Source organism: Symphalangus syndactylus, chromosome 15 (assembly GCF_028878055.3).
Source record: "Symphalangus syndactylus isolate Jambi chromosome 15, NHGRI_mSymSyn1-v2.1_pri, whole genome shotgun sequence".
NCBI lineage: Eukaryota > Metazoa > Chordata > Mammalia > Primates > Hylobatidae > Symphalangus > Symphalangus syndactylus.
In genome coordinates this window covers 68,968,856-69,454,832 of record NC_072437.2, presented here as the reverse complement: position 1 = coordinate 69,454,832, position 485,977 = coordinate 68,968,856, and the positions used below count along the sequence as shown (strand labels likewise).

The following is a 485,977-nucleotide window of genomic DNA, read 5'->3' as shown; positions in this document are numbered from 1 at the left end:
AGGTCAGAAATTCAAGACCAGCCTAGGCAGCATAGCAAGACCCCATCTCTACAAAAAGTACACCCCAAAATTAGCTGGGTGTGGTGGCACATGCCTGTAGTGTCAATTAATTGGGAGGCTGAGGCAGGACTATCCCTTGAGCCCAGGAGTTTGAGGCCGCAGTGAGGTATGATCTCACCACCACACTCCAGCCTGGGAGACAGATTGAGACCATCTCTAAAACAACAACAACAGGCCAGGTGCAGTGGCTCACACCTGTAATCCCAGCAATTTGGGAGGCCGAGGTGGGTGGAACACCTGAGGTCAGGAGTTCGAGACCAGACTGGGCAACCTGGTGAAATCCCATCTCTACTAAAAATATAAAAAATTAGCAGGGCATGGTGGCAGGTGCCTATAATCCCAGCTACTCGGGAGGCTGAGGCAGAATTGCTTGCACCCAGGAGGCGGAGGTTGCCGTGAGCTGAGATCACATCATTGCACTCCAGTCTGGGCAACAAGAGCAAAACTTTGTCTCAAAAAATTAAAAAAAAAGCACATAAAAAATAAAGCAACAACAAAAAAACAATGAGACACAAAACTGAAATATTTTAAGTTTCATTTTATTATTGCTTGTTAGTTGATTAAAGTAATTCTGCTTCCACTTACTTTATTTTTAAAGACAGTAATTGCTACACTGAATAAAACCTTAATGAAGTTTCATTATAAGTATCTATTATCATTTGATTATTTTCTACATAGAAGCATGCAAAAAGTTTAAAATTCAGTTTCATTTGACTTAGCCTTGACTGTAATGGAGGACTCTATGAAGAGGGGACACAGTGTTTACAGGCTGGAGTCCCAGCAACTGCTTGGTGGCAGAGTCCCAGTCTTTCCCCAGTTCAAGCCGTGGGCAGATAGATGGGTACTGTCCTTCAGTTCTTCTTACCCATTCACATGCTTTCTTTATTGCCTCAAAAGCCCAGGGAATATTCCTAGATTTAAAAAAAAATGTTTCAGATTTTGGAATATAACATGTGAAATGTAATGTGGTACTAAACCTATCACATTATATCAGACAAAACTTACACCCATCACATTATATCTGCCAAAAATTAAGATATTTAATAAAAGCAGTTTTCTTTGACATCTTATAGAAGTTCTTCTAGCCGTCTGACCTTGAGCTTATACACTGCATTGTCAAATGTCCTGTGCCCACCACTTCCTGGCTTCCACGTGCCTCCAGGCATCCCTGCTGCCTACAGGACAGCTCAAGTTCCAGCCTCTCTACAGTTGTTTATGGTTGTCCCCTTTCCACGCTTCTCAATCTAAATCCTATCCATTCTTCACGCACAAACCCAAGTACTATTTCACAAACGAGGCTTCTGTTTCTCTCTCCTTCCCACTGTACCAACTTGATTAGGTACATTCAGAATATCTGAGAGTCCCCCATGAAACTGGCATATGTTCAGCTGTGTCACATAAACCAGGAACAACTTGGTAGAATAAGCATATCGAGTCAAGTCTGTGTCCACTAAATGGTGTCAAATATTTGAGACTGTTGAATATTCAAGTCTATTCAACACTCAGAAAAATTCTGAGATTGTTCATTAATATTAATTAGCTACTTCCTCATTTGTTCTGTCATCTGCTAGAACTTCTTAGTGAACAAGTAGCAACATACACCAAAGTTCTTCAGAAAATTCTATGGGGAAACTTAGTATTTTGAAAATTCTCTCCCTGTTCCTGATTTTTCCCTGTGAACTGGGAAAGGGCCGTCAGTATAGCATGGTGGTAAAGAGCTGGGTTTGAGTCCTGACTGCAATCACATGATATTGGCCATGTGATACTGTGTGGCTTTCATTCAACACTGGGAATCTCAGTTTCCTCAATTATGAGAATAACATGAGTTCCTATGGGTTTGTGGTGGAAATCAACAAAGCTTATAAATTTAACGTGCTAACTAGTCCCTGGTGCACAGTAGGCACTCAATAAATGTTCACTGAATGTCACGATAGAATGAACATACTAAATAAGAAGCATGCCCAAAGTGGTTAAAAGGCCAATGTTTCCTGGTAAATGTTCATCTACTGATAGTTATTAACTGCTGAAAACAACAAAACTGGCTTTGAATATTTTCACTGATTGAGCTGGCCTCCTTTAGTCCAGTGGCCTCTAGACTTTTTGGTTCACATTTCACTAGTAAGAAAATCTTGTGCCTACACCCCCATGTAATGTGCTCCTGCATCAATGTTACATACATCCTGAAATAGAAAATACAGAACAAAGTTTCAAATATGCAATAAACAGGAAATAAAAAATATTTAATTTTTTTTTTTTAGGTGGAGTCTCACTGTGTCGCCAGGCTGGAGTGCACTGGCACGATCTCGGTTCACTGCAACCTCTGACTCCTTGGTTCAAGCGATTCTCCTGCCTCAGCTTCCTGTGTAGCTGGGATTACAGGCACGTGCCACCACGCCCAGCTAATTTTTGTATTTTTAGTAGAGACAGGGTTTCACCATATTGGCCAGGATGGTCTCAATCTCTTGACCTCGTGACCTGCCTGCCTCAACCTCCCAAAGTGCTGGGATTACAGCTGTGAGTCACCGTGCCCGGCCTAAAACCGTTTGTCTTATGTACTAAAGTGTCAACAAACCATTTTGCTAGCACAGTAGCAGTAACGTAGTCAGAGCAATATGCTGGAATATACTTGATCGATTTTGAAAATCTTTACTTTGTGATATTACAGTTCAAAAGCAGGTTCAAAGTTTATACTTGTTTTAACAGCTATAATATTAATAATTGGCAATGATCTAAATAGAATAAATGCCTCTTTGGATGTGCCTATTAAGTCAAATACTAATTTTTTAGTCCCATCTCCTAGCTGTTCAAAGTGTTTTTTCTTTGATATTTATTTAATTAATCCTCTTGGCAAGTGACACTGGTTTATTTTAAAATAAAATACAAAAAATAAGCTAGTGCAGTGGCTCACTCCTGTAATCCCAGAACTTTGACAGGCCAATGCAGGCAGATCACTTGAGGCCAGAGTTTGAGACCAGCCTGGCTAACATGGCGAAACCTCATCTCTACTACAAATATAAAAATTAGCTGGGCATGTTGGTGCACATCTGTAATCCCAGCTACTCAGGAGGCTGAGGCATGAGAATTGTTTGAACCTGGGAGGTGGAGGTTGCAGAGAGCCGACATCGTGCCACTGCACGCCAGCCTGGGTGACAGAACAAGACCTGGCCTCAAAAACTAAATAAATAGAAACAAAAAAAAAGGAAAACTCCCAAAATAGAAAAAAAAATAAATTCTCATCTTTCTTGGCAAACTAATGAGAAGGTATTGCTTTTTAAAAAATGGAAGTATAAATTATATATAGTAAATAATGATTTTCCTTTTTTTTCAGACAGGGTCTCACTTTGTTGCCCAGGCTGGAGTGCAGTGGCACCATCACAACTCACTGCAGCCTCGGCCTCCTGGGCTCAAGCAATCCCCCCAGTCTCAGCTTCCTGAATAGTCACACACTACCACACTTGGGTAATTTTTAATTTTTTGTAGAGACAGGGTCTTGCTATGTGGTCAAGGCTGGTCTTGAACTCCTGGATACAATCCTCCTGCCTTGGCCTCCCAAAGTGCTGGGATGACAGGTGTGAGCCACTGTGCCCAGCAATGCCTGGGTAATTACAAAAAGTTTTTCATAGAGATGGCAGTCTCATTGGTTACCCAGGCTGGTCTTAAACTCCCGGGCTTGATCTTGGTGGGCTCAAGTGATCCTCCCGTCTCAGCCTCCTGAAGTGCTTGGATTATAGGCATGAGCCAATTTGCCTAGCCCAGAACTTCCTGAACACCTGTTTTGTGTTTGAGAACTTTTTCTTAATCATGATGCTTAAAAAATAGTTATCAATATTTCTTTAATATCACAAAATATCCAGGTAGTGTTTAATTTTCCCTGTCTCATTTTTTAAAATGCAGTGGGTTTTGTTCATATCAGGATCTAAACAAGATCTACCCTTGCTTTTGGTTGACATGTCTCTAAAGGTTTATTTACAGGTTCTGCTCCTCAACCTTTTTTTTTCTGTTGCCATTTATTTTTCTCTTGCCATTTATTTCCCCACGTTCCAGACTTTGCTGACTGTGTTTGCATGGTGTCAAGTAACATGTTCTTCTATTCTCTGATCTAATTCAAGTTTAGAAATCAAGGGGTTTCGTTTAACTTCTTTGATTTTACACATATTAGTTTCTAACAATATTAATATCTATCTTCCAAAATAACAAATCAAAAGTATTAACACCATGACTACTCCCAGTGAGATTTCTTTGTAATATTTTTTAATCCTTAGGTACTATCCCACTAGGGAGATACAGTCAAATTATGTACTTTTTTTTTTTTTTTTTTTGAGACAGAGTCTCACTCTGTCACCCAGGCTGGAGTGCAGTGGCACGATCTCGACTCACTGCAAGCTCCGCCTCCCGGGTTCATGCCATTCTCCTGCCTCAGCCTCTCCCGAGTAGCTGGGACTACAGGCACCCACCATCACGCCCGGCTAATTTTTTTTTTTTTTTGTATTTTTTTAGTAGAGACGGGGTTTCACCATGTTAGCCAAGATGGTCTCGATCTCCTGACCTCGTGATCCGCCCGCCCCGGCCTCCCAAAGTGTTGGGATTACAGGCGTGAGCCACCCCGCCCGGCCAGTACTATGTTTTAAAGTCACCTTAAATTAATTCCCAGGATGGGCACAGTGGTTCATGTCTGTAATCCCAGCACTTCAGGAGGCTGAGGCAGGAGGATTGCTTGAGGTCAGGAGTTCCAGACCAGCCTGGGTAACATGGCAAAGCCCTATCTTTACAAAAAATACAAAAATTAGCAGGGTGTGGTGGTGCACACCTGTAGTCCCAGTTACTCAGGAGGCTGAGGTGGGAGGATGGCTTGAGCCCAGGAGGCGGAGGTTGCAGTGAGCTGAGATTGCACCACTGCACTCCAGCCTGGGCGATAGAGCCAGACTTTGTCTCAATAAATAAATAAATAAATATCAATCTTATCCATTATTATGTAAAATATTTACACAGTTCCAAAGTCAAAACTGCAAAACAAAGCACACTAGGAGAAACCTAGCTTCTATCCTTGTCCCCTCTATCAAATCCCTGTAGCAATAATATTTTTATTAGTTTGATTAGTTTTCCCCTTATCTTGCCTTTAAAAGAACATAAGCCAATTACATGTGTGTGTATAGGTGTATGCGTGTGTGTGTGTGTGTGTGTGTGTGTGTGTATAAATGTCTCAGAGGGATCCTACTCTGGTCTTGACCCTCTCGCCATGGGGTGGGGGGTCTGTAGGGACTAGAGAATATGCCCACCCCAGAGCCCATATCTTCCTTTTTAGACCCTGCAACTCCAGCGTCCCTGATCACATGGCCCTGAGTCCACTTCCAGGGTCTTCCCTGGGTCTGTCATCCTGAGTTTGAACAGTGCTGCCATCTCACTGGTGCTGCAAGGTGGCTGGGGTGAGGGGGCACTGGCATGGGGTCTGGACGGCATTTTGATGGGTGGGGTGGGGTATTCATGTGTGCAGGCAAGTCCTCTTAGGGTGCTAGGGGTCAGCCAAGGGCTGAATTTAAACCTGGCCTTCCAGGTGGTTATGAAGTTGTATTTGCCAAGGGAGGAGATTAGAACACATTTAATCTAAAAGTTTGCTAGTTTGATTTATAACTTTTAAATACTTGTTATAAACTATAAAGTTGTAAACTTTAAATACTTGTATTGTATTCTTGTCCCAGGCCCTGCCATTGTTGGGAACAGGGCTGGGCCCAACAGTCACACTGTGGGTCTTCCGGAGGCACCCAGGATCAGCACACTGCAGTGAAGAGTACACATCCAGAGCCAGAAGCACCAGGCTCCAGAGGGAGCTGCACTGAAACTCTTTGAGCCCGTTTCCTGTGCAGCCCAAGACACAAATACCACATCAGCCCTGCTCACCACAGGAGACTGTGGGCAAGCTGTCACCTGCAAACAAATTATCTTCCTACATACTTATAAAGTAGTCTACACCTGTAAGATAATTCCCTATAGCTTGTTTGTAAGGTTTATTAAATAGTTGAAAATATAAATAAGTTGCATAATACTATAGTTAAAGCCACCTGGAAATAGAAGGGTCATCCATTTTCATCAGTGATTTGAACACTATTCCCTCTTTTTCCAACCTGGTGCGAATAAACTGTAGTACCAGCATTGTGGCAATTAGGTCCAGGAGACGTTCTCTTCCTTTTACACCTAAAAGGAAAAAAACTCCGTTAAGTCTGTTGGAAACTCTGCATCTCAAACTGTGCCTGTTTATAAAATTCTCATTAAAGAATTACAATATGCCATCCTGGCTAACACGATGAAACTCCATCTCTGCTAAAAAAAAAAAAAAAAAAAAAATTAGGCGGGCGTGGTGGTGGGCACCTATAGTCCCAGCTACTTGGGAGGCTAAGGCAGGAGAATGGCGTGAACCTGGGAGGTGGCACTTGCAGTGAGCCAAGATCGCTCCACTGCACTCCAGCCTGGGCGACAAAGTGAGACTCTGTCTCAAAAAAAAAAAAAAAAAAAAATTATAATACGGTTAAATCGCAGTACATGAGCAGATCGTGAAACTCTCTAATACTTTTCAAGGTCCTTAAATGGCTTGCTATTTAAATAAAAAATGAGGACGGTTGGACCCGTGTGCCTATGATATTATCCTGATGGTTGTCAGGAAACTGAACTGTATCCAGAGTGCCCCTTACTTGCCATCTTCAATAACCAAAGAGCCATGAATTTCATTGAAAGAAATCCAGTTTTTAGGCTCCTGTTACAAATAGCTTAGAAGAGTAAACCTAAATATTCAACAGATAAACAACAGATATGACCAGTTACACTGGTGTATCAAATTATTTCTAGTGGTTAGTACCTATAGGTATCCAAGATATTTTACTATATTATGAAATATCAAAATTGAAAAACGAATGTTTACATGTGTTGACCTCAGAATTAACAACCTATTTTCATTTTAAAAATGCAAGCTTCATTTTTTTTTTTTTTTTTTTTTTTTTTTGGAGAGACAGGGGCTCACTCTGTCATGCTGGAGTGCTGTGGGTGTGATCAGAGCTCACTGTAGCCCCCAACTTCTGGACTCAAGTGAGCCTCCTACTTTGGCCTCCCAAAGTGTTGAGATTATAGGCATGAGCCATGACACACAGCCAAAAAATGGTTTTAGGGAAGAAAAGAAAAACCCAAATCTTTGTCTCATAATTAAGAATATACAATTGGGGGGTGGAGCCAAGATGGCCAAATAGGAACAGCTCCAGTCTACAGCCCCCAGCGTAAGCGACGCAGAAGATGGGTGATTCTGCATTTCTATCTGAGGTACCGGGTTCATCTCACTAGGGAGTGCCAGACAGTGGGCGCAGGACATGGGGTGAAGCGCACCGTGCGCGAGCTGAAGCAGGGCGAGGCATTGCCTCACTCAGGAAGCACAAGGGGTCAGGGAGTTCCCTTGCCTAGTCAAAGAAGGGGGTGACAGACGGCACCTGGAAAATCGGGTCACTCCCACCCTAATACTGCGCTTTTCTGACGGGCTTAAAAAACGGCACACCAGGAGATTATATCCGGCATCTGGCTCAGAGAGTCCTACGCCCATGGAGTCTCGCTGATTGCTAGCACAGCAGTCTGAGATTAAACTGCAAGGTGGCAGCGAGGCTGGGGGAGGGGCGCCCACCATGGCCCAGGCTTGATTAGGTAAACAAAGCAGCCAGGAAGCTCGAACTGGGTGGAGCCCACCACAGCTCAAGGAGGCCTGCCTGCCTCTGTAGGCTCCACCTCTAGGGGCAGGGCACAGACAAACAAAAAGACAGCAGTAACCTCTGCAGACTTAAATGTCCCTGTCTGACAGCTTTGAAGAGAGTAGTGGTTCTCCCAGCACGCAGCTGGAGATCTGAGAACAGGCAGACTAGACTGCCTCAAGTGGGTCCCTGACCCCCGAGCAGCCTAACTGGGAGGCACCCCCCAGTAGGGACAGACTGACACCTCACACGGCCGGGTACTCCTCTGAGACAAAACACCCAGAGGAACGATCAGGCAGCAGCATTCGTGGTTCACAAAAATCCGCTGTTCTGCAGCCACTGCTGCTGACACCCAGGCAAACAGGGTCTGGAGTGGACCTCTAGCAAACTCCAATAGACCTGCAACTGAGGGTCCTGTCTGTTAGAAGGAAAACTAACAAACAGAAAGGACATCCACACCAAAACCCATCTGTACATCACCATCATCAAAGACCAAAAGTAGACAAAACCACAAAGATGAGGAAAAAAACAGAGCAGAAAAACTGGAAATTCTAAAAAGCAGAGCGCCTCTCCTCCTCCAAAGGAACGCAGTTCCTCACCAGTAACAGAACAAAGCTGGACAGAGAATGACTTTGACGAGCTGAGAGAAGAAGGCTTCAGACGATCAAACTACTCCGAGCTACAGGAGGAAATTCAAGCCAAAGGCAAAAAAGTTAAAAACTCTGAAAAAGAATTAGACGAATGTATAACTAGAATAACCAATACAGAGAAGTGCTTAAAGGAGCTGATGGAGCTGAAAGCCAAGGCTTGAGAACTATGTGAAGAATGCAGAAGCCTCAGGAGCTGATGCGATCAACTGGAAGAAAGGGTATCAGCGATGGAAGACGAAATGAATGAAATGAAGCGAGAAGGGAAGTCTAGAGAAAAAAGAATAAAAAGAAATGAACAAAGCCTCCAAGAAATATGGGACTATGTGAAAAGACCAAATCTACGTCTGATTGGTGTACCTGAAAGTGACAGGGAGAATGGAGCCAAGTTGGAAAACACGCTGCAGGATATTATCCAGGAGAACTTCCCCAATCTAGCAAGGCAGGCCAACATTCAGATTCAGGAAATATAGAGAATGCCACAAAGATACTCCTCGAGAAGAGCAACTCCAAGACACATAATTGTCAGATTCACCAAAGTTGAAATGAAGGAAAAAATGTTAAGAGAAGCCAGAGAGAAAGGTCGGGTTACCCACAAAGGGAAGCCCATCAGACTAACAGCTAATCTCTTGGCAGAAACTCTACAAGCCAGGAGAGAGTGGGGGCCAATATTCAACACTCTTAAAGAAAAGAATTTTCTACCCAGAATTTCATATCCAGCCAAACTAAGCTTCAGAAGTGAAGGAGAAATAAAATACTTTATAGACAAGTAAATGCTGAGAGATTTTGTCACCACCAGGCCTGCCCTAAAAGAGCTCCTGAAGGAAGCACTAAACATGGAAAGGAAAAACTGGTACCAGCCACTGCAAAATCATGCCAAATTGTAAAGACCATCAAGGCTAGGAAGAAACTGCATCAACTAACGAGCAAAATAACCAGCTAACATCATAAGGACAGGACCAAATTCACACGTAACAATATTAACTTTAAATGTAAATGGACTAAATGCTCCAATTAAAAGACACAGACTAGCAAATTGGATAAAGAGTCAAGACCCATCAGTGTGCTGTATTCAGGAAACACATCTCACGTGCAGAGACACACATAGGCTCAAAATAAAAGGATGGAGGAAGATCTACCAAGCAAACGGAAAACAAAAAAAGGCAGGGGTTGCAATCCTAGTCTCTGATAAAACAGACTTTAAACCAACAAAGATCAGAAGAGACAAAGAAGGCCATTACATAATGGTAAAGGGATCAATTCAACAAGAAGAGCTAACTATCCTAAATATATATGCACCCAATACAGGAGCACCCAGATTCACAAAGCAAGTCCTGAGTGACCTACAAAGAGACTTAGACTCTCACACAATAGTAATGGGAGACTTTAACACACCACTGTCAACATTAGACAGATCAACGAGACAGAAAGTTAACAAGGATACCCAGGAATTGAACTCAGCTCTGCACCAAGCAGACCTAATAGACATCTACAGAACTCTCCACCCCAAATCAACAGAATATACTTTTTTTTTCAGCACCACACCACACCTATTCCAAAATTGACCACATAGTTGGAAGTAAAGCTCTCCTCAGCAAATGTAAAAGAACAGAAATTATAACAAACTGTCTCTCAGACCACAGTGCAATCAAACTAGAACTCAGGATTAAGAAACTCACTCAAAACCGCTCAACTACATGGAAACTGAACAACCTGCTCCTGAATGACTACTGAGTACATAACGAAATGAAGGCGGAAATAAAGATGTTCTTTGAAACCAACAAGAACAAAGACACAACATACCAGAATCTCTGGGGCACATTCAAAGCAGTATGTAGAGGGAAATTTATAGCACTAAATGCCCACAAGAGACAGCAGGAAAGATCCAAAATTGACACCCTAACATCACAATTAAAAGAACTAGAAAAGCAAGAGCAAATACATTCAAAAGCTAGCAGAAGGCAAGAAATAACTAAAATCAGAGCAGAACTGAAGGAAATAGAGACACAAAAAACCCTTCAAAAAATTAATGAATCCAGGAGCTGGTGTTTTGAAATGATCAACAAAATTGATAGACCGCTAGCAAGACTAATAAAGAAGAAAAGAGAGAAGAATCAAATAGATGCAATAAAAAATGATAAAGGGGATATCACCACCGATCCCACAGAAATACAAACTACCATCAGAGAATACTACAAACACCTCTATGCAAATAAACTAGAAAATCTAGAAGAAATGGATAAATTCCTCAACATATACACTCTCCCAAGACTAAACCAGGAAGAAGTTGAATCTCTGAATAGACCAATAACAGCCTCTGAAATTACAGCAATAATCAATAGCTTACCAACCAAAGAGAGTCCAGGACCTGATGGATTCACAGCCGAATTCTACCAGAGGTACAAGGAGGAACTGGTACCATTCCTTCTGAAACTATTCCAATCAACAGAAAAAGAGGGAATCCTCCCTAACTCATTTTATGAGGCCAGCATCATCCTGATACCAAAGCCGGGCAGAGACACAACCGAAAAAGAGAATTTTAGACCAATATCCTTGATGAACATTGATGCAAAAATCCTCAGTAAAATACTGGCAAACCGAATCCAGTAGCACATCAGAAAACTTATCCACCATGATCAAGTGGGCTTCATCCCTGGGATGCAAGGCTGGTTCAACATATGCAAATCAATAAATGTAATCCAGCATACAAACAGAACCAAAGACAAAAACCACATGATTATCTCAATAGATGCAGAAAAGACCTTTGACAAAATTCAACAACCTTCATGCTAAAAACTCTCAATAAATTAGGTATTGATGGGACGTATCTCAAAATAATAAGAGCTATCTATGACAAACCCACAGCCAATATCATACTGAATGGGCAAAAACTGGAATCATTCCCTTTGAAAACTGGCACAAGACAGGGATGCCCTCTCTCACTACTCCTATTCAACATAGTGTTGGAAGTTCTGGCCAGGGCAATTAGGCAGGAGAAAGAAATAAAGGGTATTCAATTAGGAAAAGAGGAAGTCAAATTGTCCCTGTTTGCAGATGACATGATTGTATATCTAGAAAACCCCATTGTCTCAGCCCAAAATCTCCTTAAGCTGATAAGCAACTTCAGCAGAGTCTCAGGATACAAAATCAATGTACAAAAATCACAAGCATTCTTATACACCAATCACAGACAAACAGAGAGCCAAATCATGAGTGAACTCCCATTCACAACTGCTTCAAAGAGAATAAAATACCTAGGAATCCAACTTACAAGGGATGTGAAGGACCTCTTCAAGGAGAACTACAAACCACTGCTCAATGAAATAAAAGAGGATACAAACAAATGGAAGAACATTCCATGCTCATGGGTTGGAAGAATCAATATCGTGAAAATGGCCATACTGCCCAAGGTAATTTATAGATTCAATGCCATCCCCATCAAGCTACCAATGACTTTCTTCACAGAATTGGAAAAATCTACTTTGAAGTTCATATGGAACCAGAAAAGAGCCCGCACTGCCAAGTCAATCCTAACCCAAAAGAACAAAGCTGGAGGCATCATGCTACCTGACTTCAAACTATACTACAAGGCTACAGTAACCAAAACAGTATGGTACTGGTACCAATACAGAGATACAGATCAATGGAACAGAACAGAGCCCTCAGAAATAACGCCACATATCTAGAACTATCTGATCTTTGACAAACCTGACAAAAACAAGAAATGGGGAAAGGATTCCCTATTTAATAAATGGTGCTGGGAAAACTGGCTAGCCATATGTAGAAAGCTGAAACTGGATCCCTTCCTTACACCTTATACAAAAATTAATTCAAGATGGATTAAAGACTTACATGTTAGACCTAAAACCATAAAAACCCTAGAAGAAAACCTAGGCATTACCATTCAGGACATAGGCATGGGCATGGACTTCATGTCTAAAACACCAAAAGCAATGGCAACAAAAGCCAAAATTGATGAATGAGATCTAATTAAACTAAAGAGCTTCTGCAGAGCAAAAGAAACTACCATCAGAGTGAACAGGCAACCTACAAAATGGGAGAAAATTTTTGCAACCTACTCTTCTGACAAAGGGCTAATATCCAGAATCTACAATGAACTCAAACAAATTTACAAGAAAAAAACAATCCCATCAAAAAGTGGGCAAAGGACATGAACAGACACTTCTCAAAAGAAGACATTTATGCAGCCAAAAAACACATGCAAAAATGCTCATCATCACTGGCCATCAGAGAAATGCAAATCAAAACCACAATGAGATACCATCTCACACCAGTTAGAATGGCGATCATTAAAAAGTCAGGAAACAACAGGTGCTGGAGAGGATGTGGAGAAACAGGAACACTTTTACACTGTTGGTGGGACTGTAAACTAGTTCAACCACTGTGGAAGTCACTGTGGCGATTCCTCAGGGATCTAGAACTAGAAATACCATTTGATCCAGCCACCCCATTACTGGGTATATACCCAAAGGACTATAAATCATGCTGCTATAAAGACACATGCACACGTATGTTTATTGCGGCACTATTCACAATAGCAAAGACTTGGAACCAACCCAAATGTCCGACAACGATAGACTGGATTAAGAAAATGTGGCACATATACACCATGGAATACTATGCAGCCATAAAAAATGATGAGTTCATGTCCTTTGTAGGGACATGGATGAAACTGGAAATCATCATTCTCAGTAAACTATCACAAGGACAAAAAACCAAACACCGCATGTTCTCACTCATAGGTGGGAATTGAACAATGAGAACACATGGAGACGGGAAGGGGAACATCACACTCCGGGGACAGTTATGGGTTGGGGGCAGGGGGGAGGGATAGTATTAGGAGATACACCTAATGCTAAATGACGAGTTAATGGGTGCAGCCCACCAACATGGCACATGTATACATATGTAACAAACCTGCACGTTGTGCACATGTACCCTAAAACTTAAAGTACAATAAAAAAAAGAAAAAAAGAGAATATACAATTACCTTTTTTGAGTAAAGACAAAAGGACTTGGCATAGTATGCACACATCTGCATATACACCATTAATTTTATATCGTTGAGGTAGCCAAAACTGCTCATAAGTGGGCTTTTATTAAATAATATAATGTTCTTAATAGACGAAAAAGGAATTGAATACATTTTTAAAAACAAAATAAGAAAACCAATCCATTGTCCCACAAAAGAAAATCAATGGAGACAAAAGCAGTTTAATTTGCTGGATTCTTTTGTGGCTTATTTTTTGAGTATTATTTGCAAAATGTTAGACTAATTTTTAAGCAATATTAATAATAAGCAACATACAACTCCAAGAATAATATAATAAATAATAAACTGATGAAATGCCTAATGTGCATCAGCATCATTTAAAAAACAAATTCAGCCAGGCGCGGTGGCTCACGCTTGTAATCCCAGCACTTTGGGAGGCCAAGGCGGGCGGATCACGAGGTCCGGAGATCGAGACCACGGTGAAACCCCGTCTCTACTAAAAAAATACAAAAAAAATTAGCCGGGCGTGGTGGCGGGCGCCTATAGTCCCAGCTATTCGGAGAGGCTGAGGCAGGAGAACGGCGTGAACCCGGGAGGCGGAGCTTGCAGTGAGCCGAGATCGTGCCACTGCACTCCAGCCTGGGCGACAGAGCGAGACTCCGTCTCAAGAAAAAAAAAAAAAAAAAAAAAAAAAAACACAAATTCAGAAGGAGAGGGGATGATAGAAATGAAGAAGAGGATAAAAGACAAAGTTGGTTACAGAGATATAAAAACAAGTCAGAGAAAAAAGCTTGAGACTCTACGTAGAGGAAGAAAGGCAGAAAAGCACACGCTTACAGAAAAATAACACGGATAATAAGGAGCAATACAGTGAAACACAGGAAAAGCCCATGGAAAAGGTACATTCGTGAAATCCCATCCCCTTGCATCTGTGACTCCAGTTTTCCTCTTGTTTCTCAGGCCGCTCCTTCTCAGCGTCTTTGCTGTTTCTTGTCCAGTCTGAACACTAAACCCCGCTGTGCGGCAGGCTGGTCCTAGCACCTGCTCTGCTCAGACCACCTTCTTTCTTTGGGTGACCTCATCCAGAACCAGGCTTTAAATACTACTGACATTGAGAATTTTCCCAGTCTTTTCCAATTCTGACCTCTTCCCTGAGCTCCAGCCTCACATGACAATATATTTATCTTGAATTTTTATCTCACTTTGTCACCTGGGCTGGAGTGCAGTGGCACAATCACGGCTTACTGCAGCCTCAACATCCCAGGGCTCAGGTGATCCTCCCACCTCAGCCTCCTAAATAGCTGGGACCACAGGTACACGCCACCATGCCTGGCTAACTTTTGTAGAGATGGGGTTTCACCATGTTGGCCAGGCTGGTCTCGAAATCCTGAGCTCAAATGATCTGCCCCCTTTGGCCTCCCAAAGTGCAGGCATTACAGGTGTGAGCCACCATGCCCGGCTTATCTTTGGTTTTCAACAGTTTGACTCTGGCCTATCTAAATGTGGTCATTTTTGTATTTATCGTGTTTGGAGTTCTGCTGGGTTTCTTGGATCTGGAAGGTGCTGTCTTTGATCAATTTTACAAAAATGTTCAAATATTTTTCTGTCTACCCTTTCACCTTCTGAAACCCTAGTTACACAAATGTTAAACCTTTTGATATCATTCCACAGTCTTGGCTCCTCTGTTCTTTTTTCATTCATTTTTTCCTTTCTATATTTCAGTTTAGATAAGTTTATTGAGTGCATTGTCAATTGAATTAAATGATTTTTTTTCTGTTCTGTCCATTCTGTTGTTAAGCTCATTCAATGACCTTTTCATTGCAGATACTATATTTTCCAGTTCTAGGATTTTCATTTGGTTCTTCTTTATAGTTTCCATCTATTTGCTGAGATTCTGCCATTTATTCATCCATTCCATCCTTTTCTGGTAAATCGATCCTTCACTGTATTTTTAATAGCAGCTTTAAAGTCTGTATCTGCTAATTCTAACATCTGGGTCATCTGTGGGTCAGCATTTATAGCCCATTTTCCCCTTGATCACAATCACATTGTCCTGCTTCTTCATATGTTATTAAATTTTCATTCCATACTGAACATTAAAATGACACCTTGTAGAGACTCTCAGCTATGCTATCCTACTCTAAAGAGTGTTCAGTTTTGTTCTGGTGGGTCCTGTGTAGGCTTTGTTTTAGGCTTTATTAGGATGGGTCTATTTTGGTTTATCCCTTTGTCCTGGGGTATAGTCCTTGATCATGAGATATGATCCTTACGACCCTTTCATGGTTTCAATGGAAGGATATTCATAAAGTCTCTCTAATTTGGTGCCACTTGAACTCTAAACTCTGGCCAGTACTAGGCAGCAGCTGAAATCTCTGCTTAGCTCTGTAGCTTCCCAGCTGTTGCTTTTTTCTGGATTCCTTGAGGTTGCACCTGTGTATGTATAGGTTAGGAGACAGCCAAGGATCTGAGCGGTATTTGGATGCAGATTTCAGAACTCCCTGCTCTATGGTTCCCTCCTTTATAGGATTTTATTACTTAACTTCCAGCCACTTTGGCAACCTTAAACTCCAACCCCACGTCCTTATCCCGTTAAGACTTTCTGTTTTAGTTCAAACCTCCCACTGTGTCTCATGAGCTGAGAAGTGCCTCTAGATGACAAGCTGGAAACATGTGGAGCCCACCTAGTTGGCTTGCTTTCTTTCAAAGATCATGTTCACTCTAGTTTCTGCCTGTTTTTGATTATTCTCCTGGCCTTCAAAGAATGGTTTTAAATATTTTATTCAAAGTTAATAACTGTTATTGGCAGGAGAGTTAGTTAGATAGAGGCTCTTCTATTATTCCAGGAATAAGCACTCACTCCTCACGTAAATTGTCATCACCCCTTTTTGGCCTAGCGCAGGTCAAACAGGCTATGCATTTGCCCACCCACCCAGCCTGGAATATGAAAATTCTGGCATTTTAGAGGTAATGGTGGGGCAGCAAGATGCTGCTGCTCTATCTATCCATGAATATTGGCTAGTTGTTTAATAATGTGTATTTTATTTAAAAAAAAAAATCTCCAGGCTGAGTATGGTGGCTCATGCCTGTAATCCCAACACTTTGGGAGGCCAAGGTGGGCAGATTGCTTGAGCTCACAAGTTCAAGACCACACTGGACAACATGGCAAAACCCCATCTCTACCAAAAAATACAAAAATTAGTCAGGCATGGTGGTGGGTGTCTGTAGTCCCAGCTACTCAGGAGGCTTAGGTGGGAGGATCCCTTGAGCCTGGGAGGTGGAAGCTGCAGTCAGCCGAGATAGTACCACTGCACTCCAGCCTGGGCAATGGAGCCAGACCTTGTCTCAAAACAAACAAACAGCTCCTGTCCTAGGGCTAGCATTTGACCTTCAAACCACTTGCTGGGTCAAGGATGCTCAGGACTTCCTCACCTATCCCCTTGTTGTCATGATAGGAAACAGATCCAGAGGTTGAACGACTGCCTCTGGCAGAGGCTGGCTAGATGCTCATCAGAGCTGTTTTCTCCTCCTGGACACGCAGCTTAACAGTACATTTCTCAGGCCTTCATACATGGATGGGGCTATGTGACTAGTGTTCTTCCTCTTGTCTAGCAGGGGGATGATGCCAGGGTAATCTTTGTTCTTCTCTCTTACCAGGATAATTTTAAAGACATATATTGAAGATGGTGGAGCCATAATATGGAAGGAGTCAAGGTCTCTAAATGACCATGTAAGTGGAACTTTCTTCTTGACCGATATTTGACTGTGATATGGACAAAAAAGTAATCTTTGATTACCATGTTAAGCTTCTGAGATTTTTTTTTTTACAGCAGTTGGTGCTATTTATGCTAATAAATTTGCTCAGATAATACCCTAATTAGTGGCAAAAATATGACTAGAAACCCATCTCCCATTTCCTTTGATGGTTAAATATAATTCTATTCAAATATAACTTTCATAATTATTACATTAATACACTAGCTTACAAAACAGTTTATAACAATTAGGAGCATGCTTATTAATGAATGAAAACAATGACTTAATAAATGGAAACACAGTGACTTACCTAGAGATTGAATGCCTTTTTGTTTAAGAAAGCTGTGCAAACCATTTGTATTAAGATTTAATATAAGTCCCAGTTCTGGTGTAAGTTTCCAGAAGCCATCCTACAAAATTAAGGAAACAAATATAAGTTATGTTACTCACATTTGATCACGTAAGAAGTTATGTAGTGGGGGAAGGAAAGGGGCAAGGGTTGAAAAACGTATGTTCACTACTTGGGCAACAAGATAATTAGAAGCCCAAACCTCAGCACCACACAGTATGCCCATGTAATAAACCTGTACATGTACCTCTGCATCTAAAATAAAATTTTAACAAGTTAAATGAAAAAAAGTTATGTGATAAATGTTTCCATTTATTTCAGTTAAGTAAGGCATTTCTAATATTTTTATTACTGTAAAATAAAGTTCTTCATATATTAGTGACATAGTATTGCTTGGAACCTCATAAATGCTATGAACACTATATACCTGGTGGCATTTATAAAAAGTGTGGAAAGAGGCTCATGTGTAGAGATTTTTTAATTTTTATTTTAGTAGAGACGGGGTTTCACCATGTCAGCCAGAGTGGTCTCGATCTCCTGACCTCATGATCCGCCCGCCTCGGCCTCCCAAAGTGCTGGGATTACAGGCGTGAGCCACCATACCCGGCTGAGATTTTTTTAAACGGTACTTTTTTCCTCCTAGCAATGCTTTATTTCATTTTTTATTGATACATAATACTTGTATGTATTTTGACATACACATGATATTTTGATACATGCATAGAATGTAAATAATCAGGTCAGGGTATTTAGGATCTCCATCAGCTTGAACATTTATCATGTCTTTGTATTGGCAGCATTTCAAATAGTTTCTTCTAGCTATTTTGACATACACAATGTATTGTTAACTATAATCACCCTACTGGGTTGTCAACTGGCAATGAGCATTGAACCAGTATTTCTCAAACTTTTAAAGTATATGTCATGCATGATTCCCTCTTTAAAAAAACCCTACTTTATTGAAATATGATTGACATACAAAAAGTCACCAATATTTAATGTATACAACTTGATGTGTTTGGAGATAAATATACACCCATGAAACCATCAAACCATCACTTATCAGTGCCATGAACTTAGCCACCACTTCCAGAACTTTTCTTCCACCTCTTTTGTTTTGTTTTGTTCCCTTTTGTGGAAAGAGTACTTAACATAAAATAGACCTCTTAGCAAATGCTTAAGTATACCATATCGGATTGTCAATCATAGGCCCTGTATTGTACAGTAGATCTCCAGCATGATTCCTTTGGTTTAACATAAAAATGTACCCTGATGTAGTCTGAAACATGAAAATGACAGTTTTTTCTAAGCATAAAATTGTTATATTAAACATGCACTTTAAAATTACCTTCCCTGCACCCCGCCAGCATCTGCCTGCCCCATCACATGCATAAGTGAGTGTGCTAAGCCTGAGCTTGGGGATATTAACTTCAAAGGAGACAGAATCCAGACCCTAGGGAAACCAACACAGGGAGCAGAAAGCAGGGTGTGGCCCTAGGCAGGTGCACAGGTTGAAGAATCTATGGCAATACCTTGAAAAATGACAGCAGTGATAATAATGTACCAATCCATACAGAACTGGTACCAGGTGCCGTTCTTTGATATGTTTAGCCACTTCCTGTGGAGTACTATTGTTGGGAAAAAGCTGAGTGTTGGGAGGGAAACTGAGGCAGGGCTTGCATAATGTCCTCTGGAATGTGTCTAGACTTGCTGGCTCCTTGCTTCTAAAGCCTTCCTAGGCTCCTGTTCCCATTATCTCAAGTAGCAGAATATGTTCCATATAAATGCTAAACCATCACAGCTGTAAATCATGTGCTTAATGCAACGTGTCCTTTTGACCTCCACATTCTCACCATCTGTTTCTTTGTTAGATTACCAATAAATACCGTGGGCTCCCAGAGTTCGGGGCCTTCGCAGCCTCCACGATAGTGATGGCACACTGGTGTCCCACCTTTCTCTCTCAAACTGTCTTTTTCTCAATCCTTTGACTCCACTGGACTTTGTCACCCCCCACAACCTGGTGTTGGGTCTGATCACCCCAACAATGATCACACCCACACTGCAGATGAGAACATGGAGGCACAGAAAGGTGAAGCAATTTGTCTAAAGTCTCACAGCTAACAAGCAGCAGAGCCAGGAGTGGCCGTGGGATCCACACTCTTGACCATCTGCAGTATGCTCCTGGCAGGCTTTTGCGTGCACTGTCTCAAGTAGGGAAACTGGGCAGCTGTGATTATCCTGTTTAAACCCAAAACCCACTCTGTGAAGTGGACACTATCATTATCTCCACTATATGGATGAGGAAACTGAGGCTCAGACAGGTTACCTGACTTCCCCAATCACAAAGTGGGCTGGGACTCAAACTTACTTTTATGCTACGTCAAGGCCTTTCCATTTCACTAAACTGCTTTACAAGTAATCACAGATGCAGGACTGGGTCTTAGTACCAGTGCAGAGGCCAAATCTATGGGGTGTTTATCAGCTTAACAAATGGAGTGATAAGCTCTAACACAATATACATGTTGAATAATATCTGTATTCCCATGACCTATGTTAGAGTATATGTACAAGTGCTTGTGCTCTACTTCACAGTGGGAAATTTATGTGGATTACAATCCATTAGTTCTAGAATCTAGGAAATTAAGATCTCGCCCCATCATCTGTTCGAGGATGTTCATTTTCATGTGAGGAATAGTAACATTCACCAGCATGAGGTTCTGGTCTAATGTTTGTAGAGAAACACCAGCCAGCATCAAGCACACTGTTTCGTTCAGCTGTCTGTTTTGTTTTGTAGCAAGAGTTCCTCAATGAAGGAAGCAGTATGATTTACACCCCAGTGCACAACCCCTTCCTTCACTACAGACTGACGATAGACAGTCCCTTGACCAGCTGCTTCGAGGAGCCCCGTTCTAAACTATGAAGCCAGCTAACCACAGATTTAAGGAGAAATAAGACACATACCTCTGTCTGTAGACTGAAGAGTTCTGTCCAAGGCACAGCATCCTGCCAGTGCTGTGTGCACACTATTTCATCCTCCTCTATTACTTCCAGAAAGCACGGGATACTGTCATCTTTTGTATCACATTTCATTTGTAAAAAGCAGCTGTCTCGAAGTACTTCTGATAGCTCATCACTTTCTGTTTCAGAACAACTTTGAAAACCAAAGTCAGGACATTGACTTCCTTCGAGACTGCCTACTGATTCTTCTAGAAGACAGAGATCTACTGGGGTAGTCCAGGACCGACTGTAAAGAGGCTCAGGTAAGGCAGAGGCTATTGGCAGCCCAAGGTTGGCAGTCAAAGAGGCTGTGGAAGGTTGAAAATGAAAAGGAGAGGAAGCAGAGGGATGATAAGACCCAAAACCTCTGATGGGATCAGGGTCTGTAGGAAGAGAGAAATGAAGCTGGGGAGAATCTAGCTCAGGGAAGGTGCCAGCAGAAGGCCTGGTCGTACGGCCTCCAGGAGGTTGCAGTGGAGCAGACCGTGCAGAGCTTAATGAGCTCCCCGAAAAAACACCACCACAAAAGGGTGGAAAAGGTAGGTTCTGGGGAGGTCCTGTGGGATAAGACGCCGACTGTGGGATCCAGTCAGCACAACTGCCAGGCGCAGGGCCTTGGCTGAATTGAGATGCATCAAACTGTCTGGGAGGAGCAGCTGAACCAAAACTAGCTATCTGACCATATGAGGCAAAAGGCAAGGAAGCAGGACTGTGAGCGCGGGCAGTCGGGGGAAGACAGGAACCAGCGGCCGGAGGCAAAATAGGAAAAAAGCTAGAAGTAGATGTTTTCTGTGGACTGACTTTCTTAAACAGTGGTTCAGTTGCTGTTGGTTTACATGACTCTGTCCAACTTAAATCCAATAGCTTTTCCACACCTCCACGTTCCAAATTTGATGTGAAAGCTGGTAGTACACCTAAGCCATCCTCTTCAAAATCTTCAGAAACTTCTGGCTGAAATAATTTCTTTTTTCTTTTAGCCCTAAGTTTTGGTTTGGATGAATGTAATTCTTGCCACTCAGAGGATGCTAAAAGAGGCTGCCCAGAAGACAGAATTATTAACGTAAGGGGAAAACACAGAATAAAAAGAACAATCAAGCAAACATTCTTCCTAGCACTTGACTTCCCACCCATCAGGCAGTTGCTCATCCACAATCAGGATCATCAATGTGAGCTGGGATGTTGAAAATAACACCAGTGCTGGTCGCGGCGGCTCACGCCTGTAATCTCAGCACTTTGGGAGGCCAAGGAGGAAGGATCGCCTGAGGCTAGGAGTTTGAGAACAGCTTAGGCGACATACCGAGGCTCCATCTTTACAAAAAATAAAAAATTAGCCAGGTGTAGTGGCTCATGACTGTAGTCCCAGCCACTTGGGAGGCTGAGGCAGGAGGAGTGCTTGAGCCTGAGAGGCTGAGGCAGCTATGAGAACAGATTTGCACTACTGCTCTCTAGCCTGCGTGAGAGGGCAATATTCTGTCTCAAAAAAAAGAAAAGAAAAGAACACCACCAGAGACATTCAAGATCATTTCAGTACAAGGCCCTCACTTTCTAGACATGGAAGCTGAGACCTGGAGAGAATATCAGCAATCAATATACTGAAAGACCTTCTCTCTTAGTTCTTAGAATTGCGGAATTTTAAACACCCCTCATTTTACACATGAGGGAACTGAGGAGCACAGAAGTGACTTGCCCAAGATTTTACAATGAGCAGTATCACAGTGTGTACTTAGGCCTAAAATAAGACAGTCACTTGAAGTAAATTATTGCAGTTTTTATACTATTTTACGGCAATATTAAGAAAATGAGACCAAAATGGAAAAACAGTCTCAAAAGCCTTATTTATTTTTACTTATTCATTTTTTGAGACAGGGTCTTGCTCTGTTGCCTGGGGCTGGAGTGCAATGGCACAATCACAACTCACTATAGCCTCGAACTCCTGGGCTCAAGCGATCCTCTCGCCTCAGCCTCCCCAGTAGCTGGGACTATGAGCATGTGACACCACACCCAGCTAATTTTTAAATTATTCTTTTGTAGAGATATGATCTCATTATGTTGACCAGACTGCTTTGAACTCCTGGACTCAAGTGATCCTCTCGGCTTGGCCCCTCAAAGTGCTAGGATTACAGGTTTGAGACACTGTGTCCAGCCAAAAGCTTTAAAGTAATTAAATGAGCATATAATTATACTAGAATATGAACAATATGTATGTAAAACAAATTTTGAGGGATGCTATATTACTATTATTGTTTCAATCTAAATGTAAAGAGTGTTCCTTAAAAAGTTGCATGTATAAAATCCAGTTTTATATGGATGACAAGTCCTTGATATTTTTGAAATAATTAGCCTGTAATTTTACCTGTGAATATGAATGATTTAAAAAAGGAGTAGTCCTTTCCCAACTCAGTCAAATTTCAAGTATACACCTGAATAATTAATATTATAGAACATATGAAAAGACATATTTTAAAATAATGCTAACCAGAGGTTAAATTTTTAAAAATTCGAGAAGCAAACTGGAAAAGACCAACAGTGATGAACTAGAACTATCAGATATTAAAGTCTCTTATAAAATTACAATAATTATAGTAGACCAATCAATGGAACAGAGTAGGTAAGTCCAGCAATAGCTCCTAAAACTGAGAATTACTAGATTATGAAGGTGGCATTTCAAGTCAGTAAGAGGAAAAGGAGGAGCCGTCTGGAAAAGAATAAAGTAGGTTCCATATCTCTTATCCGAAGCCAGGATAAATTTCCATCAGATGAAAAATTAAATGTAAACATGAAAACATAAAACTATTTAAAAAATAAAGGGAAAAATTTTAAAAGTATAATCTCTGACTAGGAAAGGTATTTCTAAGCATGATGAAAAGCAAAACAACACTAAACAAAAAGAAGAAACACAAAGATTAAAAATTTGACTGCATTAAAAAATCTGCATGACCAAAAGATAATAAGCAACATCAAAATAACACGTGGAATACCGGGAAACAAATTTTCATAACTTGTATCACGAAGGGCTAATTTCCTAACATAAAAAATTTACCTAAGATAAATAAGAAAATGACTAAAATCTCAATAAAAAAGAAAAGACATGAACAGATAACACACAGGAAGTGATACATAGGGCTGTAAGAATATAAAACATGCTCCTCTTCATTCATAAACAAAAACTTAAATGTCACCAATACATTTTTCACCTGTAAGATCTGCAAAGATCAAAAATTGATTAAGTCAGGTATTGTGGAGCATCCCAGCTACTCAGGAGGATGAGGTAAGAGGATCACTGGAGGCCAGGAGTTCAAAGCTGTAGTGCTCTGTGATAGAGCCTGTGAATAGTCACAGCACCCCAGTCTGGGTGATAGAGTGAGACTCCATCTCAAAAAAAAAAAAAAAAAAAAGAATCATACTGAGAAATATGGGTTATTTTTGTTTATTTTATAAAATTGCTTCTTGGATAGTATTTTTGTATTTTTTAGTAGAGACAAGGTTTCACCATGTTGGCCAGGCTGGTCTTGAACTCCTGACCTCGGGTGATCCACCCACCTTGGCCTCCCAAAGTGTGGGGATTACAGGTATGAGCCACCGTGCCTGGCCTCATTATGATTCTTCTATTTGCCAAAATCACTCACTTGCTTCCTCTTTCCCTTCAAGTTCACAATTGCTTATTTTGCTTAACCGCACACCCACACCTTGATCATCTAAGGTGTGGCCCCCAACCTTTATGGCAGCAGGGACTGGTTTCATGGAAGGCAATTTTTCCATGGACAGGGATGGGGCAGATGGTTTTGGGATGAAAGTATTCCACATGTTCCATATGCACAGTTCACAACAGGGTTCGGGCTCCCATGAGAATCTACTGCTGCTGCTGTGACAGGAGGCGGAGCTCGGACGGTAATGCTCGCTCACCGCCCCACACCTCCTGCTGTGCAGCCTGGTTCCTAACAGGCCAGGGACTGGAGGTTGGGGACCCCTGATTTAAGGAACAGCGTAGGCTCTGGACCCTCAGCTTCAGTGCCCTCAATTTCTTGCTAAGAGTTATAGCATTGAATTTTACAAATGATTTACTTTAAAAACTTGGATTAGGAGGTATGTTTTAAAAATCTCTGCCTCTCGTTTGTTCTCAATGTGCTTTCATGAGCGGGAGGGAACGAAGTGGATTTGGGGTTGGTGCGGAAGACACTGCTCCTAAGCCCAGGGGTAGCTGCGGGAGGGCGCGAGCACCCAGCACTGAGCGCTGTCCTTCCTGAGCGCGTCCCAGCAGAAAAGGCGTTGCGCTCCCTGGAGGGTCTCATTTCACAATGAAGATGTATCAAATAAGGAAATGCCCCAAGCTCCAGCGAGTCGGGAAGGACCAAACAGACCCAGATGTCCGGAGCTCTATTGTGGCTGGCTTCTGTTACTGAATTCAGTGGAATGACTCCATGCGGAATGCTGCAGGTGCCACATTTTGGTAAAACAGATACCAAGGGAGAGTAACAGAGGCTTGACATTTTTGCTAAATTAGATGGTCCGTTCAAACAAATTATTGCAGCTAACATAAATATAAACTTTCAAGTCATCAAGCTAATGGATAATATTTTTCATCTGATATGTTTGGATCTGGAAGTATTAAGATCCAATGTATTTGCAAATTTAGTATGAAATAATTTATCACCACACTGTATTAAAACGTAAATTAATTTGGAACCAATTTTGAAAATAACTTCAAAAATTTCTATAAACAGGCCAGACATGGTGGCTCACTCCTGTAATCCCAGCTACTTGGGAGTCTGAGGTAGGAGGATCTCTAGAGCCCAGGAGGTCGAGGCTGCAGTGAACTATGATGGTGCCACTGCACTCCAGCCTGGGCAACAGAGTGAGACCCTGTCTCAAAAAAAAAAAAAATCTAAAAACAACACATGTGCACTATGAGAAAATTAGAAAATACAAGTAGACACAAGTAGACAGACACAAAGAAGCAAGGAAGAAAATAAAAGCCACACAGAATGTCTTATCTGATCTATGGCATATATCCCTCCAGACCTTTTCTGTGAACAAAGTACTTACGTATGTGGCAGAGTGTAGGGGCGTATCTCTTATTTTTATTAATTTAATTTTTATTGTGAGAAAAATGTATATAACAACGTTTGCTATGTGAGTCATTTTTAGAGGTTAGTGGCACGAAGTACATTCACACTGTTGCGCAACCATGACCATCTCCGTTTTCAGAGCTTCTTCTGGGTGTGCACTTTTGAAGCACATATAAGATAAGTATATATTTTCCAGGGCCCATTTTAACAGTAAGTCTCAAGGACAAACAGCTGATTCTTCATTGTACATCAGATTTTCTTTTCTTCCAAAACAATGCACTGCAAGGGCCCCTTGTTCAGTCACAGAGAGGCCACAGGTCACAGCCCCTCAGCTTGGCCCCTCGCTTTCCTTCAAGCAGCCCTGAGTCCCATTCTCTGGCTGACCTGGAAGTCCGGACCAGCGTGGGAGCCCACGATGTTGCCAACATCTGCCCTGCCTGTGGGTGAGCCTGCAGGGCCACCTGAGCCTGGCTGAATGCACCTCCTACTCCTCCTGACTCCCCAAACTCTTTGTTTGTGTTTGCTTAAAGTATTATTTTTCTTTCATGGGCAATCCATGCCCATGGTTCAAAATTCAAAATATACAAAACGGTGCACTGTAAGAAAGTAAGGCTGGGGACGGTAGCTCACGCCTTAAATCCCAGCACTTTGGGAGGCCGAGGCGGGTGAATCAGGAGTTTGAGACTAGCCTGGCCAACATGGTGAAACCCCGTCTCTACTAAAAATACAAAAATTAGCTGAGTGTGGTGGCGCGTACCTGTAATCTCAGCAACTCAGGAAACTGAGGCATGAGAATTGCTTGAACCCAGGAGGTGGAGGTTGCAGTGAATCGAGATCATGCCACTGCACTCAACCCTGGGCGACAGAGCGAGACTCTACCTCAAAAAAAAAAAGAAAAAAAAATTAAAATTAAAAAAAAAAAAAAAAAGAAAGCAAGTATCCCTCCTAACCCAAGGCCACTTGTCAGCTTTCTGCCCCATCTGTCTGGGCAACAGTGCCCGTTTCAGACACCTTTGCCAATTAATAACTACAGCTAATATTTATCAAATATCCAGGAGCTAGACATGTTGGAATGGTCTTAGAACTCTTCACAACCACCTAAGGTGGATTTTACTGCTCTCCCCACTAGGGCATTAGGACTGGAGCACTGGGAAGGCCAAGTCCCACAGAGTGAAGTGCAGGCTGGGGTTCAGACCTGAGCAGTCGGCCACAGCACCTGTGATCTTAACCACTGTATTTACTGACTTTCAATCATCTACCTTTTGTGATCTTTGCCAACCTGACAGAGTTAAAAAATAAAAAGGAATCTCATTGCAGTTTACATTTTAACTTCTTTTAGCAACAAGATTGCACATATTTCATATATTATTTTCTAATTTATGATCAAATCCTCGCTCTGTCACCCAGGCTGGAGGGTAGGGGTGCCATTTTGGCTCACTGCAACCTCTGCCTCCTGGGTGCAAGCATCCTCCTGCCACAGCCTCTTGAGTAGCTGGGATTACAGGCAAGCACCACCATGGCCGGCTAACTTTTGTACTTTTTTGTAGCGACAGGGTTTCACCATGTTGCCCAGGCTGGTCTTGAACTTGTGGGCTAAAGCCATCTGCTGCCTCAGCCTCCCAAAGTGCTGGAATTACAAGTATGAGCCACTGCGCCCACCCTAAAAAACTTTTTGTAGAGATGAGGTCTCGCTTTGTGGCCCAGGCTGGTCTCAAACTCCTGGCTGAAGTGATTTTTCCCACCTTAGCTTCCCAAAGTGCTGGGATTACAGGCGTGAACCACAGTGCCCGATCATATTTTAAATTTTTAAATTTTGGAAATTTTAGTTTTTTAACCTAGAGACCTAAGAGGGTTGTCAGCACTGTGTTGTTCCTTTGCTTTTGAATTTTTCTTCCAATTTTTATTTAAGCCACATTTTTCCATTTCTATTATGTTTCTGGTTATAAGGGCCACGGTATAAAGCACTATAAACTTTAAGAAATATTGGTGGTGAATTTAGATTATTAGACAGCACTTCTATTGATAATTTCATGACAAACCTATTATACTACCTAAATGACTTTAGCTTCCTGGATGACAATCTATTTGCCCATGACAGAAGCACAGCCACAGGTGTTCTCTTTTTGTACTATACAGCTCCATTCATACATTGTGAAGTCTCTGTAATGCAACATGATGTAATTCAACATTTTATAAATGCATGAATATTTTCCATCATCAGGGATACAACAACTTCTTGTACAGGTAAGAAGGGAGCTATTTTACCAAAGGGTTCCCTTCATCTTCATGAAAAAACGAAAGCTCAATATCAACTTATTTGGTAATCAGCATTTACCTGGTTCCTGACGGCTTCTTGGGGCTCCCCCTGCCAGCTCATGTAGGGCAGGAAGTCTACATCTTCTTTGGCAATAAGGTCAGAAACTTTTGGAATATTAGGAAAAGGCGACTCATTCTCATCCTATATTGAATCACAAATAGATTAAATCAAACAGATATTATCCAATTAAATGATGATTACACATTCTAAAGCCTGTGGGTGTTGGTTTGGGATACGCTGGTGTGTGGGACTGGAGTGTGTGCCGTGGGCCACAAGCGTGAGGGAAAGTGGGCAGGTGGAGTGACTTTCCTCTTTACGGAGCACTGACACGTGCTGGCCACTGTGCTGGGCATGTTACGTGAATTTTCCCCTTAAACTTATGAAGGGGAAGGGGCTCTGAGGGAACCCAGGCCTTTTCTGTTTTTTGAGGGTCTTGGATTAATAAAAGACAATAAATGCCAAAACTGTAACAAAGTTACAGTGTATCCGAAAAATACGCATTAGCTAATTATTAATAATTATAACATTAAAATGATAACATACTCAACTCATTTAGAAAGATCACCCTAAGTCCCAACACCGAAGCCCCCCATGAATGGGAGGCTGGGACTCGTGGGGCCTGCTGGCCTGTCTGCATCCCACGCTTCACAGGCCCAGGGCGTGCGTATCGTCATGAACCATCAAAGCAAGGGTGACTTTCTTAACGTGGAAATAGAAATAAAATAATTTAACCTCTAACAATAATACATACCCTTTTCTCAACTGCCACAAAGCTTGTAAATTGTGTTATGAGAGAGTTTTCTTTACTGAGTTTAATAATCAGAGATTTCAAGGTTTGTTTCTTCATCTAGGATAGAATAAAACATAAGTTATGTCCTGTTTTGTTTATTTCTATTTAGCTATGTCAGTAAAGCATTTTAAGATTCGTATTTCTGACTAAATATTGAATTGCAGGTCCCATCTAAATCGGTGGCTCAATGTTCCCTTTAAAATGAGATGAACTGATTTAGCCATAGAAAATGTCGCTCTTCGTTATGCAGCTCCCTCTAGTTCACAGAGAGCTCTCCCGGGCAGTGGGCTTCCTCATTCTTTCCGTCTGTGGCTCCCAATTTAAAGCTGAGGAATTGGAAAGACGGAATGACTTGTTCAGGATAAAAGGGCCTTAAACAAAACATCACACAGAGGCTGCCAACCCAAGGGCATCTGAGGAGAACAGGGAGACCACCAGGTGACCATCTGTCACTAGCACTGACTGTGGGGTCTCCAGGGCCTGTCACGCTGGCACCTTCTTGTGGGGATGGCATTGAGGACTAACGCTCACAGCCTTGTTGAAGATCTTGTCCCTGAGAGAACAGCTGGGCAGTCCCGGTGGCCTGGCTGAGAGGACCCTCTGCTGATGCCCTGGTCTGCACAGCACGGGGGGAGTTAGTTGGGCTTTGGCAGGTCACTCAGCATTTTGCACTCAGGCCTCTCATCAGTAAGATGGGAATACTAACGCTACCACACGAGAGATCTGAGGTGACGTCCACTACAGGCACTCACCAAGTGTTCTCTGAGCCCTTGGGCTTTTTCTGATAAGTAAAACATTACAGAATTTTCTGGAAACCACCGACATCCACTCTTTTGTTAATTCATTCAACAAACATTTACCGCATACCCCACATCCCAGGCACAGTGTCACGGATACAGTGATGAATGCCCTGACACCACAGTCTCCTTCTCCACGCAGCTGACCTCACTTTCCATTTCCACAGATACATCAATGTAAAGAATGCTCAAGAAGAATGTCTAATCATTTTTACAATGAAAAGAACAAACCTCATGACTGGTTTCATTTTCGTGAAGAATGCCATCTTCGTAATCTCTGATTAGAGCTCGGGCTGCCAGCTTGTGGATCATCTGTGTTTAAGCAGCAAAGGAAAAAAATATTCACATGGCTTCTAATAAAAGACTTCCAAAGAACATCATTTTAAAAATGGAGGTATAATCTGCATACAGTAAAATTGCACTCCTCTTAAATATACAGTTTGATGAGTCTTAAGGGATGTATACAGTTGTGTGACCACTGTTGAAGACACAGAACATTCTCTTTACCCTGAAAAGTTCGTCTGTGCCCCTGTGTAGCTTCCTCAAGCCCTGGCAGCTCCTCATCTGCTTTCTGTCCCTAGAGTTTTGCTTTTTCTATGAAAGGCCATTTTGCCAATTTATTTTATTTAAAAAATTCAAAACTTCTTTTCTACCACAGGAAGAGCCACCTTGGTGCTGGGATGCCCGTCCATGAACATGGTCTGCACTCTGCAGGGTGAGGACTCTGTGCACCACCAGGTGCTTCCTCTCTAACAACTGAGAGATGGCACTTTCCTTCATTCCAACTCTTGTAATTTTGTCATTGATAAGGCTGCTTCTCACAGAGGAAGTACAACTTGCTGTGACTTTATGGAAAATGACCTCTTCCCAGGTAAAATTATTTTACCTTCTTTCCCCCTTAGCTCTAATTTTTAAAAATATACCTTTAATTTATTCTCCCTTATCATCATTACTCACAAAGGTCTAATTTTTAAAGCAATATAGAGCTTAAGTTCTATACATAAATCACTGACAACTAATAAGTCAATGATACCGATTTAGTGCTGAAAAGTAAGCTGTATGCTTTTGAGAAAAAAACCCAGCAATGTCTGGGAAATGATTTATCTGGTTATACTAATACTCCTTTGAATAAAAAAAATACATAAATAGCATATATAGGCTAGGAACTTTCAAGGCTAAACTATAGCAGATTCAGTACCAGTGCAAATATTACAAACTTCTTGGTAATAATTTGTGATATTGTGATATGCGAAAAGCTAAAATAGGCCACCCCAAAAGAGACTTCTTTGGCATATTTTGAGATGCTATTCAGAGGGACAGCAGACACAGGAGTAGCTCTGAAAAGCAGTCCTTTTGTAGGGAATATTTGCATCTGCAGAGGAATCTTATGTCAGTGAAGCAAACAGCAGATGCAAACAGGCTTTCTCTGAGACCCCCTTATCTGCCTTATCCAGATTTAGGAAAGATGAACTCCCAGGAAGAGGAGGCTAAAGTCTGATACTTTAAAGGGATGATAGAGACACTGTTACCAGAGGTGCTTCTATTCTCTCTGAGAGCTGCTGCCTGCCAGACTTCATCTGCATCACAAGAAAGCTTTGATCACCATGTGTTTCCTCCCCTCACCCTCCCACAACCTGTCCCCACCTCCCCCAAGGAGCCCCACAATCCTACCCGCCTCTGTACAGTATGAAACTTCACTCATCTGGCCCTTCTTTGAGTCTCATTTGGCTTCTGCACATATAACGACATCTGCATGTCTTTTCCCCTGTTAATCTATTGTTGGATTATTTTATAGACCAAACATGGAAACTTCAGAGGGAAAATCTGAACTTCCCTACAGACATAAGAAATATATGTATTTGTTATTCCTAACAGGACCCTTCAACCACACCTGAGTTTATGTTAATGAGGTGACTTTTAGAAAGTCCCTAGAATGAGGGCTGGTTGCTGGGGAACCAACCGCATGATTAGAGGGCTGGAACCTCAGCCCCACTCCCCAACCTCCAGAGAGGCGAGAGCTAATCACCAATGGCCAATGATTTAATCAACCAGGACTTTGTAATGAAACCTGCATTAAAAACCCCACCTAAAGGGGTTCAGGGAGCTTCTGGGTCAGCACTCATGTGCTAGGAGAATGGTGCACCCCAACTGTGTTAGAAACTCCTGTGCTTGGGACTATTCTGGGCCTCACCCTATATACCTCTTCATCTGGCTGTTCATTCATATCCTTTATAATATTCTTTGCAATAAATCAGTAATACTAAGGTAAACTTTTCCTGAGTTCTGTGAGCTGTTACAGCAAATTAATGAACCTGAGAAAGGATTGTGGGAACACTGACTTGGAGCTGACCAGAAGTGTGGGTAACCTGGGGACCTGCTACTTGCTACTTGTGTCTGGAGTTGGAACCAGTCTTGTGGGACTGAGCCCTCACCCTGTGAGGTCTGTGCCAACCCCAGGCGGCTAGTGTCAGAATTGAATTAAATTGTAGGACATGCAACTGGTGTCAGAGAACTGGTTGGGAAAAACATATATCTGGAAGCCAGAAATGGTGTGAGTATTTGGGAAACAGGAATTTTTTCTTTCATAATTCATTTGCTTTTAATCAAAAAAGGAAATAAACCCACATCCTCAACATACGATATGATCTACTCTTAGTCCAGTATTATTATAACTAGTATTTCTAAATAGCATCAGTAGGCCAGTGGCATGTAACTTTTATTGAATCGTGAACATCTTTGAGAACCTCTCCAGCAAAATTTCCATGCATAAAAGCCACACTTAATTGCAGTCATTGCCACCCACTGATGCCCATATAGACACACCCAGACCAAACTACCCCGATGAAGAAGTGCTGCGTTAGAAACTGAAGGAAAGTATACTCATTTGTACATATAGCTCATCTCCATATTGTGTAATGAAATTTCAACACAGGAAAACAACAAAGGAAGTACAGACAGCAGGGGTATCCATTCTTTTGGCTTCCCTGGGCCACAGTGGAAGAGGAAGAACTGTCTTGTGTGACACATAAAATACACTAACACGGCCGGGCGCGGTGGCTCACGCTTGTAATCCCAGCACTTTGGGAGGCCGAGGCGGGCGGATCACGAGGTCAGGAGATCGAGACCACGGTGCAACCCCGTCTCTACTAAAAATACAAAAAAAAAATTAGCCGGGCGTCGTGGCGGGCGCCTGTAGTCCCAGCTACTCAGAGAGGCTGAGGCAGGAGAATGGCGTGAACCCAGGAGGCGGAGCTTGCAGTGAGCCGAGATCGCGCCACTGCACTCCAGCCTGGGCGACAGAGCGAGACTCCGTCTCAAAAAAAAAAAAAAAAAAAAAATACACTAACACTAAAGATAGCTGATGAGCTGAAAACAAAAACTAGCAAAAAAATTTCATAACGTTTTAAGAAAGTTTACGAATTTGTGTTGGGCCGCATTCAAAGCTGCCCTGGGCTGTGGGTTGGACAAGCTTGCCATAGAGCATTATATATGGAAATATAAAATCCTAACTTTCAAACAACGGGTCGATAGTTTAGGTTTTGGATCTTACAGTTCCAGTTGTCTTCTGAAGCTCAGTAGTCGACACCATTGTACAAAATTCTTTCTCTTGAACTAGTGCACACAGGGTTGCCTGAAATGGGAAAAAAAACAAATTCCTCATTAGCCTTTCTACTCTGCAGTGTCTTGGTTTAACAGAAATTCTTTTGGTGATTTCCTCTCCCCTCTCAATAAAAACTAGAAGCCTCCCCAAAGCCCTGGCTAACCACCAGCTGTGTTCCCAGAAGAAGAAAATCTGCTGGTGAGAAGGGGAGGGAAGAAGACAGAAAAAAAATTAGCAAAATATATTGGTCTTCCCATAGAATAACAAACTCCTCGCCTTCTTACCTGTGTGCAGTGAGGAATGAATCCATAGACAAGGAGTCGATCATTGCGAAACAAGGACGGCACCTGGGCTGGGGCCTGCAGGGCCTCGGGCGCATCTGGATTGAGTTGCTGCCATTTGACTGAGACAGAGTGGCAACTCGGAGAACATAGCCTGGTCATTTGGTCTTCTATCTATTTATAAAAGAGGAATTATTTCTCTTTCAATGCTCCATCCAGAAAATAGTTACTTCACATTTAAAATAAAGTATACATTCTATCCTTTGGGAATTTTATAACTCTTCGGTATTTTCTCTCCTTCCTGCTATAGGGTACTTTCCCGAAAATAGTTTAAACAGAATTTTATTTTATTTTATTTATTTTATCTTGAGATGGAGTCTTGCTCTGTCGCCCAGGCGGGAGTGCAGTGGCACAATCTTGGCTCACTGCAACCTCCCCCTCCCAGGTTCAAGTGATTTTCCTGCCTCAGCCTCCCAAGTAGCTGGGACTATAGGCGTGTGCCATCACACCCAGCTAATTTTTGTATTTTTAATAGAGATGGGGTTTCACCATGTTGCCCAGGCTGGTCTCGAACTCCTGACCTCAGGTGATCCATCTGCCTCAGCCTCCCAAAGTGCTGGGGTTATAGGCATGAGCCACCACACCCAGCTAGAATTTTAAATAATAGCATGATCACATCCTTTACATTTACAAAGCATCCTGAAATTATTCCTTTAGCTAATTACTAATATGCAACCTTGGTATGAGTAGATTCCAGTACTTGAATAGATATTTCTCCAAAGAAGATACACAAAAGCCAGCAAGTGTATGCAAAGATGCTTGATGTCACTAGTCATTAGGGAAGTGCAAATCAGAACCACAGTGAGATCCCATTTCACACCCAGTGGGATGGCTGTTATTAAAAAACAAGTGGTGGCTGGGCAGAGCGGCTCATGCCTGTAATCTCAGCACTTTGGGAGGCCAAGGCAGGCAGATTGCTTGAGCTTGGGATTCGAGACCAGCCTGGGCCCATGGCGAAACCCTGTCTCTACAAAAAATACAAAAAATTAGCTGGGTGTGGTGCTGTGGGCCTGTAGTCCCACCTACTTGGGGGGTGAGGGAGGAAGATGGCTTGAGACCAGGATGTCAGGGCTGCAGTGAGCCAAGCTTGCACAACTGAATTCCAGCCTGGGCAAAAAAGTGATACCCTGTCTCAAAAAACACCAACAACAAACAAAAACCAACCAAACGAATAAAACACAATAAGAAAAAAAGTGGTGGCATACACCTGTAGTCCCAGTTACTCTGGAGGCTGAGGTGGGAGGATCGCTTGGGCTCAGAAAGTCAAGGCTGCGGTGAGCTATGATTGCACCACTGCACTCCAGCCTAGATGACCGAGCAACACTGTGTCTCAAAAACCAAAACAAACCAAAGAAAAGCTGATTGATTTCAATCAGTATGGAAAAAAAAAGAATGATGAGTGTTGGTGAGGATGTGGAAAAACTGGAATCCTGGTGCACTGGTGGTGGGAATGTAAAATGATGCAGCTGCTATGGAAGACAGCATGGCAATTCCCCAAAAAATTAAACATAGAACAAGCATATGATCCAGCAATCCCACGCTGCGCATATATCCAGAATTGAAAGCAGACTCAAACAGACACTTGTATACCAATGCTCATGGCAGCATTATTCACAATAGCTGAAGGACAGAAACAACCCAAGTGTCTACCAATAGATGAATGGATAAGCAAAATGTGGTCTATCCATGCAATGGAATATTATTCAGCTTTAAAAAGAAGGGAAATTCTGACACATGCTTCAACATATTGATGTTAAAAACATCATGCTAAGTGAAATAAGCCAGACATAAAAGGACAATGTCCTATGACTCCACTTATATGAGATACTCAGAAAAGGCAAAGTCATAGAGACAGAAAGTAGAGTCATGGTTAGCAGGTGCTGGGTGTAGGAGGGAATGTGGAGTTACTGTTTAATGAGTAGGTAGTTTCTGTTTGGGCTGATGACATAGTTTGAAGATGGTGATGGTTGCACAGCATTGTGAATGTAGCTAATACCACTAAATTGTACACCTAAAATTGGTTAAAATGGCCGGTTGCGGTGGCTCATGCCTGTAATCCCAGCACTTTGGGAGGCCAAGGTGGGCAGATCACGAGGTCAGGAGATCAAGACCATCCTGGCTAACACAGTGAAACCCCATCTCTACTAAAAATACAAAAAATTAGCCAGGCATGGTGGCTGGCGCCTGTAGTCCCAGCTAGTTGGGAGGCTGAGGCAGAAGAATGGCATGAACCCGGGAGGCAGAGCTTGCAGTGAGCCGAGATGGTGCCACTGCACTCCAGCCTGGGCGACAGAGCAAGACTCAAAAAAAAAAAAAAAAAGTTAAAATGCTAAATTTTATCATAATAAGGAAAATTAATTTCAGCAAAACATATTTAATAATTCACTTTAAAAAAAATCAGTCCATGATTTTTAAGGCAGAAATCAAACTATAAGCTGGGAGAATGACCTGATGAAGAACTCGTGTTCCCGCTGGTGCAGTCCTGAGGCAGGGCTCACACCTGCAGCAGTGCTTGCCTCTTTACGGCTCCCCTCTCATTCAAGGAAACACAGATGTTCCTATTTCTTAGTCTCGGAAGAATATGAGATTTCCAAACGTAAATATAAAACCAGATGTTTAAAAAACATACCTGTTTTCTCCAACTATGCTTGGATTTTGCATTAAAATATTCAAATACTCCGGCACCACACTGGGACAAAATCCTTAAGATGTGACGATTTGCTGTAGAACTGATCACATTTCACATGTTTTAATTTTGAAGACATTAGAAATATTTTTGAAGTACATGTTAACAGTGTTGAGAAAGCTCACAACTCAACAGGGGAGACATGACGTGGGGAAGAATGTACTCGTGTGTAGCTGAGGTTAAACAGAGAAAGTGATAATAGAAGGAAACATCTGAAAGTTTGGCTAATGTAAGCTCCCATCTATCAGAGGACTGACTTATCCTTCAAATAGAAAAAAGTTGAAATTCTTGACTTTCAATTCACTGAGGGAGGGAGTAGATGACTCTAAAAACAACCCTATAAGGTATCAGAATGCTGACAAAGATACCAACTTAATTTCCATAAATAACAATATTACCTGAATCTGATCCCAAAGGCCTAGAGCTGGCAAAGAGTGAATAAAATCTACCTCTTAAAATCTGGTACACATCAACACAGCAAAAGGCATAAAGAAGCAACTCTCACTCTAGCAAAGAGCATCTCTGACATTTAAATGACAAGTGCCCTATTACTTTTCTCTCTACAATAATTCTACAACTATCAAGAACTCCTTGCTTAGAGGAATTCCTCCTGAAATATTAAAGATCAATTATTTTTCAGAAAAAGAGCTTATGAAAATAATTTCCAAGATGTTTTTCAACCTATGGATAAAGACTGGATTTGTCTTTACCATCCCTATTAATTGGTGATGATCATAACACGGGTTATTACTAATATGGGTTATTGGTAGTTACAGCTTCCGTCTGTTAGTGAGGCAGGCTGGAATCTTCCTGTGCTCCTTCAGGGTGGCTCTCAGAGGACCAGGACTCACACCAGGGAGGAGGCCTGATGGTCTCTACCCCTGGGAAGCTCACTTTACTAGAGTTTGTAACTGCAAACACATGCTTGGAAGATGAGGGAGAAACACTTAGAAAGATCCCAAAAACTCGACAGAAAAGCAGAATGGATCCCAACCCCTCCAGTCATGGGTGGTGCTAACTGGCACAGTCTCCTCTTGGAGCAGGCTCCCCTAATACACACCCAGACTCCCCATCACATGCCTTACATTTTTCAATTTTTTTTTTTATTTTTAAAGATGGGGTCTTGCTCAGTCACTCAGGCTGGAGTGCAATCGCCCCACCATGGCTCACTACAGCCTTGACCTCCTGGGCTGAAGCGATCCTCCTCCTTTGGCCTCCCAAAGTGCTGGGACCACAGGAGCGAGCCACTGCACCTGACCTCATCACACTCCCTTGATTTCCTCCTTGACACATGGGAAAATCCCATCTCCCAGCCCCAGGGTGGGGGCCCGATGTTCGTCCCAGAATAGGCCCTCACTGAGGAAGGCATGAATAAGTGCCAGAACCTCTGCCCTGTGGTGTCTGAGCCCTGACCTGGGAGCAGGGGGCAAGGAGGGGCTGCTGAGACCAGGAGACGGTGCACGGGCTGCCCTGAGTGCAGCTGTGAGCTCAGCAGGTGAAGTCCCATCAGGAACAACAACTGGCGGAGCTGCTCAGGCTGGGTGTATTTCCTCATTGGCCTGTGATGCTGGGCTAGGCCTTAGATTACAGAGAACAGAGCCAGGAGCTGTGACTGTGGAGGATAGAGAAGAAAGCCCTCAAGTGACAAGTGCCCTATTACTTTTCTCTCTACAATAATTCTACAACTAGGTGGCTTGGGTATAGCAGCTAGGGGCGTTGGAGGCCACAGAGGGGCACTGGGGGCCATGGAGGGGCATCGGGGCCACAGAGGGGCAGTGGGGGTGCTGGCTCCTGGAGCTCAGGGCGAGTCCAGGTCAAGGCTCAGGGGCAAGGACAGCACAGAGGCCCCCATTCTGCCCCATGAAGAAGCTGAGGATCTGCTCCGTGCACTGCCTCAGAATAGAGACAGCTGGTGACCACTTGCTGAGGTGGTGGCCACAGGTAGGAGTCCAGGGGCCACAGAGGCAGGCAGGATGGGCAAGTCCTATGCAGACACCGAGTGGCCCCCTCTGTTCGATGTTTTCCTTACACATACACCACACACCTTAGTGCCATCCAAAAGAGCTAACTTTCACTGGGGAGGGGCAATTCCAACAATGTAGGGTGTGAGCCTCCCGTGGAAAGCTTCTGTGCACACCACAGGGTTTGAAAATGCAAGTGCTCATAATGGCCAGAAAAGAGATGCGAAGGAGCAAAGCAGCCTGGTGGGGTCTGCCTGGAGGCCACATGCCCCAAGCACAGCCGGGGAGGAGCAAAGCAGCCTGGTGGGGTCTGCCTGGAGGCCACATGCCCCAAGCACAGCCGCCGGGGAGGAGCAAAGCAGCCTGGTGGGGCCTGCCTGGAGGCCACATGCCCCAAGCACAGCCGGGGAGGAGCAAAGCAGCCTGGTGGGGTCTGCCTGGAGGCCACATCCCCAGCAGGAGCCCAGCACAGCCAGGGAGGAGGTTTACCCAGGCCGCTGGGGACAAGGTGGAGATTTGGATTCTTATGCTAAATAATAACATCTAACATTGATTTGGTGCTTTTTGATTCAGTTCTGTTCTAAGTGCTTTCTATGTATGAGCTCATTTATTCCTCAGCAACCCTAGGATGTAGGTATTTTCATTATCATCTTGGTTTTACAGATGAGAGGTTAAGGAACTTGCCTAAGGTCACGGCTAAGCTAATGAGTGGCCAACCCAGGTTCTGAGACTCAGGCAGTCTGGCTGGGAGCCCAGAGCCCCATCCCTCTATGCTGTAAGGCTTCTGTATTCTAGTGTCAACTTCCAAGCTTGCAAAAGTCCTGTGCAGGGCAACAAGAAGACCTCCCCGTGGGTCTGGACTGTGTGACCAGCTCTCTGAGACTCACCCGATACCGCAGGCGAATAACCTGGTGTGGGGGTGGCTCCTCTTCACGAGCTGTAATGTCAGGCTCTCATCCTGGAGGTGCCCATCAGACACCAGGAGAATGTTCCGTGACCCTCGAGCAGGGTACAATAAGCTAAGATATCGGAGTGTTTTCCAGAAGTCTGTGTTTCCCATGGTAGGTGTGGCCGACTGGAGGAAATGAAGTGAAAGATTACGTTCTTGTTGGTCACAGTCACCATTTGCTGTCATCACTGACACATCTAAGCACAGTGTAGAGATATAGTGACACCGAAAATATTTTCTTTCCCTAATTATACATTTGTGAAACAACTAAACTTATGTCCTTTTAGTTTATTTCATGTCACACAGTAACTATAATATTATCACCTCATGCTTATTTGATTTTTTACAGTTTCCAGAGGACTATGACATCTACAGGAAGAAATGTCCCATGCAATCAGCCCCGGATTTGCCAGCCTGGCCGAGGCAGCTGGTCAGTCTCAGCTTGCTCAATTTTATTATTTTATTTCTTTTTTTTTTTTTCTTTGAGATGGAGTCTCGCTCCGTTGCCCAGGCTGGAGTGCAGTGGCACAATCTCGGCTCACTGCAACTTCTACCTCCTGGATTCAAGCAATTCTCCTGCCTCAGCCTCCCAAGTGGCTGGGATTACAGGTGTCCATCACCACACCTGGCTAATTTTTTGTATTTTAAGTACAGATGGGGTTTCACCGTGTTGGCCAGGTTGGTCTTGAATTCCTGACCTCAGGTAATCCACCCGTCCTGGCCTCCCAAAGTGCTGAGATTTACAGGTGTGAGCCACCACACCCAGCATTTCTTTTTTCTTTCTTTCTTTTTTTTTTTTTTTTAAAAAAAAAACCTCAACCCTTTTAGATGAAGCTGGCTGCATTTTAAGAGAAAAAAAACAAAGGACAGAAGAAAACTTCTCAAAGCTGTTAATGCTAGTTGCATTGGGGTGGTGGGACATGGGTGATTTTTTTCTTTCTATTCTTTTTAATTTCCAATTTTTCCTTAATGAGCTCATTATCATTTTAATTAATGAAATAAAGAGCCCACCAATATACAAAAACCCAGGACTAGGGGTGCTCTGATGGTGGCCTGAGGGGCCTAAGCCCTGGAGGTCCCCTTAAAGCGTGGTAGGAAAAGACCCAAGAGATACAGGAAGCCTCTTGCACTCACCATGATGAACTCTGCTGCCGCGGTATTGCTTGTGATATGCTTAGGATACGAAAATAACTCCTTGTAACCTGTGTAATAAGATCAGCATGAGGTGCTGCTTCCACACGTTCACTTGCTTGACCACTAACAAACAATAATGTTACCTCATAAACCACAGCTGTTGTAAAGGACGTTATATATTTATGTGTGTACCTTCCTTTTTAGAAAACTGTTTGATAATTTTAACATACAAAAGATTGACCACAGGCCAAGCACAGTGGCTCATGCCTGTAATCCCAGCACTTCGGGAGGCTGAGGTGGGTGGACCACCTGAGGTCAGGAGTTCAAGACTAGCTCTGGTCAACAGGGTGAAACGCTGTCTCTGCTAAAAATACAAAAATTAGCTGGGTATGGTGGTGGGCACTGTAATTTCAGCCACGGCGGAGGCTAAGGCCGGGAGGCAGAGGTTGCAGTGGGCTGAGATCACACCACCGCACTCCAGCCTGGGCAACAAAGCGAGACTCTGTCTCCAAAAAAAAAAAATTAACTATACTATTTTTCTAAATAATACATCATAGAGCATTCAAACTGTGGCCTTTTACTACGCAAAATGTTGAATCAAATTCCATGTGCACATGCAGATCGCTTGTGCAAAGGTGCAGGGCATTGCAATGGCCTGAGCAGCTTGGCCCCCGGAAGGCCACAGTCTCTGCTCATGCCCTTTGCACTCCCCATGCTTATCCGACCTCTGCCCCAGCAGCAGCAGATTGTACCTCTGGGGAAAAGGGGCTGGGCCTTCTGCTGGATGGCACAGAGGATGAGAATCAAAAGGACAGGACTGTCCCCTCACTCCACTCTACACACCTCTCATCCCTGAGGTGCTGCCTTCTGGTGGCTGAGACGTCCCTGGGCCCCACCTGGAGGGTGGTACTACCTCCCTTCTAGCAGTGCTGGCCGGACGCTTCCTGAGACCATTCCGTATAGATTTTCTATGACTGTGCTGATGGCAAATGTTTTGTCCTTAGACTTGGGACCTCCTACTCAACAGACTAAGGGTTTTGCATTTGGTTCAGTTGCTAATGACAACAGTAGCATTTATATCTCACTTACTATGGAACAGGCAAGTTTAAAAATCCTTTACATACATTAGCTCAATCCTCCTCACAGCAACACTGAGTTAGGGACAATTATCCTCAGATCGCAGATGAGGAAATGGAGGCACCAGAAGTTCAAGTAGTGCACCCAAGGTGACACACAGAGCCTGTGAGTGGTACGGCTGGAATCGGGACCTAGGGGATCCAGCTCCAGAGCTCTCGTTCTTCAGTTTCATACTAGGCTGACCCTCACCGCACAAGCGGGGTCGGATACCCACAGTTGTCAGCTCTACAGAACATGATTCATCTGTGGGGGAAGCACACGCAGGACCAGGGTCAAAGCGCACTCACCTGTGCCGAACTGGATAACGTTTACTTTCTGCTTCTCACCCACCAAGGACAGCGCATGCAAGGCGATTTGCTTGGCTTGCAAGAATGTCACACCCTCCATGGAACTGGAGCAGTCAAGACAAATAATCACTTCGCTCTCATTGGCTAGGTCAGGGAGGTCGACATCGAGATCGGGTTGAAAGACAAGCATACAAGCCTGAAAGGAGAAAGAAGCTGCTGGACTGGAGCTTCTTGTCACTTCAACCGGAAAAGGTCTACTTAGAAAACTCCAAAACTTTCTAGTGAGGTAAACTAATGCTATAAAAACAGAAAGAATAAGATGCAATTAACAACAAGATGGCCTACTAGGAGTTCCAGTCAAAAGTAGAATGTTAGAACTGGGAGTTTCCAACTTCTGACATAAACTTCTGAGAGGTCAAGAATTAATATCTGAAAAATCGTATAGCATCAACATTATAGAATATATATATATAATCACACACACTATTCTAAGAGGAATATACATGCCATTGTGATTACTAAACTATACACACATACCTTTTGTTCTATTAATTAACCAATATTTAACTACTATCACGTAAGTTTCCTTTTTGTTTTTTTTTTGAGACAGGGTCTCCCTCTGTTGTCCAGGCTGGTGTGCAGTGGCACGATCACAGCTCAGTTTAACCTCAACCTCCTGGACTCAAGTGATCGCCCTGTCTTAGCCTCCTGAGAAGCTGAAACCACAGGTATGTATGACCACACCTGGCTAATTTTTTTTCTTAATTTTTTATAGAGACGAGGTCTCACTATGTTTCCCAGGCTGGTTTCAAACTCCTGAGCTCAAGCAATCCACCTGCCTTGGCCTCTCAAAGTGCTGAGATTACAGGTGTGAGCCACCACACCCAGCCTAAGTTTCTATTTTTATTTTAACTTAAGAAGAGACTCTTTGTCACAGCCACACAAAATGGTCTTATTACCAACCACAAATAACTGCTTATTTGTTTTTCCAGTATCAGTATTTTAAAAGTGTAACAAGTATAGAGAATACCCAATGTAATGTCTGATGGCACATGTTCTTTTGGTGGAGTTAAAGGTAAAAATGCCAATTTCTACAGGCAAATCATCCACATAAGGGTTTTGGATGAAACGTCAGAAGTTTGGCATGCTTGATATCATCAATATTTTTAGTTGCAGAATCTTGGGATGTGAGAGTTCGTTTTGTAATGCTAGTTTTTCAGGACAATCAATAATTTGCAAGTTTAACCAGCTTATTCTGAAACATGTTTTCAATAGCGTCTCCTATGTCTAAGTAAGAAGGAGTATACCTCGCTTTCTTTTTCTGGATGTTTTTCAACCCACATTCTTGGGAGATAGGCAGCAGACAAACCGATGTGGAGGGAAAATCCACTGCTGTCTAAGGAGCTGCCTTCCATGGTGCTAATGACAGCTTTGCAGTCTGTGCGCTGCGAAACAAAACACCATGACAACAAGGTGAGTAATGGAGTAACACCATATTAGCAGTCTGCACTTACCTGTCATGGAGCAAACCCTTGCATAGCTTACATAACTCTATTAAGAATCAACAAAGTCGTGGTAAATTCCAAAATAATGAAATGTAGGCCAGGTGCAGTGGCTCACGCATGTAATCTCAGCACTTTGGGACGCTGAGGTGGGTGGAGTTTGAGGCCAGCCTGGCCAACATGGTGAAACCTGTCTCTACTAAAAATACAAAAAATTAGCTGGGCGTAATGGTGGGCATCTGTATTCCCAGCTACTCAGGAGGCTGAGGCAGGAGAATCGCTTGAACCCAGGAGGTAGAGGTTGCAGTGAGCCAAGATCGCGCCACTGCACTCCAGCCTGGGTAACAACAGGGTAACTCTGTCTCAAAACAAAAACAAAACAAACAAAACGAAAAAACCAAAATAGCCGGGCGCGGTGGCTCACGCTTGTAATCCCAGCACTTTGGGAGTCCGAGGCGGGCGGATCACGAGGTCAGGAGATCGAGACCACGGTGAAACCCCGTCTCTACTAAAAATACAAAAAATTAGCCGGGCGTGGTGGCGGGCGCCTGTAGTCCCAGCTACTCGGAGAGGCTGAGGCAGGAGAATGGCGTGAACCTGGGAGGCGGAGCTTGCAGTGAGCCGAGATCGCGCCACTGCACTCCAGCCTGGGCGACAGAGCGAGACTCCGTCTCAAAAAAAAAAAAAAAAGAAAAAACCAAAATAACAAAATGTAGGTTTTAGAAGACCATGAGCATATTAGTCACCCTTCTGCAATCCTAAGGTTGATTCACACGGTCAAATTTAGGTAAGTGTGAGACAGTCTCAAACCCTGGATCCAAAGATTACAGATCAGGCCGGGCACAGTGGCTCACGCCTGTAATCCCAGCACTATGGGAGGCCGAGGCAGGTGGATCACGAGGTCAGGAGATCGAGACCACGGTGAAACCCCGTCTCTACTAAAAACACACAAAAAATTAGCTGGGTGTGGTGGTGGGCACCTGTAGTCCCAGCTACTAGGGAGGCTGAGGCCAGAGAGTGGCGTGAACCCGGGAGGCGGTGCTTGCAGTGAGCCGAGATCACACCACTGCACTCCAGCCTGGGTGACAGAGCAAGACTCTGTCTTACAAAAAAAGAAAAAAAAAAAAAGATTATAGATCTGCCCATTCAGTTAGACTTATCTGGGTATAGCAGACGGCACATCAGATAATTAAAACCGAGAAGACTAAAATAGAAAATTCAACAGAAATCTTAGAATTATACCTTATTTGTATATTATATTTTCATGAATATAAAAAAGCTATTGAAAATGTAAATAAGCTTAACAACAAAGGCAAAGGCATGTGCTAGAGTGTAACATGACCACAAAGTCCCTCCACTCCTGTCTGCGTGCCCCTTTGCAATGTGACTTTTGAAGTTCCTTCTGCCTCGAGGCAGCAGCTATATTTCCACCCTTGAAACTGGAGTTGGCCATAGGACTTGCTGTGGCCAACGATATGCTGTCAGATGAGATACAAGCAGGGGCGTGAAAAGTGTCCATGCAACGGGGCTGGCACTCTCTTGTTGCTACTGAGGACCCCTCCACCATTATGTAGTGGCTCACGCCTGTAATCCCAGCACTTTGGGAGGCCAAGGTGGGCGGATCACCTGAGGTCAGGAGTTCAAGATCAGCCTGGCCAACATGGGAAACCCCGTCTCTACTAAAAATAGAAAATGTAGCTGGGCGTGGTGGCAGGCACCTGTAGTTCCAGCTACTCAGGAGGCTGAGGCATGATAATTGCTTGAACCCAGGAGGCGGAGTTTGCAGTGGGCCAAGATTCCACCACTGCACTCCAACCTGGGCGACAGAGTGAGACTCTGTCTTAAAAAAAAAAAAAGAAAAAAAAAGAAAAAAAGAAAGGCACTGCAGAAACATACGAGAGAGGAACATTTTTTTTAATACAACAAAATTTCTCAGAACTAAAGACCACCAGTTACATACAATGAATGAAAATCATACTATTATGAAATTTCAGAATACCAGAGATAAAGAGAAGGTCTGAAATTCCTGCAGAATTCTAAAAAGGAAAATAGGCTGGGTGTGGTGGCTCATGCCTGTAATTCTAGCACTTTGGGAAGCCGAAGCAAAGAAGATCCCTTGAGCCCAGGAGTTTGAGAAAAGCCTGGGCAACATGGTGAGACCCTGCCTCTACAATTTTTTTTTTTTTTTTTTTTTTGAGACAGAGTCTCGCTCTGACGCCTAGGCTGGAGTGCAGTGGCACAATCTTAGCTCACTGCAAGCTCCACCTCCTGGGTTCATGCCATTCTCCTGCCTCAGCTTCCCAAGTAGCTGGGACCATAGGTGCCCACCACCACACCTGGCTATTTTTTTGTATTTTTAGTAGAGACGAGGTTTCACCACGTTAGCCAGGATGGTCTCCATCTCCTGACCTCGTGATTCACCCACCTCAGCCTCCCAAAGTGCTGGGATTACAGGCATGAGCCACCGCACCCAGCCAATTTTTTTTTTTTTTTTAATTAGCCAGGTGTGCTGGCACAGGCCTGTAGCCCTAGCTACTCAGGAGCCTGAAGCAGGAGGATTGTTTGAGCCAAGGAGGTCAAGGATAAAGTGAGCCATGACTGCACCACTGTACTCTAGTCTGGGTGACAGAGCAAGACCCTGTCTCAAAAAATAAAACAAAAAAAACTCATCATAATATTATACATTTCTTGGCTCAGTGGTAAACATCATTTACATGATAATCACTGACTATTGTGAATCAGGTCTTTTGGAATGAAGGGGAAAGGAAAAGTAGGGAGTTAGGTGGGTGGAGGAGGCAAGAGCTACACATCCAACTTCCAAAACAGGAAGTCAAAAGATAATTTCTGAAACAGGTGAATCAAGAAAAAGCATTAAAAATTAATATTTAAAAATTGGAGGCAAAATCAAAGAAACAGCTCAAATAGTCCAAGTGATTCACTGTCTCTGGAAACTGGTCTGGGGAGAATCAGGGGCAGAAGTACTGCTTCTTGTCAGAAGTTTTGTCAGCATTATTTCATTTTTCAACCATGTGTGCATACATTGCTTTGATAAGATAAAAGTAGTGTTAAAATAACAGCTCTTAAGAAATCAAAGATGTACTAACCTTTTGTTTCAGTTCATGTGTATCACTGAAAATGAATTCAATCACATACGGCATCTCAATAGACATGCTCAAAGAGAAGCTAGCAAAAATGAAGAGAAAGTTGTCTTAGTCTACGATCTTAAATTTCTATCTGAAATTATTTCAAACAATTCTAAGTGGAAATTTAAACCAGAAAACCAATATCCATTGAATTGACAGGTTTTATATTTTAGGTACTAACCTTTGCTTTGCTCCTATTTCTTTTATACAAATCTTCTCTACTGTATCCTGTTAAAAGAAAAATACATTTGTATAACTAAGCATATATTAAGTTTCACAATGAGACTCTAAGCTGAACGTAATCTTGGCAAGGCCACAACTGTCAGCAAGACAGCTGGTTTCACTTTCAAGCAGTGAAGTGAAACACAGAAAGTTTGCTCATGGAATGACACGAACTTCTAAAATACAACTCACCATTTTGACAGAGATTTTAAAACTCTACGTATGTCTGTGTGTATACACACACACACACATACACACATTTTATACATGTGCTGTACATACAAAGTAGGAAGTTTGGAGGGATATACCAAAGCATTAACCATTAACTCTGGGCAATGGGATAAAGGATGGTTTTAATTTTCTTATTTTGGCTTATTTGTATTCTCTATGCTTATCTAGTTCTTCATGATGAACATGCACTACAGATATAACATTTTTTGAGTGATTAAGCAGAATAAAAATATGCTTATTGATCATATCTGTATCTTTTATTCTTTTCATTTTATACACATAATGTACCTAAATGCATAAATGTCAGTAAAATTAACTTTATGCCTTAAAGATTATTCTACATGTTTTTCTCCCCAGGCATAAATTCCTCCACAACCCTCCACCACTCCCCCTCCACTGCCGCCAAAATGCTTCTTCAAATCTTATGCGTACAAACCTGAAGGTTTTCATTCAAAGCCTTGTCCTGTTGCCAGGGTGCTACGGTGGCGGGCATGAAAAAGACACCAACAGTGCCCAGGATGCTGAGTTCTGTGATGTAGGTAATTTTTATAAGAACCTTAGCCTTAGGGGGTAAGTTTCCAACACTTACAGTAAAAACATCCTGAAACAGAAACATATGACTTAGCTTCCAACTTGAAAGCATACCCATTATATGCCAGCTAACTCCACGTACTTCTTAAGCAACTTGAATGACAAGCTGCCAAATTCTTCCTCAGAAAACAGTAATAAAACCTAAAAGACACATTGGTGGGGCTAATGGGGAATCCTGGAGCCATTCACCAGTGTTGGGAACAGGGTGATGTTTGTGGCAGGCAGACGGAGAGGGCCCCCCCTGGCAGCGGAACTGGGAAGAGGCACTCATGGACTCTGCCCCAGGGGGCTCTCCCCCAGGGGGCTCTCACGTGTGAGCTCCCTGCACAAGTGGGCTCTGCTGCACGGGTGGGCTCTGCTGCACGGGTGGGCTCTGCTGCATGGGCGGGCCCTGCTGCACGGGCAGGCTCTGCTGCATGGGTGGGCTCTGCTGCACAGATGGCCTCCACAAAGCCCTTTCTTGAAGACGCTCCCTGACCTCCGCGGCACCCAACACCACTTTTGCCAGCAGCTGTAGAACCAGGGCAGTTTTTTCTAAGCTTGGCCCTTGCTTAATTATTTTACCCTGTGGTAATTTCTCATGTTATTTTTATTTTTATTTATTTATTTTTTAGAGATAGGATCTTGCTCCGTCATCCAGGCTGGAGGGCAGTGGTGCAGTCATAGCTTAATGTAGCCTTGAAACCCCAGGTCTAAGCCATCCTCCTAAGTAGATGGGACTACAGGCATGCAACCGCCATGCCTGGCTGATTTTTAAATATTTTTGTACAGATGGGGTTGCCCAGGCTGGTCTCAAACTCCAGGCCTCAAGTGACCCTTCCACCTTCTGCTCCCAAAGTGCTGGGATTACAGGTGTGAGCTACCACACCCAGCCTATCATGTTATTTTTTAATAAAAAGTCTTTAGCTTTCTTCTAAAGGGATGTTGATAATCGCTATATAAGGTGGCAACCCCATGACTAACTAGGGCAGAAAAAATAGGCTAGATACATTTTTTTCTGATAACTACACAGAGATCCTCTCAACATCCCCAACTATGTTCACCATTCCAGTTGACCACCCTATCATGAAAATTTTGTATATTTAGATTAGGACTAATTTAGGCTTAAAGGTTAAATTATTACTTTTGACATCAAAGACATCCATTTACAGGATGGAAACAGATAATAAAGAGGTGATTATTAAATACTTAATAGTGCTAGCCCTTAAAAGAAATATATGTATAAACACCTGGGGTTCATTTGAGAGACTGCCACTTAATAGAGTGGGATTGCAGTTCTGTTTCCGGGTAGGATATAGGTGGATGCAGAAAATGTCACTTCTGTTATAACACACCAGGGAATCTACAAAATCATAACTTGTTTTGAACTCATCAACCAAGCGAACTGAATTCCAAAGAGGGGACAGATGGGACACAGGATCTGTGTGAACTCCTCCCGGCTGAGAGTGGGTAAGCTTACTGGTTTAGAATAATTGGGAGCTCCTGACCCAAGGGGAGTTTGCATTCTCTCGCAGTTGTTTCCCCACATCCCCAGAGCCTTCCACTGGACCCACTGGAAAGGCTGAGCAGGGCAGGAGACCAAGGGGAGCACCTCTCAGTGGAGCAGGTGTGTGGGAGATGCTGGGGCCACTTCCCTGGATCCTTTCCCCACATGAAGCAAAATCCTCCAGCTGCTGGGGGAAGGGCAGCAAACTCTCACTTCCAGAGCTGCAGGGAAGGGGCAGAAGTAAACCAGGGATCAGAAGCCTCCCTTACTAGCCCCGTGCCCAGGTAAAGCTCCACTGCTTTAGAGAGAAACAGCCACCTCCCCATGGGGCAGGGGATGACACCCTCCTAGGCCCACGATCCTGCACTAGTACAAAGCAGGGGTTGCTACAACTGGAGGAAAGGCAGGAAGCCGTCTCCCAAACAACTCTTAACAGACACAAGGCAGAATTTGGCTGCCACTAAGATAGGACAATGAACAGAAGTGCTAATTAGTTCCCACCCTAAGGCCCAGGACTGCAGGCCCTGCCTAAGACTGAGGCTGAACAGGAAGAACGCCCCTGCCCCACCAGGAGCCTAGTACAGCACATCAAGCAACAGCAGCCTAGCACTGGGGGAGGGGAAGAGTTGCTGTAATCACCTCTGTCAGACAGTGTGCAGGGTCTGCTGAAAGCTGGGGGCAGAGAATGAACCTCAGTGAGAATTGTTCCGGATCCAGAACCCAAGAGGCACAGGTAGTGGCAGTCCACCACTGGAGGAGTTTGAGACCGAGAGTAATGATAACAACAGCAGAACTCAAACTCAACTCTTCAACCCCTACACTAACCTGAAAGAACATGAGTTGCCACTTTTGGGCATAAATGCCATTTATTTCAGTCTCTCTTCTTCTTTTACACACAATGTCCAACATTCAATCACAAATTCCAAAATATACAGATTTTTAAAAAGCAAGGAAAAAATGACCTAATGTCAAGATAAAGCAATTAACAGGCAGATTCAGAGATGACCATGACACTGCAACAGACAGGACTATGATTAATATATGAAAAGACACACAGAAAAGGTGAGGAATACATATGAATAGATGGAACCTTTCATTAGAGAGACTGAATTATATTTTAAGTGTCAAAAATGCTAGAAACAAACACATTATCGAAGTTGAAGAATTTGACAAGCCTATCAGCTGACTGACAATAGCTTAGAAAAGAATGAATGAACTTGAAGCTAGGTCAATAGAAATTATCCAAAATAAAATGCAACAAGAAATAAAAGTGAAAACATAGAGCTCCAAAAGCCGTGGTGCAATATCAAATATGGTCTAACGCATATGTATTGAAGCCTCAGAAGGAGAAAGAGACAGAGAGAATGAGGGAGAAGAAATATTTCAATAGATAAAGGTCAAGACTGTCCCAAAATGAATGTGAGACAAACCAAACTCAGAGAACTTCAAGCAAAATAAGCAATAAATTTAAAAAATAACGCAAACACATCGTAGTCAAACCACTGAAAACCAAAGATAAAGAGAATCTTGAAGATAGCTTGACAAAAAAAGACACCTTCACATATAGAAGAACACCACAAGAATTAGAGCTGACTTCTGGTCAGAAACCATGTAAGCCAGAAGACAATGAAGTAACATATTTAAAATGCTGAAAGGAAAACAAATAAACTGTCACCTAGAATCCCATACTCAGCAAAAAATATCTTTCAAAAATGAAGGTGAAAGATTTTGTTAGATAAAAGAGGAATGCACTCCTTGCTAGCACCCTTGTGCTAGAAAAAGAAAATAAAGAAAACTCTTCAAGCAGAAGGAAGATTTCTTGTATCTATAGAAAGAAATGAAGAGCACCAGAAACGGTAAAAATGAGAATAAATGTAGAGACATTTCCCCTTATTTTCAATTGCTTTAAAATGTAGTTGATCATCACATAAACAGAACTAAAGACAAAAGCCACATGATTATCTCAATAGACACAGAAAAGGCCTTTGATATAATTCAACATCCCTTTATGTTAAAAATTCTCAGTAAACTAGTTATTGATGGAACATACTTCAAAATAGTAAGAACCATTAATGACAAACCCACATCCAATATCATACTGAATGGGCAAAAGCTGGAAGCATTCCCCTTGAAAACCAGCACAAGACAAGGATGCCTTCTCTCACCACTCCTATTCAATACAATATTGGAAGTTCTGGCCAGGGCAATCAGGCAAGATAAAGAAATAAAGTTATTCAAATAGGAAGAGAGGAAGTCAAACTACCTCTGTTTGCAGATGACAAGATCCTATATCTAGAAAACCCCATCATCTCAGCCCAAAAGCCTCTTGAGCAGATAAGCAACTTCAGCAAAATCTCAGGATACAAAATCAATGTGCAAAAGTCACAAGCATTCGTATACACCAACAAAAGACAAGCAGAGAGCCAAATCATGAATGAACTCCCATTCACAATTGCTACAAAGAGAACAAAATACATAGGAATACAGCTAACAAGGGAAGTGAAGGACCTCTTCAAGGAGAACTATAAACCACTGCTCAAGGAAATCAGAGAGGACACGAACAAATGGAAAAACATTCCATGCTCATGGATAGGAAGAATCAATATCGTGAAAATGCCCATACTGCCCAAAGTAATGTATAGCTTCAATGCTACTCCCATTAAACTACCATTGACATTCTTCACAGAATTAGAAAAAACTAGGTTAAAATTCATATGGAACCAAAAAAGAGCCTGTATAGTCAAGACAATCCTAAGCAAAAAGAACAAAGCTGGAGGCATCACACTACCAGACTTCACACTATACTACAAGGCTACAGTAATCAAAACAGCATGGTACTGGCACAAAAATAGACACATAGACCAATGGAACAGAATAGAGATCTCAGAAATAAGACCACACATCTACAACTGTCTGATCTTCAACAAATCTGGCAAAAACAAGCAATGGGGAAAAGATTCCCTATTTAATGAACGGTGCTGGGAAAACTGACTAGCCACATGCAGAAAATTAAAACTGGACCCCTTCCTTAAACTTACACAAAAAATTACTCGATACAGATTAAAGACTTAAATATAAAACCAAAAACTATAAAAACTCTAGAAGAAAATCTAGGCCATACCATTCAGGACATAGGCAGGGTCAAAGATTTTATGAGGAAAATATCAAAAGCAATTGCAGCAAAAGCAAAAATTGACAAATGGGATCTAATTAAACTAAAGAGCTTCTGCACAGCAAAAGAAACTATCAGCACAGCAAACAGACAACCTAGAGAATGAGAGAAAATTTTTGCAATCTATCCATCTAATGAAGGTCTAATATACAGAATCTACAAGGAACTTAAACAAATTTACAAGAAAAAGACAACCCATTAAAAAGTGGGCAAAGGACATGAACAGACACTTCTCAAAAGAAGACATTCATGTGGCAAAAAAATATGAAAAAAAGCTAAACATCACTGATCATTAGAGAAATGCAAATCAAAACCATGATGAGATAACATCTCATGCCAGTCAGAATGGCGATGGTTAAAAAATCAAGAAACAACAGATGCTGGTGAGGCTGTGGAGAAATAGGAATGCTTTTACTCTGTTGGTGGGAATGTAAATTAGTTCAACCATTGTGGAAGACAGTGTGGTCTTCCCCAAAGACCTAGAACAGAAATACCATTTGACCCACCAATCCCATTACTGGGTATATACCCAAAGGAATATAAATCATTCCATTATAAAGATACATGCATGTGTATGTTCGTTGCAGCACTATTCACAATAGCAAAGACATGGAATCAATCCAAATGCCCATCAATGATAGACTGGATAAAGAAAATGTGGTACATATGTACCATGGGATACCATGCAGCCATAAAAAGGAATGAGACCATGTCCTTTGCAGGGACATGAATGAAGCTGGAAGCCATTACCCTCACAAACTAACACAAGAACAGAAAACTAAACACAGGATGTTCTTACTTATAAGTGGGAGCTGAACAATGAGAACACATGGACACAGGGAGGGGAACAACACACACCGGGGCCTGTAGGGGAGGCAGGGGGAGGGACAGCACCAGGATAAATAGCTAATGCATGTGTAGCTTAATACCTAGATGATGGGTTGAAAGGTGCAGCAAACCACCATGGCACACATTTACCTATGTAACAAACCTGCATGTCCTGCACATGTATCCCAGAACTTTTTAAAAAAAAGATAGTTGAATATGTAACAACACATTGTAGAATTTATAATATATGAAGAAATAAAACACACGACAACAATATCACAAAGGATACGGGTAAAAAGAAACGAACGTATACTGGTTGTAATGTAATGTATTCTGGTTGTAAGGTTCTTATATATGAAGTAGTATAATATTGTAGGCTGTATGTGGTAAGTTAAAGACGTATCTAGTAGTAAACCCTAAAGCAGTGCTGACCAATGTAACTTTCTATGATGATAAAAATGCTCTACATATGCACTAAGTAATAAGATAGCCACTGGCCACATAAAACATTTTATTTTATATTTAAATGTAAATATACACATGTAATTAGTGGCTACTATATTTAACACATATTTAACATGTGGTTTTAGAGCAACAATCAAAACTTAATTTTTTTATTTTTTGAGACAGGGTCTCACTTTGTTGCCTAGGCGGTGCAGTGGTGCCATTATGGCTCATTGCAGCCTCCACCTCTCGGGCTCAAGTGATCCTCCCACCTCAGCCCCTCAAGTAGCTGGGACTACAGGCATGCATCACCACACCCAGCTAATTTTTGTATTTTTTGTAGATTTGGGGTTTCACCATGTTGCCCAAGCTGGTCTTGAACTCCTGGGCTCAGGTGATCCTTCTATCTCAGCCTCCCAAAGTGTTGGGATTACAGGCATGAGCTACCACACTCGGCCAACAATCAAAACTTTTTAAGAGAGAGAGAATTGGCCGGGCACGGTGGCTCACGTCTGTAATCCCAGCACTCTGGGAGGCAGAGGCAGGAGAATCACTTGAGGTTAGGGGTTTGAGACCAGCCTGGCCAACATGGTGAAACCCCACCTCTACTAAAAATACAAAAATTAGCTGGGTGTGGTGGTATGTGCCTTTAGTCCCAGCTACTTGGGAGGCTGGGGCAGGAGAATCACTCAAACCGGGAGGCAGAGGTTGCAGTGAGCCAAAATCACGCCACTGCACTCCAGCCTGGGCGAGAGTGAGACTCTGTCTCAAAAAAAAAAAAAAAAAAAAAAAAAAAGATAGAATTAATAAGCCAGTAATGGAGATACAATGGAATCATTTAAAAAACAATACAAGAGAAAGCAGGAAAAGAGAGGGAAAGGAACAAAGAACAAATGGTACAAATAGAAAACAACTAGCAAGATGGTAGACATAAATCCAACCAGCTCAGTAATTGTAATAAATAAAAATGAACTAAACAATACAAAGTTCAGAAACTCTCAGATTGGATAAAGCAGCAAAATTCAACAGGATGCTATCTAAGTAGTATAGGGTTATGGTGACAAATAAGTCAGTCTAGATGTTTTGAAAAGGAGAAAACCATCAAATGGTCACATAAGTTGAAGTCTTGGAAACATTGCCATTTCATCTGGCAACGAGGAGGAAGTAAGTCGTCCTAGCTGGGCACCGTCTTCATCTTTGGTTTCGGCACCACAATTTTCTCTTTATTGTACTATTAACTATCCTTTTCTGTTACTTCCACACTTAAATACTGGGGATTACGAGCTAGACCTCTATCCTTACAAACAGTATATTAAGAGTTATAAGACAAATATGTCCAGGTTGCCATGGGAAAATGAAGCCATGGGTCTTTCCTGGGGGCAGGCAGGAAAAGCTTAGATGGAGGGACTCCTAAGCTAAGATTTGTTTGTTTGTCTGTTTAGAGACAGGATCTTGTTCTGTTGCCCAGGTTGGTGTATAGTGGTATTATCACAGCTCACTGCAGCCTCGAACTCCTGGGCTCAAGTGATCCTCCCGCCTTGGCCTCCAAAAGTGCTGGGATTACAGGTATGAGCCACTGCACCTGGCATATATGGTATTTATATAACAACACATGAATCCCATATATTATGATATGAGAACATTATAGTCACAAGATGTCAAATACATTCTGTGAGACCTGAAGGCTTGGGTTAGCAGTAGTTCTGATCAGACTTTACCCCTAGGTAATACCTTTTGCGAAGGCTGTTTTCTTGTGGACCATATTCCTAGGGAAATACGTAGGTATTTAGCAGGAAACATTTACCAACTCACGTAGGAGGATAACCCGATAATATTAAGTGGCAGCCTCTCAAATGAACCCCAGACTTCTATACATACAGTTTGGCCATACATAGAGCCAGCATTGTTAACTGTTCAATAATCACTTCTTCATTGCCTATTCCCATCCTGCAGGTGGATATCTTAGATGTCAAGAGCAGTAATTTACCCCTTAGATCTATATTCATCTTGAATGTGCCCCTAGCCCCAGCAAACATTAAATTTTCAAAATATCATGGTCATGTGTCACCCTCAGAGGTGATACTCAAACATATGGCCCCATCTGCAAAAATAACTAAAATACCTGCACTAGAGTTAGATGCTGACTACACGCAATCTAGCACCTGCCAGAGGCCTCGTGAAAACACCTGGTATTTAAGGAAAGTAGTCCAGTGGACCTGCCAGCTGTTCCCCCTTCCACACTGTCCACATCACGTCCCTGCTAAAGCTAATCACCTAAAAGCACAGGAGCTGGCCCAAGCAGAACCTGGCAGAGATGCCTCCCTGCTTTATCATTGGACCATCTGCTAGGTGAGCTTACTTCAGGAAAACTGTAAATATATCACTTTTTTTTTTTTTTTTTTTTTTTTGAGATGGAGTTTCGCTCTTGTCGCCCAGGCTGGATGCAATGGCACAATTTTGGCTCACTGCAACCTCTGCCCCCCGGGTTCAAGTGATTCTCCTGCTGCAGCCTCTCCAGTAGCTGGGATTACAGGTGCCTGCCACCATGCCCAGCTAATTTTTGTACTTTTAGTAAGAGGGGGTTTCACCATGTTGGCCAGGCTGGTCTCAAATTCCTGACCTCAGGTGATCTGCCCACCTCAGCCTCCTGAAGTGCTAGGATTATAGGCATGAGCCATTGCGCCCGGCCAATATATCACACTCTTATCAGAAGATGAAAGTTATATACCTCAAATGTTATCTTTTTGTCTGTCATTCCTTCTGGGAAACTCAGTTCCCAATGACAGGCCTAGCTCTTCTTGTTTCTCTGGAACTATTGACGCTGTTTCCTCCTTTGTTAAGTCAAATGGGTCTGACTGGCATGGCTTCCCCTTACTTAGAGCAAGTGGAACTCTGGGGCCTACAACAGTGTAAATTATCTTAGCCTCTAGCATGAAATTCGCATTTCATATCTTGTTCTAACTCTCTTTCCCTCTCCTGTATGCACGCGGCATGCACACCAAACCATACTGGAGCATCCTGACTCATCAGGTAAGCGCCATGGCCCTGGGTCACAGCTTCTCGGTACTCTCGCTGGGCTTCTTCCTTCTCTTTAATCTGGAAAAGATGAGTTTTAAATCATTCCTTATATGAAGAGTGACTTCAGGCTTTAATGAAGAAAACATCAATGTTTATTAAAACCCAGGCAAAAACTAAAAACTGAGTCTAAGATGAATGGAAACTTAAATAAAGTGATCATCAAAATGTACTTATGTGATAAGAACTTGAACCAGAAAAGGCCAACTAAAGAGAAGTCTCTTTCAGTTGGGATCAAAATATTTCAGAATTAATAGTGAAAAAAATTTTTTTGGTTGGGAGTTTATGTGGAACAAAACATAATAATTACTTTAAATTTGAGAAATTGTAGTTTATAATTTTAACTGTGGACTAATCCCTACAATAAACAATTAATCAACTGTTGTTTCTTTTCTTTTTTATTTTTTTAGAAAGTTACAATAGCTTTCATTTCAGCTCGAACTCCTGACCTCAAGTGATCCACCTGCCTCAGCTTCCCCAAGTGCTGGGATTACAGGCATGAGCCACTGCACCCGGCCCTCTTAAACTTTTCATACTGAAATCACTCTTACAGTGCCAAGGCGAAGAATATGCAAGACACTGAAGATGAAGACTGGACAGATGGGGGTAGAAACCCTTCATCAGGGAGGGATGCTTCAGGGAGGCTCACTGCACAAGAACTGATTCTTCAAAGAATATTCTCGTTTTATGATAAGGCTGCTACTCAACCTTGTAGCCATGGGGACTCCAAAAACAAAGGTTCTGGGAAATGGAAGCTGACTTTGAAAGCAGAGAGCGGGCACGATGCATCTTCTCGCCTTACCTCTCCAACTATGTGCTTCCCATTGATGAAGGCTTCGAAGCCACACACAGCGGCCTTGTCATCCAAAGGAAAGATATATTTTGCCTCAATGGGCACATGACTTTTATTTGTGTATGTCTGAAAAACAATGACCTGAAGAAGAAAAAAAAATCCATACAATTGATGAGACCACATGGACTACATCTGCAGGAACAAGGACGAATGAAAATGATTTTGCATATTTATTTGAATTTCCTTGAATTTGTATCACATCCCTCAAATTCCCAACCCTGGCTTCGCTTCTGCAATGGAGAGCCTGTGTCATGTGATAAAATGCACCAGTCCCATGGTTAGGTGGTTCATACATGTCCAACTGGAATAGAAGCCACCTGAAGTCTGTCTTACCAACACTGACTTAGCAGAGGCAATATAGCTCTTGTTAAGACGGCTGGAAAATCGCCCCTTTCGTTTTGTGGGCTTTGATGCCTCCTCAATGCCATATTGGCTGGAAACGATTCCAGAATAGTCCCTCTATCCTATCAGCTCTTAGGACTTGCCATTTCCTCTTGGGGACCTCTCTGTGGCTTTCTCCCTCTCTACACAGCCGTTATCTGGCTCCTCATCTCTGTGTGCCTTGGTTCTTCCAGAATCAAGTCTTCTCCACTCCTCTCTTTTGTCTCTATTATCTAATTAATCTTTCCAACAGACTGTTTTCATCACTCCTTCACTCAGGAAAAGGCGGGAGGCTTTAAATATTTGAAAATTAAGAAAAAACTCCTCAGACATATAATAAACAGTAAGATTTTAAGCATGTGACAATAATAAGGCAAAAATATTTAATGATCTGTAATCAATAATCCAGGGAAGAGACCAAAATGAAAAACTAAAAAAAAAAAAATCTAACTTATTTGAAAATATTGTCCACACCTGAATTTGCTGCAAGCTTGGCTGCCCCTATGGTGTGTAGCGTGCCAGGCAAAATTTTTCAAGGAGTCCTTGTTAATATAAGCAATTTGAGTCTCCCCAAATCAGCAGGTCAGCACCGTCCTGGAGACAGAATCTCTTGCCATCCTGCAAATGAATACCTCGCTGGCCAGTGGGTAGGATTCCTGGAATCCCGGTCTGGCCAGCCACCCAAGAGGAGGCAAAGGTGCGTCCTAGAGTTTCTCAGCGATCTGGGCTACGCTGCCTGCAATGAATGGTTAGTGTGTGCCTGGCGGGGAGACACCAGGACTGGGGCCCACCTAGCACTGACTGGGAAGACGTCAGACACTATCCCCTTGACTGTGCATGGAACTCCTTCTCATCCTCTCTAGGATTTCCCCAGTTTTACCAAACCCTCAAAAGCACGTATGCTTGCCCTGAGTTTGATGATCAGGATCACTATCTAATTGTACTCGGTGTAGACTAATGTTTCTTCCTACTCAGTAGCCTTCCTGCCTGTTCTAGTTAGCAGGCCCGCCTTTGCTTGGGAGTCCCCAGACATCAGGCCTGTGTCAGCTGCACTCTCTTTGCATATCACACTGTGTGGCTGGGCACTCACAAAGGTCAATAATTTCAGACTATAATAAAGTATTTTTACCAGGCCTTAGAAAAGAAACTAATATAATGTAACAAATTTTGACATCTTAATTTTCTTCCATTAGATAAAACCATGATGTAACTAAGCTTAACATCATTAATTTATTCCAAGAAGGGTCAAAATGTATGAGCCATGCACATGTAAGAATCCACACCCCAGCCTCTGCTTGGATACTCAAGCTTGGTCTATGGTCTGGCTGTTTCATCATAAAATGAGTGAGAAATTCACTGTTAAATTGAAAGTTATTTTGGGGCAAACTTTCCCAGGGAACAGTCCTCTTCGGGTGTGAAATATCAAATGGTACAAGTCATCTAATCCCAAGTAAGGCATGTAGGATACACACCTCTCTCTGTAACCTTGTCATAATTTGTTTTGCACATAAAAACAATGCCCTAAGTCCTTTATATTTATTAGATCTAATAGCCACAACACTGATGGGCAGATATTATTTCCATTTTACACATGAGGAAAACGAGGCAAAGAAGTTAAGTAACTTTCCCAAACTCACAGCACTAGAAAGAATAAGCAAGAATTCAAAGCTAAGCCTTACAAACTCCAGATCCTTTGCTTTGTATGATCTACCATGCTGCACTATGGTGTACTGGTTAAGAATCTGGACACTGGAATCAGAATGATCTGAGTTCAAATTTGGGCTTTATCATATTGTTTGTCCCTGGGCCTCAGCTTCTTCTTCCAAACAATGGGCATAATTATAGCACTTGACTCATGGAGTCTGAGAGAATTAAGTACTGCATGTGGAAAACTTGGCTGAGGGCCTGACTCTTAGGAAGTGGTAACCATTATGTTTACAGATCCTAAGTGGTGCCAAAGGGATTGGCGGAAACAGAACATGTCCCATGAGCCCACAGCTGGGTCTTTTCAAAGTCTATGATGTTGCTCTGAGCTGCCTTGAGGATGTGCGTATGGGTCAGAGTGGGCCCAAGGGTGGAGGTCAGCTATATCCAAACTGCTCTTCTCACCCCACACCCCATATCCCCAGTTTAAGGTGATCACTGAAATGGAACTAATTTCCCTCTACAGGGATCAGAACATCATGGCACTGTACTTGAACATTCTTAATCTCCTAAAAGGCCTTTATGGTTGTTCAATGCAATCTTTAGTGTCAGAAGCTGATGATGAGGCCAAATCTTAGCAAACCAATTCAATTTTAGAACACTGAAAACTTTCCAAGCTCTACCACTGCATCTGGCCACCTGGCACCCCTGAAACGCTGCCTTCCATCCTGTGACTATGGATGATGAACCTGCTGCAAGCTCCTGGCTGTGGCCCCAGCACCCGCATTAGATAACCCTCCTGCGATGCTTGTCTTTCGCTTTGACCAGTTCTTACTCACTTGGTATTTCATGCTCTTTCTGAGCTTCAGTGCAGATAATTTAATAAGGTGGGGTTTGTTCCTTCTCTTTCAACACTCTGGGTTTTTTTGTTTTTGTTTTGAGACAGGGTCTTGCTCTATCACCCAGGTTGGAGTGCAGTGGTGCGATCTCGGCTCATTGTAACCTCTGCCTCCTCCAACCTGCCCTCCTGTGACTTTGCCCATTCTAGTAATGGCAAGCCATCCTCCCATCTCAACCTTCCAAGTAGACGGGACTACAGGTGTACGCCACTGCGCTCAGCCAATTTTTGTAGAGATGGAGTTTCTCCATGTTCCCCAGGCTGGTCTGGAACTCCTGAGCTGAAGCAATCCTCCTGCCTCGGCCTCCCTCCCAACGTCCTGGGATTATAGGCATGAACCACTGCACCGTGCCACCACCCTGGTATTTATGATAGCAAAATGTGTATATGTTAGTAGCTAACAAAGATTTGGGAGAACAGTAGAATTCATCTCTCTCTGGGAAGAAAGTGCTTTGAGCACTGCCTGGCACAACATAAGGGCAATATACATGTTTGTTACAAAGAAATGTTAAATAAATAAGGGCATAATAAAGTTCTAAATTGAGTCTTTGGAGATATTTTGATAAACGTAAAATTCAGAACGGTTTACCAGGAAAGTCTTTTCAACAATATTTCCTATTTATGCAATAAAACATAGAGAAGGGTGTAGAGAAGGAAGCAGTTCCAGCAATTCCCCTCTCCTAGGTAGCCAGGTTTCCCTCCTGCACTGACTCCCACACGTGCTGTTGTTTCTTGCGTCTTAAAAGGAGAAAGAAAATACTCAACCCCACTTCTCTTCAGCTGATGTCTCATCTTTTCTCCTCTGTCTCCCAATTCTTCCTCCCATTCCCTCTTGAACTCACTCTGATCAGCCTTTCACCCCCACCACACCATCAAAAGGCAAAGGTCACCAACAATCTCATTGCTAAATGCAATGGTCAGGGCTGGGTTGTTATTCATGAGACCCACCAGCAGCCTTTCCTCCCCTCCCTGTTCAGCTGCCCTCGTGTGTCTCCACAGCTGCTCCCTCCTGGTCTCTGTGGCTGACTCAGCCTCCTCCCCTACGTCTCCATGTTGGCCTCTGTGCTCTACTGATTCTCTGGATGTTTAATCTGGGCTCATGACTTTAAACACTATGTGAATGCTGCTGACTCTCCACTTATAAGTCCAGCTTGAGTCTCCTCTCTGGTCCTATGTAGTCACAAGACCTACTTGGCCAAAGATAAACTCCTGATGCCCCCGCAACCTGCCCTCCTGTGACTTTGCCCATTCTAGTAAGTGCAAACATGATCCTTCTAGTTATTCAGGGCAAACACTCTGCTGTCATCCTGGGCTGCTGTCTTTCTCTCGTGTCCCGTCCCCCTCAGCAAATCTGATTGGCTCTGCCCTCAGGCCTTGGCAGACTTCATCACTTCCTACACCCAGACTGCGAACATTCTTCTCCACATCACCAGGTCCCGTAACTGAATTCTGTCAATCGTCTCCTCTATGTGATGTGATGTTGGGCCCGCTGTGTCCCCTTCAGGACTGAGACTGCTAGGAGTGTCACCTGTGGGGTGCCTCCCCAGGAACTGTCCTCGGCCAAAGACAAACTGCCTTAGCCAAGGTTCTGACCCCTCCCCGGAGCAGCCCACATCCCAGGACTGGCCCCAGTGGGGCTACAAAGCCCGACCCCTTGCCTTGATTCAGACCTTCTCTCAAGGACCACTCTGGCCCAGAGCTTCTCCCAAGATCATCTGAGGACTCTGTTGTCTCCTCGGCCACGTCCTGCCTCCCTCACTCCCTCACAAGTGTGGCTCCCACAGGCACAGTCCCACAGGCTTCCTGAAAACAAATTCCATCCAGAGTCTGCTTTCCAGGGAACTTGACCTAACATTTCTCCCATTGGTCCTCTTCCTACTGTTCCCAACATGGTGGCCACAGTGAGCCTATTAAAACAGGTCTGTTCAGGTCATTCCTCTGCCAAACATCTAGAAGCTTCCATTTCACTCAGAGTCAAAGACAGCATGACCTGTGTGCTGATGTGAGAGCCCCTCACCTCTCTGACTCAGTCCCCGTGCACTCTCCCCTTTCCACCCCACTGTAGTCACAGTGCATCTCCTTGGCACGCCTGGGCCAGATCAGCCTCCTTCCTACCTCTGAGCCTTGGCATGTGATGTTCCCACTGCCTGGAATAAGCATCCCCCTATGTCCACATAGTTTAGCCCCCACTTCCTTCAGGTCTGTATGCAGATGTCACCTTCTCAGGGAGGCCTCTGTGGCCATTCTGTTTACAGGTTCAAAGCCCCTGTCTTTCACAGCTCCTATCTGTGAAAGCAGCTCCTCCTGCTTTCATTTTTCTCTTTGGCACCTGTCACCATCTAACATGTTATGTGTTTCACTCTTTCATCATGTTTATTGCCTATTCCCCAACACAGTGTGTGCTCCACAAGGGCAGAGCTTTTGTATTGTGCACTGCTGGATGCCCAGAGCCTAGCTAGTCCCTGGCATGGAGTGCTCAGTGAATCTCTTTCGAATAAATGAATTTTAGAAATCTATCTATTCCCTTCAGTTCATACAACTGCAATCAAATTCTCATGTATGGTTTACATCCATGTCGTTTAAGTGTCATAAAGCCACAGACAACATACCTGGGCTACAGTGTCTATGATTCTCCCCTTGATGTGGACATCCTCCAGAGGAACCAAGTTCCCAGAGGCATCCTGGAGGCCGGCTTTGCTGCTGCTGGAAGTTTTAGCATCTGGTAACTGGTAATCTAAACGTTAAAAATGTTACCATTAGCTTTCAAAACCATCCCCGTCTATTTTTGTTATCTTGATCTTTATTCCTTCTCCATGCCTTCATGCATTTTATTTTAGGGAAAATGGACAAATAGCATTTTATGATTTTCAATAGCCAATTCTGAAAAGCAAGTGAACCCACATGAGAAAAATGGGAGGTGCCTTCTGCCTTTTTTTTTTGAGACAGCGTGTCACTCTGTCACCCAAGTGGGAGTGCAGTTGCACAATCTCTGCTCACAGTAGACTCTTCCTCTCTGGCTCAGGTGATCCTCCCGTCTCAGCCTCCCGAGTAGCTGGGACTATAGGCATGCACCACGATGCCCAGCTAATTTTCTGGAATTTTTTTGTAGAGATGAGGTTTAGCCATGTTGCCCAGGCTGGTCTTGAACTCCTGGACTCAAGGGATCTACCTGCCTTGACCTCCCAAAGTGCTGGGACTATGGGCGTGAGCCACCACACCTGGCCTGCCTTTTTTTTTTTTTTTTTTAAAGACCCTTCTGCTTAATTTTTTTTTCTTCTTTTCTTTTTTTTTTCCTTTGGTAGAGATGGGAGTCTCACTATGTTGCCCAGGCTGGTTTTGAACTCCTGTGCTCAAGTAATCCTCCTGCCTCAGCCTCTAGAGTAGCTGGGACTACAGGCATGTGCTCTTTTGCCTTTTTAATGTAGAGACTGTGGGGTGTCCTCTTGAAAACATAGCATTATTTGACATACTTGACATTACTTAAACATACACACAAATACACAGAGGTCTTCAGACTGTCTCAAGTGTGGCTGAAGCCTGAATCCAGGTGTCTGCATTCCCTGACTTGTAGTGTGGAAAGGCTCGGTCACTATTATTTATGGTGCCACACAAGCATTTTGGGATGGCATGAAACAACGTAGATTTTCCATCCAAGGAAGACTGAATCAACTCCTACGGCAGCATATTGAAAAATGTACACATCCTATTCTAAGTGGTACAAACATACAGATAAGGTTAGGAAATACAAATACATATTGTCTTGCCAGATATTTCACTTAATGACTCCCAGAGAAAAAATTGGAGTCACCTCTGAACACACATGAACTCATGTGTTTCTGACAAAAAATAATTTGAGCATGGTCAAAAATGTTAATGTGTTCTTACAGTCCTACTAATTAATACTGTAATTGTTTGGCCTCATGATACTCTGAGAAGTGAATATCCTCTTGTATGCTCGCCCTACTACGGCTAACACATGCACCACACATGACAATTTACTCAGTGCCTTCAATTTCCCCTTCAGCCCTTACAGCAATTCTGTCATGCGGGTACTGCTCTCATTCCCATCGGAGAGAAGGTGGAGCGCAAAAGGTCATGCAGTTTCAAGACTGCAAGGTGGCAGGGCGACACTCAAACCCCCGGCTTCCAGGCTCTACAGCGGCTCTGCTGTCTATTCTACCCACCCCATTACACTTTCTGCACCATGACATCTTAACAAGGTTCCACAGGTTTTAGCCTTGGCTATTCCTGAAGGGAATAAGCTCAACTTCAGCGTGTTAATGAAGTCACATGGAATTTCTCAATCATCCTGGTTGTTATGTATGCAAGATAAAAAAGGAAATGAGGCTGGCCATGGTGGCTCATATCTGTAATCCCAGCACTTTGGGATACCAAGGCAGGAGGATCGCTTAAGGCCAGGAATTTCAGGCCAGCCTAGGCAACATAGTGAGAACTTGTCTCTAAAAAAAAAAAAAAAAAAAGTCACAGATGGTAGTCCTAGCTACTTGGGAGGTTGAGTCAGGAGGATCATTTGAACCCAGGAATTTGAGGCTGCAGTGCACTTTGATCACACACTGTACTCCAGCCTGGGGGACACAGTGAGACCTTGTCTCAAAAAAAAAAAAAGGAATATATATATATTTTAAAATTAAGTGCTTTATTTTGATACTAGGCAGAGGGGTTTGACTGATGTTAACACTAAGAGAAATTTGTGGGAAACAATTTTGAGATTGAAAGGAAATGAAATACTTATGGATGGGGTCATAGATATAAAAATGCAAATATACATTCCATTGAAAATATAACATTTGAGGTCTATAATAACATAAAACAGCATTCAAGAAAATTGTCCTACCTTCAACCTTTGAAAAATTTGAAAACTCAGGTCTGTATTCCTCTAATTCAGTATGATCACTAGGATGAAAGTCCTTTATTTGATCTCCAGGCATAGAAAATTTAATAATATATTTCATTTTAACCTGATTGGTTTTATAGACAACAAATTCATCATCCTAGAGCAAATAGAAATCAGTAGGTGATTAACAATAGTAGCAACAAAAAACCTGTATTGGCAGATGTTTTCATAAAAGCATGTTTGCTAATTTAGAAAATGTTGAATTCACGCAGTAAAGACATAACAATTATTTAAACTTAAGTATATTTAATGAAAATAGGAGCAAAAAACTAAGGCCCTTCTTTGAGCATTCAAGACTCTCTTTGCTTGTTCCTTGATATAAAAATACCTCAAAGTCTGTGGTGACAGAAGCTGTTTGTGAAACTCCATGCACGCTGTCATAGCCTGGTGGTGCTTCAGTTAAGGAAAAGTCCTTCTGGTGTAAGTCCATACACTTTCCGAGGGCTACATCACAAATAAGCAGGAGTCTGGTGCCATCTGTCTCTCCCGGGTGTGAGTACTTGATACTTGTACTACATGCAAAAGGAAATAAACACATATTTATAGCTTAGAGTGACTTGTCAATAACATATTATTGAAAAGACTTTCCTGGTAAACTGTTCCAAATTTTCCTATTATTGAAATATCTCCAAAGACTCAATTTAGAACTTTATTATGTACTTATTTATTTAATATTTCTTCTTTTTTTTAGACAGAATTTTGCTCTGTTACTCAGGCTAGAGTGCAGTGGCACAATCATAGCTTATTGCAGTCTCCAACTCCTGGGCTCAACTGATCCTCCTGCCTCAGCCTCCTGAGTAGCTGGGACTATAGATGGGCACCACACCTAGCTAACTTTTAAAATTTTCTGCAAAGATGGGGTCTCACTATGTTTCCCAGGCTTGTCTCGAACTCCTGGGCTCAAGTGATCCCCCCTCCTCAGCCTCCCAAAGTGCTGGGTTTACAGGCATGAGCAACCATGTCTGGCCTATTTCGCATTTCTATGTGACAAATATGTATATTGCCCTTATGTTGTGCTAGGCAGTGCTCAAAGCACTTTGTTTCCAGAGGGAAATGAATTCTACTGTTCTCCTAAATCTTTGTTAGCTACTAAAATATACACATTTTACTATCATAAATACTAGGGTGGTAAAGAGAAGGAAAAATCACCACCTTATTAACTAGGAAAAAGTAGATTTAATTCTCTGCACTGAAGTTCAGAAAGGAATAAGAACTGTGGGTACCAAGTGAGTAAGAACCGGTCAAAGGGAAAGACAAGCTCTCACAAAGCCTCCTGAATGGAAAAACAAACATTTCAAATGACATCCAAATGAGAAATGTTGTTTTATCTTTCTTTGGGAATCAGCAGCTTTAATAAGGCAACTCTTGCTATTAGGAGCACAGACTAGGACACACCTTTGGACACAACATTTTGGAGACGCATCTCTATTTTTTAAAGATTAAGTTCAAAATGCAGAAGTATGGCCACACGACCCTTCTTTGTTTCACCCACTGGAAAAAAAAAAATTAGTTCCCCCATTCCTTCTATAACCCTCTCCCCTTTGGAGGGCTCTTTTCCTGCAACTTACAAGCATGCTTCCTTCCTTCTCATGAAACCCCACTCTGGACTTCTCCCTAGAGCTCTCTCTATTCCTTCCTATCTCACCACGTTCTGGGAGAAGGGGCCAGTGACCGTCTCTTCTGGCTCATTTACTCCTTAATCCACTGCTATTTGGCTCAATTCACATCTAAAAATTTTTACTTTGATATAGCGTGCATAGGAAAAAACATTTATGATATACATATTTAAAGAATAAGAAGATAAATATCCATATAGCTACCACTTAGGTTAAGAACTAGAACATCCCTAAAACTTCTATGCTGCCCCGTAGCTCACCTTCTCTCCCACCCAGAGGTAATTTGATCACTGTCTTGATTTTTTGTATATTATTTTCTCTTTTTTTCCCTTGTGCAATTTATTCCATAAGGAGCCACAGAGGGGACCCTGGGTAGGTTGGGAGAGGTTTTACTGTGTCCCCTTTTTTATAAGTTTTGTCTTTTGTGATTTTTTTTTTTTTTTTTTTGAGACAGGGTCTTGCACTCTTTCACCCAAGCTGGAGTGCAGTGGTGCAATCATAGCTCTCTGTAGACTCAACCTCCTGGCCTCAAGCAATCCTCCCACCTCAGTCTCCTGAGGCTGGGACTACAGGTGTGCACCACTGTGCCCGGCTAATTTTTAAAAACATTTTGTAGCTATAGGGTCTCACTATGTTGCCCAGGCTGGTCTTCAACTCTTGGCCTCAAGCAATTTTTCCACCTTGGCCTCCCAAAGGGTTAGGATTACTGGCTTGAGCCACTGTGCCTGGCCTATTTTCTTTCATAGTATTAATGCACAGATATATGTCCCTCAACAATGTAATGTATACTTTTGCTTGTTTTTGAGCCTTGCACATACAGGCATACCTCGTTTTAGTGCACTGTAGAGATACTCTTTTTTTTTTAACAAATTGAAGGTTTGCGGCAACTCCGTGTTGAGCAGGTCTAGGTCTACTGGTGCCATTTTTTTTTTTTTTTTTTAACAGCATGTGCTTCCTTTATGTCTCTGTGTCTCGTTTTGGTAATTCTCACAATGTTTCAGACTTTTTCATTTTTACTATAGCTGTGATGGCGATGTGTGATCAATGATCTGTGGTGTCACTATTGCAATTGTTTTAGGCTGCAACAAACTGTGCTCATACAAGGTGGCGAGCTTGGTAAATGTTTTGTGTGTTCTGACTACTCCACTGACCAGTGGTTCCCTCATCTCTCTCCTTTTTCTCTGGCCTCCCTATTCCCTGAGATACAACAATATTGAAATTAGGCCAACTAATAATAACCCTACAGTGGCCTCTATGTGTTCAAGTGAAAGAAAGGGTTGTACATCTTTCACTTTAAATCAAAAGCTAGAAATGATTAAGCTTGGTGGGAAGGCATGTTGAAAACCAAGACAGGCTGAAAGCTAGGCCTCTTGTGGCAAACAGTTATCCAAGTGGTGAATGTACAGAAACAATTCTTAAAGGAAATTAAAAGTGCTGCTCCAGTGAACATACGAATGATAAGAAAGCAAAACAGTCTTATTGCTGATATGAAGAAAATGTTAATGGTCTGGATAGAAGATCAAACCAGCCACAGCATTCTCTTAAGCCAAAGCCTAATCCAGAGCAAGGCCCCAACTCTGTTCAATTCTGTGAAGGCTCAGAGAGGTGAGGAAACTGCAGAAGGAAGGCTTGAAGCTAGCAGAGGTTGGCTGAGGTTTAAGGAAAGAAGCCATCTCTATAATATAACAATGGAAGGTGAACCAGCCAGTACTGATGTAGAAGCTGCAGCAAGTTCTACAGAAGATCTAGCTAAGATCATTGATGCAGGTGGCTTCACTAAACAACAGATTTCCATGTAGACAAAACAACCTTCTATTGGAAGAAAATGCCATCTAGGACTTCCACAGCTGGAGAGGAGTCAATGACTGGCTTCAAAGCTTCAGATGACAGGCTGACTCTTGTCAGGGGCTAATGCAGCTGGTGACTATAAGCTGAAGCCAGTGCTCACTTACCATTCCAAAAATCCTAGGGCCCTTAAGAATTGTGCCAAATCTACTTTCTGTGCTCTATAAATAGAACAACAAAACCTGGATGACAGCACATCTGTTTACAGAATGGCTTACTGAATTTTAAGCCCAATGTATAGATCTACTGCTCAACAACAAAGTTTCTTTTCAAAATATGACTGCTCACTGGCAAAGTGCCTAGTCATCCAAGAGCTCTGATGGAGAGGTACAAGGAATTTGTTGTTTTCATGCCTGCTAACACAACTTCCATCCTGCAGCCATGGATCAAGGAGTAATTTCAGGTTTCAAGTCTTTTTTTTTTTTTTTTAATTCTTGAAAATATTTATTTTACTCTGCCTTCTCTCAATCAATAAACTCCTTACGCAGTTATTAGAGGAGGAAATATTCACGCCAATTATATCTTGCTCTTCAGTGATTTTCTTGGGCTGGATGGATTTATTCCTGTATTTTATAAGTTATTCCATCACCCACTCATGCTCTGCTTCAACCAGTAATAAAGAAAACATTAAAAATCCTATCAAGTTCTGACACTGTAAAAGACAGCCATGACTTTGCCTTTGGGTAAGGCACATATTTCTTCAGTCTTTCCCATCAGCCATGGGACAGTGAAAACAATAAGTGGTTGAAAAGATTCACTTAACTTATCGGAGGGGAACCTTTTCTTTTCTTTTTTTTTTTTTTTTTTTATTATACTTTAGGGTTTTAGGGTACATGTGCACAATGTGCAGGTTTGTTACATATGTATCCATGTGCCATGTTGATTTCCTGCACCCATTAACTCGTCATTTAGCATTAGGTGCATCTCCCAATGCTGTCCCTCCCCCCTCCCCCCACCCCACAACAGTCCCCGGAGCGTGATGTTCCCCTTCCTGTGTCCATGAGTTCTCATTGTTCAATTCCCACCTATGAGTGAGAACATGCGGTGTTTGGTTTTTTGTCCTTGCGATAGTTTACTGAGAATGTTTTCCAGTTTCATCCATGTCCCTACAAAGGACACGAACTCATCATTTTTTATGGCTGCATAGTATTCCATGGTGTATATGTGCCACATTTTCTTAATCCAGTCTATCGTTGTTGGACATTTGGGTTGGTTCCAACTCTTTGCTATTGTGAATAGTGCCGCAATAAACATACGTGTGCATGTGTCTTTATAGCAGCATGATTTATAGTCCTTTGGGTATATACCCAGTAATGGGATGGCTGGGTCAAATGGTATTTCTAGTTCTAGATCCCTGAGGAATCGCCACACTGACTTCCACAGTGGTTGAACTAGTTTACAGTCCCACCAACAGTGTAAAAGTGTTCCTATTTCTCCACATCCTCTCCAGCACCTGTTGTTTCCTGATTTTTTAATGATGGCCATTCTAACTGGTGTGAGATGGTATCTCACTGTGGTTTTGATTTGCATTTCTCTGATGGCCAGTGATGAGGAGCATTTCTTCATGTGTTTTTTGGCTGCATAAATGTCAGGCAGGAGAAGGAAATAAAGGGTATTCAATTAGGAAAAGAGGAAGTCAAATTGTCCCTGTTTGCAGATGACATGATTGTATATCTAGAAAACCCCATTGTCTCAGCCCAAAATCTCCTTAAGCTGATTAGCAACTTCAGCAAAGTCTCAGGATACAAAATTAATGTACAAAAATCACAAGCATTCTTGTACACCAATAACAGACAAACAGAGAGCCAAATCATGAGTGAACTCCCATTCACAATTGCTTCAAAGAGAATAAAATACCTAGGAATCCAACTTACAAGGGATGTGAAGGACCTCTTCAAGGAGAACTACAAACCACTGCTCAATGAAATCAAAGAGGATACAAACAAATGGAAGAACATTCCATGCTCATGGGTTGGAAGAATCAATATCGTGAAAATGGCCATACTGCCCAAGGTAATTTATAGATTCAATGCCATCCCCATCAAGCTACCAATGACTTTCTTCACAGAATTGGAAAAAACTACTTTAAAGTTCATATGGAACCAAAAAAGAGCCCGCGTCGCCAAGTCAATCCTAAGCCAAAAGAACAAAGCTGGAGGCATCACGCTACCTGACTTTAAACTATACTACAAGGCTACAGTAACCAAAACAGCATGGTACTGGTACCACAACAGAGACATAGATCAATGGAACAGAACAGAGCCCTCAGAAATGATGCCGCATAGCTACAACTATCTGATCTTTGACAAACCTGACAAAAACAAGCAATGGGGAAAGGATTCCCTATTTAATAAATGGTGCTGGGAAAACTGGCTAGCCATATGTAGAAAGCTGCAACTGGATCCCTTCCTTACACCTTATACAAAAATTAATTCAAGATGGATTAAAGACTTATATGTTAGACCTAAAACCATTAAAATCCTACAAGAAAACCTAGGCAATACCATTCAGGACATAGGCGTGGGCAAGGACTTCATGTCTAAAACACCAAAAGCAATGGCAACAAAAGCCAAAATCGACAAATGGGATCTCATTAAACTAAAGAGCTTCTGCACAGCAAAAGAAACTATCATCAGAGTGAACAGGCAACCTACACAATGGGAGAAAATTTTTGCAACCTACTCATCTGACAAAGGGCTAATATCCAGAATCTACAATGAACTCAAACAAATTTACAAGAAAAAAACAAACAACCCCATCAAAAAGTGGGCAGAGGACATGAACAGACACTTCTCAAAAGGTTTCAAGTCTTTTTAAGAAATACATTTTGGGCTGGGCGTGGTGGCTCACGCCTATAATCCCAGCACTTTGGGAGGCCAAGGCAGGCAGATCACCTGAGGTCAGGAGTTCGAGACCAGCCTGCCCAATATGATGAAACCCCATCTCTACTAAAAATACAAAAATTAGCCAGGCGTGGTGACATGCACCTGTAATCCCAGCTACTCAGGAGGCTGAGACAGAAGAATCGCTTGAACCCAGGAGGCGGAGGTTGCAGTGAGCCAAGATCACACCATTGCACTCCAGCCTGGGCAATAAGAGCAAACTCCATCTCAAAAAAAAAAGAAAGAAAGAAAGAAATACATTTTGGCCAGGTATGCCTGTAATCCCAGGAGTCTGAGGTGGGATGATCACTTGAGTCCAGCAGTTTGAGGTTCCAGGGAGCTATGGCTTCGGTTGCATCTTACTGTACTCTCACCTGGGCAATAATAGAGCAAGACCCCAACTCTAAAAAAGAAAAAAATACATTTTGTAAGGCTATAGCTGCCATAGACAGTGATTCCTCTGATGGATCTGGACAAAGTAAATTGAAAACCTTCTGGAAAGGATTCGCTATCCTCCTTGTCCTTAAGAGCATTTGATGAATAATGGGAGGAGGTCAGCATATCAGTATTAACAGGGGTTTGGAAGAAGTTTAACTATCTTGGGTGACTTTGAGGGGTTCAAACTTCAGTGGAGAAAGTCACTGTAGATGTGGCAGAAGCAGCAGGAGAACTAGAATTAGAATTGGAGCCTGAAAATGGGACCGAATTGCTGCAATCTCATGATCGAACTTGAATGAATGAGGAGTTGCTTCTTATGAATGAGTGAAGAAAGTGGTTTCTTGAGATAGAATCCATTCCTGGTGACGATGTTGTGAACATTGTTGAACTGACAACAAAGGATTTTGAATATCACATAAACTTAGTGGATAAAGCAGCAGCAGTGTTTGAGATAACTGACTCCAATTTTCAAGGAAGTTCTACTGCAGGTAAATGCTATCAAATAGCATCTCATACTACAGATAAATCTTTCATGAAAGGAAGAGTCAGTCGCTGAGGCAAACTTCATTGTTGTCTTATTTTAAGAAATTGCCACAGCCACCTCAACTTTCAGCAACCACCACCCTCATCACTCAGCAACCATAGACATTGACACAAGACCTTCCACCAGCAAAAAGACAATGGCTCACTGAAGGCTTAGATGATCGTTAGGAGTTTTAGTAATGAAGTATGTTAAAATTAAGGTATGTACATTTTTTTTAAACACAATGCTATTGCACACTTTAATAGACTAGAGTGTAACCTTTTATACTCATTGGGAAACCAAAAATGTCTATGACTCACTTTATTGCAGTATTTGCTATATTGCAGTAGTGTGGAACCAAACCCTCAATACCTCCAAGGTATGCCTGTATATAGAATCATCTAATAACTTTTGATCCACTAAGGTCCTAAGGCTCATCCATTTGACATGTGTAGCCACAGTCCACTTGTTTAAACTGAAAGAAAGGACTTCATGTAGGACTCCACCAAAATGTACGGATCCATTCCACTGTCAATAGACATCTGCATGATTTCCAGTGTTCTGTTATTACAGAGCTCTTTTTTTTTCTTTTCTTTTTTTTTTTTTTCTTAAGAGATTGGGTCTTGCTTTGTCTCCCAAGCTGGATGTAGTGGTTCAGTCATACCTCACTGTGGCCTTGGACTGCTGGGCTCAAGCAATCCTCCTGCCTCAGCCTCCTGAGTAGCTTGGATTACAGGTGTGTGACACAATGCCTGGCTAATTTTAAAAAGCTTTTTTTTGAGATGGGGTCTTGCTATGTTGCCCAGGCTAATCTCAAACTCCCGGACTCGAGCAATCTTTCTGCCTCAAACTCCTGAGTAGCTGGGACTACAGGTGTGTGCCACTGCACTCAGCTCATTTTTTGAGACAGAGTCTTGCTCTGTCACCCAGGCTGGAGTGCAGTGGTGTGATCTCAGCTCACTGCAATCTCTGCCTCCTGGGTTCAAGCGATTCTCCTGCCTCACCCTCTTTAGTAGCTGGGACTACAGGTGCACACGACCACGCACAGCTGATTTTTGTATTTTTATTAGAGATGGGGTTTCACCACATTGGCCAGGCTGGTCTCGAACTCCTGGCCTCAAGTGATCTACCTGCCTTGGCCTCCCAAAATGCTGGGATTACAGGCATGAGCCACTGCACCTGGCCCCAGCTAGTTTTCTTTGCTATTAGGTTTCTATTCAAGTCTTTTGCACATCTGCTTATAGGGCTGCTTATCTTTTCCTTATTGATTTGTAGGAACTCTTTAAATATCTTGGATCATTATCCTTTGTCCTGGGCCTGAACTCAGTCTCCATCCTTTAATTAGCTCTGCAACCTTAGACAAGTTCCCTGACCTCCCTGAGTCGGTTTCCTTGCATTAAATGATGTCACAATACCAATTATGAGGTTGGCAGATGATGTACATGGGGTTCTTCTCACTGTGTTGCCCACGCTGGACTGCAGTGACATAATCATAGCTCACTCCAGCCTTGAGTTCCTGGACTCAAGTGATCCTCCTGCCTCAGCCTCCCCAGTAGCTAGAACTATAAGTTCTATTAGCGCCACCATGCACAGCTAATTTTTGAATTTTTTTGTAGAGATAGGGTCTCGCTATGTTGCATAGGCTGGTTTTAAACTCCTGGGCTCAAGTGATCCTCCCACCCTGGCCTCCCAGAGAGCTGGGACTACAGGCACAAGCCACCATGTCTGGCATAAGGGCAGATTTAAACATTATCAAGGATGCTGAAGATGAAATAGTATTCCAGGCATATTGAGGTCATATACAATAGGTAAATCTGTGTTTTGGTTGAGAAACTCCCTCACCAAGGAAAGACAGAAGAAAACACACAGCAAGTACTCAGTAACGATTCTGTGATTAAGGATCGAACATACCTGAGCGAATCACTGAAATAAATCCCACTTCCAAGGTTTCCAACATCTGTTCTTTGCACACCACGATCTTCCACTACCTTCGGTAAAAGCAACCCTCTGAAAAGAGAAGGGCAGGATAAGGTGTAAGCCCAACGCTAACTGCATCTCTCCCTCGCTCAGAATTTTGGCAGGTTCCTACTGAACTTCTGGCATTCAGAGAACTCTGCAATCAGGGTGAAGCCATGGTTGTTTCTGGAAACACAAGAGAAATTTCTGCCTTTTATTATATAAACATCTATTGTTTGAATTTCACATTAGGAGATTGAATGAATTTTGTAAAATAGCTTTTGGGTTTTGGTCCTACTTAGAAAGCTCATCCCTACTTAAAGATTATTTTAAGAAGATTCTCCCATTTTTCATTTAGTATACTTTTATGGTTTGATTTTAAATATTTAAATATTTGCTCTGTCTGGAGTTAAAGTATGAGAAATAGGGTAAGGGTCCAACTTTGTATTTTTTCCTTGTGGTTACCCATTTATTTCTATAGATAGTATTGAAGAACTTGTCTTTCTTCCACAGAGATAAGATCTACTTGCATCATATCCTAAATCTTCTGTGTTTTTGAGTTCATTTGTGTTTAATATTAATGTCATCCTCATTATGCTTCTTTTCCAGAATTATTCTGGTATTTCAAAATTTAAAAAAATATATGTGCTGTAGAATCAGCTTTTCACTTCTTTAAAAAAATCTTATTGGTAATTTTACCATGATTGCACTAAATCTCTAGACTAATCCAAGAAAAACTGGCATCCTTCTGATTCATGCAAGTTGTCTTTTGGGTCCCTCAGTAGCAGTTTAATGTTTTTTTTTTTTTTTTCCCCAGGTGGATCTTATATGTTTCTTTTTAAGTTTATTCTGGGTAATTAATGGATCTACATTTAATAATATTTTCTCCTGCTCCTGTGACTTCAGTTTCAGCCCTAATATTAAGTAGTAATTCAAAGCAAACAGAATCTTAGAGTTATGTTTCAAATAAACAACCCATGTTGTCTGGTGCACACTCTAATTTCTGGACTCTTCTCTTTAAATATTGGGCTCTCCCTAGATTAGATACACGTGGAAGAGTCATGAATATAGAATCACTTTTCTTCATACGATACAGTCTTTAAGAAGCAATTCATACCTATGTACTACATTTTAAAAATAATAAATACATAATTTTTCAAAATAGAGATGAGGTCTTGCTAGGTTTTCCAGGCTGGTCTTGAACCCCTGGCCTCAAGTGATCCTTTTGCCTCAGACTTCCAAAGTGCTAGGATTACAGGTGTGACCCACCATGCCCAGTCATAAATATGTAATTTAAATTACACACTTAATTATAAACTGTGTAATTTTCTCCAGAATGCAGTAAGCTAGTTGATTTTAACTGAAAAGACCCACACAATATAGAAAAAAGTAGGAAAAAAAGAAGTAAAACACTTCACATTTGTGAGGCTGAAATTTTTGAAAAATAAAGATGGCTACTCTTACCGACACAAGATTCCCACGATGTTTCGTACAGGAGAACCATGCAACAAGGGCCTCACATTGCCAAGTTTGCTCAAAAACTCCGTGGTTTCATTCACTCTGCCAACTCTAAATATCTGCAAGACATCCACTGGGCTCTTACTGTAAGAATTAGAAGAAAAGCCTTTAGATTACATAATTGGAAACAAAACAAGAAGTCATTATAGCAGAAGAAATCCCAAAAGAATCCAAATGTCCATTATCAGGAAACTGCTTCAATGAGTCACAGCACAGCACATCTTGGAAGTATTATGTAGGTATTAAAAAAATCAAATTATTTAACAAAAATAAGGATATGCAGTAAAGTATACAGGAAAATATAAAATTTAAAAGTAGATTACAAAACTTTATACATAGTATCCCAATTTTGTCAAATAAACAATAATATATGGAATATATAATTCTTGCTCTGGGCAACAGAGCAAGACCATGTCTCTCAACAGCAACAAAAAAGAATGCAACTTCTGGCTGGGCGCAGTGGCTCAGGCCTGTAATCCCAGCACTTTGGGAGGCCAAGGCCGTTGGATCACTTGAGCTCAGAAGTTTGAGACCAGCCTGGGCAACGTGGTGAAACTCCGTCTCTCCTAAAAATACAAAAATTAGCTGGGTGTGGTGGCGCACACCTGTAGTCTCAGCTACTCAGGAGGCTGAGGCAGGAGAATCACTTGAACCCAGGGTGGGGGGGGTTGGTGTAGAGGTTGCAATGAGCTGAGATCACGCCACTGCACTCCAGCCTGTGTGACAGAATGAGACTCTGTTTCAAAGAAAAGAAAGTTATCGGCCGGGCACAGTGGCTCCCCCTGTAACCCCAGCACTTTGGGAGGCTGTGGTGGGTGGATCATGAGGTCAGGAGATCGAGACCATCCTGGCCAACATGGTGAAACCCCGTCCCTACTAAAAATACAAAAATTAGCGGGGCATGGTGGTGCACACCTGTAGTCCCAGCTACTCAGGAGGCTGAGGCAGGAGAATCACTTGAAACCGGGAGGCAGAGGTTGCAGTGAGCCAAGATCATGCCATTGCACTCCAGCCTGGCGACAGAGCAAGACTCTGTCAAAAAGAAAAAAAATTTATCAAATACATTATTTTTAAGTGCTGTTTAGGAAACCAAAAAGGTTTGGAGAGAGGGTTGTCAAGAAAGTACTCTCTTGGGAGGTGACATTTATTGGAATGTGGCACCACAAAATGTGTATTTTAAGACCTCACTGGTTGTGATGGGTTGGATGGGGCAGGAGTGGAGGAGAACACCTGGAAGGACGTTGTAGATGGGATAACACGATCTGGATTAAAGATGGCAGCAGAGTGAATGGAAGTAGCCAACGGATGAAGGACACTTTGAAGGCAGAATTGACAGAACATGGGTATGTGGGGATGAGGGACAGAGAGACCCCATACTGGCTCTGAGTGGGTAGCTAAGAAGGGGCAGTTGTTGGGGGAAGACGGGTTATGGCTGAGGGTGGCTGTGGTGGGAGGAAGGGCACATCTTCCCCACCCCATGTCCAGTGGCCTCAGGTCAGTACCTTGACATTAGCTATGGTGGGAGTATCTGCTTCCCAGAACTCAGCAAATATTCCAGACCAGGACTTTGCCTTCACAGAGCTGGCTTACCAGCACACCCCCGGGTGAGCAGCACCGGGGTGATTCAGGCTGGGTTATATTCTACACCCAAATGTCAACAGTGGTTATATTATATCTGGGTTGTCTCTGGGTGGTGATATTTTGAGTGATTTTTAATTTTCTTCATATTTTTAGATATTTTCTAAGCTTTTAGCAAAGAACATGAGTTTTATAACTAGAAAAAAGTAATATAAAGAAATCATGATTAGTGAAATGAAGAAAATCTAACTTTTCACAGCAGCAGGATCTTTCCCTAGGAAGAAGCCCACTTTAGCTGTGCGACTGCTTTTGTACACAGCGGGTGGAGTGGCTCGCCAAGGGCTTGCTCAGGTAGCCCTCGAGGGCTGAACTGCAGCTGCCACTCCTGGGGCTTGACGTGGCTCTTCCTGTCTTCCTGGAGAAAGCTTATTGCCGTCCCGATTCTACCTTCCATGTCACTGGACTCTTACTTAGTATAGATCTCAGCGGACACCTAGGGGAGGATCAAAAGTCAAACCAAAAGAATTTGATTACATATAAAAACAAAATCTGGAGAAGGCCTGTGGGAATGAATGTTTTTGAGACAGAGTCCTGTTCTGTCTCCCAGGCTGGAGTGCAGTGGTGCAATCCTGGCTCACTGCAACCTCCACCTCCCGGGTTCAAGTGATTCTTGTGCCTCAGCCCCTGGAGTAACTGGGACCACAAACGTGTACCACCATGCCCGGCTAATTTTTGTATTTTTAGTCAAGACAGGGTTTCACCATGTTGCCCAGGCTGGTCTCAAACTCCTGACCTCAAGTGATCTGCCCACCTCGGCCTCCCAAAGTGCTGGAATTACAGGCATGAGTCACCACGCCCGGCCCAGACTTTTTAAAAATTAAAGTGAAATTCCAAAAAGATAAAATTAACCATTAAGTGTACAATTTGGTAGTATTTAGTACAGAACATTCAAAGTGTCATGTAATCACCACCTCTAGTTCCAAAATTTTTATTTGCCCAAAAGAAAACCCTGTACCTTTTGGCTGTCGGTCCCCAACCCTCCCTCTCATGGCACTACGCAATTTGCTGTCTCCATGGATTTATCTATTCTAGATATTTCATATAAACAGAATCGTATAATATGTGGCTTCTTTCACTCAGCATAATATTTTTGAGGTTCACCCATTTGTAGTATGTGTCAGTACTTCATTTCTTTTGCATGGCTGAATATTCTATTACACATACTTATCACGTTTTATCTACTTCCCTGTTGATGAACATTTGGGTTATTTAACCACCTTTTGGCTGTTGTGAATAGTGTTGCTATGAATGTTCATGTACAAGTACCTATTTGAGTACTTGCTTTCAAGTCCTTTGAGTATAGAACTAGGAGTGGAATTGCTGGGTCTTATCATAATCATATGTTTAATTTGTTGAGGAATCATCTAACGGAGGCTGCATCATTTTTCCCTCCCATCAGCAATGTGTGAGGTTTTCAGTCTCTCTATATCCTCACTAATGCTTCTAATTTTCCATTAAAAAGAAATCATATGGCTGGGCGTGGTGGCTCACGCCTATAATCCCAACACTTTGGGAGGCCGAGGCTGGCGGATCACAAGGTCAGGAGATCGAGACCATCCTGGCTAAAGCAGTGAAACCCCGTCTCTACTAAAAATACAAAAATTAGCCAGGCATGGCTGTGTGTGCCTGTAGTCCCAGCTGCTGGGGAGGCTGAGGCAGGAGAATGGCGTGAACCCAGGAGGCGGAGCTTGCAGTGAGCCGAGATTGTGCCACGGCACTCCAGCCTGGGCGACAGAGCGAGACTCCGTCTGAAAAAAAAAAAAAAAGAAATCATAGCCATCTTAGTAGATGTGAAGTGGTTTTGGGAATGGATTTTGAGAATGATCAAGGAAAGTAGAACATAATTTTAGATGGGTCTGAGTCAGGCCATAAGGTAAGAGTGGCTGGGTGTGGTTTTAGTGGGGCTCTGGAAAACCAGCTCTCCAAACGACAGCAGCAATGCCCCCGCACAGCCCTGATTTGCAGCATTTGCTGATTTCCATGGCGCAAATCCTCCCTGTGTCCAATTTCAAGCTACCAATGGTTTAACAACCAGCTCACCAAATCTCTTAAATGTTGACAACTGGCTCTCATAAGCTGGTATGTGTGGCTACAACTCACCACCATTCGTTCTAAGGGCTGTGCCAAGCTGACGAAGAGAAACTGCTGCAATGGAATGAACCACCAGGTCAAAAGAGTCAGTCCCATGCTCGAGAACAAGCATGCAATGGCGTTTCCGAACCGAGAAGCTGGGCACAGACTCAGCCACGGTGACCCTCAGGGGTGCTGACACCCAGCAAGGGCTCATCTGAGCAGGTGGTCCATCATGTTTGTTGTTACTGGAGCATGCCCCTCAGCGCAGGACCCTGGGTATGCACAGTGAATGAGGGCGCAAGTGTAACTGGTATTTAGGAACGCGTTTTCCAGGTTTTCAGGGGCAGTTTTTCATGCCACAGAGAGGCCACGTTAGAAGACACCATACCCATATTCCTGCACGTTTAAATCTTAGTTTAAGTGGCTTTTTCTCTGTAATAACCTACAAAATACAAACTCAAACACGTTTTGATTTAAAATTTTTAAATTTAACCCTTAACAAGATTAGGTAACCTTGAAATCAGAGTAGAATATAGAGGGTGTTTTCAAGCACAGAATACTGCCCCAGGCACCATTATGAACAGAGAAGAAAGTAATTTGTCATCACACCACCGCTACTGTGGCTTGTTGCTGAAGATTAAATTATCTAGGTAATTACTGTAATCAGCTCTTTAATGGAGTCTCAAAGAGCATTATATTATAACAGATCCTGAGATATTTCCTTTATGCCTACCTGTGATGATTCTGCAAAACCTCTTTTCTAACCCTGAGAAATTCTTCAGTATTCTGTTCAACATGCTCAATTTTGCATCTCAAAGCTCGGTATTTGGCCAGGGATGGTGGGTTGGGTTTGGACAAATTAGTTTCACAGACATTAACCATGTCTCTTATTAGCTGTAGGTGGAAATAATACACAGATGTCAGAATCACCACATATCAAAATTAGTATTTATATTACATTAACACTTTCCCAAAAAGATGGGAAAAGTCCATTTTCCCCCAAAGCTTGCTTTACTTTATTTTTGAGACGGGTCTTGCTCTCACCCACGCTGGAGTGTAGTGGCATGACCATAGCTCATTGCAGCCTCAACCTCCTGAGTTCAAGAGATCTTCCTACCTTAGCTTCCAGAATTGTATTTGAATGGGCACTATACATTCCCTCTTAGCAACACTGATGATTGACATTTTTTTTGTTTTTTGATGGAGTTTTGCTCCTGTTGACCAGGCTGGAGTGCAGTGGTGTGATCTTGACTCACTGCAACCTCTGCCTCCTGGGTTCAAGCAATTCTCCTGCCTCAGCCTCCTGAGTAACTGGGATTACAGGTGCATGCCACCATGCCCAGCTAATTTTTTGTATTTTTAATAGAGATGGGGTTTCACCATGTTGGCCAGGCTGGTCTCGAACTCCTGACTGGTGATCCATCTGCCTTGGCCTCCCAAAGTGCTGGGCTTATAGGCATGAGCCACCACACCCAACTGACAGATTCTTTATGTTTGATGTTAGGTAAACCATAGAATTTTAAATTTGGAAGGGTCTTGTATTTTCTCATTGACCAGTTCTTTCCTTATTTTGGATTACTGATTTCCTCTGGGAATCTGTTGAAAGCGATTATTTCCCAAACATGCAAAATTTCACATCTATAAACTCCTCTGAAGTCTAGGACACGAATCTCTGATCTTGGCCGAATCCCTGCATGCACAGATGAGGCAACGCGGACCAAGAGAGTGACTTCAGCCTTGTCTAAGGCAGGGTTGGCTGCTGTGGCTGCCTTCCTCTACTCACTGAGCCTGCTTCTCTCCTGGCAGCTCAGAGGAGATGCCCCATTTCTGAGCAGCCACAGTGGCTCCAATCTCCTCATCAGTGACTGGTTTTGAGATTGTGCACACGACTTCATTCTGACCAGGGAAAATATGAGTCTGCCAGGGGCTTCCTCTACGTGACACAAAAAGATCTATTACAGATGGGATGCTATGAACTACTGCAGCCATCTGCAGATCACAAGGAAGCCAGGCTGAGAGCAGAGCCATCACTCTACAGAAGTACAGATGGATGGAAGGAGGCTGGGACCCTGATGATAACACTGACACACTGAGTCTCAGGGTGACCTGGGCCAGCAGGCAGCCCACAGCTGGACTTCTTATTGTCTGAGATCGTAAATGTCCTCATTGTTTAAGTCACAGTTCCAGTTTCCCATTTCTTCTGCAGAGAAGATCCGAACTCATTCCAGGGTCTGAAAAGCTATTTTACAAGACAGCAATTTTAAACCTATTTCTGCATTTATGTCACTGTGCCAACATATTCACATTTGAAAATATGGTTTAACTTTCATAAGGATCCAGGGCTTTCTAAAATGGTTCAACAATTTATTTTCTAGCACAACTCTGGAGACAATTTCATGGTTCAGTGTTACCTTATTCATCAGATTTCTAAAGACCCCCACCCTCAACATATTTTATAATAAATTGAATTCTATATTTCAGAGGTTTACCTGGCAGAGGTCTGCTTTCTTAGCCAGCAGTCCCAGGTTCACTTCTTTGGGCATTGTGCCTTTGTGAGGTATCAGTCTGTAAAACTCTGTCATCATCTTTTGCAATTGCTCTGCTGTTTCTCCATTTTTCAGTGCTGCCTTTACTAGAAGGAGAATCCCCTCTGCCTTGCTCACCTTTCAACAGATCATATATGCTTATTAAAATGAAATCTCAATACAGAAATTAAGGAGCATGCACAAAACTATATATAAGTAATTGTTGGACATATCAAGACTATCCATTTTCTACTGGACAGCCATCACAAAGCAAATGCTGATCTTTATTGGAGACCTATCTCAGTTGTAGCAAAGATGCCAGGAGGATTGTTGCAAAACTGGGCTCAGTTTTACTAGAGGAAAGAACCAGAGTCTTATATTTCTATACGTATGTGGACACATCTAGATATATATACACAGAAACACTAATGCGACTGTGATAGACTTGCTTTTTCACATGAAAAATTTAGAAAGCTGTCAGAATCAGACCAGGGATAAAAACCTTCTGAATGTGTTTCTAATTACATAAGTACTTCATGGGCTTTATCCCAGTTAGCCATTTTGTCCTTGAGATAAATTAGTTTAATTCCACAGAGGAAAACTGACCATATTATTTCAGTACAACAATGCAGTTGCACAAGTTGTACCACTGGGGATATCTTCTTTTGTCTGCTCTTTTCACTGCAATTATGCTTAATCAAGAAGGGAAGAACATTTTCTGGTGGTCTGGAGGCATGCCTGCCTTTCCTGAGACAGTCAGAAGGTGTGAGACTGTGGAGTCACTAGGAAATGGGTTGGGGTCAGGGCATCTGACTGGGGACCAAGACCACCCATATCCCTCAAGCTTCCTGCAAACCTCTTGGCACAGAGGATCAGGCCTCCTAATTGGCCAGCACCAGAAGCCTGCCTCCGATCAGCTCTTGAGGCTGACATTTTACAGACAGAGATGTCTAGTTTTCTCAGAAGCTTTTCTCCTTAGTGCTGTTAGTGGTCCCTTTCTTCAGGGTACAAGGAAAGAACATTTAGGAATGAATTCCAGAGCAGTCAGGCCAACATGCAAACACACGTGTTATTGCTGAAGCCAATCAGCCAGGAGGCAGATTTCTCACATTCTGTTTCAGCGACACACCGACTTACATCATTGAGGCTAATCCTTTTCACTGGCTTGAGAAGCGTGTGTTCCAGGTGACCCAGGGCCTCTGCCCAAATCATCTCTACTAAATCGCTCACCTCTTGGCTCAGAGTGCTTGAATTCATGACTTCCTCCAAAAGCAACTGCAACAATGAAATAGAAATGCCACCAAAAAGTCATCATGTGTGAGTTTGTGTAAAACTTACATGGGCCAACGAACAGCGGTGTGAGGAGAAATAATGAATTAGAGCCCAGGAGAGTCATCCCCAGCCAGGTAACTAAATCCTCTATCTACTGGATCCTCCCTGTCTTCCTCCTTTCTCTCTTCTCTGATTCCCTCCTACCCCCTTTTCTTCCTGTTCTTTTTTTTCCTTCACCCTGTAAGCTCTAGGCCTGTCAGCGGTAGTCAACACACGAAGTCAGGGTTAAGGACCCTTGACTCACGGCCTAGGCTGTAAAGAGATCTCCCAAAAGCTGGGAGGGTCTGCTGCTGAAATAAGCAATAAATCTCCTGGCTTGTCCTAAAACACATTCCCCACTCAACTTCCATGCCTTTCTATGAGTTCAGCTTTCCTTTTCTGAACTCCTCCTCTTCCCTCCTGACATTTATTTATTTACTTGAGAGAGGGTCTTGCTGTATCGCCCAGCTTGGGGTGCAATGGCATGATCATAGCTCACTGTAACCTTGAACTGCTGGATTCAAGCGGTCCTCCTGCCTCAGCCTCATGAGTAGCTAAGACTACAGGCACACCACCATTCCTGGCTAATGTTTTTCAGTTTATGTAGAAATGGGTCTATGTTGCCAAGGCTGGTCTTGAACTCCTGGCCTCAAGTGATCCTCCTGCCTTGGCCTCTCAAACTGCTGGGATACAGGCATGAGCCACCAAACCTGGCCCAGTTTTTTATTTGTAATAGAGAAAACATTTCTATTAAAAATATTCAATCAACAACAAAAAAATTATAAATCAATCTCACTGCTTGCAATTGTTCAGATGCTAATTGGGTTGCTTCAGGTGTGAAATGTTCTCTGAGTAGAAATCCTTGTTTCTTCAGTTCTTCAATGTAATTTTCATAGTATTCACTTGCATCTTCAGAGGTTTTCTTTATAGCAAACTGTCTTCTAGTCTGTGAATTATGGTGTACAGCAAAAGTACAGTCATTATTTACATATCTAGCTTTATTGAACATAAATAAAGCATTAGGTCCTTGACATGAAGAAGCTTAGAAATTAGTTTTTTTTCAAAGAATTACTTAAATTTTAAATTCTTTTTCTTTCCTTTTCCTTTTTTTTTTTTTTTTTTTTTTTTTTTTTGAGACAGGGTCTTGCTCTGTCGCCCAGACTGCAGCGCAGTAGCACAATCTCGACTCAGTGCAACCTCCACCTCCTGGGTTCAAGCGATTCTTCTGCCTCAGCCTCCTGAGTAGCTGGGACCACAGGCATGCACCACCACATCTCGCTGATTTTTCTTGTATTTTTTTGGTAGAGATGGGGTTTCAACCATGTTGGCTTGAATAACTCCTGACCTTAGGCAATCCACCCACCTTGGCCTCCCAAAGGGCTAGGATTACAGGCATAAGCCACCATGCCTGGCCTGAATTACCAAAATTTTAAACTCTTAATAGCCTAAAACCTAGAGGTAAAGGGGAAAAAGCTTGCGAACGCACAGCAGACAGAAAAGATCATTTGTTTCACTGGAGAGTCACTCAAACCTTCCTTCCAAGTCTACAGACTCCTTACAAATCATCCTAATTAGCTTGGAAATCTGGCTTTCCAGCTTTTTGGAAACGAGAAAAAAAAATCAGGGGAGGGGAAGAAAAGAAAAATACTTCAGAAAGGAAGAACTGTTAGAGACGGGCACCCAGCAAAAATGAAATCACAGCCAGTAGACAGGCAGGAAGGTTATCAGGTCATGCACGTGTTAAAGGCTCCAGCTCCTCCCTCATCCCAAACTGCCTATGGAGGCGGCACTTTCTGCTCTTCTGGGAAACTCCTGCCCCTGTAGTGGGCAGTGATCCTAACATTAACCCCAGGAGAATCTGGGAGAACTTGCCCCAGCTCAAAGCCCTGGTGTCCTTGTAGGTGTTGGCTGAGCCCCTGGTTTAGGGGTGTGGACCCCTGGGAAGCCACACTACTCAGGATACCCATAAGCCACCCTCCCCGATAGTGGGGCCGCAGGACACCTCTGAAACTTGGAAAATAGAAGTGCCTGTTGAAGTCACTCCATTTAAGAAGGTAGAGTTTAACATAATTTTGGAAGATTCCCATCAAAATGGTTTCATCAAGCAGAAGGGCAGGCTGGAAAATTCTCTTCAGCAGAACAGCAGACTAAGGCTCACTGCTATCAAGGTGGACAGGCTTCTCTGCTCAGCAAACCAGGCTCACCCAGGGGGTGCTATACACAGACTTGGGCTTGCTAAGGGAGGAAGGCACCCTGAGGGATGTCCTGGCCTATACGATGCTACAGTTATCTTTCTCAATGAAGAAAACAATAACACATTCTATCATGTTTTTCAACTTCGTTTTTACTTACTTCTTACCCAAACAACTAAATCCTCCACAAAATACACTATACGTTTCAGGGTACAAGGGTAACAAAACCCCTTCTCCTTCTTAGACATATTTGACCATGGATTCGCTTTCTAGCTCTGTTCCCATGGAAATCTGATAAAGATGGCATGTCAGCTGTAATAGTAGGCAAAATTGCTTATGTAATTGTGGCCTCTCATTGATAAATTGCATTGAGACTGGGGGTTCAATGGTGGGAAACCCAAGCTTCGGGCTTGTCAGAGAGCAGTGACTCATATAATTGGGTATGTCCCTTGAGGGCATCTGGAACCTGAGACAATGTTACAGGAGCTATGGGCTCTTGTGGGGTAGGGCTTCCAAGCCAAGTGGATCTCACATCCACCTGATGTGAGTCTCTTTCTCTTGTACCTGAGCTGACACTCAAAGTGGGAACAAAGGGAAAAGCTCCTGGAGCCTGTGTGGGCCTCTGTGAGGGTCACTCTCACAGAAAAATGACTGTTTCCTGGCCCAAGATAGAGCTGTAGGCAGGATGCAGTGGCCTGTAATCCCAGCACTTTGGGAGGCCAAGGTAGGCGGATCATGAGGTCAGGAGTTCGAGACCAGCCTGGCCAACACGGTGAAACCCTGTCTCTACTAACAACACAAAAATTAGCCAGGCGTGGTGGCAAATGCCTGTAATCCCAGCTACTCAGGAGGCTGAGGCACAAGAATCGCTTGAACCTGGGAGGCAGAGGTTGCAGTGAGCCAAGATCGCACCACTGCACTCCAGCATGGACAACAGAGTGAGACTCTGTCTCGGGGAAAAAGAAAAAAAAAAAGATAGATCTGTAACTCTGAATCTCTACTTGAGAAGGCATCCTGGTGGGTGATGCAGCATTTTATTTGAACTTCAGGCATTAATTCTAAATTTATTTTTGTTTCATGATTGTTTTAGATTGGAACTGTGCTCTTGACCTGATACTGACCTAGGGCAAAGGTATGGCCTCTGCAAAGCCTCCTTTGTTGTTCCCAGGGCTCTGTGACCTTGAGCTGTCAACCCCATATATATATTCAGGATTGGAAATGTCACAGTGGATTGTAATGATGAGTGTTATTTCTTTCTAGACAGTGATCTCTGATGCCAGGGTGTGAAGCTATTTTTATCTTTGAGTGTCAGCCCTAGTCGATTGCTTGGTACACAGCAGGTGTTTAATGAAGTGTATCAGTGGAATGCTTTCAGAGGTGCAAATATTAGGAAAATATCCCATAAGTGATGTGGAACACGGGCAGAAATGCTATACACCCTGCACCCAGTAAACATTCCCTCCTAGTGGGACCCTGTGCTGATCTACTCAGGGGGTGAGGTCCTCACCTCCCATACTCCAAAAGAGAACACATTTCCCCTTTGCAAAATTATTTACCAGGTGTTAGGGCTGAACTTTACCCCTACAAAATGCATATGCTGAAGTGCCAACTCCTAGGACCTCAACAACGGGACTGTGTTTGGAGACAGAGCCTTTAAAGAAGTAATTGATTAATTAAGTGAGATCATACGGGTGGGCCCTGATCCAATATGATTGCTATCCTCATGTGAAGAGATGAGGACACAGATGCCCACAAGTGGAAGACCATGTGAGGACACAGCAAGAAGGCAGCTGTCTGTAAGCCAAAGAGAGAGGCCTCACTTCAGAAGAAATCAACCCTGCTGTACTCTGACCTTGGACTTCCAGCCTTTAGCACTGCGAGAAATAAATGTCTGTTGTTTAAGCTCCCCAGCCTGTTGCATTTATTAACAGCAGCCTGAGCTAAGACACCAGGTAAGAAGAAAAAGGTTGGGAGGCTGGTTCACTGAAACGAGTTATGAACAGAGGTGAATAATCACATAGGAATCAGTATAAACAGCATTACCTGAATGCCATCATCCAGGAGGAAGTGTGAGGATATCAGGAAAGGACAGTCCCTGGAGTCCCGCGAACACTGCAGCTCCACAACCACAGCTTCCTGGCCTCCCTCCATTCCCACCTGGAAAATAGGATGTGCTTTCAGAAGCTGCGCTCGGGAAACATCAAACTACATGTGCCATTTGAAAATGTTGATTATAATTATAAAATGTTCATTTAGAGATATAATTTAGAAAATATAGAAAAGTATCAAGAAGAAAATTAAAATCCCCTAAAATCCTATGAGAACAACACAATCACTATTAATATTTTGGTATGTTTCCCTCCTGTATTTTTACCATCCCATAAATAGATCTGTATGTTTATACCATACCATTTTTCATGTTTTCTTTATCAAAGAGGGAAATGTTATTTTCAAGTTACGTTTTATTAACATATCTCAAAATACAAATGGAACATCACTTTGAAGGCTAGTGTCGATTTATATCTATATATATATTTTAGAGACAGGTCTTGCCACGTTGCCCAGGGTGGCCTCAAACTCCTGGGCTCAAGAGATCCACCTGCCTCAGCCCCCTAAGTAGCTGGGACTATAGGCAAGTGATGCCACATCAGACACTAGTGTTGATTTTCATTTGTGGGGAAAAAAAAAAGGATTTTGTTTTTCTTTCTAATGCAAAAGGAATGGAAATGCAACATAGTGTAAATACTTAGTGTCAAACCTTCCCTTTCCAAATATAAGAAACTGTTAGCAACAGGGAAGAGCACTTTTATGTTTAATGCCATATTGATATTTTGTACTGTTTAAAATTTTTGCTATGAGCATGCATTACTTTTATAACATAAATACTAAAAATTTAAACTTTAAATTCCAAACATAAACATTTTCTTGACTGTTAAAAATCAGGTCTGTGTGCAGTGGCTCATGCCTGTAATCCTAGTACTTTGGGAGGCTAAGGAGGGTAGATGGCTTGAGCCCAGGAGTTCGAGATCAGCAATATAGTGAGACTCTGTCTCCACAAAAATAAATATATAAATAAAATTAACTCATATTTTAAGAAATTATGATATTCAGGATATGCATTTTTCGAAACAATGAGAAAATGATCGAATAGGAAAAACACCCAGAAGACATTCAAACAGGTTTTTTTTTTTTTTGCTAACTAGAAATCAGATTCTTACTTTCTCCAAGGTGTTATATTTTGCAACTTCAAAATCTTGAGGAAGATGAGGAATTTCAACATGCTCTGTACCAAACCTGAAATTTGTACAGTGTATAATTAAGATTTTAACATTAAATGGATTTTAGGCTAAACAGAATTTCATAAATTTTTTCTTGTATATCTTTACAAAATGCATGATAGATTCCTTACAAAATACATTCCTTACAAAAAAGGCCTCCTTAGCTATTCCAGAAATTGTTAAAAGATCATTTGAAATGAGCTGGATGCCTCCTCTGCATAATTCTCCAACTCAGATACCCAGTACTGTAGCGTCTGCACTGGAAGATGGTGTCTACGTGGCAGAGGCAGAAAGAAGTGGGCCACATACTCTGGGGATGGGCTACTTGTGTTTGCTTTGGATCTGACTCTTAGAAGCTAATGTCACTCCTCTCCAGACCACAGTCCATTCCTCTCTAAAATAAAGGAGTCAGACTTCTCATAATCTGTACTTTTCATTTTGGATTTTCTTCTCTTTAAACACTATTGTTAACAAATATAACAAGATGCGATGCCTAATGAACCCAATGTTCTGGGTATGCTTTAAGAAGCCACACAGAACTTTAGACGCCCATACTCCATTTGAGGAAGGCTGTTGTTATTTCCGTTTTTGAAAATATCAGGCAAAATTAACAAACTGTCTTTACTCTAAGGGCTGCTCAGTAAAGTAATGGGATGAAAATAGGTTTTTTTTTAAAAAAAGAATAAAAAAACCACTGGTTTTCTTTTTAAAAATCAATTTAATAATTGCACCCAATCTCATTTAATACTGAGAATTTAAAATAATGATCACTATACTAGTTGAAGAAAAAGACTCAAATAAAAAATCACTTAAGAGTTAGATATGCAAAATAAATTAAAATAAGAAAAAGTCTACAAATAGAATTTTAATACTGTGCTTGAGGTTCACACAAGATTTTACAAACTCTGTAGAGTCCCAGGAATCAGAAAGAAGTAAATTACTCCGTGAGTTCCACAGTGTCTTCCTCCTCTGTGGCATTGTCCAGGCATAGATCTTCTGTTTTCACTTCTAGAATTAAAGCAAACAGCACACTTGTTTACTGCCCAAAGACTTATTATAATTAGTTAACCTAAGTGCTGGAATTGTTAAGATTCATAAATATATCCTTAAATTAGTTATAATTTTGGTGATCAAAGGATAACCCAGTGGGAAAAGAGGAAGGTATAAGAGGAAGGTATAACCTTATAAGATAGCGAGAACATACTCTAATTCTATTTTAATAGGCATATCAGGAGAATTCTCATCTGTTATTATTTGAAACTCATTGATAGCCACACAATTTTCAATTGGCACTTTCCTCTTGAAGAGTACAAAGTGCACAGGATCAGAATGAGTTCCTGAGAGTTGGCACATCACGAGAAAAGGAGCTGGACATGTTCTAGCTTAGAGGAGGGAAAGTCAAGGGCTCTACATGAGCTTTTGCTTCATACTTTTTGTACAGAGAAACAGTAACACTATCTAGAGCATTGTGATATATAGGAATAACTCAATGTGAGGACTTCTTTCCAATTTTAATTATACTGTCAAGATTCCAAGGGTCATCAGTGTATTTGTAGTAATTTGGAATCTGAATAAATTATGCTGGCTGTCATACAGTATGTTTTCAATGTGAAACGAGCCTACTATTTTGTCTATTTCTGTTGTAACTATCATTTGCTGGGACATGTGCTAGGACTGCAGCAGCATTTCTGGGCTATTATCTAAGGAGGCTCCACCCTGCCAAGTCATTACGGTATCTAACACATACCATGTGCTTACTGTAAGTTAATATTTATCAGAACTGTGCGATTTTTTATATGACTCAGGAGGAGTTCATTTTTCATGTCCAAAGGCTTTCTTCTTGGCCAGTTTGCAAAATAAAATCTTGGCTTATAAAGAAAATATGTTTCTTTTGGGGAGACAATCTTTTGTTTGGAAAGAATTTCTTCAGCAAAATGCTGGTCACCAAATTTCTAGTCATTAGGTTGTAGTAATCACTGTTTAACACAAAGGCTTTCCCCTCCCCCCTAGTTAAAATCACGATCAGGTTTTCTGAGATGATCAGTGTTTTGTGGCCATTTTGAATCTGACCCTACTAGGCTAGATATCAAGAAATCTGTTTCTATTGCTAAAGTAGTCTTTTGTCCTTTGTTATTTTTCTGTCCATTTTCTGAGGTAATAAGAAGTCTAATTTTTTTTTAGTATTTCTGGACAATTCTCTGTCTATGATAGCTTCGACAAACCCAAGTGTGTACTATGGCACCTATGATACATTAAATGCTTGCTATGAAATACCTACCAGAACTGCTCGCCTTCTGATCAGGAGGTGGTGTGATGTCCAGGGGCTTATAAGGATCATAATTCTTTACATCCAAGAGTCTCTTTTCTCTGATAGATTCCCATATAAAATCTGGGTTTGCAATATGAACGTGGTTCTTTTGGATAGAATTCAGTTGGTACTGACTCAGAACATCAGCATTATCTAAGATTATATGCGTGCACTAAGGAAGAAAAAGAGTCAATCCATTTATGCATCAGGAAAAACATTTAAATAAGTTATTTGTATCTGTAATTTTCACCCTTAAAAAGTATTGTTTTAAGGTAGTTTGTGATAATCTTTCTCAAATTTCTAAACCTCTATAAATATGTTTCTAGTTACATAAACATTTTAAAAATCAACTGTTTTTAAAGACTATGGATATGAATGTACCATAATTAACCCTAGATGTTATTTCTAAATTTTCATTATTGTAAACAATGCTGTGATGACGGTCCTCATGTACACATCTTTCTGCACTTGTTCAATTATTTTCTTAGTAGTGGAAAGGGAGGTTCAAAGGTTATTCATTATTTATTTTGATTTGTAATTTTAGAAAATCTTGTTTTTTTTGTAGAGATAGGGTCTTGCTATGTTGACCAGGCTGGTCTTGAACTCTCAGCCTCAAGTGATTCTCCCATCTCAGCTGGGTTTACAGGCATGAGCCACCATGCCCGCTTATAATTTTATTTATTTTTTAATAAATAGTAAATTCACATTGTAGAATATCTAAAAAATAAAATAATGATGACATGTTAACTTCATCCCCACTGTTGTCCCCAGTTCCTCTCTGCAGAGGCACCTGCTGTCACTTGCTCCTCACGAATCCTGCTAGAGCTACACTATGTGTAGACACATGGCAGCGTGCTCCTCAGCCTCTTCCGTGCTGGCTTTTCCACTGAATGTATCTTGGCGATTGTTCCTCATCATTACATATAGAGCTGCCTCACTATCTACAGTAGCTGGGATGCACATTTCACATGTTTATGTACATTGACTTCCACAAGGTTGCACTCACAGTATCTGAGTTTCTAAAAAGGAGAGACCATGTTGGCAGTTCTCCACGCAGAAGACAAACTGAGAAGGGAGAGTGGGCACGAATTACTCATCTGTCCACGGAGATGGTGAGACAGCTCAGTGTGGGAAGATGTATAAGGGAAGTATATACAATTCTACCTGAATTGGAAGTAAACAGGACATTGCATTTCTGGTATTCAGCTGGAGTTGAACACGCTTCACAGAACAGCTGAGGCTCACAATGGCCAAGCCCCAGTGCTGAGGTCCAGGGAGGGGCAGGCTGAGTCAGCTCATCAATTCGTCAACAGAGGGAACAGCAGAGGACTGGGGCAGGCCAGTCTGGCACCTAGAGACTTTGGATTTCTGTTTTTACTTCTTACAGTGATGTGGTTTAAAAAAGAGGAGGTTAGACTGAATTATTTCTAAGATTTCATCCAGCTGTAAAATCCTATTATTCTGAACTGCCAGGCTTACAAGTTCAAGAGGCAGAAGGTAAATTCCTGCAGCCTTTAAATGAACAAAACAAACAGCACAAGCTACACTGCGAAGATGAGTCTGCACTGCATGTCTTTCTTTCTGCACCCAGGAACCTGGCTCACCAGTGTATCACCCCAGCATTGACATACTGGTGAGTGACGACAGTGCGCTTTTTGCAAATCCTGTGCACTATGACTTTTCTCCTTCAAGAATAGATTTGACTGGTCTGAAATTCTATTTTCATATTTGCCTGTGCTCTAGTAATATCCTGCTTCACAGGACGTGTAGGATTGTCCTGCAGTTCAACAAACAGGGAGAGGACAAGGCTGGGTCACCTCTGCCTCTCGGAGCCCAGCCTCCCAATGGGCCATGTCACAGTCTCTCCTGATGAACTTCCAGTAGCTCACTCACTCTCTCCTGCTGCTAATCTCTGCTTCCTCTTCTAACCATGACCCTGTTCCCTGAATGCACGATGTTTTATCATACTGTAGTTTATGACATTTGGAAATACCTGAGGATTTAATGAAAAGGAAAACTTTCCGCCATTTTCCTTAATGTCAGTTTGTAGCTTTTTCTTCTGCTGCCGAGGTAAGTACTTCACTTTCAAACAGAAGATACAATTTGCAAAGATTCCCATCATCATCCTGTAGGAAAAAAAGTTTTTGAGGACTCTCTCTTAAGTCAGTATGACAGTGAATTTAGAATTGTTATACAAGCAAACTGTGGGAAAATTGGGCATTATCTTAAGAAAGATATTGTAATCATGTTATCAATTGAACATTGCAAAAGTTGAATAACATCCTAGCTTGCAATATGTGTGTTGGTTTAAGAATCGTTTCTAGCTTTTATGGTTGATATTACAACACCAAAAATCCCTTTGTACAGGCTCACAATATACTTCTTAATAAAAACATGACAGATTTCAGTTACGGGTCAAGTGTGTGACTCCAGAACATGGAACTGTTTATTTCTAAATCAGAAATTAACATTATTTGATAGTGAAACCACGGGTTTTTTAATATATAATTCTATGTATTCAAAAAGACTCTTTATGTGGACTTCTATTAGGCCATTCTGGGGAAAAACTGAACAATTGATAATAAAAATATACAACTATGTTTAAATGGAATATGTATGTGTGTGTATACACATATATATTCTGCATTTGGGTTAATTTTTTTTTTTTTTTTTTTTTTGGAGACAGAATCTCACTCTGTCACCCAAGCTGGAGTGCAGTGGGGCGATCTCAGCTCACTGCAACCTCCACCTCCCTGGTTCAAGCGATTCCCCTGCCTCCTCCTGCCTCAGCCTCCCGAGTAGCTGGGACTACATGTGCGCACCTACCACATGTGGCTAATTTTTATATTTTTAGTAGAGACAAGGTTTCACCATGTTGACCAGGCTGGGCTCAAACCCAGCCTCCCAAAGTGCTGGGATTACAGGTGTGAGCCACCACACCCAGCCTGGGTTAATTTAATTCATTTACTGTACAATGCATTCTCAATTTTGCATCGAAATGCGTATTTAACAATAAATTCATATATGGTGAAAAATTGGGTTTAATTTCCATTTTGTAAAATTTTTTTTTTTTGAGACAGAATCTTGCTCTGTCACCCAGGCTGGAGCGCACTGGTGCAATTTTGGCTCACTGCAACCTCCACCTCCTGGATTCAATTGGTTCTCCTGCCTCGGTCTCTCAAGCAGCTGAGATTACAGGCGCCCACCACGACACCTGGCTAACTTTTGTATTTTTAGTAGAGTTGGGGGTTTTACCATGTTGGCCAGGCTGGTCTTGAACTCCTGACCTCAGGTGATCTGCCCACCTTGGCCTCCCAAAATTGTGGGATTACAGGCATGAGCCACCTCCCCTGGCACACCCCCGATTTTTTTTTTTTTTTTTTGAAACAGGGTCTCACTCTGTTGCCCAGGCTGGAGTGCAGTGGCAGATCTCAGCTCACTGTAATAATCTCTGCCCACTGCAATCTCTGCCTTCCAGGAAGGGAAGGTGAGGGTTAAAGACACACACACACACACACACAGAGGAGAAAAAAAGAGGAGACAGAGCGAGAGAGCGCGAGCTCGACAGCAAATGCAGGCTTTACGTGCACCATAAAACCTACAGAAGTAGGGGACCAGCCTAATGCCACAGCCCACTGCTAAGTCTTACAGGTTAGGGGTACTTATAGGTATGGGTGGGAGGGGTCTGGGCAGTATGGCTTGTTGCCCCGCAAGATATCGATAAGATGTTCCCATGATTTGTATTGATTTGTAACCCGAATAAGCGTTCTGGCCCTTATTCAGATGGATGTCATCATGGTGTTCCTTGGACGTTTGCCCAAGAAGACATGAGAGGGAAGTTTCTTTAGATTAGCCTTTGTTGGCCTTGCGGTCAGGTGGTTAGGAAGGATGTTTCTCACCGCTCAAACCCCCGAGAAATGTTTCACTTTGCCCAAAGTCTGCAAAATAGCGGGGAGCTTACAAAATGTTGCAGTTTGTGCTATCGCTGGGTTCAAGCAATTCTCCTGCCTTAGCCTCCCAAGTAGCTGGGATTACGAGTAGCTGGGATTACAGGCCCGCGCCACCACGCCCGGCTAATTTTTTGCATTTTTAGTAAACACAGCGTTTCGCCATGTTGCCCAGACTGGTATTTGTCAATTATTTAAAAGCAAGGAGTCACGTCTAACAGGCTCCCCCAAAGTAAGCTGCCATTTGGCGATGGCAGTTCCCAAAGTCGTATATTAGTTTGGGGATCGCGGTTCCGGGTCCTGTGTTAGTTTGGGCAGGCAGGTCAGGCTCTCTGCCGTGGCCCGCGCGTCTTCGGACTAAGATGAGTTGCTGAAAGCCCACTGCCCTGCACCGGGATTGGGCTCCGCATTTCTCCTTTACTCTGCCTGCCCTTTTACCTCCCACTCCTACAGGCCAGAGGCCCCGCCCTACCTAGTGCTGCGTTCGGAATTTGTGGGTTCTTGGTCTCACTGACTTCAAAAATGAAGCCGCCCGGACCCCCGTGGTGAGTGCTACAGTTCTTAAAGGCGGAGCATCCAGAGTTTGTTCCTTCCTTGGTCTCACTGACATCAAGCAGTAAGCCGGGGACCCTCGCGGTGAGCGTTACAGTTCTTAAAGGCGGCGCATCCAGAGTTTGTCCGGAGTTGTTTACTCCTAAGGGTGGATTCGTGGTCTCGCTGGCTTCAGGAGTGAAGCTGCAGACCTTCGCGGTTTAAAGGCAGTGCGGATCCAAACAGCAAGCAGCAACAAGATTTACTGCAAGGAGTGAAAAACAAAGCTCCCACGGTGGAGAAGAGGACCCCAGCGGGTTGCCACTGCTGGCTCCGGCAGCCTGCTTTTATTCCCTTATCTGGCCCCACTCACATCCTGCTGATTGGTCCATTTTACAGAGCGCTGATTGGTCTGCTTTGACAGGGTGCTGATTGGTGTGTTTACAATCCCTGAGCTAGGCACTAAAGTTCTCCAAGTCCCCACTAGATTAGCTAGACACAGAGCACTGACTGGTGCATTTACAAACCTTGAGCTACACACAGCATGCTGATTGGTGTATTTACAAACTTTGAGCTAGACACAGGGTGCTGATTGGTGTGTTTACAAACCTTGAGCTAGACAGAGTGCTGACTGGTGTACTGACAATCCCTTAGCTAGTCATAAAGTTCTCCAAGTGCCCACTAGATTCAGGAGCCCAGCTTGCTTCACCCAATGGATCCCATACCAGGGCCGCAGGTGGAGCTGCCTGCCAGTCCCGCGCCTTGCACCGGCACTCCTCAGCCCTTGGGCGGTCGATGGGACCGCGCGCTGGCCACGCTCGTGGGGGGGCTCGTGCTGTGCAGGAGCCCACGGCGGCGGGGGGCTGAGGCATGGTGGGCTGCAGGTCCCGAGCCCTGCCCCACGGGGAGGAAGCTAAGGCTCCGCGAGAAATCTAGCGCAGCGCTGGTGGGCTGGCACTGCTGGGGGACCCGACACACTCTCCGCAGCTGCTGGCCCGGGTGCTAAGCCCCTCACTGCCCGGGGCCGGCGGGGCGGCGGGGCCAGCGGGCTGCTCAGAGTGCGGGGACCGCCCAGCCCACGCCCAACCGGAACTCGCGCTGGCCCGCAAGTGCCGCGCGCAGCCCGGGTTCCGTCCCGCGCCGCTCCCCCCACACCTCCCCGCAAGCTGAGGGAGCCGGCTCCGGCCTCGCCAGCCTAGAAAAGGGCTCCCACAGTGCAGCGGCGGCTGAAGGGCTCCTCAAGCATGGCCAGAGTGGGCGCCGAGAGCGAGTGAGGGCTGCCTGCAGGCTGTCACCTCTCAGTACCTTTGCCCTGTGTGTGTTGGATGGTGGTACCAATTCCCTGGGCTCTCAATTGAGGACACAATGCCACTGCCTCCCTGACACCTCACCTCTGGGTCTCCTTGGCACCAGAGAGGCGCGACGTCCCCAGCCTAGGCCTCCCTCTCCCCCTTGGCTGGAGACAACCACTGGGTGCTATTCTTGACTCCCTGCACCCCCACCTCCTTCTGCCAGCTGTATCTCTTCCATCACAGCCCCTGATACAGCCCCAATCTATAGAACTTGTCCCTTCTGCTGCCACCCTGGCCCATGCCCTCGCATCCTGACTGGCTCCCACTCCTGTTGCGCCTGTGTTCAATCTCTTCTCCACACTGCAGCTTCAGGAATCTTGGTTTTTGTTTTTAAATTACATTTCAAATAAAATACAAATTGCTTATCATGGTTCAAGGCCAACAGCTATCTCATTCCCTCCTGGCCACACTGGCTTTGTCTTCAGGAGGAAGAAGCCCACAGCCTGGTCCTTCAAGTCTTGATACATGCCGTTATATATTATAGTTTTTATCCCTGGGACTCCCAGCCCTTCCTCACCCCATGCTGTATCCCCCATCCAGGACACAATGAATGAACACATTAGGGATTCATATTTTTTAATCTTTCTTTTGAGGTCCGGTTAAACTGAAGTCTCTTGATGTAATTCTGCCTTTCCATAACATTAGCATGTAAAAGTTTCATTTGTTGACTGCCTCTTACATTCAACAATTAGCATCTGTGCATAGATAGGAGGGATGAAATGAGGGGTACCATAAAAGAGATTACACCACACTATTTAGGTTAATCTATGCTAGTCGTAATCTCTGACAATTAAAAACAACACACAAAAAAACACTAAAAGCCTTCAATGACTCTTTAATAATTTCCAGGACAGCCTCTACGTGATATTGCACCCCCACTTATGCTGACCAAGGTTGGCTGACATGGAGTGGCTGCTCAAGTCCACCTTCGGATGGGTCCTGGATGTGTTAAATCCTCTGACTTGTTTAAAACATGTTTCCTGGAAAAGTGACTCATGGTCACTGTTGAAAATTTGAAAAATACAGAATTGTATAACAGAAAAAAAAAAACAGAACAAAACAAAAAAATCTCAAAACCTAGGGCTATGTTAGCATCTTGTTTTGCATTTTTCTTCTGGGCTTTTTTCTAGGTCTATTATAACACTTTGTTTGTTTTTTGAGACAGTTTCGCTTTTGTTACTTAGGCGGAAGTGCAGTGGCGAGACCTCGGTGCACGGCAGCCTCCGCCTCCCGAGTTCAAATGATTCTCCTGCATCAGCCTCCCGAGTAGCTGGGATTACAGGTGCCTGCCACCATGCCTGGCTAATTTTTGTATTTTTAGTAGAGATGGGGTTTCACCAGGTTGTCCAGGCTGGTCTCGAACTCCCGACCTCAGGTGATCTGCACACCTTAGCCTCCCAAAGTGCTGGGATTACAGGCATGAGCCACCGCGCCCAGCCACAGACTGTATTTTTTATCAAAACTGAAATCACACTACCTATCCCGCTGTTATCAGTCAGCATCTTTAGCGTTTTGTCATTAAATATTATTGGAAAACATTTTTAATAGAGACTATCAGATATGGACCATAAATGAGTTTTGTTGGAAAATTAAATCATTTCTAATTTTTGGTATCATAAAAAGCTATGATGAACATCCTTATGTGCAAATCCTTGTTTCCATCTCCAACAATCATCTTAGAAAATAATACTCAACTAGAAGTACTGAATCAAAGTTTGAACAATTTTTTTTGTGTTAAAAGTTAATCACTATGAAGAAAAAATAAAAGGCACCTAAAATGATGGAAATGCTCAAAACTAGACTGCAGTGATGGTGCACAACTTGGTAAATTATTAAAAATTATTGAATTGGGCCAGGCAATGTGGCTCATGCCTGTAACCCTAGCACTTTGGGAGACCAAGTGGAGCAAATCCCCTGAGCCCAGGAGTTTGAGAGCAGCCTGGCCAACATGGCGAAACTTTATCTCTACAAAAAATACAAAACTTGGCTGGGCAAGGTGGTACATGCCTATGGTCGCAGCTACTCAGGAGACTTAGGTGGGAGGATCACTTGAGCCTGGGAGGTCAAGGCTGCAGTGAGCTGTGATTATGCCACTGCACTCCAGCCTGGGTGACAGAGACCCTATCTCAAAAAAAAAAAAAAGAGAAAATTATTGAATTGTACAATTAAAATGAGTGAATTTAATGTATGTAAATTGTATCCCAATACATTTTTTAAATAGTATTTTTTGGATACATAATAGTTACATACATATTATAGGTCAATAAAGTTGTTTTTAAAAAAGCACCTGATCCCTCCATCCAGAAATAACCCCACTGTTGATTTTTGTTTGTTTTTTGAGCCAGTCTTGCTCTGTCACCCAGACTGGAGTGCAGTGGCACGATCTCAGCTCACTGTAACCTTCTGCCTCCCAGGTTCAAGTAATTCTCGTGCCTCAGCCTCCAAGTAGCTGGGACTACAGGCACACACCACCACGCCCAGCTAATTTTTGTATTTTTAGTAGAGACGGGATTTCACCATGTTGGCCAGGCTAGTCTCCAATTCCTGAGCTCAAGTGATCTGCCCGCCTCTGCCTCCCAAAGTGCTAGGATTACAGGCATGAGCCGCCGCACCTGGCCCCCACTGTTGATATTTTAATTTTTTTGGTATTATTCTTTCTTGTATCATTGTATTTTCTAAATTATTAATATTCTATATTTAATGTTATAGCCAGTTGCTCTTTACTTTTTAAATAGGACTTTCACTTTCACAGCTTATTTAGCTTTTAGTGATATCCTCCCCATGTCACTAAATATTCTTTGAAGGTGTTTTGAGTGGTTACATAAGCTTTGCATTTATTTCATCCTTCCCCAAGTCATCAGATACTTGGTTACTTAAAAGATTTCACTCTTAGAAATACTTTAATTGAAATGCTTGTACATATATTTTTTGGCCACGTCTCTGTCATAGTTTCCCTAGAGTTGATGGCCAGAAATGGAATTACTGAATCAAGGAGTATAAACATTTTTTAGCCTTTTAAAAATTGTGGTAAAATATGCAGAAGATAAAATTTACCATCTTAACCACTTTAAGTGTACAGTTCAGTGGCATTAAGTACATACACATAGTGGTGAAATCAAAGTATAAACATTTTATTTTATTTGAGACAGGGTCTGGCTCTGTCTCCCAGGCTGGAGTGCAGTGGTGCGGTCACTGTCACAGCTCACTGCAACCTCGACCTCCGTCCCAGCAATCCTTTCACCCCGGCCTCCTTAGTAGCTGGGACTACAGGCCTGCACCACCATGCCCAGCTAATTTTGGTAGAGACAGAGTCTTACTATGTTGCCCAGGCTGGTCACAAAGTCCTGGGCTCAAGTGATCCTCCTGCCTCAGCCTCCCAGAATGCTGGGGTTACAGGTGTGAGCTGCCACGCCCGGCCCAGAGTAAAAACATTTTAAACATAAATCTGCGGTCTGTTCTTAGCACCCACGGCTGCGTGGGAGGTATGGAAAGGCGCACTTTGGGTTTCGTGAAATCTTAAGTCTGGCCTTGACTTCTCTCTTTCCACAGATTCATCTCTAGTCTCTCTAAAATGCCAGGCCTCTTCTGGGTTAACAGCGCCTAACCGACATGCACCACTAGTTCTTCCTTGTTTGAAAGTGTTCTCTAATCACAGAGTTAGTTCATGTTTTCATCAGCGCTGATTACGTATATATGAGATGTGGCAGACACCCAGCTAGGGGCTGGTTATTCTCTAAGGCAAATCTGCAAAGTCACTCCAGCCTGTCCCCCTTCCTAGCTTCTTCCCCAAATAACATTCAGAGTGTCTTCCATCCAAAGACCGCAGGGTACAGCCCCGGTTCCTAAGAAACCCTCAGCACGCCTCCTCACAAACTCCTGGCTGCTCTATCCATAAACCATTGGTGTAGGTGGAATCAACTGGCTTCCTGCTTCACAGGTCTTTGTCTTTACCACTGGCACTTCTTCCTCTCGGAGAACCCTGAGGAGTGCCTTTCTGGGCAGTCTTGATTCTACAGCCTCCGCCTTCCGAAGTGTGTGAGTCACCACACGCTAAGGTCAGCGGGCATTCAATAAAAGCTTGCTTACTAAAACCTCTTTCACGCATCCAGTAAAGCCCAGGATTACAGAAAAGCCTTCTGACACTATTTGCATTTTGGATTCAAATGGCATCAGTAATGCACCTCCCTAATGGGATTATTAAACCCCTAAACAACAAAGGTACTACTTTTATTTCACTCCTGCATGACATACGGTAGCTCTACGCACACAAACAGGACCTAATGTTTAATGTAATGAAAGAATCTGCAACACGCACATACTCAGGGCGAATTTCCCCTTTATCATAGCACTGTGCTTGGATATTGTCATGTAATTGTTGTCATTCAGCAGTCCAGAATCGAAAGTGCTTGGGCTTGAATATTTAGCGGCGCCTTGGTTTTCTAGAAGCTGAGATCTACCAACTCGATCCCTGGGTGAACCATTCGGCCCTCCCAGCAGGAATTACTTAACCGAGTTAGAGGTTTTCAACTTTGGACCTCAACAAACACATTGTTTCTATCACGGTGTTCCCAATGACTCACGAGGTCAGATGGTACTTCCTGATTACTCACCAAGCCACCTTACTTTTGCCCCATTTGAAACCTAACTTTAGGAAATTAGGCCGTTTGGCATACTGGAAACAAGAAACACCGCATTCTACTGCGAACCGCACCGCACGGGGTCCGGAGACTTCGTGTGTCAGCTCCAGTGGGCGCCCCCCACCACACCCGGTTTCTCGTCACCGGGGCTGCGCCGCGGGACAGAGCCCAACGACCGCAACATCCCTCCCCGAGGGCGCTGGCTGCACTAGCTCGTCCACCCCAGCGCCTCACAGCCCCGTCAGGCCCACAGCGCCGACGCCGCGCAGGACAAGGGCGCAGCCACTGGCGGGGAAGACGCCGCGCAGAGCACGCGGGCCACTTCTTGGCCAGGACTACAGGGACTTTTGGCAGCCGCCCACCCCGCGGCGCCCACGCACCTGCCAGAGGAACCAGCCGGCTGCCCGCGCTCCCCGATTCCGCGCTCCTCGCTCTGGTGCTTCCGTATTCTGGGCTCTCCCTGCCCCCGGGGCTGGGCGGGCGCCACTGCGCCGGAACCCCGCCCCGCACCAGGCGAGCGCAGCCTCCCAAGCAGGGACCGTAGCCAGAACACGCCTGGAATCGGGTCCGCCAGGTGGAGAGCGCGACCCGGCCTCTGGCGGGGTTTCTCTTCCAAGATCAACCGGAGGGTTCAGAGCTTTGTTTCAGTTTCATATTTCAGGAGGGATTTGGTCAATGAGGATTAATACAAAGCTCGGCTTTGGGAGAGGTGGGTGGATGGTGCTGTCCTTTAACTGAGAAATGGAAGGGATTCACAAGGGCGGGAAAGAAGAAAATTTAGGGAAAGTTCGGGGAAACAGGAGAGTAAGATAATAAATTTAAGCCTTCCTGAGTTTGAAATTCGTGATAGTGTTTGTAACTAGTTGGAAATATATTTATCTGCCATTCAAGGGCGGCGGTGGGCTGGAGATACAGATCTGAGATTCACTGAAATGGGAATAAAGCAATGGGGAAGATTCAGATTTTTAGGATACTGAATAAAATGAGAATAGAAAGGATAGGGTAGAGAATACAGTGGAAAGGGTATGGCGTTGAATCCTGACTCCACAATTTATTACCAAGGGGATTGGGGACAAGGTAATTTACCAAGTTTCATCATTACAACCTACTCTGTAGGGTTGTCTAAGAAACAACAAGAGATTCTGGGGATGGAGAGAGACTGATTCCTAGAGTTACCATATCATAATGCTCAAAATGTCCAATCTTCAACAAAAAATTATGAGGCATGCAAAAAGAAAGAAAAAAATGGCCAATTCAAAGGAAAAAAGAAATGAACAGAAATTGTCCCTGAGCCGAGCAAGCACAGACATAGGAATTATTAGACAAATACTTTAAATAAACTGTCTTAAACATGGACAAAAAGTGAAAGGAAGCATAGAAAAATAACTGAAAGACACAACCAGGAGAACAAGGCCTCAATAAACAGAGAATATGCAATAGAAGATGTGCAAATGGTCAACAAACATGAAAAAAACTCAACTAATCATCAGAGAAGTGCAAATCAAAACTACAATGAGATACCATCTTACACCAGTCAGAATGGTTATTATTAAAAAGTCAAAGAACAACAGATGCTGGCAAGGCTGTATTGAAAAGGAAATGCTTATACACTGTCAGTGGGAATGTAAATTAGTTGAACCACTGTGGAAAGCAGTTTGGAGATTTCTCAAAGAGCTGAAAACAGAACTGCCATTCGACCCAGCTATCCCATTACTGGGTACACATCCAAAAGAAAAGAACTCATTCTACCAAAAAGACACATGCACTAGTATGTTCATCACAGCACTATTCACAATAGCAAAGACATGGAATGAACTTAGGTGCTCATCGACAATGGATTGGATAAAGAAAATATGGTACATATGCACCATGGAATAATATGAAGCCATAAAAAGAACGAATGGAATCATGTCGTTCGCAGCAACATGGATGCAACGGGAGGCCATTGTCCTAAGTGAATTAATGAAGGAACAGAAAACCAAATACTACATGTTCTAATTTGTAAGTGGGAGCTAAACACTGGGTACTCATGGATATAAAGATGGCAACAGTAGACACTGGGGACTACTAGACGGGGAGAGAGGGAGAGGGGCAAGGGTTGAAAAAACTATTGGGTACTATGCTCAGTACCTGGGTGAGGGGCTCAATCATACCCCAAACCTCAGCACCACGAATTATGTGTAGGTAACAAACCTGCACATGTACCCTCTGAATCTAAAATAAAAGTTGAAACTATTTTTAAAACAAATAAGGAATATTAATAAACAGATAGAAATTATAAAAGGAACCAAAAAGTTTTGGAACTCAAAAGAACCAAAGAGAAATTGTGTAGTTAAAAAGTATAATGGGAGCAGGCATGGTGGCTCATGCCTGTAATCCTAGTGTCTTGGGAGGCCCAGGCGGGAGGATTGCTTGAGGCCAAGAGTTTGCCTTGGCAACATAGCGAGATCCCCTCTCTACAAAAAAATTACAAAATTAACCGGGCATAGTGGTGCATGCCTGTGGCCCTAGCTACTCAGGAGGCTAAGGCAGGAGAATCATTTGAGCCCAGGAGTTTATGGCTGCAGTGAGCTAGGATCACACTCCTGCACTCCAGCCTGGGTGGCAGAGTAACACCTTGTCTTAAAAAAAAAAAAAAAAAAAAAAAAAGAAGAAGAAGAAAAAGAAAAAAATACAATAACTTAAATGAAAAATTCACAGGTGATGCTCAACAGTAGATTTAAGCAGGTAAAAGAAGGAATAAGCAAACCTGAAGATAAAACAATTGAAATTATTAAGTCTGAGGAGCAGAAAGTAAAAGAATGAAGATCAAAGTCCAAAAGATTTGTGGACACCATCAAGTGTATCAGCATATGCATAATGGGCGTCCCAGAAAGAAAGATGAGGGTGAAACTGGCAGGAGGAGTATCTGAAGAAACAGTGGCTCCAAAGTCCCCAATTTGATAAAATACATAATGTAACACTTCAAAGAAGCTCCATGAACTTCAAATATGATAAACTCAAAAAGCCGACAATAGCATTGTATTAATAATCAAACTTTTGAAAGCCAAAGACAGAGAAGCTTAAAAGCAACTAGATACAAATGATCACTACATACAAAGGAGCTTGCATAAGATTAACAGCCAATCTATTACCATGGGAGCCAGAAGGCAGTGGGATGATATAAAGTGCTGAAAGAAAACAAGTAAACTGGCAATGAATTCTATATCTGCCAAAACTCTCCTCCAAGAAATGATAGGGAGGCCGGGCACGGTGACTCACGCCTGTAATCCTGGCACTTTGGGAGGCTGAGGCAGGTGGATTGCTTGAGCCCAGGAGTTCAAGACCCAGGGCAACATGGCGAAAACGAGTCTCTACAAAAAATACAAAAATTAGCCAGGTGTGGTGGCACATGCCTGTCCTCTCAGCTACCTAGGAGGCTGAGGCAGGAGGAACACTTGAGACCTGGAGGTTGAGGCTACAGTGGGTTGTGACTGTGACACTGCCCTCCAGCCTGGGTGATAGAGTCATCCCATCTAAAAAAAAATGTGTAATACAAACCTATAGAATGTTTGAAGAACGATCCAACTACTATATAATTATTGCTATTTTTGAAGAAAGCAAAAATACAGGTGTGACAACTATTATGGTATTGCTCTGCTGTTATTACATCAAAGATTCAAGCTAGAAATCCTTTACTAGCTATTCGACATCATTCATCATTGGTCAGACATTCTAGAGTGTAGTGGATGTGATAATCCCTTTGTTGCATACACTCATTAGGTTTCCAGGATGTTTTGTTGTAAGTCCAATGCACCAGCAATAGATTTTCCTATACAAAAATGCCAAGATTAAAAAAATGTCTCTCAGCACCCAACATTGTTGTTAGAAACTTCTTTACTGAAGTAATTCTGGAAATCTGAGTTTTCAGGCCTTGGTGAATAACTCCCTCACTCTTCCTGCAGGTGAAGCAGGGTGTGGGTTTTCTTGGGTTTGCCTAGAGGCCAGACACATGCATCTCTCAGTGCATCTTCACAACCTGTTAGAATTCCCCTTTCTGGCCTGGATGACATGGGCTTGGGGATCATCCCTTGGCCAGGCTAGCACTTATGTTCTCTCTCTGTTTTTTTTCTTTTTAAGAGTCGGGGGTTTCACTCTGTCGCCCAGGCTGTAGTCTAGTGGTGTGATCATAAACTCCTGGGCTCAAGTGATCCTCCTGCCTCAGCCTCCCAAGTAACTAGGGCGACAGGTGCACGCCACCATGCCTGGCTAACGTTCAAACTTCTGGGCTCGAATGATCTGCTTCAGTGTTCCAAAGTGCTGGGATTACAGATGTGAGCCACTGCACCTGACATATCCTCTCTGGATAGAGTGGACACTTGCTACCATCAGACCAGCAATGAAAAGTTGTTAACTCTTGGCCGGGTGTGGTGGCTAATGCCTGTAATCCCAGCACTTTGGGAGGCTGAGGCAGTGGATCACTGGAGGTCAGGAGTTCGACACCAGCCTAGCCAACATGGTAAAACCCCATCTCTACTAAAAATACAAAAATTAGCTGGGCATGGTGGCGCACATCTGTAGTCTCAGCTACTCAGATGGCTGAGGCAGGAGAATCGCTTGAACTGGGGAGGTGGTGGTTGCAGTGAGATGAGATCCTGCCAGAAGGAAAAGTCAGCCTTTATTCCATCACCCAATGATACCAAAATTGTAAGGATAATCTAAAGGGCGGGTTTTGATAACTAGGGAACAGCTCAGATCACTCGCATCACTGTCCGTGTGGGTGCTCCAGGTCTGATGTGCTGATTGCAGGGCTGCAGAGTTGACCCCTGCGTGTTCTCACATGTGGAATAGGAGTTGGGCAGCTGCAGCTCTGCTGTGCCCACACTGTCTGCACAGAAGCAGCATCTAAATATACTGTTACTTAAATCTATGTGAAGGTCACTTTGGAATTTAAAAAATTTCATTATTTTAGCCGGGCGTGGTGGCTCATGCCTGTAATCCTAACAGTTTGGGAGGCTGAGTAGGGCAGATTGCCTGGGCTCAGGAGTTCGAGACCACCCTAGGCAACATGGTGAAACCGCGTCTCTACTAAAAATACAAAAAATTAGCTGGGCATGGTGGTGCATGCCTTTAATCCCAGCTACTCAGGAGGCATGAGAATAGCATGAACCTCAGAGGTAGAGGTTGCAGTGAGCTGAGATTGCACCACTGCACTCCAGCCTCGGCGACAGCAAGACTCTGTCTCAAAAAAATAAATAAATGAATAAATAAAGAAATAAACAAATATTTCATGGTTTTGTTAAACACCACTTCCTAATAAAGGGAAAAAATACTTTTGTCACTGTGGAGAAGCCTTTGTGGGGTGGAGTCACTACTGGGGATAAAAGAAAATGTTGAAGGAAGTCATCAGCTTTGTTGCTTTTCTTAATTGTAAGGTTTGAGTTTACTGCCTGATGATCAGAGCCAGAAGCACAGATCTCCAGGAAATGACACCACCGGATAGAGAGCCACACGCTGCTTCCCATCATACGTCTACCTGGACCTAGCTCAGGAAGAAACATATGCTTCCAAAATTTTATCCCATAAGCAAAGCAACTTCTGTAGAACTGCTCATAGAGATTCTGTCTTAACTTCAAAAAGTGCTTCTCCTAATTTATTTTCTGTTGCACAGTATCAAGAAGCACCTGTGGAAAAAAAGGATGCAAAAGAAGAAAACCGTAACAATCCTACAAGTGAGTTACTTTTGTTCCTCTCTTCTGTACTTAACTCATAGTGTTACTAAGTTGTCCTAAGATAAGAGAAGGTCTTTCCATGTTTTTTGTTTAAAATTATTTTTTCAGAGATGGACTCTTGCTGTGTTGCTCAGGCTGGACTCAAATTCCTGGGCATAAGCAGTCCTCCCCCCTCAGCCTCCCAAGTAGCTAGACTATAGGCATGTGCTGCCCTGCCAGCTCTCATTCTCATGCTCTCTCTCTCTCTCTCTCTCTCTCTGTGTGTGTGTGTGTGTGTGTGTGTGTGTGTGTGTGTGTGTGTTTGTCCCCTGTGGCTTCTTTTTTTGGAGACAGAGTCTTGCTCTTTGGCTCAGCCTGGAGTGTAGTGGCATGATTTCAGATCACTGCAACCTCTGCCTCCAGGGTTCAGGTGATTTCTTGTGTCTCAGCCTCCCAAGTAGCTGGGATTACAGGTGTGCGCCATCATGCCAAGATAATTTTTTGTATTTTTAGTAGAGATGGGGTTTCATCATGTTGGCCAGGCTGGTCTCGAACTCCTGGCCTCAAGTGATCTGGGGTTTCATCATGTTGGCCAGGCTGGTCTCGAACTCCTGGCCTCAAGTGATCTGCCCACCTTGGCCTCCCAAAGTGCTGGAATTACAGATCTGAGCTACTGCACCCAGCCATAATTTGTCATTGATCACTTTTCAAAACACATTTTATCATGCTATTTTCTGTAACTGAACTCAACATGTTTCTACATTGGTCACTTTTTAAAGACACATTTTCTTTTTTCTTACTTTTCTATTACACTTTAAGTTCTAGGGTATATGTGCACAACCTGCAGGTTTGATACATTGGTATACATGTGCCATGTTTGTTTGCTGCGCCCATCAACTCATTATTTGTTGGGATGATCAGACCCAATCCCAGACTGTGGGGGCTACGAAGTCCGACGGAGTCAAATGAATAAGACAAGATAAGTTAAGGGTGCATAAAGTGGGTCAAGGGGGCTGACACTAGTATGGAGGCTGTGAAGGGCACAAGCTCTGGGAGCCCACACTATTTATTGGTGATCAAACAAAGAAGCAGGCGGTGAGGACATGGAGGTTGAAAGGAAGTGGTGCACCAAGTGTTTGATCTATAGCTGTGTCGGTTTAGCATTTTCTTTGAAGCATATGGAACGAGTTCAGTTACAGAAAATAGCACATCATCTAATTTTTTAGCAAAAAGCTAGCATTTACTTTTTAGGGCAAGATATTTGCATTTTCTGTGTGGGTCTAATATGCTCAAAACTGAGTCTTTTGATATTTGACAGGATGCGTCTTTTTAAACTGCTCTTAGTTAATACATACTAAATTCAGTGAAAGAAAACAGCACATCATATATTATCTGTGTGCTATATCTTGCTTTTAGCATTTAGGGATGTATATGCATATCTTCCTGAAAGTACAAAGTGGGCTCAGAAATGCTTTTTTTAAAGTTGTCTGAAACATTGTTTAAAAAAAGGATCAATATCAAAACATGTTGAATTCAGTGAAAGAAAACAGCACATCACGTAGGTTTTTGGTACATAGCTTGCATTTACCTTTTAGGGCCTACTATGCTCGGAATTGTTTTTTCTGAGATTTGACAAGCTGCATCTTTGAGAACTGCTATACCATGTAGAATTAAGTGAAGGAAACCAGAACGTCATCTAGGTTTTTGGCACACCGCTTGCGTTTACCCTTTATGATTAGATATTTGTATTTTCTTTGTTGGCCTACTAAGCTTGAGGTTGTGTTTTCTGAGATCTGTTTTCTAGATGTGTGTTCGATAATTGTGTTTTCTGAGATGTGTTTTTGAAAACTGCTCTCAGTTAACACATGTTGAATTCAGCAAAAGAAAACTGAACATTACTTTTATTTTGGGTGCCATGTCTTGCTTTTAGCATTCATAGCTGTACATGCATATCTTCCCGGAAGCGCTAACTGGGCTCTGAAATAGTATTTGAGCTTCTACAAAATGTGTTTTTGAAAAGTGATCAATGTAAAAGCATCTTAAATTTATTGACAGAAAGCAGCACATCATTTAGGTTTATGGCACAAAGCTGGTGTTTACCTTTTAGAGCTAGATATTTGCATTTTCTGTGTGGGCCTACTATGCTCAGAATTAGGTTTTCTGAGATTTGACAAGATGATCTTTGAAAAATGTTTAGTTAATACATGTTGAATTCAGTGAACAAAATAGCAGATCATACATATTTCATGTGCCATATCTTGCTGTTAGCATTCAGGACTGTGTATGCATACATTCCTGGAAGCGCTAACTGTGCTCGGAAATGTTGTTTTCGGAGCTTGTAGAAAACGTGTGTTTAAAAAGTGTTCAATGTCAAGACATGTGGAACTCCGTGAAAAAAACAGCACATAATATAGGTTTTTGGCAGAAAACTTGTGTTTACCTTTGACGGCTAGATATTCACATTTTTTGTGTAAGACTACTGTGCTCAGAATTGTTTTCTGACTTGAAAACATGTTTCTGAAAACTGCTCTTAGTTAATAAACATTGAATTCAGTGAAAGAAAACAGCACATCATCTAGGTTTTTGGCACAAATTAGCGATCACTTTCAGGGCTAGATATTTGCATTCACAGAATTGTGTTTTTTGAGATTTTACAAGATGTGTCTTTGAAAAGTGCTTTTAGTTAATACATGTTGAATTAGTGAAACAAAACAGCACATCATACATTATTTGTGTGCCATATCTTGCTTTTAGCATTTACGGCTGTATATGCATATCTTTCTGTAAGCACTAACTTGGCTTCCAAACTTTATTTTCTGAGCCTGTACAAAACGAGTTTTTGAAAAGTGATTAATGTCAAAACATATTAAATTAAGTGAGAAAAACAGCACATCATCTAGGTTTTTGGCACAAAGCTTGCATCCACCTTTCTGGGCTAGATGTTTGCATTTTCTGTTTGTGCCACCTAAGTTAAAAATTGTGTTTTCTGAGATCTCACAAAATGTGTCTTTGAATACTGCTCTTAGTTAATACATGTTAAATTTAGTGAAAGAAAACAGCACATCATACAATATTTGTTTGCCATATATTGCTTTTAGCATTTAGGGCTATATATGCATATCTTTCTAGAAGCACTACTTGGGCTTCAAAATGTTATTTTTTGAGTTTGTACAAACAAGTTTTGGAAAGCGATCAATGTCAAAACATGATAAATTCAGTGAAAGAAAACAACACAACATTTTGGTTTTTGGCAAAAAGCTTGCGTTTACCTTTCAGAGATAGATATTCTCATTTTTTCTGAGGGCCTTTTGTGCTTAAAATTGTGTTTTTAAAAATATTTGACAATATGTGTCCTTGGAAACAGCCCTTAGTTAATATATGTTGAATTTGGTATAAGAAAGACAGCATATCAAATATTATTTGTGTGCTATATCTTGCTTTTAGCGTTTAGGGTTGTATATGAATATCTTCCTAGATGTGATATATCCAGATCTAAAAACTGAAAGCAAGCTTTGTGTGCCAAAAAACAACAACAGCAACAACAACAACTATATAATGTGCTGTTTTGTTTCACTGAGTTCAACATGTTTTGCCTGAGAACAGTTTTTTAAAATTTGTTTTGTACAAACTCAGATCAAACATTTCTGAGCCCTGTAGGCCTTCATAGGAAGATATGAATTTCCAATCCCAACTGCTAAAAGCATATTTTGGGCTAAAATACTTTATGATGTGCTGTTTTCTCTAATTGAATTCCACACATTTTTAATTAGAAACGTTTTCAAACACTCGTTTCATAGAAACTAAAAAATGACACTCTTGAGCCCAGTGAGATCCCTTATGAAGATAAGAATATTCAGCCTTAAAAATGGAAAACAAGATTTTTTCCAAAGAACTTGATGGTGTTTTGGGTTTTTTTTTTTTTCACTGAATTCAACATGTTTTTACCTAGAACAGTTTTCAAATACACATTATGTAGAAGCTCAGAAAAGACATATCTGAGCCCAGTGGGCACTCAGGAAAATATAGATATCCAGCCCTAAAGCTAAAAGCAAGCTTTGTGCCAAAAATCCTTTATGATGTGCTGTTTTCTTTCACTGAATTCAACCTGTTTTGATGTAGAGCAGTTTTCAAAGACTTGTCTTGTCGAATCTCAGTCAACACAATTCTGAGTACAATAGGCTTTCACAGAAAATATGAATATCCAGTCCTAAAAGTTAAAAGCAAGATTTGTGCCTAAATTCATTAGGATGGGCTGTTTTCTTTGAGGAAATTCATCACTTTTTCACATAGAATCATTTTCAAACACAGGTTTTGTAGGCCTCAGAACAGACATTTATGAACCCAGTGGGCACTCATAGCAGAATATGAATACCCACCCCTAATAGCTAAAAGCAACATTTGTGCCAAAAAACTTGATGATGTGCTGGTTGGGTGCGGTGGCTCACCCCTGTAATCCCAGCACTTTGGGAGGCCCAGGCAGGCGGATCACGAGGCCAGGAGATTGAGACCATCCTGGCTAACACAGTGAAACCCTGTCTCTACTAAAAATACAAAAAATTAGCCAGGCGTGGTGGTGGGCGCCTGTAGTCCCAGCTACAGTGAGCGGAGATTGCACCACTGCACTCTAGCCTGGGCGACAGAGCAAGATTCTGTCTCAAAAAGACAGTGAAAGACAACTCCATATCATAGATGATTTGGGCACAAACCTTTTTTATATTTACTATGTCTGAATATTCACATTTTTATTTGAAAGTTGAATGGGTTCAAGCGTGTCTCTTCTTAGGTCTAAAAACGTGGTTTTACTAACTGTTCTAAGTAAGAATGTGATTAATTCAGTGAAACAAAACAACACATCATGATTTTTGGCACAAAACTTGTTCTCAGCTTTTATGTGTGCATATTTATGGTCTTTTATTAGTGTCCACTGGGTTCGCAGATTTGTGTTCTGTGTGTTAACAAAACTTACGTTTGAAAACTGTATTAAGTGCCGGGCACAGTGGCTCACGCCTGTAATCCCAGCACTTTGGGAGGCCCAGACGGGCGGATCATGAGGTCAGGAGATCGAGACCATCCTGGCTAACACGGTGAAACCCCGTCTCTACTAAAAATACAAAAAATTAGCCCGGCGTGTTGGCGGGCGCCTGTAGTCCCAGCTACTCAGGAGGCTGAGGCAGGAGAATGGCGTGAACCTGGGACACAGAGCTTGCAGCGAGCCAAGATCACGCCACTGCACTCCAGCCTGGGGGATAGAGCGAGACTCTCTCTCAAAAAAAAAAAAAAAAAAAAAGAAAGAAAACTGTATTAAGTATAAACATATTATCTTTTGTCAAAGAATACAGCCCATCATAAATATTCTGACACAAATTTTCTTTTAGCTTTTACAGCTGGATATTCGCATTTTCTCTGAGGGCCTAGTATGCACAGAATTGTGTAGTCAGAGATTCAACACAATTTGAAAAGTGACCAATGTCAAAACATGTTGAATTCATCAAAAAAGATAGCACATCATACAGTATTTGTGTGCCATATCTTGCTTTAGCATTTAGGGCTGGATTTGCATAACTGCATAAAAAGACTAACTGGGCTCAGAAATGTTTCTTCTGAGCTTCGAAAAAACATGTTTTTGAAAGCTCTTCAAATAAAAGCCTGTTGAATTCAGTGAAAGACAGCAGTACATTATACCGTATATGTGTGCCACATCTTTTAGCATTTAGAGCTGGTTATGTCTACGTGCCTTTAAAGGCTAACTTGGCTCAGAAATGTTTGCTCTGAGCTCCTACAAAACGTAGTTTAGAAAAATGTTCAAAAGCAAAACGTGGAATTAAGTAAAAAAACCTGCATATCATGTAATATTTTGGCACAAAGCTTGCTTTTTTTTAATACTAGAGCTGGTTATTCATATCTTTCTATAAGGGCTGCATGGGCTAACGTGTGTGTTTTCTAGCTTCTATATAACGTAGGTTTGACAACTGTTCCATATAACAATTTATTTAATTTAGTGAAAGAAAACAGCACAACATAATTAATTTAGGCAGAGGTTTGCTATTGGCTTTTAGGGCTAGATATTCACATTTTCTCTGTGGGCTTACTATGCTCAGAATTATGTTTTCTGAAATTTGACAAGATGTGTCTTTAAAAACTGCTGTTAGTTAATACATGTTGAATTCAGTGAAATGAAGCAGCATATCATAGATTATTTGCATGTCATATTTTGCTCTTAGCATTTAGAGATGTATATGCATTTCTTACTGGATGTGCTAATTAGGCTTCAAAATGTTATTTTCTGAGATTGCACAAAATGTGTGTTTAAAAAGTGATCAATGTCAAAACATGTTGGATTCAGTTAAAGAAAACAGCACATAAGTTAGGTGTATGGCACAAAGCTTGTGTCTATCTTTGACAGCTAGATATTCATATTTTCTGTGTTAAGCCTACTGTGCACAGAATTGTGTTTTCTGAGATTTGACAATATGTGTCTTTGGAAACTGTTCTTAGTTAATACATGTTGAATTCAGTGAAAGAAACCAGCCAAGATGGAGCCAAGATGGCCGAATAGGAACAGCTCCGGTCTCCAGCTCCCAGCCCCAGCGACACAGAAGACGGGTGATTTCTGCATTTCTGCTTGAGGTACCGGTTTCATCTCACTAGGGAGTGCCTAACAGTGGGTTCAGGACAGTCGGTGAAGCGCACTGTGCGCGAGCCTAAGCAGGGCGAGGCATTGCCTCACTCGGGAAGCGCAAGGGGTCAGGGAGTTCCCTTTCCTAGTCAAAGAAAGGGGAAACAGACGGCACCTGGAATATCGGGTCAGTCCCGTCCTAATACTGCGCTTTTCCAACGGGCCTGGAAAACGGCACACTGGGAGATTGTGTCCCGCACCTGGCTCGGAGGGTCCTATGCCCACAGAGTCTTGCTGATTGCTAGCACAGCAGTCTGAGATCACGCTGCAACGCGGCAACGAGGCTGGGGGAGGGGCGCCCGCCATTGCCCAGGCTTGCTTAGGTAAACAAAGCAGCCAGGAAGCTCGAACTGGGTGGAGCCCACCACAGCTCAAGGAGGCCTGCCTGCCTCTGTAGGCTCCACCTCTGGGGGCAGGGCACAGACAACCAAAAACTCAGCGAGAACCTCCACAGCCTTAAATGTCCCTGTCTGACTGACAGCTTTGAAGAGAGTAGTGGTTCTCCCAGCACGCAGCTGGAGATCTGAGAATGGACAGACTGCCTCCTAAAGCGGGTCCCTCACCCCTGAGCAGCCTAACTGGGAGGCACCCCCCCAGTAGGGACAGACTGACACCTCATTCAACCGGGTACTCCTCTGAGACAAAACTTTCAGAGGAACTATCAGACAGCTGAATTTGTGGTCTCACGAAAATCCGCTGTTCTGCAGCCACCGGTGCTGACACCCAGCCAAACAGGGTCTGGAGTGGACCTCTAGTAAACTCCAACAGACCTGCAGCTGAGGGTCCTGTCTGGTAGAAGGAAAATTAACAAACAGAAAGGACATCCACACCAAAAACCCATCTGTACATCACCATCATCGAAGACAAAAAGTAGACAAAACCACAAAGATGGGGAAAAAACAGACCAAAAAAACTGGAAACTCTAAAAAACAGAGCACCTCTCCTCCTCCAAAGGAACGCAGTTCCTCACCAGCAACGGAACAAAGCTGGATGGAGGATGACTTTGATGAATTGAGAGAAGAAGGCTTCAGACGATCAAACTACTCTGAGCTACGAGAGGAAATTCAAAACAATAGCAAAGAAGTTAAAAACTTTGAAAAAAAATTAGAAGAATGGATAACTAGAATAACCAATGGAGAGAAGGGCTTAAAGGAGATGATGGAGCTGAAAGCCAAGTTTCGAGAACTACGCGAAGAATGCAGAAGCCTCAGTAGCAGATGCGATCAACTGGAAGAAAGGGTATCGCTGATAGAAGATGAAATGAATGAAATGAAGAGAGAAGGGAAGTTTAGAGAAAAAAGAATAAAAAGAAATGAACAAAGCCTCCAAGAAATTTGGGACTATGTGAAAAGACCAAACCTACGTCTGATTGGTGTACCTGAAAATGATGGGGAGAATGGAACCAAGTTGGAAAACACTCTGAAAGATATTATCCAGGAGAACTTCCCCAATCTAGCAAGGCAGGCCAGCATTCAGATTCAGGAAATACAGAGAACGCCACAAAGATACTCCTCGAGAAGGGCAACTCCAAGACACATAATTGTCAGAATCACCAAAGTTGAAATGAAGGAAAAAATGTTAAGGGCAGCCAGAGAGAAAGGTCAGGTTACCCACAAAGGGAAGCCCATCAGACTAACAGCTGATCTCTCAGCAGAAACTCTACAAGCCAGAAGAGAGTGGGGGCCGATATTCAACATTCTTAAAGAAAAGAATTTTCAACCCAGAATTTCCTATCCCGCCAAACTAAGCTTCATAAGTGAAGGAGAAATAAAATACTTTACAGACAAGCAAACGCTGAGTGATTTTGTCACCACCAGGCCTGCCCTAAAAGAGCTCCTGAAGGAAGCACTAAACATGGAAAGGAACAACCGGTACCAGCCCCTGCAAAAACATGCCAAATTGTAAAGACCATCGAGGCTAAGAAGAAACTATAGCAACTAACGAGCAAAATAACCAACTAACATCATAATGACAGGATCAGATTCACACATAACAATATTCACGTTAAATGTAAATGGGCTAAATGCTCCAATCAAAAGACACAGACTGGCAAACTGGATAAGGAGTCAGGACCCATCAGTGTGCTGTATTCAGGAAACCCATCTCCCGTGCAGAGACACACATAGACTCAAAATAAAGGGATGGAGGAAGATCTATCAAGCAACTGGAAAACAAAAAAAGGCAGGGGTTGCAATCCTAGTCTCTGATAAAATAGACTTTAAACCAACAAAGATCAAAAGAGACAAAGAAGGCCATTACATAATGGTAAAGGGATCAATTCAACAAGAAGAGCTAACTATCCTAAATAGATATGCACCCAACACAGGAGCACCCAGATTCATAAAGCAAGTCCTCAGTGACCTACAAAGGGACTTAAACTCCCACACAATAATAATGGGAGATTTTAACACCCCACTGTCAGCATTAGACAGATCAACGAGACAGAAAGTTAACAAGGATATCCAGGAATTGAACTCAGCTCTACATAAAGTGGACCTAATAGACATCTACAGAACTCTCCACCCCAAATCAACAGAATATACATTTTTTTCAGCACCACACCACACCTATTCCAAAATTGACCACATAGTTGGAAGTAAAGCTCTTCTCAGCAAATGTAAAAGAACAGAGATTATAACAAACTGTCTCTCAGACCACAATGCAATCAAACTAGAACTCAGGATTAAGAAACTCAGTCAAAACCGCTCAACTACATGGAAACTGAACAACATGCTCCTGAATGACTATTGGGTACATAATGAAATGAAGGCAGAAATAAAGATGTTCTTTGAAACCAACGAGAACAAAGACACAACATACCAGAATCTCTGGGACACGTTCAAAGCAGTGTGTAGAGGGAAATTTATAGCACTAAATGCCCACAAGAGAAAGCAGGAAAGATCCAAAATTGACACCCTAACATCACAATTAAAAGAACTAGAAAAGCAAGAGCAAACACATTCAAAAGCTAGCAGAAGGCTAGAAATAACTAAAATCAGAGCAGAACTGAAGGAAATAGAGACACAAAAAACCCTTCAAAAAATTAATGAATCCAGGAGCTGGTTTTTTTGAAAAGATCAACAAAATTGATGGACCGCTAGCAAGACTAATAAAGAAGAAAAGAGAGAAGAATCAAATAGATGCAATAAAAAACGAAAAAGGGGATATCACCACCAATCCCACAGATATACAATCTACCATCAGAGAATACTACAAACACCTCTATGCAAATAAACTAGAAAATCTAGAAGAAATGGATAAATTCCTCGACAAATACACCCTCCCAAGACTAAACCAGGAAGAAGTTGAATCTCTGAATAGACCAATAACAGGTTCTGAAATTGTGGCAATAATCAATAGCTTACCAACCAAAAAGAGTCCAGGACCTGATGGATTCACAGCTGAATTCTACCAGAGGTACAAGGAGGAACTGGTACCATTCCTTCTGAAACTATTCCAATCGATAGAAAAAGAGGGAATCCTCCCTAACACATTTTACGAAGCCAGCATCGTCCTGATACCAAAACCTGGCAGAGGCATAACCAAAAAAGAGAATTTCAGACCAATATCCTTGATGAACATTGATGCAAAAATCCTCAATAAAATACTGGCAAACCGAATCCAGCAGCACATCAAAAAGCTTATCCACCATGATCAAGTGGGCTTCATCCCTGGGATGCAAGGCTGGTTCAACATACGCAAATCAATAAATGTATTCCAGCATATAAACAGAACCAAAGACAAAAACCACATGATTATCTCAATAGATGCAGAAAAGGCCTTTGACAAAATTCAACAACCCTTCATGCTAAAAACTCTCAATAAATTAGGTATCGATGGGACGTATCTCAAAATAATAAGAGCTATCTACAACAAACCCACAGCCAATATCATACTGAATGGGCAAAAACTGGAAGCATTCCCTCTGAAAACTGGCACAAGACAGGGATGCCCTCTCTCACCACTCCTATTCAACATAGTGCTGGAAGTTCTGGCCAGAGCAATCAGGCAGGAGAAGGAAATAAAGGGTATTCAATTAGGAAAAGAGGAAGTCAAATTGTCCCTGTTTGCAGATGACATGATTGTATATCTAGAAAACCCCATTGTCTCAGCCCAAAATCTCCTTAAGCTGATTAGCAACTTCAGCAAAGTCTCAGGATACAAAATCAATGTACAAAAATCACAAGCATTCTTGTACACCAATAACAGACAAACAGAGCCAAATCATGAGTGAACTCCCATTCACAATTGCTTCAAAGAGAATCAAATACCTAGGAATCCAACTTACAAGGGATGTGAAGGACCTCTTCAAGGAGAACTACAAACCACTGCTCAATGAAATCAAAGAGGATACAAACAAATGGAAGAACATTCCATGCTCATGGGTTGGAAGAATCAATATCGTGAAAATGGCCATACTGCCCAAGGTAATTTATAGATTCAATGCCATCCCCATCAAGCTACCAATGACTTTCTTCACAGAATTGGAAAAAACTACTTTAAAGTTCATATGGAACCAAAAAAGAGCCCGCATCGCCAAGTCAATCCTAAGCCAAAAGAACAAAGCTGGAGGCATCACGCTACCTGACTTTAAACTATACTACAAGGCTACAGTAACCAAAACAGCATTGTACTGGTACCACAACAGAGACATAGATCAATGGAACAGAACAGAGCCCTCAGAAATAATGCCGCATAGCTACAACTATCTGATCTTTGACAAACCTGACAAAAACAAGAAATGGGGAAAGGATTCCCTATTTAATAAATGGTGCTGGGAAAACTGGCTAGCCATATGTAGAAAGCTGCAACTGGATCCCTTCCTTACACCTTATACAAAAATTAATTCAAGATGGATTAAAGACTTATATGTTAGACCTAAAACCATTAAAATCCTACAAGAAAACCTAGGCAATACCATTCAGGACATAGGCATGGGCAAGGACTTCATGTCTAAAACACCAAAAGCAATGGCAACAAAAGCCAAAATCGACAAGTGGGATCTCATTAAACTAAAGAGCTTCTGCACAGCAAAAGAAACTATCATCAGAGTGAACAGGCAACCTACACAATGGGAGAAAATTTTTGCAACCTACTCATCTGACAAAGGGCTAATATCCAGAATCTACAATGAACTCAAACAAATTTACAAGAAAAAAACAAACAACCCCATCAAAAAGTGGGCAGAGGACATGAACAGACACTTCTCAAAAGAAGACATTTATGCAGCCAAAAAACACATGAAGAAATGCTCCTCATCACTGGCCATCAGAGAAATGCAAATCAAAACCACAGTGAGATACCATCTCACACCAGTTAGAATGGCCATCATTAAAAAATCAGGAAACAACAGGTGCTGGAGAGGATGTGGAGAAATAGGAACACTTTTACACTGTTGGTGGGACTGTAAACTAGTTCAACCATTGTGGAAGTCAGTGTGGCGATTCCTCAGGGATCTAGAACTAGAAATACCATTTGACCCAGCCATCCCATTACTGGGTATATACCCAAAGGACTATAAATCATGCTGCTATAAAGACACATGCACACGTATGTTTATTGCGGCACTATTCACAATAGCAAAGAGTTGGAACCAACCCAAATGTCCAACAACGATAGACTGGATTAAGAAAATGTGGCACATATACACCATGGAATACTATGCAGCCATAAAAAATGATGAGTTCGTGTCCTTTGTAGGGACATGGATGAAACTGGAAAACATCATTCTCAGTAAACTATCGCAAGGACAAAAAACCAAACACCGCATGTTCTCACTCATAGGTGGGAATTGAACAATGAGAACTCATGGACACAGGAAGGGGAACATCACGCTCCGGGGACTGTTGTGGGGTGGGGGAGGGGGGAGGGACAGCATTAGGAGATACACCTAATGCTAAATGACGAGTTAATGGGTGCAGGAAATCAACATGGCACATGGATACATATGTAACAAACCTGCACATTGTGCACATGTACCCTAAAACCCTAAAGTATAATAAAAAAAATAATAATAATAAAAAAAAAAAAAAGAAACCAGCACATCATACATTATTTGTGTGCCATATCTTTCTTTTAGCATTTAGGGCTTTTGTGCCTGTCTTCCAGGAAGCACTAACTGGGCACAGAAATATTTTTTTCTGAGCTTGTACAAAGTGTGTTTTTGAAAAGTGATCAGTGTCAAAACATGTCAAATTAAATGAACAAAAACAGCACATTATCTAGGTTTTTGGAACAAAGCTTGTGTTTACCTTTTAGAGCTAGATATTTGCATTTTTTCTGTGGGCCTACTAAGTTCAAAATTGTGTTTTATGAGATTTGACAAGATATGTCTTTAAAAACTGCTCCTAGTTAATACACGTTGAGTTCAGTAAAAGAAAACTGTACATCATACATTATTTCTGTTGCTATCTTGCTTTTAGCATTTAGCGCTGTATATGCGTATCTTCCTGGAGACGCTAACTGGGCTCTGAAATGCTTTGTTCTGACCTTGTATGAATGGGTTTTTGAAAAGTGATCAATGTCAACACATGTTGAATTCAATGAAAGAGAACAGCAAATAATCTAGGTTTTTGGAACAAAGCTTGCATTTACATTTTAGAGTTAGATACTCGCATTTTTTGTGTGAGGCTATTATGCTCTGAATTGTGTTTTTTGAGTTTTGACAAGATGTGTCTTTGAAAACTGCTGTTTTTCACTGATGAATTCAGTGAAAAAGCAACAGCAGATCATACATTGTTTTTGTGCCATGTCTTACTTTCAGCATTTAGGGCTGCAGATGCCTATTTTCCTGGAAGCGCTAACTGGGCTCCAAGATGTTTCTTTCTGTGCTTGTACAAACGTGTTTTTGAAAAGTGGTCAATGTCAAAACATGTTGAATTCAGTGAAATAACACAGCACATTGTCTAAATTTTTGGAACGAAGCTTGCATTTACATTTCAGGGCTAGATATTTCCATTTTCTGTGTGGTCCTACTTTGCTCAGAATTGTGTTTCTTGAGATTTGTCAAGATGTGTCCCTGAAAACTGACCTCAGTTAATGTATGTTGAATTCAGTGAAATAAAGAGCACATTGTATATTATTTGTGTGCCATGTCTTGCTTTTAGCATTTAGGGCTGTATATGCATATATTTCTGGAAGCACTAACTAGGCTTTGAAATATTTTTTTCTGAGCTTTTACAAAATGTGTGTATGAAAAGTGATCAATGTCAAAACATGTTTATTTTATTGAAAGAAAATAGCACATAATACAGGTTTTTGGCACAAAGCTTGCGTTTAACTTTCAGGGTAGATACTCGCATTTTCTGTGTGGGCCTACTATGCTCAGAATTGTGTTTTCTGAGATTTGACGAGATGTGTCTTGGGAACTTCTCTTAGTTAATACATGTTGAATTCAGTGAAAGAAAACAGCACATCATACATTATTTTGTGCCATATCTCGCTTTTAGCATTTAGGGCTATATATGCATATTTTCCTAGAAGCACTAACTTGGCTCTGAAAAGTTTTTTTCTGAAGTTGTACAAAACGTTTTTTAGTTGGAGAAGTAGGTGAAACAGCCATTGCAAAAATTTTAACAGTGAGAAAATTATAACAGTTAATGAGATTTAATCTACGCAATTATCATGTTGCCTTTAACCTCCAACTGCCTTTACTCAGTCCTGGGCTTCTGTCGAGCTAACTTTGGGAGACATTTAGTTTATAGTTTAAATAAACTAAACTTTTCCCTCAAATTGACTGCCTTTGTAAATCTAATGAGAGGCTGCCAGGTTGTGGGCATGAGAGAAGTCTGAATTCTGCTAAGGTGTAGACATAAACAGTTACCAGCCATTATTCCAAAGTTCACGAGATTTGCAGCTTCTAATTACTCCTGCAGATAACATCACTATTGTAGAACCTAAGACTGGTCTTTTAATATAGCTTTTCAGGTTTTTGCATTGCTGAAGACTGACTTCACCCAGACCCACCAACTTGTCCTGGGACCCCCACCCAGGAACCCATTCAGTGCAGGAGGACAACTTCAGCTCCCTATGTCTTCATGTGTGACACAATTGATCAGCACTTCCCTCTTCCTGGCCCCCTACTGACCAAACTATCCTTTAAAAACCCTAGTCACTGAGTTTCCAGGAAGACTAATTTGACTAATAATAAAACTGATCTCCCATTCAGCCAGCTCTGCATGAATTAAACTTTCTCTATTGAATTCCCATGTCTTAACAAATCAGCTGTACCTGGGCACTGGGCAAAATGAACCCACTGGATGGCTACATATGTCCAGGTTAATCCAGTCATCACTGGGGGACTTGTGTAGGGGATTTTGGCCCTGGAAAGGATGGATTACAGAATCTCTGTCTTCTGCAGACTGAAATGTGCAGATTATTGCCAAGAAAAACCTCTGAGAAGCACAAGCTCAGGCCTTGGGGACTTCACACATGTCGTTTGCCTGCTGAATAGGAGGCTCCTGTGTCCACCCTCACAGCTTGGTCCTCACTTACATGAGCCCAACTGGGAATGCTCTCTGTGATTCAGTCCACTTAGCTTCTAGAATGCTCAGATAGTAAGTAATCATTAGAAGCATATGAAGTATGTTATCCCAGGAGCATAGTAGATTAGCCATTGACTTTTTTCCCCCTGTTGGATCTTAATCTTCCATGGAAATTAACCACCAAGGGCTCAAAAACAGCCACTAAGGATTAGCATGCTCTGTTCACAGTCCTGGCATGTTGGGACCTAGGCCCAGTCCCTCATGGGGAGGGACTTCACTTTCTTTTGCTCCTCCCCAGCAGCCCTCCTGTTGGTTTGGATACAGCTACCCTGGGTTCAGCTCCTGCCTTTTCCTTCACAGTTGCTACCCAGGAGCAGGGAAAAAAGGGGTCTGCTATTGATGATGTTGGTAACCTCCACTAGGTGAAACTCACTGGGTGAACAGGTCAGCCACACATGCTACAAAAAAGAAGGGCATCTGCCTCAACAGTAGAGTGAAGAAAGGCAAAAGTCTGCTCCTTGTGAGCTAGCCTCCAGGGCACACAAAGACATTCTTACACATTCATTCCTTTTTGTATTCACTTTTTGAACATTTATTGGGCATCTGTAGTATGCTGGGACATTCATTGGTTCTGAAGACATGGAGATAAACATTGGGGCACTCTGATCCATAAAACAAATACTTCTAAACCCGCAAAAAAACTTAGCCACACACTAATAGTGGGGAACTTCAACATCCTACTGACAGCTTTAAATGGATCATTGTGGTGAAAACTAACAAAGTAATTCTGGACTTAAACTTGACACTTGATGAATTTGACTTAATAGTCTTATTGTTTTATCCAAATTACCACTGTGTCCCTTTTAAGTAGGGCATTTAGACCAATTACATTGAAGGTTAATATTGATATGTGGGATGTTTATCCTGTCATTGTTTTGTAGACTCAATTGTGCAATTGCTTGATAGAGTCATTGGACAATGTGCTTAAGTGTGTTTTTGTGTTAGTAGTACTCTACCTAACAAACACAGAATATACATTCTTCTCATCTGCATATAGAACATATTGTAAGATTGACCACATGCTTGTCCATAAAGCAACTCTTAATAAATTTAAAAAATAGAAATTAGACTGTACTCTCAGACCACAGGGCAATAAATTCAACACCAAGAATATCTCTCAAAACCACACAATTACATGAAAATTAAACAACTTGCTCCTGAATGACTTTTGGGTAAACAATAAAATTACAGCAGAAATCAAAAATTCTTTAAATTAATGAAAACAGGACAGAACATGCCAAAATATCTGGGATACAGCAAAAGCAGTATCAAGAGGAAAGTTTATAGTGCTAAATGCCTACACCAAGGGGACAGAAAAAATCACAAATTAACAGTCTAACATTGCACCAAAGGAACTAGATAGACAAGAACAAATTAACCCCAAAGCTAGTAGAAGAAGATAAATAAAATCAGGGCACAACTGAATGAAATTGAGATGCAAAAATTTGCACAAAAGATCAACAAAACCCAAAGTTTGTTCACAGAAAATACAAACACAATTGATAGTCTGCTAGCTATATTAACAAAGTAACAAAAGGGAAGACCAAAAGAAGCACAATCAGAAATGACAAAGATGACATTACTACTGATTCCATAGAAATATAAAGATCTTCAGACTATTATTAACACCTCTATGCACACAAACTAGGAATTCTAGAGGAAACTGATAAATTCCTGGAAACACACAACCTCCCAAGAATGAATCAGGAAGAAACTGAAACCCTGAACTGACCAATCTTGACTTGCAAAATTGAAGCAGGAATGAAAACCTACTAAGCAAAAAAAGTCCAGGATTAGATGGATTTACAGCTGAATTCTACCAGATGTACAAAGCACAGCTGATACTAATTCTACTGATACCATTCCAAAAAATAGAGAAACTCCTCCTTAACTCATCTATGAAGTCAGCATCATCCTGATATCAAAACCTAGCAAAGACACAACAAAAAAAGAAAACTACAGGCCAATATCCCTGATGAACTTACACACAAAGATTCTCAACAAAATATTAATACTAGTGAACTTAATCTAGCAGCACATCCAAAAGTTAATTCACCATAAAAATGTAGGTTTGATTCCTGGAATCAAGTTTGTTTCAACATATGCAAATCAATAAATGTGATTTACTACATAAACATTAAAAATAAAATCTATAGGATCATCTCAATGGATGTAGAAAAAGCTTTTGATAAAATTCAACATCTCTTCATGTTAAAAACCCTCAACAAAGTAGGCATCAAAGCAACATACCTCAAAATAATAAGGGCCATCTATGACAAACCCACAGCCAACATTATGTGGAATGGGCAAAAGCTGGAAGAAATCCCCTTGAGAACTACAACAAAATAGGATTCCTATTCTCACCATTCCTATTCAGTGTCATACTAGAAGTCCTAGCCAGGGCAATCGGGCAAGAGAAAGAAATATAAGGCATCCAAGTAGGAAAAGAAGAAGTCAAACTATTTCTCTTTATCGATGATATAATTCTATACCTAAAACCCTAAAGACTTCACCAAAAGACTTCTAGAAGTGATAAACAACTTCATTAAATTTCACAATAGAAAATCAATGAAAATCAGTAGCATTTCTATACATCAGTAATGTGTGAGCTGAGAGCCCAATCAGGAATGCAATCTCCTTTACAATAGCCACAAAAGAAGTAATCTCTAGGAATACATCTAACCAAGGAGGTGAAAGATCTCTATAAGGAGAACTACAAAACACTGCTGAAAGAAATCACAGATGACAAACAAATAAAAAATTCCATGCCCATGGATTGGAAGAATTAAAATTGTTAAAATGGCCATACTACCAAAGCAACTTACAAATTCTATTCTATCTAACTACCAATGCTATTTTTCACAGAATTAGAAAAGACTCTTCTAAAATTCATATGGAACCAAAAAAGAGCCCAAAGATCCCAAACAAACATAAGTAAAAAGAGCCAAACTAGAGGCATCACATTACCCAACTTCAAACCATACTGTAAGGCTGCAATAACCAAAACAACATGCTACTGGTACAAAAACAGACACATAGACCAATGGAACAGAACAGAGAGCCCAGGAATAAAGCCCCACACCTTTAATCATCTAATCTTCAACAAAGTGGACAAAAACAAGCAATGGGGGAAGGACATCCTATTCAATAAATGGTGCTGGGATAGCTGGCTAGCCATACGCAGAAGAAAGAAACTGGACCCTACCTTTTACCATTTGTACAACAATTAACTCAAGATGAATTAAAGGTTTAAATGTGAGACCTCAAACTAACAGAATCCTAAAAGAAAACCTAGGAAACACTATTCTGGACATCAGCCTTGGGAAAGCTAAGGTTAAGTCCTCAAAAGGAGTTGCAATAAAAATAAAAATTGATAAGTAGACCTAATTAAACTAAAGAGCTTCTGCATAGCAATAGAAAGTTTCAGCAGAGTAAATAGACAATGTACAGAATGGGAAAAATATTCACAAACTATGCATCCAACAAAGGTCACATATCCAGAATCTGTGAAGAACTTAAGTAACCGAACAAGCAAAAAACAAATAACCCCATTCAAAAATAGTCAGAATACATGAACAGATACTTCTCAAAATAATATGTACAAGTGGCATAAAACCATATGAAAAAATGCTCATCATCACTGATCGTCGGAGAAATGTAAATTAGAAGCACAATGAGATACAATCTCACACCAGTCAGAATCACTATTACAAAAAAGTAAAAAACATAACAGATGTTGGTGAGGTTGTGGAGAAAAAGGAACCCTTATACACTGTTGGTGGGAATGTAAATTAGTTTAACTACTCAAATACTGTGGATATCAGTTTGCAGATTTCTCAAAGAACTGAGAACTACCAGTCAATCTGGCAATGCTATTACTAAGTATATATCCAAAAGAAAACCAATTATTCTACCAAAAAGTCATACATGCACTCACATGTTCATCACACTACTACTCACAACAGCAATGACATGGAATCAACCTAGGTGCCCATCAACAGTGAACTGGATAAAGAAAATGTGGTATGTATACTTCATGGAATACTACACAGCCATAAAAAGAACAAAATTATGTTCTTTGCAGCAACATGGATGCAGCTGGAGGCCATTATCCTAAGCAAATTAACACAGGAACAGAAAACCAAATACCGCATATTCTCACTTGTAAGTGGGAGCTAAACATCAGGTATTCATGGTCATAAAGATGGAAACAAAAGACACTGTGGACTACTAGCGGGGAAAGGGAGGGTAGTGGTGAGGGTTGAAATTCTAACTGTTGGGTAGTATGGTTGGTATTTGGGTGGTGGGGGTATTCATACCACAAACCTTAGCATCATGCCATTTATCCAAGTAAAAACTTGCACATGTACCCTCTGAATCTAAAATAAAAGTTGAAAAATAAAGAGCAAATAAAACTGGGTCAGGGCAGCAATTCAAAGCATGATAGATAGATAGATAGATAGATAGATAGATAGATAGATAGATAGATGATGGATAGATGATAGATAGATGATAGATAGATAGATAGATAGATAGATAGATAGATAGATAGATAGATAAAAATAAATCTAAACTACAAACTTGTCTTTTTACTGTCTTGATAATGTTCTTTTATGGATTCTAGTTTTTAATTTTGATGAAGTCCAATTTACGTATTTTTCCTCTTGTTTCTCATGCTTTCAGTGCTGTATCTAGGACTCCATTGTCAGATCAAAGGTCATGGAGATTTATTTCTATGTTTTCTTTTAAGAGTTTTAGTTTGTCCAAGAACTTATTGAGGTGCACCTCCTGGACCTAGCAGTCACTCCCAAAACAAGAGGAAGCAGCCATGAGCCACCAGAGCTCAGAGAACTTAGGTGACACACACAGATTCTCCTACTGGGACTGAGGTCCAGATGCCCAGGCAGGCCCAGAACTCATTTTTCTACACATGAGGGCATCAAATCTACAGTGCGCTCACGCTGTCTGCTCCAGACCTTCAGGCTTTTCTGTCTGGAATGTTCCTCCCTGCTCACTTTGCACACCCAGGACCCAGCTCAGATGGGACTCCTCAGGGACACCTACCCACCTGGCCAGTCACACCTTCCTGTGGCACCTGCTCCTTGCTGTCTCCTCACCAATCATACTCAAAGCAGATGCTATGGATTGTGTTTATTTACCAGCTACAGGAGCATTAACATTTTATAATTAATATTTAGTCAAGTTTAGTAAGCTGTATTTTCGAGGATATATGCAGATAGTTTAGAATTTAAAATAAAGTGTTACAAAGTTGCTTACTGGCATAAGCTCCAGCAATTTAATATGTTCATCCTTTTATTTCTAATATTGTCTATTTTCCTGATAAATCTTGACAGATGATTATCCCTTTTTATTAGTGTACTTAAAGAAATGTTGATCTTTATTGAACTTTGTTTGCTGGATTTGTGTTACAATTTTTTATCCATTATTTTTTACTAGCAATTCATATCTACTAATGTGTTTGGATTTATTCTGAAGACTTTTCTAATATTTCTCAGATTAGAAACTCAATTCACTAAGTTACAGTCTTTCTTACCTTCTAATATATCATTTATGAGTCTAATATTTCCTTAAATACTGCTTGTGGTAGGCAGAATAACAGCATCCAAAATATGTGCATACAGTAATAGATACTGATTCAACGTAATCACAATGGGCTAAAAGTGGAAGACAGAAGCAGGGATTCAGAGAGATTTGAAGATGCAATACTGCTGGCTTTGAAGATGAAGGAAGGGACACAAGCCAAGGAATGCAGGTGGCCTCTAGAAACTGGAGCAGTCAAGGAAAAGAATGATCTTTTAGAACATCTACGAAGAATGCCACTCTGTAGATACTTTGATTTTATTTTATTAAAGCTGATTTCAGAATTCTGATCTCCAGAACTCTAAGATACTATATTTGTGTTGTTTAAGTCACTGGTTATGGTCCTCTATTACAGCACCAATAGGAAACTAATGCACTGCATTTGTTGTATCCACAAATTTATAGTTTTACCAATTATAACCTTTAAATATTTTAGAATATTCATTTTAATGTCCTCTTTCATCATCGGTTCTTAGAAGTTTATTTTTTCGGTGTGATTTTATGTCCAAACGAAGGCTATTTTTCTGACAATGAGATTAAGGTTAAATAATGTGGTCTGTGTGATGACAATCCTGTGACACATGCAGCTTAGGATTTCATCATTTATTCTAGATTTAATGCATGGTCTACTGGACATATATAAAATATTAGACTTTAAAATAGGAAGGTTGAAATATTACATAAACTAAAAGGGCATCAAGTTTTTATTTTTTGCTAGTTATATTTTACATACCTTTGTTGATCTTTTTTTCAAAATGTCTTTGCTGAAACAATTACTGAGAGAGTGTTAGACTCTTTTCATACAATTGAATTGTGCCTTTTGTAAAAAGAATTCTTCTGAGTTTTCTTGTAATGTACAACATGTAAAATACATATAGCCTCTTTCACCTGAAAAGCAGTATAGTGTGGAAGGGCATAGGGACAAAAACACACAAACAAAAACCTTCACCGATATCATTGAAACCACAGCAAAAACAAATACAAAGCACCTACCGTATGCAGGAAACCTGCTGGGCCCTGGGGTACCAGCTCCAGCTAATTTCCATGACAACCCGAAAGACCAGGACACAGATGAGGAGACTGAAGGTCAAAAGGTGAGGGCCTGTGGCAGAACTAGGGCTGAACAAGTTTTGCTTGCTCCAAAGCCCAGGCTGTGGGGTGGAGAGCAAGGGCCACAGAAGGCCTGTGCCCTCCTCAGAGAACAGTCCTGCTCCTACTTGCCCTCTGCAGCCCACTTGGGTTGGCATCGTAGAAGCAGCCTCTCCCCAGCCGCAGCAAGGCCAGCAGTGTCAGCACAGGGGCCATCTGAGTTCTCAGGAGAGGGCTACCAGCAGGGACTTATGGGCCTCATCCAGGTGGCCACCAGGCTGTTGGCCACCAGAAGGTGCGATACGTCCTCCACATCCAACTCATTGGCAGTGTGGCCAGCTGGTGCTTGCCGTGGGGCTAACCTGTGGGGAGAGTGGCTCAGGATGGGCTGGCCCCTTCCCCACACCACCTCGCCTACCCAGCTGATTGGGCCACAGGTAAATCCTGTCCCTATGCACCTGGCCTGGGTAGCTTCCTTCCCACAGGACTGCAGAGACCTGTGTCCCTTTGGAGAGACCCCCACACCATGTCATCCCCAGAACCCATAGCTGCACTTCCCGGTGTGCAGCCATCGACCCTACCTTCCACTCAATCTCTCCATTGCCCTGTTGGGGAGTCACTTTACAGATGACAGAATTGAGGTTATGCAGATGCTCAGCAGCAGGGCTGACCCTGAGCAGATCCTGCATCAGTTTCCTTTTCCGCAAAAATTTGGATTAGCAATGTGGCCTTGCTGGGCTCTGGACCCACGGGTGTGTTTGTAGGCAGAACAAGGTAACACAGGGGCTACACGTGGCATGTGTCTGTGTCCACGTGGGAATGCTGGCAATGTTCATGAGTTCTCACTGGGAAAAGGAGCCAGAGCCTCAATTTTGACAATTTCCAGATACAAACATATGGCCTTAAATCACATAAAAGAAAGAAGAAAGTTCTTCCTCACCAGCAAACCAAAGCCATACAAATTAAGCACCTGGGAGGCAGAGGAAGAGTGTGTGTGTGTGTGTGTGTGTGTGTGTGTGTGTGTGTTTGGTGGGGTGGGGCTGACATCAATGATGACCCCAAGACATCCCCATTCTCAGTGGTTTTAACGTTGCTAAAACTCCTTCCTATCATCTTCCAGCAGTCAGAGGAGTACTCATGAAAACAGCTGAGGTTGGCAAAAGAATTTGCACCCATTAGGTTGGCAAAGAATTTGCAAAGTGAGCATCAGGGCTGGGTGGAGGACGGGAGGTGACCAGATGGCTAGGGGGACAGCCCCTGAAGTCAAGGATCCTACAGGTAGCAGTGCTCCCTGATCCAGGAGCTCTGTATCTGTCTCCATCTTAAGGAGAAAACATCGTGGAGACAGGATGTCACTCACGATGTGTTACAACTAAGAGCAAGAATCTAGGACTCTCCAAAGGAATAACAGCACGTGCATAGGACGGGCCATGGAGCTACCAGGAAATATAATTAGCAACAAAAGGAAGTTTCATGATCTATTGAGTATAAAAGGTAGGATATAAATGGCATCCACAGCACAAACTCAGTTTTCTGAGATATATTTTACATGCACATGCAAAAAGACCAGAAGGAAATGTGAGCAGTGGGAGAATAGGTAAGTTTCATTGTTCCCTTTCCGTTTCTGAGTTTCTAATTTTCTATGGAGAAAAAGCCCATCATACGTCATGGTATTTGAGAGGGAGGATCCTAAAATCTAAGCCCTGGAGCTATATCTGCCATCGATCCTGGGGGAAATCACTCCAGCACTCTGCCTCAGTTTGCTCACCCATAAAATAGAAAGAAACACATCCTTCCCTACCTCAAAGGAGACCAGAACGCAACAGCAGCCTCCATGCATGCCCTCTGGCTGGTTTATGCTCTTCCTGCGCAGTAGGGCTGCCTATGTCCACAGCCTTATGCCCTGTGCCCTCTAAAACCCTGAGTCGGGTCTGAGCTGGAGCATCCTGCAGCCCTCCTCCTGCAGCAGCCCCGCTGGTTTCCAGGCACATAGGCCTTGGGGCCTGCAGTTCCTCCTCCGGCAACAGCCTGCATGCGGTGACACAGTCCAGTGTGCCCAGAACGCACTGCCGGCCAGCACCCGCAGCAGCCCGCAGCTGCACAATTACACACGGCTGTCAGGGTGTGGCGCCCCCTGCTCCACCACCTCTTGGAAGTCTTCCTGGATGCACCAGGAATTTCCTGCTGGCCAGCAACATCCTCGGCCTTTGGGTGCACCAAGATGAAGTCCTGGAGGGTGCTGGCCACATCAGGAGGTAGGGGCATGGCAGCTGAATGCAGCCAGGTTGAAGGCAATGGGAGGCTGGGAGTGCTCAGGACAAGGTGCTGGTCCCCCCTTGGCAGAGGCAGGCCACGAGATCCTTGGCTGACAGCATGCCGATGGTCTTGATAGGCCCATGTCCAGTCCTCATGACACCTTGGGGACGGAGAGTGCGGTCAATGCACAGGGGTCAGCCAGTCCATGCCCCCGTGGCCACCCATGCCAGCTTCAAGCCACCTCCTGCTCTCCCCCAGTGAGACCCTAGGGTCAGTGTAGACCACACTGCATGAAAACTGGGGGATCCAGCCATTAAGGGGCATTTGTGGTGCTTCCTCAGTAGGTGGTCTCCATGGGCTGGGGTTGGGGTCTACCAGGCCCACTCCCAGCCCACTGTTTACCTCGTGGGCCTCAGCTTCCTCCTCTGCAGAAGAGGACGGTGACCCTGACCAGCTTAGTTCCCTCTAAGAACACCTGACCCCTGAGTGCCCACGTGGGCAGGGTCTGGGTGGCCTGCGGGGTCAGGGCCCAGCAATAGGACCCCTACCCCCACCCCTTACCCCTCCCAGCACTGGGCCATGCAGGAAGGCAGAACTCCCCAACCCCAACCTGTCAATCCGGGACCCTTTTCAGCTGGACCCAGGGCCACCCCTCTGCCCACCAGCTCACACCTGGGCCATGCAAGGTGGGGTGGATGCACCTACCTGGCCCTTGAGCGCGTGGGGGAGCCACTGTTGCCCACTTCGGAGGCTCAGTTCTGAGGTCCGGATTCCAGGCACTCCCTTCTCCCCCATTCCCAAACCTCCTGACTGGAAGAACTCTCTTGGCACAGCCTTTTCTTTCGGGGTCCTAAAGTGCCTGTGAGCAGGCAGCTCCTGATGATCTCTCTGTGACACCCATAGACTCAAAGACACCCACGTGCTCACTCATGCAGACAGGCGCTCTCGCCTACGGCTCTGAGGCTTAGCCGGCTTTGCCTTGGTGAAGGACAAGGGTCTGGCGACCCAGATTCTCTCGCGGGTGGCTGGGGACAGAGGGGCGGTGGCGTGCTGGGCTGGCTGGAGGGCCCCAGGCCGTGGCGCGAGTCCTGCAAGGATGCTGCCTCCAAGTGTGCTTGTGGGTGGCGGATCCCAGGGCCTCCCGGAAGTGTCCACTCCTCGGGAGGCCTGGCTGCTCAGCGGCGCCCCTCTGTGGCGAGACTCGCCCAGGCCCATGTCCGGCCCACCTCGCGCCAGCCAGGCTCCCCTGGGCAGCCTCAGGACAGAGAACCCTGATTTTCAGAGGGAGCCTGCGGGTGTGGGGCCTCTAGGCACTTGCAGGGTGGAGCTACCCCACACCCAGGGCTCACCCCCAGCCCTACCCAGGCGTCCCCAGCCTCACGGTCCCAGAGGTGAGGAGGGGGCTTCAGGAAGGTGGGGGCTACCTCCCCGCCCAGTACCTTCAGGCTCTGAATTCGTACCTGGGAACTCTGCCTTGGCTGACTTGGGGACCCCTTCACTGCTCAGCCTTCCCCTCTCTTCCTGCCGGGCCGTCCACCTAAGCTCCCTGACTCTTCCCACGCGGCCCTGGGTCCCCTCCCCACAGGCTGTTCCCTGCACCCGCGGGTGGGACTGGACCCTTCCCTGCACGTCCAGCCTGCTTCCCGCGGTCTTCCTCCGTCTGGCCCTGGCAGGCCGCTCCTCTGGCCCTAGGCTGTGTGGGGACAGCTTTCCCCCAGGCCCGTCGTCAGTGTCCCGAGCTCCGCCGACTCCCGCCCCTTGGACGGCGTCGCAGGCCTGGTGACAAGCTGTCGCTGGCATCTAGGGCTCCTGGGACTCAGGCACACGGAGCTCCCTCGGGCCAAATTTGTGTCACGCGCAGGGACACCGGAGATGCGTGCACAGTCCGTGTAATGGCTTTGCTTGGCGCGTCTCTGTTTCTCTTCTGAGGGGCTGAGAGTCGCGGAGTTTCCTGGTTGGAGGCTGTGGCAGACACGATTTGCTTCCTCATATAGGGTTCCGGAGGCGGCGAAAAGTCCAAAAGGTCTTCGAAACCGGTAGACAGAGCCATGAAGAAGACGTCGGGCTTCAGGAGGGCGAAGGGCGAGCTGCCCAAGGTGGGCGCGGGCGCTGGGAGTGGGAGTGCGGCCGACGCCTCCTCCCAGCCCAGGCGCCACGACCCGGACAAGGGGATCGACAGGCCCCACAGAGCTGTCGGCGAGGACCGGACAGAGACGATGCGGCGGATCCTTTCTCTGCCGAAGAGTGGCGTGGATGACAGGGACGAGAAGAGCAGGTAATAGGAACTGGAGCCCGGCAGGGGAGGGAGGATGGCGGGTCGGGGAGAGGCCCCTTTCCTGCTCCCGGCTCACCCCTGTCCCCGAGGGCGCTGGGCTTTGTTCCCTCTGCAGCCTGCAGCACCCGGTGTGGCAACCTTACAGGAGCGCCAAGGTCATCATTATGAGCAGCGCGATGAAAGCAAAACTTTAGCTGGTCCGATCCTCTCATAATTCCCCTTACTTTACTGAAAGTTTTAGTGTTTTAACTGAAAAAAATTAAATATACCTAGCTTTTTATTTTTAGTGTACACATTTTAAACAATGTTATATATGCTATGGAAACAAGCATCATGAGAAAAATAATTTCTATATTATATTACCTTCTGAGCTAAAAATTCTTTGGATAAAATCTAATATCCCTTTTATATCCACCTACACCTATGTATATAAGTCATCTCATGAATGACCTCAGAAGGATCCTTTGAAGTGAGAGGATGGTTCCCTGTTCTTGAATAGGAAGACCCATTTTTCTTCTTTCTTTCTTTCTTTTTCTTTCTTTCCTTCTTTCTTTCTTTCTTTCTTTCTTTCTTTCTTTCTTTCTTTCTTTCTTTATTATACTTCAGGTTCTGGGTTACATGTGCAGGACGTGCAGTTTTGTTACATAGCTATACACGTGCCATGGTGGTTTGCTGCACCCCTCAACGCGTCACCTACATTAGGTATTTCTCCTCCCCTAGCCCCCCACCGCCCCCGACAGGCCCTGGTGTGTGATGTTCCCCTCCCTGTGTCCATGTGTTCTCATTGTTCAACTCCCACTTATGAGTGAGAACATGCGGTGTTTGGTTTTCTGATCTCATGATAGTTTGCTAAGAATGATGGTTTCCAGCTTCATCCACGTCCCTGCAAAGGACCTGAACTCATCCTTTTTTATGGCTGCATGGTATTCCATGTGGTGTATATGTGCCACATTTTCTTAATCCAATCTATCATTGATGGACATTTGGGTTGGTTCCAAGTCTTTGCTATTGTGAATAGTGCTGCAATATACATATGTGTGCATGTGGGAAGACTCATTTTTATCAAGATGTGAACTCTTCATTTTAGATAAACCAAATAAAAACATCAAGGTTTTAAGATTTTTGGGTTACATATGCTACCTTTTACTGTTATGATGACATTAAGAAAATTTTTGTAACAGAGCAAAGACTTGCCCTTCTATATATCAAAGTGTGCTATTAAGTTTCATTTGCTAAAAGATGAGAAGACAGATAAATGTGTGGAACAGAATAAAAAATGCACAAACACTGAACTATATGTAAAATTTTAGAACCTGATCCTGGTGACATTTCATATGTGTATGAAAAGATGAATTATTTGTAAATGAAATGTCTGTCAACTGGAGAAAACTAGCTAGATTTGTATGTTACAAAAATAAGTTATTGATAGAATATGCATAAAAACTTAAATATACAAAATTAGAAAATACCAGAAGAAAACATGAATGCCTATTTATACAGATACATTTTTATGTTGACAAAGACCTTCCTATGAATGCATTGTGCAGGTTGATTTAGAAAACAAAAATTAAAACTCCCCTTATATCAGAAAAAAATTAACAAATGACAACATACTTGCAAAATATTCACATTATATACATAAATATAGACATATATTATTTGCAATGAAAAATGTATTTTCCTTTTACAGAGAACTTTTTTAAAGAAGTAGGAACTATAATTTAAAATTGGTCAAAGTACTTTTTCCAGATCTACTAGTGATCTGGAAAATCAGTAGTACTTATACCAGTGCTTAAAGTTTAAGTTGCTGTTAACTTTTTAAATAAACAATTTGGTGGTGAACATCACTCTGAAAAAGGTATGTTTTCTTCACTCATTAATTCCATTATACTAAAATATTTTCAGGAAATAATTAGAGATGCATACAATTCATTTTCCTCAGCACTGCTTCCAATAGCAATGTATTAAGGAGAGGGCAAATAAAGAATTTTATAAATAAATTTCAGTGCATCCATAGGATGAAATTATATGTAACTACTGAAGGTGTCAATAGACATGGATGTATGTTGACATGGGAAAATGTACTTTGGTATATGAGGTGAGAAAAAATCCATTTGATTCTACAAACACACAAACAGAATGGTCTTGTGGTAGCTGAAAGTATACACAAAATGTGATAAAATTTTGTTATTTTGGGACATTTGTATTATAGGCGATTTATTTTCCTTTTTCTTATTGTGATATCCACAATGAGCATGTATAACAGGTTTAGTGAAAGTTTATTATTACTGAAATAATCCTAGGTAGGAACAGGAATATGAATCTTGAACATATCAAAATAAGTTCTTGCTTTCTATTAATTTTTTTTTGTGGATTGGTATCTTCTTCCAAGGTTTAGCCTCTTCAGAAATAGAGGGAATCTTTTAATCTGTGCTGGTAGATTGTACTGTGTATACTCTTTATCATATACATGTCTTTTATTATGGATAGATTTATTACATACATGCAAACAATTATAATTTAATAATTTTATTTTAGTGGTGTCCTTATGAAAATAAAAAATAGCAAATATAAATCATTTCTATTGCACAAATGTTACTTATCTTTATGAGTTTTCTGTAAAAATATTGAACTCCTCAAATATATTTATGTAGTCTTTTAATCCATTTATTCATCAAATGTGACCTGAATACCCACTGTGTATTCTACTCTCTCTCAGGACCTTTCCAAGCTTAAAAACTTTATGTTTACGTGCCCAGTCTGAGCAAGTTGAGAGAATTAAAATTGGACTATTAGGACTTAATCTAAGTTGAAGCTTTTCCTCCCTCCTTTCAAACAAAAGCATTTCTGAAGGTAGAAAGTTGTAAAAGATAACCTTTAAACTACCCTTTTGAAAATTTATAACAGTGTTTTTCTTTTCTTAATTTCAACTTTTATTTGAGATACAGAGGGCACATATGCAGATATCATACATGGGAACACTGAATGATGGTGAAGTTTGGAGGACAGATCGCATCACTCTCGCCATGAGCATAGTAGCTGATAGTAGTAATTTAACCCACTCCCTTATAACAGTCTTAAAGACTAATATTAATCATTGATAATATCTGATTTACATATATCATATAAATCAAAATATTGAATAAAATGAGCCATGCTTATTCATTTGAATTTTGATGTTTCTTTGGCTTAAAGTTTTCTGAAATCCAAGTAAGAACAGTTTTTTGGTAAAAATGTGTCATTGTTATCTCAGCTATTTTTTTTCGCTGTTCTTTTTTGGGTTGTCTTCCTATTTTTTATTTCTATGGATACATAGCAAGTGTACATAATATATTTATGGATACATGAGGTATTTTGATACAGGTATACAATGCATAATTATCATATCAGAGTAAATGGGTATATCTGTCCCCTCAAGCAGTTACCGTTCTTTGTGTTACAACATTCCAAATACACTTTTTGGCTATTTTAACATGTACAATAAATTATTATTATTATTATATATTTTTTTTAGATGGAGTCTCGTTCTGTCGCCCAGGCTGGAGTGCAGTGGCGCCATGTCGGCTCACTGCAAGCTCCGCCTCCCAGGTTCCCGCCACTCTCCTGCCTCAGCCTCCCGATTAACTGGGACTACAGGGGCCTACCACAATGCCCGGCTAATTTTTTGTATTTTTTAGTAAAGACGGGATTTCACTGTATTGGCCAGGATGGTCTCTATCTCCTGACCTCATGATCCGCCCACCTTGGCCTCCCAAAGTGCTGGGATTACAGGCCTGAGCCACCGCGCCCGGCCAATAAATTATTGTTGACTGTAGTTTCCCTGTTGTGCCATCCGTCGCTAAATCTTATTAATCCTATCTAAATATTTTTGTACCAGTTAACCATCCCCACTTCCATCCTCCCCCAATCTCAATACCTTTCCCAGCCCCTCTTAAGTATTGTTCTACTGTCTATCTCCCTTAGTTCAATTGTTTCCATTTGTATCTTCCACAAACGACTGAGAACGTGCAAACTTTGTTCTTCTGTGGCTGGCTTATTTCACTTAACGTAATGTCCTTCATTTCCATCCATGTTGTTGTAAATGTCAAGATCTCATTTTTTTATGCCTGAATAGTACTCCACTGTGTCTATGTAACACTTTTTCTTTACCCTTTCTTCTATGGATGAACAGTTAGTTATTTCCCAAATCTTGGCTATTGGGAATAATGCTTCAATAAATATGAATATGCTCATAGTTCTTCAATATACTGATTGCCTTTCTTTGAGGTTTATACCTAGCAGTGGGATTGCTAGATCATATGGTAATTCTATTCTTAGTCTTCAGGAACTTCAAAACTATTCTCCAAGGTGGTTGTACTAATTCACTTGGGTGGTGGGGAACGTGTCTGTACTGGGGACAGATGACTGAGACTACACATAGTTTGTTTACCAGAAGGAGGGAAATAGCTCCTACTCTTGATCATTTGAACCCATTTTTTGGAATGGGTGCGTTCATACACGGAAGATTTCAATGTTGGAGACTGTCATTGAGTCCTAGAGGGATCTGTAAGTAGGAGCCCACAGGAAGGAAAATATTGGTAGCAATTGGGAAAAACAGAGATACAGCTTTCAGGACTCTATTTTTCCAGCAGTCTCTCTCCTTGGGTATCAGAGCATCTGTGAAGATTCTCAAGGGCTTGCTAGTTGATGTGGACCTGAAATAGGCAGGACTTATGCAGGGAACATAATTAAAGTTTATCTTTGTTAAGGTTTTAATCTTTCTGCAAAGCATATTTCCAATAATGACATAGACACTTGTTCCTTTAACTTTTGTACATTAAGCTGTCAAGCATTTCAGACATTTCAGGGAACTGCGTACACTGTTTTAGGGTAAAGGGCAGCAATAGGGCCTACTTAAGTGGTTTCCATGCTGAAGAACCAAGACTGCCATTTTTGAGTGGCACAGATTAGCCTTTGAACAAGAGACAGGTAATGGAGAAGACACAGTGTCTCTTTCTACCTTGTTTTAAGTGATCAGTTGGTTCCAATTCAGGTAACAAAGATTATGTCACTCATTAATTGGATATTGAATTCAGCCTTCAGGACAGACATTTCTGAAGACAAATTATTCTCAGGCTCTGCCAATATATTGCCGGTCACTATTGGTTAAGGAACTAAGGGTGAGTCTTCATTGAACATTTCATAGGTTGGGAAAGGTGAAGGCAGAAATAGGTAACTAAAATCTTTTTGAAAAAGAGGCCAATTTTAATTATATTAAGAAATATTATTTATTGTATAGATAGCTAAACTTTCCCCAGATTTTTTGTTTTTTGTTTTGGAGTGGGGGTGATACCCAGACACAAAACAAATATTTCTTTTTTTTTTTTAGAGAAATAAACTCACTCATTTTTCTTGTATGTTTTTCTCTTTAGGCTGTCTGACGAACAGAGTTCTGGTGACTCATGGCTTTCAATAGATGATGAACGCTTTGATTCTGATACCAAGGTAAAGTGCTCTTTTGTGAAATAAATTTTCTTGCTCTGAATCTAGTTTTGCATAGTATTTACTCTTCAACTATAGCAGCGGTCTACCTATAATTGTTTTATGGTCTTGGGGAATAGTTGGTCAGAAAAAAAAATTATAGAAATATGACTATTTGAATTTCCTTTACTTTTTTTCTTTGGAAAATGGGAAAGGGTGCTAAATACTTAGAGGAATTGGGGGCTGAAAAATGGCATGAACTGGGAAATACACAGTGACAGGAAAACTGTATGTGGAAAAGCTTTCCCACGGTAGAGGAAACTTGAAATTTTCTCAGGGTTTATTTGGTGAGTATTCTCACAGGAACTTTTCAGTCATACTATAGTGATCTTTATAATCCTTGTGCCTGAATACGTTTTAATGGGTTCAATTACTCATTATAGTAACCATAAAATGTCCCTGGTGTCTTCAGTTCCAAAACTGTAAATCACATATCATACAGTTTCCTTTTACTTTCTTGGATGCTTATTGTGGGATGGCACAGTTTTTAGTAGGAAACTTCTTCTCTCTTTCATCCTTGGTTCTGTAATTAGACTCGAATAACATTGTGCAAATGTAGCTGGGCATGCTGGCACATGCCTGTAGTCCCAGCTTTTTGGAAGGCTGAGGCAGTAGGATCACCTGAGTCCAGGAGTTCCAGACCAGCCTGGGCAACATAAGAAGACCTCACTTCTAGTTTTTCTTTTTTTTTTTTTATTATTATACTTTAAGTTTAGGGTACATGTGCACAATGTGCAGGTTTGTTACATATGTATACATGTGCCATGTTGGTGTGCTGCACCCAGTAACTCGTCATTTAACACTAGGTATATCTCCAAATGCTATCCCTCCCCCTTCCCCTACCCCACAGCAGGCCCCGGTGTGTGATATTCCCCTTCCCGTGTCCATGTGTTCTCATTGTTCAATTCCCACCTATGAGTGAGAACATGCAGTGTTTGGTTTTTTGTCCTTGCGATAGTTTGCTGAGAATGATGGTTTCCAGCTTCATCTATGTCCCTACAAAGGACATGAACTCATCATTTTTTATGGCTGCATAGTATTCCATGGTGTATATGTGCCACATTTTCTTAATCCAGTCTATCATTGTGGGACATTTGGGTTGGTTCCAAGTCAAACAGAAGATTAGGTACTTGCAGTAGAATGGTATAAATGATCCTGATGTGTCACATTAAAGACACACTATAGCATTCTACCATCAGCTTGGACATTTATCTGCCCAGGGTCACGATTTGCTCTGCTGATTAAAGATCACTTTTCTCCTCCTCAGCATGGTTGCGTGCATACTTTTCTTTTAGTTACAGATATTCGAATCAGAATCCAAATTTAACCCTGGAAAGAGGCACATTAAAATATTTTAAATGCTAGCAGTCTTCATATTCCTGTCTTTTTTTTTCAAATTTGATGGATAGATTTGATATATATAGTGCAGACATTAGTGTTGGTATCTATGTTTGAAAAACATTATATTTAGAACCATAAGATAAATTTTTAAAACATAAGCTCTAACTTAGATGTATCTTCTATTATGTATTGCTACCCTGAAGTTCTCAGTTGGGAATACCTATATTCATTCGAGTTTCACAGAGGTGAATTATGAGACTACAATTTTTTCCCGTGTTTGAAATGCTTGTTGGAATTCTGATCTTTACCTAGAGGAAAGCTTTCCTTGCTAACATGTCAATTTTGTATAAAGTTTAATTACTTCATCCTAGTGTTAGACTGATTATCTGAAGCAAATTGGATGCTTTGACTTGTGTGTGTGTGTGTGTGTGTGTGTGTATGCAGGGAATATCTTGGAGTACAAAAATGAGGAAAGTAATCTTTTTTTCATGGCTATTTGGCAGACACACTCATTTCAAAGAATGATTCTGAAACTTTATAGGCTTAGGGTTTTTTGTATGATTAATAATTATTGCATAGAAGTAACCAACACCCTGAATTAGGTGTTTGTCATTGTCACGCACTTTTCATACATTTTACCATATATGTGTATGGCCATAAATCATATGTAGAATTGGTGTTTCTGTCCTAAAATTTCAATCATATAAATGATTGTACATTATAAATATATTATTCAGCAGCTTTCTTTTGCTTACTCAGCGTTATAGTTTTGAGATCAGTCGATATGTTTTGTTCACACCCATTGATTTGTCCAAAGAGACCCACTGCTATTTTCAGAAGTAGCTCTAGTTGAGTTTACATTTCCTATAGTATATCATGCTATGACAGTACCACATTTAATTCAACTCTCTTTTGTGGTGAGAAAAAGATAAAAACATTAAAAAATGATGGCAGATCCCAAAGAGCTGTTGTTTAAGTGGATTGTATCTATTGATATTTACTATATCAGAAACTGAAGCTGAATAATTTAAAATATAAGCATGCACCGCCATGCATTCCAATAGCCATTTAACCCTGGCCCATTAAGCACCCATGATCTTATGACACATCACGTGTCTAACGGTTAAACATAAGTCTTGTTATTAAAAGAAAGTTCATATTCCTGAAGAATCTTTATTATTAATAAACAAAGCTCTCATGGAAAACAAAATATATAATATCGCTGAGTGAATTAAAGTAAGTAACACTAAAAAATAAAAATGTCAAAGATGATGGTTAATAAAACCTATGTGAGTGAATGGCAAGTACGGGACATGTAGAATACAATAAGCCATGCAGGAGTGGTGTGTTTCTAGGGGAGTGGAGGACATGGGACTGCTTCTGTTTTCGAAGGAATTTCTCCACGTTAGTCAAATTGTATTATAATTTACATTCTAATAATGAAAACTTTGTTTTCAGCAGATTTGGATTTTAATAGTTTGACCTTCAGTAATGAAATTCATGAAATATCTGAGAATTTGAAAGTTGGTGATCTACGTCTATTTGTATCTCCACAAATGACTAAATTGTGTTGGGATCCACAGACTTGGGACAGATGAACTTAATAGATCAAGAAAAGATGACCACTGCAGGTGCGTTTCTATTTTGGAATCACACTCCCTGTGACCTGTGTTGAGTTACAGCTACTAGAAAACAAAGAGAGCAAAGAAGGTAATAAAGAAGCATAGAGAATTCAGTCCCAGCGTAGCTGTGCTTAGCTTCATAATACCGTAGTTGTGACTTTCAAAGAATCATTTTGTGGCAAAGTGTGTATTGTGTTTACACCCCCCTTATATAAGCTATAACCAAACAGTGGACCTATCAGCAGGCCATTTGTGTTCTTCCTTTAACCAAAGCAACATAAAAATAACAAAGAGAATGAGAAGGACAAGTAATTTTGTTTAGGCTAGTATTTAACATAAACTTGAATGTGAGTGCAAGGATTACATGTAGAACTTTGGGACTGGGGGGGAAATGTAGGCAAGGATGTAAAGATTGCCTCCTCAAACACAATGTGGTTTCTTTGCTTTATTTCCATAGCTCTGAATTTGTATCAGTTGTAACCATATAAAATGTTGCCCCTAAAGCACCTTCCAAACCCCAAAATTAAGTTATTTTTAATAACTTCTGTGACTTTATGTAGTATAGAATTGTCTTTCCCAGTATGAATGGGTATCCTTGAGAATTTGCTAGATGGTGTCTTTTCGGCTGTGTTCACATAGTTTATCACCTTGTTTTAATGAATAACAATTTACTAGGAATACTAGTTTGAAAGAAGGTGGTGTCATTAAAAAGAACATGAAACTACATTTTAATTTTATTTTATTTTATTATTTATTTATTTATTTATTTATTTATTTATTTATTTTGAGATGGAGTCTTGCTCTGTCACCCAGGCTGGAGTGCAGTGACGCGATCTTGGCTCACTGCAAGCTCTGCCTCCCGGGTTCACGCCATTCTCCTGCCTCAGCCTCCCCAGTAGCTGGGACTACAGGCACCCACCACCATGCCTGGCTAATTTTTTGTATTTTTAGTAGAGACGGGGTTTCACCGTGGTCTCGATCTCCTGACCTTGTGATCCACCTGCCTCGGCCTCCCAAAGTGCTGGGATTACAGGCGTGAGCCACCGCACCTGGCCCTAATACATTTTAATTTTACTAGGACACATAATCTGTTGAATAACTGCATCTAATATGTGTTCTACTTTATGTCCCAGTTAAATTCATTGTCTTTAATCAGGTATATGATCAGATCTATATAGTAATAAATCATAAAATATTTTTGCACCCCAATAGTTTCATTTCCTTTCTTACACGGCAAAACCCAGTCTCTGGAAAAAATACAAAATTAGCTGAGCATGGCAGCACATGCCTGTGGTCCCAGATACTCAGAGGCTGAGGTGGGAGAATCTCTAGAGTCCGGGAGGCAGAGGTTGTAGTTAGCTGAGATCGCACCACTGTGCTCCAGCCTGGGCTAGTGAGCAAGACCTTGTCTCAAAAAAATGACACAAAAGAAAAGATGATTTGAAATATTGTCCCATACAGTTTAGGACAAAAGGGATAGACATGCATAGAAAGAATGTACATTTCAGGTGGTAAAGATACACTAGGGAAATCAATGCAGTACTAAGGCAGCCCCAAGGAAAGAGACACCTGTTTATCTGAGGAAAGATAGCAAGAATCAAGGAATACTTCACACAGCAATGTGAGTGATGAAAAAGAAATGGTTAGAATAGTAGAGGAAAACATTTCTGATATCAAGAACAGGATGTACACTGGTAAAGTATAAACAGTTACAGTAATTCTGGAAATCATTGATCATAGGCATAATGTGTTGTTAAGAATGGCACTACTGGACCAGGTGCAGTGGCTCACGCCTGTAATCCCAGCATTTGGGGACGCTGAGGCAGGCAGATCACCTGAGGTCAGGAGTTCAAGATCAGCCTGGTTAACATGGTGAAACCCCATCTCTACTAAAAATACAAAATTTAGCGGCTTGAGCCACCTCACCCGGCTGAAAATTTTTTTAAGACAGGCTCTCACTGTGTGACCCACACTGGAGTTTGAGTGAATGCAATCTTAATGGCCACAATCAATATTCTTTTTTTAGGTCACAGTCAAAATTCTTTATTGATAAAGACCTCTCATGTCTATCTCAAAAGAATCTTTAAGGATTGTCTGGGAATCACCACATGCTATTTAGGTTCTATATCTCAAAAAAGAAAATGCTAAAATAATGTAGAACATTTAAATTCACTATTACTAATTACACAGTTTTCTGTGATTGGAAATGGTCATCAAGCCAAAGGGAAAATAGCAATTTTCATATGTTATCTTGAGTAATTTCACTTAGAGATTTCATTGAAGTTAATTCTTTGTCACTATTGTTGGTAAATTAAGAGTTTTTAGGAAGCAGTTTCTGTAATGAAATTTCAGATGTTTTGAATATTTCTGTTTTATAGTTAACTGTGTAATACTTTCATTGAGGTTTTCAAATACAATTACTGTGCAGTTAAAGAAAGCAATGTTATGTCCAGCTTTCAGTAATTGCTTGTATGGGCTATCTGTAGTCCCTGGATGAAATAATGCTTGAGTAGACGAATAAAAATACATGAATGAATTATAATATTTAGACAATGAAGATTGCCTATAACCTTATTTTTAGCATAATTCCCTAAAGCTATTTGTGTTATATGTTTGAATGCATTTCAATATGAACTTGGTAACAGTCATTTCTATTTTAAGACTTCAGTGACCTGGGAGGAGAAAATAATTGGGCCTGGTGGTTATTATTACTAGATTTTCCTTTACTTGGAATCTAGGCATGTGTCTTTCATCTATTGGAATAAAAGCATTAAAAATAATCTGTGATATATTTTATATAATCTGATTCATTGGTAATCTAATCTTGCAATATAAACTGGGTGCATTAAGCACTTGTAGTATATTAAGCCTGCGAGACTTAAGTTTCTTTTCAGTATTCCTATTAAGTATATGATAATGGAAATTTTTCAAAATTTTTAATGGAAAATGATGTCCCAATGCACTCTTTTCTCTTTGATTTTAGATGGGAAATGTAAAGTCATAAGATCAATAGGTTGACTGTGACAACTATGTTTACTTACAGAGAGAACAGGCAATGAGAATGGGTGATATGGGTCCCCATGAAGCAATAAACATGGGAGGTAGGGATTTGAAGCAAAAGGCTTTTGTAACTTATCATTTTTTGGGGGACTGTATATGCTGTTTGTGGTATCTACATATCAGTAAGAAACTAAAATACAGAACCAACAGTTCTAAAGGTGAAATCTCTTACATCCATTAAACTGGAATGCAATACAATTATATTAAAAATATATGCCTGGGAAGAAAATTCTCATTTTGTTTTTGTTTGAAGGCTAAAAGATGTGTTATACATTCATAAGCTTAATGAAAGAAGCATATAAACCAGGTTGTAATACAGCCTGAAAGTAGTTGAGTCATTGCATGGTGTAATACAGCTCTGTTTTTGCAGTTTTAAAATCAAATTTATGCCTTCTAATTGGCTTTTTTTTTTTTTTTTTTTTTGACAGGACCTCACTCTGTTGTGCATGCTGGAGTACAGTGGCGCAATCTCTGCTCCCTGAAACCTCGACTTCCTGGGCTCAAGAGATCCTTCCATCTTACCAAGTAGCTGGGGCTACAGGCATGCGCTACCACACCTGGCTTATTTTTTGTATTTTTAGTAGAGACAGGATTTCACCATGTTACCCAGGCCGGTCTTGAGCTCCTGGACTCAAGCAGTTTGCCGGCGTTAGCTTCCCAAAGTGCTGATATTACAGGTATGAGCCACCTCGCCTGTCCTAATTGAACATTGGAAATTGGTAGTTTCTGAGTTGTGTTTTTAGGCTTTTAGAGAGCATTTTATACATTTTTATCTTAAACTAGCTTTTTGTGTAACTTTGAAGCTGTTTTCCTTCACTTTAATGAATATTGAACTTTTTTCCTTTAACCTACAGTGTTGTGCACAGAAGTGCACTCAGTCTTTGCAGACTGTGACTCGTCAAGGGAATTACATGTGTGTCGCCAATGCATGTTTTAGAGTTGACTAAGCTTTTAAGAAAGTATATTGGCAACTTTAGTATGGATTTGCTTGTATAGCCAAGTTGCAAGGGAAATAATGCCAAGTAAATAACCTGAAGGAAAAACAAGTGTGGCATATCGTAGGCCTTACTAAATGAAATGTCATACATTTAAAAGTTGGATACGGAATTAAATTTTATTAAATTAATTGTCCCACAAAAGCTGTCCCACATTAAATTGTCCCGCAAAAGGTGTTATGAAGCTAAAAATCTTTATATAACTTAAATGTACATATTGTTTTAAAGATTACACTACCATGGCAAACAATATTCTTAACATGCACACCCATTTACAAAATCAAGTATGTTCTTAGCGTATATAGTCTATCAAATGAAACTTAAAACAAGTCATGTGCGGAATAAACATTTTCCATGATCAGCTTTTTTTCTTAAACTTCTGTTGCCAGCTTTTCAGTACTACTAATCAGAGGATGTAGAGTCATATATTGCTGTTTACTTGTCACTTTTTACCAACAAATAGTTAGTGAATATCTCTGGTATATGCAGGAAGCAAGAAACATGGCCCTTGCCCATAAAGGACTTAATTGTGAAATTACTACAGTGGATACGTGAAATAATTAATGAACCAGGAGTGTCTACATCCCAAACTATCAAGCATACTTGAGTATAATGATGTCCAAGTGGTCCAATATTTATGTCTTTTCATAGAGTAAATTCTGGGATGGTATTTAATATAATCCATGTAATTTTAAGGATTTTAGGAATAAGATTATTATAGATTATAGGCAGTTTAAAAGGCCATTATCATTATTAGAGTGACATTAACATCAAAACTAAACTTTAAAATAGTATAAAACTTAAAACCGTTTCTGATGGTATAGAGATACTCTGCAATTTCATGAGAAGAAATATAAGAATTTGCCTTTAGAGTACTTATTTAGTTAGGAATTGAGGAGAATTAAAAATTTTTGTGACATTTTATTCACCAGAGGACTTTCAATCTTCTGCATATGGCTAGTCAATTATCCCAGCACCATTTGTTGAGTAGGATGTCCTTTCTCCATTGCTTGTTTTTGTTGGCTTTGTCGAAGATCAGATGGTTGTAGCTGTGCAGCTTTATTTCTGGGTTCTTTAACCTGTTCCATTGGCCTGTGTGTCTGTTTTTGTACCAGTGCCATGCCATTTTGCTCACTGTAGCCTTGTAGATGGTTTGAAGTCGGGTAGTGTGGCATCTCCAGGTTCATTCTTTTTGTGTAGGATTGGTTTTGCTATCCTCCACATAGTTAGTCAATCACAAGTTGTGCTAATTTTTTCTGCTGTTTCTCAAATCTGTCTCTCCTCTCAATTCTTACTACCACCCTGGTTTTTTAGGCCCTCAAAATCTCTCACCTAAGCTGTGTAGTAGCCTCCTAACTGATCCCTGAGACTTCAGTGTTGCCCTCTCTCCTCACCACTGAAAGACAGACTACCTAAAACAAAATTATCCTGAGACTTCCCTTCTTAAAATCCCTTTTTGACTCTCTATTGCCTATTAAATAATGTCTGTACTACTTAATATACTGTGCAGGCATCTCCTGTTAGTCCCTGCTCTACATTTGTTACTGCAGTAATAGGTAAATGTTTATAATTTCCCCTGAAGACCCTCTGCTATTCAATGCTTCCATGTATTTGTTCATTACGATCTTTTTCTCTGAAACTCCCTCACCACTTTTTCTCCTGGTTTATTATTTATTGTCCTTCATGCCCAAGCTCAAGCATCCTCTTTTTCAGAAAACATACTTTGAAGTTCCAGAGTGGACCAATGGCCACTTTTAATGCTCCCCATAGTGTTAATCTCTGTCTTTTCACTTGAAACATACTTTTAAGCCTGCTTCCTGAGTATAAAGTTTGTTATAATTTTAATATTTGCATTTTTCTATGTCTTTTTCTTCTCTTTATGGTTTCTGTTGACTCCTGCTTATGGTAGTTTGACTCTTCAACTCTTTGTTAAATTTTAGAAATAGCTCGTATTTGTCTAAACTTTAACTTTGGGTATCCTGAGAGACCAGAATTGAGATGATTTGCCTGGTTTGTGCTTGGTTCTGGAAGTAGTACCAATCAGGAACCATTCTAGTTAGATTTATTGGTTTGAGGTTTCTTGGACTATGAGTATGGCGTAAATTCACATTCCAGCATAAGAGTAAAGCTGGTTAGAAAACATTAGGGAAGACTTAAAATTATTAATGTTTTAAAATCCACTGCCTGCAGACTGATTTGCTTATTGGTTCACTTGTCATATCCTTCCAACTTTGTCTTTTCTACTAAATATATAACCCATTTTGGTGCCTGGGTTTATGTGGAGGTCTCAGACTCAGTTCCCTACTTTGTCAGGTTCAAATCCTATTAGTCAGTTAGCCAGAAAAATTCTAGATCCCCAGGATTGCTGAGCAGATTCCCAGGAATGTGTCAGAGCATTTCACAGTCCCCTATTGACATCTCATTCCCAGCTTTTTAAAAAAGAAAATATTTTGATTTTCCTATTGATTGCCACAATTCCTATTTACTACCTCAGGCGGCCACAATGTTAACTAACAAAGCTCTAGGTTTTTGGTTTTGGCACCCTTCCAGGGCATCTCTGGCTTCTGTGTTGACTGATGACTTTAGTTTCACCTCTAGATTGTGTGTGCGTGTGTATAATCATTTTGTACTTCCTTTACATTTTGTGAGTTCAGAAATATATTTAAAAGTGTATTTGGGGCTGGGCACAGTGGCTCATGCCTATAATCCCTTTGGGAGGCCAAGGCGGGAGGATAACCTGAGGTCAGGATTTCGAGACTAGCCTGGCTAACATGGAGAAACCCCGTCTCTACTAAAAATACAAAAGTTAGACAGGCATGGTGGCATGCACCTGTAATCCGAGCTGCTAGGGAGGCTGAGGCAGGAGAATCACTTGAACTTGGGAGGCGGAGGTTGGAGTGAGCCGAGATCGCACCACTGCACTCCAGTCTGGACAACAGAGCGAGACTCTGTTTCAAAAAAAATGAATACAAAATAAAAAAATAAAAGTGTATTTGGAAGTGATGTCAGTAAAAATGGCAAGCTAGGAACCTTCAAAAATTCCTCTATTCATAAAAGCAACTGGGAACAAAGGAAGCAACATTTTCAGGACTCTGGAAAATATCCAAAGGGTTGCCTCAATCTTGGGAGCATTTATTCAAGAATGTACGCTGAATTTTGGTGAGAATACTGCACTTCGTAGTGTTCTTACTTTATGCTCATCACATCCTCCCACCTCCATGGTAGCCTTGAAAACCAACATCCTACAATCTTGGTGAAAAACAAGCTCCTGGGAGCCATAGAAAGGAACAAAAGGGGATTGGGACTCATTCAAAGTCTTATTCCCAGAGAAACGTCATTATGTGACCTGACTAGGAGGTCCCAGGAAGACCCCATGCACAAAACTATCTTTATTTGGCCTGACTTAGAGCTCCCCCAGCCTTTGTTCAGGGGATATTTGTTGAAGACAATCAGAGGCAATTGTTGAACGTCATGGTTACCTGCAGTACAGATAAGTTGAGATACACAATATGCTAACAAAAATGTAAACAAAGGCCGGGTGCAGTGGCTCATGCCTGTAATCCCAGCACTTTGGGAGGCCAAGGCAGGCAGGTCATAAGGTCAGGAGATTGAGACCATCCTGGCTAACATGGTGAAACCACGTCTCTACTAAAAAAATACAAAAAAATTAGCTGGATGTGGTGGCAGGCACCTGTAGTCCCAGCTACTAGGGAAGCTGAGGCAGGAGAACGGCATGAACCCAGGAGGTGGAGCTTGCAGTGAGCCAAGATCACACCACTGCACTCCAGCCTGGATGACAGAGTGAGACTCTGTCTCAAAAAAAAAAAAAAAAGTAAACAAAACAAAACAGGAAAAAACAAATGCTGAGAGTACTAAACCTAATTGCTGTCAGAAGACATTTCTGTTCATGTCTTCCACCTACAAATTTAACATCTTTTCCATCTCAACTAAGTACTTATTATGCACTGTAGCTGTAACTTTTGTAGCTTGAGGTTTGACAGCAAAACTAGCACAAATTTCTTTGTTCTTCTTCACAATTTTATAGGTAAAGGATTTGTCCTTACTGTAAATCTTAGCAACCTCAGCCTATAATATTTTTCTTTTCTTATAATGTCAGAGACTTTCACCTTTTCACTTAAAGGAAGCACATTGTGGCTTCTCGCTGGCATATCCAAATTGCCAGGATAATTACCACTGCATATTGGGGCAAATATGAAGTGAAATAAAGGTTACTGGTATACAACCCCTGTGATGCCATGACAGTTGGTGTGATAATCAGGATGGCTACTAAGGGTCTAATGAGACTTATTAATCGAGAGTTCTATATGTAGCAAAAATATCCTTCAACGTTGAAGGAGAAATGTAAGACATTAAGTATCTTAAGACATTTAAGACATTCCTTGGTAAACAAAACTGAAAAAATTTGTTGCTTGAAGACATCTCTATGAGAAATACTAATGGGAGTCATTTAGGCTGAAATGAAAGACTACTACTTAGTAACTTAAATCCACATGAGGAAATAAAGAGCTGAGAAAGATAACTATATGAGTAAATATAAAAGGCAGTATAAGCATAAAGCAGTTCTCATAAATGGGTTGATGAACATAGAGCATATGAAGATATGTTTTATATGACATTAACAGCACAATGGAAGAGAGAAGGAATGGAGCAGCATAGGAAAAAGCTTATGTATACTGTTGTAATTAAGTTGGTATTAATATGAACTACATAGTTATAAATCAACATGTTAATTGCAATATCCAGGGCAACCACTAAGAAAACAACTCAAAAATGTAGTAAAGGAAATGACAAGGAAATAAAAATTGTACACTGTAAAACTGTTTAGCATAAATCTTACTTTATCAATTATTGTATTAAATGGAAATTTCTCCCCATTTAAAAGGAAGAAATTTGCAGAATGAATTAAAGGACACGATCCTACTACACGCTGTCTATAAGAGACATGCTTTAGACCAAGACTCAAATAGATTAAAAGTAAAAATATAGAAAAAGATATAACAAGCAAACAGTAACCAAAAAACTAAATAAATAAATAAAGAGATGGAATCATGATACAAAATTAGAAAAAAAAACAGACTTAAAGGAAAAAATTTTTATTAACAACAAAGGAGATTTTATAATAATGAGGATCAAACCATCAAAAACACATAACAGAGCCCCAAAGTGTACATGAAAAAAAAATGACAGAATTGAAGGAAGAAACAATTCAGCAATAATAGTTGAGAACTTCAATTCCCCACTTTCGTTAACAGATAGACAATTGGGCAGAAAATCAATAAGAAAATATAAGACTTGAATAATACTATAAACCAACTAGATTTAACAGATATCTATAGCATTCTCCATCTCCCAGCAACAACAGAGTATACAGTCTTTATAAGTGCACATGGAACATTCCCCAGGAAAGACCATATGCTAGGCAATAAAATAACTCTCAATAAATTTTAAAAGACTTAAATCATACAAAGCATGTTCTCAACTGCAATAAAATGAAGTTAGAATAGTAAGAGAAGGAAATTTGGGAAGTTCACAAATATATGGAAATGAAACGATGTACTCTTAATCAATTGGTCATAGAAGAAATCCAAGAGAAATCAGATCATATTTTGAGATGAATGAAAACAAAGATTCCACATCTCAAAATTTATGGAATGCAGCTAACGTCATGCTTAAAGGGAAAATTATAGGTGTAAATTCTTACATTAGAATGGAAGAAAGATCTCAATCAACAATTTAACTTTCCACCTAAAGAAACTAGAAAAAGAAGAGCAAACTGAAACCAAAGCAAGTAAAGCAAGGATATAATAAAGGTTAGAGTGAAAATAAATAAAATAGCAAGCAGAAAAACAATAGAGAAAATAAACAAAACCAAAAGTTATTTGAAAAGAGCAACAAAATTGATAGCTTAGCTAGCCTGATCAAGAAATAAAAGAAAAGAACTCAAAAATGTGGTAAATAGGTTAGGTCAATAACAACCAAAAAGACCTTAGATAATCTAGTAAAAATTATGAAAAACCAACAGCTAACGTTAAACTTAGTGGTGAAAGCCTTAAAGCTTTTCTCCTAAGATGAGGAACAAGACATGCTTTTTCTATTCAACATTGTACTGGAGATTCTAGCCAGAACAACTAGACATAAATAAATAAATAAATAAATAAATAAATAAATAGCATCTAGATTGGAATGGAAAAAGGGAAACTCTATTTTTTGCAGATAAATAATGTTGTATATCACACTCCAGGGACTGTTGTGGGGTGGGGGTAGGGGGAGGGATAGCATTAGGAGATATACCTAATGCTAAATGATGAGTTAATGGTGCAGCACACCAACATGGCACATGTATACATATGTAACAAACCTGCACATCGTGCACTTGTACCCTAAAACTTAAAGTATAATAATAATAAAATTTAAAAAAAAAAGAAAATCTAAGGAACCCACAACAACAACAAACCTGCTGGAGCAACAATTGAGTTCACAAAATATATAAGATCAGTGTGCAAAAAATCAGTTTATATTTAGAAACACTAGCAATGAGTAGGCTCAAAATGAAATTAAGAAAGTAATTTTATTTACAATAGCATTAAAAAAAGACTAAAACAAAAGAAATGTAAGACTACAAAACATTATTGAAAGTGATTAAGACCTAAATAAATGGATACACATTCTGTATTTATTGAATGGAAGACATTACTATTAAGATGGCAGCACTCCACAAATTGATCTACATGTTCAACTCAGTTCCTATCAAAATCCTAGCTTCTCTTTTTGCAGAAGTTGACTTGCTGATCTAACATTCATTGGAAAATGCAAGGGACTCTGAATAACCAAAACAATCTTGAAGAAGAATCATGAAGTTGCAGAGTCTACACTTTATTATTTCAAAACTTACTACAAAGCTATAGCGGTTAAAGTCGTGTAGTACTAGAATAAGGATAGACATGTAGATCAATCGAATAGAATTGAGAGTCCAGAAGTAAATCCATACATTTAAGGTCAATTGATTTTCCACAAGGTACCAAGACTATTCAGTGGAAATGAACGGTCTCTTCAGCAAGTGGTGCTGGAACAACGGGATATCCACATACAAATGAATGAAGTTAGATCTCTTTGTCATGTCGTACAGAAAAATTACCCTCAAATGGAAGAAATATCTAAATGGAAGAAATATCTAAATGTAAGATCCCAAACTATGCTCTTAGACAAAAACATAGGTGTACATTTTTTATGATATTGAATTAATAATGATTTCTTTTTTTTCCTCTCCTTTTATGTGGAACAGGAAAGCTAGAGGGGTTTAGAGTTGTCTTATTGCTTTTCCCCTATGTCAGACAAGGCCCTGATAAAGCAGTTTTTCTTTAGAGCAGGTCTTTCACACAGAGAATAGAATGCTCTGGGCATATTTCAAAATGGTTGCTGTACCCACTCACTCTCTCTATCCCCCAATTAGGGTATAGTATATTTTGAAATGGTTGCTTTTCCCTTTTCCTTGTGTAAGGAGCCTGAGGAAATTTTCTTCAGCCTTCATCATGAGAACCTGGTGGGGTTTCTGGAAGTAAAATTCATGAAAGTATAAGGGGCCCCCGAGACGGGACTCCAACAAGTTTTTAACTCTCAAGCGAGTTCACACTCAGCCACCAGTAATTTATTGATTACCATTGAAGTGTTCTTACCAATTACTAGCTCTGTGGCTTCTGTTCTCAGGTAAACTGTGATTTTCTATAGTCACCCATCTCTCTAGTTTTTGAGGAAGTGGTTTGCCCTGTGACCTCTATTCTCGGACAGATCTAAGAAAAGTTGTTGATTTTCAGTTTAATTATCTTTTTTTCTGTTGTAAAGATGGGAGTGATGACTTCCAAGTTCTCTACATGTTGGAGTGGGAACTGGAAGACCTAATTAACTTCTTAAGAAACTGTCAAACTGTTTTTCAAAGTGGATCTAGCACTCTACATTCCTGGCATTGTATGAGAGTTTCAGTTTCTCTCTATCTTTGTCAACACGCCATCTTTCTAATTTTAGATATTCTAATAGTATCTAGTGGTTTCTTATTGTAGTTTTAATCTGCAGTTCTCTAATAGCTAGTGATGATGACCATTTTTTCATTTGCTTATTTGCCAGTTGCAAATCTTTATTAGTGAAGCATCTGTGTACATGTTTTGCCCATTTTTAAAAAGTTGGATTGTTTTCTTACAATTGAAGTTTATTTTTTCTTATACTCAAAATTTTAATTGACACATAAAAATTGTACATATTTATGAAGTATAATGTGATGTTTCAGTACATTTTACATTGTATAATGATCAAGTCATGGTAATTACCATATCCATTGCCTTAAATATTTACCATTTCTTTGATGTAAGAACATTCAAAATCCTCTCTTCTAGCTAGAATATGAATGTATTTTAAATGTACAACTATTTGTTTTCTCACAATCCTATAAAATGATAGCTTGAGTCAATGAAGTATCCCCCCAATTCCTATCAACCTCGTCTATTTTAGTGAAATTTAATATTGTCTAGAAAACAATAGACAAACATAGTTATTCAGAGAGGATAACTGAGCCCTCTGGTTATTCTCTCTAACCCACAAAGGAAGCTAAACACTTGATGTAAACTTCTTCATCAGAGTAAATAAGAATCCCCTCCATTACATACAAAAGAAAAAATAACTGGAGAGATAGTCTCTGCTCTGAGGTTATTATCCTGTGGTCTTTGGTTTTGGTACATTCTCCCCGACCCCATGCCCTTCTCCCTCATCTTTAATGAGTATCTGTATGTATGGCAGAACAGCATGTTTTTAAGTCTCTGCAGTCTTGGACCAAGCTCCTTCTATTCCCTACTCTACAAGAATCACAAGAGCACCAGGATTCTGTTTGGGGTTGCCATGGACACAGAGTTCATATTACATAACTGACTTATTCTCAATACAAGGTAAAGACCTAGAGGTGAGGTCTCTGATCAAGGGAGTCCCATCCCATCCTCTGGCCTCTCTGTTGGCTAATGCTGTCCTCTCATCCTCATCAGGAGAATTAAAATCATGTAAAGTTTTGGTGGGGGAACTAGATGGTGGTCTCTGGGGCCCATAGACAGGAAAGTTTGCTTATACCCAGCTGGGGGGACCACTAATTGACATTCCTGTCCCCTCCCAGGGACCTTACAGAGTCCCCTTACCCTCAGGGTACTGGGGGACAACCAGTGAGTGTAAGGCCAAATAGCAATAACCTTGTTACTTGCCAGGAATTGGGTCAAGATTTGATTTAACAAGCTTGGTTTTGGGAACTAAAAAATGAAAAAAGGAAAAGCCATAATTTTGAAAGGCAACAAGAGAGGAAACTGCTAACAGGATCTTGATTAAATTTCTCCCTCTTAGAAAATGTTGTACTGAAGACGCAAGACCTCAGACTTGTGTTATTCTAGCAGCTGAACTGACCCCAGGCTCTTCTGACTGGCAATGGTGCTGGAAGCAGTCTGATCTATAGGTAAGCAGGTCCAGGGCTTACAGGGAGAAACTCTCAGAAATCCAGCTCTGCCTTGGGTTGCCCTGGTTCATGTCCAAAGATGTGCTTGGGCCACATCTCTGGAGCACAAGGTAGACTGAGAGCTTTGATATTTCTGCTTCTACTGCAGATGAGCTGGTATAACTCCGAAGCTATGGAATTTGCTGTTGTCTGTGACCCAGCAAATAGAAATAGAAAAATAATTAGTAGAAAAATAATAGAAATAGAAAAAATTTAAAAAACAAACCAAGCCTCATTCTTTGCCTGTTAATATCCTTAAAAATATGACATTTTAGGCGGTGTGATAATATGCATATACTGGTCACTTTAATCTTTCCTACAGGGGCGGCTGGTTGCCCTAATGGTGGATGCTTTGTTCAAGGATGGTGAGCTAGTGTTCAGCTCAGGAAGCCACTCCACAGAGATGGCCACCAAAAGGGCTTCAGTGGTCCCATTTCAATTAACACCTGAAACATTGTCAGTTATTACCGTGAAGGTCACAAATGGGTTTTTATTAGTGAGATTGGTGGCTTACAAAGCAGCATGATGGATGTTACAATTATATGACATTTTAAGATCTGTGAATCAACTAAAGTGTTTCGGAGACAGCCCACCCTCGCATAAACAGGATAAAGGTATATGAGGGTGGCCTGTAGTGTATATTTAGAGGTGACACCCAAGGCTTGATCCTCATATGGTCCTATCTCCAGGAAGGTTTAGGAAGATTTTGACCTCTGGAACATTAGGAATCTGTTGAGAATGAAGCTTTCATGCTTGGAGCACCTAAAGTACAGAAAGCTTACAGAAGCTTATGTACTGTGCCTGCTTGCTACTGAATGTTTTGTTAAATGAATATCTGTATGTGTGGCAGATTTGATCGGAGACCTACTTTTCATTATAACCTGGTAGCATGATTATAAAGGTGTAGCTAACCTTCACCTGACTCAAACTTCTGTGGTTGCTCCTATCTACCAAAAAGCATTTAAGAATTCTGCATGACCACTTTAGTTTAGGACAGTTTGCAATTCTCACCTTCCTTAGAGGGCAATTTAACTAGCTACTTATTCATGTCCCATGAGGGAAGTCATTCTGTGCCCCAAAGCAGCTTATCAAAGTATTATTTCAGACTTCATGCAATACTCTCCCTGAAAGGAGTTCAGGTAACATCTGTGGATGTCTTGTGCCCTTTTTGGAGATTAGTTTCCCAAGGAACTTGCTTAGCAATCCTGGCTTGTCACCTGAATCTGGAATAATTTGAGTATCTTCCAGTTCTCTTCCTCAGTAGAGGAAGTCTGAAAAATCCAGTAAATATTTAATAAGGCTGCTTATGTCAGAAAGTCAAATTCTTACCTTTTTGGTGTTTTGAACATTTTCCCGTTATGATTTATTAGTGTATTCTGCATAGACAGTCCAATTATTCATCCTGCTGAAAAGTAGCAGATGCCTATAGATGCCTTTCTTTTTGTAAAAGGTATTGTTTTTCCTGAGACCTGGATGAATTTCCATGAGCCATTCAAGGACATGAGAACACCCACTTAGAACTTAAAAGGTTCCCCTCATGGCCCTCAGACCAGGCTAACAAGATTTGATAATTTGAACTCTGGCACTCCTTTCCTCACAGGCTGAAAGAATAGCACAATATTAATGTCTATCTATGCTTAAAGGTTTGAGCTATTGATCAGAGTCCAAAATCAGTTTGTGTAGGGGAACTTTTCTTAAAGACATAAAAAGATACGATTTAATATATTGTTTCCAAAATGTGTTTCTCACACATTTCCACTGAGAAAGAGGTTCTGTGGTCAAATAAGTTAAGAAACCTCAGCACGCTCTTAGAGAATCCCAGTTTTTATCAGCAGCAAAAAAATGTGTGTGATCAGTTTCTTAAACTTATTTAAACGTTTGAAAATTTAGAAAATTGTGGCGAAGAGCATTAATTCTTGAGTCTTGGGAGTGTATTACCTTGATGAGAATGTTTGTGTATTTGAAACTAAAAATATATATCAGTTTATATTGCCACATATTGATTTTTATGGCATAATATATGGTGTGGAGAGCAGGTTATCTAAAAACCAATATTTGCAAAATGCTGAATATTCAGCATGGTTTTATGAAGTTGACAGATGTGGAGTGTATTTTGCATGTGTCTTAACTAACAGATGAGGAAATCAAGTTGCAGAGAGATTAAATTAGCCAAGCCAGGGGTTTCGGTGCTAGGAAGTCTTGATATTGGAAAATATAGCCATATAACTTTAAAAAAATGAATCAGACAAAAAGAAAACAAAATCATTGTAAACATATAACCTACTTTATGTTCACAAAATGTTTTAAACATAATTAAGGCTATGCTTGACTTACCTACTTGTTTATTTCCCACCAAGGATGACCAGGAACTAGCCATTGATATCGAAACATTCATTATTCTTACATTTTCTTTCTTTTTTCTGTGTCCTTTCTCTCTCTCTCTCTCACACACACACACACACACACACACACACAGTCTCAGAAGTACTAGTGCTGTATCCTGAAATTGTTTCTTTAGTTCTTGTCAAGATTCCTCTGATTTTATTTTTTGTGTCCTGAAATACTGTTGAGATTAACATCCTGATTGCCTTCCAAAATATCTGACTATATTTTGTATGTGCTTTTTACTCTTTGGTAGAGTTATGGATTCACTAACAGATTCTACTATATGCTCTGACAACTGTGACCACAATGGGTGAGTTGACTGATCTAAGTGGTGAAGAATACTGGGAGCATCAATGGCAATAACAGCTTTCTATCAGAGACTTTAAGCATCTTTGGTAACATTGTTTTTGAACCAGAGTGGAAAAAATAAGATCAGGTCAGAAGAGGGATGCTTGGTACTCAAAGATTATTTGCGACTCTTAGTAATTAGCAGCCAAAACCTTAGGAAACTATCAGAATGCCTGTGTATGAGACTCTTTCAAGAGCAATCCAAGAGAGGAGAGAATCCTACTTGGAGAAAGAAGGTGGTAGCATTGGACAGGCAGCAGAGGAACCCTCAGCAGAAAGAAAGGAGCTAAGAGATCCTGTATCTGTCCCTCACCCTTCAGAGCTGGTGCCCCAAACTGAAAGCCGTCATCACATTGGATGGAGCCCCTGCCTCAGGTTTAGTCACTTGGTCCTATTTGAGGGGAAGCAAAGATATCTGTGACTCATGAAGAGCATGAAGGTGGTGGAGGGACTTGATAATTAGGAAATCAAAATGGGCAAGAATAATGTGTGCCTACAAATGGGACATGAATTTGAAGCAAATTTAAGTTAAAGTTGCTGTCACACGTGATGATCAGGTTCAGTAATAAAGAATTGTATTTAAATCTTGATTCATTAAACTTTTTTGAGAGAGCTGAACAATTTTTATTACCAACACATAAAGACTTCTTTCTAGGGAAAAATCAAGTACCAGGTGCCAAATAACTGATTTACATGAGAATTTTTAGGGACAACACATTGTAATTTGTAGCCCAATCATAGCCAATGTGAACCAAAAAGAAAGTCATGTATGCATTTATGTTGTTTCCTACTATCTACCTTTCAATCCTTTGCACCGACCCCAATGAATTGACATCAGAAATCTGTGCTGGAGTCAACAATGAAAGGTGATGTCATAACATATATTGGAGATGGGAGGAATTCAGGTTTGTGAAATTCAGTCTCAGAATTATTCATGGGAAAATAGTTTTCTGGACACTGATTCTAAAATTCTTTCCAAAAAGTTAGGTCTTAAGTAAGCTAAGTCATATTTACCATATCTTTTAGATTCAAGGAATTTTGTTGTTCAAATAAATTGGTCATATCACCGCTCCATGTGGCAAATCTCTAATATATTTTTGCATTTGATGCTTGGAGTAAAATACAGCAACCCTACATAGAGCTTTATAATAAGCTTCATGTGTTCAAATATAATTGGTACTTTTATAGCCGATGCTGTTTGTGTTATACTCAGAAAGTTATTTCTTATCGTAAGATTACCAATATAGTCACCAAAATATTTTTTTATATTTTGAATTAATTTTCTACATTTAAATAAAACAAGCGCTGCTGCTGTTGTTACTATTCCCTTTTAATGTCTCCCCAAATTAGTGTTTTATTCTGTACACTTTATGAGATGCCAGCTTAATAATACCCTTAATATGGCCCAAGGATTCTACAAAAGGAAATGCTGGTGTGTTTGTCAAAAGTGTTTTCTGGCTGGGCATGGTGGCTCAAGCCTGTAATCTCAGCACTTTGGGAGGCTGAGGCAGGTGGACCACGAGGTCAGGAGTTCGAGATCAGCCTGGCCAATATGGTAAAACCCTGTCTCTACTAAAAATACAAAAATTAGCTGGGCGTGGTGGTGCACGCCTGTAGTCCCAGCTACTCGGGAGGCTGAGGCAGAAGAATCACTTGAATCCGGGAGGCAGAGGTTGCAGTGAGCTGAGACAGTGCCACTGCACTGCAGCCTGGGTGACAGAGCGAAACTCTGTCTCAAAAAAAAAAAAAAAGTGTTTCCTGTGCAGATTATCTATTCACCACTTGCAGATTTGAAGTTTACTAAGCATGTGTGATATCTAAAAGTTCATTTGAAGAATAATTTTCAATGCCAAAAATGTTTAAAAGTGGGATATAGGAAGATGATGCAAAGATGGAATCTCCAAACATTTCCATTTTCACAAGGAGGACTTAATAGAACGTCTAACAGCTACTTTTAGATATTTTTGAAATGTGAGAGGGGTGAGTTAGTTAACAAAAAGTAGACTATGAGATTAAAATGTCTATTCACTCTAAAATCTCAGCATTCACTTTCTTGATTGTCAAGTTATTCATCAGACTCTTTCCAGAGACAACCTAAATGCAAGCTCTTAGAATATTACAACATCTTTTATATGGGATGACAGGAAATAATTTCATCACCTTTTAAAGGATAGATGAGGGATTTGAATACCACTTTCAGATTAAGTAACTCCTCTATTGAATATTACACTGTTTTATGATTCATATCTATATGGTGGTTGAGAGGTATTCCAGATTTATTCACTGACAAGTAAATATTATTCAGTTTATAATTAATATGCACTTTGGGGTGAGATACTTTCAGTCTATGTTAAAACTATCTTCAATATTCAGTATCCTGTTCCACATAAAACTTTCATGCACTAGTTTTAGCATTCATTGACTTTTATGTGAATCAGTTATAACTGTGATCATTACAAAATGGTGATTTTTTTTTAAAAAAGTAGTTTTTCTCTGTTTAATAAGTATCATTCTAAGGAGAGCTATTCCTACCCCTATTTATTCACTATTATTATGAACTTATAAATTCTTACATTATTTCAATGAATTACAATCCTTTCTGTCATTATTTATTTTGATGTTTAAATGGTCCCATATTTGGCCAGTGGGACTCCCTAAAAGCTAGCCCCTGTGTCCTTTTGACTTGACATGTTCCCATCACTTTTTGAGCATTTCCCCAGCCCTGGAATCAGCCATTTACCCAAAGAACCTGATGCCCTTTAGAAACCAACATTTTGCATTTGGTATGCTCATTGCCATTGGCTCATTGCTACTTGTAGGCCTTTTTAATATATAGATGAGAGTACAGATATACATATTGACATATACAGATATATGCATATATGCAACAATTTTAATATGGTTAATATACAGTATATACATTAATATGTGTTCTGTAAACTGTGTATTATTGTTTTGCCTATATGTTTTTAAATTTACTTAAATGGTATTAAGATGTATCTCATTTTGTTAGTTTTTTGCTTAGTAACATAAGATTATTCTTCTTGTGCATACCTTTTGTTGTTGCTTTTAACTGGTATGAAAAATTCCATGACATGCATCCCCTAGTGAGGAACACATATATTGCTTCCTACCATTTGCCTTCACAAAGAGTGCCACCAAATGATTATCGTTATGCCAGACCCCTATAGACCTGTTTGAGTATTTCTGTAGGAATATGAAACAGGACTTGATGGGCCATGGGATTGTATATTTTGAATTTGACTGAATACTGCCTATTGCTCTCACAATGGTTATACCAGTCTGCATCTCATCAACAATGCACGATGGTTCCTACACATACACATTCACAACAACACTTGACATAATCAAACTTTCTAATTTATATAATCAATCTAATAGATAGTAACATATTGCATTATGTTTTACTTTGTATTTATGTGATAACTTATGAATTTGAGCATCATTTTATGTTCTCATAGCATTTGAGATTTCTTCTGTAATGGTCCATTCACAAACTTAGCCCATTTTTCCACTAGTGTTCCTATTTTTGTCTTGTTAATTTACATGGGCTGTTTTTGAATATTTTATATTTTAGAATAAGTTAATCAAATTTCTTTTAAAATTATGTTTAATTTTCAAAGTGATTATGTTACATTTGTAAACAATATAGCAAGAATTCACTCTTTTTAGTAACATTAAAAACATGGTGCTATTGTTTGGAGGTTTGTACCCTCAAACCTCATGTTGAAATTTGATCCCCAGTGTTGGAGGTGGGGCCTAATGGAAGGTGTTTGGAAGATGAATAGATTAATTCCCTCCCTGGGAGGGAGGGTGAGTGAGTACTCACTCTATTAGTTCTTGCAAGAGCTGGTTGTTTAAAAAGAGACCGGCAGCTTCCCCCACGTTGCTTCCCCTCTTGCCATTTGATCTCTGCACGTGTCAGTTCCCCTTCATCTTCCACAGTAAATGGGAGCAGCCTCAGAAGCAGATGTTGGCATCAGGCTTCTTGTGCAGCACACAGCTGTGAGCCAAATAAACCTCTCTTCTTTATAAATTACCCAGCCTCAGTTATCCTTTATGGCAACACTAAACAGACTCAGATGCATGGAATCCCATTCAAAAGTTTTGACTATCGCTTTATGTATTCAAATCATGCTTCACGTCAGTTTTAGATATTGAAGTTATATTCTCTAATCCGTCATCTGCCTGTTAGCTTTGGCATTGTTCTTCTTCATTCTCTTCATGACAGAACTTTTTGCCTTATTATTTTACTTTTGAAGTTTGAAATTTTCCCACTTTCAGTCTACAAAGGTAATTTCTAATCCTCATAGTTTTAATTTACACATTTAATGCTTTAATCTACTTAGGGTTTACCCTTAAATATGGTGTTAGGTAGGGATTTGGTTTCATTTTTTTCCCAAAGGTAGGCTGATTTTCCAAATACCGTCTATTAAACAGTTCCTCCTTTTTCCTTGTTTACATAATCATCATCCATGACATATATCTACATAGGTTTATCTCTGAGCTCAATATTTTGTTCCATTGATACTTATGGCATCCCTACACCTTTTTTTATTACCATGCTTAGTTAAGTTATTAATGGAGCCTTTATATGTTGACATAGATTTTGTAGTAAGTATGTCAATATTCTAAAAATTTTGAAAAATACCTATGTGGGCCCTGTGGTGTTTGGGAGAGGGAAGGGCTTTAAATACTAGGTTGATTTCTTTGTTACTTGAGTATTCTATTTCTATAGAAATATAGTTTCTTGCACTAATGTTAGTGTTTTATATTTGTCTAGGAATTTTTCCATTCCATCTAAGTTTTCACATTTATTAGTATATAATTGAATAATCTCATTTTAAAAATTTTAGTGTGTTATAGTGATGCTCCCTTCTTGTACATTTTATTTGGATATTCACTCTGTTTGTTCTTGATTATTATTGCCACAGGTCTATTGTAGTAATCTTTTCAAAGAGACACACTTTTGTTTGGTTAATCTTCTCCACGGTTTTTTCTTCTCCAGTTCAGTGACTTACGCTTACCTCCTTATGTTTCACTTCCTTATTACTCCATAGACTGCCCTGTGCTCCTTTTCCAACCTCTCTACTTAAAAGTGTACTCTTTGCTTTTAACCGTCTTGACTTCTTATTAATGCTTATATATCAGTAAATTTTCTTCCAAGTATTGCTTCATTGTATCCTACAAACTTTGTCATGTTATTATCAATCAGTTCTTAGTATTTAAAATATTTCGTGATTTCCCTTTTAACATAAGAGGTATTCAGTAATGTGTAATTTAGTTTCAAATGTGGGTTTTTTTAAAAAAGCGAATCATATTACAATATGTTCAGAGAACAGCAATATGATATTGATCCTGTGGACTTTATCCTGTGGAAGCTTTCTTTATGATACAGAGAGCTATGATGTTGGTCTGTCCTTGTGCCCTCTTAGGTCTTTTGCTCTTTCTAGAAGGTGTTAGAATTTTCTCTTTGTCTCTATTAGATACTTAAAGCTGATTTATTTCTTCTTTCTTGAATTCTGAGAAATTTATCATCATAAATTTTCACATTTTATTTTGCATTTTTAGTTTTCATTTCTTCTTAGATTTCCATATTCTAGATGTTAGATAGCTGTTTTTATCCTCCATAACATTCGTCTTTTCTTTAGTATGTTCTCTTTATTCTTTTCTACTATTTTCTGGGTAAGTTTCTCAATCTAATCTTCTAACTCTAAATTAATTAGCTTTTCACATGTATCCAAACTACTATCTGTCCCTCAACAATTTATATTTTTTGACAGTCATACTTTTACAGTTAAGGCTTTCTCTTGTATTTTTTCTTATGACTCCCATTCTCATTTCATGTTTCAACATCTTCCTTTGTGTCCTCTTATCCTTAAGAATATTTGTCAGCCGGGCGCGGTGGCTCACGCTTGTAATCCCAGCACTTTGGGAGGCCGAGGCGGGCGGATCACGAGGTCAGGAGATCGAGACCACGGTGAAACCCCGTCTCTACTAAAAATACAAAAAATTAGCCGGGCGTGGTGGCGGGCGCCTGTAGTCCCAGCTACTCGGAGAGGCTGAGGCAGGAGAATGGCGTGAACCCGGGAGGCGGAGCTTGCAGTAAGCCGAGATTGCGCCACTGCACTCCAGCCTGGGCGACAGAGCGGGACTCCGTCTCAAAAAAAAAAAAAAAAAAAAAAGGATATTTGTCATGCTTACTTTAAAATCTTGGTCATTGTGTTCCAGTAGTTTTGCTACAGTTGGTATGCTGTTGTTCAGCTTGTTGTATTTCCTTTTTTCCGTAGTTGTATTCCTCAAGTATCTAATCATGTTGGTTTGTGAACTCAGATTTTTTGTAGCTGTTGGCTACTCTGTCTGGTCATTTGTACTGGGGAAGGACTGAAGGACAATCTCAGTCTGCTGCTGTTCTTGCAACATAATTATTAATAGCACCTACTTTTTCCTTTCAAAAGTGTCCTGGTTTGGGCAGGAATTATATAGTCAGTCTCACTGAAATCTAGGACGTAAGCTGTGTCATTGTCAGTAAGTTTAAAATGAAGAGAAGTGATGTGCCCCAGGGTAGAGAGTCTCAGGAACCAAGAAACACCAGGCAACTCCTCTGGGTTGTGAAAAGGAAAAACTTTAGACAAGGTAAATTTAACAGAGTTTAATAGTGCAAGAATGATTCATGAGTTGGGAAGCTTTTAGAAGGAGAACAAGTTCTAAGAACTGCAAGCTGGCAATGTGGCCAGACAGCATTATGGACAGAAAATGGAAGTGAGGTCCAGAAACAGCTTAGTTGGTTACAACTGGTTACAGCTGGATGTTTTGTCTTATTTGAATCAGTCAGCCACCCGCAATTGACTGAAGCTCAGCTGCTGTAATTGACTGAGACACAGCTATCTGTTACAAGTGTATATTCTATTCATAATTAGGCTGTTAGTTAACACACTAGATTAGGTTGCAGTTTGTTGCATAAGGACTCAAGTACAGAGGCAACCTCAGGGAAATTTCGTTTCATTAAACAACTATATCACCTTGAAGCTCCTGAACAAAGCAGCATTGGAGGAGACAATCTCTCTGGTTTGTAACCTGGGCTTTGGAGATGGAGGCGGGTGGAGGAGTGAAGGCCCAAGGATTGCTCTTCAGCCCTTCCCTGTTTTCATCAGCTGGTCTAATGCTCTCCTAATTTTACCGTAACTACTCGTGGGTAGTTGCTGTTGTTGTCTATGGAGACAGGCAGGGATGGTCACTATTGTTTCCAAATGGCTAAATTGCATGTGTGTGTGTGTGTGTGTGTTTTTAGAACAGCTAGTTTATTAGTTGTAGGGTTATTGTAGCTAATTTGAATAAAAGTTAAGCCTACAAATTCACATGGTATTTGATTATGTACAATTTAGTTTAATTCTTTAGCTCTGACCCAAATGAAGTGATATCACTAACCCATGATGGAGTCATCAGTGAAAGTGAAATGATATCACTAGCCTATAATGGAGTCATCAGTAAAAGATGATGTGTGTGTGTATGTTCATAAAGATACATGCAAATGTTAACTATAGAGTTTCTTGGACACTGTTTCTAAAGTACTGGTAGTTTCAGCTTCTGTATGTAACATCCTTTTCTTTTTGGGTCTAGTTGGATACAAGATAAATAGATCACAAGAAGTCTACTTCTTCCTAGCTGAGTTGACTAGTAGCCAAAACTTTTAGAAAACTGTTGGATTGCCTGTGTATGAGATTCTACCAGGTTGGGCTATATTAGTTTCTAGGGCCGCTTTAACAAAGTATCACAAACCAAGTGGCTTAAACAAAAATTAATCATCTCATAGTCCTAGAGACTAGAAATCTGAAATTGAGGTTGTCAGTAGGGTTGGCTTTTTATGAAGGCTATAAGGAAGAATCTGTTTGATACCTCTTTGCTAGCTTTTGCTGGTTGCTGGCAATCTTTGGCATTCCTTGACAGGTAGACTCATGTCTAGAGTAACTGCAGCTATTTGACCAAAAGTGTAAGTCCAAATTATGTTTGTATCTGAATAACATGCTTTTATAATTCCTCAGCCCACAGCCAACTGAGTTGATAGTAGTAACCTATGATAGAGCCACCCATGAAATGTGAGTTAAAAACAAAGATTTATATACACGTAAGTGTATATCTACATATATACACATAACATACACGCATGCATACACATACACACACAGAAACATAAAACAATGAAAGAGAAAGAGAAGTTGATATTTGTAAAATTCACTGTCAGGCATATCCTTGGAAATACAGAGTATCTTTGACACTATGTCTAAATATTCTCTATGACACTATGTCTAAATCCTAAATCTGTAGGATCTATAGATAACCTTCTATTGTTTTTTTCAGACCAAATTGGATAAAAGAGGACGAAGTCATGAAAGGGATGCTTCTTCCTCTTAGTATATTTGTCACTCTAAGTTAGTAGTATCCAATCCCTCAGGAACCTCTGAGGTTTTCCATTTATGGGACTCTCCTACTACCACAGCGGGCCAAAGGGAGAGAGAATCCTGTTTGGAGCAATGGGGAGGTAACAGGTGACAGGGAGGAGTGAAGCACTCAGCAAAAATAACAGAGTTCATGAAACCTTAATGGGTTCCTCACCCTCTAGCGTTCTACCACCATGTGAGGCTGGTGCCCCAAACCAAACCCAAACCCACAATCATTTTGTAGGGAGTTCCTGACTCAGGCCTACAGCTACATAGTCATATCTTCTGGGCAGGAAAGACAGCCATGATGGGTGAAAGTAAAGAAGTGACAGAAGGACTTAGGAATCAAGAATTTAGATGCGGTAAAAGGCATGTTTCCTTACAGACTGCAGTTACATTAGAAATAAATGCCACTGGCCAGGCATGGTGGCTCATATCTGTAATCCCAGCACTTTGGGAGGCCAAGACAGCTAGATCACTTGAGGCCAGGAATTTGAGACCAGCCTGACCAACATGGCAAAACCCTGTCTCTACTAAAAATACAAAAATTAGCCAGGTGTGGTGGTGCATGCCTGTAATCCCATCTACTCAGGAGGCTGAGGAAGGAGAATTGCTCAAACCTGGGAGGTGGAGGTTGCAGTGAGCCAAGATCGCACCACTGCACTCCAGCCTCGGTGAGAGTGAGACTCCGCCTAAAAAAAAAGATACACCTAGTTCGAATTAGTGATACACACATGAATATTTAAATATCAACCAGGTAGTACATTATAGAGTAACTGTAGCTGTTTCATCCAAAAAGTAAGTTTAGGATTACATGTGTGTCCAACTATCTACTTTTATATTCCTTTAGCCTGCATACAGATAAATTGACATCAATAACCTATGATAGAACCACCAATGAAATGTGAATTATAAAACATATACACAAATATGGAAAGAAATATATATGCAGATATACTACTTCTGTCTATCTAGACACACAAACACAGGGAGAGAGAGAAAGGGAGAGAAAGAGAAAAGAGAGAGAAACAACAGAGAGAAAGATGAAGATTATGTGCTTTACTCTCAGGATCATCCATGGCCATACAGGATGTCTTTTACACTGTTTATAAATCTCCTCACTACAGGCCCTGCAGGTCCCTTATCCAACTTTTTGATTAAATTGGATAAAAAAGGAACAGGGCAAAAAAGGGAAACTTCTTGTTATTGTCTTGTCACCCTTCGTAGCCAGCACGTACTTAGGAAAGTCAGGTTTCCTGTGTATGAGACACACTAGAGTGCGCAAGAGAAGAAAATGCCATGCGGAGCAACGAGTGAGAAGCAGTGGGCAGGGAGCAGCACAGCCCTTAGGAAAAACAACACAAAACAGAGCGAATGGCCCCGGCAGGGCTCCTCACACCCAGAGCTCCACCACCACGTGAGCCTAGCACTACAAGCCCACACCATCATCACACTGTACGGAGCAGTTTCTTGACCCTGTGTGAGAGCAGAGAAGACACCTGTGATGGTGAAAAGAAGGCACTGATGAAGGGATTTTTGTAACAGGAAATGAGATGAGGTCAAGGTGATTTGTACATAGAAACTGCAGCTGATTTTGAAATAAAGTAAACCACCAAATGCTTAGTTTGTGCTTCATTCAATTGTAAAGAACTAAACATCGCTTGTGAGTAATTCAAACCAGAAAGTGAAGTCCAGGATGTCATATTGGTGTTGGACGATACATATATATATTTAAATTCTGTAGCACTGCCAAGTCTAAATTCAAATCAGTACCCTGGAATGGAGCTATCAGTGAACTGTGAGACAGAAATAAATCAATATAGAGGCCAGGCATGGTGGCTCACGCCTGTAATCCCAGCACTTTGGGAGGCCGAGGCAGGTGGATCACAAGATCAGGAGATCGAGACCATCCTGGCTAACACGGTGAAACCCCGTCTCTACTAAAAATACAAAAAATTAGCCAGGCGTGGTAGCGGGCACCTGTAGTCCCAGCTACTCGGGAGGCTGAGGCAGGAGAATGGCGTAACCCAGGAGGTGGAGCTTGCAGTAAGCCGAGATCACACCACCGCATTCCAGCCTGGGCAACACAGCGAGACTCCATCTCAAAAAAAAAAAAGAAATCCATATAGATATAAGGATATATGAACAAGGGAGGAAACATTATATACCATTTATATATACCTATATGCATTCATATTAAATCAAGGCATGCACCCACAAGTACTGCAGAGAAATATAAAGGTTGAGATTAGGGAAGTTCCCATTCAAGGGCATTAATGGAAAAACAAAAAACTTTGACACATGTGTCTACGTGATCTCACTATAGGATATGAAGGTGACTTTATGTCTTGTTGAATGAATTTAGATAAAAGATGACCACATAAAAAGAAGAATCATTTTTCTTACTAGTCTGTTTGATACTCTGAGTAAAAATAAAAAATAATTTTCAGACTGCCTATATGTGAGACCTTACTATAATGGCTGAGGACAGCAGAGAATCTTCTTTGGAAACAGGAAAGGACAGCAGGGACAGAGAGTAGTGAAGACCTCAGAGAAGAGAAAAAAACTAACAACCCTAGAAATGTTTTCGACCCTGCAGAACTCTGCCACAATACAGGGTGGTACTCCAAACCCCAAATACCATCATATTGGATTGTGTCCTTGACTCAGACCTGCAGTGACTTTACCCTACTTGTGGACCAAGAGAGACAATCAAGTGAAGAAGTAATGGAGGGCTTTCGAGGCAGCACATTTAGTGGAATAAGAGGGCTGACTACCTCCACACAAAAGTTTAGTTTGAAATAACTGCCACCACAAAGGCTGTCACGCATTGGGACTGAGGTCATAATAAAGAGGTTTATTTAAATCTGAAAGCATTACTATTTTCCCCAGCCTAAGATGTTGGTTGCCATCATATAAATCCTCCTTTCTAATAAAAAAATGACATTTCAGAACCAAATAGTGCTATACACATGAATAGTCAGAACTTAACTGGTTTATGTGCAGAGTAATGAAAGCTAGTTTTACCAGAAAAGTAAATTTTGAATTGTGTCTCCTGTCTGACTGTATTCTTTTGTCATCCTCTAGTCCACCCACAAATGAATTATCAGGAGTGAACCCAAAGGCACGTATGAATGAAAGGTGAGTTATGCATACGTGTGTCTTTATTTATCTAATTATAACTGAGCATAGAAGTATTCACACACACAGGCGCATAAACAAATATATCCATCCATCCATCCATCCATCCATCCATCCATCCATGCATCCATCCATACACACTTCTCTCAAACACATCCGCTAACAAACCCACGCACACAGTGGAAACATACAGCAAGGAGACAGATGGATGGACATTTGTGGAGTTTATTCTGAGAAGCCTGTGTGGCCATAGAGAGTGGTTTTTAACAGGGTTTCCAATTCTTTTCATCGTAGCCTTTGTAGGTAACATTGCATCCTTTTCTAATGGAGTCATATAAAAAGGAGCAGGTCATAGGAGAGCTGCTGCTTCCTGTTAGTGTATTTGACATGTTAGTTCCTAGTAAGCAGCTTCTTAAAGGACTCAGATTTCCTGAGTTTGAGAGCCTACCAGATTGACAGAAGGGAGGAGAAAATCCTATTTGCAACATGGAGGAGATAGCAGCTGACAAGGAGCAGTGAAGCCTTGGGCAGAAAAGAACAGAGCTAATGGAACATGGACTTGTCCCTCACTCTCCAGAGCTCTGTCAACATATGAGGTTGGTGCTAAAACACAGACACAAGCACACCACCTCATTGGATGCAGCCCTTCCTTAGGCCCACAGCTACTTGCCTGTGTCCCATGGACAGGAAAGACTAGCATGATGGGTGAAAGGAAAGATGTGATGGAGAGACCCAGGAAGTGGGCCATAGATGGGATTAGAGGGAGGAATGTCTACACAGTAGAGTTGAATTTAAAAGAAATTCACCCACAAAAGGCTGTCGTGCATTGGCCAGCTCCAGTGGTAGAGAGTTTTGGTGAACTCTTGAGTCAGTGAGTCTTAGATAGGTGTAAAGTATGTGCTGCAATTATATAAAGTATGATGTGTAGGGTAAATGGCATGGCAGATTCCAAAGAACCAAATACACACATGACTTCTGTAAGGGTAAGGCAATTTACAGGTTGAAAAGTAGTTGGAAGGTCGGGTGCGGTGGCTCAGGCCTGTAGTCCCAGCACTTTGGGAGGCCAGGGTGGGTGGATAACGAGATCAGTAGTTCAAGGCCAGCCTGTCCAACATGGTGAAACCCCATCTCTACTAAAAATACAGAATTAGCCGGGTGTGGTGGCGGGTCATTGTAGTCCCTGCTACTCGGAAGGCTGAGGCAGAATTGCTTGAACTTGGGAGGCAGAGGTTGCAGTGAGCCGAGATCATGCCACTGCACACCAGCTTGGGTGACAGAGTGAGACTCTGTCTCAAAAAACAACAACAACAACAAACAAAAACAAAACAAAACGAAAGCAATTGGAATTATTTTGAACGGAAAATCTTAAGTCTAGGAAGTTACATGTTGTCTTACTATGTACATGTTAAGTTCTTTGGCACTGCCCTGTGTGTGAATTGAGAGTATCTTCTAGTAGGCTGGCCAATGCACCATGTGATATCAAGGAATACAGTTATACATGTATCTATGCATATACAAACACATACATACATGCATTCATACATGCAAGACAGACTGAGTAGGGCTATTGAGTGTGACAAACATCCATGGGAACAAGGAGTTCCCTTGAAACTATTTCTAGAGTCCTCTCAGAATGAGCTTTGTATGGGATATTCTTTTGTTTTTTTAGATGGAGGTAGGAAAATGGGGAGGAACTCATAGAGGGAGGCTTTTTATGTTGGTGTTTGTCACATTACCTTTCTGTGAGAATGAGACAGTGCTAGTAGTGTGGACCAAGGGAGAAGTGAATCCTGCTTGGAGTGAGAAGGAGTTAGGAGTGGACAAAGATCAGAGAAATCCCAGCCAAAACAAAGAACAGAGCTAATACCCCTGGAATTATTTCACCCCCTCCAGAGCTCTGCCACTATGTGAGGCTGGCTGCTTTGCCCATACCCACCCTCACACGGGGTGGAGCCCTTGCTTGAGGCCTCCAGCTACTTGGCCGCAAATCTTGGGCAGGAAAGACAACTAGGATGGGTGAAAAGTGAGGAGGTGATTGGAGGTGATAGAGAATGAGGAACTCAGGTGGGATTATAAGAAGAGGGACTCAGAAACTAAATTTGAACTAGAATTAAATGCTCTCCAAAAATCCTGTTATACATTGAGGTGTAGATACCCTTACTTAATCTGGATGCATCGCTATGTTCACAGCCTAAGATATTCACTCTTGGCATATAAAACCTCGTTTCTAATAAAAAAAAGTCATACCAGGTCAATTTAGTGATATAAGTACATGTGAATATTTAAAGTGTAACCAGAGAATAACTCATAGAGTAACTGTAGCTATTTGGTGCAAAATATTTAGAATTAGGCATCGTGTCTGTTTCTGACCATAATTGTTCTTTAGTCCCCATCCAGATGAGCTGACGGCAGTCATCATTGATGGAGGAGGCATCAAGGACATGTGAGTTATAAAAGATGTACACACAAACACACACACAAACATAACTGACAGAGAGAGAGAGAAACAGAGAGAGAGATTGAGATTAGTGGGATTTAGTCTGAGGAGTGTCCGCAGCAATACAGAGTGTCTTTGACACAGTTTATTTATCTTCTCACTGTAGCAGGTGTAGGTAAACTTCCACATTTTTACAGTTGTTTTGGAAAAAAGAGAAACAGACTACAGAGGGAGGCTTCCGTCTGTTAGTGTCTTGTCACCCTTAGTAAGTAGTAGGGAAATACCTTGGAAAGACAGATTTCTGTGTATGAGACATACCAGAGCAGGCCGAGGGAAGAGAGAATCCTGTTTGGAGTGAGGAGGAGGTAGGGGTACCTGAGGAACTGTACAGCCTTCAGCAGAAAGCAACAGAGCTAAGAGCCTTGGAGGTGTTCTCCACCCTCCAGAACTCTGTCACCATGGAGGCTGGTGCTCCAAACCTCAAATCACCTCCTGTTGGATTGTGCCCCTGTGTCAGACCTCTAGTTACGTGACCCTTTTTGTGGGGCAAGAGGAGCCACTGTGCTGGGTGAATGTAAGGAGCTAATGGAGGGCCTTTTAAGCAGGACATTGAATGGAATAAGGGGGCTGACCACCTACAAACTGGAGTTGAGTTTGAAATAACTGCCACCACAAAATCTGCCACACATTGGGACTGAGGTCATAATAAACAGGTTTACTTAAATCGGGAAGCATTACTATTTTCCCAGCCTAAGATTTTAGTTGTCACCATAGAAACCCTCACTTCTAAGAAAGAAAAAAAGACATTCCAGTTTCCAATAGTGCTATACACATGAATAGTCAGAAATTAATTGGTTTCTGTCTAGAGTAATGAAAGGTAATTTTTTCAAAATATAAATTCAGAATTATGTCTCCTCTCTGACTGTATTCTCTTATCATCCGCTAGTCCACAGACAAATGAATTTAAAGGAGCAACCGAGGAGGCACCTGGGAAAGAAAGGTGAGTAATAAATAGTTAAATAAAGTCACCCATCAGCCTAAGTGTGCATAGAACTATACACACACACAGGCACATGAGCAAGTATATCCATCCATCCATCCATCCATCCATCCATCCATCCGTCCATCCGTCCATCCATCCACACTTCTCTTCACCACACAAACTACACAAACTAATCCATGCACACGATGGAAACCTAAAACAAGGAGAAAGGAAACTGCTGGACATTTGTGGAATTTACTCTCAGGAGCCTGCATGACCATATAGATTTTTTTTTTTAACCGAGTTTCCAATTTGTCTCATTGTAGCATTTTTTAGTAACTTTGCATCCTTCTTTGATGGAGTTGTATAAAGAGGAGCAAGTAATAGGAGAGTTGCTTCTTCCTGTTAGTGTATTTGTCAATCTTAGTTCCTAGTAAGAAGTTTTTTTGTGGGACTCAGATTTCGTGAGTTGAGACCCTACCAGATTGGCCCAAGGCAGGAGAGAATCCTATTTGCAACGCGGAGGAGATAGTGGCCAACAAGGGGCAGTGAAGCTTTGGGCTGAAAAGAACAGAACTAATGGAATGTGGACTCGTCCCTCACCCTCCAGAGCTTGGTCCACATGTGAGGCTGGTGCCCAGACCCGACCCCAAACCCACCACCTCACTGGATGCAGCCCTTAGGCCCGCAGCTACTTGCCTATGTCTCATGGACAGCAAAGACTGGCATGATGGGTGAAGGATGGAGGTGACGGAGGCATTCAGGAAGTCGGCCCTTACTGGGATTAGCAGGCTGACCACCTGCACAGTGGAGTTGAATTGAAAAGAAATTTACCCTCAAAAGGCTGTCACGCAGTGGTCAGCTTCAGTGGTAGAGAATTCAGTTAAATCTTGAGTCACTGAGTCTTGGATAGAGGTAAAATGTGTGCTACAATTATATAAAGTATGATGTGTAGGGAAAATGGCATGGCAGATTCTAACTAACCAAACACACCTGGATTCTGTAAGGTTCAAGCAGTTTACATGTTGAAAGTTAATTGGAACTGTTTTTCACTGAAAACGTTAAGTCTGGGAGTTACGTGTTGTCTTACTATGTATGTTTTAAGTTCTTTGGCACTGCCGTGTGTGCGAATTGAAAGAGTGTCTTCTGGTAGACTGGCCAATGCAACATATGAACTACGGAAATACAATTATACATGTATAGATGTATATATGAACACACATATACATGCATTCATACCCACAACATGCAGAGAGATTGAGATTCGGGCTACTGACTCTCACGGGCATGCATGTGAACAAGGACTTCCCTTGAGACTAGTTTTAGAGTCTTCTCAGGATGAGGTTTGTGAAGAATATTCTTTTGTTATTCAGATGGAGGCAGGAAAATGTGGAAGAACTCACAGAGGGAGGCTTTTATGTTAGTGTTTGCCACTTTTTGTTTCTGTGGGAATGAGACTGTCCTAGTAATGTGGATCAAGGGGGAAGCAAATCCTGCTTGGAGCCAGAAGGAGACAGCAGTGGACAAAGAGCAGAGACTCCCTGGCAAAGAAGAGAACAGACGTAATAGCCCTGGAAGTATTCCTCACCCTCCAGAGCTCTGCCACTATGTGAGGCTGACTGCCTGAGCGCATACCCATCATCACACGGGATGCAGCCCTTTCTTCATGTCTTTTGCTACTTGGCCCTAACTCTTGGGCAGGAAAGACAACTAGGATTGGTGAAAAGTGAGGAGGTGATTGGAGGTGAATGAGAATGAGGAATTCGGATGGGATTATAAGAAGGAGAACTTACAAACTAAAGTTGAACTGGAATTAAATCCCCTCAAAAAAGGCTCTTACACATTGAGGTGAAGATACAGTCACTTCACCTAGATGCGTCCCTATGTTCACAGCCTAAGATATTCACTGTTGGCATATAAAACCTCGTTTCTAATAAAAAAAGGTCATACCAGGTCAATTTAGTGATGTAAGTACATGTGAATATTTAAAGTGTAACCAGAGAATAACTCATAGAGTAACTGTAGCTATTTGGTGCAAAACATTTAGAATTAGGCATCGTGTCTGTTTCTGACCATAATTGTTCTTTAGTCCCCATCCAGATGAGCTGACGGCAGTCATCATTGATGGAGGAGGCATCAAGGACATGTGAGTTATAAAAGATGTACACACAAACACACACAAAAACATAACTGACAGAGAGAGAGAGAAACAGACAGAGAGAGATTGAGATTAGTGGGATTTAGTCTGAGGAGTGTCCACAGCAATACAGAGTGTCTTTGACACAGTTTATTTATCTTCTCACTGTAGCAGGTGTAGGTAAACTTCCACATTTTTACAGTTGTTTTGGAAAAAAGAGAAACAGACTACAGAGGGAGGCTTCCGTCTGTTAGTGTCTTGTCACCCTTAGTAAGTAGTAGGGAAATACCTTGGAAAGAGCGATTTCTGTGTATGAGACATACCAGAGCAGGCCGAGGGAAGAGAGAATCCTGTTTGGAGTGAGGAGGAGGTAGGAGTCCTTGGGGAACTGTGCAGCCTTCAGCAGAAAGCAACAGAGCTAAGAGCCTTGGAGGTGTTCTCCACCCTCCAGAACTCTGTCACCATGGAGGCTGGTGCTCCAAACCTCAAATCACCTCCTGTTGGATTGTGCCCCTGTTTCAGACCTCTAGTTACGTGACCCTTTTTGTGGGGCAAGAGGAGCCACTGTGCTGGGTGAATGTAAGGAGCTAATGGAGGGCCTTTTAAGCAGGACATTGAATGGAATAAGAGGGCTGACCACCTACAAACTGGAGTTGAGTTTGAAATAACTGCCACCACAAAGTCTGCCACACATTGGGACTGAGGTCATAATAAAGAGGTTTACTTAAATCGGGAAGCATTACTATTTTCCCCAGCCTAAGATTTTAGTTGTCACCATAGAAACCCTCACTTCTAAGAAAGAAAAAAAGACATTCCAGGTTCCCATAGTGCTATACACATGAATAGTCAGAAATTAATTGGTTTCTGTCTAGAGTAATGAAAGGTAATTTTTCCAAAATATAAATTCAGAATTATATCTCCTCTCTGACTGTATTCTCTTATCATCCGCTAGTCCACAGACAAATGAATTTAAAGGAGCAATCGAGGAGGCACCTGGGAAAGAAATGTGAGTAATAAATAGTTAAATAAAGTCACCCATCAGCATAAGTGTGCATAGAACTATACACACACACAGGCACATGAGCAAATGTATCCATCCATCCATCCATCCATCCACACTTCTCTTCAACACGGGTACACAAACTAATCCATGCACATGATGGAAACATAGACCAAGGAGAAAGGAGACTGATGGACGTTTGTGGAATTTACTCTCAGGAGCCTGCATGGCCTTATAGATTTTTTTTTTTTTAACAGAGTTTCCAATGCGTCTCATTGTAGCATTTGTTAGTAACTTTGCATCCTTCTTTGGTGGAGTTGTATAAAGAGGAGCAGGTCATAGGAGAGTTGCTTCTTCCTGTTAGTGTATTTGCCATGCTTAGTTCCTACTAAGCAGTTTTTTTATGGGACTGAGATTTCTGACAGAAATTAATTGGTTTCTGTCTAGAGTAATAAAAGCTAATTTTCCAAAAAAGTAAGTTTAGAATCGTGTCTCCTATCTGACTGCATTCTTTTATCATCCTCTAGCCCACACACAAGTGAATTTAAAGGAGCAGCCCTGGTGTCACCTATCAGTGAAAGGTGAGTTATAAATACATGAAGACACATGTATGCATAAGAGTGCATAGAGCTATACACACACCAAGCACATACACAAATATATCCATCCATCTTCATCCATACACACTTCTGTCAACACATTTACACAAACAAACCCATGCACAAAATGGAAACACAAAACAGGAGACAGATGGACATTTGTGGAATTTACTCTCAGGAACCTGCATGGCCATACAGAGTGTTTCTTAACAGGGTTTGCAATTCTTCTCATTGTAGCATTTGTAGGTAACTTTGCATCCTTTTTTGATGGAGTTGTATAAGGAGGTCAGTTCGTAGGAGAGCTGCTTCTTCCTGTTAGTGTATTTGTCACCCTCAATTTCTAGTAGGCAATTTTTTAAGGGATTCAGGTTTCCTAAGTTTGAGACCCTTCCATAGTGTTCCAAGAAAGGAGAGAATCCTATTTGCAACATGGAGGAGATAGCAGCCAATAAGGAGTAGTGAAGCCCTGGGAAAAAAAGAACGGAGCTAATGGAACGTGGACTTGCCCCACACCATCCAGAGCTCTGTCCACATGTGAGGTTGGTGCCTAGACCCAGCGCAAACCCACCACCTCATTGGATGCCGCTTTCCTCAGGTGCGCGGGTACTTCACTGTGTCTCATGGGCAGGAGAGACTAGCATGAGCAGTGAAAGGAAGGAGGTGGTGGAGGGTTTTCCCAGTCATGTGAAAACCTCTCCTGGAAATAAATCCTAAAGGTGTAAGTAATATGGAAAACCTGATTCAAGTTAATTATAGTGTAATGCTCAAGAAACCTTGCAAAGTGAATGAGATTTTACAGAAGGAATAAAAGGATTTTGTTTAATCAGTGGCTGATTAAGGAAACATCTAGGTGAGAATTCTGTAGTTGCTCATTAAGCAATAGCATGTGAGTTTTGTATGTAGTATTGATTTTTAAGCCAATAAATAAATTTTTAAAAGAATTTATTTTATAGGACGTTGGAGTCATGGGCAAATTAAAAGGTATTTCTATTATTAATATTATTTTTTGAGATGAAGTCTTGCTGTTGCCCATGCTGGAGTTCAGTGGCGTGATCTCGGCTCACTGTAACCTCCATCTCCCGAGTTCAAGCGATTTTCCTGCCCCAGCCTCCTGAGTAGCTGGGACTGCAGTCACGTGCCACCATGCCCGACTAACTTTTTGCATTTTTGGTAGGCGTGGGTTTTCACTATATTGGCCAGGCTGGTCTTGAACTCCTGCCCTCATGATCCACCCGCCTCAGCCTCCCAAACTGCTGGGTTTATAGTCATGAGCCACTGTGCCTGGCTAAAATGTATTTCTAATATGTACATAGGTTTAATTTATATATAATTTAATTAATCTCTGATTAACTGACCATTGATAAATGAGTCTTTGTTAATTGTTGGACTTTACTTACTGGGCTTATGTGGTAGGATTTGCATACCCTCACTTATATATGTATGTATATCATATTTATGGAAAATCTACTCCTTTTGGTGCAAAAAATGTATTTGCCAATAGTGTCAAAAGAGAGAAATTCATTATATGTCTATGTACCTTTTTACTCCATCAGCACTGCCTTCAGTAAAATGACAACAATAACACATGAAGGGACCTTCCACAAAATTTGAGGTTTAAGTAAATAAAAAGCTAGATGTAAACATATATATGTAAATACACACATAGACACCCACAAAAGTATACATGTAGAAAAGAGAGATTCAGATTTGGGAAGTTCATTGTCTGGAGCATCCATAACAATGCAGAGTGTTTTAGACACTGTTTTCTAAAGTCTTATTACTGTAGTATCTGCAGGTACGTTTCTTTCTTCGATCTAGTTGGATAAAAGAAGAATAGGTCTTAAGAGGAATGCTTCTTATTCCTATTCCATTGGTCACTTTTATTTAGCAGCAGCACCCTGAAACCTTAGGAAAATATGAGAACGTGTGTATTGTATGACAGTCTACTAGAGTGAGCCAAAAGAGGCAACAGTCCTATTTGGAGCAAGGAGGAGGTAACAGTGGGCAGGGAGCTGAGGAGCTCTCAGTAGAAAAGAGCAAAGCTAATAGACCCCGGTCTCTTCGTCTGTTACCACATGAGGCTACAGCCCCATAGGTAAACCCACCATCAGATTGTATGGAGGCCCTGCTTTGGGTCTGTAGTTACTTAACCCTATCTGAGGGGCAGGAAAGACATCCATGATTGGTGAAGAGTTACTGGTGGTATTTGAACATGAGAAGGCAGAAAATTACAAGGGCAAGCAAGGTGGGTATTTACAAACTGAAGTTGATTTTATGTAAATTTTGCCAGAAACAGTAACTTGGGGATTAGGTGTAGGAGTAAAGAAATGTATATAAACTTGATTCATTAAGTTTTTTTCACAGGCTGAAAAATTTCATTACAAACATTTAAAACCTCATTTCCAGAGAAAAATTAAATACCATGTTTCAAATAAATAACTGATTAATGTCCATTTTTCAGGGTAACTAGATTATAAATTGTAGAATAATTATTGCTAATTTGTATCAGAAAATTAAGTCTAGGATAACATGTGGAGTCTTGCTATGTTCATTTTTAATCCTTTAGCTATTACCCCATTGAATTAAAAAGAGTAATGTGTGGTAGAGTCATCAATGATGGGTGAGATTTCAAAATACGGAGAGAAAGAAGAGAGGGATATATTAAGACTGGTAAAATTCACCCACGAAGTAATAAAGAACTGCAGTTAAATTGTGATTCATTAGATTGTTTGTTAAGTCCCAAGAGCACCTTTACATAATATAAGGTTTTCTTCTAGGAAAAAATGATATATTAATAGTAGATTACAAATCATTGATATATACATTTTCAGAGTTCAGCCAGTTTATAAATGTAGAGCAATTGTACATAACTTCGACCAGGAAAGTATGTCTCTGAAGTCACTTGACCTGATGTGTACATTTTTTTTTTTTTTTTTTTTTGAGACGGAGTCTCGCTCTGTCGCCCAGGCTGGAGTGCAGTGGCGCAATCTTGGCTCACTGCAAGCTCCGCCTCCTGGGTTCACGCCATTCTCCTGCCTCAGCCTCTACCAAGTAGCTGGGACTACAGGCGCCCGCCACCACACCCGGCTAATTTTTTGTATTTTTTTAGTAGAGACGGGGTTTCACTGTGTTAGCCAGGATGGCCTCAATCTCCTGACCTCGTGATCCTCCCGCCTCGGCCTCCCAAAGTGCTAGGATTACAAGCGTGAGCCACCGCGCCCGGCCGATGTGTACATTTTTAATCCTTAGCACTGGCCCGGATAAAATGACATCAGTAGTCTTTCACTACTTTGATATATCTTTGATATAACTCACCTTTCAATGGTGGTGTCATTGAAAACTACTGATGTTATTAATTTGGGTCAGTGCTAAAGGATATATCTACACACACACACACACACACACATAACACACATGTATATGTGTGTGTGTATATATATATACAGTTATGTCTTTTAGCTATATATAGTATATGTAGATATATAAATATGTATTTGTGTATATATAGATATACACATATCTATATACATATGTCTACATATGTGCATATTTAAATGTGTATACATATATCTATATATACATATCTATGTATAGATATATTCTTTAGCACTGACCCAAATTAATAACATCAGTAGTCATATATATATCCTTTAATATATATATGAGCATGTGTATATATATGTAAACATATATGTATATATCCTTTAGCATATATATGTATATATACACATATAATTTATGTATACATATATGTGTGTGTATATGCAGGTATATCTTGTTATATTGTGCTTTACTTTATTGCCCCTCAGATATTACTTTTTTATAAACTGAAGGTTTGTAGCAACCCTGCACTGAGCAAGTCTCCTGGTTTTATTTTTCCAACAGCATGTTCTCACTTTGTGTCTCTGTCACATTTTAATAATTCTTGCAATATTCCAAACTTTTTATTATCATATCTGTTATGGTGATCCCTGATCAGTGATCTTTGATGTTACTATTGTAATTGTTTTGGGGCAACACAAACCATGCCCATATTAAGATGACAAGCCTAATCAATGACATGTTTGTTCCGACTGCTCCACTGACTAGCCATTCCCCCATCTCTCTCCTTCTCCTTGGGCCTCCCTATTCCCTGAGACACAACGATATTGAAAGTAGCCATTTAATAAGCCTATGATGGTCTCTGAGTGTCCTAGTGAAAGGAAGAGTCACATGGCTCTCACTTTAAACCAAAAGCTAGAAATGATTGTGAGGAAGGCTAGACTTCTTGCACCAGTTCAGCCAAGTTGTGAATGTAAAACAAAAACAAAAACAAAACAAAACAGAAAAGCCAAAAAACTTCTTGAAGAAAATTAAGACTGCTACTTCAGTGAACATACAAATGATGAGAAAGCAAAACAGTCTGATTGCTAATATGGAGAATGTTTTAGTGGTCTGGATAAAGGATCAAACCAGCCACAGCATTCCCTTAAGCCAAAGCCTAATCCGGGACAAGGCCCTCACTCTCTTCGATTCAATGAAGCCTGGGAGAGGTAAGTAAGGTGCAGAAGAAAAGCTTGAAGCTAAAAGGTTGGTTCATGAGGTTTAAGGAAAGAAGCCATCTCCATAACGTAGAAGTGCGAGGTAAATAGCAAGTGCCGATGCAGAAGCAGCAGCAAGTTATCCAGAAGATCTAGCTGAGATAATTGATGAAGGTGGCCAAACTAAACAACAGATTTTCAGTGTAGACAAGATAGCATTTTATTGGAAGAAGATGCCATCTAGCACTTTTATATTTAGAGAGGAGATGTCAGTGCATGGTTTCAAATCTTCAAAGCACAGGCCAATTCTTTTCTTAGGGGCTAATGAAGCTGGTGACTTTAAGTTGAAGCCAACAATCATTGACTATTCTGAAAATCCTAGGGCCCTTACGAATTATGCTAAATCAAGCAAGATGGGTGACTAGAGATGCCTGGTGCTCATCTCCCTTACAAGAAAGAACCTAGGCAAGAAATACATATCTAAGATTTGATTAGAGTATCAAAGGGATAGTCCTGGAGTGCAGCAAAGGAGTGGAGACACATCTATGGTGACTGGAAGTCGCCACAGCATGGAAGCACTCAGCCTGTGCAGCCCCTTCTCCCCCATCTGGATTGAATTGGCCCAGAGACAGGAGGGACTTCTCATTGCAGGGTGAAGGTAAGCAGAAGATCCCTATCACCCCACTGCCATCACAAACACAAAGTCTTTACAACAGGAGAATCTCATAGTCTTTGCAAGCCCTGAGGCCAGTTTGGAGTACTGCCAAGAATTGACACAGCTGCATGTCCTGGACTAGGAGTACAAGGTGAAGACTTCCCATCCCCAGAGACCTAAGCTGCAGCAACACAGCACCATCTTGAGACCAGAGTCATCTCTTGAGTGTGCCCTTCTCTGGAGGCCAGTAGCCACTGTGCCTCTCCAGCACTGGAGCTTTATCTTCAGTACACCAAGCCCACATGGGTGGGTTAAAGCCACAATCCCAGCTGTGTGGAGGTTGGTCCCAGGACTGGCTGTAACTCAAGTAATGCAGAGCAGGGAAATCAACCCCCACCACCACACTTCCAGACAGAGGAATAATCTGCAGTCCCATCCAGGGTAAACTCACTCTTAAGACAGCCAAACCACTACATGCCCTCTCCCAAGTGGGAGAGGCCCCTAAGCCTCTGAGCAGCTGATACACCCCCAGGTCAACAGAGTGACTATAAGCCCATGCCCAGGACCTGAGAAACAGCCTTGCAGGCCCCATCCACCACAGACATGCTCCTGGCGTGCCCAGGAACCCTCTGCCTTTAATAAGGGCCTGAGAAATAGTCCCACAGGCTGCCCCCAGCAGGCTCACCACCGAGTGGGTCTTGTACCTGTGTCTCAGACCTGAGAGACAAGCAGCTGTGTATGCCCAAGTCTCAGGGCCGAGAAACAACCCTGGGAGCTTACTCTGGCCAGCATACCCTCAGGCCAACTAAGCAGCCACATACCTATGTCCCAGGTGGAGGAACATCCCTTTAGGCCACCCCCCACAGAAACACTCCCAGGCCAACTAAGCAGCTGTGCAACCTTGCATGAGCCTGAGAAATAGTCCTGTATCCATTCCCAGCAGATGCATCTCCAGACCAGCCAATCAGCCATGAATGCCCATGTCCTGGACCTAAGAAAGAGATTCATGGACTACTCCCAGAAGCCATGCCCCTAGGCCAGCCGAGCAGCCTCGTGTCCACATCCTGGGTCATAGAAGCAGTTCCCTGGGCTTCCCCTGGCAGGCACCATCCAGGCCAGCTGAGCAGCAGTGTGCCCACATCCTGAGCTAGAATAGCTCTATGGAGTACCCCCAGCAGACACACATCCAGGACAGCTGAGAAGTCATTTGACTACATCCCAGGCCTGAGAAACACTTCCTCTTGGCCAGCCCTGGCAAAGATACCTTCAGTCCAGCTTAGCAGCTATGCAGCTCTGTATTTGGCCCATGAGTTTTCCCCAGCAGACTGGCCCCAGGCCAGATGAGCAGCTGTGTACCCACATATCAGGTTTGGGAAACAGCCCTTCAGGCCACTCCTGGAGTGCATGCTTCCAGGCCAGGCAAACAGCTGTGTGCCTGCATCCTGGGCCTGAGAAACTGTCCTGCGAAGCACATCTGGCAGTCATGCCCTGGTTGAGCAACTGCATCCCCATGCTCCTGGCTAGAGTGACAGCACCATGGCCAGCTGCATAAAGCCATACTCCAAGTTTTCTGACCCACTGTATGCCTGCACACACCCCTCCCCTGAGAAACAGCCCAGTGAGCCCACCCCCGGCAAGGCTGCACCACCATCACCACAGACTTCCTTAGCCTAGGCCACTGAGTAACTTACAAATGTTACTAGTGTGGATCACAGCTGAATAAACTACATGGAGACTACACTTACTGCACTCATGTAGAACCAAGGCCAGTATACCCCAATGAACTGACATCCAAGACCCATTCATACAAATAAATTCATACAAGTAAACCTACTCCATAAAATTGGAAAAGGTGACTTTTTCACCAGATGCATAGAAATCAATTTAGAAACACAGCAACCATGAAAATGCAAGAAAACATGTCACCTACAAAGGGAAATAATAATTATCCAGTAATAGAACCCAATCATAAACATATGAAATGACAGAAAAAATAATAATCTTAAGGAAACTCCATGAGATATAAGGTAATACAGATAGACAAGTCAATGAAATCAGGAAAACATGATTTTGAAAGAGAAATTCAGTAAAGATACAGATATCATAAAAATAACCAAACAGAAGCCCTAAGAGCTAAACAGTTCAATGGATGCAATGAAAAAATACAATCAATGGCTTTACAGACAAGAACAAGCAGAAGAAATAATTTCTGAACTTGAAGACCAGTCTTTTGAAATTACACAGGCAGGCAAAAAAGGATAAAAAAGAATGAAAAAAGCCTACAGGATTTATGGGACAGCATTAATTTGATCAAATATTCATATTATGGGCATCCCAGAAGGAAAAGTGAAAAGAAAATATGAGGAAAACATATTTAATAAAATGAGAGCATAAAACTTCCTAACTCTTGAGAGAGAGCTAGACATCTAGTTCCAGGAACATCAAAGAACCCCAAATACATTCAACCCAGACATTATAGTCAAATTGTGAAAAATCAAAGACAAAGATTTTTTAAAATAGCAAGAGAAAAGTAACACACTTATAATGGAATCCCCATTAGACTAACAGCTGATTTCCCAGCAGAAACCTTAGGCTAGAAGAGAATGGGATGATATATTCGAAGTTCTGAAAGAAAAAAAAATCTTTTAGTCAAGAATATTATACCCAGCACAGCTATCCTTTACAAATGAAGAAGACATAAAATCTGCCATAGATAAACAAAAACCAAGATAATTCATCACCACTAGACCAGCCTTACAAGAAATGCCCAAGGGAGTCTTACATCTGGAAGTAAAAAGATGATAACCACCATCACAAAAACATGCAAAACTTTAAAAGTCACTGTTAGAGTCAATACATAAAGGAGAAAGAGAAAGGAATGAAACCTTATCACTACAGAAAACTACCCAACTTCAAAAGTAAACAGGAAGAAAGGAATAAAACATATACAAAACAACCAGAAAACAATAAAACGCTGGAAGTAACTCCTCACCTACCAATAATAACTTTGAATGTTAATAGATTAAATACTCCATGAAGGATATAGACTTACTGAGTGGATTAAAAAATAAGACCCAACTATATTTTATTTTAAAGAAACTCACCTTACTGGTAAAGAAACACATAGACTGATAATGAAGGGATGGAAAAAGATATTCTATGCAAATGGAAGCCAAAAGTGAGCAGGAATAGCTATACTTGTATCAGACAAAACAGAGTTCAAGTTAAAAACCATAAAAATTGACAAACAAGATTATTATGTAATAATTAAGGGTTCAATTCAGCAAGAAATATAATTGTAATATGTGTATGATTGTAAATATATATGCACTCAAACACCAGCGCACCTAGATATATAAAGCAAATATTACTAGATCTAAAGAGGGAGATAGACCCCATTACAGTATGAGTTGGGCACTTCCATATCCCACTCTCAGCATTGGACAAATCATCTAGACAGAAAATCAACAAAGAAACATCAGACTTAAACTCCACCGTAGACCAAATGGACATAAATAACAAACATATACAGAACATCTCACCTAACAGCTGCAGAATACACATTCTTTTCATCAGCACATGAAACATTATCCAAGATAGGCCATATGTTAGGCTAAAAACAAGTCTCAACAAATTTTTAAAAATTGAAATTCTATCAGGTATCTTATCTTACCACAATGGAATAAAACTAGACATTCATAACAAGAGGAACATTCAAAACTATACAGACATATGGAAATTAAACAACATGCCCTTGAGTTACAATGAGTGAAGAAAGAAATTAAGAATGAAATTTAAGAATTCCTTGAAACAAATGTAACTAGAAACACAATATATCAAAACAGGGGACACAGCAAAAGCAGTTATTAAGAAGTATGTTTTTAGCTTCATCCATGTCCCTACAAAGGACATGAACTCATCATTTTTTCAGCAAACTATTGCAAGGACAAAACACCAAACATCGCATGTTCTTACTCATAGGTGGGAACTGAACAATGAGAACACTCGGACACAGCATCTGATACTATGATTATAGTATCATACAGAGTATCTGATAGATCTGAATCATAGGTTCACTCTGATCAGTCAGCAGCCATGAACATGGAGGCAACGCCCTCCACCAGCAAAAAGACTATGACTTTTACTTGCTAAAAGCTCAGGTGATCATTAGCATTTTTTAGCCAATAAAGGAGTTTTTAATTAAGGTATGTACATAAGTTTTTTGAACATAACGCCATTGCAAACTTAACAGGCTACAGTGTAGGGTAAACATAACTTTTATATGCGCAGGGGAACCAAAACATTTGTGTGAGTTGCTTAATGCAGTTTTTGCTTTATTGCAGTGGTCTGGAATGAAACCCACAATGTCTTCGAGATATGTCTATACACATATTATTTATATATTATATATCTGTATACATATTCTTTTATATATCTTTATATACATATATATAGAAAGAGACAGAGAGAGAAAAGAAGATAAAAATATGCAAAATTCAGTGTTGGGAGTATCCATGAGGAAAGAGTTTCTGGTTAATGATTGTAATTTTCTTTCTTAAATATTAGGTCTTCCAGTGAGCTAAGTCATGTTTACTATATCCTTTAGATTCATGAGATTCTTGTTATTCAAATATATTTTTCATCACTATTTTATGTAGCAAATATCTAATGATATATTTTTGCATTTTTTTTTGGTGGCTAAAGTATGTTAGAACGACTTTCCAAGTTTGAAGTTGAAGATGCTGAAAATGTTGCTTCATATGAGTAAGTCAGTTTGCAGTTTGAAAGGAGGGAGCCATTGATGGATCTCTTACCTTTAGTGAAACAGGGCTTCCGCTGAGGCAAGAAGGAAAAAGGGAAACTATGGAAAGATATCAAAATGTATGGGCGGGAGGGTACACCGTATTTACTCCAGTTGAATGCTTAGACAAGTATTATTTTGAAAAAAATTCCATCCATTCAGAAATAAATGTTCTTCTAGCTTGAAAATGTAAAAAGTATTCTTAGAGGAAAGTAATTCCATTAAAATTTTTTTTAAAAAAACAGGAATGCAGAATGCTACTTAACTCATCAATAGTGAACGTTTCTCATTTTTACTGGATATGGTGTGATTCCCAATTTTGTAGATTTTGCCTATGAGCAAATAGTATTGATAGCAAAAGCAAACATGTTTTGCTGACTAAAGACCTCTTTATGCTCATTGGGATTTTATTCTTATTTGTTTCTAATCTCACTAGACTATTTCCTGTTGCACTTACCTGAAGGCATTTTATCATGTACTCGCTGAAATGAAACAATACATTCTTAAACTGGCTTGTGTCTGAACTGCAGACATATTCAGCAGATTTTTCTTCTGCTTCTTTCTTGCCCAGTTGTATAACCATTCACCAGCTTGTGTCAATGCTGGAGAGGAAGTACTGCCATAGAGGAAGTTAACTCACCATGGTTGTAAGCTGTTGGTGTCTAAACAAAGACTGGAAACAAAGAGGGCAAATACGAATAGTTCTTCAAATTACCCTGAATTTGCCACTGAATTAAACTGTGTGTCTGCAAATTAGCTATACATTTTCTGTAATGGAGCTGCCCAGGGCTGAAACAAAATTAGACAGATTAAGCAAGGCAAGCATTTCCTTCTTTCCCCACTCCAAACAAAATAAAGCAGGTTTTCATTTTATTTTATTTTTAAATTACAAAGTCTCATTACGTAGATATAGGAGGAATTTTCAGTAGTCCCTGTGAGAAATGCTGGTGTTTCATACCAGGGGGATGATATTGGATTTATAGCAAAAGCTGGAATCAGTGCTTGGCTTTGACATCATATATTCATTCACCTGATACTCAGCAAGTCACTAACCCTCTTTAACTTTCAGATTATTCAAATGTAAACTGGCTATAATGCAATCTATGTACTGGATATCGTATTGTAAAAAATTAGTAATAAAACAAAAATAACATGCAAAAATACTTTGAAAACTCTGTAGTTCTGTAAATAGGTTTTATTCTAAAAACTGAAAATAACATAAGAGTTCATTAAAGGAAAATTAGAAAATACAATCAACAAATCTACCCACATACAGTCATTCTTAAACTTTGATGCATGCACTTCTAAGTTCTTTAAGCATATACTTTTTTTGTTTACAGATATGAGAACATACTTATTCTTTTGTAAATAACCTTATTACTTAATGACATCATGACTATATTTTTTTGTTAATATATATTCATGTGCACTTACAACGTTATTTGTAACAGTTGTGTAATATTTCATGGTGTGGATGTGCTATAATTCATTTAATAGTCAGATATTGCTGAACAATTAAGTTTTTTACAAGTTTTTAACTGTTACAAAAATGAATATATTTGAGGCTAAATCTCTGTATATTGTTGGTTATTTGCTTGTTATAAATTCTCAGAAGTGGAAATTCTGTGTCAAAGGAAATGATTGTGACGCTATTGATATTGATGTGTGCTTTAACATCAAGATGCAAAGTGTACATTTCTCCTCTCCCACACTTAACACTAGCCATCATTGATTTCTCTGATATTAGTAAATATATTTGTTCTGATGCACATTCTTTGACACGCCTTCATTTATCCTTTTCTGTCTTTGGACTGAAAAGTTAAATCTATTCATCCTTTTTCTATTTTATGTAAGATATGCAATTTCTCCCAGGTTGTCTTGCTTTTCACTATATAAAAGCATTTAATCCTCATGTAATCAAATGTATCTGTACTGTTCTTTGTGATTTTGCCTTTAATGTTATTCTCAGAAAGTCCTTCTTACCCCAAGATTTTAAATATATTCACCAAAATTTCTGTTTTGAACTTATTTTCTTCATTTAAATAAAATATCTGCCCTGAATTTACTTTGTCTTAAGGTATAAAGTGTAGAAATTTACTTTTCTCCTAAGTGACTCATAGTTTTCTCAGCATGAAAGTGTCATCCCCCTGTATTGTCCTTACCCTGTTTTAGTGATCTAGAGTGAGCAGGAAGACCAGAGTCACTACAGTGTTTTTCGTGCTTTACATCGTGGCCATCTCCCTACCCACCGAGTCTGTACCAGAGAAAAATGTGTCCAGTGGGAGAGATAGCACCTGCCTTCAATACAAATCCCATTTCATTAAACACGGTCTTGTTAGTGTCATGTAGCTTCCACCTTCTATTGATAAAAAATGAGTCATGTTCATAGTTAATATTTGTGCTTTTAATTCAACTTTGATATTAATATTGGAACTTTTAGTGTTTTAAGTTTTAGTATCTCATATCTTTTTCTATCTCTTTTTTTTTTTTTTTTTTTTTTTGAGCTGGAGTCTCATCCTGTCACCAGGCTGGAGTGCAGTGGCACCACTCAGCTCACTGCAACCTGCGCCTCCCAGGTTCAAGCGATTCTCCTGCCTCAGCCTCCTGAGTAGCTGGGACTACAGTCACGCACCACCACACCCAGCTAATTTTTTGTATTTTTAGTAGAGATGGAGTTTCACCTTGTTGGCCAGGATGGTCTCGATCTCCTGACCTCATGATCCGCCCACCTTGGCCACCCAAAGTGCTGGGATTACAGGCGTGAGCCACTGTGCCTGGCCTCTATCTCTTTTATTTTTGAATTGTCATTTAAATTTAGTTTTTGTCTCTCATGTGTAGCATGTAATGCCTTTCATTTCAAAGTTATCTGAGAGTATTTCTCAATATGCAATATGACAGTAATATGTTTGTATTTATGATTTCTGGTATGTTTGGTTTTATTTATCATCTTTTTCTTTATTAAAGATACTTTGATATTTTCTTTATAAATTTGTATATATTTTGATATTAATTGATTTGTTTTTATCCCTTGCATTTTTTATTGATATGCAAGTCAGAAGCCCATTTCTAGTCTATCAATGTTTATATTTAAATGTTTATAAAACATAATTATACCATTTTTTCCATCAATATCGAGAATAAAACTGGACTTGTACTTGTGAAAGATAAAAAATGCAACCTGCCTTTACTTCTATCTTCTTCCACACCTTGAATCCTAGTGTAAGAATGCCTAAAAATTAAAATCAATACTATTATTCATGATTTTATATTATTTATCTTTACTTTTAGAATCATTTATTTACATTTTCACCTGCTACATTATTTTTATTATTATACTTTAAGTTCTAGGGTACATGTGCACAATGTGCAGGTTTGTTACATATGTATGCATGTGCCATGTTGGTGTGCTGTACCCATTAATTCGTCATTTACATTAGGTATATCTCCTAATGCTATCCCTCCCCCAACCCCCCACCCCATGACAGGCCCTGGAGTGTGATGTTCCCCCCCTTCCTGTGTCCATGTGTTCTCATTGTTCAATTCCCACCTGTGAGTGAGAACATGCAGTGTTTGGTTTTCTGACCTGGTGATAGTTTGCTGAGAATGATGGTTTCCAGCTTCATCCATGTCCCTACAAAGGACATGAACTCATCCTTTTTTATGGCTGCATAGCATTCCATGGTGTATATGTGCCATATTTTCTTAATCCAGTCTATCATTGATGGCCATTTGGGTTGGTTCCAAGTCTTTGCTATTGTGAATAGTGCTGCAATAAACATACGTGTGCATGTGTCTTTATAGCAGCATGATTTATAATCCTTTGGGTATATACCCAGTAATGGGACAACTGGGTCAAATGGTATTTCTAGTTTTAGATCCTTGAGGAATCGCCACACTGACTTCCATAATGGTTGAACTAATGTACAGTCCCACCAACAGTGTAAAAGTGTTCAATTTCTCCCCATCCTCTCCAGCACCTGTTGTTTCTTGACTTTTTAATGATCACCATTCTAACTGGTGTGAGATGGTATGTCATTGTGGTTTTGATTTGCATTTCTTTGATGGCCAGTGATGATGAGCATTTTTTCATGTGTCTGTTGGCTGCATAAATGTCTTCTTTTGAGAAGTGTCTGTTCATATCCTTTGCCCACTTTTTGATGGGGTTGTTTGTTTTTTTCTTGTAAATTTGTTTGAGTTCTTTGTAGATTCTGGATATTAGCCCTTTGTCAGATGAGTAGATTGCAAAAATTTTCTCCCATTCTGTAGGTTGCCTGTTCACTCTGGTGGTAGTTTCTTTTGCTGTGCAGAAGCTCTTTAGTTTAATTAGATCCTGTTTGTCAATTTTGGTTTTTGTTGCCATTGCTTTTGTTCACCTGCTACATTTTTATGCTACATTATCAATTATTATTTAGACTTACCTAATTTTGAGTTTATATTATTTACCATCTTTTCTCTGTAAGTCATCTTCCTTATTTCTGTGTTCTTCATTTTGATTCATTGCTCAGCTGACTCAAGCACTCTGAGTAATTGTTTTTAGGAAAGGTACACGGAGGCTGTGCTTCGTGTTGCTTCATGTTGGAGTGTCTGCTGCTCCCGAGTGTGAACAGTACTTTTCCTGGATATGCATTTACTGAGTCATAGTTATTTCCCTGCAAACTCTGCACATAACTGCTTGAAGCTGCATTTACATAGTACACTTTTTTTAAACAAAAAAGTCTCAATTGTGTATTTACTTGGTATAATTTCAGGGGACACTGAAACAGATTCAGGGGCTAAAGCCACCCAAGCCACTTCTTCATGCCTTTGTAATCTGTCAGACTAGGTTCTGTATGGTGACATTGTCAAGTGAGTTCAGATTTATGACATTTCCTTGATACCCAGAGATCCAGTAGACTGTGTGGGATCAGAGGTTCTTGTAGTAAGGGAATGGCAACTTGAGGAGAGAATTCACCTCTTTTGGCCAATTGATCCTCCATCTACATCAGCCTTAACTCTCCAAGCCTGGGTGGAGGTGGTGGGTCCAGGTGGAGGGGGGAAGATTAGAAGGATTGGGGATTTCCTTTATCTCAGGTTAACCTAACATCATTCATCAAAGGCCAATTTTGTTTTTTTTAACTTTTATTTTAGGTTTGGAGGTACACGTGAGGTTTGTTACATAGGTAAACTTGTGTCAGGGAGGTTTTTTTTTTTTTTTTACATATTATTTCATCATCCAGGTATTAAGCTCAGTACCCAGATAGTTATCTTTTCTGCTCCTCTCTCTCCTCCTACCCTCCCCACTTAAGTAGACCCCAGTGTCTATTTCCTTCTTTGTGTTCATAAGTCCTTATGATTTAGCGACCACTGATAGGTGAGAACATTCAGTATTTGGTTTTCTGTTTCTGCACTAGTTTGCTAAGGATAAGAGCCTCCAGCTCCATCCATGTTCCCACAGAATACATGATCTCATTCTTTTATTATGGCTGCATAGTGTTCCATGGTATATATGTACCACATTTTCTTTATCCAATCTGTCATTGATGGGTACCTAGGTTTATTCCATGTCTTTGCTATTGTAAATAGTGCTTGCAGTGAACATTCATATGCATGTATCTTTATAGTAGAATGATTTATATTCCTCTGGGTATCTACTCAGTAATGGGATTGCTCAGTCAAATAGTTCTGCTTTTAGCTCTTCAAGGTATTGCCATACTGCTTTTTACAGTGGTTGAACTAATTTATACTCCCACCAACAATGTATAAGTGTTCCCTTTTCTCTGCAACCTTGCCAGCATCTGTTATTTTTTGGCTTTTTAGTAATAGCCATTCTGACTAGTGTGAAATGGTATCTCATTGTGGTTTTGATTTGCATTTCTTTAATCTGTGATATTGAGCTTTTCTTCTTATGCTTGTTGTCCACATGTATGTCTTCTTTTGAGAAATGTCTGTTCATGTCAAAGGCCAATTTTGTCAGTGCCCCAGTTCTGCTCAGTATCTGCCCTCTTTGTTCTCCAGTCTTAGGCACAGGCTGTGAGCATTGTCTTAGGATTCATGGCTCTCGGGGTGGAATTTGAGTCCTATGTTGGAGGCTTCAGTATGACAGAAACTTCCTGAAGACTCCTCCAACACAGGAGGCTTCAGTAGGACAAAAAAAATTGTTCTTCATCAGCTACCTTGTCTCCAGCCATAAGGTAAAATGAGGCATTATTGGAGGCTCCATCAGACAGGTTCTCCTTTCTCTGAGTAATGGAAGGAGCCCAGTCTTTCGGGTGTTTGTCCTTTGAAGTATATCTTACTAAAATGCCTTACCTCTGAAGTTCATTTGCAACCTCATATGCGACTCTTGCTAATGTGTATCTGTTCACTAGGTGTCTAGTTTGAGGAGATGACAAGAGCATCATTTACTCCCTATGCTCATTCCTGAAACACCTGATTTTATTGCAGCGGAAACTGAGATCTGGCCAAAGTTTGATGACTTGCCCAGGCCGGCATTAAAATACAGTTCTCTTCTACCACCCTTTTCTGTCTTCATGCTGTACTCCTTGAGTTGATGACCACACGTTTAAGTTTAGTATTGCTATAAAGTTGGGGTTAGGGTTTTGCATGCAATGGAAATGTTACTAAACATCCAAAGTTTACTGTCTTCTGGATAGCAAAGTAAACAAGTAAAATACTCATAGAGCAGGAAGAATAAAATTTTAGCTATTAGTAAAAAGCATTTTGTTATACAACTTCTGAATAATTTTCTTTTAAAATTATATTTATAAAGCCGTTTGTTTTTTGGTTAAATTTACAATATATGTTAGAAGAAATCTGATTAATTTTATTTTTACTTCTTTTTGCAGCAGCAGGATTAAGAAAATTGTGCGTTCAATTGTATCATCCTTTGCATTTGGGTATGTGAGACATAGAAAACACCATGTATTAAATATATCTGAGACTTGGCTGGGCGCGGTGGCTCACGCCTGTAATCCCAGCACTCTGGGAGGCCGAGGCGGGCAGATCACATGAAGTCAGGAGTTCAGGACCAGCCTGGCTAACATGGTGAAACCCCATCTCTACTAAAAATACAAAAATTAGCCAAGCATAATGGCGGGTGCCTGTAATCCCAGCTACTCAGGAGGATGAGGTAGAAGAATCGCTTGAACCGAGGAGGCATAGGTTGCAGTGAGCTGAAATTGCACCATTGCGCAGCAGCCTTGGCGACACAGCAAGACTCCATGTAAAAAAAAAAAAAGAAAGAAAAAAAATATGAGTCTCATATATATCTATACATATATAGATATATATGAGACTTAATACTTCAACGAGAAACACTGAAATAAAATAACAAAAAAGCATTTCCACTGTCCATCAGTTGCCAAGTAGCCATGTGCCCCATCTAATGTAATCTGATTTATCATGGAATTTTGGTTTAAGCTGGACATTAAGAATTGCAAATAAATGGCTTTTGCCTAAGATTAATAGTAACATATTAATATTGTTTTTCTTCCATCTGCAAAAGTAACATTAATGAAAATGAAATGTTAAAATTCTATAATTATTAGTAAAGTGTTTTATGAAGTCCCTTGTACATCTAGAATTACTCTTTAATTCTGGAAACAATTTACTTAGACTATTCTCTACATAAGAGTAAGATTTCATACTATGATATAGATTTATGCAATATAATTGTTTCCTTTTGAATTAGTAATATTTGAATTTGAGCTGCAAATTTTTAAAAAAGTACTTCAAAGACTAATTCATCTTCATAGATTAGGCAAATAGTCTAATCAATTTATGCAGAATGTATTTAGGATATGTAACAGCAACTGGCAGGAAGTACTTTAGAGTTCAAGACTCATGTGCCCATCACTATGCTAGAAGTATCCAGATTAATGAGGGTTTATTTTTTATGAGAAGTTGGTATAAACTTCTTATGAAATTCTCAAATTTTAAGAAGAGTTTGTAAACAGACACAGGTGATTTTAATTCAGTTTTACTTTTCTCTCTTGAGATGTTGGTCTGATGTGTCTACTATAAAAGGCCATGATAATATCTTGTGAAGTGGTTGGGTGAGAATTTTGTTTATTAAGAACTGCTTCTATTGGGTGAAAATAGTGATTTTGCTGAGATTCTAAGGCATTACAGTTTTCCCACCACTGGGCAGATTAATACTAAATAATAATGTTTTGGTACCTGATCAGTGGCTTAAATATAGTATAGCTATAGGGACAAATGCCCCTTTATCTATTTATTTATTTATTTATTTATTTATTTATTTATTTATTTATTTTAGAATATTTGGAGTTTTCCTGGTCTTACTGGATGTCACTCTCCTCCTTGCCAACCTAATTTTCACTGATAGCAAACTTTATATTCCTTTGGAGTATCATTCTATTTCTCTAGCTATTGCCTTATTTTTTCTCATGGATGTTCTTCTTCGAGTATTTGTAGAAGGGTAAGTTTGATTATTTTTGTAATGCATTAAACTATTTTGTACTTTTATAAGAAGCACTTTGGGAGGCTGAGGTGGGAGGATCTCAAAGTCAGGATTTCGAGACAATCCTGGCCAACATGGTGAAACCCCGTCTCTACTAAAAATACAAAAATTAGCTGGGCGTGGTGGTGGTTGCCTGTAATCCCAGCTGCTTGGGAGGCTGAGGCAGGAGAATCATTTGAACCTGGGCGGCAGAAGTTGCATTGAGCCGAGATCACGCCATTGCACTCTAGCCTGGGTGATAGGGCAAGACTCCATCTCAAAAAAAAAAAAAAAAAAAAAAGAAGCATTTTAAAATAATTAACAGGAGCATTCACCACAAACTGACCTAAGAGCCTTTGGGCCTTATGAGAACATTGGTGGTAGTCTGGCAGTAACCCCCCATGGCCTGTGTTTGAGGTGGCCATGGATTGCTTCTCCTCTGCCTTTGGACAGGGGTGGAAAGAGTGGGAGGGACTGCATCTTGTGGTTTGAGTGACAGCTCAGCCATAGCACAATAAAACACTAGGTAGACTTTTAAAGCTTTTGATCTAGGCCCTGATCACCTTTGGATCCACCTGGAGGCTAGGAGAACTTGCCGTCCTGAAGGGAAGGACACAGGCCTGGCTGTTTTTACCATGTGATGACTGTAGAGCCCCAAGGCCTTCAGCAAAGTTCTGCAATAGCCAAGGAGTGGTTATAGCAGGTCTTGGGCAAGACCCAGTGCTGTGCTGGCCTCAGGTCTGACCCAATGCAGTCACAGTAGTGGTGGCCACAGGGGTGCTTGTATCACTCAACCCCAAGCTTTAGGTGCCTCAGAACAGAGAGAGAGAGACTCTGTTTGTTTGGGAGAAAGTAAGGGAAGAAAACAAGAGTCTCTTTTTGGTAATGCAGAGAATTATCCTGGATCTTGTCCAAGCCCATTAAGGCAGTACCACTATGAGTCTGCAAGAACCACAGAGTTTAGGAGGCTTGGGGTGCCCCCTAAAGCAGATACAGCTTAGATCACAATACCCAAGTTCTTTCAAATATCTGGAAAGCCTTCCCAAGAAAGACGGGTACAAACAAGCCCGACAGTGAAAACTACAATAAATACAGTGAAAACTACAATAAATACCTAACTCTTCAATGCTCAGACACCAAAGAACATCTGCTAGCATCAACACTATCCAGGAAAACATGACCTCACCAAATGAACTAAATAAGACACCAGGGGCCAATCCTGTAGAAACAGAGATATGTGACCTTTTAGACAAAGAAATCAAAATAGCTGTGTTGAGGAAACTCAAAGAAATTCAAGATAACACAGAGAAGGAATTCATAATTCTATTAGATAAGTTTAACAAAGAGATTGAAATAATTTAAAAGAATCAAGCAGAAATTCTGGAGCCAAAAAATGTAATTGGCACCCCAAAGAATGCATTAGAGTCTTTTCATAGCAGAATTGACAAACCAGAAGAAAGAATTAATGAGCTTGAAGACAGGCTATTTCAAAATACATAGAGGAGACAAAGGAAAGAATAAAAAACAATGACGCGTGCCTACAGGATCTAGAAAATAGCCTCAAAAGGACAAATCTAAGTGGTATTGGCCTTAAAGAGGAGGTGGGGAGTGTAGAAAGTTTATTCAAAGGGATAGTAACAGAACGTCCCAAACCTACAGAAAGATATCAATATCCAAGTACAAGAAAGCTATAAAACACCGAGCAGATGTAACTCAAAGAAGACTACCTCAAGGAATTTAATAATCACAGTCCCAAAGATCAAGGATAAAGAAAGGATCTTAAAAGCAGCAAGAGAAAAGAAATCAATAATATACAATGGAGCTACAATATATCTGGCAGCAGACTCTTCAGTAGAAATGTTTCAGGCCAGGAGAGAGTGGCATGACATATTGAAAGTGCTGAATGAAAAAAACATTTACCCTAGAACAGTGTATCCAGTGAAAATATCCTTCAAAGTGAAGGGGAAATAAAGACTTTTCCACACAAAAGCTGAGGGATTTTGTCAACACCAGACCTGTCCTAGAAGAAATGCTAAAGGGAGTATTTCAATCAGAAAGATAAGGACATTAATGAGCCATAAGTAACAACCTGAAGGTATAAAACTCACTGGTAACAGTTAGGTATACAGAAAAATGCAAAATGTTATAACACTGTAACTATAATGTATAAACTACTCTTATTCTAAGTAGAGAGACTAAACTATGAGCCAATCAAAAATATTAACTAAAACTTTTCAAGACATAGATGGTATAATAAGATATAAATAGAAATAACAAAAAGTTAAAAAATAGGGAGACAAAGTTAAGTTGTAGAATTTTTATTAGTTTTCTTTTTACTTGTTTATGAAAACTGTTATTATAAGATTAAAATAATGGATTATAAGATAGTATTTACAAGCCTCATGGTAACCTCAAACCGAAAAACATAACAATGGATACATGAAAAATAAAAAACAAGAAACTAAATCGTATCACCAGAGAAAATTACCTTCACTAATGGAAGACAGGAAGGAAAGAAGGAAGAGAAGACCCCAAAACAACCAGAAAACAAATAAGAAAATGGCAGGAGTAAGTCCTTACTTATCAATAATAACATTGAGTGTCAGTAGACTCAACTTTTCAATCAAAAGACAGAGTGGATGAATGGATGAAAGAACAAGACCCATCCAGGTGTGGTGGCTCATGCCTGTAATCCCAGCAGTTTGGGAGGCCAAGGCAGGCAGATCACGAGGTCAAGAGCTAGAGACCATCCTGGCAAACATGGTGAAACCCTGTCTCTACTAAAAATACAAAAATTAGCAGGGTGTGGTGGTGTGCACCCGTAGTCCCAGCTACTCAGGAGGCTGAGGCAAGAGAATCACTTGAACCCGGGAGGCAGAGGTTGCAGTGAGCCGAGATGGTGCCACTGCACTCCAGCCTGGTGACAGAGCAAGACTCCATCTCAAAAATAAATAAATACATAAATAAAATAAAAAGTCCCATTGATCTGTTGCCTACAGGAAACACTCTTGTCCCATAAAGACACCTGTAGGCTAGAAGTGGTGGCTCACTGCTATAATCCCAGCACTTTGGGAGGCAGAGGCGAGTGGTTTACTGGAGGTCAGGAGTTCAAGACCAGCCTGGCCAATATGGTGAAACCCTGTCTCTACTAAAAATACAAAAATTAGCTGGGTGTGGTGCCGGGTGCCTGTAATTTCAGCTACTCACGAGGCCGAGGCAGGAGAATCACTTGAACCTGGGAGGCAGACGTTGCAGTGAGCTGAGATCACACCACTGCACTCCAGCCTGGGTGACAGAGTGAGACTCAGTCTCAAAATAAATAAATAAATGAATAAAACAAGCAAACAAACAAACCCAAAAACCAAAACCAAAACCAAAAACATGCTAATATATCTGATAAATATTGATGCAAAAATCCTCAACAAGACACTAGAAAACTGAATTCAACAATAAATGGGAAAGATCATTCATCATGACAAGTGGGATGTGTCTCTGGGATGCAAGGATGGTTCAACATTTGCAAATCAATCAATACGATACATTATATCCACACAATAAAGGATAAAAACCATAAGATCATTTCAGTTGATGCTGAAAAAGCATTTGATAAAATTCAACATCCCTTCATGGTAAACACCCTAAAAAAACTGGGTATAGAAGTAACACACCTCAACATAATAAAAACCATATATGACAGACCCACAGTCAGTACCGTACCGAATGGGGAAAAAATGAAAAGCTTTTCTCTGTGATCTAGAACACAATGAGGATGCCCACTTTTACCACTGTTGTTCAACATAGTACCGGAAGTCCTAGCTAGAGCCATTATAGAAGAGAAAGAAAGGGAATAAAAAAAGAAATACAAATCGGGATGGAAGAAGTAAAATTATCCTTGTGTTTGCAGATGATACATTTTATTTGGAAAATACTAAAGACTCCACAAAAAAAACTATTAGAATTGATAAATTCAGTAAAGTTGCAGGATACAAAATCAATATACAAAAATCAGTAGCATTTCTATATGTCAACAGTGAACCATTTGGAAAGGACATTTAAAAAGTGGTCCTATATAAAATAGCCACAAATAAAATTAAATACCTAGAAATTAACCTAAACAAAGCCGTGTAAGATCTTTATAATGAAAATGATAAAACACTGATGAAAGAAATTGAAGAGGACACCAAAAAATGGAAAGAGATTCCATGTTCATGGATTGGAAGAATCAATATTGTTAAAATGTCCATACTATCCAAAGCAATTTACAGATTCAATGCACTCCCTGTCAAAATATGAATGACATTCTTCACAGATGTAGAAGAAAGAATCTTAAAATTTATATGGAGCCACAAAAGACCCAGAATAGCCAAAGCTATTCTATGCAAAAAGAACAAAGCTGTAGGAATCACATTACCTGACTTCAAATTATACTACAGAACTATATAACCAAAACACCATGGCACTGGCATAAAAACAGACACATAGACCACTGGAACAGAATAGAGAACACAGAAACAAATCCACACACACTTACAGTGAACTCATTTTTAATAAATGTGCCAAGAACATACATTGAACAAAAGATGTCTCTTCAACAAATGGTTCTGGGAAAACTAGATACACACATACAGAAGAATGCACCTAGACCCCCTACCTCTCACCATATACAAAAATCAAATCAACATGGATCAAAGATTTAAGTCTAAGAATTCAATGAAACTACTATACTACAAGAGAACATTGGGAAGAATCTCCAGGACATTGGTCTGAGCAAAAATTACTTGGGCTATACCTGACAAGCACAGGCAACCAAAGCAAAAATGGGCAAATGGGATCACATCAAGTTACAAAGCTGCTTCATAGCAGAGGAAACAATTAGCAAAGTGAAGAGACAGCCCACAGAATGGGAGAAAATATTTGCAAACTACCCATCTGAAAAGGGATTAATAACCAGAATATGTAAGGAGCTCAAGCAACTCGCTAGGAAAAAATCTAATAATCTAATTTTTTAAATGAGCATAAGATTTGAACAGGCATTTCTCAAAAGAAAACATACAGATGGTAAACAGGCATATCCAGAGATGCTTAACATCATTGATCATTAGAGAAATTCGCAGTGTAGAAAACTACTATGAGATATCATCTCACCCCAGCTAAAATGGTTTATATCCAAAAGTCAGGCAGTAACAAATCCTGACAAAGATGTGAAGAGAACCCTCATACACTGTTCATGGAAATGTAAATTAGAACCAATTGGAGAACAGTTTGGAGGTTACTCAAAAAACTAAAAATAGAACTACCATATGATCCAGCAATCCCACTGCTGGGTAGATACCCACAAGAAAGGAAATCAGTATATAGAAGAGATATCTGCATTCCCTTTTTGTTGCAGCACTGTTATAATGGCTAAGATTTGGAAGCAACCTCAGTATCCATCAATAGATGAATGGATAAAGAAAATATAGTACATATACATAAGAGAGTATTATTTAGCCATAAAAAACAATAAGATCTTGGCCAAGTACAGTGGCTCATGCCTGTAATCCCAGCACTTTGGGAGGCTGAGGTGGGCAGATCACCGGAGTTCGAGACCAGCCTGACCAACATGGAGAAACCCCATCTCTACTAAAAATACAAAAATTAGCTGGGTGTGGTGCCGGGCGCCTGTAATCCCAGCTACTCGTGAGGCTGAGGCAGGATAATTGCTGCCACCCAGGAGGTGGAGGTTGCAGTGAGCCGAGATCATGCCATTGCACTCCAGCCTGGGCAACAAGAGTGAAACTCCATCTCAAAAAAAAAAAAAAAAAAAAAAAAAAGAGTGAGATCCTGTCATTTGGAACAACATGGATGGAACTGGAGATCACTATGTTTGTTAAGTGAAATAAGCCAGGCACAGAAAGATAAACATCACATGTTCTCACTTATTATGGGGCTCTACAAAAAAAAAAAAAAAAAAAAACAATTGAACTCATAGACCTAGAGAGTAGAACGATGGTCATCAGAGGCTGGGAATGGTAGTAAGGGCTTGGGGGTGGGGAGGTGGGGATGGTTAATGGGCACAAAAAAATAGAATGAGTAACGCCTACTATTTGATAGCACAACAGATTGACCATAGTCAACAATAACTTGATTGTATATTTTTAAATGACTGAAAGAGTGTAATTGGATTGTTTGTAACATGAATGATAAATGCTTGAGGGGATAGATACCCCATTGTCCACAATAAGGGTGATTATTATGCATTTAGTTATATCTCTTATTATGTTTGAATTGCCATGTTGGTGTTTTAGTCACATATAAGTGTCAAATGATGAATATAATTTCATTGTTTGAAAACTTCCCATGAATGTTATATTTTTCCCTTAGTCTACTCTAGAAAATACATTTTAAATAATTCATGATAGTAGAATTCTTAATGGGGATGAGTCAATAGTTTGTGGTCTTTAAATATTCCTATCTCTTCTGGCAGGGGGGAATGAACTTATTTTTTTTGTTTTATATTACAGGAGACAGCAGTATTTTTCTGACTTATTTAACATTTTAGATACTGCCATTATTGTGATTCCTTTGCTGGTTGATGTCGTTTACATTTTTTTTGACATTAAGTTTCTTAGGAATATTCCCAGGTATGAAACATAAGACTTACCTCTCTTAAAGTTTTTCATTAATTTTAGCATTTTCTGTGGCTTTTATTCTATATAATGTTTTCAACTTCAAATGTTCTCATTCTATACCAAATACATGGCTTTAAAATGAAATGTTTAGGTAAATTCCCACATACTTTGAAACTAAAAGATTGTGATATTTAGGGACCAGTGAAGAATATACACACTAAGTACCATTAATTGAATAAAGAAGATGCAGTACCCAAAGAAGGACTTTTACTCTTGTACTAACTTTAACTTCTCTACATTTTGAAGTTCTCATCAAATTCCCATTTGTATCATTTTTTGGCCTTTTGGCTAAGATCAAGTATAATATTCTTATCAGTTTAATATCTGCTATATCAAAAAAATTTATATTGAAAACAATTCCCCTCTGTGCTTCAACTACAAATCCCTTACACATAATGTTCTGTCTGGATTTTTCCTACAGCCAAGAGGGAATTTATTTGAGCAAACTCAAAATTTGAGTGACTTCAATCATGAGTTTCTAAAAAATAGCAAACAGAAGAGAAACTAGGAGATGACACATGTAGCACACAATAGTAGAGTTTTGCAGTATAGTTGTGGTAGAAACAAAGAAAGCTCAGGCAAAGTTAGAACTGTTAGGGGTTAGGAAACTAAAGAGTGTATGAGGCCCTGGTGACTCTTTTTCTTTTTTTACTGTGACAATGAGGAAAATGAAAGAGCAAATGTATACTGGGATGTAGATGGTGGCTTCCTAAGCTTGTTCATGGGTCAAATAGCTGATTTCTTTTTGTACCCTAGCTTCCCCGGACTGCAGCTCAGGCCCCAACTAAAAGCATGTTAAGTGATAGGCTTTTGGAATTATTTGAAAATAACCCTAGCCAATGTGGTCCTCTGACTAGAAACCTCAGCATCACTTGACAGCTTGCTAGAAATGTAAGAAGAAAAATACCTTAGCCCCCACCCTGGACCCACCGAATCAGTATCTCTGGTAACCAGCAATCTGCAGCTTAACAAGCTTTTCCAGGTGGCTCTTATTGACATGTGCCCAAATCAGAGAAGCACTAGTCCAGACCATCAGTTCTCTGCTTCGGTGGTTCTGACGGTAGGAGAGATACCAGCTAGCACACTTTGGAAGTATCTCAATCTGTTGCCTGCCTGATGTGCATTAGCAGCTGTAGTGAACATCTGTTACTCATGGGAATAACAAAGATGAACAAGAATAATCGATTTGTTTTGATGTGGAAAAATTGAAAATGCTAGTCTTAAATCCCAAAATTAAATTTACAAATGCTAAGAGTCTATCGTATCACTATTTCTCTAGACCAGAATTTCTCAGCCTCAGCATTACTGACATTTTGGGCCAGATCATTGTCATAAGAGGGCGATGAGCAGCTATATTAATTGTAGGGTGTTTAGCAAAATTCCTGGCCTCTATTCACTAGATGTAAGTAACACAGACACACACACACACGCACGCACGCCAGTTGTGAAAACCTAAATGCCTCCAGACATTGCCAAGTATCCCCCAGGTAGGTAACTGGGGAGAGGAGGGAAAATTGCCTCTGGTTAACAACTGCTGCTCTAGACATAGTTTATATTGATAAAATTCTGTTTCTGAAGCAAAAATGGATCTTTTAAATTTATTGTTAGATGGACACATTTAGTTCGACTTCTACGACTTATTATTCTGATAAGAATTTTTCATCTGGCTCATCAAAAAAGACAACTTGAAAAGCTGATGAGAAGGCTGGTAAGTGGGCAAAACATGCTTATGATTCAGAAAAATATTTTGTGTTTTGGGACCCATTGGCAGGGGTTGATATCTATACTGTATAATGTTTTTTATTTTTATGTTGTTGAATGTTTCACAAACTAATGATGATTTTAAACTCTCAGGTTTCAGAAAACAAAAGCCGATACACAAGGGGTGGATTTGACCTAGACCTCACTTACATTACAGGTTTGTGACACTTAACTGTTGATTTACTTGTATTACTTCACTTTTTCTTGTAATTGTATTTTTTTTGCCTCATCTAAGACACATTCATTCAAAATATTCTTTATTCATGAGGATATATGCGACTGTGATAGTGTGACATATTTGTGGTTTAGCCCTGGCAATGGAAGATCTGCACGTCTTCTCAATTCAGGACTACTCAGTTGCAGCATAGGAACTTGAATGGATTTTCAGCTGACCCCATTTGAGTTTCAATTTATTAACCTCTAGTAGTTATTTCTGAGTCCCAAGAATCCCACAGAGACCTCTTCTCATCCTAGAACCCCAGAGAATGAGGTCAGTGCTTTGTAGATCTCAGGTTTTCTGAGTCAGAGGGCTGCAAAGCACCTTGGGAGTTCCCACCATCACTGGTGCCCAGAACTCTTGGATTTTCTCTGGTATTTAAGATAAGAAATAAATTCTAAGAACAAGGGGAACTTCAGACTGAGGCCATCATAAGTACATGGCATACAGTTAGAACTAGTGGAGACTTAAGAACTCCATACCAGATCATTGTGTTGGATAATTTAATATGTTATTTGATTATCCTGAGTATTAGCTCTTTTCTGTCAACCTCAATTTTAAAAGGTTTTTTTCTGTGAAAATGGAGTCTGATCATGTATAAATTAATTTTTTGTATGTTATATGAAATCTATAATAATGTTTGTAATAGTGATGATTTTGACTTTCAGAACGTATTATTGCTATGTCATTTCCATCTTCTGGAAGGCAGTCTTTCTATAGAAATCCAATCGAGGTAAGGGTCTTTATCTGACAAATACTCATTTCTCAGTGAATGTAGACTGTGTAGTCATAAGTTTAATATTAACCCAGATATGGCAGTATTCTTTTAAAAATGTACTCTTTCAAGTAAAAAAATCATAATGGATTGATACCAATTGCCAGTGATTACAAACCACCCCAAAACTTACTGGCTTACGACAGCAACTATTTATTTGGCTCATGATACTATGGTTTGTGAATTTGGTATGGGCTTAACTGTCCAATTCAGGTGCTTGCAGAAAGGATTTATTGTCTCAACTAAGCTCATTCATGTATCTGTGGGCAGCTACTGGGTCATCTGAGGACTGGCTAGTCTAAAATGACTTGGCTTCCCTCAACTGACAGAGCCACTGCATGCTACATGCACCTCCCAAGGCCCAAGGCCCATCCCATCTGGCACCCACTGCTGCCAACAGCCCCACCCCCTTCACCAGCAGAGCCACCATATGCTACATGCACTTCTAAGGCACTGAGGACTGGCCTGCCTGGTGCCCACCCTGCTGTTGGCAATACCCCACAATTAGCAAAGCCACTGCAGCTAGCATGCATATGCCTAAGGCCTGAGAACTAATCTGAATGATGGCTCTCACACCAAGAAAAGCCACACCACTGTCTCCACAAACACTCACCATCAGGCCACTGAGGCACTCACAGACACCACTGAATGCTGATTACAGCCAAAAAAGTCACCTGAAGACTATATTACTGCACCCACCCAGAACCAAAGTCAAAGCACCCTACTCAATGAACACTATAGGAGACAACTACTGGAAAAAGTATTTCTCTATGAAAGCTCCCTAACATTGGAAGAGGCAACGGTTCCCCCAGATGTGCAAAAATCAGTTTAGGGCCACAAGAAACATGAAAAGCAAGGAAACATTACACCTCCAAAGAAACACAATAATTCCCCATTAACAGACCCTAAATTTAAAGAGTATATCAAATGTCTAAGAAGGAATTCAAAATAATGATCTTAAGGAAACTATGAGATACGGAGAATACAGATAGATCAATGAAATTAGAAAAACAATTTATGATCTTATGAGAAATTCGACAGGGATATATATGTCATTTAAAAACCAGACAGAGATTGTGGAGCTGAACAATTTAAGGAATAAAATAAAAATACAATCAAGAGACCAGGTGCAGTGGTTCCCACCTGTTATCCCAGCACTTTGGGAGGCCAAGGCAGTGGATCACTTGAGGCCAGGAGTTCAAGACAAGCCTGATGAACATGGCAAAATCCTGTCTCTAAAAAATACAAAAAATAGTAAAATTAGTTGGGTTTGGTGGCGCATGCCTGCAATCCAAGCTACTTGGGAGGCTGAGACATGAGAATTGCTTGAATCCAAGAGGTGGAGTTTGCAGTGAGCCAAGATTGTGCCACTGCACTCCAGCCTGGGTGGCAGAGTGATACCCTGTCTCAAAAAAAAAAAAAAAAAAAAAAAAAAAATACAATCAAGAGCTTTAAAAACAGACATGGGAGAGATATGGCCAAAATCTAGGAAGCTCAAAGGTCCTCAAATAGATTCAACCCAAAAAGGTCTTCTCTGAGGTGCGTAGTAGTCAAACTGTCAAAAGTCAAAAAGAGGGAATATTCGTCAGGTGTGGTGGCTCACACCTGTAATCCTAGCACTTTGGGAGGCTGAGGTGGGTGGATCAGTTGAGGCCAGGAGTTCAAGGCGAGCATGGCCAACATGAAGAAACCACATTTCTATTAATAATACAAAAAAATTAGCTGGGTGTGGTGGCATGAACCTGCAGTTCCAGTTACTTGGGAGGCTCAATCACGACAATTGTTTAACCCAGGAGGTGGAGGTTGCAGTGGGCCAAGGTCACACCACTGCACTACAGCCTGGGTGACAGAGCGAGACTGTATCCAAAAAAAATTAAAAAAAAACAAAGAAATGTTAAAAACAGCAAGAAAAAAGCATCAAGTCACATATAAGGGAAACTCCATTTGATTAACAGTGGATTTCCCAGTGGAAACTTTACAGGTCAGTAGACCATAAGATGGGATGATATATTCAAAGTACCGAAGAAAAAAAAACCAAGAATACTATACCTAGTAGAGCTATCCCCTAGAAATGAGGGAGAAATAAAGTATTTACTAGACAAGCAAAAACTGAAGGAATTCATTCCCACTAGACTGACCTTACAAGGACTGCTTAAGGTGGTTCTACATCTGGAAGCAAGAGGATGATTATCATTGTCAAAACACACAAAAGTATAAAACTCACTGGTAGTGCAGATATACACATGAGAAAGAGAAAGGAATCAAACTTTTTCACTACAGAAAATTACCAAACCACAAAGATTAAAAAAAAAAAATAGGTGAAGAACAAAGGATATACAAAACAACCAGAAAAAAAAATGAACAAAATGACAGGATAAAGCCTCATCTATTAATAGTAATCTAGTAATCTTGAATGTAATGTAAACAGATCAAATTCCCAATTAAAAGATATAGAGTTGGCTGCCTAGATTTAAAAAAAAAAAAAAAAAAAAAAAAAAAAAAAAAAAGACCCAACTGTGTGCTGCCTACAAGAAACTAACTTCACCTGTAAAGGTTCATACAGACTGGAAGTGAAGGGATAGAAGAAAATATTCCAGGCAAACAGAAACCAAAAGCGAGCAGAGGTAGCCATACTTATCAGATAAAAACAGACTTTAAGTCAAACTGTATGAAGAGACAAAGAAGGTCATTTTACAATAATAAAGAGATCAACTTAGCAATAAGATATAATAATTGTCAATATATATATACCCAAAACTAGAGCACTCAGATAAACAAGGCAAATATTATTAGGTCTAAAGGGAAAGATAGGCTCCAATGCAGTAACAGTTGGGGCCTTTAACACCACACTCTTACCATTGGACACATCATCTAGACAGAAAATCAACAAAAAAATATCAGATTTAAGCTTACAGATAGGAATAAGTTCTGGTGTTCTGTAGTGCTGCAGGGTGTCTACAGTTAACAACAATTTATTGTATATTTTTAAATAGAGAGGATGTTGAGTGTTCCCAGCACAAGAATGATAAATATTTGAGGTGATAGATATGCTGATTATCCTGATTTGATCATTACACATTGTATACAAGTATTGAGATATCCCTCTCTACCTTATAAATATGAACAAATATTATATGTCAATTAAAAATATTTTTAAAGAATGAAGGGAACAGATTTTTTAAATGAAAGAAAATTACCTGACTTGGCTGAATGGCCCCATGCGGTCTCTCATTCTCCAGCAGGCTACTTCAGGCCTGTTCACGTGATGGCAGAGGCAAGAGTCCCAGGAAGTGGCAACAAAACAATGCAAATCCTCTTCAGGCCCAGGCTCAAAATTATATATTACTTCTACCCCATTTTATTGGACAATGCAAATTACACTACCGGTCTGGGTTCAAGGAGTAGAAAATAAACTCCAACTCTTGATGGAAGGAATTATAAATAATTGTGGCCGTTTTTGATAGTCTACCATAGGGAAGAAAGATGGGGATGCTATAACCCAAAATGTGTATTCTTAGATTGAGATCCTAAATTATAGTCAGGGCATATTCCTTTAGGCTCTGTGGATGACTAAATTAATTTCAAACATATAATGCTGTTTACTGTGAAATGCCAACTGAAAGGATCATTGTTTAATTTTATGTAACTTACAATACTTATTATACCTCAATAAAAATGTAATTATCGAGGGCTGGCATCAGTTGCTGAGAGGTGAAAGGAGTACCTCTCTGCAGTGTGTTAGCTCAGTTCCGAACAGGACAGGCCTGCAAGTTCAGCTACTTCCCAGAAAATTCCCTGGATCCCTGGCCTGAGCCATCATCCCATGACTAGAGAACATGGACAGATTATTTTATCAATAAACTGGTGATAAACCAAGGGCTATAGGAATTAAGAACTAGGGCTAAAAAAGAAATGTTTAGAGTGATGCAAGATGGCCAATTAGAAGCAGCTGCACTCTGCAGCGCTCACAAAGAGGAATGAGAAGGGGCGAGGGAATTCAGCACCTTCAACTGAGATAACCAGGTTCTCACATTGGGACTGACTGGATGAACAGGTCGACCAATGGAGAATGAAGACAAGCAGGCAGAGGGTGCGATGGCCCAGCCGGGGGTGGCATGGAGCCAAAGGAACCCCCACTCCCAGCCAAGGGAAGCAGTGAGTGTGCAGTCCTGCCCAGGAAACCGTGCTTCTCCCATGGATCTTTGCAAGCCATGGATCAAGAGATCCCCTTGTGAGCCCATGCCACCAGGGCTGTGGGCCTGATACACAGACCTCTATGGAGTCTCGGCACTTCAGCTGCTCAGGCACACACAGAAACCCAGGAGTTTTACACACTCTAGCACCAGGGATCTTCAGCACAGTGGGAAATCTGTCCATACGTATCTCTGGGAAGGGGGCTGAATCCAGGGAGCCAGGCAGCATCATTCTGCAGGCCCCATTTCCATGGCACCTCACAAGTTAAGACCCACTGGCTTGGAATCCTAGCCTGCCAACAGCAGCAGGTTGGAATCCAACTCAGATGGGTCTGAGTTCCCAGGGAGGTGGGGAGAGGCAGCCAGCATCACTGTGGTTCATAGACTCAGCCACTCCCGCCTGCTGGCTATGGAGAATATAGTCTGGACAAGGAAGAGTTCCCCACAGCACAGCACAGCTGGCTTGCCAGATCATGACCAGACTGCTTCTTTAAGCAGGACTCCAATCCATTCCTCCTCACTGGGCAGGAATCCCTGCGGGGGCTTTAACCACTCCAGCAACGGTTCTATGGACAGAGCTTTCATCTCTCCCTGAAATGGAGCTCCTGGCAGGAGGGGCAGCTGCCATCTCTGCAGTTTGGTCAACTCAGCCACTCCAACCTGCTGGCTTTGGAGAACACAGGTGGCCCGGAGGAGGAAGGATCCCCCACAGTGCAGCACACCTGCTCTACCCCAAAGCAGCCAGACTGCTTCTTTGGATGGGTCCCTGATCCCATGCCTCCTGACTGGGTGAGAATGCCCAACAGGGGTCTCCAGCCACCTCCTGCAGGTATGTGCGGGCTGGCTACAGGTCAGTATCCCCCTGGGATGGAGCTTCCAAAGGAAGGAGCTGGCTGCCATCTTTGCTGTTTCTCAGCCTTCACTGGTAATACCTCATTCAGAGTCTATGAGGAACTTAAATTTACAAGAAAAAAACAACCCCATTAAAAAGTGGGCAAAGGATCTGAACAGACACTTCCCAAAAGAGACATGCATGCAGTCAACAAAAATACGAAAAAAAAGCTCAACATCACTAATCATTAAAGAAATGCAAACAAAACCACAATGAGATACCATCTCATGCCAGTCAGAATGGCTTTTATTAAAAAGCCAAAAAATAACAGATGCTGGGAAGGTTGCGGAGAAAAAGGAATGCTTTTACACTGTTGGTGGGTGTGTACATTAGTTCAACCCATGTGGAAGACAGTGTGGCAATTCCTCAAAGACCTAGAGGCAGAAATACCATCAGACCCAGCAATCCCATTATGGGGTATATACCCAAAGGAATGTAAATCATTGTCTTATAAAGATACATGCATGCACACATATGTTCATTGCAGCAGTATTCACAATAGCAAAGACATGGAATCAACCTAAATGCCAGTCAATGATAGATTAGATAAAGAAAATATGGTACATAGAGCAAGACATCTGGCTTATGAGTGGGAGCCTTTGTAATGCCAGTGATGAAAGAGAGAATTAAATATGGGTGATGTTGAGAAAGGCAAGAAAATTTTTGTTCAGAAGTGTGCCCAGTGCCACACCGTGGAAAAGGGAGGCAAGCACAAGACTGGGCCTAATCTCCATGGTGTCTTCAGGTGGAAGACAGGTCAGGCCATTGGATTATCTTAACATAGAGACTGATAAGAACAAAGGCATCACCTGGGGAGAGGATACACTGCTAGAGTATTTTGAGAATGCCAGGAAGTACATTCCTGGAACAAAAATGATCTTTGCTGGCATTAAGAACAATGCAGAAAGGGCAGACTTGATAACTTATCTCAAAAAAGCTACCAGTCAGGAGATCGAGGCCATCCTGGCTAACATGGTGAAACCGCGTCTCTACTAAAAAATACAAAAAATTATCTGGGCGTGGTGGCGGCTGCCTGTAGTCCCAGCTACTTGGGAGGCTGAGGCAGGAGAATGGCGTGAACCTGGGAGGCGGAGCTTGCAGTGAGCTGAGATCGTGCCACTGCACTCCAGCCTGGGCGACGGAGCGAGACTGCGTCTCAAAAAAAAAGAAAAAAAGCTACTAGTGAGTAATAATTGGCCACTGCCTTATATTGCAAAACAGAAATGTCTCATGACTTTTTTATGTGTACCATAATTTAATAGATCTCATACACCAGAATTCAGATTATGAATGACTGTCAGAATATTTTGTTGGGCAGTCCTGATTTAAAACTAAGACTGGCTTGTGGTTAAATGAATAAAGTTTGGTTTTTGAATATTAATAGTAATTCCAATTCAGTAAATGCTATTACTGTTTACTCCTTCTAAAGATATGATTAGACTTTGTTAATAATGTTCAACTTTTCACAAAGATGGTGAGTACCATCTTAAAACTTATTGGATAGGTTTTATATTTATATTTATATTGGTTTATATTTAGATTTATATGACTGGTTATGTGAATATATTTAAATACTGGGGAAATTCCTTCACTGTCTCAGAACCAAGCAAGATTCACCTGTATTTTTTGTTTATTTGCCTCTTAAAGTCAAGGGTTGAAGATAAGGTAGCAATGTCTACTTTGTAATTTTGGCCTTAACTATGCCAATGTAATTAGAATTCCCTGTATTTAAGATGGTTCCTTTTACTTATTCAAAGGCATTTTGTGCGGTTTATGTGTAATATCAAATAAAGATTATTTAATGCTTAAAAAAAAACAACAAAAAAAGAAAATGTGGTACATAAATGCCATGGAAAACTGTGCAGCCATAAAAAGGAACAAGATTACATCCTTTGCAGGGAGATAGATGGAGCTGGAAGCTGATATCCTCAGCAAACTAACACAGGAACAGAAAACCAAACACTGCATATTCTCACTTATATGTGGGAGCTGACAATGAGAACACATGGGTACACGATGGGGAACAACACACACTGGGGCCTGTGGGGAGGGAGGGGATGGGGAAAGGAGAGCATCAGCAAGAATAGCTAATGGATGCTGGGCTTAATACCTAGGGATGGGATGATCTGTGCAGCAAACCACCATGGCACACATTTACCTGTGTAACACACCTGTGCATCCTCCACATGTACCCCTGAACCTAAAATAAAAGTTGAAGTAAATTATCTGTATATACATATGCCGCGATGTAAGTATACATTATATATGCATGCATCTATAACCACATTTTTACTGAGGTATGACACATATGGTAGGTTGCACTAATCAAGTATATATCTTGATGATATTATACCTAAGTATATATGCATGTAACCAACACGTCTATCAATATGTCAGTCTATGACTGACCTTCAGTTAATTGTTGTAAAGATATACAGTATCAAGGTTCATGTTTTTCACACAGCTCTCAATTCCTCCTGTACCATTTATTGTAAAGAGCATGATTTCCCCCAATGAATTGCAGAGGTGCGTTTATTGCACACAAAGTGAACATATATGTATAGGTCTGTTTCTGGGCTTTTTGTCCTTTCATTATGACTGTCTATACTTAAGTCCAGACCATAGTTTTAATTATTATGGCTTTATAGTGACTCTTGAGAACTTGTGTGTAAGTCCTCCAACTTTGTACTTCTTTGTTTAAAAACTATCTTGGCTCTCCTAGATTCTTTGAATTTCCATATAAATTTTAGAATCATCTTGGCAATTTACATACACACACACACACACACTGAAACCCACACAAACACACCCCCACACCCTGTTAGTATTTTGACTTGGGCATTGACTACACAGCTTAATTTGGAGAGAATTGACATCTAAAAATATTGAGATTTCCAACTCACGAACATAATACATTTCTCTACTGATGTCTTCTTTGATTTCTTTTAGCAAAGTTTGTAGTGTACAGGTTTTACACCTTTTGTTAGTTTTATTTCTATGTAGTTGATAAGTTTTTGTTCTATTTTAAATATTTGAAGATCTTCATTTTCTAAATATTTGCTATTGGTATGTAGGAACATAACTAATTTTTGTATATTGACTTTTGTTTATTTGTTTGTCTTAAGACAGGGCCTTGCTCTGTCACCACAGGCTGGAGTGCAGTGGCACCTGGGCTCAAGCATTTCTCCCACCTCAGTCTCCCACATAGCTGGGACTACAAGCAGGCATCACCACACTTGGCTAATTTTTTAAATTAATTTTTGTAGAGAAGGAGCCTCTCTGGTCTCACTGACCCAAGCTGGTCTTGAACTCCTGGATTCAAGCAACCCTCCCACCTCAGCCTCCCAAAGTGCTGGGATTACAGGTGTGAGCCACCACACCTGGCCTTGTATGTTGACTTTACATCTAGCATCCTTCATAAATTCACATATTCATTTTAATAATGAATGTGTAGATTCCCTGGGATTTTTTAAATGTATACGATCATATAAAGTTATTACTTTCTTCCCACTTTTTATACTTTTTTGTTTCTTTATTGAATTATCTAGGACTTTCATGATAACATTGAATAGAAATGGTAAGAGGAGGCAGCCTTGCCCTGTTCCCAAACTCAGGTGGAAAGAATTTCATGCTTCACTATTTGAAATGATGTTTGCTATAGGCTTTTGTAGTCATTCTTCACTAGATTAAGACAGTCCATTTTATTTCTAGTTTGCTAAAAGTTTTGAATCATGAATTGGTGTTGAATATATCAAGTATTTTTTTCTGCATCCATCAAGGTAATCAAAATGTTTTTCTGTTATTCCATTAATGAGATTTTCAAATGTTAAACCAACTTTTTTATTTTTGGAATAAACTCCTTTTGGTCTTAATGTATTATCTTTTTTATGTATTACTAGATTCTATTTGCTAATATTTTATTTAGAACTTTTCATCTGTGTTCATGAGGGATATGTAGTTTTCTTTCCTTGAAATGTCTTTATCAGCTGGTCTACAATTACCTTAGCTTAGGTGTCTTGGGTAACTCCTGTTTGCTCAAATCATCTTCATCCTCCATCAGGATGAATATGATGGGTATGTTTCTAGGTAATGGCAAAAGGAAAGAGCTAGAGTTGAATCTTACAAATGCTTTTGCAAGCCTCTCCTTTGTGGCATCCCAGTGACCAAATCAACTCACATAATGGAACACAAAATTAGAGTGAAAGGGCACTACGACGTGAAATGTGAGGGCTTGGATTCAGGAAAAGTTGAAGAATTGAGACCGTTGATGGAATGATTCTACCTTATTCTCAGGCAGGGAAGCATTTTTATACATGCAGATAGTTCACAAGAAATAACTACTATATAGTCAGAGACTGAAGACTTCAGCAATTGTATAAAAATACATTTGTAAATACCTAAAGAGCTTGAAGAGAAGGGTCTGAACCACATCTCACCCAGGTTATGCTATTCATGGCTAAGACATGACTCTACCACTCCCTTGGCCAATTTTGAAAATTATTTCAAACTATTTATTTGAGGTGGAAGTACTTTTTGTCACTCCCAATGGGCACAGTCATGGAGTAATGTGACCAGGGTCCACTGGATGGGTCATGGCACTTGAGGGCAGCCATCCCAAAATTTCCAAATTCCATCTTTATGGGGAAAACATCTCTTGATTGCTAATATTGTTTTTTAAAGCAGGTTAAGTTAATAATTGTGAGTTAATTATAGCATGTCTAAATTGAGCCCGTTTTCTTTTAGTAGATTTGGTGGTGACTAATAAATATTTGGCAACACTTAATATTAGCTGGGATGTTTTTAAAAAGCCAAAAACATTTAGCATGTAAATCAAAACAAAGACATTACTATTTTTTTCTGGGGTGATCTCTAGACTCTTGGTTTCTATCAGTTATTAAACTGTTACCTCCTTGGGGCATTGACAAAGTACTAATAAGTCATTGATTCCTTTACCATTTTTAATCAGAGTATCCCAAAAGGAGGTAATCATGTGTTTTAATAAATTCTATAAATCATAAACCACCCAAAAAGCAAATCTACCATCCATATTAATATTTAATCTTTCATCTTTGCCAGAGTGCAGCCCCAAATCTAAGCTACTAGTTCAGCTACCTGGGCAGGCTGGGAATCAGGCCATGGAGCCCTTCAGTGATTGCATGTTCAGTGATAACAGCATGTCCTGCACTGGGAGTGTCTCTGGCATATTTGAGAAGCATCTACAAAGTATATTAAATCCAGATTGACTAAAAGGGAGAAGATTCAAATTCAGGCATACTTAACTCCTGAGAGGATGCTACACAGTCATGTGATTCCCCTTTATTCTTAAAAGGGAATAAAGTTGCAGGGTTACATTTTGAACAACAGCGAATAAGCAAAGCAGACGTTACAATTTCATAAGTGGTAAATTTGCTAGTGGAGAAATGTCAGATGCTGCCCTGAAGTAGTAAAAACTTTAGAGATGCAGGACCCATAGAGTTAGTGGAGAAACAAGCACTATGATGGAAGCATCAACAAGTTTGGCCACTGCTACCACCTCATGCAAGTGCAGAAGGTATACATTTGCCTCCAAATCAAGGAATGTACTAAGATAGTCAGAGAGAAGACTATGGTAGATTTAGAAAAACCCGAAGGTGGAGGTTGTTGCAAGAGGCTTTCAAAGAGGAGACAGCATTTTCTACTTTTGCATCACAAGGAAGAGTTTCAGAAATTATAAACTTAGTAATTCCATGCAAAGGCTGAGCTATTGAGAAAAATCAGGTATACAATTACCTACATTCCTACAATCTTCTTAGCCATCTTTTAATTTCTGTTCTTGGTAGAATTTAATGTGCTTTATTCTGGCTGAAAACAGAAACTGTCCATCTGGTGACAGATTGTGACCAGAAAAATGTAGATTCTTGGCAGAATTGAATTTTTTCTAGATTGTTTATGTCCTTTTTCACCTAATTTGGATAAGAGGTATTTGGAGTCTTTGGTAAACTACTTAGATCAGAAAACACAGCAGTAAGTCATCTAAATGTTGAGTTGCTATATATATATGATTATAAAAATGATATTTATATATCATTTTTTAGACATTGAGAGAACTAGGAAGTAGATTTGGAAAAATCCCTAAAGCTTAACTGTCCAGGTGTATTTGTTTTCCCATGAAAAAGCAAATATTGACTGTTTTTCTATATATATATACTAAGGAAGGCTGCACATAAATTACCAGTGTGAGATATTTACTTGTTGAGAGAATGAAGGACAGGGATGGGCACGGTGGCTCACACCTGTAATTCCAGCACTTTGGGAGGCCGAGGCGGGTGGATCACCTGAGGTCAGGAGTTCAAAACCAGCCTGGCCAGCATGGTGAAACCCCATCTCTACTAAAAATACAAAAAATTATCCAGGTGTGGTGGCAGGCGCCTGTACTGCCAGCTACCCAGAAGGCTGAGGCAGGACAATTGCTTGAACCTGGGAGGCAGAGGTTGCAGTGAGCTGATATCGCACCATTGCACTCCAGCCTGGGCAACAAGAGTGAAACTCCATCTCAAAATAAAATAAAATAAAATAAAATAAAATAAAATAAAATAAAATAAATAAAATATGAAGGACAGGACAGTATTCTAATGGTTGCATGATATTTCATTAGTGCTATGATTAACCTCTAATGTTGGACATTTAAGTGTCGCTATAATCAATAATACAGAAACAGATATCTTTGCACATGAGGCTTTTTCTGTATAGATTGCTAGGAGTGAAATTACCTAGCTAAGAGTATGAATATTTTTAGGGTTCTTAATATATATTGCCAAATCCAAGAGCAATTGTATTCTTGTATCAACAATAAATCAAAGTTTTAAATTTCATGCCTTATTTTGCCAGCATTGGATTTTCTCATTAAAAGAGAAAGGGCTAATTTCATGGCTGCAAATGGCATTTCATTGTTGTTTTGACTTCGTTATTGGTGACACTGAATGTTTATGTAGGTTGTTAATCAGTTAGATTTTCTCTTTTATGGATTGTTTATGTCCTTGGCCCATTTATCTATAAGGTGAGTGAGTAATATTTAAGTTGTTGTCAATGAATTATTAATTTATCGTACTAGGCATAGTCCCCATTCAGTCAATTTTTCTGAAAAATCGTTTCCCCTGTTATTCATTATAGCATTTTTAAGCAAAAATTTCAGATTTTTATGAAGTCAAACCTAAGCCTATTGATCTTCCATTGATTCAACACCTTTAGTTCTTCCTCATCCAAAGAATTGATTAAAATTTGCTTAAATTTCTCATAGACATTTATAGTTTTTATATGTGATTTCTAAACCCATATGGATTTTATGTAAGAAATTCCATGAATTCTGAAGTATATAAAACTCTTTATCCTTGCCTCCCCCACTATGCAGATTCAGAATGTTCATCTTTTTGACTTATTTCCTCCTAACAGAGATAGCCAGTTTAATAAATGGATGACTTTGATACCTTCATTTTATTTTTCTCAATATTAAGCCAGTAAACATTGCTCTGAGGGTAACATACTAATCAGTTTTGAAATTTTGTGTCATTTTTGTTGTTGCACAGAGATATATACATATGTGTGTGTATGTTTCAGAAAGATATATTTACTGAAAGTTGGATTCATGTAGTGGTATTGATTGTATTTTAAATAATAACTACTATTTGTTTTTCATTTTAAAGGTTATACATATATACATATATATATATATACACACTTATAGGTACACATATATCTTCATTTAAAAAAATAAAGAGAACAAATGAGCCAAAAAAGTCTCCATATTGTTACCAGTTATTTAAAAGTTGATATGTTCATCTTTTTCTATCACACATACACACAATCATACTATATAATTTTTGCATTTATTTGTGTACATAGTGCTTAGATAGACTGTAATATGCAGATCACTCTCTAAAGATGTATCCATTCAGAATTAAATTTAAATAAGAACCAATATGAATTAGATTTAAACAAGAACCACATTAACTGTAAATTAATGATTTAGAACAAATTACTTAAAGTTAGCTAACCAGCTAATTTACTTATCTGATAGCTTTAAACAGTGTGTATTTACAATAGAGACTCATCTGAGTAGCCAAACACACTTTGTGGACTATTTGAAAAATCACAGTGGATTAGAACTTGAAATTTGCATACCCTCTTATTCCCTGAACCTCCCCTAGAAGATGCTAGTGAGAGACAAATTAATGAAAGTAATAACCATTTTAGGTTCCCCCTAGGAAATAGTTTATGTTGGTGCCATGTAAATATGTAAGATATGTGTTTGTCTTTTTTAGGAAGTTGTGCGGTTTCTAGACAAGAAGCATCCAAACCACTATCGAGTGTACAATCTATGCAGTATGTACATTACCCTATATTTTGCTACTGTAGATAGAAAACAGATTACTGCACATAAGAAGATGATTTTGTTTTTTAGATTGCATTTAATCATAAGTATTTGGTAGTGGCAAGGGATGAATTTAAAAATCCCCATCTTGGACTGGCTCCATTCAGTAGAAGGAGTTAGCCCAGCAGCACACAGTACCCTATGAAGGATGCGGCTTTGGCAGGACCAATGAGGCTGGAGTGGAAGCAAACCATTTTAGGGAAGATCTGTTCTAGCGATATTAGGTTTAGGAAAATCTTTCTGTTTTTCCTGCCAGATTGTGTTATGAGGACATAGACAATTTAACAAATGAGTCTTCTGACCCATCAGCAGTGGCATGTGATGAGAGCAAGGCTCTAGATGGGAAAAAAGCAAAAAACTCTGTAGAAAATAGGTTGTAACCCAGTTTAATACTCTATCTCTCTTGATTTTTTCCTCTACCCGTATACTCAATAGACATTTTCAGGGGGCAAATATTTTGGTCAGCTACATTTGCCTCTTGTTTGGTTTCTAACTACCCTGCAATAATAAAATGAATAGTCTGCTAGAAAGGTAAAAATTATACCTATTAGACAAAAATAAGTTGAGTTTAGGTTACATGAGATGGATAAACCACTACCATCCTTACGTTTTTGAAATTCTTGCGTTTATTTTAGAGCGGCAGGAGCAACTTGGAAAGCTCTTTTTGAAGATAGATAAGGAATTCTAATAAGATGTGTTAACTTATTCATAACTTCATCATTTATTATGTTATTCCCTATAGAGATATGACATACATATTATTTATTTTAGGTGAAAGAGCTTATGATCCTAAGCACTTCCATAATAGGGTCGGTAGAATCATGATTGATGATCATAATGTCCCCACTCTACAGTAAGTTTTATGCTAAGTTGACTATCAGAAGAGGGCTAAATATATTGGGCTTGATTTTTTGAAAATATTTTAACTAAAAATCTTAAACTTGAAATCAGTGAGATGGTGGTTTTCACCAAGGAAGTAAAGGAGTGGATGGCTCAAGATCTTGAAAACATCGTAGTGATTCACTGTAATGGAGGCAAAGGTAATAACATTTTCCTTTTTATTTCTCCCTTTCTAAAGACATGTAAATATAGATAAAGTACAAGAACAAGATACGTATTGCTATTAATATGTATTAATAATTGTTAGCATTTTTAAATATTAGCTCCAAGACTGAAAGAAGGGAAGGAGAAAGGAAAGAGGAGAGGAGGATGGGTAGGAGATAGGGAGAGGATAAGGAAGGGAAGAAAGTAGGAAAAAAGAACTAAGGAAGGTTGAGCATATTTTCCCTTGTTTTCCTAGTATTTGGATTTCTTTATTTTCGGTTTGCCAGTTTATATCTCTCAAAATGCAGTCTTTAATTTTAGAATATCAGAGTACTTTTATTTTATTTAAGGCTGATCTTTTTTATTTTTAAATTAACAAATAAAAAATCAATATATTTATGGTGTACAACATGATGTTTTGATATACGTAAACACTGTGAAATGGCTAAGTCAAGCTAATTAACATATGCATTACTCCACATATTTTTGTGTGAGAACATTTAAAATCTACTGTCTCAGCAATTTTCAAGTATACATTATTATTAACTGTGGTCACTATGTTGTACAATGAATTTCCTGAACTTATTCTTCCTAACTGAAATTTTGCATCCTTTAATCAACATCTCAGGCTGGGCACAGTGGCTGACACCTGTAATCCCAGCACTTTGGGAGGCTGAGGCAGGTGGATCACATGGTGAAGCCCCATCTCTACTAAAAATACGAAAAATTAGTCGGGTGTGGTGGCATGCACCTGTAATCCCAGCTACTCGGGAGGCTGAGGTAGAAGAATCGCTTGAACCTGGGAGGCAGAGGTTGCAGTGAGCCGAGATCGCACCACTGCACTCCAGCCTGAGCAACAAGAACAAAACTCCATCTAAAAAATTAATAGTAATAAAGTAAAAACCAACATCTCCACAGTCCCCCCAGTTTTGTCCCCCCAGCCCCTGGTAACCACCATTCTACTCTCTGCTTCCATGAATTTGACTTTTTTAGATTCCACAAATAAGCGAGACATGCAGTATTTGTCTTTCAATGCCTGGCTTATTTCACTTAGCATAATGTTCTCCAGGTTCATCCATATTATCTCAAGTGACAGGATATCCTCTAAGGCTGAATTGTATGCCTTTATTTATATGTACCACATATTCTTTATCCATTCATCCGTTGATAACATTTAGATTGACTGCATAGCTTGGGTATTACGAATAATGCTGCAGTGAACACGGGAGTGCAGATTTCATGTCTTTGGATATATACCCAGAAGTGGAATCTCCAAATCATATGGTAGTTCTATTTTTGGTTTTTTGAGGAATCTCAGTGCTGTTTTCCACAGTAACTACTAATTTACATTCACACCGACAGTGTACAAGGGGGATCCCTTTTCTCTTCATCCTCATCAACTCTTCTTTTGTCTTTTTGTTAATGACCATCCTAACAGGTGTGAGGATATCTCTTTGTGGTTTTAATTTGCTTTTCCCTGATGATTAATGATGTTTAGCATTTTCTCATTATACCTCTTGGCCATTTGTGTGTCTTCTGTTGGGAAATATCTTTTCATGTTCTTTGCCCATTTTCTAGAGAAGTAACTTGTTCTCTTGCTATTGTGTTGTCTGAGTTGCTTTTTTAAAAAATCTGTTAACCTATTATCGAATGTATGCTTTGTAGATATTTCCTCCCATTCTGTAGGTTGTCTCTTTACTCTACAAATGTTTCCTTTGCTGTACAAAAGCATTTTAGTTTGATACAGTATCATTTGTCTACTTTTTCTTTTGTTGCCTATGCTTTTCAGTCATATCCAAAAATATCTTGGCCCAGACTAATGTCAAGAAGATTTTCACCTATCTTTTCTTCTAGTAGTTTTCCAATTTCACGTTTCACAGTTAAGCATTTACTTTGAGTTGATTTTTGTATATTGGGTGAGATAGGTTGCAATTTCATTCTTCTGCAAGTGGATATTCAGTTTCCCCAGTATCGTTTATTGAAGAGACTGTCCTTTCCCCATCTTGGATTCTTGGCACCTTTGTTGAACATCAGCTGAGTATAAATGCATGGATTTTTTCTGGGCTTTCTATTCTGTTCCATTGGTCTATATCTGCTTTTGTTCCAGTAATACTTAAGGTTGTTCTTAAACTTTGTGAGAACCTTTTAGATTAAGGGAGCCAACAGAGATGCTATTTCAAAAATTATACTGGAATTTTTATAGTGTAATGATATGAAGAAGTTGACATTGGTGGGGTTAAAACGGGGGAAAAAAGCCATTTGTAAATCCAACCAATTTAAGTTTAGTTAGATTTTCTCTCATTCAGGTTTAGGCTTTAAATAATCATCTAAGCATATTTCACAAATTTTGACAAACATAAATAATTACATTTTTAGTGGGCTCTAAATCAATTTTTATATCAAATTCCAGGAAAACATAACACCATAAACTGACTTATATAATTCAGTAAAATCAAGTTTTAGTCTTATTGACTAGTTTCAAGCCCATTAGTTAATATACAGGTTCTGTGTTTAGCTGTATATTAGTTAATATACAGGTTCTGTGTTTAGCTCTACAGCTTGGAATATTGTATATAAACTGGCAATTTACAATACCATAGTTAAGAATATAGACGTTGAATCATTTGAAATTGCCAGTTTTTAACCATCCTTTGCTTTAAAAATGGCCATTTCACATTGCCCAACCTAAAATGTTATTAAAGAAGTTAGCATCAGTTTTCTATTAACTAATGCTAATTCCTTGCTTGAAGGAAAACATTCCTTTCAAATTTGACTTTTTTCTTTTTTGCTGAGAGGGGGTTTACATTATTCTGTGTTCACATAATATTTTGTTGATTTTGTTAAAGGTTGTTTAGAGGGCTAATATTCAGCTGGTATGTACCAAAGCAGCCTCTTCTTTATGTGTTCATTCATATTAGTCTTGCTGTCTTCTGGTTGGTTGCTGCCTGCAGGTTACCAGTAGTATCATGATAGTAAAAATATTTTATATTGATTTATAGGAGTTCTTTAAAGAATCTGAATGCCAATTTTTCTTAGTATTGCAATTATATTCTCCCCACATGTTGCCTTTTAAATTTGATTGTGATTTATTTTGTTGTACAAAGGTTTGTAAATTTTTGTTTTGTTTTGAGACATGATCTCGCTCTGTCACTCAGCTGGAGTGCAGTGGCACGATCTCGGCTCATTGCAGCCTGAACCTCTTGGGGCTCAAGTGATCCTCCCATCTCAGCCCCTCTGAGTAAATGGGACTACAGGTGAGCATCACCATGCCTGGCTAATTTTTGTATTTTTTATAGAGACAGGGTCTCACTGTGTTGCCCAAACTGGTCTCGAACTCCTGGACTCAAGTGATCCACCCACCTCAGCTTCCCAAATTGCTGGGATTACAGGCATGAGCCATCATGCCCGGATAGAAGTTTGTAATTTTTTTTTTCTTTTCTTTTCTTTTTATTATTATTATACTTTAAGTTTTAAGGTACATGTGCACAATGTGAAGGTTTGTTACATATGTATCCATGTAATTTTGAATATAGTAAATTTTTTTTCTATGTGTGTATATATATTTCATGCTTTTCTGTCATGTTTATGAAATTCACCCCATACTGATGTAGTAAAGGTATTCCACATTTCTTCAAAAATATTCAAGTTCTATTTTTAATATTTGGGTCTTTAATCTAATTGGAAGTTGGGGGAAGTATTTTTTTTCATATAGATAGCCAATTGTCCTAACACCATCAATTGCATGCTATTTTGTTCTCCATTAATTTGTAATTCCTCTCAGTAATATACCAAGTTTCTATAAATATTCAAAACTGTTCCTAAGTTTTCTCTACCACACTTTTGTAATTATTGTAGCTTTATAATGTGGTTTGATAAAGGCAGAATTGTCTTGCTCTTCTTGGAACTTTATTATTACATTCAATTTTAAAATCATTTTGTGAAGTGTCATAATAAAACACTTTTAGGATTTTTATTGGAACTACATTGAATGTATAGATTAACTTGAGAGAACTGACAACTTTGCAATATTGAGTTGTACATGTGAATCATCTTGTTCATTCTTTAATAATATTTTATACTTTTTTTCGTCATGTCTTTGCACATCTTTTCAAAAATTCATTCCTACACAAATTGTGACTGAAAATGGAATCTCTTTTTTTCTGTTACATTTGGGTTGTTTCCAATTTTTATTGTGATAAATTATGTTTTTTGTTTTGAGATAAGGTCTCAGTCTGTCACCCAGGCTGGAGTGCAGTGACATGATCTCAGTTCATTGCAACCTCCGCCTCCTGGGTTCAAGCAATTCTCATGCCTGTGCCTCCAGAGTAGCTGGGATTACAGGTGTCCACCACCACACCCAGCTAATTTTGTATTTTTAGTAGAGATGGGGTTTTGCCATGTTGTCCAGGCTGGTCTCAAATTCCTGACCACAAGTGATGTGCCTACCTCTGCCTCCCAAAGTGCTGGGATTACAGGCATGAGCCACCGCACCTAGCCCAATAATACTGCTTTTAAAAATACACGTTTCTTGTTGCACATGTGGCCACATTTTTGCTGAGTGTATACCTCACACTAAAATTGTTCTGTCTTAGGGTAATGAATCTTGAACTTTCCTTGATAATGTCACCTGTTTTCTAAAACAGTTGTACCAATTTTTACTCCACTGGTATTATACACTTCAAGCATTCCATATCTTCCCCAATACTTGCAATTCTGAGTATTTTTAGTTTTAGTTTTCGGGTGTTTGTGTGATGGCATCTTATGGTGGTGATCATTTGCATTTCTATAATTACTAATAAGATTGAGGAAGTTTTTTAAGATTATTATTTGGATATCCTTTTTTGTAAAGTAACTTTTTAATTTTCTTAACCATTTTTCTCCTGGATTATTCATCTTTTTTCTCCTGATTGTAGGAGTTCTTTATGTGTTCTGATTTCAATTCTGTTATTGGTCATAAATGTATTTCAAGAAAGCTTTTCTGCTCTGTGATTTGCCTTTTCTCTCTCTCAGGAGTATCTTTTGGTTAACAGAAGTTCTTAGTTGAATTACCATCATATGTATCATGCTTTCCCTTTATAAAGTTTGTGTTTTTGTGTCCTGATTAAGAAAATTTTCCTTGAGTTTAAAGGACATTTTACTACTATATTTTCTTCGAGAAGGTTCATTCCTTTTAAAATTGATTTATGTGTGTGGTGTGAGGAAGGCATCAGGTTTCATCATTTTCCATGTATGGCTATCCAGTTATTCCAGCACACTGGTTCAGAAGATTTTCATTTCTTTACTACCCTGAAGAACATGAATCTGTTTCTGATCTTTCTATTCTGTTCATTGATTTTTCATCTGTGTGCCAATAGCACAACTATCTTACTGTAGCTTTCTAATACGTCCTCATCATTTCTTTTTCTTCACAATTGTTTGGGTATTTTAGGTCATCTATATTTCCATATAAATTTGGGAATCAACTAGTCAAATTTCACACACTGGATAGAAATTTGTTTGGAATTGCATTGAATTTATAGACTGGGGAGAATTGAATCTTGACAATATTGACTCATCCAACCCATGAACAGAGGTATTCTCTCATTTAGTTAGGTCCTCTTCAATTTCTCTTTACAATGCTTTCTCATTTTCTATATAGAAAGCTTGCATATTTTTGGTGAGATTTATTCTTAGATTTTTTTTGTGGTTATTTAAATGATATCCCTTTAAAATGTTTATTTTCTAAATGTTTTCTGTTGTTTTAAATGCAGTTCATTTTATTTATTAATCTTGCAATTAGCAACTTTCCTAAACTCACTTTTTTTTTTTTTTGAGGTACGGTCTCATTCTGTCACCCAGGCTGGAGTGCAGTGGCATGATCATGGCTCACTACAGCCTCAACCTCCCTGGGCTCAGGTGATCCTCCTGTATCAGCCTCTTGAGTAGCTAGCACTGCAGGCAGGTGCCACCATGCCCAGCTAATTTTTTCACTTTTTTTGTAGAGATGGGGTTTTGCTATGCTGCCCAGGTTGGTCTCAAACTCCTGCACTCAGTTGATCTGCCAGCGTCAGCCTCCACCTCCCAAAGTGCTAGGACTGCAGGCCTGAGCTACCGTGCCCAGCCTAAACTCACTTATTCGTTCTACTAATTTATCTATAGATTCTTTTGGATTTTATGGTACATGATTACATCATATGAAAATAATAGGTGGAGCCAAGATGGCCGAATAGGAACAGCTCCGGTCTCCAGCTCCCAGCCCCAGCGACACAGAAGACGGGTGATTTCTGCATTTCTGCTTGAGGTACCGGTTTCATCTCACTAGGGAGTGCCTAACAGTGGGTGCAGGACAGTCGGTGAAGCGCACTGTGCGCGAGCCGAAGCAGGGCGAGGCATTGCCTCACTCGGGAAGCGCAAGGGGTCAGGGAGTTCCCTTTCCTAGTCAAAGAAAGGGGAAACAGACGGCACCTGGAATATCGGGTCAGTCCCGTCCTAATACTGCGCTTTTCCAACGGGCCTGGAAAACGGCACACTAGGAGATTGTGTCCCGCACCTGGCTCGGAGGGTCCTATGCCCACAGAGTCTCGCTGATTGCTAGCACAGCAGTCTGAGATCACGCTGCAAGGCGGCAACGAGGCTGGGGGAGGGGCGCCCGCCATTGCCCAGGCTTGCTTAGGTAAACAAAGCAGCCAGGAAGCTCGAACTGGGTGGAGCCCACCACAGCTCAAGGAGGCCCGCCTGCCCCTGTAGACTCCACCTCTGGGGGCAGGGCACAGACAACCAAAAACTCAGCGAGAACCTCCACAGCCTTAAATGTCCCTGTCTGACTGACAGCTTTGAAGAGAGTAGTGGTTCTCCCAGCATGCAGCTGGAGATCTGAGAACGGACAGACTGCCTCCTAAAGTGGGTCCCTCACCCCTGAGCAGCCTAACTGGGAGGCACCCCCCCAGTAGGGACAGACTGACACCTCATTCAACCGGGTACTCCTCTGAGACAAAACTTTCAGAGGAACTATCAGACAGCTGAATTTGTGGTCTCACGAAAATCCACTGTTCTGCAGCCACCGCTGCTGAGACCCAGCCAAACAGCGTCTGGAGTGGACCTCTAGTAAACTCCAACAGACCTGCAGCTGAGGGTCTTGTTTGGTAGAAGGAAAATTAACAAAGAGAAAGGACATCCACACCAAAAACCCATCTGTACATCACCATCATCGAAGACAAAAAGTAGACAAAACCACAAAGATGGGGAAAAAACAGACCAAAAAAACTGGAAACTCTAAAAAACAGAGCACCTCTCCTCCTCCAAAGGAACGCAGTTCCTCACCAGCAACGGAACAAAGCTGGATGGAGGATGACTTTGATGAGTTGAGAGAAGAAGGCTTCAGACGATCAAACTACTCTGAGCTACGAGAGGAAATTCAAAACAATAGCAAAGAAGTTAAAAACTTTGAAAAAAAATTAGAAGAATGGATAACTAGAATAACCAATGGAGAGAAGGGCTTCAAGGAGATGATGGAGCTGAAAGCCAAGTTTCGAGAACTACGCGAAGAATGCAGAAGCCTCAGTAGCAGATGCGATCAACTGGAAGAAAGGGTATCGCTGATAGAAGATGAAATGAATGAAATGAAGAGAGAAGGAAAGTTTAGAGAAAAAAGAATAAAAAGAAATGAACAAAGCCTCCAAGAAATTTGGGACTATGTGAAAAGACCAAACCTACGTCTGATTGGTGTACCTGAAAATGATGGGGAGAATGGAACCAAGTTGGAAAACACTCTGCAAGATATTATCCAGGAGAACTTCCCCAATCTAGCAAGGCAGGCCAGCATTCAGATTCAGGAAATACAGAGAACGCCACAAAGATACTCCTCAAGAAGGGCAACTCCAAGACACATAATTGTCAGATTCACCAAAGTGGAAATGAAGGAAAAAATGTTAAGGGCAGCCAGAGAGAAAGGTCGGGTTACCCACAAAGGGAAGCCCATCAGACTAACAGCTGATCTCTCAGCAGAAACTCTACAAGCCAGAAGAGAGTGGGGGCCGATATTCAACATTCTTAAAGAAAAGAATTTTCAGCCCAGAATTTCCTATCCCGCCAAACTAAGCTTCATAAGTGAAGGAGAAATAAAATACTTTACAGACAAGCAAACGCTGAGTGATTTTGTCACCACCAGGCCTGCCCTAAAAGAGCTCCTGAAGGAAGCACTAAACATGGAAAGGAACAACCGGTACCAGCCCCTGCAAAAACATGCCAAATTGTAAAGACCATCGAGGCTAGGAAGAAACTATAGCAACTAACGAGCAAAATAACCAACTAACATCATAATGACAGGATCAGATTCACACATAACAATATTCACGTTAAATGTAAATGGGCTAAATGCTCCAATCAAAAGACACAGACTGGCAAACTGGATAAGGAGTCAGGACCCATCAGTGTGCTGTATTCAGGAAACCCATCTCACGTGCAGAGACACACATAGACTCAAAATAAAGGGATGGAGGAAGATTTATCAAGCAACTGGAAAACAAAAAAAGGCAGGGGTTGCAATCCTAGTCTCTGATAAAATAGACTTTAAACCAACAAAGATCAAAAGAGACAAAGAAGGCCATTACATAATGGTAAAGGGATCAATTCAACAAGAAGAGCTAACTATCCTAAATAGATATGCACCCAACATAGGAGCACCCAGATTCATAAAGCAAGTCCTCAGTGACCTACAAAGGGACTTAAACTCCCACACAATAATAATGGGAGATTTTAACACCCCACTGTCAGCATTAGACAGATCAACGAGACAGAAAGTTAACAAGGATATCCAGGAATTGAACTCAGCTCTACATAAAGTGGACCTAATAGACATCTACAGAACTCTCCACCCCAAATCAACAGAATATACATTTTTTTCAGCACCACACCGCACCTATTCCAAAATTGACCACATAGTTGGAAGTAAAGCTCTTCTCAGCAAATGTAAAAGAACAGAGATTATAACAAACTGTCTCTCAGACCACAGTGCAATCAAACTAGAACTCAGGATTAAGAAACTCACTCAAAACCGCTCAACTACATGGAAACTGAACAACCTGCTCCTGAATGACTATTGGGTACATAATGAAATGAAGGCAGAAATAAAGATGTTCTTTGAAACCAACGAGAACAAAGACACAACATACCAGAATCTCTGGGACACGTTCAAAGCAGTGTGTAGAGGGAAATTTATAGCACTAAATGCCCACAAGAGAAAGCAGGAAAGATCCAAAATTGACACCCTAACATCACAATTAAAAGAACTAGAAAAGCAAGAGCAAACACATTCAAAAGCTAGCAGAAGGCTAGAAATAACTAAAATCAGAGCAGAACTGAAGGAAATAGAGACACAAAAAACCCTTCAAAAAATTAATGAATCCAGGAGCTGGTTTTTTGAAAAGATCAACAAAATTGATGGACCGCTAGCAAGACTAATAAAGAAGAAAAGAGAGAAGAATCAAATAGATGCAATAAAAAACGAAAAAGGGGATATCACCACCGATCCCACAGAAATACAATCTACCATCAGAGAATACTACAAACACCTCTATGCAAATAAACTAGAAAATCTAGAAGAAATGGATAAATTCCTCGACAAATACACCCTCCCAAGACTAAACCAGGAAGAAGTTGAATCTCTGAATAGACCAATAACAGGTTCTGAAATTGTGGCAATAATCAATAGCTTACCAACCAAAAAGAGTCCAGGACCTGATGGATTCACAGCTGAATTCTACCAGAGGTACAAGGAGGAACTGGTACCATTCCTTCTGAAACTATTCCAGTCGATAGAAAAAGAGGGAATCCTCCCTAACACATTTTACGAAGCCAGCATCGTCCTGATACCAAAACCTGGCAGAGACTTAACCAAAAAAGAGAATTTCAGACCAATATCCTTGATGAACATTGATGCAAAAATCCTCAATAAAATACTGGCAAACCGAATCCAGCAGCACATCAAAAAGCTTATCCACCATGATCAAGTGGGCTTCATCCCTGGGATGCAAGGCTGGTTCAACATACGCAAATCAATAAATGTAATCCAGCATATAAACAGAACCAAAGACAAAAACCACATGATTATCTCAATAGATGCAGAAAAGGCCTTTGACAAAATTCAACAACCCTTCATGCTAAAAACTCTCAATAAATTAGGTATTGATGGGACGTATCTCAAAATAATAAGAGCTATCTACGACAAACCCACAGCCAATATCATACTGAATGGGCAAAAACTGGAAGCATTCCCTCTGAAAACTGGCACAAGACAGGGATGCCCTCTCTCACCACTCCTATTCAACATAGTGCTGGAAGTTCTGGCCAGAGCAATCAGGCAGGAGAAGGAAATAAAGGGTATTCAATTAGGAAAAGAGGAAGTCAAATTGTCCCTGTTTGCAGATGACATGATTGTATATCTAGAAAACCCCATTGTCTCAGCCCAAAATCTCCTTAAGCTGATCAGCAACTTCAGCAAAGTCTCAGGATACAAAATTAATGTACAAAAATCACAAGCATTCTTGTACACCAATAACAGACAAACAGAGACCCAAATCATGAGTGAACTCCCATTCACAATTGCTTCAAAGAGAATAAAATACCTAGGAATCCAACTTACAAGGGATGTGAAGGACCTCTTCAAGGAGAACTACAAACCACTGCTCAATGAAATAAAAGAGGATACAAACAAATGGAAGAACATTCCATGCTCATGGGTTGGAAGAATCAATATCGTGAAAATGGCCATACTGCCCAAGGTAATTTATAGATTCAATGCCATCCCCATCAAGCTACCAATGACTTTCTTCACAGAATTGGAAAAAACTACTTTCAAGTTCATATGGAACCAAAAAAGAGCCCGCATCGCCAAGTCAATCCTAAGCCAAAAGAACAAAGCTGGAGGCATCACGCTACCTGACTTTAAACTATACTACAAGGCTACAGTAACCAAAACAGCATGGTACTGGTACCACAACAGAGACATAGATCAATGGAACAGAACAGAGCCCTCAGAAATGATGCCGCATAGCTACAACTATCTGATCTTTGACAAACCTGACAAAAACAAGAAATGGGGAAAGGATTCCCTATTTAATAAATGGTGCTGGGAAAACTGGCTAGCCATATGTAGAAAGCTGCAACTGGATCCCTTCCTTACACCTTATACAAAAATTAATTCAAGATGGATTAAAGACTTATATGTTAGACCTAAAACCATTAAAATCCTACAAGAAAACCTAGGCAATACCATTCAGGACATAGGCGTGGGCAAGGACTTCATGTCTAAAACACCAAAAGCAATGGCAACAAAAGCCAAAATCGACAAATGGGATCTCATTAAACTAAAGAGCTTCTGCACAGCAAAAGAAACTATCATCAGAGTGAACAGGCAACCTACACAATGGGAGAAAATTTTTGCAACCTACTCATCTGACAAAGGGCTAATATCCAGAATCTACAATGAACTCAAACAAATTTACAAGAAAAAAACAAACAACCCCATCAAAAAGTGGGCAGAGGACATGAACAGACACTTCTCAAAAGAAGACATTTATGCAGCCAAAAAACACATGAAGAAATGCTCCTCATCACTGGCCATCAGAGAAATGCAAATCAAAACCACAGTGAGATACCATCTCACACCAGTTAGAATGGCCATCATTAAAAAATCAGGAAACAACAGGTGCTGGAGAGGATGTGGAGAAATAGGAACACTTTTACACTGTTGGTGGGACTGTAAACTAGTTCAACCATTGTGGAAGTCAGTGTGGCGATTCCTCAGGGATCTAGAACTAGAAATACCATTTGACCCAGCCATCCCATTACTGGGTATATACCCAAAGGACTATAAATCATGCTGCTATAAAGACACATGCACACGTATGTTTATTGCGGCACTATTCACAATAGCAAAGAGTTGGAACCAACCCAAATGTCCAACAACGATAGACTGGATTAAGAAAATGTGGCACATATACACCATGGAATACTATGCAGCCATAAAAAATGATGAGTTCGTGTCCTTTGTAGGGACATGGATGAAACTGGAAAACATCATTCTCAGTAAACTATCGCAAGGACAAAAAACCAAACACCGCATGTTCTCACTCATAGGTGGGAATTGAACAATGAGAACTCATGGACACAGGAAGGGGAACATCACACTCCGGGGACTGTTGTGGGGTGGGGGGAGGGGGGAGGGACAGCATTAGGAGATACACCTAATGCTAAATGACGAGTTAATGGGTGCAGGAAATCAACATGGCACATGGATACATATGTAACAAAACTGCACATTGTGCACATGTACCCTAAAACCCTAAAGTATAATAAAAAAAAAAAGAAAAAAAAAAAAAAAAAAAAAAAAAAAAAAAAAAAAGAAAATAATAAATTGTATTTTTTCCATTTCAGCATTTATCTCCCCTAGCACTGGCTAGAACCTTCAGTACAGTGTAGAATTAGAAGTAGCAATAGCAGCCATCAACATACAGTTCCATTCTCAAAGGAAAAGCTTTCAACATCTCTCCAATTGCTTTACGACTGTGTGTGTGTGTGTGTGTGTGTGTGTGTGTGTGTGTGTGTATTAGCTACCATTTATTGATTAAGAAATTCCTTGGCTGGGCGACATGGCTTACACCTGTAATCCCAGCACTTTTGGAGGCCCAGTGGGGGCAGATCACTTGAGGCCAGGAGTTTAAGACCAGCCTAGGCAACATGGTAAAACCCTGTCTCTACTAAAAAAATACAAAAATTTGCCAGGTGTGGCACATGCCTGTAATGCCAGCTACTCCGGCTGAGGCACAAGAATCACTTGAAACCAGGAGGCAGAGGTTGCAGTGAGCCAAGATCGCACCACTGCTCTCCAGCCTGGATGACAGAGTGAGACTCTGTCTCAAAAAACAAAAAACAAAAAAACAAAAAAAAAGAAAGAAAGAAAAAAGAAATTCCTTTAGCTTGCTAAGAGATTTTTTTAAAAAATCATGAATGAATGTTGAATTCTTAAAGATTTTTCTGAATCTTTGAGATGAAAATTTTTCTACTTTATCCTATAAATAAATGTGGTTAATTACACTGATTAAGTGGTAAACCAACATGTTTCTGGAATAAACGTAATTTAGTTGTGCTGTATTGTTTTGTTAAATACTTACTAAATTATTTTATTATTAAATTGCCAGATTCTGTCTGTTAATATTTTTGTTTAGGATTTTCAAATTCCTGTCATCTGGGCGATTGGTTATAATTTTCCTTTCTCATAGTGTTTTCAAATCTTGGCTTCGTAAAATGAGTTAGATTTCATTTTCTCTGTTTTTATTCTTTGGGTAAATTTATGCATGCTGATTTTTTTCCTTCTTAAGTGTAAAGTGAAATTCACCAGTGAACGCACATTGGCCTAGAGTTTTCTCTGGAGAGAAGTCTTTAAATTATGGCTCAATTCCCTATATAGAATGTTTTTATAATTTTATTTCTTTTGCCGATTTTGGTAGATTATAGTTTCCCTAGCATTTGTTCATTTAATCTAACTTTGCAAATGTCTTGACATCAAATTTTTCACAATATCATTTTACCATTTTAATGTCTGCAGAGATGTTCCCTTTTTTATTCCTGACATTGCTTTCTTGGTGCCTTCTCCCCTTTTTTCTTTTGATTAGTCTCACCAGGGATTTATCAATTTTACTAGTCTTTTAAAAGTACCAAATTTTTGGCTTTATTGGTGGTCTTTAGTTTTTACTTATTTTTTATTTCATCAGTTACTATTATATTTAGTATTTTCTTCTGTACCCCTTGGGTTAATTTTTTCTTTTCCTGACTTCTTGACATGGATAATTCTTAGAGTGTCGACCACTCTCTTTTCTATTTACCATTTAATGCTACAAGTTTTCCTCTAAGAATTGCTTTAGCTTCATCCCATAAATTTTTATTTGTAGTGTTTTTATTTTACTTAGTTCAAACTATTTTCCAACTTTGTGCTTGTTTGTTTTTTTTTTTGACCCATGAGTTATGTAGAAGTATAATTCCTTATTTCCAAACATATGAGAATTTTGTATTTATCTTTAAATTTTTGATTTCTAATTATATTGTGTTGTGGACACAGAACATACTATGTATTTTTTTCTTTTAGTTCTTTGAAATTTGCTTAGACTTGCTTTATGGCCCAGAATTTGGTCGATATTGTCACATGCTTTCTGTACATTTGAAAAGAACATGTATTATGCATTGTTGAGAACAGCGTTCTATGTACATCTATTTTATTTAACTCTTCTATTTTCCTACTGACATTCTGTTTTCATTCGATTGAATTTTAATAATATAATTCTTTCCTTCTCACCCTCTGTCATTACCTTGGAGGTCATACACTCCCTTTCTATGTTTTTAGTAATTGCTGTAAAGATTTCAACCTGCATCCTTGACTTAGCTATTAATTTTTGTTTATGTTGAGTCTGCATCTAGAAATCTTCCTAAACTCTCTCATTAGATTAAGGAGTTATTCTATAGATTTACTTACTACACTGACTTTCTACACTGGTTAGGCTCTGCAGTATACTGTTAAATGGAAGCAGTGAAGAGAGGGCGTTTTTGTTTAATTCCAGACTTTAAAGAAAATGCCGTCAATATTATGTCATTAATATGATGTTCCTGGTAGATATTTTCGTAGATTCTCTTTGTTGAGTTAAGGAAATTTCCTAGTTGTTGTTAATTTTTAAAGTCACAGGTGCAGGCTAAATTTTAGTGAAGCTTTTTCCTGCATTAATTGAGATAATTGTAAGGTGTGTCTTCTTTAATCAATGAATATGATCAATTGCATTAGTATAGATTTCTGATATAGGATGATTCTTGTATTTTTATTATTTGTTTTTTAATGGGCAAAAGACTTTTTTTTCTTTTTGAGCTTAGATTTTTGGTATAAATTAACTTTTAGATTTGGAAGTACATATGCGGGTTTATTGGTAATATTGTGTGATGCTGAGGTTTGGGGTATGATTGATCGCATCACCCAGGTACTGAGCACAGGACCCAGTAGTTAGTTTTTCAACCTGTGCCCTTTTCTGCTGTGTCCCCTCTAGAACTCCCCAGTGTCCATTATTGCCACCTTGATGTCCATGAGCACACATTGTTTAGCTTTCACTTATGAGTGAGAACATATGGTATTTGGTTTTTTGTTCCTGCATTAATTTGCTCAGGATAATGACTTCCAGCTGCATCCATGATGCTGCAAAGGAAACGATTTCTTTTTTTTTTTTTTTTTTTTTTTGAGATGGAGTTTCGCTCTTGTTGCCCAGGCTAGAGTGCAATGGCGCAGTCTTGGCTCACTGCAACCTCCACCTCCCAGGTTCAAGCGATTCTCCTGGCTCAGCCTCCCAAGTAGCTGGGATTACAAGTGCCTGCGACCACACCCAGCTAATTTTTGTATTTTTAGTAGAGATAGGGTTTCACCAAGTTGGCCAGGCTGCTCTCGAACCCCAGACCTCAGGTGATCCACCCACCTCAGCCTCCCAAAGTGCTGGGATTACAGGCATGAGCCACCGCACCCAGCCTGTTTTTTTGTTTGTTTTTTGTTTTTGTGTTTGTTTGTTTGTTTGTTTTTTGAGATGGAGTCTTGCTCTGTCACCCAGACTGGAATGGAGTGGTGCAATCTCGGTCACTGCAACCTCCGCCTCCTGGGTTCAAGCGATTCTCCTGCCTCAGCCTTCTGAGTCACTGGGATTACAGGTGTGCACCACCATGCCCGGCTAATTTTTCTATTTTTAGTAAAGACGGAGTTTCACTATGTTGGCCAGGCTGGTCTTGAACTCCTGACCTCAAGTGATCTGCCTGCCTTGGCCTCCCAAAATGCTGGGATTACAGATGTGAGCCACTGCACCTGGCCCATGGCTCTATTTTGAAGTATGTTCCTTTGATTCCTAGTTTCTTGAGTATTTTTTTTTTTTTATCAAGAAAGATGTTGAATTTTATCAAAAGCTTTTTTTTTCTGCATCTATTGAGATGATCATGTGGTTTCTGTCTAATTCTGTTTGTGTGGTGAATCACATTTACTGGTTTGCATATGCTGAACCTTGTATTCTTGAAATGAAGCTTACTTGATCGTGAACTTTTTGATGTGCTGTTGGATTTGGCCGTAATCCTGATAGGGCTACCTTTGTATGTTATCTGGCCTTTTTCTCCAGTGCCTTTAGGGCTTTTTCTTTGACACTGGCCTTGGACAATCTGGCGAGTATATGCCTTGGTAATGTTCATTTTTTATAGTATCTTGCAGGTGCTGTCTGGCTTTATTGTACTTAGATGTCTATCTAGCAAGATTCAAGAAATTTTCTTGAATTATTCCATCAAATATGTTTTCCAGGTTGTTTTCTTTTTCTCTTTCTTTCTAGGGCATGCCAGTAATTCATAGGTTTGGTCACTTTACATCTATTTCTGACTTTCTTCACTTTTAAAAAATCTTTTTTCTTTTTTTTGTCTGACTGGATTAGTTCAAAAGACCAGTCTTCAGGCTCTGAAATTATGTTTTCTACTTTGTCCAGTCTATTGATAAAGCTTTCAGTTGTATTTTGAAATTCCTTGAGTTTTTTTAATTCCAGAAGTTCTGACTGATTTCTTATTAAGATGTTTATCTCTTCCTTCATTTCCTGGACTGATGTAGAAGTTTCTTTCTGTTGATTTCAACCTTGAATCTCACTGAGCTTCCTTGCAACCCAAGCTTTGAATTGTTTATTGCCATCTCTGAGTTTTCATTTTGGTAGGAAGCATTGCCAGAGAGCTAGTGTGGTCCTTTGGTAGTGTCACTACATTCAGATTTCTCATGGTGCCAGAATTCTTGCGTGGGTCCTTCTCATCTGGAGATGCTAGCACTTCTAATTTGTGTAATTATTTTTGTTTGGGTAGGATTTTTTCTTTTTCTTTCCTTTCCTATAATATTATTGTTATTTTTGGCTGGTCGCGGTGGCTCACGCCTGTAATCCCAGCACTTTGGGAGGCCGAGGCGGGCGGATCACGAGGTCAGGAGATCGAGACCATCCTGGCTGACACGGTGAAACCCCATCTCTACTAAAAATACAAAAAATTAGCCGGGCGAGGTGGCGGGCGCCTGTAGTCCCAGCTACGCGGGAGGCTGAGGCAGGAGAATGGCGCGGAGCCTGCAGTGAGCGGAGATCGCGCCACTGCACTCCAGCCTGGGCGACAGCGAGACTCCGTTTCAAAAAAAAAAAAAAAAAAAAAAAAAAAAAAATATATATATATATATATATATATATAATATAAAATTGTTATTTTTTTCTTCTTTCCCTTTCCCTCCTCCCTAGGGGGTGTGACTGTAGAGCCTGCTAGGTAGGGTCTTTTGGCTTTGCTTCTGTAGACCTATGCCTTCTGTCAGCAGGTTTTATATTGGGTGTGTGGTTTGACCTACAAGCCAGTAGATGGCGCCATGGGTAAGAGCTGGCTGTTGCCAGAGCTGCTGGCTATGTTCTTGATCCTTGTTTATTGGGAGGAGCTCTCTGTTGCCCCAGGCAATGGGCTGATTTCCTGAGTACACATTAATCTGAGCTCCCTCAGCCCTAGGGGTATGGGGATTGGGGGCACAAGATGGGTGAAGCCAGATAGGAAAGATCCCCCAGCGTTGTCCTGCTCCTAGTCCAGGTTTGGGAAAATGCCGGCAGTGTTTCCCTGTGTCTTTCCCCCACAGTCTCCAAGTCTCTCCTCAAATGAGCTCCAAGGCTTGGGAGAAACAATCTCTTCCTCTGCCGGGGTTGCGTGGATCTCCAGTGGAAAGGTGAGACAGAGGCATGCTGTCTGCCTCTCTCACAGACTGGGGCTTCACTCGCTTTTATCAGTCGAATGCTTCCTGAGGGCTGCTTGCCTGCATTGTCCTCCCCAGGATCTGGGATGTCCTTCATAATTCCGGGGAATTGCCATTTTCTTTCTTGAATTAAAGCTCGCAGAGTTGGTCTTTATGTACTTGCTTGCTATTTCCAAATGACTGAGGCATGCTAAAAGCCTGTAATCTGCCATCTTGGAAAAAACATCCTTGCATCCTTAAAAGAAATGGCACTTGGTGTTGATACATGGTGTTTCTACATTGCTGAATTCACTTTGAAAATATATGTATATTTTTAAATCTACATTTATATGTGAGACTGGTGTAAAAATATCTTTTCTTCTACTGTATATGTGCAATTTTGGAATCAGTTATATTAATGTACTAAATGAGTTGGGAATTTTTCTTTTTTACTATTATCCAAAAAAAATTATAAAAGACATGAATTGTTGCTTTCTTATAGATTTAGTAAAAACCTCATCGTGTCCTTTTGTGGAGAGATGGTGAGAGATATTTTTACTGTAAATGTAATTTGCGTATTTTTCACCTGTGAGGCGGAGGTTGCAATGAGCCAAGATTGTGCCACTGCACTCCAGCCTGTGTGACACAGCAAGACCCTGTCTCAAAAAAAAAGAAAGAAAATCAACTTAAAATGCACTCCTTGAATATTTCTGAGTGTATTTGTATACCATGTATGTTCCTTGAACTAACTTGTTTTCTTTTCTAGGAAGAACCGGCACTATGGTTTGCGCTTTCCTTATTGCCTCTGAAATATTTTTAACTGCAGAGGTATGAAAGATGTTCTACAAACTTTGTCTTATGATGATTGAGTTTGCTAGTTCTGAAACATCACTGGTAGGACATTAAGATGATTAGTTTAGTCATGGTGCTTAGTAAAATTGTAATTAGAGAAGCAGTCTTTAGTAAGTCTGTTTTTGATACTTTCTTGTTTAACGTGCACTAGTTGGTAGCTGACTTCAGAATCTCTTTGGGCCAGGACTAGAGTGAGGTCAATGAGGTGCAAAATTTAAGGGAATGCTAAAAAGTGTAATAATTAAAATAAATAATTTTAATGCAATATTTTAATAAAAATTAATGCAAAAAATCTATGATGTATACAATATCAACATTTTAAATAAAGACAAGACCTGATGGGGCAGGATTAAGGTGAGAGGAGTAAAGCCATGTTACACAGATAAAAAAAATTCAGTGATCAAGATGCTTCCCTCACTTCACCTGGCCCTGCTCTTACTCCTGCCAGTCCCATGACTTCTTCCTTCCTCGTGAGAATAGTATTAAGCTTAATTAGATAAATTCTCCAGAGCCTTGCCCAACCTCCCAACTCTTAGGTAGATAAAAAGCAACATTTTGCAACTCAAAACAAAGCCTCTCCTGAATGTAAATATCTTTGCTTAGTCAATACATGTGGAGTCTGTGACCTCTAGAAATTTCTGGTAAGACAAGGTGGGCTGTTTCTACTTAAAGCAGAGTTCTCATTCATTTTTCTTTCTGCCGTTTTCTTGCTGAGATGCTACCATTTCCAGCAGCTCTGCTTGAGTTGTTTGGCCTACAGTCTAGGGAAGAAGTGGTGGTTATGCACAGTGCCCAGCACTCCAATTCCACCACCTTTGGTTTCTCTAATTTGAGATACACAGATTTTGAAAATGGATGTTCTAGGATAGTGTTTTTCAAGCTATGGTTCATGATTTATCAGTGAGTTGTAAAATAAAGTTACTGGGTTGTAACTGACATCTTTTAAAAATAAAATGGAATAGAGCAGAATAGAAAATATCAAAAGGTTTAAATATTGGGTGGGTGTGTGTGTGTGTGTGTGTGTCCTAGGTTTATTAATGTGGATTGCAGCTTAAAAAACAAAAGGTTTGAAAGTCATTGACAGCCATTGATCCAGAGACCTAAACTGAGACCCAGGGACCTGTATGCCAGGCCTGTGCTGCTTCTAACTGGCTGCAGCATTTCCATGGCAGATTGCTTGGTTTTCTTTTGGTCTCAGTGTTGTCATTTGTAATATGGAAAGAAGGGTTGGACCAGATGCTTTGTAAGGTTTTTCCAGGTCTAAAATTTTATGAATGTATGAATCCTTGAATGAGAGAAGTCCTAATTTTGTTATTTTCCGTAGCCTCTGCCCAAAGATCACTGCAGCCAGGCACGGGTGGCTCACGCCTGTAATCCCAGCACTTTGGGAGGCTGAGGCAGGCAGATCTCTTGAGGTCAGGAGTTTGAGAGCAGCCTGGCCAACATGGTGAAACCCCTATCTCTACTAAAAATACAAAAAATTAGCTGGGCATGATGGTACACACCTGTAGTTCCAGCTACTCAGAAGGCTGAGGCAGTAGAATCACTTGAACCCAGGAGGCAGAGGTTGCAGTGAGCTTAGATCCTGCCACTGTACTCCAGTCTGGGTTGCAGAGCAAGACTCTACCAAAAAACAAACAAACAAACAAACAAAATCACTGACTTTAGGAAAGAAGGTGGGCATAGAAACACTAAGGGTACCTAATATAGGAAAGGAAAGAGTGCAGATGAACCATGGTTGGATTGTACTCTTTTTTGTAGGAAAGCCTGTATTATTTTGGAGAAAGGCGAACAGATAAAACCCACAGCAGTAAATTTCAGGGAGTAGAAACTCCTTCTCAAGTAAGTTTTCTTTTTAAAAATGGGAGTTTTTTTAGGGGAGCGGGTTAAGATTGCCACCTGTTACTTGGTTTCATTTTAGACTCTTCTCCTTTGGTGATCAGGCAGCAGCAGTTGGGTGCCCTGCAACAGGCCTTGGTCCCTCCCTGAGTCTGAGGGTCACGCTTCAGGTGCTGCCCACATGCTGGGGACTCTGGCTTCTCCTCAGAGAATCCTGCTTTCTATTCTGTACTGGTTATTGTTTACGGAGCTCAGGAGTTGATTATTTTCCCGAAGTAGGAAGGTCCCGTACCCAAGGCTCCAGGACCCTGAAGTGTGTCTAAAATCACCAGCCTTTGATTTCAATGTAAAAAAGATCCAAGTCTTTCACAAACCCTTACTAGGGCAATTCAACCCTTGCAGAACATCACAAAGACTGTTTTTGGATGACTGCTGGTGTGTGTGTGTGTGTGTGTGTGTGTGTCTTTTCTGTGTGTTATGGGGGAGGTGTATTTTAAAAGAGAAAAGGGGAAATAAACTTTTCAAAACCCCTTCTGTATACCAGATGGTATTGCACTTTTACATATCTCATTTAATACCCATAATACCTATATGAAATATACACTGTTACTCTGTTTTTTCTTTTAGAAACATTTTGTTATGGAAAATTTTAATCATATACAAAAGTCCAGAGAATCATACAATATATCCTCATATAGTCATCACATTGCTGCAACAGTCATTTCAGCCTGTAGCCAGCCACGTTTCATCCATTCTTTTCCCACTCCACTCACACCCCCCAACCCCACTCTCCACTCTTGCTTTCCCTAAATCTGAGTTATTTTAAAGGAAATTTCAGTCATCAGATCATTTTATCTCACAGCATTTTAGTATGACATTTAAGTACTCTTAAAACAACAACAGAAAACCTTAACACTTTTTATCATATCTAAAAATATTATACCTTAAAAATCCTTAATATCAAATTTGTAGTCCATGTTTGTTTCCAAAATTGTCTTAAAATCTTTGAAAATTTAGTTTGTTTAATCAGAATTCAAACAAAGTCCACACATTTCATTTGGTTGCTGTGTCTCCTAAGTCTCTTTTAAGAATCTAAGTTCATAGATTTCTCACCATTTTTTATTACTTGTAATTTGTTTATTGCAGAAACCAGGGTGTTTATCCTATAGCATTTACAACATTCTAGACGTTGCTGAACTATTCTAAGAGTTCTATATTCACTATTTTATTTAATATTCTCAGTAACTCTATGAGTAGGCACTACTATGATTCTCATCTTACAAATTAGAAAATTGAGGTTTAGAGAAAGTAACTTTTGAACCAAGGACTGAAATCTAGATGTGAGTCTCTGAAGCCCTTGCTGTGCACGTTTTCTCATTTATATTGCCTTTTCTATATTGCCCCTGAAACTGAAGTGAGAGCGGGTTGGGAATTCCTAAACGGATTCGGATGTGGCTGTAAATGAGTTTTTCTTTAAGTGGTGGGAGCTGAGTAAGTACTCTTGGCCCCGTTAGAAGAACACTCTAACTACTGGCCCTAAACCTTTAGTTTGGGCCAGAAGAACTCAGCCTTATCCACTGATACTTTTCTCCCACACCCAAGCCCAAAACAAAACAAAACAAAATGAAGATAGTCATAGACCCTAAGCGAAAAGTGATAGGTGAATTTACTGAAGTGCAGCCCTAATCATGCCATTCCCATGCTCAAAATCCATACTATGTCCCCACTGCCAATGGCAATAAACTAAACGTTTCAACCTGGCACTCAAGAGCCACAGTTTGACTTTTCCAACCTTCTCTTCCGCTATGTGCATGCACACATGCCATACTCCAACACATTTAGACTGTGTGCTCTTTCCCAGCCTATGGACACTTGATACCCTATGCCATTGCTCGTGCCCCTTTTCCTAGAGTCCCTTTCCCTTCTCAGCCTGAAGTAGTCTCTTGCTTTTTCAATTCTTAGAGCCCTTTGTGTTTCTTTTAGGGACTACGTCACTTTGCATCATTCTCTAGTTATTTGAAGTGGTGACTTCTGTATCCCCTTTAAAGGCAAAGCCCATGGCTTACCCATCTTTCCACCCTTTTCTCATGATATCTTTTTGTTTGTAGTGAGTGCCTCCTATGTGTTGGTTGTATTAATTTCTACTACAAGTCCATGTTGTTATAAGTTGTAGGAGAAGGAAGCGTGGGAGCACAAGCAGCTTGAGGGCCCTGGTGGTTTACAGCCCTTAGGGAAAGATGGAGAATCTAGTGGCAGAAGCTAAGGGGATGCTAGATGGAGCTCCTTCAACAACTCTCCCCACAAATCTCCCCATCCCCATTCCTTCTGCAGTCGTGCACAGTTTCCCTAACTTTAGTCCAGAACTAGCACATCAAAGGCTGCAGCTGAATCTCTTCTGATTCCCCGAAAAAGCAACACAGGGACTCAGCTGCACGTTTGAGAGCTGTGTTGGCAAGACCTCAGGACAGAGTGCCCTCTGTGTCTGGTGGCGATTCTCAGACACCATCACATTCTGATCCTGCGTTGTGGGCCATTCTACTGACTACATCTACTCCTAAGTTAAGAACTTTCATGAGCCTGTCTCATGACTGGCCCTTTCTAAAGGGAAGTATGGCAGTTAGTTACTTTAATGAACATTTCCCAGTGGGTAAGGAACAGTCTGTGAACTTACGAGTTTTGTTTTGTTTTTAATTTTTGAGACAGAGTCTCGCTCTGTCGCCCAGACTAGAGTGCAGTGGTGCAATCTCAGCTCACTGCAACCTCGACCTCTTGGGTTCAAGCAGTTCTCCTGCCTCAGCCTCCGGAGTGGCTGGGATTATAGGTGCCCATCACCACGCATGGCCTGTTTTTGTAATTTTAGTAGAGACAGGGTTTCACCCTGTTGGCGAGGCTGGTCTCAAACTCCTGATGCCCGGTGATCTGCCCACCTCAGCCTCTCGAAGTGCTGGGATTACAGGCGGGAGCCATCATGATGGCCAACTTTTAAATTCTGAACCAGTTGATTCAGTACCAGAGCTCTTCAATACCTTGAAGAAAGATTCAGGGGAGAGCCGTTGTGAACAGCTTGCCCCAGGGAAAGGACAAGGCTAAGAGAATTCCAGGGCTTCCTTGAGAAAACAGAACTGAGGAAATGCAAAGTGAAGAAATTCTAGCTGTCAGGAACAAGAGAAGAATGACGGGAAAGCTGCTACTGAGGTTTGGAGGTATTCCTCTGGAGTTTTCACTTACACCATTCTCTCATGCCCAGGAAGCTGCTCTTCACCAAACCACAAGCCTTCCTCTAACTCAGTCACAACTAAGCTTCTATCTGGACACTGATGATGCTGTAACTGTTTTGTTGTGCTTCTGATTAGTTGCCCTCTCAACCATAAGCAGCCTATAAACAGGGCCTGGCTCCATCCTTGTTACTTCCCCATTGCACTGAATTCAGTATTTTTCCCTCAAGGTAGATAGTTGTGGGGCAGCATCCCTAAAAATGTCTAGTTATATAATGGCATCCAGTAAATGTTTTCTTAATTACTTACCTCCATTAACAAGCTTTATGCAAAAAAAAAAAACAAAAACGAATGCTGACTTTAGACATTTCATCTCCACTTAAAGGAAGATTTCTGTTGCTTTTCAGAATAGATATGTTGGATATTTTGCACAAGTGAAACATCTCTACAACTGGAATCTCCCTCCAAGACGGATACTCTTTATAAAAAGATTCATTATTTATTCTTTTTGTGGTAAGTGCTTTATGTATAATTGAAGAACTGGGCAGGAGGGCCAATGTCCCCACTCTGGGAGGGTTTTGCTCATAGTTGTATATACAGATGAGCCTAACTCATCCCTGTCTTTTTACGTATCCGCACACAGGAACTGCTCCTTACGTATGCCCCTCCTCCTGCAATTGCCCATTGATTGCCAGCCCTTAGATGTTCTTCACTTTTTCTTTTCCATCACCAATTTGGGGGACTTCATCCCCCTCCCATCTCTCCTGTTCTCATTGCTCCTCTGGTCTCAACCCAGGGTGGACTTTTCCAGGCAGAGGGAGCCTCTGATGAGGGAGGAGGAGGACCCATGTGCCCTCAAGCCTGCTTATTTCTCAGAACCACCTCTAGTTCAGAGTTTGCCTTGGTGGAGGGGTCTCCGTATTGTATCATTTTCTCACCTTCTTTTAGAGGCATATTTTTTTCTCCTCACCCTGGGCTCCCCTTTCCCCTCTCTCCTCCATCTGTAACCCTCTCACTCCCAGCTTACACTCAGGGGAGGCGGGAAAGCAGGATGTGTCTGTGTGGAAGGGATGGGGCCTCACCACTCCCACTGCCAGAGAGGTAGCAGGGAGGCGATGCTTCAGAACCCCTAAAGCAAACCTCTTCTAGCAGCCAGCTTGTGGACCTGAGATGGTGCCAGTGCTGGGTGTTACAGGTGCCATGGGGCCAGGATGCTGGTGTCCACACAGACAGCCTAGTATTTTTAGCCTTCTGAGTTTAGTTCTACATTTCACTGATTTCTGGTAGACATCAACAGAAAGAAGTTCTGCACCTGGAACGGGAAAGAGGGAACTGAGGCAAGAAACTGTGATTTCTAATGACAAATGAATATCATGGTGTTAGTGAAAACAAAATTAAATGAAAACAAACAAGCCTATGAGATGAGCAATCAAAGATAATAATACACTAGTTTATTAAAATATTTGTTTTAATTTTCTACCTTTAGTTTTGTACATATTTGAATTAAAATTAATGTAGAGTTGAGAGAAAAGCAATAAAAAAATTAATTGGCTGAGAAACCAAGTCTTTGAGGAAACGCCAAGGGGAGTGAGTCATTTGAATTGGAAAAAAAGGAACAAAAAAGCCTTTGTCTGTAAATATATACTGAACACCACGGGAATTTTTGGATATAACTATCCTATATTTTTATAGAGATTGCATCAGGAACTGGCCTTAAAGTAGGGCCCAAGTAGTTAAACTACAGTATTTATTATTAAGACTCATTATGATTAGAAGTCTGAAGAAAGCAACATGTTAGCAAGAAAGGTTGCAAGTCACCTTCCCTGAATTTTCTTTTTCTTTTGTTTTGGAGACAGTGTCTTGTTCTGTCGCCCAGGCTGGACTGCAGTGGTGTGATCTCGGCTCACTGCAACTTCTGCCTCCCTGGTTCAAGCAATTCTCCTGTCTCAGCCTCCTGAGTAGCTAGGATTACAGGCATGTGCCACCACGCCTGGCTAATTTTTATATTTTTAGTAGAGATGTGGTTTCACCATCTTGGCCAGGCTGGTTTAGAATTCCTGACCTCAAGTAATCCTCCACCCACCTCAGCCTCCCAAAGTGCTAGGCATGAGCCACCATGCCCAGCCTACGTTCCCTAAATATTTTTTCTGGAAAGATAAAGTGATGGGATTCTAAGTCTTTGAAGCTGAACTATATATATATATTTTTTTTTTCTCTTCTCTAGTCTTATAAAATCTGCTTTAGGAGACAGAACTAGGCTTGAAGCCTTGTCTTTCAAAGACAAAATCCATGCAAGACCAAATAAGTAACTACTGATACATTGTTAGCTTGGATAATTTTTTCTCTTTTTAATCCATGATGTTAATTGGTGAGACATATTGATCTTCACGCTAACCAACCTAACTTTTTAATTTCATTTTGTTGGAACAGGTGATGTATGTGATCTAAAATTCCAAATAGTAATGGAGAAAAAGGTTGTCTTTTCCAGTACTTCATTAGGAAATTGTTCGGTAAGAGAAAACATGTGAATTGAAAAACTCTAATATTTGTTTTAAGGCTGACTGTCAAACCAGCAATGTTCACCTCCCTAAACTATCACTCACCATAAAGAGATTCCATAACGCTTTCTGGTTACCATCCAACTTGGTGTCACTGGGTTTGGATGCAAACCAGAGATAAATTAACCTGTTTGTTCAAAACAGTTTTTTCAGGGTGCTTTCCAGGATTTATTTCTGGTCAGCGTTGCTTTGCCTTTCACACTTTCACAAATGCTGCGCGTGTTCCCAGGAATGTATTAAGGATTTTAATTTACATATCTGGTCATTTTTAGCCATATTCTCTTCTTCTCAGTCCTTTGATCTTTTATTATATAGCACTGATTCTAAAAGTTTAGTGTGCATGAAAACCACTGAGGAGCTTGTAAAGATTTACATTCCTAGGTTGTACCCCCAAAGTATGATTCGGGAAATCTGGAATGGGGCCCAGGAATCTATAGACTTAGCAATGTCCCAAGTGATTCTTAGTCAGGGGTTGTGTGGGATGACCCTGTGAGAAACAACGCAAGAGTGGATGAACTGGGGAGGAACCTCTTTATCCAAAGCAAAAGGGACCTGGTAGTCAATGTTTTGCTACAATGAAGAAATGCCTAAAACTATATACCTTTTCTGAAACAGTAAGAAAGCATCCTTCATGGTCTAATAACCATAAACTTTTAGAATTCCTACCCAGGCCTTTGTCTCAAATTCTCCTATTACTAACCCTATTCCCTGCCAGCCCCTCTCCACTCCGCCCCCAGCTTTTTTGGCCTCTCCCGACTGAGGGCATTCACCCAGGCCTGACCCTTTTTGGCTTTCTGTTCTTAGCAAATGCTTTATTCTTAGTTAAAGAATGACCCATTCCCCTTACTTTAACTATGATTTGTTCATTTGCTGAGCAGCTATTTATGAGCACCCACTGAGTGGTAGATGCAGGAGCTGCAACATGAACAATTTCCTCTCCAACTCAAATTCATTAGCCAGTCTGAGTTATCAAGGAGCTTTCTCTCTGCTTCTGCAAATGGCACCAGCATTCTTCCACTCACGCCTTGGGCTTTGATTCTCTTTGCCTCGGCCCCCTAAATCCAGTTAGTCATCAATCTCTGTTGATTATGCCTTTGACAGTTTTCTATGTTCTCCTTCCGTTCTGTTCTCACTGCCAATAATTGTCCAGAATCTCTTTTGCTCATGCCTAGATTTCTGCAGTGGTCTCCTTACCCTTTCTTTCTCCTTATATAATGCAATGTATAGAATCCTGAAATATTGCTCTCATTGTGAAAAATTGTAGGTAGAGCAGAAGACACTCCGTGTGCCCGTGGTCAGAGCCAGTTAACACCTTTGGCTCAACATCCTTATCTGTAAAATAAATATCACATCCAAGTGTAATGGGAATTAAATTAGATAATATATATAAAGTTTCTTCGTAAACTATATATCACTAAATAAGTGTTATATGTGATAATTATCAGGCCTCTTTGTCACATAGGAAATGCTCCACCATATTTTTCAACAACTTCTCTCTTATTTCCTTGGCTCTTGAGCTCTTAAGATATAATAGCTCTAACGTAATACCTGAGCTTTTTTCCATCAGTAGCTTGACCAGCAGACTTCATTCCAAATAAACCGGGTCATCCCTTTCGGCTCTTGGAACACAACTCTAATTTAGTTAGTTAGTTGGTTATTTCTTTCTTTCCTTCTTTTCTTCCTTTCCTTTTTCTTTTTCTTGAGCCGGGGTCTCATTCTGTCACCCAGGCTAAGCACAGTGGCATGATCATGGCTCACTGTAGCCTCAACCTCTTGAGCTCAAGCAATCCCCCAATTTTTTTTTTTTTTTTTATGTTTTGAAGAGGCTGGGACTTGCTATGTTGCCCGGGCTGGTCTCAGAGTCCTGGGCTCAAGCAATCTGTCCTCCTCAGCCTCACAATGTGCTGGGATTATAAACATGAGCCACACTGCCTGACATTGTTTGTTGTTGTTTTTCCAATTTTTTTTTTTTCTTTTTTTTTTTTTTGAGACAGAGTTTTGCTCTTGTTGCCCAGGCTGGAGTGCTTTGGCAAAATCTCGGCTCACCACAACCTCTGCCTCCTGGGTTCAAGCGATTCTCCTGCCTCAGCCTCCCAAGTAGCCGGGATTACAGGCATGCACTACCACGCCTGGCTAATTTTGTATTTTTAGTAGAGATGGGGTTTCTCTGTGTTGGTCAGGCTTGTGGGGAAAAGAAAGAGAGATCAGACTGTTACTGTGTCAGTGTAGAAAGAAGTAGACATAAAAGACTCCATTTTGTTCTGTACTAAGAAAAATTCTTCTGCCTTGAGATGCTGTGCTCCCAGAAACATGTGCCGTGTTGACTCAAGGTTTAATGGATTTAGGGCTATGCAGGATGTGCTTTGTTAAACAAATGCTTGAAGGCAGCATGCTTGTTGAAAGTCATCACCACTCCCTCATCTCAAGTACCCAGGGACACAAAACACTGAGGAAGGCTGCCAGAACCTCTGCCTAGGAAAGCCAGGACTTGTCCAAGGTTTCTCCCCAGGTGATAGTCTGAAATATGGCCTCATGGGAAGGGAAAGATCTGACTGTCCCCCAGCCCGACACCCATAAATGGTCTGTGCTGAGGAGGATTAGTAAAAGAGGCCTCTTTGCAGTTGAGATAAGAGGAAGGCCTCTGTCTCCTCCTCCTCCCTGGGCAATGGAATGTCTTGGTGTAAAACCCGATTGCATATTCCATCTACTGAGATAGGAGAAAACTGCCTTAGGGCTGGAGGTGAGACATGCTGGCAGCAATACTGCTCTTTAATGCACCCAGATGTTTATGTATGTGCACATCAAAGCACAACACCTTTTTCTTAACCTTGTTTATGATACAGAGACATTTGTTCACATGTTTTCCTGCTGACCCTCTCCCCACTATTACCCTATTGTCCTGCCACATCCCTCTCTCTGAGATGGTAGAGATAATGATCAATAAATACTGAGGGAACTCAGAGACTGGTGCCAGCGTGGGTCCTCCCTTTGCTGAGCGCTGGTCCCCTGGGCCCACTTTTCTTTCTCTATACTTTGTCTCTGTGTCTCTTTCTTTTCTCAGTCTCTCATCCCACCCAAGGAGAAACACCCACGGGTGTGGAGGGGCAGGCCGCCCCTTCAAGGCTGGTCTCAAACTCCCGACCTCAGGTGATCTGCCCACCTCAGCCTCCCAAAGTGCTAGGATTACAGGCGTGAGCCACCGTGCCTGGCCCATTTTTCTAATTTCTCCTTTGTGTTATTGCTGGTCTTTTTCCCTCCGTTTGGACTAGAGTCTATTTTCAGAGCTCTTCATCCTTTATCTAAACTGCTTCATGCCCAATTCAATTTCTACCTCCTTTATGAAATGTTTGCATTCTGTACCTTCTGTTAACTAGCCCCCAGTAGTGTGTAACAGCACACCCAGTCTTTATCATACAGATTAAGTTGTGTTCCATTCTACTATTGTTTCTTATGTGTACAACTCCCAAAAGGGGCCAACTGAGTCTGCACCCCCTTTTGTGTTTTCCACAGGGCCTGGCATAGACCTTTCTTATTGTGGGTGCCTTTATTTATATGAGAGTGAGTCAAAGAAATAGTATAGCGTCAAAGTCATTCATTCCAAAACTTGAGCTATCTTTGGTCACTCCATCCAGCAGCCTGCATTGGTCAAGTTCAAAGATCCCATTGACAAACACAAGGGTTCTGATAAAACATGATGAGCAGGGGGACCCCACTCTCTCTCTCCCTTGGGAGGGGTATGCAGGCCCAACCCCCAAGTGTTACAGACTCCTGTTGTTATTTTTTAAATTTAGAAAATAAAAAACCATGATGAGTTAGTTACACATTGCTTTTTGAATGTCAATGCTAGCTTTAAAATTGAGCTTCTTAATATATTCTCAAAAAAGGCCCTAACACATGAAAATCAAATGACACACATTAAATGATAATATTTAATTGATTAAAGTCTAATAGAAAATTCAGTAGTTTTTAAAAGTGCCTCATGGCTGAGCACGGTGGCTCACGCCTGTAATCCCAGCACTTTGGGAGGCTGAGGCGGGTGGATCACGAGGTCAAGAGATCGAGACCATCCTGGCCAACATGGTGAAACCCTGTCTCTACTAAAAATACAAAAATTAGTTGGGCGTGGTGGCACGTGCCTGTAGTCCCAGCTACTTGGGAGACTGAGGCTGGAGAATCAATTGAACCCGGGAGGCGGAAGTTGCAGTGAGCCGAGATCACACCACTACACTTCAGCCTGGGTGACAGTGAGACTCTGTCTCAAAAAACAAAAAACAAATGAAAACACACACACACACACACACACACACACACACACACACATAAACAACAGTATTGCAACTAGAAAAGATTATTAATAATTATTTATGCATGTAGTGATTGGGCTGCGAGACCAAAAGTACTCGATAAATATAGGAAGTCATGATAAGTGAAAAGGACCTTTGGTTATCGTTATCTAGGTTTCTAGTTCTCAATGCCATGTGTTCATTCACAGATACTGCATGACATTGAAACAGCCGGCATATTAATTAATGTATATGACAGTCCACCTCTGTATGATGATGTGAAAGTGCAATTTTTCTCTTCGGTGAGTAATCACAAAATAGCCTCTGCCATTGTTCTCGTCTGGCCTAATGATTTTATTTAAGATTTGCTTTACTACAATTCCCAACAAGGGAGGGGGAGGGAGAGGAAAACAATAAATCCGATCTATAACAAATTTTTTTAAAAGAACATATGTAATTTGAATAATTTTTGTTCATTTGTTTTTTTCTAAATTGTAAATTTTCTAAATTTTTCTAAATTTACATGTATTCTCAAATACAAAAAATACAAAATAAACACAAAAAAAGTAAAAGCCAAGATGCTAAAAAAAAAAACAAAAAACCCAAAGGTACGTTTTACTGCATAGCAATGATTACATTTTGTTTTGCATCTTTTTTAAAAAATTAAGAAGTTGAGACAGGGTCTCACTCTGTCGCCCAGGCTGGAGTGCAGTGGCGTGATCATAGCTAACTGTAGCTTCAACCTCCTGGGCTCAAGCAATCCTCCCACCTCAGCCTCGCGAGTAGCTGGGAGCACTGACTGGAAAGAGAGTTAGGTTTGGGTGACTCAGTTGGGTGAAACAGAGAAGGCAGCACAATACAACACATGAACTAACCAAAGCAGTTTTTTATTAATTCCAGAGAGAAGAGGGCAGCACACTTCGCAGGGCCAACTGGAAGGGGGAGCCATCCAGGAGACCTGTGCTTGACTGATGGGTGGGAGCAATAGCGAGAGGGAGGGAGGGACCTGAGAATGGAAGCCTTCATTGGGATGTAAGGTGCTACCTGAGCAGGTTTCCTGCGGGGAGGTCTAATTTGGTTTAACGCAAGCAGCCATGAGTCTCTGCTGTGACTGAGAGGTGGTCACTGATACATCCACATGGTCCCTGCAGAGTATGGGGGTCTGTGGGGTGAGTCAAGTAGGTTATATCTAGCTGTCCCATAATGAAGTGGTCACCAGGAGAAGGTTGTATAAGGCAGATATCAGGATCAGTCACGTGGAGAAACTGGGAGGAGGTGAACCGGAAACTGCAGAGGGTGACTGAACCCCGCTTCTGATATCACAAAGTCCAATTTATATTTAAAAGGGATGCTGAGGCAACAAAAAAATTATAAGAATTCACTACAATCTAGTTGGGTATATATAGGCATAGGTCCTTAGTAGAGTCTGTTTGGCACTATCTAAACCAGATTCAAATAGCAGCATTTAAATTAAATACCTATCATGGAAAAAATACTATTCCTTGAAAATTTTGATAGAAACAGCAAGAAGAATGCAATAGCGTTTTCTTAAAGCCTCCTCCTTTGTGTCTTGAGTGTATTGTTATAGATTGCAGAGTGCTACCTATTTAGTGGTTATAATTGTTTGATAAATATATTTGATAAATATAAAAAGGAATAAAGGAAGGAACTTTAATTTCTTTGGAATGATTAGTTCTTGGTATCAGTTTTACTTTGAAATTTTTTTTTCTTTTTAGAATCTTCCTAAATACTATGACAATTGTTCATTTTTCTTCTGGTTCAACACATCTTTTATTCAAAATAACAGGTATGAATATAATATAAACCCATAGAAACAGCCTAATCTTCAATGTCTATATATAAGGCATAATGGCAAGTCTTTTGCTGGTTGTCATAAACTTAATTTCTAGAAAGCAAAAAATCCTTGAGCCAACATTGTTCCTTGCCTTACTCCTCTTTCTTTGGTTATTTTAAAAAGACATTTGTTCTTGAGACCCCCTGTTGCAGTATCCTCAGGGTCCATGCCATAGGACTGTGTTATTGAGTTCAAAAGTATTATCATCAGATCTTAAGTGTGGTAGTAAATTCCTCCCAGAGAAGTTCAATATGAGGCTACTCAGCACCTTCAATATGTCAGGTCCCTGTCAGTAGGTGCTGATTTACCAATGATGAACCACCACCAACTTTTGTGCTAAAGTAAGGCAGGATCTAGGGAGGCTTCAGCTAGCTGAAAAGCTGACTGACACACTTATATCTAGGAGAAGTTACAAGACACAGTATTAAGGAATACAGCTAAAAAATATCATTAAGTAATGGTCTATTTAAATAGCCATTTAAATGTGGCTTTCTAATAACTGAATTGGGAAACCTTTCTGAAAAATTATTAATTGGGTTTGGAGATTATTGTTCCAAAAAAACCTTCTGCCATATTTGGAAACTCATTTCTCAGTCTAGAAGTTCTCCACTATAAGTAGCATTTGTTTTGTGATGGTGAAAAATTGAGACTTTTTTTGTATCAACCATACTCTTCAATACGAAAGGACAAAATATTTTTTAAATGATTTAGGTCAGAGTTGAAGCAGTGGCTATGATTATATGTGGCATGAATTGATAGTTATTGTTACATCCAGTCCTAATCTTTTCTTCAAATGTGAACTGGATCGAATAACTCCTTAAGTCCAGCAAGGCAACAGGAAATTAAACCTCTGGTGTACACAATTGCAGTGCAAAACATTTAATAGATTTTGATAGAGTGAACTTCGGATTTGACGGAAATTTTTACAAGTTTTTTTTTTTTTTTGGATGCATACAAACAATAAGCTTTTTCTTTTTCTTTTTTTTTTTTTTTTTGAGACAGAGTCTCGCTGTTGCCCAGGCTGGAGTGCAGTGGCGCGATCTCGGCTCACTGCAGGCTCCGCCCCCTGGGGTTCACGCCATTCTCCTGCCTCAGCCTCCCAAGTAGCTGGGACTACAGGCGCCCACCACCTCGCCTGGCCAATTTTTTGTATTTTTAGTAGAGACGGGGTTTCACTGTGTTAGCCAGGGTGGTCTCGATCTCCTGACCTCGTGATCCGCCGGCCTCGGCCTCCCAAAGTGCTGGGATTACAGGCATGAGCCACCGTGCCCGGCGAAGCTTTTTCTTCTAACATGAGCAAAGTCCCTCAACAAGTGAGACCTGGGTGGAGCTTCATTTGATGCTGCTCCTCAAAAGTGGTTCTTGTTAAAGGATACCGTTTTTTTTCCTTTAAAACACTGTGTTCATTTTGGAGAAGTGATAAGCTAGATCACTTTTATTCTTTTATATAAATTTCTAAAGATTTCTGTAACATTTAAATTTACATACTACTTGGTAAAGCTGTTTTTGTTAGTTATGAGATTGTTGTTTAGCCAAAAATGCTAACTTCTATCATTTAGAACACTAGGCATAAATGGGTTAACCAATTTATACCTAGTGTTCCATTATTGGAACGCTCAGCATGTGGGAGTTATATCCTACTGCTCAAGGTCATTTCCAAGGTCTGATTGTAAAAATCCAAAAAATTGCAACCTCACACATAAATTAAAAGAGATATAGTATTTTATTACTGGGTTTTCATTCATATCTATCCTGACTGATTTCTGTCACAGAAGAGAAATTTAGATATTTTATTAGACTGGGATGTCATTAATTCCATATCCATTAGCAATGCTAAGAGAGTCAGCATGTGTCACTGATGTATTGCTGAAGATTAAAGTATTTTTAAGTCTCACTAAAAAGGTGGAAGGAGCCAACTGAGACACAAAAAAGGGGCTGAGGTTCTGTTCATGGTGAGGTTCTTTTTTTGTTTCTTCCAGCTCTAACGTGGGTACCCAGCTGCGTGGCTTTTCGGTTAGCCCCAGTATAAAATGTAATAATTTTTTTTCTATTCTTAGGCTTTATCTACCAAGAAATGAATTGGATAATCCACATAAACAAAAAGCATGGAAAATTTATCTGCCAGAATTTGCGGTGGAGATACTTTTTGGTGAGAAATGACTAACAATGACATTGTAGCTGGATCTGATTAAGTATAGTTCCCCCTTCCCCTTCTGGGAAAGAATTATGTTCTTTCCAACCCTGCCACATATTCATATATCCTAAATCTTCCTTGATGATCTATCTATATTTATATATGTTCTTCATAAATCTATTAAATATATATATAGATAAAATATCAGTGTTTTTTTTTCTTTTTTGAAGGCACATACTTCACAGTTTCCATCTCGTATTTACATAAATTTGGAACACAGTATGCAGGAACATCAGGCATCATTTTGAAGAACTTTGAAATAGAACTTTCATATCAAAAACTTGAGATATTTAAAAATTGTGATTCCCCAACACCCACTTACTTACATATTTTTGGTCAAGTATTTATTCCCTGCTTTGGTTCACATTTGTAATTTCAGATTTATTAGAAAGCTAATTTATATTTTTTTCTTCCACTTCATTTACAAACTGTCTGTTAACAGATTGGCAACAAAGACTAAGTTTTAAATCCAGAAGAGAGAAATGTTTCACACAAGCAGTCCCCCAACTCCCAACACACTCTCTCATTCCGAGCATTAAATAGGTAGCTTACGCCAGGCGCGGTGGCTCACGCCTGTAATCCCAGCACTTTGGGAGGCCGAGACGGGCGGATCACGAGGTCAGGAGATCAAGAACATCTTGGCTAACACGGTGAAACCCCGTTTCTACTAAAAATACAAAAAATTAGCCAGGCATGTTGGCGGGTGCCTGTAGTCCCAGCTACTCAGGAGGCTGAGGCAGGAGAATGGCGTGAACCCAGGAGGCGGAGCTTGCAGTGAGCTGAGATCGCACCACTGCACTCCAACCTGGGGGACACAGCGAGACTCCATCTCAAAAAATAAAAAATAGTTAGCTTACTTGACAAGCTTCCTTTAATTACACACAGACATGGGGGTTGGGGTAAGAAGATTGTGGTAAATATGAAGATAAGTAATCTTTGGTAACTTCTGCTTTTGTTTAAAATTGTAAGTGAAGTCAAAAGAAATATTATTCTTAGAGTAATCTAGGTGTATCATTTTGAAATTCACTACTCCTGCTCCCAACCAACTTCACCTAAGCTTGGGGGAACTCTGAAGGGAGGTTATCTTTGCATTATAAACACTGGTTAGCCTTATGTCTACAGGAAATCATTATTATTTCCTCTTTGGTGCTGGGTGCTACCTTTTTTTTTTTTTAACAGATTTTTTATTTGAATTTTTTATTTCTTGAGACAGCATCTCACTCTGGTTGTCGAGACTGGAGTGCAGTGGTGTGATCTTGGTTCACTGCAGCCTCAACCTCTCAGGCTCAGGTGATTCTCCCACCTCAGCCTCCCCAGTAGCTGGGACTATAGGCACATGCCAGCACACCCGGCTAATTTTTTGTATTTTTAGTAGAGACGAGGTTTTGCCGTTGTTGCCCAGGCTGAGCTCAAATTCCTGAACTCAAGCAATCTGCCTGCCTCAGCCTCCCAAAGTGCTGGTATTAAGGCATGAGCCACCATGCCCAGTCCGTGGGTGTTACTTCATTCAAAATACCTTTATTGCCACTGTATCTTCAGGCCGTGATTGTCCTTGAAAACATTCTATCTTGGCCTTATTGAAATTATTCTTATTTGAATGATTTTCCTTTTATTGGCAAGGCCCTCAACAATCTAGACCAAGATGAGTTCATGAGGAAATGAAAGGTAACAACTAATAAGACAAAGTGTCACTGCCAAAACACGATATACACATTCCTGAAAAACCTGGTACTCTACAGAAAGGACTAAAAAAAGAAGCAGTTCATGAAAATACAGGGTTTGAGAGTCCAGGGCAGACCTGTCCAGCATAGCAACTTTCTAACCAACACACTAACCGCTCGGACCACCCACATCAGCAGCTCAATGTTGGGAATTTGCCATAGAGCTTCTTAATTTTTGAGTGGAAATAGAAAAATACTTACTATAAGGGCTGTGGGTACCAGAGTGGCACAGATGAGAGTAGAGCCGTGAGCCATGGTGGGCATGGAAGGCAGCAACCTGCCAGGAGCCAAGAGCCCCACTAGTCTGGTGAGCCGCCTCTCTGCAGGTGATTTTTTTCTCCTCTAAATAGTCCAAAAAAGCTTCCAACTGCCAGTGCAGCAGCCCAACTGAAGGCCTTTTTCCTTTACTCCCCCTGATCTGGCTCCCTCTTTGAGGAAAAGATCATAGAACATGCTTTCAAATTCCTTTCGTGTTAATATTATGCCCCGCCATTCATATGACAGAAACATGTGTAGGCACAACATAGGTTATACTATTTCCTTTAGAATTCACACAGCAATAATCTACAGAGGGCAGATTGTGTCCTGGGTTTAGGTGAATAGGGAGGAAAATACTTAGCTGGCTCAGTGAAGATTACGATCTCTCTTTTTCAATACTAGAAATACAGGAAGGAAGGAAACCCCCTTTTTTATTTTAAGAATTTCCCTTTTTGAAATAAGGAGATTACCATTAAGGTTTCTCTTCCCCAGACCTCCAAGACCCACCAAAATTTCTGGAAATTATGAGTTGTCACACTGTTCTGCTTTTGCTTATTCAAAGAAACCTCATTTAAGGCCTCTCTGGATATTGCTTTCTTAGAATGCAAAATGAATGATTCTTTGAACAGCTCAAGAAACTTAGATCAGAATGATACTCGTGTCTTAAAATTTTAGCTTTAATTTTAAATATAGGGGGTATGTGTGCAAGTTTGTTACATCAGTATACTGTACCCTGGTAGTGAGCATAGTACCCAATAGGTAGTTTTTCAACCTGCACCCCTCTCCCTCCATCCCCCTCTAGTAGTCCACAGTGTCTATTGTTCCCATCCTTATGTCCAAGGGTACCTGTTGTTTAGCTCTCATAAGCGAGAATATGTGGTATTTGGTTTTCTGTTCCTGCATTAATGTGCTTAGGATAATGGCCTCCAGCTCCATCTATGTTGCTGCAAAAGGCACGATTTCACTCATTTTTACGGCTGTGTAGAATTCCATCGTGTATATGTACCACATTTTCTTTATCCAGTCCACCACTGATGGGCACCTAGGTTGATTCCATATCTTTGCTATTGTGAATAGCACAGCAATGAACATATCAGTGTGTGTGTCTTTTGGTAGAATGGTCTTTTTTCCATTGGGTATATATCCAATAATGGGATTACTGGGTCAAATGGTAGCTGTTTTAAGTTCTTTGAGAAATCTCCAGACTGCTTTCCACAGTGGCTGAACTAATTTACACTCCCACCAACAATGTATAAACGTTCCCTTTTCTCTGCAGCCTTGCCAGCATCTGTTGTTTTTGACTTTTTATTAATAGCCATTCTGACTAGTGTGAGAGGGTATCTCATTGTGGTTTTGATTTGCACTTCTCTGACAATTCGTGATGTGAAGCATTTTTTCAGATGCTCATCGGTCACTTGTATGTCTTCTTTTGAGAAGTATGTGTCATGTTCTTTCCACATTTTTAATGTGGTTATTTGGTTTCTGCATGTGGATTTGTGTAAGTTCCTTATAGATTCTGGATATTAGACCTTTATTGGATGCATAGTTTGCAAATGTTTCCTTCTGTTCTGTGGGTTATCTGTTTGCTCTGTCGATCATTTCTCTTGCTGTGCCAAAGCACTTTAGCTTTATTAGGTCCCACTTGTCAATCTTTGTTGTTATTGCAATTGCTTTTGGGGACTTAGTTAAAAATTCTTTCCCAAGGCCAATGTCAAGAAGGGTATTTCTGAGGTTTTCTTCTAGGATTTTTATCACTTGAGGTCTTACATTTAAATCTTTAATCTATCTCCAGTTAATTTTTGTATATGATGAAAGGTATGGGTCCAGTATCATTATTCTGCATATTGCTAGCCAGTACCCCAACACCATTTATTGAATAGGGAGTTCTTCTCCCATTGCTTGTTTTGGTCAGCCTTGCAGTATCAGATTGTTGTAAGTGTAAGGCTTTATTCTGGGTTTTCTATTCTGTTCCATTGGTCTATATGTCTGCTTTTGTACCAGTACCATGCTGTTTTGGATACTATAGCCTTATAGTTTGAAGCCTCTGCCTTTGCCCTTTTGCTTAGATTTGCTTAGGCTATTGAGGTCCTCTTTTGGTTTCATATGAATTTTAGAATACTTTTTTCTAATTCTGTGAGGAATGACATTGGTAGTTTGATAGAAACAGCACTGAATCTGTCAATTGCTTTGGGCAGTATGGCCATTTGAATGATACTGATTCTTCCAATCCATGAGCATGGAATGTTTTTCCATTTAATTGTGTTATCTCTGATTTCCTTCTGCAGTGTTTTGTAGTTCTTGTAGGGATCTTTCGCATCCTTTGTTAGCTGTATTCCTAGTTATTTCATTTTCTTTGTCGCTACTGTAAATGGGATTCTGTTCTCAGCCTGGACATTATTGGTGTATAGAAATGCTGTTGATTTTTATACATTGATTTTTTATCCTGAAACTTTGCTAAAGTTGTTTATCAGTTCTAGTAGCCTTTTGGCAGAGTCTTTGGTTTTCTGGATATAGAATCATATCATCAGCAAAGAGGGATAGTTTGACTTCTTCTTTTCCTATTTGGATGCCTATTCTTTCTTTCTCCTGCCTGAGTTCTCTAGGTAGGACTTCCAGTGCTATGTTGAATAGGAGTGGTGAGAGTGGACATCATTGTCTTGTTCCATTTCTCATGGGGATTGGTTCCAACTTTTGCCCATTCAGTAGGTTGGTGGCTGTGAGTTTGTCATAGATGGCTCTTATTATTTTGAGGTATGTTCCCTTGATGCCTGGTCCGTTGAGGTTTTTCATGTGAAGGGATGTTGTGTTTTATCAAAAGCTGTTTCTGCATCTACTGAGATGATGATACGGTTTTTGCTTTTAGTTCTGTTTATGTGGTGAATCACATTTATTGATTTGCGTATGTTGAACCAGCCTTGCATCCTTGTACTGAAGCCTTCTTGATTGCGGTGTATTAACTTACTGATGTGCTGCTGGATTCTGTTTCCTAGTATTTGGTTAAGAATTTTTGTGTCTATGTTAATCAGAGTAATTGGCCTGAAAGTTTTCTTTTTGTGTGTTTCTCTGCCAGATTTTGGTATTAGGCTGATGCTGGCTTCATAGACTGAGTTAGGGAGGAGCCCCTCATCCTCAGTTCTTTGGAATAGGTTCAATAGAACTAGTACCAGTTCTTTGCACATCTTGTAGAATTCAGCTGTTGCTTCATCTGGTCCAGGGCTTTTCCTTGTTGGTAGATTTTATATTAATGATTTGATTTTGGAACTCGGTATTTGTCTATTTAAGGTTTCAATCTCTTTCTAGTTCAATCTTGGGAGATTGTATGTTTCCAGGAATTTATCCATTTCCTCTAGATTATCTAATTTGTGTGCATAGAGTTGTTTATAGTATTCTCTGAGGATCTTTTGTATTTTTGTGGGATTGGTTGTAATGTCATCTTTGTCATTTATGGTTGTATTTATTTGGCTCTTTTTTCTTTGTTTAGCTATCAGGCTATCCATCTTGTTTATTTTTTGAAAAACTAATTATTGGTTTCATTGATCTTTTGTGTGGATTTTTGCATCTAGTCTAAAAAAAAACAGCACCTTAAAAAGCACTTCATTCAGTGCTTCTCTAATTTTAGTTATTTCTCTTCTGCCAGCTTTGGAGTTAGTTTATTTTTTTTTTCTAGTTCCCTTAAGTGCAAAGTAGGAACATTAATTTGAGATATTTCTAACTTCTTGATGAAGGCATTTAGTGCTGTAAACTTTCCTCTTAACACTGCTTTAGCTACATCCCAGAGATTCTGGTATGTTGTGTCCCTATTTTCATTAATTGCAAAGAATTTTTTTATTTCTTCCTTAATTTAGATTTTCACCCAGGAGTTATTCAGGAGCAAATTATGTAATTTCCATGTATTTATGTAGTTTTGAGAGATCTTCTTGATACTGATTTCTATTTTTGTCTCACTGTGGTCAGAGTGTGTGCTTGGTATGATTTCAAACTTTTTGAATTTTTTTTTTTTTTTTTTTTTTTTTTTTTGAGTGGAGTCTCGCTCTGTCGCCCAGGCTGGAGTGCAGTGGCGCAATCTCGGCTCACTGCAAGCTCCGCCTCCCGGGTTCACGCCATTCTCCTGCCTCAGCCTCTCCGAGTAGCTGGGACTACAGGCGCCCGCCACCACGCCCGGCTAAATTTTTTGTATTTTTAGTAGAGACGGGGTTTCACCGTGGTCTCGATCTCCTGACCTCGTGATCCGCCCGCCTCGGCCTCCCAAAGTGCTGGGATTACAAGCGTGAGCCACCGCGCCCGGCCAAACTTTTTGAATTTATTGAGGCTTGCTTTATGGCCAAGCATGTGGTTGATCTTAGAATATGTTCTGTGTGCACATGAGAATGTATCTTCTGTGTTTGTTGGGCAAAGTGTTCTGTAGATGTCTATCGGGTCCAGTAGGTCAACTGTCAAGTGCGAGTATGGAGTTTGTTAGTTTTCTACCTCAATGATCTGTCTATTGCTGTCAGTGGGTTGCTGAAGTCTCCTGCTGTTATTGGGTGTCTAAATCTTTTTGTAGGCCAAGAAAATCTTGTTTTATGAATTTGGGTGCTCCAATGTTGGGTGTGTACATATTTAGGCTAAGTCTTCTGGTTGAATTGTGCCCTTTATCATTCTATAAGGAATGTCCTTCTTTGTCCTTAATTTTTATTAGTTAAAAATGTTTTATTTGGCCAGGTGCAGTGGCTCATGCCTGTAATCCCAGCACTTTGGGAGGCCGAGGCAGGTGGATCATGAGGTCAGGAGTTCGAGGCCAATCTGTCTGTACTAAAAATACAAAAATTAGCCAGGTGTGGTAGTGCAACCCTGTAATCCCACTTACTCGGGAGGCTGAGGCAGGAGAATTGCTTGAACCCGGGAGGCAGAGGTTGCAGTGAGCTGAGACTGTGCTACTACACTCCAGACTGGGCAAGAGAGTGAGATGCCATATTTAAAAAAAAAAATCAACCACTTAGAATAGTACACACATTAAGTAGATCCTACATCTAGAATAGGTTAAGCAACCATTTATAAGCATCTTCATGAGAAATGATCACCTCTGGGTTTTTCTGGTAATATTTGAAATAAACATGGAAACAAACTGTATTTCCCTCAACACATAACTGTCCAAATTACATGTGCAAGTAGAGGTTTATGTAAAAGGCCTGACAGAACTGTACTCGTCTTTTGAATTAGGTGCATAAGGCTACTGACCACTCTCTATTTTACCAAGGGAAAGAGCAGTGACTTCTCTATTTCAGTACAATTATGGGCAGAAATGAGATGATGCAAAATAGAGGTTCTTCCGTACAATTTAAGATATAGGGTATAAGAGAAGACAAAAAAGCAAAATTCCCAAGAAATCAGAATAACTTCACGCTGGTCTTGTACTACAAGAAACCCTGAGATGAACTGTAGTCCTCGAACACCTGTGCTTGGCTCAGGCCCTCCAAGACACTTCAGTATGTGTCCAGCTGGCTCATTATCAACTTCCTGGTATATTCTTAGGCCAAAAAGAGTGCTTCATTGTCAGGGAATGCTCGAATCATAGTAGGTTTCCGTCCAGAATATGAGGCCATTATTCCTAGAAGACAAAAGGGCAATCAAAGACTGCAACAATCCCTCCTTTGAGGACACCCATGCAGCTGCATAGCACAGGTCTATTTACACATGCAAATCCAAGAGTGCTAAAAACCAACAAGTCATGGAAGGATGCATTCCCAGCTTTCCCTAAATAGACCAACAGAAACAAGGACAAGCATCAGGTCTCCTGGCGAAACTGACTGATGCTCAGGTAACATACCCCAATTCCATGCTTGGTTAACTCTTAGTATATGGATGGGGCAGAGTTGAGGCCTGAGACGGCCAGACTGATGCAACCACGGAGACAGAGGTGGCCACAGCTTTGCAGCTTCACCTGGGCAGTGGCACGAGCACCACCCTTGAGGTTGGAGACTGGTTTATAGTATTAGTACTGCCCAGGGTGGTCATGAAGATTGAATTAGATAAGGGAGGTATAAGTACTTTGTAAAACTTTACATGTTATACAAATTTAAGGGAGGATTACTATGAGTAATAGACAGGGTATCTGTGCTCTATTTGGGACACAAAGTTTCTGTGTTACTGTTCTCTTTCTTTTACAATCAAAACAGAGAAGTTCGTATCTCAGATTTTAAGGTATATACTAGATGCTGGAAAAACAGGTGTTTACTCACCTTCATTTTTCACAACATTTATAAAGGTTCTGATAAATCCTGCCTGTTTTCCAGACATGGAAAGAACTTGAATTCTGGATTTGATACAATCCACTGGTTACACCCCAAGCCAGAGGCAAATCCCGCCGACTCCCTCCACCACTTAACATCAAAGGGAGAGGGCCCAGAGGAAAAAAAAATAGCAAATGGTATTTTATCTCAAGAACAGCTGATGTGACATTTCCAGAGGTCAATGTAGTAATGGCTGCAGGTAGGTGAAAATAAAAATGCTAATGCTGCAGAATAGAGTTCTTTGTGGAAACTGTCAAAGCTCTTGTTCCCAGGCTCTAAGAACACAAGGTAGCCCAGGTCTACCCCTGGGTCTTGCCAAGTACAAGAAGCCCTAGTGAAGGTTGTATTTCATTTGGTCACTGAGGTGTTGAGGGCTGGCCCACACGAACCAGCAGGCCTCCAGCTGAGTGGCAACCCCTTACGGTGGGGAGAAGACAGGCCAAACACAATCTACGTCTTTTTTCAACTTTCTCACTCTTAAGTATTTTAATAGCCCCGATTCTTCCTTTACCATTAAAAGCCAAAATTGTTTTTATTAAACATAGCAGATAAGTCTGGGAGCTTGTCTAACCCTAGAATAGATTCAACATGCTGAGGGAGATGGTAAGAATAGGTAAACGCATTTGCATTACGTAGGGTGTGATGGTGTTTGCTCCCTGCAGGTATGGTTTCTGTGGATTCTCTGCTCTTTGTGCTCTCCTCCCCACATTGGTGGCTCCATCTGGCACAGGGAAGCTTCTGGATGCCAGAAGGTAACACGGTGGCAGGCAGTTGATAGCACCCCACCCCCCAGGCTTGATAATTTCCTTAGGACAGGGTCTGAAGCAGTACATCCCAAACTTTCTTACTGGAATAAAGTTTGTTAATTTTTCTGTCTTCTTGGGCAATCGTATCCAGTCCCAAGCCTTTTAAAAAAACAAGCTATACCCATCCTGGTGGAATTCCTGCCTATAAAAGGGGACACCTTCAGACCTCCAGGCACCTCCAGAGAACACTGCTATGCACAAGGAACCGAATTCAGTTGTGTGGGACCTGCAGCTGCAATCAGGTTTCAAACTCCTATTGCTGATGATCAAGTTAAAATATGAATGTGCTGAATTAAATGCTTTATTCAGCTTATCTGCATCTAGGTTATCTAAATTACACACCCACTTAAAACATTCTGTCACCTCTTCTCTTGGAATAATTATTTTAATGTAATTCAGATCTCATTTTATCCTAGCTCAGCAGTACCTAGGAGAGAATGACTCTAAATTAATCATAGTAAAATCATATTAAATTATATTCCACTAATTCAAAATTGCAGATAATTTGGCAATTAAAGGGAGAAGTGTGTCATTCCTCTCCTGGAAGAAATGAACAGTAATGATGGGATCACAGAGATCGTACATACAAGGGCCCAATACACACATGCCCACCAGCAAATGGCTTACATACCAGGCTCCCAGCCATACTGTTATAGTTTCTATCTTTCAAACTAACTGTAAATTACAAATGTGGTACCCAAATACCTGTATGCACATACGTAGGAAAAGGTAAACTCTTTTTTTTTTTTTTTTTTTAAGGTGGATTCTCACTCTGTTACCCAGGCTGGAGTGTAATGGCACAATCTTTGCTCACTTCAACCTCTGCCTTCTGGGTTCCAGCAATTCTCCTGCCTCAGCCTCCCGAGTAACTGGCATTACAGGCGTGTACCACCACATCTGGCTAATTTTTGTATTTTTAGTAGAGACGAGGTTTCACCATATTGGCCAGGCTGGTCTTGAACTCCTGACCTCAAGTGATCCACCCGCCTTGGCCTCCCAAAGTGCTGAGATTACAGGCATGAGCAACCTTGCCCAGCCAAAAGTAAACTTTTTAACTCTATCACAGTATGTTCTAGATCTTTGACAGACTAACTCAAAGACATAAGATGTCAAAAGGTGAGACTCTCTCATGTGGCTAAACACCCTCCTACTGCAGAGACAGAATGGAGCCCAAAAGCATTCACGTACTGGTGAGAGGTGGCCAGGTGCAGGCAGATGGTTGCACCATTCTCAGGGTCAGCATCCTCCCCAGTGTGGCACGGGGGAGCGGAGGGGGAATGGGGCCTGGGAGGCTGTAGCCTAAAGGCACACAGTGGGCAAGAGACTACTGGGCGGGTCTCTGCCAGCCTTCAGTTCCCTGAGCATCTGGTGCCAGGATGCTTCTAGTGGGCTCTGCCCTGGGAGAAGTGCCAGTAAAAGATTTGGCTGAAGGCAGCTGAATTCTCTTAGAAGCTTAGGGCGTAGATACATACGAATGTAGAGGAGTTTATCTAAATAGCTTGTTTACTCATGTGGTCCTAAAACCTTTGACCGTGACTGCTCTCTACTCAGGAGGTCAGCAATGTTAATTACCCTCTAGTTGTGTTTACCTGAGACCTTTGTCATTAAATCTGTACTGAATAAATGCCTGGAGCCCCAGTCTGTTTCTCTCTCCTTCCCACTGTACCAACTTGATTAGGTACCTTCAGAATATCTGAGAGTCCCCCATGAAACTGGCATATATTCAGTTGTGTCACATAAACGAGGAACAACTTGGTAGAATAAGCATATCGAGTCAAGTCTGTGTCCACTCAGTGGTGTCAAATATTTGAGACTGTTGAATATTCAAATCTATTCAACACTCAGAAAAATTCTGAGATTGTTCATTAATATTAATTAGCTACTTCCTCATTTGTTCTGTCATCTGCTAGAACTTGTTAGTGAACAAGTGGCAACATACACCAAAGTTCTTCAGAAAATTCTATGGGGAAACTTAATATTTTGACAATTCTCTCCCTGTTCCTGATTTTTCCCTGTGAACTGGGAAAGGGCCATCAGTATAGTGTGGTGGTGAAGAGCTGGGTTTGAGTCCTGACTCTGCAATCACATGATATTGGCCATGTGATACTGTGTGGCTTTCATTCAACACTGGGAATCTGAGTTTCCTCAATTATGAGAATAACATGAGGTCCTGTGGGTTTGTGGTGGAAATCAACAAAGCTTATAAATTTAACGTGCTTACTAGTCCCTGGTACACAGTAGGCACTCAATAAGTGTTCATTGAATGTCATGATAGAATGAACATACTAAATAAGAATCATGCCCAAAGTGGTTAAAAGACCAATGTTTCCTAGTAAATATTCATCTACTTATAGTTATTAACTGCTGAAAACAACAAAACTGGCATTGAATATTTTCACTGATTGAGCTGGCCTCCTTTAGTCCAGTGGCCTCTACACTTTTTGGTTCACATTTCGCTAGTAAGAAAATCTTGTGCCTACACCCCCATGTAATGTGCTCCTGCATCAATGTTACATACATCTTGAAATAGAAAATATAGAAAAAAGTTTCAAATATGCAATAAATAGGAAATAAAAAATATTTAATTACATGTGTGCACTAAGGGAAAAAAGTCAATCCATTATGCATCAGGAAAAACAACATTTAAATAAGTTATTTGTATCTGTAATTTTCATCCTTAAAAAGTTTTAAGGTAGTCTGTGATAATTTTTCTCAAATTTCTAAAACTTCTATAAATAACAGTTTCTAGTTACATAAACATCTTAAAAATCAACTGTTTTTAAAGGATATGGATATGAATGTGCCATAATTGACTCACCCTAGAGGTTATTTCTAAATTTTCATTATTGTAAACAGTGCTGTGATGACTATTCTCATGTACACATCCTTGTGCACTTATTCAATTATTTTCTTAGTAGTGGAAAGGGAGGTTCAATGGTTATTCATTATTTATTTTAATTCATAATTTTTAAAAATTTTGGGTTTTTTTTGTAGATATGGGGTCTTGCTATGTTGACCAGGCTGGTCTTGAACTCCTGGCCTCAAGTGAGTTTCTTCCACCTCAGCCTCCCAAAGTGCTGGTTTACAGGCATGAGCCACCATGTCCAGCTTACAATTTTATTTAGTTTTTAATAAATAGTAAATTCACACTGTAGAATATCTAAAAAATAAAATAATGACATGTTAACTTCTTCCCCACTGTTGTCCCCAGTTCCTCTCTGCAGAGGCATCTGCTGTCACTTGCTCCTCACGAATCCTGCTAGAGCTACACTATGTGTAGACACGTGGCAGCGTGCTCCTCAGCCTCTTCCGTGCTGGCTTTTCCACTGAATGTATCTTGGCAATTGTTCCTCATCATTACATATAGAGCTGCCTCATTATCTACAGTAGCTGGGATGCACATTTCACATGTTTATGTACATTGACTTCCACAAGGTTGCACTCACAGTATCTGAGTTTCTAAAAAGGAGAGACCATGTTGGCAGTTCTCCGTACAAAAGACAAACTGAGAAGGGAGAGCAGGCACGAATTACTCCTCTGTCCACAGAGATGGTGAGACAGCTCAGTGTGGGAAGATGTATAAGGGAAGTATATACAATTCTACCTGAATTGGAAGTAAACAGGGACATTGTATTTCTGGTATTCAGCTGGAGTTGAACACGCTTCATAGATGAGGCTCACTATGGCCAAGTCCCAGTGCTGAGGTCCAGGGAGGGGCAGGCTGAGTCAGCCCATCAATTCATCAACAGAGGGAACAGGGGAGGACAGGGGCAGGCCAGCCTGGAACCTAGAGCCTTTGGATTTCTATTTTTACTTCTTACAATGAGGTTGTTTAAAAAAAGAGGAGGGGGCCAGGCGTGGTGGTTCATGCCTGTATTCCCAGCGTTTTGGGAGGCTGAGTCAGGCGGATGGCATGAGGTCAGGAGTTTAACACCAGTCTGGCCAACAGGGCAAAAACCTCGTCTACTAAAAGTACAAAAATTAGCCAGGCATGGTGGCAGGGACCTGTAATCCCAGCTACTCAGGAGGCTGAGGCAGGAGAATTGCTTGAACTCGGGAGGCGGAGGTTGCAGTGAGCCGAGATCGCACCACTGCACTCCAGCCTGGGCAATAGTGTGAGACTCCATCCAAAAAAAAAGAAAAAGAGAAGAAGAAGAGGTTAGACTTAACTGTTTCCAAGATTTCATCCAGTTGTGAAATCCTGAACTGCCAGGCCTACAAGTTCAATTCAAGAGATGGAATGTAGCTTCCTGCAGCCTTTAAATGAACAAAACAAACAGCACAAGCTACACTGCGAAGATGAGTCTGCACTGCATGTCTTTCTTTCTGCACCCAGGAACTGGCTTACCAGCATATCACCCCAGCGTTGACATACTGGTGAGTGACGACAGTGCGCTTTTTGCAAATCCTGTGCACTATGACTTTTCTCCTTCAAGAATAGATTTGACTGGTCTGAAATTCTATTTTCATATTTTGCTGTGCTCTAGTAATATCCTGCTTCACAGGACATGTGGGTCCTACAGTTCAGGGAACAGGGAGAGGACAGGGCTGGGCCTCCTCTGCCTCTCGGAGCCCAGCCTCCCAACCGGCCAAGTCACAGTCTCTCCTGATGAACTTTGAGTAGCTCACTCACTCTCTCCTGCTGCTAATCTGTTTCCTCTTCTAACCATGACCCTGTTGTTCCCTGAATGCACATGTTTTATCATACTGTAGTTTATGACATTTGGAAATACCTGAGAATTTAATGAAAAGGAAAATTTTCCACCATTTTCCTTAATGTCAGTTTGTAGCTTTTTCTTCTGCTGCTGAGGTAAGTACTTCACTTTCAAACAGAAGATACAATTTGCAAAGATTCCCATCATCATCCTGTAGGAAAAAAGTTTTTAAGGACTCTCTCTTAAGTCAATATGACAGTGAATTTAGAATTGTTATACATACAAACTGTGGAAAAATTAGGCATTACCTTAAGAAATATTGTAATCATGTTGTAAATTGAACACATCGTAAAAATTGAATATCCTAGCTTGCAATATGTGTGTTGGTTTAAGAATCATTTCTAGCTTTTATGGCTGATATTACAACACCCAAAATCCCTTTGTACAGGCTTATAATATGCATCTTAATAAAAACATGACAGATTTCAGTTACAGATTGTGTGACTCAGGAACATAGAAGCATTTATCTCTAAATTAGAAATTAACATTATGTGATAGTGAAACCATGGGTTTTTGTATATAATTCTATGCATTCAAAAAGACTCATTATGTGGGTTTCTGTTAAGACATTCTGGAGAAAAACCGAACAATTGGTAATAAAAATATACAACTATGTTTAAATGGAATATGTATATGTGTATATACACATATATATTCTGCATTTGGGTGTTTTTGGGAGGGAGACGGAGTCTCACTCTGACACCCAGGCTGGAGTACAGCGGCGGGATGTCAGCTCGTGGCAACCTCCGCCTCCCGGTTCAAGTGATTCTCCTGCCTCCGCCTCCAGCGTAGCTGGGATTACAGGCGCCCACCACCATGCCTGGCTAATTTTTTTCTATTTTTACTACAAATGGGTTTTCGTCATGTTGCCCAGGCTGGTATTTGTCCATTTTTAGAAGCAAGGAGTCACGTCTAACAGGCTCCCTCAAAGAAAGTTGCCCTTTGGAGATAGCGGTTCCCAAGTCCCGTGTCGGTTTGGGGGTCGCGGTTCCGGGTCCCTTGTCAGTTTGGGGATAGCGGTTCCGGGTTCAGTGTTAGTTTGGGGATCGCGGTTCTGCATGCTTTATCAGTTTGGCGATAACTCGCACCCGGAGAGCGCAGCGTCCCTAGCAGGGACCGTCGCCAGAAGGCGTCTAGAATTGGGTCCCTCCAGGTGGGGAGCGGGACCCGACCTCAGGCGGAGTTTGTCTTTTCAGCCTGAGGGAGTTCAGGGCTTTGTTTCAGTTTCACATTTCAGGTGGGACTTGGCCAATAAGGGTAAATCCAAAGCTCGGCTTTGGGAGAGGTGGGTGGATGGTGCTGTCCTTTAACAGAGAAATGGAAGGGATTCACAAGGGCGGGAAAGAAGAAAATTTCGTGGAAACAGGAGAGTGAGGTAATAAATTTACTTTAAGCCTTGCTGAGTTTGAAATTCGTGATAGTGTTTGTAACTAGTTGGAAATATATTTATCTGCCATTCAAGAGAGGCGGGGGCTGGAGATACAGATCTGAGATTCACTGAAATGGGAATAAAGCAATGGGGAAGAGTCAGATTTTTAGGATACTGAATAAAATGAGAATAGAAAGGGTAGAGTAGAGAATACAGTGGATATGGTATGGCTTTGAATCCTGACTCCACAATTTATTACCAAGGGGATTGGGGACACCGTAATTCACCAAGTTTCATCATTACAACCTACTCTATAGGGTTGTCTAAGAAACAACAAGAGATTTTGGGGGAGGAGAGAGACTCTGGTTTCCAGAGTTACCACATTATAATGCTCAAAATGTCCAATCTTCAACAAAAAATTATGAGGCATGCAAAAAAAAAAAAAAGAAAGAAACATGAAAAAATGGCCAAATCAAAGGAAAAAAAATAAATGAACAGAAACTGTCCCTGAGCCAAGGAAGCGCAGATATAGGAATTATAAGACAAATACTTTAAATGACCTGTCTTAAACATGAACAAAAAGTGAAAAGAAACATAGAAAAAGAACGGAAAGAAACAACCAGGAGAACAAGGTCTCAAAAAACAAATAGAGAATATGCAAAAGAATATACAAATGGTCAACAAACATGAAAAAAGCTCAACATCACTAATCATCAGAGAAGTGCAAATCAAAACTACAATGAGATACCATCAGAACAGTTATTATTAAAAAGTCAAGGAACAACATATGCTGGCAAGGGTGCAGAGAAAAGGAAATGCTTATACACTGTCAGTGGGAATGTAAATTAGCTCAACCACTGTGGAAAGCAGTTTGGAGATTTCTCAAAGAGCTGAAAACAGAACTGCCATTTGACCCAGCTATCCCATTACTGGGTACACATCCAAAAGAAAAGAACTCATTCTACCAAAAAGACACATGCACTAGTATGTTCATCACAGCACCATTCACAATAGCAAAGACATGGAATCAACTCAGGTGCCCATCAACAATGGACTGGATAAAGAAAATATGGTACATATGCACCATGGGATACTATGAAGCCATAAAAAGAATGAAATCATGTCCTTTGCAGCAACATGGATGCAACTGGAGGCCATTGTCCTAAGCGAATTAATAAAGGAACAGAAAAACCAAATACTGCATGTTCAAATTTGTAAGTGGGAGCTAAACACTGGGTACTCATGGATATAACGATGGTAACAGTAGACACTGGGGACTACTAAACGGGGAGGGAGGGAAAAGGGCAAAGGTTGAAAAAACTATTGGCACAATGCTCAGTATCTGGGTGAGGGGATCAATCATACCCCAAACGTCAGAACCACAAATTATACCTAGGTAACAAACCTGCACATGTACCCTCTGAATCTAAAATAAAAGTTGAAATTATTTAAAAAATAAAGATTAATAGATAGAAATTATAAAAGGAACCAAACAGAAATTATGGAACTGAAAAGAACCAAAAAAATTGTATGGTTAAAAAGTACAATAGGATGAAGCATGATGGCTCATGCCTGTAAACCTACCATCTTGGGAGGCCAAGGCGAGAGGATCACTTGAGGCTAAGAGTTTGCCTTGGCAACATAGCGAGACCCCACCTTTACAAAAAAATTTAAAAATTAACTGGGCATGGTGGTACATGTCCGTGGCCGTAGCTACTCAGGAGGCTAAGGCAGGCGGATCACTTGAGCCCAGGAGTTCACGGCTGCAGTGAGCTATGATTGCACTCCTGCACTCCAGCCTGGGTAACAGAGCAACACCTTGTCTCATTAAAAAAAAAAAAAAAATAAAATTCACAAGTGACGCTCAACAGATTTGAGCAGGTTAAAGAAGGAATGAGCAAACTTGAAAACAATTGAAATTAAGTCTAAGGAGCAGAAAGTAAAAGAATGAAGAACAAAGTCCAAAAGATTTGTGGACACCATCAAGTGTACCAGCATATGCATAATGGGAGTCCCAGAAATAAATAAGAAGGTAAAAAGGGCAGGAAGAGTGACTGAAGACAAAGTGGCCCCAAAGTCCCAATTTGATAAAAGACATAATGTAACACTTCTAATAAGCTCAATGAACTTCAAGTATGATAAATTCAAAGAGTTCACAATAGCATTATATTAATAATCAAACTGTTGAAAGCCAAAGACAGAGAAGCTTAAAAGCAGCTTGAGAGAAATTATCACTACATACAAAGGACCTTCCATAGGATTAACAGCCAATTTATTACCATGGAGGCCAGAAGGCAGTGGGATGATATAAAGTGCTGAAAGAAAACAAACAAACTGGCAACCATGAATTCTGTATCTGTCAAAGCTATCCTGTAGAAACGATGGAGACGACAGGCACAATAACTCATTCCTGTAGTCCCAACACTTTGGGAAGCTGAGGCAGGTGGATTGCTTGAGCTCAGGAGTTCAAGAAGAGCCTGGGCAACATGGCAAAACCCCATCTCTACAAAAAACAAAAATTAGCTGGATGTGTTGGCACATGCATGTGGTCCCAGCTTCCTAGGAGGCTGAGGCAGGAGGAACACTTGAGCCCTGGAGGTTGAGGCTACAGTGAGTTGTGATTATGCCACTGCCCTCCAGCCTGGGTGATAGAGTCACCCCATCTAAAAAAAAAATGTGTAATAAAAACCTACAGAATGCTTGAAAAACCATCAAACTACTATGTAATTGTTACTACTTTTAAAGAAAGCAAAAATACAGGTGTGAAAACTATTATGGTATTGCTCTGCAGTTATTACATCAAAGATTCAAGCTAGAAATCCTTTACAGTCTATTCAACATCATTGGTCAGGCATTCTAGAGTGTAGTGGATGTGATAATCCCTTTGTTGTACAGAACCATTAGGTTTCCAGGATCTTTTGTTGTAAGTCCAATACACCAGCAATAGATTTAACTATATCAAAATGCCAAGATTTAAAAAAGTCTCTTTGCACTCAATATTGTTGTTAGAATCTTCTTTACTGGCCAAGTGTGGTGGCTTACACCTGTAATCCCAGCACTTTGGGAGGCCGAGGTGGGCGGATCACCTGAGGTCAGGAATTCAAGACCAGCCTGACCAACATGGAGAAACCCTATCTCTACTAAAAATACAAAATTAGCCAGGCATGGTGGTGTGTGCCTATAGTCCCAGCTACTCAGGAGGCTGAGGCGGGAGAATCACTTGAACTCAGGAGGTGGAGGCTGCAGTGAGCCAAGATCACGCCACTGGACTCCAGCCTGGGCAACAAGAGCGAAACTCCATCTCAAAAATAAGAAACTTCTTTACTGAAGTAACTCTAGAAATCTATTTCAGGCCTTGGTGAAGACCTCCTTCACTCTTCCTGCAGGTGAAGGAGGGTGTGGTTTTTCTTGGGTTTGCCTAGAGGCCAGACACATGCATCTCCCCAACCTGCTGGAGTTCCCCTTTCTAGCACGGATCACCTGGCTTGGGGATCTGCTAGGTCTGTCCTGCAGACTCTGGCTGAGCAACAGATGAAAGGAGTACTCAGACACAGGTATGCAGTGTTTAAGAGCAGCTAGGGGAGTGCCGGGCACTAGTGGCTGAAGAGTGAGTAGTCTTCAACAGCTGGAGCTGCCTGTTTTTATTCAACAGACATAATGCTGAAAGCCTGGAGGAAACACAATCTTCAGGTAATTAACATTATTGTTCCCCCTTCAGGGAAGGGGTCACGTGTGTGAATGATCAACGGTCAGTTCCTGGTCAACGTAAGTAAACAAGCCTGTTGTTAGTATTCAATTTAAGCTTCTGAGGTCTTACTGACTGGGATGTTAGTACATATCCAAGATATTTCCAAGGAGAGGACAGCTGTACCTTTTCAGGTGCTATGATTAAGCCTGTTAACTGTGTATTCTTTTGACAGAAGCATATAAATTCAAAAGTATTGGCTCCATTGGGGCTGCCAGTAAGATGTCATCCATATAATGGATTATCTTGCAATTAGGGAATTCTTTTCTACTGGGGAGCAAAGCCGGATTTACATGATACTGACACATAGTAGGACTGTTCAGCATTCCTTGAGGAAGTACTTTCCAATGAAATCGGGGAGCTGGCCTTTCATTATTGATAGCTGGTATTATAAATGTAAATTTTTCTCTGTCCTGTTTTGCAAGGAGAATAGTATGAAAGCAGTCTTTTAAGTCAATAATGACTTAAAACTCGAGGAATCACTGTGGGGGAAGGGAGCCCCTGTTGAAGGGGCCCCATAGGTTGCAAATTAGCATTGATAGCATGTAAGTCATGCAAAAGTCTCCATTTACCAGATTTTTTGGGAATGACAAAAATGGGTGAATTCCAAGGACTGTTTGCTGGTTCTATATGGCCGGCTTTTAATTGTTCCTCAGTTAATTCATGGGTTTGTTGTAATTTCTCTCCCTTTAAAGGTCACTGTTCTACCCAAATTGGATCTTGAGACAGCCATGTCAGGGGTAGGGGAGGACTTACAACAGTGGCCACTATTAGAAAGGGCTCTGCATAGTGACCCCTGCATTGGGCTAATAGGTCCCATCCCCAAAGATGAACAGGGATGGGCATGATTAGAGGTTGTATAGTTGCATTTCTTCCCTCCAAATCACGACTTTAGAGGGCGTGCACTCTGCTTGGCTGTGTGCACTTCTCCAATGCCGACAATTTTCTGTTTCTGAGTGACCCATATGTTTTACCCAGCCAATTGATTCTGGTTGGCTTGTCGTTCACACAACTCATCATATTCTGCCCTCCAGAGGAGGTATTGACTGGCCTCTAAAGTTGTTTGAGCTAGTACTGACCAGTCCCGTTGGATCATAAGGAAGTTGTCTGCTGTGGCCTCAATTAATCCTTTTGTAGATGGGCTAGCAGCTCTGTTTTCTCTAATGCTTTTTCTTATCTCTTTTTTTTTTAATTTTTTTGTTTTGCACACAAAACAATAAACATTTTCTAAAAGTACATACAAACAAAAAGATGCATATCAAACATATTAGGAAGGTTGCCCATGGGAAGACGGGGAATAGAAATGGGGGGTGGGAATTAAAGAAATTAAATGAGAGAGGGACTTTGTATGGATCAATGATAATAACTCAATCCTCTATTTGATGAAGAAGAAGGAGAAGGAAGAGGAAGAAAAAGAAAGTGGGATAAAGGATCAGAAAGGGAGGAAAATAGAAAAAATTAGAGTACGACTCCAGGGTAGACCTGTTTTGTTGTCACTTGGTTGGTTGGTTGGTTGCTTTGTCAGTTGTATTTTTCATATGTTTCGCCATGTTGGCCAGGCTGGTCTCAAACTCCTAGCCTCAAGTGATCAACCCGCCTCGGCCTCCCAGAGTACTGGGACTACAGGCATGAGCCACCACGTCCAGCCCCCACATTGCTTCTGGCCTCTGTGGTAGACCTCCCAGACAAGGCAACCGGGCAGAGGCGCTCCCCACATCCCAGACGGGACGGCCAGGCAGAGGCGCTCCTCATATCCCAGACGAGGGGCGGCCAGGCAGAGGCGCTCCTCACTTCCCAGACAGGGTGGCCGCGCAGAGGCGCTCCTCACTTCCCAGATGGGGCGGCCAGGCAGAGGCGCTCCCCACATCCCAGATGGGGTGGCCGGGCAGAGGCGCTCCTCACATCCCAGACAATGGGTGGCCGGGCAGAGGCACTCCTCACTTCCCAGACGACGGGTGGCCGGGCAGAGGTGCTCCTCACTTCCCAGAAGGGGCGGCCAGGCAGAGGCGCTCCTCACTTCCCAGATGGGGTGGCCGGGCAGAGGCGCTCCTCACTTCCCAGACAGGGTGGCCGGGCAGAGGCGCTCCTCACATCCCAGAAGGGGCGGCCGGGCAGAGGCGCTCCCCACATCCCAGACGGGGTGGCCGGGCAGAGGCGCTCCTCACATCCCAGACGATGGGCGGCCGGGCAGAGGCGCTCCTCACTTCCCAGACGGGGCGGCCGGGCAGAGGCGCTCCTCACTTCCCAGACGGGGCGGCCGGGCAGAGGCGCTCCTCACTTCCCAGACGGGGCGGCCGGGCAGAGGCGCTCCTCACTTCCCAGACGGGGCGGCCGGGCAGAGGCGCTCCTCACTTCCCAGACGGGGCGGCCGCGCAGAGGCGCTCCTCACTTCCCAGACGGGGCGGCCGGGCAGAGGCGCTCCTCACTTCTTCCCAGACGGGGCGGACGGGCAGAGATGCTCCTCACTTCCTAGATGGGGTGGCGGCCGGGCAGAGGGGCTCCTCACTTCCCGGACGGGGCAGCCGGGCAGAGGCGCTCCTCACATCCCAGACGATGGGTGGCCGGGCAGAGGCGCTCCTCACTTCCCAGACGGGGCGGCTGGGCAGAAGCGCTCCTCACATTCCAGAAGGGGCGGCCGGGCAGAGGCGCTCCTCACTTCCCAGACGGGGCGGCCGGGCAGAGGCGCTCCTCACTTCCCAGACGGGGCGGCCGCGCAGAGGCGCTCCTCACTTCCCAGACGGGGCGGCCGGGCAGAGGCGCTCCTCACTTCCCAGACGGGGCGGCCGGGCAGAGGCGCTCCTCACTTCCCAGACGGGGCGGCCGGGCAGAGGCGCTCCTCACATCCCAGATGATGGATGGCTGGGCAGAGGCGCTCCTCACTTCCCAGACAGGGCGGCCGTGCAGAGGCGCTCCTCACTTCCCAGACGGAGCGGCCGGGCAGAGGCGCTCCTCACTTCCCAGACGGGGCGGCCGCGCAGAGGCGCTTCTCACATCCCAGAAGGGGCGGCCGGGCAGAGGCGCTCCTCACATCCCAGATGATGGATGGCTGGGCAGAGGCGCTCCTCACTTCCCAGACAGGGCCGCCGTGCAGAGGCGCTCCTCACTTCCCAGACGGGGCGGCCGGGCAGAGGCGCTCCTCACTTCCCAGACGGGGCGGCCGGGCAGAGGCGCTCCTCACATCCCAGAAGGGGCGGCCGGGCAGAGGCGCTCCTCACTTCCCAGACGGGGCGGCCGGGCAGAGGCGCTCCTCACTTCCCAGATGGGGCGGCCGGGCAGAGGTGCTCCTCACTTCTTCCCAGATGGGGCGGCCGGGCAGAGGTGCTCCTCACTTCCCAGATGGGGTGGCGGCCGGGCAGAGTCGCTCCTCACATCCCAGACGATGGGCGGCCGGGCAGAGACGTTCCTCACTTCCTAGACGGGGTGGCGGCTGGGCAGAGTCGCTCCTCACCTCCCAGACGGGGCGGCCAGGCAGAGGAGCTCCTCATAACCCAGACGATGGGCGGCCAGGCAGAGACGCTCCCCATCTCCCAGTCGGGGTGGCGGCCGGGCAGAGGCTGCAATCCCAGCACCCTGGGAGGGCAAGGCAGGCGGCTGGGAGGTGGAGGCTGCAGTGAGCCAAGACCACGCCACCGCACTCTAGCCCGGGCAACACCGAGCACCGAGTGAGCGAGCCTCCGTCTGCAGTCCCAGCACCTCGGGAGGCCGAGGCGGGCAGACCATTCGAGGTCAGGAGCTGGAGACCAGCCTGGCGGACATGGTGAAACCGCGCCTCCATTCAAAGGAGAAAAAGTAGGGAGGGGTGGTGGCGCGTGCCGGCAGTCGCAGGCAGCCCATAGGCCAGGGGAGGAGAATCACGGGAGCCTGCAGCGAGCTGAGTGTACTCCAGCCTGGGCGACAGAGGGAAGAAAAGAAAAGAAAAGAAAAGAAGGAAGGAAGGAAGGAAGGAAGGACGGAAGGAAGGGCTTTTTCTTATCTCTTTATAGGTGTTGAAAGTGATGGGCTCATATACCTGATTGCCATGTTGATCTTGCATCACAGGGCAGGCCAAGAGCTCCCCTTCTAATGCCACTTGCCTAAGACAGGGTCCCATAACTGTAGGGTATCCCTTGTCTTTTTTTCCAATTTATCGGAGGAGGGGGCTCAGGGAAACTCTGTCTCCTCTGTGGCACCTTAACCTAGTAACAGGGAGGCTGAAGGAGGAGGCGGCGGTCAGGTAGGTGGATGGTTCCTCTTCCCTTTCCGTTTTAGGCTCTTCTGTGTAGAGCAGGGCCAAAGCAGCCCTGATTAAGGCCCATAACGTTAAAGATGTTACTGGGACCCGTTGCCCTTGTGCATGATGTCATTTAAGATTTCCCCCCACTTGCTCCCAGAGCTCTTGGTCTAACGTGCCTTCTTCTGGGAACCATGGCTTATTGAAAACAACAGTTTGCATTAGGCCCCTTAATTGAGCCTCCGAGACCGAGGCTCTGCTAGCTTTAAGCAGCTGTTTCAACACTTACATATAGTGTTGCTGTTGAGCTGATAACTGTTGTCCCATGATGAAACCCTAGGTTGAAAATTCCCTCAGACTTGGAAATCCCAAGTGGGCACCAATTACTTACTTCCCGCACAGTCTCTTCACGTCGTTTTTGGGAGTTCCATCGTGATCTGTTGCAGCATTCCTCACACAGGGCACCAGCTGCTGGGTCTGTCCCACAGACCCTGGCTGGACGATGGATGAAACGAGTACTCACACGCAGGTATATAGTGTAAGAGCAGCTAGGGGACTTCTCAGCGCTAGTGGCCAAAGAGCGAGCAGGCAAACAGCCGGAGCTGCTTGCTTTTATTCAGTATAGACATAATGCTGAAAGCCTGGAGCAAAAACAATCTGTGGATAATTAACATTATTGTTCCCTCAGGGAGCGGGTCACGCATGTGGATGATCAAAGGTCAGCTCTTGGTCAATGCAAGTAAACAAGCCTGTTTATGATAAATTCCCCTATGCTTCCTGGTACCTACTCCTTGCCCTCTGCCTCAGGGTCAGAAAACAGCTGCCTTCAGCTTATTCTCCCTGGAGGCTATGCAGAGGCTCCCGACTTTTCAGACGGTCTGCTCCTTTCCCTATAGTTTCTCCCACCACTCTGACCGATCTCCTACAGGAATCATTCCTTGGCCAGGCTAGCCCTGATGTCCTCCCCCACTTTTTTTCTTTTTAAGAGTTGGGGGTTTCACTCTGTTGCCCAGGCTGTAGTCTAGTGATGTGATCATAACTTTCAACTCCTGGGCTGAAGTGATCCTCCTGCCTCAGTGTCCCAAGTAGGTAGGGCTACAGGTGCACACCATCATACCTGGCTAACGTTCAAACATCTGGGCTCAAATGATCCGCTTCAGTCTCCCAAAGTGCTGGGATTACAGGTGTGAGCCACTGCACCTGACATGTCCTCTCTTGATAGAGTGGACACTTGCTACCATCAGACCAGCAATGAAAAGCTGTCAATTCTTTGTCACTCAGATCAACTTTGATTAAAAGAATTATTACCAGCCAAGCACAGTGGCTCATGCCTGTAATTCCAGCACTTTTAGAGGCCAAGGTGGGAGGACTGCTTGAGCCTAGGAGTTAGAGACCAGCCTGGGCAACAGTGAGACCCCTGTCTCCACAAAAATAAATAATTAATGAAAAAGAATTATTTCCACATAATTTGGGAATACAATAAGTATTATTTTGTATCTGGCACAACACTTGACATGACCCACAGAGCTAGGTTTTGGTAGACAGAGTTCACCAACAGTTAAATTCATGATAAAGATGAAAATACCTCCTGTTCATTGACTTTTTACTATGTGGAGGTTTTATGCTACGTTTTCATACATAGTCTTTCTTTAATGTAATCTTCTTGACAGTCCTATGAAGGTCTCATTATTATCCACCCCTGTTTTGCAGATGAGAAGACTGGTTTCAGAAAAGTTGCTTGCTGAAGACTACAAAGCTGTTTGTAAGTTATCAAGCTAGGACTTGATCCCAGGTCTGCCTGATTCCAAATCCTGGACTCTTAACCATGACATAGGAGTGCCCTCTTGACTCCTATGATGGCATAAAGAATTGTATCAGAACGGGTAATCTGGCATTAAAACCCCTGTGCCGCAACAGTTAGTCTAATTTTTCTCTACAGCACCATCTGAAGATGCAACAAAGATAGGAACCACTGATAAGGTAGAACCTTTTATTGTCTGGCAGAGTAGAAGATGGAAGTTCTCCCCACCAGCCTTTCCAACTTGTAATGGATTTGAACCCTTGAAGCTTAGTGGGCAGTTTTGAGAATTACATGGGCTACAGGTGAAAACTTACACATTATAACCTTAATTTAACAGCCAGTTAAGACTTGAGTGTGGTAAAAGATTCATTTATTCAATCAACTAACAATGTGGCACTACATACTATATTAAAATAAAAACATACGAATAAAATATAGCCACAAAAAATAGAGGATATTGTGACTATCCTCAAAGATACACATTTTAGGAAGAATGATGAGACTTTTGGTCATGCTTTCAAGCCAAAGGGCTATCATAAATGAAAAGGAAGATTGTTTGGGTCCTCGTCTGGCATCTTAAGTAGTTGTGTGATCTCGGAAGTCTCGGGCTTTAGCTTCCTCATCCACAATGAAAATTAAAAAGAAAAATTGGGCTGGGCGCAGTGGCTCAGGCCTGTAATTCCAGCACTTTGGGAGGCTGAGGTGGGAGGACCACAAGGTCAGGAGATCAAGACCATCCTGGCTAACACGGTGAAACCCCTTCTCTACTAAAAATACAAAAAAAAAATTAGCCGGGCGTGGTGGTGGGCGCCTGTAATCCCAGCTACTTGGGAGGCTGAGGCAGGAGAATGGCGTGAACCCGGGAGGCAGAGCTTGCAGTGAGCTGAGATCGCGCCACTGTACTCCAGCCTGGGTGACAGAGCGAGACTCCGTCTCAAAAAAAGAAAAAAAGAAAAATTGAAAAAAGAAGCAAAACTGAAATCTTGATTTAGAGAAGTAGACTGTTTTTGAAGTAGAAACAAAACAAATTTTGGAGAGCCAAATTTCTGTGAAATATTTTTGTCTTTAGCGGTCGTTTGTTTCAGTTATAACGGTTATAAATGGCACTTCATTTGATTTCTTTAAACATTTTACTTGGCCTGCTGTTTAATCAGACAAGGAAGCCAGGTATGTAGAACCGTGGTAACTCACGGTGCTGTAACTTCCTAGATGAAACGGCCGTGGCAGTTAAAACAAAACAAAACAAAAAAACATTTCTTGAATTCTGCCCTGTCAGTATTCAAACTAGTTTCAGAATCTAATGGACACACTGCCAAACCACCGATTAGCCATTTGAGGAGAGATGAAAGATGCCTATTTTTGGAGTGAATTCTCATAGAGTTATTTTCGTCTTATGAAATGGTGTAGCGGACTGCCCTTTTTCTCCTTTACTAAGTCACACTCAGCCAAAGCGGAAAACAAAGAAAAAAACCAAACCAAACCAAAAAAACGACAAAATAGACCGTACGCAAATAGAAAAAAAAAATAAAAACCGAAACACCTCCTAAAGCGTCGGCCGGGCTCTAGGTTAGCTTTGAGTCCCTGTGCTCCCTGCTTTCCTGGGAACACGGAGATCCATTGCTCCCTTTAGTTTTCTAAGTGTCAGAGCCTGGGGCGACGTCCACCACGGAAAGTCTCTCCCGGAAATGGTTTTCCGTCCCGCCACGCCGCCCGCCTACGTCGACCACTGGCCCGCTGCTGGTCGGAAGGCGGCGCGCAGTCCATCCCCCGCCGGGCAAAGCCCGTCGCTGTGGCATCACTGGGAGTTGTAGTTTCCCTGGGCTCAGCGGTGCCTGCGCTTTAGCGCAGAGGCGCGGGTGAGATCCTCACTTCCCACAGGGCCTCGGGACGGGGGCGGGGCTCCGACGCAGGCGGTGATTGTGGCGGCTCATTTGTAAACGCTGCGGAGATTCAGGCGTCGGTTCGTGCTGCTGAGCGGCCCGGGCTTCACGGAGCGGTAATTTGTGGGCGAAAGGAGCGGAGGAGCTCTTTGTCAGCCGCCCCGTGCCGGAGATGGACGGCGGTGGGCAGGCAGGGCTCCGCTCGGACCTCGGGGTTGGCTCGGCGGGGCGCGGAGGGAGCGGGGCGCTGGGGCGCCCTGCGGCCCACGGCAGTTCAGGGGCTTGGTTCATTCGCGCTGCTTTGTTCTTCGTAGAGCTGAGGAAGCCGGCCTCTCTGGGGTGTCTGGCTGTCCTGGCTGTGGCGGGACTTGAGTTCCTGTGGGCAGCGCAGCAGCCGCAGTCCGCTGGAGCAGGGTGGTGAAGTAGCGTTGCTGGCTGTCCTAAGGGCCCGTCTTGCCCAGCTTTGTCAAGGGCTTCTCTCTTGAAGCTTCGTGTGGATTCATGGCTTTCAAGGACGTGTTGTATTTTAGGGGACTGCTAAATCACTTCCCAAACCAACTAGTTACTTTTCACGGTCTAAGAGTGGCTTTGAATTTGCTGTTTGTATCCACTTTCCTCCCTCACCGTGCAGATAATTTATCTTTTTTATACTGCTTTAAAGAATGTTTACATAGCACTCTCTGGAGATTTCAAGGTTGTCAATTTGTTACATTTTTAAAAAGTTTTATTGAGGTATGATTGCCATACAATAAAAATGGCACATGTTTAAATGCATTCCATTTGATGAGTTTGACATACACGTGCACCCGTGTCCTTCAGATTTTGATATCTGTAAAGTCTGAGTCCACATGCTAATCCTATCTCGGCATATATATTATCAATGCTCCCTTTACCAAGACCTCAGTATCAATAATAAGTAGCAGGTTCTGGTGAAGCTGTTTTTATACTTCATGCTGACATTAAATATATTTTTAGAATCGCGGTCATGAAATTGAAGGTATAGAAGGTGTGTTTGGTGGGGAGTTGGAGGGGCAGATGCAGATGTCTGGCTGCTGCATCCCAAGACTACTTGCACTTGTCAGTCTAGTAGGGAATTTTTCTAGTTTTCCATATTATGAAATGACCTTGTAGTTTGTCTCCCTTCTGAATTTGGATTTCGAAAGATTTTCTGCTAAGGTCATTGAAATTAAGCAAAGTTACGTGGTTGATTTTGAAAAAAAAAAAAGTCATTACTTTTTTTAGATTGGTTTCCTACTGAAAAACAATTTGCTTAGAAAAAGTTTTTACAAATTATTCAGGAATAACAGATATCCAGTAAAGTGCGCTAATCTTAAGTGTACAGCCTAAATGTATCCACACCCTGTATTAACCTTCCCAGTTGTTGAAGTCAAAAATTTGGAGATGAATCTCTGAAGTTTAACGTTTTATTTGGGAAGAATGGCAATTCCAGGCGTACAGACCAGGTGGTCTTCAGTATGTCCAAAGAACAAAGAGAAAGCTGGAGGTTTTATAAAAAAGAGAATTGTTATATGTGTTGCTCTTTGAGAAAGTTCATTGGTTCTCCTAAGGTTCTGGGGAGGCAGCAGGTCCTACCTAGTGGGCCATGGTGGAGGGCAAAATTAGTCCTACAATTGCAGCAAGTTACCTCAGCATCTATAGATCAAACTTGTCTCGGGTTACAACCGGCAGTTTCAGCATACTGACTTATAGAGAATTCCATTCTTGGAGCAAAGTTGTGTGTCCTGAGTGCCTTTCCCTCTTGACTTCTTGATTGTTTAGTTGGATATGACAAGAATGACCCAATTCGTATGATCAACTTTCACAGTCAGGACAACTCCCATTTTCCTGGATAACGACCAATATGCCTTTTGTAACTATGGATTTATATTGCCTGTTCTTCAGCTTCATATACATGGAAACATGGGCCAGGTGCGGTGGCTCATGCCTGTAATCCCAGCATTTTGGGAGGCCGAGCCAGGTGGATCACTTGAGGTCAGGAGTTTGAGAACAACCTGACTAACATAGTGAAACCCCGTCTCTACTAAAAATACAAAAAAAATAGCCGGGTATGGTGGTGCATGCTTGTAGTCCCAGCTACTCTGGAGGCTGAGGTGGGTGAATCGCTTGAACCCGGGAGGCTGAGGTTGCAGTGAGCCAAGATCACACCACTGCACTCTAGCCTGGGCAACAGAGTGAGACTCCATCCCAAAAAAAAAAAAAAAAAGGAAACATATATTTGTCTGATGTTCACACATCGTTATTTATTTTTGTTACTGCCTGTGGCAGCAATTTTTGTTTTTGTTATTTTAAATGCCTGAGTAGCTGTGGTTCTCAAAGTGTGATACAGTGAGAAAATGTACATCACATTGGCATTTTTGTTTTTGGTTATTAAATGGTTGGCAGGCAATCATCTTGTTCCAAGAAAATCTTCAGTTGCAATTAACGGTACAGTAAGCCTTTATACAACTCTTCTACAACTCAACCAGGGAGCGATGGCAAAAACACAGTATCATTACGTTCACTGTCTTCTATGTCTTTTAACAGTTCTACAAACTGGCAGTTGATAGCATTTGTACATACTGAACAATTGTAACAACTATATTCATGATACTATTCGTGGATTATGCTTCAGAAAACCAAACACAAGAATTTTCAATGTGTATTATACAGGGGAATGAATCAGCTAGGGAAACAGCAGTCTCTCGTTGTAAAATCCCATTAAATTCAGATTTTTTGCTTTATAGAATGACACCATCTGTCGTGATAGAAACTGATTTTTAGGCTGGGCACAGTGACTCACACCTGTAATACCAGCAGGAGGATATCCTGAGCCTATGAGTTCAAGATCAACCTGGGCAACATAGGGACACCCCGTTTCTACAAAAAAATTAAAAAATAAAAAATAAGCTGGGCATGGTGACACACACCTGTAGGCCCAGCTACTCTGGAGGCTGAGATGGGAGGATCACCTAAGCACTGGAGGTTGAAGCTGCAGTGAGCCGTGATTGTGCCAGTGCACTTCAGCCTGGGCGACATTGTGAGACCCTGTCTCAGAAAAAAAAAAAAGAAAAAAAGTAATGTTTTCATACCTAGCTAAAATTCTTCTGTCAGACATAAAATACTGGGTGCAGGGGCTCACGCCTGTAATCCCAGCACTTTGGGAAGCCAAGGTGGGAGAATGGCTTGAGCCCAGGATTGCGAGACCAGCATGGGCAACATAGGGGGACCACTCTTTACAAAAACTTAAAAGATTAGCTGGGTGTGGTGGTGTATGCCTGTGGTCCCGGCTACTCCAGAGGCTTGAGGTGGGAGGATCACTGGGGCCTGGGTGGTAGAGGCTCCACTGAGCCGTGATCATGCCACTGTACTCCAGCCTGGGTGACAGTGAGACCCTGTCTCAAGGAAAAAAAAAAAAAAAAAAATTAAAAAATATCCATGCCACAGGTTCAGTTTTAAGGCTTTGAATTGATATCATCTCTTTGTAAATTTAGATAATCTGAGATAAAACACACCTAAATTGGTGATTGGTCAGTCTCTCATTGCATTACTCAGACAAAGCTAAAGACAAGTGCTTGTAATTTTTTACAGCTTTGAACCTGGATGGTAATAGAAGGGTCTGTGGACAATTGTTTGGTCACTTCATTGAAAATTTTTCACTTTTTAGAAAATATCTTTAACCTTTTAATTAAAATGTCTTTTTAAATCTCACAATGTTCTAACAAAATTTCCTCAACTCAGATAACCTATTTACCTCCTCTTCATCTGAAAATAATTTTCTTTTTTCTTTTCATTTCTATCTCTTTCTCTCCCCTCATCCTCCTTCCTTCCAGGCTTTTTTATAACTGGCCAAAGTTAAAAGCTCAGATTCTGTTCAAAATCATAAAACTTTTCTTTTGTTGGATATTTAGTTCTGACACAGGTGACTAATTACAGTTGACTCTCGAACAACATGAGTTTCAACTTTGTGGTTTCGCTTATGCTTGGATTTTCTTCCGCTTCTGTCACCCTTGAGACAGCAAAACCAACCCTTTATCTTCCTAAGCCTAGTCCAATGTGAGGACTAGTGACACAAAGACCTTTACTATCAATTAAGTGAAAGTGGATCATCATAAAGGTCTCCCTGCATATCTTTTATACGTTTATGTTTTTTAGACCCCAACTATGAAGTCTGAAGACCTTTATGATGATTCATTTCCACTTAACCAATAGTAAATATGTATTTTTTATTATTTTCTTAACTTTTTTTCTCTAGGTTACACTATTGTAAAAATACTGTATATAATACACATAACATACAAAATATGTGTTAACTGTTATTGATGAGGCCTCCAGTCAACAGTGGGCTATTAGCGGTTAAGTTTTGGAGAAGTCAAAGTTATACTTAGATTTTCGGTTGCGTGGGGAGTTGGTCCCCCTAACCCTTACTGTGTTGTTCAAGGGTCAACTGCATATCAATTTGTTTTTTTATTATTGAGAATAAACTTATAAAAAATTGCTGTATTTTTGCTGATAATGTCTCAATATTAGTTATCTTAAAATTTTTTAAAACTTTTTCTGTTCGCTTTGCCACAGCAAATTGTGGTTGCCATTTGATGTGAAACTTGTGAGGTGCCTCCTTCCAGTCTTTTTTCCTTCACTGTTCTGGTCATAGTACTAGCTTCTGCATCTCCACTTGAGTCTTCCATAGTGTAGCTTTGTTTTAAATTTTAAAAATTGTTCATACATATTTTTCAAACTAGAAAAATATGCCGTAATTAAAATATTAAACATTTCAACTTAATTACTGCTATGGCCTGAATATCCGCTCCAAAACTCCTGTTGGAAACTTAATTCCCAATGCAACAGTGTTGAGAGGTGAGAAATTTAAGAGGTGATTAGGTCATGAGGGTTCCACCCTAATGAATGGATTAATGCTGTTATCTCAGAAGTGGGTTACTGATTTCAGGGGTGGCTTTTTTACAAAAGAGAGCCTCTCTCTCACAGGCTGTTTTGCCTTTGTACTCTTCCCCCATGGGGCAACCCTTGCCAGTTGCCAATGCCATGCTTTTGTTTTTCCCAGCTCCAGAACTGTGAGAAATAAATTTCTTTATAAATTACCTAGTCTCTTCTCTGGTATTCTTTATAGCAGCAGAAAATGGACCAAGATAATTACCAATTACAATTTAAGTAGATCACTGTAACTTGTACTGTTTTCATAAACTATTCAAATAGATGCATAACAGTGTTATGTCCATGTGTTGAAAAAAAATTATTCAAGCATAATCAGTCCATTGACACTGATGAGATTGCAGACATGTTTCTTTGCAATCTGGGAGGTGATGCACACTGACATGGGCTTCAGTACAGCAGCATCTTATGCCGTGCAGTGGTTAAAGTGAAATGCCGTCCTACCAAGAGAATAAAGTGTTTAAGAGAAAAATATTTTGTACTTACTCACTTTTAAAATTTAATTAACTTCAATTAAAGTGGAAAATTAAGTTCTTCAGTCACGTTAGCCACATTTCAAGTGCTCAGTTGCCACGTGACTAATGGTTGCTGTACTAAATGCATAGGTCCATGTAATTGTAATTTATTTATTTATTTTTGAGACAGAGTCTGGCTCTGTCCCCCAGGCTGGAGTGCAGTGGTGCGATCTCGGCTCACTGCAAGATCTGCTGCCTCCCGGGTTCACGCCATTCTTCTGCCTCAGCCTCCCGAGTAGCTGGGACTACAGGCGCCCGCCACCACGCCCGGCTAATTTTTTGTATTTTTAGTAGAGACAGGGTTTTACCGTGTTAGCCAGGATGGTCTCGATCTCCTGACCTCGTGATCCGCCCGTCTTGGTCTCCCAAAGTGCTGGGATTACAGGCATGAGCTACCACGCCCGGCCGTAAATGCATTTTTTTGTCTTTATTTCTTATAATACACACTGCTGTGTACTTTGTCTTTGTAACTAGCAACATATCTTGGATATATTCACTACTTCCATATCAGTAAAGAGCTTACTTGTTCTTTTTAACAGTTGCATAATATGATTACCATGATTAGCTGATCTCCTGTTAATGGACATTTACTTTCAGTTTATTGCAAATGTGAGTTTATGCCAGTACAACTGTGGGACAAAATGCCTAGATGTGAAATTGCTGCGTCAAAGTTCCTCTGCATTTACAGTTGGCTGGATGTTGTCATATTGTCCTTCAAAATGTTGTACCAGTTTATTTGCTCAGTAAGTACTTCATGAAAGAGTTTCTTCAAGTTGAATGGTGAAAAACAAACAAAAGCAAAAAAGAGTTTCTGTTTTTCATACTGGGTTATTACCAGTTTTTAGTCTTTGACAACCCAGGGTGGGGAAAAAATGGTGATGTTACTGTTTTCATTTCCATCTCTTCAGTGGAGTGAGAATGCTTTTAATGTTTTGGCATCTGTATTTCTTTTTCTGTTTATGTTTTTTATATGTTTATGTTTTTTAGACACCAAGTATGAAATGACATACATGTTTGCCTCCACATTGCCCTTTTTCCTTTTCCTTTGATTATGTATATATTTTGCTGTATTATATTGTTAAAGTCTAGAATTGTGTCTGGAAAGTAGTGTGAGATGTTATTCCACTTCAGTACTAGACTCTTCCCATCTCCTCAAGAACATGACTGTAGCAATTCTCCCCTTTCTCCATCCTCATCAGCCTACACAAACATGCTTTTATTTCTCCTATTGTAAAAAATACTCCTCTTCACCTTACTTTTCTATGTAATTCCTTTCCTTTATAACAGAACTCCTGGTGTTAGCTGTGCCTACTGTCTTCAATTTCTTATTCTGTCATGCATCCTCTCCACTCAAGCTTTTGCTGTCCCTGCCTTCAACTACTCTCATCGAAGTTCTCATGACCTTTACTTTGCCAAATTCAGAGGTCAGTTCTCAGTTCTCCTTACCCTTCATCTGTTCACAGCATTTAACATAGCTCTTTCCTCCTCGAAACACTTTCATCACTTAGCCTCAAGGATACTACACTTTTTGCCTCTTATCTGTTTTTTTTTTTTTTTTTTTTTGAGATGGAGTCTTGCACTTGTTGCCCAGGCTGGAGTGCAATAGCGCAATCTCAGCTCACTGCAACCTCCGCCTCCTGGGTTCAAGCAATTCTCCTGTCTCCTGAGTAGCTGGGATTACAGGCTCCCACCACCACACCTAGCTAATTTTTTGTATTTTTAGTAGAGATGGGGTTTTGCCATGTTGGCCAGACTGGTCTCGAACTCCTGACCTTAGGTAATCCACCCGCCTCGGCCTCCCAAAGTGCTGGGATTACAGGCATGAGCCACTGTGCTCGGCCACCTCCTCTCTTTTTGACTGCCCTCAATCCCTCATTGATCTCATCCAGTGTCAAGGCTTTAAATACCATGTTTATGCTGAGGATGTCCAAATTTATGCTTCACAGCCTTGGCCTCTTTGGTGAGTTCCATTCTGGTGTATCCAGCTGCTGACCCAGTGTCTCTACATGCATATTTCATAGGCATCTTAAAATGTCCTAAATTCAACTCTTGGTCTCTGATTCCCCAAAACCTGTTTCAATCCTCCATCTTCCCCATTTCAGTGAATGGCAAATCTGTTCTTCCAGGTGCTCAGCCAGGAAATTTTAAGAAATGAGGGGGAAGATGCCATTGATCTCTGGAGGTTGGTAGACAATAAAGGAGGGGCAGTAGATTGTATAGTTTGGTCATATGAGAGTCAGAATTGCTTTTTATTAATTTATTATTAATTTATTTATTTATTATTTTTTGAGATAGAGTCTCACTCAGTTGCCTAGGCTGGAGTGCAGTGGTGTGATCTTGGCTCGCTGCAGCCTTTGCCTCCCAGGTTCAAACGATTCTCCCGCCTCAGCCTCCTGAGTAGCTGGGATTATAGGTGTGTACCCTGACGCCCGGCTAATTTTTTTGTATTTTTATTAGAAACGGGGTTTCACCATGTTGGCCAGTCTGGTCTCGAACTCCTAACTTCAAGTGATCTGGCTGCCTTGGCCTCCCAAAATGCTGGAATTACAGGCGTGAGTCACCACACCCGACTTATTTATTTATTTTTTGAGACAGGGTTTTGCTGTATTGCCCAGGCTGGAGTGCAGTGACACAATCATGGCTTACAGCAGCCTCGACCTCCTGGGCTCAAGCAATCCTGCCACCTCAGAACTCCCAAGTAAAATTGCTTTTTATGGTCTAGAAAAGGAGTATAGTCTGGAAGGAGAAAAAGAATAAGAATATATGTTTTGTCTCCAGGCTCAGTGATACTGGAGTATGGGCTCCATGCAAACAGATGTTCTCAGGAAGGTGAGAGAGTGCTCAGAGAAGAGGTTGAGGATAATGGGGATTTTGCTGATGATGGACTGTGAGTGTTTTGGGGCTTGGATGTTTGGGAGATGGAGCAGAATAAGGTGTGGGCATTACTGTGTAAGAAGTGAAGCCTGGCTCTGGATCTCAGGGCTTCCTGTGCTGAGTGATATAATAGGCTTAAATAGTTAGGTAATGTTGATGGGGTTTGAGAACTGGGGGTTTCTGAAGGAATGGGGTGTCAGTGGGAGTGTCTTGCAGATGAAGGTTAGGAAGGCTGGGTGGCTGGGTCTTACCCTGCCCCTGATAGCTACACAACTTGCACCTTCTCCTTCCCTTGGTCCTTAATTTTACCTTCTAAATGAGGATGCTGTCCACCCTGTCTAAAGTTACAACCTTCTTTTCCCACATGGCTTTTATTTTTCCCCTTTGCACTTACTGCTATTTAACATATTGTATAATGTGTGTGTGCGTGTGTGTGTGTGTCTTCCCCACTAGACTTTGATTTATGAACTGCTGTGTACCCAGGGGTGAAAACAATATCTGGCACAGAGTAAGAACCCAATAAATGTTAGTTGAGTAAAATCAGACACACACAGAGGCAAGGCTTATCTTCTCTGTTATGTCCTGTTTAAGTATATCTATCACACAGTGCAAAGTTACAGTAGGAATTTGGTTAATTTTAAAGTCTGATAACTCACACAGAGTTGTGGCATGAGCCAGTGTAATTTTCATTGGCTTATGCCATAAGAATTACATTTCTCCTACCTGCCAGACATGGTGCTTGGCAGTAGTGAATATGTAGATATCTTCAAGGAACTTCACGGATTAGTAATGAACATGAAAGCAAAATGCCACTAATAATGAGATAAGTGCTAGAAGAGTGACGTCACTATTTTACCTCTAGGAATACAGATGAGGGGCTATCTGGTGGGTGAGGTGTTAGTAGGGGGACGAGAGAGGAAGGGACAGGTAAAGCCATGAGTGCTGGTGGTGACTTTTGTTCTAGAACTAGGGAGAAAACAGGTTCACCAATTGGGCAAAGAAGCAATGTTGAACTAGGGCCAGAAGCAAGAAAGTGCTTAGTGTGGGTAATATCTGATAGACTATACTAGACTATACTCCTTTTCTAGACTTTTTTTTTTTTTCTTAAGTGAATAACTTAAAAGGTATTTTATCTTCCATTGTTTGGTTCATCTAATATAGCACTTGTATAAAATCATTAGTAATTGAATGGTTAGGGCAAAAAGGATCTTAGGTTTTTGATCTACTCAATTTGGTTATTTTTAAGACTTAAAAAAAAGTAGCTCAATGCCCAATTGCTTTGCTAGTTAAGGTCTTTTGTATATGAAATATTGAGGACATTTTTATGCCAGGTTGAGGTTTGGACTCATTTTGGGTAGGACATCTAATGGCTTTACCTAATACATTTTGTTGACTATTTTTGTCTGCAGGTGTTGGAAATCAGTAGCTCTTCTAGCCTTTGCATTGTTTAAATATAATAGTGTCATTGGACTAAGATGTTCCTGATGCCAACCTCTTCGGAGTTAAACAGTGGGCAGAACTTCCTAACCCAGTGGATGACCAATCCTTCTCGGGCTGGGGTCATATTAAATCGTGGATTTCCTATTTTGGAAGCAGACAAAGAGAAGCGAGCAACTGTGGACATTTCTACCAGCTTTCCTATTAAAGGCACACATTTTTCTGATAGCTTCAGCTTTATAAATGAAGAAGATTCACTTCTTGAAGAACAGAAGTTGGAGTCAAATAGCCCTTACAAACCACAGTCAGATAAATCTGAAACCCATACAGGCTTTCCTTGCATTAAAAAGGGACCACAGGTAGCGGCATGTCACAATGCTCCTGGACACCAGGAAGAAAACAAAAATGACTTCACCCCAGATCTTGCGAGTGAATTCAAAGAAGGGGCTTATAAAGACCCACTTTTTAAAAAACTTGAACAGGTACAATAGGATTTGGCCTACTGTGAATTTATGTCATTGCAGGTTTCTGTTTATGTAATAAAGTCATCTGTTCTAGGTCTTCTTGTTTTTTCCCCTTCACTCTGAAATCCTCAGAATACCAGATTTTGCCCTTTGTCTAATGTGAAACATTAAAGTGTGTTTAATTAGCACTTATAATAACTTTAAGTTGTTACCTCATTTGGCAAAAAGTAAGAAATGGTTGATCAAGTATTAGGGGAAAAAATTGGATGATACACTGATGCCCATCCTATTTTAACAATCAAAGGATTTATATGACTGTTTCGGTTTCTTAGTTGAGATAGTTGATAAGAGTTCCTTCGTAAGGATTTGAGTTTTAGATTTTTGGTGGCTGATTTAGTTACCTAGGGATCCCTGTCTAAAACTTCTTACTAGGAAAGATAGGACGAGGGAGATGGGAGGAATTAAGATGAGAGAAATTAATGGAACAAGGAGTCCATGAAGAATTGTAAAGTTGATTTAATAAAATTCATTTTGTATTAAAAAAGCTGAAAGAAGTACAACAGAAGAAGCAGGAACAATTGAAGAGGCAACAGTTGGAGCAACTACAGAGACTCATGGAAGAACAAGAGAAGCTGCTCACCATGGTGTCTGGGCAGTGCACACTTGCAAGTATGCTTTGCCTACACAGGGCCTCAGTACAATGCACATTTCTGACCTGTAGTTGTTTGACAGGTTATTTCTATCGTTCCTGTATCGTGTTGTGAACTCCAGTTTCTTTAAGGGCCAGCCCGATAAATGTGAAGTGGTAGAGTTGTAATATAACTGGAACAAGAAGGAGCTGCCGCATTCTGGTGTGCGCATGCCCTGCTTTAAGGCATTCATGTTTATTCATTAAAAAAAAAAAAAATGAGCTGGGTGTGGTGGTCCATGCCTGCAGTCCTAGCTACTCTGGAGACTGAGGTGGGAGGATTGCTTGAGCCCGGGAATTTGAGGCTGCAGCAGTGAGCTACAATGGCACCACTGCATTCCAGCCTGGGCAACAGAGTGAGACCCTGTCCCTCCAAAAAAGGTCCAATAGAAGAAAAGTCAGATTTGGTTTAGAGCTACTACTGGTATCCAACCCCTGCCTGATGAATGAAAACTGTTGGGTGTCATAAAGGTAAATATATGTAGGAGCCACTCTGTTCAGCTGAAGACCCATACCAAAGATACTTTCTGTGGTAGGAGATGGCAGTATTCTGTTGTGTGACCCATCAGTTAACGGAAAGCATCATGTGCCAATCAGGAAAGAAAACTGGAAATGTGACCTGGAGCAGTGGTTTGAAAGTTTCTTGACCACACTCTGTAGTATTAAAAATGTTTAAAATCGTGACTCATAATGACAAAGCAGTTTCATGTCATCAGTCCTTATTGGTGTTCCTGGCATGTAGTGAGGACATTTTCTATCTTGTTTATTCTAGTTCTATATCATTTTAAAAAATGCTATATCCGATGATAAAATTATTATAGATTGTGTCCCATAGTTTGAAAAAAACAGAGGTTGGAGCCATGTGTTTGCTTCTTGGTGCTACTTTTAAGAAATAACTTTACTGACCAAGGAAAGCACCTGTTCTGCTCAGAGATTGTGCTGGGCATTGAGAATACAAGGAAAAAAAGACTTGGCAAGTGAGTGAGGCTGGGTGCAGGGGTCGGGTGGCGTGTGGTCGTGAGAAATTGTAGCATGTAAGCAACGGTTTAGGGAATGTGGATGTTTATCTTAGAGAATATAGAAAACATTTGTGTGCCTTAAAATAGTTGAACAGCTTAGGGTTTCTTTATGGAATACATACAAAGAATAATCAAGATCACTTAAGTAACAGCTGTGATACTTTTTAAAGGTAGAACCAGCACTATGACAGAATGACAGGGAAGCTGATTTCAAAGTTATTTACGTAAGAACTAGTCTCATGCAGTCATGGAGCAGTTTGCTTTGGAGCAGTAGTTTTCAAATATTTTGGTCTCGGGACCCCTTAGGATTCTTAAATATTTGAGGGCCCCAAAGAACTTTTGTTATATGGGCTGTATTTATCAATAACTTACTGCATTAGAAATTTAAACAGGCTAGACGTGGTGGCTCACGCCTGTAATCCCAGCACTTTGGGAGGCCAAGGCCGGCAGATCACCTGAGGTCTGGAGTTCAAGACCAGCCTGGCCTACATGGTGAAACCCCGTCTGTACTAAAAATATAAAAAATTAGCTGGACGTGGTGGCACACGCCTGTAATCCCAGCTACTCAGGAGGCTGAGGCACGAGAATCACTTGAACCCAAGAGGTGGAGGTTGCAGTGAGCTGAGATCGCACCACTGCACTTCAGCCTGGGCGACAGAGCGAGACTGTCTCAAACAATCAATGGTTTTGTTAAACACCATTTCCTAATAAAGGGAAAAAATACTTTTGTCACTGTGGAGAAGTCTTTGTGGGGTGGAGTCACTACTGGGGATAAAAGAGAAAATGTTGAAGGAAGTCATCAGCTTTGTTGCTTTTCTTAATTGTAAGGTTTGAGTTTACTGCCTGATGATCAGAGCCAGAAGCACAGGTCTCCAGGAAATACCGCCACTGGGGAGAGAGCCACACGCTGCTTCCCATCATATGTCTACCCGGACCCAATGCAGGAAGAAACATACGCTTCCAACATTGTATCCCACGAGCAAAGCAACTTCTGTAGAACTGCTCATGGAGATTTTGTCTTAACTTCAAAACGTGCGTCTCCTAATTTATTTTCTGAGGCACAGTATCAAGAAACGCCTGTGGAAAAAAAAAATTTAAAAGAAGAAAACCGTAACCATCCTACAGGTGAGCTACTTATGTTTCTCTCTTCTGTACTTACGGTGTTACTAAGTTGTCTAAGATAAAGCCTTTACATGTTTTTTCTTTAAAAATTATTTTTTCAGAGATGGAGTGTTGCGGTGTTGCTCAGGCTGGACTCAAACTCCTGGGCACAAGTAATCCTCCCCCATCAGCCTCTCAGGTAGCTGGGACTATAGGCGCGTGCTACCCTGCCAGCTCTTTCTGTATGGTTATTTTTTTTTTGTCCCCTGTGTCGTTTTCGTTTTTTTTTTTTTTTTTTTTTTTTGGAGACAGAGTCTCGCTCTGTCACCCAGGCTGGAGAGCAGTGGCACACAATCTCAGCTCACTGCAACCTCTGTCTCTAGGGTTCAAGTGATTCTCGTGTCTCAGCCTCCCAAGTAGCTGGGATTACAGGTATGTGCCACCATGCCCAGAAAATTTTGTGTATTTTTAGTAGAGATGGGGTTTCACCATGTTGGCCAGGCTAGTCTCAAACTCCTGGCCTCAAGTGATCTGCCTGCCGTGGCCTCCCAAAGTACTGGGCTTACAGATCTGAGCTACTGCACCCAGCCATAATGCCTTGTTCTTAATTTAGAGTTAATTCATCAGTGTGGAAAGCTCAAATATGTTTTTCTTCTTTTTTACACAACATGCTTCTGTAGCCTTTTATTTTGGAAAATTTCAAATATTTAGAAAAGTTGAAAGACCACTGCAGTGATTACTGGTATACCCACCACCTAGATTCAGCAGTTAATATTTTGCTCTATTTACTTTGTCAGTGTATGTATGTATATATATATATATATATCTTTTACATGTATATCCTTATCTTTACTTCTATATGTGTATAATTTGCTGAACCATTTCACTGAAAATAATATGCAGGTATCTTGTTACTTCATTCCAAATATTTCAGTATGCATCAAGCAAAAATTAGGACATCCATCTGTATAACCACAGTGCTATTATTATATCTAAAGAAATTAATGATAATTCCTTAATATTCAAGTCCATTTTGAGATTCCCCCAGCTATCCCAAAATATCTTTTAAAGGTGCTTTTTTTTTAAAGGATCCAATCAAATTAATGCATATCCAGTCAAGTTCATGTATTACGTTTGATTCTTACAACTCTTTAGTCTTTTTAATCTCTAGAAAACTCCACACTGTTTTTCCTCATGACATTAACCTTTTGAAGAATGTGAAGTGTCTTTATTTTATTTTATTTTATTTTATTTTTATTTTTGAGACAGGGTCTTGCTCTGTCACCTAGGTTGGAGTCCAGTGGCACCATCTTGGCTTATTGCAACCTCTGCTTGCTCTCAGCCTCCCAAGTAGCTGGGATTACAGGCATGTGCCACCACGCCTGGCTAATTTTTTTTTTTTTTTTTTTTTTTGTAGAGACAGGGTTTTGCCACGTTGGCCAGGCTGGGCTCAAATTCCTGGCCTCAAGTAATTCTCCCGCCTTGGCCTCCCAAAGTGCTGGGATTACAGGTGTGAGCCACCACACCCGGCCTCAAGTGTCTTAATTGGAGTTTTGTAGTTTCTCTTAATTATATTAAAGAGAAACTTGAGTGTTATAAAATCATATTACTTTTAATTAAAAAATTTTTTAACATAGTAACTTGTAGAATTCTCATGTTTTAAGACATTAATATGCTTTTCTTGAGCTAAATTGTTCCTAATTTTTATTTCAGGAGAAAGTATTTTATCATGTTGGGAGAAAATGACAGAACAGATTCAGGAAGCAAATGATAAGAACTTACAAAAACATGATGATTCCTCAGAAGTGACTAATATTGAAGAAAGGTATTGTTCATGTTGAAAGTGAGAAATGTGACTATTTAGTACAATAGCTAGCCTTTGTTACTGAACACTTTCTTTGTTTGAAAGATCTATACTTTTCTTGTTTTTGCTTGACTAAGCTTTTAAGGTTAAAGATACAACCTATTATGTACTGTCCACAACAAAGGAGGTTGAGGAGATAGGTCAGTTAAAGCTGCCTTGACATTGTATTCTCAAAGCTTTTTCACTTAAGAGAAACATCTGGATAAAATCAATTTTCTCTCAAATAGTTAAATCCTATTTTTGGAGAAGGGAAAAATTAAGTATTGGCGTCTCCCATTTGGTGTCACTTATCAATTATAATTGCATAATCAGTTTAGTTACAGAATTTTAAAATATGGCAGAGATTAAGTATTTTATCTTTTAAGTAAGTTGATTATTTTAAAAATTCATTTCAAAATTTTTAATATAATGATATGGACAAAATGACTTTTCTGATTATTGCTCTACTCACATTAAGGGCCTTTCTTAATTAAAAAAATGCATATTTAGTGATCTATTTTTGAAATACATTTTAAAGTTATTTGATGAATATGTTACTCCATGTTTTAATCTGTAGTCGATAGATGGACTTCAGAAGGGTTCTTAGGACTCCAAAGTCATGTGAAGAGTGTTGTATGTTTCTTTATTTTAAGGGGTGGAGAGGGATTGTGGTTTTTGTTAGGTTCTCAAAGGGAGGCAGTGATTTTGGGAAAAGTTAGTTCTCCATGTTGTCAAGGGTTTCTGTACCAGGCCAACTAAGTGTAAACTATTCACACATTATGATTTGCATGTTAAATAACTTTCTGTTTCTAATTAGGCCCATTAAAGCTGCTATTGGAGAAAGGAAACAGACCTTTGAAGACTACTTAGAAGAACAAATTCGGTTGGAAGAGCAAGAACTGAAGCAAAAACAGCTGAAGGTCAGCGATTGTGCTCTTCTGATTAAATCATTCTAAGGCTTTAGAGATTTATCTATGATTTGCCTTAAAAATAACTTTGAGATGACTTGGATATACCAAAATTAATTCAAATATTATTCTTTTATTTTAGGAAGCAGAAGGACCATTGCCAATCAAAGCAAAACCAAAACAACCATTTTTAAAACGAGGAGAAGGTTTAGCCAGATTTACTAACGCTAAATCTAAGTTTCAAAAAGGGAAAGAAAGTAAACTAGTGACTAACCAGAGCACTTCCGAGGACCAGCCGCTGTTTAAAATGGATAGACAGCAACTCCAGCGGAAAACAGCTCTCATAAATAAAGAGCCGTGTGCAGACAACCCTATCCTTAAAAAGGACAGTAAAGCTAGAACCAAGAATGGTTCTGTCACCCTCAGTCAGAAGCCGAAAATGCTGAAGTGTAGTAACAGGAAAAGCCTTTCTCCGTCAGGATTGAAAATACAGACGGGGAAGAAATGTGATGGGCAGTTCAGAGACCAAATCAAATTTGAAAAAAAAGTCACATCTAATAATAAAGAAAATGTACCTGAGTGTCCAAAACCTTGCGATACTGGCTGCACAGGGTGGAATAAGACACAAGGTAAAGACAGACTTCCTCTTTCAACAGGGCCGGCCAGCCGCCTGGCTGCTAAGAGCCCTATAAGGGAGACCATGAGAGAGTCTGAATCTTCTCTTGACATTTCTCTTCAGAAAAAGTTAGAGACTTGGGAACGAGAAAAGGAAAAGGAAAATTTGGAATTAGATGAATTTTTGTTTTTAGAACAAGCTGCTGATGAAATATCATTTTCTAGTAATTCCTCATTTGTGCTGAAAATCTTAGAAAGGGATCAACAGATCTGCAAAGGTCACCGGATGTCTTCCACCCCTGTCAAAGCTGTGCCACAGAGGACAAACCCGGCAGATCCCGTTAGTCAGTGTAACCGCAGTGAGGATTTGGACCACACTGCACGTGAGAAGGAGAGTGAGTGTGAAGTCGCACCCAAACAACTTCATTCATTGTCCTCAGCTGATGAATTGAGGGAACAGCCTTGTAAAATCAGGAAAGCCGTCCAAAAGAGCACTTCTGAAAATCAAACTGAATGGAATGCACGTGATGATGAAGGTGTTCCGAACAGTGACAGTAGCACTGACTCTGAGGAACAGCTTGATGTTACCATAAAACCATTGACTGAGGATAGAGAAAGGGGCATCAGCAGCAGAGAGGATAGCCCACAAGTCTGTGATGGTAAGGGGCCTTTTAAGGACACCAGGACCCAAGAAGATAAAAGGAGAGATGTTGATCTGGATTTGTCTGATAAAGATTACAGTAGTGATGAGTCTATCATAGAAAGCATAAAACATAAAGTGTCTGAGCCCTCGAGATCCTCATCTCTAAGTATGAGTAAAATGGACTTTGATGATGAAAGAACTTGGACTGACCTTGAAGAGAATTTGTGTAATCATGATGTTGTTCTTGGGAATGAATCCACTTATGGGACGCCGCAGACATGCTGCCCTAATAATGAAATAGGTACCCTGGACAAAACAATAAAAAGGAAGATCGCACCAGTCAAGAGGGGAGAAGACTTGAGCAAGTCCAGGAGGAGCAGAAGTCCTCCTCCTCCATCGGAGCTGATGATGAAATTCTTTCCTTCTTTGAAACCAAAACCAAAGTCAGATTCACACTTGGGAAACGAACCCAAGTTAAACATGAGTCAAGACCAACCACCTGGTGAGTCAGAGCATTATAAAATATGTATCACAATGTTAGAAATTTAACATTTATCAGTATGCTGTCAGAATGCTTAAAATCCTGACTTTCCTTATTGCCCAATAGAAGTCAAATTAATGGGTGAGTTGTAAAAATTTGATTTATTTTATGGGTCTACATAAGGCTTTAAAACTAATTACTTTTTAATAAAGTGAGATAACATCAAAGCTTCTACATTTCCTTTCTTCCTCAGACCTGGTTCAAGTACCCCTTCCTAGAGGTACCAGTATTACCATTTCGTTTGTGTATTCTAAAGAGTCCATGCATATAAAAGCATATGTGTCAGTTTGTATATAATTACCTTTCTATACAAATGAAAAGATGCTTTTTGCATACTGTCCTGCACCTTGCTTATGATAAATTTTGAAGATTGTTCTAACGCATGTACACATCTACCTCATTCCATTTAACGGATGTGTAGTATTTCTGTTGATGTAACGGACTTTTTAAACTCACCCTGAAAGATTCCTTTCCATTATATTATTAACTAGCAGAGCTTAGGTGCTTTAAAATGGAAATTAAAATAGAAATTATAACGTTATTTTTCAAAAATTCTGATTTTAAAAGTAATTTTTTTTTTTACAAAGTTTGGAAGCTTAAAAAGCATAGGAGCAAAAATATTTACAACTTAACTACCCAAAAGTAACTGCTGTGCCATTTTGGGATATTTCATTCCAGTCATTTTTTCTATGTAGTTTTAATATGACAGAGTTGTGTAACTTACCTCATTTCTTTAGCCTTGTGGATCACATTTAGTTTCTAAAAAAGTATTAATTGATAAAAATGCTTGAAGGACAGAAGCACTGGCTATTTTACATTTTATTTTATTTTTTTATTTTTATTTGTTTTTTTGAGACGGAGTCTCGCTCTGTTGCCCAGGCTGGAGTGCAGTGGCGCAATCTCGGCTCACTGCAAGCTCCGCCCTCCAGGTTGACGCCATTCTCCTGCCTCAGCCTCTCCGAGTAGCTGGGACTACAGGCGCCCGCCACCACGCCCGGCTAATTTTTTTTATTTTTAGTAGAGACGGGGTTTCACCGTGATCTCGATCTCCTGACCTCGTGATCCGCCCGCCTCAGCCTCCCAAAGTGCTGGGATTACAAGCGTGAGCCACCGCACCCGGCCTTATTTTACATTTTAAATAGCAAATTTGATAAAGGGAAAACAATTTGCATTTATTTGATTAATAGTAGGGGGTAAACTTTGATTTTGGTGTTGATTAGCTCTTCAGATCACTTGTGGATTACTTATTCATGTTCTTAAGCTATTTATATATATTCGTCTTTGAAAAATTGATTTGAATGATTTCTTTTTATGTATCATGTTGATTCCTTATCAGGTCGATACTCTTTTGAGGTAGGTTAATTCTTTCATAAATTCCCACTGATTTCCTCAGGAAAGTTAGGTGTAATTTTTTTTCCTTTTCATGTTTGAAGCATTGTTTCTAATGCATTTTAATGGCACAGATGTTTGCCATGTTCTTGGCTCTTAGTGTTACTAGCTAGCTAGTGTTTTTGCTGCAGTAATGCCTTTTGTGAAGTTCAGTATTTATGGCCTATTTCATAGGTGACAATGCTCGATCCCAGGTTTTGAGAGAGAAAATTATTGAATTGGAAACAGAAATAGAAAAGTTTAAAGCTGAGAATGCATCTTTAGCTAAACTTCGCATTGAACGAGAAAGTGCCTTGGAAAAACTCAGGTACGTTTGGGTCTGTAAGTTGGGAAAAAATATGCAGTGACTCAGTTATACCTTTAAGACCATCTATAAACAGTCTGAAACAATTTAAATTTAAATCAGTCAAACAAATATAACTGAAAAGGAGGTGACATCTGTATCATATAAGTTTTTTTACTGAATAAAATGACCCAATGTAGTCAGTGATGTGTACAAAGGGGAACTTTCTTAGTGGAGAAATCATAAATTAAAATTTGAAAACAGTTTGGAGCTATGGTACCTTCAAGTGGTACTTTGGCTAGTTAGTGTATTGGTTTCTCTGGGCTGCTGTAACAAAGTACCACCAACTAGCTGGCTTTAAACAATAGAAATGTATTTTCTTGTGATTCTGGAGGCTGTAAGTCCAAAGTCCGGGCATCAGCAAGGCGGGCCATGCTGGCTTCTCCAGCTTCTGGTGGTTTCAGGCACACCTTGGTATTTCTTGGATTGCAGCTACATCACTCCAGTCCCTGCCTCTGTGGTCACATGGCCATCTTCCCTCTGTGTGTGTCTTCACATGGCATTCTCCTCTGTGTATGTTTGTCTTGGTGACTCTTTTAAGGATAGGGTCATATTGGATTAAGGGCCCACCCTACTCCAATATAACCTCATCTTAACTGGCATCTTAATTATATCTGCAAAGGCCCTATTTGCAATAAGGTCACATTCACAGGGATTGGGATTTCATCATATTGTTTTAGAGGACACAACTCCACCTACAGCAGTCATCTCCTACCCTAGGTCGTGATCTTACCTGACTTTATTGGTTAGCAAAACTTGAACTGAACTTACATGAGGCTATTTATATATATTATATTTATTATTTCTCCCTATATAACTTTTATGTAGACATATTTTTTAATCGTACTTGTGATTAGTACTAAGTTCTGTTGCAGAAACATACTAGTACTTTTTATTCCAGGTGTTGCTCTGGGTCTTGTTGGGGATATTATATGTCACATACACACCGTATTTCTTTGTTTTTTGGTATTTGTTATTTTAATGTTTGAGGAGAAATTCATACAACTGTAGTTCCCATGGCTGCCTGCTGCGGGATTGGATCTAGTGGATGGTAGCTGCTATGCAAATGCTGAAATTCACCAAATTTCCCAGCCTCTTTGTTCTTTAGCACTCCCCAGGATGCTGCAAGTCTTTCATTAGTGTCCAGAGTTCCGAAATGGTTGATTCTGACAGGTGCTGCTAGTTCAATAGCTGCTGTGGTGGAGGGACTGATTGTTGGAGCTTCCTACTCCACCATCTTCCTTGACATCTCTTCCGTATTTCTTTTCTAAAACCTGAAAAATAGGAATTCTAAAGCACACCTGGCCCATAAGTTCCAGATAAAGGTTTATAGACAGCTATTAATCTACTTAAAAAGGAAATTCAGTTACTATACTATAATCTGCAGTATGCTTAAAAATCAAATTCTGAAAATTTGTTATTTTTTTAATGGAAACATCTTTGTTTTTCTGCTGATACATACTGTAAATATATGCTTATCATAGTAGTGATGGGTAAAACGTGGAACTTATTCCAATCCCTTCTCCACCCAAGATCACTTTTTTTTTTTTTTTTTTTTGAGACAGAGTCTCGCTGTCACCCAGGCTGGAGTGCAGTGGCACGATCTCGGCTCACTGCAGGCTCCGACCCCCGGGGTTCACGCCATTCTCCTGCCTCAGCCTCCCGAGTAGCTGGAACTACAGGCACCCGCCACCTCGCCCGGCTAATTTTTTGTATTTTTAGTAGAGACGGGGTTTCACTGTGTTAGCCAGGATGGTCTCGATCTCCTGACCTCGTGATCCGCCCGTCTCGGCCTCCCAAAGTGCTGGGATTACAGGCGTGAGCCACTGCGCCCAGCCCCAAGATCACTTTTAAAATGTCTCTGCTTCATTATTTCAAAATGGACATCTTTTTCTTTTAAAGAACATTTAAGTCATAAGATAATGGCTGGGTTTTTTTGTTGTTGTTGTTTTTGTTTTTTTTAGCATTTTCCCTATTTCAGTTTTGCTTTGTTCTAAGCAAAATTCAGTACTCAAATTTAGACATTGTGTTATCCTTCCCAATTTACAAATGAGGAAACTGATGCACTGAGAAGCAAGTTTTTTAAGTTTACCTCCTTAGTCAGTGACAGAGAGCCTCAGTGCCAGCCTGGGCAGTGTGGTTCAGTAGAGCCCTGGGCTCTACTGTATGGGCTCTTTAATCTGCTTTTTATTTTATTTTTATTTTTTTGAGACAGGGTCTGGCTTTATCACCCAGACTGGAGTACAGTGGTACAATCTTGGCTCACTGCAACCTGTGCCTCCTGGGCTCAAACCATCCTCCACCTCAGCCTCCTGAGTAGTGGGGACTACAGGCATGCACCACCATGCCCAGCTAATTTTTGTATTTTTGGTAGATACGGGGTTTTGCCATGTTCCCCAGGCTGGTCTTGCACTCCTGGGCTCAAGTGATCCCCCTGCCTTGGCCTCCCAAAGTTCTGGGATTACAGGCATGAACTACGATGTCCAGCCTTGCTTTTTATTTTAACAACATAATAGACATCTTACCCTAGTCTTGTATCCTTGAAATGACTGTATTATATGAATGCTACTGTGACTAATCTGTTAATGGAAATTTAGGTTGTTTAGAATTTTCCACTATTATAAATTATTCTGCAAGGAATATCATCATATGTATGAGACACTTTTTATTTAAAAATCTACTTCCTTGTGATAAATTTTAAGAATGTCCATTGCCCCAGTCAGTATCTGAGGCTTCTTCTCACCCCTTTCCCCATCACTGGAGTTGAGCATTAGCAGTCTTTCAAATCTTGCCAACCTGATAATTATGCCATCTTTCACCTGCTAAAGTTTGCATTTCTTTAATTATTGATAAAGTTGAGCATGCTTTTGTATTTAGCGGTCATTTGTGTTTATTTTGTAACTTTCTTTGTGATCTTTGCTCATTTATCAGGATATTTAACTTTCTTAAATGTGCCACAAGTATTCCTCCCCCAGTGTTTGCTTTGACTGTATGATTGTGTGCACACGGTCGACATGTTGAATATTTAGTCAATGAGAATATCTTTTACCTTTTCTGTCTGCTCTGCCTCCAGTGAGGCAGGGAGAGACTTGTCCAGTCCCGAGGCTTTAAATGCTGTTATGCCTCAGATCCAGATCTCTCGCCCACATCTCCTATCCCACTGCCTCATTGTTCTCTCTACCTGGAGAGCTGATGAGTGTTTAATTTAGAGTGATCATTTAGAAAAAGTGAGCTCCTGACGTTCCCTCCTGAACTTACTCTTCTCTTCTTCTTCCCTGTCTCAGCACATGAGTCTGCTCTTCCATTTGCCCAGTGGAAAATCTTGGAGTCATGCTTGAGTCTTCTCTTGCTCTCTCAGTCCGTTTCTAACCCGACTGCTTCACTGCCTCAGAGCTGCCACTCTCCACCAGGGCCCTATTGGCTTTCTCTGGTAATTAAATTTGCTTCCTAGCAGGTCTCTCTGCCGCCCGTGTCCGTGCTCTTCACACACATCCAGAGCCAGCCTGAGTTTGGACAGTTCATCTGATCAATGCCTCCTTCCTTTTTTTTTTTTTTTTTTTTTTTGAGATGAAGTTTCACTCTTGTTGCCCAGGCTGGTGTGCAATGGTGCGATCTCGGCACACTGCAACCTCTACCTCCCAGGTGATTCTCCTGCCTCAGCCTCCCGAGTAGCTGGGATTACAGGCATTCGCCACCATGCCCGGCTAATTTTTTATTTTCAGTAAAGATGGGGTTTCTCCATGTTGGTCAGGCTGGTCTCGAACTCCTGACCTCAGGTCCAGCTCCTGACCTGATCTGCCCGCCTTGGCCTCCCAAAGTGCTGCGATTACAGGAGTGAGCCACCGTGCCTAACCTGTCTCCTCCTTTTTTGACACCACCTCCTGCTACCCATCCTTTGCTCACTCTGTTTTAGCCACACTGGCCTCCTGGCTGTTCTTAGAACACCTCAGACACATTCTTGCCTGAGGGCCTTGGCACTTGCTGCTCCTTCTGCCTGCGCTGCTGTGTGTGGACACCCTTGTGACTGGCTCTCTCATTTTCTTCGGGTTTCCTTCATGTTATTTCAGCAAGATAAGCCCTCACATACAACACAGTTTCACCCTCCCACTCTGATATTTTCTAAACTTCTTCCTTGCTTTATTTCTCTTTAATGCTTCTAATATTCCATGTACTTATTTATCTTCTTTATTATCGTCTGTCTTCCAATAGAGTGTAAGAAGCTACATGGGAATACAATTTTTTTTTTTTTTTTTTTTGAGACAGAGTCTCTCTGTGTCGCCCAGGCTGAAATACAGTGGTGCGATCACGGCTCATTACAACCTTGAATTCCTGGGTTCAAGCCTGCCTCAGCCTCCCAGTGTTGGGCTTACAGGCTTGAGCCACTGTGCCCAGCTAGAATGTTTGTTTTTTTCACTGTGGTTTCCCCACTACTTCGTAGAATGCCTGATTCATCGTAGGCACCCAGTGAATGCTTATTGGATGAATGCTTTAGTGAGTGGATTGGCTGTTACTTCAGGCCTATGGATTGAAGATGAATTCGCTAGGACTAGCAGTTACTAGTCTGTCAGCAGGTTCTGCACATCACTGCACCGAGATGGTCTCCTTAGGTGATAACATAGTTTGGTCATTTTAGGAAAGAAATTGCAGACTTCGAACAACAGAAAGCAAAAGAATTAGCTCGAATAGAAGAGCTTAAAAAGGAGGAGATGAGGAAGCTACAAAAGGAACGTAAAGTTTTTGAAAAGTATACTACAGCTGCAAGAAGTTGCCCAGATAAAAAGGAACGTGAAGAAATACAGGTATGCTAGTTCTTTATGTTATATTCATGTAAGTTAGTAAAGGTGACAGTCTTGTAAGAATCTCAGAGTTATTATGTCAAAGCAAAACTGTGTATCAATCCATTATTCATTCATTCAGCAAATAATCTGTCTGAGACAGTGTATCAGGAATATCTTTGGTAGTCTGACTTTTAAAGAGTAGAAGATATCAGTTCTTTTCTTACTAGTAAAGTCTTCCTAGAAAAGACCACAATAATGTCATGGATGAATTAACAAGCCCGGAGTTGGAAATTCACCAGCATAATGTTGTGTTAATCTTTTTGACCTACCACACACCAAATATTGTTAGTTCTGTTCATCTATCATAATTTACGTCCGTAAATAACCAGGTGTTTAATTCTAAAACTTATAAACTGATAGGCCAGATTATCAGTCTTGTTCATTTCATAGTTAGAGGTGGACATGCTAAAACTATAAACCTTCTAGAAAAAAGGTGAATTTATTTACGACATTGGCATATCTGAATATTACTAAGAGAAGACACAACTAACTATAAAAGAAAAAATGGATATATTGGACTTCATCAAAGTGAATACTTATCAAAAGAGAAATTTAAAATGGCTATCCATTGCTTCTAGCATAAAATGCACTTTCCACTGTCTGTATTTTAATTACTAGCATTTTTGAGTTCCATCCTTTGCTTTCTTCCTGTCTCATGTAGCCATCCTTGAGCAATCTCACCTGCACACCTACAGCCCAGCTTGAGTTACTGAATAGCATGGTGCTCAGGGTCTTTAATTCTCATTCTTTATTTTTGTGGGAAGAAATGTACCAGTATGTTTTGGTTAATGCTTAGTTTATTAAATCTAATATGTTAGATGTTGACAATATTAAAACTTTTATTTCAAAAGGTAATATAATTATATTATCATTCAAAAGTTACAAAAAGATGGGTGGTGAAATTCCTCCTTACCCTTGCCCCGGCCACCTATTCAGTTGTTTTTTGAAAATAATTTTTTATTATAGAAAGTTTCAAAAACACATAAAAGTAGCAAGAGCAGAATGAATTCCCATATTTTACCAGTGATCATTTCGTCTAATTTCCTCTCTCTCTCCTCTGTACTCTTTTTTTGCTTTTTAATCTGGAATTTAAAAAGTGAAATCCCAGACATCTCCTCATTTCACCTATAGATAGTCTAGTATGTTTCTCTGAGAAAGACACCTTTAAAAAATAAGACTATTGGCTGGGGGCGGTGGCTCACTCCTGTAATCCCAACACTTTGGGAAGCCAAGGCAGGCAGATGGCTTGAGGTTAGGAGTTCGAGACCAGCCTGGCCAACATGGCAAATCTCCATCTCTACGAAAAATACAAAAAAATTAGCTGGGTATGGTGGTGCGCCTGTAGTCCCAGGTACGTGGGAGGCTGAGGCAGGAGAACCACTTGAACCCGGGAGGAGGAGGTTGCAGTAAGCCAAGATCATGCTACTGCACTCCAGCCTGGGTGACACAGTGAGACTCCATCCACAGGGGGGAAAAATTATCATACCTTTGTCACACCTAACAAAATTTACAGTAATTCCTTAGTATCAACTAATACTTAGTCCATATTCAGATTTTCCAATTGTTTGGTATCTTTTTACAGTTGATTTGTTTGCATTCTAATTCACCTCTCGAGGCAGCCAGTGTTATCAATCTCATATCTTTCCAGAGAAATTCTTAGAAAGTACATATATATATTCATGCTGTTTTTTTAAACATTAATGATAGTCTACTGAAATCATTATGTATCTTAACAGAACATCTTTGTTCTTTGTTTTATTATTGTATAGAATTGTAATATGTGCCATAATTTACTCACTTAAGCACTACGTATTTCTGTTCTTTTTCTGTTTACAAGAACCCAAGAAGGGCTGTACTGAATAACTGCGCATATGTGACCTCTCACAATCATTCTCCCACTTATTCATTCAGCACATGGCTACTGAGTACCTGCTGTGTAGCAGGCATATACTGGCAATGCAGCAGTGAACAAAACAAATCAATCCTTGTTCTCATGTAGCTTATGTCCTGGAGTGTGTCTCTAGGATGGATTCCTACAAGTGAAATTTTGAGGTTAAAGGTATGTACATTGATACAAATTGCCAGATTATCCCTCCATAAACATCATGCCAAATTTTAGTTCAGTTTTATTTTTTATTTTTTGAGACACTCTGTGGCCCAGACTGGAGTGCAGGGGCTCAATTTCAGCTCACTGCAACCTCCATCTCCCAGGTTCAAGCGATTCTTCTGCCTCAGCCCCCCAAGTAGCTGGGATTATAGGTGCCCACCACCATGGCTGGCTAATTAATTTTTAGTTCTACTAGCAATTCTTAGAGTGTTTTTTGTTCTCTACTTGATAGGTAAGAGGTTAAAAATTGATTTTAAACTTAATTGAATTTCTTTTAAACAATATGAGTTATAGTTACAAATTTAGTATGGCTGTTTTTGGTGAATAAGACGTATACTTGAAACAGTAGTTATAACAAATTCTGCTATCAGAAAACTTCACTGAATTAAAAACCATAGCCTATTCTAAAATACATGATGGGTTTGTCATTTCATTTTTCTTTCTGGATCTCCTAGGATTAGAGATAACCTTGCTATGTTATGAAAATCTTACCAGATCCAAAGGGAAAAAATAAATAACCTCCTTAGACCACACAAGGTTATGAGATTGATTAATTTTTTTCCTTCTTCTCTTTCTCATAGCTCTGATCCTGACTACTTCTTCCAAGGTGATTCAAACCAGAGCAAACACACTTCTTTTTGTTGTTGTACTTTGTTAGATGAATAACGTGGGTTTTCTTTTCTTGCAACTTGATGCCTTTCCCTCACAAGATGTGTCCTCTGATTCTCAGGCTCTGCAGTCCAGGCTGCTAGCTCTTATCCCTGTGTGGCTATTTCCATTTAAATTAATTGGAGTAAATTGAAAATTCAGTTTCTCATTCCCATTAGCTACATTTCCAGGACTTAGTAGCCACTTGTGGCTTGCTGGTGGCTGCCACACTGCACCATGCAGGACTGGGCACATCCTCACTGCTGGCAGCTCTGGGCTGTGCCCATCAAGGTGCTTGTTGGGTGGCAAGGAGCTGGGCTGGTGAGTTGCCGTCCCTCTTCAGGAACTCATTCTTGAACTCTCACCTTTGTTCGTTTATATGATTTCTGGTGTTGATTGAAGTTTGGATCCTGCCTGTTCTTACTTGGTTATCATGTGTAACCCTAGGTATTCATTATTTCTTGCTGGTTTTGGTGTGCAGTTGCTTTTCTTCCTTACACTATTTGGCTTATTCATAGTTCCCTGTATTTACATTTCTTTCTACTTCTGTGCAAAAATATACTTTAAAAACAGATTTATACTTAATAGAAAACAAACCTATGTTTATTGATACTCTATTAAATCATCAAAAAATTAAGGAGAGGGCATATTTAACCTTCCTTTACATTACAGTTATGTTAAAAATATTAACTATTTTATTTTGAGTATTCATTCAGCAAATTTATTGAGAACCCCTTATGTACTAGACACTTGTAATCATTGAGGAATTGATGATGAGTTAGCAATTTCTGCCCTCCTGGAATTTACATTCATCATTACTGAGTCATAGCTTTTCACACGCTCAGGTTACTCTAATTATAAAATTTCCATTTTGATATTTAAGTGGTCCCAACTTGACCATTGGGGGAGCCCCTTTAAGTCCATGGCTCTCTTGCCATTTAGTGCTGCCCTTGGCGTTTTGAGAGCACTGCTTTCTGGAACAACGGGTTATTTAAGACTATTTGGTTTTGGCTTTCTTTCTTTATTTCCTTTCTTTCTTTTCTTTCTTGACGGAGTCTCATGCTGTCACCCAGGCTGGAGTGCAGTGGCGTGCCCCTCCCGGCTTCACGCCATTCTCCTGCCTCAGCCTCCCCAGTAGCTGGGACTACAGGCACCCACCACCACGCCTGGCTAATTTTTTTTTGTATTTTTAGTAGAGAAAGCGTTTCACCGTGTTAGCCAGGATAGTCTCGATCTCCTGACCTCGTGATCCGCCCGTCTTGGCCTCCCAAAGTGCTGGGATTACAGGCGTGAGCCACCACGCCCGGTCTTGGCTTTCTTTTTTAAACCTGCTCGGGGTCTGGCATCTACTTTGCTGCAAGGAGCCGGGCTCCTCCGGGGCTGCTCTGAGCGTAGAGCCCGTGGAGGTTGACAGAGCGGGCTGCGCCTTCGGCAGGTCTGGAGTCCCCTCGGCCTTCCCTGCCCTGGCTTCTGCGCTTTCTTCCCGTTTTCACGGCGCTGGCTCTCAGCCGTGCTCACCGGGACCTGGCAGCCGCCTCTGCCTCAGCCTCGCCCGCGGGACGTGGAGTCCCTGCAGGGTGTGGTGGTGCCGGGGGACCTCGAGCTTTCCCAGCCTTGCCTCTGAGGTTTCGCGCTGCGCTGGAAGTCTGCGCCCCAGCCGCGGATCCCACCCGCCAGCCAGGCCTGCTGGCTTCACCCCGCAGATCGTTTCCTCCTGCCCGTTTCCCCTCCCGGCTCCTCTCCCGTCTGTGTGGGTCTGGACCCTCACCAGTCCCCCAGCCTAGGGGCTCCCCTCTCTTCCTCTCACCCATCCCCAGGGTCTCCGCTGACTGGCTGCGGCCTCTCCCTCCCTCTGCACCCTGAGGGAGTGTCATCCTCCACCCAGCCCATCCCCGTGTCCCGCCCACAGAGCCCACCCTCCGCCTCCGCCTTCTGTCTCCACCGCGTGTTCTGCCCCCAGCCTTCCCGTCCTTACCGCCGGCTGGCATTTCTTTAAACAAAGCTCACTCAACCCCACAGCCCTATCTGTGTTTTCCTTTGCAGCAAAACTCCTTAAAAGCCTTGCCCATATTCACTGTGCCTGGATCTCCAAATCTCACCAGCTGTTTTCGCCACACGCCCTGCAGCGCGGCCTCCGGTCATTCTGTGGCACTGACACGGCTCCTGAGGAGCCCCTGTGCCCACCCCAACGGTGAACCCCCAGGCCTCATCGCGGCCGTCTGCCAGTGTCCATCCTGCTGCTGTCTTCCCCTGTGCTTGGGCCAGAGGCCTCGAATCATTCTCGAGGCTTCTCTTGCTCTTCCATTCCATGCTGTTCTGACAGAAAGTCCACTCAGATTCCAGTTGCCACCTCCGGGTTAATGACTTGCTGGCGGCTTGGCCTCCGCTCTCACCCCGTCCCTGTGGCGTCACTCCAGGTGACAACGGATCCCCTTTGCTCAGACACCTCCATATGCCTTTGCTTTCCTTCCTCCAAGAACCTCAGTTCCTATGTGACTGGGCCTCTTTTCCCCTTCCTGTCCCTGGCCAGTCCTCCTGCCATTTACCTGTCACATGCGCTGGTCCCTTGGAGTGCTGGCACTGTGCCAGGCACCCTCCTGTTGCTTCCCACACGCGCTGCCTCCCCCAGCTCTGTTCAGTGACACCCAGCACGTGTCATGCTGCCTCCCTACACAGCCCCGCCACCTTACCTGCCCTGGCCACTCTCCTGTCACCCCCTCACCTGCCCTGGCCACTCTCCCATCACCCTCCCACTGTCCCTGGCAGAGTGAGCCTCATGAGGTGGAGCTTTGTTCTTAGTATAATAAGGGCCTGTGACAGTGCCTGATAACAGATATTTTGTAAATATTAATTGCTCTTGAATTCTGAACCCATTTAGACTTGTATTTTACCATTTTCGTATTAAATCCATATTCCTACATGATAAAAGTGCTTACCAGAAATTTTTCATTTATTGGTCATAATCCATCTCACAAATGGGAAACCTGATGTTCATGGAGGTTGTGGACCTTACCTTGTTTTAAGCTTTCAAGTCAGAAACCTCGGATGTGAACCTTGATGTCACCCAATCCAAAGTCCACGCCCTCTGTGGTGGGGCCCAGATGTCCTCCCCATCCTCACCAGGCTGCTGTGTGGCTGCCGCAGGGGTTAGAGGTGCAGGGGCATGGGCTGGGCCGTGCCCGCTGCCTCACCACTGATGGGCTTCGGTGCCCTACTTCTTCCTCCACTGTAGGTCAGTCGTTATCACTTGCACCTGCACGTGATCTCGAATTGCTTCTAGACATTTCCAGTATATTCTTCCCTTATTTTAGTCTATCTAAAACAACTCATTTTTCTGGAAATTTATTTCTTCTCATGAATTTCAGATAGTTTTCAGGGCAGGTAGTTTTGACTTTGGAATCTTTTATTCTTTAGTTCTACTCTTCCTTCAATTATTCACGAGTTCCTATTGCATTTCTTCTTTTTGGGATCTCCCCCATGGATCCCTTTCAGTTAATAGCTCAGGTGAGATCTTTCTTACCTCTTGGCAGTTTTCTGCTGTCAGCTCCCACGTGCTGTCTGCCTTCCTTTCTCCTGGCCTCTGGAATTCGTTTTGCTGATGGTCTGCGGTGAGACTCTGATCCCCTCCTCCTGCTGCTGAAAACCACGACATTCGCCTTAGAATGTCGTCTGTTGACTAAGCCTTCCCTTTCTTGCTGGCTATTCTGTTTCATTGCTGGGTCTCTATTCTTCTATTATTTTAATTCTGGTAATGTAGTAATGCTTTTTTTTTTTTTTTTTTTTTTGAGAGACTTTAAAACAGCAAATAGCAGATTTACGGGAAGATTTGAAAAGAAAGGAAACCAAATGGTCAAGTACACACGGCCGTCTCAGAAGCCAGATAGAAATGTTAGTCAGAGAGAACACAGACCTCCGGGAAGAAATAAAAGTGATGGAAAGATTCCGACTGGATGCCTGGAAGAGAGCAGAAGCCATAGAGAACAGCCTCAAGGTGGAGAAGAAGGACAAGCTCTCGGTAGGCAGGGAGGCGGGTCGGTTGTGTCAGGCCAGGGGGAGCTTCAATATCAGCATTCAAATTCAGAGTCAGAAAGTTGAATGGGGGCTGCCAGGGGCTGGGGGGCAGTGGGGAGTGACAATGTGGACAGTTTCCATCTTGTAAGATGAAGAGTGTCCTGGAGCTGGATGGAGGGCGATGGTTGCACTACACCGCAGATATCCTTGATGCCACTGAAGTGTGCACCTCAACATGCTGAAGACGGTGAATTTTATGTGATATCTGTTTTACCACAACTAAAAAGATTTTTCAAGCATTGCTATAAATGGGTACTTTGCAGACTCATTTCTCTAATTCCTATGGAGGAGGTTTGCCACAGTAGGCAGATCATCTCTGTTAAAACAGACCAGGGGAGATTTTGGCCGAGAGTCGCACACATATGACACTTTTTAATCAAGTAATTGGTCTTTCATTCATCTCTGTGAACAACCAGGGTATGCCAGGCACTGCATTAGGTGCTTGGGGTACAGCAATAAACAGACAAAATTCCTTGCCCTTATGAAGCTTACATTCCAGTGGTGGAAGAAAGACTGTAATAAGCCAAATAATAAAACGTATGGTGTGTGAGATGGTAATGAGACCTTCGGAGAAGCAGGGCTGTGGAGTGGCGTTGCCGTCTGGGTGGGACAGCCTGGGAAGCGCATGTGAGGAGTGGCCTGGGTGGCTGCCTGAGCCTACAGAGGAGCCCCAGGCTGCAGCAGCGCCTGAGTGGGCCTGAGACGGGGCAATCAGAGTAGTAGGCGAGGAGCGGTGGGCCAGCCCTTGGGGTGGGATGGGACAGTGGGCGGTGGATGGGATTCGTAACAGATGGCAGCATGCACATGGGCATTTTTTGAGTGAGTGGGAGTCTGGAGGGCTCTGAATGAAGGGTGGCCGGGCCTCTTATTTTAGCTCTGACTGCTGTAGACCAGGAACAGGTGGAAGGGAGCATGGGCAACACCAGGAATGCGGTAGGGCTGGGGGAGACTGGGTGGCAGTGGCAGGTGGAGAGAAGCAGACTGTGTTTGTTGTTGAGCTGTGTGTGTGGTTGGTGGTGACAGCAAGGAAGGAGTCAGGAATGGCCTCAACTGTGCTTAGTTTTGTGTTTTGGTCTCATGAAGGTCCCACTGACTAGGAGCAACCGCAAGAAGGGAGCACATGGCCACCAGGAACTCAGGCTTGGACAGGGGAATTTGAAATGCCTACGAGACACACGGGAGATCCGACTAGGCAGTTGCACACAGCAGCACAGGCTCCGGTTGGGGACACACACCTGGGGTCGTCCTAATGTGTGATACAGCACCTGGCAGGGAGAGGCCAGCAGGGCTATGATAGGCAGGGAGGAGCAGATGAGCAGCTAGAGAGCAGGAGGCCAGGAGTCCATGTGGTGTCCTGAGAGCAAGTGAAGAAAAGGCTGCAAGGAGGAGAGTGGCCACCTGTGTCAGGTGTGGCAGTGACTCAGGAGGACGGAAACCGGCCATGGGGTTTACCAGGGAGAAGGAACTGTGGGCCTTGAGAAGGACTGTTTCTCTGGAGTGTTGAAGAGGAAAGCCTGATCGGCTGGAAGCGGGTAACAGCTTTGTTGAGTAGTTTTGCAGTAAATTAAGGACATGAGGGTAGTGGCCATAGGGGAATTTTTTTTTTTTTTAAGATGGTAAAATTAACAGATGTTTGTGTATTGGTTGGACTGATTCAGTGGAGAGGAAAATATTGACAAAGGAGGAAGTGGAAGAATTGCAGAAGCACCATACTTGGTGAAGTGAGAGGAGCTGGGTCCAGGCAGTGAGTGGAGGGCAGGCTGTGGCCAGGCGATGGCCTTTGTGCCCAGAGGCGGGACGTGCAGGCACAGCCCAGGCTCCTGTGAGGGTGGAGGCGGCAGGAGGGGAGGAGATGCAGAAAGCCAGAGGTCATCTCTGTGAACAAAAGCAGAGGCTGGGGGAATAGAGTGATTCGTGGCTGTACCTGGGCCAACCTGGGTCAGAGACTGAAAATTTAAAATGAGAATTGCACATATTTTTTTCTTATTCAGCTTGTGGTCATCCAAGTGAATGCCACCAAGTGAGCAGAGGGAGGGAAGCTGACAGTGTGTGTGACAAGAGTGCCTGCTACATAGCATACTTTAGCTGCATGAGGACAGTGTGGGCCCGGAGGCTTTCAGGACATGGCAAGCACTGGGGGTTGAGGACCCGCAGGGCCATGTCAGCTGTGAGCGTGGTCGGGGTGGGGAATTAACAGGATGAGCTGCAAAGACAGGAGAGTAGTGAGGAAGTAGCATTCTTCTCCCTGCCGCTCCTACCTTTTTAGTATGAAAGCTTCCCAAAGTAGAGAATAGGTGAAAGAATAGTACAATTAACACCTGGATACCCACTTGGATTCAACCACTAGGAACATTTTGCCATAGTTGTGTCTATGTTTCACTGAACCATTTGAAGGTACTTGTAGGAATCATGGCAATTCACCCCTAAATGCTTTAGCATTTTATTAAATTGCATTAACTTCTGAAGAGACCAGGCTGATTGCTTTGTAGAATGCCCTACCTTCTGGATCTTTGTAAGTAGAATGCTTTGAAATTAATAATTTTGTGGTTATTGATAATTGCAGATGTTGATAGTATTGATAATGACAAGTTCTAGGGTTGACCATTGGGGTGTGGAGCTGAGGTAGGATACCAAGAAGGACGGCACTGGAAGCATCATCTCTTGGCAGGGATGGACATGACGGGGGCTGGGGCAAGTAGTATTGGGGCTTGATTTGGCCAGAAATGGAGGTGGGGTGCAGAGAGGACTCACCCCACCTCATCCTCATGGGGAGTGCTCAGTGGTGGTCTCAGGGAGAGCTGGGCTCAGCTGGACTGTCCCAGTGGGTGTGGGGAGCACCCAGGAGAGGCTTTGTCCTTGAACACCATGAGCTGAAGGGCCTGTGTGCTCCTTGTCTGCTCTGTAATGGTCAGAGGAGATGGTTCAGGTTACCTTGCCTACTGTGTCCTGACTTGAATGAATGTTTGTCAAAAGGAGCACGCGCGTGTATGTGTATGTGTGTGCACGCGCGCGTGTATGTGTGTGTGTGTGCACGCGCGCAGTGATTCCTAGATAAGCTTGTTTGCTTTGGCCTATTGTATAAATGAAAACAATATGAATAAACAAAACCCACAGCATTCTTAGTGCTAGCTGAGTTTTATTAGTTTCACTTAGTGTATTAATAGTCAGACTAACTCATTTTAAATAAAAAATTATCTCTTATACTATAGAACACATCTGTTCGATTTCAAAACAGTCAGATTTCTTCAGGAACCCAGGTAGAAAAATACAAGAAAAATTATCTTCCAATGCAAGGTAAGAGGCTGCATGATCTTTTTATAAAACATTTCAGAATGTAAGGAATAAACAATTTATACCCAACTTAAGAAATAAAACATTGTAAATGTAATTGAAGCTCCTGTGCATCATCTTATTCCCCCAGTTAATTTCTACCCTGATAATGGTCCATGCTTTGGTTTTAAATTCTTTTACCATGTTGCGTTCATAAATTGATACACTGGTCGAGCATCCCAAATCTGAAACTTTTTGAGGGCAAGCGTGATGCTCAAAGGAAACATTCATCGGAGCATTTTGAATGTGGATTAGGGATGCTCAACCAATAAGTATTTGCAAATATTCCAAAACTTGAAAAAAAAATGGAGATCTGCAATACTATTCCTAAGCATTTCTGATAAGGGACACTCACCCTGTAGTATTGTTTCATATTCTGTGCGTCCTTCTGCAATTTGTTTTTTTCTCTCAATACTGTGACTTACCGATCTTAACACATAAAAACTCCAGTTGATTGATTTTAATAGCTATGTAGATTGCATTATATACTTCCGCAGTTCAGCATTCCTGTTGATGGGCAATTAGGTTTGCATGATAATGAGTAGGGCTACAGAGCGTGTCTTGATCCTGTGGCTTCTCTAGGATATATATGAAGAGTAAGATGCCAGGCCATGTCAGCGGGAGGTTTTCCCTTTGCTTTGCAACATGGTTGTACCAGTTTTTTTTACTGTCAGCAGAGTATGCTTTTCATACTTGCAAACACTTAATCTGGCCAGACTTTAAAATTTTGGCCAGTTGATGTAAAATGGTGGTTGATTCTGTACGCTGGTAAGGCCCTGTGAGCATGTTTTCTTACATTTAGTCAGCATTTGAGGTTCCTCTTTTGTGAACTGCCTGCTCATTTCCTTTGTCCATTTAAAATTTTGGGGGTGTGTGTGTGTTTCTCCTTATAAAGTTAATTATTCTGCATAGTAATCCTTTGTCAGTTACAAGCACTGCTAATATTTTCTCCCAATCTGGGTTTAGCTTTTCAGTTTGTGTTTTTTTTAATGTATGTTTTTCCTTGGAATGTCGAATTTACTAGTCTTTTAAAATAGTTTTTGGTTTTCATGACTTTAATTCTTCTCAATCCTCAGGCCACAAGTACACCGTTTTCTTCTATGCGCTTTTGCATTCACATCTTGAGTTTTTAATCTGGAATTTAAAAAAATTATTTTTGTGAAATAAATTTAGAAAAGATATATGCAGTTTGACAATTACAAAGCAAATACTTGGGTTACCACCACCTACGTAAAGACATAGATGAGTGGCAGCCCAAAACTGCCCTCTGTGGAGCCCGTGGCTTTTCTTTATGGCACTCTCATTTTCTCATGCTCTGCTTTACTGCACCCCACACAGACTGTGGTTTTTACAAACGGAAGACTTGTAGCAACTCTGCACTGAGCAAGTCTGTTGGTGCCATTTTTCCAACAGCATGTGCTCACTTTGGTAGTACACATTAGCAGTCCCCAACCTTGTTGGCATCAGGGACCAATTTTGTGGAAGACAGTTTTTCCATGGACTGGGGTAAGGGGGATGGCTTTGGGATGATTCAACACATTAAATTTATTGTGCACTTTAATTCTAATATTATTACATTGTAATGTATAATGAAATAATTATACAACTCACCATAATGTAGAATCAGGGGGAGCCCTGAGCTTGTTTTCCTGCAATTAGATAGTCCCATCCGGGGGTGATGGGAGACAGCAACAGATCATCAGGCATTAGATTCTCATAGGGAGCGTGCAACCTAGATCCCTCGCATATGCAGTTCACAAAAGGGTTCTTGCTCCTATGAGAATGTAATGCCGCTGCTGATCTGACAGGAGGCAGAGCTCAGGTGGTAATGCGAGTGATGGGGAGCTGCTGTAAATACAGATGAAGCTTTGCTGGCTCGCCCACCCGCTGCTCATCTCCTGCTGTGTGGCCCAGTTCCTACAGGCCACAGACCAGTATACCGTGGGGTTTGGGGCCCCCAGTATAAGTGGTATACTTATAATCTACATAACTTGCAAATCAGTATCTTCTTGTAGTTCATGGCTTGTCTTTTTGCTCTTTATAGTGTCTTTTGATGAACCTAAATTCTTAAAGTAGTTCAATTTCAGTTTTTCCCTTTGGGCAGTGCTTCTTAACTCTTTCCCTATCTTGGGGTCATAAACATCCCTCCCCTAGTATCTACCCAGCTATTCCAGCACTGTATATTCCCTAGCTTCCTCTGTCCCCACTTTCCTGTTGTAGGTATTTCGTAAGGTGGGTTCACACAGTTCTCTAGACAGTGTGCTTGCACCTGGAGCCCATCTATGCCCATGGTCACCTCTCGTTATCCTGCCCAGTTGGTAGATACTTTGGGGGTTCAAGTTAATGTTAGTTCATAATCAGCCTGGGAAGAATTAAACTTGATACATAGTGGGTTTGAATCCTGGTTCTGCCTTTTATTAGTTGACAACCTTGGCAGGTTATTTAACCACTTGGCCTTGGTTTTCTTGCCATAAAATGGGAATAATATTCTAGTCTTTTCTCTAGAGGTGGTTATGAGAAATGATGTCACACAGCTTTAGTTATAGTTTAGTCTGCACACATAACCTGTGGAGGTGAAGCATGACATTCTTGTGTCATCCCAAACAGAGCACCCCTGCTATCCCCAGAGCCTTGTCTGCCATCTGCCCCTTTGCTCAAGCCCATACCCCTGCGTACTCCCAGTACTTTTTCTGTTATCCTTCACCATCCGCTCCCAGTAGCCCCTAGACTGATCCCTCTGATGTTATTTTCTGGATCTATTAGTTACATTGAATCATATGAAATTGCTGATGTGTGGCAGTTTGGGACCTATAAATCAGTGATTTCCCATGGTGTAATGGAACCATTCCTGTCTCACAGGCACAGCACAGCCGCCTCACACGCCCGGCAGCTTGTTGGCTGACCACCAGCCTCCGCTCTCCTCCTTCAGGCCATTCTCCCGTCACATCCAGCTCCGTTACACTTTTTAACATGTAGGTCAGATTCTGGCACTTGCTCGAGACCCTTCCAAGTTCAGTGTTTACAATATGATCCATTGGCACATAGGATGAAAATACTGGCACTTCAGTGTATTTTTAGAGATTCACCTCACTTTGTTGTTGGTGGGGGTGTGTTTATTTTGTAATGGATATGTTGCTGGTACAGTATGTGATTGTTGTGCTGGTCATATTACGAAAAGTTTATACCATAGCCACAAGGGCATTTATGTTTTAACTAAATACCCAGTTATTTGGTGAAGCCAAATTCCACAGGTCTTAGATGCCTCTTTTATCTGCACCTTATACCTTGTGATTGTCTCTGAAATACATTTGGGTCTGTCTGTCAGGCTGTTTGATCACCTGTCTCTTCCCCAGGATTGTAAACTCTGAGACAAGATACTGTCTTTCTTGGACATCTAGGACTTAAGTACCTGTGTCCAGAGAACTACAAATTAGTAAAGAAAAATATTAAGACATCCTTAACTAATGGATAAAGGACAGCAGTTCACAGGATATGAACTAAGGAAATGTTTGATCATACTAATAAAATTTTCAATTAAATATTAAATCTAACTCTTGACAATTTTATTCTAATAGGCAATCCACCTCGAAGATCCAAGTCTGCACCTCCTCGTGATTTAGGCAATTTGGATAAGGGACAAGTAAATCTCTATTTTTATATATTCAAACATACATTACTTAGGCTTGAAATCAATTTGTTAATAGACTTAAGTTTCTAAACCATGTGTAAAAGAGTTTTTACTTAACATTATGAATGTTATATTTTGTAAACAGTAGTCCTAGAACCCTGTATCAGAATCTGGCTTTGGAAGTAAGAGTAGGTTTTAGCTGCTTGAAATGTCTTGTGCTTACAGGCTGCCTCTCCCAGGGAGCCACTTGAACCACTGAACTTCCCAGATCCTGAATATAAAGAGGAGGAAGACCAAGACATACAGGGAGAAATCAGTCATCCTGATGGAAAGGTTAAAAAATGTTTTTAAAATAATGAATTCTATAAAAAAATAAACATGGGTTAAAATAGCTGAAACACACAGAATCTAAAATAAGGGCTCTTTGGACAACATGCCTTTAGTTGCCATTTCTCGTTCAGAGATCAGCAAAAGGCGGCATACGATCTCTGTATGATCTTTGTTCTTACTCCAAAGCCTTTGTGATCCTTGGCACTTCTTAAAAGCTTCAGTTCATTCTAGGTCTTCCTTTCTTGCAGCCTTTCTTATACTGATCCTGAGTCAGGGGCCTCTCTCCTCATCTCCAGCCAGTGCAGTTTTATTCTTATGCTTAGGAAAATTTCTTAGTGGGAAAACTGCCTGGGGGTTCCAGCTGAAGGGAATGAGGAAGAAAGGGATATATACAGGTTAGAGGTGATGAGGGAATTTTTTCCCTTAGGTTTATGGAAAATTTACTTTTCAAATACCTAATCTGGTCCATTTCTATTGAAATTATAGGGTTAGAGTTCACTGCTATCCTTGAGGAATGAAAGAAGGACAAAGAACAACAGTCAAAGTAGTAGTTAGACTTTCCTGTACAACGTCTACTTTAGGGTAACAAATTGTTGATAAGGGAAGGTTTTCTTTTTTAGGTAAATTCCAGCTAATACATGGAAAAGGAATGAGAAAATTAGAAAATCACGAGTTGGCTACTCCTGATGAAATAAAGGATCTTTTGAGGGAATGTTTTACATTTTATTACAAAAAATTTCAAAGTAGGCAGTTGGGAGGAGAATTAGGCATATTTTGGTCAGCAGAAAATCTTTCTTAGGTGATAATCTTGTGTTGTTTTTTTTAGGTGGAAAAGGTTTATAAGAATGGGTGCCGTGTTATACTGTTTCCCAATGGAACTCGGAAGGAAATGAGTGCAGATGGGAAGACCATCACTGTCACTTTCTTTAATGGTGATGTGAAGCAGGTCATGCCAGACCAGAGAGTGGTATGTTTCCAGAGGTGTTCTCCTCCATAGTTTAACCATCTCTGGAGAAAAGGCAGACTGACTGTGTGTCTTTACAGATCTACTACTACGCAGCTGCCCAGACCACTCACACGACATACCCGGAGGGACTGGAAGTCTTACATTTCTCAAGTGGACAAATAGGTACAAACTTGCTCCACCCTCTCATTAAATTCTTCCCTTCCTTCAAAAAATATTTATTGTAACTTTTTAAACAGAAAAACATTACCCAGATGGAAGAAAAGAGATCACGTTTCCTGACCAGACTGTTAAAAACTTATTTCCTGATGGACAAGAAGAAAGCATTTTCCCAGATGGTACAATTGTCAGAGTACAACGGTATGACACCATTATGTTCACAGAAAAACCACTCAGTGTGACACCTGTTCATCTGTGCACCTAGCCTTGCGTTTCTGATGATATGCGACACCCATATTAGGGGGTTCAGTTTGAATGAATGTCCCACAGGCATGTCAAGCAGTCAACTTGATGTGAATTACTTTTCACATTCTGTCTTTTCGTTCCATTCTTTCAAAACAGATTTGAAGTCTGATCATGCCCCTTCCCAGGAGTAACTCTCTTCCCCACCTGATACAAAGCAAACAGTCAGATGATTTTTAAAAGAAGGGTCCATTTTAATATAACAACCAAGAGGAAGAACACAAGTTAAAAAAAGTTCCTAAGCATTTTGTGGTGAAAATATGATTAAAACAATGCTAATCTGATAATTGGAACTATCACTATGAAGCAGAAACACTGTAGAAAGTTACAGTTGTACAGGGATAAGAACCAAGGGATGTCTCCAGAAGTAGCTGCCAGAATCAAAAGGCTACTTTTCAATAGTTTTTCTGTTGTCTATTTTCTTTTTTTTTTTTTTTAAGAAATTCTATTTTAAATTTTACAGTGATGGCAACAAACTCATAGAGTTTAATAACGGCCAAAGAGAACTACATACTGCCCAATTCAAGAGACGGGAATACCCAGATGGCACTGTTAAAACCGTATATGCAAACGGTCATCAAGAAACGAAGTACAGATCCGGTCGGATAAGAGTTAAGGACAAAGAGGGTAATGTGCTAATGGACACGGAGCTGTGACGATCCTTATGTGATCATGAAGTAACAGTAACTGATTTTTCTTGTTAAAAAATGTACATTTACTGTGGATTCTGTTTAATTTATTGTGTATGTGTGGGGAAAAGATTGGATTCTAAAATAAAAGTTTACCCTGTGGCATCTTCATTTTTATATTCTTTGAAATGCAATGATAGCTCTCATTTATAATTCACTACCCTGTCTGTCTTTCAACAGACTAAGGAAAGCATTTTTACTCTTTCTTTAGAAATTGTTTACAGGTTTTTACAGTAAGTGGGTGTGTTTATTGGTTAGAAATGGCTATAAAAACCAAGAAGTACAGGAAGTACATCACCTAGATGTCCCACAGACACATCAGCCATAGAGCACTGGACTTGTACAGAAAGTGTACTCAAGGAGTAAACACGTGTCTCTGTAGCCAAAATATTACTATGTTCAGTTAGTACCAAAATTAGAGCATTTGATCTACTACAGAGGTTCATTAATTGTAACAGAATGGGAAGTTTTACAACAGTGGATGAGTATAAATAGGTCACACACAACAGGTAGTAATCATGGTGAGGAGAAAGCAGTTATAACAAGGCTGACATTGTAATGATGTCTCAAAATGGAACACTTGAGAGTGGACGGGGGCATGAACAATGACTAGCCAGTGTTAACCCATGGACCACAGCTACCCTGATGTTATCACAGTGAGATTACTGTAGACTCATGGAAGCAAGATGTCCCTGAAGGATGGGCAAGTCACTTACTTACTTGTAAATTTATATAATAATTACAGATTGGTCTAGATAGACCTTACCTGTCACATATACTATGAATCAGGTTTTGTTAATGAAATCTATCAATTCCAGGTGTCTTAACTGAATATGAAAAATAAAACTTTTCGAAGAAAATAAGTACAGATATATAGATAGATATTGATATATATTCTATATATCCTTACCTCTCCTACCTATAGAATACATCTACATATAGTTATCTATATAGAATCTACCTCTATAGATATATCTATAGAATCTATAGCATCTACCTCTCCTGAGATATCTGTAGAATATATATATAGATTCTATAGATATATAGATATCTATATATAGATATATTCTCCTGAGAGATCTGTAGGATATATAGATTCTATATAGATTATATAGATGATATATCTATATATAGATGATATATTCTACAGATATCTCAGGAGAGGTAAGGATTTTTAAATGAGACAAAAAGTACAAACCTTGAAGGAAAAGGTTGATAGGCCAGGCATGGTGGCTCACACCTGTAATCCCAGCACTTTGGGAGGCCAAAGTTGGCAGATCATTTGAGGTCAGGAGTTCGAGACCAGCCTGGCCAACATGGTGAAACCCCATCTCTACTAAAAATACAAAAATTAGCCAGGTGTAGTGGCAGACGCCTGTAATCCCAGCTACTTGGGAGATAGGACAATCGCTTGAACCCAGGAGGGAGAGGTTGCAGTGAGCTGAGACCATGACACTGCACTCCAACCTGAGTGACAGAGTGGGACTCTGTCTCAAAGGAAAAAAAAGAAAAAATGTTGATAAGTGAGCGAACATCTGTGTCAAATGATATTACAAAACAGGAGAAAGGCAAGCCCCAAATTAGAAGACACACAACTGATGAAGGATGACTAGAATACATTGTTTCTACAAATCAGTAAGAAAATTGCAAATAATTCAATAGAAAAATGGACAAAGGATATGAACAAGCAATAAACAAGTGACAGAATGGTCACTAGCTAATAAACCAGTGAATGCATATTCAATGAGATATGCACTGATGAGATACCTTTTCTTACTAATATCACAGTCTGGCAAAAGTCTGGCGACACCAAGTGCTGGCAAGGAACTCAGACAACCGGTGGTGGGATAAATTGGTAGAATTACTGTTTAGAAAGCAAAAAAGTAGTTGTAAAAGAAAAAAACCCCATGACCCAGCAAATTCCATCACTATATGTACTAGAAAACCGCTCATGTATACAAGGCTCCTAAAGAGGAACATTTATGAGAAAAAAACTGGTAATGGAGTATCAGGATAAACTATGTACACAGATGGATATAGCAGTAAAAGTGAATAGAGTTATACATACCAACATGGATTAAAGAGCAAATAAAATAGAAAATAAAAATTGTGTGACAGCAGATACATTAAAAAATACCATGTCATTTATGGATGCATTCATATGTAGTAAAACTATAAAGACCAAATCATAACAGTAGTGTTTACCTCTTAATATGCTTTGGCTGTGTTCCCACCCAAAATCTCGAATTGTAATCCCCATGTGTTGTAGGAGGGACCTCGTGGGAGGTGATCAGATCATGAGGGTGGTTTCCCCAGGCTGTTCTCATGATAGTTCTCACAAGATCTGATGGTTTTATAAGGGGCGTTTCCCCCCCTTTGCATTTCTCCCTCCTGCCACCTTGTGAAGAAGGTGACTTGCTTCCCCTTCGCCTTCTGCCATGTTTGTAAGTTTCCTGAGGCCTCCCCAGCCATGTGGAACTGTGAGTCAATTAAACCTCTTTCCTTTCTAAATTACCCAGTCGCAGGCAGTTCTTTATAGCAGTGTAAGAAGAGACTTAATATACTTCTACAGAAGGCAGGGGGAATGTGCTTGGGAGAAGCCATTTTGTACTGATGTCTTACTTAAGCTGAATCATTAGGTATAAAATGAACTAAATTTTTTCATGTGTCTTAGCTATTTCATTTTGAAATTATGGTAAAATGAAGCAAGCAAATGTTTGGAAGCGAACATTTATTAACTCTTTTTTCCACACAATTCCTAACAGTTCAATTAAAAATGAGAGGTAAAGCACTAGTGCTGAACAAGTTAGGAAAATTAAGCCTGAAATAGTCTAAAGATAAGACATAGTCTAAACATAACAGAATTCTTCTAGGCTTCTATAGATGCTCTGCACTGTATACCTGAAAAACAAAATGTGTTATTTTAAACCTTTGCCTAATGTAAATGTTCAAGTCTAGCTGAATCATTTCTTATGGACAAGATAAAAAATTAGCTGGCTACCCATGTAAGTACATGGTATGAGGATGGTGATTGCTCAGTAGTTCTATGTGCTTAGCAGATATTTATGTGCTTAAAATTATTCACAGTGCCCACTCTCTCCTGTTCTCCCTATGTATCTGGTACTGTGAGAGTCATGACAGCCCATCCAAGCATCCTTACAGATAGGGGACCTCTTTGATACTAGTGCTGAATAGGTGAGAAGGGCCTATGAAGAAATCTGGTGGAGCATTGCTGTCATTCCTTTGAGAAATCAAGGAAAATCCACGGGTGCTTTTCTGATCAATCTAGCATTAATCTCCACTACTCTCATGCCTTATGCTATGAAGAGAACGAGAACTTACACTTAGGCAGTTACTCATCTTTATCTGCAAGCCCCATTTCTACTAATGGCATATGAACTGGATGCTGTTCATCATCATATAATGTCACTATCTGTTCTGGTGCTGGAGCCTAAAATTAAAAGATACAGTTGTCAAGAAAACAGTAATGTCTTTGCTGCCTTTTCCCTCTCATATCTGGCCATTCACACAGGTGGGAAAAGGCATTCTCAGGGGCCTCTTGATAATTTATACTCTATGCTTCCAAAAGGCATCTGTAGTGGTTTCCTGCAAAATCCCATTATTTCCATTCTTCTGCTCTCTTTAAATTCCTTCTCACAAGGTCTTCCTAAATGAAGCCAGTGGGCTTTGCCACCACCATCCCTTGTTACAGTTCATTTGCATTCCACACAAAGCATTATACCTTTATGCATAAACTGACTGTGATGGTTAATATTAGTTGTTAACTTGGCTGGATTGAGGGATGCCTCAATGGCTGGTGAAGCATTTCTAGGTGTGTCTGTGAGGGTGCTTTCAGAGGAGACTGATGCTAAATCAGCGGACAGAGAGGAAGACCCACTCTCTGTGTGGGCAGGGGACATCCAGCTGGCTGGGAGACAGGCAGAAAGGGGGTTCTTTGCTCTCCTTTCCTTCCTGAGTGGGGGACACCTTTTCTCTTGCCCTCAGACATCAGCCTCCAGATTCTTTGGGTTTTGGACTGTAGAACTTGCACCAGTGACCTCCCAGGGGCTCTTTGGCCTCGGACTAGCGGCTGCATTGTCAGTTTCCCTAGTTCTGAGGCCTCCAGACTGAGCCATGCTACCAGCTTCTCTGGTTCTCCAGCTTGCAGACAGCTATCATAGGACTTCACCTTTGATTGTGTGAGCCAATTCCCTTAATAAATCCTCTCATATATCCTATGGTTCTGCTTATCCTTATATACTGACAAAATTTTGAGTATTAGAGAAGTGAAAAAATACCTATCTATAAGAAATACTTGCCCTATTTTCACTGGGTTGAGAGAAACCCTGTGTGAGCTATTCATACCACTCTGCACATGCAATAGCATATATACAGGGGTTTTCAAAAAGCACTTTCCAGGAACCATGCTGATTGATTATGAGCTCATTTTTGTCATAGCCAGTGTGTCAGGAATCCCCAAATCATGGCACCAGGCAGGAATCACAAAGGAGGGAAGCAGGTTGAGCTGCACACCAGCAGTGAGGACTAGGTGAACTGAACATCACTGTTCCCATCTAAGGGGCTGTGGCTACACTTTCAGCTGACTGCCATTTCAGGAGGGTGGGGAGACCCAGGATCCCTAGTTTTTAGAATATCTCATCAGGGCCAGAAATACAGACTTTTTGGGTAAAATTTCCAACTTTAAAACACTGTGTGCTAAATAAAACAAGGTACAGGCCAGATTCTGCCTGTGACATGCTGAGCCTAAGCAGAAAACATTTACATTAAATGCAGTCTGGAATTTTTTAGTTGACCTTTTGACACAGGTTCTACTATATCAAATAATTCAAAAGTAGTGCCATTATGATTAGTACAATTAGTATAACTCAAGCCTTTCTGTAATGAGCAGAACTACCATTCTTTCCCACTCTTCTTTTAGGATGCAGGTGAAATGCCACGTTCCTGTCTTACTTATTCAACTAAATACTTGAGTGGCTTCTAAGTAGCAGCTCAAACACCCTTTCCTGTCCTCTCCAGATGCAAATAATCATTTCCTCTTACACTTCCCCCACCCACAAAGTTAGCCATAGCTCTGTTACAGTACTTATTTCATTGAACCTCACACTTAATTGTTTGCATATTTGTTTCCCCATTATAAGTTAATTATGGGATACTCATCTTGAGCATTTTATTACATAAACGATATTTTATATCACCATAGGGGAAAGCAGTTTGTTAAATATAAACAGACATTTTAACAAGCCTCAAAATTAAGCTTTATATGTATATGTAAAGCTATACATATAAACCATATCCTATATAGCTTTATATGCTTTAGTATACTCTCGCATGTAGACGCTGCATAGAAACAAACACTTTACAAAGTATGGACACAGAAATAGCTTTACAATAATTTTGGCTAGTTGAGACACTTACCATGGACACAGCATAAAGTTGTTTTCCTTGAAGACAGTCTATCATAGCCCACAGTGCCTCCATGCTCCATTTGGGACAATATGGTATTCTTGTCTCCCCTAGATCCCTTAAGGGAGGTTTAAACCCTGCCAAGAGAACCTTTATGGCTCGAGCTGGATACCGCATAAGATGAGAAGGAATTTGGCACAGTCTGTCACAAAAGAAATTCTGAAATTAAAATTCTCTTCCATCTGAAACTATACAATTCTTAGAAGAAAACATAGGGGAAACGCTTCATAACATTGGATTTTGCAGTGATTTTTTTGGATACGACACCAAAAGCACGGGAAATGAGAAAAATCAGATAAAATGGACTTCCTAAAAAAATTAACTTCTGTGTATCAAAGAACAGAACAAAAAGGCAACCTACAGAATGAGAGAAAATATACAAACATGGACATTACTCTAAAGATCTACAAATGACCAACAAGCACATGACAGGATGTTCCACATCACTAATCATTAGGGAAATGCAAATCAAATCCAAAATGAGATTCCACCTCACACCTACTAGAATGGCTATTACAAAACAACAAAATTACAAGTGCTGGTGAGGATGTGCAGGAATTGGAACCTTTGCGCACTTGTAGTGAGAATGTAAAGTGGCCATTTACATTCTGTAGGAAACAGCATGTAGGTTCCTCAAAAATTAAGCATAGATCATATGATCCAGCAGTTCCATTTCTGGGTATATACCCAAAATAATTGAAAGAAGGTACTCAAAGAGATAAATGTATACCCATGTTCATAGAAGCATTATTCACAAGAGCCAAAAGCGGGGAGCAACCCAACTTCCACCTTCCAGGGAAGGGATAAATAAGATGTAGTATATACTGTATGAGGGGGCTTCAAAAAGTTCATGGAAAAATGAAATTAAGATGAAAATAAAAAATGTAAACTTTATTTCTCAACATAAGTTCCATCAAGATCATGACACATTTGTAAGCTATGATAACAGCCCTTTAGTCCATCCCTTAAGAACTGAGAGTCCTGGGAATATAACCATGTCAATGTGATCTTTCTTACATTATTAACTGGAGAAAAATGGGTGCCCTTTAAATACTTTTTAAGATTAGGAAACAAAAAACAAGTTAGAAAGGGCCAAATCAGAACTGTAAAGTGGATGCCTAATGATTTAGGTAAAACTCTTGCAAAATTGCCCTTGTTTGATGAGAGGAATGAGCAGGAGCACTGTGGTGTGAAGGACTCTCTGGTGAAGCTTTCCCAGGTGTTTTCCTGCTAAAGCTTTCACTAACTTTCTCAAACACTCAAAAGAAGAAGATGTTGTCATTCTTTGGCTTTCCAGAAAGCCGGCAAGCAAAATGCCTTGAGCATCGTAAAAAAATTGTTGCCATGACCTTTGCTCTTGACTGGTCCACTTTTGACAGGACCACTTCCACCTCTTGCTTTCACTCTGCTCTGCCTTTAGGATCACACTGGTAAAGTCATGTTTCATCTGCAATTACAGTTCTTTGAAGAAATACTTCAGGGTCTTGATCTTGCTTGTCTACAATTTCCATTGAAAGCTCTGCTCCTATCTGCAGCTGATCTGGGTCCAACAGGTTTGGCACCCATTGAGTGGAGAGTTTGCTCAACTCTTTCAGTCAGCATTGTATAAGCTGAACCAATTGAAATGTCTTTGGTGTTGGCTATTATTTCTGCCGTTGTTGGTCCTCTTCAATTAGGGCATGAAGAAGATTAATTTTTTTCCCTCACAAATTGATGGGGAAGGACTACTGCTATGGGCTTCATCTTCAACATCATCTTATCCCTTCATAAAAAAAGCTATCCATTTCTAAACTGCTTTCTTTGGGGCATTGTTTCCATAAACTTTTTATAAAGCAAAAATGGTATCACCATTCCTCCACCCAAGCTTCACCATAAATTTCATGTTTGTTGTTGTTTCAATCTGAGCAGAACTCACGTTGCACTTATCCCTTTTAGTGCCTCAAACTAGATCCTGTTCACACATGTTAGAACAAGTTAGTACACATTTATTTTGGTGAAAAGATTTTGAAATCCATGCAGGTTTTTTCATAGTATGCATTTTCCATGAACTTTTTGAAGACCCCTCATATATATAAGGAATATTATTCAGCCTTAAGAAGCAAATTGACACATGCTACAACATGGATGAATCTTTAAAAATTATGCTATTGAAATAAGCCAGACACAAAAGGACAAATACTGTATGAATTTACTTATATGAGGTACCCACAACAGGCAAGTTCAGAGACAGTAGACCATGAGTTACTAGGGACTGGGTGAGAATGGACTATGATCCTATTACTTAACAGATGCAGGGTTTCTGTTTGGAATAACAAAATTGTTCTGGAAATGGAAAGTGGTGATAGTTATATAACCTTGTGAATGTATTTAATGCCAATTAGTTACTATACCTAAAAATAACTCAAATGGGCCAGGTGTGGTGGCTGACACCTGTAATCCCAGCACTTTGGGAGGCTGAGGCCAGGGGATCACCTGAGGTCAGGAGTTTTGAGACCAGCCTGGCCAACATGGCGAAACCCCATCTCTACTAAAAATACAAAAAAAATTAGCCAGGATGGTGGTGGGCACCTGTAATTCCAGCTACTAGGGAGGCTGAGGCAGGAGAATCGCTTGAACCTGGGAGGCGGAGGTTGCCCTGAGCCGAGATTGCACTACTACACTCCAGCCTGGGCAACAGAGTAAGACTCATCTAAAAAAAAAAAAAAAGAGCTACAATGGTAAATTTTATGTGTACTTTAACACAATAAAAATTCCTAATTTATAAACAGCCTTAGAATAACCCTTTTCTTTTAAAAGAGGCAAAAATATTCTCAATAAGAAAACTATTTAAAAAAAAGAAATCTAATTCAACACCCCGACATTTATTTTTAACCTGTTTAATGTCAGCTTTGCAGTTGATCCATAATCAACAAATTGTACTAAGATACATAAAGGATTAAATTCTTTAATGGCAACAATCTTCGCTCTATACCATAAGCCATCATCATATTCTGCAAGGCAAGGCATTTCTGGAAAGACAGAAAAAGGGAAAAAAATCATATTGTCTTTTATTAAATTTTTTTAATCCAAAGGAAATCAGCATATCGAAGGGCTACCTGCACCCCATGTTTGTTGCAGCACTATTCACAATAGCCAAGATATGGAATCAACCCAGGTGTCCATCAACAGATGAATGGATAAAGAAAATGTGGTGATTATATACACAATGGAATACTATTCGGCCATAAAAAAGAATGGAATCCTGTTATTTGCAGTACCATGGATGGATCATTATATTAACTAAGATAAGACAAGCACAGAAAGACAAATATCGCATGTTCTCATATGAGAGCTAAAAAAGTGGATCTCATGAAGATAACAATTAGATTAATGGTTACATGAGGCCATGAAAGGCAAATATACATGTGTTTGGGGTGGGGGGATGAAGACAGGTTGGTTGATAGGTACAAACACATAGTTGGAAGGAATAAGTTCTAATATTTGATAGCAGAGTAGGGTGCCAATGGATTGTATATTTCAGATTAACTAGAAGACTTGAAATGTTCCCACCACATAGAAATAACTGCTCGAGGTGATGAATATCCTAAATACTGTCTTGATAATTACACATTCTATGCATGTAATATCACATGTACCCCATAAACATACACAATTATGTATCAAAAAATGTTTAATACGGAAAAGTACAAAGAAGAAAATGTAACAAATATAGGCTCACCATCCAGAATTCAACATTGAACAGTTGGTCTTATGTTGGCTTCTCTTTTTCTGTTCATATTTTATAAGCCTTTGTTCACTAATTCCTAAGGATTAAGCTTCAAAGAAAGGCACTTCTCCCATTCTCAGAGTTGCTAGTTCTTGTATTCCTAAGACTTATTAGCTCATATTGCCACTGCCCCAAATTCTGATACTCCCCTAGTCTCTTTTAGCGTGGGCCATCATCTTCGGCAAAGGATGATAAATATTCGCTGTTCCTGCCTTCCATTCTGTCCTTTCATTTGCTATGGGACCACCAGAATTAAATTTTTAAAAATTCAGTTACATTGTTCTTATTTGAAATTCTTTAATGGTACACCTTAACTGCCTGTAATATCAAGTCCTTATTACAATGTATAGGCTTCTTCATTTGTTTGTTCTCCCAAACAACTTCTACCACATTTCCTGAATGAGTTACCTAAACAGGATTACTTAAAACTTTGATCCCTCTAGTTTATGGCTGTCCCCCTCATGTAGAGTAAAGTTTTCCTGAGCCCTTCTTTTTATGATGTTTATCATAAACATCAGGAAAACATTCTGACAGTTTTTAGGGTATTCATCACCTTGAGCAGTTATCATTCTTCTTTCAAAGCCCAGCTCCAACATGACCAACAAAGCCCTAATAACTGATCACTGCTTTCCCTGTGATCCTACGGCATTACGCACACTCCTTTAAGAGGAGCTATTCTTTTCATACTCTACTTGGTTTACATGTCTCTTCTCTGCTTAGAGCACCTGTTCTTGAGTGCAGAACTGATGTTTGTATTCTTAACATGGTACCTGATACAAGCAAATACTCAGTAAAAAAAAGTGTACCAATGAGCGCTAGGCTTGAGTTAAATGGTGGAAAAATTAGTACGGTATATACTTCCCTTCGTACATCCTTAGATTTCAGAGTGATGGCATGTGCCTCAGTTTCCCATCTTGTTCTACTTCCTTATGTCATATGCTTTCTGTGTAATTTCACAGAGAATTCTACTTGTGGGCAAGTGGCATTGAAATACTTGACTAATGAATAAAGATTTTTATTTCAAGTGATTTTAATTAGAGTTATAGACAATTTCTTGCATATATAAACTCATCAGGGCTGGGCATGGAGGCCCATGCCTGTAATCCCAGCACTTTGGGAAGCCGAGGTGGGCAGATCACCTGAGGTCAGGAGTTTGAGACCAGCCTGACCAACATGGAGAAATCCCGTCTCTACTAAAAATACAAAATTAGACAGGCGAGGTGGTGCATGCCTGTAATTCCAGCTACTTGGGAGGCTGAGGCAGAAGAATTGTTTGAACCTGGGAGGCAAAGGTTGCGGTGAGCCACGATTGTGCCATTGCACTCCAGCCTGGGCAACAAGAGCGAAACTCCGTCTTCAAAAAAAAAAAAAAAAAGAAAGAAAAAGTCATCAGTAAAACAATAAAGAATCTCATCTGGGCTGGGCGCAGTGGCTCACGCCTGTAATCCCAGCACTTCGGGAGGCCAAGGCAGGAGGATCACAAGGTCAGGAATTCGAGACCAGACTGGCCAAGATAGTGAAACCCCATCTCTACTAAAAATACAAAAATTAGCTGGGCGTGGTGGTGCGTGCCTGTAATCCCAGCTATTCGGAAGGCTGAGGCAAGAGAACTGCTTGAACCTAGGAGGCAGAGGTTGCAGTGAGCCCAGATTGCACCACTGCACTCCAGCCTGGGCAACAGAGCAAGACTCATCTTAAAAAAAAAAAAAAAAAAGGCTGGGCAAGTTGGCTCATGCCTATAAGCCCAGCATTTTGTGAAGCCAAGGTGGGCGGTTCACTTGAGGTCAGGAGCTTGAAACCAGCCTGGCTAACATGGGGAAACCCCATCTCTACTAAAAACACGAAAATTGGCTGGGCATGGTGGCACGCAACTGTAATCCCAACTACTTGGGAGGCTGAGGCAGGAGAATTGCTTAAACCCAGGAGCAGGAGGTTGCAGTGAGCCGAGATCACATCACTGCACTCCAGCTTGGGCGACAAAATGATTCTGTCTCAAAAAACAAACAAACAAAACACTCACTGAATACAGGTAAGACGTTAAGCTGATGTGTGTTTTTCCTTTGCTAAAATATCAAAAATAAATACATTTCTATGCATCACATACTAAAATAACTAGATACATTTTCCTCAGAGGAGAATCACACATATTTAATAAAGATGGGAAGAATGGACTGAAAAGATAAAAGAGTAGAAATTTGACCTGTCTTGACAGAACAGGTCATACTTTGAGCCTCCACCTCAAGATTACCATTGTAGGTGGCCTGTAATTAAAATGATGACCGTTAAGGTCTGAATGACAACTCTTGCAATTTCAGCTACTGATAACCTCAAACTTAGAAAATAATCTTTATGCAATTTTCCAACACTGTCTTATTTGTGGAAAGTGAAAGTGTCCCCCAAGGGAGTTTACTTAACGTCTCTTAGTTCAGCTTCCTTATCTAGAAAATGAGAAACAAGTCATCTTCTGGGTATCTTGAGGATTCCAGGAAATCATGCATGTAAAGTGAATATGAGGAAAATATCAACATTAGAGATAGCCCAAGGTCATCAGCCCATTAAAACAAAATCCAAGTTTTATTAAGTATCCTGTTTCATTCAAATGTAATAAGTATACCTGTTCTAAAATCCGTCAGAGGAAGAAGCGCCTCTACCTTCTTATTAACCCTCTGCAGTGCTTCATCAAGGCTCTCGGATTCTGATTCCCTGCCGACTCCACTATCATCTGTGTCACTATGCTGGTTACAAGTTTCTATAGAATCAAGGCAAATATACACCTAAGTGGGGAGAATGAAAGGAAAACTTTCAGATTCTGGAATTTCAAGAATTCACGTATGTGGACAAAATTACTGTGGCAGATGGCCTCTAGCGATGCTCCCAGAGACCCCTACACCTCCTGATATTCACCTCCTATTTCTTCCCACATCCTACCACACTTACCTTGTGATCAAGAGAACATGATTAGGCCGGGCGTGGAGGCTCATGCCTATAATCCCAGCACTTTGGAAGGCTGAGGTGGGAGGATCGCTTGAGTTCATGAGTTCAAGACCAGCCTGAGCAACACAGTAAGACCTCATCTCTACTAAAAATCAAAAAAATTAGGCTGGGTGCGGTGGCTCACACTTGTAATCCCAGCATTTTGGGAGGCTGAGGCAAGGTGAATCATGAGGTCAGGAGATCGAGACCATCCTGGCTAACACAGTGAAACCTCGTCTCTACTAAAAATACAAAAACAAAAATTAGCCACACGTGGTGGCAGCCGCCTGTAGTCCCAACTACTCTGGAGGCTGAGGTGGGAGAACGGTGTGAACCCGGGAGGTGGAGCTTGCAGTGAGCTGAGATCGCACCACTGCACTCCAGCCTGGGCGAGAGAGCGACACTCCGTCTCAAAAAAAAAAAAAAAAAAAAATTAGCTGGGCATGGTAGTACATACCTGTAGGCCCAGCTGCTCGGGAGCCTGAGGCAGGAGGAATGCTGGAGCCTGGGAAATTAAGGCTTCAGTGAGCTATGCTTATGTCACTGCACTCTCCAGCCTGGATGACAAAACGTGACCCCTATCTCAAAAAACAAACAAACAAAAAACCACAACTGCAGTGACAGTGTGTGACTCCTGAGACTGGCTTATAAGGACATGTAGCTTCTGTCTTGGTAGAACTCTGCCAGGGATTTCATGCTCCAGGAAGCCATAGCCATGCTGCAAGCGGACAACCAGAGAGGCCACGGGCAGGAAACAGAGCCTTCCAGGTGGTGCCATACGAGTGAGTCTTTTCGAAAGTGGTTTCTGCAGCCCCTGCCAACATCATGATTGCAACCTCCTGAGAGCCTGAGCTAGAATGCTTAACTCAGCAGCTCCCAGATTCCTGACCCTCATGTGTGTTTGTATTAAGCTGCTAAGTTTAGGGGTAAACTGTGATGCAGCAATAAATAAGCAAAATTACCAAAACCAGCAATAGTTGTTTAGCAACTATATAGAGCATAACATGCTACTTACTCTGCTCTCTGATGAAATTAGAAAGCAAATCCTTCCCCTGCCTGTGAGAGAATGGCTTACTGTGTAAAAGGCTGAAGGAGCTGCTGAAGCTACTTATTTCTTCCTCTCTTTGTTAGCCAAGGACATGTAATTTAACTTTCAGTGCCTTTATTCACGCATTCAATCAATATTAACCGGGGGCCTAGTATTTATCAGGCACTATTCTAGGTTCTGGGGATACCTCAATGAACAACATGGAGCTATATCCTAAGGGGAGGCAGACAAATATAGTAAGTGGAACACGATGTCAGCCAGGTGGTTAAGTAGAAGAGTTCAGTGCAGGAAGAGGAAGGGAAGCGAGATGTTTAAGATTTCCTAGGTAGAAACGGTTCCACCTTAAAAATCTAAATATCGGATATAAGCATAACATTGAATAAAGCAGCACAACACCGGGAACCCAGTAGATCCTTAAAAAACACTTGCCTTAAATATTAACAAATATCTAAAGAGGATATTATAGGGTGGGGCAAACTAGAGGTCACGAATTTGCAACATTTGAAATCAGGAAGATAGAGAAGTGAAGAGTCACTTCTAGTGTTTAAGACCAAGACAGTTTGTTATGTTGTTAATCACCAACTAATCATTTAGATCACATACTTCATTAGGTGAGACAATGTGCTTAACTTGAACAGCATAGAGTTCTCCTGGGGAAGGCAGAGATGAAGACAAATACGGTGGTAAAAGAGGAGTGTCTGTTTCAGCCGAAAGCAATTCCTAAGACACCACAGAAAAATTCAAATTTCAGAATAAGGACAAAAATCTATTACATTATAAAAATTCATGACGGTGCCAATTTACTTTTCAATTAGCAGAAAGCAAGCTCTCTTAAATACTGAATACCATAAAATGATTTTGTTACAGTAGGACCAAAATGTGATAATCAAAGATCTTTAGTATTCTTTTGTCCTCTAATTTTAAAAAGTGTTTTGTGCAAAAAAATGCATGAATGTTTATTGATGTACATATTATCTACACATATACATACAATTCTAGAATAATAGTCAATAGTAACTGCCACTAATGAGGGCTGGGGTGTTTGAGGTGCAGAATGAGGAACAGATCCTTTTTCCTTTTATACATTTTTGCAGTATTTAAGAATAAGTACTTTCTAATAAAAACTAAAATAATACATGAAATGCTAAAAGAAAATTTAAGTTAAAATCATCAAGAAGGTGTGCTTTCTCTTCAGCCCTGTGAAAGCAAAGGAATACTATACAGTTACGTGATTCCCAGGAAGATCACAGCACCTAGTAGTAATTGTTAAAAGCAAATGTGTATAAAAATGTGGTGCATGTTTTTCTGCAAATACAAGCAATATCTTTATAAAAAGTTCTTATTCTTCAAGAATATGGTAATTATCTTAAGTAAAAAGCATCATATTCAAATTTGTAGGTTAATTTATTACTATTTAACATTTCAAACTGGTAGACAAAACAAAAAAAAAGTTTGAACCTAGGAAAATTCAGCAAAAAGTGATCAGCCACTGTTGAAATTCGTTGAACTTAAGTAAGTAATAGGCAATTTACAATAAGGTTATGTTATTTTCATAAATTACAAAGGTTTACGTACTAAAACTCTTCCTGCACCAAAAAGTCCAAGTGACAAAAGAAAAAAAACAGATAAATTGGACTTCACCAAAATTAAAAACTGTGGAGAAATAGGAACACTTTTACACTGTTGGTGGGACTGTAAACTAGTTCAACCATTGTGGAAGTCAGTGTGGCGATTCCTCAGGGATCTCGAACTAGAAATACCATTTGACCCAGCCATCCCATTACTGGGTATATACCCAAAGGACTATAAATCATGCTGCTATAAAGACACATGCACACGTATGTTTATTGCGGCACTATTCACAATAGCAAAGAGCTGGAACCAACCCAAATGTCCAACAACAATAGACTGGTTTAAGAAAATGTGGCACATATACACCATGGAATACTATGCAGCCATAAAAAATGATGAGTTCATGTCCTTTGTAGGGACATGAATGAAACTGGAAAACATCATTCTCAGTAAACTATTGCAAGGACAAAAAACCAAACACCGCATCTTCTCACTCATAGGTGGGAATTGAACAATGAGAACTCATGGACACAGGAAGGGGAACATCACACTCCGGGGACTGTTGTGGGGTTGGGGGAGGGGGGAGGGACAGCATTAGGAGATATACCTAATGCTAAATGACGAGTTAATGGGTGCAGGAAATCAACATGGCACATGGATACATATGTAACAAACCTGCACATTGTGCACATGTACCCTAAAACCTAAAGTATAATAAAAAAAAATTAAAAACTTTGATACTTAAAAGGACACTATCAAAAAAGTGAAAAGAAAGCTGGGTGTGGTGGTCCATGCCTTTAGTTCCAGCTACTCTGCAAAAACCCAAGAGGGCTGCTTGAGCCCCGGAGTTCAAGACCAGCCTGGGCAATATAGCGAGACGCTCTCAAATCCATTAATGTGAAAAGACAACCCACAGAATAAAAGAAAATATTTGCAATCATATATTTGATAAGGTACTTGCATGCATAAAGAACTGTTATAGCTCAACAATAAAAAGATAAATAACTCAAATAAAAATGGGGAGTAGATTTGAAGGGATTTCTCAATATATATATATATATCCAATAGGCACATGAAAAGATGCTCAACAATACTAATCACCAGGACAAGCATATCAAGTCTACAGTGATATGCCACTTCATGCCTATCCTAAAATGGCTAGAAAAACAGATTACAAGTAGTAATCTGGTGAGGAGGTGGAAAAAATGGGATCCTTGCACACACACTACTGGCATACATGTAAAATGATGCTGCCACTTTGAGAAACAGTCTTGGAGATCTTTAGAATGTTAAACATAGTTACCATAGACTCAGTAATTCCACTACTAGGTGTATACTCTAAAGAAGGGAAAACATATGTCTACATAAAAACTTGTACCTGATCAGACAGCAGCATTATTCGCAATCACCGTAAGGTGGAAACAACCCATGTGTCTATCAACAGATGAATGGGTAAACAAAATATATCCATACAATGGAATTTTATTCAGCAACAAAAAGAAGTGAAGCACTGATATACACAACATGTATGAACCTTGAAAATGTTATGCTAAGTGAAAAGCCAGCGACAAAGGACCACATAGTGTATGATTCCATTTATATGACATGTACAGGATAAGCAAATCCATAGGGGCAGAAGTGGCTGTCATGAAGCTAGGGAAGGAAGAATGCAGAATGACTGCTGCTGGTACAGGGCTTCTTTTGGGGGTGATGAAATGTTCTGGAAATAGATAGTGGTGATGGTTACAAAACAGTGAACAATATTAAACAACACTGAACTGTATATTCAATAGGTAAATTCTATGATATATAAATAACTCAATAAAACTGTTATAAAAGAGAGCTTTCTGTCCTGTATCAGATCCTTTGTATTAATGAAGTGTCCAAAGTTTCCAAAATACTTGGATTGTTACTTACGTCAAACCTTATTTTCCATTGTTCCTCTTCATACTTTTTATCATGATCTGATCTTGGTTTCTGAAATAATATGGTATTGAGTAAAATCAGCTTTAGCTATATTGTTTTAAGGTACTTTCCATATTTCATCCCCACAAAAACTGGGTGCATTTCCTTGTTGGTATTCATTTATTTATTTCAGATCAATTACAGGAAAATCTAATGTTCTAAATAATCTCACCATAAGTTTTCAACAACAAGAAATCTCAAATGTATGTTAACACATGTCAAAGCTAATTCATTTATTATAAGAGTGGGAGCTCTTACCTTGCCCTTTAAAATGTTCACAGTGAATAGTACAACTAGAACAGAAAGACTAAGTAATCTTTATAAAACCTGTTTAATAACAGACGTAACTTCTTTTACACACACACACACACCCCCACTCACCCACAACAACCACACCTCTGCTTTAAAGAAAAAGCTGGCAGGGAGGATTACAGGTACAAAGTTATATAGCACGATTTCTATTTGAGAGAATAAAGTAGTTTTCTTTATCCATAGAACAATGTTTGGTTGTGTACTATCACTAAAATGAATATTAAAAAGTCTAACAAGTAGACTGCAACTCTAGAAATAAAAATATCTTGTGATATAAAATATAATGATGCATAATCTATTCCTATAAAAGATTTATAGCAGCTTGAAATGTGAAACCATATCTTGTAACAGGCTATATTTTTTAAAGTACTAAACCACAGAAGCACCAGGCAAGGAATGAGCTACTTATGGAAGCTAAGCTTAAAATGTGACTCTGGGTTTCCCGTGAGAAGGCAAATGAGAGAAATTTTGTAATACACGGCTTTTGTGTCAAGTAAAAGGAAAAAATATTTTATCTGGAGCAAGAGCCCTCTGCTGGTACTGAATTGTATAAAGATTTTAGAATGTGCATACCTACATTCAAACAACACTGAATAGCATGGGCATCGCACTAGGTTTGAAGGTACAGAAACATTAATTGAATCTTTTTTTTTTTTTTTTTTTTTTGAGACGGAGTCTCGCTCTGTCGCCCAGGCTAGAGTGCAGTGGCGCGATCTCGGCTCACTGCAAGCTCCGCCTCCCGGGTTCACGCCATTCTCCTGCCTCAGCCTCTCCGAGTAGCTGGGACTACAGGCGCCCGCCACCGCGCCCGGCTAATTTTTTGTATTTTTAGTAGAGACGGGGTTTCACCGTGGTCTCGATCTCCTGACCTCGTGATCCGCCCGAAATCTTAATGTAATTAAAGTCTTTTACAGGACATTTATAATGCATGACACAGCCTATTTATCTTTCTCAGCAAAAAGGTGTAAATCCTCTAGATTCTCTTAATGGATCAGATATGTAGAATCATATTTAAGACATAGTGTAAGACAAAATGTGACATTTTAACTAGACTTTTCTACACTTTAGATTTTTATAGAAAAATAGTTCACTTACTTCTTTCAACATCTCCTCAGTATGTTCAGAAGTACAGTATTTATAGTATGCCATAAAATAAGAAAGTGACATTCCATCAAAATAGAGGTGAATAGACAATTTCTCCCATGGATTTTTAGGTAATTCCTATTTAAAGTTCAATAAATATAATTATAAAAATAAACTCCACTTGATGACATTTTTATAGTCAGTAAATATCAAAATTAGCTTCTGAGAATCCTAGTATTAACTAGACAGTTTGGCTAGTGACTCATTTCATAGAATTCTCTTCCTGGTATTTTGACACACTATAAGGGAGTAATTCTACTACTTTGGTTTATGTAATATACACTTTCAAGTTCATAGTTTTCTAGTTATTTACCACAAAATAACTAGTTATATATAATTCCAATTCCCAAATACATCACCTTTAGATGACACTAATAAATTATACTACGTAGAAAGAGAAAGAAAAGGTTATGTTCAGAGGTGAAGAAATAAAGTTTCATTTAAAAATCCAAAATTGGTGGGACTCGAAACAGTCTAAAAGCAGGAATCATGGTAACTTAAAAACTCTGAATAAAGTTCACTTACAGTTATTGTGTACTGAATGTGTCCCTAACCGATAAGCTGACCCACAGCAGTTCTCTTCATTTCCACTGATCCCACCTTTGTCCAAACTCACTGCTCCTCACTGTTTTACTGCTCCTCACTGAATTACTGTTGCTGCCTCCCAGCAGATCTTGTCCTATCTCTTCTTACCATTCACTCTTCTGCCAATGCAGTCCCCTCCCTCAGCACTCTTCTCCCTGCACCCGCGTGGTCTGTCCTCTAACCATTTTAAGGTGTTGACTCATGTTACCTTTGTAGTGACGTCTTCCCAGATGCATGTTTAAAGTGGAACCTCCTCCCTGGCCATGCCATTCCTATCAGCCTCTCTCTTACCTAATCTAATATTCCTCATAGTTTATTTTCTCTTTCCCACCACTGAAATGGAAGCTCTAGAAAGGCAGGGATTTCTTACTGCTCAGCCCCCAGCTGTGTTTCCGGGCCTAGAGCAGAGGCTAGCACCTAAGAGGCCCTTGGTCAGCATCTCCCTTTGTGTATGAGGCAGAGGAGTGAGTCTGGGCAAGGCCTGCTGTCAGTTGGGTTGTGTGGCATGCACGTTCATGGTCTCTGAGACACCTGGCAGCCTTTGCTATACCACAACCTGTTCTTCTGTGTCAATTAAGCAAAGAAGCAATGAAAGCTGTCTAGACAAACTAAAAATTTCAATTTCTACCATATTTCAGTGATTTGCCACGGAGACTACGTAACTAGGGAGGGACTCTTAGTACTAACAAAAGCCACTTTCTTATGTAAGTGAGTGTGTGCCTCCTTTAGGTTTTTATCACTCTATCATCATCCTTTAATATAGAAATACTTTACTTACCATATATCTTCCCACTTGGGCCCTGCAAACATAGCAGCTGCAGGTTGATCTTAATACCTCACTGCTCAGAAACCTCCACTCAGGCTCTCCCTACCAACCCCACCAACTGGCCCCTACCTCTCCTGAATGTTATTCACTACCACTACTACTCGCAAAACCTCCACTATTCAAGTCAAACATTTCCCTAAAATGTCTCTCTGTACCTTTGTGCATTTCATTTCCCCAGTCAGGAGAACATTACAAGGGCTACCTTGATTCTCACCATCTCTAAATTCCTATTACATTTGCTCTTTTTACCAGTCACTTAGCTCTTGGCATGTTACTTTGTGGTGCAAATGTTTTAGGTTTTTGCCTTGTTTCACTAACCAGATAAGGGCTTTGAGGACACAGATCATGATAGACTCCCTGAATTACCTGGACCTGAGACAGTACTGAGTGTTCAGCACCATCTTGGAAACTGCTACATATAATTATAAACATGTCCAAAAATTTAATACTGCTCTGTGTAACAAAACAAGCTGTTAATAAAGAATCTTTCAAATGAGTGACTTTAATGGTTATGAAAGTTCTCAGGAACTTGTTCAAAATCAGGCTTATTTAAAGCAAGCCTAGGAACCAAACTGGTAGTTTCTTTTATGCTAACAAGCAATTCACATAAGAAGGTATATACCATTGCTTATCAACAAAAATATCCCTCAAATTATGTTAATTATATTTGATGGCAAATAATTTATACCAACTATATATACTTTAAATTACCATAATGTGAATGTCCACCTCTCTCTTTGAAAGCAGTTGTTGAAGAACTTCTATTGCATCTGGTTGCCAGACATTCCCAACCTATTTGAGATTAATAAACTCAGATTCTTTTTTGCTTTCATAAAATCAGAGCAGGAAGCAAATTAAGATACACAAAAGTAGCCATAAACAAATAATATCAGACAGTAGTATAAAATACACAAGCAGTTCTCAGAGAATATCACAGGTACATGATAAAAATAATCTTTAAAAATGAATAATTTGAGTACTCATTTTATGCTTTAAAAATATAAACCTGTTCGGCCAGGCGCAGTGGCTCACGCTTGTAATCCCGGCAGTTTGGGAGGCCGAGGCGGGCGGATCACGAGGTCAGGAGATCGAGACCATCCTGGCTAACACGGTGAAACCCCGTCTCTAGTAAAAATAAAAATAAAAAATAGCCGGGCGTGGTGGCGGGCGCCTGTAGTCCCAGCTACTTGGAGAGGCTGAGGCAGGAGAATGGCATGAACCTGGGAGGCGGAGCTTGCAGTGAGCCGAGATCGCGCCACTGCACTCCAGCCTGGGCGACAGCGAGACTCCGTCTCAAAAAAAGAAAAAAATAAATAAATAAATAAATAAACCTGTTCAGCCAGACGTGAGAAAACACACACACACGCCCTACATTTAAAAACATTACATTTAAGACTTTTTTTATTTTATTTTATTTATTTATTTATTTTTTTGAGACGGAGTCTTGCTCTGTTACCCAGACTAGAGTGCAGTGGCACAATCTTGGCTCACTGCAAGTTCCGCCTCCTGGGTTCACGCCATTCTCCTGCCTCAGCCTCCCGAGTAGCTGGGACTACAGGCACCCGCCACCATGCCCGGCTAATTTTTTATATTTTTAGTAGAGACGGGGTTTCACCATATCAGCCAGGATGGTCTCCATCTGCTGACCTCGTGATCCGCCCACCTCGGCCTCCCAAAGTGCTGGGATTACAGGCGTGAGCCACCGCACCCGGCCAAGACTTTTTAAAAAAGCCCAATATGCCAATGCAGTGCTTGTACAAGGCCTGCAATATGTATTCATTAAGGAATAGTGATTGTTAGTTTTTATGCGTTGAGAGGTTCACATGGTGAGGAAGTGAGGCTTCCTGCCAAAGCAATGTGAGTCAACCATCTGAAGCAGACCCTCTGTCCCCAGTTGATCCTTCAGGTGACTACACTTATGGTGGACATCTTGACGGCAGTATCACAAGGGACCATGATATGATTTGGCTGTGTCCCCACCCAAATCTTATCTTGAATTGTAATCCCCATGTGTTGAGAGAGGAACCAGGTGGGAGGTTACTGGGTCATGGGGCAGTTTCTCCCATGCTGATTGTGAGTCCTCACAAGGGCTGATGGTTTTGAAAGTGTTTGGCAGTTCCCCTTCAATCTCTTTTTCTCCTGCAACCTTGTGAGGAAGGTATGTGCTTCTCCTTCACCTTCCACCACAACTGTAAGTTTCCTAATGCCTCTTCAACCATGGAGAACTGTGAGTCGATTAACCCTCTTTTCTTCATAAATTACCCAGTCTTAGGTAGTATCTTTATAGCAGTGTGAAAATGGACTAATACAGACCCCTTGTCAAAACAACCCAGCTAAGCCACTCCTACTCTCTGAACCACAGAAACTGTATGAGATAATGAAAGTTTATTGTTGTTTTAGACCACTAAGTCTCAGCTTAATTTGTTATGCAGCAAGACAGAATAAGATACTCTTTTATCTGATCTCCAGCTTCAAGTTTGTTGTAATTTCATTTGATAAAGAAATAAACTTTTGCAATCTTATACCTTCCCACTTATGAGCATCTCTTCATTTATTCAGATGTTTTACAGCTTTGAGTATAATTTTGTAACTGTCTTCATAAAGGCTGTTTAGCTGTCTTAGTAACTTATTTGTTGGTGTTTTATTACTTTTTTGTTGCAACTGAAATTTCATTTTACATTCTAAGTATTTCTAAAAAATTATTAATAAAAACTAATGTTTAAAATTAATCATTCCACAAATTATTATGTACTCACAGGTGTGGTATTATGGAGCTGACAAGGAATACAAAACTGGGGTATATCAGGATACAGCAAAATAGGGTAAAGATGGCACTGCGGAATCTTTTCAGTGAATCCATGATCTAAATATTGTACCTGAAACAGGACAAATACAATTTATAGTTAAAATTTATTATTAAAAGCTAAGGGACAAAAGGAATTTCCTGTTATTTGAAAAAAAAAGAAAAAAGACAGGCCGGGCTTGGTGGCTCATGCCTATAATCCCAGCACTTTGGGAGGCAGAGATGGGTGGATTGTTTGAGCCCAGGAGTTTGAGACCAGCCTTGGGAGCATGGCAAGACCCCATCTCTAACAAAAATATAAAAATTAGCTGGCTGTGGTGGTATGCGCCTGTAGTACCGGCTACTCAGGATGCTGAGGTGGGAGGACTGCCTAAGCCCGGGAGGTCAAGGCTGCAATGAGCTGTGACTGTGCCACTGCACTCCAAGCCTGGTGACAGAGGAAGAACTTGTTTCAAAAAAAAAAAAAAAAAAAAAAAGACATCTGCAAAGTTTAAAATCTGGATTTCAAAAATTTCCAGGAAAAAAAGCAATACTGTATTTATTCCCTCATCCGATAGTGTATCAAACCTCATTGTAAAAAGGTTTTCTTACACGTAACCCATCAGATTTTTTTTTTTTGAAAAAAACTGGGTTTTATTGGATTTACAAATTCCTCAAGAGCGATCCCTTTTTGAAATGCTTTAATTTTGATAATTCAATTTCTAAACTGTCTTAATAAGGAATGCCAATAAATTATTTCTTCTGTCCCAACATAATGAAATGAACATATCACTGTTTAATTGGATTTGCTTGGCAACTACCATTAAAAAATAAAATAGAATTAAACAAAAAATGTCTGAATACCTCACAGATAATTAGGATATGGTTTCACGAGACATTTATTTCTTAATGTGAATCACAGGATAAACTTTGAAAGATACCAGGTTAAGAAATGAAAAATCCATTGTGTATACTAAAAATGTAAAGTGACCACATGAAAAAAATAAAAGGTGATGATTAAACTATCAAAGTTCTTTTAAGGAAGTCAAAATAAACAGGTATTTGGACAGCATGAGAATTTCTATAAAAGTTCACCATCTTATTTGATTCTACACATGTAAAGTTCATGAAGTATGATAACCTGATGAACACTGAATTTCATTTTACCTTTGTAAAGAAAAAAAGGTCAGGGGTTATCTGAGCAACTCGAATGTATGTTTAGGTGAATGTATGTCACTTTGCACATACATTCAAGTTGCTCAGATAACCCCTATAACTATCCAGATGTTTAAGTACTCACCCCAAATTTGAAACTATTTTACTTCTATGAAAACCACTAAAAATTTGTAGTTCAATAGAAAAAGCGTAAGACTTAGAATCAGAAGTTTAGGAATCAGATGCTTGGATATTAACTCTAGCATTACTACCCAGTGACCCTGGCAGGTCACTGAACCTAAATCTCAATTTTCTTATTAGTAAAATGGGAATAATAATCTATGTCTAGGATAATTGTAAACAAATTATAAAATATAAATGCATAGATGTGAAGGAAGCTAAAAAATCTGAAGTGCTATGTAATCATTAGTTATCATCATCAAACAGAAAATAAACTCCTGTCCAGGTGGAAACAAAAGACTTTTTCACTTAAGTTTTTCTCCCCTCACCCCTAATTAAAACTAAAGTTTTCAAGTGCTGAATACATGATGAAGTACTTCATCAATTTCATTGCTTTACTTAGTAAATACAATGTATTAGAGGTATTTTCATCTATATTTTATATATATATATATTTCAAAGGATGTAGCTATTTTTGAAGATTTTGAATGAAACCTGAGTGTTAGTTATCTCATTATTCTGGAAAGGTAAATTAGTCGTTATCCTGAAAAACTAATAGGGCCATAAACAAATCTGCTAGCGAGATATTTAACACACTGGAAAACATACTGTTTTACTTAACACTATGTGTGGAAACAGGGCTACCAATTACAACTAAGTGGTCTATCCATTAACCAATAATCAAATCCGTACTTTTTGCTTATTCAGGTTACTAAATATATTTGCAAATAAAACGAAAAATTATTACAAATAAAAGTATAATATAACCGATCTTCCTACACAATTTTCATCAAAAGATGTTTTAATCCAACTTTCTTGTGTTCAAATGCACAAGACAATTTAATGCTATAGCATTTAGCTTTAGAATAGTCACAAAAGGATATCAGACTCACTCTGACGGCGCCACCTACAACTTCCATCACCTTGCCGCGATACCACAGAGTATCGGATCCTCTTATTGCACATGCTTCTCCTTTTTTCCAGAAATAAGGCTCCAAAAGACCAAGGCATTTTAAATTACTTTGAATTTCATTTGTCATTTTTATTAGCTCAAATTCTGAAAAAAAGTATTAAAGATAGAAAGTATTAAGGAAAATTCCCTATCATTTGTCAATTTAATAACTCCATTTCTTCAGCAGTATAATTAAAAACCAGTCCCCAAAACAGAACTTTCATAAAAATCTGTGTGTTTTAAAACATATTAGTAATAGCATATAAACAATATTATGATCTTTGATTATATTTTGAAAGTACAAACATCATAAGGAGCTCTGGACACATAGCAGCTAGCCTAATATGAAAGTACTACCTATTCAAAATAGGGCCAGTTTGACAGCCCTAAGTAAAACAGAACACAGGTTATATACTACTTGATGCTTACAGTATGATGATGGGAATATAAATTAAAATTTCAATTTTGCTTTTATTGCTAATTGGCCCATTATTTCCACAGTATATATATATATATATATCCATAACTGATATCATAGAAGGCAAGCTCTGGAGTCAGTTACCATCCCCATCTTACTGCTTTAGTTGTGTGATCTTGGGTAGTTCCCTTACCTCCAATAAGCCTCAGTTTATCCTTCCATAATACCACTACCTATTCTGGGTGTAACAGCATCTTCTGGGAATAACAGTACCTGTCAGTATCATCAAGTGCTGCAGGAGGATTAAATGTAAAGCATCCAGCACACTGCCTGGCAGATAACAGGCTACTAGTTTGAACAATGACTATTTATACATGTCAAGCAAAGTTTCTGGGTTAAGTATTATTACTACAGGTCTCAAATGTTATTTTTTCTAGAACAGCCAATTGTACCGATTTCATTCTGTCTTTCAAATTAAAAAATATATTTAGGAGATCAACAAACGAGAGAAAAATTTCAAATTCATAGCTACCATACCCTTATCCATAGGTACTAATTACAAGCTAATGACACTAAGCCCTACGAGTGCTAGAGTTATTGACTATTCTGATGGGCCCAGGTTATAGTCAGGAAGCACTTGCAGCATTTGCACATAAGCCTAAAGATCTCATGAGGGACCTGAATATTCTCAAAGGTTCCTAAAGCTCCAGTTATTTGTTATGATTTCTTTTCTCATTCTCAAGAAATATAAACTTCTGTATTTATTTTATTTTTAGAAAATGAGACAGGGTCTTACTCTGTTGCCCAGGCTGGAGTTCAGTGGCATGAACACAGCTCACTACAGCCTTGACCTCCTGGGCTCAAGCAATCCTCCTGCCTCAGTTTCCTGAATAGCTGAGACCCAGGCATGCACCACCATGCCCAACTAATTTTTGCATGTTTTGTTGCGATGGGGTCTCACCACGTTGCCCAGCCTGGTCGCGAACTCCTGGGCTTAAGCAATCTTCCTGCCTTGACCTAAAGTGCTGAGATTACAGGCGTGAGCCACCGCACCCAGCCTGTATTCTTTTTTCATAGAGAGCCTCCAAACTTGTGTAAGTGACAGGTCTTACAAACTTGGAAACCCTCCACCCACACCCCCAGCATCTTAGTCCCAAGGTGAGGAAAATAAGGGAGACACAATGGTGGAAAGCAGGTTAATTTATGCTAGTTCTGATCTAAGAGTCATTTTAGCAGCCTATAGAAGCTGGTTTCATGTTGTTCTCTTCCATGCTGGGAGAGTACTGAGGATGTCTACATAATCACTGGTGGCCTCTGTAAGTTCTAAATTCTGCCAACCACATGTGTCATTGCCACTCTCAGGTGTACAAAAAATGGGGCTCCAGGATTTTCATATTCTCAAGGATCCCAAGGTTTACAGATGCACAAAAATATTGAAATCATGGAGGAAAGAGTAAAATCCTGAGTGGCAGCCCTCATGTAACATGATGCTAAAAACCCAACTACTTCATCATATACCTAACTCCCTTATTCTTACCAAACTTCATTACTTCTATTCTTCCAGTCAGGCTGAACCCCTTTGTCTTATCTATGCCTACCTCCCTAAAGTTCCTAACTCTAAAAAGGTCTACCAGTATTTTTACCCTGTCCACATCTATCTATATTTCCAAAGCCATGGGGTTTGGAGTGTTTCTCAAAAAAGTTACCTTTCCTCATCTCTAGCCTAACTTTGGCTTTGCTTTGTGACCTTGCAACACTTTGAACACAGTGTCTCCCACAGAAACAATAGGGTACAGTGAATAAAACACACGATTTAAGAAGCCAAGACGTACCTAAAGAAAACCAAGAAATCTAATGGATTTCAAGCGTTATAGGATACACAACAAAGTAACTTGTATACACACTAAAAGTAGTATATGCCATATTCAGGAAAAAAACTGTATTGGTGTAGGGATAAATAGCACTAACACAGAACAGAAAGCTCAGAAACAACTCATGCATATATGGAACCTTAATCTTTGACAAAGTTAGCATTGCAGATCAGTGGGGAATGTGTGGCGTATAAGCAGATGAGCTGGGACTACTAACTAAACCTATAAAAAAAAATTGGATCTCTTCTTCTTACCTACTGAAAAATAAATTCCAGGATAGCTTAAAGACTTTATGTAAAAAACAAAACTATAAACATTTTTTTACAAGATCATATAATAAAATAGCTTTCTGACATCAGAGTAAGAAAAGATTTTTTTTTTTTTTCTGAGACGGATTCTTGCTCTGTCACCCAGGCTGGAGTGCAGTGGTGCAGTCTTGGCTCACGGCAACCTCTGCCTCCCGGGTTCAAGCGGTTCTTCTGCCTCAGCCTCCTGAGTAGCTGGGACTACAGGTGCCCGCCACCACGCCCAGCTAATTTTTGTATTTTTAGTAGAGATGGGGTTTCACCACATTGGCCAGGCTGGTCTGAAACTCCTGACCTTGTGATCCACCCACCTAGGCCTCTCAAAAGTGCTGGGATTACAGGCATGAGCCACTGCACCTGGCCCAAGAAAGGATTTAAAATGAGGTACAAAACCAAAAAACAAAGAAGATTGATAAAATTACATTAAGACCTTCTGTTCATCCAGAAACTCCCAAAAGACACTGAAAAGACAAGTAAGAAGCTGAGAGAAGATATCTGGAACACATAAAACCAAGAAGGGATAAGTGTTCAGGATATATTAAGAACTATGAATCAGAAGGCAATGACTTAATGGAAAGTGAGCGAAGACATGGACAGGCATTCCAAAAACACAGAAATACAAACGACTCAAATAGAAGAAATGATGTTTACCCCATAAGAAGTCAAGGAAATGCTAATTAAAGCCATAGTGAGAGACAATTTCACATCCACTAGGATAGGTAGAACTTAATCTGACCTTATTAAGTGTTAGCAAGGATGTGGGGTAATGAGACGCTTTATGCACTGGTAGTGATGAGTGTAAACTGTTATAAACAACTTTGAAAAACAATTTGACATTACCTAGAAATGATCCACCAATTTTTTTTTAATGGAGTCTTACTCACTCTACTGTCCAGGCTGGAAAGCAGTGGCACGATCTGGGCTCACGGCAATCTCTGCCTCCCAGGTTCAAATGATTCTCCTGCCTCAGCCTCCTGAGTAGCTGGGATTACAGGCTCATGCCACCATGTCCAACTAATTTTTGTATTTTTAGTAGAGATGGGGTTTCACCATGTTGGCCAGGCTGGTCTCAAACTCCTGACCTCGAGATCCACCCACCTCGGCCTCCCAAAGTGCTGGGATGACAGGCATGAGCCACCGTGCCTGGCCAATGATTACCAATTCTGTTCACTAGATTATGTGTCCTAGAAAAATTCTGCTTGTGTGTTAACAAGACACAGGTACAAGAATGTTCCTAGTAGGATTTTTTGTAATCACAGAAAATCTAGAAACACACGTGTCTATCAATAGAACAGATACGGAGATATAATCATTCATGGAATGCTATTAATTCATTTAAAAAATGAATGAAATATAGTGAAATGCATCAAGGTGGACAAATCTCGAACAGTTTGATGAAAAGTCACAAAAGAATATGTACATTTTGGTTCTGGTTACATAAAGTTTGAAAGATGGAAAACCTAAAAAATTTGTTTGGTGACGCACACAGGAAATGATAATTAGCAAATTCAGAAAAGTGGCTATATCTTGGGTGGCAAAACAGGAGACGTGATCAAGTGGGGCAACACAAGTCTGCTTAGGTTCTGGCGATGCTGCTTCTTATCGTGGGCAATGTGTATGTGGCTACTTAATGTTGTTATTTAAATAATACATTTTATACTCTTTCACATTAATAACATTTTACAGTAACTTTAAAAAATTCATTTGAACTCTACTTTTAGTGGTTTTTAATGTGATCAGCACATTGATCCATTGTGGGAGTCATCCTTTGGGTACTCATCTTCACGTGAGGAATTCCTATTAGATTTCCCACTTTGAGTAAAGGGGCCTGGACCTTTATTTCCTTTTTCTTTAACTTTGTGTAGTTATCCAAGTTGCTCAAGATTCTATAGTTATGAAGCAACTCTAGAGTGATTGCCTTCTTTGGCACATGCTTACCTCCCAGTGTGTGATTTCACTTTGTTTTGGAGCTTGGTATGTTCTTTACTTTCATGCCAACTCAGTAAATGTTCATTAAAAACAAAATTGGCATCTGATCTGACTTATTTGGGAGAGATGTTCATCTGCAATAATAGTGGAAATGGAAATTCCAAATTCCTTTCTTCTTACACTGAGAATAGCACTCACATAATTATAATTATATAACATTGCTATCTTAGAATAATGAAAAACTGCATTAAATGATCTTTTTGTTTTTGTTTTTGAGACGGAGTCTCACTCTGTCGCCCAGGCTGGAGTGCAGTGGCGCAATCTCGGCTCACTGCAAGCTCCGCCTCCTGGGTTCATGCCATTCTCCTGCCTCAGCCTCTCTGAGTAGCTGGGACTACAGGCGCCTGCCACCACGCCCGGCTAATTTTTTTGTATTTTTAGTAGAGACGGGGTTTCACCGTGGTCTCGATCTCCTGACCTCATGATCCTCCCTCCTCGGCCTCCCAAAGTGCTGGGATTACAAGCGTGAGCCACCGCGCCCGGCCTAAATGATTTTTATGTTAGGCATTATTAAAAGCACTTTGCATGCATTGTGTGAAATCATTTAATCCTCCTAACAACCTTGTGAAAATAACGTTCAAAGAGGTTGCCCGAAGTATTTCAATCCCTGTCATTCTTACTAGAGAACTAGAGCTTACATAACATAGAAGGTCTCACCTGATAGTTTAGGTACTACAAATATAGTTCCATCATCACCAACACAGCTGACTGTTGCCTCAAATGCTTTCATGTTAGGAATAGCTGGTGGTTTATACCCTCTAGTGGTTCTTGGTTCTAGAATTTTCTCCTGAAATTCAGACACTTTCCGTTCACTGATTATGTCAGCAGTTTTCTTGTCAGGGTCAAAGTTAGTTTTGATACAGTTAGTAACTACTGAATCTTCCTGTTCCAGGGGGACTTCCAGAGACTTCTCAGATAATGAATGGCTGTTATCTAATTTATTAATTCTGTAACATCCAAAAAAGAACACATCTAAACATGAGCAAATATAAAATTCTGGGTAAAACAACATAAAAAGAATCCTTCAGATATACATGAAATTGAAAGAAAATATTTGCTCTAATTTGTTACATAAAAGTTAGCATAACTTAAAATTAAAACTACTTTAAATTATGAGACTGATGAGAAAAAGCAATAAAAATTTAAGTAAATGTTTTAAATTTCTATACAGACTATGCTCTCTTAAAATTTCATATGTATATCTCAAGTATTGTACAATGAATTCAATGTTACTAGAAGATACAACACCTTTAAGATGATTTCAATTTAGTCCACACATAGAACAGACATCTGGCAAGCTATTAGCATCCATAAATACAAAGAAAACATGAGTCTCTTAAAAAACAATAAGGTACTATTCGTATATATGAATATACCATATTCATATGTTACCTAAGTGGTAATATGCTATATTTACTCAGTTTTTCTACTTTATATCATTCCCTTCTAATTAAAAAAATACGTATCCCTATTGTATAAAAAAATAAAATCTCAGAAAGAAATATTAATATTGATTGTGTTTTAGCAGAATTATAGCAAGTTTCTATTTCTTCTCATCTCCTGTACTTTTAAAAGGAAATAAGTGCCGGGCATGGTGGCTCACGCCTATAATCCCAGCACTTTGGGAGACTGAGGCGGGAAGATCACCTGAGGTCAGAAGTTTGAGACCAGCCTGGCCAACATGGTGAAACCCTGTCTCTCCTACAAATAGAAAAATTAGCCAGGCATGGTGGCACCTGCCTGTAATCCCAGCTACCTGGGAGGCTGAGGTGCGAGAATCACTTGAACCCAGGAGCCAGAGATTGCAGTGAGCTGAGATCACAGCACTGCACTCAAGCCTGGGCAACAGAATGAGACTCGGTGTCAATCAATCAATCAATCAATGGAAATAAAGCATTTATGAAAAAGCCACATAATTCCTCAAATACCCTGCTAGTACCCCAACCCACTGCTGCCTTAAGATAGCTAGTAGTTTTAGTCTGTAAAAGCAGTAAAGAACATTACAACTGGTAGCAGACAATGTCAGTAGTATTAACTTGCCTAGCATTTTCCATTCTAACATTTCTTCTATCAAGGAATTGCTTTAGCCTAAAGGCAAAGCAATTATCTGTATGCCAAAGCCCGGGCAATCCAGGCCGCATCTCCCGTATCTAGCCTCATGTCCCACTTTCTTTCTGACTTCTAATTCTCTTTCCATTTCATCAGGACTGGGATCCCTGTTCTGAAGAAGGTAAGATATAAGTTAAGGCAAACACATCTACGGAGATCTGGCCATGTATGGTACAAAGTGGCTACTTGGGACTTGTGTCTCCAATTCCAGCATACCTCTATATCTCTAGAAAGAGAGAGAAAAGAGGCCGGGCATGGTGGCTCACACCTGTAATCCCAGCACTTTGGGGGGCCGAGGTGGGCAGATCACGAAGTCAGGAGGTCGAGGCCATCCTGGCTAACACGGTGAAACCCCGTCTCTACTAAAAATACAAAAAATTAGCCAGGCAAGTTGGCAGCCGCCTGTAGTCCCAGCTACTCAGGAGGCTGAGGCAGGAGAATGGTGTGAACCCGGGAGGTGGAGCTTGCAGTGAGCCGAGATTGCGCCACTGCACTCCAGCCTGGGTGACAGAGCCAGACTCCGTCTCAAGAAAAAAAAAAAAAAGAGAGAGAGAGAGAAAAGATTAAGCTAGGGCCACAACCATATCCTGATCCTGTCCCTGGACCAAAGGTGCTTAAACTCCAAGCATAGAACCCAAAAGGATCTTTAAATGTAAATACTGTTCAATTACTTATTTGCCACTCATCCTGTTTCATAAAAATACATTTACATTTCATATAAATATATCTAGTAGGTATACACCTACCAGAATTTCTAAAATAAAACCTAAACATTTATGTCTAAGCAAAGGATACCAAAGGGCTCAGATCTGTTATCCACTATATTGTTCTCCTTTTCTTTGGTTTACAGTGTAAATGTCAAAGGAGAGGGGAAATTACAAAAGCAAGTATGTCAGTAAAGGGGCTTAAGTGTGCAAGAACTGACATGCCTGAAAAATGAAATGAGCAATTCTGAAGGAATCTATTTCTGAGCTGGCTCCTCAGGGTCAGTTTATAAATCTTTAAGAGCAAACAAGATGCAATTCAGACTTGAAAGCACACGTAAGAAGATTTCACACGCAACTAAGAGGCATCCATCACAAACTGATGTCAAAATTTTTTTAAAAAGTCTATACCTCCTTTCTCTCAAAGCCAAACCCTTTTTAATCAAATATTTAGAAACATCAACACGCTCTCCTTTTTCATCTCTGCAGAAAATTTTCACAGGTAATGGCCATGTTGTGTGGTTTTCCTGCAGTGATTTAAGAGTAAATATGAAACACCAAAATGAAATCTCCATATAAACAATGTACATTTCACAGGCAGTTCTTCTACATTTCTCTAAGCAAGAAATACTGCCAACTGAGTCGTTATTTTGAGATCTAAACACATCAAAATATAGCACTGGGCCGAGTGCGGTGGCTCACGCCTTTAATCCCAGCACTTTGAGAGGCAGAAGTGGGCGGATCACTTGAGGTTGGGAGTTTGAGATCAGCCTGACCAACATGGAGAAACCCCGTCTTTACTGAAAATACAAAATTAGCCAGGTGTGGTGGCGCATGCCTGTAGTCCCAGCTACTCAGGAGGCTGAGGCAGGAGAAGCTCTTGAACCTGGGAGTCCGAGATGGCAGTGAGCCAAGATTGCACCATTGCACTCCAGCCTGGGCCACAAGAGCAAAATTCCATCTCAAAAAAAGCAAACAGCATGGAAGAGAGTGGAACAGAGAGTTATTTTGTGAAATGCATCAGGAAAACCTCAATGTCAAGGTGAAATTAAAGAAAAAAAAAATCAAACTGGAAACTTTTTTTTCCAGTCACAGAATGGGGAGTTGGGAAGTGAGGAATACAACATCAGTTAACAAGTTTCTTTATTCTTTTGCATTCTCTGTAAATTAGAGAATCAAAATATATTTTCCAAGGTGTGCCTTTTTTCTCCTACAAAAAGCAAAAGAACTACAAAACATACATTCTGCTTCATATGGAAAAAGGTATAAAACTGGAGAAAGCACATAAATAGTAATAAAATGAATTATAAAATTCTATTCAATGTAACAAAACATTTAAATTAAAAAAAAAGAAAGCAAAGAATATTTTTGAAGTGGTCTGAAAAGATATATGCCTCTTATACTTTGAAATAAAACCAACAAAATTTGTAACAAAATCCAAATAGTTGGCTGCTATTTTCTCTATAAGAAAGAAAATAAATGGAATTGATGGAAACATTAATGAGATCATCAGCACATATCTCTTGTAACTTGTTACCTCACTATCCACCTGTAAGATTATAGTTGCTACAGCTCCAGTCAGGTACAATGAAAGACAGTCACAAGCTGTGGCTGTCCACTTGTCACTCCCACCAGCTGGTCTACAACAGAAAACATTGGCAACTTGTTTTATAAAAATAGCATACAATATTGAAATATACAAAAACCACTATATTCACACACATATACATTCATAGTTTGAACCAAGTATATGTAGTAAAAAAACAATTTAAATATGGATTCGTATTATTTTTACAATTTTTTCCCTCATTTTCCTATCCTTTTTTCATCCCTCTATTTTACTGAGGGCCCATATTACATATTAACTTATTTATGTGTATCTTTTCTGCAGCTACATTGAGGACCTGTAAACAAACAGGTATATTTTAAATACTTTTTAAGTCATTATATACATTTCATATATGTCAACTAGACTGTAAACTCCAAGAGAACAGGAATGATGATGTATTATGTGCATCATCATATTCCCTAATGACTAGTACAGTGCCTGTCACATAGAAGCCATTCTAGAAATATTTAATTAGAAAGAAAAAAAGTCTCCTTGTAATGATGATTCCACTGCCCATTTTTGGAAGTTCTTTGGATTTCAAATCTAACTTGAATTGCTACCCATAAATAATAGAAATACCAGAAATTTTAATTACTGATTCAACAAAATTTTTTACATTATCTGATAGATGTGGTAATACAGTTTTAAATGACGAAAATTTAGCAGTACCATAGCCTAAATGTTCAGCAAATACTGTCAGACAGTAATGAATAGTTTAAAAAAATGCTCAGTAAATATTTGACAGATAAATGAAATGCAGAGTATCCAATTTCATCATTCATTTTAGTTTGCAGAGTTGAAACTGAGTGACTGCAGAGGTGTCCAATCTTTTGGCTTCCCTGGGCCACACTGGAAGAATTGTTTTGGGCCACACATAAAATACACTAATGTAGCTGATGAGCTAAAAACAAAACAAAACAAAAAACTCAAAAAAATTTCATAATGTTTCTAAGAAAGTTTACAAATTCGTGTTGGGCTGCATTCAAAGCCATCCTGGGCTGCATGTGGCCCGTGGGCTGTGGGTTGGACAAGCTTGCAATGTCTCTAACCAGCAAATCTATCCCCAAGAATAAAGAATTAGTAACACAGAAGAGATTACAGATAACATAATGCAGGCTCTATAGGCTCTCTAAATATGGTTTCTAGTTCCAGAGTTTCATTGAGCTAGCCCATTAACTGGGTAAACAATTAATTCTGGTCAATTTTTTTAAGAGACAGGGCCTCATTATGTTGCCCAGGCTAGCCTTGAACTCATGGGCTCAACGGATCCTCCCATCTTGGTCTCCTGAGTAGCTGGGGCTAAAGGTGTATGCCACCACACTCAGCTTCGCCAGGTCAATCTTTTCACAGTAACATGGCTTATATGGGTGAACTAACCAAATCAACTGGGCACATAACTTGGCCAAACAGGATTTCGTAAATGTGCTATACTACTTATTGTAAAGCCTAGAGAGAGTTCTTATGTGCTAAGAAGCTTAAATTGTTAGGAACTCTTGGAACCAGTTATGGTTTATTTATTATGATGGTATATAAATATAAGTCAATGTAACATCAAGGTTATCCATTGATTTATTATGGATATAAATATTAATTTAACATTTAAAAATATATGAGTATAGAATTTCAGTTACAGAAGATGAAAAAGTTCTTGAGATGAAATGGTGGTAAATGCTATACAACAACGTGATTTTTTTGTTATTATTATTATTTTTTTTTGAGACAGAGTCTCACTGTGTCGCCCAGGCTGGGGTGCAGTGGCACAATCTTGGCTCACTGCAACTTCTGCCTCCTAGGTTCAAGCAATTCTCCCTACCTCAGCCTCCCAAGTAGCTGGGATGACAGGTGCCTGCCACCACACCCGGCTAATTTTTGTATTTTTAGTAGAGATGAAGTTTCACCATGTTGGCCAGGCTGGTCTTGAACTCCTGACCTCAAGTGATCTGCCTGCCTCAGCCTCCCAAAGTGCTGGGTTTACAGGCATGGGCCACCGCGTTTGGCCATGAATTTTCTTAATGTCATAGAACTGTACACTTAAGAATGGTAAAAGGGTAAACTGAGTGTAATATCTATTTTATCACCCTAAGAACAATCTATTAAAAGGAATTTCTTAAAATGACAGTAAAACAGAGTGGTTAGAGTTCCGGTTCTGGGTTCAGACCGTGTTTATAATCCTAACTCAACAGTCAGCAGATATTTTATCCAGATAATAAAGTACTTAACCTCTTATTCAATTTCCTTACCTATAAATAGTATTTATATCTTGAAGGTTTGTTGTTAGGATTAAGTGAAATAGTGTCTTTAAGACAATTAATGCAGGTTCCAGAAGTTCTTAAAGGTTAGCTATTATTAGGCTTTTAAAATGATAATGGTATTCCATTCCAGTCCATAAGATACCATTTAAAGTATGTACACAAACACATTCTCTGTACTGTTAGGTACAATTAAGGGACTGATATAATTCTGTTCAATTATTCTGACTGAACTATTTAATGTCAAAGTGAAAACTAAGATAGGATTTATATAGTATGTTAGCTGAGATTTCCATTCCAGGGCACTTAAAAGATTTACAGTGTCCCTTGTCACCATCAGTGATCACAGACAATAGGAAGAGGTGCCTGTAAGATTAGAGAAATGGGTCATTAAGAAGAAGGTATCCTATCAGAAGAAGGATCTTTAGGGAATAAAACAAATTTAAAAAAAAGAAGCTATCCTATTATAATATCAATTTTTAGGCCGGGCGTGATGACTCATGCCATAATCCCAGCACCTTGGGAGGCCGAGGCAGGCGGATCACTTGAGGTCAGGAATTTGAGACCAGCCTGGCCAACATGGTGAAACCTCATCTCTACTAAGAATACAAAAATTAGCCAGGCATGGTGGCGCATGCCTGTAATTCCAGCTACTCGGAAGGCTGAGGTGGGAGAATCGCTTGAATCTGGGAGGCAGAGGTTGCGGTGAGCCGAGATGACGCCACTGCACTCCAGCCTGGGCAACAGAGGGAGACTCTGTCTCAAAAAAAAAAATAAAATAAAATAAATAAAAAGATCAAGTTTCAAAACTGATAAATCAAACCAATGTTAGATTTATATAGATAACTTTGGGTAAGGTACTTAATTTCTCATCATGAAGTTTCTTCAATTGTAATATGAAGATAATAATAGTTCCATGTCGGTATTATTGTGAGAACTAAACTAACACACGTAAAGCACATCATACAATACCTGTCCTAGTACACAATAAATGTTAAGGTATATTGTATAGTGTATCTGGAGTTCTCTCATGAGATCCTTGCAGATGAGATATAAATAAGCTAGATAAACCAGTATGGTTTATTTCTTAAAAAAAAAATCCCACACAGGTTCATTAAAGTTTTTATAATAATGTTGAAAGAGTCTTTCGGATCTTTTAGCTTTATTGGTAAACATATTTTTAATATTCCTATTTATAATCCATGTCTGAAAAGCCTACACATATATGTATACCTATGTGTGTGTATGTGTGTATGTTTTTAGCCAAATAACATGCAATTGGCTTCAAGTCAGTGATCAAATTTGAGACAGTCTAAAACAAGCTTATCCAACCTGCATGCAGCCCAGGACAGCTTTGAATGTAGCCCAATACAAATTCATAAACTTTCTTAAAACATTGATTTTTTTGCAATTTTTTTTAGCTCATCAGCTATTATTACTGTCAGTGTATTTTATGTGTGGCCCAAGACAGTAACTTTTCTTCCAATGTGGCCCACAGAAAGCAAAAGATTGGACACCCTGGTCTAGAACTACAAGCTACCCCAAGTGATTTGGGTAACTGTGGTAGCATATCAAAGCAATAGCAAACTATCTGCCAGTAGACTTAATGATAGAGCTGTTTCCTATATGTACAGTTTTATCTAGTATTCTATGGTGAATAGCAGCTAGGATTTATTTAACAAAAGTTAACAACTGTTCTGAATCTCTAGGGGAAGGCCAGTTATTTTTGGCTTAGAGGCTAGATATCCAATTTTCGCCAATAAAAGAAACTTAAATTTTTATGTGAAATTTACGAGTTTTTTAAAGAGTTAATATGCCATTGTTCAAAAAACATTCTGCAGGCCAAGTGCATATTAGTTGGATTTAGCTCATAAACTGTAGACTACAACTCTGACAGAGGTATGCTTTCAAATCTACAGATAATACAACATTAGATGGGGCAGCCTAGACATGGAATAACAAAATCAAATATCTGAGTTTCAAAACCAATTAGAAGAAATTTGGCAGGAAAAACTGTAAAATTCTATATTTAGGTTACAAAATCACTGTGTCAGGCTGGAGTGTAGTAGCACAATCATAGCTCACTGCAGGCTTGAACTCCTGGCCTCAAGTGATGTTCCTGCCTTAGTGTACCAAAGTGTTGGGATTACAGGTGTGAGACACCTCACCTGGCCCTTTCCCCTCCTTTCATCTGGATCTTTTCTTTCCTTTGCTCTACTGCCTGTCTTGCTCAAATTGAAGTCTATTCCCAGCAATTTCTTCTCAGTGTGGGGTTATGGAAAGGAGTTTCAGTTTACTTTCAAGAGGTTATACAGCTAAGAACGCTCCAGTATTGTGGGAGTCTGGCACATTTACAGATCTCTTTCTTGCATTCAGATAAAAACTGCATCCTGCCTCATCCCTTAGTTTTGGCTGCTATTCTCAGATTGGCCTGCACACACCAGTGAAATACCATTGCCGATTCCTATTCTCAAAGCTGTTGGAATCCTAGTCTGCCTTCCCTCCAAATCCTCCCACACAAATGTTGATACTGTAAAGGTCCTGGTTCATGGTGTACCCCACCTGCTAATATTTGAGGGCTCACAGAAGTAACTTGTCATCTGATTTTGTTGTAGATACTGACTGTGTAGTCTTTAGTTTAACTATCCAAGTTGCTGTTTTTATAGTGGGATTCCAGTAGACTAAAACTGTTCTGTCATTTTCCCAGAATCCTCTACAAATTCACTCTTTTTGGTAATTTACATATTTTTAGCTTTCTATGCAATTCTAAACTTACACAATTTATTTCTGTGTTTGTTGTTCCCCAAAGTAAAATTTTTAATATTCAACAGTTTGAATTCTATCTAGGTACTTTCATACTCACTTATCTCTATTTCTTAATGCCACTAAATTTATGTGCTCCAAACTTTTCTCTTTCCCTCTTAAAGTCCAAAATTAACTAGATTTTAGGAAAATTTCAGAATATCTTAGCAAAATTAAAACTGATGAGAACCCATTTAAAAATATTTAAAATAATGAGAAAATTACTCAGCTAAAAACTACCTTATGTCAACCAGAGAACATTCCAAAGAGAGTCTTCCCATTGTCTTTAGATTTTCTTGAAGTTTTCTTAAACAGTCAACATTCACTACTAGTTCAACACCCACATCATACAGCAAGACCTAAGAAAATAATAACTTTAAGTCTACAGACAAACAACACTTCGAAATATTTTTTTTGGCAAACTGAAAAACTCAATGAAAACTGTTTTAACTCCAGGGGAAAAAAAGACAAAATATATTCACCTTCACAATTATACTTTTAACTCTGCAATTTACCTCTACCAATGTGTCTGTAACCATTCTGATGATCTGGCCTCTTCGCCACTGATTTTTATCTTGGATCTTAACAGCACAGTGCATATCATTTTCCCATTTAACAGGTTCCCATTTTGAGTTTTCATAAGCAGCTATCATCTTTTCTTCTAAACTATAGAGATAAAAAATATTTAACTTTCCAAACCTTTTCTTATATGATTCTCTGGCTACATATTTTCTACAATCCCCACTTGCTCATTCCACTCCAGCCAAGCTGGACACCTTGGTCTTCCTTGAATGTACAAGTGTATTTCTTCCTCAGGTTTTTGAACTAGCTCTTCATTCTGCCCGAGATAAACTTCCCTTAGACACTCATGTGGCTTACCTCCCTCCTTCCTTCTTTGGGGCCTGTTTCAAAAGTCACTGTCTCTGAGGTCTTCTTTGACCATCCTAAAAGTACCTTCCTCCCCAAATGCTTTATTTTTTTCTATTTCCCTTATCACCATCTGCCACACTAAAAATTTTATATGTTCACTCTCTCTCCCTCTACTAGAGTTTAAGCTACATGATAACAAAGATTTGTCTATGTTTTATATCAGGGTATCCCTAACACTTAACAATACTGGTTATCATATAGTAGGTGCTGAATAGGTACTTGTAGAATGAATACATTCTAACACAGTGAAAGCAGCCAACAGATATCCTATTTTCATACTTCTAACTAGCTGAGAGACTACTTAGTTAAAATAATTTTGTTTGTAAAATCTACATTTATGACTTCTAGATCTTTGAAACAGTATAAAGGATAAAATCACATGCAATATTTTCCTTATATATTATATGTACCTATTAAGTAAGTTTTCAGTTAACAACCACTGAACATAAATCTTCTCAGGAGATATTACATTACAGATATGCACAGGCAATTCCTTATTATAAAGTGACTGAAAATTCTCATTAGGTAGAGATTTTGCACACACAGGATTTAAGTTGTGTACTTCATTTGAAATAATTTCTTCTGGAGAAGGATCCCAAACTTCAATATGCTTTTGAGAATTATCTTTGAGGATGTATCTGAAAAACAACAAAAGTTAATGAAAAGAACTGTATGCAAAACATTTGTTTGCATTTGCTCGCATTTGCTCAGGTCTGTATCTCGACTGTGATGACGCTTATATGACTATTTTTGTCAAAATTCATTTAACTGTGGACCTAAAACAGGTGACTTTTTACTGTATATAAGTTATACTTCAATAACCCTCACTTTAAAAAGAAAGGAGAAGATTCAATCCAAAAAAAAATTTTTTTTTTTTGAAATGGAGTCTCGCTCTGTCACCCAGGCTGAAGTGCAGTGACGTGATCTTGGCTCACTGCAGCTTCCGCCTCCTGGGTTCAAGCAATTCTCCCGCCTCAGGCTCCCAAGTAGCTGGGATTATAGGCACCCACCACCATGTCCTGCTAATTTTTTGTATTTTTAGTAGAGATGGGGTTTCACCTTATTGGCCAGGATGGTCTCAAACTCCTGACCTCATGATCCGCCTGCCTCAGCCTCCCAAAGTGCTGGGATTACAGGCGTGAGCCACTGTGCCTGGCCCAGTTCAACATTAATTTGAATGTTTATTCTCGTTTCATTTCTGCTCTCATTTGAGACCTATAGTGGAAAAGCTCCTGATTCTAGCTCCTCCAGCATGAGAGTGAGCAGGAAAGCATGTCCACAGATCATTAATACTAGTATGAGTCACTGCAGGCCTCTATGGGGTGTCACTACTTCTTTGGCTTATGCTGACAGGCATCACATGTGGGTGCTATCTGAATACTGGCTTTCTTTTTTCTTTCTTTTTTTTTTTTTTTAGACAAGAGTCTTGCTCTGTCAGACAGGCTGGAGTGCAGTGGCACAATCTCAGCTCACTGCAACCTGCGCATCCTGGGTTCGAGTGATTCTTCTGCTTCAGCCTCCCAAGTAGCTGGGACTACAGGCGCACACGCCACCAGGCCCAGCTAATTTTTTTATTTTTAGTAGATACGGGGTTACAACATATTGGACAGGCTGGTCTCAAACTCTTCTCAAGTGATCCGCCCATCTCAGCCTCCTCCAGGGCCATTCCCACTGCACAAGTCCCTATTGTGGAAGAATTCTTTGTCTTGACCTCAAAACCCTCCCACCTGTCCTTGCCACCACTCTACTCTTCTGCTTCTGGGGTCACCCTAACCACTAGCCTGTCCTGGGTGAGTATTAGCACAATGGCTCAAGCCTGGTTATCATTCAAAGTATCCACTTGAATCCAGGAAAATTAACATTTCTATAAACGGAAATATAAGTTACTCTACCACTACGCTTATTCTCCATCCTGCCATTCTCTTCCCAATTCCTTTCTCAACCTGGCACAAGGGGCTTCCTAAGCAGAAATAAGATGCCAGTCTCCTTTCCTTAGAAGCACTCTCAAGGAGCCTTTCTCTTGGTTTCTGGGTTCCTTAGTAATGGAGAGAAAAGTCACTCTAGTCCTCATTAATGATTCCAATTATTTTCTATTTTTTCTGGTCCAGGACAGGGAAAATTCCCAGGTCTACAGTCTAAGCACATCTCCAATGGGGAATGATATGCCAGTTTCCCTTCTTGCGATTACAATGTTACATAAGAACATGAACTAACAATGAAAGTTTACATATCTACTTACCCTATTTCATAAGATGCTAGGCCCTCTTTGACAAGCTGGTCATTAATACTAGTAGTAGTCATTTCAGGAGCACCAAGAGAATCGAAAAGCTCAACTAAGAGCACATTATCTTCCAGGATTTCTGTAAAACCATTAAGAAAGGGTGGAGAAAGAAATAATGTCACAAAATATACTAAATGAGGCAATTTTTTTTTTTTTTTTTTTTTGGAGACAGAGTCACTCTGTCGCCCAGGCTGGAGTGCAGTGGCGTGATCTCAGCTCACTGCAACCTCTGCCTCCTGGGTTCAAGTGATTCTCCTGCGTGAGCCTCCCAAGTAGCTGGGATTACAGGCACGCACCACCATGCCTGGCTAATTTCTTTATTTTTCGTAGAGACAGGGTTTCACCATGTTGGCCAGGCTGGTCTCGAACTCCTGACCTCAAATGATCTGCCCACCTTGGCCTTCCAAAGTGCTGGGATTACAGGCCTGAGCCACCGCACTCAGCCTAAATGAGGCAATTTTTTTAAAAATTGGAAACTTAATTTCTTTCATTTGCACACATGACATTTCTTGTAGAATATGTCATAGTCACTAGGAGTTAAAGTAGCATTTTGCAGATATAAATGGTCAGTGTTATCTGTAACATATACAAATTAGTGAACATTTTATTTTAGGTTACTGTGTGCCATTATATAAAGAAATCAGTTCAAAGCTTTTAGATTCAGAAAAATATATTCACTGAAGAAGTGTTCTGTTGTATTCTTAATTGTTTTATGGAACTCAACCAAGTTCCAGGAGGACCAAGGTGAATCAAAGTTAAGTCAGGCCAGTGATTATCTGCAAAGGTTTAAGCCTTTATAAAAATGGCACAAAGTTTAAAACAACAAAAACTCAATCTAGAACCCTCAATTAACTAGAACTTTTTTCTGTCCCTATGTTTTTTTAGGACAAACCATCTAACTTTTAATTCTGTTTATCAGATCTATTTCTTAAACTAGACTGGGAGTTAACTGAGTGTAAGGCTTGTGTCTCGTGTCTATTTACTTATTTATGGTACATTGCACAGGGAAATTGGTCAGTAAGTATCTGAAGTATGGTAGAGAAATTTCTTTAGAAAACATCTCTAAAAAATGCACTGAGATCTGTATATGCCTATACCTTTCCAGCTGGTAGCTGCTAGTCAGAATGATTCTAAATAAAAAGATAACCATTACCAAGAGCAACATTCTACATTAACCAAGTTATAAGAGTTATAACAGTATACATTTAAGTTTTTAAAAAATTTTTTTCCATTAAGTTATAGGGGTACAGGTGGTATTTGGTTAAACGAGTAAGTTCTTTAGTAGTGACTTGTGAGATTTTGGTGCACCCATCACCCAAACAGTATACAATGCACCGTATTTGTAGTCTTTTATCCTTCGCCCCCCTCCTACTTTACCCCAAGTTCCCAAAGTCCATTCCTTTGCATCCTCATAGCTTAGCTCCCACATATCAGTGAGAACATACGATGATTGGTTTTCCATTCCTGAGTTATTTCACTCAGAATAATAGTCTCCAATCTCATCCAAGTCACTACAAATGCTGTGAATTCATTCCTTTTACGGCTGTGTAGTAGTACATCACTCATATTCATATACATATATATATATATATATATATATATACACATATATATATATATATGTATAAATCACAGTTTCTTTATCCAGTTACTGATTGATGAGCATTTGGGTTGGTTCCACGATTTTGCAATTGTGAATTGTGCTGCTATAAACATGCGTGCGCAAGTGTCTTTTTCCAATAATGACTTTTCCTCTGGGTAGATATCTAGCATGGGAAGGCTGGATCAAATGGTAGTTCTACTTTTAGTTCTTTAAGGAATCTCCACACTGTTTTCCATAGTAACTGTACTAGTTTACAATCCTGCCAGCAGTGTAGAAGTATTCCCTGTTCACTCCACGCATGCTACTGTTTTCTGATTTTTTGATTATGGCCATTTTTGCAGGAGTGAGGAGGTGGCATCGCATTGTAGTTTTGATTTGCATTTCCCTGATCATTAGTGATGTTGAGCATTTTTTCATACCTTTGTTGGCCATTTGTATATCTTTTTTTGAGAACTGTCTATCCAGGTCCTTAGCCCACTTTTTGATATTTTTTTTCTTACTGGTTTGTTCGAGGTCATTGTAGATTCCGGCTATTAGTCCTTTGTCAGATGTATAGATTGTGAAGATTTTCTCCCACTTTGTGGGTTGTCTGTTTACTCTGCTGACTGTTCCTTTTGCCGTGCAAAAGCTCTTTAGTTCAATTAGGTCCCAGCTATGTATGTTTGTTTTTGCTGCATTTGCTTTTGGGTTCTTGGTCATGAAATCCTTGCCTAAGCCAGGGTCTAGAAGGGTTTTTCCAATGGTATCTTCTAGAATTTTTATAGTTTCCATTCTTAGATTTCAGTCTTTAATCAGTCTTGAGTTGATTTTTGTATAAGCTAAGAGATGAGGATCCAGTTTCATTCTCTTACATGTGGCTAGCCAATTATCCCAGCACCATTTGTTGAAAAGGGTGTCCTTTCCCCACTTTATGTTTTTGTTTGCCTTGTCAAAGATCGGTGGCTGTAAGTATTTGGGTTTATTTCTGGGTTCTCTATTCTGTTTCATTGGTCTATGTGACTATTTTTGTACCAGTACCACACTGTTTTGGTGACTACGGCCTTATAGTATAGTTTGAAATCAGGTATTGTCATGCCTCCAAATTTGTTCTTTTTGCTTAGTCTTGCTTTGGCTATGTGGGCTCTTTTTTGGTTCCATATGAATTTTAGAATTGTTTTTTCTAATTCTGTGAAGAGTGATGGTGGTATTTTGATGGGGATTGCACTTAATTTTTAGATTGCTTTTGGCACTATGGTCATTTTCACAATATTCATTCTACCCATCAATAGGGGTACCATTGCAATATGGTAGAATCAGAAGGATTCTACCCATCCAATATTGATTCTACACATCCATGGGATGTGTTTCCATTTGTTCATGTCCTCTATGATTTCTTTCAGCAGTGTTTTGTAGTTTTCCTTCTAGAGGTCTTTTGACTTCTTGGTTAGTTATATTCCTAAGTATTTTATTTTTTTGCAGCTATTGTAAAAGGGGTTGAGTTCTTGATTTGATTCTCCGCTTGGTCGCTGTTGGTGTACAGAAGAGCTACTGATTTGTGTACATTAATCTTGTATCCGGAAACTTCGCTGAATTATTTTATCAGTTCTAGGAGCTTTCTGGAGGAGTCCTTAGGGTTTTCAAGTTAAACAATCATATCATCAGCAAACAGTGACAGTTTAACTTTTTCTTTACTGATTTGGATGCCCTTTCTTTCTTTCTCTTGTCTGATTGCTCTGGCTAGGACTTCCACTACTATGTTGAAGAGGAGTGGTAAGAGTGGGCATCCTTGTCTTGTTTCAGTTCTCAGAGGGAATGCTTTCAACTTTTCCCCATTCAGAATTACATTGGCTGTGGGTTTGTCATAGATGGCTTTTATTACATTAAGGTATGTCCCTTGTATGCCAAATTTCTGAGAGTTTTAAGCATAAAGGGATGCTGGATTTTGTTGAATGCTTTTTCTGCATCTATTGAGATCACGTGATTTTTAATTGTTTATGTGGTGTATCACATTTATTGACTTGCATATATTACATCCCTGCATCCCTGGTATGAAACTCACTTGATCATGGATTACTTTTTTGATATGTTGTTGGATTCGGTTAGCTAGTATTTTGTTAAGGATTTTAACATCTATGTTCATGAAAGATATCAGTCTATAGTTTTCTTTTTTGGTTGTGTCCTTCCTGGCTTTGGTATTAGGGTGATGCTGGCTTCAAAGAATGAATTAGGGAGGGTTCCTTCTTTATCTTGTGGAATAGTGTCAAAAGGATTAGTACCAATTCTTTGATTGTCTGGTAGAATTCTGCTGTGAATCCGTCTGGTCCTTTTTTTTTTGTTGGTAATTTTTAAATTACTATTTCAATCTTGCGGCTTGTTATTGGTCTGTTCAGGATATCTAATTCTTCCTGATTTAAGCTAGGAGGGTTGTATTTTTCCAGAATTTATCCATCTCTTCTAGGTTTTCTAGTTTATGTGCGTAAAAGTGTTCATAGTAGCCTTGAATGATCTTCTGTATTTCAGTGGTGTCAGCTGTAATATCTGTTTCGTTTCTTAGTGAGATTATTTGGATTTTCTCTAATTTTCTGGGTTAATCTTGCTAATGGCCTATTAATTTTATTTACCTTTTCAAAGAACCAGCTTGTTTCATTTATCTTTTGTATTTTTTGTTTGTTTCAATTTCATTTAGTTCTGCTCGGATCTTGGTTATTTTGCCAGGTTTGGGTTTGGCTTGTTCTTGTTTCTCTAGTCCTTGAGATGTGACCTTAGTGTCAGTTTATGCTCTTTCAGTCTTTTTGATGTAGGCATGTAGGGCTAGGAACTTTTCTTAGCACCTGCCTTTGCTGTATGCCAGAGGTTTTGATAGGTTGTGTCATTATGTCGTTTAGTTTGAAGAAATTTTAGTTTCCATCTTGATTTTGTTTTTGACCCAATGCTTATTCAGGAGCAGGTTAATTTCCATCTATTTGTATGGTTTTGGAGGTTCCTTTTGAAGTTGAATTCCAATTTTATTTCACTGTGGTCTGAGAGAGTGCTTGATATAATTTCAATTTTCTTAAATTTATTGAGGTCATATGGTCTTAGAAATTTCCATATGCTGTTGTATAGAATGGGTATTCTACGGTTGTTGGATGAAATGTTTTGTATATATCTGTTAAGTCCATTTGTTCAAGGTATAGTTTAAATCCATTGTTTCTTTGTTGACTTTGTCTTGATGACCTGTCTAGTAATGTCAGTGGAATATTGAAGTTCCCTACTATTATTGTGTCGCTATCTTATTTCTTAGGTCTATCAGTAATTGTTTTATATATTTGGGAGCTCTAGTGTTAGGTGCACGTATGTTTAAGACTGTGATATTTTCCTGTTGGACAAGGCTGTTTACCATTATATAATGTTCCTCTCTATCTCTTTTAACTGCTGTTGCTTTAAGTTTGTTTTGTCTGATGTAAGAATAACTACCCTTGCTCGTTTTTGGTGTCCATCTGCATGAAATGCCTTTTTCCACCCCTTTAGTCCAAGTTTATGTGAGTCCTTATGTGTTATGTGAGTCTCCTGAAGGCAGGAGATGGTTGGTTGGTGAGTTCTTAACCATTCTGTGGTTCTGTATCTTTTAAGTGAGCATTTAGGCAATTTACATTCAATGTTAATATTGAAATGTGAGGTACCATTGCACTCATGGTGCTCTTTGTTGCCTGCGTACTTTGGTTTTTTTGTTTTTTGTTTTTGCTTTTTAACTTGTATTTTTGTTTTACAGGTCTGGTGTGATTTATGCTCTGAAGAGATTCTGTTTTGATGTGTTTCCAGGAATTTGTTTCAAGATTTAGAGCTCCAAAATTTTAGCAGTTCTTGTAGTGGTGGCTTGGTAATGGCAAATTCTCTCAGCCTTTGTTTGTTGAAAAAGACTGTATCTTTCCTTCATACATGATGCTTAGTTTCACTGGACAGAAAATTCTTGGTTGATAAATTGTTTTGTTTAAGGAGGCTGAAGATAGGGCCCCAATCCCTTCCAGCTTGTAGGGTTTCTGCTGATAAATCTGCTGGTAATCTGATAGGTTTTCCTATATAGGTTACCTGGTGCTTCTGTCTCACAGCTCTTAAGATCCTTTCCTTTGTCTTAACTTTGATAACCTGATGACAATGTGTCTGGGCAAAGATCTTTTTGTGATGAATTTCCCAGGTCTTCTTTGTACTTCCTGTATTTGGATATCTAGGTCTCTAGAAAGGCCTGGGGAGTTTTCCTTGATTATTCCCCCAAATACGTTTTCCAAGCTTTGTGCTTCTTGTATTTGCATGTCTAGGTCTCTAGCAAGGCTGGGGAAGTTTTCCTCAATTATTTCCCCAAATACGTTTTCCTGAGGAAGAAGTCTATGGTTTGGTCGTTTAACATAATCCCAGACTTCCTGGAGGCTTTGTTCATACTTTCTTATTCTTTTTTCCTTGTCTTTGTTGGATTAGGTTAATTCGAAGACCTTGTTTTTTGAGTTCTGAATTTCTTCTTCTACTTGTTCAATTCCATTGCTGAGACTTTCTAGAACATTTCGCATTTCTAAAAGTGTGTCCAAAGTTTCCTGGATTTTTGATTGTTTTAAGCTATTTCCTTGAATATTTCTCCCTTCACTTCTTATATTGTTTTTTGGATTTCCTTGCATTGGGCTTCGCCTTTCTCTCCTGATTAGCTTAATAACTAATCTTCTGAATTTTTTTCAGGTAAATCAGGGACTACTTCTTGCTTTGGATCCACCGCTGGTGAACTAGTGTGATTTTGTGGGGGTTGTTGAAGAGCCTTGTTTTGTCTTATTACCAGGGTTGGTTTTCTGGTTCTTTCTCATTTGGATAGGGTCTGTCAGAGGGAAGGTCTAGGGCTGAAGACTGTCGTTCAGATATTTTTGTGTCATGGGGTGTTCCCCTGATGTAGTACTCTTCCCCTTTTCCTATGGATGTGGCTTCCTGTGAGCGGAACTACAGTGATTGTTGTCTCTTTCTGGGTCTAGCCACCCAGGGAGTCTACCTGGTTCCGCGCTGGTACTGGGGGTTGTCTGCACAGAGTTCTGTGATGTGAACCACCTGTGGGTCTCTCAGTGGTGGATAGCAATGCCTGTTCCGGTTGAGGTAGCGATGGGGTGAAATGGGCTCTGTGAAGGTTCTTGGCTTTGGTGGTTTAATGCTCTATTTTTGTGCCAGTTGGCCTCCTGCCAGAGGTGGCAATTTCCAGACAGCATCAGCTGTGGTAGTATGGGGAGGAACTGGCAATGAGCGGGGCCGTAGAACTCACAAGATAATATGCCCTTTCTCTTCAGCTACCAGGGTAGGTAGGGAAGGACCATCTGGTGGGGGCAGGGTTAGGTGTGTTTAAGCTCAGACTCTCCTTGGGTGGGTCTTGCTGAGGCTGCTGTGGGGGATGGGGGTGAGATTCCCAGATCACTGGAGTTGTGTGCCTAGGAGAATTATAGCTGCCTCTGCTGAGTCATGCAGGTTGTCAGGGAAGTGGGGGAACGATGGCAGTCACAGCCCTCACCCAGCTCCCATGCAAACCAAAGGGCCAGTCTCATTCCCACTGTGTTCCCCCCATCAGCCCCAAGTCTGTGTCCACGTGGAGAGCAATATGGGTTTGAAAACCTGCCCCAGGCTATCTGCCTCCCAGGTGGGAAAGAAAAGGGCTTGGTTCTTCCCCTGCCTGTGGAGTCTACACACCAGATTTGTACCCTCCCCCAAGTTCTGGCCAGGAGGCTTCTCACCCTGTTCAAATTGTTGCCAAGTTCAGCTAGAGATTTCCTTCTCCCTGTGGAGGTTTACCCCCTGCTCCTCTTCCATTGAATCCCTGTGGCACCAGGCAGGAATGGGCTGCTTGGGGACCCAGCGAGCTCCCAGGGCCTTTCTGCTGCTTCTTCTACCCCTATATTTCGCTCGGCTCTCTAAATTGACTAAGCTCCAGGCAAAGTTGGAAACTTCTCCCACAAACAGACCTTCAGCTTCTCCAGTGGAAGTGTGTTTTCAGGAGAGGAGGGTCTCCCTTTCCCACTTCTGCAGTTGGGGTACTCAGTTTTGGGGGCTCTCCCAGGTCCTCCAGGAGCAGTCCGCTTCCTGCAGAGGGTTTGTTGCTTTTTTGTTGTTGTTGTTGTTAATTTGAGACGAAGTCTCGCTCTGTCACCCAGGCTTGGAGTGCAGTGGCACAACCTCGGCTCACTGCAACTTCTGCCTCCGAGGTTCAAGTGATTCTCCTGCCTCAGCCTCCAAGTAGCTGGGAGTACAGATGCATGCCACCATACCTGGCATATATATATATATATATATATATATATATATATATATATATTTATTTTTAGTAGAGATGGGGTTTCACCATGTTGGCCAGGCTGGTCTCAAACTCCTGACCTCAGGTGATCCACCCACCTCTGACCTCCCAAAATACTGGGATTACAGGCATCAGCCACCACACCTGGCCTAAAAAGCTTTATTATCAGGAGTTGAAAAAAAAAAAAAATTCCTGGCTACTTTTCAGTGTTCCAGATAAATTATCTAGACACAAAAGGCTAAGCAACACTGAGCCTCAATAAACTTTGATCTCCCCTGCTTTTCCATGTCTTGTGTTAACTTTAGTTCTTTGGTTTTATACTTCTTATGCAAAAAGTTCCTTATTCCAATAGGGTCAACCTTCTCTGTGTTCTGTACCTTTATCATCTTCCCTGCTCTCCTCTTAATCAAATATAAATGTTCCTTGCTTTCTAAGGTAACACAGCATGTATTAATGGCAGATTCCTGTTCTCAGCTGTGGTAGTTCACTTTATTATAAAGGTCTTGAACTCACAACTTTACTGCTGTGCAGGTGAATGGGGAAAGACAGTTTTGGTTGGGCAAGGCCTTCTGGCACTCTTTCAATAAAATAATCTAGGTTAATAACTATGCCACAGCTAGTGTTTGGATGTCACTGGTATTAAATAATTATGTGAGAAAGAAAGAAGAGGAATGAAGAAAGAAACCCAAGAAATCTTGATTGACTGTCCATGGGAAATTATTCTAGGAAGGTGCAAAAACCCCACGAAACACTATTCCTAAAGGAAGGCTGGAAAACAGTTATACCGGTTAAAGTTGGCTCAAAATCAGTGGAGACTGTTCAAGGACCAAGAGGTCTTTAATTCATTTGTTCATTTCAGAGAAGCTAGATAGAAAACTTCTATAGCCTAAGGATACAGTCTGTATAATCACATTCCTCTTAAATGACACTATTTCTTTAAAACAATTTCTTATTCTGAAGTAAATAAATTATCAGAGATATACTATCATTTCTAGGTTATGACTTTGAGCAATTCATTTCTAGGCTCCAGTTTCCTCACAGTGAATAGTCCAATAGTCTTATGATAAAGCAAAGACATGGATACAGTAAAAACTACCCCTGAAAGTCCTATACATCTATGCTAAGTAAACATGGTCTCATGTATCCTGCACTACTATTCATTAAGCCCAGCCCAGCCAGTGTGTGTTACAACTTTGGAAATGATCAAAATATCAGATGAAAAACAGATTCCTGGTCAGGCACAGTGGCTCACACCTGTAATCCCAGCACTTTGGGAGGCCGAGGAGGGAGGTTCGCTTGAGCCCAAGAGTTCGAGACTGGCCTGAGCAACAAAGAAAGATCCCATCTCTACAAAAAAAATTTAAAAATTAGCTGGCCATGGTGGCATATGCCTGTAGTCCCAGCTACATGAGAGGCTAAGGCAGGAAGATCACTTGAGCCCTGGAGGTTGAGGCTGCAGTGAGCCACTGTTCACACCACTGTACTCCAGCTTGGGTGACAGAATGAAACCCTGTCTCAAAAAACAAAAAAAAACAAACAAGATTCCCAATCCCCCTATCTAAAACCCTTGGGGCCAGGCATGTTTCAGAATTCAAAATTCTTCTAATTGAGAAAAGCTACTCAGCACCTATCCTGTATATGTATCTAATACCACCAGCAGAGTCTGGGGCAGCAGCCCACAAACATTATCTTGAAGTAAAATATGAATATTCACTATAAACGAGATAAAGACTATATACAGCCGCATGCCAATTCAGAACCAATTTTGCTGCTGAACTTTTGATTTTCAGAACTTGTTATGTTACAAAATTGTGGGCTAGTGGTCAGACTCTATTTTGGGCCCAAATGCTCCAAAAAAGAAATAACTTTTTTCAAATTATGCTGAGAACCCACAGTTGAATTCGCTTAAGCCAGTGAGACAAAAAACAGCAAGGAAGAGCTGTTTATCAATCATGTCCCATCTCCCCTCACTTTCCTGGAAATTAAACGTTAGCATCCACTATGTTAAGGACAAGGACAGAGCCCTAGCAAAAATGCAAACAAATAAAAGAAGCTAATTCCTGGCTTTAGGGCTTTCAAGGGGCCTGATCTTTTATGGTGATTTTTGTCCTGATGACTTTAGAGTCCAGAAAAGATATAATTCCATTGTACCTAATTCTCAACAAATCTTATCTTTCACCACTACTACTGATGGCACACTGAATTTATTCTAAAATTTGACAAATGTTATTCATATTATTATTTAAAATTATATGTGATTACATAACAAGTAAAAATGGAACTTACTGATAACTGAACATGTCATAAATTTATCTTGAGCCTTTTCTTCAAATTTTTCTTTAGCTTCTTTGGACCACTGCATTGTCCTTTTATATGGTTCAATATAGGCCAACTTACATTTAATTGCCTGTGTCAGACAAAATTCCACCATTAAGAAAAAAATTTAACTTCTACCTACTTTGGAATTCAAGTTTTATGTAAGTGTGTACAAAACTAATCTTTATGTTTGAATGTAATACATATTAGAAATAAATAATGTGTGAAGGTGTCTGTAAAAGTACTTTATAAACACAAATCATTGAAATCAGCAGAGTATTTGGCTGAATGAACTGTTGTACATTCACATACTGGAATAACAAGCATTCATTACAGACACTTATGATACATTAATTACTTGTAAAAAGCAGGTTACAGGACGATTTATAGTCTGATTCTATAACTGCTGAAAGCACAGAAGATGCATCTGGAAGTACAGGTAACAAAAATAATTGAACAATGATTCTGAGTGATTCTCCCTTTTGCTCATTTTTTTTTTTTTTTTTTTTTTTTTTTTTTTTTTTGAGATCAAGTCTTGCCCTGTCACCCAGGCTAGAGTGCAATGGCATGATCTTGGCTCACTGCAACCTCCGCCTCCCGGGTTCAAGCAATTCTCCTGCCTCAGCCTCCTGAGTAACTGGGATTACAGGCACACACCACCATGCCCAGCTAATTTTTTGTATCTTTTTAGTAGAGATGGGGTTTCATCATGTTAGGCAGGCTGGTCTCGAACTCCTGACCTCATGATCCCCCCACCTCGGCCTCCCAAAGTTCTGGGATTACAGGCATGAGCCACTGCGCCCAGCCTGCTCATTTGTATTTAAAAATCTTTTTCTATAATACTACACATTTCCTAAAATGAAAAACACAGCTTAAAAACAACTCAAACAACAGAGAGTATATAAATTAGAAAACAAGGCTCCTTCTTACTCTTCTTTCAGAATACTACTCCTCCCCAGAGATAAACAAGGTTCAGTTTTTTACATATTCTCCCAGGCTTCTCTATTGTACACACATATATACTTAAGTATAAATATGATCACAGTAGAAGTACTTCTGAGATAAGCATTTTTAACTTGATATATCATGGACGTGACTCTTACCAAAATATATGATCTCAAAATGATATATTAAAAGCTGCCAACAAGTACTTAAGACACAAACATACCTGATTAATGTTTAATATGCTTATTTGCCATGATATACATATTATTTATTCAATAGTAACCATAGCAACATTTATCTATAGTCCCTGTATCAGAAACTAGACAAAAATGGTGGCTAACATTTCTATGGTAACAATAGCTTCTAAAAATACTTCCATATTTGTGCTGCTATTCTAGCCCTAGAATTCATAATAAATAGATTACCTTCTCTGGGGGATTCAGAAACTCATCCTTTATCTTACGCACGTCTTTAATTGTTATTTTTGCAGTATTACCAAAGTCCACATATCTAACTTCAACTTCCTGATGTCCAGGCAATCCTTGAAAAATTATGAAATTAGAAATTACAAACTTGGAAACAGAATTATCTAGAAAAATTTAGATTGGTTTATAGCCAACTAGATTAGAATTACTTTTAGCTTCAATATACAAACTTTATACTTTTTAAAATGTAAAAAATATTTCAAATATGTGAACCTCGAAATCATCCATAGTACAGACTTATAAGAATGAAAAACTAGTATGCTTTAAATATTCAAAGGATAGCCAAAATCAGGATAACAAAATCATATGGCAGGTGGTACGACTTAAAAGAATTAGGCTGAGTCAGACTGACCAGTTTAGAACACTAGCTCCGTCACTAAAATTCTGTGACCTAAAGCAAGCTAATTAATATCTCTCAGATATTACCCTGAACAAGTTACTTTTTCTCTCTAAGCCTCATTACTTAATCTGTAAAACGGGTATACCAATATAATCTAACTTCATGAGACGTTTTTGGAGGATTTGCCTATTTAAAAAGCACAAGGTACAAAGTAAGCACTTAATACATGTTTATTGTGAGTCAATATAGTCAATATCAAACAAGGCAAAAGATTCAACAAACTAAAGATTCATTCATATAACAATATCTGTGAAATTTTGAAAAAATATTGTACTTGGGGCATATTGCAAAAAAACAAGTAGAGAGAGACCTCTGTATCAGTCTACTCTCTATACTTTAAAGAAATCTCTGGAAGTTTCAAACACAGAGAAGTTTTAAAAAAAGACGTATCACACACTAACCTTTTTGAAAATACTCAAAATACATAGTTTTCAAACTTAAAGACTAATACAGTATCTATCATTTCAATATGGAAAAAAGTCCAGTATTCTCTGCTCCTTGGCAGAAGTAGAAGCAAGTGGCACAGCACTAGGACTCACTCAAGATGACACTTCAAACACAGGCCCTATGGTAGGGGATATCCATGATAATTGAGAAGACATGTGTTATTATAAAGCCAAAAGATGGGGGAACCTCTCCCAACTTCCACTGGAATCCCCTTGCTAGAAGGATGTTCTCAATTCTGCCAATGCCATTAGATTCTTACTCTTCCTAAAGTCTCTGAATGGAAATGTAGTTTTAAACAAATAGATGGATATGGAAAGTAATTTAAAGAATGTTATTGTTTTATCTAAATTATCACATGAGAACAGAGTCAGACATGGAAGGTCTCAAATTTCCCCATTTTTGTTCTCTGGAGAAACTATGGGAAGATGGCTCCATGCGAAAAAGGGAATTAAACTGAAGAGGTAAACATGGCATCCAGAAAACAAGGGATCCAATACTGGAGAACAATGAAGTGTATAGCCAGCTGAAATACATTTCCAGAATAAAAAATGTGTAGTAAGCCTAGGGGGTAAGCAGCCCAATTGGAGAAGATAAAGGATGTTTTTGGCCACATGTGATGGCTCACACCTGTAATCTCAGTGCTTTGGGAGGCAGAGGCAGGAGGATCACTTGGGCCCAGGAGTTTGACCCCAGCCCTACAAAAAATATATATATAAATTAGCCAGGTGTGGTGGCAAGTGCCTATAGCCCCGGCTAATCTGGGGCTGAGGTGGGAGGATTGCTTGAACCCAGGATGCAGAGGTTGCAGTAAGCCATGATCATGTTCCACTGCACTCCAGCCTGGAAAACAGAGTAAGACCATCTCAAAAAGGATGTTTTCATGCTTAAAAAAAAAAAAAAATCAAACTAACATTTATCATATGGAAAATAATGGTTTCCACTATTAAAAATACACTCACAAATTAAAAGAAAATAAAGTGAAAAGTGAACATAATTATGAACTCACAACAGAATTAGACAAAGTATACTTTATGGCTTTATTTACACAGACTATGAATCTAATGAAAAATTGTGATACAACTATAGAAAAGAGAAAAAGGAGAACGAAAGGGCTATGGAGATCCAAAACTTGTCTGACAGAATAACAGGTAATATCTAAAACTGAAATGTCAACTGAAGTATTACATATTAGAAGAAGGAACACAAGTAAACAACAAAATAGCTGAAAGAATGAAAAGTAATTGCCTTCAAGGAGGGAAGTGGAGTGTGTCTTTTAGCATTAACTTTTAAATTAGGCAGATAAAAAACAAAAGAGCTACTATTCAACAAACCAAGTATCATCTTCAAGATGGAGTTCAACAGGACCACAGAAGATACAGGAAAATGGGCCAAACAAATCACACATACATTTCTATTAGCACCACTTTTGGGGTGCTAATAGAAATGAAGAAGAAGTAGAATGAGCAACATGGACACTCCATCTTCCCCAAATGTTACTACTCAAAGATTTCAGAGGCTTTATTTTTCACCAAATAGATAACATTTTCAAGCCAATAATCCTAATTTGAAAAGCAGTTGCAAAGTCCTTAGTGTCATGAAAATGCTTTTGTTGCTCCCAAGATATTTACCATACTACACAGTGGTATCTTCATTGCAATCGTTGGAATGTTTTTGTCTCAAAATTCATGTTGAAACTTAATCTCTAAGGCCGGGCGCGGTGGCTCATGCTTGTAATCCCAGCACTTTGGGAGGCCAAGGCGGGCGGATCACGAGGTCAGAAGATCGAGACCACGGTGAAACCCCGTCTCTACTAAAAATACAAAAAAAAATTAGCCGGGCATGGTGGCGGGCGCCTGTAGTCCCAGCTACTCGGAGAGGCTGAGGCAGGAGAATGGCGTGAACCTGGGAGGCGGAGCTTGCAGTGATCCAAGATTGCACCACTGCACTCCAGCCTGGGCGACAGAGCGAGACTCCATCTCAAAAAAAAAAAAAGAAAGAAAGAAACTTAATCTCTAATGCAGCAGTACTTGGGAGGTGACTGAGTCATGAGGGCTCTGCCCTCATAAATGGGATTAGGTGCCCTTATAAAAGGGCTTGGTGAAGGGAGTTTGCCTTCCTTTTTCATACTTCTGGCATCAGAGGATACAGTGTCTCTCTCCTCTGGAGGATGCAGCAACAAGGCACCATCTTGGAAACAGAGACTAAGCCCTCAATAAAACAGTGCCTTGATCTTGGATTTTTTAGACTCTAGAACTGAGAAGTAAATTTCTATTGTTTATAAACTACCCAGTCTGTAGTATTTTATTACAGCAGCACAAAACAGACTAAGACATTCATAAGAACCACATTTGAAAATCTGTAGTTAGTTCAAGTCACTAACCATTAACAAAATTAAAATCAATGGTGACAAATGAAGGATAGAAAACTCAGGTTGCAAGAATAGTTCTGACACAAACAGAACCGATTATATATTAGGAGTAATTTGTAAAGATCTTAGATTACCTTAATAATGGAAAAAACATTTTAAACAGTATCAAACTAAAGTAAAAAAAATTGCCGGGCACAGTGGCTCATGCCTGTAATCCCAACACCATTGGAAGGCTGAGGCAGGCGGGCAGATCACTTGAGGTCAGGAGTTCGAGACCAGCCTGACCAACATGACAAAATCCCGTCTCTACTAAAAATACAAAAAAAATAAGCTGGGCGTGGTGACTTCTCCTTTTTTTTTTTTTTTTTCTTGAAACAGAGTTTTGCTCTTGTTGCCCAGGCTGGAGTACAACGGCACAATCTCAGCTCACCACAACCTCCGCCTCCTAGGTTCAAATGATTCTCCTGCCTCAGCCTCCTGAGTAACTGGGACTACAGGCATGCACCATCATGCCCAGCTAATTTTGTATTTTTAGTAGAGATGGGGTTTCTCCATGTTGGTCAGGCTGGTCTCGAACTCCCGACCTCAGGTGATCCGCCCGCCTTGGCCTCACAAAGTGCTGGGATTACAGGTGTGAGCCACTGCACCCGGCCTTTTTTTTTTTGAGACAGAGTCTTGCTCTGTCACCCAGGCTGGAGTGCAGTGGTGCAATCCCAGCTCACTGCAACCTCCGCCTCCCAGGACCAAGTAATTCTCGTGCCTCAGCCTCCTGAGTAGCTGGGCTTACCGGCACATACCACCATGCCTTGCTAACTTTTTATTTTTAGTAGAGACAGGGTTTTGCCACGTTGGCCAGGCTGGTCTTGAACTCTTGGCCTCAAGCGATCCGCCCACCTCAGCCTCCCAAAGTACTGGGATTTACAGGCATGAGCCACCGCACTGGCCTTTCACTCTTTCAATAAAAAAAGGAAGCCTTTCACTCTTTCAGTAAAAAAAGGACATATCTACAAACTAGAAAGCATGTAAAAGAAACAACACAATGGGTTAAACTGCCTATGGTATATCTAATTTCATAACCCACAAAAGCTTAGTCTGTAACGTTCTGTCTTAGTCAATACTGGGGAATAATAAACTTTACTATTTTTGTTGCTAATACCTCCATTTTCATAAATCTTCTGTCTTCAATCCCACTTTTTATTCTTCCCATTATTTCATAAGTTGAATCAATTACTTAAGGAGGATGTAGAAAAAGTAGAAAAAAATGTATCGAGAAAACTAGCAGTTCAGTCAATAATTCCCAGGAAAGAAGAATATATTAAAATTGAAGGGAAGCAGAGAGGACACAAAGGACTTACCTTTAATTTGTACCTTGACAATCTAAATAGCATGGGACAGACAAACAGTCAACATCAAGCTAGAGTTCACTGGTTTTTGAATAATTAATTTCTGTTGCTTTGTTCTATCTATACTACTTTTCCAGCAAGATTCCCAATGGTTAAGTTCTAGTCAAGTCAAACAAAATATCAGGAGAGATTCACCTTTCAACATTATCACTAGCTTTTCTAAAGAGAGATGACAGAGCAAATGATAAGATCAAATAACATTACTTCCAAGACTGAATTGGTACCAACTCAAATGATACTAGTTTTGAAGTATAACATCTCCCCCCTGTACAAACAGCATGCATTCTCCTACCGATAACTTTTGCTCGGTACCAAAGTCCGTCTTCAAATTTAGCTACACAGGCTTGATCTTGAACTGGACAGAGGATTTCCAGATTTTCTCCGTCTTCACTTTTATAGAATTCCTCGATTGTCTTTACTAGAAATACAAAATCCAGGCCCTCTATCTAGCAAATGAAGAGATAAAGCACTGTCATTTCACAGAAACTTAAAATGTAAGTGTTGAATGAATTACAAGCACTGTCACTGAAATCATGAAACATTAAAACTTGAATTGAATGTAAATCTATCAATTGTGTTACGTAATTTATTTTACAAAATTTTATTGCAGAACCAGTATAGAAAATTAGTATAGACATAAAAATAAAGTCACATTCTGCCAGATAACTTAGTGTATATATTCTTCAAGATATTTTTCTATACATACACACACTCATTGTATATTTTTTACCAAAACTAGACTTTACCACACATACAATCACTTACATTTTTCTATCATTTCTCACTTGTTCTATTTCAGTAACTGTTCCTACTAGTATTTCTAGGTCACATTTAGTTTTCCTTAACTGATCCAAACCCATTACAAACCAAGATTATATACTGCTTCTGATTGTTATCTCTGTAACACTTTTATAATCTAGTATAGTCCTCTACTTTTAATGAACATGTCTTGTTGAAGACAGCCAGCTTATTTTTCTGCAGAATGCCCCATACCTTACGGATTTATGTGGTTATATCCTCATGCTGCTAGCTTATTCTTCCATGGAGTAAGGTCTATCTGCTGAATTTTCCAAAGGCTGAAAGTTATTCCTAAGGGTTTGATGGATCCAAGGCAAATCTTTTTGGCTAGACTGTGTCATAGGTGGCTTTTTCACACTGAAGTTGCAACCCATCAAGGCCTAATACTTAATGACTATTAATATGCTAAGATTCATTTATCGATTGCAGTGATGATCCTGACCCCTCTCAATGTGTATAGTTCTGTTTATGCCCCTGTAATAACTAAGTCTTAAGAATTTATGTGGTGCTACTTTGGCATTATATGAATATCCAGTATCTTATCAACCATCCATCTTAATGTGAATTGGTAATTCTTCCTTAAATCAATAATAATTCAGTAGGGTTTGAGGAATGATTGCATTCTTTAGTAATACAGACTTTTCTCTTATTAAATGGTGCTATCTAGTATAATCAAAAAACAGTTTCTAAAGTTTCCTATACTACCAAAAAAATCAAGGATTATAAGTTTACTTCTCCAAATACCAATTCTTAATGTTAAAAAATATTTTGAAATCCATTTCAATGGAAAAAATGAATTTTTTCTTGTGAGTATAATGATGCAAGTGAAAATTTTCTGAATCCCTATCTTTTCTTGTTATTTCATTTAAATTACTTTAAAACTACTTTCAACTTTCATTTCTAAGTAGATATTATGCAAATTCTTCCATTAACAGGTAAGCCAGAGTGAACATTTAAAAATTCAGCAGAGGAATGACGCCAACAAAATAGCAGATTAGGAAGCTTTAAGTTCTTGTTCCAATACAGAAACATTGAAAATAAGAAAGTGTCTCAACCAACTTTATTAGATCAGATCTCTACAAAGCAATCCAAAGTTTACAGTAACCAAGAAGCCTAATGAAGTAAAAGCAATTTTCTAAATGGTAGGAAAGTTTTGTGGTATTTTTACTTGCCTCACCCTACCCTCTTCTCAGAATGACAATGGTCCTGGTCTTAAGCAGTGGCAGTTCAGTTCTCAGTTCCCTCCCTTGAACCAGAGGGAACAGATCAGAACTTATATGCAAATTACTGTGTATATGTATCCTAAGTCTGAGAGATACCTGCAAGACTGATGCAAAGAGCTAGTTTTGTTTCATATAACTTGGAACACAGGCAGGAAGAACTGCAGGGACCACTTGTAAACATGGCAAAGGGGAGTACAAGCACAGCTGCTTGGAAGGAAGAGTTTATGAGCAGAAACATACAACAGACCGTCTAAGGCCAGGAGGAGAATCTGGGGTGAGAATCTTTACGAAATTAGGACATTCAAAAGCAGTCATATATATGGTAGAGTTAACAAAGCCACATGTCTGCCCTGACAAGATGCATGCCCAAAAAAGAAATAAAAAGACTTTAACTATGACCTCAAGCTGATTCCTAGGCTCAGCCTATCTAAATGGTGAAGAAATGCCCACCAAAGAGCTAGTCTGCAAGGTCTAGGAAAGATGGCGCCTTCCTCTTTCTCTGTCTCTTGTTTGTTTCAGCTCCTGACATTCAAGGAACTCTGTCAATCGTTAGCCGAGTACAAGCCAAAGAAACAACAGACTTCAGTGATCATACATGACAAGGAATGGTCTTTGAAACAGTTTGGAAAAGTACCAAAACAAATGAACTACTACAGCTTTTAAAACAACTCTCTTGGCCGGGTGTCGTGGCTCCCACCTGTAATCACAGCACTTGGGAGGTCGAGGCGGGCAGATCACAAGGTCAGGAGGTCAAGACCAGCCTGGCCAACATGGTGAGACTCTGTCTTTATTAAAAATACAAAAATTACTCAGGCTTGGTGGCAGGTGCCTGTAATCCCAGCTACTCGGGAGGCTGAGGCAGGAGAATTGCTTGAACCTGGGAAGTGGAGGTTGCAGTGAGCTGAGATCATGCCATTGCACTCCAGTGTGGGCGACAGAGCCAGACTCCATTTTTTTTTTTTAAAATAAAAATAAAAATAAAAAAAAAAAGAACACAACTCTCTTAATCCCAAACAAGAGCTATGGGAGTTCATCACCACTATACCTGCCTTACAAGAAATTCTATGAGTTCTTAAAGTTGAAATGAAAGGACATTAACATGAAAACATATGAAAGTATGAAACTAACTGTAAAGATATGACACAAAGTGTCGAGAATTCCTGACCTCAATGAAAACCAGAAGTAAGCAGTAATCCTGAAAGGGGACTGAATAGGGCTTGCAGGTACTGACTGATATTAGAAGTTTCTGTGTCACTGCATCGGGGACCTCTGTCATTTCATTTTATATTCATGATCCTTTAGGTTTCGTTTCATATTGGCACAGGAGTCAAAAAGAAATTACTGAGGCTGGGTGCAGTGGCTGATGCCTAAAATCCCAGCACTTTAGGAGGCCAAGGCGGGTGGATCACCTGAGGTCAGAAGTTCGAGACCAGCCTGGCCAACATGGCAAAACCCCATCTCTACTAAAAATACAACATTAGTCAGGTGTGGTGGTGCACGCATGTAATCCCAGCTACTCGGGAGGCTGAGGCAGGAGAATTGCTTGAGCCTGGGAGGTGGAGGTTGCAGTCAGCCAAGATCGTGCCACTGCACTCCAGCCAGTGGGACACAGCGAGACTCCATCTCAAAAAAAAAAAACAAAAACAAAAAAAAGAAATTACTTAGGCAGAGAGTGAGAATACAGGAAGGAGTCCTCGGCAAGGTTTTCCTTTTTAGTGAAAAGCAGCCCCCAAATCATTTTCTAACAAAGAGCAGCCTATAAAATTGAGCTGCAGACACAGATACCGGCAGTTGCGCCAATCCTGTTCAAAATGGCAGCTCCATCCTCCCTTCTCTCCTTGCCAGCCACATGTACAGTAGGAAGCACACAGGATGGTGCCAGTCAAGTGAAAAGCCCACTTGCATAATAAGATTAGGGTGGGGTGGCCAGCCTTTCTGGTGTGCTACGTAAACATCAAACCTGACTGAACCAATCTGTGGGCCCTATGTAATCAGACACCACCTCCTTAAACCTGCCTATAAAATCCGGCACATCCACCGCCAGCCAGTCTTTCCCTTTCAGAAGCCCCTCTCTCTCACTAGAGACAGAGCTGTTCTCCTTTCTCTTTCTTCTGCATATTAAACCTCCACTCCTAAACTCCTCATGTGTGTCCATGTCCTTAACTTTCTTCATGAGAGATGACAAAGAAGCTGCCTCAATATTTTCTGAAATTCTTTTAATAGTTATGCAGACATGTGCAACCAGAAAAAAAATGCAAATCAAAAATACTCAACTGTCTTAAATATGTTAAAAGGGCTAAGGGAAAACAAAGAACTAAAGAAAATTGGGAAAATGATATATGAATAAAATGGGAATATCAGCAAATGATACAAATTATAAAAAGGAAATTCTGGAGCTCAAAAGTATAATAACTAAGGAGAAAAAAATTCAGTAGAGGGGTTCAAAAGCAGCATTGAGTGGAAAGAAGAAAAATAATCAGTGAACTTGAAGATAGGAAAATTTAAATATCGAGTCTGAGAAGCAGAAAGAAAAAAGAATGGAGAGAAGTAAACAGAGCCTAAGGGACTCAAGTGAACCAACAGGGACATTATGGAAGTCACAGAAGGAAGAGAGAGACAAAGAGGCAAAAAATTATTTTTAAAAATGGCAGAAGTCCCCAATTTAAAGAAAGACATGAACCTACAAATCCAAGAAGTCTAATGTTAGAAGTTGATTTGTATCTTCCCCCAAAGATATGCTGGAGAGCTATAATCTCCAGTATCTCAAATATTACCTAATTTCGATACAGGTTCTTTATAATCATGTTAAAATGAGGTCATTAGGATGGGCCCTAATTCAATATGATTAATGTCTTTATAAAAACGGCAAAATTTGGGTACAGACAAATATACAAAGAGAACTCCATGTGAAGATGAAGGGAGAGATCAGGGTGATGCAGCAAAGGCAAAGGTGCACAAAAGATTGCCAGCAAACCACCAAAATCTAAAGCAGAGAGATGAAATGGATCTTCCCTCAAACCCCTCAGAAGAAACCAACTCTTCTGACAAACTGATCTCATACTTCTAGACTCCAAAACTGTTGACAATAAATTCTGTTGTTTAAGCTACCCAATTAATAGTAATTTGTTACACCAGCTCCAGGGAACTAAGACACTATTAGACTCCAAATAGGATAAACCCAAAGAATCATACACCAAGACACATAATCAAACTCTAAAAAGGCAAAGCCAAAGAGAAAATCTGGGAAGCAGCAAAAGAGATGCAACATGTCATATACAAAGAGACTCAAGAAGATTATAAGTCAATTTCTCATATTAGAAATCTTGGAGGCCAGGCCAGGCATAGTGGCTCAGGACTGTAATCCCAGCATTTTGGGAGGCCAAGGGGGGTGATCACTTGAGGTCAGGAGCTTGAGATCAGCCTGGCCAACACAGCCAAAAGCTATCTCTACTAAAAATACAAAAATTAGCCGGGCATGGTGGCAGGCACCTGTAGTCCCAGCTACTCAAGAGGCTGACGCAGGAGAACTGTTTGAACCTGGGAGGCAGAGGTTGCCGTGAGCCAAGATCGCACCACTATACTCCAACCTGGGTGACAGAGTAAAACTCCATCTCAAAAACAAAAACAAAAACAAAGGCCAGGTGCAGTGGCTCATGCCTGTAATCCCAGGACTTTGGGAGGCCAAGGCAGGCAGATCATCTGAGGTCAGGAGTTCTAGACCAGCCTGGCCAACATGGTGAAACCCCATCTCTACTAAAAAAATAAAAATTAGCCAGGCATGGTGGCGTGCACCTGTAATCCCAGCTACTAGGGAGGCTGGGGCAGGATAATCGCTTGAACCCAGGAGGCAGAGATTGCAGTCAGGAGAGATCATGCCACTGCCTACAGCATGGGCAAGATAGTAAGACTCTGTCTCAAAAAAAGAAAAAAAAAAAGAAAGAAAAAGAAAAGAGACAAGAAAGAAATCTTGGAAGCCAGAAGGAAATGGGAAGACAGAGATATATATGATGTACTTAAGAAAAAAACAACCTGTCAACTGAAAATTATACATTTGGAAAAACTAACCTTCAAAAATGTGAGAAAAATTAAGACAGTCCCAGATAAACAAGGGCTGAGGGACTCTACTACCACTAGACCTGCCCTGTAAGAAATGCTAATGGAAGTCCTTCAGGTTGCAATGAGAGGACACTAGACAGTAGTACCTCAAAGTCACATGAGGATATTAAGATCTCTGGTTAAGGTAAATACATGGGTAAATGGGAAAGTCAGTATTATTGCAATTTTGGTTTATAATTCTACTTTTTTATTTTCTATAGGATTTAAAAGACAAATGCATAAATAATTACAAATCTATGTTATTGAGCACACAGAGTATAGAGATTAATTTGTGACATCAAAAATATTGGAAAAACAGAGCTGCAGAGAAGTAGTTTTTTGTGAAGTTAAAATTATGTTGGTATTCACTCATATTGGATTGTTATAACTTTGGGATGTTATATGTAATCTCCATGGTAATGATAAAAAATACTCTACAAGATAAACACAAAAAGGAAACAAGAAGGGAAGCAAAACCTGATACTATAATATTTGCATATCCATGTTCATTACAGCAGACAATCCAAATGTCCACTGACAAATGAAGGGATTTTTAAAATGCAGTATATACATACAAAGAAGTATTATTCAGCCTTAAAATAGGAAATCCCATCAATGCTTACAACATGGATGAATCTTTAGGACATTATTATAAGTAAAATAAGCCAGTCACAGAAAGACAAATTCTGTCTGAGTCCACTTATACAAGGTATTTAACACAGTAAAATTCATAAAAATGCAGAAGTAATATTGTGGTGGCCAGAGGTTGGAAGCAGGGAAAAATGTGTTCAATGAGTATAGTTTCAGTTTGCAAGATGAAAATGTTCTAGAAATCTGTTGCATGGTAATATGAATATGGTTAACACTACTGAAGTTACACTAAAAAATGGTTAAGATAATAAATTCTGTGTTTTTTAACACAATTACAAAAGAGATTTTTAAAAAAATCATACTAAAAAGAAAAAAGCAACTAAACACAAAAGAGGGTTCTAATGGAGGAAAGAAGGAATAAAAGAGTGATAAGATACAGAAAACAGCAAATGGCAGAAGTCTTTCCTTATCAGTAATTACTTTAAATGTAAATGTATTAAACTCTCCAATTAAAAAACAAACATTGGCAGAATGAATTAAAAAAAAAAAACATGATCCAACTATATGCTGCCCACAAGAGACACACTTTATACCTTATGCCATACACAGGTTGAAAGTCAAAGGATGGAAGAAAATACTCCTGCAAATAGTAATCAAGAGAGATCTTAGATGGCTTTACTGGTGGTATCAGGCAAAACAGACTTTAAATAAAAAATTCTTACAAGAGAGAAAGGACATTATAAATTGATAAAAAGGCCAATTCACCAGTAAGATATAACAATTATAAGCAATTATGCAGTACACATCAAAGGCCCAAATATATGAAGCAAACATTGACAGTATTGAAGGAAAAAATAGACAGTTCAATAATAATAAATAGAAGGCTTTAATATTCCACTTCCAACAGTGCATAAAACATCCAGACGGGGCATCAATAAGGAAACAGAAGACTTGAATAACACTGTAAACCAACAGGTCCTAACAGACATACATAAAACACTCTAGCCAATAGTAAAATATACCTTTTCTTTTTTTTTCCTACAAGGCCATTTAGAACATTCTCAGAATAGACCATATGTTAGGCTGCAAAATGTCTTAATAAATTTCAAAAAACTGAAATCATAAAATGTATTTGTCTCTATGACAATGAAAGGAAACTGGAAATCAAAAACAAGAAAAGCTGCAAAATTCAAATATGTAGAAACTAAACACCACAAACTACCAACAGGTCAAAGAAGAAATCCTAAGAGAAACTAGAAAATGCTTCAAGACAAATGAAAATAAAAACACAACATACCAAACTTATGAGATGCAATAAAATAGTGCTAAGAGGGAAATGTATAGCTATACACACAATTTTAAAATATTGAAAATTAAGAACCTAACTATATACCATAAGACAATGGAAAAAGAGAAAATTACCCAAAGGTAGCCGAAGAAATAATAAAGATTAGAGCAAAAACAAGACAGGATAAAGAAACAGAACATCAATAAAGCCAAAAGTTGATTATTTGAAAAGATCAGCAAAATTGACAAATCTTTAGCTAGAATAACTAGAAAAGAGAAGTTAATAAAATCAGAAATAAAAGTGGAGACAATACTACCAATTTTAAGAAAAAAAAATTTTTTTTTTTTTTTTTTTTAGATGAAGGCTTGCTGTCACCCAGGCTGGAGTGCAGTGGCACAATCTCAGCTCACTGCAACCTCTGCCTCCTGGGCTCAAGCAATTCTCCTGCCTCAGCCTCCCAAGTAGCTGGGACTACAGGTCCCCACCACCACGGCTGGCTAATTTTTGTATTTTTAGTAGAGATGGGGTTTCGACATGTTGGCCAGGCTGGTCTCAAACTCCTGACCTCAAGTGATCCACCTGGCTCGGCCTTCCAAAGTACTGAGATTACAGGTGGGAGCCACCATGCCCGGCCAAGAAGTAAAAAACTATAAGAGATTATTGAAGACAATTGTATGCCAACAAACTGGATAACCTATATGGAATGGACAAATTCCTAGAAACACACAACCTTCCAAGACTGACTCATGAATTAGAAAATCCAAGTAGACTTACAACTACTAAAGAGGTTCAAACAGGATTCAAAAACCTCCTACACATGAAAAGCCCTGGACTGGATAGTTTCACTGCTGAATTCTACCAAACATTTAGAGAAGAATTAACACCATTCCATCTCAAATTCTTCCAAAAAACTAAAAGATGAATACTAACTCTAAGAGGCTGCATTACCCTGATAACAAAGCTATATGAAGACACTGTAAGAAAATTACAGATCAATATCCCTTGCAATACTGATGCAAATATCCTCAACAAAATACTAATAAACCAAATTCAGCATATTAAAAGATTTTGTTTTCTTCTAACTTGGTCTTCGGGTCTCTCTCTGGAGAGTGGCCATGAACTCTAGCCCTGCCCCGACAAGGCTCTAGAGGAGGTGGTCACTGATGTTTACAAAAAATCAAAAGAGGATACTTCTTTATCTTGGTGAATGGGACGATGCCTTCTTGCCTGACCTGTGACCAAGTGTATGTCTCACAGGAAACTTGTTTATACTAGCAGATGCCCTCGTGGTTCTTGTCCGACCTGTGTCCAGTTTATTCCTACCAAGATAGCCACTCTCCAGGAGAGTGCTGACTGGGTGGAAAGTTAGGTATGTGTATGTCAGTCAGGTGAGACACAGAGGCAGCAAAACAAAACACACGAAATAAAAGAAGCATTTTGTTAATCACAGATAAGAGTGAATCTGTGGAACTCTGCCTTTATTAAGGTCCACAGGCATTATCTCTTAACGCCTTCCAGCAGGGGTTGTGAACGGGCTAATTTAAAGAAAATATGTGTAAAGGGGGAAATTATTTGCATGACTCTGGTGTTGACTCTGGTTTTATTGTGGTAGGCAGCTGTGGGATATGTTGGGTCAGTGAGACGTAGAACAAGTGACCCACACTGCAAACAGCCACATGGGGAGGGAAAGTTTTAACTAGGCCAAAGATGAGGTGGTATGACTCAGTTTCAAACAACTTATGTTAGGCCTAAAAATGGATGCCAAGGCAACAATGATGTTAAACAAATTTATGATAAAAAGATTATACATCTTTATCTAGTGGGATTTATTTTTAAAATGCAAGGATAATGACATATGAAAATCAATGCAGCAGGCGCAGTGGCCCACGGCTGTACTCCCAGCACTTTGGGAGGGTACCGTGAAAGGATCACTTCAGCTCAGGAGTTTGAGACCAGCCTGTGTAACACAGTGAGACCTCATTTCTTCAAAATAAAAAAATTTTTAAAATTAGCCTGGTGTGGTGGTGTGCACCTTTGGTCCCAGCAACTCAGAGGGCTGAGGCAGGAGGACTGCTTGAGTCTGGGAGGCAAAGGTTGCCGTGAGCTGAGATCATGCCACTGCATTCCAGCCTGGGCAACTGAGGGAGACCCTGTCTCCAAACAAACCAACAAGAAAACAAAACAAAATCCAAAATCAATGTAATACACCACATTGACAGGATGAAGGAGAAAAGACCAAAACACGATCATCTCAATTGTTGCAAAAAAGAATTTGAAAAACTGAACACCCTTTCTTGACAAAAACATTCAATAAACAAGAGACAGAACGAAACTTAAGATGGTAAAGGTCATTGAGGAAAAACTCACAGATAGTATCATACTCAATGGTCAAAGACAAACGCTTTTCCCTTAAGACAGGAATAAGACAAGGAAGCCTGCTTTTTCATCTTGTATTCAACATATTGGAAATCCTAGCCAGAGGCCATTAGGTAAGAAAAAGACAAAAGGCATCCAAATCAGAAAGGAAAAAGTATGAATATCTCTGTTCATGGATGACATGATCTTCTATGTAAGAAAATCCCCCCAAATTACACACACACACACACACACACACACACACACACACACACACACCCTGTTAGGGCTACCTAATTAATTCAGCACGGCTGCTAGGCACAAAATTCACATGTAAAAATCAGTTGTGTTTTAATACATTAGCAAATGAGCAAATTGAAGAGGAAATTTAAAAAGCAATTCCATTTACAACAGCATCTAAAAGAAGAATTAGGAATAAACTTCACCAAAGGGGCCAAAAATTGATATGCTGAAAACCATACAAAACTGTTGAAAGATATTAAATAAGATCTAAATAAATGAAAAAATCCAGTGTTCATGGATAAGATGACTTAAAATTGTTAAGATGTCAATGCTATCCAAAGTGATTTACAATTCAATGTAATCCCAATGACATTTCTCTGTTCATAGATGACATGATCTTATACGTGAGAAAATGCCCCCAAATTACATACACACACCTTCTCTCTCTCTCACTTGTTAAATTAATTCAGCAAAGCTGCTAGACATAAAATTCACATGTAAAAATCAGTTGTGTTTCAATACATTAGCAAATGACAATATCATACTCAGTATCATACTGTATTTCTTGGGGAAATAGAAAAACCCATCCTAAAAGTCACATGGAATCTTAAGAGACACTGAATAACCAAAACAATCTTGAAAAAGAACAAAGTTGGAAGACTCACGCGTTTTGATTTCAAAAGTTACAACACAGCTACAGTAATCAAAAGTGTTGTACTGAAATAAGGACAGATACACAGACAAATGGAACAAAATAGAAAGTCCAGAAATAAACTTTCACTTTTAACAAGGGTGCCAAGACCATTCAGTGGGGGAAAACACAGTCTTTTCAACAAATAGTGCTGGGAAAACTGAATATCCAATTCAAAATAATGAAGCTGGGCCCTTACCTTATACTTTGTACAAAATTAACTCAAAATGAATCAAGGATCTAAACCTATAAAACTCTTAGAAGAAAGCATAGGGAAGAAGCATCATGATGTCAGATTTGGTAATGATATCTTGGATATGACACCAAAAGCACAAGCAACAAAAACAGTAATTAAATTGGTCTTCATAAAATTAAAAACTTTTGTGGAATAAAGGACACTATCAAGAAAGTGAAAAGACAACCCACAAAATGGGAAAAAATACAGCCGGCCTTGGAACACGGGTTTGAACTATGCAGTTCCAATTATGTGCGAATTTTTTCCACCTCTGCCAGACCTGAGACAGCAAGACCAACTCCTGCCCTTCCTCAGCCTATTCAACATGAAGATGATGGGCATGAAGACTTGTATAATGATCCACGTTCAGTTAATGAATAGTAAATATATCTTCTCTTTATGATTTTTAATAACACTTTCTTTTCTCTAGCTTACTTTAAGAATGCAGTATTGAATACATATACAAAACATATGTTAGCTGTTTATATATTATTAAGGCTTCTAATCAACAGTAGGCTATTAGTAGTTAAGTTTTGTGGAAATCAATGCAGACTGAGTGTCGAGGTTCATGCCTGTAATCTCAGCACTTTGGGAGGCTGAGGCAGGAGGACTGTTTGAGACCAGGAGTTCAAAACCAACCTGGGCAACATAGCAAGACCCTGTTTCTAAAAAAAAAAAAAAAAAAAAAAAAAATTAGCAAGCTGTGGTGCATGCCCATAGTCCTAGCTACTTGGGAGGCTGAGACAGGAGACCACTTCAGTCCAGGAGTTCCAGGCTGCAGTAAGCTATGATCTTGCCACTACACTCCAGCCTAAGCAACAGTGCTGGACCTTGTCTCAAGAAAAGAAAAAGAAAAAAATAGTTACACGCAGATTTTTGACTACACAGGGGTTAGTATCCACCACTACCACTGTTCAACGATCAACTGCATTTGTAAGTCATATATCTCATAAGAATTTAGTATCTAGAATACATGAAAACTCCTACAATCCAACAACAAAATAAACAACCCAATGAAAAAATGGACAAAGGTTTGGGCATGGTGAATCATGCTTGTAATACCAGCACTTTGGGAGGCCAAGGTGGGAGGATCACTCTAGCCTAGGAGTTCAAGGCCCAGGTTACCTAGCGAGACCCTGTGTCTACAAAATAATAATTAGCCAGGTGTGGTGGTATGTGCCTGTAGTACTAGCAATATGGGAGGCTGAGGCTAGAGGATCCCTTGAGCCTAGGAGATCGAGGCTGCAGTGAGCTTACAATCATGCCACTGCATTTTAGCCTGGGCAACAGAGTGAAGCCTTGTGTTTAAAAAATAAAAAACAACAAATAAAAAGTTTTAAAAATTTAAAACAATAAATGGATAAATGACTGGAACGGCTATTTCTTCAAAGATACACAAATGGCCAATAAACAAGGACATGTAAAGATATTCAGTATCACTGGCCATTAGGGAAATGCAGATGAAAATCACAAACTGATACCACTTCACACTTATTAAGAATGCTATTGGCTGGGCGCGGTGGCTCACACCTGTAATCCTAGCACTTTGGGAGGCTGAGGTGGGTGGATCATGAAGTCAGGAGATCAAGACCATCCTGGCTAACATAGTGAAACCCCATCTCTGCTAAAAAATACAAAATATCAGCCGGGTGTGGTGGCAGGTGCCTGTAGTCCCAGTTACTCGGGAGGCTGAGGCAGGAGAATGGCATGAACCCAGGAGGCAGAGCTTGCAGTGAGCCAAGATCGTGCCACTGCACTCCAGCCTGGGCGACAGAGCGAGACTCCGTCTCAAAAAAAAAAAAAAAAAAAGTGCTATTATTCAAAAGAAGACATTGATGCAACCAACAAACATATGAAAAACATGTTTATCATCACTGGTCATTAGAGAAATGCAAATCAAAACCACGATGAGATACCATCTCACACCAGTTAGAATGGCGATCAGATGCTGGAGAGGATATGGAGAAATAGGAATGCTTTTACACTGTTGGTGGGAGTGTAAATTAGTTCAACCAGTGTGGCGATTCCTCAAGGATCTAGAGCCAGAAATCCATTTGACCCAGCAATCCCATTACTGGGTATATACCCAAAGGATTAGAAATCATTCTACTATAAAGACACGTATGTTTACTGCAGCACTATTCACAATAGCAAAGACTTGGAACCAACCCAAACGTCCATCAATGATAGACTGGATAAAGAAAATATGGCACATATACACCATGGAATACTATGCAGACATAAAAAAGGATGAGTCACATCCTTTGCAGGGACATTCTCAGCAAACTAACACAGGAACAGAAAACCAAACACTGCATGTTCTCAGTCATAAGTGGGAGTTAAACAGTGAGAACACATGGACACAGGGAGGGGAACATCACACACTGGGGCCTGTTGCGGGGTGGGGACAAGGGGAGGGATAGCATTAGGAGAAATACCTAACGTAGATGATGGGGATGGGTGCAGCAAACCACCATGGCACATGTATACCTATGTAACAAACCTGCATGTTCTGCACATGTATCCCAGAACTTAAAGTATAATAATAAAAAAAGAATGTTATTTAAAAAAGAAAAAAAAAACAAGTGTTCATGAGGGTATGGAGAAATTGGAACCTTGTGGATTGCTGGTAAGAATGTAAAACTGCAGCTGCTGTAGAAAACAGTTCAGCAGTTCCCCAAAAAAGTTAAACATAAAATTACCATATAATCCAGCAATCATTCCTAGGTGTTATACATACCAGAGGAACTGAAAGCAGAGACCCAGATGGATACTTTTATGCCAGTGTCCACAGCAGCATTATTCACATAGGCCAAAAGGTGGAAACAATCCAAATGGCCATCAATAGATGAATGGATACTACAAAATGCAGTATATCCATACATGGAATATTATTCAGCCATATAAAGGAACGAAATTCTGATACATCCTACATAATAGGAACCTTGAAAACACTAAGTTGAAGTGAAAGAAGCCAGATACAAAAGGAAACATTGTATATGATTTCACTTAAGAGGTACCTGTAATAGGCAATTTCATAGAGACAGAAAGTAGAACAGAAGTTCATCAGGGACTACAGGAGAAGAAATGGTATATGATTGTTTAATAGGTAAAGGGCTTTTGTTTGAGATAAATAAAAAGCTCTGGAAATGGATGCACAACACTTAATGGCCTTAATGGCACCGAATGGTATGCTGAACAATTATTAAAAACTATAAAATTATATTATGTATATTTTACCATAAAAGACACTGTAAAAAATCAACAACAGAAATAAACGCAAATCCTAACTTAGATAAGCACTTCCACAACTCATTTGAGGAGCCACTACAGTGTGATGCAGTGCTTGAGATGGCAAGTTCTGAAGCTGCACAGCCTAGGTCAATCCTGGCTCTACCCTTTCAGAGCTGTGTGATCTTGGGCAAGACGCTTCATCTCTGTGGTTAGGGTCTCCACATTCAAATGGAGACAACAGTGTCTTTCTCACAGGATTGTTGCAAAGATTAATGAGTTAATTCACTTAAAGTCTTAAGGGCCTTATGATGAGTTAAATAATATAAAGCACCCAGAAAGCAATAAGGATGAACTATTATTGTTACTATCTAAACACATCAGTCACACATCCAAAGTTCAATACGAAATGCCTTTAATCTGTGTCTATTTTGGTGTTCAAATTCAGAAAACACCCAATAATAATTGGTAAATTTTCAGATGTACAGGTTAGAAAAAAGTTTATCATTATATTTCTATTTGCTAACTCTATATGCTTTCCTAGTCTCCAGATTTCAGAAGGTAGCAAGAAACATTTATACATTAATTATCCTTTATTGTTCTTTCAATTTATGATAAATCATGTAAACTTGTTTGAAGTTGCAACTAGTAAGAAATTTAAACGTATAGAAGGTTAACAGTGGTATGTTTGCTCTAAATAAAATTGACGGTAGATACTCATTCTTGTTATACATGTCTAATTAAATTTTTTTTAAAAACTTCATTTCAAAAACACATTATATACTTACCAACTGAAGATAGAAATCTCCAGGACTATTTATATGACAAACCGTTACTGAAACATCTGTCATTTCTTTAGGCAAAATAGGTGGATGATAGTGTAAAGTAGTATTTTTTTCAAAGTGACTTCTTAGTGATTGTGACTTAAACCTAATTAAAAGCATAATGAAAAGCGTTAGCAGGGTCTCACCCTGTCACCCAGGCTGGAGTGCAGTGGTGCTGTCATGGCTCACTGCAGCCTCTACCCTCCTGGGCTCAAGCAATCCTCCCATCTCAGCCTCCCAAGTAGCTGGGACTTCAGGGACATGCCACCACACCTGGCTAATTTTTGTAGAGACAGGGTCTCCCTACATTGCCCAGGTTGACCCTGAACTCCTGGGCTCAGGCGATCCTACTGCCTTGGCCTCCCAAAGTGCTGGGATACAAGTGTAAGCCACCATACCTGGCCAAGCCATTTTCTTAAGTCTCTTTTCTCTCAGTGACTTGATCTAAAGGAAGGACTTGTACATGTACTGATTTACCAAAAGCATTCATCATCCAATTTCTTTCTTCTAACATTTCTTGGTATTGTCTTCAATTATCAAACCAGGTTAAATAAGATATCAAGTCTCAAAACTTTAGAGCTAGGCTTTCATGTCGTACTTAGATTCAAAGCTGCTTCTATTCTTTGTGTTACATTGATATCTGTGGTCTGTGGTAGCAATTGGTGATGTCACTGAAGGGTCTCTGTGGCTCCTTCCAGCTCCAAGACTACTTGTATTTTTCTAAAATGGAACCTGCTTGGGTTCCATTCCCAATCACCCAGGGTAAAAATTAGAATCTTTGACTACCTCTGCGGTTACTTAAGTCATCAGAAATGATGGACAGCCTAGGCACTGTGGCTCATGCCTGTAATCCCAGCACTTTGGAAGGCCAAGGTGGGCAGGAGTTCAAGACCAGCCTGGCCAACACAGTGAAACCCTGTCTCTGCTAAAAATACAAAAATTAGCCGGGAGCGGTGGTGTGTGCTTGCAATTCCAGCTACTCAGAAGGCTGAGACATGAGAATCACCTAAACCTGGGAGGCAGTGGTTTCAGTGAGCTGAGGCTGTGCTACTGCACTCTAGCCTGGGTGATGGGATGAAGACTGTCTCAAACAAACAAAAAAGAAATGATGGACAAAGAAACTTTAAACATCTATTCTACATTCATACATTGAATATAGGGTAGTAATCATGAACTCATTCCAAAGGCTACAAAATTTAGGAAAATTTAGGAACAGTTAAACTATAATTATTGAAACCCTCATACAGCTGCTTATAAAGTTATCAAGAGTCCAAAAGATGTTAGGTATTTATACATACTTTATATTTTGAGGTACCTTAATTTCTCTAATTTTTCTAATTTTCGTTTTTCTTTACAGACAGCATCTTACTCTGTCACCCAACCTGGAGTACAGTAGCAAGAGCATAGCTCGAACTCCTGGGCTCAAGCAAACCTCCCACCTCAGCTCCTGACCTGAGAAGCTGGAACTACAGATGCATGCCACCACGCCTGGTTAATTTCTTTTTGTATTTTGTTGTAGAGATGAGGTCTAGCTATGTTGCCCAGGCTGGTCTCAAACTTATGACCTCAAGGAATCCTCCCTCCTTGGCCTCCCACAGTGCTAGAATTACAGTTGTGAGCCGCCCTGCCCAGCCTATTTTCTTAAATCCAATTATCTGAATCCAGTTTTCACAGACAACAACTGTACTTAGAAAAGTCTAAGAGCAATATTTTTCACTTCTTCAGGTATGTTAAGGTTTACTTTAGAGACATGGTTTTTAAAAGCAAAATCTGCTACTCTTTTTATAGCTATAATCTCAAAGAATATTTAAGTTTTAATAAGTTACTTACTTTGCTAGTTCCATAAAAACCAGCGCATCTCTAAGAGACACAGGCATATCACTGCTTATTTTATTCGGTGGTGGTTTTTGCAGATCTACAATAAGCACACCATCTTCTTCTCTAAAAACTTGCATTGAAACAGCCTTGTTATTTACCATTTTCAAAAATTCCACTTTAGCTTCCTCTTCCCAGCCTTCATTCTGTGCAAAAAAGTAAAATTCCATAGTAATTAGTAATTATAAGTATCGCTAATGTTACAATGTTCTGGATTTAGGTTTGTACCAACCAGAGATGCAACTGTGAACAAACTGAACCAACCACAGACATTAGGAAACAGCCAGGGCTGGCCAGGCATGGTGACTCACAAGGTCAGGAGTTCAAGACCAGCCTGGCCAAGATGGTGAAACCCTGTCTCTACAAAAAATACAAAAATTAGCCGGGCGTGGTGGTAGGTGCCTTTAATCCCAGCTACTCGGGAGGCTGAGGCAGGGGATTGCTTGAACCCGGGAGGCAGAGGTTGTGGTGAGGTGAGCCGAGATCATGCCACTGCACTCCAGCCTGGGTGACAGAACAAGACTCCATCTCAAAAAAAAAAAAAAAAAAAAGAAAGAAAAATAGAAACAGCCAGGGCCATAAACTTAGGGGCAGTCTTTATGAATGTACAATGTGCATATACCTTCACTTTATAAATATATTCTCAAGGTTTTACTTTAGAATTTAGTTTCACTTTTGAATATTAATATGAAGGTTATAAAGAAAGATCTCAAAATGAAAGAAAAAAGTATTCAATTTTCCACTTAGATGAAAATTCAAAAGGTAATTTTGAAAGTATAGGTATGCCTAAAATAAAATCTAAAAATTTACAATCATCAGTTAATCTAGCTTCCATTACTAGCAATGCATGAGATTTATGCTACTTAAGTGATTTAAAAAAAAAATCCACCCACTGGGCAAAAAATTTTTTCTTTTGAGACAGGGTCTTACTCTGTCACCCAGACTTGTGTGCAGTGGCATAATCTCAGCTCATGCAATCTCTGCCTCCCAAGCTCAAGAGATCCTTCCACCTCAGCCCTCATGGTGCACTACCACGCCTGGCTAATTTTTGTATTTTTGGTAGACAGGGTCTCACCATGTTGCCCAGGCTGGTCTCAAACTCCTGAGCCCAAGCGATCCTCCCACCTCGGCCTCCCAAAGTGCTGGAATTACAGCCTTGGGCCACCAAACCCAGCCAAAAAACTTTTTATGCTGATATTTGAACATTTAAGTACCACATCAAAAGTAAATTTCAGGATCAAAACCAGAAATTCCTTAAAAACAAAAAAAGAGAATAGCTTTCTGAAGTTTTTATGATTATAAATGTAAAATCTACTCAGTGTAAAAAATGTGATGTGAAAAGTTAAAAAAAATTAAAAACAAAACACTCACCATTTTAAAGAAAACACCAGTGCTATTATTTTTGTGTTTCCTTTTTTTTTAATTAACTTATTTGTTATTTCAAATATGTGTTGAATGCCTTCTATGTGGCATGTGATCTGCTAAATGCTGGGAATACAATGATGAGTAAAGACAGACTCCTCTGCTCTCATAGACCTTGTAAGAATGCAACTGCTTAACAGGTATTGTTACAATTTCTGTCTCTTAAGAGTTTACAATCTTGCTGGAGAATAGATTTTCATAAATAATACAAAACACAGAATGCAATATGGCCATTAAATAGAGTAATAAAGGGCAATGGAAATAAGAAAATACTGTAGAGAAACACACACATCATAAACTTATTTCTCTGTATAGTTGACTCCAAAATTACTGGTTTACTTGGATACTTAACCAATCATTATGTTAATATATGCTTATTCAACTTGATTTCCCATTAAAAATGTTTTCAATTGTGGAAGCCGAAGTTCATTTCCTTTTCTATTAGAATGAATAGTTTAATATGCACTATGTATTTACCAAGATTACTGGTTCCCTGAGCCTATACTTAGCAATCTAATTGGCAATACATAGCTAAAATTGTAATAACCTCTGAAGGAAAAAATAAAGTCTCACTTACTGAATTCTGTGGAACAATGTCTTTCAATGAGCATGGTTGTGCTAACGGCTGGATGTCTTTTAGCAGCGCTTCAATATATGGTTCAGATTTCCTTAGAACCAGACATAAATCATTTAGTGCGATATGTTGCTTAGCAGATTGTTCTGGTCTCACATGGGTATCAACAATTCTAGGAGAAATTCAAGTAATATTTATTGAAAATAATGCTTCAAACTTAAATTTGTTTTTCTCCACAGAAGGTATGCATTTCTAAGTATAATTTTTAAGTTACACCTTTTAGAAAGTTATATTCCAAATTAATACTTTCTTACTATATAGACTTAGTTTAGCTTCTATAAGCAGAAACACTGTTTTCCTCCACAGAAAGAAATCTCAGCTACATTTGTACTTTCATATACTCATGCAGTTTGAGCTTAAAGGAGATAATGACACTTCCCCCCATATAAATCTATTTATTTATAAAGCTATAACCATTAAGTGGTCATGCTATGGTTAATACTGGTCCTTACTACAGAAACATATCAGTTTGTATTATTTTCCTAGAAGACAGAGAAAACCATTTAAAATACCTACAGTGAGTTAGACAGTATGACACTTTAAAAAACATTAATGAAACTATGGAAGTCTGATTAAAAATTTAACTCAATCATCTGTTGCTAACTGTAACATTTAAAAGAATTAGTTTGTGTATTATTCCCTGCTTTAAAGTGACATAAGAAGAGTACTTAAGTTTGGAGTTCCTTTTCTAAGCTCTCCATCTAGTAATACTGGTAAATGATAAAATTTTACTTATCAAGACCACTGTAGAGCGAAATAATAAAACGTATGTCTTGGAAGTTAAGAATGACAAATTCTTCCTCTCTACCTCTAATTTCCTTTATTCTTTAACTCCACCTCCCTCCAAAATGTTTCTAAGCAGGCCAAGGATACATATTATAAAATATCATACCCTGAGACAATCAGGACTTCAGAATTTCCAAAATCTACCATGAATATTTGTATTAGTGCAACTTCATGGACAAATAATCTGGTTGGACTACAAGGTTTTCTAATATTTTTACCCTCTATTGGAATTAATTCTGTGATAGTTCCTCGACACCACATTCCATTTTTAATACTGTTGACAAATACTCTTGCACCTAAATGAGGAAAACAAATCATTATCAACATTTATCAATAAAAGCCACTTCGTAAGTTTACAGACACATTAGTTCTACCACGAAAAAGTCTTAATTCATTTATTTACTGATGATACAGTACTGTGTTCAAGTGTTATGAGAAGGATATAATATAGCATGTTATGATAGTTTCTGTTATACAGAAACAAGCTAAATAGGGAGATAAACACCCAAAGAATACTAAGTTAGCAGTCACTTAATGCGGATCTGCTTATGAGCAATAAGAACAAAGATGAATGAGACTGTCTTGCCATCAAGAAGCTCAAGAAAGGAAGAGAGACAGGCAAATTAATTACCATAATTACACTGTACTTACAAGCAAGACCATCCGTCTTTGTGCATGTACACATGTACACTTACTGACATACAAATACTGAAGTTTGTAATGAGAGAAGAAACAATTATCTTCTCTTTGTAAAGGGGAGTGAGAGTAAAACAATGAAAGGCAGCCTGTGAAATGCCAAAATTATTGGCACCCAGTGGTGTTCAGAGAAGAGGGAAGATGAACTAAGAGGACTTAGCAGTAGAGGAAGACCTTTGTAGGGACCAGTTGGATTACAAATTAATAGCCAGGAAAAAAGAAGATTAAACAAATGAAAAAAAAAGGCCCACAGGTGAATGCTTACTATGAGCTCAGAAATGTTCTGTGTTTTGTTTGAATTCACTTACTCCCCACAACAACTCTATAAAGGTAGTGTTTCTATCATAGGTGAGGAAAACTAGGCAGAAAACCTAATCTAGCCCAACTCACATGGCTACTTAGAAGAAGTAGCAGGAGAACTCAGGTAGTCTTAGGGCCCATTTAAACTACATATTTTGGAAATGAATCTGGTAAATTCTGATCACTGATTATATACAGAGAGATGCTGTGTAATCTCCTCTGCATATGCTAATAAAAACAGGATAGTTGAAAAGCACATTATAGGCAGCCTTTTAAGTCCTACCAAAACGTTTGGTCTTCAGTTTGTCAGTGACCCTTCCCTGATTTTGCTACACTACTGTACCAACATTCTTAGTTTTAAAATATAGTAAATCCCCACTTAATGTCATTGATACATTCTTAGAAACTGTGACTTTAAGCAAAATGGCATAACAAAACCAATCTTACCACATAGGCTAATTGATATAAACAAGACTTAAGTTTCTACGTGTATTTCTGGTCACAAAAACATCATCAAACTTATAAAGACCCCAAACACTTCTAATATTAAATACGGAAACAAGTGTGAGCTAAACGTACATTTAAGAAAGATGAACAAGTAAGATATTTACTCAATTTTTGGTGCATCAGTGAGTGATGGCAGTCATAGTGGTAGTGGGTTAACTCAAAGAATTACAGCTTGCAAAGTGAGAATTGTAAGGAGTACCTCCTGGCACCACAGTTCAAAAACAATCATAAATAAGGTGGATTCACAGAGTGCTTTTGTACTGCATCATTTATTGTCATGTATTTGTATAGTTATCAAATACTTTATAAATTTTATGATAATATATATTTCTTTATTCATTCTCTAACCCGCTTATTCTAGAGTCAAGAGTGGCTGAAGCCCATCCAGGCAGCTCAGGGCACGAGGCAGGAACCAATCCTGGTCAGAACACCATTCCATCGCAGGGTACACACACACACACACACACACACACACACACTCCCTCTCTCTCCCCTCCCTCCCTGCCACTCAGACTGGGACAATGTAGACACACCAATTAACCTAACATGTGCATCTTTAGGATGTTCAAGGAAACCCAAGTACCTGAAAAAACCCACACAGACACGGGCAGAATGTGCAAACTCAACACAGACATTTGCCCAAACCAGGAATTTATTTTTTTCTCATCAAAATTACAATGAGATAATGTTATTTGAAGACCTGCTGTATATATTCTATAAAACTATTCTTTCTTTCAATGGATAAAAGTGCTGAAGCCATTTACTGTTCTTCATAATGAAGTATAGAGGCAGGAAAAGGGAACAAGAGGATACTCTCCTCTCCTAAATCAACAATTCACATTTCTTCCCTTATCATTAATTTCTCAAAATATAAATGAGTGTTTTAATCAGCTGTATTTACCTTGCCAACAAAATTATCATTAACAACTTAAAGCACAACTTTTTGGCTTTCTTAGGACATTTTCTGAAAATAAGCTATTTTTGGCATGTATTACATTTTAGACATACTATTGAATTCAGTACTACACTTCCCTCCTCTTAGATACTAACAACCTAATGTTCCCAGCTCACATGGCATAAATGTTATTTTTTAAGTTTCAGAATTACTATTCATTTTTGTCAAAGTATATGATGATCCTACTCTTCTGATATTCTGAAAAGCTACACAGATGAGCTGAGAGTTAATCATACTTTTAAACGACTATCAATCAAGACTAGACAGATAAAACACTTTATTAGTTACATATAGGTATGGACTGCTACTAACATAATGAGAAAAATACTCTATTAATACAAATGAATCATAGCTTCACCATATTACAAGGTACAATCAAATTCAGTCAACAATGTTATAAGAAAAATACTCGTAACAAAAGCCCGAAGCATGGCAAATTCACATACCCTCACAATTAAAAGACTGACTGAATTTACAATTATCCTCTGTAGGGCGCTGGGAATGGGTGCCACAGGCCTCCTGAATCTCAGGTGCTGAATGCTAGCCCCAACACTCACACATGGTGAACAAGAGACTGGAGTTACACAAGAATCATCATCTTAGAGGCACAGTCCTTCATGGAGACAAGGGGACAGGCTACATAACCTGTCATGAGTTTTGCAGTTTTAAAAGCAATTCGCCCTACTACATAATGGAGTTTCTGTACATATCTCACTCTAAAAATGTGCCAACATTCCATCTTAATCCTTAGCTAATTTGCCTAATTTATGTTAAATAATCCTAAAACTTTTATGCTTACTACAAATGAACTTAGAGCAAAAATCTATATTATAACAAGTCTTATGTGGGTTGGCCAAGTTATTATAATAGTTAAATAAATTTGATATTTTAACTTGGACTAATATTTCATTACCTAGTTCCACAATGTCTGAAGGATCAAGGTGTGAACTCCTACTGCAAAATTCATTCACCTTCTTCTCCAGTACTTTGGCATCTTTTATTTTTGAATACTTCCGAATGTAGAAATGGCAAGGATCTATTACATGGCTTACAAAAACTAGCTCTGCAGAACCTGGATAAAAATGTTTAAGCCACATTAATAAACCACAAAGTTAGAAAATAATTCATGAAAGCTGAATAACCGTAATAGCCTCTAAAAGAGTGTCTTATGGCATTGTGAACTCTAGGAATACTGCACGTAGGCCCCAGGAAGTAGTCCAAGCCCTAAATGATTGATAAAACAGATCACTTTCAACAATGAATCCTTTAGTAACCTGAACTGCAAATACTTCATAATACTTGCAAAATATGCTACATAAGTGAAATCATAGTCCATGTGATAGTTAAGATTCTAAAGTCAACGTATATGCTGTAACTCTACTGTATTACAAAAGTTCAGTTTCTTTATGAACATATTTGGAACTCAGAACCCCTACTGATAATTAGGTTTCTAGGATAGCCTACAAAAGCCAGTTCCATCTATACTCTACCTACAGAACCAATACAGCTCAGAGCCACTCTGACTCCCAAGTCTTATAAATCAGGTTAGTCTTATAAATTAGATGTGAAAAAATGTCTAGGCAAAGCCAAAGTACTGAGCAGCATTTAGGGGAATGTGTGTGCTTTTTGGTGGGGTGAGTAGAGGTAAAGACAGTCAGAAAATTTTCTTAAGCCAAGTGTCTTCACTAATATGAAAAGATCTCCAAAGTATAATGTTAAGGAAGGAACGCAAAAAACAAAACAGTGGTATGCTACGTTTTGTGTAAAAAAAGACCCCCCCCACCCCAACACACACACACACACACACACACACACACAGAGAGAGAGAGAGAGAGAGGGAGAGAGAAGTTTGGAAAAATAATTTGTGTGTGTTTATTTATAAATGCATAAAGAAAATGTGGAAGAGATGGAGACACTGAATAGAATGGGAATAGGATGGGGGGAAGTTTCACGTAATATTTTAATATATATTTAATTTCTGAATGAGATAAACGTTTATATGGTAAAATTGCTTAAAAAACAAAGACTAGGAGGAGTGGAAATGAATATAGTCAAGTATAGATAGATGACAGAAGCTGAACAAATGGATCATTTTAACTATTCAATAGAAAATATAAAGAATAATGCCCATATTTAGGGTGGGGTAAAAAGATAAACACACACAACAGGGGTGACATCCGAGAGAAGTATAAATTTTGGAAATATTCCTGGCTTCGCATGATGGCTCACGCCTATAATCCCAGCACTTTGGGAGGCCAAGGAGGGAGGGTCGCTTGAGGACAGGAGTTTTGAGACCAGCCTAGCCGACACTGTGAAACCTCATCTCTACTAAAAATACAAAAATTAGCTGAGCATTGTGGCACATGCCTATAATCCCAGCTACTCTGGAGGCTGAGGCACGAGAATCATTTGAGCCTGAGGAGGTTGCAGTGAGCCAGGATCGCGCCACTGCATTCCAGCCTGGGCAACAGAGTAAGACTCTGTCTCAAAAAAATTTTTTTTTATTGGGGGGAATATTTCTGCCAGAGTCAAAACATTCATTCATTCGAGATGAGGTCTCACTGTTACCCAGGGTGTAGTGCAGTGGTGGGATCTCAGCTCATTGCTACCTCCGCCTCCCAGGCTCAAGTGATCCTCCCACCTCAGCCTCCTGAATAGCTGAGACCACAGTTGCGCACCACCACACCCACTTATGTTTTTGTATTTTTTGTAGAGACAGAGTTTCACCATGTTGCCCAGGCTGGTTTCGAACTCCTGAGCTCAAATCATCCACCCACCTCGGCCTCCCAAAGTGCTGGGATTACAGGTGTGAGCCATGGTGTCTGGCCCCAGAATTAAAACTTTTAACATTAGGAAGTAATATGTTTTAGTTATCAGTGAAATTCACTTTACTTACTACCTCACACTAGGTAAGAGTTACTTACTATACATACAGTAAACTCCACTACATCAAGCTCAGACAGTTGTTACAGTACCTGCTTTTGATCCAAAAGGAACAGATGAGTTTTTCTGAAGAGGCTTTTTTGGATATCTAGGTGTCTCCCCAGGATCATCTGTGCCACATGCTTCATCAAAATAAGAAATAAAGACAACTTGTACTAACTATGTTAACAATGACATGCTAGTTTTTAAAAAGCTGTACTGAAATTGGCAAAACACTGGAATGGCAACACCCCTTGTATCAGTGAATAAAGTTATTACAGGTATCTTAAGTAATTGAGACATCAGTGATAATACAGTGGAAAGAAGTGCGTCCTTTTTTAAAATGTAATTCTGGAGAGTCAACTAATAAAATAGACAATGGGTGGGGGAAAATAAAAGCTGATCTTGAAAAATGGTCTTAAAGGAGACTATTAGTATAAAACTACATACTGTAGTATCTCACTCCATATTAATGGAAGGAATACTGACACTGGAAATCTAATCAAATACAACTGTGATATATTTAAATGTTCTAAAATAGATAACATTATAATCATGATAGTTTATATTAAATCTCACAACAAAGATTGAAGAGAAGATGTTCTTAATTCAAAGAAAGTAATAAAACTATGTCCACAGATCACATCTCTCTCATTTATTTATATCTTTTATACAAGGCTTATATGTGAGAACACTAAAAAATCTCAAAATACCCTAATTAAACCAGATATTAATTTATACCTCAGAGGTTAGCTATATTACTGCATTAAAAATAAAAATTATCCTAACTCTGGAAAATATGAGAGTAGGGGCATGGAATGAACAGGTTTTAACTCATAATGAGGAGTAAGATTATAACAGCAATTATATTTCTGTTAAATGCATGGATGAAAAAGGTACCAACTGTGTCTAATTACAGATACAAGATCCTTCCCCCCCTGCTTTTACATTTTTACTTACTTTCCATGTTGTCTTCAATAATTTCTTCAATTATCACATCAGGGCTAGATCCCATCTGAGGTAACACAGCAATGGTTTTAGGGGATGCTGTTGCAACAACGTCTTTCTGTGGCTGGAAGTTTTTTGCTTCTAAATGTGTATCATTTGTCTCAGGTTGCAAAGGAGGTGGTGGTGCTTCACTGGTTAGGACAGACATGTCAACCTTTTTCTTTTCTAGTGGTGGGTATGTATCGTAACAAGAAAGTCCCTTTTTGTTATTATATTTCTTTTGAACATTCTGTCTAATTTCATTTTCTTGGGGATAACATCTGTTTAAAAATATAGAGATATAAGCTATGAATACAGAGGTATATGGTACAACCATGAATAAGTCACTAGAAACTCCCACCATGGCCATTCATCTGAATCTTTTGGGCATAATTATTCAATAGCCACTAACCCACTGCCAGTTATTTATCCATTCTACTTCATATTTTTCTATTTTCTCCACATATCCAGACAGTTTTTAGGCTATCAAATCTACAAGTATAGAAATTTTACAATGAGATAAGATTGGGTTTCATGAAGTTTATATTTTAGTTATTCCATGATGGATTTAGCTTCACAGATCACTGTTTAAGAAGTCACTGTGGAAATAATGACCAACAAAGCCACCTGGACTTAGCAATGATACATGTTCATCTGCCTCTTCCAACGGAGGACATACATTTAACTAAGCAAAATTGATATATGTTGAAGTTCAAACACCTGAGAGTCATATATATGTACATGACCTTTCAATCTAAATGTCTCTTTTCATAACAATTCTTATTAGACCTGAGACATGCAACATTATTAATCAGCTCCAGTGTCATAAACCTCTGCTTTGACTTGTACAATACCACTTCTGTTCTCCTTCAACTTCTGTCTGCTCCTTCTCAATTTTTTTTTTTTTTTTACAGATTACCCTTTCCCTGCTTTAAATTTTAGTATCCTTCCAGGGTACTGTCCTTGACCTGTTTGAATACCTGCTCTTACTGTGCAAACCCATGGTTTAACTACCATTTGTAATCAGTACATGCAGGTTATAGTAATACTTTCCCTAAAAACTAGGAAAAAATTTAAAAGGCAGCTCTCAGAGTTAAATTTAAAGTAGAAGATCAGTACAGATTCTTAAAGAGGCAGAATAGTTTTTAGTGTCTTAGAAATGCTGATAGTAACCATATTCAAGTTGTGAAAATGTCAAAAAGAACATACTGATTGCAAAGGTTGTTGATTATCCATGTAAGCATAAAGTCAAGTCACAGCAGTAAATATGGGGCAGGGCTCCCCCCAGCATGGAGAAAGATGACTGAGCCGAAGGACTGGTATTCTACTTCCTCTGGCAAGGTCTTCCTTCTGATGGAGAGGAATCTAATCAGCTACCTTAGCCTAATTCCGTTAACCTATTTGATTAATTTTATTCCCTTTATTCAAAAAAGATTACCAAAAGAGTAACTTCTGACAAGTTAGCTCCTCAGTTCTAGTCCCTGTTTACAATTATATTTATCCATTAAGTTAACAAACTGGCATTTTGACTACACATCAGTTTTGTGACCTTGGCTTATATGAATTTACCTGGCTTAGAGTACACATCATCCTATGTGCTTCTGAAATGGTAGTACTGTGAGCCAGACTAATTGTTCCCTAAGGTAACAAATGTGTTGCTTTTCTCGGGGGACCATTTCCATTGGAGACAATCCACCTACAACGAACGAACTTATTTCTTTTTTGGTGGTTTCTACATCTATATTCTGAATACTCCTAAACCCAGAATCAAGACCAAGATCTCTTAAGTTTCAGCATTCATATCCAATTAAGCTGTACACATTTCTCTCCAGAAGCTGGTAAACAGTAAGTACTCAACATACTGTCTTCCCCCTCCCAACTTACTTTTCTTCCTGTATTCCTAATCTTGATGAATAATACCACAATCCATCGACTTAGTCACCAAAGCTTAACAAACCATTGATGATGCTTCCCTCATGCCTCACATTCAAGCATTACTGAGTTTTATTAATTTTCCCTATTTTGCATTTGTCATATCTATTCTCAGTCCCTACCCAGTGCTATTAGTTAAGTTTTAGTTCTCATGGGTTGCTGAATCTACTGATATGATGGCCTAAGTGATCCTTCAGCCTTCACTGTCATCCTCTTACCCCAAATAATCCCCCAAATGGCCACCAAAATTATCCCTAAAAAATGTAATCTAATCATTTTTACTTTCATGCTTAAAACCTTTTAGTGGCTTTCTACTCCCGAGAACTACACTGTACAACAGAACTTTTGGTGATAATGGAAATATGCCGCATTGTCTAATATAGCAGTGCTTTGGTCTAAATGTTTCAAAATTCATGTCGAAACTTAATTTCCATTGTGGTGATATTAAGAGGTGGGGCCTTTGGGGAAATTAATAATCAAGTAATGAGGGCTCTGCCCTCAAGAATGGATTTGTGCCTCACAACAAGTCTGGAGGGAACTAGCTTACGCCCTTTTTTGCTCTTCTGCTCTTCCACCGTGTGAAGATAGTTATTTGTCCCTTTTATGCTCTTCCATGCTTTCTGCCATGTGAGGACACAGCATTCAAAGTGCTATCTTAAAGCAGAGATCAGGGCCCTCACCAGAAGCCAAATCTTCCAGCATTATGATCTTGGGCTTCTCAGCCGCCAGAACTGCAAATAAACACCTGTTCTTTATGAATTACAGAAGAATAAATAACATCTGTTCTTTTTAAACTTTGTTATAGCAGCACAAATAAAATAAGACAGGTAGTCACTAACAACATGTGGCTACTGAGCACTTGAAATGTGGGCTAATGGAACTGAGGAACTGGATTTTAGTTCTATTTAGTTTTAATTAAGTTATGTTTAAATTTAAATAGCTACATGTGATTAGTGGCTACCATACTGGACAGCATGGATTATAAGGTTCAAACATCATCAGACAGCATACAAAGTCTTTAGGACTTAGCATCTATGTATCCTTGGGGACACAGAGAATGGAATTATATACACCATTCCCTGAATCTAGCATGCTATTTCACTGCCCATATATTCACTGCCTATAAGATGCATACTTCCTTTTTCTCCTCCTTTCTACTTGCTACTTAATTTTAATAGATAAGGGAAAAGAAAATATCTTTCCAACTCCTGTTACCCCAGGAAGAACTGATCATTCCCTTGTTTTGCACCTCAAGTAAATTCTGCATACATTACCCTTGCAATTATGCATTTTATTGTTTACATGTCCTTCTTCCTCTACTTATCGTAATTTCTCGGACATTTATCTCAATATCTAGGGTGTTTGTTAGTGCCTGGCAGTGTTCAATGCTTGCTGACTGAATCAATCTCAAGGATAACTTCGACATGTATGTTGCTGAATATTGATCCCTTCTAGGCCTTTTAAAAAACATTATACGTAGAATTTAACTATATAAACTATTTTGCCCTTTATTTTTCAGCTTCTGAATTACACTAAACATCAATTCTTCTGTCTCTTAGACAATGTAGGTACTGTCAGACACTTATGGCGTGTTACCATGCTTATAAATACTTACTTTGTTGAGTCCCCAAATTCAATCTTTCCCATATTGTTGAACATACAGATGATCTCACTGCAATTCACACTCAACCTATAATAAAACATTAACATATACATAAACGTTCTAATACAAATGTATCATGTTCTCTAAACAAAAATCAGTTGCTGACATTAATGAATTGAAAAGGAAACATTTAAATAACTTTCTAAGTTAGCACAAATTATACTTATCTTAATTTGGTTGCTAACTTGGTAAACATTTGTGACCCAAAATTTCAATTTATTATTACTTGCTATTTTAATACATTTAAGTTCTAGCACATCTTTATACTTGTTATGGTCTCCTGAACTACGACTTACTCACCTGGGAGGGTACCTTAGTTGTGGAGAACTAACTTGTGCTAATTCACTATCTGAAGTTAACTGCAAAGTCCGGATAATCTAGAATTAAAAAAAAAAAAATCATTCATGTGTGAATCTTGTCACAAATATTGCTGAACAGTAAGATTTTAGAAAGAAAATTGTATCTTTTAGGTATTTCATTAATTAATGCATTCAGGCTCAATTTGGGGCACTCAAAAGGATACAAATAAGTGTTTATGACTTTTGGAGATATGTATAAAAGGTAACAATAGACACTAAGAAATAGGATAGAGCTACATGATCAGAGAAAACTCGATCAGATTCATTTTGCAACTGTGTTGCTATCTTCAAGAGTTTTCTCCCTTTTTGCCCTATTTTCTTAGCTAGATTAACTAGGATAAAGACCAAATTTCATCACTTTTTTCATCACCTAGTGTCACATGTGTAATACACAGGAAACAACTATTATTGTTTTAGAACTAAAGCCTGGGACACCTAGCCAAGTAGGGTCATGGCAAATTCTCCTTTCATTTAACGTTAGAGACTTTGGAGGCAGGTAAACTAATGGCTTCTCTTCTATACATCTGATTATCCACAGGAAGTGAGATCCTGAAGATTCAAAGATGACTAAAGCAAGATCTATACCCTTAGGGAGTGAGGCAGAAGTCAGCAAAGATCTGTGATTAATCTCGTGCTGTCAAAGTACAAGAAACTTTTTTTTTTTTTGCCCAATTCTGCCCCTTAGGCACATGATTAGATGATAGGAGATGGCTGAAGCTGTCTCTTGACTTGCACAATTTGGAAGGGAATGGGAAGAGAAAAACTTGACTAGGATTTTGAATTAAATTTTAACGTTAAGAGTTGGCAGCCATACCTAAATTGTTTACGTGAACACAATAGAGTCCTATTCAGTTTGCTACCCTTATTTGTCCTCATTTTTTTAATCAGGTGTCTTAGAAACCTAAACTTTCACCTCAATGTCACCTTACTTGCTCTCAGATCAAGTGTTACAAAGACTTAATTGCACTATTTCCCTAACTGGTCAAAAATAACAAAAGGTCATATAAATTTTACAATGTTTGTCATAAATTTCAAACATTATCTTATTATAACTTAGATTATCCTAACCTATATTGTCATCAATTTAGAATTCTAAATAATAATATAGGTTAGGATAATCTGAAAAACAAATTCTTGTCTTAAATATATTCCAAAGCATGTAAAATAAGCTACCACAGAAATAACTCACATTGTGAACTATTAAATTACCTGATTCAGGTCACAGTATGTTCTTAGAGAAGGTGATAATTGTAATGCTCTTGCTATGTTCATAGCTGCATTCAAATTATTTTTTTTCTCTTCAATGTAGCTTTTAGCCTTTATTAAATTTGATAGATAATCATCAGTAGTTCTTGCAAATTCTTCACACAGGTTCTGTTTCCTTCATTTAAGATTCCAAAGTTATTTTGCAGTATTTCATAAATATTTATAGAAAAAGTAGAAGACCTATAGTATCTTGAAGAGTAAGTTCAGTAGTTGATATTTTACATAATATGGTTAAATGAGGCAAACAGTAACTGAACTATATCTGAAAGGGTACTTTTACTTGTTGATAAAATTAACATATAACATGGTAAATGAGGCATTAAATTGAACTGAAATGTATTATAATTAAAAGCTATGTATACATAATTAGAGAAAAGCAAATTTTGTGGAAGGCAGGAGATTATAAGTAGAGACATACAATAGACCATCTAAGGCCTGGAGGAGAATCTGAGCTCAGACTCTTTAGGACATTAAGGCATATAAAAGCAGTTGTATATACAGGAGAACTGAAAAAGCCACACTGAGGCCCAGGCAAGATGCATGCTCAGAAAACATCTGAGAAGATCTTAAACCTGACCTCAGGCTGATCTCAAGGTTCAGGGCACACACAACCACTCAGTGAAGGACTGTTACATTAAGAGCCAGTCTGCAAAGACAGGGGAAGGTAGCTATTTTCTCAAATGCCCAATTTCAACAAAAATACCACAAGGCACACAAAGGAACAGAAAAACATGACCCATTCGAAGGAAGAAAACAGAATGGCAAAAACAGTTCTCAAAGAAGTACAGGCGTTGGACTCAACAGGCTTAAAACAACTGTGTTAAATATGCTTAAAGAGCTAAAGGAAAACATGGACAAAGAACTAGAGAATAATCAGAAAAATGATCTAGGGGACAAAATGATAATATCAACATAGAGAAATTATATAAAATAGCCAAATAGAAATTCTATAGATTGTATTGAAAAATACAGTAATTGTAATTTTAAAAATCCACCAAAGGTTCTACTGCAGATTTGGACAGGCAGAAAGAAAGAATGAGCCAATTTGAATATAGGACAATTAAAATAATGAAGCCTGAAAAAAATAAAAACAACAATGAAGAGAAGTGAATAGAGTCTAAAGTACTTGTAGGTCACCATTAAGCAGACTAATGTATGCATTATAGGAATCACAGGAGAAGAGAGAGACAAAGAGACAGAAATTATTTGAAGAAATAATGGCAAAAAACCTTCCAAAACTTAATGAGACATGAATCTACAAATCTAAGAGCTCAAGGAACTCCAACTGCTGAAGGACAAGGAGAATCCTGAAAGCAGCAAGAAAAATGCAATTTGTCAAGTACAAGGGATCCTCAATAACATTATCTGCGAATTTCTCAGCAGAAACCTTGGAGGCCCAAAGGCAATGTATATTTACAGCACCAAAAGAAAAAAAAGCTGTCAAAGTATTCTTCGAAAGTGAAGGAGAAATTAAAATATCCCCAGATAAACAAAAGCTGAGGGAGTTCATTATCAGTAGACTTTCCCTATAAGAAATGCTAATGAAAGTCCTTCACGTTAATGTGAAAGAAGGCTATGCAGTAACTCAAAGCCATACAATGCTAAAAATATCTCTGGTAAAGGTAAATACATGGGCAAACATAAAAACCAATATTAATGTAATTTTCATTTATAATTCTACTTTTTATTTTCTACAGAATTTAAAGGACAAATACGTAAAATAGCAATCTATCTTAATGGGTATACAATATAGAGGAATGTAATTTGTGACATCGAAAAAATAAAGGGGGGCAGATTCGTAAAGCAGTAGAGGTTTTACATGCAACTAAAGTTAAGCTGTCTACTCAAAACAGATTGTTATAACTTCAGGATGTTTTATGTAACCCTTACGGGTAACCACAAAAACTATTTACAGATTATGCACAAAAAGAAATGAGAAAGGAATCAAAATTTGTGACTACAAAAGAAAAAAATCAAGTAAACACAAAGGCAGTAATGGAGGAAATAAGCAACAACAAATAAGCCATAAAACATACAGAAAATGGCAAAAATCCTTCCTTATCAGTATTTTAAGTATAAAAAAATTAAACTCTCTAATCCAAAGGCACAAATATGAAAAATGGATAAAAAATGTGACCCAACTATATGCTGCCACAAAAATTTCACTTTAGGTCTAAAGACATATAGAGGTTGAAAATGAAAGGATGGAAAAAGATAATACACGCTGATAATTTAAAAAGCTGGGGTGGCTCTACTAATTTTAGGCAAAATAGACTTTAATGTAACAATTATAAGCATATATGTACCAACATTAGAACCCCAAAACATATAAAGCAAACACTTGCAGAATTAAAGGGAAAAATAGACATATCTACAATAATCATTAGAGACTTCAATATCTCCCTTTCAATAATGGATAAAACAACCAGTGCAGAATCAATAAAGCAACAAATTACTTGGACAACACTATAGACTGACTGGACCCAACCGACATATTTAGAACACTATACCCAACAACATGAGGATAAACATTTTCCTCAAGTGTACGTGTAACATTTTGACACAGAACATATGTTAAGACCATGCTGACTAATGTTTAATGTTCACTAACATTTATTAGTAAGTCTTAATAAACTTAAAGATTGAAATCCTACAAGGTATCTTTTCTGACTACAATGGAATGACCTAGAAATAACAGGAAAAAAACCCCGGAAGATTCATAAACATGTAAAAATTAAACAATATACTCCTAAATCCCAATGGGTCAAAGAATAAATCACAAGGGAAATTAGGAAATTATCTGGGGCAAATGAAGCAAGAACACAAAATTTACGGGATGCAGTGAAAGCAATGCTGAGGGAAATTTATAGCTGTAAATATATTTAAAAAGGAGCTTGCAAATGAACAACCTAACTATATACCATAAGTAACTAGAAAAAGACCAAACTAAACTCAAAGCAGAAGGAAGGAAATAAAGAGGAGAGAAGAGATAAATACACAACAAAGAAAAATGAAAGCAAAAGTTTGTCTTCAAGATTAGAATTAAACCTATAGTTACACTAAGAAAAGAGAATCAGGCCAGGCATGATGGCTCACGCCTGTAATCCCAGCACTCTGGGAGGCCGAGGCAGACGGATCACAAGGTCAGGAGATTGAGACCATCCTGGCTAACATGGTGAAACCCTGTCTCTACTAAAAATACAAAAAAAATTAGCTGGGCGGGTGGCAGGTGCCTATAGTCCCAGCTACTCAGGAGGCTGAGGCAGGAGAATCACTTGAACCCGGGAGACAGAGGTTCTGGTGAGCCGAGGTCGTGCCACTGCACTCCAGCCTGGGCGACAGAGCGAGACTCCATCTCAAAAAAAAAAAGAAAAAAGAATCAAATCACTATTATCAGAAATAAACTGGGTACATTACTATCAATTTTACACAAATAAAAAGGATTAAAAGGCTATTATGAACAACTGTACACAAATTATATAACCTAGGTGAAACAGACAAATTTCCAGGAACACATAACCTATCACAACTGACTCATAAAAGTATTAAGAAGTCTGTACAGACTTATGACTAAGGAGATAGAATGAGTAATCAAAAAACCTCCCAACAAAGTTTAGCCTTGGACCAGATAGCTTTACTGGTAAATTGAACCAAACATGTAATAATCAACACCAATCCTCCTCAAACTCTTCCAAAATACTTAAAGGGCAGAAATGTTCCCTAACTCATTCTATGAGGCCAAAACTACCAATACCAAAACCACACAAAGACACCAAAGAAAACTGTAGACCAGTATCATTTATAACTATTGATAGAAAGCCCTCAGACGAACTAGCAAACCAAATTCAACAGCATAGTAAGAGAATTATACGCCATGACCAAGTGGGATTTATTCCTGGAAAGCAAGAATAGTTCAACATACAAACATTAACATGTGATTGATGTAACACGCCACATTAACAGAAAAAAGCAAAAAACCCAAGTGGTTGTCTCAATTGATGCAGAAAAAGGACCTGATATAATTCAACACTTTCATGATAAAACCACTCAAACTAGAAGATGACTACCTCACTATAATAAAGACCCTATATGGAAAAACCCATAGTGAACATGATACTCAATGGTGGAGACTGAAAGCTTTTTTTTTTTTTTTTTTTGAGACGGAGTCTTGCTCTGTAGCCCATGCTGAAGTGCAGTGGCACGATCCCAGCTCACTGCAACCTTTGCCTCCCGGGTTCACGCCATTCTCCTGCCTCAGCCTCCCGAGTAGCTGGGACTACAGGTGCCCGCCACCTCACCTGGCTAATTTTTTTTGTATTTTTAGTAGAGACAGGGTTTCACCGTGGTCTTGATCTCCTGACCTCGTGATCCGCCCACCTTGGCCTCCCAAAGTGCTGGGATTACAGGCATGAGCCACCGTGCCCGGCCAAAAGCTTTTCTTATAACATTAGGAACAAGACATACCTGCTGTTGCTACTTCTGTGCAACACAGTAATGAAAGTTCTAGCCAAAGCAATTAGACAAGAAAAAGAAATAAGGTATTCGAATTGGAAAGGAAGAAGTAAAATCATCTTTTTGTAGGAAGTAAAATATTTTATTTGCAGATGACATGATCATACATGTAGAAAACCCTAAAGATGCCATAAAATAATACTAAAGCTAATAAATGCATTCAGCAAAAAAGTAGGACACAAAAATCAACATATAAAAATAAGGTGTGTTTCTACACAGTAACAATGAATAATCCCAAAAGAAAATTAAGGAAATAATCCCTTTTACAATAGCATCAAAAGAAAGAAAATACTTAAGAATAAACAAAGGAGGTGAAAGACTTGTATATGAAATTGCTGAAAGAAATTAAGACACAAATAAATGAGAAGACATCCCATGTGCATAGATTGGAACACTTAATATTGTTAATATGTCAATACTGCACAAAGTGATCTATAATTCAATGCAATCCCTAACAAAATCTCAATGACATTTTTTTGTGAAAATTGAAAAGTCCATCCTAAAAGTCCTATGAAATCTTAAGAGACCCTGAGAAACAATCTTGAAAAGCAACAAAGTTGTAGGACTCACATTCTGATTTTAAAACTTACTACAAAACAACAGTAATCAAAACAGCATGGTACTAGCATAAGGAAAGACATACAGAACGGAATAAAACAGAAATCCCAGAAATAATCTTTCACATATATGGTGAGCTCATTTTTGACACGGGTGCCAAGAACATTCAGTGGGGGAAAGGACAATCTTTTCAACAAATAGTGCTGGGAAAACTGGATATCCAATTCAAAAGGATGAAGTTGGATCCTCACCTTATACCATATACAAAAATTAACTAAAGATAGATCAAAGATCTAAATGTAAGAAATATAAAACTCTTAAAAGAAAACATAGGGAAAAGGCATCATGATGTTAGATTTGGCAGTGATATCTTGAATATGACACCAAAAGCACAAGCAACAAAAGAAACAATAAACTGGACTTCATAAAATTAAAAACTTTTGTGGATCAAAGGACATTATTGAGAGAGTGAAAAGACAACTTACAAATGGGAGAAAATATCTGTAAGTCATATAGACAAAAATTTAATATCCAAAATATACAAAGAATTACTACAACCCAATAGCAACAAAGTAAATGATCCAATTCAAAAATGAGCAAAGAACTTGAATGAATACTTCATCAAAGACATACAAATGGCTGATAAGCACATGAAACGATGCACATTACCAGTCATTAGGAAAACACAAACCAGGCCATAATGATATTCCATTTCACACTCATTAGAACGGCTACCATGAAAAAAGAAAACAACAAAAAATAAGTGTTGGTAAGGGTGTACAGAAATTACAACCCTTGTGTATTGCTGGTGGGAAAGTAAAATGGTATATACAACCACTGTGGAAATCAGTTTGGCAGTTCCTTAAAAAGTTAAACACAGGCAAGGCACAGTGGTTGACGCCTATAATCCCAGTGATTTGGAAGGCCGAGGTGGGAGGATGGCTTGAGCCCAAGAGTTTGAGACCAGTCCTGGCAACATAGCAAGACCTCATTTCTAAAAAAAATCAAAAATTAGACAGGTGTGGTGGTATGTGCCTTTAGTCCCAGGTACCCTGGAGTCTAAGGTGGGAGGATCTCTTGAGCCTGGGAGTCTAAGGTTGCACCACTGTACTCCAGCCTGGGTGACAGAGCTAGAATCTGTATTAAAAAAAAAAAAAAAAAAAAAAAAAAAAGGCCGGGTGCGGTGGCTCACGTCTGTAATCCCAGCACTTTGGGAGGCTGAGGCAGGTGGATCACAAGGTCAGGAGATCCAGACTATCCTGGCTAACAAGGTAAAACCCCGTCTCTACTGAAAATACAAAAAATTAGCCAGTGTGGTGGCACATGCCTGTAGTCCCAGCTACTAGGGAGGCTGAGGCAGAAAAATCCCCTGAACCTGGGAGGCAGAGGTTGCAGTAAGCCGAGATTGCGTCACTGCACTCTAGCCTGGGTGACAGAGTGAGATTCTGTCTCAAAAAAAAAAAAAAAAAGTTAAACAGAATTATCACATACCACTAAACTGTATGCTTAAGAACACTTAAAAGGAAAAAAATACAATTACCTTTCCAAGAAAAAAAAAAAAACATGGTTAAAAGGTAATTTGTGTACTGTGTATTTGACTGCTATAACAAAATAAACTCATGCACATGACCTATTACTTGAATGTTATAAAGACCAAATGTGAGATTGCACCAACATGGAGAATAGAGTATAAACAAATTCATTCACAGATTCAGCCTATGTTCTAGGCATCCTTTGGAATTTTTGTTTGTTTTTGAGATGGAGTTTCGTTCTTGTCGCCCAGGCTGGAGTGCAGTGGTGCAATCTTGGCTCACTGCAACCTTTGCCTCCTGAGTTCAAGCAATTCTCCTGCCTCAGCCTCCCAAGTAGCTGGGATTACAGGTGCCCGCCACCACGCCCAGCTAATTTTTTGTATTTTTAGTAGAGACAGGGTTTCGCCATGTTGAGCAGGGGCTGGTCTCGAACTTCATACCTCAGGTGATCTGCCCACTTCGACCTCCCAAAGTGCTGGGATTACAGGTGTAAGCCACTGCACCCGGCCAGGAAATTTTTTTAAAAGCACTGATTTAAGAGTCAAATGGACAAGTGGCATTACTAAATATATTACCTTGACCATGTTACAATTTTTAAGAGCTTGTTTCTTGAAATGCGTAATGGAGGAAATATCTGTTGTACTTCCGTCATGTGAGCAAAGATAATATAAGTCAGATGGCTTTCTAAATAGGTGATGAATATATAATAGTTTGAGGTATTTAGCAATGCCTATTAGGCTTCTGCTCTGTTGCAAAAAAGCACATGACTAAATGACAGAACTATGTATAAAAAATTATGTATTTTCCCAAGTATATGGAATTCCACAATATAATTTAGGTTAGGAAAATCTTTTTCTCTGCTAACTGCTTTAAGAAGCTTATTTACTTTTTTGCTTTGTCATTCAGGCTGGAGTGTATCGGCAGGATCCCCACTCACTGCAGCCTTGATCCCTTAGGCTCAAGCAATCCTCCCACCTCAGCTTCCCACGTAGCTGGGACTACAGAAATGTGCACAATGTCTGGTTGATTTTTTTTTTTTTTTTTTTGTACAGATGGATTCTCACTGTGTTGCCCAGACTGGTCTCAAACTCCTGAGCTCAAAGATCCTCCCATCTCAGCCTCCAAAAGTGAGCTTAGACAGGATGATCACCATGTAGTCCTATAGGTGTAAGTCACCACACCTGGCTCAAGCTTGTTTACTTTAACAGTTAACAGCTTCAGCTGGGCACGGTTATGCACACCTGTAATCCCAGCACTTTAGGAGGCTGAGGCAGGATGATCTCTTAAGGCCAGGAGTTTGGGAACAGCATGGACAATGTAGTGAGACCCTTGTCTTGGAAAACAAAAAAAAAACAACAAAAAAAACACAAAATTAGCTGGATGTGGTGGTGTGGGCCTGTAGTTCCAGCTACTTTGAAGGCTGAGGTGGGAGGATCACTTCAGCCCAGGAGTTTGAGGCTGCAGTGAGCTATTATCACACCATTGCACCCCAGCCGGGGCAACAGAGCAAGACCCTGTCTCAAACCAACCACCATTAGCTTCAGCACCAGAAGGTAAATAGCCAAAATTTTTAAAAGCTTACACATTATTTTTCATTTTGAAGTTCTAAAGATCAGTCTGTAGGGACTACCAACTTCCAAACTTGTTTAAGTTACCCATTACTTCATTCTAAACAAAGGAATACAATGACAAGTTAGTGTTAGAAACTTCAGTTTCATTGAGTCCATATTTTTAAGTTACTACCTGGAATCAAAAAAAGCCAAAAGTTGGTCAAACTGTTTCTCCACAACTTCTATAACTCTTTCTCTCTCCTCTATCGTTTGCTTCTGCATGTGTTCAAGTGCCTGGAAAAAAACAAGACAAAAACTTAATTTGGGAATTTTTATTTTGTAGAAGTTGTAGAATTTTGAAAGTAAAAGGTACTTTCTAGACTCTTCAAAATAACACGAGGTAATGAGATAATAATATAAATAGAATAAGTCACAAGGTTCAACTTTAAGTTTTACTATTTGTGAGCAAGACCGTATCTTTTTGTTTGTTTTACTGAGACAGGGTCTCACTTGGTTACCCAGGGTGGAGTGCAGTAGGCTGAGCATAGCTCACTGTAACCTTGAACCCCTGGGCTCAAGGGATCCTCCTGCCTTGGCCTCCTGAGTAGCAATGACTACAGGCACATAGCCCCATGTCCAACTAATTTTTTTTTTGGCAGGGGGGAGGAATAAGGTCTCATTATGTTGCCCCACTGGTCTCAAACTCCTAGCCTCAAGTGATCCTCCTGCCTTGGCCTCCCAAAGCACTGGGATTACAGCTGTGAGCCACCACACCTGGCCTTACTGGCATTTTCTACTGATAATACGGCAACAAGACCTAAAAAAAATCCACTGATGAGTGTACTAAGTTTTTTCTTATTCCTTTTCATCATTATAGGAAACAAGTCATTTTAAGTAGCTGAATTTCTCTTTGATAGAACCCCCTGGATTAAAAAAAAAAAAAAAAAAAAAAACCTTAGAAACCATACTTGAATTAAAATGTTAAGTATTACACAATCTTAGTATTTTTGAAGTTTTAAGTACTGTTGCTTAGATCCATGACTCCTTCTTTCCTTCCGATTCTTCCAATTCAGAATGGGAATGTGGAATGTCTATCTTATTCCTGTTTCACCAACGTATTTTAGAAGCAAGTAAGATCTTGTCTCGTTTCACAGGCTCATAGTGGAAATGAATTTTGCCCTAGGATGAATCGTGTATCGAGTCTTCACCCATACCTAACTTAGAAGGTGAGATTTTAATTTTTATTAATTTTTAAATTTTTTTTTTTTTTTTTTTGGAGACGGAGTTTTACTCCATCAAACAGGCTAAAGTACAGTGACACGATCTTGGCTCACTGCAACCTCCATCACCCGGGTTCAAGTGATTCTCATGCCTCAGCCTCCCCAGCAGCTGGAACTACAGGTGGGTGCCACCATACCCAGCTAATTTTTGAATTTTTAATAGAGATGGGGTTTAGCCATGTTGATAAGGCTGGTTTTAAACTCCTGACCTAAAGTGATCCACCTGCCTTGGCCTCCCAAAGTGCTGGGATCACAGGCATGACCAAGTGAGCCTGCCCAGAAGGTGAGATTTTTATACTTACAATTGATGCTGGAATGGGTTAAACTTTTGGGGATGTCAGGATGGGGTGAATATATCTTGCATTGAGAAGGACATGAATACTGAGGGCTAGAGAACACTCTGTTTTTAGTTGGACTGTGTCCCCACTATCCCAAATTCAGATACTGAAGTCCTAACCTCCAGTTAATTTACCACTGATTTGCTCTTCTCCACTATATCTGGTATTAATTATTGCCTATCACAGGTGACATTATTTTTTCTCCTTTTCTCTCAATGTTGTTTTTTTCTCTCATAACTCTATCTTATTACTTTTATCGTATTTCTCACTCTTCTTGAGAAATGAGTTTTGATAGTGACCCTTAGCCAATCAAAAATGTCCTGTCCTCCTATGCAAAAAAGCAGCCACAACATAATCAGCTATAACCTTTTGAACTCCTTAATTGTAAATTTTGTTGCTAGGTGCTGAAGAACTTGTTTTGTGTCACCAAATGAGAGTCCTTTTGGAAGGTGGAGTAGGAAGAGAGAAAGAGACTCACTAAGGGGGATACAGCCAAACAATGAGCAAATGTTGAAAAGATAATCTGCAATGCTTCTGAGACAAAATTCAGCTCACAGCAAGTAGAAGTCATGGTTCCTTATCAAAGCTGGAATTTTATTAAGTTCCTAGCACAACAATGTTACAAGACCAATCTTGGCAGGCCATGGGAAAAGTTTTCTATTCTTTTTTAGATTATCATGCTTAATAACTCAGTGCTAAGCTCTAACCTCAGTGGTAACATCTCCAAATGTACACACTTAAAGAGCACATGCTTCACTTCATGATAGAATTTAATCCTGCAAAGTGCTTACTTTTCCAGCAATGCTTAATTGTTCAAAATTATGGTGTGCTGTATTCAATGCTTCATCAATTTCTTCTGCAGTATTAGTGACCTAAGAAGGGAGGGGAATCACATACAAATATAAAAACAGATGCCTAGATATATATATATTATAGTTGCAAAAAATTCAGGCTACCATTTTGGTTACAAAAGCAACATAGACTCACTACAGAAAAGTGAAAGCAAGCAACAAAAATAACATTCAATCCTGCTAACCTGGAGATAAAAACCATTCATATTTTAGAGCTCTAGTTAGACCATTCCAGATTTTTTTCATAAAGATATTTTTTTAAAATGGGATAATGCCCTGTAATTATCTTTTCAACTTAAAACTACCGTGAACAATTTATCATGGCAATACATGTATACATATAAAAATTATAGTTCTTAAGGAAAAAAAGATTATAATTTGACTCCATTAAGATTTATACTAGAAGGAAAAGTCAGCAAGATTAAGTGCTTTCTCCCCTTCCCCAGCCCATTAATAATTTTTTTTCTTTTTCTTTTTTTTTTTTTTTTGAGACAGAGTCTCACTGTCGCACAGGCTGGAGTGCAGTGATGCTATCTCAGCTCACTGCAACTTCTGCCTCCCAGGTTCAAGCGATTCTCATGCCTCAGCGTTGCACGTAACTGGAATTACAGGTGTGTGCCACCACAGCACCACATCCAGCTAATTTTTGTACTTTTTAGTAGAGATGGGGTTTCGCCCATGTCGGCCAGGCTGGTCTTGAATTCCTGGCCTCAAGTGATCTACCCGTCTTGGTCTCCCAAAGTGCTGGGATTACAGGCATGAGCCACTGTGCCTGGCCTCCATTAATGATCTTAACACAAAAACTTAATACTTCACTCAACATCATTTTGGAGTTTGTTCTATTTCTAACCTTAATACATTATTTAAAGTTATCAGGAGTAAATAAAAGGTAAAACTCAATCTTCGGCAATAACATTAACAACAACAAACGTAGTTAGGCCTTTTGGTTGCCATTAAAATAAGTGAAAAATCACATTTAAAATTTAAAAACTTGTGCTTTACACGTTTCACAGAACCTGGATCTAATAACTAGTTTCAAAGGGAAGAAGGTACACACAGGTAAATAGCAAGAACTTTGAAACAGTCAGTCAAAGGTAGAATAGGCTGCCTTGGAAGAAAAGAGAACTGTCTAAGCATAGAACAAAAGAGATTCAAGTAGGAGGGTGGGTTTACTTCTGTTACGTATAAACTTCCAAAAGAATCTATAATTATAGGAGAAGAAAGTTGAGCTACTAGAGACAAAGTCAAACGTTTGCCTTCATCGTACTTCATGACCAACATGTTTCATACCAACATTACAGCTGATGAGTTCAAAACAGTCCTGTGCGTGGAGGCTGAACATTCTAAACCAGTAGTTAGCTGATCAGTCTTCTTAAAGTCCTGAGAACAATTCTTTATCCTGAAAAGTATCAAGTATATTATTTTATTTTTTGAGACAGGATCCTTCTCTGTCACCCAGGCCAGAGTGCAGTGGCACCATCATGGCTCATGGCAGCCTTGACTTCCCAGGCTCCAGCGATCATCCCACCTCAGCCTCCCAAGTAGCTGGGACCATAGGCATGTGCCACCACACTCGGCTAATTTTTGTATTTTTTGTAGAGATGAGATTTCAAAATGCGCCCAGACTGGTCTCAAAATCCTAAGCTCAAGTGATCCACCCACCTCGGCCTCCCAAAGTGCTGGGATTACAGGTGTGAACCACTGTGCCTGGCCCACGTACATTATTTTAAATACCAAATTACCTCATCGATCAATGTAATGGTTTTAATCTTCTATTCAGATTTTACCATAAAAAATAATTCATATGACTTATAAGAACATGTACAGTGAATTATCAATTAACCATAAGTGGGAAGAGAGAAACCATGAGGAAATATGCTTTCACACAAATTTTAATTAAAAAAAATTCCAAAAATTATGGCTTAAAGTATATATTGTGTTTTAATTTCTTAATTAATGGTGCTTACGTGGTATTTTTTTTGGTACAGATGTTGATAATGAAATGTGATAAGCTCATCAATTAAGTTAAGTGTTTATATATACAAATGCCAGCTATTAAAAAGAAGGTACTTAACAAGTCTGGAGAATTAAAAAAAGGTAATGAATTTAACTAAGCAAGTTAATTGCAAAGAAAAAGTTAGTTGCATTCTCTAGTCTATAGAAGCCAGAGTTTTATTTATTAATTTATCTGTTTTAGAGATTGGGTCTCACTGTGTTGCCCAGGCTGGTCTCAAACTCCTGGGCTCAAGTGATCCTCCCACCTCAGCCTCCCAAAGTGCTGGAATTAAAGGCATGAGCCATCATGCCCAGCTATTTTTATCTTTATATCACCATATTGGCTAGCACACAGTAACTAGTGTTTGCTGAGTTAATCATCAGCTTATAGCTTATGAAGGAAACTATGAATGTTTAAATGTTACAGAGAAAAAATACTACACCAAATAATTTGTAAACATTCTATTCTTTGAAAAGTGAATATTCATGTTCTTAAAAACATGAGTGCATTAGCCCTGAGGATTCCATTATTGAATTCCTGTTTCAAAATATTAAAGACAAATCAGTAAATGAGTCAAGGATTACTATAACTTAAAAATATACAACCATTTTAAAACCAAACTGTACCTTAGAGAATAGCAGTTTCTAAAATAAATATAATTGACACAAATTTAATTTTTAAAATGGTTATTTGGAACAAATTTGGGTACTTTCTGGTTAAGATGGATTCATATACCTCTGAAAGTAAAATTTCACTTTGCAACTCTAACAGACATTATACATATATAGATAAGAGTACAACCTGGTTTGACTGGCATCATGTGTCAGAAAATTTCACACAGAAGTACAGATCTTGAGTTCGTCTTGAGAAAAAAAAGATGTGGCAACATTGGGTTGGTCTTAACACATGATAATAATTGGCTACAGCTGAGTAGGAACTGCCTCCTTCTGAGGGGGTGAGCCCTCGTCATCTACCGCAATCCTCACCACTCATTGTTTAAACTCAGTTGACCTCACCCAGTAAGTTATCTGCTTAATTCATGTAGGTGTTCAAATTTGGGAGCCCTAAATTTGATAAAAATGGCTACTCCATGGGGACTCACGATGAGCCAGAATGATTCTAAAAGATTTATTCTAATAATTCTACACAGATCTTATGGAGGAAGTGACCAGTGGTATAGGAGTTGGGAGCAGTACTGGTATTCAATAAACCTAGGTTTACATTCTGGCTCTGTGAACAACCAGCTGTCAGACTTTAGCTCAGTGGTTTTACTACCCAAGAAAATGGCTACAACCATTCTTTTGTTTTTTTCTAAGTACTCATTTAGGTCTGGAAAGAGAAGCTACAGTGGTAATGTGAAGTGCCAGGAATTCTAGACTGAATAATTTTGAGTTTTAATTGAATACTTAATGAACAACTATAGCATTAAGGAAGAGTCTGACAAGGAGCTACACAAAAGAACATGAGAATTAAATAAGGCAGTAGAAATGAAGATAGGTTATGGACACAGGAGATACTATGGAAGTCAGAATCTGCAAGAGGTAAAATGAATGCAATAGAAGGAACTAGAGTGCTTTATAAATACTTGGCGCCATTAACAAAATTGGAAAGTTCCACATGAGATTTTTCCTTGAAAGAATCCTATTTTTTATTTCTTGCATAGTCTACTTACCATATTAAATATGCTTTAAAAAGTTTAGTTATATACAAATTACCATCTGAGTACAGTTCCAGGAAATTGATCAGAAGATCCTTTAACACTTAAAAAGCTGCAAAAATCAAACATGTACTGTAATAAACAGTACATGTTTACTCTGTGTCCCAAACCAGAGATATAAAGGGGAATAAAATGTGGTCCATTCCCTTAAAGGGGCTTACAGACTAGCAGGAAAAGACATACAGAAGCATTAGTAATTAAGTGAAATCATCAGTAACATAGGTACTCATCTCTGGCTGGGTGTATTTAAAGAAATATTACTAATTCCAAAAGAGAATCTATTAATGCATACATGTGTAAAGTCTTATACAAGAATGGAAAAATGAATAAAAGAACCCCAAAGGTATTATTTTTCCTTTTATAAATCACTTCTCAAACCAACTCTTCACAAAGTCTTCCATTGTACTATACTTGCACTACTTTTAAGAATCAAGAGAAGCTGGGTGCAGTGGCTCACGGCTGTAATTCCGGCACTTTGAGAGGCTGAGGCAGAAGGATCACTTAAAGCCAGGAGTTTGAGACCAGCTTGGGCAACACAATGAGACTCCACGTCTACAAAAAAATTTAAAAATCAGCTGTGCATGGTGGTGCATGCCTGTAGTCCTAGATACTCCAGAGGCTGAGGTGAGAGGCTAGCTTGAGACCAGGAGTCTGAGGCTGCAGTGAGCCATGATCGAAACCACTGCACTCAAGCCTGGGTGACAGAGTGAGACCCTGTCTTTAAAAAAAACTTAGAATTTTAATAATTTTTAAAAAGAATCAAGAGAGAACTAAGTTACTTTTTTTTCTCTATAACTTCCTTCCATCCAGCACGAGTAACTTTAGCCAGTGTACTCTCAGCCTTTCTTGATGTGGTAATCCTTAACATTCTTTCTTTCTTTAAATAAGGACAAACAAATGCTGCTTCTTTAAAGAGCTGAAGTCTCCATTCCACTGACAGCTAAGATGAAGCATGAACTTAAAGAGCATTCCATAAACAGTAGGTTAGAAATGCAGACTTAAGAATGACACTTTTTCAATAATTCTAAAACTATTTCAGTAAGACATTGACTTTAAATACTCAAATAAGTACACATGGAACATACGTCTTAGGCTGCAGTTTTTCCATTACGGAGTCTTCTTTAACATATCCAGCCATTGGGTAGTAGTGTTGTCTAGTATTTACGGCTGTAGCAACCTTAGGACAAAATAAGGGTTTAAAAAAACAAAGAAAGTCATCCAATAAATTATGTTTATCCAGAACCTAAACAACTATTTAAGTGTGCCATTCATAAAGTTAATGATAACCTTAAAGATCCTGAAATCCCCTGTAAATCAAGGAGAAAACCATGCTTATATGAGGTTTTGACCCATTTTAATTTTTGGAAGCAATCAGGAATTTGGCAACTATTAACTTTTAGTTAACCAAAACACTTCATTCTACCATAACTGTAAAGGAATACTAGCAATACTTTCAATTTTACTTCAAAAATGTTAGGCCAGGCATGAGGGCTCACGCCCGTAATCCTAGCACTTTGGGAGGCCGAGGTGGGTGGATCACCTGAGGTCAGGAGTTCAACACCAGCCTGGCCAACATGGCAAAACCTCGTCTCTACTAAAAATACAAAAATTAGCCAGGCATGGTGGTGGGCGCCTGTAATCCCAGCTACTCTGGAGGCTGAGGCAGGAGAATCGCTTGAACCTGGCGGGGTGGGGCACGGAGGTTGCAGTGAGCCAAGATTGCGCCACTGCACTCCAGCCTGGGTGAAAGAGTCAGACTGTTTCAAAAAAAGTAAAAAAAAAATTAGTAATGTATGTTCAAAACTCTAAAATATTTAATTTAAAAACTTTTTTAAATCATGTGGTTCAATAGAATTCCTAAAGTCCACTGTGGCCCACAGACACTAGATGAAGAAAAATCCCTGCTCGAGACAGTGTTCAAGTAAAATGCAGTTAGAAGAAAGTTGGATAGTTGATGGTTGACTTTTTTCTGAGAACAGTTTTCCTATGTTCATTTATTTGAGGTCCTGTGGTCTCTGATTTTTTTCCACATATTTTAAAAGCCACTCAGATCATGAACTGATACCTGAAAGAAAAATGAAGAAGGCAGAAGGAAATGCAACATCATTCCCTGGGTGCCTAGGTCCTATAAACTTTGCAAACTATCTCATTGAAACCTCACAATACAATACAAAAAAGAAAGAAAAGGAAATTGAAGTAAAGCTGAAGTATGTCCTCTAACTTCGCTCAATTAAAGGATAAGCCAGGATATGAAACTGAAATTATCTTTTTCTTTAAAATTTTAGATTCAAGGGGTACGTGTACAGGTTTGTGGCAAGGGTGTAGGGCACGATGCTGAGGTCTGGGCTTCTGTTGATCCCATGACCCAAACAGTGAGCACAGAACCCAACGGAAAGTTTTTCTGCCCTTGCCTCCCTTCCTCTCTCTAGCAGTCCCCAGTGTCTATTGCTTCCATGTTTATGTCCATGTGTGGCCAATGTTTAGCTCCCACTTGAAGTGAAAATGTGGTACTTGGTTTTGTGTTTCTGCATTAATTTGTTTAGGGTAATGGCCTTCAGCTGCATCCATGTTGCTGCAAACGACATTATTTCATTCTTTTTAATGCCTGCATACTATTCTGTGGTGTATATGTACAACATTTTCTTTATTCAATCCACCAATGATGGGACGCATAGGTTGATTCCATGTATTTGCTATTGTGAATGATACTGTGATAACCATATGAGTACAGGTATCTTTTTGGAAGAATAATTTATTTTCCTTTGGGTATACACCCAGTAATGGAAGTGCTGAGTCAAATGGTTGTTTTATTATTAGTTCTTTGAGAAATCGCCAAACTGCTTTCCACAGGGCCTGATTTGCATTCCCACCAACAGTCTATAAGCATTCTCTTTTCTCCACAACCTTGACAACATCTGTTAGTTTTTGACTTTTTAATAATAGACATTCTGGTGTGAGATGGTATCTCACTGTGGGTTTTGATTTGCATTTCTCTGATAAGTGATGTGAGCATTTTTTCATGTTTGTTGGCTGGTTGTATGTCTTTTAGGAAGTATCTGTTCACGACTGGGAGTGGTGGCTCATGACTGTAATCCCAGAACTTTTGGGAGGCCGAGGCGGGCGGATCATGAGGTCAGGAGATCAAGACCATCCTGCCTAACATGGTGAAACCCCGTCTCTACTAAAAATACAAAAAATTAGCCGGGCATGGAGGTGGGCGCCTGTAATCCCAGCTACTCGAGAGGCTGAGGCAGGAGAATGGTGTGAACCTGGGAGGCGGAGCTTGCAGTGAGCTGAGATGGCACCACTGCACTCTAGCCTGGGTGACAGAGCGAAACTCTGTCTCAAAAGAAAAAAAAAAAGTGTCTGTTCATGTCCTTTGCCCACTTTTTAATGTTTACCTTCCTGCTGATTTAAGTTATTTACGAAAATTTAACAAGAAAACTATAAGCTCTAAGTAAAGAAAACTTTTTTAAAAATCGCACTTGGCTAGAGGTCATAAAACAAGAACAAAAAAAAAAAATGGAGAATCAAACCAGGTTCCTGGAGACAAAGACTGAATGTCCTAACATCATCTAATATGAAATACAATTCTAAAATACGTATGGAAAAATATATTGTACAAGAACTACAAAAACTTTAACATAGAATTCAGCATAAATTTATTCCACCAATTAATGATTATAACGCTACTGTAATAATTAAAACACTACGTGCTAGCATAATAATCAGTAGAATAAAGCCTTGAAACAGACCCAACTCTCTATGAGAACTTAATATAGAATACAAGTGGGATTTCAATTAAATGGAAGAAGGATTACTCAATAAAAGGTATGACAAAATCAGCCAATCATTCTGAAGAATAAAGGTATACCTGGACCTTACATCACATAACATATAAAATAATTAAACATATACTCCCCACCCTTTTTCTTCAGATGTAGTTTCACTCTTGTTGCCCAGGCTGGAGTGCAATAGTGCGATCTCGGCTCACTGCAACCTCCGCCTCCTGGGTTCAAGTGATTCTCCTGCCTCAGCCTCCCGAGTATCTGGGATTACAGGCATGCGCCACCATGCCTGGCTAATTTGGTATTTTTAGTAGAGAGACTTAGAAATTACAGAACCTACTGATAGAGGTGAGGTTGAGGAATTATACACAATTATAGTGAAAAATTTTTAAAACTAAATGTTTATCAATAAAGAGATTAGTTAAGAAAATTATAGTGCTTATTTTTATGAGAATAGATGAATGCTGCTAAAAGAAACAAAGCAGATTACTAATTGTTATAGTCTCCCATTTTTGTGAAATATACATCTCTGGTGGGGAAGAGAATGTTCTTTCAAGGTTTCAAGTATTATGTACTTAAAACCATGTACTTGTAGCCATGTATTATTAGTTTAATTAGGTTACTTTTAACAAATCTCACTGAGCTGGATGGTATTTTAAGTCCCTTTTCCCCAAAATTGGGGTTTAAAAACTTAATTTCTATATACCTCCTAGTTCATCACACTTTGGCTTAGCATTTCTTAAGAGGTTAATGCTATTATCAGCAGATTTGATGCAGGACATTTCTTCCAGATAGTTTAAGAAAGTATTAAATACAACTAATTTAAAAGATTTTAAGTAAAAACTGCAGAAAGACTCTTAACTTGTAACATATATAATAAAGGTTTTCTTTTACCCCCTATAGCTTGTCATTTAAATTTTATTTATGATGGTGTTTTGCCTGCTTTTGTTGCTTGTAAATGAAAAACTGTGGTCAAATTTAACAAGCATTTATTCTATAGTTTCTGATTGCTATTTGATATGCTTATCAATGCTTTCCTATCCAAGATTATACGATTATCTGTATCTCCGTCTAGTTTACATTTCTAATTTTTATATATTAATATTTCCAATCATGGGATTTTAGTATATATGAATTATCTATTGATTAGATGATTTATCCTTTCTTCATGGCCCAATGTATTTTAGACTCAGGTCCAAAAGTTAATAAAATGCCAGTATTTCTAAAATAGCACCTAGGTATAATCCCATTCTTGAATAAAATCTGTCATTTTGCTGTGCAAAATTATAGAAAGATTAACCATTAACATCAATCAATAGCAGAGAAGGGATGTTATCAAAAACCATTCAACTATCAAAAATAAACTGTCAAATAAATGCACATTCACCCAAACTCAGAAATAAGAACAAAAGGATACCTATTAATCTTGAATGGATTTTAGGCTTACATTTGAAGTAAACAGCATTAGCCAGGCCTCTGAAGTTAAAGATATAAGTCTAACGTGAATACAGGAATCTAAATCTTACTTTTTAGAGCAGATACCTCATTCAAATGTAATAAACTACATTCCTCAAATATTCCATAAATTCAGACTTCACTAAATTTAAACTAGATTCTTCTATTCTCTGTATACCTTATCCCAAATAAATATTAGATAATAATACAAATCTAAAGTTTAAAAAGAGTGGTAACAATTTCAGGAAGGTTTCTTGAATGACTTCTTTTAATAGGGCCCAGCTCACCAGTGTGTCTGAAGAATGTGAATACAGTCACTTGTCAATTACCTGGGCTAACAGTAGGTGGGTGCGGGGATGGGGGAGTAGGAACGGAGGATGGGACAGGTCACTTATCTCTAAAGTAAAAGTTAGAGCAAAACTAGTCAATGATACAAAATAGATTTATCACAACCTTAAAATCAAAATTAGTATCTGTAAACACATTATAAACACTCCTACACATTATCCAAAATCCAAAAAATAGTACAAGTATAATGATTTAAGAACATTAAATGTGAAATCATTTGCCAAGTCTTTTTTTTTTTAATATTAGAACAGGATGGATATGGACACAGACAGTTCCAGCTGCCTGCTCCTTTCCTTTCCCTTCACTTAATCTTCACCCACAAGACTGAATCCATCAGGGATCTACCACCACAACCACAGGAGGAGGGCTCACTTCGTCTTACCCACGTAGCCAGCCACGTCTAAAGAGCCCCATGTCAAATAAAAAAGGTAAGAGGTTAGGAATTTCCCACAAAATAGGCAGCTACTAATACGTAATTTTTTTGTTATAATTTAAACTTTCATTAATTACAATATATGGTTTGGGTTTTTTTAAACCATATTTAATTTGCAAGCCAGTTCATTCAAACCTAAATAATGAAGGGTTATTTTAGTAGTCTGGAAGCTTACGGAGAACTTTTACATAATTCAGATTTGATTCTTAGAAATCCTAGGAGATAAGACAAAGCAGGTATTATATCCATCTCACAAATGAGGAAACCCAGGCTAGACTGACAGAATGAGAACTGCATTCTAGGTCTCATGCCTCCATAGGGTCTGCCACACTTCCACAGAAAACAAATGATACAAAACTTTATCATCTGATTTATCCAGTAAAACATTAAGAATTTACAGCTTGGCCGGGTGCGGTGGCTCATGCCTGTAATCCCAGCACTTTGGGAGGCCAAGGTGGGCGGATCACGAGGTCAGGAGATTGAGACCATCCTGGCTAATATGGTGAAACCCCCTCTCTACTAAAAATACAAAAAATTAGTCGGGCGTGGTGGCACACGCCTATAGTCCCAGCTACTCGGGAGGCTGAGGCAGGAGAATCACTTGGATCTGGGAGGCGGAGGTTGCAGTGAGCTGAGATCGAGTCACTGCACTCCAGCCTGGGGGACAGAGTGAGACTCTGTCTCAAAAAAAAAAGGAATTTACAGCTTGAGTCAACTTTCTAGGAACATATTACATAAACTGAACTACACTTATATTTGTATTAAATGAATAGGATATCAAGTAAATTTTATTTTACATCCTTAATTTGTTCTCATTCATATGGACAGATTTTAGTCTTAATGGAATTGTTTTTTAGTGCTTCTGAAGTAAGAATTTTAGGCAGTAGTTTTGCTTCTCTACCTTGTTGTAGAATGGCATCTCCACAAATGTACATTTGATGACACACAAAGGTTGAGGGGCAGGTGGAGTTCAAAATTTGGTTGCATGGATTGGTGGGTAAAACAGGGGCTAGGGTTTTTAAAGGAATATACACCATTAAAATAAACAAAAGACATAATTTTCCACAGAAGTCACCAAAGAATCAAAATATGTAGGCTGATAAGTGTATGACTTTAGCCTTTTATTTTTCCTGATCACTTTGCACAATTATAAAATGGATAGAAAAAGTTATATCTTTTGTTAGGTTTCTTTGCTTAAAGATTCAGCAGCAAAAATGCAAGATTTTAGGGGTTTTTTGTTTTTTTTTGTTTTGAGAAGGAGTCTTGCTCTGTCGGCAGACTGGAGTGCAGTGGTGCAATCTTGGCTCACTGCAGCCTCCACCTCCTGGGTTCAAGCGATTCTCCTGCTTCAGGCTACCAAGCAGCTGGGACTACAGGTGTGCACCACTAGGCCCAGCAAATTTTTGTATTTTTAGTAGAGACGGGGTTTCCCCAGGTTGGCCAGGATGGTCTTGAGCTCTTGATCTCGAGATCTGCCCGCCTCAGCCTCCAAAAGTGCTAGGATTACAGGCGTCGGCCACCATGCCCGGCCGTTTTTAGTTTCTAACTAGAAGTACGTTTTACTACTGTAGTATTTTTACCATTAACATTAGGTTGTGATATGTTTCATCTAAGAAATTATAACACTCACCTCACCATCAGGGCATATAATTGTGGTGCATTCTTCAGTCATTAACAAGCATAGTTCACAAAAAGCATGTCCATATTGAAGTTCACAATGCTGACCTATTGATGAAATTCTTAATTATTATTTTGATGATGATTATTATTATTGAGACAGGGTCTTGCTCTGTCACCCAAGCTGGAGTGTAGTGGCACCCGCTCACTGCAGCCTCCACCTCTCGGGCTCAAGTGATCCTCCTACCTCAGCCTCCCAAATAGCTGGGACTACAGGTGTGTCCCAACACACCTGGCTAACTTTACTGAAGAAATTCTATTGTGATTAAACTGCCCACAGTGTGTTCATGTTGAATGGGCAATACTGATCAAAGGGAAATTCAAAGAGGATCCTACTGTACAGGAAAAGATACCTACTACAGTTTGAAATGGCTGACTTATTGAATATAAATCAGGAGTAACCAACTACTCAGGTCAGGAGGGAGAAAAATCAAGAAGAAAAACCAAGAAGAGCTATGTAATAGCATTTGCATTAATTCAGATAGCTATTTTGTACCTAGAATACTTTGAATCTGCCATATCTTATACAAAGTGCTCTGACACATTTTATTTGTTATTTGTAAATATCACAGTTAAGTGGGTTGGAGATGAAATAGCATTTTGGAGATTTGGTTAACTAAATGGCATAATCCAGACTCCTATCTAGTTCTGTTTCCAAGTCTAACATTCTTTCTGATTGATCATACTGCCCTCTACTACTTTATATTTCCCATCCTGTAAAGAGGTCAGGAAGGGCCAAAATGAGACACTGGCAAGACCGTGCTCTTAGAATTATTTAAGACATTGGCAAGGCCAGAAGCCAGATGCTACTATTATCACATACCCACAACTCACATTTTCACAAACTTAGCATTTATGAAAGGAAATATCGTAACTTGATTGAAAACCTAACATCATGATTAAATGCTCTAAGAATTTGAAGTTTATAATAAATAACATTTGTTTTCACTATATAATTTCAAAAGGTTGTCATTTTTAAAGTTTTGCAAGAAAACTAAAAAGGGAAAAAAACTAGATAAAAATCAGTCATCTTTTACTAGCAAAATAATTATAGAGTTCTTGCTGAATTATAATTGCATTAATTTCATTCATTCATTCATTTGGAGACAGACCACATCTCGGTTCACTGCCAACTCCGCCTCCTGAGTTCATGCTATTCTCCTGCCTCGGCCTCCGGAGTAGCTGAGATTACAGGTGTGCGTCAGCATGGCTAGCTAATTTTTTTGTATTTTTAGTAGAGATGGGGTTTCACCATGTTGCCTAGGCTGGTCTTGATCTCCTGACCTCAAGTGATCCGCCCACCTTGGCATCCCAAAGTGCTGGGACTACAGGCGTGAGCCACTGTGCTCGGCCTTGCATTAATTTTATTTTTTAAAAACTTTACAAGTTTCCTATCCAACTGAAATACCTGAAACTTGCTTACAACCATGCTATATTTTAAAACCCTACTTAACTTTCAGAGATAATATTGCCAAAGAAATAAAAACACTTAACTGTTATTATAAAATTTCTGATACCGAATAACTCAAAATAACTTGTGGTACATTACAGCTTAAAAAGCACTTTCAGGATTCTATATACATAACCACTACTTTTCCAATTTAGTTTTTCTAAGCATTACAATACTAATGTATGGAATAAGTACTCATTTTAAAAGGTTGTGTTCTAGAACTTTATTCCGTAATTTTAATTTCATTCAAAAATGGAAATTTTCTACGTAACGGTAGCAGTGATCTAAACCCCAAGTACGAGAAACTTGGTTCTCCACTGAAATCACAACTGTTTCTGCAGAGGCTCACATCTCAGAGAGTCCATCTTGACAAGACTGAGAAAACTGATTGAATGACCTTAACTTTGAAAATATAAACATTAATCAGTTACGCCAAGTAATACGAATTTTCAGTAGCTCCAGGAATTGAGATTCAACAACTCATCTGTATTAAGAGCACACTAAGGTATTTTAAGTTACATTAAAATAACTTGAACCTGCCGGGCGCGGTGGCTCACACCTGTAATCCCAGCACTTGGGAGGCCGAGGCGCGCGGATCACGAGGTCAGGAGATCGAGACCATCCTGGCTAACATGGTGAAACCCCGACTCTACTAAATATACAAAAAATTAGCCGGGCGTGGTGGCGGGCGCCTGTAGTCCCAGCTACTCCAGAGGCTCAGGCAGGAGAATGGCGTGAACCTGGGAGGTGGAGCTTGCAGTAAGCCGAGATCACGCCACTGCACCCCAGCCTGGGCTACAGAGCTAGACTCCGTCTCAAAGAAAAAAAATAAATAAATAACTTGAACCTGTTATCACTTAAGTAGACTGTAGCTGAACAGACCAATAATAGTGCAGTGTATTTTTTCCTTCACATATAAAGACCAACACACACACACACACACACACACACACACACACACCCCACAAGGTGCACAAAAGAAACTATCATTTTCCAAACAGTGTTTTTGGCCAGTATGAGCCATAACGTAAAAAACAAACAAACAACAAAAAAAAACCCCACAGAAACAAAAAAATGCTAACAACAACAACAACAAAATCCAAAACCATTTCACAATGGTCTACTTGTTACTCCTACAACAAAAACTACACAAGAAAATCAAGTTTCGTTCCTTCTTGATGACAAAACAATGGGCTACATTTTGTCTACTTTTGCATGAATCCGCTAACCTGCCTTGTGAGGCGTAGATTAAAGCCACCGGGCCCCCATCCTCCCGACTGGAGGGTCGGGAGGCCGGGATGGGTAAGTGGAGAAAGCCGTGAAAGGGGTAAGTGCTGCCCTAACCAACCCAAACATGGCCCTCTTGGGGGTCGGCTGCAGCTCGTGGGAGGCCTGTGACGCAGTTTCCGGTGACACCAGGATTGGATGCAGCTGACCAAGCCTCACGCGCCCAGCAGCTCACCTAGCGCCCAGCAGCTCACCTGGCCCCCAGCGCTCCCTCCAGGATGCCTCCCCGCTAGGTGGGCCCTTGGGCTCCTCACCGGATGCTCTGGATACCCTCCTGCCACACCTGGTGCACTGGATTTCAGCGGCACCCCAGGGCTGACTCTTCCTCCCCATCCGCTGGTAGGAAGACCGGGAAGGCCCAGTCTTCGAAGCCTCTGCCGCCATCGCTGTCTCTTTCTTCTGGAACAACCGCCGAGTGCGTGTCCCGGCGGCCCTCGCGGCAGCGACCAATCACTGGAGGCCAGCACCTGCAGATAGCCAAACAGTGGGCCGGGAGATTAAAGCCCGCCCCCAAGCTCGCTCCTGATGCGGCTGGGGCTGTTTTCCGTTATCCTGGGAGGTACCACTCCTAGAAGGGGCGCCTTGTGGCCGTTAAGGACGGTTCGTTTTTACGTTCTACCCAAAGAGTCACCACTTTAGCGCTTTTAGTCATCACAAATTAAAATTTCGCATATTATTACTTACATTGTGAGTAACTTTATAAATAATCATTTGTATTGAAGCAATCCCCTTTCCCTATTATGTGTCAGGGCCAGAAGCCCCAAACCTGTGTGCTCCGGGCATCTAGGGCTTGGCTAATAGGAGCTGAGATGGAGAAGCTAATCAGCAGCTATCGCTGGGGTAGATTCAGTGAACGCTTTCGAATTAAGGAGTGTTCATCATTACTAACTGCTGTTGAGCCTAATAAGATACAAGGCAGCGTGCCAAGAGTGGTTGGGGATGCTAAGAATTTATGAACTAACAGGTTTCTGCTTGAGAGGTATATAACTCCATAAAAAAACCCCAGTAACTTCCGCCAAAATAACTGTTATGTGCTGGATGTGTGTTAGAGACAATAAGAATTACTGCCTTCTGCGCCCGGCGCGGTGGCTCACGCCTGTAATCCCAGCACTTTGGGAGGCCGAGGCGGGCAGATCACGAGGTCAGGAGATTGAGACCATCCTGACTAATATGGTGAAACCCTGTCTCTACTGAAAAAAAAAAAAAAAAAAAAATTAGCCAGACGTGGCGGCAGGCGCCTGTAGTTCCAGCTACTCGGGAGGCTGAGGCAAGAGAATGGCGTGAACCCGGGAGGCGGAGCTTGCAGTGAGCCGAGATTGCACCACTGCACTCCAGCCTGGGCGACAGAGCAAGACTCCGTCTCAAAACAAAACAAAACAAAACAAAAACAAAAAAAGAAAGAGTTGAAGCAACTTGTCCAAGCATAGTTCACAAAAAGCAATGAAGAAATGAAGTCAATATGGTCTACGGTGGTATGGAAAGTCTTCCTAGAGGATATAGGGTTTGCACTAGACCTTACAACCTAGGTAGTACTTAACAGGAGTAAACAAGAACTAAGGGATTCCAAGAATAAAGAACACATCAGCGAGGGAAGGTAGATGGAAGACACAGTGACTTCTTGATAATTCAAAGACCATTTAGCCAGAGTATGAGTTTCCTAAAAGTAAGCTTCTCTGGAGAGATATGTCAGGGAAGAATTTCGGAGAATCTCGAGTGTCGGGCTGAGCAGTTTGGACTTTATTCTTTAAGCAGTAGAGTGCATGAGACGTTTTGTGAGCAAGGAATGAAGTAATCTAGTAGAAAGGTGGCAGGTGTATTTCAAACAAAACACCTGGAGGTGGCAAGGTTGCCTTTTGCTGCTAAGAATAAAGCCTGCCCATATTCCTCATTTTCTGTCTACACTGTGTGTGGGTAAATAGAAACTGTGAAGTAAGCATTTGCCCATATTCCTCATTTTCTTTTCTCTCTACACTGTGTGTGGGTAAACAGAAACTGTGAAGTTAAGTATTCTGTTGAAAGGCTCACTTCTGCTAAAAAATCTTTGTAATTTATTGTCTTCGAGAGAAAAGTACTGCTTCCCTAAATTACCCTCATTCTACTACTCACCCAATAGTTTCCACTACTAATCCGTGATGGATCTGAGTACTAATCAAGCCAATATTCTCATGTAACATGTTGACTCTTCTACAGTTTTATATTATTCCCTATTCCCCTCATCTGGAATGCCTACTGTTCACTCTTCATCAATTCATATTCTTTTTTTTTTTTTTTTTAGAAACGGAGTCTCGCTCTGTCGCCCAGGCCGGAGTGCAATGGCGAGATCTTGGCTCACTGCAACCTTGGTCTCTGGGTTCAAGCAATTCTCCTGTCTCAGCCTCCCCAGTAGCTGGGACTACAGGCACACGCCACCACGCCCAGCTGATTTTTTGTATTTTAGTAGAGACTGGGTTTCACTGTGTTGCACAGGCTGGTCTCAAACTCCTGAGCTCAGGCAGTCTGCCCACCTTAGGCCCCCCAAAGTGCTAGGATTACAGGCGTGAGCCACCACGTCCGGCCCATATTCTCCTTATCCTTCCTGGGTCAGTTTTAGAAGCACTTTCTCCTTTAAACCTTAATATTTCTCTCCATGCTTAATGCTACTCTAGCATGTAGCAAGCCTCTTTTTCCTCTATATCCAGTACAGTACAGCTGTACTGTAATTTGAATAATGACAATCTCATTGCATAGGTGTTCATCTTGGGCCATAATGTGGATATTTAATGTGGCTCTTGAGTTTCATCAGAGATGCCTTTGGTAATCCCAGAAATTGAATTAATCTTGGATAAATCAGGGCCAGTGAGAAATACACTGATAGATGATTATACCACATTTGTTCATTTCTTAGCACTTACCAAGAACCCTCAAATAGAGCAGCCAGAAATGTCTTCTTAACATTCAATTTAGGTTGTTTAAATCCTTTGTTTGGAACCCTTTAATGGCTTCCTATGAATTGCAACAAAACCTTAATGGCCTTGGAGGTTTGCCCTCTGCCTGCCTCTCTACCAGTGTCTTTCTAGTGCTCTAAAATCATCTCCTAAGCAGATGAGAAATGAGATAAACAGGGCTCCCTTCTTGAGTATACAATTTTTATAAATTGCATCTGACCCACAGTGAATGTCTTTTAGAAAGTTTCACCAAAACTAAAGAGAAATTCAGAGATCAAATAGTAGCAGTAGATCAGAGAAAGAATATAGAACTATGCAGTCACAGAGCTAACCTGCAAGCTGCCCTTAGCCCTATGCACCTGAAATCAAATCCATGGTCAAAGTTAGGTTTTTTTGTTGTTGTTAAGCATATAACATATTTATTCCCAACATAAGAGTGAGATTAATAGAATAACACCAAGCCAAAATATTAATATTCTAAGATCAAATTATTGAACAGAAACATATAACATATTTATTCCCAACATAAGAGTGAGATTAATAGAATAACACCAAGCCAAAATATTAATATTCTAAGACCAAATTATTCAACAGAAACATATTTATTCCCAACATAAGAGTGGGATTAATAGAATAACACCAAGCCAAAATTTTAATATTCTAAAACCAAATTAATCTATTGAATAGACGTATTTCAACATTTAACTAAGTTAACCGATTCAGTTACCTTCTCAAAAATATACACAACAAAGAATTTATACTGTTTCCCATAATGGCTGTACTAATTTACATTCCCACTAACTGTATAAGGGTTCCCTTTTCTCCATATCCTTGCCAACACTTGTTATCTTTTGTCTTTTTTTAAATAATCTCCATTCTAATACCTTCTGTAATATCTCGTTGTGGTTTTAATTTGCATTTCCCTGATGATTAGTGACATTGAGCATGCTTTCATATACCTATTAGCCATTTGTATGTCATCTTTTGAGAAATGTCTATTTAGGTCCTTTGCTCACTTTTTCTTTGTTTTCTTCCTACTGAGTTATGTTCCTTATGTATTTTGGATATTAACCCCTTACCAGATGTATAGTTTGCAAATATTTTCTCCCATTCCATAGGCTCTTTACTCTGCTGTTTCCTTTGCTATGCAGAGTTTTCTATTAATAGTTTGATGTAATCCTGTTTGTCTATTTTTGCTTTTGTTGCCTGTGCTTTTGTTGTCACATCCAAAAAAATCATTGTCCAGACCAGTGATGTAGTGCTTTCCCCCTATTTTCTTCTAGCAGTTTTACAGTTTCAGGTCTTTTAAATCTTTAATCTATTTTGAGTTGAGTTTTGTATATAATGTGAGATAATGATCTAATTTCATTCTTCTGCATGTGGATATCTAGTTTTCCTAGCATTGGAATGACTTTTAAAAGGTATTCATTCTCTGTTAACATTTCTTTCTGTAAAACTTGTATTACTTGTATTTATATTCACATTCTTTCAAGTTTATTTTCCCCATTGGATAATGTGACTAGGCCCTTTTTATCATAATCATTTTTCTCAGATATCCAGTTAACATACATTTTGTTTTACTCTTTAAGATTCTCAATCACTACATCTTGTGTATATGTGTATGCATCTCTGTGTAAAACTAAGACTATGTATATATTTTTTGAGGTGGAGTCTTGCTCTGCCGCCCAGACTGGAGTACAGTGGCGTGATCTCAGCTCGCTGCAACCTCTGCCTCCTGGGTTCAAACAATTCTCCTGCCTCAGCCTCCCAAGTAGCTGGGATTGCAGGCGCGCTCCCCACGCCTGGCTAATTTTTTGTATTTTTAGTAGAGAAGGGGTTTCACCATGTTGGTCAGGCTGGTCTCGAACTCCTGACCTCAGGTTATCCACCCGCCTCAGCCTCCCAAAGTGCTAGGATTACAGGTGTGAGCCACTGCGCCTGGCTGCGACCACATTTATTCTTATAGAAACCAATCTTGGGTCTGAGACACAATGACTTTACAGTCTCCTAAAGTTTTGTTATTGTTTTCTTTTTAACTTGGTGGTAGGAAATTCTTATCTCTCCCTCGCTCATTCCTTCACTCCCTTTTTTTCTTTCTTTGCTTAAATTACCTTTTTGGTAGGCTTCTGAGATTTCTGCCCACTCTGCAATCATTTTTGACTAGAGATAGTCCTATGATACATCTTTTTGAGAAAGTTTACCCTGCTGTTTAAATTTCTAGAGATGACAACTACACCATCTTGTGATAGCTTTAGAAACTCTTGCTTCCTTCACCCTTATTTTGACCATTTCTTGATTCCTCTGTTTAACTAATTTTTGAATGTGCATATTGGAGGCATAATACCTTGAGGGTTCTGAAAATAAATTATGTATGTGGTTAGCAATTTATTTTGGTCCAGAAGGAACTACTGCAGTTACTACGTCTTGGTTCCATTTGCTACATTAACATATTTTATGTCCCAAAGGAATTTTTAAATTGTGTTTGTGAGTTATGCTACCAACAATGTAATATTAGCTTTTCTCCCAGCTTAGTTTTCCCCATGAGAAGTATTCACTCAGAAGTTACAATCTTGACCTCTTCTGTCTCCATAACTCCAGAGATGTATGTCATGTGTCCTCACATTCATGGGCAATCCAGATCTCTTTTCATTCCAGAGTTACTCAGCTACTCAATTCTAATTTAGAATGTGTTTTTTTTGTGTCTTTGTTTTTTGGAGACAGAGTCTTGCTCTGTTGCCAGGCTGGAGTGCAGTGGCGCGATCTCGGTTCACTGCAACCTCTGCTGCCCAGGTTCAAGTGATTCCCCTGGCTCAGCTTCCCGAGTAAGTAGCTGGGACTACAGGCGCACACGACCACGCCCGGCTAATTTTTTGTATTTTAGTAGAGACGGGGTTTCACGATGTTGGCCAGGATGGTCTTGGATCTCCTGACCTTGGATCCGCCCACCTCAGCCTCCCGAAGTGCTGGGATTACAGGCATGAGCCACCGCGCCAGGCCAAATGTAAGTTGTTTTTGATAGTGGACATCTATCAACTCTGACTTCTATTTCTTTTTTATTTTGCCTAGTCATGGTAAAGATGCTTACTCCAAAAATCAACCTTTTCTTCTTTGGCTCACAGAACTCAGAGATACAATATACAAATACCATATGCAATGGTACTAAAATTTAATGGTTAATCCCTCGTAGCTCACTTAAAAAGGGCTATCACTTCTTCAGCCTTTGTGCTTTTATTGGGTGAGATTCAGGTTATTAAGTGCTCTGAGACAAACTGATCTCCTTCTGTATCAGCTCCCAATTAGAACCTTCTTCTTAGACCAGTCATAGATGTCATATCTATGGTGTATCTATTTTTAAAATATATGTTTTTCAGATATCCTCATCACTATTACAGAAGTTATTAGTCATGATGTCTATCATCATAAAAAGGGTTTATATTATGGCATGATAACGCATGGAACAATTGATTATAAAATAAATATGGTAAAAATTTGAGGTGGGTGGTCAGAGACCAGGGGAATCAATAAAGAATAAAGGGCAGATGGAAAGGGGCAAAGAATAGGGAATGAAATGATCTTCCTGGAAAGTTTTATCAATCCGTTTCACACTGCTATAAAGAAATACCTGAAACTGGGTAATTTACAAATAAAAGAGGTTTAATTGGCTCATGGTTCTGCAGGCTTTACAGAAAGCATAGTGGCATCTTCCGGGGAGGCCTCAAGCAACTTACCATCATGGTGGAAAATAAGGGGAAGCTGGTGTGTCTTACATGGTGGGAGCAGAAGGAAGATCTCATGAGAACACTATCAGGAGACAGCACCAAAGGGGTGGTGCTAAACCATTCATGAAGGATCCACCCCTATGATCCAATCACCTGCACCAGCCCCCACCTCCAACATTGGGGATTACAATTTGACATGAGATTTGGGTGGGGGCACCAATCAAAACCATATAAAAAGTGAAACATCAGAGCAGGAGGGGATGTTTTGTGTTCACAGAACTGCCCAAGTGGAGAAGAGGAAATACAGAAAGCATTATGTCATCCAAAATTTTGTATATTTTGAAAACATTTATAGAAATACTGAATATATAACAAAATATCCCCTAAAATATTTCTGCTCACAGATTTTTCCAACTATTATATGTTCTTTATACTTAAGAATATTGTCGGCCGGGCACAGTGGTTCACACCTGTAATCTCAGCACTTTGGGAAGCCGAGGCCGGCGGATTGCCTGAGATCAGGAGTTTGAGACCAGCCTGGCTAACATGGTGAAACCCTGTCTCTATTAAAAATACAAAAATTAGCCGAGCATGGCGGCACACACCTGTAGTCCCACCTACTCAAGAGGCTGAGGCAGGAGACTCACTTCAATCCGGGAGGTGGAGGTTGCAGTGAGCCAAGAACACGCCACTGCACTCCAGCCTGGGTGACAGAGTGAAACTCCGTCTCAAGAAAAAAAAAAAAAGAATATTGTCCTGGCAGAGTCCTGAATATGATTGTATGCTTATCAAGTACAGTAGAATTTCAGCATGGGATTTGTAGTTAGGAAGAATAAAGTGCAGATGGGGAGGGATGAAAGGTGTGAATCAAGGACCATTCTGTATTTCTTTTACTTCCTTTTTTCCTAGAATCTAACACAGAAGATATAAATTTACCTTTTCATTGTGGAACGAGGCTTTCATCTTGTTCTGGAACATGGCAGCAATCATTTTCCAGTTAGATCTAAATGATTGAATTGCAAGGTGAACTGTCTTGGTGGCTAATTCATCTTCCCTCACCTCCAGCACCCTCTTTTCCCAAGATCAAGCCATGTTCTTTTGTAAGGAACTGTATCTACTATCAAGTGGCCTGGAAATTAAGAGATCCAGTGTGTCTTCCAAGTCCTTGTTTCTATTTGGTATCATGATGTCTTTCACTGCTACCTCACTGATCTGTTTTCCAAGGCTATACAAAGGAGGACTGCAAAAATGAAGGGAATGGCAGAACAATGTTACATATGGGGGATGGCTTCGGTCGATTTTAAGTTATTCAGGAAATAGTTTTCTAGCTAATGGGTTGTCAAATTATTTGCATCAGAACCTTTTATCTGGTTGATAGCTTTTAGGTGAGCTCTGTACTGACTAGCAATGGAAAGGGAACGGATGCCACAAGGACCTGCTTTAAAACCAACACCAACCTCCAGAAGTGGATCTGAGTGGTTTGATTTATGCCCAGGACATACCCAAGCCTGGAGAAAGTAAGTTCAAAGGAGGACAAAAATGTATGTAAACTAAGTAATAAAGAAAAAAAAACCCAACAGAATTCAAGCTATACATTTTCTGGATTCACTATGACTTCCGCAGACACAGAAAACAAAACGAAGAAGAATTATGATCAATTTATTTGATCAGCTCAAGAAACTATATTTTTTCATGTAGTCAAATTTTAATATTTATTTTAGCAGACAATATGTAATTTCTTCTACTAATCATTTCTGCTATTTATAAAGTTTATGCTTAATATTTGATGTTTTATATATCCATATATTACTTTTTGGCACTTACTGAAAATGTCACCAGTTAGCTAATAATGTCTGCCAGAAAATCTTCCATATTTTATGAGATTATTTTATAAAAGGTAAAATAGGTATTTACATGTGACTTTACCAATCAAAAGCATTATATCAAATGTGTAGATTCAGGAAATGAGTTAAGCTACTAAAGAGAGAAGACACTTATTTAATGCCAGTAATTAATTCAATATACAGAAAATGACTAAATTCCACAACTATTTACAACATTAAAATAATGTAAATTGTTACTTGTAAGTAATAGCAAAACATGTCAAATAATGGTGATTTCAAATGTGTTTGCTTTACATACTATTTTAACTAGGAATGACTTTACCTATAACTAAAATATGACTTCTGAAGGTGAAACAACATAATTATCTAAACCTATATAACAATACTATAAAGCAATATTAGATCCATGAATAAAGGAATTTGGCTCCTTGTGGGCATTTTTTTTTATGACCTGTAGGAATACCTTATAAAGTAACCTAGAAAGAAAAATGTGATTTAATTCAATTGCATTTGACAATTAATAGAACACCTTGTCCAAAGTCTAGGCAGATAATTTCAGAGACAAAACTTTTCATAAAACCAAACCTAATCCTTTGCAAAAACTTTCAGAAATAAAAAGCAAGTATTTTCCAAAACTCTATCAGTGTGAATTTAACATAAAAGAGCTTAACTAGGTTTCAAGATACAGAGCCAGAAGGATCACTGATGTAATCCAGTATGGAATTTATTACATACTTATATGTTCTTGATTAATCTATTTAAGGGTTTTCCCATATACATATTATAAAATATTGAACAATTCATATGTTCCAATCAGTGTGAATAAGCTACCAATTTTGAAAAATTTGTAATCATGGTGAGACAAACTCTTAACTACTGCTAGTGGCAATACCTATTGGTGTAATCTTTTCTGAGAGTAAGCTGACAAAACATTTAAAAAGACAGCCATGTTCATTCCCACTAATTCAGTAATTTCAGCTTTGAGAATACTTCCACAGGAAATGATCAAAAGCCAAACAAACAAAAATGAAAACTATAACTGTTTATTGTTAATAAAACAGAAAATAGGAAGTAATTTAAATCTGTACCAATCTGTAACTGGCTTAGGAGATCACAGTATATCAATTTAAGAAACCCAGCAGTCAAGTGGAAAAGGACAAATATAGATATTATATATCTAAATAGGAAAATGTATGTGATATATAACTGAAAACAGCATAATACTGAATTATATGTAGTTCTCAGCATATGCAAAAGCTAGAATGTAATTATGTAATGATATAAATTATATATGGGAAAAAAGATTCAATAATGCAATCTTTTTTTTTTTTTTTTTTTAAGACAGGGTCTCACTCTGTCACCCAGTTTGGAGTGCGGTGCTGCCATCATGGCTTATTGTTGCCTGGACCTCCAGGGCTCAAGCTATTCTCCTGCCTCAGCCTCCCAAGTAGCTGAGGCTATAGGCACAGGCCACCACACCTGGCTAATTTTATTTTATTTTATTTCTGCAGAGATGGTGGCTCACCATGTTGTCCAGGCTAGTCTCAAACCCTGGTCTCAAGCGATCTGCCCAGCCTCGGCCTCCCAAAGTGCTGGGACTACAGGTCTGAGCCACCATGCCTGGCAGCAATCTTTATTGAATAATACAATCGTGGGTAGGAACAGGGAGGCCTGTTTTTACTCCAAGAATCATATAACATCGTGGTGGGAGATGCATACTTGTCTCCTCAGACCGTCTTCTGATTGCATACCACCTTTGTGCAAAGCAGAAGGTCCTGAAAGAAAATGAAACAGAAGCACAGAGAGATGCAGAGGCAAGAAATAGAGAGGTGCTGCTTGCCTTTCTAAAGGTGTTCTGATTCTTTACTTGTGATACCTGGTCTGCATGTCTACTCCTGGGGTCTGTGAAAAAAACAAAAGCAAAAACAATACTCCTATGTCCTTATTGTAAATTCCTTTAGTTTGTCTTAGATCAGTTTGAACTGGATTAAACCAAGAACCAAAACTAAGACAGTTTTTTCTTTTTATTTTATTTTATTTTATTTTATTTTATTTTATTTTATTTTATTTTATTTTATTTTTGAGACAGTCTCGTTCTGTCGCCCAGGCTGGAGTGCAATGGTGAGATCTTGGCTCACTGCAACCTCCGCCCCCTGGGTTCAAGTGATTCTCCTGCCTCAGCCTCCCGAGTACCTGAGATTACAGACACCCGCCACCACGCCCAGCTAATTTTTGTATTTTTGGTAGAGACGGGGTTTCACCAGATTGACCAGGCTTGTCTCAAACTCCTGACCTCAGGTGAGCCACCCGCCTCGGGCTCCCAAAGTGCTGGGATTATAGGCGTGAGCCACCGCGCCCGGCCAGTTTTCATATTTCTATCAATCTTTAACTTGGATTTTTTAAAAGAATCTGTACTCCACTGTACTCCAGCATGTGCGACAGAGCAAGACTCCATCTCAAAAAAAAAAACATTTTTAATGGGGACAAGATCCTCTATATTGATTTCACTATCTACTAAAGAGCCACAGTGACCTAAGAAATTCCATGTACAACACAATCCACAATCTTTTGCTCCACAAATGACCCTTCTACTCTAGCTTAATTGGTCTTATTACCCACAGATATTCTCAGACCCATCTCAGGCCTAGAATTGCCTCCATCTCCTCTCTCTTCCTCAACTCCTTGCCTTTCTTCCAGGCAAGCACAGTTCGTGGACTGAGTCAGTCCCAACGTCCCTAGCCATCAGGTAGGGTTCCCCCCTGCCTCCCCAAGCACTAACTGGCTTTCCTGCCCTTTGAGCACCAAACTATTCAGCACTGAAGTGTCTCTTTTAATACAGGTCACGTATGATGCTAGATTGTTTATTAAGTACCAGGAGGCCACGTGTTTCCAGAGCCAAACACAGCATCCCACACTTAGGTTCTCAATAAATAGAAGAACTTTTAGTTCATTTCTTCAGTTACATCCCCTATTCTTCTTTTTTTTTTTTGAGACGGAGTCTCGCTCTGTCGCCCAGGCTGGAGTGCAGTGGCGCGATCTCAGCTCACTGCAAGCTCCGCCTCCCGGGTTCACGCCATTCTCCTGCCTCAGCCTCTCCGAGTAGCTGGGACTACAGGCGCCCGCCACCACGCCCGGCTAATTTTTTGTATTTTTAGTAGAGACGGGGTTTCACCGTGGTCTCGATCTCCTGACCTCATGATCCACCTGCCTCGGCCTCCCAAAGTGCTGGGATTACAAGCGTGAGCCACCGCGCCCGGCCACATCCCCTATTCTTCTTCACGTGAAAATTTAAAAAGGGATCACAAATATTAGTCATCTGATGTATGATGCTTCAGAAGTTCTATTTTGCCAGAATCTTCTTTTTTAGCATCAACATTGTAATTATCTTTTCAATTAGATTAGAAAGTCTGATTGGAGGGCCCCTTATATCATCAGCCACATCCCCTATCCCTGACACTCATTAAAGAAAGAAATGTCCCTTTCAGATTTGACGTGCATGCACAGAACTTCTTGCCCAAGGAGAAGAACATATCTGGGCAGTGTCCTGGGCGAGGGGGAGTAGCATGAGATGATGGGGGCTAACGAGGGAGGGTGGGAGGACAGAAGCCAGATCAAGTAGGGCCAGGCAGGCCACGCCGAAGATTCTGGAAATGGGAAATGGCTAAAGGTCTAAGCAGGGAACTAACAATCCAACTTACATTTAAGACTACTCTGGCTGTCATCTGGAGCAGGGGTCCCTCATCCCTGGACCAATATTGTCCCTGGCCTGTTAAGAACCTGGCGGCACAGTAGGAGCGAGCATTACCACCTGAGCTCCACCTCCTGTAGGATCAGCGGCTTCCATCCACAGTGCAGGATGAGGCAGCCACAGCCTCGGCGGGCCATCTGTGTTCCTCCAAATGACATCCTTTAATTATCTTGATGGCCAAAGAACATTCCTTTGTGTATATATATTAGAGTTTCTTGATCCCTTCATCTGTGGATGGGCAGGAGATAAAGCTTTTTGGAGTCCACATGCCTGAGATCATGCAGAGTGGGACTTGCTCCACCAGGCTCATTTTCTTGGAGCTAATGTCCTCTGGGTTTCTCCATGTGGCTGTGGATGACAGGATTTCCCGAAGCTTTATGGCTGAAGCATATTCTGTGTGTATCTGTATGGCAGTTTCTCTATCCCTTCAGCTGTGGATGGACAGGGCTGCTGTACATGTGGCCTGTGCCAATGGCCATGTGGAAGTGGGGACTCTCCTGGTGAACTGAAAATGCCACATTGACATTGGTGATAAACAAAATGGGATGCCTTTGAGGACGCTGTACATTGCCAGGAAGAGATTTGTGGCATCATTCTGCTGGAACGTGAATGTCTACAGCAACTCTGCTCTCCACTATGCTGTCCTATAATGAGAGTACATTCTTGGTAGAAAAACTACTTTCCCGTGACACGGATATTGAAGTGCTGAACAATGATGGAAACACACCACTTTTACTTGCCGCAGTTTGCAAAAGACAGCAAATGCTGGAATTTTTAGTGAAGAAACAGGCAAATGTACATGCTGTTGATAGGTTGAGAGGAACAGCCTTCACGCCTGCTGTACATTATGGCTCGTTAGGTATAGTAGGCATTCTTCAACAAAATATTACTGTCTTTATTCAAGATATGTATGGACAGACAGCAAACAATTATGCTATTTCTGGTGTTTTGACTAGCATTCAACAACAAATTTTGCAACATAAAAAAAAAGATACTTGAAAATGGTCTTCAAAATGACAATCCAGAACCATCAAAGAATGCAAGTTTGAAAAAAGGAGGAGCAAGTGCAGAAGATTCAGGGAGTTCTGACGAATCTGCATTCAGTATTTTCAAAGAACTGTGTGTTGATTCATGTCATAAACTAGATGATGAAGACTTGACTTTTACTACCAAGCAGTATATCCCTGAGACTGCTTCAGAGTCTTTACTTGAACCTTCATATAAAAAAGAAAAAAAATATGGTAAGAGAAGGGCCTCCTGTAAAACATCTTTCCTTGAAGCCTACCACTGAAATGGAAGAGTCTGTTGTGAAGAATGCAGTAAAAAGAAAGGATGTATAAACATCCAGAGCAGAGCAAGACTTAGAAGTGACTTCAGAGGAAGAACAAGAAAGGCCTGAGAAAAGCTAAAATAAATAACCACAGGTTGAAGGAGGAAGAAGCACAAAAGTAAAAAAAAAATATATATATACAAGTATCAGAAAACCTATATAATAGTACATCTGCTGACGATGATGATAGATCAATGCAACAAAATCAAGGTGCAAAAACTTACCATCAGCAATTTCCCAGGAAGGAGAAGGACGAGTATGATAGGCCTGCAAAGAAAGCGTCAAAAGAAAAAGGTCAAAAAGCGAACACATTTTAAGGATGGCCTTGATGACTTAATTTGGCCATCTGAACAATACAAAATTCTCTGAGAGAACTTCTTGTCTCATGGAGTTTACTTTTTAGGGTATTGAATTTAATTCCAGCTTTAGAAAGTTGTTCAGTAACTCATTGTTATCTTTTACCTCAAAAAAAAAAAAAAAAAAGTGTGCCAAAGGACCTAAGCCAAACACAGCATCAGATAAAGGAAAGTGAGACTATGTAGAGGAGCAGATATCTCAACTACAACATGAAAATCTGTAGCTTGAACAGCAACTAGATGGTGCTCACAAGAAAGAGGATAATGAACAAATAGTAATTAATATCCAAGGCTGCTGTTTCGAGAGTGAAAAAAGTCTGCTAGAAGAGAAAAATAAAGAATTAATCAATGAATGCAATCATTTAAAAGACTGTTTCGGTATAAAAACCAGAAATCAGAAGGAGAAGTAAGTATCAAGAAAAATAAATATTTTCAAGCTTCTGGAGAGAAAATTTAAATATTTGGTTATGGCTACATGTTGAACCTAGTTGAATATAAAAATAAGTAGATGAAAAAGATGTTTACCATACTGTATAATTCCATTTACATGAAACATCTGGAATAGACAAATGTATAGAGACAGAAAGTAGATTAATGTTTGCATAGGGCTGGGGCTGGAAATGTGTAGTGACTGCTAATGGGCATGAGGCATCTTCTTGGAGTGATGAAAATGTTCTAAAGTTGGACTGTAGTGATGGTTGCATGACTCAGTAAATTTACTAATAATCTTTGAACTGTATGTTAAAACAGATAAATTCTATAGTATATAAATCATGTTTCAACAAAGCTGTTTTAATAAAAAACCAAAGCCAAAACTAAACAAACAAAGAGGAATGTTAAAGAAATCTCCGACAGGCCACAGTGTGCCATCAAAATTATGTGACATGAATTATAAATTATATATTTTTAATTTTATTTTTTTCTGAACTAGAGATAATCTAAAGAAAAAAATTTAATGAGAATTTTCACACCAGAGCAAACCCAGAAATGATAAGCCAATGAAAATGAGCTTAAGGCAGAGTCCCTTATGAAAAACAGAGCAACTGGCCATGCGTGGTGACTCACGCCTGTAATCCCAGCACTTCGGGAGGCCACGGCAGGTGGATCACTCGAGGTCAGGAGTTTGAGACCAGCCTGACCAACATGGCGAAACCCCGTCTCTACTAAAAATACAAAAAAATTAGCTGGGCGTGGCGTCGCATGGCTGTAGTCCTAGCTACTTGGGAGCCTGAGGCACAAGAATCGTTTGAACCTGGACAGCAGAGGTTGCAGTGAGCCGACATCGCACCACTGCACTTCAGCCTGGGCAAAAGAGAGAGACTCCATCTCAATAAAAAACGAAACAAAACAAAACAAAAAAGAGCAATTAATAACAAACTGGAGGTCCAGCATTTCCTCTCATCCTTTTGTCTGGCCATTAGTTTTTGGGTTCTCAATAATGGAAGTTTTCTCTGAGTTCAGTTTCTCCGGGTCCAACTCAATGATCTCATATTCCTTTTGAAATGAGGCATATAGTCAAAAGCTCATTGCATGGGTTAGACATTGTTTTTTAACTGCAGAGAGAAAAAGAATAAGGGAAATTGATTCTAAAATCTTAAGCAATTGTTTTACTCAGAAAGTTCTAGGCCAGCTGGGTGTGGTGTTGCACACCTGTAGTCCCAGCTACTTGGGAGGCTGAGGCAGGAGAATTGCTTGAACCCGGGAGGGGAGGTTGCAGTGAGCTGAGATCGCACCACAGCACTCCAGCCTGGACAACAGAGTGAGACTCTGTCTCAAAAGAAAGAAAGAAAGAAAAAGAAAAAAGAAAGTTCTAATGTTTGAACTGTGCTGCTGCACTCTTTTCATCTTTCTGCAAGTCAGCTGGAATCCTGTATATTGCTGAGAATATCAAATCAAAATTGAGTAACAATAGGTTCAGTAATTTTTAAAAATTCCCTCAAATCAAATGTTGTGCAAAAATAGATGAACTTAAGGGAAATAATTTTAAGGTGAGCAAGGTACACTTCTCTTCCAGTGCATTTTAATTTTAAAAGGAATCTTGGCCGGGCGCAGTGACTCACGCCTGTAATCCCAACACTTTGGGAGGCCGAGGTGGGTGGATCATTTGAGGTCAGGAGTTCACCACCAGCCTGGCCAACATGGTGAAACCCTGTTTCTACTAAAAAAGTACAAAAAAATTAGCCAGGCATGGTGGCACATGCCTGTAATCCCAGCTACTCAGGAGGCTGAGGTAGGAGAATCGGTTGGACCCGGGAGGTGGAGGTTGCCGTGAGCCAAGATCACGCCATTCGTTGCACTCCAGCCTGGGCGACAGAGTGAGACTCTGTATCAAAAACAAACAAACAAACAAAAAAACCTTTTAGTTCTTATTACACTTATGAGGAACAAACCCTTGGCACAGATTGTTGCAAAACACTTAACCCTGGATATGTTTTATCCTGTATCTCCACATAGACATTTCAGTCTCACTTTAAGTCACCTTACCATTTTACTCGTTACAAAACAAAATGAAAACACAAAAGAATGCAAATTAAATCTGCAAAATAAGAGATTGCCAAAATAATTAAATTACGTGTGAAAAGGTTACACTAAATCCTTTTTGTTGTTTTTGTCTTGAACATTCACTATTGAACTTGAACAAGCTTCTGCCACCACCGGCAGTTACAGCTAACACACTTGTAGATTTTCTATTCAAACCCATTTCTAAGTCACAGGCTATCTGGGCTATGAGCCGCATGTGCCCCAGGTGTAAATCAAATGAAGTCTTAATTACTGCCACTTTTGATCAGTATCTAATTCGACCTTCTACCCTCATTAGCAGAGGGCTGTGGCTCCACTTGGTTGTGGAGAGGTTTCCCAAAGCCACAGGGTGTTACGATAACTCAATTAGGGGTGAATAATTCAAGGGCAGAGGTGCTTTCTTCCAGGACCCTGACCCTCGCTTCCTGCCTGGAATCCGGAGCTGCGTGGTTCGCGGGCTGGAAAGAAAATGTTAAAGCTCGTTCAGTGCGGATGCGAGAGGCAGGAGATGTCAGGTCCAGCCCGGAGCAGGAAGGAAGCCCAGCAGCCCCGCCCCGGCAGCAGGGCCAGGCCCGACTGTGGTTCCGACGCCGGTACCCGGCCGAAGCTTCCCTCTTCTCACCTGAACCAGGCGGGGTAGGGCCCCAGCACTGGGGCCTCGGTTTCCGTACCAGGAACCGCTTTAGCCAGCCTGGGGCTGCCCTTAGAGCCGCTGCGGCTTCCACCTTCTCTCCCGAGGTTTGTGTGCCCTGGCTGGAAATGCTGTGTTGGGCCGCCAGGCCGGCCGTTTGCGCGCAAACCGAAACTCAGCTAAGGGCTGTTCCATGGCGCGCGCCTCGCACCTGCTTGCCCAGAAGGGAGCGCGCCCGTTTGCGGCAGGGCCCGTGCCCCGCCGTGCCCCGCCGTACGCCGGTGTGGCTAAGACCCCTGCTGCGCGTGCGCGCGGGTGTGAGCCGCGTCCGCGGAGTTTGTGACGTCCGGGAGACCGCATGTACCTTCAGCCGTCTTCCCTTCACACACACGTCGACACAGTGTCACCTCCTCAAGCCATAGGGTGCCAAGTCTAAAGCACAGGGCCGCGCCATGCCCCTCTCCCAAGGGCCGCTCTGCCTTGCTCCATCTCACTTCAGGGCCCCAGTCCCCACTGATCCAGGCCTGCCTGCGGGAGCTCTGTTGTTGGCACCAGTGAAGAGCAGCACCGTGAGAGGATGGTTCCAGGGCATGGGAGAGGCCCCTGATCTCTAGGATGTTCTGGTGTCCAAAGGAAGACAGGACGCGAAGATAACAGATTGTCTAAGCAGCTGTGTTCTCTGGAAACAGGATCAGAATTGGTCAAAGCACACCCCAGCTGGCATACCGAAAATTAGTTCAAAACCGTATTAGGTAAGCTGTGCGTTCCTTCAATGCGTTTACCGCAGCATAAACGCGCACTGCGAGCTGGCGAGACCCAGCAAGAGGCGCAGACTGCGCTGAAGGGGGACGGGAGCGGCGCCGCGGGCGCGGTCCCAGCAGTAGAGCCTTGGGGAGAGGTCGCCGGCCTGCGCGGCTCTCTGCTGGGGAAAAACTCCGGTCTCCTCAGCTCGCCCAGAGCCCAGGGCTGGCGGATGGAGCCCCCGCCATAACCACCGCACGACCCCCACAGCTTCCCCGCTGCGCTCCGCCGCCGCCAGTGCCCCCACGCCTGTCCCCTCCCCGGCGCGAAAGCCAACGGCACCCATTGGTCGCCTGCAGGCTGCGAGGGCGGCTTTCACCGCTGCGCGGCGCATCCGGCCTTGGGACGAGGCCTCTCTCGGCGAGGAATCTGAAGAGGTCTAGTGTTGGGACAGGGGGACAGGTAGGAGGGGCGCCCAGGGGCTCAGGTCTCCTGTCCCCGCCTCCCCGCTCTCCCCACGCGCAGGCAGGCCCGCGGGTGGAGCGCAGCTCTCTGGGAGAGCACGAGGGCCTTCGCCTGGCTTTCCAAATTCAGGAAGGAGAAGACCCAGGGCTTGAGGCCACTGCTGCGCGCCCTTCCCTGCCCATGATGACCCTCACGATAGTCCCCACCACCTTCGCCAACGCCCGCCGGCCCATCAAGAAGAACGCGGTGACGTGGGGCGCGCACAGCAAGGACCGGGAGGACGGAGGCCTCTTCAGCAGCGACACTGAGGACGACCCCGAGAAGGCAGAGATTGACCCGGAGGAACATCCATCTCCACAAGACCAACACGCACCATGGCGACCACATCCCTTGCTCCCTGCGCCCCTCAACACCTCGCCAGGCCTCTCTAATCTCAGCCGGGGTCCTGGTGAACTTGGCATCCGGAGCTGTGCCTGGAAGCGCGCGGCGCTGCCGGCCGGGGCCTGGTCTCCGCGGAGCGCCCCGACCACCGCGACGGGCGGCTGCGGTCGTGGTGGCGCAGGAAGGGGAGGCCTCGGGGCGCACACAGGGGGAGAGGGATCCCGGAGCGAGGAAGGCCCGCTCCGCCCAGCTGGAGCCCTTGCCGGCGTGGCGGGAGTGCAGTCCGTGGCTGCGCGGGGAAGCCGGCTGTGACGGAGGCGCGGGCTGGGGATCCTGCGCGCCGGGGTGGCCGGCGGGCAGCGTCGTAAGCAAAGCGGTGGGCGGGCCCTGTGGGCGCGAGGCTGTCCTAGGCAGCCACCAGATCTTGGACTTCCCCGCGTGGCTCACCCTGCAGGCCGCCGGCTGCAGCGCTGGGGCTAACCGGGGCCTGCAGCCAGGCTCTGGGACCTCCTTGGCCCGACCCAAGAGCGAGCCTTGGGGTTGAGCACGTTGGCGCTACCAGCGGGGAGCCCTGGTTCCGGGTGAGGGCGGCAGGGGCGCATGTTCCTCAGCCCTGTCTTCGTCGCCCTCGTTGCTCTGGTCGCCGTCGTGCGTGTTGGTCTTGTGGAGATGGATGCTTTCCAGGTCAATCTCTGCCTTCTCGGGGTCGCCCTCAGTGTCGCTGTCGAAGAGGCCTCCGTGCTCCTGGTCCTTGCTGTGCGCGCCCCACTTCACCGTGCTCTACTTGAGGCGCCGGTGGGCGTTGGTGAAGCTGGTGGGGACTGGCGTGAGGGTCATCTTGGTGATGGTGGCCAGCATTCTCTCCTTGCCTTTGGTGGGGAAGGGGTTCTTGCGGTGCCCCTTGAGCCAGGCCTTAAGAGTGCCTGTGCTCTCGCACGTGGCTTTCTCAGGTCACCTGGAGATCCCCTTACTCGAACTGGCCATAGGGACAATGAGCCCGTGCAGTGTGGGCCGAGAAGGTGGCAGAGTGCACTCCAGGGTTGCCCTTGAGTTTATCCTGCAAGCTCTTCAGCCACAGGGCAGAGCCAGAGAGGAGAGAGAGGAGGGAGGTGGAGAGAGAAAAAGAGAGAGAGTGAGATATGAGTCCCCGAAGCTGGGAAAGTCAGGAGGCCCGCCTGTGGACTAGAGGGGGCCTCCCCGGCGCTTTTCAGGGCCCTGTTCTGCTTCCTAGAGCAGGAAGCCCTCTCACCCCACTCACCCCAGTCTACTGCTGTGGGAAAAGGGGAATCAGAACCACTAGCTGACTCCAAGAACTGTCCTTTCACTGACCATGGAGATCTTTTTTTCCCCCCACTCTAGAAAAGTTCCAAAAACCACACCTCTCCAGAAGAGCATGCGGGAGTTCTGCTCCCTACATGTTCCCTAGGCCACCCTTGGTCCCCATTAACAACATCTCAAGAGACCCATCTTTCCAAGTTTATCTTACACTAGGAGATGAAAAAAAGGTTTCAACTAGGGTGATAAAGCTTGCAAGCCCCCACCCACCCCGTGACCCCTCCCTCACCAAGCCAGAGGTTTGACAGGAGAGCAAAAAGGTAGCCACATCTTTCAGCAGCTGTTCCTGGTTCCAAAACGTCATCTTGGCAGGACTTGGGGAAGTGAACCCCTGCCTGGAAGAGGAGCAGAGAAGCTTGAACCAGGCAGAAGGGAGGCAGGGGGTGGTAAGAGATGCTGCCTGGGGCTGGCAGGAGCCGTACTCATGTGGCTGGACAGGCCCACGAGTACCAACGGCCCCAGATGCTCCCCCAAAGAGGCTCTGTCTCACCCCACAGGGCTCCAGTGCCAACCAGCCCCCACCAGTTGCCTGGTAAGATGTCGGGGTTGGAGGGCCTTCTGTGGAAGGCCAGGCTGGTGATGGAGCTGACTCCCTTGCACACGTTGAGGATCACTTCCTGGTGTTGAGGGTCTACTGTGGAGACAGGGCACATTGGGAGGTGGCCCAACTCCACCATTGGAGGAATGGCTGCCTGATCTCACCCCACAGCTCCTTGTGGAGACATCTCCCTGCCTGTCTCAGAGGCTAGGTCATGAGCGATGCCTGACAGTGACCAGCTGCCAGGACAGGCTGGGTGCTCTCCCCTGGCATCCAGAGCAACCCCACCTGTGCTGTCTTTTGCAGCAATGCTCTCAGCCAGCCCCTTCCCCTTGGCCAGGCTGCTAGCACTGCTGCCCTTCTCAATTCCTGCCTTGTGTCCCAGAGGGTCTTCAAGCTAAGACTCCACGGAAGGAAAAGTGCTATTTTCCAGGAAGGTAGGGTGCTCCAGCCTGCTGGCTTTCTGCTGCATCAGGCTGCAGGGCAGCAGCTTCATGAAGAGGAGGCACTTGGAGTACACCAGACAGGGTGGAGCAGGAGATGCTAGAGGGGGATTCGGAAGCTTTGCTGGCCTGGCAGCGTCCTGGCCTGCTGTGGCTGAGGAATGTGGGGCTGCACAACCTGCAGGCATGGGGACATATCCTGCCCGGTGTGCAAGTATCAACATGGGTGTGCACACACCCAACAGCAGCAGGTCACAGCAAAACCCAACGTCTACCCAGCCAGGAGGAAGACAGCTATAGTATGAAGGGGGCAGAGAGGGGCTCCCCATTCAGGCTGGGGCTCTCAACAGTGACAGGAATGCCACTGGCATTTGAGAAAGAGAGTTATTTGTGGCTTGGGACATTTGACATGGCCAACTCCTAAGCACGAAACACCAGGGGCACCAACACCCAGTGTCCCACCTGCCCACCCCTGACATGGTGACATTCACAGCCACCCAGCAGATTTCCACATGCTCCTTCAGGGAACAGTACTGCCTCAGTCGGGTCACTGGTTTGGCTGCTCCCTAGTTTGCAACCAACGTAGATCTCTGCATTTGGGAGACTGAACACAGGGTGGGTGGGAGATGGGAAGGGGGCTCTAGTGAGTGTGGCTTCTTCACTTTCCAGAACTCTCTTCAAGGATCCAGCCCCAGAACAACCCAGGGTGGCCATGCTCTCTGGCAGGATGTTGCCTGCCCCAGCTACAGCCTTCCAGGGCTGCTCCTCACCTGTACTCCACCAAGCCACTCACTAGCTCCTGGCGCAGGCAGCACAGCCCCTGCCGGTGGGCATGGGGGAAGCTGGCATAGCATCTGCGTACTGGGCATAGGCCGGAAGCTGTGGTCGGGGGAAGACACACAGCAGGTGGAGGGTGTAGTGGTGCCTGTTTTGCCAATGACACCCACCAAGAAGCAGAGCTCTACCTCCTCATCTCAGTCATTGAACACACAGTGCCTCAGAATCTTGAGGTCCAACTTGCGTGCCCCAGAAGCTCCAGGTACTGTGGCTGTGACGCCATCCTCTTGCCAAAGTCAGTGGAACCATAGATGAAGCTCTGTTTCTGGTTCCACTCCAAGACGCTGGGAAGATGATGGACTGGGCCATGACCCAGTAGCCACAGTTATTCACCATCACTGTGCCCAGTGTGCACAGCCCCTCCAGATGCACCACCTTGTATGTGTGCATGCCATTCAGGTAGGTGGTGGGTGCTATGGAGGCCACCACATCCCTGCCAAAATCCTTACAGTAGTACCAGATGTCAAAGCCCAAGCTGGAGAAAATGTCATGGCAACCCCAAGCCCCTAGCAAGTGAGAAGCCCCATCACATTGTGAAAACCTGCCTGACTCTAACGACAGAGCAGACAGGAGCAGGAGGGGCACAGGTGGATCAGCTTTCAAGAAGCAGCAAGAGGAAGGGCAGATGGGAGGAACCTCCCCCACTGGGTCCCTGAGAAAAGCTATGCTGGCTGCCAAGACTGGAACGAGGGGAGAAGCAGGAAGGGCTTCCACCCAATGTGCAGCAGCAGTTTCGAGCTGAGATCCCAGAAGCCGGGAGTCAGAGACCTGGACCTAGATGGGCAGCCTGTCCTTGGCATGTCTGGCATGGGAGGCATGGGGGAGGGGAGGGAAGACAAGGAAAGGTAGCCCCCATTCTTCCACCCCAGCCCAGGGAACCCTCCACCCCCATGGGTAAGATTTCAAAGTAGTATGGCTGGTCCCCCAGGGACCTCCTATCACCAGGACATCCTGTCCTGCCCCTCCTTCTTCCTCCAAAGAACCCTGAACGTCTTCCTATCTCTGGATGAAGGCCAAGCGACCTCCCCAGCAAGAGGGTAGCCAACTGGTTCATGAGGCTCCCACTGCCCACCTGGTGCCACCCTCTCCTGGACTCCGTAGTCTCAGGATGGCCATGGTAGCAAAGTAGCCAGCTTTCTGGCTCAGGCCTGGCACTGCCTGTGTCCCTCATTCCAGTCTCTGCCACTACCCTTGCCCTAATGCACTCATTGGGCCCCGGGCTGGAGCTCGAGCTGACTTTGGGTTTCAGTGGGACCAGGCCTGCCAGGGTGGCCCCAGGAAGGGTGCACTCCCCGTGATTTGCATCTAGCTCTAGGTTGGCCCAAAGGATGGCTGTGGGCCAGGAGGCCTCAGTGGCTCCAGGATACCAGGGGGACCTGCTCCCTGCACTCAGGGCCACCTGCCTATAGCCTCAGAAAGGGGGCTGTTGCTGGTAAGGATGCTGGAAGGCAGGAGAGCCCAGCACTTGGGGTACATGGACCTGCAAAGATCGAGGGCCTAGGAGATTGGTTGACAGGGGCAGGCCCAGCAAGGGGGTCCTCTCCTGAGCTCGCACGCCAGGGGGACGGGCAGCTGCTTTGGCCAGCTGCTGGCAACAGCTGGTGCAGACCCAGGCCAAGGCCATGAGGGGCTACCCCAGTCCACCAGTCTCAGACACTGAGTGCCGTGTCTGCTTCCTGGGCTAAATGGCTGGCTGGGGCCTCTGGCTCCTGCTGCCCCCTGTAGGTGGCCTGGCAGGCACCTCCTTCCCCCGAGTCACTCATTCTGGTGGGAGGGAGGGAGATAGATCCCCAACCTCATCTCCCAGAGGACAACTGCCTCGTGCCCCAGTCCTCTGAACTCCACTAAGAAGCTGGCAGGCTCTACCTTTGCATCCTCACAGCCCCTGACCTGCCAGGAGGGAATCAAGTCTCTCCAGGGAGAACAGAGCTGGCAGCAAGAGGCCGAGGGCTGTGTGGCTGGGGGGAAGGAGCATGCCCAGCTCCCAGGGTGCCTCCCCAGGGCCTCTGCCGTGTGGTCAGGGCCCAGTCAGGATGGCTCCGCTTCCACCCTCACCAGGGTGGGAGGATCCAGGCTCTCCCTCCATCCCTGACCCTTCAGGCCCAGGGACCCAGAGACACAGGCAGAACCTGTGTCTCTACATAGCTCCACGCAGGGTTCTGGACCTCACACGATGATCATAGGGAAGAAGGGCCAGGCCTAGGCAGAACCCCTCTCCCAACCCTTCCCCAAACACACCCTCACTTTACAGAGAGAGAAGTGGCACAGGGCAGCCTGACAGTGACCCAGAAGACTGTTGACAACCACCCCCATTCTGGTTACCCTACAGTCAATATCACACTAGGCCCAGCCCACAGCTGGTCCCTAAATCGGCTCGACCACCCCATCTCACCCAAGGAAATGGGCTCCACAGGGCAGGGAAGCAGCTGCCCAAGGTCATGGAGGTGAGGGGCAGCCAAGCCAGGTCAAGAAACATTCAGATATGTCCGATGGCCAAGCCCATGCCTTTGAGTGCCACCCTCACTGAGCACAGGCCAGGCAGACCTGCTCCCTGGGGCCAGGCTGCAACACCCACATGTCAGCAGAACCCCCTTCCTCCTCCAGGCCTCAGGACCTGCCCAGGGGCAGATCTAGCCCAGTCATAGGACCTGCAGAGGCCTCTACGCCTTGGGCCAGTACCCCCTCCTCTCATGTTCCAGGGCCACCTCTGAGGATCTGAGCTTTAGGGAAAGGGGAAAAGGAGATCCTCTGGAGAACAGGCCAGGGCTGCCCTCATAGCACTCTGTAGACATGCAGCTCGAACTCATGCCTCCCCAGCCTTAATGAAAGAAATTAGGGTGAAGAGATGAAGCACACCCTTGTCCTGGCCTGGGAGCACAGAAAGCCCAGACAACAGACAAGAGCGAGAAAAGACACTTAGGCCACCCCAGGTGGCCTATGTGCCTCCCCAGCTTGGCATGGGCCCACTTGGGAGACTATGCCAGGGCCAGGCCGCACCCCAGCCCAGGCCTCAGCAGGTGAAGCCCCAGCAGGAAGTAGGGCCCCAAAAAACACATCACCCCATCCCATCGCAGCAACCCAGGGCTTCAAGAAAAGAGGATGAGGCAAGCAGGCAGCCTGTGGAAGCCCCAAAGGAGGTGGGCACCTCTGTTTGCCTCCTTCCTGCCCCGCCCAGGCCAGAGGCAGGTCTTCAGGGCCCGAGGATCACCCAGAGCTCCTCTAGTTACTCTCCCCAGATCTCATCCCAGAGAGCTTCAGCATCCTGTTGGGGAGCTCCCTGAAGCCCCCCACATCTGCCAGCCCCTTTCTCTTCCCCTCTGGGCCTCAGCTCTAGGGAGCCTTCCCCTAGGCAGAAGGATCTGGACACGCCCCTGTGAACTCGAAAAACTTGCCTGTTCTCTTAACCCCTACAAGCTGCTTTATTTCCAAGAAGGTAACTGACCCTTGCCCCACCCCCAGTGGCTTTCATCATCTCATCCTTGAGCAGACTGGAGAGTTTTATAGAGCTGGGTCCTGGGGTCAGGAGCCTCACTTTAGATGCTCCTGTGGGAGCCTGCTGAGGATCTTAATTAGGGCTTCCTTGAGTAGATCCAGGACTACTATAATGGAAGCCCCAGCCATCTACACCAGCTTCCCGGGGGCATATACGCTGATGTCCTACCCACTAGTATGCTCCCAGTTTCCCCAAAATGAACAGCTGTGCCTTCCCCTGACCCAGTTCACACCAGATAGAGGCCCTCAGCACATAGCTGAGAAGGGGCGTCACTGATACTGTCCCAGAAATTCTCCAACAGACTCTGCGCAGCTCCTTATTCTCAGCATGAGATTCAGAACAACACGCTGGTCCCTGTTTCCTCCGGGCCAGACCAGGCAGCTTTGGCTTGCTAGCCATGAGGTGGAAATCCAAGCATTCCCCTAAATAACTTGGTCATGGTGTGACCTTGGGCAAGTTGCTTCAACTCTTTTTCTTTTTTTTTTTGTTTTTTTGAGACAGAGTCTCGCTCTGCCGCCGAGGCTGGAGTGCAGTGGTGCGATCTCGGCTCACTGCAGGCTCTGCCCCTTGGGGTTCCCGCCATTCTGCTGCCTCAGCCTCTCGAGTAGCTGGGACTACAGGAGCCCGCCTCCTCGCCCGACTAATTTTTTGTATTTTTAGTAGAGACAGGGTTTCACCGTGTTAGCCAGGATGGTCTCGATCTCCTGACCTCGTGATCCGCCCGTCTCAGCCTCCCAAAGTGCTGGGATTACAGGCGTGAGCCACCACGCATGGCCTACTTCAACTCTTTCACCCAATCTTTGCTAGGGGGGAAGTCAGCCAGCCCCAGTCTCCTCCTATCTAACCTGCCCCACTGACTCAGAAACACAGCAGCACAAAGCCTGGTAGGTGGAGGTGGCCAACATTTGTTGCTCTGCCCAAACGTTGGCCTTGGTTAGGTCATCGGCAGAGCTGCCGGAGTACCTGTCTCTCACAACAAGATAACTCCTCTGTGATCCGGACACGGTCAGAGAGCCCCCCTAACGCTGTCGCCATCCTGATTCCCAAGGCAGCCCTGGCCTGCTCACTGAAGCTGGGGAGAGAGAGGATGATGACAAGCTAAGACCACAAATCTCTCCTGAGGGAGTCAGGGGAGCCGGAGATGTGGGTGGTGCTGCACTCCCACTGCCCCCCAGGGCAGAGAGGACCACAGTCCAGTCCTCAACCTGCGAAAGGTTTGGGGAAATGACAACTGAGGGTCTAGGAAGGGGCTTCTAGCCCCGAGGCCAGAGTCTGAGACATGATGGAGGGACCAGAGAGAACAGAAGGGGCCTGGGAGAAATGGAGAGAAGGCCCCACACGTGCAAGCCATGATGAGACCGGAGACAGGAGATGCCATCAGATACTGGGTTGAATGAAGCAAGAACCACAGGCCCAGGCAGCAGGTTTTTCAGGCAGAGCTTTCTCCCGGCACGGCCTAGCCCTGCCCTGGGGTCATTTGCATTTAACCTTGTGTATAAGATTATATTCATTTATAAGTTTTATATATATATTTATGTATATATATATATATATATCTCATTCACAAGTAGAAACAACATAATGACAATTATTTTAGAATTTTGGATTTTATGACCTTCCTGGCCCCTGGTCCTTTGAGCAGGCAGCCTGAGATTTCAAAAAGGAGACAGTCTTCTAAGAAATAAAATGTGAACCATATGGGTATTTTAAATTTTCTAAAAGCCACATATTAAAGAAACAGGTGAAATTGGTTGTAATTATTTGACCCAATATAGCCAAAATATTATCATTTTAATATGAGATCAATATATAATTGTTAATAAAGTGTTTAAGTTTTGGTACTAATTTTGGCAATTCTCTGGATTTTTAAGTTTCCAGCACATGTCAGTGCAGAGCAGCCTATTCCAGGTGCCCAGCAGCCCCATGTGGCCAGCGGCCGCCACACTGAAGTGCAGCTGGGAGGACTCTGACTGCCCTGAGCTGAGGGAGGTGACGGGTCTGAAACACTCTTTTCTGCCAGAAGTTAGTGGACACCTCCTCCCTCCCAACAACTCTCTTCAGGCCCAAGAGTGAGAGATGGTGCCTCTAGAGGGCAGGGGCTACAAGAACAAAGCGTCCACAGGTTCCCCTGCTGCCCACCTGCTGCCCATCATCTTTCCAGAGATCAGAAAATGAACAAAGGATGATGGGGCCCCCAAAAGGAGGAAACCCAGTGTCTTCAGATCTGTCCACAGCCTTGACCTACAAAGTTTAGATATGGAGGGAATAGATTAAAGGCACACTTACTTTGCTATTTGGCCTTGACCCTAAAGGTCAGGCTGTGGCCGTCTGTTTCCTCTCACGCTGTGGAGGACTGCATAGTTTAAGCACCAATTACATGCAAACATGTCTACATGCATTTCTGTATAACTCAATGCCATCAAGCAAGAGACCCAACTTTAAATAAGGGGAAAAGAAAATCAGCAACTGTAGGGTGTCTTCTGTTTGCAGGTAACTTGTGATCAACCTGTCCTTGAATCCCGGCATCCTATCTGCACTGGGTGCATGTAATATTTAGCTATTGCTGCATAACAAATCACCCAAAACTTATTCACTCATGATTGAGCTGCTCAGCCATTTGGGCTAGGCTCAGCTGGGACATTCTTCTGGACCCACCTGGGCCCCTTTGGACATATGTGCTCAACTTTTGGTTGACTAGGCATCTCTGCTTCTGGAGGTGAGTTGGCTGTCAACTGTGGCACTTTGCTTCTCGTGGTATCTCATCCTCCAACAGGCTAGCACAGACTTTCTCTTATGGAGATGGTAGAATTCTGACAGAAAAACAAAGCCTTCAAGACCTTTTGAGCCTAAGCCCCAAGCTGGCACACTGTTGTGTTTGCAGTCTTCTATTGGCCACAGCAAATAAGGCCAGCTAAGATCCAAGGTTTGGGAAACAGAGTCTGCTTCTCAGTGAGAACATCTGTACAACCACATTGCAAAAGGTCTGGATAGAGGGAAAGATGATAAATTGATGCCATTTTCACAATCAGTATCACTATGCATTTTCTTGCAGGTGAGGTTTATATAAGTGTTTCAAGTCAGGGAACTTGTCCAAAGCCCCACAGTGACTAAGAGCCTGGGCGGGGACTCAGGACCAAGTCTGCCTGACTTCGACACCCATGACTTCCATAGCCTGCACTACTCATGCAGCTTCTGTAAATTTTTGAAGTCCTGGAGGGTGACTCTTCTGCAGTTTAAGCAAGAATCCCATGGGATTCTCATCCATCTAGTACTCTTCACCATTCGTAATAGTTCCCTCCAGAGAATGTTTCTGAAGTGTCTTGGGAAAAGTTGGAATAATTTGAGGAAATGGCTGAGGGCTATTTAGGAAATCAAGGCCCAATATTATATTTTTCATTCCTCATCATAGGAGAAATTTGAAAGCATGATAATGCACTCCACATGTATGTAAATCCTTTTTTTTTTTTTTTTTCGAGATGGAGTCTCACTCTGGTGCCCAGGCTGGAATGCAGTGGTGCGATCTTGGCTCACTGCAAGCTCTGCCTCCCAGGTTCATGCCATTCTCCTGCTTCAGCCTCCCGAGTAGCACTGAGTAGCTGGGACTACAGGCACCCGCCACCACGCCAGGCTAATTTTTTTGTATTTTTAGTAGAGATGGGGTTCCACCGTGTTAGCCAAGGTGGTCTTGATCTCCTAACCTCATGATCTGCCCATCTCAGCCTCCCAAAGTGCTGGGATTACAGGCGTGAGCCACTGCACCTGGCCAAAGTATTATGTGCAAATTCTTTTGATCTCTTTTTGGTATTTGTAGACTATTTATGATTTTCTTTTCTTTTTTTTTTTCTGAGATGGAGTCTTGCTCTGTTGCCCAGGCTGGAGTGCAGTGGCTCAATCTTGGATCGCTGCAACCTCCACCTCCCAGGTTCAAGCAATTCTCCTGCCTCAGCCTCCTGACTAGCTGGCATTATAGGCACATGCCACCACGCCCAGCTAATTTTTGTATTTTTACTAGAGATGGGGTTTCACCATGTTGGCCAGGCTGGTCTCGAACCCTTGACCTCATGATCCACCCACCTCGGCCTCCCAAAGTGCTGGGACTACAGGCGTGAGCCACCGTGCTCGGCGACTGATTATGATTTTCAACATAAAGTACTGTGCCAGAAACAACCTCTTACTCTGAAAGCAGGTGACATAAAGATAGATCTGCTGGGAGACACTTCCTCCTGCTGCCACTGAACCACACAGTTGAGTACATCTTGAAGTTGTTCTTTAATTTTTAACAGAGCAAAGCTTTTTTCCAAAAATCCAAATGCAGCAATGGCCATGGGGCAAATTGCTACAGCACACATGGGAATGAGGCACAGCTAATGCACCTGTCACCATGAACCAGTAGTTCTCACCTCTGGCTGCACATTAGAATCACATGGGGGCTTTTAAAAATCCCCCTAAACCCAAATTGCAACAGACCAATGAATCCAGAATTCCTGGAGTGAAACCAGGACATCAGTATTGTTAAAAGCTCCCCAGGAATGGAGAGGGGTGGTGGTTCACACCTCTAATTTCAGCACATTTGGTGGCTGAGGTGGAGGTTATTTTGAGCCCAGGAGTTGGAGGATGTAGTGAGCTATGATTGCAACACTGCACTCCAGCCTGGGTGATGGTGACAGAGCAAGATTTCATCTTAAAAATAAATAAATAAATAAACAAACAACAGCTTTCCATAGTGTGCAGCCAGTCCTCAAAACTGCTGCCTTAAACCAACATTTTTTGGTAAACTCTTTGCAAGCGTTTCTCAAATGAATGTAAAAACATTTGCTGTGGAGTTATGGCCTTTCGATCTTCCTTGCATTACCTATTTACTTGTCTTGGAAGGAACTGACCTCTACTTCATGTTTTGTCCCAAATTTAACCTAGTTTTACAAGTTTCCCAGGGCACTGTGCTAGGTGCCAGGGCCTTGGTAAGCAGCACGCTCAGGGGAGGACTTTGCTGAAAAAAACTGCATCATGCAAAATAAAAACCATGCCACTTACCAAGGGTTAGGACATGAATAAATATCTCAAAATATTAAAAGTCATCTGATAGTGCCATGAGTGAACATATCCTGTTTTAAAACAAACAACAGTGCTGCCATTGTTCTGAGATGCTGTTAGGATTTTTGTGTTTAAATGTAATATTTAAAATTGTTATTGATATTGTAACATGCATACAGAAATGCATGCACAAAGCAGTCATGTATAGCTCAGTGCATTATTACAAAGTGGATAAACTTGTGTGACCAAGAAATAGAATCAGCCCCTATCATGCCTGAAAATCACTTTTTCTTGCCCTCCCCTGCAAAGATAACCAAAATTTTAAGAACATTGTAGATAACTTGTCTTTTTAGACGAGTGTTTTATTATAGAAAATTTTAAACACAAAGTAGACAAAATAGTATGATAGACCTGTCACCTAGCCTCAAAAACTACTATTCACGTGCCATTTTTATTTCATCTATACTTCAACCCATTCTCCATCCCATTATTTCTTTTAGTTCTTTTTTTTTTTAAATGAGCTCAAATGTACATATATTCATAGGCACAAAAATTAACTGTATATTTTTGACAATTAAATACACCCATATAAACTTCACCCATTTTAAGAATAGAATAATTAGGCAGGGCACGGTAGCTCATGCCTGTAATCTCAGCACTTTGGGAGGCCAAAGTGGGTGGATCACCTGAAGTCCGGAGTTCGAGACCAGCCTGACCAACATGGCAAAATTCCATCTCTACTAAAAATACAAAAATTAGCCACTCGTGGTGGTGGGTGCCTATAATCTCAGCTACTCAGGAGGCTGAGGCAGGAGAATTGCTTGAACCCGGGAGGCAGAGGTTGCAGTGAGCTGAAACTGTGCCATTGCACCAAGAATAGAATAATTCCGGCTGGGTGCGGGGGCTCACGCCTGTAATCCTAGCACTTTGGGAGGCCAAGGTGAGTGGATCATGAAGTCAGGAGATCGAGACCATCCTGATTAACATGGTGAAACCCCGTCTCTACTAAAAATACAAAAAATTAGCTGGTCGTGGTGGCGGGCGCCTGTAATCCCAGCTACTCGGGAGGCTGAGGCAGGAGAATGGCGTGAACCCGGGAGGCAGAGCTTGCAGTGAGCCGAGATCATGCCACTGTACTCCAGCCTGGGCTACAGAGCGAGACTCCATCTCAAAAAAAAAAAACAAAAAAACAAGAATAGAATAATTCCATTATCCCCAGGAATTTTCTCATATTCCTTCCCAGGAAAACTTTTCTTTCCCCAGGGGCTATTTTTATTCTGACTTTTTTCACCATAGGTTCATTTTGCCTGAAATCACACAATATGTATTATTTGGTATCCAGCTTGTCTCATGTAGCAGGTTTAGGAGATTCGTCTACGGTATGTTCTTCAGTAGTTTGTTCCTTTCTATGGTTGAAGAGTCTTCTGTTGCATGAATGCTCTGCAGTTTATTCATCTGTTTTCCTACTGATGAACATTTTGTTTGTTTTACTTTTATTTTAAGTTCAGGGGTACATGTGCAGGTTTGTTACATAGGTAAATGTATGTCATGGGGGTCTGTTATACAAAATACGTATAATATTTTGCCTAACCCTCTCTCTCAATGCACCTCCACCCTCCACTAGGTCCGAGTGTGTGTTGTTCCCCTCTATGTGTCCATGTGTTCTCATCATTTAGCTCCCACTTATAAGTAAGAACATGCAGTATTTGGTTTTCTGTTCCTATGTTAGTTTCCTAAGGATAATGGCTTCCAGCTCCATCCACGTCCCTGAAAAGGACATGACCTCATTCTTTTTTATGGCTGCATAGTATTCCATGGTGTATATATACTGCATTTTCTTCATCCACTCTATCATTGATGGGCATTTAGGTTGATTCTATGTCTTTGCTATTGTGAATAGTACTAGATTGAACATACATGTGCATGTGTGCTCATAATAAAATGATTTATATTCTTTTGGATAGACAGCCAATGGGATTGTGGGATTGAATGGTATTTCTGTCTTTAGGTCTTTGAGGAATTGCCACACTGTCTTTCATAATGTGTTGCAGGAAGTCATGGACCCCGAACGGTGGGACCGGCTGGAGCCACGGCAGAGGAGCATAAATTGTGAAGATTTCATGGACATTTATCAGTTCCCAAATAATATTTTCATAATTTCTTATGCCTGTCTTTATTTTAATCTCTTAATCCTGTTATCTTCGTAAGCTAAGGATTCAGCTTTGTTGTTAGTATTTTTGCAGGAGTGGGGTGTTGTTGGGTGCAATAGAAAACTCAAGAGCCCACTAATTGATATAGACAGGGTCATGAACCTTGATTTACCTTTTACATGTTGCTGTAGTGCCATCTCAAAACATGGAGAGAGAGAGAGACAGACAGACAGACAAACATAGATATTCTACAATGGCATTTTATTGTGTGGTTTTTTTTTTTTTTTGAGATGGAGTCTCACTCTGTCGCTCAGGCTGGAGTGCAGTGGCACAATCTCGGCTCACTGTCACCTCTGCCTCCCAGGTTCACACCATTCTCCTGCCTCAGCCTCCCGAGTAGCTGGGACTACAGGTGCCCACCACCATGCCCGGCTAATTTTTTTGTATTTTTAGTAGACGGGGTTTCACCATGTTAGCCAGGATGGTCTCGATCTCCTGACCTTGTGATCCGCCCACCTTGGCCTCCCAAAGTGCTGGGATTACAGGCGTGATCCACCGTGCCTGGCCATTTTATTGTGGTTTTTAATAAAGGCTCAAGTATATTTTAATTTTGAGCCTGTTTTTGTTTTAATAAAACCTTGCACTTACCATTTTTCTTCTAGATTTACTGAAAGTATCAGGTGGTAATTAAAATAATTTATAGTCTGGGTGTGGTGGCTCATGCCTGTGATCCCAGCATTTTGGGAGGCCGAGGCAAGTGGATCACCTGAGGTCTAGAGTTTGAGACAAACCTGGCCAACATGGTGAAACCCCATCTATACTAAAAAAAAAAAACACAAAAAATTAGCCGGGCGTGGTGGCGGGCACCTATAATCCCAGCCACTCGAGAGGCTGAGACAGGAGAATCGCTTGAACCCGGGAGGTGGAGGTTGTAGTGAGCCAAGATCGCGCCATTGCACTCCAGCCTGGGCAACAAGAACGAAACTCCGTCTCAAAAAACAACAATAATAATAATAATTTATAATATAGCACTAGCAGCATATACAGCATGTGCTCACATGTCAGACCACAGAGGGCAGCAGGGAGAACATAGCACCAGCCAGCATGACACAGTCTCAAAACACACCAGAGGGCGCCAGATCCACAGCAAACGAATTTTTTTTTTTTTTTTTTTTTTGAGCTAGAGTCTCTGTTGCCAGGCTGGAGTGCAGTGGCGCGATCTTGGCTCACTGCAAACTCCACCTCCCAGGTTCAAGCAGTTCTCCTGCCTCAGCCTCCTGAGTCTCTGAGACTACAGGTGCACGCTGCCAAGCCCGGCTAATCTTTTGTATTTTAGTAGAGACGAGGTTTCACCGTGTTCCACAGGCTGGTTTCAAACTCCTGAGCTCAGGCAATTCACCCGCCTCGGCCTCCCACAGTGGTAGGATTGCAGGTGTGAGCCACCGCGCCTGGCCACCAAACGATATTAGTAGTTTGGTTTTTGCAGTTAGTTTTTGAAGGTAGTTTTCAAGTCCTTTGCCACTTTGCCTCTGATCTTTCTATCCTTAATCACTAAAAGCAGAGGTGAGCAGTGAAAAGGTTCAAGCTATTCTCCATACATGTTTCAGAGGAGGTGGAATACCCAACTCTACGACGAAGTGGCTGGCTTTTTTCTTAGAAATTGTAGGGCAGTGGTGTAGGAATGACTTTTAGAAATTCCAGAATCCCACCTCCTCGTTTAGGATGGGAAAGCTGAAGCTAAGAACCACTCTAACCTTCTTGGGATTGAGCAAGAGCCCTGGGGGTCCTGATTTTCAGACATGCTCCTGCACTTGAAAACTCTTGCTTTGGGAATTGCAACAGAGAAGGACTACACAAACACGAATTTTTGGATAAATGGAGAGATACTATTGCTCCTTCAGGCCAGATTTGAGGACCTTTTGTGGCAATCAGCAAACTTCAAACTTGCTGCTATGAGGAGTTAGGGGACAGGATGGGGCTACTATTTTTTCTTGAGAAATAGCCCCATATTGAGCTCTGGGGCATTATAACTAAAATTTGGGTAAGTGACCTGCAGAGCCTGAGGACATGTGCCCTGTGAGCCTCCCTAAAAGGGGGCAGATCATTAGGGCCCACCCACTGTCCTCTCCCTCACCCCTTCAGGACTCCAATGCTAGCCCTCACTGACCCTTCCTCCATCCGTTCATCAGGGGACTTCTCCATCTGCCTTTCTCACAGTCAGAGTGGAGGACTGCTCTCCTGACCAAGCAGGGTATGGGTGACAGGTAGAGAGCTCAGACACCTCCAGCTTAAGAATCCCTTTCTTGGAGAGGCTGCAGATGTCCCAGCCCTGGAGGTTCTGATTCAGGAGGTTGGGAATGGAGCCCAGACCAGTGTCCTTTTACAGCTGTCCTGGTGCTGGATGTGCCTGGACTGCATCCCGCACTGAGAGAGAGCTTGCCTTGCCTTACAGAGTTGAGGCTGCATCTGCTGACTCCTCGGTGGTTCACATGCATTTCTCTAGTTCCTTCCATTCCCTGGCATACATTCACTGCTGCGTGCATCAGGATTTCTCCTTCCAAAAACATGAAGCTGTAGACACTGAGGGAGAAACAATATCTATGTTTCCAGGGATTGCGTTTGCTTGCACTGAGGCAAGTTAATATGCTTAGAAAACCTCAGAAGGGCATCAGTCCAACCCTATGCCCCGCGTCTACTCTATTGTGAGGCTGGCCAAGGGAAGCAAGTTTGGGATTGACTTTTCTTTTCTTTTTTTTTTTTTTTTGAGTCCGAATCTCCCTATGTTGCCCAGGCTGGCCTCCAGCTCCTGGGTTTAAGTGATCCTCCTGCTTCAGCCTCCCCAGTAGCTGGCAGGGGCTGACTTTTAAGAGCAAAATGCAGCCTGTTGTTTTAGATGGCCACAGAATGGATCCATGTTAGTCACTGATGGTGCTTGCCACTGGCTGCTGAGTGCTGGCCCCAGGGCGTTTCCTGGGAGCTACCACAGGCACCTGGCTGGGGTGGAGTTGTGGGAGTCCACACACCTGCAGCTGCTCCTCCTGCTTGGCCAAACTCTGATCTGGCCTCCTCTGTGGTGGGAAGACTCTCCATCCCTCCTTCCAGTGTCATAATAGAATAAGAAGTTGAATAGATCCCGAAGCAAAGTCCCGTCTCAGCTCTCATGGGCTAATCACAGCAGTTTTTGGCTACTACTGTCTGTCCTACATGCCTTCCTACCCTCTCATTCTCTAGTTGGATGTGCATTCCATGCAGTTCACCAACCCTGGTTATGATTCCAATGGAGATGGATCCATTTCAACAATGGCTTCAGAGAGAAGATGAAGAAACAAATGAGGGCCTGTTGAAGCCTAATGGGGTAAGGGGAATTTGAGATTTGGAAGAATGGCAGCTGGATCATGAGGTCGAGAGATCGAGATCATCCTGGCTGACATGGTGAAACCCCATCTCTACTGAAAATATTTTTAAAATTAGCCGAGTGTGGTGGCAGGTGCCTGTAATCCCAGCTACTGGGGGGGCTGAGGCAGGAGAATCGCTTCAATCCGGGAGGTGGAGGTTTCAGTGAGCCAAGATCACACCACTGTACTTCAGCCTGGCGACAGAGACTCCATCTCAAAAAAAAGAAAAGAAAAAAAGAATGGCAGCCCAATGGAGTGGGCACTCCGAGACACAGCATGCTCACAAGGGGAATGCAATTCTGACCCTTCTTTCCCCTCTCAGAGCTTCTCTTCTTATTTCTCCCCACTCCCTCTTCTTTCATCATACAGGCAAGCAAAACTCCCATCTGAATTGACAAGTATTTCTGAAAATATTTATTCCACATACATGAGCCTATCTGTTTTAGTGAAACAGTATCTTAAATGTCAAAGTTCCCCACTGCACTGACACCTTAAGACGCTTCCAAATCCCCAGTGCCTCCTTCAGACTTCCCCACTCACCAGCACCACCCGCTCTTCAGATCCCTGTCCTTATCAGCACCCTCCATCTTGGCGCACAATTATGCATGCTCTTTTACTGGTCTTTAACTGTTTCACCTGGGCTGGTCTTGTTTTTGAGGCTAATTCCATGTTCCTAAAGACGGCCACCATCCGATGTCACCCTATATGCTCCCCTTTAATGTAATATTGACCCTCTTCCGGTTGGTGGTGGGTCTGGAAGCTGGTAGATAAGGAAGAGAGTGATACCCAGTGATGCTGGGGAGGTGGGCAAAGGCAGGCCTGGCAGAGTGTGGCAGGTGTGATGAAACATTGGCCTATATCATGCAGGGGAATGATGTAATCCAACTGCTTTTTCTTTCTTTCATGCTGTAAGAAGCAGTTGGTAGCAATGAATACAAGAGCTGCAGTTTTGTTTTTTTAGCTCCAGGATAAGGATGTTATAAAAATTATGAGGTCATTATTTTGGACTAAGCTCCTGCACTGGGCTCCAGCTCACCAGACCAGAAGCCAAGATAGAGTCACTCATACTAAAGTTCCATGTCACCAAACCAAATCATCTGACCCTTGGGGAAATCAGGAGATAGAGACAATAGCCAAATCCCCAAACAGGCCAGTTTCAGTCAACATGATAATAAAGTTCCCTCTGCCTTTAATCTGCACAACAAAAAGTAACCTGAAATAGGCCAGGCATAGTGGCTCACGCCTGTAATCCCAGCCTTTTGGAAGGCCGAGGTGGGTGGATCACCTGAGGTCAGGAGTTCAAGACCAGCCTGGCCAACATGGTGAAACCCTGTCTCTACTAAAAATACAAAAATTAGCCGGCATGGTGGCGGGCATCTGCAGTCCCAGCCAATCGGGGAGGCTGAGGCCGGAGAATTGCTTGAACCCAGGAGGTGGAGGCTGCTGTGAAACCAAGATTGTGCCACTGCACTCCAGCCTGGGCAACAGAGCAAGACTCTGTCTCAATAAAAAAAATAAAAAAAAAAAGTAACCTGAAATAACTTGATGTTAACCAATCAGTTACCTTTCTATCGTTCTGTTTTCCTGTTTCCACCTTACAAGGAAAGTAACTTTGAAATGATCAATACTCTTTTTGTTGTTTGTTTCTGCTTTCTTCTACCCTTTTTTGTCTATAAAACCAACTCCTTCTGCTCAGTTTATTGGAACACTTATTCTATTTTACGGAATGGAGTGTTGCCTGATTCTAGAATCACAAAGCTACTTAAGATCTTCAAATTCATTCTAATTCTGTCTTTTGACAAGGAGCTATTATAGCTGGGAGACTCTCCTACCCAGGATCTTGTTCAGGAGGAGGAGAAGAAGGGAAATGGGCCTCCACTACAGGGCAGGGCAGGGCAGTGTAGTAGGAAGGCTCAGGTCCAGCAAACTCGACTCTATGGACACCTATGAGCTATGTGACCTTGGGGCAAGTTGTGTCCTCTCTGAGCCTCTGTTTCCTCATCTGCAAAATGGGGATGATAATGGTGCCCACCAGCACCTGCCCCACGGAGGGATCCAGTGAACATGGGAACAAGAACAGGAGCTCCTGATTCTCAGCTTGCTCAGTCTCTGGTTTAGTCTCTCCACCTTTAAAGACTTTGAGTGAGGTGTGCACTGGAGTCATGAAGGGGGTAGGTAGGCACGAGTCAGTCACTGACCATCTGAGCGACTTTAGGCAAATTGTTCTCTCAGGAACTCATTCTCTTCCCCTGTGAACTGCCCAGATCATTTCTCGGTTTGGTTATGAGGATCAACTTGAAAGGGCTTTGCAAACATCTGCTGCAAACAAGTGTGAGGTATTTGTGTTGTTCTTAGTTGACATTTGACCTCCCATGTTCCCAGAGCTACCAATGTGTGGACAGAGTATGGGGCCATGGCAGGCAGCACACACTGGCAATGATGACCAGCACCACAGCGACAGTGGCAGCCTGCTCCCTGGACTCTGCGTCCCAAAGCACACGCCAGGCTGCAGCAGCGTCCACAGTGGACAGGGAGCCGCGAGAAGCGAGCTGCCATCAAGCCACAATTTCACCAGCTCTGCTCTTGGGTGGAACCACCACTTCCTGCTCAGAGCTTGCAGGTGAAGCGAGGAGGGGCCGTGGAGGGATCCAGGGCTGACTGCTTAGAGCCTTGGTTTTCCTGCATTTTACAAATGGAGTTGTAGTCATAAACCTGCCACCTCATTTAATTTCCAATGATGCTGTAAAACTAAATGAAATTTTGAACATTGTATAAGACCACTCAAACTCTTTTGAGGTTTTATTTTTTATGTTAATATATAGCTGTATTGATATAATACAATACAATAATGCAATACTTTCACTATGAAAAGTATTCTTGGGGAATGGGAGCTCTTCAAGTAGAAGAGACTAAACTAAATATTTTTGGATTTCCCAGGCATTAATTAAGCTCCTGTTTACGAGAGATGGTGTCACACAATGACTAAGAGCACAGACTTTGGAGTCAGGCTGATCAGGCTTGATTCCTGACTTTGCTGCTTAAAGCTAATTTTGCATGCCTGGGCAACTTAGCCTCTCTGCATCCCAGTTTTCTAATCTGCAAGATGGGTTGATAATATAGTTGTCCCTCAGTATTCATGGGGAATTGGTTCTAGTGTTCCCCTTGGATACCAAAATCCACTGATGCTTAAGTCCTTGATGTAAAACGGTGTATTTGTATATATCCTACACACATCCTCCCATATATGTTAAATAACCTCTAGATTACTCATGATAACTCACACAATGTAAATGCTATATAAATTGTTCTTGTACTGTATTGTTTAAGGAATAATGACAAGGAAAAATAGTCTATATATTCAGTACAGAAGCAAACCATCCATTTCTTTTTTTTTTTTTTTCTGAGATGGAGTCTCACTCTGTCGCAGGCTGGAGTGCAGTGGTATGATCTCAGCTCACCGCAGCCTCCGCCTCCTGGGTTCAAGTGATTCTCCTGCTTCAGCCTCCCAAGTAGCTGGGATTATAGATGCCTGCCAGCATGCCCAGCTAATTTTTGTGTTTTAGTAGAGACAGGGTTTCACCATGTTGGCCAGGCTCGTCTCAAACTCCTGACCTCAAGTGATCCGCCCGTCTGGGCCTCCCAGAGTGATGGGATTACAGGCATGAGCTACCATGCCCAGCCATCCATATGTTTTTCCAAATACTTTCAATCCCCAGTTGGTTTAATACATGGATTCGGAGGGCTGACTGTATAGTACCCATCTCTTCGGGTTATTGTGAGAATTCAATGAGTTAACATGTATCAAAGTGCTTTGAAGAGTGTCTGGCAAATAATAAGCACCATGGAAGGCCCTACAGTGAGTGCCTAGCATGATTCTGGGCACGCCACAGGGGCTCATTAACCTGTACCGTAATTTCTTAGCTTGTCCTCTTCTCCCACTGAGCAGACTGAATTCAGACATGCTCCATGTAATAGAGTCTGACCCAATTTTTTTTCTTTTTTTTAGACAGAGTTGACTCCATTGCCTAGGCTGGAGTGCAGTGGCACAATCTCGGCTCACTGCATCTTCCGCCTCTCAAGTTCAAGCAATTCTCGTGCCTTAGCCTCCTGAGTAGCTGGGATTACACACGCGTGCCACCAGGCCGGGCTAATTTTTTGGTATTTTTATTAGAGATGGAGTTTCGCTATGTTGTCCAGGCTGGTCTCGAACTCCTGGCCTCCAGTGATCTGCCTGCCTTAGCCTCCCAAAGTGCTAGGATTACAGGCGTGAGCCACCATACCCAGCCTGACTCCATTTTTTTGATGTCTGCTGCTAATAGCTTTCAAGTATCACTCTTTCTTTTCCCTTTCTGAGATTCATTCTCCTCACCTGTGAATTGCCCCACATCTGGACAAGCTCATCAGAAAGCCTGGATGTTCTCTCTTTCGGACCCCTCTTTAAAAACTGCATGCCAGTCTTCTCTCCCTGCTCTCTCAAGCCATTTTTTTAGACGGAGTCTTGCTCTGTCACCCAGGCTGGAGTGCAGTGGCAAGATCTCTGCTCACTGCAAGCTCCACCTCCCGGGTTCACACCATCCTCCTGCCTCAGCCTCCTGGGTAGCTGGGACTAGGCGCCCACCACCATGCCTAGCTATTTTTTTTGTATTTTTTTAGTAGACACGGGGTTTCACTGTGTTAGCCAGGATGGTCTCAATCTCCTGACCTCGTGATCCACCCGCCTCGGCCTCCCAAAGTGCTGGGATTACAGGTGTGAGCCACTGCGCTCGGCCAAGCCATTTTTGGAGCTGCTTGGCAACCACCTTGGGAGAAAGTTTCATTATGTGAGTAATAAAGCTTTTAATACCTTCTTGGTGTGTGTGTGTGGCATCAATAGTCTTGGCATCTGAACCAAATTTGGGGTGGAGTCTATTCTGTTTCTACAGAGTGGCTACAATGGTTTCTCTGTGATAATGCAATATGTGAAAAGGACAATTACTGCTTATGAAGGAGCTAGATGAATTAATGTATAATATAAATGTAATGGCTGCTAGCTTCTGGAGACTCCAGTCTAATCACAAGAGAAAGATGACACAAATTTGTCCTGTTGCCCTAAATCTTCCATTTTTGGTGATAAAATACAGCTTTTTAGAGACAAACAGGGCATATACTGGGATGCAGCCATCCTTAAGATAGCCCGAGCATTGGGTTTTAGTGTCTGAAGATTAAAGTAATTTGCTAGACCTGCCTTTGTAGAAGCAGGTTCATTGGGTGGTGGTTAGAGGAGGCAAGTTTCCCCTGAGAAAACATGACAGCTCTGTCCTCCTTCACCCGACCCCCAGTTTGCCCTCACTACCCGATGGCACCCAATCCATCCCTGGCTCTTGCTTCCTGAGACCCTCCTCAGGATCTCCCAGCACAAGCCAAATCCTATCATACATCCCTCACAATGCCATCTTACCCAGAACCCCATGATTTTCTTGGTGCACTCTCTCCGTTGAAGCACAAGTTAATTAAACCTAACTCTGACCACAGGTGTGTTCCTGGTAGTCTTGGTTGGTGGCTCTGACAAAACCCAAGTGGTCTCACTCCAGGGCTCATGTTAGAAACTGCTTTTCCTTATGCTACTCTGACCTCCAGTGAAGTGTCACAGGTGTTTGGCAATGTCACATCAACAAGGCCCACTCTCCCCCTACCCAGTGAGGGTGCAGAACCTGGGAAACCATAGAGAGAGGAATTTCTAGGACATGATGTGAAATGCTGCTGAGAGGCCAAGCACCACGAGGACTGAAGAAGGGCCGCTGGACCTGGTGAGAGTAGCCACAGTGAAGAAAGAAGTCAGATCCCAAGGATGGGCGAGCAGGTGCAGCTGGGGACCCTACTTTGCCAATGAAGTTTGAGAATGCAGGGGACAGAGAACGCTTCTCTCTGTGCTCAAACTACAAACTATAATGGCCATTAGTGAACTTTTACTAATGTAACCATTGGACATAACCTGCCCCCAGCCTGGGCTCAGCTTGCTTGCTAATTTGTTTTTTGGACGAGTATTGAGAGCTTTTTATTTGTCTAAAACTAGACTCAGTTCCATGAGGAATATAAAAGAACTACAGGACGCTATCCCTAAGTCTAGCAGTTGAATAAATCTGTTTTCTTTCTTTCTTCCTTTCTTTCTTCCTTCCTTCCTTCCTTCCTTCCTTCCTTCCTTCCTTCCTTCCTTTCTTTCTTTCTTTCTTTCTTTCTTTCTTTCTTTCTTTCTTTCTCTTTTCTTTCTTCTTCTTCTTCTCCTTCCCCTTCTCCTTCTCCTTCTTCTTCCTCTTTTCTTATTTTGTAGACAGGGTCTTGCACTGTCACTCAGGCTGGAGTACAGTGGCACAATCATAGCTCACTGCCTCCTTGAACTCCTGGGCTCAAGCAATCCCTCTGCCTCAGTCTCCCAGGTAGCTGGGAGCACAGGCGTGGGCCACCACACTCAGCTAATTTTTAAATTTTTTGCAGAGATGGAGTCTCGCGACGTTGCCAGAGTCCATCTCAAACTCCTGAGCTCATGCAATCCTCCTGCCTTGGCCTCCCAAATTGCCAGGATTACAGGCATGAGCCATCACCCCAGGGCTCCTCCTGCCTTCTGAGTGCAGGTCTTTCCACGGTTCTAAACCTCTTTTCTTGACTCGTTCCCTCGTTGACAATCTGTTCCACTGCCCCCAGGATCTTTCATTCATCAAACATTCACTGAGTGATCCTGAGTGCCAGGCACTCCTGTGGCTCCAGTGGGGACTCCGGTAGGCGAGGTCCCATCCTCCGGGAACTAGCGTCCAGGTCTTGTAGGTCAGGAGGTGGCAATAAGAAAGCCGTGAAAATACGGGGTGTCAGAGGCTGAGAAAACTGTGCTGAAAAGCGAAGGTGGAGGGGGCAGGGAGTGTGGGGGGAGGGTACCAGGGTGTTAGTAGGGTGGGCAGATCTGGGAAGGTGGGGGGAGAGCTGAGGACGTTGGCAGAAGCATTCCCAGCAAGCAAGCAGCATGCGGAGGCCGTTGCAGAGGCTGCTGAGGTCCTAGGGGCAGGCTCCAAGCCCGCGTGCAGGGTCAGAGGCGCGCGATGCGGCGGGGAGCGCCAATGTGAGGACGCTGCGAACACCTTCCGAGCCTCTTGGACGGCCCCGGCACTCTTCCAAGGCACTCAACGCGTCCACGCTTGTTCAATCCTCACAAGCCCCCAGGAGCTGGCGCTTTGTGTCCTCCGCTTCCCCGGGAACGTGGTCCTGACTTACCCCCTGCGCCCTCGTGCCCTTACAGCCGCGCTGCAGGCCAGCACCAGCCCTACCTTCCCATGCCGTGGTCTGCCGGGGCCGTGGCCTCCAGGTAGTTGATGGCTCACAGAGGCTGATTCCACCACGACTAGGTGCATTCATACAGTCTCGGTGACATTGCCCAGGGCTAGGGGTCTTCACATCCCACAGCCGGCCTCTTCCCCGGGTTGGGTCACAAGTCAGAAGGTTGGCAGGCCAGTGCCGAGTTAGAGTCAGCAGATGTGGCTTTGCGTCCTGACACCCGGTTTCCAAATTAAGCCCAGGCCTGCCTAGGATGCCATCCTCATGCCTCAGCATGACCAGGCCCCTCCCGTGCCAAGGGTTTGGGGGCACACCAACGGGCCTCAGGGCCTGACCCTTTTCTTGGTCTCTGCTACAGATGGGCCTTTTTCTTCTTTTTTAAATTTATTTTTTATTTTTATTTTAGGTTGAGATGTGCAGGTTTGTTACTTGGATCTATTTTGTGGTGCTGAAGTTTGGGTTTCTAACGATCCTGTCCCCCAAGGGGTAAACACAGTGCTCAGAAGGTAGTTGTTCAATACCTGCCTCCCTTCCTCCCTCCTTCCACCCCCCTTTTGGAGTCTCCAGTGTCTGTTGCTCTCATCTTTGTGTACGTGGGTACCCAGTGTTTAGCTGCTACCTGTAAGTGAGAGCATGCGGTATTTGATTTTCTGTTTTTGCATTAATTTGCTTAAGGTAATAGCTTCAGCTGCATCCATGTTGCTTGGAGGGACATCGTTTTCTATGGCTACATAAGCCCCGTTCTGATGGACAGCCTTTAGCATCCTGGCTCCTGTGTAAGGTGGCTTTCTGCAGATCTCTAATGTAGCCCTTGATGGGCTGATTGGAGTTCTCCTCCCACAGGCGATCTTACTTCTGTCTGTAGGGATTTGGTCAATGGATACTGCAGCCCCCCTAGGAATACCAGGTGAAATGCTACACCCAGGTCATGGGGTCTCTGCCCCACATTGACTTTGTCTTGGAGGGAGCCAGCTCACAGGGACACGGCTGTGACCCACCTGGGCACATCTTTGGCTGCTGCCCCTTCCTCTGCTTCACCTCTGCAATTGGAATCCTACTCCTCAAGGCTGAGTTGAGTGCCTTGCCTCCTGGCACCCTCCACTGTTGCCCACCAAAGATGGTCTCCCTGGACACCCACAGCACCATATACCTCTCAAGGCCTGGGCCAAATCCTGCCCCTGATTGACAGTTTATTTGCAAACATGCCTGGTCTTCCCTATTATGTCATTTTGTCCTCTCAGACCAGCACAGCATTGTTCTGCACTGTGCTGTGTACCTAGCAGGTGCTTAATTTGAAACAACGAAAGTGGTCGGGTGTGGTGGTTCACACCTGTAGTCCCAGCACTTTGGGAGGCCAAGGTGGGTGGATCACTTGAGCCCAGGAGTTCAAGACCAGCCTGGGCAATATGGCCAAACCCCATTTCTACAAAAAATACAAAAATTAGCTGGGTGTGATGGAGTGCACCTGTAGTCCCAGCTACTCAAGAGGCTGAGGCAGGCGAATTGCTTGAGCCCAGGAGGCGGAGGTTGCAGCTGAGATCACACCATTGCACTCACTCTAGCACTCCAGCCTGGGTGACTGAGCGAGACCCTGTTTCAAAAAAAAAAAAAGAAAAAGAAAAGAAAAAAGATTGAAAGCAGAGGCGGTGGGGGTGGGTGGAGCAGAAGAAATCCCTTTGTGTAAATAGAAAATGTAAAAAAAAAAAATTTGAAAAAAAAAATCCCCCAAACTGCAAATAAATTCTTGCGTTGAAATGCTTCACTCCACCGAATCTCCATTTACCCACACAGCAAGTCTGAGGAGGGCAGCTTCCATCCCTTTAAAATTAATCAGGCTTTCACCTTAAATTTCCAGTTAACTTTATCTTAGAACCTCTGGACCAAGAAGATAAAATCCCCCAAGGTGGGTTCTGGTATGTCAGAGGGGAGGGTGGGAAAGTAGGAATGGGGACGGGGAAGAAGTAGCTTGCTGAGAGAACTGGTCTGAAGCAGAAATAAACGGCATCCCTGCCCAATAGCAGAATGGCCCTGGAGCGTGTGGGGGTTCAGGAGCTCGGACTGGCTGGGTGCCTGGCTCCACGGAGGGGCTGAGAAGGACCCTAAATGAGGAGGGAATCATGCTTTTCTTCCTCTGTTCATTGTGTAAGGATAATTTTTTCATACAGGTATAAGACTGAACACATATTAAAGATTTTTTTTAAAGGTCGCCACTTACATAGGAAACTACGCAGTTGTTAAAATTTACTGAGAGGAGCAAAGAAGCACAATTTTATCTGGAATCAGGAATGTTGGTTGATTGTGCAAAGGGAGCAAAACTGGCTTTTCCAAGGAGGAAAGATCTTCACCCACTGCGTAGGATTCATTTGCATATCTATAGAAATACTTTGCGTTGCTCTCAGTTATCAGTAACCTGCAGAGCTGTAAGACAGAACTCAACACGTGCAGGCTATGCTCTAGAGGCATCTATATTCCATCGAAGGGCAAACTCTCCCTAAACCACTTTCCAGATTCTACAGTGGAGCCTCTTAGTGGGCAGGAGAGGTCATAGTACCAGGAAGTCACTGGGCCTCTAGGCTTAGCTTCCTGAGTGTAAAGCACGGCTGATGCCACAGCTGACGGGGCCGTTGTGAGCGTTAATAAGATCATGCTGTTAGGAACCCAGAACGTAATAGATACTTAATAAATATCAGTGATTGCCACTGTCTTTTTTTTTTTTTTTTTTTTTGAGCGGAGTCTTGCTCTTTCACCCAGGCTGGAGTGCAGTGGCACGATCTTGGCTCACTGCAACCTCTGCCTCCTGGGTTCATGCCATTCTCCTGCCTCAGCCTCCTGAGTAGCTGGGACTACAGGCACCCGCCACCACGCCTGGCTAATTTTTTGTATTTTTAGTAGAGATGGGGTATCATTGTTAGCTGGGATGGTCTAGATCTCCTGACCTTGTGATCCGCCTGCCTCGGCCTCCCAGTGTTGGGATTACAGGCGTGAGTCACCACGCCCGGCCAGCCACTGTCTTTTTAAGAGACATCAGATACCACTAGTGGAATGATGATAGCAGAATGAACAAATGTGGAGAACTCATGATCTTTGAAGAGTCAGAAGCACCTGTCCAGGCTCTTAAGGAGTGCAGCCATGTGCATTGAGACATGTGTCTTGTTCTAGACTCTGGCAAGATGACACCTGCTTGAGCATCTTCTCTGTCTCTATCTTGATTGTGATGTGGGCAGTCAGGGTGGTTGTGAGCTTTTCTAGGAGCCTGAGTTGAACATATATGTCTCGAGTCACCTAGAGGCAACCCCTTAAGAAACTCCTCCATTGAGTCTGTGTATTCCGTTGAAGGTACACTCACACCAGTTACCACAGCCTGGTCTGCCTCCCATCTCTACACAGAAGCCAAAGTGATCTGAACATGTCAACTGGATCAGGTCACCTCTTTTATTAATTGTCTTCAATAGCTTGTTTGTTTTTGTAGAGATGGGGTCTCCCTATGTTGCCCAGGCTGGTCTCAAACTCCTGGTCTCAAGTGATCCACCTGCCTCAGCCTCCCAAAGTGCTGATATTAAAGGTGTGAGTCACTGCACTGGGCCTAATAGCTTGTTTTGAAATTAAATCCAACCTCCTTCATTTGGTCTCTGAACCCCTCTAGGGTGAGATTCTTGCCTGTCCCTCCAAATCCCCGTTCCCAGGTCTTCCCTGGCTGTGTGTTCCTGCTAGGCCCCTCTGACCTCTCAGAGCTTTTGCTCATGCTGTTCCCTCTTCCTGTCATTCTGTCTGCTTCTTTGCATTCATCTCCTCAAAAAGAACTTTGCTAGGCCGGGCATGGTGGCTCACACCTGTAATCTCAGCAATTTGGGAGGCCAAGGTGGATGGATCACCTGAGGTCAGGAGTTCAAGACCAGCCTGGCTAACATGGTGAAACCCCGTCTCTACTAAAAATACAAAAATTAGCCCAGCGTGGTGGTGGGTGCCTGTAGTCCCAGCTACTGGGAAGGCCGAGGCTGGAGAATCACTTGAATCCAGGAGGTGGAGGTTGCAGTAAGCCGAGATTGTGCCACTGCACTCCAGCCCGGGCAAGAGTATGAGACTTCATTTCAACAACAACAAAAAGGACTTTGCCGACTACCCTATTTAAAAGGACTTAGCTGACCACCCTCAATCGTATCACCTGATTATCTAAGCCCCATTATGCCTTTTCAAGACCTTATCACAATTTGTATTTTCCTTTCACCCCTCTACTGGTTTACTGGCTCCATGCTCTATCTTGTTCTGGGCTGTGTTCTCAAGCCATACAGGAGTACTTCCTACATCTTTGTCAAATTATAGAAAGATCTATGGTTGACTGAGCATTCACATCTTAATGATAGGCAAGATAAATATTCTTTTTCTATTGCTAGTGGAGGTGTAAACTGATACAGCTTATCTAAAGATAAATTAGGCAATGTGTAGCCAGAGCCTTAAGAATGCTCTGAATGCCTTAATTCCAATTTGAGGAATCTTTTACAAAATGGAGATGTGTGGTACAATATTGAGGATAAGATGCAGCCTTTTTGAGAAAGATGCCTAGTAGGAAATTAATGAGCTTTCTCACAGTGCAGATATAGTTAGCGAAAGCACTCTCAATCTAGAATACTGTGCAGTCATTAACACCATGTTTTTGATGTTAAATAAAAAAGGCAGAATTGAAAACTTTATTTAATTTTACCTAAAAATAAATATATGTGTGGAAAAACTCCAAAGAAATAATTACTCTTTCATTTAGGTATATGATTACATAGTGAGATTCAGGGTGATTTTAACTTATTTTTTAATCTCATTTATTCTAAATTTTCTACTTAAGAAAATAGCTCATTTAGAGCTGCAATTTTATAATCAGAATAAATTAGATTGTTTTAAAAAGCAAACACTCTAGGAATTCAGCCTCATGTTTATGTATCTGAGATACTCTACCACATCAATTAGATTTAAACTGACATCATTTTTTTCCTATAATAAAAGCTATCTAGGCTTCGTGGGTCAATTAAATAGTCCCTCCAAAAACACCCTCTGAAATGGGATTTTATTGCCTTTTTCTGTCTACAACTTAATAAAGCTACTCGATAATGCTAGTGTCTTTTCTGGGATTTCTTAAGTTAGTTATTTGTTAATTTTATAAATATTTGAGTGTCAACTCTTCGCAAAAGTAAATAAGCCCAAATACGAACATTATTTCATACATAGTTCCTGCTATGAAGAGGCTTCTAATTCCAAGTTAACTCCTTTCAACTCTAATCCAATCCCAAGTTAAACCTTGCAGCTTTGCGCTAAATTGATGGCCTTGTCCTGCTGGCATTGGCAGGACCAAGAGCTGCCAAGCGTTGCAGCCATGAGCACTCAGGCAGCCTGTCAGGAAAGAGTAAGTAAGGTCAAGTTATTCTTAGCTGAAGTCTAGAAAGCATTAGCTGCCTTGTCGAGACTGGAATGAGAAAGCCATGACCACACTACCCAAACCACTCTGGGAAGTGTTTCCAGTTCACTGGAACTACTGATAGGAGATTAGTCCAGTGATAATTGTGGCTGAACATAGATTACAAATCTCCTGAGGACAGCAACATTATTTTAGCTTACATGGCTGCATACAATATGCACTGGAATCTATATACATAAAGTTACAAGGATAGTCTCTTTCCCTCTTTCCTGCTCCTACACATGACCCCAAGAGCACGGTGACTCTAAGGCTGCCTTTTCCTGTCCCGGAGATGCCAACCTAGAGCCATCAGACCCAGATGCCCCCAAGTGAGACTGTAATGGAGAGAGGTGACGGGGCAGGCCACTGGATGAGGAGAGCTTAACCAAATACCATTCTCAGCTTCTGTCAAATGAGTTAGCGCGAGGTGTGCAGTTGATGGAAAGGCTGTAGAACCCTTCTCTCAAGTGCTGCTGCAGAAAGACGGGCCCTCCCACAGGCGTCCAACCAAGAATCACCGGCACATCAGAGGCCCCGGCTGGAGCCCTGGGGTCATGAGGAAGAGTTCAAAAGAAAAATCCTACATTTCCAGATCTTCCACAGATAAGGAAAATGACCGGAAGGAGCAACGAGAGGAAAATAAGAAATCATATCCTATTTTTTTGTCCCATGCTCTTCATTCTAGAAAAATGTGAATCAATTAGAACACCACAATTAAACCTGGGTTTATAAAACATCTTTTAGCTAAAAACGAGGCCTTTCCGGGCCTGTCAACATGGGTGTGTCACACATGAATACACCTAAGTTAAAACATGAAACATGACTGACAAAACGTTATTGCTGGAGAGCACCTGGCAACTGTTTTACAAGAAATAAATATCACTATGGAAACAACAACAGGTCTCTACTAGGGTTGAATCCTGGTGAAGAAAGCCCCCTTGGATTAAATGAGCGTTTTGAGTTAGGATATGCAAAATGAACTGGGAGCTCAGTTTTGGAGGAGCTGATGTAGGGGTGGAGGGTGACAGGGGCATAAAGGGCTGGGGAGATGACCAGAGGTGGGACGGGGTGACATGGCCAGGGAAACTGTGGCAAGGGCCTT

The 485,977-nt window shown here is 40.9% G+C and overlaps 5 protein-coding genes, 2 long non-coding RNA genes and 2 pseudogenes across 27 annotated transcripts; 5 read left to right on the top strand and 4 right to left on the bottom strand.

Annotated features, from left to right (window-relative positions):
* Positions 1–583: 583 nt before the first annotated feature.
* Positions 584–131,516, bottom strand: LOC129463447 (protein mono-ADP-ribosyltransferase PARP4). 5 transcript variants are annotated; one of them, XM_063618818.1, is made up of 34 exons: positions 130,960–131,516; positions 93,086–93,218; positions 91,063–91,264; positions 89,726–89,792; positions 88,725–88,800; positions 87,550–87,663; positions 84,111–84,260; positions 83,141–83,278; positions 81,968–82,141; positions 80,212–80,372; positions 75,714–75,851; positions 74,205–74,300; positions 65,318–65,501; positions 64,930–65,086; positions 62,684–62,808; positions 57,101–57,232; positions 56,221–56,319; positions 47,139–47,303; positions 46,431–46,477; positions 46,211–46,289; positions 42,912–43,049; positions 41,605–41,800; positions 40,181–40,248; positions 38,985–39,172; positions 36,080–36,179; positions 33,394–33,564; positions 33,059–33,139; positions 29,740–29,820; positions 28,673–28,768; positions 27,940–28,062; positions 20,503–21,573; positions 17,503–17,602; positions 6,117–6,249; positions 584–971 (listed from the first exon to the last, which is right to left on the bottom strand). In XM_063618818.1, exons 1-34 carry the CDS (start codon positions 130,992–130,994, stop codon positions 776–778), a joined length of 5,214 nt encoding a protein of 1,737 aa, XP_063474888.1. In that variant the 5' UTR covers positions 130,995–131,516; the 3' UTR covers positions 584–775. The 5 variants fall into 5 exon arrangements, with proteins under 5 accessions (XP_063474888.1, XP_055099980.2, XP_055099981.2 ...); XM_055244005.2 differs by having other exon boundaries at positions 56,233–56,319; XM_055244006.2 differs by lacking the exon at positions 130,960–131,516 and adding an exon at positions 101,940–102,117 and having other exon boundaries at positions 56,233–56,319.
* On the top strand, positions 41,819–47,164 carry LOC134732613 (uncharacterized). The gene is made up of 3 exons (XR_010115937.1): positions 41,819–41,890; positions 42,880–43,077; positions 47,060–47,164. It is a non-coding gene; the product is annotated as an uncharacterized lncRNA (long non-coding RNA).
* On the bottom strand, positions 131,489–164,834 carry LOC134732580 (uncharacterized). The gene is made up of 4 exons (XM_063618506.1): positions 164,724–164,834; positions 161,633–161,831; positions 132,120–133,827; positions 131,489–131,574 (listed from the first exon to the last, which is right to left on the bottom strand). Exons 1-3 carry the CDS (start codon positions 164,832–164,834, stop codon positions 133,103–133,105), a joined length of 1,035 nt encoding a protein of 344 aa, XP_063474576.1. The 3' UTR covers positions 131,489–131,574; positions 132,120–133,102.
* A 4,899-nt stretch (positions 164,835–169,733) lies between these two features.
* Positions 169,734–254,336, top strand: LOC129463449 (phosphatidylinositol 3,4,5-trisphosphate 3-phosphatase TPTE2). 3 transcript variants are annotated; one of them, XM_063618834.1, is made up of 20 exons: positions 169,734–170,098; positions 172,485–172,541; positions 173,482–173,535; positions 175,607–175,663; positions 176,607–176,660; positions 177,182–177,235; positions 187,133–187,192; positions 203,949–204,048; positions 204,195–204,258; positions 204,987–205,051; positions 218,476–218,536; positions 219,357–219,438; positions 219,537–219,625; positions 238,163–238,224; positions 240,010–240,090; positions 243,710–243,815; positions 245,733–245,812; positions 250,353–250,445; positions 251,880–251,950; positions 254,056–254,336. In XM_063618834.1, exons 1-20 carry the CDS (start codon positions 169,956–169,958, stop codon positions 254,156–254,158), a joined length of 1,536 nt encoding a protein of 511 aa, XP_063474904.1. In that variant the 5' UTR covers positions 169,734–169,955; the 3' UTR covers positions 254,159–254,336. The 3 variants fall into 3 exon arrangements, with proteins under 3 accessions (XP_063474904.1, XP_063474905.1, XP_063474906.1); XM_063618835.1 differs by lacking the exons at positions 169,734–170,098; positions 172,485–172,541; positions 173,482–173,535; ... (1 more) ...; positions 176,607–176,660; positions 177,182–177,235 and adding exons at positions 194,054–194,104; positions 195,487–195,648; positions 202,173–202,292 and having other exon boundaries at positions 187,134–187,192; XM_063618836.1 differs by lacking the exons at positions 169,734–170,098; positions 172,485–172,541; positions 173,482–173,535; ... (8 more) ...; positions 219,357–219,438; positions 219,537–219,625 and adding an exon at positions 237,194–237,390.
* Positions 202,609–202,705, top strand: LOC129464288 (uncharacterized; annotated as a pseudogene).
* On the top strand, positions 208,711–211,515 carry LOC134732562 (cytochrome c-like; annotated as a pseudogene).
* An 18,447-nt stretch (positions 254,337–272,783) lies between the features above and the next one.
* CENPJ (centromere protein J) lies at positions 272,784–321,465 on the top strand. 11 transcript variants are annotated; one of them, XM_063618828.1, is made up of 19 exons: positions 281,017–281,082; positions 288,555–288,610; positions 288,724–288,841; positions 290,712–291,221; positions 291,749–291,872; positions 293,739–294,035; positions 295,725–295,836; positions 296,672–296,774; positions 296,905–298,522; positions 300,125–300,257; positions 304,927–305,092; positions 311,677–311,901; positions 315,167–315,251; positions 318,863–318,927; positions 319,141–319,248; positions 320,072–320,212; positions 320,290–320,374; positions 320,449–320,569; positions 321,135–321,465. In XM_063618828.1, exons 4-19 carry the CDS (start codon positions 290,778–290,780, stop codon positions 321,325–321,327), a joined length of 4,020 nt encoding a protein of 1,339 aa, XP_063474898.1. In that variant the 5' UTR covers positions 281,017–281,082; positions 288,555–288,610; positions 288,724–288,841; positions 290,712–290,777; the 3' UTR covers positions 321,328–321,465. The 11 variants fall into 11 exon arrangements, 10 of the variants coding, with proteins under 10 accessions (XP_063474899.1, XP_055099970.1, XP_063474902.1 ...); XM_063618829.1 differs by lacking the exons at positions 281,017–281,082; positions 288,555–288,610; positions 288,724–288,841 and adding exons at positions 272,784–273,020; positions 278,996–279,047; XM_063618826.1 differs by lacking the exons at positions 288,555–288,610; positions 288,724–288,841 and adding an exon at positions 287,026–287,171 and having other exon boundaries at positions 280,977–281,082.
* Positions 321,466–324,076: 2,611 nt separating this feature from the next.
* RNF17 (ring finger protein 17) lies at positions 324,077–455,228 on the bottom strand. 5 transcript variants are annotated; one of them, XM_063618822.1, is made up of 40 exons: positions 453,319–455,228; positions 450,045–450,087; positions 448,441–449,704; positions 436,539–436,722; positions 433,472–433,566; positions 426,903–426,994; positions 423,395–423,503; positions 422,045–422,125; positions 419,829–419,929; positions 411,427–411,598; positions 410,159–410,235; positions 409,811–409,885; positions 406,237–406,544; positions 405,330–405,407; positions 403,268–403,426; positions 400,003–400,192; positions 399,054–399,222; positions 397,010–397,200; positions 395,144–395,285; positions 379,898–380,051; positions 374,928–375,043; positions 373,528–373,648; positions 363,329–363,449; positions 361,500–361,727; positions 360,675–360,825; positions 360,400–360,518; positions 355,037–355,139; positions 353,911–354,026; positions 351,344–351,633; positions 346,045–346,208; positions 343,791–343,910; positions 341,746–341,826; positions 339,576–339,701; positions 338,121–338,180; positions 335,235–335,351; positions 333,225–333,384; positions 329,717–329,852; positions 326,797–326,986; positions 324,703–324,811; positions 324,077–324,261 (listed from the first exon to the last, which is right to left on the bottom strand). In XM_063618822.1, the coding sequence occupies exons 3-39, from the start codon at positions 448,462–448,464 to the stop codon at positions 324,713–324,715; spliced, it is 5,019 nt and encodes a 1,672-aa protein (XP_063474892.1). In that variant the 5' UTR covers positions 448,465–449,704; positions 450,045–450,087; positions 453,319–455,228; the 3' UTR covers positions 324,077–324,261; positions 324,703–324,712. The 5 variants fall into 5 exon arrangements, with proteins under 5 accessions (XP_063474892.1, XP_063474893.1, XP_055099968.1 ...); XM_063618823.1 differs by lacking the exon at positions 405,330–405,407; XM_055243993.2 differs by lacking the exons at positions 448,441–449,704; positions 450,045–450,087; positions 453,319–455,228 and having other exon boundaries at positions 405,330–405,419; positions 436,510–436,717.
* Positions 375,546–377,754, bottom strand: LOC134732614 (uncharacterized). Its single transcript, XR_010115938.1, has 2 exons — positions 377,463–377,754; positions 375,546–376,674 (listed from the first exon to the last, which is right to left on the bottom strand). It is a non-coding gene; the product is annotated as an uncharacterized lncRNA (long non-coding RNA).
* Positions 455,229–485,977: the final 30,749 nt, after the last annotated feature.

Coding starts and splice junctions, on each gene's coding strand:
- LOC129463447 (XM_063618818.1), bottom strand. CDS start 130,994: ATGGAGGCTGCTGTTGCGTTCTGGTCTCCTTTGAG. Junction 83,279..84,110: donor CATCTGAACAATTGCAAGCA/GTGAGATTGATT, acceptor TCATTGTTGCAG/TTGCTTTTGGAGGAAGTCAT. Junction 29,821..33,058: donor TTCAGAAGACAACTGGAACT/GTAAGATCCAAA, acceptor GCTTAAACACAG/ATGATCCACAAGCTGGCAGC.
- LOC129463449 (XM_063618834.1), top strand. CDS start 169,956: ATGTGCAGAGTAATGAAAGCTAGTTTTACCAGAAAAGTAAATTTTGAA. Junction 176,661..177,181: donor GAGGCACCTGGGAAAGAAAT/GTGAGTAATAAA, acceptor ATCATCCTCTAG/CCCACACACAAGTGAATTTA. Junction 218,537..219,356: donor TCGAGTGTACAATCTATGCA/GTATGTACATTA, acceptor TATTTATTTTAG/GTGAAAGAGCTTATGATCCT.
- LOC134732580 (XM_063618506.1), bottom strand. CDS start 164,834: ATGATTAGATACTTGAGGAATACAACTACGGAAAAAAGGAAATACAAC. Junction 161,832..164,723: donor ACAATGACCAAGATTTTAAA/GTAAGCATGACA, acceptor GTGTATGTGTAG/GAACCATCGTGCATTGTTGA. Junction 133,828..161,632: donor ACTCTTTGTGAAGGCAAATG/GTAGGAAGCAAT, acceptor CGCTCCTGTAAG/GTTGCCACACCGGGTGCTGC.
- CENPJ (XM_063618829.1), top strand. CDS start 290,778: ATGTTCCTGATGCCAACCTCTTCGGAGTTAAACAGTGGGCAGAACTTC. Junction 291,873..293,738: donor TGGGCAGTGCACACTTGCAA/GTATGCTTTGCC, acceptor CTTAATTGTAAG/GTTTGAGTTTACTGCCTGAT. Junction 320,375..320,448: donor TTTCTCAAGTGGACAAATAG/GTACAAACTTGC, acceptor CTTTTTAAACAG/AAAAACATTACCCAGATGGA.
- RNF17 (XM_063618822.1), bottom strand. CDS start 448,464: ATGACAGCCAGAGTAGTCTTAAAT. Junction 397,201..399,053: donor ACATTGTTCCACAGAATTCA/GTAAGTGAGACT, acceptor TTTTTTGCACAG/AATGAAGGCTGGGAAGAGGA. Junction 355,140..360,399: donor TGTTCTCTGGTTGACATAAG/GTAGTTTTTAGC, acceptor TTTCTGTTGTAG/ACCAGCTGGTGGGAGTGACA.